The sequence below is a fragment of the Cylas formicarius genome, unplaced genomic scaffold, assembly GCF_029955315.1.
Source record: "Cylas formicarius isolate icCylForm1 unplaced genomic scaffold, icCylForm1.1 PGA_scaffold_6__28_contigs__length_40554024, whole genome shotgun sequence".
Lineage (NCBI taxonomy): Eukaryota > Metazoa > Arthropoda > Insecta > Coleoptera > Brentidae > Cylas > Cylas formicarius.
Window position 1 is genome coordinate 20887498 of NW_026844347.1, and position 540131 is coordinate 21427628.

Here is a 540131-nt window from a genome sequence, read left to right on the forward strand (position 1 = left end):
TCCTATTTTCACCACCCTGTATAACATAATTTAACAGCTATAGAGATTAAAAATCCGACAATAGTATATTATGCAACAAGTGCTTTACGGTATTTGAGTCATTAATTTATTTGCCACGAGCGGAGAGCAGCGAAGCGAATGTTTAATAAACGAATCACTTAAAAAGTTCACCAAACGTATTGCGTACTATACTTTTTCTACGACCGTTAGTTTTGGGTACAATTTTGCAAAACAACACGAATACATTCACTGACATGACCGTCAGAATTGACAAACGTTTAAATTCAACCCATGCGGTAAAATCTTCGAAAACATCCGATTGCTCTCAAACCCGTGCGGTAAAATCCAGGAAATGTCCGAAGGGGCTCGGATCTGTAGGACAAGAAACTCACGTTGTAAAGTGACTTTCCGCACGCTAATTGGGTGTATAATTAGGTATTTTGCAGAATGGGGTAGAAAAGAGTATATTATGCAACAAGTGAAGTAAACGGCATTTGACTCACGAGTTTATTTGACACGAGCGGAGCGAGTGTTTAATAAACGAGTGACTTAAAAAGTTTACCAACGTGGTGCATCCTATAATTTTTCTACGACCGTTAGTTTTTGGGTACATTTTCGCAAAACGACGCGAATACATTCACTGACATGATCGTCAGAATTGACAAAACTCCAAATTCAAGGCGTGTAATTAGGTATTTTATAGACGGGAGTAGAACAAAAATATTCCATATTCCCATACGATTTGATTTTAACGGAGAAATTGTATTTTTCGGAAAATCTTTCTCTATAAAGGTCCATAACAAATTTTATAGTTTGTGGTCTATTTTGATAACACAACAATGAGCTCAGCAAATCCAAATTAAAGCTATCATCTCCTCAATAAACAAATTAACATTCCAGCGTTTTCAATAAAAGCTCTCGGTTTCGCCTGTGTCCCTATCGATACGCAGCGCAATCTAAAAAGTCACTTAATCCCACAGTTTAAATTAATAGTGCGCCACATGCAGAAAAACCTCTCATTTCAGCGGCTGTAAAATTATATTATGTCCACTTAACGCATTAACTTAAATACGTACGGCTATAAACAAAAACAAACTGTTCTTTGGCAACGGCCAGCATAACTCCGTAGGACGCAAATCAGGCGAATCCAACCGGCGGCATTAAAGAACCTGAACAATTAACCGGGTCGCGTTCTGTTAAGATTGATATAAATTAGTTTTTATTGCCCCGGCAGAGGGGAAATTATTTAAACTGGTTTCGAAATTATGTTATTATGCGGAATTTCTATATGGGTATGGCGGATCGGAGGCAGCGCCACGGTTTGTTAGGAATTCCATGAGTCGATTAAACTGAGGCAGATTACTCACTTTTACTATTGTAGAGCAAAAATCGCCGCATGTGTTTTTATTTATTTATATTTAATGAATGAGGAAAAGAGACCCGGCAAGTCGTAATGCCGTGAATACCAAGGCGCAGTTACTATAAAGTTATTAAAAATCAGAATGACAAGACTCAGTTGATGCACCACATTTTCGGCTTTATTTTTTTTTAATCGGATACATCGAATAATTGGTTTGAGTTCAAAAATTATATTTCCTACACGCTACTCCAAAATACCAACTAAGGGTGAGGAAAATAGCACTTTAAGATATTTCCTGTTCACGGATTTGGGAGGGACTAAGTGTTTTCGGATTCTAATCATTCGTCACTCAGTAGATATAATTTTAATGTTTTGCAAAAATTTACCCAAAACTAATGGTTGTAGAAAAAGTGTAGTATGTTTCATATCATATGATTTACTAAAATGTCACTTGTCACATTGTATGCTATTTGCCAAGCAATGCGCAACGTTCTCTTGAAAACAGTTAGGTTTAAAATTTCTTTGGCGTCAAAAACACCAATTTATAACTTGGATTGTATTGAACAATCAATAGGTGCCATGTTAATGTAAAAGCAGAAATAGATTTAATTTTGTTTAAATTATAAAAAAAAGAAGTTTGATACATACGTTGTTAAAGGAAATATAAAAAATAAGAAAAGGCGTGTCCATATGGGAATTTCGCTTTACAAGAATTTTGCCAAGTGCTACTTTGTGGTTACTCGTAGAAAAAAGATTTTTTCACAATCGTTAGTCCCATTGATTAAAATTCAACTCAAAGTAGGAGGAAAATAATCAAGCTTAATCAACAAAAGTTTTGAGACAAAAATTAAAGTGGTGTTAAAATTTTAAACTTCAATGATACTCTGCAATTGATTAATTGTTAATCATTTCTAAAAAATAATAATATATTATTAATAATAATTATTAGCAAGCGGCCCATGGTTTTCTATTTTGTGCTTAGTGTGTAAAGGACGGTGGCCCCACCAATTTCTTAAATATTTTGGTAAATTCTCTCTCTAAACTATTCGTTAATATTTACTTCTTCTGGATAATAGGACCTAAACTTCTTCGATGGATTGTGCTTGTGGAAAATTAAGTGGATTATCACTTCTGGGTAGAAATGCAAATATTCTCTGGTTTGGTCGGCATAGTACTCAGCAGCTAGATCAGGCCAAAACATGATTCGTCGTCAAATTTAGATTCCCTTGTATGTCATAACCCTGGTACAGGATACATTTATCTCAGAATTAGTTAACTACAAAAAGATAACTCGGTTTGAAAATTGTTGAACCGTTAGTGCTTGACACAATCCTGGAATTTGGGCAGCTTAGGCATTTTCTAAATATTATTCCATATCTCTTTATTTCACGATGTTCATTAAAACATTGCATATGCTCTCAATCTACCTGGTCTGATATTAGTCTACACCTGACGCATTGGATAAGTTTTTTTCATCACATCCGCTTATCATAAGTTGGTGCAAATATTTAATATATATAAAGTCGTCTTGTGACTATTTTTGTATTAGCAGCATACCTCAACGCTAGAACTAGATTTATTAACCCAGTTTTAAAGAATTTATAAATACTAATTTGTTGTACATATAATTTTTTAATTATTTACAAGTAATTCCAGTCAAATGCATGCTCGCAATCTGGCAGTGTAAAAAAGCCTTTTGCTGAAATGTCGACATGGACGACAGCAGAAATCGCTCAGCCTCCATATCAATAAGCCGGATTCTTCTAGCAGACTTGATGGTGCTGGATGGCATAGAAAGCGGCTACTAAAGGCTCTAAGGCAACTAAGTCGAAGATGACCGGCAGTTAGCTCCGTGGAGATGGCTGTTTTTACCGATGAGACAAGGATTTCTTATGAACAAAATAGCAAACACCAAGAAATTAATAATATTCATTTGTTTTTGTGAATGATAACCGCTCATAGAGTTGGAATAGTTCAAATGAATTTAGATGCCATTTTGTCGCAGAACACTATAAATAATCTGACAGTAGGAAAGCATTGACGTATTCATTTAACCAAAAGTAGGAGAAGTAATAATTCGTATTAATTGGTTAATATTGAAACCCTTTACTTTTATTATTCTTTATTTCCGAATGAATTAACAAAATGAATGATAAGAACCAGTTCAACAAATTTCCTTAATAATCTTTTTACATTTCTTCTTCTTAAAAATATATATTTTTTCACTTCACGCCTCAGGATTCAAGACTTTTCCGATTAGTTTGCTTTCTTTCCGAGTGAAGAAAATTATGAAATTTGTTTTTGTTTTCTTTTGTTGCGTTAGAATTGGTCACATATATTCCTCACCAGTTATTTTCTCTATTCGCCCGTGCTCTACCGATAAATAATTGAGACGCCCAAATTCCCTATATCGTTTGCCAACGTCAACAGACAATCGAAGTCAATAATAATATATAAAACAGAGCCAGAGGATCGGAACGACCGTACAGATTAGCATACAAACCCGCGGCAATATCTACGAATTTCTGATACGGCCAGGGCCATAAAAGTAAATTTATAATTATAAGGGTGACGTAAGTGTAGGCAATAGCGGTAATTTATGATTAATTTGTTTGTGACGGGGAGCGGGAGCGGTTCCTGCTACGTGCACCCACACCCCCCGTGCCGCTCCTTTCATATTCGCCCTTGTACAACGACGACCGATAAATCCGTGGTTATTGTCACGGGAGGATTTCAAAATTGAGGTTATTTATTCCCGCGATATTATCAAATCGATGACTTCGGAAGTATCGTCGTTATCGTCATCTTCGTTGTTCTTCGGATTTTCTCCACTCGAGTTACTATTTGAAAATGTCATAGGTAGATAGAAACACGCAAATGCAACAAAAACACTTTTCTGTTAACGTATTATCTTCATTTTGTGAACGAACGAAGCTAAAAACCTTCGAAATTGAGCTTATTTTCATTTCTGCCGGAGATGCCGTGCTAAACCTGAAACTTAATACGTATGTTTTCTTTTGAGTACTATTATATTCTCATAAATGAACGGCCGTTAGCATTCATGGCTCAGAAAAAAACTTCATATGAACGTAATCGCTAAACGTTTCAGCTTTTGGAATAGAGAAGGCGATAACGCTTTGAGGATGAAATTTATATTTTTTCATATTATCAAAAAAACGATTCTGGAAATTGGAAAATGCATTTTGAGTATTAGGAGAAATTGGGAAAGAAAAAGAGACATGACCTCAGAAAAATATCGCACTGTACCTCCTGTACACATACAATTTGACACTGATTAAATAGAAACAGTTCTTATTTATTTTGATAAATGGATTTTCATCAAGTAAAAGCCACCTCAGTTCAAGAAACAGTTCTATTCATAAATACTCATTTTGTAAATCTGTTTGTTGGATTCACTTAAGTAGTAAGTAAAACTTAAGTAGAAAAAATATTATATGCACAACTTGGGAAGACTATTTTCCCAAACCTTGCTTGCTCGGGAGTTAACTATGCCCTTGACTCATAAGTATCACCTACCTCTCTTGTGTGAATAACTATGTAGTACAACAAGTTTTTGGACAAGTTATGGGACTGATCCACGTTCTCTATCCCATATTTTTTTGTAGACTTGCAGAATTTTTTTTCTTATTTTTGGTGTAATAATCACTTATTTAGGTAGTTTCCTTCAATGTACATTTTATTTTTTAGTTTACCAAAAGATGAAATTGTAAGGAAACAATGGATAAGATTCTTTGTCAAAAATGCCAGGGAGGCTGATCACTTTAGAAGAGCATCCATATATGTGGAGTCACATCACTCCTTTAAGCTATAGAAGAGGAGGTAAACTCTTGATAAAGTAGGCAGTACAGTGTCTTCTAGGTGGATATTGTGATCAGTTGTAAATCGGTTTACTTGTTTTCTGCCCAATTTATTTGCTGATGGTACTTAATATCCCATATTTATAGTGCCAAATTGCACCTTTTTTTTCCACCCTGATTGACAAAATTTTTCAATTTATCAATCACATTCCTCAAAAATATTATTTTGTTGGCATTATATTGCCAACTTTTTTTCGGTCTAAATAATGATATTTTTCCTGCATAATTTGGCCTGAAAATTTTGCATCTCAAACATAAGAAGTTGATAGGGGGGCGTTTTGGGTCTTTATTTAAAACAAATCAAAATAATAATTTCTTTCCTAGATAAAACCAGAGCAGGCACTATCAGATCTTTAATCTTCAGCGGTAGCCAGAACAACAAGTTATAGAGAAACATGACACAGAAAAACCGGCAGTCATCAGTTTTTAAAAAGAACTTAAGGCACAGTAACATGTTGTCAGCTTCTGATTTAAATTTTGTTTTGGATTTATAGTTAATGAAATTTTTGCATTAGTTATTCTGCTAGTAATAAATAATAGTTTAATGTATTACAAATAACCTTTTTATATTGCTTCCATTTTCTTCTTTGCAATTTTTAAAGATGGTGATCCTCTCAAATCAAATAATATAAAAGTTTCTTGAAATAACTAACACTGAAGCATCTTATGTCAGACGTCATTGTGCAAATAAAAAATAAATATTATTATGCTATTAAAAAATGCAGCATATATTTTTATTTAATTTCTTATTGTGGTTAGTGAGTTAATAAAACACTATAAAATGCTATTATAATTAAAGATAAGTCGTAGTTGTGACATAAACCATAATCTTGTCTACAAAACCAGTCTGGAGTGTGCATCGGGAAAAAATATTTCTTATTAGGACATCTTACTTTTAGAATTATTAATGTCGGCTTACACTTTTAAATAATCGCGAGCATTTCTTTAAAAGTAATTTTTGGTTATTTACATTTGAATCCAGATTGCATTAAAAAAATATAGCTAAATTATTGTGTGAATGGATACTAGTATCTAAAGCCTACATGTATTTTTAGCATTTAACAATTGCTGTTAAATATTTTTAACGGGGATTTTTTTGCAGTTGTCACCATGCAATTTTTGCTAGCAAAATGTCTTTTAAATTTTGAGACAATAAACGACACATTTTAGCGTTTAGTAATGTTAATTCTGTTACACGTAGGGCTAATTGTTTATTGACTTGTTTTATACCAGTTTTTAAACTTCTTAGTTACATTTTCCAATACCTTCAGTTTTTTAACGAAATTGGCCATTGGCACTTTTCAAAATTATATATTTGGGGGGCGAAACTTTCTGCAATTACTAGATTTGCGATGAAAGAATGAGCGTTCTGTCTACACGAGGTGCTTGTTGAACATTTTTTCTACTAAGATATTTCCAGTGCGACATCTAGTACCTCAAAGTTATATTTACATGTTTAGTGTCACATTTCGTAAATTCGACTTTATTTACATTTTCAATAGAGGTTAAAACAAGAAGTTTATAAAAACAAAACTGTATGCGCCGATTTACTTTAACCGATTTATTTAAATGTATCATCCAAGCATTGACGACCTGCCATCGGCCATGTTGGTTGCTGGAAGCCGCAAAGCCTTATGGATCGAACGTCAGAAAATTCAATTAGAGCTGCAATTGGTTAAAAACGAAATTTCAGATCTCGCGCATGCGCATATTGAACAGACCTTCTCAAAATTTTGCTACATAGTTGCTTCACGAGTTCCTGTACTATTAGCATAGGCAGTGCCTCTATATGTCTAGTAGCTATATGGATTAGTGGGAACTCTTGGAGAACAGTGCTGTGGAGAGAAAACATTAATCATCGTCATCCAGTTGGCCTTTAATTTGACAATTACCGTTGTTTTTCTTGGCAGAAATAATCTTCTAAATAGTCTCTACTGCATCATTTTAACCAAGATGCTATTGACATAGTGTGGCTCCAGTTAGTTGAAGTTGAGCATTGGTCCAGTCCTGAAAAAAATGTTTTCATAAGAAATTGACTATATATATATTTCAATATTGTATTTCACACCCTACAAGAAAAAAATGTTTTTTTTAACATTTCTTTATTGAGTAGTACTTAGAACAATTTTCTTTGACTTTATTAATATTATAGCGAAACGGGCACAAAACAGATTTTTCAGCATCGAATCGGCTACAATAGTCAATCAATCTATAGACCTAATTAGGAAATAAAGAACGTCGATTGGGCAATTTAGAAAGGGCGGCGGCGCTCGGTTTGGATCGCGAGACACGTCCACCTTTCGGACTTTTATAAGTCGTGGCGTCCCCGGCCAAAGACAGATAGATACTTTTATGTGTCCTCGTCGGATTTCTTGATTTATCTTTTCAATATAATGCGAGATGGGACACGGTCACGTGAAATATTATTCTTTATCGCCAGTTTTGTCAATTGGTTTATTGTTTAGAACTATTTATGTGAAAGTTTACCGCCGCTTTGTTTTCCCGCCCCCGACCGACAGGTACATTTTCGGTGCGGATTGTGGGAAAATTTATTTCGTAATAATGTGTGTGAAGTCGCGACCCTTATTTTTAACTAGATATTTTTTATACTTTTCATTGTATCGGATCGGCTAAGAAAGTATATGTAAATTAATGGTGCATGGGATCCAAAATATAGTGGTAAAAATCGCACATCGATTTGTGTTACCATTTCTGAGTGATCTAAAAATGTTACTTCATAACCATAACACTATCCATCAAATATGAATAAGCAATTTTGATTAATGGATAGAAATAATGATCAAAAATAAGACAAATCCTGAGAAAAAATGGTGTTGGACAAACTTCGAAAATCACATCTACAAACCATGCCTGTGGTTTTAGAAAAATACATCCTTGGAATATTTTGAAAGCCAGATAGATTTTTGCCTGCTAAAAAATAAACAACTAAGCGATTTTCCCTCGAATTGTATCCCTTTGGACAGACTTAGCTCCATTCAAGCATGATTCATTTTTAGAATTTATTTAACCACCTAATGCTAATATTAAAAAATACAGAAATGTCAAACATCCAAGAATTATGTGAAAAATGAATAAAAGACAAAATTTGGATATTCAAAATCAAAAATAGTTACAAAGTTGGCGGTTTAAACCATTAGTAGTCTATAGGCCTTCGTGAGAACCTATAAAAACGTATAAAATAAATAAAAAATACATAAAAATATGCTTCTATTTATATTAATTTATATTCATGTGTAAATTGAATCCAATTTAATAACTTTTTTTTTTAAGAAAAAAATTGCTTGGGATGCCGTGCTTTGTATTTTGGGTATAATGTTTAATTCTATACCACATTACTTTGCTTTAGTCTGATGGTGCAATGTTAATGTTTTAGACCTACCCTGTATCCGTTTCACTTGGAAACATTCTAAGTGCACATAAATATGGTTGTTGAATTTGAAGCATAATATATATTTATTTTAATTATATGAATTTATTAATTAATTATAATTAAATATTTTTAATTAACATCTCAAGAGAGTATCAAGATACGGCACCTTTAATAACGCAGTTATTATAAAAATAAACTAGCTAAAAACCCTCAATTTAGGAATATGTTTCTTAAATGGTTCTCAAGGTACTCTATAGACACTCTGAAATTCGAATGCATTATACAATATATTTTTTCCATTGAAGCAAAGTTCAGCCTGAATTTCAGATAAACTCATATCGTACAAGCCTTAATATCGATTAAAAGAGAAACCGTAAACAACAATCATTTCAAAACATTCCTCAAACAAATGTCACGCGTCAACGTTCAAACTTCGAACGCAATAACTCGTTTTAAATAAAATACGCGCCGCTTTAAATTCCCGTGGAAAAGTAATTTTTCACACGTCAAACCGAAAATATGGTTTTGATCTGCGTGGCGTTCCCTCCGGGACCCCACCAGTTCAATAAAAACATCTACTTTATTACCGAAACAACTGCTCAGGAGTCGGGATCCTCATGAAATCCAATAACGGCTGTACTTCCTCACGACCGACGAGGAGTGATTTCTGGCCCTGCTTTGCATTGCCAATCGTCGGGAAAATATTGACTGATCCGTCACAACTATAACTCTGAATTTTGCAGGGTTACTTCCGTGAGAAATACGAGCGGATCTTATTTTTTGCTTTCGTTTCCGGGAGACGCGCGCGTGATATAAAGTTTCGAATTTACTTTTATAGTGTTGTTTGGAAGAGAACCGGAGTTTGTTCTGTCACTTCTTTCCTTAACCATCGTTTTAGATGCAGTGTGTGGTTGTAAGCCCTTTTGTCATAGGTACACGGCGCGGAGCCTTAAAAATATACAGATTCTTATTAAATTTACGCCATTTAATTGAACGAACGAATATCAGCTTCGAGAGAAACAGAGCGAAGGTACTAGTACGGTTACAACTTAGTATGGGAGAAAAATTCCCTCAAAGATGGTCACTTACAAATCACCGATTAGATGCAAACTTGTGGTTGAGGACAAAATAATACAACAGGAAATGAAATTCAAATCTTTAGGAATTGAAATATCTGGATACGGAGACGTTGAGACAGAAGTCAGGAACCAAGCTACAAGGGTGTCTAGTAACATACCTGAACGATATCATCTGGCGAAATAAATATATCCGAACTGAAGCAAAAGCCCGGTTGTATAAAATTGCTATTAGACCTATACTCACCTATGCAGTAGAAACCCAACCTGAGACTCCAAAAAAAAAAGAATATTAGAGACCACGGAAATGAAAATAAAATAGCGGGAAAAACACGCATGGTTAGGGAAAGAAGTGAAGATATTAGGCGAATGTGCGGGGTAGATAATATCAATGACTGGGTGTTGGATCGAAAGATAAAATGGAATGAACACATTGATCATATCGCAGAATCACGAATAGTGAAAATATCGACAAATCACCAGCAGAACGAAGAAGCCTTGGAAAACCTAGGACAAGGTGGAGCGACAACCTCCTAAATATCTGAATGATCGCAAAGATGTGAAGAAAAACAAGCAATCATGCCTATATGCAGTAGGACGAAGAAGAAGAAAATAAATCTGTGGACAAAAATAGAAGACAGGTAGGAGAGAAACAAATAATTTTCGCCCGGGGAAGGATGACTTCACTCTTCACTTTTCTGATAATTATACCTACACCAAATGGTTTTGGTTGTAAACATTCAAAACTTTATTGGATTGTTGATTATACCACAATACTCGTAGGTGCTACTGGCATGACTAGCAGAGTGGTGAAGGGGTACAGGGGACAAGTCCACTATGCAAGTCGCGAGTCTAGTTTCCAAGTCAGATTTTTCAGGCTTGGGGTCGCAAACACGAAAACAAGACAGCTACAAAAAACAGGACTCCTAGGACAAGCTGTTAGCCAAGTCAAGCCAAGTAAATTCCTGCTGATTAATAGCTTGTATGTCCAAGCGTGACATTATTATTATATTAGACCAATTATAAATATTACTGACGAGCAGACAAATAATGCAACATATTTATTATCATCTATTTACAATTATTCTTAATATAAAATAATTATTTTATAGCCGACTCCGAGGCTGACGCAGTATACTACTATTTCTCTTGAATTATATTTCATATCTCAATTATAAAGCACAAAAATTTATTATATCCTTATAACATATTCAAATAACTTGATTCCTTTGAATAAATAACTGGTTCTCCTTTTCCCAGAATATGTAAAATTATGGTTTTTGGCTCTTTTTGGTATTTTCCAAATAAATACTTTTATTGCATCTAAGTGTTTATGATGTTTATTAATGTTAAATAATTAATTAAGCTGTCAATTTCGACTCTTTATTGAATGACCTGCAAATTTCGACATTTTATAGCTGCAGGATCACTTTAGCTCATTCTTTATATTGTACTAATTTTATCAACTAAATGCTGGAGTCCAGGCGTATCGAAAGAAGTTTTAAATAGAAAAAGATTGGAATATACTGAAATATTGCAATATATTTATTATAATATATTTACAATTATTATTAATTTATATAATTAATATTTAGTAATGTAATTTAGATAATTAATATAATTATTTTATTCTACTATTTCTCATGAATTAGATTTTGGAATAGTAAAAACATCACAAACGTTTCTATCTGGTAGTGTTTATTTAATAGATATTTAATTTTCACATTTGACGAGATCTATTGTGCTTTCACAACATTGATTAGTTCACCTGGTTTTCATAAAATTTTTAGTTTCGTTATATTTTTGGTGAATAAATTATATAATTTTTTAAATAAAACTGCAAAGTTGTATTTTTACTAATTGAACCCGCTATATAATATAGCATGTTTGAATTTTAAGCTCAAAATAAGTGTACGTACCAATAAGGCGACACTTATGTTTGTTTAAATAATTTGAAGGTTTTCAAAATAGCATCCAATTTAAATTGCTCGAATCCTTCAGAACGAAATTTGCACCCATCACAATAATTCATATTTCATATCTCAAGTATAAAGAACAAAAATTTATTATAACCTAATAATATATTAATATAACTTGATTCCCGAAAATATCCAAAATTATAGTTTTTTGCTCTATTTGGTGTTTTCCAATTAAAAGTTTTTATTGCATCAAGTGTTTATGATATTTAGCAATGTCAAATAATTAATTGAATCTGTCAATTTAGTGGATTGTCTAGGAATTTAGATATTTTATAGGTGCATGAATCACTTTATCTCAGACTTTATATTGTTTTTCTTTTTACATTGGTTTAAATTCTATTATTTGGAGTGTAAAAACTAACGGGCTGCAACCACCTAGAATCTCCAAATAATAACCCGGAAATAAAATAATAATAATGGGTAAGATCAGCTCACTGCCTAAAAATAATATAATTGTAAAGAAAAATATGTTGTTTGATGACATGCACCAAACAAACAGCACTACAGCAAAATGAGACAAAACTGATACACTTAAATATTATCTAACATACTATAGGTTGGTACAAAAAACCTTAGTTTCGCGTATTTTATGAAACCGAGAAGAATTAGCCATATGAGTAATTAAAAAAATATTTTTTTCAAAGAAACTTCAACAGGCTACTGTAATACTTCTGGATTCCTCCTGCGTCGGTTTTTGCTGAGTCGAAATTGCTGACGTTTCGCCAATCATTCTGTTGGCTTCATCAGAGCTTGACTGAAACTGGCTCGTATTTTACTCTGTAGCAGCTTATATATTATTTGAGGGGGGCGCTAATGAGGGGTATAAATACCGTCTCGGATGACTGATTCCCAAATTGGTGACAGGTAGAGACCTGAGTCGCGGTTAACATTATTAGGTTGTTTATAGATTTCTTTTTTCGTTGGCCGAAGAACTGATTAGCGCCCCCCTCAAACAATATATAAGCAGGTACAGAGTAAAATACGAGCCAGTTTCAGTCAAGCTCTGAAGAAGCCAGCAGGATGTTTCCCGAAACGTCCGCAATTTCGACTCAGCAAAAACCGACGCAGGAGGAATCCAGAAGTTTTGCAAAAAGCAATACTGTATATTGCTGAAATTATTTAAAAAATTGTAACAAATCAAATGGCTTTGTATCTATCGGCGACACATCACCTTCACGAGCCAATCGGATCTAACGTTGTTTTTGACGTCGAACCGACCTTCATACACAAATTACGGACGTCACAATCGCACGGGGTCGCCATTAAACAGTAACGATACGAAAATTCCGGCCGAAGCGAGCCGATTTTCGTATCGGATTCCAGGAGTCGGGTCTGTTCCGCGAAACGCGCAAATTTCTTTCGATCTGTTGCAAATTAAAACTTAATCTCCGTGCCTGCCATCGATCACCGCTTTATCTTCGTTCGACGATCGATCCATACCAGTTTGTTTTATGGTAATTTAGTGGCCGATCTCGGATCGAGCCGAGAGTTACGCCTGTTTAAGGACGGTGTGACAGTCCGGCCGAGAGGCCGTATATCGCACACCAGCGCTTGGTGTCAACATGTATCCGAATGGGAAGGGACAGTCCGCTACGCGGTATGAATGGTATGACAAAAAAAACATTGGATGAATAGTATATAGGGTAATTCAAATTCTACTCTCCACAATGAGTTTTCGGAAACGGCGTGGTTCATATGGTGGCAAATTGTTACTTCCTCTTTTATGCTGGATTATTTTTTATTTTCTGTTTCAGAATTTGGTTATAAATTATAAATAGATATTAGATTATATAATAATAATAATAAGAAGAAGAACTTGTTGCGTCTAGTCAGAAACAGCGTGATTTTAAATATTAATAGTGATGACAAAAGAAATGATCAGATTGACAGAAAAGCAACTCTCGGTTGCTTAACGACAGGCAACATCCTTATAGAGGCAAAATATTTCCATCAATTGTCGCATATGTGGTGAAAGACATGCAAATCTATAAGCGCATGCACACACAGAGCAACGCCGCTAATATAATGCATGTAGAGATCACTCACATACTGGAACTAATCGAACAAAAGAAACCGCACTACAGATACAAACCAGGGTTTTTCAGAATCGAGAATACACCATAGTCTCGGACAGAGGATTAAATACTTATAGTCAGGTGGTTCACGGTCGACCGTAAAAACTAGAGAAATGCACAACGTTACATACTGGTTGTTTGTTTAAACAATTGGGTTTCAGTATCCGCACATTAACTTACTCTCTGGTTTCTAAAAGCTTTTATCGGTTTAAATATGCCTTCTGCAAATTTAATACATTTTTCTACTCCCTTCTGTAAAATACTTAATTATACACCGCCCTAGCGTCACGTCAGTTTCGCTCCGTTTACGACCAATTATGTTTGGATACGTTTTTGCAAAACAACATGAATACATTCACTGAGTGACAAGCTGGTTATTATTTTCGACAGCATCAGATTGTTCTCAAATCCGTGTGTATCCCGGACGTATACGAAGCAAAATGGTAAAATAACACTTCAAGCACGATCGGTGCATAATTGTGTATTTTAGAGAATTGAATAAAAAAACATATTTGTTATTCATTTAATTAATTAATGTTTTTTATTTAGAGAAACATTCCGAAGAGTTCAAGAAATTACTAAATTATATCTCTACTTTAATCCCGACACCGCGACACTGTTTTGTTTAAAAGTCCCATTATACATGCACAATTTCCATGTGAAATAATTACGGTACGACAATAAAGGCAGAAAGTGGTCAATGTTAAAGCTAGGGTTAATAAGAAAACACCTGGAAATATGTACAATCTTATTAGAGCTGATCACTGAACGTACCATATAGCACACCTTGTTTCGGAACTTATAAAATATATAAAAAAAAATACATGCAAAAATTGATTGGATACAGTTGTAGGTACTTGAGAAAGATTATACTCTCCCATATATTATATATTATTTCTATTTTCGAGGACAATAATGACCTCTTCATTTTAATTTTAAATTTTATCACTTGTGGTAAACTTTTTAAGTCACTCGTTCCTCAAGCATTCGCTCCTCTTATGCTAAATATACCTTTTTTTTTAATAGACACCCACAAATTTTTAATTTAATTGCGTACTTTAAGAAGCTGTAGACTTCCGAATACAATAGAGCCAAAAGAAAATATACAAAAAAAGTTTTCATAAACGAATCACGAGGAACATAGTAGAGGTGGACAAAAATCCAATATTTCAGCTATATGCTTAAAGTAATTGGAAATAAAATTACAGAGGTTTTTTTTAGAACGTTAGTGTCATTATTGTCTGTATATTATTGTCTACACACTGTAAATATAACGATGGCCTTAATTATTTTTATAAACGACAGAAGTATTTTTGTGCTTTATTTCACTCCTAAACGTCCAAATGAAGATGGAGCGAAATGTCGCCAAGATACAGGAAATTAATAAGTTAATTTATATACTTTAGCCGATTTAGTAATAAAGCTTTTGCTTTGAGAAAATCTTAGATTTCTCTCTTAATAAATAAAAGCTTACATTGCTACGTTGGTCTTCTTTTTAACTTTATTTTGTATAGAACTTTCCGTAACTAATTTGCTAATAATCTAAACAGCTTCAATTAGAACAATGTAATTTGCAAAACCGCTGAACCATATGAGACCGGCATTTTAAGGAAAAACTTATTATTATTATTATTATTATGCCTCCTTGTACTATCCTGATATCCTTGAAACGCCGAATCGGTCTACCTATTTAAAAAATGTATTATATTAATGGATTAGAGAAGTGTTATGACGTGACATAACGTACAATTAATTCTTCCTATCAATTTTCATAATTTGTAGAATGACCGTCACACAAATTCTAAAGCATAAAATACATTTAAAACTGAAAAATGTTATCCATAAAACTAACCAATACCACATCACTGAGATCATACCCATCATCTTGTCATATCTGTGTACGATATTATTTAATTAATTTATTAGACACTTTTTGTAATTATCCTGATCTGAGATTGAAAGAAGCAGCCATCTCAAGTTAATTTCATAATTGCTCAGCGTTTGTCGCCATTTGTCAATCAGATTGTAATCGTATACCTCCTACAAATTATTATACCTAGAGCTTGATCGTGCAGACGGTATGCTCACTTTGGTGTCACCATCCATCCAGTGGAAGACGTGGACAGCGCGTCGCGGACTCCAGCAGCAACGGCAGCAGGAGCCGCACAAGCGGCAACGGCGAGTCCATTGTTCGTCCGCTGATTTACGACGAATGAAGGACGGTGGTATCAAGAAAAAAGACGAAGCCAGGATAATGCAGTGCAGAACACATAACACGGGGCGGGGCGGCCGAACAGACTAATGGGGGACTACATCAGAAAAAGATAAATAAACTTTTCGTATCGATTTTCTAACAAATTTGTTGCTTTGATAAAATCGTTTCTGCTGCATCACGTTAAGCCAAGATATTGTTAGTAATCAGTTTTTTTTTAAATTTGATTTGAAAAGAAAAAAATATTCATAAATGGATTTCTTATTTCAAAAATTCTAGTAAAAAAAGGGGGTGTCACAGACTGAGAAAATAAGCTATTGTGTTTTATATTAATGGAATAAAATTCCATTAATATAAAACATCGTAATAAAATTAAAACAAGGAATGCTTTATTGGCCAGCTGTTTGTAAATTATTTAAAACCTTTTTTGATCTAAATACACACACGTTTTAAATAAAGTTCGGTTAATAGTTTATAATAGAACAGTTGTTTATACGTATATGTTTTTAACATAAAAAAATTTCATTCACAGCTTATACAAATGTTCCAAATACTGATATTATTTGCTGGACTTTTTTGCAGCTAAGCTTGTATTCCGCCTTGGCCCTGCACTTTCGATGGTAAGTTAGTCCTTATATTAAAAGCTCCGTTAAATTCTATACAGCTTGTATACGGTTTTTAATGATACCGGTTTCATCTGGGTTATAGATGTGGTTATAGGTTAGGTGCTTAGGTGTTTTTAATGAAAGATTTCATTAAAAAGGCACTGCGACCTCAACATTGCGACATTTCAAAAAATCCAGAGCTAAATCTGCATTTAAATTTTTTAAAGCAACAATTCAATACTTTCAGAAGAAACTGTCGAGGATACTTCGGAATGGCATTTAAAGAAGTTTCTAGAAGATTCTTTAACGACTCATTTCGTATAGTTTTTTTCTTCGACCTGACATTTCCTCCCGATTTAAAGTTTGCTTTTTTCATATCTACCTAGAACACGATAATGCGAAGGGGAGTTGGCTCAACGCAAATATGATGCTTTCTAATAAGTCCAAAAAATTAAAATCCATAGTCATCGAGAGATGTTGAGAATATGTGAGAAATACTTAAACTGTCAAGGCTGGTATTATGAAAGTTGACTAATATTGTTAAACAAGGGCCTAGAGAACAAAATGCGTGTAATTGGCCAACTATCAAACGTGCGGAAAGTGTCTCTTTAAGATGTCATGTTCTTTACTCACAGTTGTGAGCCACTGCGAATATTTTTAGGTTGATTAGGTTTGGGAGCGATCAGATAGTTTCGGTAGAGTCGGCACGAGTAAAAAGCACGAGTACTTAACAAACCAGTGACTGAAGAAATACAAGAAGAAGAAGAAATATATTATTTAACATAATATTACGCGGGGTTCTAATATTAAAAAAATATTAAGCATACGGGTTTTCATTTCTGTTTAAAACAAAAGTTGTCAACTCTTACATACGACAATTTTTTTCTCCGTTTTCTAAACTTATAATGTAGAGCGTTTCCGACACTTTTAGTGTCATGTATTCCTTCTCCAAACAAAAATGTCTTAAATGACTTAATAAACTACTAGTTATCACCGCAATGACAATATATTGCACCGCCCACCTATGACAGGGAAATGCCGAAATCAAACGTCCTGTTGATCGATCACTCTAGAAACCTGCCATTTAAAATGTTTCCCATTCATACAAACGAGAGTCCACGATATCGTGTTTAGGTTAACGATCACTATTTAACCCGTCAACATCTACTAGTGTCACAAATTAACAAAAGGAAGGCATACGATTAGTGAAACGTCATCAAAGCTAGGAACAGAAGCGCGGCTCCGCATTTATCTACCTTAACACACACACATCAAAACCGCTTTAGCTTCGGGTAAAAAGTCGGCACATTCTCCGGTGGCCGCGGCCCCAATTTTATTAAAAACATAAATCTCGCCTTCACAAAGCGTCGGTGGCGGGCCCGCGATAAGTTAGACGGAGGCAGCGATGGAGGCGTCGGTAGCGTCTCTCGGTCGCCGCTGCGTGCGAGGGTGTGTGTGTGTCTGTAAACGGCCGTGGATTTACTGCTGACATGGTCCGTCCTGGACATACGAATGACAGAATCTGATTTCGTGTTAGTCTGAATACCAATAGTAATTAACTAACGGAAGTAGAGCTTTTATAGCTTTAGGGAAATGGATTTTTCAAAATTATCGTGTTCCGTCAGACATCTAGGTTATGATTCGTCTTTTGTATATCTTTTCAGGGTTTTATCAAATAGAAATTGATCCAGAAGACATTCCAAAAACTCAAATTAATTGTGAGCTAGGAAGCTAGCTATTCTTTCAAAAGAATGCCCTTCGGTCTTAAAAATGCTCCAGCTACTTTCCAAAGAGTAATGAACAATGTAATAACAGGATTACAAAATGTAAAATTTTTAGTATATATGGATGACATAATTGTATTTTCACCAACAATCAACGAACACATTTCTAGTCTTAAAGAAGTTTTGAAACTATTACGAAAATCAAATTTAAAAATACAACCTGACAAATATGAATTTTTAAGGAAAGAAGTTCCATATCTTGGTCACTTAATTACAAAAGATGGTGTCAAACCCAACCCAGACAAAGTTCAAGTGGTCATTGACTGTCTAGTTCCAAAAAATACAAAAGAAATAAAATCATTCTTAGGATTAGCAGGATATTATCGAAGATTGATCCCTAATTTTGCAAAAATATTAAAACCTTTAACCCGTTTATTACAAAAAGAAATACCATTTAATTTTGACGAAGAAGGTCATCAAGCTTTTAATAATTTTAAAGAAGCTTTAACTAACCCTCCAATTTTACAATATCCTAATTTTGAAGAATCATTTATTCTCACGACAGATGCAAGTTCATTTGCTCTAGGATTCTGTATTATCAGAAGGTCAAATAGGTGGAGATGTACCAATAGCTTATGCTTCAAGAACATTAGTCTCAGCCGAAATCAATTATTCAACAATTGAAAAAGAATTACCAGCTATAGTATGGTCTGTTAAACATTTTAGACCTTATCTTTATGGAAGAAAATTTAAACTTAGAACTCGAAGAATATGACTATGAATATATATATAATCTGCAAAGCTTTCTCTCATTTACTGCCTTCAACACATCTGCATACGTATTTCTACAACTGCTAAATTTTTATTGGAGTTGAATACTAATAAATCGTTATAACTTTGGTGTTAATATTGATTGTTAATAAACGCTTTTATTATTTATTATACAATTTCTTTTTTCAATTGGATATAGTTTTACCGCAGAGGTAAAATATTGTTTATGTTCTTTAAATTTCTACAAAATAACTATACTTTTCTGACTAAAATTGCTAACAAACTTGCGTAATGTACTAACCAGTGTTAAAAAATATCTAACAAGAAGAATTTATATGCATTTCAAATGTACACATGCCTTTTCCGGTCGCATGCAAACGAGCCTAACTGAACTTTCTTAACAAAGAGCTAAGTTATTGGGTTAGAAAGACAAACTATCGAACTCATACAACTCGTATGTAATTTGATTGGGATAAAACTAGAAATTGATTTTCTATAGGGAACTAAGGGTGTTCCTTTTAATTTTATTGGAAACTTAAATTTTGATTTATACATTTCAGCCATTATTGTATTTATATGTATTTGTTTTGTTTTGTTTGTATTTATATGTATTTATATGTATATTTATATTTTATGGTTTTCAAACGAACCATTTTATGGGCGCCTACCTAATTGGTTGCCATACTAACCCATAATTTCCGGTGACATGTACAACAAATATATTCATGGGTTTACCCCTGGGTTTTAACTAGAAACATGAAACTAAAATAATAGTAGCTTATTGCTTAAAACACACAAAAAGTTGAAAAATGACTTTCAAATACATCATAACATTTTTTGGTTGGTTCCAACTAAATTACCAAAATCAACAGAATATTATCATTTTTACTTATTGCTTTGACTTCTACATCCTTGCTTAGCCTTATCTCGCCAGTGTTCGATATCCATCTCTCTTAGATTTTCAATGGCATTTTCCAGCCAGCTTCTTCTCTGCAATATCTTTTTTGCCCATCTAACTTCATTCACCCGCGCGACATTCCCTAACCTGCTTCTTCACTTCTCGTGTTAAAGAGTCTGAATATTGCTTTCACTTCCACGTTAGTCCTTCTTCTCCATACCGTTTCATTTACTTTAACACTTCCATAGATTTCCCTTAAGATTTTTCTTTCCCAGATCGCCAATGTATTCTTTGCTGTTCATCGCCCAAGTTTCAGCTCCGTACATTAGTGTCCGTCTAATCGTTTCGTTATAAATCCTTATCTTGGCTGCTCTTGATACCTGTTTGGATTTTAGCATTTGTTTTAAAGCACCAGCCGGTTTATTCCCCTTGGTAATTATTTTTTCTATTTCGTCCCCCTCCTCCCCTTTTGCGTCAGAGTGACTAAATACTCAAATTGATAAACTTTCGCGAAACTGTATTCCCTAGTTTCCCCTTTAAATACGCTTCATTGGTACTTTTGTGGCAGTTCATTTGGAGGTATTTCATTTTTTTTCATTAATCATCTATTTAAATAACTTTTTATTATATGATACAGTACGTAGATTACGATTTTTTCTTATGGATTAAGCACTCAAAACAAAACGCAGGTACTTCCTGGATGTCTAGCAAATGTATGTACATTAGTGTCCTAGATAAATTTATCTATTCACTTATCACTTTTTAAATGATTTTTTATGTTATGTAGGGACCAATTTTTGAAACCGAAATAGAATCAGTTTCTCAACTAACATATCAAATGAATTCGTATGTGTCAAATGGCGTTATATTGGTAATAAAAATGGTTTTCGAAATAGTTACTGTGTCAATACTATAGGTTATTTTGCTTTCTTTGGTTAGGTACCTAAAGATCTAATGACCGATGATTTACTTTCCAAAAAAGGACTCATATCGGTGGATGTCCAATTATTAAATTATCGAGTTGAGATCTTACATAAAAAGACTTATTTATCGCTCGAGTCCGTCCCTGATCGGACCCCCTTATCCCGAGCCGGTGGGGCTACGGAGGCCGTCACCCCGATGATGGACGTCCGCGCATAAAACTGACGAGTGAGTCATGGCGCCTTCACAAATGGCTCTGCGGAGCCCCGTATATCACTTTTATTACAGCCATCTTCATTTTCATATTTCATATTTGCATTTTCTGGCCCGTTATAAATCAGCCGGTTTATGGCTAATTAGGCCTTTGTGTCGGGCGGCTCGGGGGCGAAAGGGGGCTCCGTAACGGCTTATCGGACGGAGGGCCGGGTCCAGGGGGCAGAAAAGGGGCGACACCGAAGTCGCCCAGGGATTTTTGCCGTTAAATTCGGTAGCTCCGTTGTTGTTTTTTACGACTGCAAGAAAGTGGTTCGCTAGTTTTTTTATTGTAAAGATCATTACAATCTATGACGCGGTTCACTGTGCGCTTGGCATTTTTGACTTAGGCTCGATTCTATCACTTCTGGAGAGCTCTTGAATAATTTAGCGTTAAGAAGACACCTTCACGATTTTGATGTTGGATCAGTAATTGTTTGGAATGTGATTTAGAGTCGGGGCGCAGAGACTTGAAATTCTGGAAGGAAGGCTACCGAAAGTTGTCTAAAGTCGAGACAGAAACAACCCAAGTGACTTCTACATCTTCACCTATGACATTATGATATATCCTCTAGTTTTGGTCAAAATATTTCTATTTTTCTTTCTTATTTCTTTGTCTTCCTTTTATTACATTAAACTTCGTTCACCTTAAATGTATTCTATGGACCAAACACCCTTAAAATTACTTATATAATTTAATAATGTCTTCTAAGGAAAATGCTCCTGTCGACAGACGAAAACAAGAAGGCGATAGCATTTGTGGTAATGATGACTCTGATGATACCTCAGAGTCATCATTAACATTCAGAAACGAAATTTCCTTTTAAATTGAATTAGGTTTTAAATTTCAATGCCGACTTGCAAATGTCCATGAAATGTTTTTTTCGTATTATTTTGATTAACTGGCGGTACATATTAATTAACATTAAAATAAGAAGTAGTTATCTAGATTCTATATTTTTATGACTATCTCCAATTAGTTAACTAATTTTGTTATGTTACGGTTATCGTTATGTTTTACCAAGTGAATTTAAATTGACTACAAAAAGTAATATTAAAATCTTCATTTTTGCAAAATAAACGGAGGCACAAATTTCTCTAATGCTTTTCTTTTTAATTGCTATTGTTTTTGTTTAATAATATTACGGTATCTTTCATATTATATTAAGCGCTCTAATTTGTGTCATATAAATATTATAAGAAATTTTGTTGTGTCAAGCAAGATACCCAAAAAAGTTTAAAAAAATTAACCTACGAACAGATTTTTTAAAGTCGGTTTTAGTTAAAAAATGCTGCTTATCCAACTCGTTGTAGTTTTATAGAGAAGCATTCTTAAAAATTCAATAGTTAGTTGTATCTCAACTCAAGTATTGATTTTATGCAACTCTTCGTGATATGCTCATCAACATCAACAGGAGCATTATTTTACTAAAAAGTTGCAGTCTTGTGATTTCTGAAGTAAGTACTCAATCTCAGGTTTCATACAAAATTGGTGTATTGTTGCCTTTCTCCACGTCTTCGGTGGATATTGTTTCTAAGACCATACTTTCTGTTAAATTAAAGAAAATCCGGTCATTTGTAAACAGACTGAGATAAAAATTTTATCATTTACTAGTTAGTTCATTATCGGAATGAAACAATTATCGAAAATTTAATTATTATTTTTAATAAACAGGATCGGATACGATTTCCACAAAAACAAAATTCGCCAGGATTTTTATGTTAATTCTTTTATTTTTACTTTTATATTTAATATATTAAATCTTAAAGGAGCAAGAATTTGAGTTACAAATTTGTACCAACTCAGTTGTTTCATTCTATATTGTTTTTAGTATTGCTTTTTGCTTATTATTTTTTTCTGTTTTATATTATTTATTGTTTAATATAATTTTTTATCGCACAATCCATACCGCAAAATTAATACTAAATGTGCAGGTCCTAGCGCAAACCTATGTTTACTATAGGTAATCAGACAGATTTTGAAAATTTTGAAGTTAGCCCCTCCTCATTTCATTTTAATTTCCGTCTTGGTAAACAGTTTGTAACTTCCCAGCGATGGTACCAATCGATGATGATTTGCTTCGGCATCGCGTTGACTCGCGCATTAACGCCGGTCGCATTAGAGTCACTTTTTATTAAATATATCACCGTTAATTATAATTAAATCTGCAGCGCAACACGGGCGCCCGGTTAATAAACCTATCGCGAGATGGCGCGCAACGCATGTTATCGTCGATATTTATGACGGACAGGGTCTCGTGTTTCTTTGGCAAGATAAAAACACATTTCTCAATCATATTTTAGTGATTTTATTGTTTGGTAGGGATGTAAAGTGGCGTAGTTGATTGTGCAGCGAATATAAAGTTACTTATTTATCGGTGCGTAATTTATAAGATGGCGTTTGCGTGGTTAGCGTTCCATGCACTCGCAGACTTGCCTACACTGCTCGACAGTTGAATGATCATGACTAAATTGTTTTCACCGGACGCCCCTTGCTTTTAGAACCGTAAAGTATTGCGCCATCGCTTAAAATGAAGATTTTGGAGGAGGCAGTTTTTTCAATGTCCAGTACTTATTGAAATAATAAGGACTCCAGAGACCTAACGAGCGACGCTTTCCGGTAAGAATAAATATACATTGGATATTATAACTCATACTCATATATAAAATAATTGATAAAAAAAACAGTGACTCTTGGTCAAAATTGTAAATGAGGAACCAGAATAAAAGTGTCAATCAACTGCTTACCTGTGACTACTAAGGTTATGTAGAACGTTAGTAGTTATTAGTTTATTATTCAGAATTTAATTAATAATTTAATCAAAAACATTTACGAAGTCGTGGAACTAAATAATTAAAAATTACTTTGTACCACATTCTCACTGTAATTAACATTTAGCAAAAGTAGTTAAAATGTATATAAGTATGTAGCTTCGAGAAGTCGGATATCTCCAACCGCTTTAGAGAGAGAAATGACGGAATAGCAGTAAACGTGAACATTTGTAAAATGGCTGGTGCTCCGTATATTTTACTGAACGAGACGTGGAAATAATTATAGATGAAACTTATTATTAAGTCCGAAGAATTGTCTCCAGTATCAAAGTTAGTTAATCTGATTGAATTCCACAGCTTTGATACCGACTCCCTGTTACAGCTTCTTTGCCCCTTAGTAGGTTATGCTGAACCGAGAAAGATGCACTATCACCCTGAATAAGTTATTCACAATGTTTTTTGACAACTTGGGTACATTATTGCACTTAAAATTTGCGTTGCGTGTGGTACCTCGTAAAAACAAAGGATCTTTCCTTTTATGAAATCATATTCTACATTAATACAAATTTTCGTTTGTTCAGTTTTTTTATTGCTATGGACCGATTTAAAATCTTTTCTTATTTGGCAAAGTTAGCAACAAAAATTGAAATTGGTGCGCATTGAAACATCGATTTACTCAAATTTATATTTCACATACTATTACTTAAACTTTAGGATATATTTGCTTTCTGCACTGTGTTAATAAATATTTATAATAAATAATAATAATAATAATGGAGCTATATTTTAAAACTGACAAATCTAAAAGCTCTCTCACCTAAACTATTGCAAAATTATAATTACGTAAAACTACAAGCAGCTAAAAACTATATTTTCCATCTTATTCGGTGTTATAGAGACGAAATTTTAAGACTATTTGTGTGAGTTAATAATAATCTAGATTTTGAGTTTGCTAGCTTTTAGATTATTGAATAGTGCATTTTTGCTACTAATTTCTTTCTGAATCCATGTTTTCGAGCAGTCTATACGTTGGTTCGTCTCACCTTAATCGACCTGATCAACTTCGGTCGTATTACAAATAAACCGTATATTTTAAGATTGATGCATAATTTATCAGCAATAAAATCGGATATTTATGCGGATTTTGTCATTTTAATGGTGATATGCTATTTGGTCGACGTCGTCGTAGCGAAAACGGATCTTCAAGACACCGAGCCTGTAAATAAATAACCCGATAAGGCAAGTGAATCCCACGTTTTAAGTTGTTGAGTAATTGCGTCGTGGTACCTGGATCTTATATTCCATTTTTCGTTTGTCGATTATAATCATATGTTGGAGTTAATTTAGGTTTATTCTATTGCACAACAAGCGGCGAAATCATAATCCAATTGTTGGTTCAGTGATAATTAACCAAAGTAATCCATATACGGCATACTGGACCCTGCTTTCAAAAACAGTTCTGCTTCACCAGCGGTGTTTATTTAGCTAATCGTTAAATATCTCACACAAACTATAAATTATAGTTTTCATTTCCGCTGTTTACTTGGATACACAAAGTTTTTTTTAATTATAACTTTACTTTTTTTTAATTGTATTTATTTATTAAAACTTCAAAAAATCTAAATATCAAAATTTGTGATAGAACTTCAAAGTTAGGATACTAAAGTTACGTACCTCGTGCAAGTGGGCAATTTTTGATCTTTTGGAAGCTAAATTTAAGGTTAAATTTAAAAGTCATCAATAGCTTTTCCTATGACGCGAACTGTTTGAAGATTGTGGGATCAGATATTATTTATCTAATATCTTTGATTCATGTTTGTCCTGTTTCCTTTAAAACGATTTATTCGTTTTGAAGTTTTTTTTGCCTCTGTTTTAGTTTGCTTCTTCAAATTTAATATATTTCTGTAGGAAGACTGAGGTCTTTTTCTTTTCAATTCACATTTAATTATATCCTACAGTTCAGCTTTGTATTTAATTGAAAGGATTATTAATGTCAAAAAACGAAAAATACTACAAATATTTTTTTCAATCGCGGCCATATTTATCTCCAAAACCAACCAAAACAGTGGTAGTTTCGGTTTAGAACAACTAACCTACGAGGTATTTGAGCATTTTATATAATACAAGCGTTTACGTCCCGGAATAATAAACCCGAAGACTATAAATTTCGGGTTTTCTATTTATTGGACCTTTTGTAATAGAAACAATATACTGAACAGCGAGTTATGACCGCGTGGCGTGCATAAATATCAATAATTCGTTCGCTCTAATATAGGAATTTATATGATGTGACCATGAGACGAGCCATTGCTTTTATTAATAGAATGGAAACGGAAGCTTTTAGTTGTGTAGTTTTGTTTGGCAATGAAAGATTTTAGAGAACTATTTTTTTGTTATTTTTTGGAAGAAAAATTAGGCATTGATTCACCGTCTCTTACCATTTACTCTGAAAAATTATTTAGACAGTAAGCAAAACTAATCGTGCGACATAAAATTTCTATTATTGAATTGTAATGTATGCCGTACACCTTGAGTAAGAAGGTGCAACACGCAGTATATGCTTAACATTATTTATAATGTCTTGCGGCATGTATGAAGTTAACAATAGCGATTTTTGCCTTAGTCTTAGTCTTTTTACAACTCTTCCTTAGTTTCACAAAAAAAGGTTATTAATTTTTTATGGTATTGAAAACATATTTCAGCGATGACTGATCTAAAACGACGTTCTCTGCATAGTCGATTAAGTGAAATTGAGATTGCAAGTAGGCCTAGGTCTTGGGACTTTCAGAAGAACCAGTGACGGCGAAGAACGGCTCCTAAAACTTAGTTGCCCGTACTCGTAGAATTGGAACTTATGGGCTGCAGTCCTACCGTCCTCCATTGGTATTTCAATTAAAGAAAATTATGTGGTGTCAAGAAATGGAATGAGTGAGTGGAACCCAGTACCCTTCAGTGAAGACGCGGAGCAAGGCGCCATAAAACGGCGTTTACTAGGAGTGTTACTAGTTTTAGATTTTTTTGACAGAAACTGTACACGCTGAGTCCTGCATTAATAACGGCAAGACAATTCCAGATCACATACCGCTGAAGTTATCAAACCTATCTTCTTTTGAACATGCCCGCCCCATTATCCTGGGAGATTCTATTACTAGCAGATATCGACCATTTTATTCACAAAATGAAATGAAAAGTTAAAGGATGTCACTCACTTGAATTTTTAAGAATTCCGTTCAATAAATTTGTGTCAAAACTTCACCGATGGTTTTTCCACTTTTAATCGAAAATAATAACAAAATATATTTACATTTACTGAGTTGTGTAATGTTTGTCCATTATTTATAGTTAATGCAATTTACATATAGCATTTTTTGCTGTTTGCAAAATTATACAGACTACTTCGAAAAAAAAATTACAGACACCACCTATGAATATAAAAACTTTTTTTCCTACACCAGTTCCACTCAATTTAACCGTTTTAATCTAGCCCTTAATATTTCGCACGGTCTATACTTATCGGCTCAAATTGAAAAGCTCTGGGAATCCGTATTCAAATTGAAAAGCTCGAATCGTCAAAATGTGTTGCCGCGCGACACAAAGCAATATACAAAAACTCGTGGTACGTAAATATTAGATAGTTTACCACCTTAATGGATACGAATTTCTCTTGGGAAACCCATGGGCGTAGCATAACACAAGCCACCCAACCATGATATACAAATAGTGCTACAAAATTCACAATCATTATTGATTGTTCGATTGCCCATTTGTAGTATATAGTTCGCTATTTTGAGTGTATAAGCGAGTGTATAAGCTTTCTTCATGGCATTCGTATGTCTATAGGGAAGAATTCGGGTTTGTTTAAAAGTTGCTCCCGCGCTACTGTTGTACGACATCAACACATTTTAACGCGTTTCCATTCGCTGGCATGCACCTTTCCGGGTTCCGGAATATATTTCCCTTGCGGTCGTCGGTCGTTTCTTTGAGTTACACACGTCGAATGTCGCAAAATGACACGGGAGATGAGAAGAAAAGCCAGAATTGAATTATAATAAATATTAAAGAAGTGTGAAACCATTAAGAAGGAAACAATTTCATTCTATTAACCCCATACGGTATACAGTGCCTTTAAAAGTTTTCAATTCACGAAATAGGATCTTCGCTTCTCTTCTACCGTAATTGATTCTACCCCACCCACGAATTTTGGGCAGTAGTTACGTTAGGTAAGCCTAAAATAATCCTGCCATCAATTGAATCCAACATATAACAGATTACAGATGACTGTTGGAAAGAGTGAGTTTTTAGGCTACACGTCTCTGCCACGCAAGGGATTTATTATGACTCCGGCTCCTTGTTCTTGCTTCTGGTTTTGTTAAGCAAATAAAAATGCACTCTCGGTAAGACCTCATAATGGCAACAGTTGCAGCCGTTTCCTCCTCTTTTTAGCAGAATCTGCAATCACTCTTTTCCTCCACTCCCATTAGGCTTAAGTACCTCTTCATCTGGCCATTACGACACGCCATTCTTTCCATGCCTTAACAGAGCTGCAGTGAATATGGTTGATGGACTTGAGGAAATCCTAAACCTGTCATTATATCGGCGTTCTTTTACCGTAATTTTTTTATTCTTGATTTTGCAATGACTTTAGAGTTCTTGCCGCCGTGACTAGCCTTCACCAGCTATTTCGTTAGTGGCTTTGTTACTTCGTTGACTTTTATGCCCTGGTACCAATGATATATCTCGCGTAAGATCTTCCTGCATATCATATTAAATCATTTCTTTTACCACAGTTTTTAGAGGAGCAAGTAGGTTTTGTACCAGGGAAAGGAAATAGGGAATAAGTATTAAATACCAGGCAACTTATTGCAAAGGCTAGAGAATTTAACATTCCAATGTAACTCTGCTTTGTAGACTGTCAAAAAGCGTTTGATAAAGTAAACTGGACCCACTTTTGGAGCAAATGGAGCAAAACCTTTACCAGAAAATCAGTGCGAGAGTCAGAATCGGCGAGATTTATTCGGGGACCTTTAGAACGACCGCAGGAGTTCGACAGGACTGCATTCTATAGGTCATGAGAGAGGTTCTAGACTAGTGGCAAGACCGAATATCTTTCTGCGGAAAGCGGATTAACAATCTGCGCCTCGCCGATGACACACTGATCATGGCGTCAACTATAACAATTACAACAGAAATTATGAGCAGACTGTCTGTTATTAGCAAAAACTATGGCTTAAAAATAAATAAATCGATAACAAAAACAATGATTGTTGATAGACAAGACGACAGTTCCCCACAGACATCAGAAATTTCAAGCTATGAAATGACAAACAGTTTTAATTAACTTGGCTCCTTAATTACCAACAATGGGAAATGTGAGACCGGAATATGTAGTGGTCTGACAATGGCAGGATCGGCGACTACCAAGCTCAACAAAATATGGGAGTACGCAGCGGAAGCAAGGATTTGAAACAAAACACATAAAAACCGAATAGAGGCTTTCGAAATATGAAATGTGTTACAAGAAATTGGTCCGCGTACAAACCAGGATAAAACGCATGTATCTGCGGTACCGGGGGATAGACTGGAAAGTAGAACGCAAACGCCCAAGAGGCAACCTGCAACTAGATAGGTAGTCCAAACAAAACCCTTAATAAATATAAGACTGCATGATTGTCGAAATTCCAGGATTTCAATCAAAGGAAATGATAATGAAAAGATTAGGAGGAGGAGGACCAATGATAGCGTGATTTTATTCTGATCTGATATTTCATTAAATGCATTCTAGAACTCTAAAAACTAACTCGAATATTATTTTACTGGATTGAGTAGTATTTATTGGCTCTCGTTTGGAATGTTATTGCTAGTTTGTCAACTAGAATAGCAATATTTCTGACTCCCACTCCTTCACTGACTTTTGAACCGTCGTCGGTATACATATATTTCTGCCCTTATTAATTTTTTATCAAACAGCATATGTGACTGGTCTTGGCCTGGACATCCTGCATTTGGTTAAATCCTGGCGTTTTAGTAATTATACAGAGTTATTAGAAAGTTACCCAAATTTTAAAGTACCCTGTAGAATGATTTCCTCATCAATTTCTCTACAAATATATTTTTTTATAGACTTTAGCACTAGTTAAGCCAAACTTAGAAAAGGCAACATCAAGTATCGCCACCCCAACAAAAATAACACTTTTCTTAATTAAACTTAAGGAGAAACCAATACACTTGAATACATAAATCAAGAAATAAAACAATAAAGAAACGAAACAAAATTGTGAACAAAAAAACTCTGTATAAACAATGCTAAACAATTGCACCAAATGGTTTCTGTGCAAGCTTATATGAGTCATATCATCATCAGTCTGCTAGTGAAATTATAAAACTTGATCTTAAAATAAAAAAAAATGTTACAAAAAATCGTGTAGACCCATTGCACGTTTCTTAGAAAACTTAACTATTGAGGTATTCGATGTAGGATGTTTACCTGATCCATATGTGAAAACGTCGATAACATTTCAGGATTTATCATATTTCATGAACACAACTATCTATCACAATAATATCAGAAGTTCACTAAAGCAAAAGAGTTCGCAAGCTCTGCGTTACTTATTTTAAGGGTTAAATTTTTCCAAAACCAAGTTTGTGGTTGTATTACCTTTCTAACTAAATAATTTTAATACTAATCAGTAAATTTCAATGTTTAGAATGAGTATAAAAAAGCAGTTGTTGCGAAGCTAATAGTATTACAGTAAATTACAATACATATGCACCTTTCTTCACCCGTACCCCTCTTTTTTTTTCCTCTTGATACTATGAAACTAATAAGTAATTAATAATTATTATTGGTCGTTTTCAAATTAAACTAATTAAATTTTTTATATAGGTATAGACCGAATCTTCTAGATTGAACTTTGAACCATGAACTTTTGTTGAATATAATTCTATTTATTTGAATTTACTTATATAATTATATGTAGTTTTGATGGTTGTAACAATGAATGTATTGTTTTAATTATTTTCAAATAATTTTATTGATGTGAAAAGAGTTGCGTGTGTTTTTGAGAGTCCAACTGATAAAGAGGGAGAACTCAATAGGTGTCCAAACCAATTGAATATGTTGAGTAATTTTTCTGTTTTTCAATGGCGAGGATCAAATAATTATTGCTACTTCTGCCAAGCTTTTCGAAATACAAAGTTTTGGTTTTTTATTTTGCCGTTTCGTGCCTATATAATTAATAATCCCACTAACGTATTTTCTGACACTCTTACATGAACGAATTGAATCAACTTGGAATTGCCAATCGATGGGAAATACGAGCATCGGGCCCATAATGCCGTATAAAAAATGTCGGTTTACATCTGCCGCGCTTCCTTTTGCGTTTGGAAAACGAAAATAATCAAACGCTTCACGTAGGATGATTGAAATAGTGGTTGGAGCTTGACGTTACGTCGGTCATAGATCCGTCAGCAGATCGATCTATTCGTCACTAGGGCAATCGAGTATGTCTACGAACGGAGGCTGCAGCGCGTCACGTCACATCGATGCGAAGCAACGTCAACAACCTTAATTTCTTTCGAAAATCAAATTTACGCCGACAGATATACTATCGCGATGTTAGTTTTACCGAAGTTTCCATCAAAACATCAAAAAATTATGCGGATCGGCCAAGATAACTGAAAAGGGGGATCTCGTTTTTCTTCATCTGCTTTCGCGGTCTTTGGACGTATATGCTTATACAGAGTGGTTCCTAAGCCTTTGGGCAGCTTTTAGAACTCACATTTTCGAATACCATTATTTCCTGTTACTCAAAAATAACGGAGACCTCGACCTTAAGCTTCCCAGTTGAGTACGAATCTGCAAAGGGCTTCAGAGAAGACGCAATTCGCCATTTAATCCAGGCATGTGGAAATGGGTTTTTTTTACATAATAGTTTCAAAAAATAAAATTAAAAAATTAACCATAAGCAAAGTAAAAATATTTCTACGGAGAATCTTTTCTTCGGTAATTCATTATTGATTATAAAAGTGAAAATAAATAATAAATATATCATACAGCGTTATTTATAACAGCAAACTGTTGTTTCAATTTATATTGATAATTTATTTAATAATAATAATAATAATGACTTTATTTGACTTTATTTATATTGAGAAAGTTACTACAAAGAAGTTATTTCATTTATCTGTCCAAGTTTGGCGCAAATCTAGCCTTTCGCTACTCTACTGAACCAAAGCCAAAATTAAATCTCAAATCAAAATCAAAATTTTATCTATAGAATTTTCTGTAATTATACCTGTTGAAATAAGTTACAGAACAAAACAAATTATATACTTTTTTTTTCAAAGAAACCCAGAACCCAGATCAGTTTCAATCAAGCTCTAAAGAAGCCAAAAGGATGATTGGCGAAAAGTCAGCAAGTTCGACTAAGCAAAAACCGACGCAGCAGGAATCCAGAAGTTTTAAAAAAATTATATACGTTATAATAACTTTTAGGTTATAACATTGGAGGAGAATTAATTAGTTTTATACCATTTTGGAACTCGGTGATATGTAGGTGCTCTGAATATTTATCATTTGAAAGAATTGACTGAAATATAAAAGTTAAGTATGATTGGAGAAGATTAGAAGATTCTAAATTGACACCGTATTATCGTAGTTTAGTTACCAACAGCTCGTGATTAATTGTATCGATTGCCCTCGAAAGTCTAAAAGCACTAAAACAGGACCCAATTTTTTACTCCAAGCTTGAAGAATGTCATCTAATACATTAGTTAAAGCTATCGACGCACCAAACCCCTTACGAAAACCACACCGAGAATTGGTAAAGTTGTTCATAAAAAATTTTTTCGAATATCTTCGACAAAACAGCAAGAATGCTTATGATGCATAAAAGGGCTACAGTATTTCAACATAAGAATATTTCATCGACTGCGATGGCGTTAGTTGTGAAAGTTATTGGAGCTGATCAAGTTTTTTTTAAATTTCTGCAATACCGCCTCCCTTTGTTTCATCAAGAATTTAATGTATTCTGTAAACCAAGAAGCTTTTGTCTTAGTTATTAAGGATCCTTTAGTTGGCAAATGCCGATCAAACAAGAATAAAATGAGTTTGTTTAATATAATTATTTTACTATGAATGTTAATTTCATACAATATGTCATCCCAAGATAAAGAGCTGATAATACTTACGAAATTATTAAAGTTAAAGTGTTTCAGTGATCGATGGTTGATTTTTTTTTCTGGCGTCTTTGCTACCCTAGCTAAATTGATGTCGCAATAAATAAAACTGCGATCAGAGATATTTCCCCCTGACTTCAATACTAAAGATGTGTTAGACTCGTCAATGATCTGCACAAAGTTATAATTTTCAAATAAGGGCACTAAAGGATTCTGGATATTCATTAAATGAATACAAAAATCCCCTAGACAAAAGATCTCATCGACAGTGGCGTAAAGGTAGGAAAAAAGTTATGAAAATCAGAGACCAAGGTATTAAAATTTAGTTTTGGTGGCCTATAAAAACCACAAAAATCATAGCTTCTACTGCATATTTTAAGCTTTAATATCAAATTATAATTAAAATATCAAAATTATTTTCTAAAATAGACAGCTTAAACTCGTCAAAATTTGTAAACAATGAACGTACATTTAAATGTCCAATTTTAAAGGCCGTATTGTTTAATACAACCATAAAAATAATGCGTGTTTTATGTACAAAAACTAAAACTAACAATAATTAAAACATATTAAATGACATAATTAAGTGTTAGCAAAATAATAGCAAGCGAATAGCTCTAAGACACCTTCCCGTTGCCCACATTAAATTTAATAAATTTTTCACAAAATCGAACCACCAATAAGAATGGTAAATCATATATGTAGGTGAGTACTTACAGTTTGCGTAAGTAATTTTTGAGTTTTTCAAAATCGGTTTCATTTGAAATCCGATGAACTTTCCCGTGATATTTAACATAGACGTTACCATTTAGCACCCACGAATTCTTAAGGGAAAACTCACTTCTAGCACTATTAAATAACGATAGATGCATTTCAGTTAGATCTTCTTTGATGAATATACCAGATCTTCTTAAATTTCCACCTTGTTAACAATGTCTTGAAAGAATTTGTCATTAAACATGCTGATAATCGTTGTCTTAATTTCCTGCAAATCGGCAGATGACAGAAATATTTTGCAAATAGCGACAGAGGAATTGAAGGAAAATACAGACCTCGTCCTAGTCAACTAACCGAATCTTTTCAACACAAATTCCACTTTATTAAGTATTTAATTATTAGACTTTGCAAGAAAAATGTTGCTGGGCACACAGACACGACTTATATACTCGTGGGCCATCTATAGAAAATCTATTTTTTTAATTTTCTAACGTTGTTTCGGCTCACACACAAAAATCAGATTGTTAATATTTCCTGAGTGTTTCTTTGTTTATTTTCAATGTATTATGTATTATCTATTCATGTTGTGCTATGCGCATATTACCTGTAAGTAAATAATAATTATTATTGTTGTTTTCGCCGGTATACTTGGAGCGAAAATATGATATGTCTTGTGTCTTGATAAAAACATACATGTTTTTTTAATTGTTGTTAGCGATTAGTTGTAAAAATATATCAAGTTTATTCAAAATTTATATGTCAACATGTACCAGTAGCAATGATAGTAATTTGCAATTACTATATCAAATTCGTTGAATGTGTGTTAAATATAAAATAAGTAATTATATTTACACTGAATCTATAAATAAATAAATTGGTCACCGACCTGTCTTATCCAACAGCTTTTAGGATGTGCCAGTTGTACTGCCAATGAGGGAATGAAACCAAACATCTACGTTTATCAGTTGACGAGAGGTGCTGTAACTGGAAGTGTTACAAATTATTGGAATCCATATATTCAGAAATAAAATTTATCATCAAGCAACAAATTTTGAGTAATTATAAACTAGATAGTTTTCTTTATGCATTCTTCCTTTGGAATTTTTTTTTGCAGCATTTGCATTCTCGCAACAGGTAGGTATTAACTTTGAATGGCGGTTCCTACGTGGTACTTCCGAATTCCTCCGAATCCCAGCCGCAACTTCTCCTTTCATTGCCAGTATAAATCATCCCGGTATCCGGGATAAACTTGACAATTGTTCTTGTACAACGTGCGTCGCATTCCTGCAAACTCGAAAGACTCTCCTCCTGGGATTCGGCTCTAATCTATGGCACACGTCCGCTTATTGAAACGCCGCTATTTATAGCAGCCATTAAGTACGCGTTAAATCATTACCATGGCCATAACTAGCGACGTACTTCTCTGTATCTCTTCTCTCGCGAATCCCAAACCTAGAGAAAGCCTGGCACATAAATATTCTTCGGTCCTCTGTGGATGGAAACCGACAAATTATCGGTCAAATGAGAGCAACACTGTGATACCGCTCCAGCGTACATGTGTTTTAAATTATACTCGTTTTATTCATTTCATCATCAGCAAGACTATTATAACTTTAACGATGTTGTTACCTATTATTATTGGGTAAAGCCATTAACAAAAAAAATATTCTCAAAAATATTTCTTTCTTTCTGATATATTCCTTGGGTGTTGACCATTTGTGGCAGTGTTGAATAATCGTTTTTACGCTGAGTGTGGAAAAAGTTGTTTTACGAGAATATAACATTGTCGCGTCGAAAGCGTTCGTCGCTTGATGCAAAACATGTTGTGAAAAAGGTTTATGAAACTCTAATCAGTAGAGGACTGATACAACAAGAAACCTTAACTTACATAAATGCCAATATCGTAGATAGGAGATATTATTAGTAGTGGAGAATTTAAAAAAAGGAATAGACGTAGAGATTTTCAAACTCCTCGTATAGGCAATAGTGACCAGTACCTAATAAGAAGAAAAATAGATTGTCTTTATCAAAGCGAAGTTGTTCCTACCTTAGATAAACTGAAAAAGAATCTAGAAGAAGATAAAACCCATATAAATATAAGCCGTGCCACCCCCCATTAAGTAGCGCAAAATACACAAAATGCAAGAATTAATGGAATCACACCTTTACCTTTACCTTTAATTAAAAGATATAGAGTAGACAACAGATCCATAATTTACATTGAAACGATGGGTTGATGCCACTCAAAACTGTCAGACGACAGCACCTTCAAATAAAGGAAAACGCATCACCAAGATACACGCTGAGTCGGAAGACGGGTTTGTCCCAAACTGCTTACTGTTGTCTCCAAAGAATATAAAAGCTTGGATTATCAAGAGGATACAAGTGCTAAACTTTTTGAAAATTGATTTCGAAACAATCTTTTAGAAAACATGCCCAAACGGTTTTATTGTCATGGATAACGCAAGTTACCACACCTGTATGCTACGCAAAACTCCAGCTTCATCAAGTTCAAAAATTGAAATCCAGGAATATTTGGTTGAAAATGATATTTATTTTGAATTCAGTTACAAAACAGTGCAACTTTTGGTTAGTTAGTCCTAAATTCATATGCAATTAAAAAACAGTATGTATGCGATAATTTGACTGAACAGGCTGAGCATACTGTTTTACGTCTTCCACCATTAATAACATACCAATTGACAGCTGTAAAAATTAAGTACATCACATAAAAATTGAGAACTCTTACATTTTTATACAATACAACATAAATTCTATTATAATTAATCTCAATGACGACTTCGATAGAATTAGATTTAGACATTTAGAATAAAAATGTAATTATATATAGATATTCCTATATATGAATTTATTGTATATATTTAATGTCATTGTTTTTTCTTAGTGTAATTTAATAAGATTATACCCATCTAAATAAAAAAAATATATATTATTACCAAAACAATTTTGCACAATGGCTTTGTTATTAGTTTAATGTTTTACCGGTAAAATATAATAAAAGACCATTTCTTCAGTTGGTGATGTGACAGGCTTGTGACTTTATTTCTGATATTTGCCGTAATTAAGTTGATAGCAAATCTCCGCAGGCTCCAATGAAAAAACGCCAAATAAGAAATAAAAAGTTTTGTGATAGAGATCATAAAAGAGTGCTCCCAATAATTTCAAATAATAATAGAACAGCTGGCGATCACCAGTTTTTTAAATCAAATTATATTATAGAACAACTTGGATTCTATCTATACGGTAAGCCGCATTTACTGACAGAAGCACAACGGTTATTTTTGTGGATTATTGTTTCGTGTTGTTTTTTTTTGCATTAAACTGCCTTGAGAGATCAACATCGTCTGATATACATGTTCAATCACTTCTGCTATTTACAAAATTTCTGGATTCCTTCTGTTTTCAGTTTCTGTTAAGCTCTGAAGAAGCCAAAAGGATGATTGGCGAAACGTTAGCAAGTTTGACTCAACAACAACCGATGCACGACGAATGCAGAAGTTTTGTGACTAGCATTTAAGTAGCCTGTTGAAGTTTCTTTGAAAAAAAAATCAACCACTTCTGTTAGTCATTGTATAAATAGAAAGATAATTAAAATTTTTGCGCAACTCAAAGTTATTCAAAAATTTAAGCAGCATGTTTCATGCTTGTTTGTGTTTAAGAAAAGTGTTTCACAAATGGAAAACAATATCATGTTTAACATTAACCGATTTTGTTTGAAGTGACTTACCGATATATTATAACTCTGTTTACTAACCTAGTTTTACTTTTTTTATTATTTAAATTTAAATCGGCGATTTTTTATATAAATCGCTATTGGGATTTTGACTTACAAGGTAAATATTATTATTAATTATGAATAGTGAAACTATAACTGAACTAATAAATAACTGTTGTAGTAAGTTTATAGATTCAATCTCGTTATGCAGGATTTTATGTAATATAAGAATATTGAATCTGAATCTTCGTTATCCTTCCATGTTAAGATGCAAAAAATGTAAAATCCTAGGATGTACTTATTTCAGTCTAGACCATTTAGTTGCTCAAAGCCGAATTTATAGTGCTATAAATATGTTTGATAGATGAGAGCCCGCTGTCAACGTCAAGATCACAGGGAGTGCTACATCTAGAGAAGGTTACGAGTAAAACTCAAAACTCAAAAAGTATATCGAGAGAAGTGAAGCACCAACATTAGAACTTTGACCTGTTGAAACTTTTATTAAACAGCTTAAAAAAATGGTACTACGATCAACCCTGTCAAAGACCTTCCATATATTTGTATAAATTATGTTCAATGGAGCCGTTACATCAAATGATGCAGAAACATATTGAATAATTGGATTGAATTGAATAATAATAAGTCACTTTACTTACTATATTTCGTGAAAATCAGTGTTTTGAAATATCCTAGCAAAACATGGCCGATCATTCAGTACATCACCACGTAAAAATAGTACAATCGAGGAGTAAATTCGGTCCTATTTTAAGGTCCAATATTTTCGATTAATTACTTTCATCAGCAACCGTAGGTTGAACAAACCATATCTTCACTTGATACGGAAGTGAATAAAATCCGGTTAACCCCCGACATTCGCGCAGAAAAACAAATGACTCTTTCCTCGAGTTGACAAAACCGTACAAGGCCAATGTCAGCCGGCATCACTCTCTCATTTGTCGTTTTGTAACCCTTTCGTTGGCGAGAAAATACGAGCGGTTCTCGCCTGATAAATGCAAGAATGACACGAGCCGAGTGATCCGACAATACAAACACAAATACGCTGTAAATTCATATCCGCAGTTTGGAGAGATAGAGAGAGCGCGCGCTAGCCGGACAGGGACAAACGGCACCAGGCAAGCTGTCAAAATGTATTGTATGTATTGGCCTATTTATCACAGCTGTGCATCCCGCTTAACTTTGTTATTTTTGAAGACGGAGCAGCGAGTCTTAGACTGTCTTTGTTTACAGTTGTCACTAAGTCAATATTGGAAAATATGCAGTGTGTACCACAAACGCCAGGCAGGGTGGTTTTACTCTTTGAATCTCAGCATTGGTTTTTGGAAAACAGTAAGATATACAGGGTAAAGTCTGTTCATAAATATAAGAAAGTGACTAACTGATACGAAGTAAGGAAAGACCCGAGCAAGTTGTAAGAAAAAAATATGGCTGTACTTTGCTTAGAATTTAATTATTTGGAGTTTTGTTAGGAAAGATATTAAACAATATTTATTTATTTATGTATGCATTTATGTTTAAATCTAAAATAAAATTACAAATTATTTTTATTACCTATTTAAATTACTTAAAATTATTCACATAATATATTATTTGTTCTATATTATTAATGGATATACGATTGTTCTGCTTTTTCTATATGTTTAACAGAATTTGCCCGACTTTGTGAAGGGATGTTAAAAACTTCGGTCTCTATAAGTTTGAGGACATTGGAGTTAACACGGGGAAAACATTGTTACGAGGAATGGTAGATTTCAATTGGTGCCAAACATGTTCAATGTGATTAAATATACATTGGTAAGGTGGAAGCCTTAAAACTGTATGCCCTAGATTTTTTGCATAATTATCACAGACGTATTCCTTTTGTAGAACCTCAATAAATTGCTTTTTAATATAATCCTCGTGAAAATAAATGTCGTTATTATACATGTAGTTACAATGACGCTATTAGGAGGAATGTGTCGAACCAGGTTTCATCCAAGTAAATAATTGGCCTTTGTTGTTCTCTGTAAATCCTAATTTTTTCTAGATATTCCAGTCGCCATTTCCGAGTTCTAAAAGATTCCATTAAAACTTGCCTTATGTCAATTTTTTTACATCTAAAACCCATGTGTTGAATACACTTCCATAAGGTAGTTCTACCATATTTAACACCGGTTTCATCTTTTTCAAGCCTCCTAATTAAGATATCTGATGTAGGCATGCTTTGTTCCTCGTATAATTGGTAAATTTTATGCCGTATTATATCTTGATCACTTACATCTAAAACCCATGTGTTGAACACACTTCCATAAGGTAGTTCTACCACATTTAACACCGGTTTCATCTTTTTCAAGCCTCCTAATTAAGATATCTGATGTAGGCACGCTTTGTTCCTCGTATAACTGGTAAATTTTATACCGTATTATATCTTGATCACTTTCATCTACACTCGCGAAAATGTCAACATCGCTTCTTTTTTTCCTCGCTGAAATGGGATTATTAACAATTTTCCACACACTTGATGTTGGAATTTTCATCAATGTGGCCGTTTCTTCTAAACATGCTTGCTTCCTTGCACCACGTTCAATGAGAGTCAAATAAACATTGTTTATACCTTCCTGGCCATCCTTGGATAATCCCATTCAAAAGCAATTGGTCACTTTCTTATATCTATATCTAGCTCTAAATTATACAATACAGTATAACTTTGAAATAATTCATTGTAAACCAAAAATTAAGCAACATATACATATATACATAGCTAGTGAATTGACGATCAAAATGTTTCAAATAACATTTTGCAATTGTTTACTGTTATCTATCATTATTTAGTAATAATATGTATTTTATAATAAATTAGTATGCACTTGTGATATCCAATTTACCTATAACTCTTTTAGAGGAATATGCTATGTTGAATATGTAGTATGCTGTCCAAATAACTAAATTTGTTTTGCAAGTACGTACTTTTAAAAACAGTTCTCAATTTTTGTTTATCAGTTTCGAATATTTAGAATTTTGCAGGCCTTATTTTAATTTGATGATTGGAGGAGTATTTTCTGAATCTGCTTCAATCGAAAGTATTTATTAATTTTTTTTATTATATCATCCTGTAGTTATCGTTTTTTAAATGCAAAATAAATTCTTGGTCTTTGTAGGCACTGAACTGGGGTCACTTACTGGTAAAGTAGTTAAATCAATGCTATTACTATTAGCGTAGTATAGAAATATAATGATAAAATATTCTCATTTTCAATTCTTACCTGAAATAACCCCTGAAAAGTGATCAAAAAGAGACCAGAAATATTATATAGGTAGGATGTTATCTATAAAACTTTTACCTAATAATCTCCGTTTTATGATTAAATATTTGTGGATTTGTCTTTTCACTTTTTACAAATTAATACTCGTTTGTCCTTTTGACAGAAGGTCCGATTTATACAAAAAATTGAAAAAAGTTTTTTATTGTACAGCCTGTAATTTTTAAGAACGCAGATACAAACTTTAAAAGACACACTTTTTTTAAATTCTGCTGGGTTTCCTTTCTAGCCAGCCACCATTTGTCCTACATACTCAGTGAATCACGGTATGGAAAAGTGATGAAATATTGTCGCGGAATATTATCCATTTGTTAGTTGTATTCCCATTGACGTCTAGCAGGTCACATTTGCAAAAATGAGTGGTACCAGAATATCACACATATTTAAACACCAACAGAAACTTAAATCGATAGGGTAGTTTGTCGCATAATTGTACTGCAATCAGATCATCATCATCAGATATCAGATTTTTAACTCAAAGCTGCAGTTAAAACTACATAAAAACGTAGCGGATGCTTTAATCGTAAATCAGGGTAGCGAACATTAAGTAAAAATTTGTTTTCCCGCCATAAATTACCGCAAATATCCCCATAAAAAGTCCGTAATTACGGAAAAAAGGGAAAAGTTATTTCTGCAAGCGGTAGAACTCATTCGATCCGCCGCTGGTCTTAAATCAAACTGTTTTGTTTTCGTCGGCCCTATGTCTCCGCAGTGTGCATCCGCCTATTACTCGATTTCTTTCTTGGAAAATCATACGACGATTTTGAAGAAATTACTTTAGCGAAGTTGTGACTGTAAAAACGTATGTTGTATTTATTTTATACATCTTTTCTTGAAACTGGCTTAAGGGTACGACTGATATCTCATCGAGCTTTACCGAGAATGTCTTAATCGGATTTTCCACTGCCGCCTGACATCGAAATAACATTAACTACTTTTTGCACGGATAACTCATTTAAAGCAGACATAGCTTGAAATTTTAGCGCTGACTTTTCCAGATTCAATTTCAGTTTGGTCAATAAGGACGAACACGTTTTCAGAGTAAAGTTGAAAATTTGAAAACCAGATTTAGTATTTCATGGTTGTTAAATTTTCAATTTATCTGCAAATAATAATTTCAGATACGACTTGATCCGTACAAGATAAACTTATTAATTCATCATATTTTGGCGGAAAATACCTTTAAATTGAAAAATTGATCCATTCTCTGAGAAACTGAATTTAAATATAGGTAAAACAAAAAATCTATAGTTTCTTGTTTTACCGATGTGGTACATACCTTTACCATTGTATAGTTCCTGCTTTGATAATTTAAAAAAGAGCATATCTGAAATAGAATTAAATATCAAAAGTAAACCCTCAAACAAAGACGCAAGTACAAGTTTCAAAAACCTCCAGTTTTCATACTTGGAAAAATACACAAGACGTGTTTAATGCGAAATTTATTCCGGAACAAAAAAAAATCATTACTTTAGGCAGCAACAAGAAGTTTGCAAATACAAACTGAGTAACGATGTTTCAATTCTAATGAGACCCGTTATAGTTTTACATATTTTTACTTGTCAACCGGAAACGAAAATAATCTTGCCTCGGTTAAATAGTCGGATACGGACAAAAAACATGAAAATTTCGTTAAAAGTAAAAAATATAAATGAAAGCCATTCCTACCCGCAAGGGTAACAAAAAATATTACCTATTTTCCAATTCTGAACCGGCAGAAGCCTTACCAAATATTGCAACATTTTTAAAAATAGATTAGCAATCAGCATTCGACTTGTCAGGGATATCCAGTCTATTTTCGTAGTAAAGCAGTTCACATAGAATGAAAACGGAAAATAGTCAGTGTTTCAACATGATTAGGTGGATAGTGTAGAAATATAGATAGACATTGATATATATAGTATAATAGTGATAGCTGCAAACTAGTGGAATATATATCTATAAAAAAAATTTGTTTTCTGTATTTCCCACTTTAAGAATTTAGTACATTTTAAATCAATGGATCTACGGGCAGAAAGACAGTAGACAGCAAATCCTTGGACGTAATTTAGTCTTTGAAAGTTCAGAATTAATATATAAATACAATAATTTTTGAATGAAATAATAATTTATATCTAGTAAAAGCGCAGACGCCATGACCAATAGCGCGATTGTCTAATTTGGACTGATAAGCACACTTTTTTCGTTTATATATTAATAATACTGCGACGAGCAAGTCGAATTTGCTGAGCCTGGGACTGGCCTGGACCCGTCTGCGTGCGTGAAGAATCGAAGCAAGATCACAAACGCCGCTTCTCGGGAAGACAGCTCGAAAATTCCACCCCTATCGAGAGTAGTTCTATAAAAGCGGAGCGCTGCGCGTGATGGTCATTCAGTCAAAAAAAGGAACCGGAGCGCGTGAATACAATTAATCAACGGATAAAAATAAAGACTTTATATAAATTATATATCGTGAATAAGAGGATATACATAGTTAGTGACTTGAGAGTTGTTTTGCAGTATATTAGCTGTGGCTAATTAATTTTAATAAAATATCATTTTTGCGATTGGGACAAGCATATTCTTAGATATTGTTAAATTATTAATTTTTAGCAAAACGGCTATCAGAAATGTTATACGATTATATATTTTCGTCATTTGTTTTGTTTTGACTTAGCCAAAAGATAATGAGACCAAACTCTGTATTTTTCTATCTCTGACAATAATCTCATTAGATAAGGTTGTAATATTTTACCACAAGCTAGAGGATAATGTCAAATATGTAAAACAAATACAAGAAAATTGTACTGGAATTTACATAAAATATCTCAGTTTATACTCATTTACTCCTTTTAAGAAAAGGGCTTGTAATCCGAGGCCAATAACAAACCGATAACAGCATGAGAATGTCGTCACCCGTCTCTGGTAACACTCAATTCAAGATTCCAATCTGCACTTGAACGGGCAGAGGACCGGAAAAAAGGAAAACGTGTCCTATCCAGGAACTTCCGCCGTTCATCGAAATTTCTTTGCGGTTTTCCCGTCCACCGCTTTCAAAAATTGAATTTCAGAAAAGTGACGCAATAGACTCTTTGACATTGAGAAAAATACTTTTACAATTTTATTAGTATCCTCATCGCTTTTACATTATATCAACCGGAAAAATTCTAGCAATCGCTTCACTTCACAAGAACACGACTGAGGTCATAATTTCATCATTTATTTTAGTTTCACGAACACCTTTCCAGCATATATCTATGCATGAATATCAAACGTTTTAATAAAAAGGGGTTAAGAGTTTAGTACCGTTATAATATTGAGTATTTATCCTTTCTTGTACAATATTTTCTTACTTGGTAAGCGACATCATCGGTGTTTTCAAAATAATCATAACAATATTATTTTATTTTTTATAACACTAACAGTAATTGTAACAAATTAATACATTTACGGGAATCTAGGAGCCAAGTTTAGTGTAGCTCATACATATATTAAATTATCAAATGAAATTTGGTAATGTTATTTGGTATATTAAAAAGCTAATTTAGCCCTAATAGATAACAATTTATTAAATGCAGTGGGGTCCATAATACAAACTACAACCTATATTGGAAATGTCCACCATCCATTTTCGAACACCTTCTCACTCGAGGAACTCGGGCTAAAGTTCGTGATCTATTTCTTATCCACTCACAAACATTTAAAAGCAATAATTTAACAACAACTTTAATTGAAATTTAATTTAATTTAATGGATTTAATTAATTCGAAATTTAATTAATTTAATTTAATTCAAATTTAATTTAATTTAAAGTTAAGCATGATTTTGTATTTATAAGGACATCTTAAGACGTAAAACATTACATAATAATTTTAATCTAATAGGGCTAGGCTAGCCTCTTACCAAATGGCATTGCAAAGAATCGCTTGAATATTTGCTTAGAGGTTAATCAGAAATTGGTTCATTATAATTTTTCAATTGAGCAACACAAATGTCCTAAAAATAATTGTTGTTAATGTACTAGATACAAGTGTTCATATATTTTAAGAAGGTCGAAAAACGGCTAGACGTCTTACAATTTCACAGTACCTAGCAAATTAAAAATCGATATCCTTTTTTTGTTTTAGAATTGCTGCTTTGCTGTTTTTAACCAAACGACGTCTATACCTTTTGCTTTTGCATTTTTAGCGCTGCGGAAAGAGGGCGTTTATCGTTGATCTGTGACTTTTAACAGTAAAATTTGAAAATTGATAGTTACATATTTATTAGTCCTCTTTCTAAAAAAATGTATAAAACTTATAGCTGCAGGCGGTTTTAAAAGAGTAGTTTAATTCAAGTACAGGTATTTTCAAAATATACCCAAAATGTGTATCACAGGTATCCTTCGCGATGGCACAGATGCTTAATATATATTATTTTTTAGCCGTAATCGAAAACACCTGTGTTTGGCTAACCCAAAAATTTAAATTTTTAAAGAATAACAAACAACATTACAAATCTCAACGGTTCTATACTTTTGGTTAATAAATCCATAATTTACTGTTTACAACTCAACAGAATTTCTGCTGCAGCTTGCTGACATCTTACCAATCGTCCTGTTGGCTTCTTTAGAGTTTAATTTAAAGTGGTTTGTATTCTACTCTGTAGTTACTTATACATAGGACATGTACATTTTGGCGGATGACCGATTCCTACATTGGTGCCATGTAAACACCTGAGTCGCGTTTGAGACTGCTTGATTTTAGATAAGCAAGAATTTTAGTTTGGTTGAATAACATTTGATGTCCGCAGATGAGTTTATTTGCCGTAGTCTTAAGGCTCTTTTGCGTTCTTTTAGCCTAGTTAATATTTTTCGATCTGTCTCTTTAATGTATTCTTTCGCCCATGTACGTGAAATGCTGTAAACTCCCTGCGTCTCAAAAGAAATTTTGTCCTTTTTTAAAAATTTTGATATGTGTTCTGTGATGTTTTGATATAATTTTTTAGCTCTGTAAACAAGAGAAACCATTGACTTTTCGGTCTGATGGTGTGTGGTGGTGTTGGTAAGTTTTCTGTAAACTGACTGACCCAGTGTTAGGTCTCATTTTCCATTAATAAGAATATCTAAGAATGGCAAATTGTATTAATTTCTAATTCAAGGGTAAAACGCGCGTTAAGATGTTTAAATGGAGGTTTAAATCTTTGAGAAATTCTTGACTATGAGGCTAAATAATAGAAGTATCATTAACGCAGGGTTTCCATAGTTTTGGTTTTTTCCGATGGCTTGCTTCTCAAAAGGCGATGATAGGGACAATAGAGAATCCACAGCTGCTCTTGCTATCTGTGATATTTGGGCATCAATTTGACTATAACTGACCAACCTGACATATACCAAATTGTTGCATAATATACTATTGCAGAATTCGTCATATCATAATTTCTAGTTTAAGCTAGAGCATTTTTCACAATAATTAAAAGCGACTGACGTTGGTTCAGAACCACGCTAGTAGTTTGGTTATAGTTATCGCAATATGCATGACATGATATTCATGTATATATCCCAGAAATTTAAAAATTAATAGAAATAATAAAATTGACAAAAATCTCTTGGCGCCAAATTCGCTAGAGCAGGTTTTGGTTAGTCATATCAACAAATTTCAATTTAACTCTAAAGTAAATGTTCTCTTTAATATTAAAAAATATATATCTAGGGTTCACATAAATTTTCAGTATGTATAAAAAAATGGACGGCGCGGCAACAACGCTCGTACTGAGAGTCGCCTAGTGCCTTAAACTAGAACAAGATGAATTTCAAGTGGCTTTTAAAACGTATCTGCTGTAAGTTCGCCGATCCGGTCACGATTCCCGTGCGAGTGGATTTTTACGATGGGTCCAATAAGGCGCTACTCGGCTTTGTTGTCGCGAGACGCTGACAGCGAGTACGACATGCAGACGTACATTGCGCGGTATTTACTTATTAGGGCCCGCCCCCTTTTGAAAATTTAACTTATACCGTGGCAACAGCTTAACCTAACGCGTTAAGAATATCTTTCTACTCCCGTCTGTAAAATGCCTAATTACACACCGATCTAGCATGCGGGAAGCGTCACTTTACCAAGTCAGTTTCTTTTTCCACGAATCCGAGCCATTTCAGAAGGATATTTTCGGAGTCAGTGAATGTATTCGTATTGTTTTGAGAAAAAGAACCCAAACTAACGATGAACGATGCAACACGTTTGGTAAACTTTTCAAGTCACTCGTTTATTAAACACTCGTCAATCAAATGACTTTTACTGCACTTGTTCCATAATATACTATTGTATAAATAATTGCCGTAACTGTAACTGGAAATGTGATAAAACCAGTGTTTTTATTTATTTCATCCTAAGAAAATATTTGATGAAGGCGCTGGGAAACCCACCACTAAACCAATAACAAGAGAAAAAATGTGATTTTTCTTTCCGCTCCTCTCTCTTCGCCTCATCTTTACTCTAAAATATTTAATTGTGTGGTGGTTGGGCTGCAAATCAAATTTTTCTCCAATAAAAATTTACCAAAGTTCATTCCATCTCTGTTTCTTAAGGATCAAGAAAGAGATGGATAGTAATTCTTATTTTGGTAACATGGAATGATTCTATATATATATATATATATATATATATATATATATATATATATATATATATATATATATATATATATATATATATATATATATATAATTGTCGCTCAAAATAACAGAGAGGTAAAAAAAACGAGAATAGCAAAATTGTAATCCTGGCTAGAACTTATTTATCTCATTTTTTTAATTTTGTTAGAAGTTTGTTTGAATGCTTCAAAATGCAAGAAGAAGGTATGATTTGGATAACTAATCCATACAGCAGTTAGGCAGATTTCACTATTTTACGAGACACCTCAATATTTTCCCTACACCACGTTCAACAGAGCCTCAAATATTGATGGCACTATCAATATTGTGCGGTAGTTATGCGGGACCATGGCGGTCGTGATAATTTCAAGATAATAATTATATTAACGGCTTCACAAATATCACTATATCGAGTAGAAATTGATAGAATGAATAAAAAACAAATTTGTTACAGAAAGCGCCTATCAAACTAATTTTATTTAGATGTGAGAATGTTAAAAGACCATGATTTCACTGTAAGAGTTATAGCTGCTCTACAGTATGCTACAAAAAGAAATAAAAATATAAATTCTTCTTTACACTCAAAAAGTAACAATATAATACTGTAAGTAAAAAAATTTAAAAAGGTCTAACGATACCAAACCAAAAGTACTAATGTTTATAAAAAATCGTCTGACAACGTTCTGCAACGAGAAACATGCAAACAATATCGTTTCTACATAACATCTGCTTTTAAGGCCATTTAAACTTCTTTGTTGGATATGCAAAATTTGGTATAACATTTTCAATTAAATTTTCTTTTTTACTTCAAAATTTTTTTTCGTTGACTTTAATCATTCTTTTTTCATTTTGAAAGTGTTGGCCACTAATGTGAAATATAATCTGGCGTGGATACATAATTTATACTTAGAATAATACATAATTTACGTCCATAGAGAATTCTGGAAGAACTTCTTAAGACACGCTAATGTGAAATTGAGTAAACTGATAGTTTTTTGAAAAGTTGGTCGGAATTGAAAAGCCAATTTTTTTTTTACATGAAATCGAAAGTTTCGTAATTCTGAAGGGTAACGGCTTTTTAATTGCTGAAATGACAATTATATTGATTAGGTACACCTAGTATAGTAGTATATATAGAGAACTTCAGCCATAAATCGCTCGATAAACAGTTAATGTTACTTAACCTCGTTGATCCCGGAGCAGCGTTATCTTCGAGAAACGTAAGATAACACCTTAAGGTAAATTTGAAGTAAAATGTAAGCAATCTATTATGTATGAACCGCGCAACTAGTAAACTGGACTCGTCGTATCGACAAATTTCGCGTTTCCATATCGATCGATAATCTGAATCGCATTCTTAAAGAACACTCAACGTTAGATCTATCGAAATTCTGTCTCAGATTATACATATTTCCTTAGCCGCATCCTTTTAAATTTCTCAGAACATCTAACGGCAATTTTACGATTACATGCGATATCGAAAGTGCTCGCTGGTTTCGATACAGCCCTAACGGCCGATCCACCGTCGGCGTCGAAGAAAGGGTGAGGTTTGAAACTGCACTAAATTATAAAGTTATTAGGAGAGCTACAGATCTCCGCGTTGAGATAGTGCGATGCCACTTTAATTAATGACGTGAACGCTAGGCAACTCGGATCCGAATTTAAGCCAAATTTGATTTTTTATTTTGTAGTATTCAGGAAAAAAAATTGATATTAAAAAAATGTATAAATAATTGCAACTTTTATGAGGTAATTCTGATACGAACAATTATGATGAATATTATCGTTTTTTAACATCTAACAAATTTACTTTTCACTTAAATACATCCCGTACTGGCCGTCCTCTGGATGTTTCTTATATCGCAATCAAGGGTTCTTCTTCTCAGGGTTCTTCACATCAGTCCCCAGTACCATACACTGTGGTCTTATCCAGAAAAATATTCCCCTAATATTGAGGCATGCATGATTATTTTGTTTTCGGTTCATTGTCATCCACTACACTATAATATGCAATCAAGGCAAATATAATTGGCAGTGAAAAAATGCATCAACAAATATGTAGATCAAGTGAGAATTACTGGCGATCCAGAGGAGTCCATCCTCAGTCGAAGCTACCAACTCCGTTCGTTTTTTTTCCAAATATCCATCGATTTCTTTAATATATTTTTTTATTATGCAGTATCAGTGATTTCTAGAAAAAAATTCTTTTTTTTTAAATAAACAATGGACTGACATACAAACAATTACTACTTTAATATATTAGGTGCTCCGTTTAAGCGAAGCCTATACTTATCTCGAAATCTACGGAGTTACGGAATCAGCTCTTTATCAACTTTTTCACAACCGTTTTAGAGCATTGTTAAGAAGTCATATTAAAAACAGAATATTAAGCTTTGCACAATGTTGCCAAATTTCGAAAATTACTTATTTCTACGTTTAAATGTCTACATGAAAAGATTACAAAAAATTAACACTAACTACAAGTAAGAATACAAGTAGTATATGCTATCTTAATGGTATATGGCATTTGAGACATAATTCGTTTCATTCAGATAGTGTATTGCCACGAAACTCGATGCTGCACTTGCAAAACTGTTGACGGTTTATCTTTGTATACGATATCTTTCAATGTGCCTCACAAAAAAAGTTCATCGGGGTCAAATCTGGACTCCGCGCTGACCAGGAAATGATACCGGTTTGTCCAATCCACTCTCGGAAATTTTTGTTTAAAAAACGAATGATTGCACTTCGAAGGCTAATTAAATTTGGATTCTCTCTTTGGGGAATATTATGTGTAAGTCGGCCGAATTTCATTCCTTAATAAGTTTAAATATCGTAAAATAATAAATAAAATAAACAAAATAATAAATAAAATAAATAGAAAATAAATAATAATAAAATAATAAATAATAATAAAATAAATAATAAAATAAATAGAAAATAGTGGAGGTCCGAAAAAATACGCTTAAAACATTATTATACACTGATACCGATCAAAAATCAGTAATATTCCCACAACCATTGTTTTCAAAGCTACTGCGGTGGTTATGTCAAAAAGGGCAAAATTATTATCATCCATTTCGTGTTTGTGTTTTTAACAGGCAGGTTTCTATATATTTTTTAAAGACACGTGATCTACGCTATTAAGAATGTGAATATTTTTTTAAAGTTTTTTTTTATTTAACGACCTTATTTACAAAATTCTTAAACTATGAATGCAAAAGAATTTATGTATTATTGGAAAATAATTCGAAAATTAAGCCAAAACGGTACTTCACAGACCCGTACTATGTTCTAAAATTCAAATTGCTATTAAAGTGGCTATTCGAAAATCCAATAATATACAGAGTGTCTCCGTTAAAAAAAATGAGAAAAGCATTATTTTGCAAAAAGTGGAAACACCGAGTATTTTAAGAAAATATTTTAAATTGCCGAAAAAAGCAATATTTTCGTAAAAATAATAGATGGAAAAAGAATTACAAGTTAATACGCAACCCAACAATGATGGTTTAAACATAACCCGAATCCTGAAGATGATCGCTAGTAAGTTCTAAACTGTGCATGACAGACCCATACTCATATATATGGTTAAATTTGTCTTTGAAAGGACTATCCAAAGAAGCAATAAAATGTAGGGCGTTCTATTTAAAAAAAATTAACTTTTACCACCCTGTATATAAGAAAGTGACGATTGGGAAAATAAAAAAATAAAGGTCATTTTAATACAACTTTTGAATTTAATTTTTTTTTGTAACCCCGTAGGTTTCGAGATAAACGGGCCACCCTGTACATTACGTTTCCTAAAAAATATATTAGTCAATCGGAAAATAATATACAATGAAAAATTATATAAAAATATAGTATTTTAAAATTTTTATTAAACAATATATGGATATGAAAAAATTCCTTCGTTTAATTTGAAATAAAATATTATTTGAATGATTTGATGATACATTTGAAATATGTGTTCCTAAAACAATATTTATAAGGGAGTCAAGTAATATAATAAATTATTACCTCTCGAGCTTTAAAGCAATGTAGTTTTTATTTTAGTAATGGGAACATTTTGTTTTATCGTTGTTATATTGGAAACTGTGAAAAAATAAAACAAAAAAATGTATGTCGGCCTAGCCAACAAGAGTGATTATTATTATAATCATTCGCCTATATGAATTTGATATACTATTTTGACCTCACGCATGATAATCAGAGGGCGCCAATTTTGGGGATCTCGCTAGCAATGACCGCTAAATAATGCCAGTTGTCATCCAGTCAAAACTTCCTTTCAATGTACCACCACAACATACACAACACATATTAGGTTAGAAAAATCACCGGTGACGAAACAACAAACGCTTTTTAGTGAAGTCTGTACTTATAATACAAGTTTATGCTCAGTACAAAACAGAACTATTATGACGTCTCTTTCTACTAGGAAATACACAATTATGCACTGACCAGGCGTGCGTAAGGGTCACTTTAAAACGTCAACACTGTCGCGAGTCGAATGGACCAACGCTGATTGCATTTTGACATTTATCAATTATGATGCTTTTGAATGTGTTCTGCATGTTATCGAATTTATTCGTGAAAAAGTTCATTGAAATATGTTAAATCGTGTTTTTTTTAGTGAAGGAAGCAGTTAAGGATGGTATGCAATTTCTTGAGACAAAAGTTACAAAACTTACTTTCTTATTGCCTCCGTTATCATCATTTTCCAATCTACAATCTTCACTTTCAACTTTTAACCCCGTTTTCGCTGTTAAAATGAAAAACACTTTTGTAACCTATTTTATTAGTCCTTCTGTTTTCTTCGTTAAAAGGTATTTAGGAACGTCACCCCTATATCAATCAACAATTCAAAATGACGAAAACAAAGACAACAGCGGCAATCATGCTCTGAAATTCCATCCGAGCCGTATAAATAATTTTATTATGAAACATAAAAAATATCGTCGCGAAATGAGGGAGGAGGTCCGCCTCGCAGCAATGAAGTAACGGAAAATTCCGAATGGACACTCTGGATGGGGAGCAGATGCGGCGAATAACTGCGTCGCCTGGACTTAACTGCCGGAGAGAAACTGGATAATTGCCGGGAGGCCGCCTTATAAACAACATTTTAACTGACAGATTTAACGGCATGGGTTTGCATGTACATTTTTATACCGGAAACGAATATTATGCTTTTGCTAATATTAATTTTTCTGCAAACCATTTTTGCATTACTCCGTATTATATTATTTTTGCGTATACAAGTCAAAGCAATAAGTGGTATGTTAGCCCCATAACCAACAAATTAACCTTCTTTCAAATCTAAAAGGTCACTTCTCTGCAATTGTAATTACATTGTGGATAACAGAAATCACTTCGAGCTACGCGGAACTGAGAAGCTTAAAATATCTTGTCATTTGGTAACAATTATTGTACCTGACAAAGTATTAAGGTTCCTACAATAGTATGTACTACGATTTTTTTTTATATTTCCTATTATTCTTTCGTACAGGGATTGTTCCTAAGAGTTTTCTAAATATGGGCAACGTATTAGTTTCCATAATACTTATGATATTTGGGATGTTTCTAGAAATTACTGGCAATTATTTATGAGTTTCAGAAATGGCCAATGGGTGGGGTTGCAATCTTGCTTTTTTAAAACAGTTTTCTACAAAATTTTCTTAAATTAACCGTAGTTAAAGCAGAGTATTGTTAAGAAGCTGAGACAAATCAAAATCTTGTGGTTTAATGCTTTTACTGTACTTCGGAAAGGAAAGTGGTGGGGTGTTCGAACTTATTCGGAAAAAATGTCGAGCCAAAAAGGGTTTAACATATTTTGATTAACTTGGAGACCTTATTACTTATTTTTCCACCACACAGACGTTATTTTCTGACCTAATCTAGAACAAACAATTTTATAAAAAGAAAACAACAGTCAAACAGAAAACACAAACCAATGAAAACCATATCCCAATATCTTTATCCTAATTAGAAATAAAAATAAATAAATAGTCGAAGTTACCCCTCTGTTGCTACTTTTTGATATCCTGACAAGTGTTTAATTACCACTTATTTTTTCATTTAAAGTTTGGTTAGTCAACTAAACGTGAATAAACAAATTTTATTAATTATTACATATTTTCTTAGTAACATTTGTGCCAAAATATTTTCTCCTTTTTTATTTTGCTGTAGTGATTTGGTGATTTACGAATATTTGGACATTATTCATATTTGAGGTCTCTCGTAGGGCGGTTGATAGCCTAGAAACAGCTTTTTTTAACGACTTTGTTAAGATATGACTTTTTGTAATTATGGACATTTATTTCTGAAAATATTCGAACACCCACCACCACAAATTATTTGCATTTGTCCATACGTTAAAAAAGTTCTAGAGTTCTAGAGCATTCTAGAAACCGGCTTTTAATAATCATGATGACAGTTACATCTCCTCGTGAGCAGTTGACAAAACTAGATAACAATTTCCAGCATTTCCTTTTCACCGACTTACTTAATATGTTTTCATTTCGAATATGCGTAATACCGTATCTCGTTGCCGTTATTGGGACACCCTATACGTCATAATTTTGATTGCTTTAATTTTGTGCCAGCGGTATTAAAATTTAATTCTTAAAGTGATTCCTTTTGCAGGCCGTAACTAATGAGAATGCCCTTTTCAGTTTTGCCAATATGACATTCTGAAAACATTCTAAATTGTGCCGTATAGTAGGACCAACTATCTATCTCGATGTTATATGCCAGTATACGCCAAAAGAACCCAGCAAATGGCTGAACAAAAGCAGGGAAGGACGCGTTGCTGTTAGAATGAAGTGTTGGGAAGAAGTTTTTTAGAGGTACCGTGGTTTAACAAACCCAGTTGTAATGAATTTTAAATGAATTCGATAGATCAATGCTATAACTAAAGAATATTTCAGAAAGGTGTAGATGGTAAAGCAATAACAATTCAAACTGTATTCAAAGGGCCTACAGAGTTATTCAGCGAATATTTAAGCTACTTCCATTGATGGCATTGATATCATTACAAACCGGATGAAAGTTTCCATTTTATTACTCTACATTTTTTTGAAATAGCCATAGCAACCACGGTAGTTTAGCCGGTCCAAAAAGCACGGACAGTAATACCAAAATATTGGAAGTGCTCTTGGCGCTTCGGCTTCATCCGCAATAGCATGACTGCAATAAGTTATGCAGATCTTACCCGTGAAACTGATCTAATCGTCTTCGTCTTGGTTCCGGGGCGGTTAGTGTGAGCCGCAGCACGGCCGGAACATTGACTGATGACTGGGCAGAGCCAATCACGATAATAAAATGCACTTTTGTAATTTATAATTTCGCATTGAATTGTACAAGTAACTCCCCAACGCCATAAATAACTCCGGTTTCCTCGGCCGCCCGATCGAGATAAGGAATAAGCATGGCCGAACTAAATCTCGCATTCTAATTAATGATTATGACGCACATTTATTCCGCTCGTCGTTATAAATTTCGTATTGTCCGTTCCGACTCGGTGATCGTTTCAATAAATAATAACTTCTTCCCCGCGATTCGCCATATTTTTTTTTGCAATGTGTCGCCGTAGGACAATCGATAGGAGCGGGCTATTCGTCTCTGTATATCGAATGGTTAAACCGCGTTTAATAAAAATTGACACCAAAGTTGTTTAAGAATATGGCATTAAGCCTTGACGCTGACATTATTGGGTTCCGGTAAATTCATTTAAAAATATTCTATTTATTTTATTTTTCTTTATTTTAAATTGCTTTAAGTTGTTTGTTTTAAATTGTTTGGTAGATTTCATAAGGTCTTTCTCTAGTTATATCCAATACTTTCTTATATATGCTAATTATTTTGAGTGTTTTGAATTATTTTCAACAGATAAATGTAGGATTGTTTATCTTCAGTCTAAGGTTCTGAGGAAATAAACACATTCCGACGTTCTGGAAAATTAAATAAGACTATATTTTCACGTATTTGCACAGCGCACAACTTCTTTTATACTTGGCATGGACAACAACAATTCGTCTACTCGTCTTTATTAAAGAGAAAGAGTAAGTGACACGGCTGTTCGCGTTACCCATGTCTTTCAGGTCTTTTTAGTTTAATTGTCTAATACATAATGTCCGTGGTCAAGTGTCGTGACCTACTTAAGTAGACCCGAACTCTCAGGAAACACCGCAAAGCGGCTTCCTTCTGTGATCGGCTCACGTCCGTTAAAAGACATAATGTAAACATAACCCTCTATAATTGCATGCATAAATAATAAACAAAGAAATACCGCGCTCACGAAAACTAAACTAAAGCATATATTTTATCTACATAAATGTAAATATATTAAGCTAGATATAGAAGTTGGGATAAGATCTGCTAGGAACATAGAACATAAAACTTGTCTCATAGAACTAGAGAAGGCAAAAATTAACCAAAGCATTATAAAAAACAAAAGAAAGCTTAAGAAAGTAGAAGAATATAAGAAAGAAAAATAATGAATAAAACAAAAAACTAGTAAATAACGTAACGGTCGGGGGAAAAAGGAATGATGAATGCTGCTGCGATAGAGGCAAGTAAACGGTACAAGGAGAGCAGAAAAATAAATGTAGGCTCCTGGAATCTCAGAGGTATTAACGAAGAGGGAGCTTTGAAAAATCTAGTAAAAGAATTAAAGAAGTATAATTTGGATATATAGTGGGAGTACAAGAAACACATTAAAGAAACAGGAATACAAGAAGCAGAAGACTAGGTATTCTTTTGGAGTGGTAGTAATAAAGGACATCTGGGAGCGGTTTTCTTAATAAATAAAAAATTAAAACACTATATAAATAGTTTCGAGGCAACATCAGGTATTTTGCAGCTAAGTAAATCCAAGATTTTGCTTCTAATAAATATACGTACCCCAACGAAGGAAAGGGCAGGAAAGACATATTCTATGAATTACTGATAATACTCGGAGATATTAATGCGAAAGTAGGAAACAAAGGCATCTCCCAAAGGATAACGGGAGGATAACAATAACGGCGATTTCCATGATGATCTGTCAAAAACAGGGCCATAAAAAACAAATATAAAAATAATCACCCTTTTATAAATCAAAGTTTGTTTATTTGTTAATTGTTATTTAAAAATGTTCTCTCGGGTGTTGTTCACATCACTGAAGGTTACGAAAATATAAAAAAATAACTTGTTCCTAAATATATTGTTGAAGAAATTGTTTTTATTGTTTCAAGTTTTCGGTTTGTGCGTTTTGTCCCGTGCCCTTCCAAAAATCTCGCAACTCGGTTCGGGCCTACCCCGTCCCGCTTGATGGATGAATCTGCAAATAGTGCATCCGTTCGCAAATCGACTCCGTGGAGACCTGTTGATGCCCGGAACGGAGCCCGGAGTGGTGGCGGTGTGCCGAATGCATCACGCTGACGAGCGAAAAAATGCGATTAAAAAAGCAGTCCCCAAAAAAACGCCTTTCGACGGGAATTAGCGGTCGCCGGAACGATCCAGTCGTTTTCGTCTCTTTTTCGTTGTTTATTGGAGTTCTGCGTGCGTTTCGTGGCAATTTACCGATTCGATTTTTTTGCTCCATGCGTAAATAGATGGTTTGGCACGTGTCCCTCTAGGGACGCGCAAATGTTTGAATTTTGACAGAGATATCTTTCTCATAAGTTCCGCTAACCCACTTATGAGTTATAAAGGTACTTTCGCATATAAATGGCTTTGACTTAATGACTGTAATAAAATGGAGTGTTATTATTTGAAAGGATAATAGAAGTACAAATCACTATATTTTAAGATTTTTTGTTTTTTTAAATTTATCTTTAACTTCACACGCACCAGTATTAGTTCGTTGTAGTTTTATCAAAATTTGATTTTAGAAATATAGTATGTCCATGGGAAGACATTCTAAGAAAAAACATTTATTTCTCGGTCGTAAAAACTGTTTAGAATTCTTTACTTAATATAGGACGTAACGCTAGCATTGCTGGAAATCAATTACTTGACTTAACCTTTTACTTCTGTGTAAAGAGTAGTGTCTAAATGTATTGAGTTTAATTCTTTAAAAACTGAAACGAATTACAAAGGAATTTCAAGCAATTCCGAGAAATTCCTCACATATTTCCAAGGAATTAGAAGTAATTAAAGGAATTCCGGTGGTTAACCGCTCGACACTACGAATTCTGAAGGAATTGCTTATAAACAACGAATCCTAAATAAACTGTGGAATTACTAGCCTTTGGAAAGTTTTATCCAAAGTGGACTTCAAATGGCAGATAATATATAAGAGCCAACCACTTATAGAACGGTAGTGATTCCAAATAAGCTACATGATGTGCCGTTTTTACAACCTCTTATACTTATGACTTCGGAATGAGTTTAAGACCCTCCTGTTGTAAAGCGGAATCAGCAGCCCATTAGATTGGTGGATCGCCTACATCAAAAACACATTAGAAAGCTTGAACTGATTTCCAATTTAAGGGTATAACATAATGACTCTAAAGTATTGTCCTAGGAAAGGCTTGTTGTTTTCTGCAAAAGATGTCAAAGAAGCAAAGGTTGACTACCACGAAACCATGACAGCAAACATCTTTGAAAAATGGTTTTCTGAAAAATTGCTTCCCAATATTCCATCAAGCTGCGAGCTACCATTCTGCACATGAGGACAAAATAACCAATCATCGAATAAACAAGTCTATTAAATTTTTTTGCTTCAAAATGATACGTTACTGAACTGAACCTCGCCATTTTCTAAATTGATTTGTTTTTGTTTATTATTGACTTGTTGATTATTGGAACTAAAGCCCTTTATTTCTTTACCTTTTTCTATTTTGAAAATTCCTACACAAAGAGCAGCAGTTAAGGAGGGAACGTTTGATAAGAAGTATTATACAATATATGGACAAATTGGCCATGAAATTGTCCGTCTTGCACCAACAACTCGTCGAAATTTAGTTCTGGGACAATAAAATTAATTAAAAGTGAAATAGAAAAAATATCTGCTTCTAGTTGGAAAAAATATGTGGAACATGTTATCGAAGAAGAAAATGTTAACAGAAGTCGACTAGTGCCGGAAGTAATTATTAATATGTTAAAGAAGTCCAGTGAGGATAGTGATTATTTTGTTGTAGAATAACTTTTTTTTATAAATATTCTAACTTTGTTTTATAGCTAAATTTACTGGGACATTTATATTTATAATAAACATTTTAAAATAGGAATGGATTTTTCACTGCGTGGACTAATAATAATTGAGCTTTCAGCATTGGCATGCACGAAGTACCGAAGTACGGTTCTGGAACGTCATTCTGGAATTGCGAATCTATTTATGGAGGGTTACAAAGAGAGCTACACCTGCAGTTTGACCTTCAAAAAAATTACCAAAATTAAATACTAATAAAATATGGTTCTGAGAATCGTTAAATCATTTACCTTGATGACACTCCATCCAAAGGACGGTCCGATTCTTCCGGAAGATGTAGCACAACAGATCCGTTCATGAAAGCGAAAAGCGTAACAATTTTGGTTAGTCCCAAATTGATTTAAGCTTAACTGTGAAAACATTAAAGACTTATGCGTCCCATTGAAATACAACGGCAGAAATTTTTGAACGATGGTTCAAGGTTCGTCTTGTACCTATCATTAATAGTAATGATCAGTGCAAGCTATCTCACAGTCTTCCACTACGTTAGGTTCCAGGATCGGATAATACAAATTGAAAATTCAATTGTAATGGCAGCAAACTATATCTCCTGAAACAAAATTATCAAAAAAATGAGTTTTGAGAAGTCTTAAAAGCATTAAAAGCGTTAACAGAGCACACAAACATTAAATGTCGCAGAAATTTGTTACTGACGTTTATCCATTCCCCCAATTGCTAACAAAAATCGGTTTTCTGATTTGTTTCAATTTTGTAGCGAATGCTTCCGGCCGAAACACAGACATCTTGTCGCTTGCGTGCTGAGGTTTACCAGTGGATTTATCGACCATTGTTGTTGGAAAACTTTAAGCAGGAAGTATCCGAATAGTACGAAACACATAATCTCGTGGCGGGCGTTTTAATAAAAACGTATAATGAATGTCTTCCATCTCCCAAGTATTAATGTACATTTCATAAACCTTATTGTGTTCGTCTAATTTATAACGAACGGCCTTTTCGCGCAATACCGAATTCCTGTTCTTGGGCAATAAATTACCTATCGGTAGGTGTTGCCGTCGATAAATTTCGAAACCTTGTCGTTCCGTACGGCGAGAGAGATCCTTTTTTGTGATGAAGATCGACTCGGGAATAAATGCGGCCGCATTAAGAGAATTTCCATTTGGGGTGGGGCGCCGCTGCGTTGCCGTAATTTACTGCTAAATACTTAATTCGTTATTTTGGGATGCGACGCGCCGCAGTGATGAATAGCCTTCCGATATTTTCTTCGGTTTCGCGACGCCATTATTTGCAATTCGGATACTAGTGTATATAATCAATACCCGCCAGTGTGTAAAATATTTTGTATATTCTGACAATGAACATTAATAAAGACGAGAAAAGCCACTTACTGTAGTGTTCGAACGATGCCCATCACCGAATACTTTTTAGCACTCGCCTTATACAGGCTTGTAATGCGCAACACGCATCGATGTATTCATGGTACCGAGGTGCTCTACGCTGTGTTGTGCGCATTTAACAGTGCACATTAAACTAAAAATAGGCAGGGCATTTTTTTGATACTCGAATGAAAAGATAGTTTGTAGGTTAGGATTATTATGTGCTGTTGACCACCCTTCCGGTGTTTCGGATATCTTTCTTCTCAAGATTCTCAAGTTCCGGCACCTAGTTTCTGATATCTAACCTTTCCCACCCCCAGACATCGACATAATATATGCTCCGCTGTTTCCTCGTCCTCTATGCACATTCCGCATCCATCGTCTGAAAGGCCGATCTTGTGCGTTTGAAGTTGCAGTGTTACATGTACACCGTGTGGTAAAATAAAACGACCCACTATACGATCTGGAAACCCATAGGAGATAAGAAAAAAGTTTCCTACAAAAGTTTCTTGAACTCTCCTGAAGATTTAAAATACTATAATTTTGTGGATACAGGGTGTACCAAAAGGGTCAACATGAACTTACTTTGTTATTTTAAATGGAGCACCCTACATATATCAACATTTTTGGAATCCTTCGTTAAAATAAAGGTCACTTTCTTAAAAAATTCCTATTCGAATTTTGCAGTTTTTTTCATCTTTTGATTGTTCCATATAAAATTGTATTGTGAGGCTACGGATCTAGGTATTGCAACGAAAATTTAACCACAGACTAAGGAGATGATGCACTACTCAACAGATGCGCCTCAGCTTATACAGGGTGCCGCAAATAGGTGGTGCCGTTTTAGTGAATTCAATTAATCAAATCTCAAGATTTTCAAATGGAACACACCATATTTTTATTCAGATACCAATTCTAGGACTAAAAAACAAGGTAAGTTTGTAGTTTATCTTATATTTAAATTTTGATTACTTTTTGATATATTCAATGGCAATATTAGGTACTTTTTAAATAGCAAAGACATGATACTTCTTTTAAAGATATAATACTCCAGAGATACGAATAAAACATATTGTTAACAATACAGATACAATAAAACTTCAGAATTCATATCTAAAGAAACATTTAATGGTTAATTATCTAGCTTAATTGAAAATACCAAATAACAAAAATAAGTAATTAAGGTTTATAAGCTATCTAACCAAGGTAACAAATTTGAATAAATAGATCTTAGAAATTAATCAAAAAGTGGTCGTTAATTCGGTCTATAAAGTTTGGTTAAAAATGTTCCTCTTAAAATGCTCGTTGGATCTGGCATCAAAACAATAAAGAAAAATCAAAATATTTACAAATGTAGTTGGCTATGACATAACAATCTTTTTTTTTTGACGTATTAAGGTATAAACAAGCTTTGACATTTCTGTTTATTTTAATGATTTATTTCTGTTATTAGGTATTTTCAATCAAGCTAGATAATTAACTATTTAATGTTTCTTTAAATATGTGTTAAAGTGTGTGGTAGAGTCGATTTTTCTCAAAATTTCCACGTATTAATGGACACCCTGTCTTGTTAGCAATAGGTTTTATTCGTATATCTGGAGTATTATATCTTTGCTATTAAAAAATACCTAATATTGCCTAATGTGAGCTAATGTGGGCAACTTTAACAAGAATTTATCTGGGTGTTATCTTAAACCTCGATTATCTCAAAAAGTAAGTAAAATTTAAATATAAGATAAATTACAAACTTACCTTGTTTTTTGTCCTAGAATTAATATCTGAATAAAAATATAGGTTGTTCCATTTGAAAATCTTGAGATTGAGCAATCAAAATATGATATGTATAGGATACCCTGAATAATTCACTAAAAGCACAATTTTTCGATAAAATGGACTCAACTTTTTTGGTATTTGGCAGTCTTATAAAGTTATCAACAATTACGCAGTAAAACGACCATAAGACCTGGGAATCTAACACGGTAATTTCTGCCGAACCAATCTCCTAGAAAATGTAGGTGTGAATATTCTTTCAGGCTAGTCGCAAGAACAAAACGACTTCAGACGTTATCGATCCGTATGTCAAAAAGAAATTTATGAAGTCCGCGTCCTTAATAATAAGGAGGGGCAGGTGGGCATATCGGGCTGTCATTCTGACAATGACTTATTCGCCTCAGCTTGAATATTGGTTTCGGCTGTTTTGATTCATAACCGAAAAAAGCGCGCGAATTTATCGGTCGCTAATTACAGTACTCTTAGGTATAAACTTATTCTCCGACACGCCCTTTTGTCATTCCATTGCGAGACTGCTTGAAGGGCCGGTGCAATTCAATATCGGTTGTTGCCGAAGGTGTAGTAATCTGGAATTGATACTTTGTTTTTCAGACAATAAATCCATACAACCAACTCAATGTTGTTATTGGCCAATACTTAATGTATTTGATCTTGAAATTGGTTAATTTATGAAAAACGCGAAATGATATTCTGCGACGACTTAGTCGAACTCTCGACAATTTGGTTTTACAAATTAATTTGCTTGGTATAATAAATCATTGTAATGGATATGTGATATTACAATGATTTATTATCCGAAGCAAATTAATTTGTAAAACCAAATTGTCGAGAGTTCGACTAAGTCGTCGCAGAATATCAATTCGCGTTTTTCATAAATTAACCCCAATTTCAGGTTGGCATGTAATGGGTGTTTTTTTTTCGATGTATAGAACTTTAAGTTGGCATTACTGTTCCAGATGGCGACCGATTTAACAGCTGTCAAGTGATTTATTCTCAGTTTGGTTTGGCAATTCATCATGAATAGACTCACGCCTGAACAACGCTTGCAAATAGTGCAATTTTATTTTGAAAATAATGGTTCTGTGCGGAATACGTATCGCGCACTACGTCCATTTTATCGTCGACAAAATCGTCCATCGGAGCAGTTAATCCTATTAACCACGGAACGTTTTCGCACCACGTTTACTCTTATTGATAACTCGCAATCCCCAGAGACGCCGTACGGTGCGTAAAGAAGAAGAAGCTATTGATGCGGCAGAGCGTAGCATTGAGGAAGACCCGAATGAATCCAAGATTTTGCCGAAGGATCTTGGTTTACCTGATTACAAAATCCAACTCGTGCAAGAATTGAAGTAAAACGATAATCAAGTAATGGGCCCAAAACGAGATTGCCGTTGATCGCGATTTTCATAACCGACAATAAACAAAACTGACTGTTTGGTGCGCTTTATGGGCTGGTGGAATCATTGGTCCGAACTTCTTCAAAAACGATGATGGCCAGAACGTTACAGTCAATGGTGATCGGTATAGAGCTATGATTACTAACTCTTTCATTCTTGAATTGAATAACCATGATGTCCAGGAGATGTGGTTTCAACAAGACGGCGCAACGTGTCACACAGCTCGTGCCACGATCGATTTATTGAAAGACACGTTTGGTGACCGCCTAATTTCACGTTTTGGACCTGTGAATTGGCCTCCAAGATCTTGTAATTTAACACCGGTAGACTATTTTCTGTGGGGCTATGTAAAATCATTGGTCTATGCGGATAAGCCACAAACGCTTGACTATTTTAAAGAAACCATTCGCCGTTTTATTGCCGATATACGGCCACAAATGTTGGAGAAAGTCATCAAAAATTGGACGTCCAGATTGGACTACATCCGCGCCAGCCGTGGCGGTCATATGCCAGAAATCATATTTAAAATGTAATTCCACAAGATAATCTTTCGGATAAATAAAATTCATGTCAATCGAATAATCCATCATTATTTTATTGCAACTTAAAGTTCTATACATCGAAAAAAAACACCCCTTACTATATCACTTCCTTATTTATTTTTTCAAAGAAACTTCCACAGGCTACTGTAATACTTTTTATAAAACTTCTGGATTACTCCTCCTGCGTCGGATTTTGTCGAGTCGAACTACCTAACCTTTCGCCATTCTGTTGACTTCTTCAGTGTCAGTGAAGCTCTGAAGAGTCAACAGGATGATTAGCGAGACGTTAGCTAGTTCTTTCTTATAAAAAAAATTTGCTAGACCGTTTTACTTTTCACCGGGTTTTCTCACATATAAGAAAATTATGTAGAATTTAGAAGAAAGGCAAAACAAATTTGTCAGGCAAGAATCTCCTTACCAGTTGAACCCTATTCGCCTATGATTGTTTCCATCCATCTTCCACTTTGTGATCCTAATTGCGGGCACGAAGAAACTTTAATTGTGACGTCTGCTCTGTTAGCTTAAAATCGACAATATTTCCCGAATCTCCCGGATGGCAGGCACGTATTAAGGAGATATCTTGCGTAATTTATGTAGAAATGGGGCCCCGATTCCAGCCACTCCGCGACCGGTAATATATTCAGACATTAGTCTCACTAATGTCTGCCAGAAACGTCGCGCTGTGGATCCGAAAGCTTAGCTTATGGCGGGGGACATAAATACAACCGGGGAAGGGTTCAAGGTGAGTCGTAGGACGCAAGTTAAGACCTTTAATTGCCTGGTGATAAACCCGATTGCTTTAATCGGGTTTCGTGTACTGAGGAAGAGCAACTGAATATGACATTTTGGTTAACTGAGCGAGGGTGAACTTTACTGATTAGCCACAATCATGTTGATCGCGCCTGTAACATCGGGCAGGGATATTTGAACAGTTTTCCAAAATTTAAGAAAACGGTTTTATAAAATATAGTAGGTCCTAACTTTCTATTTCACTCGATATTTACCATTCATTTGATGTCAAAAACTGATTTAGATTGACTGCTCGATTAGAGCGACAGTGCAACTCTCAAACCATTCAGATCGGTATCAGCACATCCAGAAGAAAGTCCTATTACATTTGTCAACATTGCTCTCCTTCATCGATAGCAATATAATAGTGCATGAATTGTTGGGAGGATCCTATATTACATTGCCTTCAGAATTTTAAATCGGTACGAATGGTCAACAAAGTAGGTTTTTATTCCTAAATGTTGTGAATACACTCTTGGTTTATGTTTCTAGCAACTCCACTATATTTTTTATAATCATATTTGGTATAATTCAAAGCAGTGGATCCTAATCAACTAGATCATGCTTTTCCGAACAAGCGCTCAGTCAGCGCAAATACTATTTAAAGATGCCGAATCCAAATGCGTATGGTCTTTTCATAGAAATAAGAAAGTCACTAATTGCTTTTGAATAGGATTATCCAAGGGGGTTCATTAACATACAATGCAACAAGATTATTACCTAAAGTTTCGGAATTTAAATTCGGGTAAAATTGTGGTCCGTAATAGAAAATAATTTTATAGCTACCTGTGTTTCATATTCTTTGGTTTGGTATACTACTTAGTTTAAGTTTATTAGTAATCATTCTTATTTCGTGTGTAATACAGCGTGTGTTAAATCGTGTGCGAATTATGTAAAATATGTGCGAGTCTAATGTATCTCAGGAGATGCTCCCACCCAAACATAAAAAAACACTATTCTATTGAGACTGGGGAAGTTATAAACAATGTTTATTCGACTCTCATTGAACGTGGTGCCAGCAAGTAAGCATCTTTAGAAGAAACGGCCACATTGACGAAAATTCCAACATCAATTGTATGGAAAATTGTGAATAATCCCATTTCAGCGAGGAAAAAAAGAAGCGATGCTGACATTTTCTCGAGTGTAGATGAAAGTGATCAAGATATAATGCGGCGTAAAATTTACCAGTTATATGAGAAACAGAGCGTGCCTACATTAGATATCTTAATTAGGATGCTTGAAAAAGATGAAATCGTTGTTAAATGTGGCAGAACTACCTTATGGAAGTGTATTCCAACACATGGCTTTAAGATTTAAAAAAATTGACAAAAGGCAAGTTTTAATGGAATCTTTAAGAATTCGGAAATGGCGACTGGAATATTTAGAAAAAATTAGGATTTACAGAGAACAACAAAGGCCAATAATTTACTTGGATAAAACCTGGTTCGACACTTATGATACCCGGGAAAAGGGTTGGGTTGACTCAACTCATAAGTGTAAAATAAGTGTATTTTTCATGCTGACTCTAAAGATGGTTGGATTCCAAATGGACTTTCTGTGTCTGCGAAAAATATATATGATACATACTGATATATTATGTGAATAATTTTAAGTAATTTAAATAGGTAATAAAAATAATTTGTCATTTTATTTTAGATTTAAAGATAAATATATACATAAATAAATAAATATTGTTTAGTATCTTTCCTAACAAAACCCCAAATAATTAAATTCTAAGCAAAGTACTGACCTGTTTGGCCATATTTCATTCTTACAGCTTGTCCGGGTCTTTCCTTAATTCGTATGAGTTAGTTACTTTCTTATATCTATGAACAGACTTCACCTTCCAGTTCATCTGCCTGACGGCAGTCATTTCCAAGACTAACTCTGCAAAACACTTAAAAATACCCTAGACAAGAATATTATTTTTAACTTTTTCGACTAGAGGAAGCAACCATGACAGTAATAGTTGGAATATTAGAGATTTGTTATCTATTGTGTTTTTCAGAAGTTTAATTGTGTAAAATTTTTTTACCGTATGCCATGTTATAATAAAAAACGAAGTGAAAATATCAATATATTGGGGCCTCAATATCCCAGCGCTTTTTTTAATTTTCACACGTCCAAGATATCCGAACCGTCAATCACGTGCATTTTTTCTAACCAACGAATATTTTGAAGGCATTTTTTTATTGCTAGTTATTCCTACTTTTATTGCCACTATTGATTATTTATGAATCGTTTATACTTTCTTATTTTCACTTGATTTCTCTCCGATTTTGTTGCGGACAAGTTGGAAGTAAGAAATTTGTCACGAAGAAGAAAAAGAAACTAACCACAATTCACAGGGCCTTCTGGATAGTAAAACTCGAACGGGTGAGCAAAAAAAACCGTTCCCTTTAAACATTTCCAAATTTCTAAACAAAATAATAAATATTTAACAGAGGCTTTAATTTTGATGGCACTCCGTAACTCCTTGTCACAATTTCCGGAAGCGGCATGAAGTACTACCGTTCGAAAAAAAATGGGCAAAAAACGGTTTCGACAATAAAAGTTTCATTACACAAAAGGAACGCGTGTTCCCAGTTTTTTGCGTCCCCGCTAGTGTCACGACCCCGATTGTTTAACCCTCGCAGAACGTCGCCTCCGTCGAGATTGTTACATAATTCGCGATAAATCCCGATCGTCCATTGTCGAAGCACAACGGCGAAAACGCTTCGAGAATGTTCCAGGAGCAATTATTTATCGGAAAACAATGGAAGGTGAATATTTCATTAGCTGCTGCCCTTTTGCTTGCGTAAATAAGCGGTGGCTGCCGGACAGTAGGTGCATGTGGTGTCGGGGGACGCAATGAATGCCCGTGCCGAGGTGTAAATGATAGTTGTAACGAAGGCGCGAAGACATTTTTCAGTCGGATAAGTAGGGGTAAAAGGCCTCTGCTGTTACGTCTTCATGTCCGGCCTTTCCATCTGCTCCAGGTACATTTTTACTATGGAAGTTGACCATCGATGATGAAAAAAATTGTGCTGCATCGGGCTAAATTAGCACAGACATCACAATCTGTTACCATTATCTCTTAAGATGCATTAATTATATTATGAGTTCTTTTTCACTTCGAACAGTCCTCCTTACTATGTTGCAGGTCGCCAAAATCACGGACTTCTAAATCTCAAGTAAACCGTACGGTTTACGGTTGAGGTTAATTTCTCCTGCCTCTCCGATCACTGTGGGAATCATCGTTACCTCATTCACCGCCAAGTTTGTCTTTAATCTTATTATAATTATTATTATGTCAACTCTATTTATAGGTTAGTATACATAAGGTAAATGTATATAATAGTTAATACAATTAATGAAATATAGTTAAAACTCCACGATTGCTATCACCAATTTTCCTGTAATGATGCATCAGTCCAACGAGAAACAAAAAGACGCTAGTTTGTTCAAGTATCTCTCTGAATAACTCCAGATACGTCGGCATATTCTGTATTACTTTTTATATCGAAGCCGCATAGTGCATAATGTATTTTAAAAGAAAATTCATATTTTCTTGATTTGAGATTATTATAATAATCACTAAAAGCCCCACACAAGTCGGAGCAAAAAATTTAGATGTTAAACGGTGATATGTATCTTATTATAATAAATTTTAATTAATTAATTAAATTAATAATTATAATAAAATAATTAAATAATAACAAATAATAGAAACAAAGACTAGCTTAGTACGGCCAAGATTGAAGAAAAGAAAAAAAAACAAAAAATTGTTTACTTCTTCTGTTGTGACGCCTGGCGAGTTTCGCAGGCGAATTTATTGGCGGTATCTTTCGAACTTCCTGGACTGGTAAGAGCAGGCGATGGTTTCTTTGAAGGCAAATCTTGTACTTGGGACTGAGTCTTGTGCTTGAGCACGTCCTTCTTGCTCCCGTCTTTCTTCAATGTCTCCGCCACCCTCTCCCTGAATGAGTTAAAGTGCTTCCGGTAGTCTCTGATTCTAAATCTGTTTCTGTCCCTTTAGTCCCTTTCATTTCATTCATTTCATTTCATTCTCTTCTGATAGTCCTCGAGCATTTCGTCTTTTAGAATTTGGAAGCGAGTTTTTATCTGATATAGCAACTTTTTTGATAGATCCTCCCTCACTGATGTAAATCTTGCTTCCCTTAAGTGTTGTCCTCTTACTAAAAATTTCCTTCTTTTTAAAGAGCGATAGCAGTTCTAATAAAATCAGGCGTTTTTTGCACCTTTTTGTCCCAGTTTATAGCAGTCAATGCAGACTATCAATCTATCTTGCAATATTTCGTGATCATTTTTAAGGTAATTTGCTCTCCTGTTCGTGCGTTAAAATCTTCCGACCTAAACGGGTTTAGGAGAACTAATGGCTTCTTCCATTAGCTTGTTCAGAATAATTTACAACCATTTATTACATGATATGTTGAGAGCAACGCAATTGTTGAATTGAATTCCTTCTGTCTTCCCTGCCCATCGCCTTTGTTATAAACAGTATTTTTTGTTTAAGTATAAGTGCTTCTGTATGATTGGTCACCGACTTAAGTTTCGAGAACAGGAAGCTTCACAGGTTTTATAGTTTCAATCTCCCTCCTATCGCACCACTGCAAATAATTGTGCTGCACTCGTATTAAAATCCTGCTAGTTTTATTACAGAAACTCGGCCATATAAATTATTTATGTTTATTTTCTTATAACTACAGCATTGGGCAGAAAGTTGAAGACAAAGTGCGCTCTGTAGGGCAACATATTGAAAAATTGTCAATAAATTGTTTAAAATTCAACTAATTATTATTTTATGCAGCAGATTCATACCTTTTTTGCTTTAAATTGTATATTTAGATTTAGTTTTATTCGGAAAAGAATATATATTGCTTTAAAAATGTTTAACAGATCACAGAGTGACATGACGAAATGAGTGTTACTTTCTTGCTCATAGATCACATATATTATTTAAAAAAAAAGTGCATTTTTTAAAATTATTTTTTGTTATGGTTTTAATTTCGAAAAAAAAAAGAAAAAATTGTTGCACAATAGACCTGAAAGCACTATAGTTTCCTGAAACAAAATACCCAAGGCCCTCGGTATCCGCCGAAAAAATATGTAATTACACATTTATTAGAGTTACAAATAGTGTTTTATACTCGTCTAGTCTTAGTAAGATAAAAAAAATAATTCTGAGCAAACATGAACTGAAATTTAAATTCAAACTAAATAGGAATTTTTTTTTTTTTTTGATCGGTTTAGGTAGGCCTCCTCAATCTCAAGAAGCGGGAATGCTAAATATTGACGAAGAGCCCAATCTCCCGACGGAGCACTTTTCAATCACTGTCAGCCAATCAATCTGCCCTTTGATGTACCTTATTTCGCGAAAGACAGACTACGATGGGATCCAGTTGATTATCCGTTAAACCCTCCGACAAAATTGTGATGGATTCGAATCGATCGAGTACGGAGGAAATGGTGCTTTAAACTTCAATTTGTATATTCTACGCTTAAAGACATGTTTACGTCAAACATAAATCTAAAAAGACAATGGTTTTACATTTAATTTTATTTTGAGGACAACTGAAAAATTATGCAAAACCTAAGCAATATTTGGAGCAATAAAATAATTATAATTGTTATATACAGGAACAAGTACAGGAGTGTCTTTAATTCGAGAGTACATTTGAGGAGATATCTAAAATGAAACTAGTTAAAATGGAATAAGAACGAACTTTTCAGTTTATTTAGTTAAAACATCATTATAGTTTTCATTTGATATCTAAGAGGATTTCACAGTACAAAACATACCAAACAGATTCCGTTCTTAGGTCTATCTGGTTGTACCAAGACAATTTTTCCTAATGCAATTAAATAACAAGTTGTATTAGTATTAGTTTATAAAGTACCACCAGGAAAAAATAACATAATTTGTATTATAGCCGAAGTAACATTCTTCATTATATTTTATTATTAGTTATGCATACTACTTCCTACTTCATATAAGCTTCTACGCTTGATAGTGTTGGTTTCACTTTACAAATAAATTCTAAATAATGCAAGGTTTTGGTATTTTCTAAAACGTCAGATAAGTAATGGAAACATTTCTCACAGTGTAGGTTAGCGAGACGAATTGCTATGTGAAAAGAGGTACCTAATGGAGTTATTTTAGAAATTCAATTTTTTTTCCTTCGTCCCGTGTCATTTTCGAAAACCTCTAGAATTATCAGCGTGATTTGCTACCCACCCTCATCAAAATTCAGTTTTTTTTTTTTATTAGAAACTCGTTGGGGTTAGGTCCAATATTTAGATTTTATAGGAAATATGGCAACTTAATATTTACGCTGACTTTATTCTATTGAAACCATGTTTAGATGAAAATTAAATTGAAGCAAAACAACAGGAACACGAGTAGAAAAAATATATTAAAAAATAAAGAAATATCAGCATTTTGATGAAAGAATAGGGTTAAGAATATGTAAGCCGTGAAATTACCTAAACCTAACCACAACTGAATATTAATTGCTCCCACATTTGATCTGCTTGTAACACTGTTTATAGAGAAGGGTGAAATATAAATGTGATAAGAGACAGCTCACAGTAGGATTTAAAAACTTTTTAAAAAATGTGATTTCTCTTAACAGTACTTACCAATTGAGAATATAAATACTAATAAATAACCAATACTCTAAATTACAAAAACCACCGACACAAGAAACAATTTCCAAACAGAAAATTGCAGAACATACACTGGAATAAACATATAAACAGAACTAAACTATCGAATAAGCTTCTGCCATACAAAAAAAAACTTTTCTGGTCCTGTAAGATATGAATCTAGATTATTTTCAAAAATATCACTTCACTTTTGCTACGACCCCAATCTCAGGATTGCCACTAATAGAAAAAAATATTCACGGGGAATTTCCTTTGCTCGGCCAGAGACCCGTGCTCCATTATGGGAATTCGTAAAAAAAGGGATGAAATAGGAAATAAAGAAAGTATGTTAAGGGGAATTTATAATTTAATTTCCAAAGTAAAAGAAACACCTGGAACGGGGAATTAGAATTCGAAGGTACTATTCTAGGCGTACGAGTTCGCACTCGATTATGCAAAAAAGATGATAATAGTTAAACAAGGACGAGACAATTTTCTCTGTGTTGCTCTTTAACTATTTTAAATAGTCTTCTCTCCGTGCGCACGAGAGCTTCCAAACTCTCCAAAAATACAAACTATAAGCGTTATAAGTTTAGGCGAACACATTTACTTATTTATTCTTCTGCGAACTTTAACCGGAAGGCGTCGTCAGGACACACACACACACACACACACACACACACACACACACACACACACACACACACACACACACACACACACACACACACACACACACACACACACACACACACACACACACACACACACACACACACACACACACACACACACACACACACACACACACAGCTCATCTGGATAACGGCTGACAATCAGAAGGCGTCCTCCAATGGCTTCGGCAATCTGAAGGACAAGCCTAACTCATTGACCTCAAATGTCACGGACCAGAGCGGGGCACGGAGACTCGTCCAAAGTCTAGGCCTCGGGACACCAGAACTAATGCAAAATTTCCGTCCAAAAGTACCCTAGGTAAAGATAAAACGGCGGATAAGTGTTCAAAATAGGTCAAATAATTATCGAAAACGTGATTACCTTGTAACTTCGAGATTACTATACTATGCGTCGAATAGCCGAGGACAAAATGGCGGTGCTCATGTCTGTATTATTCCCACGAACGTGGATTAGATCAAAAGAAGTGGCCAAACTACACGGTAGACAGGCACAGTACTCAACCTCCGCGATATTTGGTTCTACTGGGAAAACTAGATCCTTAGGCAGTTTCTCTCCAAAATCATCAATCACGAGAACAACCGCTAAAAAGACCTACGACCTTTCAAGTCCCAATCACACAGGCGAAAAAAAATACATTTAAATATTTCAAGACAATGCACAAAAAAGAGCAGATATTCATTAAGAACATACGCTACGTTCAACGTTAATTAATATATTTAAAGGTGACACGCTGATTGACTCTCGCAGCCTTGGCCAGGGACTTGTCAGCCTAGGGACTTCAACTGGAATCATAAAGGGTCCATTCTGATACTCAAACTCCATGATGTCACTAACAATAAATGAACGCTCAATGCCTTTTGCCCTCAATGGAGCTTTACCTGAAGATCTAACCAGCCTTCCATAAATTAAATATTCCATTATCCGGTTAATCTCGTGGAGGCCAATCGAGAACCAAACAACTAGCATCACCAACAAAAAGGGAAGGAACCTCAATTGATTGTTTACAATTTTAGTGGTAGCAAACGCCCGATAGAAGATGAGGCACAGTGTTTTATCGTACCGTGCACGATAAAACATTCCTCGAGTTACCCTCAAAATGGAAAAACGACCATCAATTACACTACGATAAAACAAAAACAGAGGATGAATTACAAAAAGGAACTGACGAAATGCTTCTGCGCTCACCGCAGGGATGAGGTATCCTTTTTATCGAGGTGGGTGGTCATTTCGATAAGTTTTGATTTTCTCTGCGAATTCAACATTTACTTAGACAATGGCATTTCGAAAATAACAAAGACAATTTTAAAGAGTTTAGTGGTCCCGCACTCACGGGAACAATAAAAAAAAATCGCGCTGCCATTCACACACTTTCTGTTTAACGCTTTCATTAAGACCTTGTTTTAAGTTGAAAGTAGAAAGAACCATTAATTTAGTTTTATCCTATTTAATATATAACAATATAAGTTTACATATTTTATTGTTTTTTGTTTTTTTTTATATTAATTACGAAATTGCTTATTTGTTTAGTTATTTATTTGCAGGTATCAATTACAAGATTGCACATGTAAACTTACATTAGCCGTAAATACAAAATGAAACTTAACTAGATATTCCTAAAGTTAATAGAACGTATTAAAAGAAAATTACAAAATGTTAGCCTATTGCGCAGAATTAGCATTGAAAGATAAGTAATTTCTATAGGAAGCTGACCCAGTAATATTGTTGACAATTTTATAAATACTAATTACATCTGAGCAATTCTGCATGATTCAAGTCCGCTCAATTAAGAAAGCATTACAGATATGCTTTCTAATTGCTTGAGATATATTAAATAGTAATAGTAAATAGCGCAGAACTGACAAGGGCTTCACCAACATGCAGTTTTACCCCTAAACTTTCTTTAATACTTTAATTACCTCGTTATATACACCAACAGCACATATGTGTATTTTTATTGCAGTTTAAAATAATATTAGAGAAAGTAAAAGGGAGTTTCTTTTGTCCTCTATCTAGAGACGTCTAGTTAGTATCGTTTAAGCTCAGCTAATGAATTACGGTAATAATTTAACGCTCAAGCACCGACCCCTAAAACAACAAACTGGATAAAGTCGATCTAGTGTATGAAGTTAAGCCGAAACGCAACGGTCGTGTCATCTTCAGGAGTAATTAGCGCAATAAGTGCAACCTGACATAATAGCTCATCTCATCATGGCAAAACTGTGTCTCCGAAACTAAACAAGCACGCGACACGGCACCATGAAGCGTCGAGATAGATTAAAACAACTCAGATTTCTCACTGGCGGCGCAAGCATCAGCGAATTATTCGTAAATAGGGGTTGGTCTCTTGAGGCAGACTGACGTAGTCGTTTTTATGGCAAAAGGAAAAAGCACAGCCAACAATTGAGTACGATAAAAATGCATAAGTAAAAAATTGTGCGTAACGAAATATTAAATGTAGGCAAAAAAAAAAAAAAGTAACAATTACATAGTCCCACTCGTTTATTACAACATATTGGAAGGGGCATGAATATACAGAGAAATACTTGAAATGTTTTGAATAGAAATATCTAATATCTTCCCAGTCTTCTATATACGCATAGTCAACTGACTTTGAAAGAGTCAATCTTATAAATTTGGAATATTCTTAATTATACATGGACTATAACATATAGTATGAGAGGCGGATAAACAGAAGAAGAGGTTAGGTTAGATTAAGATCTGTATGCTGCCATGAGAGTAAAATCACTCATACAATCTAACGAGTTGTTAACAGCGGTGATATTTTTGAAACCAGAAATTGTTTATCTTACAAAACAAGTGTCTTGTTTGCGCACAAGTGTTCTTATAATGCACCCACGTTTCCCGACAACGCGTTCTTAACTATCCAAAACTAATATAACTTAACTAAGTTTTTCTTAAAATTTAATTTCTCTTTACATTTGGTTAATATTTATCACATGTCATGAAACCAATCAACAACACTCCAATCAAAAGGAAAATAAATAGGAAAATGTTGTTTTGGTCGCTATATAATATTTCATTTATGTAAGGTTGATCGATATTTCTGATGTAGACAAAAAAGGGCCACTACCAAATTGCAAGTGTTTGCTCTACTGCGCCAATGGCTGGCAATATTGTCTTTCCAGCAGTTCATTTTCATAATACCTGTACGTCGCAGGGGAAGGAGTTATATACTAATATGACGTGACGGAAGCGACATTTACTTTACTCTAAACAGACGGGCTGTCGAGTTAAGTCACCGAGCATTATTTCTACGCTGATAGGCATTTAAATATTTTGATTACTTGTTTTAATTTATTATTTTGTTTCCATACATTACATGCGGGTGGTTGAATGAAGTTTAGATTTATTTATTATTGCCACTGCGTAAAGTTTATACAACAAGTATAATAGTATTTACTGCAAACCCAGTGCCATCGCCAGTTCAAAAGGAAACAGCACTTTAAATGCATAGGGCTAAATTCCAAACGCACAGGAGTAACACTAGCAAACTCTAGATATTGATCTAATATTGATGTTAAGAAGTTCAATCGGTAAAAGGCAATAACATGATATCAAATTAAATAACATGTCTTAAGTATTAGGTATTAAAAACGTAACTATGCTGTATTGAAGGAGCAGTATCCCTAAAGTCACTAAGTCGTTCTTCGTCGTCATTGGTTTTTCGGAAATTATTCCGAAAAAAATAATACCTGATTTTTTTGTGAAATTACATAAATTCGCCGTCGCGTCATTTTGGCAACCAAATGGAGTTGATATTATTACTGGCATTTCCCTAACAGAGAGTTATAGGTAAATTGGACATCACAGACACAAAATAATTTAATATAAACTACATATTATTATTAAATAATGATAGATAACTCTCTACAATTGCAATATGTTGTTTAAAACATTTTTTGACTAGTCACTTAAAAAGTGGTCAATTGACCGGTCAATTAAGAAGTGGACCATTGACTGTCCCAACATTAATCTTTCTAATGCCTTGTGCAGAGAACAATGATTACTGTAATTATGCTCAACTGGCGTTTCAACGCAAATCTATACAATTGAATTCAGCATCCCCATATGTCAAACAATTTCTATCGATAACAATACGATTAGTGGTAGTGGTAAATCATAAACCTTATGCGTTTTTAAATACTGAGAACTAAATTTCTCCAAGATTGAAAAATGCAGTTTCTTTAAGGACAAAACGATTTTCACAAAACAATATCCGAGAGTCGGTAGCAGGTTCATGCTACCGCTTATCCATTAACCGCAGAGAATACCTACAAATACGGTACAAATCTTCCATGCAGCAGCATTCAACGTGCGCGGCACATCTCAAAAGCAGATCGTGTACATCTCTTTGCGTTGTATGTAAGCTACACAGTACTTGTAAAACGAAAGGAATATCGCATATAAATAACGGCTTCGTCGTCGATTTATATATAGTTCGCTTTAATGCTGACCGGTCAAAGGATCAGTAAGTACTCTTTTGTCCGGGCTTGTTGAAACTGGCTATCTGAGTGTTACAACAAACATTAATATGCACAATATTTCCAAAGAAATCGATTTCTTGTCAACGTATCCTTAATGCAGCCACCATTAAGTCAAGAATGGTCACTTATTTCTAGCTTCAGGGTGAGTGAGGATTAGTTCGGTACATACCAATTTGAAGACCAGTACGGAGCGAAAGGCAAATAAACGAGAATATTTTAAGAAGATTAATATAATAATGATATATATATTAATATAATAATGATATATACAATATGCCTTCATGTATAATTTTTGGAGTGCAGGGCAAATAGGAGGTTGTTGAGAAAGCGATCCTCAGTATGATCTGTTTTGCCCAGGTTTCACGTCTATACATTTATTTTTAATGATTCTGCGGATGTAGGCGACGCAGTACAGTCGTCGCAATCCAGGTTTCGCTATTCTATGCAATTTAAATGGAGCGCGGACTTGGAAGCCAATGTAGGGTAACACAGAACTGCGTTAAGACAAACCTGCGCAATAATCCTGACACAGTTTCCTGCCAATCGTGAACAAGTGTTGTTATTTTTGGTGGAGAAGGATAAATTCTTTACGTTTCATAAAATTCTTTTTATTTCAATTCAATTTCAATTTCTTCAAATTTTTTCTATGTAATTGGATACAATTGTTACTCACACTGCAAAAGTTTGTAACACAGAATGCTATAACACTGCTTAATATTTAATATAATTTTGTAACCTGCTCTCCAATTCATCACCCTGATCAAATGGATCTCAATGTGGTGCTTGCTATTCCTTGTTTGGATTTCGCAGAAGCTTTTCAGGTCACTTTCATCTCTTGCTCTTCACATCCTCTCGTCTTTTGTAAATGCAAAAAAAAATCGTCATTTGTAAAATGTTTTAGAATTCGAATGCTGCATGTATACCGGTGTTTCAAGAAAACAAAATATTTAGAAAAATGTCTTTATACCGTAATAGGTTTTGATATTGTTGTTAAAGTTTATTTTGTAGCTTTCAAAGCATCATATATCATCTTGCCTTGGATCGCTAACTATCGTTTTAGAGATTGCAGTAAATATATTAAGAAATTTTTTATTTCCTGTTTCCCGTTCCATATTACCTGTGCTTGCGCAATTTTCACATTACCTAATTTCAATCTCCAAAGATTTGACAAAAATTATCCCCCTCCTCCTACCAGTGGCACACATAACATCCTACTTTTCGTATCCATAGTAGTCCGCAATTACCTCCGTATATATACAAAAGAGGCTATAAAAAAGCAACAATACGTTAAGACGTGGAGAGTTCATCAGGCGAATTTCCTGGCAACAATGGCCTGCAATCGCGTTCGCTCGCAGGCGCATACCTTAATTCCACGGGCGATGCAATATAGAGATAAAATCGAGCGGATTCAGATACGGTTTTCCTTCGTGCGACCCATAGATCTGTCAACGGGCAGTCATTTATGTCGGGGCGACGGCGATAAACAAATCCGTATCTGCGCATGCGGCACGGCCCTCGAGTCACGACTCTCGGATTTGAATACAATAGAGGCCGCCGCGATAGGACTCTATGGATGCCCGAGCTGACGTACGCGTACCTTTGGTTTTTTAAACTGAGGACTATATTACGACGCGAGCCATGATGCCGATACGTACCCGTTACGGAAGGCACCTGTTAAGAAGTCCATGGTGCTGCCGTGCACTTAATGGGAATGCTTTTGCTGAACTAGATAGACTCGAAATGGCGGAACAATTTTGGGGTAAATGGGGATCGATGGGCTATTATTATTATTCTTATTATAACAACTTTTTGGGATCAGATTTTCTGAGTAGTCATTTATAAAACTAAACACATCTTAAATTGTAATAATATACATGGCAAAACCAAACCTAGCCAAAACTAAAGACACACCTATGTCAAATTGTTCTTTGATGCATTCGCCAGAGTGTGTGAACTCTTAGCAAGTTAACCGTTTTTTGTTTTTTTCCACTGTTCCAATATACCTTTCCATTAACAAATTCGTTGCAATCTAAAAAAAAGAAGAAAAACGAATTTGATGTTACTGTTTCAATTTTATTTTAATTAGCAAATATGCCTTCCTACACACGATCTGATTTAACAAATGTAAAAATATTCTCTACCTTGTTTTTCGCCTTACGAAAAGTATTAAATCAAGAAGATTCTGCTGTAGAATTAACGTAGACGTATTTTTCCCTAACTATAGTGTAAATTTCTCAACAAAAATGCATTTTTATACTAGTATTTTTGTTTCAAAGAAAAGTCCACTATCTACAAACTTTTGCTGAACTAGATAGACTCGAAATGGCGGAACAATTTTGGGGTAAATGGGGATCGATGGGCTATTATTATTATTCTTATTATAACAACTTTTTGGGATCAGATTATCTGAGTAGTCATTTATAAAACTAAGCACATCTTAAATTGTGATAATATACATGGCAAAACCAAACCTAACCAAAACTAAAGACACACCTATGACAAATTGTTTTTTGATGCATTGGCTAGAGTGTGTGTACTTGTAGCAAGTTAACCGTTTTTTGTATTTTTGCACCGTCCCAATGTACCTTTCCATTTAAAAATTCGTTGCAATGTAAAAAAAGAAGAAAAATGAATTTGATGTTACTGTTTCAATTTTATTTTAATTAGCAATTATGCCTTCCTACACACGATCTGATTTACCAAGTGTAAAAATATTCACTACCTTGTTTTTCGCCTTACGAAAAGTGTTAAATCAAGAAGATTCTGCTGTAGAATTAACGGAGACGTATTTTTCCCTAACTCTAGTGTACATTTCTCAAAAAAATGAATTTTTATAGGTGCAAATTGCCCTTTCTAGCTGTAAAGGTTTTCCTCGACCTATTTTTTTTCCACACTTACTAGTATTTTTTTTTTTCAAAGAAACGTCCACTATCTACAAATCTTCTTAATTCCTCCTGCGTTGGTTAATGATGGTGAAACTTGCTAACGTTTCGCCAATTGTTCTGTTGGCTTCTCCAGAGCTTAACTGAAACTTTAGTTTCAGTTGTTTTTGTCCATTGTTGTTGTCAGTTAATCTAGTTATTTAATATTATTTAGATTTTGTAATTCGCCTGATGAACTCTCCATGTCTTACGTATTGTTGCTTTTTTATATCCTCTTGTGTATATACACGGAGGTAATTGCGGACTAGTATGGATACGAAAGTAGGAGGTTATGTGTGTCACTGGTAGGAGGAGGGGGATAATTTTTGTCATATCCTTAGAGTTTGAAATGAGGTAGTCTGAAAATTTACTAATATTCAATAAATAAAAAATTGGGACTAAAACAATAAATTTCCTAAAAGTATAAGAAGTAGAAGTTTTATCACGATTCAAGATTGGTGGCATGGGCAACATGTTTTTTTGATGTCTATAGGCGTGAGGCACTCTGTATACTGGTATAATCAAAATAAGCTTTGTAAATCCTACTGCCCACTGTCAACGAACTATAATAAATTATAAAAAATTTGTAATCTCTAATTACATTAACGTTAAGCATGTGCGTTTGACCGTGGAACGTCGCCATTTAACTTCTTCCCCTCGATAACTTACAACACTTGAGGAATCGCAGCCGCTCATACACTCGTTAAATTAAATTAGTCCCATTCCAAATAAATAAAAATGACAACTCGTAAAAACATATATTAATATTATCGCAGCTGCGACGGGTCTTGAATTTTGATGTGAAACGGATTTCGAGACACAAAAAATTGTCCAAGAGAAGCAATATTTCAGTCAACTCTCTTACATGAATCAGAATCATACGGGGATAATTTATAAACGTAAGATAAGAAACTGATTTAATGCTGATAGCAGGGAGCGGACATACCGCACGGTGCGATTGGTCAGCTTGCACGTAAGTAAATGAATTTTCAGGTCTGGGATTTATATTTTAAAGTGCGCTTGGCGTGATGAGACAACGGCGCTCTAAAATTTTCAAGGGAGTAACGGTAAGTTAACATAGTTTCCCAGAAATACAGGGATATTTAGAATTTAAATCGATATATATATATATATATATATATATATATATATATATATATATATATATATATATATATATATATATATATGTTTAGCTTTGTATATATATATATATATATATATATATATATATATATATATATATATATATATATATATATATATATATATATATATATATATATGTTTGGCTTTGTATATATATATATATATATATATATATATATATATATATATATATATATATATATATATATATATATATATATATATATATATGTTTAGCTTTGTATATATATACATTAACTTTGTTCATCAAAATCAATAGAATGAAGCCTTCAACTTAAAATAATAAAAGAACAATCAATTTAAACTCCATTAACGTAGATTAATTGCATACAGAAAACATTAGAGCATAAATTTTACAACACAGACATCTCCATTCTGATAAAAAAAAACAAGTTTCTTAAACCCCGAAAGTTTTCCTTACCAGGGGTTTTCATTCAATATAACGTTGTGTCTCAGTCTCAGTCGCTCTACTATTAAGGAAACCATATTGGTATATATTTTAAGTGAAATACAGATATTAATATTTTCTATATTTTCGTGTTAAATTTCAGCACTTTTTGCTGTTAAAACTAACAATAGCAACTGACGAATTATCATTAAAATTTAAAATCACTGTTATAACTGCACTGCTCAGTGGCTAATAGCAGTCTAATTAAAAGTGAGGAGACATCGACGGTATCGCAGACGACGAACCGCAACATGAACACGGAACGTTCGTGCGTTTTGTGCTCGTTCCGAGATCAAAATGGTCCGTCACCGATCCGAGGATTCAATCCGACGGCCGAATATCTGAGAAAGTGGCAATTAAAACGGCCTGCTCGATTAAGAAACATATCCGAAGGAACGCCTCGTCACAAATCACAGCGCCGATGGAATAAATCAATGAGTCTAGCGCGGGCAGGGAAGGCCATTATTACCCGGTAAACCTTGCGTGGTGTAATAATATACAGGACTAAAGAAATGTTTCGAATATTGCGAGTATGCCAAAGGCAAAGAAGTGACCAGTATATAATTAGTCAAATTTCTTATTTTTCTATCATAAGTAAAGGGAGAGTTCATTAAATAGATTCATTGCTCAACCGTTTTAATGACAAATACTGGACAAAATGTAACTGAAATGTAATTAATAAACCAGCAGCAAAACATACAGTAATTTAAACAGTATTGAAAATACATAAGTTTCACAATAAATTTGACTTTATCAACAACTTCATTGTAATTTCTATTAGTGATTTTCAAATAAAAGGTAAAATTGGAATTTTGGGAATGGTGAAACTCAAATTAATAACTGCTGAAGCAGATTGATAGAGTCGATCTTGTTATGGAGGATTCTATATAATATCGAAGTGGATGTGAATCTTTGCTGTTCCATTAGTGTGAATTTTTTAAGTTTTAGGTTTAAGTTTAGGGTAATGTGTGTGGCGTCCTGGCTGCGATGAATCAATCTGTTGCGAGACAATCAATATTTTATGTTTCTCCTATCAAGTTTAGGCATCGCATGGAGAAGAAGAAGTTATTTTATGGGGCTGTATGTCCTTCAGATTTTCAAGTTCCAGGATGTAATCTCCTAATTTTGTGCATGTACTACTTGAATTAGGTCTGATACTCTAGTACTTTTGTTTCCCTCCAGGCTATTCTGTCCAAATATCCATGTCAGGGTGGCCATATTTCGGCTTCCTAATATAAAGCCATTAGGCAGCTTCTTACGGATTGACTTTTCTAAAAACATATCTGCATATATCTCGATGGCTATGGTTCTGAATGCTATGGTTCAGCTCCATTTTCGCAACCGGGTGCGCTCCGTGACACACGTCTGCGACCTGTCCAGAGCGCTCGATGTAGTTTGTACCCCACACGTACTGACACATATTCTCATGAAAAACTGAACTAATTTGCGTGTTTACTTAATGCGTTAAATAGATTTTCCTCAGGTTAAAACCATCTCAGAGTACACATTACATGAAACATAGTTATAATTTATAGAATGTAAAAAGCAAATACAATCATTATTATTCTTCCCTACACAATTGTTCGAATCAAGGACCACACCTTTATGATCGCCAGACATAAAGCTAATCGCTAGGTCGTAACGATAGCTAAATATAATCCCTTGCTTTTGCTCGGTTACCTGCTGCTGTTAATGTTTTTTAGATGTTGCCATTTGGATAGCAGCTACTGGAGAAAAATCGCAAATCACAAAAAAAACAATATAAGAATTGGGTCGATGCCTAGATTGAGACAGTATGGACTACATAAAAAAAGTGTAGTATTTAATTCATATTAAATTAAATCAAAACTAACATCTAATTTTGTGCCTAGTCGATCAGAGATAGTTACTAGGTAATTAGGAAACGAATGGAGTAAACAGCCAGAAATAGAACCTGGCTTGGAGGTTTACTGATGAAACTATAAATGTTTCTTGATTACTGTGCTCGAATTTGAGATATCTATCGCGTATAATCAAACTTATCTTTACTATCACCGCAAATTTCCGCTTTTATGCTAGGATTCCAGAAACACGTCGTTAAAATTTGAATCGGAGACTAGAAATTTTATAATTATGTTCGCGTTAATGCGAATGTTACAAGAATCAAATGTGAAGCTTTCAAGTGCCCCGTATACCTACAGTAAATTTAGAAAGAGACTGAATCAATGACGTTGCTTATCGGCTTATCTTTGAGCGCTAATTGCTTATTAAAGCCAGGATATTATGCGCTGACATTTATTAAACGAGTATCACAAAAAGGATGGATCAATAAATATAAACTTTTCATTCCCATAACATAATAATACGAAAAAGTTTCCCTTAAAGTAAAATTAACTAGTCAACTCATAAATTATCCGTTCTGAAGTGCGAATGACCGACCGTCTAAGGCCTGAGCGAAATTTATCTGTGTCAAGACGAATTTAATGATGGTATGCAGTGTCCGCAATAATGTTCGCTTAATATGGGAAATTTTTTTAATTGTTAGGGATAGGAACATTTTGGCTGACATCAGTTCAGCAAATTCGAAAAATTCAACCTGAACCTTAGATCAAAATTAAAAAAAAGTTTTAAAATGACATTTTGTGTCCAAAATTTAGTATGGAATAAAAAAAATCCCAATTTTCGCTGTATTAAAAAAGATTAAATGTTTGGCTTTAAGATATTTTAAAAGTCTGCGTTTGTATACCCAAATATAAATTATAACGCGAAAGCCATTTCTAAGAAATTTACAATAACAACCCTTCTTCTCAAAGTGTCATTTTATTGTCACATATATTATAAACGAGGCGTTCTAGATTGTCTAAAAAAAATACTATGGTCTAGTGACATTTTTACTGAGGGCGTGTTTTAAAATTATACCAAAAATTATTTTATTTGGAACAATCTATGTGATACGCTGAAGCCACGAATTTAGAACATATGGGTCAAGAACTCAACAGTTAGAGGAATAGCTCTATACTGATACAAAATGGCAGAATTTTTAGAAAGCATAAGGAGACAGAACTTAAATAATCTTTGAATTAGTTTGGTTATAACATCACATAGTAAATTATGTTTAAGCGACTGCTTTTTAAAAACTGTATTTTCTAAATTAGCTCGAAAAGTACATGTTTCTGCAGCAACAAGTACAACAAGAATCTCTAATATAACTTAAGGTTTTATAAACTGATACAACATGCTTAGGTCTCACGATAGCGTCGTGGAAAAATCCTGACATCGTAACTATTAACTGCGAATTTTGTCTTGTTTTGTAACATAAAAAGAGTTTTAATAAATATTTCTGAATCTGTTTGTGTAAGACAGTGGTTTGACTATCATGAGCTTGCCAGTTTCAGTCAAGCTCTGAAAAAGCGAACAGGATGATTGGCGAAACGTCAGCAAATTCGACTCAGCAAAAACCGCCGCAGGAGGAATCCAGAAGTTTTGTAAAAAGTATTACAGTAGCCTGTGGAAATTTCTTTGAAAAATTTATATTTTATAATTTATTAAATGCGGAACTAATAATCATAAACCTAGAATATTGCGAGAAGGATAATCCCACTATTATGTTATCGTTAACGGGAAAACGTACTTTTTTAAGTGAACATACAGTTGGAATCACATAAGCAATACCAAAATATGTACTAAACCAGACACGTTTCAACAAGCAATTCATTCGAATTATTGTGGAGCGATTAAAATTTCGAACATCCATGACACAATATGACGCGTTCCATTAATCGACCTCAAGTATATTTCAAAATGCTTAGACGGGTTTCGTAATCAGTTTGACCCAAATTTCATCCGCACGGCGAACGACCCATCGACCCATCATCGCAGCACGATACATAAAAATGCAAATGGCGGCGATTTTCGATTCGGTTCCTTAATTCCTCTTCGGGACGGGGTGGCCTCGCAAAAACATAAAACTCCGGTTATTGATATTGTTTTTGCTCGAACAGCCGCGGCGTTCTGAAATTTCAGGATGATTTGTGTGATGGGCATCGAGCGAGGCCGCTCCACCCCATACGAAAGTGCAATTTACAGATAAACCAAACTCGGGCCGTGATTTACGTTTCGAAAGCTTGATAAACTCATATTCCTTTGCTTGACTGAGTAATATCTGCACGGAACCTTGGGCCGGATTACTAATGTTCGTAAATTCAGTCAAAAGGGTGTTTGGTAGGCGTTTTTTCTACGGATTACTCGGTGCGACCTTTTTCTGTATATTGGGGTTTGGGAATGTTTCGCACATCCCACAAAAAAATTGCTACAAATGATGCTCTTGTGGCTCAGAGCACACTAACACTGGTTTCATTTTATCATCCGCTTGACAATTCGAGAATGTATAATGTTAAGTTTTGAAATTGACAAAAAATGTTCGAGTTCCACAAAGGTGACGGTAAAATTAAACACGTCAGTTTATTTCGTCAAAAATAATTTAATAATAACAAAGTCAACAACTTTTTACGCAGTATTATTCACTGTACACACTACTAATAATTTATTTAACTACTCGATTATTTATGTTTGCGGACTTCGGTTTCGATTTTCAACTAACTACCCTGCGAACGGGGCGCCCTGCTTTTAGAGCAGCATTTGCTCGCGATAGGGGTGGAAAATTCGAGCAATCTTCTTGAAATTCAAACGGGTTCAGGTCAGTGCCGAACTCAAATAATTATTAATTTTCAATGATTTTATATAAAATAAATAAAATAATGCAAAAATTAACTAAATATAAAGAAAATTGGAAGTAAGGATGTTATTGAAATGAAACAATGAATACCAACAAAGTTAAATAAACAAACAAAAAACGTTCTTTATATATTTAGATAGGATATACTTAGAATAGGAGAGAAGTTGATAGGAATGATATTGTATTATTAAATTTGGAAATAACTATAAAATAATGATATTATAGCTTGTTGGATCATGCACCACAAGTGTATTTTAATGCCTTGATGAATTATAGAGTAAATTAAAGGGTTTGGTAAAAGCAAATAATAATAATAGATAACAAATAGCATTTTAAAAAATGGAAAATAAAATTGTACCACTTAATAAGACATTGATTAATGGTGTCTAATTTTGGTGACTATAAAATGGAAAGTCTTCCTTCAATTGTTGACATTCGTATTTCCGGGTAAATTAGTAAAAGCAAACATAAGTCAACATTTTACGAATCAACATTTAATTTGGTGACCCTTTTCAGTAAAAAAATAAATTATAAAAATAATTACGTTCTCATATACTACTTATTTATATGAACATTCTTTTCCTGTAGTCAGTAGAACTAATTTACTGCATTCTTCTCCATCTTAGAAACCGGGAATATATTTTGAAAGCCGTTCGGCTGAACACAGGTTGCATATCTGCAATTTTCCACTTCAACCCAAATCTTCTGGCGTCTATAACAGTAATGGAAAATGTGTACATGAAGTAACTCCGTCATCATGGTATTCTTGTCTAGACCAGTTTCAGTTCAAGTGTAGATGTTTAATCTATGCAGTGATGGAACATTATTTACATTACAGTACAGTACAGTGCAGGAACCTTTCTGGAACAACCAGTTTTTTTTTTAAATATAGTATTAAAATACATAATCATGTCTTTAAAAATAGATATTTGGACAATAGTGTCGGTGTGCCCACTTCCGCTACGTTTTCGCAGAACCTTTGGATAGCAATGCAATGGTGATACCTATCCCAAGATATACTCAGATATTATCAGCGAATTTTCGGTCGAATGTCGGAAGTTTATTTCAACAGCAAGAAATAATATGCTTTGCGAAGATGTATAGACGTACCCATCTATTTGGTACGTACTGGTTGATGATGCTGACTTATACCGATGGATATTTGACCAAACTGAGACCACCAGCGCCGTAAATAACATCTTTTTCCGGTCAACGCGAGAGATTTTAATTTGATCATCTCGGACGTTTAGATTCATAGAGCCATTAGGCGAATGATTTAGAGCGCTTTTAGGGGTCGAGACGACGCTCAATCCGGGGAGAAGACGACGACATTCAATGCGGCCACGGCAGATGAAAAGCCGCAGAGGCGCAGATAGAGGGGGTCATCATTCACCCGGGCGGCCATAAAACTGTTGTTCAATGAATAAGGAGTGAATGTGTACAGGGCGATTTATGGGGCCGGAGAAGAAATATCGTCGCCGATATATATTTGTGTAAAACGCCGCTGGCAACATTATCTCAATTCGGTACGTTATCGTCTTTTGGCTCGGGCAAGAACTGAAGGGGGTTGGGGTTCGCCACAAGAAGTTTTATAGCGACGTTCGCACATTCGCTGAAAAGAATGTATAAATAAGCGAGAGACGGCATGCTATGGGTTGAAGTCTCAGACTTACCATCCAGGAAAGAAAGAATGATTATTGCCTTTCGAAAGTTTCGAAAGTACTTTTGCAATGCGTGCGATCAGTTCTGAAGAGTTCTAAACAGCTAAGTTCTTGTCTCAGCCGTGCTTCCATTAGATCGATCGATGTGCTGCGATGACCTTCAATCCAAATCAGACCTATAGGAAGATGTCGCAATTACATCGAACTTTTGTTTTTGAACAATTTTTTGCCACTATCATAGTATATTTTAAATTGACATAAATTGATATAACTTTCGTTCCGTCCATAATCCGAATGTTAACGGAGGCGGAGTTAAGTCTTTTGGAAGCCGGTTTTTAGGAATTTCATGAATTTCTTTTGTAGACTCATTTATATATAATGCCATTAATGCAGTCGTAATCGCATATAATGCCCGTTAATGCCAAGAACTACCAGGCTCTTGTGCCATTCGTTGGCATGCATATAACTTATGTTACTATAAATATATAAAATCATATATACTAAATATATTCAAATAATCCGAGAAAACCCTTTTGGGACGAAGTGCATTGATTAAAGCATTAGAAGAGAGACAAAACAACTATATTAGTAAACCACAAATTAAAAGAACGATTAGAACCTGTGTAGAATCAAGGTGACGATGTCATCAGTTAGCAACCACATCCATCACTGCCCATCTTGGTATCGAGTATGGGTGCAACTTTAAGAATTAGGTGATCAAGGAGAGAGTCTTTTAGATTAACTTGCTCCACAGACCTGCGATCTCATATCAATGTCCAGGTTTTTGGTAACCAACTAACAGTTTCAGAGTGTTTTTATTTCGAAGAAACGGAGAGATAGAGAAGTTTTGAAAAGAATTATATTATATTATATATAATATAATAATATATTATATTATTGTGTGCATTAAATTTGTGAGGTATGTAACGAAACTCCAATATTATTAGATTTCATCAATATAGTCGAATGCACGAAAATAGTTTACAGAGAAACCAATAGCGTGCATTTTTTTTTTAATTTATTCAGTCAAAGCATTATCAACAATGCTTTACACCAAACAATTCAATTGATGAGTGTTTAATAAACGAGTAACCAAACAAGTTTATGAACATGTTGTAAACTATATTTCTCCAACGACCATTCGTTTTTGAGTGACGTATGACGTGACCATCAAAACTCACAAATGTCAAAATATTACATATCAGTGGTAAAATATGCCGATACACTCCCAAATCCTTGGCCAAAATATCGAAAACTTCCGAAGAAACTCGCGTTTAAAGAAATTGACGTCTTGAGGGGATACTTCGCACACTTCAGCAGTGCAATTATGAAATTATGTCCTTTTTTAAAAAAAACGAAAGGGTTTTCGTGTACTATTAGTTTTAACCAAAAGTGTAGTCCACCCTGTATATTGTTTTAGCTCTTCAAGCATAAATAAAGCAACAATTAGTGGTTACTAAGTAATTATAAATTAAAAATTTGTTCTTACTATTTGGGTTTTAGGTACTGCCACCGCCAGTTTTGTTCGACTTACGCCACTGCGGGTTGCTGCTAACCCCGCGAGGACCGCCTTGTAAAAACCCAACACTTACATAATTCTTCGGCAGCGAGCGTCGGATATTATCTTATATTTAGAGTTCGCTTCCGCCACAATAGAGATTTATAGGGCGTCCTTAATGAAAGTCGGGGGTATTAAAAAGACTGAGGCCCGCGTGTCAGCGGCGCGCGGGGGGCGGCGGTTAAACGTTAAACTGCGAGGTAATGGGAACGGTAAAAGACTGATAAGTGCCGGGGGCGCGGCGGCGGTGGCGGTTTTGCACCGCAGTAAACGTTTCCTGCTCCTTCGCCTATAAAATATGGACGGTTGGAAAACGCTTTTTTAGGGTCTATATATTTTTCCCAAATTTCCATTCTCAAATTAATTTTTTTAATCAAACGAGACGAAGTTTCAAGGTAATGTCGACGAAAAAACTTAAATTCCAAATCATCCAATATATTACATGAGCTCTTTCAGGTTTTTATGATGCAAGCCATTTTATAACCACAAAAACTTCAAGAACGTTCAACTCCTATGTATATTCTTCTGTCAAATCTCAATACTATTTATATTCTTCTAATACTCTTCAGCATTTTAGTTTGAAACTTACTAGCTTCTGTGGTTTGCAAACATTTATGGCCTCCTCTACAGTTAAATTCGATTCTCGTAATAATGTGCCTTGAATTTGATAATCCAAAATGCATATAACCCTTCTGTCCATACCCATGTCATTTTGAACTCTATAGTCTGTTGTCTTAATAGCCTTACTGAATTCGGTTAAGAAACTATCCAAGTTCTGACTACCCTTCTAAATTTGAATCTGTCAAATGAAACATTAACCTTTGGGGTACAACAATCATTAAACTTCTCCATAATAGAATCTAGCTTATTCTTTTATCCTGGGTAAACACATCTATTAAACAGGCGGCTACTTCTTATTCTCTTCCTTATCCGGCAAGTCAGTGCAGGTCATAAATACTTTTGCCAAAACCGAGAGGAGTTCCGGGCTTCTAAATAAAACTTCAATTTTCTTTCTAGCGGCTTTTATCCATGACATAAAACGATTTAAAAATTCTAACCAACCGAGATCCAGGCAAAAAGGCTTTAGACCTGATACTATATCTGTACACATACATACATATGGGCACATTGTCAACATTTAAAAATAAAGATGCAAACTATATTATGGAGCAAGAGTGTTAACCAATGAGATCTAACCACAGAAGAGACTTTTCACGATTAAAACAAGCAGAAGTGGTAATCGTCCGTTTATATTTGATAAAGAATTCCTCTTCGCCTGGAAAATAATATATTTATTTTTATAAATTCCATTTTCTTTTTTAGAATTGAAAAGAAAAAAATGCAGATTCAAGAGATCCATAGAAATATTTTTAATAGGCAGCATAGTTTAAGAATAAGCTAAGTAGATGCAACAGCTTTGACAATTCAAATGTCATGTAGCAATATTTTAAATGTTATTACCTTGACAACCAATTTTGCAAGTAATAAATATTGTATTTCACGAACTCAAAACACTCGCTATAATTGATAGTTTCACTTTAGTTACCGACCTACAAAAAATCTACATGAAAACAAAGGCGAATTTCTGAAAGTGTCGCCAATTTGTATTCCTGAATTTGATAGGTAATTTATTTCACAATATATATGTACATATACTCCAAACTAAAAGTGTTTCAACGGATTGTGATAATAACAATCTATTTTACACTAGTCTAACCTAACCTAATCTTGTGTCAACCTAATTACATTATAAGGTAGGTGAGCTAATAGACTTCTTAAAACCTGCCTTCTAGTTGTTTAAAGAATAGAGGATAAGAGAAAAAAGCGTATTCTACAAAAGCGACGATAAGTGCATTTAAACTGGTACTTTATTGTAACAGCCGTTAACCAACACCACAAAGTGTTCTGTGCAAGGTTGGCAATATGTGTTTTGTAGTTTCTGGTATCCTTAATTTTGTTTGTGTGGACGTTTGATATAAATTACTAGTATCAAGATATTAGAGTTATCTTTATCTCAGAAAAAGCCACCCATTTTTTTTCATTTTATTATGCTTTCCTCTTATCAAAGCAATTAGCGGGATACATTGCTTTGGAATGTGCTGTGTACTAAATACCAAAAAAAAAAACGTGCCTGTGAGAGATCCAGGCACAAGCACTGAATTGTCGTCTCTTAAATCCCGGGCCACAGTAGACGGTGGCAGGAGTCGGTCCTGGAAACCATCAAATCCGATATCCCTTCTCCTGATAAATCCCAAACTCCCATTTTTGGACGTTTCAGTCTTTCGCCTTTATCACTCATCCAGAGCCGTAGCACTTTTCTGTGCATAAACCGGTGGATGGACGGATATACGATAGAATGCTTGAGTGAGAGGGAGACGGGAAGAGAGCCCATTAAGGCGCTTTGATTTACAAAACCATAAAATTGATTTATGGCCAGTAATGCATAGTGCGTTAGAAGGTAAAACACAAAAGGAACCAGTGACATAAATCGTTGCGGACCGATCTTTGTGCGCCTCGCTGTCACTCCGAAGCCAAGGGTGAAACGCTCGCCCCGAAGCCGCTCTGCTGACGATGTCTACACGTCCTCCGTGGACGTACCCATGTTGCCACGTTACTCCATGCTGAAAGTAGGGAAATCGCCTACCGGTGACTGTTGTTTTCATTTTTGTGCAGAGAGCGCGCGTTTCATTCGAAACTTCGACTTATTTTGGTTTGGTTTATTTTATTAATCCATAGATTAAATCAATAAAAATTAAAACATGATACACAAATACACTGTCTAGAAAACATTAATACTTAAAAATAACAATTAAATAACACATAAAAATGTGAGTAAAACTATAATGCGATGAATAAAACCTTCAATGCACATTTCCGTCAGATGTGTGAAATTTTTTTTTTTTATTTCTAAATTTTGTCCTCCTCTTAACTTTATGAGTCCGAAAGCTCATAATGATGGGTTTCTTTTATGATAAGGGCTGTAAAGAAGATTGTGGTTTTTTTGAGTTTATGCTGATTGTCAAGTAACAATTTATTAATCTCTAGAGATAATAAAGCGCAAACTATTTTTTACCGGTATCCCTAAAGTATGTTCAAATTAATTCCATCAATATAAATAAATTTCTTAAATCACCAGATAAATAATTTTCATTACATTAGTATAAATATTTTATACAACTTTATTAAATTATACTATCTTTCATTTCTATGGCAGCAAAAAAAAGTAATATTGAATTGATTGAAGAAATATAAAAGAGATAAGTAATATTGAATAGACAATAATCATTACTTTGAATATTGCCTGTTTCTAATTTATTTTTTTAGTCTACAAATATTTTCCCATTAAACTCTGACATTTTGCATAATATATGTTTGACATAAGATAACGTAAATATTAATACTTTTAATTAATAATATTGTCATTTTTAAATTTTAACACAGTTTCGGGGAAAATTTATTTTCCATTTTTGAAACCATTCACCTTAAAAAAATTGTCAAGTCTAATAGAGCTCGATTCACGTTTTCGAGTAAACTTTTAAACATTGTACATGGTCGGTTGCGTATTTAGATGCGCAATGCTCTAAGGTTCCTTAAATTGGTGGAATACGAAATACTTTAGTAAAGCCAAATTATTTCGTACTGGTTGTTCAACAACTTTTTTTTCACTTTATTGGGAATAGATATATGAGGAAGGAAATGCTAAAACTAAAGAAATCGATTTTTCTTAAATAATTGTAAGTCCAATCTAAATTCAAATCACATAACCCATATACACTTCTTGTCAAAACTTCTTACCCGTCAAAACCCACTCTGAAAAACCAATAAATACTTCAGATAAAATATGACCTTACACTCATAGAATTGGTTCGATTAATTTAGTTTATTTTCCCTGAATTTAAAATGAACATTTTTTTTTAGTGTTGGGACCGTAGACAATTGGCCGGCCAACACTTCTTAATTGACCACTTCTTAATTGACTAGTCAAGAAATGTTTTAAATAACATCTTGCAATTGTAGAGTGTTATCTGTCATTATTGAATAATAATATGGATTTTGTAATATATTATTATGTGTTTGTGATGCCCAATTTACCTATTTACCTCTTCAAGGAGTATCCAAATATGACACTTAGCGATTTTGGGAATTCCAATAATTATATCAACTTTATCTGATTCCCAGAACGACACGACGGCGACGTAATGCGCAATATAAATATGAATAAATAAATAAATATAAATGTCATGGTACTATTAAAATTATTTCGGTTAATTGACGCAAAAAAATTTGACCGTTCAATTGAACAACTTTTTATCTAACTGAAAACTAAAACATTGAGCGACCAGTAAAACTTGTCTGTGTTTTTAGGAAAAATCGTGCCGACGCGGCAACGCGGCACTGTTCGGAATCGGTTCCATTCTGACCCGCATGAGAAAACGGGATTAAGGGGGAGAGCTCTCGCAGCCATAAATAATAATATGTAGAAATTAAAAGCAGTAAATTACGATTTTAATAATAACTTTTATTTTGTGGTGCATATATTTCAGGGTTTTCTGTGGAATGGCGAGCACACCCATAACGGCCGAATGTGCGCCTCTTTTTTTTTCTCATGAAAACGAATCGATGGCCGTTTTTATCTCGCTCCCCCAAAATGACTATCTAAATCTTAATTGTCACAATTTACGTTCTATTTATTGAACATATTTATAGTACGCGTTGTGTCTGTCAGTTACACAATTTTGGCAGTATACAATATAGCAATTAAAAGAACACGCAGCAATTTAACCACGCTGTATTATAGTCCTTCAACCAAAGTACTAACACGAAAGTATTTAAACATTTATGCAATGTTCAATAGGGCATAGTACTGCATGGCACTGTCACAAAAGCAACAAAGCTAACATCGTAAATATAATAATAATTATTATTATTAACAATATACAATAATATTTTTTGTCATTATTACTTAATAATAACAATTATATAAAGATAAATTCCTTTTATTGTGTCATTAGCAGGGCAACTCCGGCGCAATCTAGCTTGAAAACTACTCTACTGAACCGGACGTTGACATGTTTAACCAAGCAATTCATAACGATAAAAATTTAAGCTTTTTAGGGCCAGTACCTATATAAAAAAACCTATAAAAACCATAAACAGTTCTTCAATATGAAAGTGTTTTTGTTAGCTTAAACCGAATTTAACATATTTTTTTTATATGCATATTTGAAAGTTTTAACACTGAGACTTAAACAGTGTTTGGGTATTGAATTGTAACAATTGTGGGGCCTTGTAAGTTTGACAGTACTTCTAATATTCAAATTATGTACGTTATAACGAAATATTAATCGTTCACGGATAGAGGTGATAGCAAGGGGTTCGTTAATACGTTAAATTAAAAAACATCTAAAATGTAGATCTCTTCGAGTATCCATTCTCAGCCAATTTATATCGCTATAAAGATGAGAAGTATGATCAAAACGGAGACATAAGTTTTGAAGTCTTTGTATTCGGGTTCGACGCTCATGATCCAAGCAAAAACCGTATACAAAATCGCGATTTATATTAGTTTGATGGATATGATCTAATTAAACTATACGATGCTGATGAGAAACTATAAAACTTTAACTTGCTTATAAGCAAACTGTCAAATGCCTTTGAAAAATGTAAAAATACCAATATGCTGACCATATTTTTGTCACATGGCCTGATTATGTCGTCCACAACATTAGTTAAGGCAACTGAAGTACCAAAATGTTTTCTGAAACCCCACTGCTCAGTGGGAATGATACCATTTACCATCTTACATTTGGGCATACAAAACTTTCTCAATTAATTTTGAAATTGCTGGTAGGATACTGATTGTTCGTAGATCATTGACATTGTTAGAATTACTTATCTATGCCAGTGGTTTTGCTATTGATAATTTTCAAGTAACTCTTTTCCAAGCAGCAGTCTATAATATGTGTTTATATATTTATCTATGAAAGGAATACAAGATTTTAACATTTGTGGTGATACTGGGGTCGACCCCGGCTGCATTGCATTTCATTCAATATAAAATTTGATTTATCTCACACACTTCGGTCATCTTAAAGGAGAAGTTTATGTGATTGTTGTATTTGTAATTATCATAGTTAACCTGCTAGTCACAATTTGAAATATTCCGAAAGAATGTAGTGTTCATTAATTAAATTCGGATGAGAGAGTATTGCCAGGATTGTGATATTTCTTTGGGAACAAACGTCAAAATTTCTGACAGCTGACCATAGTTTGCAAGGATTATGACAGCTGACCATAGTTTTCAAGGATTAGTTTCTGCACATAAGCCTAAAAAAAATTTTTTTTTCTGCGAACCTTACTCAAAGTAAAATTTCTAAGAAATTTATATTTATCCCAGTCCATTCGTAGTCTACTTATTTTTAACTTTTTTAGAGCAGTGTCACGTTGTTTCATAAAGACTTTTAAGTTTGATGCTAACCATGGTGGCTTGAGCTTACTTAGATTGGCATGTTCATCAAAAAGCCACGTGATGAAATTACTTAAAATCTGGACATTACAATCGATGCCATTTTCATATATTATTTCATTTTATGTGCAATACAAATTAAAAAAAAAACATAATATAGAAATATTAGTTACAAATCATAATAAGAAAAAAGGAGTTAAAGGTAATTTTGTAAAAGCTGTAAATTAACTCCTATCACGAAATTTATTAACATTAGAACGGGCATAGTAACCACGTAAACAAAGAAAAATATAGCCTGTTATATAATACCATTCATTATTATGTTTCAAAAAGATCATTTGGTTTGATCATTAACCTTGCGCTAGTGACATACTCTAACGAGCAATCGGCGCGCTACCGTCCTATATAATTTAGATTACCCTTAAAAAATTTTGACCACCGCACGATGTCCACAATATCAATTATTTACAGTTTACATAACTCGGTATCACCACTGTGACTGAAGTTAGATTTGGATTTGGATTCGGATTTGCAAATATTACAGTGGACCAGCTCGTTACTTATCTAAATTAAAAAACATATTCCTGTTCCTGGGTAAGTAAGAACGGAAATATTGTAAGGGAACTTCCAAAAACCATATCCAATGTTGGTACACTCGCTCGGAACACCCCAAAAAATAATTTAATTACTATTTCGCAATCTCGAAAAAACCTGACGTTGTCCCAGATATTTAACCAGACCAATAAAGAGCCACTTAGGAGAACTTCAAAATTTTGTATTACTCAACCATCTTGAAACTGTCGGGACGATACAAAACTACCCCAAATAATGAAATTTATTTCGCAATCTCAAAAAAATCTGACGTGGTCCCAGATAGTCAATTAGACCATTAAAGAGCCATTTAGGAGAACTTCAAAATGATGGATTACTCAACCACCTCGAAACCGTCGGGAATATATAAAACTACCCCCTTTATGAAGTAGCAAGAACTTCGCTATATTTATTTCGCAATCTCAAAAAAATCTGAGGTTTTCCCAGATATTCAATTAGACCCTTAAAGAGCCACTTAGGAGGGCTTCAAAATGGTGTATCACTCAATCACCTTGAAACCGTAGCAAATATATAAAAATACCCCCAATTATGAAATACCCAAATATTCGTTATATTTATTTCCCAACCTCAAAAAAATCTGACGTCCCAGATATTCAATTATACCATTAAAAAGCCACTTAGAAGAGCTTCAAAATTATGTATTACTGAACCACCTTGAAACCGTCGGGAATATATAAAACTTCCTCTAATTATCGACTACCCAAAATTTCGTTATTTTTATTTCGCAATCTCAAAAAAATCTGACTTTGTCTAAGAGATTCAATTAGACTTTTAAAGAGCCACCTACTAGCGCTTCAGAATGATGTATTGCTTAACCACCTCGAAGAGGTCGGAGGATATAAAACTGCCCCCAATAATGAAGTAACCATATATTCGCTTTATTTATTTCGTTATCTCAAAAAAATCTGACCTTGTCTCAGATATTCAATTTGACCATTAAAGAGCCACATAGGAAAGCTTCAAAATTATGAATTACTGAAATCTTCGGGAATATATAAAACTACCCCTTAATATGAAATACCCAAAAGTTCGTTATATTTAGTTGGCCATCTCAAAAAAATCTGACGTTCCAGAGATTCAATTAGACCAATAAAGAGCCACATAGGAGCACTTCAAAATGATGTATTGTTCAACCACCTCGAAACGGCCGGAAGATATAAAACTACCCCTAATAATGAAATAACCAATATTCTTTTTAATTTATTTCGCAATCTCAAAAAAATCTAACGTTGTCCCAAAGATTCAACCAGACTATTACAGAGCCACCTAGGAGAGCTTTCATTTTGAAGCTCTATCAAGTGGATTTTCAATGGTCTAGTTCAATATCTGGGAGAACGTCTGATTTTTTTGAGACTGTTAAAAAAATATATCGAACTTGTCGGTATTTCATAATTGGAGGTACTTTTATACATTCCCGATGGTGTCAAGGTGGTGTCAAGGTGGTTAAGGTCAAGCTCTCCTAAGTGGCTCTTCAATGGCCTAATTGAATATCTGGGACAACGTCAGATTTTTTTGAGATTGCGAAATAAATATAAAGAATTTTTGGATATTTCATTATTGTGGAAGTTTTATGTCTTTCTGACTTTTTCTAGGTGGTTGAGCAATACATCATTTTGAAGCTCTCTTAAGTGGCTTTTCAATATTCTGGTTGAATCTCTGGGACGTTAGATTTTTTCGAGATTGCGAAATAGTTATTAAATTAATATATTTTTTGGGGTAATGCGAAAGAAAAAACGGTTATTTTCTGTATAGCAACATTGCATATGATTTTTTGGAGTTCCTTTACAATATTTCCGTACTCACTTTCCCGGCATTTTCACAGGAACGCTCTTTTTTAATTAAGGTAAATAACGAACTGGTCCACTGTAATATTCGCAAATCCGAATCCAAATCCCAATATAACTTCAGCCACATGTTTAACTAAATGAGGATTATTAAGATATTGTTATTAGCATATGCTAACTGCTCGGCTATTGCAGTAATGGGTCATTTTAAAGCGTTTATTCTATTGTCACAGTATTTTCAATTTTTATTTTTCAGTCAGTTAACTCATTTTAAAATAAAATTACTATCTTATTTACTTATCCTAATTTTAAACTCTCTCCCCGACTCTAAGAGGAAATTGGAAGTAATTAAATTACTTTATACAATATATCCTATTCTGAACTACATCCTACGGGATGAATATGATTCCCAGCCCCATTCCTTTATAGCTGAAAGACCAAACTGTCCGGGATGCCCAGCAGCACTAGATATTCCAAAAACTGCTAGCGAAGACTTTGTAACTTTTTACTCTTGCCTCTCATCTAATATATTAAATTGTCTCATAACAATATGTGGCACATAGCATTAGCAGAAAAAAATGTTGTGTTATATGGACAATCTAATCTTTACAGTAATCAAATTTGCAGAAAAGAAAACACATGTTACTTACTTACAAAAAACAAAAAACCGAAAAACCATAATGGCGTTAATAATTTATTTAAATTTCACTCTGGCATTGGATATTGAAACTATTTTGTACAAAATGTCATTGCAATTGACTTGCTAATAGGAAGCGAAAGAAGAATTACGACTTAAATAAAAATTATATGAGTTTATAGTCTTGGTGACGCGTATTAGCCACAGCGGTCATAGTCAATAGTAGGCCAGAGGTTAAAGTCAACAAATGATAGTATTTTAAGTATAGAGATAGGAGGACGTTCACTAGTTACAGATTGAAACTTTATATAACATTAAAACCATAGATAGTAATCAGTAAACTCTTAAATAAAAAAGTAAGTATAGACAGATTAATAGCATATAAACAGAAAATAGATTTAATAAAGATGAGATATCGAATTTTATTATCGAATTAGGTTGATAAATGCCAGTTTAGTCACGAGTCTGGTTTAGCGGGAACGGAGAGCAGCGGAGTGTGTGCTTATTGCTTGCTGTACATTTCTTGCACTACTGCACAATAATGAACATGATTTTTTGAAGAGAATATTATTGCAATGTTTTGAAAAAGCACTTGGGATATTATTAGAGCTAGTCAAGGCCTATGACTGCCTAAACAGAGATTTACTTCTACGGAAACTGGGAAGTTACGAACAAGTACGGGATTGCACAGGATGATATTTTGGGGCCATTATTTGTAATTTTCATAAGTGACCCATATCTTGACTCACAACAAACAGGCCAAAAAATACTTAACCTATGCAGATGATACAAATTTGATAACTGGCACCAAGAACATGGCACAATTGTTAAACGATAGCAGTAATTTTTTCATACCAATAAAAAACTGGTTTAATCAAAATAAACTAATCCTTAACACAAATAAAACCAACGCAATACTTTTTAAAATAAAAAGCTCCAAATTGAAAAATATTACGGAGTTTGAAATCGAGGAGTATATATTTGTTAATTCAGATAATGCTAAGTTTTTGGGTGTGATCATTGATAAAAATTTGAACAGGACATGTCATATAAATCAAATGCAAAATAGATTAAATTTGATAAAAATATTTTATTTTGCAAACTTCGAATCGGTACTTAAGTATGTAATAATATTGTGGGGCCGGCATAGCAGAACACAAGATATTTTTGAATCACGAAAAAGAACAATTCGAAATGTAAATAAAGAGGGCCGGATTCAATCTTGACCGTTGATGTTTGATGTTGATGTTCATTTTGATCTTGATGTTGAATGTTTTTACGTAGATTTTTAAAACTTTTTCAACATCTATGGAATACTAATAGAGCAACAAGAGCTGACAATTTCGATTACCCCATCCAATTATTCAAATTACTGAAACAGGACAAGAATATGGGTGTCAGTGTTACCAGTGAATATTATACGGATTGATAATCAACATTTTTCAGACATAAGGAAATCTATAAATACACCTGGAGTGCTACAGGCCAAAAATCGATAATCGACTATATCATTGTAAATGATAAAATTACCTCACTGATAGAAGATGTTAGGGTATACCGAGGCAGCGATGTCCATTCAGACCACTACTTGCTAATATCCACAATTAATATGCCTGCAAAATGGAAAAACACAAGTAAGAAACCCACAAACGAACTGGTATTCAAAGTATATCTGTTGAACGAGAACAGTGTTAGAGACCTTTATATAAGACGCCTGAACCAATATTTATCACAAACACTTAAAAGCGATAACTCCGACAAAGAATGGGAAAACATAAAGAGATGCATAGAAAGAGCAGCTTTTGAAAGTCTAGGAAAGAAGAAGAAGTTCAGAAATAAACATGGGCTAAGAATATGGAACAAAGAAATCGAAGAAGCCATTAAGAAAAAGAAAGTTTCATATTTGAAATATCTACAAACAAAAACAGATGAGAGTAAAGGGCAATATAACCTAGCTCGTAACACTGTCAACAGATTAAGGAAACAAATACAACAACAGTCTTGGGATAAATTCATCAGCAACGTGGAAAACGATATGCATGGACAACAAGCATTTGCTTATAAGGTAATTAGACAACTCAATAAAACTACAAAAGATCAGGCAAGCTTAAATATAATTGACGAACAAGAATGGACTAAACATTACGAATCTCTATGGTATAACCCAGATGCAGTAACACCAGAAGAAACAGAAAACGACGATATTTATGTGGGCGATAGAATAGACATCGAAGAACTTCATGAGGTAATGAAAAAGATGAAAAATAGAAAGGCGGCGGGTCCAGACAACATCAACATGGAACTCTTGAAATATGGAGGACCGATATTAAATCTAAGATTATTGCACCTGTTTAATGAATGCTGGCGAGAGTGCCAAATACCTAAAGAATGGCAAGACACCCAAGTCATATCAATATTCAAAAAAGGGAAGAGAAACGATTGCAACAACTACCGAGGTATAAGTCTCATGAACTCTATATATAAAATATACTCTAAAATTATCAACAACAGAATAAAAGCAATCTCAGACGCCATTCTATTAGAAGATCAAAATGGGTTTAGGAAAGGAAGATCTTGCACTGACAATGTCTTTACTGTGAGACAAATCATAGAAAAACACCGCGAATACAATATTCAAACACACATCGCCTTCATAGATTTTGAGAAGGCATTTGACAGGGTGGACAGGAATCTTTTGTGGAAAATTATGCGCCTCCGAGGATACCCCATACATCTGGTGCGAACAATAAAAACCTTGTACGAAAACACCCAAATAACTCCAAAATTAAACAGTGGCGAATCCAAACCCATAAAGACAAACCAAGGCTTAAAACAAGGATGCAGTCTGTCACCTTCTCTTTTTAATATCTACATTGACCATATCTTGAGAGAATGGAAAAGACAAACAAAGAAGGGAATTAAGATCGACCAGAACGACTATATGAATTCCCTTCTATTCGCAGACGACCTCATACTGATACAAAACAATGAAAATGATCTCCAAAGCTCTATACATAAACTGAATCTACTGTGTAAGGAATACAATATGACAATTTCGAAGGAAAAGACGAAAGTTATGGCCTTTGAAGGTATGTACTCTGTAAGAACAAAGATTGTTCTAGACAATCAACCATTGGAACAGGTGTCTCAGTTCCAGTACCTTGGTTGCGAAGTAGGATATGACAGAGATAATGATATCTCTCAAAAACTACGTAAATTTGAATATATATGTGGAACAATCCAAAGAACATTAAAGAATAAAACAAGGAAAGACACCAGAATAAAATTCCACAAAACTATGGCAACTCCAGTACTCCTATACGGTTGCGAAAGCTGGGTACCAACAAAAGCAGAATATAACAGAATACAAGCGGCCGAAATGAAATTTTTAAGAGGGGTGAAAGGTTGCACACGACTAGATAGATTTAGAAATGAAGATATCAGAAACGAATTACAAATATTTGCAATGACAGATAAAATAAAAGAATATAGACGCAACTGGAAACAACATGTAGATAGAATGCCTGATGACAGAACATAAGTCTAAACCGTGAAGAGTAGAAGAAGAAGAAGTGTTACCAGTGAATATTATACGGATTGATAATCAACGTTTGTATAAGGTAGAAATTAAAAAAAACTATTAATTCAGTTGGAAGCTTATTGCCTTAATGACTATCTTAATATGTGATAGGTTAGTTAAGTTTCCGCATGTCTAGCCTATGTCTGTATGACACTTTTGTTACCCAATTTGGCGTCGTTCCATTTTGTTAAATTATGTAACAAATTTGAAATAAAAAATATTATTTATATTACTACCACCAGCTTATGACTACGTTTTTGCAAAACATTACGAATACGTTCACTTAGTGATGTATGATGTGACTGTCAGAACTGACAAAGATTATAATAATATGAAACCCTGGACTAAAGTTACCGCAAATGTTCAAAGTGGGTAATCTGGGTAACAAAGGTGATGCGTTAAAGTGATAGTTGATCTGTTATGGATTAAAAAAATGGATTAGAAATAATCAAATTTGCTGAGCTGCTTCTAGTTCAAATAGGTCACGGTATTTAATTTAAGATTCGCCAACGAAACAATTTCTTTCATAAAATTCATCATCATAAATTATTGGGAATTTACAGTATATAAGATGCGATAACCGCCTGAGTATTTGCGCGATATTCTCCATTCTCGTTTGAAAACCGTCTCATCTTGTGTTTCTTTTACGCTCCCAAAAAACTCAGCAAACATAAATAGTGTCTCTTCGGAGCATTCAGCTGACAAATTTATCGAAGGATGTCGCACCGAACAGCGCCTGTTGATACATTATCGTCCGGCCTTTCTTCTATCCGAATAAAATACGAGCCATAAGCACGAAAATTATTAAACACCGCTCGGTAGTAGCATGCCTCTGCATTATCATAAACATCGTATAAATTAAGTCAGATAAATTGGTTGTCTCATAAGCAAGTCAAGATTGTGACTTAAGTCTCTCACACACACATGTCGGGTTAAAAATGGCGCCCATTGTGATGCAAAGATGGCATCATCGAGAACCTGGCACCTTCTCACCTGATAATCTTTATCGCGACGGGTCGTCCCATTCGTATCGGTCATCCTGATTGTACAGGGTGTTCCCTCAAGTGTATTTTCCAGGTAATTAATTCGCTTATTTTTTATGTCCCTGCCACTTTTTAAAGAGTCGAATGGGTGGTAAAATTATGCGTCCGTAATCCAAGCGTATCAACCTATGCCAGGTATCTCAATCATCTTTAAAAATAAAATGTTGTGGATTACGCAATAGTGTTCTGTACTCTTTTTGTGAAATGAAAATTCAGAAACCATAAACATTAGTATTTAATCACTATGTGGCAGTCCCCTAGCCACGTAGTCACCATTTACATGAAAGTGAAGAAATTTCAGAAACTTTCTTCTGTACGTTTTTAATTTGAGTGATGTACTCGCCAAATATTAGTTGCCATACCGTTGAATCATACTTTAGTTGCGAGCGCACATAACTATATTATAACAGTTCCCTTGCAAAATGTCTAGAGTTTCTCACTACGAGTCCCAGCACTATGAGTGCACCTCCACAGGCTTCATCGACTTGATTTCTGAAGGAGACTTTTGTGTCAAACGTTACACAAGTCTTTTTAAAATTGTCACATTTTCATAATTATACGTTATCCAGATGGTAATTAAAAATTATAGTATCAGTTTTGTTTGAAAATATCATTGCAAAGCATTTATCTGTATTCAGGGGTACCTTGTTAGACCCACACCAAAAAAAGATATTCTCCAAATCATTATTCAGAGACACTCAATCGACCACTTTATCAATTATTCTAAACAATTTCACATCATCAGCAAAGACCAAAATTTGACTAAGCTACTATATCATTAATGAAAAGCAAGAACATAAATCTCCCTAAATTGCTACCCTAGGTAACGCAGCTACTAGCCATGAACCTAAGCCTATACTGTATTCTGTTATACAGATATGCCACAAGATCATCACAATATCCGAGAATCCTCAGTTTAGGGAGCAGTACAGTGTGGTCCATCAGGTCAAAGGCTTTTTGCATTTGCATTATCATTTGCATTAGCATTTGCATTAGCTTTTGCATTAGCATTAGCATTGAATTCTGAAGAGCAAGACAAATTACTTATGGTGCTTCGACCTTTAAAGAAATTCTGGCCTCCTTCCAGACATCTGAGAAGGTGTTTGTTGCTAGGGCTAAGTTAAAAAATGAGGGACATGGGTTTAACCAAAGCGTGTGCGCAATCTCGCACAACCAAACAAGGAACTTTGTGAGGCCCACAAGATGCTAAGAACTACAAGAACCTAATAATCAGAGAATCCAAAAATGTTATATAATACCTGTTTTAATTTAGAAAAATACAACTTTCATACATTTAATACTAAAATGATAATTAAATAAAAAGTAAATTTAAAATATATATGTAATTACACATACGCACATATACCTAACATAAAAATAATTCTTAATATTAACTCAAACTTTACGGAATTACAGAGCCGAAAAAAAACCTTTTTGAAGTTTTTCATAAAATTTTCTTCTCGTTTGGCGATTAAATTTAAATTAAAGACATTTGTTACTCATGTACTTTCGAATTTTTGTATTAACTTAGACGATGAACCCTTAATGCCAAATTGCCTTAGCTGTCCATCGCCTTAAAAAAATATCTCCAAACATTTTTAAAATTTTTTGCAAATTTTATAAACTTGCTGTTGAAGATCACTAAAAAGCTTTAAAGCATACCATTTTTTATTTCCACTGCACTGCTGATGTCCATTAATTCTAGTCTTAGAGCTTGTGGTCGAAATTATGTTTTAATTATTAAAGCACGTTTTTAGTTTTAGTTAGTAGCTGATAGTTAATAATAGTTAAATAGTTTCAAGTTATTTTCCGTAACCAAAATTAAGCAAAACACTGTCAAACTTGTTCAAAGCAAACTCATGTGTTTCCAGAGCCTGCTTTGATAATCATTAAATATAAACAAAAATTAATGGGCATTAATTGTTTGCGCGAAAATGTAAAGAGATTATTCTTTTCGAAATGGTTTGTTTTATTATGATATAACAAGACGATACGTTTTTAAGCTTTTTTAGTGGTCATCAGACTTTCAAATACTTTCAAAAAACTTTACACACAAAATTTGAGGACATTTCCTGGGATGGCTAAGACATTTTTGCATTGGGAGTTTTAGGACTTTTAGATCAAATTTGGTCTAAGAATGCAAAAGAACGTTAAAAGTGCTAAATTTAAAGTTAATCGCCAAAATAGGAAAAGATATTATGGAATAGCCAAAAAAACTTTTTTTGCACCCTCTAATTCCGCTATATGAAAGTTTTTCAAAAAATACTACATGAACTTTACTCCTTGTATAAGATTAGTGAAATTTTTTTCCCTTTCAGTTGCATTTCAAAGATCAGCGAAAATGTATAGAAAATTGGAAAACACCACAGAAAAAGTTGTTGCTTCTTTCCGATATCGGCGATGTCTCCAGCTTATCAGAGTGATTTGTGACTTTTTGTAGAAACCTGAAAAGTGTTATTCCCAGATAATAGATGTTGGATGAAAAAAATTAAGTATACTAAGGTAGCCCCGACAGATTTTAGCAGCTAAAATCCCAATTTCCTTCTGCATAAATTTTATCAATTTTTATTCATATTATAAATAGGTTCCTCAACAATATTTGTAAAACATCGTAAATATTCATTTAAATTTTTAGTCACTTTAGGCGACTTTTTAAAAATGTATCCAAATTTCATAAAATTTTATGAAGAGTCTTGGCCATTAACTATAGTAAATGTATTGAAATGGTTTTTAATCGATGACTACAATGTAGAGCAGCTGAGAGCGCGACGGTGCAATATTTTAGTGCTTCATATTAAGCACGGCCCTTACAAGCTTTCTGGGTTTTGTTTACGGTTACCACCCGTATCCTCTATAAAGATACGAGAGTTGTTATAATTTAATCACAGCACCTGCCAACACCTGCGACACAAAAGGGACCACCGTCAAAAGAGAGAGTGCTTGGCGTTACGATGCAATAATAAATTTTAAATAACCTCAGCCAAAAAGTTGCTTTAAGTAGTAGGTACCGCCTGATTGTTTACCTGTATAAAGTATGAACATTTTCCAAATTTTAGAAAAAAAAAATAATACTAGTAAAAAAAGTAATGATCCGAAGAAGCAACAGAAAACGAAAACCCAATTAAAACAAGCGACATCAATATTGCTCCCATGGAAACTGTAAGTGATACAGAATAATTCATTCATTTCATTATTAGGGCAACATTCCACATCGGTAAGTCAGATACTATCTCGGTACTTACTGATAAACCAAAAAAATAAATTTCTGTTTTAACTGTTTCATTGGAACTCTTTAAACTGCTTCCTTTACCGAAGTCTTTTAATTACATTTAAACAATGAATAACGTTAATTTTTCTTATGAATCCATAGGTTTTTGACAGCTGATGATCAATTACAACTACTTATCTTCTTATTTCCAAAATCGGAAACATCAAAGAAAATATCTTTGTACTTACTTGCATAAAATGTGCTATTAATTTCTCATCAATTATCTTAAACAAGATGCAATTGTTATAGATGCTCGATTACACAAATTTTAATCAGAAGTTTAAACATATTCAAAGAATTTATTAATTAAATAACTATGTAACTATAAAATTTTACATTTTTAAGATACGTACACAGGAATATATAAAGTGTGTTTCCAAAAACATCCTCTTAAGTTTTAGGGTAAATAAAATTCGAATTAGAAACTGATGTCCGTTTGCAAAATATCTTTTTTTTATTATTATTTTTGAAACGACAACGACAACAAATAACATTTAGACCGCAAATACCTTTGATTCGGTAATAAAAGTTAGTGCTGACAAAATTTTAGTTCAAAATGTATATATTTTTACTTGATAGTTGTTTTAGAAACAACTGTTATTCCCAGAGATATTTCGTTCTCGCGCATGTAAATTGCTTGAAATAAATTTTGAATTTGGTCAAATAACTCCAAAACGAGCAACTTTTGTGACTTAAAATTAGAAAAATATAATTTTAAAAAATGATATTTTGGTCTCCGTTTACAGAACCGGATTATCTGAAGGGCACATTCTTGTTAACCAAAGTGAACATCGTTTTTTAATATTCTAATTTGTCTAGAAATTAGCGTAACTTTTGTTAAACTAATAGAAAGTTCAGAAAAATGAAAATTTACGTCACCCTCGTTTCCGCTCTATTCGTATGAAAATCAACAACTGCAATTCTTAAATTTTTCGAAATAATGTTGTACTCCTTTTAATCCATTGAGTAGTATCCTTCAAATGGAACTTGAATAGTTCGCTCAAATATGCTGCGGACCATGAACGTTCCTTCATTTAGAATATCGTATATTATTGACATACATTATGTTGTAAAGAACCCCGTATAACTTCCTTCAACTTATTTGAGCAGTGTGGGTACTGAGCGATAAGTGTTATTTATTTTTCACGGGGCACAATTAGTCTTTTGTGTTATTGGGTTCGTAATTTATAGACGTCGCTGACGCCTGTGTTGAAACGCGTGTGTGTGAAAATTAAACGCAAGGTGGTAATGGTTAGTTATAACACTTCCGCCCGTCCGTACCTACGATTTGTAACTAAATAGTAGTGCGGTTCAAGTACGACAATTTACAGGCTACTATTTTTAGAAAAATGATAAAACAAAACATAAACAATTCCAACAGTTAGTACTTTCCGTTTAATGTTCTCGCAAAACGCGGATTCTGGGATGGATAAAATATATAGCTTTAAAACTGATTTCAAAAGTTACCCGAAATATAATTACTTTAGCAATGCCGTTGACTAAGCTACAAAGAAAAATGGGTAATCATGTTCAAATTTCCATTGAGAAATGGCTGCTCTCACTTCAAACTTGGGTACGACTTGAAATACGTCTGCATAAAAGTAGTTAATAGCTTCCCTAGACTCAGCAATATCAGGTTTCCACTTTTTAAGTTTGAAATATCTATTACATATTAAATAACTGAATCTCTACATACCTTGAAACACCGGAATAAGCTGTTCCCCTCCCTATTCAGGTAACAATTTATCTGTTATCCACATTCACAAACACTCTATAAAACGGCGGCAAGACAAATGGCGATGTGCGCCCGGCAGCGAGTCAGCTCCTGTTCTGATCGGAATGTCCAAAAAAATCGGTTACTAGCGTCAAAAATTTTAATTTGAGGAAATATGGTAACATGCCAATAATTTAACATTCGCTTTCTTCCAAGCAACAATTTTTATATTTCAGTTAATACTAAACGTATGTCGGTCTCTAGAAAATTTCAGAAAAAAATTATTGGCGCACTAATAATAATAATATAATTTACAAAATTGCAGATTGTTGAATTAAATAATTTAGTTAAGAAAAATTACTCTCAGTGTGCAAATGAAATGGAGAAACCACAATTCTTTTAGCCAGATTCGAGTATCAAGTAGTTTAATTAAGTAGTTTCGATGGATATTAAAGGTGTACACTTGGTGCGAGGCTGAAGACCATAGACTCTCACTGAACCCCACTTTTAAACCTCTCACTTACAAATACAGAAGAATGGAACATAGTTATATGTATCTACTAGTTCAAATGGGGACTGGGGAGCATCAAGCTTGAAAATCTTGAATATATAGCAACCCTAAACATAACACGCCTTGTAAGAAAAGGAATGAGGAAACGGCCGAGCAATTACTATGCAGATCAGCAGACACGAACTAACTTGAGGACTTCAGGGTAAAGATACATATAAGCTTAAAGTTACTTGTACCGGGAGGCCAATATAACGTAATCCTATACTTTATCTCAGAATATACATGGTGTACGAAAAAATGTTAAATACAAAAATCACCTGCACTCAGTGTTGCTTGGCTAAAGACAACTTTTTTTTTAATAGAACTTCCTGTATATTATCACATTTTTGGATTCTACTCAAGTTTCTTGGAAGATTTCATATATAATGTTCTATACCTATGTCTAATGGTTTTTGACATATTTACGTTTTTATCTCAAATATGTCATTTGCAGGCCCTAAGAAAAATACCAATTTTTCCTAAAAGGAAATTTTCATTTTAATGCCTTGTCAACAAGAACCTACTTTAATAGAATTTCAAAGTGTAAGATTAAAGACTAAATTAAGAAAACTTCCAAAAATTTTTTTTAAATGTAAACCCCCAAATTTTATAATTTGATCTTATTTACCATTATAAATAAGGGTCAGTTTGTATAACATGTTTCAAAATTTTTAGTTTTAGAAAGCTTGACCAATTAATATTCTTATATGACGTTTTTTTTTGTCATGTGAGGCTTGCCTTTGGGAACTTTCTTCGCTCTCCCCAAAATACAGCAGAATATCTAATTGTTTTCCTTCAGTAACGACAATTATCGGTTTCGTCCTGGTATTTTTTATGACTGGACCGTTTCGTAGGTCACGCACTATTCTACTAAAAATCTGTTTAGTGGGTAATCTGCTTGCTGGATAAAACTGCCGGTACTCCCGAATAGGGAAAGCTGCGAATAAAGTACTCATATAACTGCAAGCGCTCTTCAACAGTTTATGGAGCCATATTTTTGACAGTAATAAAATAAAAACGATGAAATTACATTTATATTTATTTTTCTTAAGACCAGCAAATGACATATTTGAGATAAAAACTTAAATATGTCAAAAACCATCAGACATAGTTATAAAATAGTATATATCAAATTTTTATAGAAACTTGAGTACAATCCAAAAATGTAATAATATACAGAACGTTCCATTTGAAAAAAAAAGAAGTTGTGTTTACCCAGGCAACACTGAGTGCCCTGTATATACAAAAAAATAATAAAATAAAACTTCGTTTCAAACCAGATGACTTCTCTATTTAAGATTTTTTACTGCACCTTGTATATTCTGAAGTAGAAGGTTACGTTACCTTCTACGCCACCCTGTACATATGAGCGAATTAGTGCGAATTAGTGAACAGAAAAAAGTAACACATGAAAGAAAAAAACAAATCATATCGAATTAACAGATCAAAGTGTCAATAGATATGCAATTACAGCTTTAAATCTTCTATAATATATATTTGAATCCTCTGCAAATGACTTAGTAACCTACGAATACTATACCGCCTGGCAACCTAACCCTCGTCCAGATATCACAAATAATCACAACGATCTAGAAAAATGAACTAAAAAGACGCAACACAAACAGCAACCAAAGCACAATGAAAGACTCCAGTTTAATTACACCCGTCTCGAACAAAAGGCCGGTCGGTCTCTCTCTTTCCGCCCGTTGCCGCCGCCATCGCCGTCGCTTCGCGTTTATTTTTTCGCCCCCGATAATCGGCATTATAAATTCCGAACGTAACTTTGCCCAATACATAAATTAAAAGCTGTACAAATTAAGAATAAAATTACCATTCCGGCGGGGCGAATTGAACCTGCGAGCGTCCCCCCGCGCCACTCCCAACCGCCCCCAACATCCCCGTTTTCATCTCGTCCTCCGCAAAAGAAAACAATCTAAATGGACGATTACCTCGTCTAATCTCAAATACCAAACTTGGCATTTGCATGAACTCGGGATAAATATTTACCCCCCAGGATGGAGCTTCTAATTCGGGATGAATTCGCTCTTTCGCGACGCTTCGTTTTAACGCGCCATCTTTATCCTCCGTTTCCCGAAAGACGTGGTTGTTATACCCCGTTTCGAAATATATCCTTCCGATTTTTGAGATAAACTCGTTCCCCTTAAGACTGCTACTAGGAAACGCAAAATTTGATGTTCTTCAATGCAGCATTTTTTGAAGGTCGAAGTGTCTTCACTTTTAAGCACCCTAGATATTTGAATTAATTTTGGTATACAGGTACGCATCGGGAGCCAATGAAACATCTAAAAATTAAAATGAAAATTAAACCGGCCAATAGTTGGATATTTATTATATGATTTTTAAAACTCGGGTTATTATATTTTCCTATATTCTATCAGCTAGCCTTTTTTTTCAAAACTGAGAGAATTTCAAAGATTGGAACATTTTTTGAAATAAATCTTGAAAACTTTAAAAAATCTTAACACGTTTTAATATATATATATATATATATATATATATATATATATATATATATATATATATATATATATATATATATATATATATATATATATATATATATATATATATATATATATATATATATATATATATATATATACAGTGTGTCCAAGATAAGGATGCACAGCATGGGGATCTCGGAAACTATAAGAGATACAGTGTCGGTTAAATTAGACAAAAGTTGCGCATTTTGATACCGAACAAGATCCCGTTTTACAAATTTGAAAATTCCAAGCCGTTCCGGAAATATCCGAGAAAAACCGAAATATTGCGATTTCGTTTTTATTACTTTTTAAAGCTATTTGAAAAGATATGAAAAAACGGAAAACACTTTTCCATTGGCACTTTTTAATCTCTCCAAATTGACGTTAACAAATTTTCATTACAGCGTTTCGATTCCATGGAACCACCATCAACTTTGATTTTTCTTATGGGACGGAAAAAAAGTACACACAGTATTAGGTTGTGCTTTTCATTGCGAATTCAACGATGTACGATACAATACGGTTACTTATGTTTTTATCCAGAAAAATGGCTTTTTAATACATTTCTAGTACTTTATTGTAGTAGGCCATGAGATCCGAACGATGAAAGGCAAAAGAAAATGGTTGACAAGTTCGAGTTAATGTGTTTATTTATTTACTAACTCTAACTGTTCATTTAACATAACAACTAAATCCAACAAGTTAATGAAAAACAAATTCTATAACAAATGTTCGAATAAATGACCTCCATTTTCTAGGCATAAGTACGCCCGTCTCACGGTAGACTCCAAAACACGACTTAACATTTCAGGAGTAATTTTATTAAACGCTGCTCGTACTGATTGACGTAATTGTTCCTCGTTGTCAAAACATTCTTTGAATACCTCATTTTTTATGTAGCCCCATAAGAAAAAGTCCAAGGGAGTTAAGTCCGGGGACCTTGGAGGCCAAGGTGTTTCACTGTAAGTCCCAATGTATTTTCCATCAAACCGTTCAGTTAAATATTGGTGAACTTCTCTGGAGTTATGGGCTGGGGCACCATCTTGTTGGAACCAGCAGCCTTGCACAGCGCCTAGCGGTAAATCATCTAAGGCATCTTCTAAATCGTGCCTCAAGATGTCAAGGTACCGCTCGGAAGTTAAGGAATTATTATAGAAAATAGGGCCTATAATCTTGCTACCAAAAATCCCACACCAAATATTAAACCCAAAGCGAACTTGATGTCTGGATAGTCTATTAACACGTGGATTTTGTTGCGACCAATAGTGTGTATTGCGCCTGTTATAAATACCGTTATTGGTCACCATACTTTCATCAGACCAAATCACTTTATATGGAAAATTAAAACTCTCATCACACATCCTGATATACCACTCACAAAAATGTCTACGTCGTTCGTCGTCACCCGGTTTTAATCCTTGACATATTCTGAATTTGTAAGGCTTAAATTCATTTTTCCTTAAAATAAACTGAGCTGTATATTTAGCTACCCCATTCTGGTCTTCAATTTCTCTGGTAGAAGTTTGTGGATTTTCGATAACAGATTGTAGAACAATGTATTGGTTTTCTTCAATGGAAGGTTTTTGTCGGGATAATGCAGGCTTCTTAAATGATCCATATTCTTTCAGATTAAATAACAAACGCCGAAAAATACTCTTGTCAGGTTGTCTCCGCTCTGGGTATTTGTTAGAATACATACGCTCGGCTTCCACACAATTTCTTTGGCATCAAATGTAGCAAGACAGCATATCACATTTTTCTTCGTTTGTAAAATTACCTCCCTCCATTGTAGAACAAAATAAATTAGAAAAAGACAACAACAATAAAAATACAAAAACAATAACTAAAGGAATAAACTTATGATCGACTCATAACAAAGACAAATAACATTAATGTGTCATTGAAATTGACTGGATGTCATTTTGTCATGGCCTACTCCATTTAAATGCTGAAATGTATTAAAAATCCATTTTTCTGGATAAAAACATAAGTAACCATATTGTATCGTACATCGTTGAATTCGCAATGAAAAGCACAACCTAATACTGTGTGTACTTTTTTTCCGTCCCATAAGAAAAATCAAAGTTGATGGTGGTTCCATGGAATCGAAACGCTGTAATGAAAATTTGTTAACGTCAATTTGGAGAGATTAAAAAGTACCAATGGAAAAGTGTTTTCCGTTTTTTCATATCTTTTCAAATAGCTTTAAAAAATAATAAAAACGAAATCGCAATATTTCGGTTTTTCTCGGATATTTCCGGAACGGCTTGGAATTTTCAAATTTGTAAAACGGGATCTTGTTCGGTATCAAAATGCGCAACTTTTGTCTAATTTAACCGACACTGTATCTCTTATAGTTTCCGAGATCCCCATGCTGTGCATCCTTATCTTGGACACACTGTATATATATATATATATATTCGCACGTATTGATTCACGGACGGAAAAATGTGACGACACTATATTCCGGGATATCATCCGTTCGCTCGTTGAATTCCGACTGGAATCCTGCAGACGTTTCGCCAAAATCTCACTTGGCATCTTCAATGCTCGCGCTCCGAGTGTTCGAATGTTCGAAGAGAGTTCAACGACCGAACGTATGATATCCCGGAATATAGTGTCGTCATATATATATATATATATATATATATATATATATATATATATATATATATATATATATATATATATATATATATATATATATATATATATATATATATATATATATATATATATATATATATATATATATATATATATATATATATATATAATTTCTGAATATGATTCTGGATAGAAGATAAGCGGAGATTTAAATCTTTGTCATGAATCATGTTTGAAAGGGTATCAAACTCGGATGGAGACAAGATGAAAGCAAATTCAAGATGTAGAGGCAGAAGAGTCTTATTGATTAGGTCTATTTCCTTACGGGTATGATGAATTCTTTCTCGAAATAAAACAAAAGTAGATATTCGAAAAATTTTATAAGCGAACGAGGTTTTAACATGATGGGATATTTTAAGAAAATTGGGGATGACGTTATGGTCTCTACAACGTAACAAAAAGGTCAGTGTACAGAGTAATCTTACCAGTTTCGGTCGGTGATCTTCTAACTTACTGCTGTCTGTCAAATACTTTCGACCTTTGAGGATCACTTTATTTGCAAAATTAAATCTTTTATAAAACGGGAACCAGAATCGCCACGAGAATTTAGATAATGATTGATAACACAGGTCCACAGTGCTTTTGATGTTTGAAAGCTGTTGGCTTATTTATAGACTTTCGGGGGCCCTTTTTCCAAAAAACACAATATTCTTGCTCCATCATGTCATTTGTTCCATGTTAGACATGATTTTTACATGATTTGAAGTTTATTAAATTAAATGTGACTTAACAACTTTGGATAGTATTAGATCTCTCTGCAAAGATTTGGCGCAGGAGCGTCAATACAGCGTTTTAAGCTGCTTATGCGCAATTTGGTATTGGTCGTCATGCTACTGTGTTCGCGGCTGTTGCTTATTTCTAGCGTTCTAGAATGTATAAATATGGAAAGACGATATTTTGTGAACAATCCAAAAAACTTTTGTTATATCTGTCGAAGTTATGTCGTAGCAAAGTAACTTCTTTTGTGAAAAATGTATACCACATTTATTTTGGTGCAAAAATTTACAACCAAAACAAGTCCTGGGCTCCTCATACAGTTTGTTCCGTTTGCGTTGAAACTGGCAAAAAGGTATGAAGAAATGTTTAAGCTTTGGTGTTCCTCTTATGGCGAGAGCCTAGGAATCACAGTGATGATTGCTATTTTTGTTCATCTAATGTTCAAAGAATCAACAGAAAAAGTAAGACACAAATTTTGTATGCCAATCTTGATTCTGATATTCGACCAGTTCCTCATGGACCACATATATATATATATATATATATATATATATATATATATATATATATATATCGATACCTACCGCGGCAAAAGAACTAGAAAATGTTATATTGTCAGAATCAGAGGAATCTAATTCAGACCCAGATGACTCAGATTTCAGAGAGCCCGAAATATGTAACCAAGGCAAATTAAATGATTTAGACCTCCAAAGGATGCATAAGAATTGTTAGTGTCCGGACTCCATGGCAAGTATTTACTGGCACCTGCAGTCACATTTCAAGATTTTCCGTGATCGCAAAACAAGAGTGGCAAAGTCGGGCAAAGAAATAGGCATTGGACTCAAATAGAACAAGTCTAATAGCAAAAATGTATTTAGAGATAGCTTAGTTGACCCCAAAAAAATGTTACTGCCTCCTCTTCATATCAAACGTGACTTGATGAAGCAGTTTGTTAAAGTCTTAAATAAAAATGGATAATAAATCAAATATTTGTGGGAGAAATTTCCAGCCATATCTGATACCAAGTTAAAAGGAGGTATTTTTGTTGGACCGCAGATATAAAAAATATGCAAAGGATTTTCAAAAAACAATGACCAATGTCCAAACAAAGACCTGAGTTCCATTTAAAGAAGTAATTGATAAGTTTCTTGGGATTACTAAGGACGAAAACTACGAAAGTATTGTTCAAAATATTGTTCATCGTCTAGGTTGTAATATGAGTTTCCTGTTTTCACACTTGAACTATTTTCCTGAAAATCTTGGAGCAGTTAGGGGCGAACAGGGAAAGAGGTTTCACCAAGACATTAAAGAAATGGAATGGCAATCCCAATGCAGATAACGATGATGGCGGACTACTTCTGGATGTTAAAACGGGATTCCCTTAAAAACACTCTGCCGAATGTCCGAACAAAAAGACCAAGATTTCACTCAAAAAATTCTGAGTAAAGTTTTTTTTCACTTTTTTTAACTATAAAATACATAAAAATTAATTATTTTAGAAATATTTGTTTTTCCTTTAACATTTGCAAAAAGCCTTACGTGATCAAATGTATTGAATTTTTCAAATCAGCTTACCAAAATTATATTAAACCTGTTTTCAAAAAGTCAAAAAGTTCAGTTTTTAGGACTATATAATCCGCTAGCAATAAATATTTTTAAATCTTAAAATGCGCATACAATAATCTGGAGGCCTAATAATTGCTTAATCAATAAACACATCATTGAATGCAGGCATAATTGCAATTTTTAAATTACCCAATTCTCAGCAACGTTTGACTCAACTTCACTTCACGATAGAGCACAGGTCAGATTCGTGGGTGAAACAACCACATTTTTACTAAAATATAAGTAAAACTTCACCGGATGTACCCACACCATAACTTTCAAATTCTTATGACGCTGTTCATCACCATAAATCATTTTTTTTTAATTACCAGCAACTGCCCCGGGTCGGTATTCATAGATTCGCATAAAATAATGAAGATATCCTTATTGTTGCACACCGTATGTATGCCGTTAATTAGCAGAGGATGCGGTCCCGGCCGGCAGCTCAGCTACAATTGCGAATGCTGACTTTGTGTGCCGCACCTACTATCGAAGGCCTCGACCGGACAACACATATTTGGGTTGGTTAGTTAGGGTTAGTTTAAAGTGTAAGATCCTAAATTGTTTTATGAACGTATGGGTCTATTAATATAAAATCAAAATGGAAGGAGTCAATTTGTGGCAATTTGCGTAGTTGTAGTACCGTTTGGCTGTTAGTGCTAAAAGAAGTGAGTGTAACTTGCTAGTTGAGCAATTTTTATATTGGTATATTGATATATTTTGAAGCAATTTATTATGAGATGTCAAAGCAATACGACAGTAGTCAGAATTGATAAAATTGTTCAGGCTGCAATAAAAGCTTGATAAATTTGTTCAAATGACATGTGCTAAGTGTATTTGCTTTTTAAGAAGTTCTTTTCAACATATTATACTCAGTAAAGTATGCAAAGAAAAGGATTTTTAAAATACAATGACCATTGTCAAGAAAAACGCCTGATTTATAGAAATAATTGACAAGTTTCTTGGGGACGAAAACTACATATTGTTCAAAGTATATTACAACACTTTCATCGTCTATCTTGTAATATGAGTTTGAAAGTGCATTTCCCGTTTTTTAAACTTGAACTATTTTCTTGGAAATCTTGGAGCAATTAGCAAAGAACAGGCAGAAAGGTTTCACCAAGGCAAATAGAGCATAACGATGATGGCGGACTACTGCCGGATGTTAAAACGGGGTATGCCCTTAAAAACACAGAGCCGAATATCAGGACAATTCAGCTTTCTGGCCAAAATACGAAGATTTCACTGAAAAACGTCTGAGTAAATTTGTTTTTTTACTTTTTTTTAAATAGGATTAGACTTTTCGATATTTGTAAAAAAAAACAATAAACGAATATAATTTGTGAAATCAGACTACCAAAATTATATCAAATCAGTTTCGAAAATAAAAGCATCTGTTAAAAAGTTTGATTTTGTAGACTTCTGTAATCTAACACCACTCGCTCCGCTAGAAAATGCCTTCAAACGTCAGATTCAACACGTAATTTGTCTTTCTACCAAGTCGAAGTAAATTCTTACTAGGATCTTAGATAGTAGGCGCGATGCACCTCAAAGTCCCAATTATCTCCGATTATTTTGCGCAGTTTGGACGAGAGAGGCCAGAATGAAATATGACGGTGCTTTTGCCGGCCTGGTAATTAAGCAATCTATCAGGTAAAGTCCGACAGTCAATACTGCGCGTTGCGGACGGCAACGAAGCTCCGAGAGATACCACTACCAGGCAACTTTTATTATTGTGCGTCCGATATTAAAATCATAATTCAAAATTATCCAGACGTGAGAAGCGCCCGCCAGCGATTCTGGGACGTTTAAGCTGATGCGTGGTGAAGCACGAAGATGCGAACTGCAAAAATACTCGATTCATTAAAATAGCATATTATGCAACTATTTTGCATGAATTTGGTTGGGCATTTATCAACGTGTTGTATACTATACTTTTTCTACGAGCATTAATCTTAACAGCAGAAATACATTTCTGAGTGGAGCGTAAAGTTACCGTCAGAATTGACAAACGTCGATCAAACATCCTATGGCATAGTACCGGAAACGTGATATCGAGGGTAATAATCATAGTAATAATAATAATAATAATGATAATAATGGTAATGATAATAACAAGTCTCTTGTTATATATCTATAAACAATAACAAATTAAACAGTATAAGATGGGAGGGTGGCGAGATCTAGCAAAGCTGCTCACTTAACCACCTTGAATGAAGACATTTTATGAATTAATCGACATTAACTTGATTGTATCACTGTAAAAGAGAGGTTGCAAAAATACATTTATACACATTTTAACAAAAAAAAAACTCAAATGAATTTTTATAGTTAGTCACTTCAATTGAACGACAGAAATAAGCAAAATAGAAAGGAAAAAACACGTTATAGCTGAAAGAACGCTGATAGTGCGGTACCGCCGAACTGTGTACAGAAAATTATGAAGAATTATCAGATTCCTTTACAAGTTCAAAAAGATACTTCATCTATTCGGACTGCGCAATTTTAAAGATTAATGTACATAAGTGGAGAAAGAATCTTTGGTCTAATTTAAACCATCCGGATTCGCCATATCATCGATAAAATGTGATCAAATTTCCTGTCATTCTAACAAAACCTTAGACAACTGTTTTGCAGCCTCTGTATCTGATATTTGTTAAAGAGGGCAGTATACTACATTAGTAAGATCTATATACTACATAGTAGTATATAGAGACTTCTTAGTTTTGGTAAAGCATGGGCACCACAAATTTTTGAAACAACTCTAAAATCAGAAATAATTTGGCTGTTGGCCAGCAGTGAGTTTTCAAACCTAAACGACAAATATAGCTGTATATCATCAACATATTGATGCGGTGGCTGCGGAACCCCCCGTGTAATGTTAGAAAATGGTAAAAATGAGTCGCATAAGGGTACCCTCTGACTTAGTTCATTTGAATAGCTTTGGACGAGACAAATGGGCAACTTGCTAAGACCGAAGTAATGGGGCTTAAGGCAAAGAACCTGGTGATTCAAGATGTCAAAAGCCTTCTTGCTGTAGTCTATTCGGGTTTCCTATCATCGCTTACCTTTTAGCAAGCCGTTAGCTGTACTCTGCATTGGACAAAATGCAGACGATGTTGAAGTGATAACTTCGAAATGCAAGAAATCTTCATTAAAACTTGACAGTTCACTTGGATTATTTTGTTTTGGAATGGGAATCAAATTGGCGCGCTTCCAGAGTTAGGGAAACTTATTAGAAGGTATTGACCAAAAAAGTTATGTGCCCTAGCAAACTGGGAGTTATATAATTTATCATTTTAATATCAATTCCATCACTACCCCTCGCATTTATCTTTATTTGTCTTCTGGTTCTATCGACCCTCATCTCGCCCACCCAATAAAAGACAAACTCCCTCACGTAACCATGAAATCTTGAAGTAGCATACTTGTCCAAGTATATATTATTGCGTTTATCAATGTCAACATCCGGAATACTTTCAATAAAGCAATTATTAAAATCGTTAACATTGCGTACTTTTTTAGGTTGACTATTAGGAGAACCGTTGATATTAAGAAATTTGAGAGTGCGCCCAAATCGACCTAGATCGTTAAACTGATGCTGGAAATACGCTTTCTTTTCATTTCTCAAGGTCATAGTTACTAAGTTTCGAAGTTGCTTGTATGCATTCCATGCGACATCAGTTTTATTTTTTTTTAGCGCGAGTGTTTTGTCCCTTAATCGCATCATAAATTTAATGTTGTCAGTGATCCACGGCGTCGCAGGTTTTGACATACGTGCCGTCCTGACAGGTGCATGTTTATCGAATAGACGAGAAAATTTTTTAGCAAACAAATCAACCATTTCGTCAATGTCATCTCGTGCGTAAATTTCATCAAAACCGTAAATAAATTTAAAAATAAATCATAATTGAAACGTTCATAAAAGCGAAAAGTTTTGTATTTAATTACTTTCTATTTACTGCAGTGAGCTGAACATTTACTAGTCTGTGGTCAGAGATTTCGTCCATTCTAATAAGTTCTGCGTTACCCACGATCAAGAGAAGACGTCATAAGAATGTCAAGAAGAGAGTAGCGCATAGTGGGATACTTAAGAATCCAAAAAAAAAACAAATTATAGTATAGTACCATTTTATTTACTGCATTTTGTTTATTTCAGGTTCAAAAAATGGAACATGTTGTTGTACAAAATAACATTATAGAGTATTTAAAACTTATACAGTGCGAAAAAATATGAATGTGATTGATCCTTCCAATATACAAAAACGTATAAAATTTTGGTTAGTTGACTAAACCTAATTTTCATTGGAAAAGAAAGTGATCCTAAATCCTAAATATTTGAAAACAGACAAAAATATCCAAACGTATTTGTAATGTCAGCTGCAGAGAGAGTAGTTTTGTACCTTTCGGAAGTTTTAGATATCATTTGAGATTCTAAATAATAAATTATAATTTTATTTATCAACTTGTTTTTTTTTAACTTTTTAGTTTTATTCATATTTCAAGTTGACATAGGATTTTCGTTGCGTTATTTATCTATCTAATGACGCAAAAAACGTCATACGTTTGCACTTACCTTTTTATGGATTATTTTTGTGATTTTATTATAAAACGCAATCTGTTGGCAAGGTACCGCAACCACCTTGCTCACAGTGCGATTAATAAACCATTTTTTGCGATAACCCCCGCCACTTTCCTTTGACAGTGAATAATTGAACAAGAAAACTTGAACGTGCGTCAGTTTTAAAACAATATTTACTTTAAGTATGGTTAATATAAAAAAGTTTTGCAGAAACCCATGTCCAATTCAGAACCTCACATTTGTAGAACATATTTTTGATACTTCATATTGTGTCCTCCGGAAAATCATCATTGGATAGAGAAATTCAAGCATAATATGTGAATTTGTAACTGGAAACAAAACATTCATGAACTAACAATTAAAAATCCAAAAGGAGATTGAAATGTTTCAAAAGTCCAATATATATATATATATATATATATATATATATATATATATATATATATATATATATATATATATATATATATATATATATATATATATATATATATATATATATATATATATATATATATATATATATATATATATATATATATATATATATATATATATATATATATATATATGTCTGGTAGCATATTACTAAATCTTAATATAACCTTATTCATATTCATTTTTTTATTTCATTCATTAATTTTCGTAAACCAGAAGTTTTCTTCAATATATTCAAATGAGGAATGTTTACGAGTTATACATTATAATAAGTACATTTGAATTATTTAGGTATCTCTGAGTACTACTACCAGGATTATTATTCACCCAGACATTTGTCTGGTTCACTGATTCACGATATTATATTGTCTTATAAAATGTTGTAGTATATTCTGTCGCGTGATTGCTTTTTTTTACAACAGTTCAAATATTTTAAGCCGCGCTCTTTTAAGTACTTAAACAACTTTTCTTCTAATAATGTTTTTATCGGCTTTAAAGTAAAGTTCGGTTCCTTTGACTAATATATTAGAATATTAACCAACCAACCAAAAATGTAAATATTTTTATTCACACTAGGCGGCATAATAGAAATAACTTTTGTTTAAGTAATCTCGTTAATATTTGGAAGCGGGCTGAACAAAAATTAAAAACTCCTAGCTAGCCATTTTCGATAATGATTAACTCCCAACGAGCGACTAGATGAACCCATATCAAAAATAGATGTCAGTGACTCCATTTTTCTTTACTATGATTTAGAATGACCCCGCGAAATTCTAAACGGAATCAATCGTTCATGAATTCTCCACGTGAAAATTAATCGAGTTATTTTACCTACAATTTAATGTCAACTTAATTCGTAAATTTTTCCAGTTCACAAAATCATTATTTTTATTTAATTTATCACCTTTTGTACTAAGGTATGACAAGGCAAATCGATATATTTACATAATGACTTTTACTTCATCGATTTATAATCTGGTACGCAAAAACATAATATTTTTATAATAATAATATTTAATGCATACATTTTATGTATTTTCGGTGTATTTTGGTTTCAGAGTTTTCAGAAATGCTCATCTTAAACAGGGATAGCGAGCCGTACCACATTCGGAATAGGTATTACGCTCCTTCATGTGCAAACAACCACCATTCAAATACGGCCTGTTCAAACAGCGCCTGTAGTGATGCCTCTGTGACCGAAAATAATTTTCTCAGCACTATAATGTTACATTCGTACGTATAAATTATGATTGTCGGTCTGTGTTTGCCGGCCGTTTGCTGGAAACGCCATCGTGGCCGCAAATAAGTCCAGGTGCCGCGACAGACCTACCCTAAATGACGGACAGGGTTGCCAAGTTGGGAGCAATTTATTAGTCATCTTAATTTTTTCTGAACTGGTTTCCCCAATCTTTTAAACGTCAAGGTGGATAAACAATAACTTCTTAAATAAAGTGAAATCGGATAATCTGTAGCCTGTTTTATAAGGCCTTTCATCATATTAGGAAATTATTCCAAATTGTAATGAGCTGAGAATAATAAACAGCTCGTGTAATAATACCAAAATGTGATATAACGTATTATGAACTTCTTTAGTTTGTGTTGCATAGTATTTCATTTACTTGATTCGGAAAAAGTAGCCTTAATCTTCTTGATTCCCTGGCATTCAAAAATATTTTCCTCTCCTGCGCTTAATTCCCTCTTCTCCAAGAACCAGCAATGGACACCAGTTAGATATGTTGTGCAATTCTACTTTACTTCTAATTTTTACTTTTAATTTACCGTGGGGGTCTACTAATAATCCTATTCATAAGATGTAAGATGGCGGTTTTTAGTAGTCAGCTGCACTATTGATGATGATTTTATTTTCAATTATCTTGGCTATACGCCGTCCGTATCAGCAAATTGCGTATATTGTAAATCTAATTGTTAATTGTTTGTTTGAAATGAAGGTCAGAGTTTGTCAGTTGCTAGTAAAATTTGATGTATGCCGTTAATGTTTTTAGTCATAGGCTGGTAAAACAATTAATGCAGTTATATAGAACGCGAGACAGGTACACTCGCCTTATGCCGGTGAAACAACTGGGCAACGTTGGATAGACCAAACTGCAAACAATCCATCAAATTGAAGAACCGGACTATAAATCAGTCATTAATAATCAGGTAGATATAGGAAAACATCCTTTGTAATTAAGTGTCTTTATTTACGTGGTCTATTATTAACAATTGGTCGTCGACACTCAGCTGCTTGGCACGTTCATTTCTCCTTGCTTGCTCAGTATAGGCAGAGTGTTGTATTGATGTACAAATTGTACGGTATGACTATTTGCAACTAAAATAATTTTAACATGAGTTAAGAAATTGTTTACTTTGCGTACATAACACAAATAGGGAAATCTAATGCAGGAAATATGAATTATGAATGACAATTTTTAATTAGAGTGAGTTGATAGTCATAGGGATTGTTTTCTTTGTCATACACATTAATAATAAGGGCAGATAACTTTAATAAGATTTTTTTTATATTATGTCTCAATTTGTTAACGGGTGTGAAATCATTCCAATCGTTTCTCATTTTGTGAACCAACTGGTTGTGATAACATCGAAGATAACATTTTTTAAGTAATCGCTCTCAAAGTTTCGTTTGCCAAAATTACACTTAAGTTAAGCCTACCACCAATTAGCATCTACAGAATGAATTTCACAGTGCTTAAGTTCGACTTGTTTAAAACTACCTAAAGAACTTTTTAGTTGGTATATTGGGATTAGTTTTGGTTAGTATAGACATTATTTGTTGTAAATTAGTGTCCCTATTTTTTGTTATATTTTATTACTTTGTATGTGAAATGGCCAATGTTGGATAGCACGATTATCAATTAAAATCATAGTAATGGATATTATTTTTTACAATTACTAAGTGAAACGGACATGGAAAAAACAATCCCGAAACCTGAAAGTCAAATTAAAAAAATACACTTATACGATATAAAAGACAAAATCCTCAACAGAACAATGAAACGGAGTGGGCCGCGGGTGGCTTTACAGGGCGACCGAGGGGCAATCCGGGGAATTCGGCGTTTTCGGCGCTGCAGTGTGCCCCGAGGGGTGTTTTCTAAATGTTTGTCGTTAATTCATCATAATGATTCATATGCGTTTGAGACGGGGACCCGTTTTTACACCCCAAATGTTAAGGGTGTAAATTACAAGTTTAAGACAGATAGTCAATAATATCCGAGCGCTGCGTTTATAGTTCCTAACGACGGCAAAGACGCCATTTCAATTGTTCCACATTTTGATAGGACTGACGCTTTTTTGTGGTACTATTTCGAAAACGAAAACGTTCCTTAATAATGACAGATATCAAAAAAGCTTTGACCTGTTTTCCTATATTCAAGTTTTAAAATTATGAAGATGAACGTCATCAAATAAAAGTCTATTTCTGATAATTTTCAAACAGGCAGTGTTGATTTTTTTTAATCATGATTTTCTTTATTTTAATTGATTTTTTTAAATTGCATCAGAATGTGTATTTCCCTTTTTTTGTAGCAATTACAAGATATTTTAAAGCCACTATAAACAATATAGATACTAAGTATTCATCAGAACACGCTTTTTGAAAGAAAATTTCTGTCGCGACCTGTTTAAATACATTTAGCGTATTTAATTGGTGGTCTGTCAAAGAAGTGGAACTAGTGGAAAATACAGGATTAGGTGAAAACATTTAAATGACTTGAAGAAAAGACATTTAAATGACTTGAAGAAAAGAAAATAGCATATGGCACTTTTACATCAAAACAACACATCCAAATAAATCTGAAACAAATTCATGGGATAGTTCAAAAACTTAAAGCACAACATGATGTTTATGATTATAAGCAGCAAGAAATGAGTGCAGGTAGTTAGTATTATTTTAGATACTTACTTCTTTTTATTTTACGATACTTGAAAAAGTATTTCGTATTCATATCGTGTAATTTTTTTATTTTAGAAAAGAGTGTACACAAAAATGTACAAAAAAAAAGTTTACCACATAAATTTAATAAAATGCAATAAGCCCAAGGTAATTTTTTAAAGTAAAATGGGGCGCGTATTTGGCTTATAATTTATTAACAATTGTATAAATTTATAAATTATGTTTTTAATGTTTTTATTTTCTCTTTAGGCAGTCGAATGTCGCTTAACAGTTCTTGCCCCTATATCGTCTGCCTCGAGTTCCACGACACTCTCGACAGATTTGTCAAGCAAGGTTCAAACAAAGAAGAGGTCCAAACAAATAAAAAAAAAAAATTAAAATCAGCCTAATTTGAGTAGTTTCGTCATGCGAACATCAACAGATGAAGAAGAAAAGTTTGATAGCAAAGGCAATTCGACTAATCTGAGCTTTTGGTGCATTGAAAATCCTGAAGTAAAAACAGCTATTCAATTGATGACACCGAGTTATACTCCGCCATCAAGAAAAACGTTATCAACAAGCCCTTTAGATGATATCTTTGAGAAGCAAAACACAAAATGTCTCTATGTCAGGACAATGTGTGAATATGTCGGTTGCTCGGTTGGTCGGTTGACGGGTGGTCAAACGTCCGCAATGAGCCCCTTATATGTGACACAATAACAACTAGGATGGACGAGCGCTTTTTTATGATACTATTGATACTTCGGGAAAACCTCATACTTCAAAATATTTGACTGAAGTAGTTTGTGAAATAATTACTTCATGTAATCCACAATATGACTGCGAAATAAAATCTAACCATCTAGCTAGAGCGAACTTCAGCCAAGAAGGAGGCATGTATGATGTATGATGGAATAGCGTTGCTGATTGTTTAAAGATGTACGTCACTCAGTGATATATTATTTAAAATCTTAAAAAAAAAAAATTATTTAAAATCTGTGAAGAAAACAAAAACCAAAATGATTCGACCATTTACCAAAAGGTGTCAAATATTGGGCTTAAACATGTACCATAAGAATATAAACGAAAACCAATATCAGTAGCTCGTGATATTTTGCAGAGAAAAAATGCTAGTATCTCAGATGCTGCGGAAATATTTACAATATATCTTCGAGAATTTTGTAGAATTACCTTTATTAAAAATAGAAAAAATCAGGAACGATATAAGCACCATATCCTTTTATAGCGTATATGTTGAATCCTCAAAAGAATTTGAAACGAATTTGACTTTCTATACAATTAATCATTTATATGGAAACACTAGACTTTTGCCATTAGTATTAAAGTTAAATGCCCGCATGTGCCAATTAAAAAAATTTCAAAGTTTGGTTTAAATCACGATTTTAATCGTGATTTAAGTCAGCCCAACCATACTCAGAGGAATATCTTGTACAATGGACCAAATATTTTTTATCCATTGTTTATTTTTTAATGTTAATTTTATTTTAGTAATTTTTAGAATTTTAGCAATTGCCAAATTTCCAAATGCTAGTACGATAGTGCACTTTCTCTCAATAGCCTGTTCCTCATATTAAATATGCTGAGAGTCCCAAAGGTTATCGCCGTATATTAAGTTATGTTTTTTATATCATTACGTAGACCAGTTTTCACAACTTTTTAACATTTCGTTGTTTTCTTTTCTTATTTGCTTCTTCTTTAATTCTTGTTCATCATTTCGGCACTTACCGTTCTTGCTATGAATATGTGGTTGCGAGGACTAATGCTCAACCTTACTTGAACTGAGGTGGCTTTTACTTGATGAAAATCCATTTATCAAAATAAATAAGAACTAAAAGTTCAGATTTTCACGAAATTATATATTATGACATGACAATTGTTTCGACAACACCGTGTCTTTATCAAATCAATCTTTACATTATATTATTATTATATGAATCATTATTATTTTAAGGCAATAATTAGTTTTACATAATGTTCGGTGAATATTTTTAATTCTAGATGCATGCCTAAATGCCACAGCCATCTTATTATTTTCTATGGATATCAATTTGGCTTGAAGTTCGAATATGCAGGGGGTTTCAGAAACAAATTTACCTACAGAATTATAAAAGTAGCGAAATAATAACAGGTTGTTTGTTTGCTTTGTTGCGGCTGTCGATAAAGTTCCAGTTCGCGCACTCAACTAGATAAAACCATTTTGCATCTCAAACTTAATCCAAGGGCGTCTTAATTATCAGGTTAAGGGCGAATCTCGTTTGCATCCAATCGTTGCGGAATTAAAGTCGACGCCGAACGACGTGCAAGTGATCCTTCTCGATGACAAGTGAAAAACGCGGCCGCGAAGTGTAAACAGACACTAACGCGTCGCGACAACGTCAGAGGTTATCAGCGTCACCGCGAATTAACGGCGTCGCGCCCCGAAACACTTGTCGCGTCGTTTTTGCCGTCAACCCGTGATGCACACCTGAATTGTTTGGGAAACTGCCTAAAGTTCGGGATCGTGAGAAAAGGGGCGGTTCTCAAGGAACCGCATATACATTACAGTCAAATCGGCCGTTACTCAATGACAAACTATAACATACAGAGTGTCGATCGACGTTTTAGGAAGACGGGAAATAGGAATTTGCTGAATATTCTAAGGAAAAATTGCGGGAACCTTTATTTTTCACGCGTATCATTTGTGGTAACGAATTTTTTCTCCGATGTTGGCGCTTCTGACAGTAAACAAACATGAAGGTTTGGAAGTATGTCATAATGTAACCTTTGAACGTATGACACGTTTATTATACCTGAATAAGCGACGATAGAGTATTATTATTCGTGACTCTGTTCTCAATTTTTGAATATTGGCCTTGTGACGTGTGTAAAATTTTAATATTTATACATGAATAAAATATTATAAATTTGAATTTGAAAATTTCGATTTGAATATGTGTTGTGTGGCTTGTGAAAAATGATGCAAGAACAATATCCCAAGATGAAATCCATTTTATCGTATTTAAATTAAAAAGCAAAGCTAGTTTGTGGGAAGGTTGCACATATATTACTGCAGTTCTCCTAAAGTGTGTTAGGTAGGTTTAAACAATAAAAATTTTGCATCAAAAACAATTGTTAGGATAATTTAGATTAAATATTTATCGCGAACAATACCAAATTAACTATTTTTTAAAGCAATAGTAGAATTGTTTGCTGTCGTTTTTAAGGCACGAATTCCCTTATTCGTCGGCTGAAACATGCCGCAATTTAAATTGTTATTGCTCGCGAATTTGGATATTCTGAAAGATAAAATTTTGGTTGTCGTTGAAGTGGCTTTCTCTTTCCAAATCATTTTCTATAAAAATTTGGCTATAACGATAGGGAAGACTCCACAAAGGTTGCCTCATTTTTGATGATCTTCTTGATTCAGTGCTTGTCCTGTCTTGAATATATGAATGCATGCCATAGCTGTAAAGAAAGGTTTGAAAAATGCGACGAGTTAAACCAAATTTTGGCGAAATTCCTTCTTTCTATTTTATAATAACATTATTCTTTAAAAGGAAATAATTTTACAAAGAGTTTCCATTATAGTTAGGGGAATAAAAAATAATTCTACTGTGTGTAAATATTTACATACATTTACATACAAAAACCTCACAGAAATCAATCCGATTTCACTGCTGATTTCAGCCGTGCCACGCGCAACTGTCTACGTCTATTGCTCTAACCTTTAATTCTCCGAAAAGTCGATCTCATAGCTTTCTGTCGGTCTCTAACTAGCTAGCTAAGTTTTGGGAAAACTTCTACTAGTTTTTCTTAAAGCCACAGTACCCCTATGACCCGTATGGCGACAATGTACATACTTTTCCCAACATCGCATCATTGTTTTAGCATTCCGGATAATCCGGTTTCCAATTTTCCGAATGAACGTAATAAAATAAAACTCAATAGTCTTTTTTGTAAAATTAGAAACAAAATCTGGTTACTTGTTAACAAACTGGGACTTTGTGCAAGCAATCCACTGACAATTTCTAAAATTTCGAGTAAAGTAATATTTCATTTTCAGCATCGACAGTATTTTTAGTTTATGAGTCTCCTTGAACCTCTGTTGCTCAGAGTAGGTGAAGGCATAAGGATTACTATTGATAGAATATTAATTGGTAAATCTATTATTGCAGAACACTTTTTTGGATCCTCTATACATCTTGGAGTAGTTTAGTTTTAATAAAGTACAGGCGACTTTGGTACTGTCCTCGAACTGGTCCAAGTCACGTTCGTAGGTGCCGCGCTGCTCACACATGGAAAATATTCTTGTATTTATTAGGTGGGGAACTGCATATGCGCAATGTATCTACAAGCTTCTAAAAATATAATTATTTTGTAATTTTTTTTTAAATTGTAATTGTACAAATGGTCTTCGTCTTCGTCTCTTAGTTGCTACCGAAAATATTGATATATCCGAAGTTATCGCGGCACTGATGTGATTGCTCGTAATAACGAAACTTGGGATTCGTTTTTGGTGTATTAAGAAGAAAAAAAGTTATTTATTTCGTTCACGCGGCAAATGTCGCATCGCAGATGCCGCGTCCCGACTTTTGATGTCTCAATCGTAAAAGTTGATTGTCTCATATTGAAGTTTTCTTATTAGCCCTATATCTGACGTCAGACTCGCATATATCTCACTTAGGGATTCGGGACGTTGCTTATGAGTTGCTGTTGCTGAAGCTTACGCCTGACTGTACAGGGTGGGCCAATGTCACTTTTAAAGGGAAATTATTTTTTCCAAAAGAAACAGACGAAAACTGATGGGGTTCAATTTTCATTAAAAAAAAGCATCACACATATGTGCAGTACCATTTCAAAGTTATAGGGTAATTTTCGAACTTTTGTGATTTAGAAAATTTTGTGTTTCTAGAGGACTTAACGGTATAACTATAATTAAACTAATAATTTGAAAGAACTTTAAATTGAAAAAATAAAAGTTTTTACATTTGAACAAATAGGCCTCGGACGGTGCGGCCGGGTCTTCTATTAGAAGTACGTCGAAAGTTAGTGCTTTTAAGTCCGGTCCCCGCCTATAACTTTCGTGTTACCGTTGTAAGAGTATTTTGAACGGCTTCTAAGAACCACCAGGTCTTGTAAATTCCAATGCTTATTTGATGTATGGTTTTTGACACTTAATTCTCAAACTGACCACTGTTAATTAGGTTATGACGCCAGCTTCTGAAAATGACGTTAAAAGGTTATTTGGTCAAAGCGTACTGCTTACCACCCCTACTCTTCCAGGCTTTTACAGCAAACTACCTAACCTCATTTATTTAAAATACTAAACTAGAACTAAACGCATTGGCCAAAAGGCCAATGCAACAAGCACCAATTTAGAACAAGAGAAAAGGAAAATATCAAGTTCGGTTTAGTTTTTTTCAATTATTCAAATTCAACGTAATACAAAATTTTATATTATATTGTTATAGTGATTTTTAACAATTAGACATTTTAGAAAAAAAAACTAAAACGGTAACAGATATCCAGATGCGGTTTTTTAGTTTTGTATTTTTTTTTCAATTATTAATTATTATGCCAAATGTTCTATTCTATTAGCTAATATACCACTAAATTCAACGTAATACGATGCTTTGGAAATGTTTTATTTATTAATTTATTAAATAATTAAATTAAAGGACACATCATTGGTTTATAACCGCTCTTTCTGCAATACCGTGTCTTTATCAATTGTTTTGAATAATAATAATAATATATATATATATATATATATATATATATATATATATATATATATATATATATATATATATATATATATATATATATATATATATATATATATATATATATATATATATATATATATATATATATATATATATACATATATATATATATATATATATATATATATATATATATATATATATTTATATATATTTATGCTTAGATTATAGTTAGACAAGATATAGGAGACTTGTGCTGCACTATAGAAATTCCAAAAATTCCAAAAAAATAAAAAGTAAGGCGTTTCCAACACCTGGGAATAATAACATTGCCAATCCTTGAGCTGCAAATGCCGCCACCTCGGTAACATTTAAAATCTAAAATCCCTCGCCTCTGCGGCGCTGATAATGGCGTTGTTCGCGTCTCCGCCCACACGATACGTTAATTGCCGATAGAACGATATTAATTATCCGAATCGTTAATTCCGAAAGGTTAATTGTAAACAAATTTCTGCAATAATTCACTTTTATTAATAATAAATTCTTACTTGGAAAGGCTATGCTGTCACTCCATAATTGTTTATTGCGAAACGCTGATGGATATTAATTATTAATTTTTTGTGACGTTATGTCTATGTATGTTTACCTAGAAAAGTTGATTAATGAGCGAATTTTGCATAGCATTTTTGCTAGTTCCATGCCGGGAGATTTTAATTTTTTACATCCGACTCATATTTCAACGTCCCTGTATTAGCAGGTGGTCAATAGAGCAAGAATTATTGTGGTTTCAAAATAAATTCATTTCATTTAAAGAATAATAAAAATTAATATTAAAACAAATATTAAACAAAACCCTGTTGAGTTTTACGTTCCAACTTTTGATTTAAAGTCTTTGGATAAAATTGTTGTTTTATTTGTTACAACTTTAAATTATGGCGTTGCCCCTACAAAACAAATTTTCAACAAATAACGTTTATTCGGATCCTTTTAACCCTTTAATTTAGCTTTGACTTTAAAATAACAAAAAAATAATACCTACTTGTGTTGGAAAATCGAATACTGAAGAAAACAACAGTTCCAAATATTACAAAATGCTCGTGAAGGTAATTAAATCTCCATGTGAGGAAATGTGTGTGATTCCATTACCACTTTTTTTTCATAGAAACTTCCACAGGCTACTATAATACTTTTTACAAAACTTCTTGATTCCTCCGGCGTCGGTTTTTGCTGAGTCGTACTTGCTGACGTTTCGCCAATCATCCTGTTGGCTTCTTCAGAGCTTGACAGTTTCAGTCCATTTCAGTCCAAAAATCCATTACCGCTTATTTGTTGGCAGGCTTTTTTTAAAACTTCTGGTTTAATGAATCTTCTATACTTATTAAAACATCACACAAAATTTTAACAAGTTGTTTTGCATCTAATGACAAGTGATTTCGACTCGACATAATAGAAAATCAGTGATATGTTCGTAGGAGAGTTTTCGAAACTCACGGTAAAATCGGCTATTCAATACTGCCACTGTCTTGTTCCTTACCTATAAATGATTGTTGGCTTTATCCAATAACAATGGGTATGAAGGTCGTAATCACTTTTCGAGAAATGATCTGCCAAAACCAAAATTACATACTCCGAAACACAGCCATATGAAGGTCTCCAAAGCCCAACCAAATTGTTCCCCAGGACAGCGGCGTGGTGACCTCGTAGAAACCTACAAGATTTTCCAAGCGGACGATCAGTACATTAAATTGGCCACTATTTGAACATGAAGGGGAATTCTAGGATGCTTGAAACCAAGACGTGAGGAAGCAATCCGAGAATAACTTTGACTTACACAGCTAAATGATAATGAATATGCATATAAGCATGTAATCGGTCAGCCTCGATGTAGTGCTGAGAAAATGATTTTCTATAGTCTAAACTAATGGGATGTTAATGACACTTGCTTCTGTAAGGACCACGTTTTCTTTATGCTAACCCAATGCACAAAAAATTTAGATGTTTGGTGTGATCAAGATGAAATTTAACTTAGCTCAAATCAACTCCACTCAAATCACCAATTGGTGTTTTGAAGCTAACTCAATCAGAGTAAAAAAACTACTTCAAATACCAATTTCATTATTAGGGCAGAAATATAAGTAGCAGCCCTCGTATACATATTTTCCGGTTTCAACGTTTCACAGGTAAATTAAGGGCGAGTGTACTTTACCACAAACACTTGTCAACATCTAACAAACGGAGAACACCAACGATGGGATCGTGTTTGTTTTAGTAATTCCATCCTTTTTTTTTACAAGTCTAATATGTCGGCGCCGGCGATTTTTCTTATCGCCGGAGCGCAGTGACCGAAACCACGCCGCTAAGGCCATTCGGGATGCTGATAACGACAGCGACAAGGAGAGTTAATCAGAGCGTTGTCAGCGACCGACGTCGTTTTTAACGGCCGTTAAGCGTCGCGACGCCTCACGGCCTGGCATCCGAAAGGAACATTAACGGTGATTTGCAACCGAGGCTATCGCGGCCCAAATTCATACGGGTCGCTCGGGGGGTCAATATGCGCGTACCCACCCCTACGATCGAACGGTATCATTGTGACCGCCAAGAAAATATAACTTTTGAAACCCAGACATCCTTACAAAACCTTAAATTGATTTTCTTCCAAAAAGGGTTTAAATTTCTCATAATTAAACGAAAGGCGTTTAAATAAAAAAGTTTAGAAATTTGTATGTTATTTTATGTAATGATGATAATATGAAATTATTTTAAGAGCGTATTTTTGGCGATAAGCATAAAGGTTTGCTCAGAGCTTTGTTTCGAGCGTCGCCATTGATTGATATTTCTGGGTGAAAGCATTGCGCGTCGCGCCTATGAAGCGCCGGATATTTTGACATTTAACAAGCTGAAGTCTAATTTCAATTAGCAACGGGACCAGTACGCTTAATTTTTTTATTGGGCACACCAGGTCATACGTTGAAGCTTCTTCTTCTCCTTCTTCTTCTGGTTCTTTCAATATGGTTTCCCACATCACCTGTGTTATCCTTGTAAAGCCTCTCCTGATGAGATGTCCATTATTCTTTCCACCTCCTCGACGGTCTTCTTCTGGATCATTTTCAGACTGTCAAGTCTTCGTTTCTCATATTACTGTTTTCAGTTCCACTACGAGCGTTATTTGCATGGTCTTTTTCGTATCTAATCTTGTCTCTGCCGCATAGATTAATAAAAGTCTAAATGAGAATTTACATATCCTTTGCCTTGCCTTGCCTTTGCTCTCTACAGGTATATTTTTAATTCCTATTTAAGTATTTTGCGTTGAATTAAATTTCCTAGCACTAAGATGGAGCAATTTAGTAAACTTATCTAATTATTTTTATGAAGTCAAGGTCAGGATATATGAAATTTGAATATTTATATCGATAACCTATGCCGCATCAGCTTATTGTACTCATTTAAAGGGTATGGATTCCTATTGTAAACAAAAATTTTTGTAATATTTTTTTATATTAGATTTATTTTTGTAAATAGCAACAATAATCCTTCCGGAATAAGAAGCTTTGAGGCATCTGGTATGGAGATGGATGGCATTATTTCCATTTGAATGTGATGCAAATAACCTGACGGGTTCTTTACCGTGTTTTTACCGATGCACTATACACAGAATACTATTTTTAAGTATTCAAAAGCGTAGGCAAAATTAGAAATTTAACTCAACATACGTTATCAAAATGCCTTGCTAATATTTCATTAAACATTGCAAAATAGTTATTTTTTTTACAATAGCAAAGTGTTTTTGTTTAATGTGACAAGTTTGCAACGAATAAACGCTTACAACCCCGATTTCACGAGCGTCTTTTACTAAGTATGGTTTAGGTTTTGTTACACGAGGTCAGTTTGAACAAAATCATTATATTAACTTGAGTTCATCATTTACGCGACTAAAATTTGAAAGCAAAACTTATCTCAATTAGTGCGTCCAGAGATTACTCTTGGAGTTGAAGATGGTCTGTTCAAAAAGGAGATAAAGTCGAATTTAAATCATGTATTGCAGCAGTCTTGTGAGTACATGTAAAATATAAAATTTGTATAGTTTACTCTTAGTTTGCCAATCTGCATTTGGCGATCGTATCCATTTTGAAATCACTTCGTCTCAACCATAAATAGACATATTTTCACGACCGCGAATATAAGTCAACAAAATGGTATGAAATACCATGCTTTCTCGCATCCGCCAAGTAAAGTGAGGGTAGCTGTTTGACAACTGCAAGAGTTAGCGATTGGGATTGGAATTGCGGAAGAGAAGAAAGTATTTAAATCGGAAAAACCTATGTCATGGAGTTTTTGCGATAGTATTTTTGCTGAATAACTCTAAAAATTAAGAAACTATTTTCTTTTGACGTTTCTTAAAACGAATGGAATATGGGTCCGTTTTTTAAAACCATTTTCAATTTTAAATGCTTCTTGGCTGAAATTTAAAGTTATTTGCAAATGCGTAACAAATAATGCACAACGCAAGAATTGTGTTTCTGGACCAATCTCTGTTTCATTCTTATATTAAATACTTTTTGGCACAAATTTACAACCGCTCTCTCCTGTGAAGGCATGTGACTGATATGCACCACTTGCAGGAATCCCATACACTTTATAAAACGCTATTCTTTTATTGTTGCCTGACGGATCCCAATATCAGTCAAAACCCAAACCAAAACATAACTCTTTTTTTCTTCCTTGTAAAACCAGCAAAAACTCCTCAAACAAAACAATAACATACGAGCGACGATTACTCTGACCCACGGTTTTGCAGACGATGTGACAAACCATTTATGAGTGTCATAAGTAAACAGACATGCGGATGACCCCACTACAGTCGTCTCTCTTGCGCTCTCGGGGAGCCATCCCCCACAGGTCTTCGGTAATCGTCTCCGACAAAGAAGAGTGACAAGGGACGTGCCGAAGACAAATTACTGCTAAAATATGCCGCAACTTGCAGATGGCCGCTATAATTTACCGCAAGCACCTTTTTCGGCATCTTGTGTGTAAACCGAGCACTACTCATCAGGATACGGAGTAGACAAACAGCTACTCATTTTTTATATGTTCCTATTACTGTATGCTTTATAAATATTAAAAAATCCCTTTTGCTAGGGTCGAAGACTAAGCTGAAAGTGTTGGTGAAATTCGCACATTTATCTAATGCTGAGATTGAATTGATATAGTTATAACAAAAATCTTCTGGATTTCGCCTCCATCAAGACTCTGTCTGGATGAAGTTTCGCTAAAGGCTTCTTCAGAGCGCTGCCTGAAACAGGAGAACACACAAGACCCGACGCATGAGAAATCCAGAAGATGTGTACAAGTTTCACAGACTGCGGAAGTTTCTTTGAAAAATTAGAAATCTAGTAGTTTGGGCAAACTAAACTATTAACGCATTTTTTTCTTGTGTGAAATTTTGCAGCCAACATGAAAATTAAAAGCTACTTAATAGAAACATGTATTTTAAGTTGTTGTCTTTACCTACTAGCGCAATTATATTTGCCTCTTGCCTAACTGATTTTAGAGACCATTTTTTGATTTTTTTTTCAAAGAAACTTCTACAGGCTACTATAATGCTTTTTACAAAACTTCTGGATTCCTCCTGCGTCGGTTTTTGCTTAGTGTAACTTCCTGACGTTTCGCCAATCATCCTGTTGGCTTCTTCAGAGCTTGACTGAAACTGGTTCGCATTTTACTCTGTACCTGCTTATATATTGTTGGTGGGGGGGGAGGCTAATGAGTGGATTAGACACCGTCTCGGAAGATTTTCTGTTTTTATATTGCAACAAATGATTTCGTATTCTTATATTCATTATCGGATTTAGAAGTATTCAAAATGCAGTATGGGTTATGAAATTAATATATAATTCATTTCATTTATCCATTTTTTTATTAACTGTAATTAAATATATCTTAATTCATTTTGTCTTTCTTAATAGAATCTCCGATTTTGTACAGTTGATACTATTAACGAGTATTACTTCTCTATATTCTCTTCATATGCTGTTCTTAATTTTGTTTCCTAGTGTGCAATAAGTATAAACATGTTTGCTTGAAGGTGGTAGACACCGATTCAGTACAAACCGATAGACACCTAGACTCTTTTCTCAATCATCTTAATTCTTTGCGAACATTAATTACCGTTTCTAGATGTCCTAGTAAGTAGAAATAATGGTTCTGTTAACACGACTGTATATAGGAAACCTACCCACACAGGACACTCTCTAAATTTTGAGTCTAACCATTCTGAAGCAACCAAACTAGGAATAATTTAAACACTGTGCAAAAGAGCAATCACAATATGTAGCGACCAAGCATCTCTCGATGCCGAATTGAATAATATTAAAAAAGATTTGTTTCGGAACGGTTACTCCGAAAAATCTATAAACAAAATAACAACAAACTGTAAGCGGGAAACAACTCCGGAACCATAGGACGATACCATACGTGAAGGGAATATCAAAAAAGATTAGGCGAATAGCTAAACCATATCAAGTTAAAACTGTATTTGAATCTGGATCAACATTAAGAAGTGTACTCACAAAAAACAAAGCCTGAAACGTCGACTCAAGTGAAAGAGTATCTACCAGATACCCTGTGAATGCGGAGAGTCATATATTGGCGAAACCAAACGACCTCCAAAAATAAGAGTTGGAGAACATAAGAAACATACAATGAAGGGTGAAACGCAAAAATCAGGTATCGCAGAACATGTGTGGACCAAACAACTCAACATCCAATGGTCCAGCGCGGGTTGTTCACAGAGAGCAGCATTCGAGAAAACGCAAATTTAAAGAAGCAGTTTTCATTAGAAAGAATGAAAACGTCTTCAGCAATCCAAGCGTGGATATACCAACAATCTGGCAACTTCTAATAAGGCGCAAAAATGCTGGCGTTCTAGTTGAACAACTCCACGCTTGACGACACCCGACTCCGTCATGGATGAGCGCCGTCGCCTAGTATATAAACCTTGTAGCCTTAGAATTAAGTTTAGTTTACACTTGATAACGGTACAACTGTCCGGAACGTTGTGTAAGTTAAAAATAAAAACAATAGAAGTTCGACATCCTTTTAGTATTTCTAAGTATAAAAATAATATACTTACCTTTTAATGCAACGATTATTTACAATAGTAACTTTTTTAAGAATTAATTTTTTTTATTCGCTGGTCGCTTATATATTCTCTTCCATTTAGGCTAGATTTCAAACGGAATATTTAACGTCTTTTTATAAAAAAGCGAAATACTTACTTTCATTGACAAATACCGCCAAATAAATTCGATAGTACTTTTTTTTCCAATGGAACGGGTCGCATAAAGAAAAAGCTTTTCAAATTTTATAACATATATTTATTTGAGCTTTCATTCGCAGATCAAATACAACAAAATATTAAATAAGTTTTTAAATTTTCAATAAACATAAAAAGAGCTTCGCCACGTTTTTTTTGTTTAATAGCTAATAATGCGTATACATCTTTTTGTATTATTCAAGTAGTATATTTGATAATATTTATTTAAAACTTTTCTCATGGAAGAATGTTTACAACATACGTATACTTAGTTTTGTGTGTGTGTGTGTGTCTTCAAGTTTTGAGAGTTGGGAAAACAAGATGAATCCTCGAAAATGAAAATACATTACTCGCTACGTTTTTTTTTAATACTTGAAATGTACCTTTTTTCAATCGACAACTAATTGCAATTTTTACTGTTTACGTCTAAAAACTGAGATAATCTTTCTCCGTCAGTTTTCAGAACGAACACACTTCGCGACGAAAAATGTGCTGGATGTCTTTTTTGGTCTGATTACTGACCACACTGAGAAAAATAACTTTATCCTTACGAATACTGACTTACGTTACATATATACACAATTGTTTCACGTTTGACTCAAAAAATTCGTATAACAATTATAATCACTTGAGATTCTTACAATCCGAAAGGGAATATACAACTTCATATCGCTATGCTACAATTCTCTTGTATTACTACCAGATTATTATTTTTTCTGTTAGGATATGATAACATCACAAAATACCCGCTTCACAAGCGGACGTACGCCTTCAAGACTACGTAATTAATTCAATATTTTTTTACAAAATAGGAATGTTATCTCAACACTATTTACACGTATTTACTAGACAGCTGTTTGGCCAGTTCGGTATACTTTAAAAATTTCGAGTGGGGACTTTCCTCGAACGCACCACCAGGTGCTGGGGGACTCTTTGGGGTCGTTGAACTCGAGGCACTCGAATTACCACTAGGTAAAACGGCGGTACTTTTTAGCGGCACTCCGACGTTCGCGGTACTTGCCTGTGAAGCGGCTTTCAGCGAGACCGGGTCCGGAATTACGCCATCTTTTACGAAGTGCATTTTGGATAAATGATGCCTGTAGGCACCTTTGGAAATGAATGGGGTGTCGCAAAAGGCGCACTTCATAATTGAATCCGGTGTCATGACCGCGTCGTTGCACGCCCAACTAAAAGCCAAAATGGCACCAGGAGTGGTTCCCGCAGAATTAGTAGGCGTAGAGCTCAGTACCACCGGATTTGAAGATGTCACGGTTGCCGAAGGGTGGTTTCTATTATTTGTATGCGTTTCAGTCTTGTCGCAGAGTTTTTGCAGGGCCGCAAGCGGATGGCTCGAACCCTTCTTCCCGCTCGGCGTCGAGGCAGCATCGTTACCGGAATTGGCACCAGATAAATTATCAAACATAGAACTCAAAGCTCCCAAACTACCTCCTGCAGATTTTCGGTCGCTCGTGGTACTGCGCGGAGTTCCCGATCGATCGCTGCTAGCTGGACTATCGGCTGAGGTTCGGGAGGGACTATTCTGATCTTGATTACCATGAGGACTAGCAGTGTGGCTTCTGCGCTTTCCTTCCTCTTCATCCTTGTTTATATCGCCATTGCTATGAAAACTGTGTCGTTCATCGTCATCGTTCTCCTCACTCTCTTTTTTTATTTTGGCCTGCTCCGGAGAACGGGTTCTGGATTTGGGTCTTTCTTCATCGTCTATTTCTTTCTTTACTACTACCTGATCATTTTCGCTGTCCCCGTGACCAGATTTTTCGACAAATGGCGACTTCTCTCTTTTAATATCCGGTGTAGATCGAGGAGTCGCATTCAAGGGTATACCAGGCGGTTCCATTTTTCTTTCTGGCGTCAACGAATCCACTCTACTGCTGCCTCGTTCAGATATTGAGCTCGATTCACTGCCGCTCCTCTCTCTCCGACTGTAATGGTGACTTTGTTGCTGATGGTAACTCCTCAGTAAGCTCATGGTCTGAGCATCAACCAAGGGTTTCGTATAGTCTACACTTTCATCGATACCCAACCTCTTCAAAATACTCGAACCCATGGGAGCCTGTGGTGGACCATGTCCCGGAAATCCTGGATTCTGCCGCGAACGCGAATCGAAACTCTTCTCGATCAATTTTTCGATGGCATTCAGGACCGACGGCGATGAACCATTATTTTGCTCAGTTTGTAGATTTGATTCTTTATTACTCAGATCCGAAACTGAAGGTGATCTCTGCTGCGGCGATGGTGACTTATCCGAAGGTGTTTTCATTTTGTCCCGATTAGGACTTTCTGGAGGTAAAATGTTGTTCGACATCAGCGCACTTTTAAGGAAATTTCTCTGATTGCTAGTCATCCCGCCGACACACTGGCGGATGTGATCCACAAACATGGACGTTTCTATTTTATTTCCACATTTTTCGCACGTTATTCTTCCCGCGCCGGTGTGATCACGTATTTTGTCGATAATATTCCCACTGTCTCCGTTTTTAAAATCATGCTGAGCACGTTCCAGCTCCAACAGCTTCCTCACCGGCAGAGATTTCTTGCGTTTCTCCCTCGTCTGCCTTCTGCGACCACCGCTTTCTGTAATCGATCGCATCAAATGCTCTTTGTAATGGGAATTTTTCATCATGTGATTCGTCAGTTCTTTCATAGAATTAAACGCTTGATCGCACACTTTGCAGGTAAGAACGGCACTCACGTGGCTACTGGCTCCACCTGGCGGTGTTGTAGCGCTTGAGCCACCGCCATCTCCCCGACTTCCACCTTTGCCGTCATCTGACGACCTCCACGAAATTATCTGTTCTTGCGAGATTATGTTCGTATAATGTTGGGTCTGCTGCATGTGACTGGTCATTTCCGCTAAAGATCTGAAACTCTGTCCGCACCACATGCACTTTAAAATTTGTCGGGTTTGTTCTGCACCTTTACCCAGCCACACGTCTTGACCTCGTACTAACTTCCTCGGCAATGGCATCGTCTCTTTGATTAACATATTGAGGTCTGAGGACTGCGGTTTTCCTGGATTTGAAGAGGTGCTAGAATTACTATGCGAAGGCGAAGTCATCTGCGACTGAGGAGGTAAATTATTCGGTTGCATGGAAGGAACGGGCACATTCACCCCACAGTGTTTCGCCTCTTTCATGTGGGTAGTCAGTGCAGCCAAACTTGGAAAACTCTGTTTGCACCACACGCATTTCAAAACATCTTTGGCTTGCTCTGCCCCTTTGTTTAACCAATGGCTCTGCCACGCGCTGTGTCTGTTACCCGAAGAGTTACCCGGCACCGTGTTGGCCATCGTCCTGAAGAGGTCTTCGCCACCTAATTTGCTAAGCTCGCTCATCTTCTCCAAAGCCTTGGTCGCATCACTAGGCATCGGAGCAGCGTGCTTTAGCTTACCGTTCCAGAGCTCAGCTGGAGTGTTTTTGGGCGAAAGACCTGCGGCTGCCACCGCTGCCGCAAAGTACGGCAAGTGTGATGGACCCAATCCCGCGGGCCACTGGGGTATACTAGGTTTATATTCCGGCTTAAACTCGGTTCTCTGTTTGCGCTGCGGCGGTTGGATGAGAGGTTCTTCAGATATCCGCTTTCTGCTGCTGACTGACAAATCTAGTGGAGCATTACCCGTTTCGCCACCGGGTGGGGTTTCGGGCTTACTCAAATTCACCGCGTCGGAATCACTGTCGTCGCTTTTGTTTCGTCTGCTAAAGTCCAAAACGTCCGCGGTAGGCGACAGTTCCATTGAAGGTGGGTTTAACACGCCGGGGGGCGATGATGAAGAAGAGATCAGAGGAGATACCGGCGCCCTGGGGAAACCGGGAGGAAGCGGTGACGTCATCATCAACCTGTGAGATTGAACCGCCGCGGCAGCTGCGGCGCTAAGATACGCGGCCATTGCCGCAGATTGGGGCGGGAGCAGAGAAGCGGCCGCGGGTAACGTCGGAGGTAACGTCACGCCGACCGGACTAAGAGCAGTACCCAAAGGTACGCCTTGAAGAAGGGCCGCACGTTCGGCTAACAATCGGTCGCTTTCGCTTGACGGGCAGCGAAGCATCGGCTGAGACTCGCCCGAATCTCGCGAGTCACATCTGGAAGTAGACTCCCTGAAACAAAAAAAATGATATGTCAAAACACAACCAACACAACACAATAATTATATTTTGGAAAATTCGATAAAATATTTTAAAAAAGTGATGTGTGTTACGATACATAATGCACACATAATGACGACAACATACGACTGCAATATACCATTTTAAAGCATGTATTTCCAACAGCATGCTTCTACATTTTGACGCGCTTCACAAGTTTAATTGGATGAATAAACGTTCAATCCTATTACTCCAGTTTAAGTAAAAAAAATCTAATTATCTTAAGGCAGTAAATACCTTTTGAATGTATTAACTTTAAGTTTTTGTCTATATAAAGTAAATTTAGAAAAACAAATACGGAATTTTGTGAACATTTGATAGTTTCCAGATTTGCAAATTCACGTTTTTTATTTCTAGGATGCGAATTGCCCATATTAAGCTGAGTGGTGAAGGTGTCGTGTGAGTTAAACTAACAAACTATAATACCAAAATCTAATAAGACCACATATCATCTGAACACTATTGAGATGAAAAGTGACTTTAATTTGCTTAAAACAGCTGAGTCACACCACTTCTAGTAAAAGTGTAAAGAGTAATGTGAGATTGTGGTACTTCTATTTAATTGGTGTTGCAGATTTTATGAGTATAAGTAAATTAGAAGTAAGATTTGTATTCACAACCGAAATAATAAAGTAAAATTGGCTAGCTAACCAAAAAAAGATTTGCCAATTTTCAAGATTATTTGATAGAAACAAATTTGGTAAATCTAGTTTGTTCATCCCACTTTTGTTTTGAATTAAACTAACATAAACTGCATTAAACCATCGGAGAAACTTTTTTCTCTTAGTTGTACTATAAAACTTATGTGTATAAAATTATGTATATAGGAATATTGGAAACTGTAAGAAGAGTCGTTAAAATGGAATAAATAATTATATTTCCAAAAAAAAGTTGTTTAAATTGTTTTAAATCTCTACCATTAAGCAAAAATGCGAATATTCTCTCTTCCAAATGCGAATGTGTTCAAGTTTAATTGTTATATAATTATAAAATCTTTTTTAGAAATATTCTATAACTATGTATACCATCTTTAAAAAAATGATTAAAAACTTTGTAAACATTGGTAAAACATAAATTAAAATCGCAAGCACGACCTAATGCCTACCTGATGTGGGTGGAATCTTCGTTGACCGATCTAGGACTAGTTGGGGATGGCACGTCACCCGGGGGCGGCGAAAGAGCCTCGTCCTCGGGAGGAACCGGCGACGAAGAAGTAGGCGTCATCGATCCTCCGTCTTCTTCGCCTTCGAGCTTCTCACCTTCTTCCGGCGATCCCTCTTCACCTCCTTCCCCTGCAACAATCAAAAAATTATTGTCTACCGTGCGATAACTACCGACAAAAATATTAATGTTCGCCATAAACAAGGAACCTTGGACGTAAGAACATAACATAACATAAAAACATAAACTGCACATCAGATAAAGTGGGACAACGAAAAGTCCAATTTGCTTATGATGCTGGGTGTAATATATAAAGCTTGATCAAACACTTGACTGGAACCTTCGGCACTGTACTAACACACAATAACGCGTTTTACCACAAACCGAAACTCAAACGTACTCGACGCGCGTTTCGCCACCCAAGTTGGCATCTTCAGGAGAAGATTAAAAGTTATAAAGCTGGAGTTTGGTTATGACATTATCAGAGGTCTTCAATAAAAAGAGAACAGCTTCTCTCATTTTTTTACATTTGGATAGACTCTATGTTAAATAATCGGTCCATTTCCTTTACATGAACTAGTTTTGGTTAGCCAGTTTTAAAGAAAAAGACTCCCCAGCTTTCCCAAATTTTTCGAGAAAATATATAAGAAAAGTTAGAAAATTACTAAAATTTTTGTATCTCCCGTTCACTGTATATACTCTTATATAATTTTTCGTTATCAAAGTTAACCGATGCCTAAAATATTAAAGGTAACTCCCAAGATAACAATTATTATATATTATTCCATAACAGTTATTTAATTATTAATGGACTATTAGTGTTGCAGTTGCCTGTTGATTTCGAATTAGCCGTTTGACAAATTGTCAAACTGGCGATACACTGAGCATAGCTCTCATTTACTAAAAATATAGCAGACCTTATTTCAATGTAGATCATGATCTACTACATAGACCGCAATCTAAACTCCGGTAGTACGGTAACGGCGTGTAATAACTTAAGCAAGATGTAAACGCGAGTATATAGTTCACTTCCTCAATGGAATACGCGCACATCTATACTTACTAGGAAAACTTTGATTAACGCCGACAGTCGCCTTATCTCCCCGATGCCTACAAATCACCGCGGCGAGACGAACAATGCATATTTTTAAGCCATCGTAATAATAACAGCTTTAACCCCGGCCCCGGCAGTAAATTACGTACTGCCACTGCCTTTATTAAAACTAGCATTAATAAAGATTAATTTATTGCGGCAGAAACATTAAATCACTCACTGCAGTGACATCTGCATGTTCGCCTTGAACTATCACGTTTTTCATACGTCCACCGCGTACCAGGTGTTGCCTTTTTGCCGGTCATATTGTAATTGATGGGTCCAGTTTGCTTGCTTTGCAACAAGCCCCGTTGCTTTGTTCCTTGTGCCGTTTTCCGTGCAGATAATAATGCGCGTAACACTTTCCGAATATTTTCAAAACGAAATCGATGATGTGAAATTTGTCGCGGTCGCGAATGACAAATACTCGTCGTATAACAGTTGGAATACGGGTAGAAAATTGGGCCTGCACGGATAAGACTAACACCAAACCCGCGTGCCCATTGAAGTATCCATTTAGTTGTAATTATAGAAAAAAAAAGAGTCCATAACTTATAGGCAATTGAGGACCCGTTATTTTGCCGTCACGGCGTCCTGCATCGGTACCTATTTCATGAAACTAATTAGCTGATAAATGACGTTATTAAACGTTCCATATCAATTTCCTGCTATCGCCGTAAAAAGCCCGTTACCGTATTTCCCTATGTTAGACATAGGTAATGATATAGACTGTTATTACGAGTATTTATTTATCATATCAAAACCTGTTGACCACGTCGGATGTAATTTGGGTTTCATTTCGCCGATCAACCTTAACATTCGATCTACCATCGACAAGATAGGAAGATCATTTAAAAACGCGGAAACAAGGAAACCGCTCAATTGAGGCATTTTTCGGGAAAAAAGTCAATTTTCTTATTTACATGAGCTTCAGAATTTTTCGAAAAGATTTTAATCCCGTGTAAACGCTTTATTATCTATATTATCTTACGTCACCGACCGGGAGTTATTTTGAGTTTGAGTTCGTGAATAGGAAAATCCGTCTGCTACAGGATGCAAATGCAACATTCGAAACTTCATTTTTATTTAAAATAACAAGTAATGTTTACAACTTTATAATTATTTGTACGCTTTTTAGGTTAACTACTTTTTAAAATAACTTTTTATTTACAAAAATGACTTACCTAATTAATAACAGTTCGAATATTATTCGGCCTTGTTTCAAACAAAAAAAAAAGCAAACTTAAATTTGAAATTTAAGAATAGGTTCCAAATAAATGCTTCCTTTACATTATAAAAGACAAATAACAAGTCCAATAAAATAAGTAATACATAAGTGGCCTCAAATAGTAGATTATTCAATAAGTTTGATAAACGCTCTCGTCTTTAAGTGACACTTCCACACAGATCGTGCATAATTGAGTATTTTAAAGTGGTGAGTAGAAAAAGTTATTTAAACTGATAAAGTACTGGAAGATAACAAAACCGAATAGAAGAAGAAAACTACCACTATACGCACATATTAATTACCAATAGACGATCCCTGTTTTTGAAAACAGAATAATCCCTACCCTGCAAAGTAAAAAACACACTCTCTGACTCTCTGTAACCGCTTAGTAAGATTACCATAACTTTTCCAGGCTCAGCTTTTCCAGATTTTTTTGAGAACCTCGCATGATTAACTTTAAAGCTGGCCCAAAGTTTAGCAGCAGCATCGTGCCCCCAAACAAATACGCTACAATCACTACGTGACAACTTGTTGGCCCCTCGGCTCCCTTAATATCGAATCAACTAAATTGAATACAAGAAGATACCACAAAAAACTTGTAAATCATTAGCGTCCCGAAAGAGTCCTTATCTTCCCGCCCTTCGTCTTTTCTCGATTCCGTCAGCCGCCTGCGCCTACCGTACCCGCGCCACCCGCGAATATAATTAACTTCGAAGCGTGATTGACAACCTCGTGAAAATTTGATTCATTGTCTCATTCCAGCGCCTTTTGTCGCCAGGCCCGGGGTTCATTATAAACTTTATTAAGCCGAGAAGAAGTTTTACTATTCAAAATTTCATCTCGCTTCGCGCGTATAAAGTGTATACCGCCGTCGTCGACTTTGGAAACGTCATCGGAAAATGTCATCGTGGCGATAAGAGCAACCGATACCGAAAATGAAGTTCGTTTGTTTTCCGGCGCTGTTTTTTTTTTAAGGAAAATTTCTAACCGTGCTGAATTTAATTACCGTTAGGGTGCAGTGTACCTGTTGAATTGAGTGAGATTGTTTTATATAAAATTTGAAATTGAGTTGAACTACATAAAATGAAAGTGCTCTTAAGTCTCTATAAGACTTATGGAGGTAATTAATAATAATTAATAAATTAAAAGTGAAGCTTAGCGCCCACTTCATCATATTTACTAATATTAAAAAAACTTATGATGAAGTATCTTTTATTAAACAAATATATACCAGAAGTCAATATTGTAACCTAAACAAAACTAACAGACACTAACCAATTAACAGAATTATACAGCATAGCACCATTAGCTTATTTTTTAATACTTGAGATTAGGTGTTAAAAGTACCTGTAATATTGACAATGGATCTAAAAATGTGCCAAATTTTAAAAAATCCTTTATCACTAAAAAATACCATTTTTATTTTATAATTTATTCAGACAACTTGTAATTTGAAGTAAAGGATATAAAACATAATTGCATTCATTTTTGACATTGGACACAATAAAAATGGTTGCAACCGGCCATGGCTGAAGTGGAAAATATTTTCCTTTGTCGAATGAGCAATTAGGAGAGTTCTTAACGTAGACACACTATCTATATCTACATAACATTATATAATCCAAGAAGTAAATCTGGAATCCGCCCTGATGCCCAATCTACATTGTGTATAGTCTAATTTTATCGAAAAGAATATTTCGCAACCATATCCGATAGAGCAGGACGACTGTCGTCACTCTCGGATATCTCACTGTGAAACTATTAAATGCACAGTGTTGTCATGTGATCGAAACACATTTGCGTAAACCGTTTTACTATAATTTGAATACATAAATATAAATAAGTCAAACATAAAGTATTTAGTTCATTTGAGTCGTTCTAGCCCACATCGGCTTGAGTTGCGCGTAGAGTAAAAGCGGCATTTTGAGCCCTTTCTGCAAGTAGTTTAATCGACATTTTTATTAGTACGTACTTAGCGCGTTCATTTTAGTAATTTTTTATTTGTACCAACTACATTGAAATGTAATAATCTAAAGACCAACCAAATTAAATATTAAAATAAGGGATCCGCAGAAGTGTTAATTTATATATGTATGTATGTATGACAAAATTCAATTCTATGATAAATGTTTATAGTTAAAGATACACAAGTTGTAAATGTTTAAATTATATTTCGGAACGAGTTTTAAATTTTTGATTATTACTATTATTGATTCTGTTGTTGTTATTTGTGAAATGTAAGTTCTCCGTCCATTCAAGAAATCTTATTATAATTTATAGCATTACCTGTGGTACAGAAGTTATAGGACACCCAGTATAGTTTACGAATAAGCAGTCCCGCTAAGGATATTGGATAGGAGCCCAGTGATTTAACATTCTGCATGACCACTTTGGCACCACAAATACATCAATTACCAAAATACAATTATCATTTAACTTTTTATTTATTTATTAATTATGATTAAATATTTTTTTCATTCAATTTTATTCATTTAAATAGCAGCGAAATACTTGATATTTATTAAAGCATGTTATAAGCCCATTTCTATATGCTGTTTAGTGCAGGGTTCCGTTGTAAGTGATTAAAATAAATAAATAACCAACAAAAACCAAAATAGATCGCGATCAAAATATGCAAAGATATAAAATAAAGTAACTCAACAAAAAGAATAACTTACTCTAGACAATCACTAACTATTATCCCGCGAACACCTCTGAAAAAATTGTCGCTTGCCCAAGGCGCGTCGATCTCGACGACTAATTAAAAATCGCCGCCAAAAAATACGAAGCGAGCTGCGGCGACCCACTTCTCCGTTATCTGCTGAAAAGTTTGTTTATCTTCTGTGCCCCCTCCACTCCACGACCCGCCGAAAGAGGGCGTACTCGAGCTTTGCGATGCACGTACACAATGCTGACATAAATCAGCTCAATTAGCCTTCGCTAAGCCGTTGTATCTACATGTTGCTGAGTCGCATCGCGGGACGATTGGCCGGCACACGCTCCGCCTCCTACGATTGTCTTGTTTTTTGCTCGTCATCTCGCGCGTTTTGCTGTCTATACCGAGGACGCGCGCATCACTGGTCTCACCCACGTTTTACCGATTTTTCTCTTTTGGTTTTACGATATCATTAATGTCTTAAAGGCGACTTTGTCATAGTGTTTTTACGTTAAGTGGCGTTATGTGAACAAAAACTACCACGTGAAAATAAATACAAAGTATTTAAACTTTAACTGCATGTTCTACGTCCAGAAAACCCTAATTTCTTATAATAATAAGAAAAAAAGGGTTTTATCATTTCACTGTTGATATATATAAATCTTTATTGCATAAAACGCTATTTGAACATAATATTACTGAATAAAAAATGGCAGACCACCGTTTGATTCGATTCCATGACTTTCTTTGTGCACGACGCTACAAGCCATTTGCGAATGAGAAATTTATATTATATTATTCAACAACTTTGGTAATAGTATATTATGCAACAAGTACGGTAAACGGCTTTTGCCTCAGGACTTTATTTGACATGAGCGGAGCGCAGCGGAGCGAGTGTTTAATAAACGAGTGAGTTAAAAAGTTTACCGAACGTGTTGCATACTATACTTTGTCTACGACTACGTTTTTGGGTACATTTTCGCAAAACAACACGAATATATTAGCTGGCATGACCGCCAGAACTGACAAACGTCAAAATTCAAGGCGTGGGAAATATCTCCGAAAACATCCGAAATGTAACTGTCATGATAGCAATAAAATTTTATCAAAACTGCAATACTACCCTATAATATCGCACAAAACTAATAAATTTTCGTTTTCAGATCTTAAAACGTCAGGCTTCAGTTATACTGATATAAATAATCTACAATACTGTTACAAGGTTAATTTTATATATGGAAACAACTAATGCAATTTTAGTAACCACGCGGATTCAGCTGGAGTTCTGTGGACACAAAAATAGAGTTCAGAAAAATGTCTGCTTAAACGTTTATTCTAATAAATCAACTAAACCATATGAATATTAATCTGCACCGTCGAACCAATGTATATGCGGTGAAAGCAAAAAGCGGCAACGCCGAGACGGCCGCCGCGTCGTTACATTTCGCTCCGGTTCCAGAAAACTCCTCACTCTCAGACACTTTATAACGTCAACCTTAAAGTGATTTACGTCCGAAACCTTATTTTATGTGATGTCACTGTGCAGAGTGAAATCTAAACGTGTCAGGGGACTCTAATTTATTGATACTCGGTATATGTGAGCTAGTGTACGCGTCACATCTGCAAAAAGCAGCGTAGATATATATAACGTCCGGGTGACGCAATATAATGACAGCCTTAAATCAAACCATGACAGCTGGCTTAAAAATACCCCATTGCTCTGCAAGAGAACCATTCGAGCTTGCGACATCGGACGAGTAAGGAAATATTCTGTAGCGAAGCGGGATAACGGAAAAGAATTTAAAAATTATAATTACAATAAACAAATTTATATAACTCGTTTTCTAAACAAAGTTTTTGATTTAAATCAATTGCTTAAAAAAATTAACCAAAAATAAAACAATATCAGTGGCAAATTTTACTAGAATTTACCTACCGGTAAAATTACAGAATTATTCACGCGCTCCGAAAATTTTAGCAGTAAGTTGAACAAGTTTATAATTAATAGAAAAAGTGTAAGCATAGGATTTCTCCTGCGTCGAGTATTGAGTATTGAGAAATTAGCAGCTTGTCTGGCGCATCATCAACAAGACATAATGAAAACCATACTATAATTATATGGCCATTTTTGACTACATATGTTATGAATCATCGCTTATTAGTCATGTATCGTTGTTATTATCACATAAGATATTAAATTACACTGACTTTTAGAAATAAGAATATAAAAAGGCTTTAGGCATTAGAATACTCTGCAGTTATTTTAACAGCCATTGAGCTCTGTACAACATAGGTGTAAACGGTTCATGTATTATTATTTTCCCAAATAAAGATTTTTTTTATAAAAGTCTTTGGGAAAATAAATAAAAGTGGCGCAGTCGGTAGGATTCTTCCGGTGTGTTGTTTCCAGAGTTCGGGTCAGTGAGTAAGAACCTGGACCAACACCGTTGTAGAGTTCTTCCCGACACAGGAGCGAGAATGGACTAATCAATTGCTCACAGTGAGTTCTAAGTTGTCCGTTAGTTATAATCTTGTTTAATTAAGTTAAATTTGGAAAGAAAGAATTCTGTGAAGAAATTTAACAATAGATTAGAAAAAATTACTTATCCTACAATTAAGGTTAAAAACGATAATAATTATTCATCCGTTGTAAATATTCAAAACATCTATTCACATTTACCTAGCTTGTTAGAAATAGAAGAAAATAATTTAAACGAAAATCAAGTTATTACGAGAGCAAATTTACACCAACAACACATTTTCTTAATAAAAAATATGAATGAAACAGTTCTAGATTATATTCAAAAACTTAAAGCATTAACGACACAAATAAATACAAAAATTAGTAGGGAAATTCTTAATGATGAGGCTCGACAAATTTTGATAAATCAAAATGAGTTGACCGCAACTCAAAATTTGTTAGCAAACATTCCAAATGAACTAAGAACATTGTTAATAGTACAAAATCTGCAAAATTTGGACGCTGCTATTGATATAATTAAGTCAGAGTAATTTCAAAAATAATTATCTACAACAAAATAATCCTTCTAACCATTTCCAAAAACCCCCAAATCTTAATTTCAATCCGCAAATTTTGAAACCTCAACAACCTTTTGGAAAACAATCTATACCTTTTCCAAGTCAACCAATTCGTATTAATCCACAACCAGTACAACATTTCTTCCCACCATCGAAAAATACTTTCGGTCCTTCCTATAAAGCTCCAAATCAATCACATCAAAGTTTTGGTAAACCAGAATACCCAAAACCAATGTCTGGTGTAAGTATTATACCAAAACAACAAACTAATCAATCAAACCATTTCCGACCTCGAGAACCGCAACAACATTTCCATCAATTCCGCCAACCGCAACATTCTAATCATTTTGGACATCAATCCCAACAATTTAATCAATATAGAAAACCATCCCAATTTACATTCGAAGAAGTAACCTATTTAGAAAACAATCCAGATGATGATAACTCGTATGATCTTGAACCTTATTATCAAGAGTATGAACAAGAAGAAACTAATGACATACAGGAGGAAACTTTTGAAGAAACCCATGTCGAACAATTGGAAAATTTTCAGTTACAAGCCTAGGAAAACCATGCATCCAGTTAAATAGTTTTCAAGTTCAACTTCCTTTTATAAAATTCCAAATTATAATATACGACTTCTTATTGATACCGGATCTCATGGTTCTCTACTTCAACCCTCTATAGCTGAAGAATTTTTTCCTGAATTAATTAAACCCCATACACTTCAAACTTGCGCTGGATCTAGTAAAGCCAATAATAAGGCAAATATTCCATTATTTTTATGTTTCGGTATTACTAAATCAATGGAATTTATCCTTTATTCTTTTCATGATTACATTGAAAACATTTTAGGTATTAGAGACCTTCGAAAATTAGATCTTAATATAGACTTAACAAATAATTTATTAAGAAATGAGTATCTATCTAAAATTTTAATAAATATAAAATGGAAATTCCCCACGAACAATTCAAAAAGTAATAATTCAAACTAACCTTCCAGAACACAGTTACTGGCTAACGCATTATTTTAAAAATGAAAATATATAAATTTAACCAACTCTATTAAAAATAAAAGAAGAGATGTATTTTATCGATATCTTAAATTGAATTAATTAAATTAATTAAATTGAACTGTTTAATTTCGAAATTGAAAATGATAAAAAAATAACATGTAATCAAGAAAATATCGACTTAAAATCACTAATTAGCCACGAACATCTAAATTCGGAAGAACGAACAGAATTATTTAAACTAATTGAAAAATTTAATAATATCTTATATAAACCTGGAGATAAACTTACCTTTTCAAATACTGTTAAACATGTTATCAAAACCGCCGACGAAATTCCAATATATACTAAAAGTTATAGATATCCATTTGTCGATAAAGAAGAAATTAATAAACAGATCTCACAAATGTTAAATGACAAAATTATACAACCATCGAATTCTCCGTGGAGTTCTCCTGTTTGGATAGTTCCTAAAAACATGGACGCCCCTGGAGAGAAAAAAATGGCGACTTGTCATTGACTATAGGAAGCTTAACGAAGAAACAATTTGTGTCCTCTTCCTAATATTAAAACTCGGACGATCTCAATATTTTACAACACTTGATCTAGCTAGTGGATTTCATCAGATAAAGATACACCCTGACTCGATTTCTAAAACAGCATTTAATATAGAACATGGCCATTATGAGCATGTACGCACGCCCTTTGGACTTAAAAATGCCCCCTCGACATTTCAAAATCTGTCTAGTCTACATGGACGATATAATTATCTTTTCAACATCATTACAGGAACATTTAGACGCCCTTAAACAAGTTTTCGAACGACTTAACTCCTTTAACATGAAAATTCAGCTTGATAAATCTGAATTTCTTCAAAAAACTGTTGAATTCTTAGGACATGTTATAACTCCAGATGGTATAAAACCTAATCCAAAAAAAATATCTGCTATAAAAATTTTTAAAATTCCTCGAACTACGAAAGAAATTAAATCCTTTCTTTGATTAGTAGGCTATTACCGGAAATTCATTAGAGATTTCGCAAAGATAACCAAGCCAATGAGTCAATGTTTAAAGAAAAACGTAAAAATTATTCACGATAAACCACTTGTTGAGTCATTACCCACTTGCAAAAATATTCTTATGAATGACCCATTGCTTCAATATCCTGTCTTTACAAGGCCTTTTGTACTCACTACTGATGCATCGAATTACGCAATAGGCGCCGTCTTATCTCAAGGCACTGTAGATAATGACCTCCTAGTTGCATACACAAGCAGAACGCTTAACCAAACGGAATGTAATTATTCTACGATCGAAAACAAATTGTTAGCCATCGTTTGGGCTGTCAAATATTTCCGCCCGTATCTTCATCATTTTAACAGTCATTTAGCTCTGTACAACATAGGTGTAAACTGTTCATGTATTATTATTTTCTAAAAGAAAGATTTTTTTATAAAAGTCTTTGGGATAATAAATAAAAGTCTATCGACGAAATAAAGCTATATCATAATATTTGTGACTAACCAAAACTTGTAATTTATGATTCAATTTGCATTAAAAAAACACTATGCAGACTTTTTCTAAGACTATTACTTTTTGTGTGTACATTTTTACAAAACAACATCTGATCGCTTCGAAACCTCTGTGTTGAAGTACCTGTGGAAATTCCCGTCAACACTCTATCTTTATTTATTTTACTTATTTTATTCTTTATCTCACTTACTAAATAACATACGAAATTTAATGCCAAACATAACAATTATACTACTGCAAATGTACAAATGATATCGACAACCCACCGTTGAACCAAGCATTGAATTTGTGCTTTGTCGATAGTAGCGCACATTTCCCTGAAAATATATTCTACATCGACAAGTGGGGTTGATGATCTATCTCCAAGCTGCCTACCAATTTGACCCCATAAATGTTCCATTGGGTTAAGGTTTGGACTGCGTGGCTGCCAGTCGAAACTCTCTTTAGATGATTTCGTACTATTCTTGCCAGTGTACTAGCGAGATAAATAAGTGAATAAAAAAATGCCGAGAAAAGATCCAGCTATGTGACAAAGGCTGAGTATAAAATGGGGTTTTCTTTAAACGCTCTGTACATTCCTAAAACTTAAATTTAACTGAAAATGTTTTTCACACTTCGTTTATGAAGATTTAAATTACAATTAACAAAAAAATATATCTAAATCGAGGTAGCAGTGCGCGAGCAAATTTCCTTTGAAGTTGACCCAAATTTTAGTAATGCGTTATTTTTGATGCGAAGTTTATTTCTTATTCACAGTATTTTAAATTTTGGCATAGCATGTGAAAAGTGAAAAATTGAAAATAATTAAAATCACACTTTAATTTCATTTTCTGCACTTGTAAAAAAGTCGTACAACAAATGCGATAGACTGGTGCTACAAGTCATACGAGTGTCTTCGTAAAAACTTCTTGCACAATTTACTCTTTCATTTGATACCGCTTGTAGTGGAAATACGTTAAATCGCACTGCTAACGATTTTAGACGTTTGCAGCTGTACGATCTAGCTATAATAAAGATAAAATAATTTCGAATATTAAATGTACGAGTGGGGTCGGCCACGCAAAATGATTTTTTTCCCAATTACGCGCCTACTTTAGCGATAAAACAATCTTTTTACTATGCGACCAACCGATGCGATGTTTAATTTTTATTTGATTGCGATTTAACAGGCTCAGGAATGTAATATCGTAAAAAGAGCAGTGTCGCGTTTAACCAATTTATTGGACCCTTATTAATATTTTATTAAGCCGTATCTTATAAAAACAATAAACATCGCTAAAATAATAATAAACTCTTGTGTTCTCCGAGTGGCAGAGCCTTGTTTGCGTTCCGAGTCGTTGCGCTCTTTCGGTATAATTTATTTTATTTTACCTAAACGCGGTAACGCTCGCTTATATTAGACTAATAAAGTCTTAATTGTACACAATACGCTTCTTTATTGTAATCTATATTGTAAATCTCGGGCGTAAAAATTTTATTCCGCCAATAAATTCGTGATAATTCTCGCGGCCGAACGCTAATTGTATTAATGGTGCCTTCGGAATTTTACGAATTAATTTTAACGCAGCTATTTTATTTCACTCACATCTCAGATTAAAAAGAAAATATTAAGTTTCACCCAGTCTATAACACTTCCGACATAAAAATTTTTAGAAATTTCTTAAACAGAACCTCAAGGTTATATTATATATAATATATATAATATATATATATATATATATATATATATATATATATATATATATATATATATATATATATATATATATATATATATATATGATGACACTATATGAAAACACTTCGAACACTGTTTTCGGAGCGCGAGCATTGAAGATGCCAAGTGAGATTTTGGCGAAACGTCTGCAGGATTCCAGTCGGAGTTCAACAAGCGAACGGATGATATCCCGGAATATAGTGTCATCACATTTTTCCATCCGTGAATCAATACGTGAAAAAAAAAATATATGTGTATTGCGACTCTCAGAATTCTATTTTGTATGGGGATATATGATAGGTATAAGATTAGGGCTCTGGAATTGACCGGTCCAATTTTTTTGTGTCAATTGACCGAAATAATTTTAAAAATACAATGAAATTTATATTTATTTATTTATATTGTGCGTTACATCGCCGCCGCGTCGTTCGTATTCGGATATTTATTGAAGAGGGTTAGAGGTAAATTGGACTTCACATTATACATTATTACTAAATAATGATAGATAACACTCTACAATCGCAAGATGTCATTTAAAACATTTTTTGACTAGTCAATTAAAAAGCCGTCAATTGACCGATCAATTGACCCAAAACTATAGAGGATTGACTGTGGGATTATAGGAGTTACCAAGGATGCAGTTGGCATTTATAGAACTCACCGGTGATATAGCTCAGAATTATGCCATTTACCAGGGATGTCTCAAGGAATTACGGAAAACCACCTACGTGTATTGAAATTATTTGCTTGCAATTATTAACTCGTTTTTCTAACTTTACAACGAATAACGGCCTGAAAATTTCACTTTTGTATTCTAGCTTTTACTTTTGGTTAGTTTTCGTAAACAGCATAAGATGACCTAGAGGTCAGCCAGATGTTCTGGCTTTGAAAATATATCATTCATTATCGGTAAAAATTTTAGAAAGAATCAACTTCCTAGTTTTAAATTTATTGGTGGTCGCGAATGTGGCAGGACTATTAGAATCTCTCGATGATTCTGGCACCGATACTTTTCAATTTGTGTCATGTCAAATATCGGACATAGAATTTTGCCACTCCGACGATCTGATACTAGCCGTCGAGACTAAAATACCCCACTTTGGAAAAAAGAAACATAATTTCTGTCAACAAATACGAAAAATATAATATGGGCGTGATTCCTTGTTTAAGATAAAGGGTAGTTTTTTTTATATAAACTTTGGCTCAAATGTCTACTATTAGGGAGATATCGCGCCATAAATATGAGGGAGAAATAATGTTTTGATTTTCTATCTTAATAACGAAAGTAGAACAATAAATTATTACTGAAGTATTACTTTTGTTTCGCTTTCTGCACATTTATTTCTTTAATAGGCGTAGGGGGTCGAATTAGACTACCCTTATCATTATATTACGCCAAACGAGTTTATGAACCTTTTTGTATTCTGCATTTCTTCAGAAAAAGTACAGTTTCCAAATTTCTGAAACTATATACACGACTAGCTGCTAAGGAATTTTCGTTTGTACATAAACTAGTAGTAGTAGGTCACTATTATTGAATCAAAACTCTTATTATTGAACAATTAAATGATTAGCTAATAAATTTTTGATTAAATTAGTCGTATTTTGTATTCAGACTAACTGAGCAATGTCAAATAAAGCAATAATAAGGAACATTAAGTAGTATTGTGAAAAAATTGAAGGATACAAAAGTGTTATTGCATAAGTTTTTACTTAAATTTAGTTAAGAAGAATAGGGGTAGTCTCATCTTTAGTTTCTACTAATTAAACTAAACTGCGTTTTTATAATATTAGACCCCTGTTCTACTTTGGGTCTACCATTTAGATGTTGATTTTCACATAGCTACCAGTCAATCGCCTCAATGCGACTACTATATACCATACCGAAAATAAATAAAGAAGCGTCAAATGCAAACTTATTTCTCAAAGGCGAGATAACATTTTGCGGCCATCCTGTGGGGAAACCATAATATTGAATCTTAAAAACTGCAAGAAAATATTATAAAATAAAGGGATCAACAACCGTAAAAAATATGTATTCCTATAACTTCTGGAACTCTGTGCACGCTTTTTTTAACCCCGTACGCATATCACTGCATACCCGTACCGCATCTCATCGTTGGTACTCCTAAAGTCAGCAACAATACAGACAGGCGGCAGACCTTGCAATTTATTCTCCATTGTTTCTTAGTTGAGCGCACATTTCTCCTTTCAACGTATCTGTTCGCTCTGCCACTCCCGCGTATATGGTATTCATACAACCTTTGTCTCTCTGTAGCGCTATCAAACGATTTACATCACGTCAACAGGTAGCAGAAGCAATAACGTAAGAGTTCCGTAAAGCTCTTACCCAAGACTACCGCAGTTTTCAGTCTCTGCCTTCCTAATTTTCACATTCCGCTGCTGCACTGATTATATCACTCATCACCGTTCCACAAGTAGGTGTTGTAAATAAAAAATGTACTTAGAAACATTGAAAAAAAGTTGTTGTATCGAAAAAAAAAATTAACTTAACTTGAATGTGTTTAGCCTAATATTCTTTCCGGTTTGGTTAATGAAAATTTTTAAGATATTTTAAGAATACTGAAATATTGCCTTTTTTCTGGAATTTATGGACATTTTTTTTAATGGATAATTTGTTTGATTTGGAAGTCAGAATTTACAGATATTTACAGATATTACTTGCATAATTTATATCAGTTTTAGATGCTTCCTATGATGGATGAATTTAAATTTTATTTTCACGCAATATAACATCTTTTAGATTTTGTGACAACATATTAATAATAAGCAACAATTTTATAAATAATTATAAAAAATATAACATATTTTCAACTACCTACTATTTTTGTTAGTTCAAAAATCGTGAAAATAAAATTTAAATTACAATATGAAAGAACATAAAACCGATACAAACTATTCACTCTGATGAAGGTCCTGGATCTTTGGATCCAAATGTTAAATACGTCATTTCATTTCTGTCAAAAAGTTGCAAAAAAAGGTGTTCACAAAATCAAAATATCTTTTATACATAAAATATTTAAAATCGTCCATCATTCAATTTTCCCTTGTACCTCAGGCATTACAGGTGCTTTCAATGTCAAATAAGTAGAATACAGCCTGTTTCACTTTCGATGTGTAAAGGCTGTACCTAATCGTTCAAATACATTTTTTATTCGCTTTAATTAGGTCACTTGTAGACTTGATTAAAGAAGTAAATGCTTGCTAGTTTATGGGAAGAGCTACTTAAATATGAAATATCAAAAATATACAGCTCCGTAATAGTACTAACAAAAAATTTGTTTGATTAGGGCATTAAAACAACGTAACTAAACCACTACATCCTTAAATTTAGAACACACAGGGAAAATTTCATATCTACTACATCGTGACCGCAAAATAAAATGAAACGTAGGAAAAAATAATAGATAAATAAAATTAAAAAATATTTTTACTTCAAACTTCAAAGAAAGATTCTCAAGCAATTTCTTACGTCCTCAATTGCCCAACTTCACCCAAATAAGCTAATAAATCACTATCAAAAGTGGAAGAAGCAGAAAACAACAGTCTTAGAAGTATGAATATTCCTAGTTGGCTAGTCCAAGAAATTCATATGAAGCTGATCAGTTAGTGCTAAAATGTGTGTGTGGACCAACGATTTTCATCATTTGAAAGTCTAAATTGGTTTAAGGAAAGAACTAAATTTAAATACAGCCCCCGACGAGTGAGTGAAATTTTTTAAATCCTCTCCACTCGTGTTGACATAAATCACGAGACGCCGTCACTGCCGAGGCCGCTTCAGAACAGATGCAAAAGATTACCGGAGCAGTAAATTAACAATTATTTACAATCCATAAAGTACAATGGGGCCGATCTTAAAATCGTCCGCGTTATCGTCCTAGAGACGAGAGAGTTCAGGAGACATTATTTACACACGCGTTTCGTCCTAAAACCCGGTTTCTCGTTTCAATTTTAAGCGTCGCGAATGAATCAAGGTATAAATAATAGACTACAAGCAAACAATAATATTTATTAGTCGTAAACCGTTCTGGCAGTAAAAGCGTATCAGGTGACATGGGCTCTCTGAACAGGAAGACTAGCTATGCGTTAGTGCCATACAAACGCCCATCAAAAAAAGGAACTTCCGCGTACACATCGTACACTTCTTCATACACGATAAATGCATAGAACAAATTTATTTGGAAACATTGCGAAGTAATCTACTTATATACTCTATCCTTCTAGGAACGACACGTAAATACAACGTTTGAAGATAAGCTTGTATGGGTAGTGGACTATTACAGTTTAACTTAAAACTAAGAAATGAAAAGCAGATTACTAAAAAACAATCTAGCATTGATAATAGAAGAGTTGCCTACCCCTGTGAAAAGTGTGTTTTTAAGTATATCATCTTGACTTTTGACGGACCTTCCCCAGAAGATGTAATTACGAGATTTTTTACCTATGGTTACTGGTAAAACAACAATCAATAATTATTCACAGACACTGGCTGATATCAATGGCAGTATTGGAAACCAGTTTTACCGTGATTTTCTAAAAAGCTTCTTACGAGTATATAACAATAACTATCCTCGATAACAGTGAATTGTTGAATGAATTAATGATTTTCAATCTCGCCGTATGGACAACAGTGAACAAGATATGATAAGAAGGAAAATGTACTTTCGATAAACTGAAGCTAGAAGAACAAGCAACCAATATGCGGGTTAAATAATGTAAAATTGCCAGAAAACAAATGGTAATAGTATGAACAGACTGCGCACTTTTAGATTTCACCTTCAAAAAATAAAAAAGTATTGATTCGTATGATTTACTTGGATAAAACTTGGTTCGATACATACGATACAGTATCCACACGACGGGTAGATTACAGTAAAAACTCTCAGACAAAAACACCTCAAAATAAACGAAAACACATCACCTTAATTCAGGCTCGATCAGTAGAGCGTTTTGTTCGAAACTGCTTGCTGTTTTCTGCGAAGAATATTAACGATTCTTGGGCTATTATGAAGTTAAAAGTGCAAAACTTTTTAAAAAGTGGTTTCAAAATTACCTTTTAAAAAATATTTCTGGTAATAGTGTCATTGTAACGGATAACGCGAGGTGTTTCAACCGCCTGCTTCAAAAAGCCAAAGTCATGGAAATGTTTTTATTTTATAAACTTATGTTCAGCCCCATAGAACATATGCGGCACCAAGTAAAATAAAATGTGAGAACAGAATAGTTCGTTATGCAAAAAGTGCAGTAAACGGCATTTGACCCACGAGTTCATTTGACACGAGCGGAGCGAGTATTTAAGCTGTGAAAAGCCGGTATTGTATGTCTCAATACTATATAAGAATATGCAGTTTTTATTGGAAGAAAGGTATTGATGATTTCACAAATTTAAGAAGCCAAATATCAACAACAACAACAACAACAACAACAACGTTTGAGTAACTTTCATGTTTAATACACTTAATAGTTCAACACTGCGGTATATACATTCGATCAATTAAACTATTCAAAATCGCTCGGAATGTAAAGGAATTCCAGCAAAGGAAGTTTGAAATGTTGTATGTCTATATATATTATATAGGTTATTTATGGTACTTTAATCTGAGATCAGCGTTTAAAAAAGATGCAACAACGCTCAAGTGGAATTTATCCAAAAAAAAAAGAATATAAAAAAGTAATATAAACGTAGATCTGGAAATGCTGTCATTTTTCAAAATACGCTGCGGTAAATGATTTTAAAAAGCGAGTTTTCTCCAATTTGTTGAATATTGTTGGTATTTTTGTACGTTTTGTTACAATTGGGCAAATTCTGGTTTAACTGGATTAAATTGCGAAGTCTGGTGCCACCCCATGGAGGTTTATCTTAACGAATAGTATTTTGAAAGAGATGTACGCGAGATATTTTTCAAATTTTTGTTTTTTACTTTGAATAAGGTAGTAAAAGTACTTTTTATTCTCTTCAGTTGTTTTCGTATCTGACCTTGAAGAATTGATTTTTACGAATATTTATTTTTGGACCCTTTGATAGAAAATAAACTTAAATACAAAGAATTAACACTAAAGAAAATGATGAAAATTACTATCAGCAGCTACGTAGCCCACGCCAGAGTTACAATTTTCGCACTTTGCTACAAAAGCTGCTTTTTCAAATGTTTTACACGTGTCCTGGAAACTAGATTAAAGATGAGGGATCTCCATCCGATTTTTCGAGCCTGCTTATTGAAACACCCTATATACCGAACATGTCATACAAAATATTTTTCACTATTCGTCCATTTCGTATTTCGTGTCTTCCGTGTAGCCTCGCCGATAACATATATGCAGATCAAGACCATTAGAATCAAAGAGAGCGATGAGAAATCATATGCTGTTTTTACATAGTTTTACATAGTAGTATAGTAAACACCAATTTTTTGTGAGGTCGAACGCAAAAAAGGCCATGACAAACAGTTCACGCCCCACATTATAGCTTTTTAGTACCGTACAGAAGTTGACTGAGTTATTAGCTCAGTAAATCTTCGGTTACGGCAATTTAATGACGGAGTTAACGCTTTGTGTTGTGTGTGTATATATATACGCGGCTTTTAGCGTCGTCATCGGTACTTTTGTCGGTCGCGACTTTTGATAAGTTTTTAAGGGGCCATAAAATCGTTACACCAAACAAACACGGCGCTAGAGATATAAAGGATCATTTCGGCTTTTATTGTGTTGAACGCATATGTGATGAAGTTAGCCGATAAAAGGGACTTGTGCCTCTTTTTAGCAGTACCGCGAAAAGCAGTAATCCTCCATGATTTCGTCATTATTACTAATCGTATTGTTTTAAAAAACACTTCAGATTTCTCGGTATCCAAACCATTTGAATTTAAGTAAAGGAAATTTAAAGCTTCGTACTCTTTTTATAAGAACGTTAGCTGTTAAAATGTTCCTAATTAGAGATGAGTTAAGTTTTAAGTCAGATTTCCCGAAATGAGAAATTTAGCAGTTATTCCAACCATATAACTGTTTGATGTATATGGTATATGTCCAGATAAGGCTGCAGAATCGTGATTATGTGTACTTTCAATAGAAATCCACGCTTAAACTTCAAACAAATCAAGCGACTACCTATATCATTCTAACAAATATTTACTCATTAAAATACAAAGAGAGCATCGAAAAAAATTACCCAAAGGCCCCATGAGCACTTCTGAAGCCTCCATTAATTTTGATTTCGATTTTCTCGTCAGAGTTAAACTCGCAAATGTAAGATTCTGACTAGCAATAAAGATACAAAACAGGTTGTTATCAACAGGCTCTTTAATAAACAACTAAAGTCTTTGGAAAACTGGTACATATATATAGATCACGTACTCTGTAGACTTAAAAGAAATGTTATTAACGAATATGTCCAAGATTCTTTGAACCATTTAAGAATGGAGATGGAGAAACAAAAAAAAACAAGGCTCAATGTATACGATAGACGAAGTCATCAGAATCAACCGTTTTGGTACAATGCCAACACGATAACTTAGTGGTTAGTGGTGCGGATGGGACATTAACCAGCCACCTTTGGTTGCTGCATTTTTCAAAAAATATTTTAGGAATCTAGTCAACTTTACATGTTGAAGGAATAATTATATGCCAATGAAATTTTTCATTTCTTAAATACAACACATGTAGAGATCTATCCGGTGACTGTTGCTGTATAAATTCAAAGGCGACATAATAATAAACAGTAAGAAACTAACCAGAATGTTTTTAAAGCCATCGAGTCCGCTTTCCATAGTAACAAAATATGTAAATTGATTGGAATATTTGACATTTGACATTTGGAACACGATAATAAAGTTTCCCCGTCTCCCATTTTAGTGGATGAGTGGAAATATTTTATTGGTAGTACTAAATATAGGCTAAGACTTTTGGTATACCAGAAATCTACACCTATATTACCATTCAAAATAACATTAAATTATTCTGACGTTATTTATGACCAGCATATCAGACTCAAATTCTTGAGTTATTAGTTTTGGTAAGCAAAAAATAGACCTCATTTTCCACGAAGGAAACGACGAAATAGCCTATGCCATATAACATGAAGAACAAAGGCCTGAAGGACAGACAGACAAGCGACGTCGCGAACCTAAATAAAGGTATAAGCAGCCGGCATCATGACAAACGAAAACTTGGATGTTGATGAACGAAAATGAACGCGGGGTTGACAAGTAATAAGGAGACTATCAGACGTTGACGGGGGCGGCAGGGACGGGAGGAGCGGAAAAGGAGACGGCTGAGTGACGAGGCTCATTGTGGCCCGCTTGAGTGACGTTTTGCGCGCAACGCTGCCAGCTCCCTTTTTTTTTGGTTGAAAGTGGGAAGAATTCTTAAAAAATCAATTCAAAATCAAGTTTGAATAGAACATTTCAAACTTAAACAAAGGTGATAAGCAAAGTTTAATAACCTGTGGAAAGTGGAAAGTTCATTCATGGATTGGATTTTTATTCTACTTATTATTTAGACTCCATCAAAATGGATTTTTTTCTTACAATGTTTTTATTAAAATGCTTAATATTAAATGTTAATACTAAGGTATAGTCGTACCGTAATTTTTGAAATAAGCTTACAAATTATTCAGTCAGTGATTTCTGCATCATGATGTAAGATAAAAATCGTTTGGTTAACACAGTATTTTTTGGATCAAAATAACTCAGCTATGCTACCAAGACTCAGTTGGTTCTTATTTGTTGCCTAAAAGCTGCATACAATAATTTGGCTCATAGTATGGCTCATCTTTTCTAGATACCGAGTACATACTTCTTACCACATAAATATTTGACGTTTATTCCGTTAAATTTATCAAGATTTTTTAGTCAATATGCATACTAAAAATTATTAAAATTAAATTGAAAAACTAGTTTTTATTTGGTGGTTCAAACTACGAACGAAATTAGATTTTACCTCGAGGTCTAACCTTTCGACACCACTATAAGTCTTCTCTACCTCCTTACATTAGCGCCAAATACACCAGAATATATTGTCTTCTCTTTATCATCGGAAACGATCGATTTGGTTTTCGGAATATTTATGATAATTTGAGAATTTCCTGCAATCGTTTTTTAATTGTTTGGCTATTACTCGGTAATATTGAGACTTTATGAAGTGTCCAAAAAGTTTGAATATTTAAGAATTTGAGTATCGCCGTAGCCTGCTTCTTGACAAATCTGCCCCTAATAGAAAAAATCACTAATAAATAAGACGACAGGAATACATAATAATAACATATATAAAAATAATATAAAATAAATAGCTCCGAAAAAACAAAAAAAAGCGATGTTACTGTTTTAATGGTCAATTATGCAACAAGTTTGGTAAACGGTACTTTAGCCACTGAAGAAGGTGGTAATGCCACAACACACAGACTTAACAACTCGTCTGAATATTAACGATAGTGAAATTATCTACCTCGATTTGAGTTTCGAATTAAACGATTGTGGCGTTAATATCGACAACGTCGCACAGCATCGTCCCGCAGAAAGGTTGCGCCGTTGCCGTCGTCTGTCCGTCACGGAGCGGACAGGTGAAGAGATGAGTGCCTTTCATTCGAAAAGCGAAAAATTAGTGTCTACCCTTTTGTTTTCTTTTCCGAGTTATTATCGCGGCTGTCTGCGAAATAATAATAACGACGAGAACGAGAGAGGCCGTTCAGAAGTGGGATATTTATTTCGCGAAGTGGCGAGGGAACAATGGACGCGCATTTCGCGGTGACGTAATGTGAGTTTTTACATCTGCAGACACTTTTTGTGTTGCCTTATGTTTGTCCTACTTTAATACGTATTGCTAGATCACCCCGATCCCTAGCAAAAGTAGCCAAGATATATTTGAGTGACTCTGCAAATAACGTTGTTCTGATTTACAACGAAGCAATACCTGCAAATACAAAACCATCAGTTTACGAGTATATCGTAAATGTGCGCCCCACTTTTGAGGGCTTTAAAAATTCTGTTACTGAATCATTATAATTGATATATACTTCCTTATTTAGTATATTTATTTATGTATGCATACAGTATAGACTTCCTTATGACGATCCTAGGTCGATGACGCGACAAGAACAATTATTAGATCATTTACAGAGAAATAATAGAGGGGAATCTCCCCGTGTATATATTTACAAATTTCCACCAGGTGCACATCTACATGATCGACATGGATAATTTCTCACAAAGTAACCCGACCGAGGTAGAATAAACTTAATACAAACATTAAATAAACATTACTCAACCACCGCTTTTTTTACATAATATACAGAATGTCCAGATATTGACTATGGGATCGAACGTTCATCATTTTTAAACACTCGTGAAACTTCGTAAACACTATAAACATATTTTTATAATAACACAATTGATACAGAAAACGTTGCAAATGACGGCACTTACTGTTGTAAGACATTGAAAGCAGATTGATAAAAAACGTTTTCAACATATAGATTGTGTTTATTAATTGGGTTACAAGTAATATCGGATTTTTCAAAAAAATCTAATAATTTATATGTATCAACTACTAAGAAAACCAATACACTGTATTATTGAAGATTTCAAAGAAGTTCCAGTGATTTACAGTAATTGATTAAAAATTTCGAAGTGTTTGCGGCGGCTTACAGTGACTAAGCGATGATTTTGAATGATTAATGTTGATTTATCAGTGATTTATCGAAGACCTCAAAGGGACTAAAAATCAACTTTCCATGTAATGCACTTTCGGCTTTAAAAGCGATCGGACTGGTTAGGGTACCAAACTTTAACAAACCTATTGTATATTGTTCCTTCATAAATAGCCGATCAGGCAAAAATTTTAAAGTTGTTTTTACAGTAGTAATCGAGTATATGATTCAAAATCACCCCACTACTTACTTTTTTGTATTTGCTAAGAGTAAGCAACCAAAAAGAAATTTGTGATCCCGTCAATATTGTTTATGTTTATATAAAAAAATATCATTCTTCTACATCTACGGAATTGCAAATTTTTGACAAAAAAGAGTACTAATGAATTAAAAAAAAGCTTATATATTGTTGAAACAAGCGGTATAACCAGTTTAGATTAAAAATTTTAAAAGTTTTGGTAAATATTTGTTATCTTCTTGGTTACGTCAATTTTTTTTTTCTGGCAGTTTTAAAAAAGTTTCGCTGCTCGGGTTTCCATTTTTTCATTTAAAAGAAATTTCCTAACAAAAAACACGTTTTTTAAAAAACTATGTGTGACAACAAAGATTTTCGCAGCTATGCTTATACGGATTTCTAGTTTTAAAAAAACCCAAAGAATGACTTCCCGAAGTTTGGTTCCGTATAATTCAGACACAGCCTGCTATTACTATTGAATGTCGCACGTCGTGTCAAATCGCGTAGTTCTTCTGAAAACGGCGAAACAGCTGATCGAACGGCACCTGTTCGGCGTTCCATCAAAAGCCGGCCGCGCATTTTTCACATTCGGATTATGAAAGCCAATTAAAACGAATTTCCTACCAAACTAGCGTTTTCCATTAGGATTGATTTGAAATAATTGCCTGGCGATTTATTTCTGGCGGCCGTTATTGTTGTCAACGGCCCCTATTTATTGTTCGACTATTCCAACTCGCTTTACGAGCGGCACTCTAATAAAAACATGAAGACGAGCCAAAAACTTTAACCGTCTAATTGTTAACACGGAGAATAAAAACATTGCTGCGTTATCATGGAAAGCCAAGAAAGAAATATATTTCCAAATTTTTATCCGAGTTTGAATCCAATTAGAAACTTGTCCGGCTTGTCCGACTCGTTTCCATCTATGAATTCAGATATTAGCTAACAATGAGAAATATACTGCAGGATAGGAGATTGGAATAATTAAAATTTTTAAGGTAAATTTCTTCTAAAATAATTAAAGTAGTTCCATGCAGTTAGCAGGGCGTTTTTAGAATAGTATCTGGCTTTGAAATTTTTTTCTCAATGTGATTCAGAGTAATATATATATATATATATATATATATATATATATATATATATATATATATATATATATATATATATATATATAGGGTGTAAATTAACTACAAAAAATCTAAATTTAAATTAAAATTAAAAAAAACAAATTTGTCGGATTTTTTATATTTCTATTATTATCGAAGATATTGAGTGCCTACGAAAATAACAATCATTTTTTTAAAACGAACTTTCATCTATTTTAGAGTTTTTTACTTAATATAAAAAGTATAAATAAATAATTACTATGTCCCATTATCCAAAATTCAATTTTTGCATGCCAAAAATAATTTCATAATTTTGAAACATTACAGAGAACCCCAACGAAAATATCTCGAAATGGTTGTTGATTTATAAAAAATTCCATTTGTAACACTCTAACGGATTATATGCCACCATTGCCCGTGACACTTTCCGCACGCTGAATTCGTGCATAATTTTAGAGTAGTGAGTAGAAAATAGCATATTATTACAAGTGCGGTAAACGACATTTGACACGAGCAGAGCGCAGCGGAGCGAGTGTTTAATAAACGAGTGACTTAAGAAGTTTACCGAACGTGTTTATCTCCGAAAGTATCCGATTGCTCCCAAACCCATGCGGTAAAATCCCGGAAATGTCCGAAGTGGCTCGGATCCGTGGGAAACGAAACTGACGTGGTCAAGTGACGCTTCCCGCACGCTAGATCGATGTGTAATTAGGCATTTGACAGACGGGAGTAGAAAAATATTTTTGAGTCTATATTTTTTCACAGGTCTGTACGAAGTGTTTAACGAAAACTTTGACTGTTACACAAACTCCGACCTGCTGTTGCCTAAGCAACATTCTCGCTTAGGACATTCTATGGCACACTCGATATATGGGCACGTGGGAAACGAAACTGACGTGGTAAAGTGATGCTTCCCGTACCCTAGAGATCGGTGTGTAATTAGGCATTTTACAGACGGGAGTAGAAAAAATCATTTTCCAAACTCTTCTTTCAAACTTAATAGTATATCTCTCTATTCCTTTCGCTATAAGTATTATGAGGGAAATATAACCGTAATATAACAAGGTAATATACAGTTGAAGTGGCTCAAACCAAATCAACTGGCACAGAACAAAACAACACAAAATACTCGCCGTACGGTCGGGACTAAGGTTATGTGTAAAATAAGAAAAACAATTGGGCTGGGGTGTTTTGCTGTTCCTGTTTGCTGTTTTCATTGTCAGCGTATCGAGTTAAGTGAATAATTACTGACAGTACGTTCTAGTTGGTAACAGAAAATACAGTTTTTTGGTAACCGAAAAAATAGTTTTAATTTCTTGTGTTCTTTTTGCTTTGGTTAGCGAATTAATTTATCTATCTCTGGTAATTTCTGGAAAGGTTAGTATTATTTCTGCGAAAAGTGCGAAATAACACCACTAGCATTGCTGCTGGTTTTATTGTTGATTTGATGGTATTTGATTCAAGTTTATATTATCAAATAAGTTACACTTAACTACGAGGGGAGAACTTCGGTTGAGAACACACACAGCACCATCATAAGACACAAACATAAAAATGCCGTAAGTGTTTTAAAAAACTACCGAAAATAATCCGTACCAGTAGCAGAAGCGCCCGAATTCGCTCGCGAACAAGGTTTATTAATTTATTAATATTATTATTATACATTTTAAAGTAAAAATCAGTGCAATATATCGGATAATTTTGGTCTGACTGTATCTTTTTTTATTTTATATATATATATATATATATATATATATATATATATATATATATATATATATATATATATATATATATATATATATATATATATATATATATATATATATATATATATATATAATATATATATATATATATATATATATATATATATATATATATGGTATATATATATATATATATATATATATATATATATATATATATATATATATATATATATATATATATATATATATATATATATATATATATATATATATATATATATATATATATATATATATATATATATATATATATATATATATATATATATATATATATATATATATATATATATATATATATATATATATATATATATATATATATATATATATATATATATATATATATATATATATATATATATATATATATATATATATATATATATATATATATATATATATATTATATATATATATATATATATATATATATATATATATATATATATATATATATATATATATATATATATATATATATATATATATATATATATATATATATATATATATATATATATATATATATATATATATAATATATATATATATATATATATATGTTCATGTTCATGTTTTCGCTATATTTTGAAAAATGTTTTGTTGCTAAACTTTGTGTAGATGTTTTCTTTAACACGTCGCCCCGATTTTGGAAAGTAATTCTTGAATTTTTTGATTCTTGAATATGTTTGCCAGAAATATTGCACATGTATTTACGTTAGCCAGGCGCTGCTTGGACATAAACCTAACCAATAATAATAATAATTGAAAGCAAATACTATTATTAATTTTTCAAAGAAACTTCCACAGGCTACTGTAATACTTTCTACAAAACTTCTGGTTTCCTCCTGCGCCGGTTTTTGCTGAGTCGAACTTGCTGACGTTTCGCCAATCTTCCTGTTGGCTTCTTCAGGGATTGAGTGAAACTGGCTCGCCTTTTACTCTGTACCTGTATATATATTGTTTGAGGGGGGCGGAGCTAAATGAGGGGCATGAACACCGTCTCGGATCACTGATTCCCATGTTGGTGACAGGTAAAGACCAGAGTCGCGGTTAAGATTCTTTGGTTGTTTAGAGATTTGTTTGATTGCATACAAGAATTCGCCAACAGCTGATGAATTTATTTGTCTTAGTCGTAAGGCTCTTTCGTGTTCTTTGAGCCTAGTTGATATTTTTCGTCCGGTTTCTCCAATGTATTCTTTGCCGCATATGCAACCCAGAAGTTTTGTAAAAAGTAAATACTAATATTTGAATATTATTTTTTTAAATTGTTTACTAAGTTCTTGACAGTTGACTTATTTGCAGATCAATAAATTATGGTACCAAACTAAGAAAAACTGTTAATTTAGAAATTATGTAATATAATTTCAACTGGCCAACTGAGGCAATATTACTGTGTTGTTTGTGCTTAATGTTGGTCTAAAATGGGCCGATGTTAGTTATTTGGAATAATTAGAAGTTACTATTTTAGTTTAATGAAAAAAAATTATAAAGAACACAGACAACTGCGATGAAAACGGCATTCGTTACTCGTTAAAATTAACATTTTCTTCAGAAGGTTATTTACAAATCTTCTAGATCGCTTCTGCATCTTTTGTTTATAAATAAAGCTAGCTGACGTTTCACCAATCATCCTGATGGCTTCCTCAGAGCTTAAGTGAAGCTTGCTCACATTCTATTCTGAACTCACTGATATACTGTTTGAGAGAGGTGGAGCTACAAGAGTGACATGAACATTGTCTCGGATTTCCATATTGTTGAAAATCAGAGTCGCGGTTAAGATTGTTTGGTTGTTTAGAGATTTCTATTAATTTTCGGATATTTCGCTGGTAGAAGAATCGATTACATTGATTAATTTTTAATTTGATCGAATGAGATTTCGGTGTCATTATTGTTTTCGGCAACTGCTTATGACTCTATTTGTCATAGTCGTATATTTTTTGTTCTGTTTCTCTGGTTAGTTTTGACATAGCTCTTTCAGATATATTGCAATTCGGGAATCTGAAATCAAACATATTCAACCAAATTGAAAAATGCTTGTCTGGAACATATTTTTCTTGTAACGGTCAAATTTATGAACAGGACCAGCTGTGAGATCTCCAGAATGGTTGGCGAAACGTCAGAAAGTTCGATTTATCAACCACCGACGCAGGTAGAATGCAGAATATTTGTAATTAGTCTTACATTATTCTGTGAAAGTTTCCTTTAAAAAAAAATCTTCAGAAATCTTTGCTAAACAAGTTTGATAAACGCCATATTAGTTTATTTGGCACGAATGGAGCGAGTGCTTAATAAATGAGTGAAAGAAGAAGTTTACAAGGTGTTGCATACTATATGCGTGTACCTTGACCATCAGAATCGACAAACCAAAGCACTGGCTAATATATCACCGGAAATATCCGCAGTGGCTCGCAGCCCTACGTAACGTCTTTAAGCCACACTGTATAATGCGTATTTTAGAGCAGGAATGTAAAAGGGGGATTTTTTTAAATCAATTTGGGAAAAAAATTTAGATGATATCCAAGGAACTAAAGAGACACTTTTTATCCCGAGGCAAAACTTTATAGAGAATATGTCGAAAATCACCTAAAAAGATACTTTATTTCAGAGGTTCATTGTTAGGATTTAAGTTTAGGTACATTAAAAAGAGTAATATATGAAAATATTGTTCAGTGGCAGTGGTGATACATTATTGTACTTTACTTTTCATCCCTCACATTCATTGTTTAACTTCATTTTTATTTATATCTTAGGGCACAATGAAGAAAAATAACTATTAAAAAGAACACTTTTATCGAATAACTTTTATCAAAGTTCATTTCAAAATAATAATTTTTACTAAAATATAGAAATGTTACTTTTCACATTTATTTTGGTTTGATTAAAAGCAAAAGTCAACAACTTAAATCGTTCAATAAAATAGTTCTTATATGTTGCGCACTTTAATAGGCGACCTATTAATATTAATGAAATATTATTAGACCATAAAATCAAAATATTTTATTACCTAATTATTTAGATAAGTATTTAGCAAATGATATTTTAATTTGCAAATTCCAACAACTTCTTTTCCTATTGCATTAAACAACCATTTATGTTCAATATTTCTATAATATAAATATTTATATTCGATATTTTTAATATTTCGAACACCGTTCTAAATAGCATTTAGCAGAAATTATCGGAAGAAAGTAATAAATCTAAAAATGTGCCCAAAAATTAAAAAAGATTCAGAAGTTATTGCATAGTATTCGCATATAAAAAACCAAAACTTGTTGGTGCCATTTTGTTTAATTAAAACATTTTAATAATGTTGCTTCATGGATCTGAAGATTATATAATGCAATAATAATAAAATAATCGAAAAATAGCAATTTGTGCAACTAAATAAAAAATATAATTTTTTTTAAGTGATCGAGGATGGCTCGGTTGGTAAGTCGTTAGACCTGCCAACTCGACTTGCAGTAGAAGTTGTTGGTTCGATTCCCACCTGGAGTCTTGGGTGTTGTTATTGCGTTTGTTGTCCGACTTTAACGACTGACTTCAATCTAGTCAGGCTTCTAAGTAAAGACAGACGCGAGTTCATTGAATTAAGGTAAAAAAAAATGCAACCGGCGGACAAGTAGTTGAAAAAAGAATAACTTTATGCAATGAGCGGATTTTCTCACGAAGAGAGCAAGCGAAACAAAAGAGTTTGGCGACGTGTCACAGAATGTTGTTTTAAATTCTAATATCATATAAAGCGTACGGCATTGGCAACAGGATATAAATATGATTTTTGTAAATTTTGAATTCTTTACCACACATTTCGAAAATAAACTTTTATTAATTATTTAATTTTTTAATGAAAAAAAAAGTCTTGTGTATTGGTGTTACGTTTACGTTAATTCCAACTTAGCCTACTTCCGAATTCGTGGTAAAAAAATAAAATTCTTTATTTCCACCGTCTCTACATGCTCGAACTACGGAGCGCCAATCGAGTTCATTCAATATGAAAAACAAAACAACTAGGCGAAGCAGAGCCGTTACCCCACAATTTCGCGCCAGTCTGCAAAAGTTAATAGTGACAGTGTTGCCACGTAACAAAGGCGCAGAGGACGCCTGGAAATCGACGAGCTGAAAGTAGAATATATCTTGTAAAATATACAGAGACTGGGTCTCGCGCCTCTACCGGGTATACAGCTGAACTAACAATATACAAGAAAAATCAGTTTACTATGATCGTAGCGTCTTTGTGAAAATTTTAATTTAGACTACTTAGATCTTGTTTCTACCGTTTCTATAGCGCTGCATCCGGGCGTCCATATCTATATATCTATATATATATATATATATATATATATATATATATATATATATATATATATATATATATATATATATATATATATATATATATATATATATATATATATATATATATATATATATATATATATATATATATTTATATATATATATTTATATATATATATTTATATATATATATATATATATATATATATATATATATATATATATATATATATATATATATATATATATATATATATATATATTTATATATATATTTATATATATATTTATATATATATATATATATATATATATATATATATATATATATATATATAGTTGACTAGTTGAACAACAAATTTTAGTTAATTGGGGTATCGGTCCTGATGAGGGCTCAAATAAAAGGCTTTTGTGCTACACCAAGCTTTCGAAAATGTTTATTTTCTTCTTCAGGGGCTACAATATGAAAGCGGCTCTTAGTTATTTAATACTAAAGTCTTATAGTTAAAGTACTTACTGCTACAGTGCCATTATAGGCCAACACCAAACTCATCCGGATAACAGAAAGAATCAAATTTCTGGACACTAAAGTGATCCGGAACAACGATAACAAAATTATATTAGATTGGTACATAAAACCGACCAGTTCGGGGAGATATATGAATTTCCACTCTTACCATACAACGAAAACAAAAATAAATTTGGTCATAGCATTAAAGACACGAATCGAGAGGATTTCTCACCCATCACTAAGACAAAAAAATCTTAATAAGCTTTACGACATGCTGATTAACAACTCATACCCAAGTAGGTTAACTAAAAAATTGTTATATAGCACGACCCCACTAAGAGCTCCAAACCCGCGGAACACGGTCGTCCACTCAGATAGCCCAGGAATGGACGATCAGAGATGTTTTTATTTTTCATTGCCATACATTAAAGAATTAACGACCACACTCACAAAAATTCTGAGAGCACAAACAAATATTAAGATAGCATATAAACAAACAAAAACATTGGGGAGTGTCTTTAGCAAACTAAAAGATAAGGATGAGGTACAAAAGAATTCAGAAGTAATTTATAGCATCCCCTGTAATCAGTGTGATCAGGTATACATAGGACAGACATCGCGAGTACTTAAAGATAGAATTACGTCACACAAGAGTGATTGCAGACTCAATAAGAACACCTGTTCATTAGCAACACACTCTAACCAAATGGATCACGATGTTAACTTTGTTGAAACAAAAATTCTCCATAAAGAAAGCAACTACAACAAAAGAGCAACTTTGGAAATGGTGGAGATTTTCTTGGAACCGAAATCGGTCAATAAAAGATCTGACATTGATGGCCTCAGTGTGATCTACTCTAATGTCTTAACTTTACAACCAACCGTCAATCGAAGTGCGTTTGCTGATAATAGTGTCGTCACAATGTAATTATAATTTAGAAAAATAGTCCCAAACCTCTATACATTAGGGCCTTGTAAGCAAAAAGGAGGTAACAAAAAGGGGGGAAAAAAAAGAAAGGAAAAAAACTGGACGGCTGGCGGTGGTCATACTAATAAAACCTTTCCATCATTTGCGTTTTGCGGATGAAGTAAAATTCGTTTAAATAAAATGTAATAACAATTTCGTCTAGATGGCTGCCCTCGGTTATAATAATTAACGGTCGTATTTGATTCTTTCTGTTATCCGGATGAGTTTGGTGTTGGCCTATAATGGCACTGTAGCAGTAAGTACTTTAACTATAAGACTTTAGTATTAAATAACTAAGAGCCGCTTTCATATTGTAGCCCCTGAAGAAGAAAATAAACATTTTCGAAAGCTTGGTGTAGCACAAAAGCCTTTTATTTGAGCCCTTATCAGGACCGATACCCCAATTAACTAAAATTTGTTATATATATATATATATATATATATATATATATATATATATATATATATATATATATATATATATATATATATATATATATATATATATATATATATATATATATATATATATATATATATATATATATATATATATATATATATATATATATATATATACAGGGTTTTTAACTTAAAACTCCGCACGCCAATAAGTCCAAAACAAAAAGAAATATTTAATTTATGTAAAAAGTAGTCAAAGTGTGGGGTCAAGTAGATATTTCCTAAAGTTTAAAAAATTCGACGCCTGCAAAGAGCTGGGCGTCGCGACGCGTCGAAAAATTATTCGATTGCAGGGACTTTGGAAATACGTGCATACAAAAGTACATATTATTTAAAAACTTCTTTGTTATTTACTCAAACTTATTTACTTTATCCGTTTCTAAGTTATACCGATTTAAAGTAAACATTCCTTGATTAATAAAAAATGTGATTAACGCTTATTTTTACAAGTATGCCATGCATGTTAGTTACTATGGCAACCATTTTTATCGCAGTTGTTTTAAATGCAATTACAAACAATAGATTTCAACTATTTTAGTATGATTTTATTTATTATTTTTTATCGATTTAGTTCTGATAACATGATAAATAAATGAAAAAAACAGTAAAATACCTACAAGTTAATAACCAAAATTATTATTGCAATTAACTACATAATAAGACATTTCAAAAATTTTGTTCAAAATTATGTCCATCTGCTCGAACGCAACTATCAAAAACTTTTAACAGATGAGCTTGGGTCACTTGTAGGAGAGTCCTTCTTGTGATAGCGGCACACGCTGCACTAATTTTGTTAATGAGATCAGCCATATCTTCGATAGGTTCTTCATAGATAACGTTTTTTAGGTAGCCCCAAAGAAAATAATCTGGTGGTGTAATGTCCGGGGACCTCGCCGGCCACCTTACCGGTCCATTAGTACCAAACCATCTATTGGGATATTCTCGGTTCAAATACCTCGTTAGTATTTGGGCATTATGTAAAAATAAGCGTTAATCACATTTTTTATTAATCAAGAAATGTTTAGTTTAAATCGGTATAACTTAGAAACGGGTAAAGTAAATAAGTTTGAGTAAATAACAAAAAAGTTTTTAAATAATATGTACTTTTGTATGCGCGTATTTCCAAAGTCTCTGCAATCGAATAATATTTCGACGCGTCGCGACGCCCAGCTCTTTGCAGGCGTAGAATTTTTTAAACTTTAGGAAATATCTACTTGATCCCACACTTTGAGTACTTTTTACATAAATTAAATATTTCTTTTCGTTTTGGAGTTATTGGCGTGCGGAGTTTTAAGTGAAAAACCCTGTATATATATATATATATATATATATATATATATATATATATATATATATATATATATATATATATATATATATATATATATATATATATATATATATATATATATATATATATATATTTTGGTCTGATTGTATCTTTTTTAATTTTATATTCATTTTTATGGTCATCAGTGCCAAACAGATTTGTATATATCTTAGTCCTGGATTATTATTACTGCTTTCTTTATTATTTGTTATATAACATAAAAGCATTTTCGGTCCAGCGTAGGTAAGCAAGCTCTCGCCAGTAGCGTAATTCTGACCGATAAATACACTTTGTGCGTCTACAAATGACTGGACTTAATGTGAAACGGCTATAACATTTCAACAAATTAGCATCGCAAACGAAAACAAAAACGCAACGAGCGCAAAGCAGCCCGACCAGTTAGTCCGCAACCCGCCTAGATTGAGCGCAATCGAAAACGTGATACGTGTCGATTGACGTACCTTTTATATCTTGCAGCTTGACAGCGCTTGTCTCCACTCTCACCCGCTTGATATGTTGTTCGAGGCAAAAGGACGTTGCGATGGGCCCGATATAAAGATGATGGATACGGAGCGACTCTTACCCCTTCCCCCACGAGGCCGTAGTATTGTCTGATGTCGCTATGATTGATTAAAGTGAATTTTAATTTGATTATTCTACAGGGTGTGCACTGAAGTATAGCCTCGGTTAACTTTTATTGGAATATATGGAAGTCACTGTTTGACGATTAATCAAAAATCGCGCGTAGTTGACTGGCGTTGAAAGGTTGGCTAGGGAAAATGATATCGAATTGTTTAGTTGACAGTTTGCCTTAATTTTTTTATATTTCTGAAAAAATCCGTGTTTACATAAACACGTAAAGATAAACATTGGCTTTATAGCTAATTACTTGTGTGTATGTGTATAACCTGTGGATTTTTTGATCCAACTTATGGAAAAGTAGTAAGCTAAAAGTAGGTATCATCGATATCTACCCGAGATCCAATCCATTACCATTCGATCACAGAGGCAGTAGCTAATAGCTGTAAAGGAATATTTCTTATAATACATATATCTAAAATCAGCACTAAAAAGTATCAAAAGGCATGAAAAATGCTTACAACCTGCAAGCTTACCGCTGAATGTGTACTTAGCACAGGAAATTTTTCAAAAATTGTGCTTCTATTCCACAGTGGATAAAATCCCAATTTAAAAATGACTTCGATTTAAATTAAGTATTTCTGCTTACGCTATGCACAACTGGCCGTGGAATATCCTGTATAACCCACAGTTTTAGTTCCACCATACCTTCAAAAAACTAAAAGAACATTTGATCCGATTTGACTCTAATGTAGTCTCGGAGACTTCATAATCATTAACAAAAAAAACCGTTATAAAAGAATATACAATATACATATATCTAGCTTAATAATACTTTATTATGGTACCTTAAAACGAAGCGTTTGGTGATACACAAGCTATTCAATGAGGACATCACTATTAACTCTGGGAATTTATGCAGCAACGACGTTTTTAAAATTGAAGGACTTGAAGGTTAACTGGTACGTTTGTTTATCCAGTTACGAGGTGCAAAAACATGTAGAACACAAAATAAATTTGAACTCCCATTGAAAACGAAGATATCCCAGCTTCGTTGTATTTCTAGAGATACCATACATTTAAATTGATAATACAGAATAAAAGCGAAGGACAGCGAAATCCATAAAGAAAGCAACACTCATGGCTTAAGAATATAAGAGAATAATGCTTTTTTGAGAAAGCATAGGGTATATTGGTGCATGTCTGCCTGAGTTTTGATGGTTGAATGCCAAGATTCTTCCGATTATAACACTTATAGGAAAAAACCTGTCTCTATAATGCAAAACACACAATCTTAAGCTGAATTCTAAAAAAAAATCAAATAATGCAATTGTCCCCCTAGAAGCTACAATTTTTTGTACAGGTATATTAAAATTCGATTAGAAAATGACGATCTTAAATTTACAAATAAAGCAAGGTGTGCTAATATGGACTGTCAATTTAAATATAGTGGCAGTGATTTCTAATTGCAAATATGCAATTGGAAATATATTGTACATATATCCTTATATACAGTCTTTCAATGTACTATCTATTTTTCACCGTTGGTGATAAAACCAGATTACAAAGAAATTTATGGTTGATGGATTGAGGAAATTTGATTGAATATCAGAAAATATATTTAAGTTGAAGTGGCTAAAAACTAAATACCTGTTTCAATTTAAAATTGAATACAACGTTATGAAATATTGGTGTTTAGTTTTTCGGTATGAAATTCACAGTGCTCCTCTAAGGACGAAAAACATTCCAGCATAATTCTTGTAAATTGGAATGCAGTTTTAACTATACTGCGATTAAACTTTATGAAATATAAATGAATTGAATTGAATAATATTATGTTCAACCGGTAATAATGTCCTAGACACTTATAGCTTGCGGCTATATTATTACTGAAAAATTCGAAAAATGGTTAATGAGATAAAGGTATGTAGTTTGTATTGGTTTTAATTTTGTCAAAAATTTTGTGCAAGAATTTAAAATATCTCAGTAAAAGCTATTATTATTATTGTCAGCGTTTTTACTTTTTCTGCCGTTCCGGTTGACTTTGTACAGACCATACTTAACACAAAAGTCGGTAACAATAATTGGAAACAGCTTAATGGATCCCGTTGCTTAATCGTGCGCATATAATAATCAAATTACTATTTTAAAAAAATGTTTATGTCATTATTTCCGCGACGCTAACGACTCAATCCATATGGAAGAGTTATCCGAGAAACATTCTTCTCAACGGCGGACATCCACATCTCGTAAATTAACTGTTATAATAATTTTAGATAAGTTAACGCGCAAATTTATGGTTTCCCCTTTCCGATCGCGTATTAGCGGCCACGATCGCGCCGTTAAATATCACTCATTTTTCTACATCTACTTACAATATAAATTATCAAGGTGCTAAAATAAATCAAAACGTCTTTGGGTAATGCAAATTTTATTGTTTATTATTTATGGCGCGGACGGCCGCCGCCATGTTGGTCCGCTATCGTGATGTATGCCGCAAAAGGTGATCTATCAAAAAGTAATTGCGCTGTACCTGCAACGCGCTACTTTTAATAGTAATTTCAACTTATTTTCTACCATCTACTAAATGACATTAAAACCGAGCAAGTTCTAAACCGTTAATTACCGTGTTGCTGTTTGGCGACAAAAAGGTAACGTGCGATGTACAATGCTTCAAAGTTTTACGAAAAATCCAAAACATTTTTTTTTTTTAGTTTTTACGGCAATTTCACATGACAAGCTAATGAACAAGCTTAGTGCCGAAGGGGGTACGAGGGGAGCACGAAAGCAAGCTTTGTCGGCATTTTTTGATGCTACAACGCCTGTACATAGCTAACAGCTATAAATATATATTATAGAGATATTACACAAATTTATTCTTATTACCATTCCTATGAATTTATGTTTATAATTTCTAAATCTGTGTGGAATGGAATGGAACTTCGTAATTGAAATTCATTTGAACATTCCTACATTAAAACAGCAACTGTTTAGCACTTTCCAAAATGAGTTTCTCTTGATTACGCGAGTAAGTATCGAGTAGCATTTGGACAATATATGACAACATCATTTGATAACTTCTTTGAATTAATTAATATAAAAAATTAAGATTAAATGTCCCATTCAATTTCACTTATCTGCATGAAAAATCAACCACGGTTTGAAAACAAAGCAAAACAAAATCCAAACATGTTTAATTATTAGTGTTTGTAGTAGTGCTATTTAAATTTCACAACGCTACTCAAGTCTTCGGCAAGTGCGAGATTCGAATTTTCAACGAGACAATGCCAGACCACACCCGAATGCAGATAGAAAGTAGAACCCTCCTCCGACGAGCTATTGCAACCTTCAGCAACAACCTAACGCAAGGTCCCCAGAATTCTTGCCTTCTGGGTAGGCATCTTATACTGGAGGTACATCTACGTCGCGAGGTAACATTATCCTGGGAAGGTTACAGAATGTCACTCACAACTTATTAGAGGCGCAAAACGCAATAATTTTGTTTGTTGTTTGTTATTCACATTTATCCCAACTATTTTTAAGGAAATTTATTTACAATTTTGTCTCACAATAATAAACTGAATATAGATAAGAAATAATCTTAGTAATCATGGTATCAAAAGGCCCATAAAGCAACGCAGAAGTACTTAAACGGCCACACTCGACCGGCTTGGAAATTTGACAGCGACTTGAGCCAAACAGGGCAGCAGTTAGCCGACCACGAACAAAACTTATCGAGGACACGTAAATCCTCCCATATATTCCCAATAATGAACCATTGTTCCCTACTAAACTGGAAGTGTATCGGATTCGGCCGTATAAAACTTCTCCTGTCGCATCTAATTCCCTCCCTTATCACCCCGCGTCGCTCCTCAGCCATCCAGTGTGGCAATTAATTCTCGGTAATGGACAAGAAATCAGCGAGCAGCAACGCTGCTGCGAGTTACTCAATATCGCGGTTCGAATATCTGATTTCCACGCGGTTTAATGAATGTGAGAGAAGGAGCGACGATTCCGATCTTTCGCCAATTTATAGAATCGTCCCAGGCCATTGGCTACGGCCCGTGTAACTGCCTCTTAACATGAACAATTTGACGATAGGATCTGTTGACGAGGAACTGGCCTGTTATCTTTGTTGTAGCCGTTTTTCTACGGATTTTCGCTCCCGCGCTTGTAATACCTCACACACGAGTGTACTCGCCGTGTAAGATTCGAAGATAGGATGCTGTACCAAAAGATGGGTGAGCGTAACAACTCCTCGTCGATTGGTAAACGTCTTAATCGGTAATCAGCGGTTCAAATTTGGTAACCCATCTCGAAACCTTCAAGAATCGAAGGATTTGGGTTTCTATTTTTATAACAACGGTGGGACAGAGAGTTTTTCCGAAGAGACCTGCGCACTGTGAAAACATCGTATGTCGTAGGCAGGGAAGGATGGCGTCAAGCGAAGAGATGCATAATATAGCGGCTGTAAGATCGGTAGCAATTGTTGCACCTAAGAAGGCAATGATATTCTCCTAGAGAAAGGCGCATGCTCCTAAATTTCACACACTAACACGCGCTTTCTGTCATTTCCTTTCGAAGCAGCGATCTTCACACATTTCCGTGTGCATGGCAGAATAAATAAGTCAAATATGTGTTATTGGAGTCAATTCTAAAGAGACTCTTAGGCACTAATATCGTTCACGCCGATTGCTTCGACGAAAATAATTGTGCGTCAATTCAATGACTGTTTTGATGGGGGTTTCTCGGGAATTTCACATCCAGGTTTGGAAACATTGCCAGATTCGCTCGTTCGCAGGATTTCACCTGCGGCTTTCTCCTCTAGAAATATCCGAGGGCAGACATCGGCCAACAACTTACAAGCCTTCAAATGCATCGTACAACTGGAAATAGACCGCATACTGCGAGATATGCTTCAGCGGGCGTTACAAAGAGCTGTATTAACAAAGGAGCGCATCATCTCATATTTAAAATCGTACAAAAACAACCTCCAAACTTTGTTTCTAAAGAGCAATAAATAAATGTATAATATAAGTCATCCTGTTTGTCCTAGAGAATTGCACTTGATGCTTTTATAAATGAATATCTGGACACTCATGCAAATATTACTACTAGCTGTCAAAATATTGTTAGCCAACGCTGATTTGTTTTTTATCTGAAAGTTTCGTGTGCGACTGTTCCACATTAACTGTATTACAATCATGCAGTCCAACGAATGTACCTATGATTTGGCAAATTTCTTTGATTTCTTAATTTCTTAATAAATATGAGAATTATTTCAGTGCCGCTAAACAACATAGAAGCATGCAAAAATCGTTCAACTTCGACATTTTCTTGCTAAGCCACAGCAGTCAATAATGGCAAATTCACTTACACTAATTTTCGAACTTGCTAGACGAGAACTCAGGAAATAACGCGAAATTTCACTATTCAGAATTGCATTGGTTCGAAGTCTGTCTGATCGGCTACGCGACGTCGACTAGAAAATCCGTCACGTCGACATATTTTATTCGATACACCGCGGCACTTCTATCATAATAGATCAACTATGCAAATAGCACGTAACCGGAATATCAACGGATGCTGCTGCGAGCGAGCATCAGCCCGTTTCCATGCACGGCGCCTCAAACTGCGATCGTGTCTACCCGCTCATAAATCTGTCAGGCAGAGGCTGACAATCGCGCGTGTCGCGAGTCACATTATGGACGCGAAGTGCGTATAAGTGACATTTGAAAGACGGTTGCGATGTCAGTCAGCCTCCCCCATCGGCAAATGCATACTTCGTTAGACGTGTCGTCTTAATTAGTGTACAATTGATGTTCTGCTAAAATCTATGCCTAATGGTTTGACTTTGTAAACAAAGCGAGAAAGCAAACCAACAAAGTCGTCAACAATCACATTGTAAAGGATTATTTACATTGCGCCAATTCCCGCCGACTTAAGTTTTCATTTCTTTTATTTGCAGTAAGAAATAATTTAGATATAACTCGAAAACGACAGATATCAAAACGAGTAAATATTCTCCAAAAGTAATGTGAAAACCACTAGAAAAAACAGAACCATCCATTTAAATTGAAGGTCCCTTCTACACAGACCAAATACATTTGAAAAACAATTATTTTATAGTTTTCTTTAATTAAACTATGACCAATACTTTCTGGGAGAAGGTATAACTTAACTCTTTTAAAAATGTTTTCATGGTAAAGATCTTGGATAAATTAATTATATTATAATAGATTGTGTTACATATAATACTAAATCTAGAATATTTAATATTACCGAGTGGTTCGGACCTATTCAATCAAACTAGAGCAATCGATAGATTTCAACAAATTAAAAAAACAAAGTTTTAGGCTATTTATAAGCTATATTGATTTAGGCTGTCTTTTAAAGCCATCATTTATAGAATGCTTGTCTAATTACTTTTTCTTATTTTTTGAGAATGTGCGGTTCCAAATAAATTGTTAGACTTGCTAGACTAGGTCACAAAACCTACTTTACCCCTAGCAGAATAGTGACAAATCTAATTCAGTTAATTCATTTCAAATTTAATGCAATCGTTATCATATTGTATAAGAGAGCAAAACAAAGAGAGCAATTACAAATGAGGTTTAAATTCAATTGTGAAAAAAACTACAGGGAAATATTGATGTCGGTCACAAGTTAGGCCATAATGCGCGGCATTTAAAAAACGGTTTTTTAATTAAATTATGCGTCTGAATCATGAAATTTGCTTTAATAATTCTGAAACAACCCGTTTACTTAATGTATGTTTCTAAAAAGGGCAGTAACATTTTTTTCTGTTTCATATTCTCAAAGAAGCGCAGACGAAGAGTGACCGACCAGTCTTGTCCTGTTTATCTGTTAGCTGTAGTAATATCAACTAAACTGGCGGCGCGGCAACTTAAAAAAAGTCCAGGATATAAACCGCAATGTGTAAAAAGCTCGTAAATCTCTTGGCAAGCGTCGACCTTTATCCGACAATAAACAACCCAGACAGAATGACCTTACTTTGATGATCGTTTTTTTCGCAGACATTGCCAAGCGGCACATACGCCATGAGAGTCGAAAATTTCCGCGTCTCGTTTTCAAAATCGATGGAGATGGCCATTCGTTGGCGGCAGCGTTCACTTTTTCCACCATACACAGACGATTTCATGATAGCTCAAATCAGTGTTAACTTAAAATAAACCGATTTTTTAAAGAAAACACAGCCATTCGTTGAATGCTAGGATAAGCGTTTTGATAAACCAAACCCTTCCCGAAAAAAAATAGGACTTATCAAAATTGCCTGTATAATTAAGATTGACCCTTACATCGCTGGTAGTACTTAACATACCTTTTTGTTTCGTGGTCGGACATACTCGCCGATTTCAAAATGGTCGCTGGAACAAGGCCACAACAACGTTATATGCAATATTTTGTAATAAACCCCGTTCACAAGTTCTAAATAAAAAAAATGATCGACTAATCAGCATTACTGAAAGACGCTGAGAGAGAAAAATAGCGATAGTTTTGGAACAACAGGAAATAACAGTAAATTTTAAAAGAATCATACTAAATCGTCACCACTTGCAACAAAGCATTTCTTTTATTAAAATTACAGTTAAATAAAACTATAACATAGAGACTTAATTTCTTAAACTTAATTCTGGATTCCTCCTGCGGCCAGTCGAACTTGCAAGTTCCGAAGCAGGAGGAATCCAGAAGTTATGTAAAAAGTAATGTAGACTTATTTTTAAATCGATACAGTGCCCTTTCGAGCTTATTTTTCACAAATAATGCATGTATTAAGAAACCCCATTTCTAATCGATAATGTTCGGTCGTAATCGGATGGTAGTGCATGAAGCCGGCGCACTCCGACTTTTCATTGAAGCTACTTTCGTTACTACATTTTGATGTTCATCGTTATTTGTTAGTGTTAATAGTTGTTTGAAACGAATTTAAGTAATTTTGCTTGCGCAGTTCTATTACTAATATTTTTTTGAATTCAGAAGCTATACATCCAAAATTGACTTTTTAGAAGCAAGATCGTATTGTTAAGTAAACAGAACCCCGAGGTTTGAAGATACGAAAAAGACGCTTTCACTCTGACGCCCAACAATAGGGTAGATAGAAAGACAGTCCAACAGAAGAATGACCATGTTCCTTGGAGCTAGATAGGTTTCAGATATTGCTAACTTTCATAAAAAAATCTGACGAAAGGTATCTCGATTTTTTCTTTAAGAATTTAGTTTTTTTTTACAGTAAAACGCCACAATAACGACTTTTTTGTACACATTTAAGCCTTTTTAAACAAACAACCTCTATATGAATGTACATATTTCAAAATGCATGACCCAGCGTGAACCTATTCCTGCCACCACCCCAACCGCGATTTCTCCTTTTTAATTAGAACACTTTATTGCCAACACGCGATCTAGTTGTGGTGTTGGGGGGCGAGTGGGCGGCCCGCACCAATGTATCTAGTGTTGGGAACCCTCACACACACACTTTATTACCGAATTATGCATTGCTAATTTTTTTCCTTTCGCCTTTGTCGTTTTCCCCCTTTCGGGCGTATTCTTGCGATTTCCTGCGGGAAGCGGCAGAGAAATGGAAACGAAATCAACTCTTCGGGAAGTATTAAGCAACGTCAGAAAAGCTCTCCTAAATTGTTTAATCTCCTCTTTTTGCGATGAATATGATGCGTCTTCAATATGTGGTGCAAAAACTCATATTTTATTAAGGTACATTAGACAGGTTGAACCACAACTGATCGAAGCTGGGCAAGTTTAACCAAATTGTACGCTATTGTAGAATTGTAATGGATATACATGGTGCTTCGAAAATCATGCACTACCGCTCAATTGGAGAATATAAAAAATAAATGCGGTTCAAATTCAAAACAAATAACCAAAACTACACCACGTAACTAATCTAACATTTTGGTTAGTTAGTTAGACTTGAGCCGATCTTTGTTAGCGAAACCCAAGTCCAGAAACTCGTATTAGTTGTGGTTGTAAACTCAGAAAGCGTTGTTGGATTTTCACTATAGGTTCGAATAACAACACATTTTTCTCTACAAACAACTGAAGAAGTACATCTAAAAATTCAAAATTGAACAATCTATCACATCTCAAAATATTGCTTTATAAAAACAGGTTATTGGAAATGAAATTACAAATCCCTTGTGAAAGGGGGTAGGTAGTAGTTTACTAATAATTTCTTCCACTATCTAACTACAACAATGCCGACATCAAAAACTTTATTTTTCTGGAAATTCAATTTTCTTCATTACATTTTAACTTCTTTTCCTGAATGCTAAATTTGACCAAAGTATATTGTACACGACCTAAAATATAAAACAGCCTTAATTAATTCCATAACATTGAATGAAACAGGCAAAAACGAATATCTAAATCTATTCTATTAACTTTGGCGTACGCTCTTGTTCTTTCAGAACTTCTAACCCTCTATGTAAGCACATTTCCCACTTCTAGAAGAGCCTGCATAGGAAATAATTGAAGAACTGAAGTAATTGAGCTATAAGCTTCCTACCACTTTTAGAAGAGCTTGCCTAAGAAGTAAATAAAGAACTGAAGTAATTGAACTATTTAGGACCCCTTAATATTCATTTGTTTGTGCGACTGACACAGAGTTCACTTTAAGTATATACTTCATTAGTGTCGTATCTTGGGTCAGTCATATTTTTATTCTATTTAGTTAAAATTAAGTTTATAAATTTCGCCAAAACAGTTAGAGAATTATCAAATTTTCGGTAAGTATATGTAAGTTGGTTTTAGTAAGTTTTGCACATCACTTATATGAATTAGGCCATTCTTTAGGACATATTCTTAGATAATAGTATATAAAAATAAATAGTTTTCAATTAGTAGTGATTAAATATACAGAAACCCGAATTTTATTTCGACAGTCCACCTGCGAAATCAGAGACTTTTTATCAAGAGCTCCGACAACAAAAACGTAACAAAGGGTAATTGAAATTGACATATTTATTATTTAAACTTGTTCATTTCGGCCGTATGTCCGTCTGCTTTTGACGTCCGCGCAATATTATCAAACAAAAAACGACGAGCTTTATAACAAAAATACATATGTGCACACGTCACATTTTTTCTCCCGCTATACACTTGTCAATACACCTATTAAAATCGTTTTCAAAACTCCCCCCGCGGGATGTTCGATAAACGTCGGCGTATTTTATCTCTGAATGTCCGTCAAAATGCATCGTCAGTACTTTATAATGATTATATAGTCAGATATTGATCTTGCCAAATGCAAATTTATGTCGATTTAATCATAACATTCGACATAAAAATCTGGCGAAAAAATGCCGTTTCAAAAAATACCGCCCAATAATGATGATATCCAACATGAGGTCAATTGGAACAGTGTTAAAGCGGAAAGTTGGGTTACGGTTATGAAGTATTGTTCATTCTGTTATTATTTTTCTATTGTGATCCTTTTTTTTATTTAATTGTTGTTCAATTCGCTTTTGTTTTTCTCCAAGATTTTAAATACACTGATACCTAATCACTATTTTGCTATTTTGTTTTTTTAACAGCCATAATATGAAGTTTATCAACGTGTTGTATACTATACTTTCTCTAGGGCCATTACTTTTTGGATACACATGAGCGTCATGCGACGTGATTCTCACAACTCGTGACTAAAATAGCGGAAATGCTCGAAGTGACCTACGACAATTAAGCTCGTGTTTTAGAGTGATGTGTGCATAATTTGGTACTTTAAAATAAGGAATAGAAAAATACCTTTTTTAATAACAAATAAACCAGTCAAACTAACCATAATATTTTAATTTAGATTGAACGTCACGTCACAAACAAGTATTGATTTAGTGAACCTTATGGTTTTATTTCACCGTTTCCCAAATAAAAATGAAATTAAATGGATGCATAGGGATGGAGCAAAATAAGTTCAAATAACTTGTTTTGGTGTGACTGTGAGACTACTCATTTGAGAGTGTACTCAAAATGATAAACTCAGAAAGAGAACTGTTAAGCATTGTAGAACAGAATACTTTGACCACAGTCCTATCTGCTCCGCGTAACAATTCAAAGCAGAGTAGAGGAAAAATAGGGAATCAGCCGTAAAAACTGTCATGGCTGCGTAAGCATCAGAGAATGAACTGATATGAAGATAGAGGGTCTCTGTAGAATAGCTGCCAAAAAAAAAAATTCCATAAAATGCTCGCAATGATGATCGCCACACTTTAAGATTTCCTTAAAAAATTATTATATGTATTGGTGCCTAGTGTTCGGGCTGGTCAACTGACTACTTCTTAATTGACTAGTCAAATTCGATCAAAATGTTTTAAATAATATCTTCCAATTGTAGAGTGTTATCTATCATTATTTAATAATTATATGTATTTTATAATAAATTACTATGCAACTGCAAACGCAATTGTGATGTCCACTTTACCTCTCCAAACATGGCCGAATATGATACTTGGCGATTCGGGGAATCTCAATAAAAATATCGACTTAAATAAAAAAATTAATAAATATAAATAAACAAATATGAACAGCATTGTATTTTTAAAATTATTTCGGTCAATTGACCGATCATTTGACTGATCCACACAAAACAATACTTGGCCGGTCAATTCCACAACCCTATTGGTATCACAAAATTCAATTTACTTTATAAAAAGTTTAATTTTTAATGAAGTATAGCTGTAAATGAATTAAGATTTCAGTAAATGGTTCTATAATAGATTTTATGCAGGTACATTTTAGCATATTATGCAACAAGTGCGGTAAACGGCATTTGACTCATGAGTTTCACACGAGCGGAGCGAGTGTTTAATAAACAAATGACTTAAAAAATTTACCAAATGTGTTGCATACTATACTTTTTCTATGATCGTTACTTTTTTTGTACTTTTTTGAAAAAGAAAACGAATACATTCAATGACATGACCGTCAGAATTGACAAACGTCAAAATTCGAGGCAAGCGATAAAATCTCGGAACACATCCGATTGCGGTACAAACCCGTGCGGTAAATGTACAGAAGGGAGAAGAAAAGCATTATTTATATGCTAAGTTCTCCTATGCAAGCATGTTTATATAAATATTGTTTGTTGCTTTATAGTGTATAAAAGGTTAACATGTAATTTGTTTAAAATAAAGCTTCAGAAGGATAGCGCTTGATTTTAATAAAGATAATTTCCGCTAGATTAACATATAACAATTCCGCTCTTTTCATATTCATGCTGGCTAAGTATATGTGATTTCCACATCAAGTATTTAATGACAATTATAGCAATTTATTTTACTTCACCTGGGTCGGTCATGGGCTATCTTGTCACATACGCGGAAAAAAAAAATTATAATTTCTGAAACATGCAAAATGCAGTTTTTAAAATATTTGGAGAAATGTATGTATATTATGCAGTATACACCGCTGCGCCATACAATAAAATCAACAATCCAATCACAATAATCGATTTATAAATAACTCTCGTAGTCGCGGTAACAGAACATAAAAAAGGCAGCGTCGATGTAGGTACGTAATTTAGCGGAGCATGTGCGTCGCGTATATACCGTATTAATTACTAATTTATGCGTGTATGGGTGCCCCCGCGACATAACACGTACGGACGTCTATATATTATTATTGTCCAAACGGGAGATTACTATGCGGGCACTTAACAATTTAACGTCGCCTGGATGTCGCGGAAATGACTCGATGGGGAAGCGCCACTGGTGCCTGTCTGTCAGTCGTCACGAGTTAACGTAAACGTCACGTATTAAATCCTAACAGCGGAGCATGGCCGTAATTAATTATTGCAAAGAAATGTGCGCTGAATATTGCCGATACCATGAAGTCCCCATGCAAATATAGGTGCGGTTTATAAGTAACACTATCGAAAGATTATATTATGCAACAAGTTTAATAAACGCTACTACAGTCACGAGTGGAGTGCAGCGGAGCAAGTGTTTAGTAAACGCGTGACTAAAGAAGTTCATCAACATATTGACATACTATATTTTTTCTGCAAACATTAGTTGTGGCTAAAATCGACCGAGCACTTTCGGTACCGGAAATGTCCAGAAGTTGAATATGCTCGCTGACGATTTATTATACATTAGAGTAGGGATATAAAAGGAATATTTTTTATGAAATTTCGGCGTGACCTAATAAATTTTTTATGTATATGTATAATGTTGTGGCCAAAATAAGAGGGTTTCAAAAAGTTTTTTAAATAGAATCCCCTGCATATTACAGCATTCTAGGATCAAAAAAAGTGTATGTTTCAATAACGTATATTATAACTAAATAATTTTTGAATTTTATTAATATGTAGTTTCAATTTTCCAAATACGTAAGAAGCATTTAAGATACCTGTATTTATATCTCAATTATAATAAGAAAATCTTATACAGGAAGTGGTATATTATGCAGCAAGTGCGGTAAACGGCATTTGAGTCACGAGTGTTTAATAAACGAGTGACCAAACGTTTGGCATACTAGACTTTTTCTAGGACGGTTAGTTTTTGGGTACAATTTTTGCAAAACAACACGAATACATTCAATAACATAACTGTCAGAATTGACAAACGTCAAAATTAAAGCCGCGCTGTAAAATTTCCGAAAACATCCTATTCAGATTCGTGGACAAGAAACTCACACTCCGCACGCTAGTGTAATTAGGTATTTTAGAGAAGGGAGCCGAGAAACAACTTTAAGTAGATATAACTTGATTAATTTAAATGAGACGGCATGTTTTTTTAACTTACAGAGATTGTAATTTTTATTTACTTATTGAATGATGTAACGTGAGCTATAGCAAACTCGTTTTGGTGTTATCTAAATAGATGTTTTTGAATCTAGTGAATCGGTTAGTGAATTTGGTTTGGTTTTGTTGCAAAGTCTTTTTATGGGATGGTCTGTAAATTTAGAAATTTTATGGCTACATTGATCACTTTCTCTGAAACCGGTAACAGTTACAACTAGGTATAAAATATTTTATAAAACTTGAAAACTAATTTATTATCGCTATAACGGTAACTAATGAAAACCAAAAGTAAAATAAAAATGAAGAAAAAACTGTTTTTACAATCAATTTTCGAATTATCAGCTATACATTTCCGGACACCAGATATTCGAGATTTTCATTTCTTGAAACTATAACAAATATAACATTTGGCGGGTTACACTGTTAAACGTGTCTCTCATTTTCATATTGTCTGGTGTTGTTGGAAGCGTGTTGTAAAAAATTCCTTTAATGTATTCTCATAAAAAAAAATCTAGTGTTGCAAAGTCTGGAGATTTGATTGGTCAATTTTTGAAACATATATCTTGCAATGCACTTGCTCTCAAAATTGGGATATGCCGAACTTCGCGATGATAAGGCAGAACTCCATCTAGCTGGGTCACATTATCGCTTGTTTAAAGGGACTTTATCCCACAATAACACATTATAACGAAATAAGGCAAAACTAACAGCTTTAATAAATTATCTGACATTTTCAAGTTCTATGAGCAACGAGATACAATAAAACTTTTAATTAGCAAACACCAAATGGTACCAAACCACGCAATCTGCCAACACGAGCAGAGTTAATTATCGTACACACTAACACCACTCGATAGGTAATCGAAAATTGAAGTTGTTATTAGATTAAGATAAATGTTTGGAAATACCGTCTAAGATGGCAAGTACTGAAACTTTGGTCAGACTTATTTTGATGGTACAATGCAAAAATGTTTTAATACAAAGGCGTTTCAGTTAAAATAATATAAATTTGATAATTTTGAGCCAACTTGTTTAGTATGAAATTAATTTTAAAAGAGACTTTCATATATCCCAGAAGTAAAACTTCTTGAAAACCTTGTATTGTATGACGTGAATAATGTTAGTGAAGATATTACAATTTGTAATACTTATTACAAATGATATAGGATAGCAAAATGAAAATAACTCTAAATGGTATAGGCGGACCTGTACTTTGTTAGTTGTATTTACAATATAACAATACAAAATTTGTGTGATCAATATGACAAAAACGTACAGAAGTTGCGATGATCTTCAAATTTTCCGGTTCATCTTTTTACACCGTACATGAACACACTGCGAACCGAAAATCTCCAGAGAGTACGGCGAGCTGGGGCAATAATCTAAGTACGAGCGGTGCATACCAAAACCACCCCCAGCAGATTTATTTTTCGACAGCAATGGGCCTTAATTCTTCGCTCGGCTTCCGTTTTATGACCTTCTAATGGCCGCCTGTGCCGGCTTTGGTTTATGTACTTTGATTTTCAACCGCGGCGCGAGAAGATTAAACCAAGTTTACGTAACGAATGTTGATCGGACGCGTTTCCTGCTGCGAACAGCGAATCGGTAACTCTAGGTGTAAAATGGTACCCTCGACTAATATCAAACGCGGGAAAAAAACCTGCAATATGTGTTATCATTCAACCCGCAATGGCAGACAAATTAACGATCACATGCCTTTCTCACTCGGTACGATTATGCACTTATGCCTATATTTACGTCGTCAAAGAACAAGATAACGTTCAACAGTCGAGCCATTTGTCACGTCCAGGGGCACCATGTTCATAACGTGACTCATGACACTTGCACAGTCACACACACATATACCTACGCCGCTCGTATATGATTGCCAGCTTCCCCGGGCGACAGATTTATGGGAAAATAGACGTGAAATTGCCAGTTTGGCGTCCTGATTTCGATAAATTTTGAACCACTTAAAATAAACTGGCCGACAGGACAAAAAATAACAAGCTTGCTTTTTGGCACATTTTTAAAACAACATTTGAGGAATCGATTGGTCAATTTGAGAAATGTTGAAATATTTTAGATGACGATTAACTGGACGGAAGAGATTTCTCTTTAAACACACAATGTTTACAAATTTCTGCACATTACTTGCCTTTCGCATTTTTGACACGATGGACACAATTTTCCTAAACTTTTTTTCTCTGAGATACTAGGGACATGTGAAATCGTTGCACGTTTTAGACACCCCCTGTATATTTGCAATTTGATAACCCGTAAAAAGATAATCGGGGTTTCCTATATAACTCTGGGCGTAGAATTATTGTCGCTCTAACAAAAAATATGCGCGATAAGGTCAAAAACTTAATAGACACAACTTTAAATTTGTTTAAAGGAATGATTGAGAATAATACGGACATTTCAAAAGTGGCATATATATTTTCCATAAATTATATTTTTAAAATAATAGGACATAGCTTATTGAAAACATTAAAGCATACACAAGACTTGGGGACCTAATATTTGATTGGTTGAAAAGATTTTATGACCATAATGTTCCCTCAATCGAGCTATTTTAGAGGTCTAAAATGAAGTTTTTATAAAATAAGGTAAAAAAAAAACTCAGTATAAATAAACTTGCAGTGAGTAATTTTGAGATCTAACATTTAATTACAGATATTGAGGGTTTATCAAAAATTTACTACCACAGATTAGTGAAATTTGTTACACCTTGCCATGTCTTTTCGATGAGCAATACTCTGAATAAAAAATAATTCATTAAGAACGAAACGAGGGCTCATAAGCAGAAGGAGAAGTGTACACCCGTATTTAATCCAAAACTTATAATTCCTTGAAATTAATTTGGAGTTTAATTTTTAGCGTTATTTCTTGGCATACCTCTAGAATTTTTAAAATTTATTCTATATATTCTATCTTATCTAATGTCATATTACTAATGACGAAGCAAAGGCCACTTTGGTTGCAAAATGTGGACCATTGGGAACCAAACAATCCGATTTTCCATTTCAGCTTTTTAACAAGCTTCGTAATTATTATCAGTAGTCTACTTTAATATTTACAAATGAATAACTGAATAATACAGTATTGATAAATGGTTACGAATTCTCTTCAGCTTTCAATAATTAAAAACCATACAAAAACTAAAACACTCGTGTAAACTGAATGGCAAATCGACTTTTGCCGAGCGATTATAGGACGCAAGCGACGGGTGACGAAAATCGACTATGAAAATGCTTCAGTTCTAGTCGATTTCTTGCCGCATGAAAGTCAAAACTGGTGGGTGTTCTGCTAAGTATGTGAAAATTTAAAAATTAAAATGGATAAAAATAATACCATACTTTTTTTGGAATGGAATGAAAATCACCCCTTCTTATAGAACCCAGGAGAACCAGATTATAGGAAAAATGATGTTCGTTTAACGTTTAAAGTCTATTATTCGAGAAACGCGTCTTTCCATATCACTTGAAGAACTTAAATCAAAAATATGCCAGCACGTAAATCACCTGCTTTAGTTATCATTTTCGAAAAATATATACTGAGTCGAGTGAGTTTTCAACCTACTGTGTAAATGGAGAAGCTATGCGGCTTTGGCATATCGAATCAATTTGCAGCACGGCGAAAATCGACCCGTATAAACTCACCTTAAGCAAAGGGTATTTCGATTTGTTTAGATTGTAAACTTCAACAGCTGTTTAAAAAAATGGCTATCCTACGTCACACTAATATACAGTGACTCACAGCTTAAATGATGCAGTCGCTATAACAAAAAATAACTGGTCTAAATGTCTATTCAGAGCCTTCTAAAAAAGTGTGAATTACTTTTGGTCTTAAATATGCCTTCGTTAGTTAACAATAAAGAATTAATTAGATTATATGCAATATTAACGTCACATGATGCAAAAATAATAACCGGGGTCAAAATGTATCAGTTTGAAATTTGCCAAGGCTTTTATTTATTACTGCAATTGTTTTTTGTTTAGTTTGATATTTTAAAATACGTTTTCGTTGAGTAAAACGAATTTTTTAAAAAGGCGTCGTCTGACTATAATTTCTGAGAGAAATTTAATTACTACTCATCATAGAAATGGATACAGCCAAAGAGACATAGCCAAAATTGTAAATAAATGTCCGTCAACTGTTCAGCATATCACTATGGCCAGCCTCATCCAATTTCGGATCGTAAAACAGCATCGCGCGGTCCAGATCACGGCGACGGACGCGACGCGACGTTGAGTGACAGCGTTCCTTGCGCGCACCTGCCAGCATATCATTGAGCGTTACTGTAACGAAAATACGGACTAGAATAAGTCAAGGTTCGCTCCAAATAAGATCTTCAATGAACGTGAGGAAAGATGGATTGTAAGAGAGGTATTTATCAAAAAAAGGGCTCCAAAGATGTGTGTCGAGGTGGAAAGACAGTTTGGAAAAAGGTGTAACCTCGAAGCAATTCGACGAATCCTGGGAAAAAATAATTTACATGGTCGAACTGCCAGAAATCAGCCTTTCATTAGCCGAAAAAATAGACGCGTGAGATTGGCATTCGGCATTGGATTGGGGAACTGTATGTCATCTGCAGGAGTAGGTAATATGCATTTTATTGAAAAAAATATGAACCAAAACCTGGTTGCTTGTGCTCGAAAATTAAATATGGACAGCAAACGTCATATCGGGTCCGCAGTTGGTTGCTTTATAACTGTCCAAATGTTATTAAGACACACAGCCCAGTCATCAGACTTAAATGTAATTGAAAATTTGTGGTTGACATTCAAAAACAAAATAAATAGTGCCCCAATATTTAGCAAGAATGAATTAAAAGTAAAAATTACTGAAGTATGGAACGCAATTTCTCCGGAGTATACTAGAAAATTAGTTGAATCCAAACCCAGAAGACTACAAGCCGTTATCGATAATAAAGGAGTTCCGACTAAATATTAACAGGAGTATTTCAAATGATGCAGTTGCAGTTGCAGCTGTGACGTTGGTATTGTAATTGTGTAATATAATCTAATTAATTCTTTATTGTGAACAAAGTAAGACATATATAAGACAAAAAGACTCTTTTAGAAGGCTCTTTACTAACTTAATTTCAATAAATTGTTTTTTTTTCCAACTAAATAAATAGATATTCAGACCAGTTACTTTTTGTTATAGCGACTGCATCATTTAGGCTGTGAGTCACGAGTGAAGTGGCACACAACGTTCGTCTGGTTTTCTTTACGGCAGCGCGTGTTTTTGTTGAAACACCGATATTGTGTTGATCGCGATAATGAGGCCATTGAAGATGGTTTTAGAGGAAAGTGGAAAGATATGCATTTTCCAAACCTCAAGATGACTTATGCCGTAGCCCCGTATCTATGATGGTGACCGGTAATATCAAATCGCCCCTCGTATACACGCGGTAACGTAGTCAAGCGTCACTAGGGCCAACCTCATCCAATTTCGGATTGTAAAACAGCATCGCGCGGTCCAGATCACGGCGACGGACGCGACGCGACGTTGAGTGACAGCGTTCCTTGCGCGCACCTGCCAGCCGTGCATCACGCACACTTCCCGGCACCGAACAGACACCGGGATCGGGAATAACTCCGAATCGTACGGACGCCATTAGCGCGGCAGCCGTTGTATAACGGAGCACCGCCAACAGGACGAATAATTTTAACGCCTGTCATCCTCACCGACAGATTTATGTGTCTATCGCGTGATGAACGTCTCTCTAGCCGTACGTATTAGGACCCAAAAACCGTTTTATTGTTATTAATAGTACGACGGATCTTCTCTTAGGGTTACTTTCGTTCGTTTTTTCAAACAAGACAGTCTATAAAAAATAACAACGTTCCACATCTCTTATGGCTTAGTTTATAAATTTATTTATCAGTTTCAGCTTAACGTAATTTAAATTTAAGCATTTCGAAAGTTACTTACTTATACAAAACTCATTTCCCATTGGAGGTTGAAAAATGTGATTTAAGGTGCAACTGAAGCCCCGCACTAATCTGAACGTTAATTTGCTTTACACCGGATTCTCAGTTTCGTTTTGCATTTCATTCGCATTTTGTTTCTATTTTTCTTACCCGCTATCTCGTATCACTTTTTGAACTCATTTGTAATTAATAGCACGATGAAAAACCTAAGTTTCGGTCTGCCTTTCCTTTGTATTTATACGAATGTGCGGTCAACCTAAACAGTTTTTTGTTTGTATTCTGTTATTGAACTTGAAGTCTGTCGATTACAAATGAATAATTTTATTAATAAGAGTTTTAAGGTCCCCAAAATGTTGAAGTAAAATTCAATATGCGCAAACAATTTCAAATTAATCGCGCTAAAATGCAGCAATAAAAACACAGCAGGCAACTGAAGCCAATGCTATAAAAATTTCAAAAGTAAATAAAAAGTGAACTTGGCTTTTGGGTAAAATTTTTTGTTGTTGTGACATTTGCTCCTGCGCGTGATTCACAGATTAGTACAATAATTTAATCTCCATTTTTCAATGTTTCTTTTGTGTCAAGGTCATGGAGGTTACGATGACACCAAACAAGCCCTTAATCTGCGGTGCCAACATACAGAACACATTTTAACAGGGCATTTCGTCATTGCCACATTTAAAATTTTTTAGCTGTTCTTGTGAAATTACAATACTGGAATAGACTGGGTAATGCCAACAATATTCATTTTGCGAAGCAAATTTTAGTTAGAGAGACGAGTACTAATGGGTATTCTTTTCTTTGTCAAACACGTTAAAGTGAGGTCAAATAAGTGTAACAACAAAATATTTCATATTATTTTTTAGTTTTTCTACCTGCTTTGGTTTCTTCGGTTACATCATTTGATAACGGCTACTTTGTTAAAACATTTCAATCGTTTATATTTCCTTGAACTAAGTGACTGTTATATATGACGGTGACAATCTTGTCCATGTAGTAAGTTGTAAGTAAGTTGCAGTATTAATAAATAATAAGAAAGTAAGGTATTATATATTTATTTTTGAGTTTGTGTCTTTTGTGTTTTACTGAATAACAAAAGCGTTTTTCAAAAGAAGCCATTTTTTTTATAATTAAATCCCGAATAACAACGACATTACAACTAAAACAATATACTATATCAACGCAATGCAAATTTTATTTATCCATTTTAGAAATAAGAAACTGCTCAAAATCTCAGACAATTCTATATATCTTATCGGTAGAAGTAAGTAACATTTGCACAACAATTACTATTTCATCACCTGATAAATTCTTTAAAACCAAACCTTTTACTGCCCTTGCTGCAAAATTCCAGGCCTTACCTGAAACAAAAACAAAATCTCATTAACTTTAAAAGTAATATAGATTTCAGTATAGATTTTTTTCTATTAAATATAAATCATAAAAAATGTAATAGGCGAAAATATACATTCCATTTAATTGATTTCTGGGAGTTATCTGAGACGGCAAACTTGGATTCCACCAAAAAAAAAATAAAAATAAAAATCCTTTACCCACATGAAAAAACTGAAACGAAGTTTACGTGAATCCCCGATCCTCTTTAATTTCAATTATTGTGACTTTGTCTATGGTTTTTGTTTGCATGTGTGTACAGATAGTATGGAATGCATGTTTGAAGTTTGTCTATGGTTTGAGGGAATTTGATAATATCACACTTATACAAGGAAATCAAATGGCTCAAAATGAATGAGCGCAGAATCCTACACTTCTCGACATTTTTGTTAATGGTAATAAATAATCCTAATGCGCCAGATTCCATAAAAAATCGTTAAATATTTCGTAACATTGTCCAGAATATTAATATTAAAAATAATACCAAACTAATTATGCCACTTCATAAACCTGCCATCTTTCAGCGTTCATTTGCATACAACGTCGTAACGTAAGTAATTCGTACATAGTAGAGTTGTGGAATTGACAGGTCAATTTTTTTTACTCCCGTCTGTAAAATACCTAATTACTCACCGATCTAGCGTGCGGGAAGCGTCACTTTACCACGTCAGTTTCGTATCCCATGAATCCGAGCCACTTCGGACATCTCCGGGATTTTACCGCACGGATTTGGGAGTAATCCGATGTTTTAGGAGATATTTCCCACGCTTTGAATTTTGACGGTTGTAGAAAAAGTATCGCATGCAATACGTTCGGTATAGTATGCAAACGCACGTGTCAAATAAACTCGTGAATCAAATGCCGCTTACCGCACTTGTTGCATAATACACTATTGTGTCAACTGACCGGTCAATTGACTGGTCGTTGTGGGAACCAAATGGAATCGATATAATTATTGGAAGTCCCCGAATCGCTAAGTATCGTATTCGGATATTACTTCGAGAGGGTTATAGGTAAATTGGAGATTACAAACCCATAATAATTTATTATAAAATACATATAATTATTAAATAATGACAGATAACACTCTACAATTGCAAGATGTTATTTAAAACATTTTTTGAGTACGACGGACAATTGAACTGGATTCATTTTTATTTTCTGGTAGGGTTAAGGTAAAGCTATTACTATTATTATTATTATTTTCCCAAATAGCTTTTAAACATGCGGTATTTTTACGGCAGCATTTTCTCAAAATATGCCTAGATCTTGTTAAATGTTCTGAGAAAACGAGTGTGTGGAAATCGCTGATTCAAAATAAAATGCCGTAAAGTGCAGGTTAGTGGAAAAAATATAGAAGCATGGGCGCAAAATCATTCCCCTCTCTATGTAGTAGGGCCACTTTCGCTTCGCAACATACGCTAGCAGCAAGCGTCTGTGCCGATGGACCAGGGAGTATTTTAAATTATTGTAACTAAAAGTTAGTCGAAACAAATAATAAGGTTTAAGAATAGTGTAAAATATTTCGCAATATCATAAAATTTGCCGTCTTTTGCATTTCTTCAAAATATTGGAAGTATATTTGTCGCGCTTGTTTGTAAATACACACTTAATAAATCTGAAGTTTTATATCATTTATTTTGTATGGTTTAAAAAAAAGTAGATTTTGTTTTATCATTAGTGCAGTAAAAGTTTGAAATGTGGTAGTAAAAAGACTAAATGATAAAATCGTTTATTTGGCCGTTCTCTAAAACGAATACCCTACGAACCCTGACATTATGTACAGCCCCTAGTTTCGTACAAAGAAAAGTTACACCGAACATTTCCCCAATACCAAAAATCCACCCTCCGGCGATCGTTATAGCTACCGACTCGAGCCCATCATCATCATCATACGTCTTCCGGCACTCAATTCCCGATCGGGCAATACCGAAACATCAAAATAAATAACAATAATTGATCGTCCGACCATGAAGTGAGAAAGAAAAATGACGCGGACTACGGGGGCCTTACGTGACTACCGCGTTTGATTGCCAGTTATCAATCTCCCGTTTTTATTAATGTTGAGCCGAACGAAAGGTGAGTGGCGGGCGGTAGACACCCGCGCCATCTATCATTGGGACGAAACCGCCCGAAGGGAAAGGGGATGTTGTCTTCCATTCCTTGACAAGGATACGTACTAAGGATAAAGTCTCTCGAACAACACCGGATGATTTGTTGCTAGAATATACGGAACACATACCACAAAAACTAAAAAAAAAATGAAGTTTCACTTACTCCCACATAATATGTAAAGCTAAAACTATAAATAATACATACTCTAAGCAACAAGAGAGGCCTCTTTGATAATAAACTTTTACGAAACATTTCTTTATCAAACACCTTGGTACCTTTAGCACAATAATTACCAGAAGACCTTAATGGGTTACTCATGTAGCCATAGCTAAAAATAAAACGCAAAAATGGATGAAAGGCAAGATAGAATAGAAATAACTATCAACGCAATCGGGATAAAAAGTTGAGAACAAGTTGCAGGAAATAGATGAAGGTTTGTGGTACAGGAGAGGTTAATTAGATAAGTGTAGTTTCTTTGCTTTGTCAATTAAAAACAACCGATTGCTGCTATGCAAAAGTTTTCTACTTTTTCAGTTGAACTTACGAATTACATATGCTTAGACTTGTTTATACCATACCATCACATTAAGGGTGAAAAACTTGTAGAATAAATACTTAAAAAAATAAAGTTTCATATTTTTGTGAGGCTTGCAATCCAAAGATAATTCTGTGAATGAGAATAGACAGAGAAATATTGCGATTTCTGTGAGTGGAATAACCAACCAAGTCAGCGACATAACACCGTAAAAGACAACGAATGCCCTCTACGTTGCCTTTCGTTTTCCATATTTCTCCTAAGCATTTAAATTAAATTGAATTGAAAATTTAAAAACCCAAAAAGAATGATAGACGCCCTCTATTGGAAGAAACATTAATTGCAAGGTTATAAAAACGAAATGAGAACATTATTTTCGCACATAATCGACCATAATTATAACTTAAGTATATTTTAATGTATATTAATTTAGAGTTTAATTTACAATTAATGGGAGTTACGCAAAACTAATTAATGAACCAAACCAAATAAAAATTAGTATTCTCTACACGACAAGATGGGTACAATAATTTCATCTCTTTGTTTAGTTCATTTTTCTTTTGTGTTTTAAAGTTTTAGTACTACCTGGTTTGGTGTAGCCAAATCAACGTCTTGGTGAATATTTTATTTGAAATTTTTAAAATCGAGAACTTATTTTTAGCTTTCGTAGTCCTATCCGCATAGAATAGATTGGTCTGTTTAGAAGATAGGTCGGAATAATCCAAAAAAGAAATATCAACAAATCAACAAGCCAATCAATCAATATGTTGGCGGCCATACATATTGAATGAACGGCTCCCATTCACAGGAAACATTCATAATGAGACCATTCCGCCAAATTAAACGCCAAACATAACGCAAAAAGAGGAGCGCCGTGCCGAAGGAAAACAGACAAAAACACCGACCGCCGCCGCCGGTTCGGATCAAATTAACCCTCCGAGGGCAAATTATCCCCTTCTATTCCGCGAGAGATCGAGTTAACCCCGTATCGCCCTCCTCCAAGGCCCATCGACACATCAAACGGCGGGAACAAGTTAACAATCGCGTGCGGAAGGGCGGAGGGGGCAGCCAGTAAGGGGGCGAACGAGGACAATAGTGCATAAAGGAGAATGAATCGTAAGAAAAGGAGACGTGGAGGCGATGTTGCCGGATGTCTGGGCAAGTAGGGAGGGCAAAAAAAGTAAGTTTGATATCCGACGCAAAAAATATTGCACTTGTTCGCAACAGCAGTATACCGGGAGCCATACTAAATAATAATAAATAGAAGTCTACAAAGAGAAGGAATTTCTTTCGAACTAATGGAATTCCTCCAAACTGCCTACCACAGTCCCTACGTGGTTCGCGAAAAGTATTGCACTTTCACTAAAAAAGCCAATAAACAACTGCATTAGTAGAGCCTCTATACAATAATACAATATACTAGTATACAGCAATATTTTTTCACCATTCCAGTGCCAATTTTCTGAAGTTTATATTTTCATTTTTATTTTACCATTGTTACAAGCCATACACTAGACGAGCTAAACATCTGCTGCGTATTAATTTTTGCGCAATAATAATTCATGTACTACTAACCATATAAAAAAATCTTCATTCCTTTCCTTTTGACAGCAATAAAAATATATTGGCCAAAAAAAATTGCAACGCCGAAATGAGTTTTTTCATTACAGTTTTCCACTTGTTACGCCCTACAACTTTACTTTTGGAAATACAAAAAAAAAGTAAACATCACAGTTGTTACAACGGTACTGCTTCCAAACTATCGCAAACGTGAGAAAACATTGAATGACATGAACGTCATGTCAAAATGATACATTTACCTAAGCACATTTTAGTACATTATGTAAAAAGTTTGATAAATGACGCTTTAGTCATGAGTTTGTTATGGCACGAGTGGAGCAAAACAGAGCGAGTGTTTATTAGATACATGACTGAAGTTTAACTCTTGCACACAGGCAGGCTGAATGTTGGCAGCTTTACAAGAACTCCTTTTTGATTAAAGATTTAATGAGATTTGGACATATGATGAGAAAATACAGTTTGTTGAATAGACAATCTCAAAAATGCTTTTATGGTTGCTTCAAAAGTTCCTGCATTATTGGCACAGGTAGGGCTCTATATCTCTAGGAGCTATATGGTTTCACCCTTTTCGCGAGTAGTCTCTCCGTTTTATAAAAGCAGAGTATCGCGCTCGATAGGTAGTTGGTTCAAAAGAGAAGCCGGATCGCTCCCAAACTGAAGTGACTCAATGAAGTGTCCAATGAAGCTGAATTTTTAAAATGACACTTTGTGTATGTTTGATTAATGCATAATGGGGACTTTTGAAATTGACACATATATCTTCAATATAAGCGTTTGTTTTGAATGCCACGCAATGCTGAGTGATAGAGATCAATATACAAACTCGAAAAATTTCTGTATATGTACTACTTTTCTCGGCACGTTTCTATTTGCATTTCGACGATAATTTCATCCACATCAAAATAGGTAAAAAAAACCAATGGCCCTGTTTATTACGGTCGACGTAGTTATTTATATTTGACGAAGTGTCGTAGCTCGTTCGTGATTGATTGATAGACATTTTCGTATTATTAGTTTTGAAGCGGCCTCCCGCTTTCCCGCTAGCCCACCTTTCGTCAATAACGCGTTTGATTGATACCTGGCAATCAATCAACTTTATCCTGACTGACGGGGCTTTCGTACTCCGTTTTTTTTTTCGTTCGCTTTGTTGTTATTTTTATCACGGACGAACGAAGGCCCGAAAAAAAATCGATAACGCTTGTGATTCGTGTCGCTGACTTTGCCGATATTAAATAGAAATCTCGTCTCTAAAGTAAATTGACGTAATAGGCTTCCATTAAAACAGTTTTAAAATAACACGTGACGTTATCCTGTGGTAATCAATTCGGGTGAAAATGGGTTTATAGTTCACTTTCTATGCAACTGAGGATATCTAAAAGTTAAACGCTGTTGAGAGGAAATAAACGAAACGTACAAAAATATTCAGCAAAAATTTATTTTTTTAAATTTTTCTCAACTTGAGCATTTTATTACTTGTGCCATCTATTATCATAACGTTCACAAGATAAAAAGTGTGACTCTGCTCCAAAGCACAGAACATTACCTCTCTTGTTTTCCATTCTTCAATAGCAGTTCTTGGCATTCGATGACGACAAGCTATAATCACAACATGTTATAGATCAGATATACTGGACTGTTTTAACAATTGTGGTTTATGGGACTTTAAGAGCATACAACCTGTAAGGAAATTGCAAGTAATTATTTATTCCTCATGCGGAAGCCACTGCCACAAATTTAAAAACCTTTTAATATAGTATGCGTTTCAATACACGAATTTTGTTAATTGTAAATTTACATAGAAAGTTTTATAAGAGTCAAATTACTCTCTTCCATATTAAAGCAGATAATTAAAAAAAAACTAATATATTTTTTGAAACTTGTTTGACGGAAGATATTTAACACTTTCATCTCCTAAGGATGACTCAATAAAGACCCGAAACGTAGATAACAAGTATTCAGTGATATTGTTGACCCCTTCCAACAAACCTAAATCGATTTAAAGAAAAAATTAATACATTGCACGGAATAGTGGTCTCGCATAAGGAACAACAAAATTTTTGTTGCCAAAAAAAAATGTTCAAAACAGGTTTCAGTCAAATTTTCATAATGTTGCGTCAACCTCAGAAAGGCACCCCAAAGCAACTAAAGTAACCGATGTCGGTTTTAAGCGCACGGGACTAAAAAAATGATAAACGCCGGCACCCCGCAAACCCCCAAGTAGATGGGACAAAGTCCTTTCCTTTTTACTAAAGAGAAGAAACACCCAATTTCGCTTCCGACGACGTGAAACGCGTGCCGGCCCTTTTGACACCCGACCATTTGTCCGACCCCGTGTACTCCACGTTCTCTCTCTTTCTCTCTCCCTCCCTCGAACGATTCCGTTTTCCCGGTTAGATCATTATTGTCGACTCAATCTCGAGAATGAAAAAAATCGTAGGAATAAAGGTCCGGATTTGTTCGGGTTAACTTGTGTCGGCGATGAACCCCTACAGTTGACATTTGTAATTGTCAATATTGCACGTGTTTCGGTTTACGCCGCTACCTTCTGCTAGCTTGAAGAGTGGATGGTCAAAAATACGTAAATAACGTGTGCAGAAATTTCTGTCATAATTCCCATTAAGTTGATATTTGTATGCTCATTCATTTTAAAACTTGTTGCAGAATATACCACTGTGTTTAAGGTAAACATTCATGTACCAAATGGAAAAAGAACGAACCCTCTTTACATATGCAAATATCATAAAAATAGGAAGTGTCTTTTTGATTGATGGTATTTATTTAATTATTTAGCTTGTAATACTCGGCAACACTCTATTTAAAAATAAGTTAGATCAATTTCGCCGTCGAATTCGTATACCCGACAAGAACCATTAAAAACGCCATAAAGTATCATTTCTACTAAAAATAGGACATTTATCAATTAGTTTCCTTTTAATTCAGGTGTATAGAAATTGAAATTAGAAATTTGATTAAATAAGAATTTGAATTATATTAGAATTATGTTAGATTTTGTCTATACTTATGTCTGGCGTATAGCAACATTGGACAATTTTAAAATTTTTGCTTATTCTACCATATCGCAGAAACTATAGAAAGTAACACTAACATGTGCTAACAAATTTGGCATATTTTTTCTTTTCTCAATTATTCTTTGTGTGTTATAGTATCTCAATGTATAACAACATGAGCCACGCTTTAAATTTACACTTTTGGTTAAAATGGTCATATTTATGTTTTATAGAGCACTTTATAACACCGAACATTTATCCTTTAACTTCGTATAAGTACGTTATAAATTGCATTCCTTCACAACCATACCTTACGTAAGTAACGATGTGTTTTCTAAGGGTACTACAATATCATTCTCACAACCTTCTTGGATGTAGCTCGTTTCTCCACGAATGAACAATTTTGTAAATTTTATTTTCTTTTCCGTTTATAATAATTTGCCACTCTTTAATGTAAACTCTAGGTTCCATATCTCTGGCAATTAACTGTACCGCAATCATCTCGAACGTTTTAAATGTTTCCAACCATTTGCGTCACTCTTAGATCTTTGCTTAAAATATAACAAATATGAGTGAGTCAATTAATTTTGTATCGCTTCTGTGATATTTTAAGTATTAAACAAATGCTGCAAAAATTCAAATTTATTCTCAATGGCAACTTTGTGGATCATCTTACTTATATTTAAATGTATTTTATGTAATTTTGGTTTTTGAGATTCGGGCTTTTTTTGAAAATGTTGTAGTTTATTGTGATAGCTTAATGAAAACCTAGTAAATGTTTCTTTTTTGATTCTTTTAGCAAAATTCAGTCCCGCTCTCAGCAAAGATTCTGTTATTCCCATAGATTCAACAAAATACATATTCACTCTGTTTGCTATTTTATTGTATCTGTAATATCTAGAAGTCACCTTTCACACTGTGAATATGAAACTTTAAAATAAAATTCCTATTCCTAAATCTCTTCTGTTCCCTACTTTAAAATTGCCGATTATGCACTTGCGTGAAATGCCACTTTGTCAAAAAATAGCCATTTGGGTCCTTAAGTTACGGTGTGGCAGCGATCGGATGTTTTCGCTAGATGGAATTTTGACGTTTGTCAGTTCTGACTGTTGTAGAATGTTGTATTATGCAACAAGTTTGATAAACGCCACTCGAGCCACGACACTGTATTGGTTAGTGCTTAATTGTTGAGATTTATGAAGACTCATAAACTGTATTATTTGTGAATGGTCGTTTAACATCTGTATCTTTTAGACATTTTGCTATTTAAGTGTTGCTGTTACTTTTATGCCTGTTTTGATTTATTGGGACTTCTCAATAATATAGGACACATGGGTCTAAGATGTACCTTTTAGGACCGTTTCTAGTTAGTTAAGAACTTTCAACGAAGCAAGGGCGTAGTTCCGTTGATCTGCATGATTCTACCGTATTATATTGTTCACTAATTTTATTTTAAACAATAAAATCTTCAACATTGTGACCATAATACCGAAAATGTTAAAAGTATCTCGCGATCGCTTTTAGATTAGGGAGTAGAAAAAATAATGTTTGACTTTAATTTATGAGAGAAAAACAAATCTGGGCGAATGTGTATCCTGTTAATACCGAAAGTAAAGTCTTCGCTAGAATAAAATTTATTCTATGCTAAAAAATTAAACCTTAAATGTTATTACAAATTTATCGTTTCTGGAGATTTCAAGTATTTTAAAATTAGGAAAAAATGCCTAATGTGACTCTTTTCGTGTTTTCCCATTGATTTGTTTCTGAATACTTAAAAAAAAATTATTGCTGCACCAATCATAGTTTTCTGGCACGCTCAATAATTAACGTTATTTCATATCGCAGACCATATCGATTTTATTTTTATTAAAACAATGGACTCCGCCCCTCCAATCCCTAACCGATCGATGCGCGCCTCTGGCGCCACAAAATTATCTCCTTCTGCGTTCCCGGTGACATTCGACGTCGATCACGATCAATTAATCGGTTCTCGGATGCTGACAGTAAAAAAGTGTCGATACGTGTACTTAAAAAAATAATAGTGAAAAAAACAGTATTAATCTGTCCTGTCAATCTTTCTTCACGCATTATCCCATGGCGTTCGGGTTTCAGGTAGAAGAAGACCGTCGTCGTCGGGAGGATTTTAATTGGAACTCGGACGGATCGGAACGATTTTAATGATGTCCGTCGCTGAGGTGACGGATGGTTTACGTTTAGAAGTGACGGGGATTATCGTGAAGCGTCCGGTCGCCGACTCGTTTATTGGGATTCGTTAATTGTTTAATTATGTATGGGCTTATGGAATTAATTATTGTACTGAAGTGGTCCATTCCCTCTGTCAAGCTCATTTTAAGCCAATGTCGATATCTGGGATTACCATATCGATATTCGCCAAGAATATCTGGCCCGTCTTGGAATTACGGTGCAAAAACAAGTGGACTGCGTTGAGTTCTTATATTATTAAACTGTTTATTATTTCGTTGATGAATAAAAATGTCTAACGTTTGTTTAGGTTGCGGTAAGCGACGAATATAGCTTTCGATCTCTCCAACTTTAGACATACTAAAATTGTTCCTATTCGCCAACCGTGACTGTGAAATTAAACAAGTCACTTCGCACAAAACTTAATGGATAATAAAATTTATTTCGTCCAAAATAACAAAGTCATTAACTATTTACACACCATTCGCCATACATACATAAGACTAATAATTTATATGTGCGCTTCGGTTTCTTATTTCAACCGGCTGCCAAGTGACCGCGTCACTTCGTTTTTAAAACGCAGTGCCTGCTCGCGAAAAGGTTGGAACCTTCAAGCCATCTTGCCGAGAATCCGCGTCTTTGATCTCGCTCCGTTCAAGCCGGGCAAGCTTAGACCATTCGGCGCGCTCGTCACAATATTACTAATATTCTTGTCGCGCAGCCAATCGTGAACCTATTCGGAATAGAAACCAAATGAGTGGTGCATTTTGCGCTTGAACTAGTTGGAGTATATTTGGATTCCGCAAACGGACGGACGGCAGGATTTAACCCATATCAATATTTAGGAACAAATTTGCTAAATAAAAGCCATTCAAAAAATATTTAATATGTCTGTGCTAATTAACCATCAATTAATTTCATTAGCGTAGCTTAAAAGTAACTAATAACATAAGTTTTTCTGATTCAATGTAACGTATTGGATGCAAATGAATTATTTTTCCAGACATGTCCAACTTTTTAAAACAGTCGTCAAGCTTCCAGTAACAAGATTAAACGGAAAAAATGTTTTAGTACAAATTTCACATTCTTCAATTTATATAAAAAATAACTGAATCATTATAGCTCTAACTATAATTTTTGTGCAGAATGCGCTTCCTCCGCAAACATTTAATCCAGATTGGTATTTGTGAATGTAGTAATGTACTATATTATGTAAAAAGTGTGGTAAACAGTGGCTCGGACGGATCCGTGTGAAGCGAAACTGACGGGATAAAATGATGTTTTCCACTCGCCAGAGTGTATAATTAGATATTTTACAAAAGAGAGTAGGAAAAATTGTTGGCAAATACAATGCAAATCTCTGAAATACGGAACAATTTTTTCTACTCCCTTTTGTATATGTAAATGTAAACCTAATTTTTGTATAATTGAAAGTCGAATCTATAACAATAATGTAGTCATGTTAGGTTTTATAATTTTTCCGTACTTTGACAACACATATTATAATATATTATAAAATTCAGGATGGCTATTTATATAATTATGCTACTATTAAAACCACAGAAGGCGTTAAAGATAATAACAGAGTTAAAAGTTAGTTATTCCAATGAAATGAAAAAATATAAAAATCTTCATTGAATGGTGTACTTATAGTTATTCGAAATGCCACTAACCTAATTAAACTAAATTAAAAATATTGAAATATAGAAGCTTCTGTGTTAATATAGAAGAATAGACAATTTTTTAGCATTTAAATTTCAGTAACAATCTTTGTACTGCAAAACTGAAGCCGAAATATTAACCAACTAACCATCACACAATAACGCGTTTTACCACAAACCGAAACTCAATTTTACGTACTCGACGCGCGTTTCGCCAACCAAGTTTTGTGTGTTAGTACAGTGCCGAAGGTTCCAGTCAAGAGTTTGACAACTAACCATCCTTTACAAAGAGTATTCGATGCGATTTCGATAAATGCTCACCAAAACTAAGCCGAAAACTGATTTTGGTTAGGCTTTGCACCCACCGAAGCACCGAACGAAAATTTTGCAAAGCTCTATTTCACAAAGGTGTAGAGTAGTAAACCCCATACGATATGCCAAGGAACTACAGAGTAACCCAACGAATACTTAAGTCACTTTGACTCTTTATCATTGATTTCATTTAAATAATCTTTTTGTATAGAACCTCTATACACCTTCGTGTGTGGACTGTATCTTGCTCTCGTACCGTCAAACGCACGTTCCTTTGTGGTGGTCAGTTCGGTACTGGCGCGCTGGGCGGCATCCCTTTGGCTGCACAAACGGTCTGGCACGCACTTGGACCGTGATTGATGCATGATAGTCACGTGACTCTGGCGTGTTCACACATAGCGGGGTTTCACATATAGCAACGAAAACTAATAGGTTCTTAACATGCCCCCCGCCTTGAAAGAATGTAAGTTGTTTCAAAATGAGAAAGTTCAAACTAAACACTTATTACAATGGTCAAATGAAACTTAAACATGATGACAAAGTGTCAGGTAGAAAAATGAAAAATGTAATTTAAAGGTTAGTAATTGGAAGCGGACACAACTTTAGGACAGCGCGTTTTATCACTCCCGATGTGGTCTTGACTGAAACGACGCGCACAATATTGTCACTACCTGGATGAAGTTCAATTATACGCCCTAGCCGCCATTTGAACGGGGGTAAATTGTCATCGCGAACTAAAACCATTGTACCAACTACAAGATTATGCTGATTCTTTTTCCATTTAACTCTTTCTTGTAATTGACCAATATATTCCTTCGTCCATCTTTTCCAAAAGTGTTGTTTAAGGACTTCCAATTGTTCAAAGTGAGAAAGACGATTCAAAGGAATATCCTGTACATTTGGATAGGAAATTGATTGAAGTGAACGACCAATTAATAGATGAGCTGGAGTTAACACCCCTAGGTCGTTTGGGTCAGAAGAGAGTGGCGTTAGAGGTCGAGAATTCATTACGGCCTCTATCTGCGTGAGAACTGTGTAAAAACTTTCAAATGTTAAAAGGACATTAGATAGTATTCTTTTGATGTGATGCTTCGCTGATTTCACTCCTGCCTCCCAGAGACCTCCGTGGTGAGGCGAGTAGGCTGCTATAAAATGCCACTGTATATTTAAGTCCAATCCGCACTGATTTTTTACAGAATCTGAGTTGTTTCTTAAAAAATCGCCCAATTCTTTCAACTGATTACTAGCCCCCTTAAAGTTGTTACCATTGTCAGTATATATGTTGGTTGGTCTACCCCTGCGAGCTATGAACCGTTGAAATGTCTCTAGAAAGGCTTGTGTTGACAATTCAGTGACAAGTTCGAGATGAACTGCCTTGCTAGTCAAACAAATAAAAAGTGCGAGATAGCATTTTTGTATTTTACATCCGCGTCCCTTGCGATCTTTTATTTGGAAAGGACCGGCGTAATCAATGCCTGTGTCTGAAAAAGGTGGCCTTGGTGAAATTCGCGCCTCTGGAAGATTACCCATTATTGGAATAGTGGGATTAAATCGAAAGCACACAATGCATTCTCTTACAATGCGCTTGGCAAGATTTCTACCTGCGACTGGCCAGAAAGTTTCCCTGATATGGCAGAGAAGTAATTGAGGGCCGCAATGCAGAAGGACTTTGTGTTCGTACCTAAATAACAAGTAGGTAAAATGATGTTTTGAACATAAAAGTGCTGGGTGCCTTTTATGAAATGGGTATAATGAATGTTTAAGTCTACCTCCTACACGAATTAGACCATCGTCAAGAAAAGGGGTCAAGCTAAGAAGTCTGCTTTTTGAGGAAACCTGATTTGACTTTGAAAGTTCATGTATTTCCCTTGAAAAGCTTTCGCGTTGAGACAACTTGGTTAAAACTTCCTTTGCATGACGGAGTTCGAAGATTGTTAAAGGCTTGTGATGTCCCTTGGAAGACTTTGTTTTGCATGATTTAATAAAGCGTAGACAATAAGCTGCAACTCTAATTAGACGCATGAAGGATGAAAATCGGTTAAATGGGAAAAGATCGTTGTGATGTATCTGAACAAAGGATTGAGCTATCTTTCGAATTTCTGGAAGTTCCGCGAATGGAACTGAGCTTCCGCAGGTAATATCCTTTGGCCATTTATTTCCCGACTCTTGAAGCCAACTAGGACCATGAAACCAGAAGGATGCTGATAAGATGTCTTGTGGTGACATTCCACGTGACAAAATATCTGCTGGATTGTGCTCAGTTGGAACGTATCTCCAATCCTCACTTGATGTTAAACTCTGAATGATAGATACACGGTTTCCAACAAAAATTTGAAGACTGTGCGGTGAGCATCTTAACCATGCAAGCGCAACTGTGGAATCACACCATAAAAAAACGTTGTCAATTTTTAATGTAATTGACCTTTTAACTTTTTCATATAGTTGTGACAAAAGTAAAGCACCGCATAGTTCTAGTCGAGGGATGCTGAGAACTTTGAGAGGGGCAACTCGCGATTTGGAGGTTAAAAGTCCAACTTAAACATTGCCCATTGCATCACTCGTACGTATGTAAATGCAAGCACCGTAAGCGATGTTCGAAGCATCCGAGAAACCATGAAGTTGAATTGAAATAGGATTTTGGCAGGAAATGTTTCTGGAAATTTGCAACGAATTTAATTCCTGCAATTGTGATCGAAAGTTAAGCCATTTTCGACACAAGTCTGAAGGTACCGGCTCATCCCACGCAACTTTTAAAGTCCAAAGAAGTTGAATAATTACTTTGGCCTTAATAACCACGGGACTTACAAGACCGAGAGGATCATAGATTTTCGAAACCTCAGATAGAATAGTACGCTTTGTCACCTGTTTTGCCGATGCTGGCAAATTGATGCGAAAATGCAAAGTATCTGATTCGCATGACCATAGCATACCCAGGGTTTTGCTTGTTTCGAATGAACCAAAAAAATACGAATCCTGGACTGGCTGTGAAGCCTTGATCCTTTGTAGTAATTGCTTACTGTTGGATTTCCATTTCCTTAGCTCGAAACATGCTGATTTTAAGATTGATGAAACGTCCTGACACAAATGTACTGCCTCTTCGAAACTGTCAGCTCCAGATAGCAGATCATCGACGTAGAAATCCTTACTGATGACTCGAGATGCATGAGGATTCAATGATTCGTATTCGATAGCTAACTGTTTTAAGCAGCGTGTGGCTAGAAAAGGAGCACTTGCCGTGCCATAAGTCACAGTATTAAGAGAGAAAGTTTGAAGTTCATCCATGGGATCTGCTCTCCATAGAATAAGCTGCAAAGGATGATACTCCTCTTGGACTAATATTTGTCGGTACATTTTACAGATGTCTGCAGAAATTACATACTGGTGTTGCCGAAATCTTAGCATGATGGAAACCAGATCATCTTGTACCACAGGCCCAACCATCTGGATAGAATTGTAGGATACACCTGATGAAGAGGGAGCTGAGCTGTTAAAGACTACTCTAAGTTTCGTAGTAGAGCTATCCTCCTTTAGAACGCCATGGTGTGGTGAATAGTATCTAGGTTTGGAATTGGATGAAGCAAAAATTGACATGTGGCCTAGATTGTGGTATTCGGTCATAAAATCTGTGTACATGGCCCTTAATTTGGGATTTTTCGAAAGTTTGCGTTCCAGCTGCAAGAATTGGTTTGTTGCCTGTAACTTGGAATCCCCTAAAACTTCTGATGATTTCTTAAGTGGAATGGCTACAGTGAATCTACCATTTGAACCGCGCTTAAAATTATCAGAGAAGTGTTTTTCGGCTTGAAATTCCTCATCCGACAGGATCGGCTCACTTGACAACTCTTCGATTTCCCAAAACTTGGCTAACTGCTTTTGAACATCTAAAGTGGAGAGATGACAGAAAGAATGATTTGGGGTGGAAATGCCTAACGGACCAGAAATGAACCATCCTAATCTACTGTTATGTAGAATAGGCTTGTGTGACCCGAGAGATATCTTTTCATTATCAAGTAAATCCCAAAATGTATCTGCGCCAATTAGAAGATCCACTTGACCTGGTTCATGGAATTTAGGATCGGCTAACTGACAGTGGGATGGTATTTCTAACTGGATGGGATCGAAATAGCAATTCGGTAATTCTCCCGTAATTTGTGGGATAACTAAACAAGTTAGTTGTCTTGAAAACTTGGAATAACAGGATTTGAATTTGACAATGCATGAGTGTTTTATGCTGGAATTGCTTTGACCAATGCCTAAAATTGAGAAATTGAATTTGTGTTTTTCGACACCTAATTTGTTAACAAATTCTGAAGTAATAAAGTTGGACATTGAAGCACTGTCAAGAAGTGCTCTGCATAAATGTTTTTCACCATCAGAATCAAATACTTCAACTACCGCGGTGGCAAGCAAAACTTGGCTTTCGGGGTAGGAATTGTGTAATGTTACTTTACCTTGAATAGGAGTTTTCGATGATTCGGGTTTTGAATCAGAAGAAGTAATCGATTCCTTTTCCGATTCAGCTTGATGCAATAGCGAGTTGTGTTTTTGATTACACTGCCTGCAGTGACCTGAACGACACTTTTCAACAGGATGCCCACTGTGTAAGCAATTGGGGCACAATTTTAAAGATTGAACTGTTTTATACCGTTGGTCAATGGACAGTGCTAGAAACTTCGGACATTGAAAAATGGAATGTTGTTCTTTGCAATGATAACATGCAAATGTCTTCTTTTCATTAGAGGAATAAAATGCTTTCTTTGGTTTTCCTTTGTGCATTGAAACCTTGTCAAGAAAATCAGCGCGATTTGAAAGAAATGATTTTAATTCTGATAAGGTGGGCAGTTCCTCATTGAACTCTAGCTGTTCCCATTCTCTTATCGTATCGACATCTAATTTGCTTGTTATCAAAAATATGATCAAAGGATCCCAAAATTGAGTTTTTATTCCTAAATTTTCAAGTGAACGCATGTTTTTTGAAATGATATCGACTAAATTTCTAAAAGAATTTGACGAATCAGATTTAATATCATGAATGTTGAAAAGAGCCTTAATGTGATTGTGAACCAACAAAGGCTTGTTCTCGAAACGCTGACATAAAATGTCCCACGCTACATCATAATTTTCGGAGGAAATATCAATGGATTGGATACACTGAACTGCTGGCCCTTCTAGTGAAGCTTTCAGGTAATGGAATTTTTCGATAGAATCAAGATATTCACTTTTGTGTACAAGTGAGACGAAAGTATCTCGAAATTCTTGCCATCGCTCATATTGACCCGAAAACTTTGGCAGTTCAATGGTAGGAAATTTCGCATGTGGTTTCCGGTGAAAATTTGAATTTTGAGGAACATTGGCAATGATGGATGTGCTCGAATGAGTTTCATCTTCCGTTGAATTTCTGTTGAAATCATTGTGCGATGAAATGAACTGTTTTGCTTCCGAAATTAAAGCAAAATACGAAAACTCAAACTTTTCTAACTCAGATTCCGTGAAATCATTCGAATTTAAGCCCTCAAGTTCAAACTGAATTTCAGAAAATTCCGAAAGTAAATTCGATTCAATTTCTTTCAAGCGTAATTCAATTTCGAGTAGTGTCGCTCGATTAGGATTTTCAGTTTTCGCGGCATGAAAATAATTTGAAAAACGCGTTAACCTGTTTTTTATGCTAGCCCGTTTTCTTACCAAAATTTGAATTCGAGCATTTACTTCACCATCTTCGGTATCTGGGAAGTCGCTTTGCATATTTGGGTTTTTTGATTTTCTTTTTGCTGGCATTTTTTGAAATTTTTAAAATCAAATCAACAATGAATTATTTTCAGAATTTTGCGAACTCGATATCACTGAGATGCACTGAAATCTCGATCCTAATGCAACGTAAATGACTCTTTGAATTAAATTTACACCAAAATTGCAATTGCAGTTTTTCCAAATGTAAATTAGCAAATTTCTTTACGATTGGAACTCCTTTTTACAAAAAAATTCAACGATCTTTGGATGAAATGTACAATTTTGTTTGGAAAACGTTGATGAACAATGAATGAATGGACGCAAATAACTATACGCAGTCGATCGTCAGTTTGTCTTAGAAAACGGAAAACTTTGGCACTTTTTCCGAATGTCCGTAACGCGAACGCACAACGCGATGAAACAGTTCCGACGGCGACAGTTTTCTGCATGCAACGAGGTTACCTTGATTTTGCTGTCCGACGGCGAGTTTGTTTTTATCGTTGCGACAACAATCTCTCACCCGACTGAATACAACTTCAAATGCTTGTCCAGGATACGCTGCTGGATGTGAAGACTCTTGAAAAAACCAATTGACTAACCGAATCCGTTCAATGAACCGTGAATCCGAATGAATAGCCAAGAAATTCTTGTTTCTGTCCAAAAATCCGGCTCGAAGGACCAAAAAATGTATAGAACCTCTATACACCTTCGTGTGTGGACTGTATCTTGCTCTCGTACCGTCAAACGCACGTTCCTTTGTGGTGGTCAGTTCGGTACTGGCGCGCTGGGCGGCATCCCTTTGGCTGCACAAACGGTCTGGCACGCACTTGGATCGTGATTGATGCATGATAGTCACGTGACTCTGGCGTGTTCACACATAGCGGGGTTTCACATATAGCAACGAAAACTAATAGGTTCTTAACACTTTTTTATCGGCTTATCGGTTAGTAGTACCAACAGGGATGGATCAATTTGTGGGTTTTGCATAGTGTCCCAGTAGGATACAGGTAAAAACGAAAAAATGTTAGTTCAATAGATTAGAAGTTAGACATAGCATTAGGCGTTACCATTACATTAATACTAGTAAGTAATAATTAATACTAGTAATAATAATGCTTACAAACAGTGCACAAGTTAACATTTCATAAAACTTGCTTACTTAGTTTTTTCTTTTCTTTTGCTCTTACTTATTAATTGTTTTTGTGTTATTTTCAACTTGCTCGTCGTTACTATGTAATGGCTGGGGAGGTGTGAAACGCTGTTGGATCGCACCATTGATATCCATATCTATAAAAACTTATGCGATAGAAAAACTTTCGACAAACGCGCACCGCGCACAAAAGTTCTGAAGTGGTCGGGGGGCGTTTATGTTTTAAAACTGTTGCCGCCCGGATCACCCGCGCAGGGCCCAGGCGGATATTATGACCGCATTTGTCAAGAGTTTGATATTAAATCTCCAGATGGGGTCATATGTCTTTCACAAAAGCCGTTCTAAATCTTCGACGCGGTAATTTACTACCTGAAATAAATCATGCCCCAACTCGGACTGATTAATGGGACTGTAGCAATTTTTTGAAGCCGCGCTTATATATCTACGCGCGTTTATTCTTTGCCCAGGAGACTTTTTCCAGAACGTTCTGGTTTAAATATATACGGTGGTATCACAACCGATTCCGTGGCCTACTTAAATGAAAAAATTAATGATAATCACTGTTTAGAAAAGGCGATATAAAAAAGTCGCAAATAAATAAATCAGACTCTTGATTAAATGTATTTTAACCGAGCCGAATCAGGTCAGCAAAATATATATTAATAGATATAATAGTTTATAATTATTAATCATTAATCATTAATTAAAAATCCATCGTGTTTCCCTTAAGAGAAATTCATTCTCCCATTTTATTCATAACTTTAGGAAAACCTAGATTCCTCCAAATTTTCCAGTTTCCAGTCCGATAAAAACCCTGTTCCGTTTTGAGACAGAAAAATAGTCAATAGCTCATATAAAAAGTATAACTATATCATACTAACAATAAATCTATAATTTAACGACGAGTTGCAAACATTGAACATTATATAAGTTGTCCATCTGCGGTATAATTGGATATCATTCAAAAGGTTTAACCTGATGATGGCCGCATTGACATTAATAGACTACCGAATTTGCCAGTGATAATGGTAGCCTTCCTGAAACACTAAAATCAATATATAATTTATAACATTTTTGATACCTCAATGAAACAAAGACCACTGAAGTAACAACTACTTCCTTTCCTGGAATACTGTTATATATTAAATCTGCATGAAGAGGACACGAATATTACAATTACAACTTACATTCTAATTCACCAAAACCAAAAAAAAAAGAAAGAAAGTAATATATTCCTGCCATCAAACAAAGGTAAAGTTTTAAAACCAGTTATCACAAAACTAGTCAATGGAATTTCTTAGTAACTAGAATTTGGTAATAACCGATGTAACAGTAGAAAATCTTCCATAATTTATGAGATAATGCTCAATAATAATTACGAATTATCTCCTTCTATCTAAAGTAAATTAAGACTTGATCGATATCGGTATTGTATAATAATAGCTTCCGAGGCAGATCACCAGTTTCCCAACCAGCAGAAGTTTCAATGTAAAAACAAGATTGCTTTCGAAAAATCGTCGCTGGGCGGATAAAGTTCGTCGCGCGTAGCAGCTTTGTATTTCGAGAAAAAATCGCTTAGCGGTTTCTTGGGACGCTTTGGAACTTTCGAAAAATCCCCTGTATAAAGTGCCTTTCTCATCCCGTCTATTTTCAAAGTCTGGTAAATATTAAAATATGTACTGGTTATTGTCATTTAAAATGAAATTTAAATTAGTTAATTTAAATTATACTATCTTTAACAGTTTACCATTTATCGAAAAATGTCTGAAGAAAAGTTATAGTCCCAGATCTCCCTCCCGCATTTCTCGGTTCACAAATTTTGCCGATCGGATTAATAGTTTTGGAGAAAATAACTTTTTTCTGGAAGCCAAAATATTCCAAAAAAAAATTTCAAAATAAAAAAAAACTTGAACACCCTGCACAATAGGTGAAAACCTTAAATACAAAAGTTTTAGATTTTTATGCGGGCTATACCGTCATGTAAAAGAAACTGACATCTTAAAGACAGTATTTTTATTATAGCCAATTTTCTTTAATAAGTGGGCCCATTTTTCACTTTTTTTGAATATGCGGCGCACGCTGTACTTTTGTAAAAAATTCTCAAGAATAAGACTTTATTTAGCCGAATCTTCCGCGTCTTTTCGTATAAGAATTTTTTCTATCGTGTAAACCGTTTTCGAGAAATGATTTTTTCTTGGTCCCTGCAAACGCAATTTTTAATTTTTTAAAAATACTTCCCGACCACCCAGCTCTCCCAATTTCAATAGATTCCGTTAGGAAGGTATGCAAAATATCAATTCGATAGATTCAAATTTAGGACATTTATCGCGTTTCATAGCGTCCAAAAAACAGTCGAAAATCGAAAAAAAAAAAAAGATGACCGTCAGGGTTTGATAGCTATTTTTAGATATCTTGTGTATCTCGTAGACTGTTAAAAAGTAGCAAAATTTGAACAGTCTAGTCCAGAAGTTATTGTCGAAAAAGTTCAGGAACGGAGAACGGAAAACAGACAAAAAAAAATTTTTTTCGACGCGGTTTCGTTCTGTACCGACCGCCATTGGACCTACCGTTACCGAGCTCTCCAGTTTAGTGAGGAGCGCGTCTACTATTGAAAAGAATCGATTTCAGTAACAAGAAGTGTTTTTCTGTTATATTTTTGAACAAAATCAAAATGACATTATCAGGTACGTACATCTATTATTTTCAAAAACAAAATCCTAACGGATAGGAGCGATAAAATTATCCATCTGATAATTTGCTGAAAAACTAACTTATACAAAAAAAAAACTAACAGAACGATTAATCGATATAATTGTTTGTCGCTATCGTCCTCGTAGCCTCGCCGATAAACCGAATTAATCTGGGAATCGATATAACACCGCAACCCCTTGAGCGATGTACGACACACGCCCGCCAGCCCCCACTTCCTCCATTTAGGAAACTAAGACAATACATCCTTTCTCGGAATCGACGTAAAGAGAAGTGCAGGTGACAATCCTGAGTCCGTGTCCCTTTGTCTATCTGCTCCGTCCGTTGCGGCATTGATCTGACGTGGAGCGACGCGGGGCGGCGCGGGGACGTTAGGGGTTGCAGTGTCACTCGGACAACGTCTCTGTCACTCTGCGAGACGTCTGAAACGACAGCTTGGCTCACCCCGTTCGCCCCGCGCGACGCGACGCTTCCTACTTTCAGGTTTCGAATCGATAAAACGAACTCTGTCGGAGAGATGCATCGGTTTCATCCGCGTTCCATTTACTACGGGGTGTTTTCTGTGCTTGGGGTCATGTAACACAAGAAGTTCAAAGTTCAGCTTCAATTTACAAGAAACAGTTTGGTCTGGTTAGATGTAATGGGCATCTTGGTAAATGTATTTCGTTCAAATGCAGCAACGAAATAAATGAACATTGAGCGAATCCTGGACACTCAATACTAACAGTCCATAGAATTCTTACACTTCTTTGCACAGAGTTATTCTATAGGAGTGACATGCATAGTTGTTACGGGCAGGACCTAAATTAAATTAGAATATTTATAAAAGGAAATTACGTGATGTATAAACCCATAAACTTGTATTCAGAAGTAGCCTCGCTGAAACACTAACACTTAAATCCTTGAGACTACTGAGGCAACAACTGCTTACTTTCCAGATATATTCTTAGAAAGGATAATTCTGCATGAAGAGCATACGAAAATAACAACGCAAACGCAATACTGGTTAATAGCATTTCATGGTAATTGGAATTTGCTACTAGAAGAACACTTCCCATGGTATACGCGATGATATTCAATGATGAATGAATCTTCTTGCTACTACTTCCGTGACTTCCTTTTCCAATATTCCTACGGAAGTTTTCATGCAAAAACAGGTTAGAAGTGTGTTTCATAACCCTTTTGGTATATTTAACACAGTGCCCATCAGACAATTGTCAATAGAGAAATCTCGTCTTTTAACTCCACTAATTAATAATTATTTTCTTATCGATTCTGTTGTACGGTAAAAAAAATGGACTTTAATTATAACCATTATTTTTAATATGAAAGGAACGGGGAACGTTATTCTATGGATTCATTTTGGCGTCGTTAAAGTTTTAGCAATATTGTTAATTAACTATGGCCGTGAGAATATAGAAACAGAATCAGAGTGATTGCCTCTTTCGTGCGGCTAATTCTTGAGGATGATTCCTTGCTACACGCACTCCGCGCGAAATTTTACAAAATTCGATGGTATACCTAACACGCCAGAATATCCTTTCAGGCGTGCAGCGCCCGCATTAACTCACCCACGTGGCAGGTCCGACAATTAGCTCATGACTTATGGGCCCCATTATCTCTTAGCACACCTATCCACTTACGGCGTTGTCACGTTGTCCATCGCGATCGCCGTTTATGACTATTAAAAATTACCCGCGCGATCGAGATTGATGCGTTCCGGCCTCCTCGCCTGCCCGATTTATCATCGCGAGAGAAACGAGAAGGTGAGGTCGCGAGCTACGCCTAGCTGCGTTTCGGATAACCTTTCGCGTGTGTGGAATTTCGATGGTGGTTTCGATATGAAGTTTTTAATGGCAGGTTCTTGGCTTAAGAAAGCCAGATGAAAAAGAACCTCAAGGGAAAACTTTGAAACAAATACATTAGAAAACGTATCTAGTTTTGCTTGGTCATAGACTACTCGGTCAAGACAACACACGATCAACGATCAAACGATCTATACAGAAGACGGACTACTATTAAATTGTCATCATACAATTTAATGAACGAACCTCAGGATCAACGAATACGTGACCAAAAAGAAATAGGTAATAAAAGTTTCAGTCTTGTACTCAATAAAAAATAACACCAAATATTTGTTTCGAAAGGTTACAGAACCATTTTTGGTTTGATAACTAGTCTTGTTACTGCACCAATTAATATTAACAACGATCTATATAATACAAATAATTCATCCAAAGGAAGAAAATGACTAACTCGCCTGTACACTAATTCACTATTTCCAAAAATTGAAACGGTAAAATATTACGATTTCTCTTCTCGGTATCAAAAAGAAATAAAAGAACGTTTTTAATCCTTATTTTTCCTAAATCATAGAGATTAATACTTGTTTAATACACATATTTCATGAACATCGCTCGTAGGTGTGCTTAAGAACTTTATGGATATTACGGACAGTGCGCAGAATCTAGCCTTACCTTAAAATTTTATTTTTGTTTCCAGTTTTTTGTATAGATAGCACATAAATAGCACATTCTGTTGAGACTGAGGTGGTGATAATTCGTCCATTAGAATGTGGATGGGCCAGAATTATTAAACTGGGTTTATGTTCGGTGGTTCTACAGTGTTGTAATTGGTAAACGCTGCAATGGCGAGAGGTTCTACTGTCACATATTGGCAACGCCATTGTTCACCATTTTTTAGATATACCTTATCGGTCTTGGCCTATTAGGTATTATTCTCAGTGCAAATTGCTACGGTTTTTTGCCATTAAGCAGAATTATTTTGACATTTACGACAATAACGTAATTTATTGTGCACAATAGCAAAAAATACAGCTGGGGTTTTAAAAAAACGTTGTGAATAATTTAATACGAGGTACAAAGCTTATAGCAGCATTAAATTTTGTCAAGATAATTATGGTATTTTTTTATACTCGATTGTGCACCATTTTCAACGGACATAAGTAAATTCAGGAAAAGCATATTATGCTCAGTAAGATTACAGCATTTTGATTAAATCTTTAAAATAAATTTTAATCTGCAAACTCAAATCCTCATTTAAATTTTCCAGTGAATTTAATCCTGAAGTTAAATGGATAAATTTCGAAACTGGAAAACACTATATTATATGAAAAAACCTGGGATGTGTATAGAAAATTAAGAATAAAAAATTTATCTTTTTTATTATTTTTTTATTTTTTATATTTTAAATTTCCTAAGGCCGCAGTGAGCAGGACCATCATTTTAAGCATCTCGCATTAGTTGCGCCTAGTTGCTTTTAAATTTGAAAAGACGCTTCGTATGTAGCAGAGGAAGCTGAATTATAGACTTCGTTCAACAGAACAGATCCGCAAAATAAGAGTATTTTTTTAAAGTAATCCACGCAAAATATTTTTAACAATTTCCAAGTACACCTTTGATCAGTAAATGTCGGAAGATCGCTGATGTGCGTTTATAACTAACCAAAAAATACGTACAATTTTTCTCTCGTATATTTGATAAATTATAACCTGCAGCTTGTGACGTGCCAAAATCTCAGGGGCGTATGGTAAATGGCACCACAATACCCGGCTAGGTTACCCGTAGATATTCAGGGTAGTTTAGCTGCTATCACCAAGCCCTAACAAAATGTTGAATTCTGGGCGCCACGTGAATTGTGATTCTACGGTCTGGCTTGGTTACCGCAGCTGAACCAGACTGAACAGCACAAGGTGAGCCCCCAAATCACGAAAAAGCTCTGCCTGTTCTGCACCTCGGCACCTTCGCAGTGGGCTCAACTTCTTAAATGGGGCAAGAAAATGAAACTCTAAATTTAAGTGAATGAATTTAATTAAAGCTGCAAATAATATAATTAAATTACTAAGTACCCAATTCGGTGAAACTTGCTAAACAAATGTACAATATTAAAGCTCGATCAACTAAATTACGGGTGTATCAGGTGATTTTCCTCCGGTTGGAATTAAAAGGTGGGAGAAACTTAGTAAAGTGTGCACCAGTGGTATACAGAGCGCACGCGGAGAACAGATGCTGCAACATGTGATAGCAGAGGTTATGTTCGAATAAATCGGACTAGTGCCACTCATACGGGTGCGTCACAACAGGGGAGGGTCACTTATAGCTTTAACAAAATCCAATCCAAATCCAACAAACGGTACCTCACAAGCTTCATAGTTTCATGTCCCGTTGCATTACCGTCCTTGGCTTCCACCGCTCGCCACGTCCTAGCCCAAGTGTTCGTAGGCGGAATACGTATACAGTGCACGGGGTTCGGTCAATAAGTGGGTCACAGCTCACAATTCAACAAAAGCAAGTCCGGAGACAGTGCACGGGCAGACAACAAAACCAAACCCGGACAAGCGGGACAAGCGGAAAAACCGGGAAGATAAAAAAAAACCTAAAAACAAGCGTCTCTAGAAACACTACCCCCCTAACAGCGTAAAATTAGAAAACAGTGCCAGATTAGAGCAAGGCTAACCTACCCCAGAAACGAGGGTTTTCGTAACGGGGGGACCAACGATGTCGGGTGCCCCTAGGAGTCTCTATCGGGAATTGGAAGGCAGATAAATCCCCTCTCGGGAAATTTGTGCACCCAAGCAACAAGTCGCAGTAGCCGCGGCGGAAGGCTCGATCTCCAAACTCGGGAAATTTCCAACCAATATTCCAATGACCTTCACCAGGCTTCTGCCGCCATCAAATCTATCGAGGAAAAAGGAGTCCCAAAACCCCGTTCACCACCTTAAATAGAAGTCCTCAGCCACAAAAAATTGGAGAGAATCGAGGCCTGAGAATAGGAACCGATCGAAAACTAGCAAAACAAAATAACCCTAGGCACAATACCAACCTAACACTTCCAAACCGATACTTCGGAAATCCGGAACAGAACTACTACGGACTTCGATAGAAAAATCCACTGCTTCGCTGTAAAGCAGCTTTGTATAACGTTGAAAAATAAAACCCATTAGAAATCAAATCCGAATTTGTAATTTTCGGGAACTATGCAACCAGTATTTTACGAACCCACAGATGCCGCGCTAAGCCGCTAATCGGCGTTAGCCACGTTCACTAAGGACTCTCGCCCAAATAATATGGCTATCCTAATCTTTAATAAATTAATATCTTAAATACGCCAATAAAGGGTAATAATAAAACGGAACCGTGACAAGCTAACTGTAACTTTACTAAACAAGATCAAATATGATTTTTTGAAATCCAGAGCTGTGTGTCCTTTCTTCCTTATCAGTTAAAAATATATGAAGTGACGCAATGTTTCCAAGGATGCCAAACTTACCAACTTAAATATGCATGTACACCATCACTATAGGTAAAGTGATGAATGAATGAATGGGGTCTCTCGAGTAAACTCGAGGGTAAACCGCAGGATTCTCCTGGAATGCTTTGCAGAATTCCTTGAAATTTCTCTATAATTAGTTGGAATCTCTTCATACTGTAGACCATACTGCTGTTTACCCATCGATTGCAATTTTATGTATGGTTTTACTTTACTATTTATACCTTGCAATCGAGCTTAAAAGGATTCCAATTTTATTTTCTCTCCGAATGATATATAAGGCACTGAAGGGATTACTTTTTTTGCGCATACTTATAGACTTTTCCTTATCCGGGTGCAACAAGTATATAAAGTATAAAAGAGTAGAAATACGGATAGTAAAGTAGAAATGCGACCAGAAATTTTCAGAGGTTTTTCGAACTTTTTTATCGACTTGAAGAGTTTTATCCACTTTAACAAATAAATGATCGCTCAACACGTCAACGGTGCCCATTTTGCAAATATTTGCGAGATTTCATATAATTTGCAAACTCTAACGTGGTGTGAAAAAATACTCTTAATGAGACTTTTATTATTTTATCGAGTGGCAATCATTCTTCTTGGCGAAACCTTTGCATTAAAGTTACAATTGCGAAATTTGTACCAAAAAATTTTATATTTGTTTTGTGTTTCAGCAGGAATCTCCAGGTTTAATGCTAGATTATCTCCTCAGGTTTAAAACCTTCAATATTATCAGAAACAAAAAAAGACATTTTTGCTGGCCGTTTAGATACGAAAATCCCTGAAAATTCTCTATATATGCGAAGGAAAATCCCGCCGTTCCGGCGGACATGTCTTGTCCCGCTCAAACGGACAGCTTAAAGCACAAATGCATATGCAATGAACTACACAAGTCAACACTGAGTCCAATAGTTGTCGTGCTGGTGTCAGTTACTGGGAAATTTAACTAGCTTATCCCTCGTCTGGGGGTTGTCTTATTTCCGTCAAGACGTGCTTTTTTCTTTATCTGTTTTTATTTGTCTTTCGAAGCGAGGATTTGGATTGTCCTTGACGGATTGACAAGTCCCGAAGCAGGTTTTTCATTCATGCATTAGAGTTTAATTCGAGGTTAAATCCATTAAAATTTGCCAATACGGTCGTTCGAACGCAGCATTAGCCAAAACAGGAAATTTATTTCTGGAATAGCACAATGACATCATTTTTCTCAATAAATGTTTGGTAAGTATGTTAACAAAGTAATACACCAAAACTTAAAAGGATCAGTAGAAGACGCAGTTAAAATTCTTAATTAACATCAAATCTGCTTGACAAATAAATCGAAACCATTTCTAATTATGAGAAAGAGCTAAAATTATTGAAATTAGAAAAAATATCAAATTAATCAACTTAAAAACTTAGAATAATAAAGTATCATTCTTTTTTAAGACAAATAACAGTTTTTGTTTATCTCTTTTGGGTGACCAGCAGTTTAGTTGGCAATTAGCAGGGTTCAAAAACTGACCATTAAAAAACATTTTTTTCTTAAACTTTGCCACCCTGTGCCCAATTAAAAAAAAAACACTCCGAACTGCATTTTGTGTATCTGACACTCCCAAATATTAAATGTGTAATTTAAAGTTGTTCATTTACAATTAACTAAGTTGTGAAGTCGAAACTATATAAAGAACGACAACGGATCGGACTTTTTCTGTCTCTGTCAGTTTTAAATACTTATTTGCCTTGTTCGACGCGAATGGAAAACACAGTCGGACCAGACGGGCCGGCAACAGACGCTGTCATTTTCCGCGAGCTAATTAAAAATAAGCGTCTGTCAGTTAAAGAAATTGCGACCGATTACGGCTCGGAAATCTCGACGAATTCAATTTTGTAAAAGTTTTGCCGATTGGAACGACGAAGCTGACAATTGTTCTGTGATTATTTGATTAGAGTTAAAAAGGTAGACGGCATTATTTATAGACCGACATAGCTTCAGACATTTCTAGGTAATTTAAAAAAAAACAGGTTGGGCTGTAACGGGAACTTGGTTATTCAAAACTTACATCTACGTTTGTACTAATCTATCTTGAAAAACCTGTATTACACAATGCCCCAAAAAAAGGCAACGAGCAGGGTATTTGAGAAATCGATGGTCCTGGAAACTAATAAAAAATCCCAGGAGCAAATACTGGAAATTATTTTCAGGTTCCTAAAATAGCTATCAGGTGGCATAATTCTTGATTTCTTACAACCCGTTCTCTGCAAAATTAATGTAATTAGAGTGAGTTTTGATTTATAGCGAACACAAATTCAAAATTTGTGTTCGCTAATGCCAATAACTGCTAACTATTTACACCTTTCTGGCTTCCTCGTGCCTCGTTTGGTGATGAATCGAACTTGCTGACGTTTCGCCAATGATCCTAACTAGTTTTAGTTCAACTTTGAAGAAGCCAACAGGATGATTGGCGAAACGTCAGCAATTCGATTCATCAACAACCGATGCAGTAGGTGTTCAGACGATATGTAAATGACCTATGGAAGTTTCTTTGAAAAACTTTGAAAAGATTTTCTGTGGCCTATCAATAGTGCTATGAGTGAAGCGATTGCGATTGTTTTCCTTGCTACCAGATAGCGTTATCTTCTGATATCGCAAAATATTTAAAAAAAAATAACGATTTGCCTCTAAGTCACTATATATAGTCAAATAAAAACCGCAATATACAACATACTCATCATTTCTACTTTACGGATTACTTTTAAAGCCAGTAATCTATTTTAGAAAGGTCTAAAGTGATAAAACCTCATTAAGTATGCAAGGCGAGACAGAGTGACCCAACGAATACTGAAGCCCCTCTCATTATTTCTTTTACCGAGTGCAGCTAGTCCCATCCGGGATTTTGTCCATAGTTCTCCAACACAGAAATGGCGTCCCAAAGGCATTTTGGTAGGATACCTTCATTTGTTATTGAATATTATCCAAGAAAATACATTATACAGATATTAAACTATAAAAAATCTTGACTTTATTAACGGGTCGACGGTCCGATCGATCAAGTAGTCAACATCCCATATTTTCCCATCTTCTTTAATGATATGCTTTTCGCTAGTTCTCTGGTATCACTTCCTGAGTGCCTTGATCAAACAGTAGCTTAGTGCAGGATTTATTTGGTTCTACTCTATCTTCTACGGCGCACAGTGGGCCAGTGTGACCCAAAGAGTTTGAAAAATTAATTAAAAATTATTTAATGTGATAACAAATAAAGGCTATTGATAAAATACTAAAATACCTTAATGCTTCATTGTGTTTATGAGGCATTTATTTAGAGAATAGAAGATGCGGTATCTAAAACTCATTCTGTGATAAATATTTGCACCAGAAATAGAGTATCTGCCTTTGGATGAGTAAATAATGTAGAAAAGTATCACCTTGTATTCTTTATTCTGAGATAATGGCAAATCTGTAGTTTTTGGTAGGAACCGAATTGAAATAAAAAACAACAGAAAATATTTCCAAATAAAACTAAACAGTATCAACTTTAATTTAATAATAATAATAATAATAATATAACAAGTTTAATTTTAAATCAACGCCTAATCAGAGTCGCTACTTCCGTCATGTACATAGGTGCGTCGAAAATAATGTTTATTTTTGCATTATCTAATTTCTTTATAACTATTGTATTTTCAAACTTCGCTTGAGGAACAAGGCCTAAATATATTTTTGTATAACATATCATTTTTATAAATTTTGGAAATATGGAGAAATCTTTAATTAAAAAACTCGCCATGAAACGGAGAGGAGACGAAAAAAAAACTATAATGTTACTATTGCATAGACACCTTAATATATTTTTATAAAATAGGGATGCAGAGATGGGCAGAATTTTATTTTCTAGGGAGTTTTATGAGACTATGAGCATTCATATAAAAAAACTGTGATACCGTTTTGCTCGATTCTTGAGATATCTCTAAGCAAAATTAAAGAATTTACTTTAGGTAATGGAAGAAGAACACAGATTCAATTAAATAACAGTTACGTGGAATCCAAAAACAAAATTAATATGTCCTTATTGACATAAGTAGCCTAAACTTACTTCTATTAAGTTCATCCGTTGAAAAAACGTATTTATTAGGAAACAGAACTGGGATTGTTTTTTAAATATTTCTGCAAGAAAGCGGAGGCGTAACACGATTGCACATTGCAGGACCATTGCAGGACCATTGCAGGACGCTGTTTACGGTTACCATGGAGATGTTTAGCCTGCGATTCAATTGTTTTTAGATAGTTTAAAGCCTGCTTGGTTAATGTTGTGAAAAATATATTGGAAAAAACGAAAAGTAAGATTTGGAATTTTTGAGACTTTTTGGGTTATCCTGGCCCACCGTGCGGCGTATTTCACAAAAAGATGTGTGTGTCTAAATTTGCTATATATAATAATTCCTTCTTTATCAAATTATTTTCAAATTCAATATATTTGGACGTTACTCTCTCTACGTCCGTGAATTGCCGCTTGCCTTATCTATAACTACTGAATAGCAGGGAGATATTTCATGATTTTACCAAAATGGTAATCAAAAACATCGATGCCTCGTGGCAAGCTCCCGTATGTCACGACTGAAAGGTTGGCATACCGTATTTTCAAAAGCCCTCTTAGCTTCCTACTACTACATAGTGTATTTTCTTTTCCTGCAGGCACCCCTGCATGCACCTTAATGTAAATACTCAAGTATTTTAGTCGCCAGCAGACAATTTCATAGCTTTCCAGTAAAAGTACTTTACAATAATACTTTTCCACACTAAATCCACATTTTGCGCGGAACAATAATTACCCTTTTTTATTGAGGGTACCAAATGTTGTTTAAAATTGAAACAAAATTTCGTTATTTGACTTTATTTACCAAGATTGATATTACGCCCGCTTGAACTTTTATTAGAATGGTAACAAATATTTTCAAAAATATTTCATATAAATTTCTTAGGGGAGTGGGTAACTTGCCCCGATATAAAATAGCAAGAAAACATTTTCTTATGGGAACACGTTGGTTCTTTTGGTATCTAGAATTTTCTAATAGATTACAGTAGTATTATGATAATATTGCATGGTTCTATTTATTGGTTTGCTACTTTTTAAAACATGGATGGGGCAAATGTATTAATAAAAAATATCGTCAAAAATAATATGTAATACGATCGTATATATTTTTCTCCGCTTATTTCCTTGGGATTTGTATTCGCTTTAATATTCAAACTCTAATGAGTCAGAGACATGTATGTAGGTACACCAAAAGGATTGTATCATTCTACACGTTCCCATCTCCCATGAGGTATACGGACTATTTTCCAGCAGCGTATTTTTAAATCTTTCGAACTGTACGCCCAGTAAATTTGTTTCTTGATCCTACAAACATTACTGTAGGCATCGACTTGAAGCGGATATATTCTGTAAACTTTGATATTACAAACAGAAATGATCAAGGACAGTACTACCTCCATAGCATTATGAGTAAAGTCGGCACATGAATAAATCTTGCGATTGTAAAGATCAAGCTGTATTTACCTTCTAAATCAGCGGTGTAAACCAAACGGTTCACAAACATTTGCCAGTCAAATCGTCATTTATAAATAAATCTTCTCATTGATTCGTTAGGAAAGAGAGCGACGTCAGAGTAATAATCCCCGAAATTTATTGTCGGTACGTGTTTAATTTTCATATTATTTATAAATGTGCCTGACGTATGTGTGCCGTGCGGGTCGTTGGTTAATTCAACAGCAAACATCGGAATGATAGGTTTTATGGTTCCTAGGATTACCGTTTTTATTGTCGTTCTTAATTTCTTTTTTCGGCCTAGGGTCTACTTTATGACCAGGTTACCGACCACGGGATTCACACACGACAGTGTCTCTGGTAGTAAAAGCCAAATATCTCCAAAAGTAGGGCTGCCAAAATATTTCTTTCTAAATTTTTAGATCGCCTAATATTAATTGTACGTCGTAGCAAACTGAAAATAAGTTATTTTCAGTGGAACTGTGAAATTGAAGTAAGTATAATTAACTCTCCAAACTCCAAAATGCGATGTCAGTTTAGTTTCCTACGGCTGCGAGCCACTTCCAGGATATTATAATATGGCTCTGGGAGGAATCAATGGTTTTCGAAGATATTTCGCACGGTTTGAATTTTGACGTTCGTCAATTCTGGCGGTCATGTCAGTGAATGTATTCGTGTTGCTTTGCAAACATTTTTGGTACACTTTTTAAGTCACTCGTTTAGAAAGCACTCGCGCCGCTCGTGCCAAATAGACTCGTGGCTCAAATGCCGTTAACTACCGCCCAGTAAATTTGTTACTTGATCCTACCAACATTACAATAGGCATTGACTTGAAGAGGATATATTCGGTAAACTTTGATATTACAAACAGATATTATCGAGGATAATACTAAATCCATGAGTAAAGTAGGCATAATGGGGATAAATTCCCTACTTAAAAATACAAAATTACACACAGATTAAGTGTGCGGAAAGAATAACATTAATTGGTACAGTTTTGCAAAATTGTACCCAAAAACTAATGATCAACTTGATAAACTACTTTAGTCACTCGTTTCTTAACTAACCAAACCAACCCTAATTATACACGGGATGAGGTGCGGAAAGTGTCAAATTTAAGTCACTTTAAATCAGTTTCGTTACTCACTATGGACGTTTCTTCTATTTTAATCATGGATTTATGAGCCATCGGATATTTTCGGTAGATATTAGGCATGAATTTAGGATTCTAACAGCAAACTGAATGTATTCATTCGTTTATTGAGCACTCGCTCCGTTGCGATTACCGTAACAAAAGTACCATTTGTCAAACTAGTTGCATAATATATACTATTTCCAACTGCACACAATTTCATCTAACATGTTCATCTAACATGTTCATTTATAAGTTAATAACAACACGAATGATTTTGAAAACGAGTTAAATTAAACAAATTAAAAAAATTGCCAACACAAAGATATCCACATAAGTTGTAGCGTATTTAATTATATTAAATTAAAATAGTCGAGTTTTATTTGTGCGGACAAGTATGTGAATTACACTATCTATATTTAAAAATAATTTATTTTTAATAACTTATTAGTAGAAATAGTATATTCGAGGTCTAATCAGATTTAGAAAAAAAAAAACGGCTACTAAGAAATAGCTCGATTTTTAGATTCACACAATTTTCACCTACACAACCTTTTAGCTCTTTTCCGAGGATTCTTCACTAAAGAAAAAAACACGGATTGTCAGAAAATTAAATTACCAGATTAGTTTTTGATTCTTCATACATATACATCTAGTAACTGTAAATTTGAAGTGAAAATAAAGCCGTTATTATAATGATTATTAACATTTTGAAAACATGCTTTAAAATTTTTGTCATTAACGAGCTAATCTGAAGAACGTGCTGATAGCCGACTGCCGTGCACATTTTCAGGTAGATATACAGAATGTCTCAAAAAACACGAGTCAACGCTGGGCTGGAGATTCAGGGGGTATACTCCAGTCATAGCAATTGTGCAGTTACGTCACGTATAGCGATGTATGTCTTAGTTATATTGTTGCAATTTTTAAAAAACTGACTAACAAAATTACTGTATCAATTTACAACATCCAGTAATAAATTAGATAAAGATGTCACACTGTGACGTAACTGCACATTTGCTCTGATTGGACTTTAGTATAGTCAATACTTCTCAAAGGAAACATGATGGTGCAGAGAAACAAGGCTTTTTTATTTTGCAATATGGGTACTTTTATAGATAAGAATAAAATTTGAACCTACATGGAATGTCCAACACAAGGTCGAACACTAATTGCTTCGGTCTCTCTCGTATCTTTTCCGAGATGGTTATGTACATATTTCCCGAGATTTTTGATATAGGTATGTGTTTGCAACAACAGGAAAATTACTTTCACTTACTTGTTTGTAGTATCTTATTAAAACTACATTATTGAGTTATTAGTGTACTAGATTATTTAAACATAATACGGAGGATATAAATACCCACGTGGTATGTAGCGACACCGACGACTATTCAATATATTCAGAATGCATTCAAGTGCATCTATTAATAGTGTATAAATATAACAAAATAATATTATGTGCTGTACTGTACTCAATCTTGAGTAATATGAGAAAACTGAAAACATGAAAACAAGGCTTTCATAAACTAACACCGCGTAGAAAGGTATACCCTAACTTTAACCGACCGAATCTGCCAAAATCAAGTAAAATTGTAAAGCAAGAAAGAAATCTGATAAATCCAAAAATTGCGCCTAAAATTTGAGTATCCTTTTTTTCATAACAAGTTAGGCAAAAGTCCTTAGAGGGCGTGCAAAAAAATTGAAAATATTTAAGGGAGAGATGCCATTAGCCCATGTCACGTTTCCTAGCTCGCTTTTTAATTAAAATGTATTGAGTTGTTTTCACCAACGCAGTATAATTTTCAAATTTTCAAAGAAAGCCGTGTCACATTTCCGTTTACCTAAGGCGGTGTGTATCTTCCTAATCAACAAATTGACAGGCACACTCTTGCTTCTCATCTTCTCTTGCGAAACGTTCGTCCCTAGTTCCAACTAACTCGTGGGAACACCGTCATTTTGTTTCGTCCCGTTTTCTTTTTCGATCCAAATTCCAAAACCAAACACTTAAATTATTCAACTGTTAAAAGTAAAACACGCGGATTGTCACTCAATATCCAGCCTTTCCAAATGTAGAACATTCCGCCATCGCTCAAACAACCAAAATTCCAAGACCAACTGAGCGAATATAAGTTTTCTGGCGCGCGTTAATCCCCCAAATCAACCGAAAATAGCCGACTGAAACACACGGCAACAGAGCAGCAACGCACTGCTCGACGGTTCGCTTCGCACTGTTTACAATCGTCGCGTCGAAGGGCTTCCGCGATTAGAACTGGAAAGTGGCGGGGATACGGCCCTTTGAAAAGTCACGACGTGAGTGGTTGTGACAGGCGGACGACCGCCCCTTGCCCCGCGCCCGTCAAGATTAGGATGGACAGCGGAGAGACGACAGGCCAGCGCGAGTGACAGGTTTAGTAGAATTTTAAGCGGACTGCGATCAGTCCGTCTTGGTGCATGTGACAGCTCAACGGACGAGGGAGCCGGTTCGATGCGAATTTCGGGTTAGATTGGGAAAGTGGGGGCGATTGGGTTGATAATAATTCGGACTTCGGAAGCATGTTTTGTTTCAGACTTGAAGGATGATGGGAGTGAGGCAATAACTAATTTATCTCTTGTAAGCTTTAAGTTTTGGTTTCTAATAGGCGGGAGCTTTTATTTATTTTTGGAAAAACTCGAATCTAGGTATCACAGAGTACCACCCACTCACTCACCTGCTGGTTTGTCATAACAGAAATAGGAATGAGGACGAAGTGTGGGAAATAGACTTTCAATTGACTTGTTTTGAGTAATTCAATAAATAGGTTTAGGCTTTGGGAATTTAGAAGACAAAGACGAAACTTTATTTAAAACTGTTCGCAATCAACGGCTGCCCAACTAGTATTATGTACTTAGGTACCCCAATTAAGTCGTTTCCTCGCAGCCAAATATGACGTGTTTCGAATGTGTACTTGTGTGTTTTGGTAATTTTTAAAAGTGTTTCACTTTTGTTAAGTTTAAATTTCAAAAAAATATACTTACAAAAAATTGCACTAATCAGCCTTCATTTAAAAATTTAAAGTACAATAAGCTCAAATTCAACTTTTCAAATAATTTGTCACGTATGTTATTTGACGAAAGAAGAAAAATGAGTAACGAAAAAACAAAATTTAATTTGCTTTAGCTCCATGTTTTACTGTATAAGTATAGCTGGTGTCCTTCAAACCCGCCTGTGTCCATTGTCCAACACTCCGTGGGGTGTAAACGTTCGCGTTACCAGGGAGAACCCACTACCTGTGTGTTTTCGCGGTTCAACAAATTGCTACTCTTTTTAAAATTTAGCTAGCTAAGTAATTAATCATAATTTGAAAAGGTAAGCACATTACATTAGAAAGTACATTACAGTTTGTGTAGCAGAACTCCAGTCTTAAAAAAAGACTCATTCGTAGGTTTCATAACGTTTAAAAGAAAAATAAAGCTTTGCAGTTGCTGAAACCAAAAAGAAAATTTTGTGCTTGCAAACTTTTTCGATTTTTATACATTTTGTTGAAGTTACAAAAAAAATTAATATACCTTTAAAAAACTTTTAAATTTTTTGCTTATTACTGACATTTTGTTCAAAGATTGAACATATTTTGAATTCTACTGGGTATCATCAATGCGGTATTGTGACTAAATTGGCATGACAAGGTCATGTAAAAGTACAATACGTGCGGCATAATGAAAAGTGAGGGACGCAACAATTATGCAATGCAATTTTATACAGCAGCCTATTTGCGACTAGCACTATTCAGTCCATTACTGCACTAATTTTGAATTGTTTAAATCTATGAGTCCATTGTCCATTGATGTTCGTTTCTCAATGTTAGTATAATTTTCTATATAATTGAAATATGTAGTTCATTTTAATAAACTAAGCAACATTACTACACATTATAAAAGATATTAGATATTTCAAACATGTCCGTAGGCGGGGACAAAAAGAAATTCAAAGTGTAAGACAACAATGATATGGAAACGTGAAGAAATGCCTTTTTTTGTGCGATTTTTAGATTCTGTCTGGTCCATTGAAGTGCTAATATACGCTCTACTGTTTCGATATATTCGGGGTCTGTGCATTATGGTTACTTCTTAAATCTATTTTCATTTTATAGAGGTTGCCACATTATTTGTTTTAGCATATTTTGATTCTACTGTTATGATCTTCAAATTTTAAAAATAATTTAGACATCTCGAACATGGAATAAGCTATATTTCATTTCAAATCATGGCCAAAAATTTATTCGTATTTGATATGAAGTTTAAGTAAGTGGATTCATTTAAATAGAACATCATATTTTTCACTTTATCGGGCAAGAAACTTTTTAATTACTAGCCGAATGATATCGCCTATGTAAGGTAACTTATTGAAGCTGTCAATTTGATCTGATTTTGCTGTAAAGTGTGGATTTGGTAATTGTATAGCTGCATTGATCACTTTCTCTCATGTGTTACATATATTTTCATACTTTTTGACATTAGTAAAAAGTTATAACATGAACTGTAAAAACTGGGTACTTCAAAAAACTATACTAATTATATATCAGGTTTTAAAAAATGTTAAGGCACTTTAAAGCTTTGACACTGACAACTTACTAATCAAAACCGATTACACATAACAAAACTTAAGAAAAAAAAAGTATTTTGAAGACATTCTTCATGGCTAAAAATATCACCAATACTCTAAACTTTTCAGTAAATTTTCATTTGATTTAAATACCACCGCAACAATAACGGTTCAAATTCCAACAATGACAAAAAAATACATGCCATTTCACCCAATGACAAAATGTGGTAACAATGTTGGCCCAAAGAAATTAGCTGACATTGCTAAATACTTTCGGAAGAAACTTTTTGAAAATATTGTATTTTGGCCACATTACGCGTAGTGCAAATAATTATTTATCAGGTACTTTGCGAGAACTCTAACAGATTAAATAATGGAAAATTTGCCAACTAGTCTAGAAACTAGAATGGAACACTAGAATTTTCGCTTTCAAAATTTTCAATACAAACGTTTTATATCTCGGCTCCATAGTAGATCTTAGTTCTCCGCCTCGAATATGAATTGAAGTAGACTTGCATGAGTGGGTGGAAACATGGGACAAAAAACAAAAAACTATTCAAATAAAAGCGTCAACCGAATCGATAAATTTTCGATCGATTTCAATCCGCTTAAAGGCCTGGCCATAAAGGACGACCGAAAAAACGCATAAATCACCGCATCAGCGAAAACCTGCGGGAAAAACCTGACGAATATATCCATTGCGTGATGCATGGACGCGCAAAACACGCGGACGAATATAGGGGATACCTATACACACGGACACACGTCCGCGAAATTCGTAAACGGACAGACAGACGGACCCGGCCATAATTTACATCGGTTCGCCATCAAATGGCCGCGTGTTTTATGCCGGATTGATTTACCGCAGCTTGTCCGCAACAGCTAGTTCGAAATGTTGTTAACAATTTCGCTCGGGACGCGTGAGCGGCGGGGCGGTTCGCGCGGGGGTTGGCGGCGGCGTCGGCGACGCTCGAAAGTGGTTTTGTTTAGTTTTGATGTGTCGCGGACCGCGGCGTGCTTTTTAAGGGCGGATTTATTTTGATGCGGTCGTGGCACGTTGGAACGCGACAGGGTCTAATTTGGGAAACGTGATTTCGCGTCGAAACAAATGCTTTTCTCCAAACGTCCTAAATCGCGAATTTATTCTCCAACGGTCATGTCAGCTCATTCTACCCCCATCGGCGACAATATAATCTTTGTGGTTGGGTGGTTTATGGAAAATATATTTTTAAAGTGTAAAGGCGCGTACAGACATGCCGCGACGTGTACAACAACGAGATGCACAAGACGCGCTTCCAGATTGCACGCGCGGCTTACCATACCGATGCGATTGTGAGTTTTTTTAAATCGAAAAAGCCAAAAGCTGACCTTGTTTAGTCCTCGTGGGATAGACCTGTAGTAAGTGAACGTCGAGGTCTTGCGGTTTTTCGCCGTCCACACTGCGCCTCGAGCATTCTTTTATGTTTGGCCGAAAAATCCACTGGAGATGGATCTGAACGAGTGACATGGAAAAATGGTATATTATGCAATAATATACCACCACCAGTTTGATTTGAGCCAGTGTTAATAAATAAGGAGTTTAGCAATGTGTTGGTATACTATACTTTTGCTACGGTTATTAGTTTTTGGCTATATTTTTAGCAAAACATTCACTGAGTGAGGTGTAAACGTGATCCTCATCAGCAAATACAAAAGTATGTGCCATCAGCACACGCTTGTTCAGTGCATAATATAGTATCTTAAAGTAAAAAAAGATATAAAAAATTAAATATTGTGGTTATGAATGCATACATTAAACTTAAAGCAGTGACAGTTTCCTGAACTGCACCAGGTTTAAAAATTATTAAAAATTCGCCCACATAGGGAACATTCTTTTTTAGTTTTTTAATAACTTTTTTTATGTATAGAAATAACACATGCAAAATATCAATATTGCAATAAATAATTCAAGTTGTGACACCCGGCTATTTCTTTTAAACGACACTAAACGCGCGGGAATGATCGTGACGTCATACCGCTGTTGTTCGATCGATTGATTGACCTTTGGAAAAATTGGCTTCGGTCATCTTCAAAACTTTCTTTTTGATACTAAACACAAGATAACAAAAGCAACCACCAAGACGCACGCGCTTCTCTATGCTGCCGTCCGGCTGGCGCGTAGTCTAAAGAAGATTTAAATTTTAAAATTTGTAATAGCTTATATTTGTTACATAGAAATACGAAATTATTTTTTTTTGCGAACTGTGGTTCTTTTAATAGTATAAACTTACGTTTATAAGCAATATTTTTCAAATGAAAATTGTGTTCAAATTCCATGATTATTGTAGGATAAAGAAGGATAGTAATAAATCAGTCCTAACAGTGTTCAAAACTCGAGAGAAGAACGGTGGATCTGTTAATTATTAGTATTTCGGAAACTAGCAGAAATCCGCAAAAACTGCAACTACAATATTTTTAAATTTGATATGATGTGATTAAGCTCGGGAACAGATGGAGAACGATAATTACAGGTTCAAAACAACGATGCCATCAACGACGTCGTAAAATTGGACTGAACAGGACCGCATAAATGACTGCTTTAAATTATTTTGGGTCAACATAATTTTGGCAGCCTGTTTGGGAAGAGTTCAAAAAGTACGGAATATATATCGTAATTTGTAAAAAAAATCGTTTCCGTAACAGTCTGGAAGTTGTGTAATTTTATAAATATTCAAAAAATGATACAAACCTGTAGTTACTCAAAATAAGTAACGATAAATATTAAATAATATAATTATAAACGTAGTAAATAAACCACACAACAAAATTTACAATGAAATGATATGAATATGATGGTGGAATATTTTAGATATTTATTACACTATAAAAAATGAATTAGTTATTTTCAGAAATTACGTTTAAAAATTATTGCGGCTTATTTGCATCATTTTGGTCACTTTTGTTAAGTATTTTGATGATGTTTCATCAAGAAAATGATAGACTGTTTCGAATCCAAAATTACGAAAATTAGTTTGATATTTGTACTAAAAAAACCAAACTTATTTATAAATTGCGAAATTGCAATTTATAAACACAAAGAAACCTAAACGTTTTGAAGCACCACGGTTTTGAAGAAGGTTGGAGCTCACTTTTTTTATGTTTGTAAATTAGCCTAATCTTTAAAATGTGTAAACATTTGGATTCCATATTTTTATGGAACTACTCAATGGATTTATCATCATTAATCATTTCTAATAGCGATTTTGGTTATCACATGCATTACGAGTGATTGATGTATTTGAAAGTGATTTTTACACTCATTTCACATAGACAAATATATATCGAACACAAATTAATCAAAAATTATAAAAACGTCTTGGTTCCATCAAATCAAGGGTTTCGTTGTCAAAATATCCAGAATCCGGTCGCTACACAATCCTATCACTTCCACGCTATCTAATTTTAAGAGATAGAAGACAGATAGGTGACTAGAATTAAGTGGGATTTGAAACTTCCTTTATATAGATATGGATCTACGAAGAGAAAATCACCTACTAATCCAAATTGCGATTAAATAAAAACGTGGAATGATTTAGATTTGATGAATGAATGTTATAATCATAACAAATATCCATTTCTTAAACTTATTACGAAGTAGTTTTAATTTATTTTATGGCGCATGCTAACCAAAAGATTACAATTTTTAGACATATTTTGCTGAAATGAATGTGTCCTAATCCAAAACTATAATATACTAGCTATAATATAACTTATTCTTTTGTAAAGGATGTTGCTATTTGTTTGAAAGCGTTCTAGTTTCTAGTTCAAGCGTGAAAGCAATTCTGATTATCCTGTAATACATAGCTGATTCCCTATTCCTTTTTCTTTTAATCGGAATGTAACGATTGGATCTTAACAATAAATTCTACGTGCATTAGGATTATATTTCATTACAATGGGTAATTATATGAACTTTATTTTCTTAAAATTTAGTTAACATAACCAGAGCTGAATTAGCCCTTCTTCTGAAATCATTGAAAATCTTCAATATCATTAGCTCATAAACTAAGAATAAAACTGAACCGCCTCTAAAACACGCTTTATTAGCGTTAGATATGAAACCAGATGCAACACTACTCAGCATATAGGGGAAACGGGAGTACTTAGAGTAGCGTCAGGCAAATAATAATAAATATAGAGTAATAGCAATCAACAATGCATCACAGTTTACAACGGCTAAAGCGACAAATAACAATTAGGTTTTACTAATTCATTAATGTACAAGAGTTCGTCCTAGTATTCGTCCTAGTTTGACAGAGTAGAAAGGTACACCGTCGCAGTGCTTTATTATGAACCACATAAACCTTTCCACAGCGTGGAGCCTTTGGCGGTACCTTTCTGATTTGTGTACTAACCTTCATAAAAATTTTCATATATCAAATTTAAAGTTTCATTTGTAATAGTTTGCCGTCATGAATGTTAAATACCTTGCCATTTTTAATATTTTGTGAGCGTTTATGATCGTGTGTTGTTGATTTTGTTGTTATTTCTGATTTAAAAGATTTATATTTAATTTTGAAAAAATGCGATGCATTTAATAATTATTAATTTTTCAAATAAAATTTATGTTTTACCGTTAATTTTAACAGTGTAATGATCATTACATTAATTAGGCGATTTAAATATTATCAATGAAAATGATTGATCTAATGAATTCATTCATCATTAATAGCTTTCCATTACACTAACAAACTCGTTCCCTGGCTTTAACTTAATTCATTAAGTTCATTACCTTTTTGTCGTACAAATCAATGTTTGGAGCATTTGTTCTATATTTTACACCCAAAAAACATTTTTAATAATGTCATTCAGACCTCAATGGCTGAGAAGTTCCATCATAAATACGCTTGTTCTATATATTAGGTGTTAAAATAACCCTGTCGAATTAATACATAGCATTTCCATAAAACGGTTCAATTTTCTCTCTTCATTTAGTGATTTGTGAATGAACGATGGATCATTGACAAAATGAAATAAAACTTTAACAAGAAGTTAAAATATTTAAAACTTCTGTCATGTGTGATCCGAAGACAAAAAGATCAAAAATTTGATCAATAATGGACATGAACAATAATGTCTTTGGACCTATGTTATAAAAAATGCTATAGAAGTGCAGAATTTATCGTATGTTGGAAACTTGAAAATCATTAAATGGGATGTTAAAAAAACCACTTTTAAAATTCTCCCAATCATGTCCTAATGAGGACACATCGCTATCTAAAGTATCATTAACATTATAGAGTTCTCATTGTATTTATGTTCACTATCGGTTCGGTGTTCCTGTTGATAATGTAGTCTCTTTTTCATAACAAAACCCTTCCCGCAACTATAAACCAACGGGTAACAAGTTCAGTTTTCAAAAGTTTCGATATTTTCTCCACACGTACATTAAGTCCTACGGGGCGTGTGGCAAATCGGGGACGATCTGGGTCGAAGTCTCGCAACCCCATCTTCCATCCGCCCTCCAGCGCCACTACCGTTTTCCGTCTATGTAAATTTCGCGTAATAAAGAAGCGGAAAAATTGTCTAATAATAAAAATACACGGAGCGCTCCTTCTTTCCTTATAGCCGCCCGTTTCGTTTGGGTATGCGCCAATCAACGATCAAACGAACTATGCAACTACAATTCGAGTTTTATTTATTTTTTTAAAAATGCCGGAAGGAAAACGTTGCCTTCGCGAACACAATGCGCCAAACAAATTCTCTAATAAGATCGGTTTTATTTAACTTATCAATACACACCCATTGATTCTCCCCATTTAACTGCTTTTCGCTTCCTATGGTGTAATTTTCTTTTTTCGCTTTATGTGGTTCTTTTTGGCATACTGTATTTATTCTATATATTAATATTTATTTTAATAAATGTATTTATAGGCATTGAATAATAGCAGTTGCTTCTGAAATGGTACATTCAGTACATTCATAAGTGTAGTTTGAATATTGTCTTTTTTGAGGTTCGGTTTCGGTGAAAATATTCTGCCGTTTTTCTTTAACGGATCCGAACACCTTCCGGTTAGACAATCCTTATATAACCATTGCGAAGGGGTGAATTGCCTTCAAATGCAAGAAAACTTTCACGAAAAAATACTCAAATCATCCCACCAAAGCATCAAATTTCGCATTCGCTTAGAATCGGACTATAAATAAGGTGATCAAAATATGGAGGCAACATATACCCGAAAACAGTAAATTTGGTTCCCCCAATCAAAAAACTAGAATTTTCTAACACAACTTAAGAAAGAAATCAGGGGTAAAATAAATGGCGCAATGGAGATTAAAAAAGATCAAAAAATTGAAAAGTTCCGTTCGGTAAAAATTCCAGAGAGTTTTTTTTAAAGAAATATTCGTATCTTTGGTATCAAGTCAAAACGACATGGTCTTTCTAACCGAAATAAGTTTAAAACGTAGCGTACATAAAAACTGCAATAATATGTGATAATATTAACAAATAATGAATGTCAGTGTCTCCTCAACAACATGGACATTGTTGCGCTTAGACTATGGACTGACACATACGTGTCAGACATATTGAACCCTGCAACATCCAAATTTAAAAAATTAACTAATTTTTTTTATGTAATTAGACACAATTTGAAGCGATTTTGACCTAATTGTATTTTTCTGATACACCAAACCGAACCAAGATGTTTTAAATGACAATTCATACCAACATAAATTGAAGATTAAAAAATATTTTGAATTAAAAACCAACAAACAAGAAGCTGTTTGAGCACGAGCAAACGAAATTTTGCTTGGATAGTTGGCCTACGTCTTAACTTTACCAACATTATCATGCGGAATAACTTGTAGCCCGGAAAGAAACAACTTACCATAGATGTTGCACGGCGTTTCAGAAACAGTGAATCACCGAAACGGACGGACAGACGCGTCGCGACGCGCCGTTATAAGCCGTTAAAATAAGTCCGCGAGGCGGTTTGTTACAGCAGACACCGCGACGCTCCTCACGCTTTACTTGGCGCTCAAGCAGGGAGAAGGGAAGACGTCGTGCGAGACGCATCTGGATCTGACGCGACGTCATCCGAGTAAACCACTTGAAAGTTGACGCTATTGTGTTTCCGTTTGTGGCTGTGGTTATCCGAAGTGAAAAAAGACAGAGTGTGTCACGCTAAAAGTAGAAAGTCACAAGAGAGACGATCAAAATTCAAAAAGAACTCTTAAAGCCGATCAAGGAGAAAACTTCCATACTTCGGGCACATTATGAGAAATAAAAAATATCGAATACTCCAACTTATAACACAGGGAAAACTAGAAGGCAAAAGAGCTCCTGGTAGGTGCAGAATCTCATGGTTACAGAACCTTAGTTAATGGACAGGGAAAACATCCGTCGAACTGTTCACGGCGACAGTAGACAAAGTTAGATTAGCCAATATAATAGCCAACGTCAACAGAAGATAAGGCAAGGCACTAGAAGAGGAAGAAGAAGGGATGACACAAAAGGTTTTTTTTAATCAAAATGTTATTACAAACGATTCACAAATAGTGACCGAAATCCTCGTAATCTTTGGTGAAGAGATCTTTTCTTTAAAGTTCTTATCTTGGACAAACACAGGGTGTTAAAAGTGACCAATTGTTTTAAATTTTTTTCTGAAGTTGCTCTTACCTCATGACTTACTTGATGTTGTAAATCCAGTATAAGACATGACATGTTTTTACTTATCATATCCCATAACTGTTGCGCAACAGGTAATATTAACTTAAGATTGGGCGTTTATATTTTTGTCCGGAAAAACTAGAGGTGACCTGCTTCCAACTGTTGTGGTACCCCAAACAATTTGGGTGAATATTAGGTAAGGAAATATTAGAAAGGAAAAGGAAGGTAAGAAGCCAACAGGATGGTTGGCGAAACGTCAGCAAGTTCGGCTCAGCAAAAATCGACGCAGGAGGAATCCAGAAGTTTTGTAAAAAGTATTACAGTAGCTTGTGTAAGTTTCTTTGAAAAATTAACCTTATTTAATTTTATTTAATTAATAATTATTTTTTTCTACTCGCTTCTGTAAAATATCCAATTATACAGCGATCTAGCGTGCGGACAGTGTCATTTTATCACTTTTTTTTATCACTTGACTTTCGTTTCCTACGGTGGCGAGCCACTTCGGATATTTCCGTGATATTACCGCATGCGTTTGGGAGCAATCAGCTGTTTTCGGAGATATTTCCAACGGCTTGAGTTTTGACGTTTGATAATTGTGAAGGTCATGTCAGTGAATGTATTCGTGTTGTTTTGCAAAAATATACCCAAATACCCATTCGCCGTTTACCACACTTGTTGCATAATATACTACTACGGTTAAGTAGAGCAAGAATTGTTAGGCGTCATTTGAATATTAATAAACAACCCTCACTTTTATTACGAGCAAAATACAATAATGGTACGCGGTACGCTGATTCAAAAGTGCGAGCGTAACGCATTTAATTAGAAGATGTAATTCGGGAAGAAGAAACACACCACGAGAACTAACTAACCGTTAGACGAAAAAGAGGAATTGAAAGTATATTTGATAGGTACTTCTTTACAATACAATTGTTCTATTTACGAATTGGCCAAACTGTTGTTGACTGAAACTGAAAAAGGGAATCGTTACATTTGGGCCGCTTCAAAACTTTCTTTTACCAAACAACAGCTATGAAATTATCTATAGCAGAACGGATGCATGTGAGGAGATTACCGAAAGCGTGTGGTTTGGGAAAAAACAAAAACATTCGATAAGAATTGTCTCAAAAGTATAGTTTCCACTTGTCATCATGGTATATGTATGCCGGCCAACGAGTGGAAACGTAGCACTTTATTAAACGCACAACAAATGCAGCCAAATATCAAGATATCCTCGAACATTCGCTTTTATCAAATGGAGCAAAATTATGCCCATTTGGAAATTTCTTGTTTCAACGGGACATACACCTGTCAGCACTTTTCGATTATCAAACAATTAATTAAACAATAATCAACATAAAATATATGACTAAAACCAAAATTTTTTTCTTTTTCAATAAAAAATGTATGGTATTCACACTTAAAAAAATTAAATAAAAGAATTTCGGTAAATTGGGCTTTCATTCACAAAGTAACTACTTGTTCCAACATATAGTTGTTAGGGTTCATAGTGTAGTACTGTAACTGAAGACGAATAGTAAAGGAAATTGATATATTTTGATAAAAACTATGTTTTCTAAGTATTATTTAAGATGATTTCCTTAAGATGCTCTCCAATGTAATGATTTAGATGAATTTTGCAGAACTAATCATAGCATTAGTTCAGGAGTGCGGTTGTTCGCCTATTAGAATTTTTGCACCGGCGGATTTAGTTTCGTGCACCACCGTTAATACCGAGAAGTTACAGAAATCTGGTAACCGTGACCGACATTTTACTTTTTATTTTGTCGGCGAATCAATCCGGCTCCACTAACAAACCGCATATTTCCATGGGCCGTCAGTTCGATAACGAACAATCTCCCGAAGCGCGCGCAAAACATCGGACCGAATATCTCAATTAAGCATCGCGATAAATATTTAATCGTGCCAGATTTATTTCACCGGCGACTTCGTCATCAGACATCCTCATCCGCCAATCAAAGCCATCTCTTTTAAGCCGACTCAATACTGATATTTTAATATTAAATTGGAACCAGCACACTAAAAACCAAAAGAGCCACAACACAACGAAGACTGATGCGAAGCTGTTGAAGTCATACATATATTTGGTTTCCAAAGGGCAGCAAATAATCCAAGCTGACTTGGGGTACAAAGACCACTGCAAAACAGCTCGTGTTGATAGTGAAATATTGCAATTTTACTTTTCTATATATTCGCGAATTTGATATGTGAAAATAAAAAAAATTACATTTATATAAGACTGATAGGGAGATTCACTACATTGAATATAATACATAGACCGTCCGGATTTTCGGCTTCTGTTCTTTAGGTTGTTATGCCTGAAGTTGCATATATGTAAGTATATTGCTTACCTGCGTAAAAGACGTAAATGCGTCCGCAGAAATAAAACTCTCTAGTCTGTGTGATAATAACTAAAAGTTCGCCTACATAGGGCGATCCGATAGGTCAGGTTGTGAACCGGCAAGTATTTAGGTAAGTTCGTCTTATTACGGTTTGATAACCACCTCAATTTTATTGTATGTGTCTTGTGAAGATTTGATCAATCTCACTCAGAAATATGAAAAGTAGCAATCGGGCAGGTAGCACTAGAATGAGATTAGTCACACACTAAGTTTGGCTGCACCACTCAATGATTGATGATGATATGAATTTAAATCTACCAGATGACTCTATAAGCGGATAAGTTTCACTGTTCAATATTATGTTTAGTCCTACTAAGCCTGGGACCTTTGAGAAATGAACTGATTGAAGATCGCTATTTAATAATACAGTGAAATTATAGCAACATCGTATGTGCAATTAATAGCAGACGCGAAAATGCAAAAAATTTGGTATTCTGTGGCATTAAGTAAACCAGCATCGATTCGGAAACTAGCCACAGAGAAACGGGAAAAAATATTCAATTAGCTTTGCTTCGTTCGTGATCCATAATTTGTTATCGTTTTCACCTCGCCGTTGAAAAACTAGCTTCAAATGGAGCGAGATATTACATTAGGCTCCGTTTCACGACGGTTAGTATACGACGTGAAACGATCAGATTGACTCAGAGCAATTTAACCCGAGTTGGCAGCTGTCAGGCATCCATCACGGGCGGGCGCCCCATTAGAATATGTCAATAACCTCCGCCGCTTCTAATTTTCGTTCCGAAGTCGTGGTTCTGGTGACTCGTTAAATATGCAAATGCGGCGACCGACGTGAAAGCGTGTAACTGTTACGATAAATCAACATATTGCTTTAAATAGAGTGATTTATACCAATTATCGTAAATTCCGCTTACGATGATAGACATTAGCATTGACCGTAGTTATATATGTACATACCGGGTGATTCAAATCTTTTTCAGACACAACGGTCACATAGGCTGTGGTCAGTCGATAGGCGGGCTAATCGATAAAGTACAGTTTCAATTTAACAAAGCAAAATGTTGACAGAGACTTCCAACGCTAAGGCTTACAATAACTTTATTGGTTGGGTTATGTTTTAGATTACTGTGTGCAGCAGTCTTTTCGGGTCTCTCTCTTCAGCCCTTCTGTCTTTTGTCAGCTAGTCGTGATCTATCCATCGAGTCGGAGAGCGGCCACGTGGTCTACGTCCCCCCACCTTGCCTTGAATTATGAGTCTTTCCATGTTGTCCATGTCCAAATTCTATAACAATTCATCTCGGTAGCATCGATATTATTACGTTCCGCCTGTGTGATGTTGCACTTCTTTTTACAATGTGTCTGTATTTGTCAAGAGTGGTCCCAGGTATACGTATGACTTAACGACATCGCAGCGATCAATATTGATGCTATGTTGCCCATCAGATTAATTTCGTTTTCTATCCTATTTACTAAATTGATTAACTCTTCTTGACTGTTAGCGTGCAAAGCGTAGATTATTTATTTTTTGGCCATTTATTGAAATGACCTTCTCAGGATCGTATATGTTAAATAGTTGAGGACACTATATACACCCCTGTCTGACTGCTTGTTCAAGAAACAATTCCTTTGAAGTTGAATCCAGTATTCTAACTGATCCCGTAGTGTGCTGACACAACTGGATGATGAGTGTAACAAAGTGTTTTCCACTGGTGATGCTTGTTCTGCTGGAATTTGTATTTCTAGAAAAGCTTTCAGTCTTTCATTTATAATTTTCAACATTACTTTACTGACATGTGACATGAGGGAAACTTACGATATTTGCTGCGGTTATGGATGCTTCTTTTCTTGTGGAGAATGACAATGGTGGAGTGTGTCAAGTCGTCGGGTCATTCTCTGGGTATCCGCAGCCAATTTTATCCACTGCACCAAATACAGCCGCGAATGACGTCCGTCAATTTGTGTCACCCTATATCCATCAAGTTTTTAGCACCTAGTTTTGAGTATATGATTTTTCCCATCGTCGAGCATCGGCACAGTAGATGCTTGGTCGTTTTTCCGTAAGATCGATTTCGTGCATGTGGTGTTTTAGGATGAGGTGTACATTACTAGATGTGCCCTGCTTTAACCCTAACGAGGCGACAGTTGAACCTTTCTTGGTCAGATATTCTGTATATGTCTTCGAATGAGGTTAGTTATCGTAGCCATTAGTTAGTTTTAAATGCAGTTTTTGAAGTAAATTTAAAAGATATTTCATATTTTCCATGCAATTTTTCAAACGATTTATATTGTTTCGATTCAACTAATTTAAGTTTTTAAAACGTAATGCAAAAAATAACTAAACATTTCTTAGAGACGAAGTCCCATGTTAATAAAAACTGTGTGTAAGTGTAAATTTATAGACGTTTATAAACCCATTATTCAAATATATTAATTATTAATTTTTGAAGGAAACTTTCACAGGCTAATTTAATAGTATTCACAATATTAACAGAAACTAAAGCTCTGAAGAAGAAAAGAGGATGATGAAACGTCAACAAGTTCGTCCCATCGCCAACCGACGCAGGAAAGATCCAGAAGATTTGTAAATAGTACATTAATTATTATTACAATTGGTTGCGGTCTAAAGTTTTGCGAATTTTGCATATAACACAAAAATTAGTCTTATCTATCATGAAACTGCCAACTAATGACCGATCCACCTTCCATATTTTTTTGTGACCAATATGAAATCAGGTCCTTACAAGTTGCTTTGATTAACTCTGTTTAACAGACCTTATACCGTCAATAATGCGAAGAATCATCATAGAATTTTCTGTTACCTAGACCCACTTCTAGTCATCCTTACAAGTGGAGACCCATGATTCACATGATAATAGCATCCCTTTAATTTCGATTTAATGACGGATAAACCTACGTACAGTATTAATACCAGTCTAATATAGGGCAATGATTATTTCGTCAATTTAACTATCTAACCAAAATTATTACGCATTTTTTTAAGCTCACAAATGTTGTTCGGTAAGCAACCGAGGACATTATCTGCGATGAAAATTTATGTTAATACCCCTATTCGTTCCCATCAAACATTCATTCCGCTTGATAAACCGTCATGCATAACCGTAAAAACTTACGGCCACAATAATTATTCTTTAAAAGGCCATCCAAAATAAATTATTAGAGATGGCTCGGGCCTCTTGCCTGATATAAATTTGAAAAACAACTGTTCCTCTCTTAACGTTGTCCCCTGCGCGGCGTTGCCACAGTTTCTCCTGATTAATTAAAACATCTTAATAAATTTCATGTTATTACACCCCGGGAGAGTTCAGGTGCAACCGGAATTTCAACGAATCTTTCAGGACCGTAGTAAAACTTTTTAATAAAATAAATGGTGAACCAAAATGGACCTGATAATCCGTCTTCTTGTTTGAACAATTGTTTGTCATTAATCTCATAATGAGTTAAGAAATAATTAACAAATTAACGTACATCCTTATTTTACATGATTATCATTACCAATTAGAAAAGTTATGTGAAATATGAAACAGAACAACAACCCAGTAAACGATGAAAAAGACCACATCAAATCACCAAATAATTAAGGTTATAACCTCGAACCAACACAAAGGATACGAGTACAAAACATAGGTACAGCCTTTTATAAGAGAAGAACAAACAAGATTTAATACAAAAAAAACATATATCTTGCTATGGCCTGCCAATGCCATTATGTAATGAGGGAAATCAATAAATTCTAGTGTTTTTTGTAGACTGAGTGTTATTTGTCGAGAAATCTACAGCTGAAAAGCTACGCACCCAGTTCTTGCCAGTAGTCCGTGACACTTATAAATATTTAATAAATGGGATGTAAATAACACTGTAATTAAAGTTGAGTTACATTTGTAGTTTGCATTTCTGTACTAAATGAAACTGAATCTTCTGAATAGGTAATATCATATCTGGACTTATCTCGATACGTGATCACTTCTACGTTAACGGCAGGTGCAGTTTTGCAAAAATTACATTTTTCTAGAATCTCAAGTTCTCAAATACGATGTTGCAGTAGTTGCAAGATTTTAAATCTTGATTCGTATGGATTAGCTTGATATAATAGCAGAAACATCATTTTTATAAAAGAAGTACGTAATAGTATTAAAAAACGTTTGCTGATATATAACATTAACAGTCTCGTTACATCTTCTATTTTTACTTCTAGCAAAAAGTAACATGATAATCCTATCTGGCAATATGAAAATGCTGGTGCTAGAGAAGCAAACTATTCCTTTGGAAAAATCGCGGACAAAAATTGTCAACATATTTTCAATGCGATAGTTACAGAAAAGACAAAAGACGACTTTATACAACCGTGGCCACTCTTTTATTTGTTACGGCTCGATGGCACGAAAAGTAGTGCACCGTGGCATTCTTCATTCGCTTGTCGGGATTATGTAGATGTCGAAAACGTCGAATTTGGAAAGAAGGCTAATGTCGCATAGTTATGTTCGCCATTGGTTAAGGAAGGACAAACGAGTTACGTTTTATTTAGTCATGCTTCGTTGACAAACGTTTTTATCGGTTTTGATGGGTTTGGAAAGTTAGTTTGTCGACGGAAATGCAGGTGATTTATTGCTGATAATTAGCATACTTGTGTGCGTGTAATCTGGTCACGGAAATGGAATATTTATTTCAGTGACCCCAAACTTAATGATCGCGCAGAGCGTTGAAGAAGTTTTTACGGTAGATGGTCTATCACAAAGGAGTTCATCAAAAAAAATTGTAATCGATATGTTTCAAGATGGAATGGACGAGCCAAAATCTAAACGAGTTGCTAAGTTAATTATAGAATCAAATATTTAAAAAGAATCAAGTTACATATTCACCCTCCTTAGTCTATTTTTTTAAGCGTTGAAAAATATGACAAATTGTATTTAAAGAATCAGTAAAATTTGCGCATCTATACATACGTGATTTATCTGTCATAACAGATTTTTTTAAAAATTAAATATTAAAATATCAATCCATTCCAACAGGGCTTTTGCGAAACACTATTATGTGGAAATCCAACACTTTAATTTGCGGTTAATGGTTTCTCAGGTTAAAGGTTGATTTTACAATAATGTGTTCAATTATTTCAACCAGCATTCGGCATGTCTATATGTAACAGCTTCACGAAATTCTGAATTGCCACAGTATCTTGCAATTTATTTTATTAAGGATATTTATATTATATTTAGTATAGACACGACAAATTTGTTGAACATTGATTTCATTAAATATTTTATGTTTTGCGTTGGTTTAGAATTAATTGCAATTTCTTTTCGCTACTTTTTAAAATATGCAACTGTAGCACGTGATAACTAGTCGGCCAACTATAGCCTAAACCAGATAAAAATAACAAACCCTACCTGTATGATAATAGTATATTATGCAACAAGTGCGGTAAACGGCATTTGACTAACGAGTTTGTTTGACACGAGCGGAGCGCAGCGGAGCGAGTTTTTAATAAACGAGTGAGTTAAAACCTTTACCGAACGTGTTGCATACTATACTCTTTCTACGATCGTTAGTTTTTGGGTACATTTTCGCAAAACAACACGAATACATTCACTGACATGACCGTCAGAATTGACTAACGTCAACATTCAAGGCGTGGGAAATATCTCCGAAAATATTGCTCCCAAATCTGTGCGGTAAAATCCCGGAAATGTCCGAAGTGACTCGGATTCATGGAAAAAGGAAACTGACGTGGTAAAGTGACGCTTCCCGCACGCTAGATCGGTGGGTAATTACGTATTTTACAGAGGGGAGTAGAAAAATACGTAATCTCTAGTTAGTCTTCAACCTAGTGCAGAGAATTTCTGACAAAAAACGGCATTACTGTTGTTTGCTGCTAAGATACACTATTTTAATGTCTATCATTGCAACCCAGCTAAATGCCATGGACTAGTATTACCGATAAAGAATACTGAGAAAAGTATGGGAACTTCTACTTATTTCAAGGAACGAAAAACATGAGACAGAACACAATAAAATCTCATTTCATAGATTAACTGTGTAGAAAGAATACCGAAACATGCCAGAAACTAATGCTAAGAATATCTGATTAAGGCAAACAATACAATTTGATCCAGGTTTCGGAAAAATTCTGCAAGATGAGGAGTATTAGCCGGCACACATTAACTTAACTTAATATAGTATTAGTTTAAAATTACCGGAACCTGTCAAATACCGATTTAAAGAACCAACATTATTCCGTGCATGCCTCTAACTAACGTTTTTACCGTATGACGGTGTACAAAATGACCCGGCAACTTTCAAAGGCCCGCATTTTCAATTTTTCGAAAAAAGGAGAAAAAAAACTAAACTGGAGCGACAACTTTTCAATCATGCTGCAAAGTGACGGAGAACAAAGCGGGTGGCACTTTCGAGCTCATTTTTTTCCGAAACTTCGTTAGAGAGAACGTCCGGGTGAGCACGTGAGTGTGTGTGCGGCGGGAAGCGAACTACTCTATATCGACGAAACGTCACATGCGATGGACACGTCATTAAAACATCGGATTTTGCCGAGACATAAAGTTTCTTTGGCTCACGTTTCCTGACTTTGATTGACAGGTTATTTAAGTTGCTTTAATGCCATCCTTTCAGCGAACGAGCGAGCGAGCTGCGGCGCGGGGGCAACCAGGGTTAAAGGGGAAGGGGGCAGGGTATCGGTCGGCCGGGTCTACTAACGTAACAAAATTATAAGTGCACTTTAACTAGCGAAATGTGTACTGATGTCAGCGGTAGCGTCTTTATAGAGAGGCTTTTGTTTTCCAAGCGAGAGTTTAACATGCAAAGAATCTTTTGTATACAGGGAGTTGTAAAGTTGAAGTCACATTTTTCAAAGAAACTACTAATACTATTTACAAAACTTCTAGATTCCTCCTGCCTCAGTTGTTGTTGACTTGAACTCGCTAACGTTTCATCAATCGTCCTGTTGGCTTTTTCAGAGCTTCATTGAAACAGACTAGCATTATACTCTGTACCTGCTTACATACCATTTGAAGGGGGCGGAGCTAATTGAGAGATATGGACATCGTCTCGGCTGACTGATTCTCATATTGGTGACAGTTAAAGACCGGAGTCGAGGTTAAGATTGTTTGGTTGCGTAGAGATTTCTATAGATTCTGGGATTTTTCCTTGGTAGAACTAATTAAATGCAAAAATTTCAGTTTTATAGAATACAATTTTATGTCCGGTTTGGTGATTGTGTTCGTTAACTGCTGAAACTGTTGCGGTAAATTGACGACACTTCCCGCACACTAGATCGTTGTATATTTAGATATTTTACAGAAGGGAGTAGAAAAAAAAGTTTACCTAACGCTTGCACTCTAAACTTTTCCAACGACCTTTAGTTTTTGGGTACATGGGTTGCAAAACAACACGAATACATTCACTGAAATGACCGTCAGAATTGACAAACGTCAAAATTCAAGCCGTGCTGTAAAATGTTCGAAAACATCCGATTGCTTCCAAACCCGTGCGGTAATATCCCGGAAACTCGCGTGGTAAAGTAAAGCTTTCTACATGCTAGGGGATGTATAATTAGGTATTTTACAGAGGGGGATACAAAAAAACAATTACATTCAAGCCAATAAAATATGGCTTAAAATTGTTCCAGAAATGTTTTCATAGGAATACATAATTTTATATTATTTACAGTGATTGGTTTTAACCATTATATATTTTATGCAAAACGAGCTTCAGACAGCGACGGTAATTGATATCTATCTTCTTAACAAAGTTGAGTTTCCCTTTATAATTATACAATTTGACCCACTCCGTAAAGTAATTTTCGAAAATACCATCAATGTTGCAAGGATTCAGACTGAGCAACGCAATTCGGAGTATTTTCTTCCGGTACATATTTGAATCTTTGTCAAACTCGGTTCTCTCTCGCTTTCGGTCTCAGTCCGGCAGATCGCGCGTGGGTTTTGATATACGACCGACCCGGACGCAGAAAGAACATCACCATAAGTCTTGTCATTTTGAGAAATCAGCACCGCGTTGAATGACAGATTAATGACATTACGTACGATAAAGAATATATGAAAGTTGTGGCGGGTAAAAACAAAGCTATAAATAATAAATTCCGCGGAAAGTTCTTTTCTCGTCAAGCGGTAGAAGTGGGGGGCAGGAATCGCATATCCATCGATCCTTGAATCCGCTAAAGGTGTCCGTCTATCCCGACGCAACTAGTCACACGCGAGAAGCCATTTATCGCATTTATCAATGTACAATATAATTTCCGCGAGTATTACCGGGAACTCGCCTTATACCGGGTGTCCCGAATTCGACCTTCAGGATTCGGATCTAGAAAGGCGTTACGCTGCGTATCGCTTGGAGAAACATTGCGCAGTTTTTGTTTGTGTCCATGTATTTCAACCTGTTGCTTTTAGTACAAAAGTTTTATCCGCTGGAGATACCCAATTACCCACCGATCTAGAGGAAGCGTCACTTTACCACGTCAGTTCCGTTTTCCGTGAATCCAAGCCCCTTCGGACAATTCCGGGATTTTACAGCACGGATTTGGGAGCAATCGGATGTTTTCGGAGATATTTCCCACGCTTTGAATTTTGACGTTTGTCAATTGTAGCGGTGATGTCAGTGCATATATTCGTGTTGTTTTGCGAAAATGTACTCAAAAACCAACTGTCGTAGAAAAAGTATAGTATGCAACAAGTTAAGGTTTTCTAACGAAGGATCTCGTTTTTAAAAAACACTTTTTTATTTTGCAAACAGAACTACGAGGTTTTCTTTAACCCGCTACAAGGAGAACTGGACGCAAAGCACAGAGTTGTTATATATATAAAGTTTTTATGCAAGCGTCGCGTCGCAGATACCGGATATACTGAAGCTAGCATTTCATCAGCATTTTCTATCACATAATTCCTCCCTCCGAAGTGGAAAACAACAGGGACGAAGGGTTGTTTTCGGAAGACTGGTCGTTCTTGGTTTTCTTGGAATCTTGCAGCAAATGGCTCTTGTAGATTTTCCATGCTATAACTATTAACAAGATTAAAATAAACATCATTCCTGTTGAAGTGGCGAGACTCCAAGTGACTGGATGAATTTCATAACCAATGTCGGGGATCGATGATTTCGCAGCTTCTCGTAGTTTTTTGATCGTATTGAGATCAATCGATTGTAGTTGGAGTGGCTGGTACTTCACATCGTGATGTTCCATATTTTCAATTTTAATGGGTGGCAGTGAGAATGGGTTTGCTTTAAAAATTTCTTCTTTATTCCAAAGCTCGGTATTTTGGGTACTTATACCACAATTATATGGAACATTGATTAGGCAGGCTTCTTCAATAAAAGCTATTTCTTTGTTTTGACAATTCATTTGTAATTTAAGTTTCTGTTCCGATGGTATTATCAAAACAAATCTACTAGTGATTGGTCGTATTATATGCGTTGAAACATTTACATTGACTACGTGGCAATTTTTGTTTTCGGCATATTTAATGAGGGTTGTCACACAATCACCGATGGGCTGGGTAAGTTGATTTTCGCAAACGTAGGTGTCTTCAATGATTGGGCAGATTGATTCTTGATATTGTTGCATGTCAGTGCCCAATATTAGGTAGGGTGAATTAGGTATAATTAAGGAGTGATTCACAGGTACTGGGAACAGGTGGAATATTTCAAAAATATCTTTAAGAAAAATCGGAATATGGACGGCAAAAATTATTTTATCTTTTGTAAATTTAACTTGTAAGTTTGCTAACTGATAATAATTATTTTGATTTTCAAAAATTAGAATTTGATTATCACCATAGAGAACAGTCAATTTAAAAATTATTTGTTCTAATTCGGCCGCCGATATTACTACAGGATGTAATGTATTTAATTTCGCAAATGTAATGGCATTTTCTAAATTATCCAAAAAAGTTATAAAACTTTGGCAATTTAGAATTATTTGCATTAGTGATTTTGAGCTTTAATGAAAGTAGTTATGTCAGTAATAGTTTTATTTGAATTATATTCAAAAATGTCTATATGTTTTTTAATAGCTTCTTGATTTTTCTGTAGAAGTGTTATAGTATCATTATAGTTGTCAATCAGCTGTTGAATCAACGAGGTTTGCTTTTTTAGTTGGATGTCAGATGAATGTTTACTACGCACAAGTTCTGTGATAATTTTATCGTATTTTTGTCCATCCTCTGAATCGAGAGTGCCAAAAAGCCATTTCGATAATTTACCTACAACATTTATTAAACCTCTTTTTGTACGGTTATTAGGTTTTATGTTACCAAGTTTAAATTTTACTTGAGTAATTAAATATCGAACATTATTAAGTAAATTATTTCCATTAATATAGTGTACATTCTGATAATTATGTTTATTTGTATAGTTTAATGATTTTGAGATTACAGCGTAAGCGTATTCTAAATTACGTAATTGATTAAAAAGTTGAGATGTTTCTACAAAATGCAAAAATGTATGTTGATGTTGAATTATTCGAGCATTTCCTAAGCGGAAGGGGAGAAGTGGTGTTTTAATTGGGATAACTTCAATATCATTATTCGCTATCACTAATAACAGCGTAGCTGCAAGAAGGAACAGCGTTGTCCGGTTCATTAACCTGCGAAGAAGAAAAAGCTTTAGGTTTTTGGATCTGAGATTTATGAATTATTTTTTTATTTTTTGTAATAATTTTATTCCCAATATCTTGATCTATAATAACAGGTTTTCTTCGGGGTTTGTCCTTACTACGTTTTGCTGTTTTGTCAGTAACGTAAACCTTTGTATTTTGTTTCATTTCAGGTGGATTTTCTCGTTTTTCGTTTTGTTTTTCATTTAAACGTATTTTTGTTTCTAACGATGTTTCGTAAATTTGTTGATAGATAGTTTTTAGTCTTTCACGTCTATCTGTGATATAATTATTTACAATGATTTCATCCGTTAAATCAAAGGGATCTAAACCGTTTACTTTTCCATTAATAACGTCAAAAGGTTTTTGTTTTGTTACGCTATGCATTGATGAATTGTAACCTATAATTGCGTATTTTATTAAATTTTTAGGGGCTTCTTTAGGTTCTTTAAATTTTAGTACCCTATATAATTCAACAAGAGTAGAGTGAAATCTCTCTATTGGACTATTACTATTAGAATTGCCGGGAGTTGTAAAATGAATTGCAATTTTATGCAATTTACAGAAATCTAAAAGCAAAGACGTTTTAAATTCCGTACCATTATCACACGTTATTTGTTGAGGTAGGCCGTGATGACTTATAAAGGTCGCTAAACCGTCTAAGATAGCAATTGCTGTGCAAGCGGGTTCTAACGGATAAGCTTGGGCGTACCGTGAAAATACGTCTATAATTGTAAGAAATTTTACGTTACATATTTGAAAAGTATCCATATGGATGGATTCTAATGGTTCAGAAGGGGTCGGTGTCAACATAAACTTTAATTTTGGTGGATGTCGATCATATTTTGTTTGTTGGCACGTGTCACAATTATTAATATATACAGTTAAATCAGTTTTCATATTTGGCCAATAATAGAGCCTTTTTAATGCTATTAGGCTTTCATTAATTCCTCGATGACAGGTTTTTTCATGATGATATGCAATTAGGTCTTTTTGTTTTGTCCTGTCAGTGACGTCAGTTAAAAGAGTTTTCGATATTACCAATTTGTAAGCACGGTTTTTAAATGTATTTGGTAACAAAACAGATAGTTCTCGATTTAAATCTATTTCGGTGTTTTGTACATAAAGGCAGTACATTTTTGTTGGATCCAAATAATCTAAAAAGAATTTAATTATTTCATTTTGATAGTTTTGACTTAAATAAACAGAAAATCTAGATTTATTTTGGAATGGGTAACTCCTAATCACGTGATAACGACCGTTTGTTTTTTGGTTAAATATTATTTGATTAGAGTAAGTATTTAAAATATTTTCGGTAATTGGTATATTTAATATTGGATCTTCAGCTGCTGAGTGTACTGTCTTACCAGTATTAGGAATATTTGGCGGTTTAATTTGAATGTCCGAGATGATATTAATTTTTGGAGTGTTTACATTTTCTAGAGGGTTAAACACGTCTTCAATTTGTTCCAATTGTTCAAGGCTTATATTTTGATCTTCTTCATGTATGTATTTATCGATATCTTCATTAATATCTCCAGGATTTCCGAAAAGTGACTCTTTATCTATCATATTTAGTTCGATGCGTGATAGGGCATCAGCGTTAGTGTTCAGTTTGCCCTTCCTATAATGAACTATGTAATTAAACTCTTCCAGTTTTAGTCGCCATCTTAGCAATCTGGAATTTGGTTCTTTCATATTAAACAGGTATTGTAGAGGTTTGTGATCGGTAACTATCACAAATTTTCGGCCAAATAAATATGGTCGGAAATATTTTGTTGACCACACGATTGCTAATAATTCTTTCTCTATGGTTGAGTAATTGCTTTCAGCCGGGTTCAATGTCCTAGAGGCAAAGGCTATGGGAAGATCACTACCAATTTTTCCTTGGCTGAGAACCGCTCCTATAGAAACATTAGAGGCGTCCGTTGTCAATATAAAAGGTTTTTCGAAATCTGGATATTGTAGTATTGGATCATTGCACAAGATATTTTTACAAAGATCGAATGCTTCTAGAAATTCTGGCGTGTGTTTGATGGTCGCTCCTTTCTTTAGGCAATTTGTGAATGGCTTGGTGAGTTTTGCAAATCCGTTAATAAATCTTCTATAGTATCCTAGAAGGCCTAGAAAAGATTTTATGTCTTTTGCTGTTTTCGGTACAGGAAATTTCTGGATTGCAATAATTTTCTTGGGATTCGGTTTAATTCCGTTTTTTGTTATTATGTGACCCAAAAATTCTACTTCGGTTCGTAGGAATTCCGTTTTATCTAGTTGAATTTTTAGTCTAGCTTGTCGCAGTTTTTGGAAAACAAGTTTAAGATGTTTGATGTGTTCTTCTAGGGATGACGAAAATACTATGATATCGTCCATGTATACTAGACAAACCTTTCCCTGTACATCACGCAAAACATTATCCATGACGCGCTGAAATGTCGCGGGGGCATTTTTCAATCCGAAAGGCATTCTAACAAACTCAAAATGACCATTCTCGACACTAAAAGCTGTTTTTTCAATTGATTCCGGATCCATTTCGATCTGATGAAAACCAGATGAAAGATCGATAGTTGAAAAATAATTACACCGTCCCAATTTATCGAGTATATCATTTATATTAGGCAATGGATAGCGGTCGTCTATCGTTTTCTCATTTACCTTACGAAAGTCACAGACAATCCTCCATTTCTGCTTGCCGCTGGCGTCAGGTTTCTTCGAGACTACCCAAATGGGGCTGCTCCAAGGGCTTTGGCTATGTCTAATGATGCCGTCGTCTAACATTTTATTAATTTGCCGTTGAACTTCCTCTTTATGGATAAAGGGGTATCTATATGATTTAGTGTATACAGGCAATTCATCCGTTGTTCTTATACAATGTTTGATTTTATTGGTGAACGTTAACTTTTTGTTTTCATGATGGAAAATATCGTTATATTCTTTACAAAGCCTTATCATAGCAGATTTTTCTTCTAAATTTAAATGTTCGCAACGAATTATTTTGTAAATGTCGCATTTACTAAATTGTTCTTTATGTTTTGGTAAGATGTGTTCTAAATTAAAAAGTTCAAAATTTTCTTTATGAAAGTCCGGAAAAGATAAAACTTTTAGAGGTTGTGGGAAATTTAACGTTATATTTTTCTCAGTGTAATTAAAAACTTCTGTTTGCGCAAAACCGTTTTTTGCAGTAGTAAGTGTTTCTGGAAAATAGAGACCTTCAATGACTTGCTCGGGAATAATAACATCATTGTTTTGTGTTACTGGAATTCTTACGTTAACAATTTCGTGTGCGTTCACAGTAATACAATATATTTCGTTTTGTGGTTGTCTAAATAAAATTGGTATATTAGTTGTATTATTCCTTAATTGTTTATTGACAAGATCGATAGAAAAATTAAAACGTTTTAGGTCGTTTAATCCTATTATACCGTCAAAAAATTTATGAAAGTCAAAAAGAATAAAAGATAGGTTGGTATTAGCCTTTAATTCTGGGAAAGCCGGAATATCTGCTTTAAATAGAGTTTCCTTTTCACCAGTTCCTGTTTTAATAATAGTTGGGGAATGATATATTTTTTCACAATAAAATTTTTCTGCAATGGAAGGTCGAAGAATCGAGTGAAAACAACCAGTATCAATTAAAAGTTTAATTGCGGGTTCTTTAATCTGGATGTACGGTAAACTATTATTAATTTCGGTATACATTTCTAATGTCATTTCGTTGAGTCGCATTGGCTCGTTATTGTAAAATTTTGAGAGATTTGATTTTCAATTTCAGGGTGTTCGTCAAAATTTTGAGTGTCATTAAAGTATTCAGTTTGATTTGAAAATTCAATTTCAGAGTATTCGTCTTGGTGAATATTTTCATTTTGAAATACCGCAGATGTTTCATCTGTTTGTACCGCGTTACTTTCGTCGATTTGGTATAATTCTTGCGAAATAAAATTTCTAGGGCCAGTAGGTTTGAAATGGTTAATTTGATTATTTTGGCGTGGTATGGTATAGTTTGTTCTTATTGACATAGGTTCGGGTTTATTGTTAGGTACCTGACCTGTCGGTTTAAATACGTTTTTAGGTGGGCCAAAAACTTGCCTATTTGTAGGAAAATTTCTTGGAACTTCGCGTGGTTGAGGCATATTAATTGGACCTCTGGGAAAACTATTAGTCTGGGGAGTAAACTGATTTTGATCATGCCTAATTCTAAAATTTTGATTATGGTGATTATTGTTTTGAAAATAATTTGTAGGGCGAATCGGTTGTACATAATTAAAATTTTGGTTACTAAAATAATTTGGATTTTGTGAAAATTGTTTAACGGGTTCGATAGAAGTATTAGGTAAAACTTTTGATTGAATTGGAGTTCTGAAGATATTTTGTGTATATTGAAAATTTTCCTCTTCAATAATTTGGGTCATAGCTAATTCTATACAGCTCGGATTTTTAAGTCTTATAATACTTTGTAATTGTCCTGGTAATCCTCTAATAAACGTCCTTAAACAAATTTGATCGTATTGACGTAAATGAATTACTTTGCTTGCATTATCCATAGTATCGGCAGGAAATGCATTAATTTTTTGAGCAAGGATACTTCTTAAAACTTGTAATCTTTTCCCAAAATCTAAAGGATGTTCATTTTTAAAGGGGGTGGCCATAAACAAATCCTGTTCTAAACATTCTAAGTTTCGTCTATCGCCAAAACAATTTAACAAAGCTCCTTTAATATTGTCCCACGTTACTAACTCCATTCTACAGCCTACTAGAATTTGTGCGCGATCAACAAGTTTCATTCTTATAGTTCTTAACAAATATTGTTTTAAAATTTCGTCGTTTCCTTGACCATATGTATCAAAAAGGAAATCTCCAGCTGATAGAAAACTATTTAAAGTGTTGGAATCACCATTATATGGCAGAATACTATCTATAAACATTTTTAACAAAGTGTAATTTACACCTGAATTCGACGATTGATTAGAATTCATTTTCAAATTGATTTGACTATTCTCTACTTTCTTTTCCACTAAATTTAATGAAGTAAAAAACGCACTTAAATTGTCGACGTCTTTATCTTCGTTCATAAATTTAATTGATTTTGAAATTTCTTAAAATTGAACTTAAAACTAAGAATCCTTAAAATTATTTCCACCGTCCTAACCAGGGAAGATGAAAGGAGAACAATAGGAATTTTGGGCACTAACCTTGATTTCTCTTAGTCGTCAGCCTATTCTTCCTATTGGAATTTTCCTTGCGTAGCACTGCTTGCGGGGGTGATTTCTTGCCTTCCTTGCCCTCAGTCGAACTCAATCACGTTGGGTTTGTCAGACAGTCTATCACAGGTTCGTTTTGGAGTCTAAGGGTTGAAACCCACGTTTCGCGATCAAATCGTCCCGATGACGTGGCTTTGACCGAAAACTACCCCAAATCCTACCGACTGCGCCAGTTAAGGTTTTCTAACGAAGGATCTCGTTTTTAAAAAACACTTTTTTATTTTGCAAACAGAACTACGAGGTTTTCTTTAACCCGCTACAAGGAGAACTGGACGCAAAGCACAGAGTTGTTATATATATAAAGTTTTTATGCAAGCGTCGCGTCGCAGATACCGGATATACTGAAGCTAGCATTTCATCAGCATTTTCTATCACATAATTAACACGTTCGGTAAACTTTTTAACTCACTCGTTTAGTAAACACTCGCTCCGCTCGTGTCAAACAAACTCGTAAGACAAATGCCGTTTAGCGCACTTGTTGTATAATATACTATTCAGGATGCTTAGAACCTAAACTACATTTTTTAAGAATTTTCTTGTGTACGTATTAGGCTAGACGTTTACGGAGAACCGAAAACAGATTTTAGTTGAATGTGTAAAACGCTGTAAACTCCCCAGATTCTGTCCGAGAAAGTAATAAGTGAATTTGAGGCATTGCAATGAAATGCATCCCTATCGAAATGTAAACTGCAAAGGGAAGAGAGTACACCTTAATTCCTGTAATTACTTATAACTGTTGGGAATTTCTCTGGAATTTTTTGAAAATTTTCTTTAATTCCACGTTAATTTCTCCCGGAATTCTTCGAAATTCCTTCATAGTGTACGCCTGAATTCGTTTGCAATTTATTTTTAGACCCCGTTTTTTCAGTGTCCAGGAGTCCAACTTTTCTACTGTGCTGTTAGCTCAAATTTACAAATTTACAAAAATATTATTTTTCTTGAAAGTTTCTCCTAAATTGTAAATCCTTTTCTACTCCTTACTCTAAAATGTCCATTTGTACTGGAATCAAAAGTGCGGAAAGTGTCACTTGGACTCGTTCCTTACCTATGGTCGCGAGTCACTTCGGACATTTCTGGTATCTTAGTCACAGCGATCGAATGTCGGTAGAATTTGACTGTCACGTCACACTTCACTCAGTGAATGCTTGCAATGATATACCTAAAATTAATGGTCGAGAAAACGTATGGTATCCAACATGTTGATTGTTGATTCATTCGTACATTAAGCTTTCGCTCCGCTCATGCCAAAACAAAATAGTGACTAAAATAGCGTTTTATCGAACTTATTCGTCTTTTAGAACTCATCAATTTCTGTATTATATACTGAAATAATGACAGAATCATGGTGGACTCTCGTTTGGGTCATAACGTAGTGCAAAAAAGGGGGCGAACCGGGCGCAAAAGGATTTTGGATAATTTCTACGCTTCCACGATAAAATATGAGCAAATCTGAAGGAATGCCTCGCGGTGCACGGACGGCATGGATGACCGTCTTTCCTCGGTCTCCTTCCGAAAGGGTCGCCATTTAGTCGGTTATTTATCGGTATCGGGGAGAAAAAATAAGGAGCGGGTTAGCGATAAATTCGCGAAGAAATGAGCGACGCCGAATTTATTCGATACGGAGAGATCGGGTGAAACGACGGTTTGTTTTGCAAACTGTCACCGTTTGTATTTTTTTATCTGATCTTGGCGATCTCTCTCTCTCTCCCTTTCTCTCTTTTCCTCTCCACTCTCTTGATTGAGTATTGTCAGTAGATTTAAAGGTATTGTAATTACCGTTTTCCTTCTCTTTGATGAGTGATATCACTGTGAATTAAATACATAAAAAAGATATGTATGGAGTATAAACTTGGACTCTCAAGGCTCAGACCATCAACAAACTATTGAAATGTGGCTGTACGGCAGAACCATAAAGATACCCTGGCCTGCTAGAATTACTAATGAGGAAGTGTTAAAAAGAATAGGACAGGAAAGGAAATTAACGATTACGATCAGACGAAAAAAAACAGCTTATCTTGGCCTTCTAAGAAATAATAAGTAAGTACTATTATAGACTATCATGCCGGGACGATTGGATGGAAGAAAAGGCATAAGAAGAAAGAAACATTAAAGACTGAGTGTAGCAGAACTGTTTCACGTTGCAAGTGACAAAGACGCATTTAGAAATTTGATCGCCAACCTCCGTTAAGGGATGGCGCTGGAAGAAGAACATTTAATTTTTCTTTAGCAGCTCATAGAGTGATGATAATTAACAATTTTTCTTGAATAAATTTGAAAATCTCGACATGAAATAAACTTGTGTATAGGTGGCAAACAAGTGGTACCTTATTATCTTTTTTTTTTTGCTTTGAAGCTTCGGCTTTCAGCACTGAACCAAAATTAGCGTAACATTTTTGTTTGCGTAAAATTTTTCAGGTTTATTGGTAGTAAATCATGATATGTCTTGTTGTATGTTTTGTACATTCTGTTTTTAATTCGTTCAGACTCTTTATGAATAACTAACAGGTTTTTCAGAATTTCATTTGAAAGGGACTTGAATTATCTGCCACAATATCTGATAGTATATAGGATATTCTGGTTGAAAAATTAACTTTTCGCAAATTTTATATTAGGCGATAAACTTATTACTCGTATATCCGTCAGTCAAAATATCAGCTTTCCCAATATTTAAATGCGTCAGCACTAATGATGCAAATCGGTATCTGTTTCAGAAGAAAATTAAGAAAAAAATTTATTAGTATCTCTAAATTCTCTAGAGATATGTATATTTAACAAAAATTAGTATAGTTAACTAGATATGGCAGAACCAATAAGCTGCTTTAAGTTTTCGCAAAACATGTTGATACATTAATTTTTCAAAGAAACTTCCACAGGCTACTGTAATACTTTTTAAAAAACTTCTGGATTCCTTCTGCGTCGGTTTTTGCTTTGTCGAACTTGCTGACGTTTCGCCAATCATTCTGTTGACTTCTTCAGAGCTTGACTGAAACTGGCTCGTATTGTCCTCTGTACCTGCTGATATATTGTTTGAGGGGCGCGGAGTTAAATGAGGGTCATAAACACCGTCTCGGATGATTGATTTCCATATTGGTGACAGGTAGGACCTGTGTTGCGGTTAATTTATATTTATATGTTTTAGTCGTAAGGCTCTTTCGTGTTCTTTGAGCCTAGTTGATATTTTTCCTGCGGTCTCCCCAATGCATCCTTTGCCGCATATGCATGGAATGCTGTGAACTCCGGGCATCTCAAATGCAATTTCTTTTTTACTTCTTTTATTTACTACATTTATTTCTTTAGAACTTTTGATATGTTGTCGTGAAGGTCATTTCGAATATATTTATGGACGAACCCTTTGACACACTTTGACCCTCGACACCTTTCATCTAAAATCAAAGTTATGGAAGTAGATTTTCTTAGATCTTCTATATACCGTTTTACCATTGAGTTGAAAATTAATAATAACCTTCCATTCTTAGATAGTCTTATCATCGGTTATCCACTCTCTTGTTTACAGAGCCTTAAAACTATCTCAATCCGAGTCACTGAACCCAGAATTAAAACACCTTACCTCTACTCTTCTCTTTAATAATTTCCACATTAAAGATATTAAGCGTTCCATCAAAATATACACTTCACCAAAATCTTCCAATAGCAATGAGGCCGAAAGAAATCCTACATTCACCACTGTGGTCCTTCCTTACATTCAAAACTTCACTGACCACATATCAAAAGTTCTAAAGAAGTATAACGTCAAAACCAGATTTACCACTTGTCCAAAAATCTCTCAACATCTTCCGTCCGTCAAAGACAAAATTCCATTTGAGATGCCAGAAGTTTACAGCATTCCACGCATATGCGGCAAAGAATGCATTGGGGAGACCGGAAGGAAAATATCAACTAGGCTCAAAGAACACGAAAGAGCTCTACGACTAAGACAAATAAACTCATCAGCTGTTGCCGAACACTCATGAAACCGGGCTTAAAATTTCATTCGATAAAACTAAAATTCTTGCATGTAATCAGTTCTTCTATCAACGAAAAATCCGAGGGTCCATAGAAATATATAAACAACCTAACAATCTTAACAGCGACTCAGGTCATCCGAGACGGTGTTTATGCCCCTAATTTAGTTCCGCCCCCTCAAACAATATATAAGTAGGTACAGAGTAAAATAAGAGCCAGTTTTAGTCAAGCTCTGAAGAAGCCAACAGGATGATTGGCGAAACGTCAGCAAGTTCGACTCAGCAAAAACCGACGTAGGAGGAATCCAGAAGTTTTGTAAAAAGTATTTTGATACATTATAAAGGTTCATGGTTTCGATTTGAAATTAGGATCGTTTAACATGTGCATCTTGATAATATATAGTAAATATTTGTTTTTTTTTTGTTGCCATGTGTTGTTCCCCGTTAGACAAGTGATGGAGGAATTAATTTTGACCGTTCGTATCTCCAAACGGTTATGAATAGAGGTCATAACCGTCTAGATGCAATTTTTAAAAGAAAAGAGAAAAAAAAAAGAAATGTAAAAACAATACTAGATGATCCATTTAAAATTTAAGTACTCACGTCGTTTCCGTTAAAAAAAAGTTAAATTCGATTCAAACTTAGTTTACATTAAGATTTCCAAAAATCGCTATCTTGCAACCACATTCACTTTTTACACGGTATACTACAAATAATAGTGTGCATTCATATTTATTCAGGGTTGTGAATTTCTTACAATTGTGAGTAATATATTTTTTCTACTCCCGTCTGTAAAATATCTAATTACCCACCGATCTAGCGCTCGGGAAGCGTCATTTTACCACGTCAGTTTCGTTTCCCACGGATCCGAGCCACTTCGTACATTTCCGGAATTTTACCGCACGGATTTGGGAGCAATCGGATGTTTTCGGATTTATATCCTGCGCTTTGAATTTTGACGTTTGTCAATTCTGATGGTCATATCGGTGAATGTATTCTTGTTGTTTTGCGAAAATGTACCCAAAAACTAACGGTCGTAGAAAAAGTATAGCATAAGTCACTCGTTTATTAAACAATCGCTCTGTTCGTGCCAAATAAACTCGTGGAGAAAGGGTTGTGCCCCGGTTGACGTAGCAAGAGCAACTGGTCCCACGCGGCGTGGCGTGATTTTGCGAAAAAGGATGTATTTATTTCACTCGATTAAAAAATACGTCTGCGCTTACCGGCTGGTATTATTTAAATAAGAAAAAAAGATCCTACAACAACGATTTTCGTATGTACGCGTATAGAATATCTACTCGCATTTCATCTGACTTAAACTACCCATAACTATGCCCATTCGAATGCTTTACGGACGTCTTAACTATACCCCAAACGCTTACTTTACAATCTTAAAATTCACATGGGCGTACATAAAAATATGTACGAGATGTCTTGTTTATTGTGACAGATACTGACTGTCTTGTATTGTACGTACCGTATGGACATGCGAGGCAATAGTTTATCACATTTTATGGCATAAACGAACACCGGCTGGATATATTCAATTAAATGCAACGAAAAGTGAAGAGGATGCCAGATATTGTATCGCCCGGGCGAGGGAGAAAGAGCGAACGTGTGCGTGTGGATGTATTCGAAGAGGCGTACTATGGGTAAATAACGATAACGTATCGAATTTGAATAAAATAATAAGCGATGGTATTCCGACGCGGAAAAACTGGACCCGCGATTTTTATTATGGGGTGAATAGTGTCGATTCGTAGATGCATATCGCCCACCACGCCAATAATATGTTTACCGTAATAAAAACATCGACGTATACGATTGCGTTAACGTACGACGACAACCTGTAGTGTTAGGAACACTTTCGAATGGCTTTATTTTGATACGTCGGCGTCGGTTGTGTCTCCTGAAACAACAACTATACTGCCTTTTTTAAAGTTTCTCTGTATGGGAGTTTGCACTAATAATTGAGGAGCGTCCACTCGAATCAAGACATAACTGATTTATACACAAAATCAAAATCGGAAAGATTTTGAGTATGTTTTTAAGACTCTTTTTATATATCTTTCAAAACCAGTTCATTTTTTTTTACAAATATCGCCAATCGGACATACTCAAACTTTAAATTAATTTTTGCATTTCTTATGACGTCAGCTTTATCCGCAGTCAAGGATGTTTCCGGTATTTTAGTGAAGTTTTTGAGAATGATCAGATATTTTCGGTAGACTTTATCCATAGCATTTTAACGTTTGTCAATTTTAATGGTTATCATCCTTACGTTTAGCAAAAATCTACACAAACACACACGTAGATAAATTCGCTGTGCTGCGCTCTTTCGTGGTTAAAATGGCGTTTATCATTCTTTTTGCACAATATATTATTAGCGAGCAGGTCAAAATTATACTTTAGTACTCTATCTACAAGAACTAGAACAGGATAAGACTAAACCAAACTGAACTTTTGTTTTTGTTTAACCGCAATCGAGCTGGTTATTTTATTTCACTTATTGAACTGTGCTAAGACGGTAATACTTTAAAAAGGCAAAAATAAGAGGAATAAATACTATTTGTTCACAAATGCGTGCTTTTATTCATTAAAAAGTAAATAAAAATAATCATACCGTGATCACAGTTCGTTCAAAATCAGTCGAACCCATATATTTTTTCATGTCTAAATCTTGAAAATATATGTTTTAAATATGAATATGTGCAATATTACTAACTTCCGATGCTCTACAATATTTCACAATTTGGAAAATTTTACTTTTAAAACCATATAAGCTAAAAGATATTGCGTGTTTTTCTCAAAATTAGCTTATACGGAGATTTCTGGATTTCAATATACGCTCCTCATTTGGTTAGGTTAGTTTGTGTTTGTTTTAGATCTATTGAAACCTAAACCTGACCGCAATGTAGGAAGACAAACTTTTTTAGTTCTGTTGATAGCTTATACTGGGTGTCTCAGGATCGACTCGGAAATCTCGGGAACGATAAGGGATACAGACTGATTTGACGGCATCTTGGAAATAGGAAAACCACAAATTTGCTGTTCTTGCTATCTACAATTTTTATAATACATTCTCTTTATGAACTTCATCTCTTGTCGAAATTTCATTTTTTTTAACAATCAACTCACCCAGTAACTTATAGACGTCTCATTGACCTACTAATGTTTTGAACATTATTAGAGAAACGCTGAGTTTCGTTCGTTCGAAAAGATAAATTGACGCAAAAACCCACAAACATAAACTGAAAAAATTATTACTAAATAATTATTACTAAATCACAATAGATTCTGAAAAGGTTCATGATTCTCAAAAATGTGAAGCGAACGCTAAGGAGAAAAATGTTTTTTTTAACATTAAAACACATATTTAAAATAAAATATACTAGATTTTTTCCCTGTTTTCATTCAGGAAATTTAAAATAAACTTTCCATTAGTGAGCTGGGATTATTTCGTAGTCTTCTAGATTTAGAAAATATTCTCAATATTTTTGAAAATTGCCATACGTAATTTTGTACGTAGAGTTGTAATACGTTTTATTACAACTAATTTTCCTTAAAGGTTTCTGCCGAGTCTGCTCAGTTATGTTATTATTATATTTTGCGAACTATTTTTTTGTTCAATGACTGAGTGTCATCTGTCAGGTTGTCTCGCAATTAATTGACCGCGGTCGTTCGCGGGTATCAGCCGTGGATCTGGTTAATGAATCAACTTGTAAGAGCGTGGGAGCGAGAAGGTGTCCCCATTTGCAGATAAACTACCCGTACTTTATAAATATTTTTGATTATGTTAAATTGCGGTCTTACAATGAATGATTGGCTCGTGCTGGAAGACAACTTCGTAGTGATTAATTTCGATTTCCCTAGCGCGTTTTCATTTGAAAGACAAATTACACACATCCTTGGACGACAACGTGACTTCAACCAACTTTCGACTCTAAAACAAATATTTTATAAATACTTTCATAATACAAAAACTATATAAATAGAGAATATTCAAAATGATACACCTCAATATCAGAACAATAAAACTAAGTATAGAAATATTGGAACCCAAAGTTCACCAGCTATTATTTTTTCAATAATTTGGTTAGTTTGTTGTCAGATTCGCTGTGTTTATCTGTAACGGTTTCCTTATCAATAACGAAACCTAATCATTTATAAAAAATTGTTGACCGCAGTGATGACATTTATTATGGCAAAAGTTTTACTTTTTGAACTAGGCACAAAGGGATAAAATCTGAAGAAGTGTTTTGACCACAAAAAAATGGGTTGCGGTTTTTTGTTCCAAAACATACCAAGATTTCAAAATAAATAAATAAATGCAAAAAATGTTTGGGGAATATAAATTAATAATAACATTTATGAAACTTGTTAAAAGGCAGAAATTTTTTTTTCTTATTTCACTAACATATGGAAGTCGCATAAAAGGAATAATGGTATAAAATAAAAAGAAATTAATAATTAATACAATCGTTATATTAACATTAAAATGAATTATTCTATTTCTGTGGTGAAGAGTTCTGTATCATTCAACTTTAATTGTGATTGCCTTTACGAGGATGTTAATCATGTTTAAGAAGCTTACGAGTTGCGGTGCCAGTGTCCCAGTGCTATCCCGTCACGATAAAATAACATTCTACAAATTTTATTCCCGATATAAAGAAACCTTCAATTTGTCATTACAAATAGACACGAGGTTAATAAAGGTTGGAATCTCGGGAAAAAACACTTATTCGAGTGAAATACACAAGAACATTATCCTGTTTGGAATCCTAGGGGCAATCTTGGTAAGTCCATCCGGTATCGACGCCCGGCAATAAAAATTAAAATATCTCAATATCAAAGATTAGTTTAGGCGGCGAAGATTCACATAAATTAAGAACATCTGGCATGTGTTTTTAAAGTCAAGTCCGTCACAGAAGCGGAAAGTTTCTAAAAATTCCCATTACTTACAGATTTATTGCGTTTTGCGTCACAAAAATTTCACAGGGAACAACATAAATTTGTATAAAGTTTGACATTCCATCAGATCTCAGATCTCGTCTGTATATGCAAGGTGCGGTCGGCGGAGGATGGAATGTATTCTTTTTTCTAAATAGGCAAAGTAATAGCTAAAATATTCCTACCGTCTCCACTATATTTAAATTATATTATTGGCTTAAGTTATTAATGAGAATCGGCCGTCACTCCACTAAAACAGATGACGTTCCTTTTCGACACGTTTTAACAAACATTTAAATAAAATCTGGTCGCATTTGAATATTTCCACCGAAATTTTATGTACTCGTCAAAACAATATGGTATTTCTATGGCGCGTCTTTCTTTAATTAAGGAAGTCCATTAATCTCGAATATAATCTGCAGATTAATTAAAAAACAAATCCGTTAAAAGCTATCGAGATTCCTCGATAATTTATAGCCCTCTTCAAGGTTTCATGGTACACAAACACTTTGCTTGTTCTTGATTATTATACCCATTTGATATAGAAATAGTTTTAAATAAATACTTTTTTTGTGGATTCTATTCTGAACTTATAGAAAAGAATAAAATATATTGTAAACCGTCTTACTTAATCAGTTAACTAAGAAACATCGTGTCTTATTTTATAAAAGTTCAAAACTTGGTAGCTATTTTTGATTATACTATTCGTTGAAATAACATATCAATGTAGGTGTATTCCCTTTTAACTTACATAAGAAATTAGTTATTGTGAACACAGATATCAACTATTTCTGTTTTATAAAAAACGCCTTAGAGGATTTCGCCTCTTTTGTAAAATTATAGCACGAAGATTCGTTCAAATTAGTTGATATTAATATAGAAAAACTAGTATTAGTGCTTCAATATATATGAGTGCTGTTTTGTAAAAATTTAATAGTCGTAGACAAAGTATAGTATAGTCGATAAACTTCTTAGATCGCTCGTGACTAAAATAGTGTTTACGAAACTTGTTGCATAACAATATAATAATAACAATTATTAGTGTAATGCAAGGTGTTCTATATAAAAAATACAATGTTTATGTTTGGTCAGCTCTGTAAAAATCAATGACATGCATGCACATTAGTTGGCCCACCCCGTATATCAAATTAGGTAAATATAACATGCTTTAAACTTTATAAGTTAAATTTAATAAACCAAATATTTAAAAAAAAAATGCATTTCCGTAAACTTGAAGCAATATCAAGCAATTAACAAATACATACAAAATATTACATTGGAATAAAGTAAAACTATGTTTGGCAGTACGGAGTGAAAAGCAGATTTAAAGCGTCAATCAACTACAACAACAAGAAATTAAGAAAATTAAGTGCCAGTGTGTGTATGTTTTTTTTGTTATCGCTGATCGCCAAATTTTACGCTACTGGGCCACAAGTCATTGAAAAAAAAATCTTCACTCCTTAAGATTTCTGAACTCCCTCATATCTAGCCAGTCATTTATTATCGTTTAAAAATTTTAAATGTATTCAAATCCCTATCAAGCCTTGATGACGATTTTATTAATTGAAAAGGTAGACGACGTCCAGTGGCCGCCGACTTTCGAACATTTAGATAAATTAATTAATAACTTTTGACGCGTTTGACTTTCGACCGAGGAGCGTATTAAATTTCGTTAAAATTTCACCGGTGCATCAATCAATTATGACTTGGAAAATTTAGCTCATAGCGCTGCACTATAGACGGATCCCCCATTAAAATCCGACGAAGTGTCTGTCGAATTAAAATTCCATACCGGTTTCGGCCCAAAAACGTCACTCAACGTGTCACTTACAGAGACAAAGATGACACCAGACGAGCGGGCGACGTGAAAGACATCGCGTAAAAGAAAAAAGAAGTTGAGATTCGTCAACCGTCACCATGGAAATGAGGTTATGGCGCGGGAATGTTGCGTTATTTAATTCGCTAGTTTTGTTCGACCTCTTGCTTGTGAGCCACTTCAGGACCCCTCGAATCGCGCAGAACTGCAGGCGCTGTAAATTAAAATTGCTTTCTGGCGAATTAGCGAGTACAGTTCCTGTATATCTCCGCTCCGTCCCTTAGAAGAGCCCCCTACTCTTTAGCGAGTACGGTACCTCTTGCTGAGTTTCTCGGGCTCAATGCTCAATGTAGATAGTACTTACAATCGCTTCCACCCAAGTGGCGCGCGGCTGGTTACGTGATAAATTAGAGTTCCCTTCTTTTCTACAGACATATCTGTACTATCATCGCCCACCCTCATGACATGTAGGTGTCTTCTTTCTTAGATATCAGTGTCCTGTATATGAATATGAATAGTTGAATAAAAGCATGCTAAATTTAATAGAGACCTACAAATTATTCAAAAATTTGTGGGATACCAAAGACAATGATTGCTTTAAAAAAGGAAAAAAAAAAGATTGATTGATGATATGGACTTGCCTCAGTCGTCGAGAATCTATAGAGGCCTGCAAAAATAAAAGCTCGAGTTTATTGGCCACTTACAGAAAGGAAAAAAAATCTCTTTGGGAACAAATCTTCAAAATGACACCCTGATAAAATTTTTGTGTTGTTCACTAATATGCTGGAACTTTAAATCTGCTAGAAGTTTCGATCTTCGTCGTTTTTTCATACAGTGTGTCCCACTTAAGAACTGTACACCTTTGTGAAATCTTTGTTTATGGTTATAATTTTTTTCTTGGAAAATGCACTAACACCTTGTTTTGCTTATTGCTTCAATTTAAAATTATGGCCAGCTGGCACTATTTAACAAACGAGAGAGAAGAGAGAAGTACTATCAAGGATTTAAAAAAATAAATAAATTGGTAACGAATTCTTATTCAGGAGTATTTAGAACTCAACTATACCAATTTCTATAATACTTCAAGAGAGGGTATTTGAAATATTGTTTATGCCCCGCTTAAGGATGTACATCGTTGTAAAATCTTTGATCATAGTTTGATTCTGATAACTTTTTTTTCTTGGATAGATCTCTCAAAAGCCATGGCCAACTAGGACTAATTTTTTATGTCAAATATCGAGAATGGTTATTAGGGATTTCTTAAGGAATAAAGTGTCAACGATTTCTTATTCAGGACTACATAAAACCAAACTATACTAATTGCCATCCAGTTTGCTTAAGCATTAATCCTGTAGAACGTTTGTTTATGGCTAAATTTTGATAATTCTCTTTTGCTGGATAGATCTTATGGCTACTTGACACAGTTTTTTGAAACGGAAAATCGAGAAGTACTTGTAAATGTTTAAATGTTTAGAGATATAGTGGAGGATTGTCACCACAGCTGATGCCCGTCTATACAAAAGTTAAATTCGATTGATAATATAATCGTCAAATACGATCCAATTTCATTCATTGCACTATTCAATAACGTAATAGAAGGACTTGGCACTAAATAGAATCATAAAAAGTCATGGTTGCCTAAGTTTCTTGATCAGGAATATATGTCAACCTGTCAAACACCCGGATTATACTGAAACGTTCTTTATGGACGTTTCCTCGTGATCCATGATTACCTGAATCGATTTAATTTGAAAAATCATATTTCGGTATTAAGATTTGAATATGATTTTGGCCATTTGGTCCCAGCGACCTGCGCGTACAGCGCGTAATCTCGAAGTTCAACTTTCCAAAACGTTGCAAAAATGTGTGTTTAAGAAAATAGTTTAAATGCCTCAAATTGAATGAATGAGGTGGTCAATTAAAATTCCACAAATTTAAACGAGCCGAAAACGTTAGCCCTTGCCTTACTGACTCCCGCAGCAGTTGGGTTACAGCCCAATATATAATTTTTTTTATAAAAATTTAAAAAACCTCCGCTAAAATGCAGCCATAGCGGATAAAATGAAACTTGATACATTTACCGATATAATCGTCGAAATAGCTTTTTGAGTTGATCCGGCCTTTAGTGCTAGACTACTTGACTCCAGGTCAGCCTATATAGTCGGTTTGTCCTTTAGACTCCTTGCTCCCCCTTTGCCTACTCTGAGTGGTAGTCATGAAGCTGCGCGTAAGTGTGTAAGTCGAGAAGTCGATTGTGAGACGAGTGTTGTTTCCCGCTTTAAACATCAACTAACAGAGAACAAGCGAGTGAAAATTAATTCTAACGTTGAACAATAGGGTATCTAAATTTTAGAAGTCATTCATTTCCGAAAAGAAGACGCCCGGTGACTCACGGGCACGCAGACACGCTCTCGCACCATACCGAAACAAACGTAAAACGAAGTTATGCAAATGGATTTCACAGCTGACTACATGGCTAAGTGGCCGGGACGATAACTATAAAAATGGCCTGGCCATATACCGGCTTATAAGCTATGCGGTAATTGGCTTAAGTAGCCTCGCCGTCCTCGGGAAGAACGCACGCTGCTTATTAACGGCCTTAAAGTCCATCTCGCGGAGGTATTTTAGAGATATTTAATAAACATTTATTGTTTATCGGGTGGGGTATGCATGTGCGACCAAGAAATTAACTTATTAAAACAAGAACTGGCGATTACTTCTTTATGAGAACATAACCTCAAATGCTTTGTATAGACTGGTGGTAATTGTGGAGCGCAGATAAATCCGCCACCTAATGATAGGCAATAAATTGCCACTCGCAAAATTCTACAATGTGTATTTGATCTTTGGGCATTCTATTGTCAAAGGTCTATGATTTATTCTGAAAGATCTTTGCAACCACAGCATATTCCCAGTAGCAAAAAACTCTATATTTACCTTTAGGTGCGTGCCACCCCAAAACTTTTCTATTGATTTCTTTGCTGCAATAACAAAACAACACCACCTTAATAAGAATACTATACTGTTATAGCAAAATAATTTTATTTTTAATAGAGAAGAGTTCTCGCTGCAGCTAAATAGCTTTTGCCTATTGTGAAATTAGTTTTAATTTGTTCTATTAAATCATATTGCCGCGGCAGATAACTCGGTTTATTTATTTAGTGAAATATTTTCTTATGCCACAGCTTTGTTATAATGAAAATTGGCTAGATTGTAAATATGATTATGTATGGAAACGTATCTCGCATTATTTATTTGACAATAAAAATTAGGTTGGTGAAGAAAAATCTATTTAAAAACTACTCCAAATCTATCTTAGTGTTTTTAAATAGTATACGTCTCATCTATATTGTTGTCTCATTTCGACACTCTCCGAAATCAAAAATGTCGATATGTATATTGTGTAAAAAGTTAAAATAACTGCTTTATTTATCTATCATATTATATATGTTGTTTATATAAATTGACTAGAAACAGTACTTTAAAGTTTCAAGTCCGCGTAATCTTGGATTTTTAGGAGTAATGCGAATAAAAACAAATAATTACTAAAGTAAAATATATTTTAATTGCGTCTACGACCTCTAATTTGGGGCAAAAATTGCGTTATTTAATTAAAAATCTGGCTAATATACCAAAGTTCTTCACAATTTTTTTTTAAATTTCCAGTATATCCACATAACAAGACTTCCTTAGCATTTTAGTCGGAATTAGGTGATATGTTTACTTCATTTGAGAATTATCACTCGGTAACTTTAGATTTAAACAAAAATTACAAATTTGGTTTAGGAAACTCAAAATATTAAAATTAATTCTTATAAAACAAAGTTTGGGTTCGAAGTGACGTTGATAGTGACGTTTAAATTATAACACCATACTTATCTTTCTCATTATGGTTGTATTTATACTAAAAGAGATTTTAATAGAACTTCATTTGGATTTGTTTGTAAAACTGAACCGAACTAACCAAAACTAACTACTAGTTCATGTAGGAATTATGTACACGATAAAAAGTTATGACAGAAATTATCAGATCACCAGAATAACCTAGCAAAGTTAAAATATACTAAAAGCATACTCCGTGAAGTAGGTACTTAGTTCGGTTCAAGATTCGAAATTTAAACACTCTGTATTCCTTAAACAATGAGAACACCCTGTATTTTTTCATTTTTGCATTTTTTACAAAAAACCAAAATAATTTTTTAATTTAAACTTCATGTCTATTTACATGTTTATGCATTTTATTAGATCCTGATATTGAATTGTTTTTTTTTTCGAAAAAAAGTTAAAAATTTAAACCCCGAACTTCTGTACAACTATTGTTAGTAGTTTGGTAATACCAAAGACAAAGAATTTAGCTTTATCTAAAATTTTTGTTTAGTCCACCTTTGATAATTCAACTTTGGTAGTTTCAAGGCATCATGTCTCTAATTACACAATTTCATTCTCTTCAACCCACCCTGTATCTTTATTCTTTTTGCGAATATTTTATATCATACAACTTTTTAAACCATTTTCGTATACTAAACCGAAATAAAATAACGATACGAGAACAGAGTAATAAATGTAAACGGAGACGGGAAGGTGGAATAAAATCGTAACTTTGTAAACGAATGATGGATTCGTGAAGGACTATCCGTCTTGTCAGGGACAGTACCTCCGCATATCCGTCACTGTCCTCCGCGTTTCCTCAACCACTGAATTATGTCCGTCACCGATGACATCCACCGAAGAAAACTTATTTTTTACCCTTTTTATTAACATACTCTAAACAAAGGGGGCAAAGTAAGGGATCTGTTTGTAACTTTTTGTTTTATTTTCATTAAGAGAAAACTTTGACCTTACAAATTTTTCTCAAGGTTAGCACAAAATTGAATCGAAGACTTAGGTTACAAGTAATGGAAACCTATTTTTATGTTACATTTTATTTGAAATTAAAAATGTAACTTTGTATTCTGAACAGCTTGCGAAATATAGATATTAAAATCTTTTACCTTATTAACAGACGTTATGACTTTTACCTAAGAAAACCCAAAAAAAGCACTAATAAAAAAATTATCAATATAAATAAAATGTTTAACTAAGTTATAACAAAGGAAATATTTTTCTCTTTTCTCTTTATCAAAGAGAAAATTTCCGATGTCATTATTGTCGTGCCCAAGTTCCAATTTTTGACTTTTCATATTTATTTACTTATGTAGGTATGACGCCCCAGGAAAGTTTGGTGTTGTGACCTTTTGAAAATAAATAAGTACAATTAAAAAATCGCATATATTATACCATTAACACGATAATCAAAGATGCTGTATATTCAATGTGCACTTATTTTATTTATAAGTAGGGATTCCAAACAGCCCCCATCCTCAGCTCCGTATGGCCCTAAGAAACTTAAAATTGAGAAAAATGAAAATAGTGCTCTCATTTGCATTTGGTTCACCCTGAAAACCTGTTAAACATCCAAAGCAAAAGAGTAGTTACAACACAAAATCAAGTAATTTTAAAATTAACCAAACTAGTAATAGCATGTGGTGGGGTGGCAAAACCCCTAGCGAACGGCTACCTGGGTAACAGTCGTATGTTACAGTCGAGGGGCACTTTAGACCGACCGGTGTCACCCTCTAGATGGATGGATCTGCGTAGTCACCGTGACGTACAATTCATCAATCAAGAGTCCGGCCAGTCATCCTTCTTGACAGCCGCCTGACCTAGAAAAACTTTGTGTTCTAACGGAAAACAGCGACCTAAAATACTATGGTCACAGTATAATGGCATATTTTATTTCAATCCAACCTGCCGTCAAGCTTTACAAAACTGATGACTTTTGGATCAAATTTTATTGCGATGAAGCATTTTTCTGTAAAGCCAACCATGGATGAAAGTCGCACATCACACGTACAGGGTGTGGACCAATTTGTAAAATGTTTTTTGATATTTGATGGTCTCCAAAAATTGCTTTTTTTATTCTTTGGCTTTGGGAGCAATCGGATGTTTTCGAAGATTTTACGGCACGACTTGAATTTTGACTGTCAATTTCTTAGTGTTGTTTTGCAAAAATGTACCCAAAAACTAATGATCGTGGAAAAATATAGTATGCAAAACTCAAATGCCATTTTCCGCAATTGATGCATTTAAAAACGGAAATATGCAGAATGTTAGTTTTGCACACCACCCCAAATTTGGTCAAATGCAAATTATATATATTATATATATATATATATATATATATATATATATATATATATATATATATATATATATATATATATATATATATATATATATATATATATATATATATATATATATATATATATATATATATATTGTTCGTTTTGGCAGTAATAATAACAAATAAAAGTAATTTTCTATTACAACATTAGAATCGACTTAGAACTTAGGCAGTGAAGCCTTTTGGGAACTTGGGGCAATATCTGCTATATAATCAAATTTTGAAAATGAAAATTTTGTTACATCGCTACAAAGAAAGAGCATGTTATTTACCTATAAAGCCTTGGAGAAAGAAAGTATTGTACTTAAATGGCAAATGGGAGAAAAGAAATTTAAAAATAAAGATAATATGAAATACGACCTGATACAGAACAAAATTAGAAGTAAATTTACAATGGCTACTGAAAGTAGCAAAGAAATTACGATAATTTCAATTTACATAAAAAAATGGTCAAGAGAAATACTAAAAACAAGAGACAGCGATACTGAAGGACGAACAAGGCAATGCAATTATTGATTCTAATGCTAAGCTAAAATTATCTAACCAATTCATAACTTATATACTTATATACTGCGAAGTAAGTCCTAAACCTGCAAGACGAACATTCAATTTCCCTCATTTTTGAATTTGCTCATTAACATATGTGGAATAGGGCACATCCGAGGAGTGGTGTCGTTCCATCTTCGTGCTTATCCCGAAAAAATCCAGAGCTTCAAAGTGAAAAGCCATCTTTGCTCTCAATGTCTTATTCTAGAGATGCCTGGATATAAATGCAGACATATACGTATGTTTTATATACAAAGCCAGGCATTTAGTAACGTCTAACATAAGAAAAGTCAGAAAAAAAGTCAACATAGATCATCACGATATACGAATAATATCTACTGGGAGCAATCTGCTAGAGTGAAATGCGACAATGCCTTTACAAAAAAAATCAATATCCAGAAGGTAGCCAAAAAGGGTTGTGTTCTTTCTCCGAAAATATTTATTCAGGTTTTATATTTCCAGAAGCACTGGATGACTTGGAACGCTGAGGACACCGTTCTGATAGGAAGCTACCTGAAGCATCGGCAAGTACTAGTGGATAAAGAAGCAATATCAAGTAAAAACTTAATAGCATCCAAAAGAAATAATCTTAATAGAGGTTATAGGTAAGACGATTGAGCAAGATGAGCAGTTGGAATAGTTTGGCACTACGAGAAATCAGGATATCGCACACAAAGAAGAGATCTTATCAAGAATTAAACAAGTCAGGGCGACTTTTATGAATCTGAAGAAGTTGCTCAGAGCCCAAAATCTCTCACTTCTCACTAGCCTTTATAGTGAGTGCTGTATGTATGGTGTTAAGGAGTTGGATACTAAACAAGAAGACTGCTCAACGTTTCCTGAAGATATCACTTGAATTCCTAGGTTTCATCATGCATCATTCAAAATATGATATTCTACAGCTACAGAATTTCCTGGTTGCGCAATCTGCGCGTGAATGGTTTGACCTGCCATGAGTGGAACTATTTCGCAGAGCCATCCCCAAAGTTAAAGTAGCTATTACACGACGCTAAATTTACGAAAAAAGTCAGTATACCGAACGTCATATGTTTCTGGTAGTATCCAGAAACATTTATTTAACTTACATTAAGCACATAATTTTGGTACTTTTTCATGTTGCGAAAAAATAATTTTAATTTTTTTAAATAAAACACCATTTTATCTAAGTGATTTGGGTTAAATCGTAATGTTTGAAGCTTAAACTTCCACTGTTTGTATATTTACAATTATTAGAAAATCACCAGGTATAGTTAATTAATAAAAATAATCACAGCAAGGCAAGTATTTAATTAGTTTATATTTGAACAAAATTTGATACTAAATTCAAAACTACAAGTTTTATACATTTTTTCTGGTAATAACTACAACTTAATATATTCTAAAATTTATATACGCAATTGACTTTGGAATTTTTGATTAAGTTAAGCTCGATACGGCAATTTCTCAGGATTTCAAAATGTTTTGCGCCTTACGAACTTAAATCGGCCGCCGTAAACGTCCATAATGCGACATTCGACGCGTCTTCGTCACTCTCGTGCACAAAAAAGGCGACAACGTCGTCTCGACGCCCGCCATTTTCGTCGACGGTGCAATAACGGCGCATTACTTTGATTTATAAGCGCGGGCGGTTATCAGACCAATATCGGTGCCCTGCAAAACGGCCCTAAATTGCCCATAAATATTAGCCCTGAGTCAATAACACTCGCTTCTTGGCTTGATTGAAGCCTACGCTCACTCACTCGAGCGGCATTTATTTTTGCCGGGGATATTATCACTATAAATATCGGCGTCGACGGAGAATAATAAAAGTGACGTTTTCTAATAGGGCGTTCCATGTGATTCATTCGAAAACGGCACACAAATCACGCTGCCGGGCTTCAGTTTCTTTACGTTTTTATATGGAAGCGTGTATGAGCGGCAGATTTATGGGGTTCCCGGGGCCCGGACGCCGCTGCAGCATTGGAGAATATTGTTTTTAATAAAGCAACCCTTTTTATCGAACGTGATTTTTTTACTATGGTCGCGTCTCTTTGTTCCCGATTGTGCCATATTGGTGCAACGGAATTAAAATTTGGAAATTCCTATTAAGGAGACATCCCGCATTAGAAGTATGCATCTTTTCTACTAAGGCAAATATTATATCTACTACTCAAAAAATGCTATAAAACAAAAATAGTACTTTTAAATGAATTTAAAAGTAATATAATTTTTAGAATAAACCAATTACAATTTGCAAAGTCTGCCTGTTTGGAACTACGGAAGCCTGAAAAGAAATCAATCACAATATTAAGTGTATTCGGGTTTATAAAGTTCGACTATACTGTTTTCGAACTGTTAATGAATGGGTAAAAAAACGAACCCCCTTTTATGCTGATTTTGTGAACTGTGTGACAAACTATTTGATTTTAAATTTCAATTAGTTTAATCCAATTTTACCGGCTTAATGTTAATGCATTTATTATCAAGATTTTTGCCAAGTGATGGCAATGATGAACTGTGACGGCGATTAAATAAATTTAATAATATTAAATAATAAATTAATTAATTAATAAAATAATAAATTTTGTTAAAATAAATATATTGACAAAAAACTTGAGGATGTTACTTGGATTCAAATTATTTATCACAAAAGGCCTGCAGAAAGCAATAAACAAAAAGCAAAACACAAAAACTTCTTGCTCTGAAACAGTTTAGAAATGAACCCGAATACCATAAAAAAGTTGCAATGCTCCATATAGTCCTGGGGCAGTAACTGCAAGAACCCGAAGACATAGTTTTAGACAAATTATGCCTTGTAATTGAAACAAACCCATTTATTCTACAGGAGTGTTAAAATGTATCTCTTTGGGTAAATATAAATAACTTTTAACACTAATTCGGTTTGAAGGAAATGATTCAATATGATGCTGGTACGTGTTGACTTCATTAGAGCTTGACTGATACTGGCTCGCATTTTACTCTGTACCTGCTTATATATTGTTTGAGGGGGGCGGAGCCAAATGAGGGGCATAAACACCGTCTCGGATGACCGATTCACATATTGGTGGAGACCTAAGTGGCGGTTAAGATTGTTAAGTTGTTTATAGATTTCTATAGACTCTCGGATTTTTCCTTGATAGAAGAATTGATTACATGCAAGAATTTTAGTTTTATCGAATAACATTTTATGTCCGGTTTCGTGGTTATGTTCGGCAACGGCTGATGAAACTATTTGTCTTAGTCCTAATTCTCTTTCATGTTCTTTGAGCCGAGTTGATATTCTAGCAGGTACAGAGTAAAATGCGAGCCAGCTTCAGTCAAGCTCTGAAGAAGCCAACAGGATGATTAGCGAAACGCCAGCAAGTTCGACCGACGCAGCAGGAATCCAAAAGTTTTGTAAAAAGGATTTTAACACATTTTAAAAAGTTTCAAAAAATTCCGAAACGACCTGAAAAATTTATATTGTTTTAAAATACTTTAGGGTCTTTATTTACTTTTTACATGAAATGAAATAGTTTTAGCCTCCATCAATAAACAATTTTCAAAGATTTAATTTTGGGGGTATTTCATTTAGAAACGCTATCTTTTTTTAAATGTAGAATATATTTAATGGCATAGTAATTAATTGCTTGGGGTCTTCTCGTTAATTATGAACGCCCATGGAAATATTATTTGGAAGAATGTAAAGTCCTTTTTTTTTAATCAGTATATCCGTCCCATGGAAGAAATTGTAGTAAATAAGATTATGCTTATTTGTTACTAAGGATGCCGGATTAATTAAAAAGGAGTTAACCATTGCGATTAAATACAAAGTATTGTAGAATCAAAAAATTAGCGTAGAATTGGGGGAATTATTTGGCATAGTCTAGTAGTGCATGAATTACCTACTCTTCCCGTGAAGTATGACAGACAACGATACGTCACATTCTTAAATACTAAAGAAAAATAATTTTCAAAACATTTTAGAAAGCTTAAAAAATCTCTAAAGTATTTAGAGGACTTGTTTACATTGAGAGAACCCAACAAATAAGACGAGATTTAGTATTTAGTTTATCGCATTCCCAAAATCTTCACATGTAGGCTGAATCAAACAAGAAAAGGATAAAAGTATAAAAGAACACAAAAAAAACTCGTTTAATCCCATTTCCACCAAACACTCGGGTTCACTCGACCTCCATAATGACATTAAACCAAGTACTAGATTTACAGCTAACATAATTTAAAAACAGTCTAGGATCAACCTGCTATGAGCAATGTTTTGCACGGGATTTTCATAGCACTACTTTGACAGTACTACAGCACCTCAGAGATTGTTTGTGGAAAGTCAATTAAAATTGCATTCGATATATACTAAAAACTCCAACTATTTCATACGTACCTATACACATAGTTTGATATTCTTTTAATCGTGACCACTACGAGGATGATGACACTTCTACATACAGTAATATGTGTGAATTAAGGTCGAAATTCAGTCCACGTAGTCAGGGAGTACGACGAAAATTGTTATCAATAAAAAAGAAAAACAATATTCCACATTCAATTGCAATTATGTTCTCATCAAAACTGCGTTACTCCATCAAGGACCTGTCGTTTGCCAGATTCTTCCCGTGGCCTGTTATCGTTAAGAAGTCTATTATGTCGTAGTTGAGCTTGGTTGACCCAGAATATTATCGACAGTCCATCTTAGACCTAAATAAATTGCTCCAGATAAAAACTAACCAACGGTTTTCTCGCCAGGAGTCAAGAAAATTCATTTTCTACATGGACAGTATTTCATGTCGAAGACAACGTTAACAACATAAATGCCAGTGCGTGAAGTAGTGTCTTTCAAACTTATCAAAACTTCCCATAATATTTATTTAAGTAATTCGGAGTTATTGGAAATAACTCAATATATTTTAGACGCACCACAAGGTACAAATCCAAAACTGTCGAAAAAGTCGAATGAGATTTTTTGATATGGGACATCTCGAAGTTACCTATCGGCTAGATTATCCAGAAGTGTCAATTTCGACCCTTGGTTTCGAAAAGCTTCGTTCAAACTATTAGAATGAGCGAATGCAATGGTTCGCGAACTCTTACAAGACGAACGACTTCTGTCCATGACATAACGCCATTGAAATCATGTCCAGCTTATCTCCGGGGGATGTCGGACGGGTTGCGACAGGGTCTATTTAAGAAAAGCTCGGTTTGCGGGGGTCGATTTAATGACCGAACGTTGCGTCGAAATGCTCGGCCCAAAGCATCTAAACAATGTTAATGTTTAGTGTTGAACGTACCGAGTGCATGACAATTCTTAACAACCCACAATCCTTAACCTACTCACATCAAATCGATCGATCAGACCGATTATGCATGATGTTTAGAATATGCCAGTCCATGCATATTCTGAACATACATTACATTATGATTTGTAAAAATTTTGACCTAATAGCGGAGACGTCAAATGCCTTGAGAATTTTGACGCTGTTACTGTTGGTGATTTTGCAACTTATAAATGAAATTAAATTGAATTAAAATGATTTTACGCTGTCAACACAATATTTGACATTACTATTGCTTCCTCAAATACAGATATAAGGTGGTGGGGTTTTCAATATCGCTAGAGTAACCTAATTTCACAAAAATAAAGATTTTTTTGCTAAACAGACACAAAATGTTTTATGATTCTGATGGTGCCCACTGTTGAAGAAACACATACGTTTTTAGGAACGATAGCAAAAAATATTGAATTACGAAGATCTTTTAGTTAACTAACCTCTGTGTAGGAACTGTTTTAATAACGCATATTCGGTATTGATTTCAGAGCTGCTTAATCGAAGCGGTAAGGAAATTGCCCGATTTAACAGTCGGTAGTCAGAGACTGGTGGAAGGAACATGGAATATAGAATATTGAAAGCTTATTTAAATCAATCAAATCTCTAAGGATACAATATGAAAAAGGTCCCCAACCAGTTAATTTGCCAAGCAAATAAAAGAAATTCTTTCTCATAATTAAAATAAGAAAGCGGAGAATTTTTAATTAAAAGTCGTATTATACTGTGAAGGGCTTTGTGAACTATACACACCTAACAAAAATCGGGGCAATATATGCGGCTGAAGCTGAATGGATTAATAAGAGTTTGCTATTTCATGATTAACTTTGTTTCACTTCAACAAGAAAAAATATTTTCAAAATGGAGCTGCTGATGGAACATTTTTCTTTGTCAAGAAATATTTGTTTAAAATAAGAATTTAGATATTTTTAAAAGAAAGTTCCACAGGCTACTTAATGCTTTTTACAAAACTTCTGGATTCCTCCTGCGTGGGTTTTTGTTTAGTCGAAATTGCTGACGTCTCGTCAATCGTCCTATTGGCTTCTTCAGAGCTTCACTGAAACAATTTCACAGGAGGAATCCAGAAGTTTTATAAAAAGAATATAGACAATATATATGATATTGATATGATATTTATAACACATTTAAAAATAGAAGTGACTTGAATTTAACTTTGCCACAAATATAGTATTGTGAAAAAGTCTAGCATCCACTTAAGTTCTTAAATATGTCATATATTTTCTAACTCGAAATATTCACCTGGTTTGGAGCCTGGACATGAATAGACAACAACCGTCGAAATGTTCCCACACCGTTTTTTTTTCTCATTACAGGCATGTACAATTAAAAACCTTGTCAGAACGAGATTTACGACTATTCAATCCCATTATCTTTCACAAAAGATACATTGAACCATCTAATTTGGTTAGTGACACCTCACCATTGTTGATCGTCTTTCGTAACGGCCGATCTATAAAAAGAAAACAGACAGAATAATCGGTATAAATCCGATATCATCGATCTGATAATTGACCTTCCATGGTACGGTAAACACGACCCCGATATTCAGCGTAATCGCGATACGAGAAATGATGGCCGATTGATTGACGCGCAGATAGACTGATCGATGATTGTCGACGGATGGACAGAGTTCGAGCCAGGATCGGATTACGACTTAATATTTAATCATTCATAAATATATAGTATGTACTAAGCATGTCACACTAAGTGCTAGAAAAGTGGTTAAAAGTTGTCGGTGAACGATATGGGAGGAGAATTGTCTTTAAGTTCAATTTTGAACCTATGCGCGAAGCAAAACGTACAACTTCGCAGTACCCCCAGGAAAAAACAAAACAATGTTTAAAATGCCACATTGATAATATAGTCTCTGGTATTTAAAATAAAATAAAGTATGAAAAATAAGAAATCACTACTCTTGTAGCAGCTACAAAATGATCAGTCATCAGATCTGTATAGTGTATTTTTGAACGTAATTTGAAGTAATTCTTTATTCTTTAATTAGTGGCGAAATGGTAGGTAAGATGGCATAATTGAGCAAGATAATGGTACAATGCGTATTTCAAATCGCCGATGAAGTGTTGTTGTGTTTTTGTTTAAATTTCGTGATAAGTTTTTACAACTGCCGTCATAATATCAGTATGCCATTTTACTCGAAATAGATTTGAAAGATAGATTTATCACTGCCTTTTTTTGTACTTTTGTTATCCTTCAGCTTTAATAATTATTAAACCTGAAGTAAGAAATTTCTCGCACAAATATTGAAAACACTGCCCATTTTTGTTTAGGGCTTGAGCAAACTAGTTCGTCAAGCCAAGTTTGACATGAAGAGGAGGCAGTAGAACTTTTTTGAGGTCAACTAAGGTACAATACATTTTTGATACTAGGCCAAATAATTAAAATTTTGCAATAAAACGTCTTTTAAACTACGCTTACTTAAGTCAATAAACATGCGCCATTCTTTTTTTATATTAAGCACATTTCCTAATTTTGAAACAAAGTCAGGAATATTGTTGCAATACACTAGCAGTCCTTCCTGAGTAAAATTCTCTTTTTCGCGATCACGGTAAAATCTTGATGTGACGCCTGGTGCCAGTAAACGCTTGTCACGAAGTCTGGAAAGCGCAATTCTCTAATTAAATCAGTTAATTCGCTCTGGTTAAACAATCCGGGCTCTCTGAAATCCGATGTGAAATCTGAGTCATCTGGGTCGGAATTAGATCCTTCTGATTCTAATAATATGACGTTTTGTAGTTCTTTTGGCGCGGTAACTACCGATATAGGTAGTCCATAAGGAACTGGTCGAATAGCAGTAGTCATAGTTGGGATACACAATTTGTTTCTTATTTTTTCTGTTGAAACCTTGAACATTACATGAACAAAAATAACAATCATCACAGTGATTCCTAGGCCACCAAAGTATAAACATTTCTTCCTACCATTATCAGAAGCCCAGGACTCGTCTTGGTCGCCAATTTTTACATCAAAATAAGCGTGGTGTACATTTTTCACAAAAGAAGTTATAGTTTGCCTTTGCTTTATTACGACATAAGTACCACATATATAACAAAAGTTATTTGGATTTTTCACACAATGCCTTCTTTCCATATTTATACGTTCTAGAATAGTAGAAATGCCCAACAATGAAGACAAGAGCGACAGCGACTCAGTAGGACGACAACCAATGCAACCAAACTGGGCACAAGCAGGTTGCAACGCTGTATTGACGCTTCTGCGACAACTCGGTTGCTATGCAGAGAAATGTAATCCAGTAGTGCCAAATCTCATTTAATTACTTAAAAATAACTTCTTTTTAAAAATCATGCCTAACACGGAATAAACATGTTCATGTCTTAGGTATGTATATTAATAAAATAACATTTTTAAGATATATATCGTTAATAAAAAAATAACGTGATTGAGGAAAAATATAGCGTTTTTTGGAAAAAGGGCACCCAAAAACATTCAAATAAGTAAATAGCTTTGAAAAATTAACATCACTGTAGACCTGAGTAATTTGTTATTTATCATTTTATGAATTAAGCACCCAGGTACAAAATTAACCTTAAAAATAACAAATTTCCAATATTGCCTACAAAAGTGTTTTAAACTTAATTACTGTGTAGCCTCAAAAGAGCAACAATCACTATAGAAGAAAATAATTAATTCTGCGAAAACTACCATGGATGCCAAATGTGTCATAATAAGAATCGTAGTACAGTAATACATCAGCATTTATATTGTTTACAAGTCCCACTCAGTCAATTGTGAAATTTAATCATTTAAAGCGAAAAGGCTGTTTTATTTTATTTATTGCATATAAAACGTAAACCAATGAAGCAGTCTTAATGCTGTGTCAGAGACAATATCAAATCATCATTCTAAGGAAATAAATATTTTTCTGACGAAATACTAGTTGTATTTTTTAATAAACTATAGATAACAGAAACAATATTTCCAAAATTTAAAGCATCACCCTTGCCATCAAACTTACCTCGTTTTGTTGAGTGCGCTTTTTTATGCTAGTTGATTTAAGTGGTATGACATAGTGCAAAGCAATCTTTGTTTTTCGCATAATGATTTTTTAGGACAATTAATTCAAAATTCCTCTAGCAGAGAGCCCATGTTTTTTCTTTAAACACTTGCTAATCGATTTTAACAACTTCTGACAGCAAATTCCGGTTTGTAATAGTACAACGAAGTGACTACCGTTATAATGGTTGAGTAAAACCGATACTTCCATAATCCTATTAAATCAGTTAAGAGTATTCTTGCAAAATGCACTTAGAATGATAGGTACCGCTCTGTTAATGTCGACGTTCCAATCGGAACAATCAAGCGCAGAATGGCCTGCAAGTCACCGTACGCTAGGATGAATTTGTGACGGACAACTCTACAAGACAGGCGACGCGTGCAAATCGGCTGTGAGTGACAAAGGACGCGGAAATGAAAAGTCATTGGGTTATAATATCGATGCATCAAATAGCTGAACATACTATAAGTAACTGATCATCAAAAGTTAATAAGATTTGGTACTTGGTACTTTGAGTTTTTGATGTTTAAAGTTATGCCATCTCAATATTATTTTATTTCAGTAAGTGGGTAACTAAGTAAGTAATGTAAGCTAAGTTAGCCGACAAATTAAATACAGCTTTTGGGCGTAAAAACGTTGAAACCATAAAAGATCATAATACTAAACACACAATTTAATACTTTGATACTTCCGACTGAAATATAAAAAAACACAAATTTAAGAAGCGTTCATACAGCATACCGCTATTAGAGGGCTGGAAATATCGTAAACTTAATGTACACCGTGTGCCAAATAAAACGATCCACTATACGATCTCGTAACCCATAGGAGATAGCATCAAAAGTCGCGTACAAAAGTTTCTTGGACTCTTCTACTGATCCAGGTATTGCAACGAAAATTTAAATACAGACTAAGGAGATGATGCACTACTCAATCAGTTTGACAGATGCCCCTCAGGGTATCCCATAGGCGGTGCCGTTTTGGCGAATTTAATTAACAAAATCTCGGGATTTTCAAATGGAAAACCCTATATTTTTATGCAAATATCAATTCTAGAACAAAAAACAAGGTAAGTTTATAGTTTATCTTATATTTAAATTTTACTTACTTTTTGAGATATTCCAGGTTTAAGATAACACCCATATAAATTGTTGTTGAATTTAAAGCTGCCCACATTAGGTCACTTGTTGGTAATATTAGGTATTTTTTAAATAGCAAAGACACACAGACGCACGAAGATATAATTCTTCAGATATACGAATAAAACCTATTGCTACCAATACAGGGTGCCCATTAATACGTGGAGATTTTGAGAAAAATCGACTCTCTACACTTTAACAGATTTAATAAAAGTTTGTATCTCCTATGGGTTTCCAGAATGTATAGTGGATCGTTTTATTTGAAACAAGGCGGCTATCACATTTTCGTACAGAAACGAATACCCCTAAATTTCGCAAACTAATCAGTGCTATGTGCAGTATTCTGTCCAAACAGCGACCACCGAATTTACTCGTTACCACATAATTGTACACAGGATTGTTGTAAACCTAAACTAGAAAGATCATTTCGATGGATGGAGGTTCACTTAATAAAGTCGCTTAGTTTATAACCAAAATACCACTACTAGGAAAGTCGTAAAATCAGAGTGCACAGTCTTGTCAATATTTATCCATAGGCAAGTAGCAATTAAGAGCCAGTACCCTCTACACACCAATCTCGCATAACTCTCCACTCTCAAAGTAGTTATTGCGAGGAACGTGGGAGGTCAGAAGGAATATCCTCGCAACCTCAGGCATATCGCGAAGTTCACCAATAACGGTCCATAAAGCCTAATTACATACCAAATTTTAATAACTATTCTGGACTACCTCTTACGCCACACGCGAAAAAAATTGTTTCCCGACATAAATATTTCCACAAATGCGAACTCAATTCAAAAGTTTTTATAAAACGGAAAACCGCATCGCAGAACGCGGACCGAATTAAAATCAAAACAATCATCGGGGCTAATTGCGAAAACAACAAACAACAATCGGACCGAACAAAACGGAAAACAATTGCCGATCAATCGCGGGAGATATCAATCGTAAAAATAACGCAGGCAGCAACGATAATCAACCTGTCGGACTGATTGGTACATCAAAGGGCCGCCAGGGGTCGCTTGCCATTTAAAGTCGGGCGTCGTGATTGAAAACCCGCGTACCGTCCCGGTTTGATTGATTCGTCGTGAACTTTATTCAGGTTTATTAACCAGCCGTTGGCTGCAGGGTTGATAGATTAGTCGAGTGTGACGATTGTTTAAAATGGTAAATCGTATTCGTACGACTGCGACCTTCAATCCCTAGCATTACGTTTGCGTTTGAGTGAGTGGAAGTCGGTCTAAAATTTCAAAGTGTCTGGACGTATCATCTGATCTCTCTGGTGTAAGGTAATCATGAGCTGTCCGGCTCTCTTGGATATAATTTCTTTGCTGTCATAGCAGCTGCAAGGTCACCTCTACTACAGTAAACTGTTACAACCTGTTTCGTTACCCTACTTTCAGCGAAAATATCCCCTAGAACTTTCCTATCTACTTAATTTTTTAAGACTTCTTCAATGTTAGAAATGGATATAGCATAGATATTGGGTTGTTGTGGCATAGTTAAAGATGAAGGGCTATGGAATCTGTAACCAAATAGCAGCAAAGTACCTGTAGATTCTAGTTATTTATTAGCTTTTTTGACAAAATAAGGAAAAATCGTTTGTTTTAATTTCTACACCTTTCCAAATCTTTAGTTTTCTAGTAGTTTGATGTTTCATGACATGTGTTTTTGGGTAACCATTTTTTTTATCATATAGCTAATAAAAATTTATGCTATTGTAATAAAATATCAAGCAAGAAAATAAGTGCAGGGTGATTCTAAAATGAGTAATTTTATAGTTGTAGTTTCGGCTTTTACTGCCAGCCGGAAATAATAAAGTACAAATTAAAAAAGATCAATGTATAATGCTCCAGTGAGTGAATGCCAAGTGCATCAAAATCTTTCGGTACTTATTTTTCATAATCCCACTCAAATTAAAAAAAAAAATTGTTACCAATCTATTGACTCCACAAACAGAGCGAACAGGAACTGTGCCTCATAAAATCGCAGCCACTTTTCCGCAGAGTGTCTGTATTTATCCCAGCGCGTGCAAGTGACCGGATTTAAAATATATCGACGAATTTATAGCCTATATTTCTAACCGGCCGCGGTGATTTATAGCTTAACTGTATGATCGCAAGGGAAAAAAATCAAACAACCTATGAAATAGCGACCAGTTATGGATTGCACACGTGTACGAACCGCGAGATATACGATCACATTTGGCGGTGATGACGTGATTGAAAAGGGTAAAACGTGTGAGATGCGTGTAACGTATTATACATAAATTTCACAGGTATGCTTCATGCATGAACAGTAAATGAAAATTCAAAACCAGTTCACAAATTGTGCGCAAAGCTTATCTGTCATATTTAAACTCTAAACTCATATATAAACTAAAATGTTCAAATTATAACAATATCTTCAAATATGTGCAGTATAAACCAGACAATATTTATATCTAATTATTGATAATGACAGCCACCAACAACGTATGGATTTCATATATCCCCAATACTTTTATGTTACTAACATTATGACTATAATGTTTGAGTTGTTCTTGGATTGAGGTTATTCTATAAAAGCAAAATTCTTTAATTTTTATATTTTATTCAACGATTCAAAACAATGTGGACCATTATTAAGTCAAAGTTCATGCCAGCTTTTTCAAATCTGTACTTATTTATATGTTTCCTAATTCATTGAAAATATCGCTAGGATTTATGATAAATATCCCTCTGGCGTGATCGAAATGTTACATAAAACAAAAATTTAAAGAATCCTCCTGCTTCGATTGTTTTGCTATTACTGAACAACCACAACTCAAGAACAAAGGTTGAAGAATAAAAAGAAACCGCATTTACAACGTTAGGATTTCGACAAAACAGTGCGATATAAAAATTAAGTTTAAGATTAAAATAATGTGGGTATAGAAAATGGTACACAATTTGTCGGCTTTGTATGAAATGCGGTATATGGGTTTTATGGTCATCATTATGACTATTAAATAATTAAAAATGTATCATAATAAACTTTTCATTTCAGATTCCACCACAATATGAATATATATTTTCTTAATCGTTGCATTAATAATTGATAAAGATTGTAAAAGTTATAAAAAATAACCGCGGAAACTGGTAAAAAGATTTCCTCGCTTTTCTTTTACCCGCCGTCCTCAAATGTTATCCTCTTAAAAATCTTAAACGTAGTAAATTCTTAAGCACTTTCGATATAAGACAGTTGAAAAGAGACTATTTTAAAATTTTTATGAGTCATAAAATCTAAATGGTTAAAATTAGAGCAAAACGGTTTGCAAATCTATAAGAACTCATAATTTTACAACATTTTATACTGAACTGAGGTGGCTTTTACCTGATGAAATTCCATTTATCAAAAAAAATTAGAACTAAAAGTTCAGATTTTCACGAAATTATATATAACACCGTGTCTTTATGTGTGACATTTGATAAAGACACGGTTTTGTCGAAACAATTGTGATGTCAAAATATATAATTTTATGAAAATCTTAACTTTTAGTTCTAATAAGAAGCTTAACCAATCAGAACTAATAACAGCTTTGCTCTAGCCCCTTCTGTAAAATACCTAATTATACACCGGTCTAGCTTGGGGAATGTGTCATTTTATCATGTCACTAGTGGACGGGAATAAAGAACTTTCAGTAGCTTCAGGAGGGTGCAATAAATAGAACAATATGATAAGATTAAAAAAAGAAGAAGAGTGACGTTACACATCACTCAGTGGATGTATTCGTGTTGTTTTGCATAAATGTAAACACTGGTGGTCGCATAAAAAGTATAGTATGCAACACGTTGATAAACTTCTTCGGTTACTCATTTATTAAACACACGCTCCGCTCGTGCCAAATCGAACTACATAGTGGCGTCTAACAAACGTGTAGCATAGTATACCATTATGGTACCATACTTCAGGTTCCAAAAGAGTATAATATTTATATAATGCACTTAAAGCAATAGGAACATTATTACGGAATTTTCTTTGTCTTTCAAACTTTTATTCGTGGACAAAAAAAAAACACGCGCAGAACAATTTAAAATGGTCATTGTACCCCGCTCCTCAAACTTTTCTTTTCGAAAGATACACATTACGTTGTTCGCACATGTTATGGCCATCGCTTCCACGTTACCCCCCGAAGTCCAGTAAAAACTTAAACGAAAACCATTCACGGGGGTCGTTTTTTCCGCCAGGACGCGTTACGCGAAAATAAAAAACATCGTCTGCACTCTGTCTTATTGGACTCTGCGAAATGTGTAAATGTACTTTTCCAGTCTTCATTATAAAATGGAGGTGTGTATTTCACGCGGAATGGGCATACATAACACTAAATAAGCGCCGGGTAGTGACCATATCAGCGGCTCCGTATTCTTGGATAGTGGATATTGGAGAGTGGACCGAACGAAATAATCAACATAATAGTAAAAAGGCGGCGGTAAGGGATAGTGTCGTTTTTTTTATTTATTCGGGTGGTTTTCTTTGACGGTAAAGAGACCATTTGTATATTTGCATTTTTAAAAGAAATTTTGCATTCTTGTTTTTTATTTGCTCTCAATAACAATCAAAAGAAGGAAGAAAAATTTAAAAGCAATTACATTTCTTGAAGACAGTAACAAAATAAAGCAAGCAAATGGATTGTTGATAGAAAACCATTTTTTTAAATAAAAATTGTTTCATTAATATTAATAGGTAGAGAAACCAGAAATCGGTTTAAATAATTAGGAATGACGCTCTCCAAAGACAGAAAAAGGAATGAAGCTAATTCAAGTAAAACAACGCAAGTAAAAATGCTGCTTCGCAGTGATAAAATTACCGAAAGGACCAAATAAATGATATACAAGCCAATCTTTGAATCGAACGCCTGGGACTTAACAAAACGGACCGGGGAATGATTGTCGGATCTTTAAATGGGATTATTGGAACAGAAGTAATAAGCCTAAATGGAACACGCAAGAAACGAGTAAATGAGTTTAACTGGATTTTGGATACCATCGAAACTAACATACACATTTGGATCAAATATTGGTAGATTAGGAGGGTTGGCCGCTTAAAATTGCATTATATCTCCTAAATTTTACCCACATCCATCCATGCTCGAAAAGAGCTCGGCATAGGCATTTTTTTAAGACCTAACTAAGTACGGTTACGATATAAAATAAGAAAGTTGTGTTCATTTGAGAGAAAACAGAAAATTATAGCAAAAATCTGAGTACGCCAATGCATGTGGCTCAAAAATTGCTTTAAAATTTAAAATAACATCGGTAACAGACTACTTGCAAGTAATTTTTGTATTTGTTGCAAATGTTTACTAGTAGATTTAGAACACACGTGCCAAATATTTTTGAAATACACTAACCACACAAATTCATCGTCATTCGTCTTGTTTACAATTTATGTAACGTCTAGTAGGGACTAACGAAAACTAGCCAGCACAAAACTTTGACACCTTAATTTTTTTTAATGTTTTACTGTTTTTAATGTTTCAATGTTAACAATTTTTAATGTTTGCATAAACTTTGAAGTGATGTAAAAAAAGGCTTCGCTTTCCATCCATCCATCCATCCCGGTGTGACTCGAAAAAACAGCAATGCTGGCCGCACTTGTACTTTCAAAATTGACTAAACTTTTAAACCGAATACAACGAATTCTGCCGAAAGCGTGCGAATGTGACCTCATATTGAAGAGGCCGTGGGGTGATGTTTAAGCCGCTAATTCTAATGCACACAAGCATTTGAATCCCGAGTGGTTAATATATGTACGTAATGTGTTTTCCACAATCAATGATTTTTGGGTACATTCAGAAGTGGCTCGGATCCGTGGGAAACGAAACTGATGTGCTAAAATGACACTTTTCGCAAGCTAGAACGATGTATAATTGCGCCTTTTAAGAAAGGAGAAGAAAAAAGCATTTATGATGTTTTGTTTCAAATTCAAAATTCACATAAAATTATCGAAAATTATCCCATACGTTTTGTTAATTGTACTATAAAACTCGCACAATTGTATTTTAACAACGAACAATACCGACACATACTTATCTTACTTCAGTTGCGCTAGAATTAGTGCCAGTATTGAATTTCTCGTGTTTTTTAACTATCTTGAGCGCAAAACCGGCACATAACCCAGTGTGTCTGTAATCGTCGCAAGAGTAAGTAATGTTGGTAAAAAGCGCGAAGAAGACGGTAACTCCTTATAAAGTCGTCGATGATTTTTTTCATTTTAAAAACCAAGTAACAAACTTCTCTTAACTTTCATTGGGACAGTTCAGGCGATATTGTCAAAATAAATGACACGTGTGCTTTCAAAGTAGAAAAAGAAACTGATTACGGAAGCATAAGCATTAGGCAAAGAAAATTACGAGCAGGCGCGAATTTTTCATCTTCTGAAAATGTGAATCTAGATTGTGTTTATCGAGATGTTATACCAATTGCAAAGAAGAAGTTTTAATGACTTAATGGATTTGCTAAAAAGTAATGCTAATAAAAAATGTCACAGTCACTTTTATAATAGCATGAAATGTACTTTTAAAATAGAACTTTTTGTTTATTTTCTAAAAACCAGGTCAGTTGGCCGTAACATTAGACTAGTTTAGCTTTTGTTCACTTGCGATGTTATTTCTTGATTCTTATAATTTTAAGAACAGTAGCTCTCTCCTCAAAACTATAGGTCCGTTGTTTTTTATTGTTTACGTGGTAATTGTGTCTTTTATTTTAGAAATAATACCTACTTCGACATGTATCAAAAATTATAGTTCGGTCGTTTTTTAGTTATAGCTTTTCGATGTTTTTTGCAGTCATTGTTTACATGCCAAAGTTAATAAAGGCATTTTTTAGTTTTTTTTTTAATTTCCAGTTTGCATTTATATATAAATATTGCATTTTATTTGTCAAATTGATGTGTGCAAATAAAATCAAAAACGACACAAAATTTAAAAACATTTAAAAGAGAAGCCCAAAGAATATTTTTTGTTTTGTTATAAAAAGCATAATACAAATCAATATATAATTATAAATTAATTAATAAAATTATATAATTATAAACACCATAAATTTTGTAATAAGTAGAAAAGTTGATATGAGTTATCTCAATATTTCAGCTTTTATTTTCCTAAACCACTGATTTTCTAGGAACTATTATTTTGCGGACGTGCCACTATTGCACCTAGTGAGGTTTATATCTCGGTCTGTACTGAAGATATCGCCAGCCTATTATATCGATTTTGCCCTATCTACACCGATCTAACATGCGGAAAGTGCCATTTTATCAGGTCCGTTTTGTTTCCTCTGAATCCGATCCAGTTCGTGCATTTCCAGGATAACACCGCACGGGTTTGGAAGCAATCGGATGTTTTCGGAGATTTTACCGCACGGCTTCAATTTTGACGTTTGTCAATTGTGGCGGTCATGTCAGTGAATGTATTCGTGTTGCTTTGCAAAATTGTACCCAAAAACTAACGATCGTATAAAAAGTATTCCTTCCATCTATATCTACAACCAGTTATTTTGATTGCCATGCCTATCCAACTCGTTCGGGGGATCTCCTTAGATCGGCCTAGGTTTAGACTAAAGAAGTCTGAGAGCAACTCGTTGAACCTGAAATTGTATAATGTTTTGCCAGGTACCGTGAAAAAGATGAGCAATAGAAAATTTAAACATACTATTAAAGAATTCGTACAATGGCATTGTTTTTACTCCCTGTGAGCATACATTGACACTGTCACTGGTATCGATGCGCTATAAAACTGTATAGTACTGTATAATTTTGTTTGTATTAGATGTGTGTTTTTATGTTATTTTTTAATGTGATTTTATTACACTTGAATATAACTTCTGACTTGCTACAATTGTACGTTCCTTTTGTACGAAACGTAGTCAATAAATGAATCTATCTATCTATAGTTTGCAACACGTTTGGTAAACTTGTAAACTCGTGTATTAAACATTTGCTGTGTAATATACTATTTTCTACTCCCTTCTCCAAAAAAGAAAAACCAGTAATACACCGATCCAGCGTACGGAAAGTGTTATTTTACGCCGGCAGTTTAGTAATCTATGACTGCGATACTCTTCGGACATTTCCGGAATATTACTTACAGATTTGGGAGCGATCTGATATTCCACGGCTTGAATTTTGACGTTTGCCGGTCATGTCACACGTCACTCAGTGATTGTATTCATGTTGTTTTGCAAAAATGTAGCCAAAACTAATGGCTGCAGTAAAAGTATAGAAATAGAACAGGTTAAGTCGCTCGTTCGTGTCGAAACAAAACTCAGATGCTGTTTACATGTTGAGACACTTCAATTACCACCACCCATACAAATCCTTTTGAAAATAACGATAGGGAAATATCAAATAAATTCCCAAAATGGTTTTTTCTATTATCTAAACTAATAATAATTACACCAACTGACTTTGACTCTGACAGTTTGCTTGCCTAATTCGCGCACACTGTAGAGTATAATATGCGATTAATTTCTGGTTTTATTTTCATCAACATTTTACGCGTTCGTTTTGCGCAATACGGACGCCGTTCTATATAGGAAACCATGTGAAAAGCTCGTAAAATATCGACGTAGGGGGATTTTGAATGGACCAAATGTTGTACACAATGCGATTCGTGATGAATCGGCTTCCACGTTTGAGTGATTTATTTGACTTGCGTTAAATTGCGGGTAAAACCGAGAAACCCAAAGATGATGTGGCTTTGCCAACAACCAACTAAAACTTTCGCCGTTAAAATAAAAGAAATCTGGAAAAAACATTACTTGGGCATTTTAGGTTCCTGCAGGTTTAAAACATATTAAGTCGATGGACGCAGTTTGTGTATCAAAATTGAGTTGTTAACAGAGTTTCTAGTCTATATAACTACAGACTCTAGTAGAAGAACCGGTGGGTTGTTTTCGCAATTAGGAAGAAAACTTATTATTGAACGTTGAAAAAATTTACTATAAGCGGAAAAAAATTGTAAATAATTAGTAGTTTATATCTAATAATTAACTATTGATTTCTTGTACAGTGATTTTATATCTTTTATTTTGCCAAAAAAGATAGAAATGTATTCACCTGTTTTATGTATTAACAGTATTTTTGTATATTACATATTCTTCGACATTTCGATCTTACTTTTTTTGTGGCCGGGAGTAAATAACTATTTGAATTCAGTTTTTTCGGACCCATTTAACTCGCTTGGGATAATAAAAACGTTCCAATGCGGATGCTCGGGCTATCGCAATATTCGACGTGTACTATAACATCTAGGTCTCCCTTTTCGATATCTAGACAGCGATGACTCGCATTTGTTTGCTTCCTTTTGTTTATGTCCGCATAGTTTTCTTTGGATCGCAGACAGGCGTAATTTTGTGGGCGGTCGAACAGGTGCGGCGCACAGTTGTTTGGAGGGTTGATATTGAGAAACTGGGGAGAAATTTTTGTTGAGGCGTATTCGTAGCACTCACTGACAAACGTTCAGGTATATCCTAAAATCTACCTTATTTTCTAAATAGCCTCACTTTGATTCAACAATATTAAAAGATCTTTAAAATGTTTATTAATCGGCGAGGCGGCCACGGATTCGTCAGAATATACAAGGTGTTACATAATGACAAAATGTACCGTAATGCTGTAAACTGCATGATACAATAAATTGACAATGGCGATAACTTTGCTAAAGTTTTTTCCAATAGCAGAACAAATAATTCGTTTACAATAATTTAGGTGTTCTTGTGAAAAAAGTACACCAACAAAAAGAGAGAAGTGTTCGTTAATCGGAAGATGAATCCAAAAATTTCGGTCAAAGGTGTCTTAGATTTTCATCTAGTACCGTAAACGTACACAATCGCAAAACAAACCAGAATTGGCTGCAAAATCACGAATCTAACCGAAAGCTCTGCCGGATATTTTGGTGTTCTTGGCATGTTTTTCTCTAATTCCTTTCGACTAGAAAGAAGGTCACCCTTTACAGCATATATCTTTTTCAGTAACACAGTACCCTATCAGAACCTCAATTGCCAGGTCACTGCTCGATTCACTAGAGCATTACTAAAGCCGGCTACACACGATCTGGCAGGGCTGTCAGTTCGAAATGAACAGTCCGCCTGAAGATCGGTCGCCTGATGGACTGACCACCCTCGCCAGGTTCAGGCGAATATATCAAACATCAATCAATTTCAATCATCATTATGGCCTCTACCGTCGACGATGCGTTAGCACTTCTCGGCTTTAATTGCTTTGGGTAAAAAGTAAAGATTGGTTAAAAAGTTTAACTTACTTTAACTTACTTAACTGAAAGTTCGACCGGAACATATACAGTCAGTTCGAACTGACAGACCTGCCGAAAGTTGGTATACGGAATTTTGATTGTGACATAGAAAAAAATTAAATACAAAAGACATTCACAGTGCCAGAACATTTTTGGAAATTATAGGTCAAAAAAATATTCGGCAGGAGCTTTTACTGAGAAAGCAAAATTTACTTTGGCAAATTGTCTTTGCTAACGTAGCAAAGCGACATTTTAACGAGAACGATTTGCTAATTAAGCAGTCCTAATTTCTAATAAAGAGGCTTCACTGTTGTAGCGAAGTGATTGTATTTGGAATAAATAAAATTACTAGCTACAACTAAATTATATAATTTAGTTCGGTTACATAAATATAAGTACTTATCTATTAAAATATGTTTGTTATTCGATTCGCTTTGTTTTTATTTTAATTTTTATCTCGATCTCAGAAAAAATTGAGAAAGTTATATAGTTTTAAGATCAGAATGAAAAATGGTTACATAAACTTGTTTCGCAAAATTCTACTATCCTGGAAAATAATTTTAGGTTGATATTTATGCTCAGTGCATAAGCACAGCTATATTAATTTAACTGAAAATCCGCAAACATCCAACCGGGTATGATCGTCGTTATAATTTAAGAATGACACCATGCGTGAGTCGTTTTCTTGGCGGAAAATTACGCGCCATTAATTGCGAAAATTAATGAAATTGTAAAAAGTAATAGTGATAATAATAATAAACCGTGGGACATGCGGAATGCATAAAATTTATCGCCATCAGATTCAAAGTTAATAAGCAATAAAATTATAATCGACGACGAGAACGCATTCTAAATAATGAACGGAGTGAAAAGCGACCCAATAATAAAAGTACTAAGAGTACTTACTAAAACGCCGTTCGCACGCGGCGGTGGCAAATTATCTATTCGACCTCTGGTTTACCAGAACAAGAAGTACCGCTGTGGTCCAGAAGTATTACAGCCAGTATTACATCCAAACAGACAGAACAATTCTTGAACATTTACAGCCTGATAAACAACGATTGTCCACAATGTCTAAAAATGCCTTCTGGACCAGCTGTTCTTGTATGATAAGTTGGAATTTTTGACATTTCAAAACTTCATGCCGCTGTTTATAGGCTGCTTTGTGTGTGAAACAAGCTCTTACCATAATTAACACCGGCAAAAAATCCAAACATCCAAACTGAAAGCAGCGGCTTATCCAAAATAAACATTTGTTTATGTTGGCCGCAGGAGTCTATTAGTCTCTAGCCGGCTGCGCACCATTAGGGGACAGACAATTAGCAGTTCCGCTGCTGGGCAGAATTGAAATAATTCAAATTTGAAAACAAAATATTCCTTAAAAGAGTGGCAATAATTTACAATCCGATTTGTACGACATTTTTGAAAAATTATTATTGTAGAATATCTTGCCTTGATATGATTTTTTATTCTGATTAATAAAAACTAAATTCCTGCTGAAAATTTAGAAAAGTCAAAATCAATTGACTTTTTTCGTATTACACCGATTGCAAGGAAAAAAATGGAAAATAAGAAAACAGGTAATTGCACTACGACGTCGACGTCGTTCTGCACATTAAAAAAGAATTATTAACTTACAATTTGGTAACTATCGAGGCGGATGATCCTATTACCCAATTATCTGACTCTCATATAATGACATTTTTTTTCAAAGAAACTTCCACAGGCTACTGCAATATTTTTTACAAAACAAAACTTCTGGATTCCTCCTGCGTCGGTTGTCGCTGAGTCGAACTTGCTAACGTTTCGCCAATCATCCTGTTGGCTTCTTCAGAGCTTGACTGAAACTGCCTCGCATTTTACACCGCACAAACACGGCGAGGTTCTACGTCGAAACCAACTAGAATATCTTATGTATCTAATGTAATGCTTTTTAATTGTTCAATGAAGTGAAAGGAATTAAGTACGACACTATCAGTTTTCCCTGTAAGGGATTTTAATAAGCAAGCTAGAAATTTTGCTAAAGAATATGTTGGAGAACCAATAGTGCTGACAGTAGGTCGAAGGGGTAATCCTGGTTTGTGGATTTATGGGAGCCCTTGGAGAGGAGGAATTTTAAAGTCATGGGGGTGACAGATTTTTTCACGGAGTCTGATAGAGAAGAAGCCCTAATAACAGATTGAGGGTTACGATCCATAGATTCTATAGAAATCTATAAACAAACTAACAATCTTAACCGCGACTCAGGTCTCTACCTGTCACCAATATGGGAATCAGCCCCTCTTCCCCTCCAGAATACAGAGTAAAATGCGAGTCAGTCCCAGTCAAGCTCTGAAGAAGCCAACAGGATGATTGGCGAAACGTCAGCAAGTTCGATTCAGCAAAAACCGACGCAGGAGGAATCCAGAAGTTTAAAATGGCAACAAGTTTGATAAACGCCATTTCAGTCACGAAGGATGGCAGCAAAGCGAATACTTAATAATCTACTTCCGGTATTTTAGTTACGAGTTTGGGAGTGATCTGATAATTTTTGAGATATGAGATACTCTTTGTATTTTGACGTCTCGTAGTTCTGATGGTCACGTCACACGTCACTAAGAGAATTTATTCGTGCTGTTTGGAAAAATGTACCCTAAAAGTAATGGTCATAGAAAAAGTATAGTATGCGACACGTTTATAAACTTCTTCGGTCATTCGTCTATTAAGCACTCGTTTATCAAACATCTTTTATAATATACAATTATAAATGTTATGCAAAAATTATAGATAGTTATTTACTTAGCAAGCGGTTATTGTGGCTATTCAAATATATGTTTTGGCTAAATTACATTTGACTACATCCAAGAATATAAACTCTTATCAAACCAGGGTAGTTGTATGCAAGTAAAGGACATAAAGCTGCCAAAAGGACAGCTACTTATGCTTTCATTGGGACTGCAAAAATCGTTCTACGTTTTATCTCGATGGGATATGGTGTGACACGATTACCTAAAATTTACCGTCCTTGCTTTGAAGAATCTAAAAATGTTTTTTTAAGTATAGAGAATCGACCGAAAAATACACATTATCAATTTATCCCATATTCTCTCTACAAGACACATATTCTATAAATTGGACAAAGGATTCGTCAAATAAATGGAAAAGGAATTTAATATGCGGGAAAACAGTGGGGTTATAAACGCCTTGTATTCCTTTCTGCAAATAATAGTAAATAGTTAAATGGGAGTATGTTTTGAAGAATGTTCCAAGGGTAAAAATAATATGATATATGTTAAACATTGTCATAATTAGAAATGCCTTATACTAATATAGACCATAGAATAAAGCGACAGCGAAACCAAACCAGCCATAGAATAACATAAACATATACGACAATAATTTATCTAAGACATCGATTATTTTTAAATTTCATGCAGTAATTACAACTCAACTCACCTTTTGGAAGGCCTTTACTATTTACTTGTTTATTGCATTTGTTGGTTACAATGGGTGGTTTTCATGCAACAGACATTTGTCAAAATCTTAAAATGTACTTAGTACACCGTCATTGTTTTGCGTTTGCGAGCGTGATATGGAGCGACTGACAAAAAGAAACCAAATCCATATTCGGCCTGTAATAATCGACCGCAAACCGCCAAATCAATCCAAATCGATTCAATGTGTCATATTTATTCGGCTGCGGCGGGTGCACGATGGATGCACCGCAACGATGCCCCCGGTCCGCGTGCAATCGGGTGCAAAGATCACCCGCTGTAAATATTCATTTTTATCGTTTCCTTTTTATTGAAATTACGCGGTTATTTACTACCACTAAACCGGATCCGGACGATTCGATGTTTTTGATTTGTTGGCATCGGCTCGCGTGGTTTAGAGATTGGGCGACCGCCGCCGACGCGCTTTTTGAAACCGCCAACCTTCGACATTACATTGGCTCGTTTAACGTCGCCTCGTTTAGATATTAGGTAAATTTTCAAGCTTTTCTCCACCTAATTTGAAAAACATATCAGAATACCAAAAATCCAAAATGATTGCAAATATATCTCTTAGCGCCAGCGAACAAGCTTTAGGGCATACATTATTAATACTTCCAGAAAAGCGGAAACGTGTGTGATGGCACCAGCCCACTTGACGCCCAAAAAGAAGACAATGCTTTATGCACCAACAATGTGCGAGTTAGTTCTAAGCTTCCTGCTAAGTGTAGACTAAAAATTGCAAACGGATCTACCTTTATGAGCAATATTAGATACTAATGGGTCATGAACTGTTCAGCCAGTCCCTGCTCCTTTTTCAATGATTCTACTATTTAGTAGAAAGGTTAGAGAAGAGAAGGCCATATCAGGAGCTCCAAGTATGATAGGTATTAATATAATTGCGTAGGCTTTCACGGCAGGCGTCATAATCTGTGAGACTTTCCGGGATGTTAGGCCGTGGTCCATTGGTTTTGCTACCAAGGCTTTCAGCTGCTACTGAGGCAGCCATCTTCAGTGCAACGAAGATTGTACCGCGATGACTGTATCGGTACTGTTGCCGTTTGTCGAAGTCGTCCGTGTTTCGAACCGCTTGGACGGACGGCGGACTGAACGGTCGTTTGAGCGTCCGGGGCCCCCCTCCGTGTTGTTAGTATAAGGTTTTGTTTGCGTTTTTTTGCAGGACGTTATGCCATATTTCGTTTACTTGTAACCCCTCTTCACATTTGTTGAAATTGTTTTTGTGTTTGTGTATTTCAATTGCTTCTTCTTCTTCACTTATGATAGGTATTAAAAATTAAATATTGTGTACCAATATCTTCATAGTTAGTTGAATATAATCATTTATTCGGTAAATTAATAAAGTAGGTGAATTTTAGGTGATGAATTGTAAATTCATTTATAAATGTAATATATTTCTTTATTATAATATAGAAATATAATATAATTAAGCATTTCGCTAGAGCGGAGTTGAAACTAAATAAAAGCCTGACACCAGACAACATCGTAGACCTATTGCTGTTGCCGAAAAAGAGGTGAACGAATATAAGCGGTATGGCAACTGGATCATAACCAAAATGAGTAGAGGAAAGTATAAGAATTGGAAGAAACGCACTGCGAAGTATACAAGACTTTGCTGCGAAATGACGAAATACCGCCTAGTGGTTCCGTCGTTTTAAGTCAGAAGTAAAAAAAGATTAAGAAAAAAACAACTCTTTAATGGCAAAGATATTCAATTTTCGAAAGACAGTTAAATAGACATCGTGTCCCCCTATCATAGATAAATTTCAAAGATATTAAATTCGAAATTAGGGTCATTTTCGATACGATGACAAACTATTATTGTTATTCACGCGTTAAGTGAAATTTTTTAACACATGCATTAAAATCTTATGATTATTTTTATTTCATTCGTATTATCTTCTGTTGCTTTATGGCTAATTAAGAGACATTTAACCGGTCAAGTGGAAAAACATAGAAACAGAAAGCGGAATTTTCTTTATGACGCATCGGCGTGAGAATTAATTATTTGTATTGTGTCCAAGACGGGACATTACTGAAAGAATATAATAACTATCAGGCGCATTGCTTGCGCTGATTTTTTGCTCCAGAGAAGTTATTAATTTTTGCGCCGAGGAAATCTCATATGACGGACTGAAATCTGTTAGGAAAGAACTATTTAAATTGACCAGACGCGGTACACCCAGCATTAACTATTTCATTTGCTTTGTTCTGCTGTGCACATTATCACCGATTGTACTAACTTTTTACAAGACGACTTAATAACTTACCCAATTTTTGTTCAATTAATCAAAGTACTTCGAAAATCGAATATACAAGTATCGATCGGTGCTATATTTATAGAATTATAGAATTAAAACTAAGCGTATTTCGCAGCGAAACCGGGTTTAACTCTTTTACATGTTCATTCAACTTACTTATATGCTTGTGTGGGAACCGCCAACCTCAACTCCGCATGTGACACTTACCTGAAACAAATTTCGACAATTTATAACAGCACGCATTTTGTCAGAAACCGCTCAATTAGACGAAAAATATGTAAAAAAATATAGCAGATTCTAAAAAGAGTCACTTCTCGGCAAAATTCTATCAAAAATATGCAACTCCAAAAAATTTCAGAAAAGCAGCAATTAATTAACTGACCAATACAGAGGACTGGACATGTCAGATGGCTGGAACGGACAGTTTATTTGGCGCCCATGATAGACAGCCTTGCACATGTTAATGTCTATTTGCTAGCACCGTAGAGTCAGGGGCGGAGAATAAAGTCCCTAAAAAGTAAATAATAATTTTCATCATTGTCATAAAAAATCTGGTTCTTTCGTTTTGTTCCTATTAGAACCAAACTTTTTTAAATAACATGCATACTAATTTTTCATTGTAAAATTTTTTGATTGAATGGAGAAAAATATGCTCTTTTCATGATGACGAAAAAATGTCAGAACAACATAGGAAGATATCAACAAATCAATAAACTTAGAGCCAACCAAATAAAAGAAGTTCAAATAACAAAAGTGCTTAAAATGCAAGAATTTTATGCAATTGCTATGGAAATTAGAAATTTTCGTTAGTTTTTGCCTTTTTGATACAATAATAGAAGAAAAGCAATGTAAATTTAGAAATGTAAAACATACTTTGTATATTTGCCAACTTAGCATATTCACAATATCATTTTGAATATTATTCTACCTGATTGTGGAAAACAAGTCTGAAGTTATAAATATTAACTATACAAATTGACCATCATTACATTTTTCAGGAGAGTTAAAAACGTTAATTATTTTATTTTTTTGAATAATAAAATTGTAATTAGTATAACTTAAAATATTAAATATGACATTACTACACATTTCTTATTTCTGGAATAGTTAAACGAGGTTTGATAATACAAAAAAATCTAGTTGTGTCTTCACACAATAGGCTTCAGTTTGTGGACAATATTCATGCACATTTCTATGCTCACGTGTTTAGGTATCGTTTTTTAAAACATATTAAAAATTTAAAAAGTGTTTAACGTTCGATACGTTGTATCTTCTTAACAAAGCGTCCTAAATAAAAAAAGGTAATGGGAAAGACCCACCTTAAATTAACCTGAGAATATGAGTCAATCACTATGCATATTATTATTATAAAGAAAATTTTTTGCCTGTTGCTCACCCTTTTACGTTATTGAATTGAAGTTAATATATTTTTTGTTCTTTCATCGTGTGGACCGATTGTATTTTGCTTTTGGATGATAAATAATAAACTCTATTGTTATTGTTTATATATTATAATTTGACATTTCTTTTCTTCAGTGATTGACAAATTCAACCATGGGGACGTACACAGTTGAGTAACGCGATAAGCTTGTTGAAGCCTTTTACAAAAATGGGCATTCAAATCAAAATGTATTTTGGCACTTCGTGATAATCTGTCCACAGTGGAGAAAATTGTGTCCAAATTTTAGTAAACCAGGTCTGTAGGAAATGGACTTTGCAGAAAACGTTGCTGTTCGTGGTGATAGTGTGGCAGCAGAGCCGTCAACCTCGACTCGTCGTCATGCCCAACAATTGAATATCTCACGAACATCACTGATGAGAATTTTGAATAAAGATTTGAATTTACATGCTTACAAGGTTCAGTTGACTCAAGAGCTGAAGCTTACTGACGATTTCAAGCAAATGAGGTCTTCCAAGAGGTAACCGTGAATGGTGTTCGCTATGGTGAGATGATGACTGACTGCTTGTGGCCAGAAATTGAGGATATAACCGTGTTATCTGACGTAGTTGCGATGTTAATTGGCCGCAGCGATTATGTGATTTAACGCCAACTCAAGAGCTAAAGGATGAGATGAACCGCAATTATATCTCATAGTCATTGAAAATATGGAGCATCGGATAAAGATATGCCGCCGAAGTCGTGGGGAGCCGATATTTTGTTTCACACATAATTGTTATAGATTCTTCTATCATAATAAAAAAATGTTAAGGTAATTCTCTGAAAACTTTTTGTTTTATTTACAATTCACATGGTGAGTTTTGGTTGGACCACCCGTTATTATTGGCTATAAAAAACAACTGCAAAAAACAACTTCCTACAATCGGATATGTTTGTGATCATATAATTATTAATTTTTTCATATATCAGAAAACAAATTTGCACACGAGTGAAGAGCATTCGACACCCGGCACTGCAGCAAACTGTTAAATCCAAAACGGTTTATCCTCACTATTATTTCCCCTTCTCTCGGCTGGGGTGTTTTGATTTAGTCAGAGGTTTTAACTTCGGTCGAGTTTTACAGCCTCCTCATTTACACATCGCATGTTGAACAGCGTTGGGTGCGTTTTATTTTTTTTAGGCGGCAGATTAACCGAGAATGGATCGACTGCGTTCGGGTTTTGTTTGGTTTGTGTACGCGGGAAAAGGGCGGTTGGGGTAGGTCATCAATTGGAACGGAAAATTGGATGATTTTAGTGAACTGGGAGCTAATAGATTGGCAGTTTCGAATGAGTAAAAAATTTATGGAAATTGTTTTTCGGATGAGGATTGATGGCTTGAAATGCGTAATTGTTACACGGGACAATACTATAAGTTAACATTCAGATGATAGATGTAAAAGATAATCATGGTAAGAAAAAGGGAAACGTGGGTTTTGTTGGTAGAGACTCAGATGAGTTTCTGGTTTATCGACCTTCGTTGGTAGCGCAAAGAGTTGAGAGCTTGGACTGATGAAACGGACACGAATCCAGAGCCACCTGTGCTGCAATTAACAGTTTTCTTCCTGGTTGATTTCCTTGGTTTGTAGTTTCATGCTGTTGACGGGATGTGAAACATTAACACCGCCAATCAACACCTTTCTTTCCTCGCCTTTGTGTTTTTGCTCTGCTCATTAATACTTTGATGGCACAAGGTATAAATATATATAAAGTTAATCAAAAATAACTAGCACACGCGCAAAAGCGGACTCTGCCCTTTATGTATACAAATCTTGGATCTGCTGTACCTTCACCGCGGATGAGGCTGTCGTTTACAACTATGCTGGGGGGTCATATGGTCACCAAAGTAAATTTAAATGAAAACTATTTCATTAAAATTTGGTTGGGTGACTATGTGACTCATGTGCTTGTATCGAGAATTAAACTGCAGTAGGAGATAGGAATTAATTTTTAGCAATTTTTCAACCACGACCAAAAAGGACCGGATAACTTGGAACAAGGACAAAATCGAACAGAGTGATTAGTTAGTTCAGGTATTACAGAGTACTTTCTCCTATAACACGATTGATTTATTTTCTGTGAGAAAATTTGCACTGCCTTGAAGAATATAGCTTTTATTATTATTAGCAATTTTTATTAATATTTTACTTTAGTCCGAAAGTTTTTAGAGTAACGCTGTATATAACACCCCTAAAGAACGGACGCTAGAATTTTAAGAACAAAGAGTTGGTAATACAAAAGATCCACGATATGGGGACGTTTCTTTAATTACACATAATTATAAAGACGGGACGCGTCCTGCTAGAATAACAGGAGCACGAGGTTACGCAAACCTCGCGAAGAAGAAAGAAAACGTCGACTTCCCGCACATTTGCGCCGTAGATTTCAAGTCAGCGACAGGCAAACAACAGTGGTAAATGACCCCCTATTAATCAGTGCTAATCATCTGGCAATCTTGCCCTGGATAGGTTGTCTTTCTTGGATTATTTATAGTTTGGAATCGACAGGGCCGGACTGCCACGTGTGCCTGCATTGCAAATTGAAAATTTTAATTTTAAAGTATAAACAATAATTCATGGAAAACCGAATGTTAATTGCGAAGTTCACAACACACGTAACGAACCTCGGGGAGTTTTATCAACAGTTCACAACGGAATAGTATATGTGTAAGAAGTTTTGAATGTAAAGTAAAAGGTCAAACGAGTTTGCACACGTAAAAAAAAAAATGTTTTTACTCCTTACTCCAAAATACCCAATTATGCGTGCAACAAGCATATGGGAAAGGCATGTGAATTCTGAAAGTCACGTCACACGTCACTCACTAAATCTAATTGTGCAAAAATGTAGAAAAAGTGCTAACACGTTGATAAACTTCTGTGACTCGTTTGCACTTGCTGTGCTGTGCTGCGGTCTGCTCTTTCCAAATCTAACCAGGGGCTAAAATTTCATTTATCAAACTTGTTGCATAGTATACTATTTTCTACGACCATGAGACCTCACAAACCCGTGAGTAAATTAATTTTTAAATTTGCCATCAAAATATTATATTTTTCACAAGGAGAGAAAAAGTTTGGCACAATTCAGCCAACGCTGTATGCAACACGTTTTAAGCTGACTCTTTGCATACTTGGGTCTGAAAAAAAATAGTTTATCAACTTACAGGATCAATATTTTCTTAAGTGTGAAAAAAAATATATATTTTTTTTTATAGAAAACAACTTATCTCATTATTTACATTAACGATAAATGTGGAGCTGTTGACATTTTCTAAATTTATTCAGGCTGATTCTTTAGACAGTTGACGTCATTTCCTGGTTGCAAAAGGAAGAAATTTGTTTAACTTGCTAAGGGAACAAACCGCACTAGACGCAAAAATATTATAATAATCAAAATTGACATTGCCAAATCTGTTTAGCTTTTCCCTAATTTTGTTAAAATGGAAAAATGATTTTAATTTAAAGCTTCCAATTTTGTTTTAAAATTCATAATTACTACCTACCTGAAATTTCGTTAAAATGATGAAATATAATTATTTCTTCCGAATGTGGCCTCTAGATGGCACTAAACCTAAGTTGAACGTGCCTACTTGAGTACAGTAACTTAATCCTAAACTCGCTTTGAGCCACTAGAGCTGTGGCATTACTCTGTGGTTTTGGCCATGTTTTTGTCGCAATATTGATTCAGGTAGAGAATGAAAGAACTAAAGAAATAAATTTGAAAAAAAAAGAATAAATATTGCAACAAAAAAACAACTAAAACTAAAAAACTAACTAACTAAACTAACATACTGACTAAAACCAACCAAAAGTAATTAAAACCAGCCAAGACCAATCGAAATTTCAACTGCTACGGATAGGATGTTCAACCTTAGCATTCAAGCAAATTGCAAAGTGAAATAATGCATGCCGAAATTTAATAATCTTGCCGCTGACTCCACTCCACTCGTCAGTTTTCAGTTTGGATCTGGCATTTTTTCGGCAGTATTTTGTCGAAATATGATCAGAAACGAGTTTTGTGAAGATCATTGGGAAAAATGGGACAAAAACAGGTAGTCTTTTGTCATCCTGTACATAACCCAATAGTTATTACACATTAAAAAACAAAACTATGATGTGATAGTATTTTCTTCGCAATAACCGTGCGGAAAGAAATTCTTTCGACACCCTATTTACAACACATGCGCAAAGTGTGGTAAACGACATTTGAAAGTTTATTTGGCACGTGCGGACCCAGTGTTTAATAAACGAGTGGCTTAAAAAGTTTACCGAACGTGTTGCATACTATACTTTTTCTACGACCGTTAGTTTTTGGCATGACAATCACAACCGACAAACATTTTTATAAGATACTTAAGAAAAGTTATGCCTTATTTAGGTTTTTATATTATTTGTTTTGTGCTACTATACATTTATATTTAGATTGTAACATTTATCGTTTATTTTCTGTTGACGTACTCACGAATGTACATCTCAGGGTATTTGTACCATTTGAGGTAACGAAACTAAATTATATTCTATTCTATTGAACAAACGAAAGCAAACAAATTTTTTCGGTGGTGCAGAGTTTGCTGCCATTGTCGCCAACCTTCAGTAATGAAGAAGGCACCTAAAGAAGAAGAAAAAGCTCATTTATTCTCGTGAGAACAAAAATGGCATCAGACGACAATATAATTATTGCAAGTGCATATTTTATGTTGATCAATGAGGCTGAACGAGCTAACAAATTAATGAATCTCAGAAATAAAGAAAACGGCGCTGGAGGATGACTGTCCTGTCCAAAAATAATAAGATAAATAATTGGCTAAAAGATATCAAAACAAAATACTTCCTTTAAAGAATCAATGCCAGCAAAAGAAATACTAATGTTTAATTTACGCTTACCTAGCGCCTTACTGTAACTGTCCATTCGCTTTTGACGTTATATTAAGATTCCATTTTTTTCAGCCGATTTCATTTGAGGAATCTTTTTTAATTTTATTTTTATAATAAATATGAATGGAATTCCATAAATTCGATCCAAATGCATAAAAATCAATGATACAGAATCACCCCACTCATTGCGGCCAAAAATACGCCATATAAAAATATATATATACACCTATTGTTGATGTCTACTGAAACACCAGCCATCGCCTTCCGTTCGCTAGTGTTTTAAGCGCATTTAAAGTGACACTTTGCGCATACTTGATCTATGTATAATTGTGTATTTTAGAGTAGGGAGTTGAAAAAATCGATTTTTTGAATTAAAAACATTTGCAATGTTGCGGAGCCCGTCCCTGTCTATCACCGACCAAAAATCCGGTAAAAAATGACCAGTGGTGTATTTTTTAAGCCGTACGTCCGCGCGTCTGCTCCATTATTTTTCGCCCGCTTAATTGGCCGCATCAAACTTATTTGAATAAATTAGTGATCCGATTCGAAATAGATACTCAGGCCTGCGGAAAGGGGGAAGGGTGTGCGACATGTTTCGGTTGCCAGATTCATTAGTTTTGATTAGTGCCCATAAATTAACGCAGACTTCTCCCCGCGTACTTGTCTTTGATGACTTGAGGTGCTTTTCGATGTATACGACTCCTGGCAAACACAATTCTGCCAACCAACCGTAAACTCATGGTTTTTCTTTTGGCTAGAAAATGGCATTTGGTGTGTGATAGCTAAGATAATTTTGAGATACTTTCAGATTTAAGAAAAAGTTATCTAACTTAATTAAATGTTCGATCTAATCGTCAGAAATATACATTATTACAAACTAACTAGTTTTTAATATCACAATCACCATACTTAAGATTTATATTGAAAACATTCAGTAGTTCAAAAGAAACCAAAATTAAAATGTTAAAAAAATATAGAAGTTCCGAAAATTTAATATACATTCACATTATAAGTACGTAACACTACTTAATACTACAGGGCATCTCATCGGGAACTTTGTCGATCTATCATGGCAAAAAGTGCCAAAATCAAAATACTGTTAGTGGAGCCAATCCAATTAAAAAATTTTCAAAATGGCGGCATCCGGATATACCATAAGTGAGTGTCAACTTTCCTATTTTAAATTAAACTCTATTATTCCTTTTGTAGATTGGATTGGATTGGAAAAATTCTATGAACTTAACCTGTAGAAAATGGTTTATTAAACAAGACGAGTTGCTAATTTTGATTATTAATAATTTATTTAATTAAATAATATTTTTCATAACCTATCAGAATTAAAAATCAGGACTACTTTGTATTAGGTTGTACATTCCGAATATTTATAGTTTTCGGGATTCTAGTGTTTAGTTTTCTTACTTGGTTTATTCTAAACGTTGAATTACTGTGAGTTAATGACGACCGACGGGACTTGCGCGTTGTAGAAAAAGAAATATGTGTCGAGAAAGGATTATTAAAATAGATTTCCCTTTCAAATAAATGGTTTGAAATATTTTTTTAATGCTTATTTTCATAATTATTTTTTCAACATCCTGCATTATTAATAATCAAAATGAACTAATTTTGCTCAACACTCAGTTCTAAAAATTAAGTTAATGGAGAAAAATTTTAAATGGTCTGTCAATGTGATTTTTGATATAAAATATTAAATATATCAGAAACGTTGAAATTTAGGAATAGGATATGCATGAAATAATGTCTGGACTTTTTTGGCTAATTCAAAAATGCAAAGAGAAAGACAAGACAAAGACAAACTTCAGACATGCCGCAACCTTGAAAACATTTTCACCGAATTTTTGAAATTTCTGCTACTTGCCACAGAAAGTTAAAAGTTTTATGGAAAAAATGTGTTTTTTTTCACAACTTTAACAAGTTCCTATGTATCCGTGTAATTGGACATACTCCCTGTAAGCATCATCATCAGCCATTATTAATTAATTAATGTACCAGTGGCGCCCGCATAGTATGCGGATGCGGATGTTTTAACACGCCACTGCCATTTCTTAACATAAATATTATTTTGAAAATTATTCATTTGAAAATAAATTTCACTTCTTAACTTTTTCGGGCACGAGGAAAAGTCTAATTTGGCATGTAATATATTCTTCTTCGAAGATTAATACTATTTATTTTTCCGAATGAAAAACCACATTTTGAGTAATCTAGTGATCAAGATCAATTAGATTTGCCTTAAATGAAAAAGAAGTGGTGTGCATAACATTTTACCAAAAATATATAGTTTTGGTTAGTTGTAGAGAAAATTTCTTCAACAAAATCGTCTAGACGAAAAAATTACCACTGATGCTTACAGGGCATGTACCAAATTTCATGAATCTATCTAGGTGGTTCTTAAAGACTTCAGTTTCAGGAGCTTTAGTGAACTTTCCTTCATCTAATTACTCACACCCTTAAGCATTAAACAATATATATTACTAGAAGTCTAACGGTGTGTGTAAGTTACCCAAAAAATTGACTACCCAATCTGATGTATTGCTTGCGAAAGGCAAAGATCTGTTTCTTAGCGTTAAATTGTTTTTTAAATTTAATTCTCCTATCTTTTGACAAAAATTAAATTTTCTTATGCCAAGAAGCCCTCTGACCTTTTATTACGATTCAGTGTAAAATCTGCAATTGGAATTTTTGCTTTTAAGTTGTCGTAAACGATAGTATATTTTCAATATGTTTGATGAACGGCGCTTTAGTCATGACTGTTTAGTTTTTATTGCCTGTGAAAGTTTTTAAGTTCTTCGTAACTACCGTTAAAATAATATATCGCACCACTACATTTCTAAAGAAAAAAAGAAAAATCGGGACTATTTACATACATTGCAGACTAAAGATTAAATAAATTATTCTTGTAGCAAGAATAAAATTCTCTTTTAACTGTATTCAGAAAGGTGTTGGACACTCAGTATCATCTCTCTTATCACCAGGGTAGCTAAAAAAAATCAAGAATTAATGAATAATTAATAATGATAATAATTTGATTTGATTAATTACACTTTTTCTCTATTTTCTTAAATATTAATAATTTAATTTATTATTTGATAAAGCATCTAAGCAGACATTTTTTTTTGTAGGTTAGTAGCTGACTTTGCAATTGGAACTTGTTCTGTAATGTAGGAAATCGTAATATAAAATAACATTTTCCATTGAAACTTCACGGTCTTGCTTAAACAAAAGAACTAACTCACATCGAACAATATTTGAACATCCGTATCATAAATATATGATCCGGAGACCATAAATCCGTCTCGTCCCCTAAAAATACTCGCCAATTAATAAACACGACGCATATCCCGAGCGACTGGCTTCGGCTTCAAAAAGTTCTATTTTCTGGCACAGGCGGTGAATGCGGACGAAATCCCCGTCACCGATAAATAATAATTTTCTCTATCTATCAGGTCCCGTCCCGTCTTTGACAAGAAATACGACCTCGGAAATATTAATTGTGAATTATTTTCGTGTAGTCTCTAATCCTGGTCGGCTCATAAATCTGGACTCGGGAGACGCTTTCGAAGAGATGAAACCCGTCGTCTGTCTGGGTATCCGCGCGTCGCTCGTCAATCAAATGCGCGGCTCCTTTGATTCCGCTTCTATACGATCCATTCGGTGTCATCACGCGGAATGGACTATTTAGCTGGGAATGTGGTCAGCAGGACTTCAAACACATCTTAAACGCGATAGATCAACTATTTGCAGGAACAAATCGTCTGGATTTTCCCTGCGCGGGTTCCATCTCATCTCATTTCTGTTTAGTTAAAGGTTTAGACAGGTTTTCGGAGTCATTTATCACAAATTTAGCCAACAGAATCCAACTTGGACCACAAAGTTTATATGTTGGTGTTGGATTTTTAAAAATTCGTTCAATATAGGGTTCTTTGTTGGAATTGTGTGTTTCGTGGATACTTCAGCCTTACTTTAGTAAGTTCAATCCTAGGAGGAATTAATAACCACTGATGTGTTAATGGTACCAAAATTTTATAGTTGTACTTGACTCAAATCTAAAATGGATCTTAAGATCTTTTATTGGTAAGTATAAGCAGTTGAAAAAATTCTTTGATCTTAGTTATCTGAAACGACTACACAGGGTTTGTTAATAGTGTATTGGCGGTTGATATACGGTAAACAACTGGCGGGAGAGAAAAAAAAGATTAGAAAGTTCAACAGCAGGATATAGAAATCCCTATATACTTTTTCATAATTGCATTCTACCATTAATTCTAAACTTATTACTATGCAATAGTTAATATTTTTTTGATGCTCGTCATTTTAGAAAAACAGTGTTTTATGCTTCAAGTGTGGTAAAAGCATTTGAGTCACGAGTTTATTAAACACTCCGCTCCGCTTGTGCCAAATAAACTAAACGGCATAAAATGATACTTTGCGCACGCTCGATCGGTGTATTATTTGTTTTTTTTAGAAGGGAGTAGCAAATATTATATTATGCAACAAGTGTGGTAAACCGCATTTGAGTCACGACATTATTTGGCATAAGCGAAGCGAGTGTTTAATAAACAAGTGACTTAATAAGTTTAGCAAACGTGTTGCATACTATACTTTCTCTACAACTGTCAGAATTGACAAACGTCAAAATTCAAGCCTTGCGGTAATATTTCCGAGAACATCTCATTGCTTCCAAACCCGTGCGGTAATATCCCGGAGATGTCCGCACTAGCTCGGATCCATGGCAAACGAAACTGACTTGCTAAAATGGTACATTCCGCACGCCAGAACAGCAAAATATATAAATTGTTATGCACGAGTAACTTTTTGATGAAAGATTGTTTTGATAGAAATATCACTGACATTATGACTTATCTTTTGACGTTAGTAAAACTGGCCAGCTTTATGCAGTGTCCAAATATGTGGAGAGATGAACAATTTCATCATATCCTTTTTTTAAAATGTAAGCATTGTCATATATTTCGAGATATTTATCATTTGTTAAAGTAGTAATTCTGCTTTGAACCTAAAAAAATACAACTTAAACTCCTTTAATTAGCATTAACCAGTTATTATTTATTTTACAGTTCTTTTACGTTGACAGTCCTGCGTAAAAAGTGATTTCTGGATTTGAAATATTGAAGAATTTATATCAGTGCCACAGGCCTATAACACAAGCAGAAGAGATGGCTCCACAAATTCTAGCACAAACATTCCTAGATGCTATGACGACGACTTTCACGCTTCAGGAAGACGTAAAAGGTTTCAATTAAAATGTTTTGTTATCATATTTAACTCACGAATGGAGTAATATGTTAATTATGGCGTATAAGTTACGCAGGAGTTACGCTTTCGAATACTTTCAAAAAATTATATATTTTGACGTATTCTAAATTCTAAATTCCATCAACATGTTGACACAAGGCACCACAACTGCAAGAATTTTCAAATACTAAGACGAACGACTAGAAAAATGCAAGGCCATGAATAAGATTCTTTAACCTCGAAGACATTTAAGCTCGCCCTCCCCGGGGATAAATAACGACTCTCCAGTTTTTCTCCTTTGTTCGCAGGACGGCGTCGAGCATGTCCAGGTCCAGGTGATGGATAAAGGGGGGCATTAAGGACGTCCGCGTAAATGGAAGAAATATCTCTCCATTTGCGTATGACGGTGCTGGGTTCTCCTCGAGGGACGTCGGTTAGTCGTCACTGTCACTCAGGGGGCGACGGGGCGCCCGACGACGCTAAGAGGTGCATCGGTCAAGGGGTCGAGATTTATTCGCTCGGGGAGTTGCAACGGAACTTTCTTCTATCGTACGATGTACAGCAAAAACTCGAATAAATTGTGACGGAGCAATATATTAGCAGGTCTCCTTGGAATGCGAATACCAAATTTATAGGGCGCGAGGGAGAGAACTCCACAACGCAATGTAGAAAATATTAAAAAACGAACTAAATTTTCATTAACTTGTGAAATGAAACAATGTTACACGACGTTACAGTAAACTGGTAAAAAATAAAGAACTTGGAAATTAATTGTTGCTTTTTAAAAATAACACACTTTTGTTAATGTAGATCACTAAAATTTGGAAGCGGTTGAGCAATCGCCTATTCAAATAGAACAAATCATGCGAAGATAAGAGAATAAAGATAACAAATGAAATGTAATCATAATCAAAATTTTGGACTTCCTAGCTGACCCGCTTTTTTGGTGGTTATCCAGCAAACTCAATTCAACTTTATCTTTGAAGGTTTAATCAGTTTTACTGGAGTAACGCTCCAGCTAAAAATTGGCAAAACTCCGACTGAAAGACCGACAAAAGCTACTTCAATGTTCAAAACAAATAAGTACAACTACGAAGTCAACAACAACGATTTCAAATACAAACGTTGTTTGTGTGAAATAAACCTCTCACGACACTTAATGTTGATATTTTAAATGAAACGTCAGATATAGTAACTGTTTTTGCAGTTTTCTCAATACTTAAGGGCAAGTTTCTTAAACAATATGATTACTTTCAAATTTTAGAAATAATAATCATAATAATCGACTTTATTCATAATAATAAAAGTATAAATCAAGGAAAGATATAAATAGATATATAGGGCGAAGTCTAGCATAAGGCTAGTCAAACTTAACCCAGCTAAACCAGATTCGAACTTAGTTTATGTCGATAGCGCGTAAACATATAAATACACCAATTAAGATAAATTGCGTGGGAAAAAGAAATTAAACATACATTTATTTACTGTTCTCAATGCAATGACTATAATAACAAATTTATGACAGAAACCAATAAATAAATAAACTAAAAAAAGGAAAATATCAAACGACAGCAACTATTCTGCAGCTTTTGAATGCGACATTGGTCCGACTGCCGACGACAGGGACCGTAGATAAAGCTTGCATAATTAAAATGAGAGAGCACCAACACCTCGCACAATGTAATTTTCATTTTGGTAATTAGAAAATGACAACTCAAGTTATGTTGCTTAAGATAGATGCCCTTTGGGCAAGAATTTTTTTTATCATCACTAAAAAGAGTAAATCGAAGTTAAGCAGGACACCAAGAGTGCGTGCCGTTTCACTGAATATTTAATTGAATGTATAATTCAATTTTAACGATTTACTAAAGGAGGGTCTACACTTGCTCAGAAAGTTATATAACATGTTACATATTTTTCAGTCATATTTAGCAAATTCTGCTGCTATATAACTTGCTAAATATTGTTCACTTGATATTAGACGACACTGTTATTGTAACATGAAACAACGTGTCCAGTAATTTAGTGTGATGATATTTGTTCAGGTATTTAATGTATGCTCAATTATGTTATTATTATTATTATTAATGGAGCAGAAGAAAAAGCAGAAGCGCCAACTAATTCAGCTTTATAGCGATGATATAGTGTTATGAGACCCGTAGCCCATCATTTAAAGTGAAATAAAAAAAGTATGGTGCATCCAAATTACCATTGTATTAGTGCGTAACATATATCTGTATCAAACGTTTAGATAGTTAAAATAAGTACATTAGACTTTGGTTGATTCTCCAATAAAAAAAAACGTCATTTTATTGCTAGCCGTTCCACAACAGATACTGGATTCCTAAACCGGGTGTCAGATTATCGAATCTTTAGACCAATTAAGTTTATCAAATGCTCAGTCCAGTCATCAACTACTCACACTACAAAAGTTTTTGAAAACCTCCTTGTATTCCAATTAACAAATCGGAAAGGCGCGCTCATCCTCTCCTTGATCTTCAGATGCGTTCCACTATATCTAGATCATGCTTGTTTGGAGACTCATTTATTTTCTTCAAAAATAATTACGCCGCGACGAGTGCTAAAAATGTATAAGGTGTTTGAACCAAAATGTTATTGCCTGGTGTTTTTCATATCATGTTCTAACTTTAATTTTAATATTTTGACTTTATGTTCTTATTAAAATTTGGAAAAACAAAACCGCGTTTCAGGGTCTGCCAAAAATCACAAAATAGGAAACATGTAATTATCAGGAAACGGTTGTAATAAGGCGAAGTTGAAGACATAGTCAAAGAATGCAGAATTGTTATGCATACGTCTTAAACATAATATATAGGATGACATCTTTAGAAAAAACAAAAATTTTCAACAGAAAAGAATCAACCTTGTATCATCCACACCAACATCCCACTACACCGCATTGGTGGGTAGCAAACCCAGGCTGTCTTTTCTCATGATTCGAGAATTTGGTTCGTTGTTGAATATTTTCTTTAGAAGTATTGTTTAAAACGTTATTCGAGAAATAGCAGTCCCTTAAGGAAGCTGTTCGCTGCGCACGACTTCCTTTGAAAGTTAACTTCTTCAAACACCTCACAGATATGGGACACCGACGCCACTGCAAAGTCAACCTTTCCTTGTTTCGCTTGGGCGTGGGTTCGTCGTCGCGTCTCCCTTCAATCTGAGAGCGTACACGCGATATATGGAAGGGCATTACGTCAGGGGGAACAGATGTATAAAATAAATATCCGCCACCCGAGTTGCTGCCGTATGCGCGCTTAGCCGTCGAGAGCCATGATTCCGGAATCGCATAAATCAGGCGGCCGTGGGGGTCGTACGACATATCGAACCCGCGTCGATCGCCAACTTTGTTTCGGAAAAGATTTCTCAACGTGCTTCTTACGAAAATCGCCACTTTTCTGCGATTTTTATGTCATCAGTTCCGTCATCGCACCAGTAATACACAGGGTTGTTGACGTTGAGTGCTAAAAGTTTTAGATAACCAATAGAGGAAACTTTTTTAAAGTTACCATGCGGCTATAATCGGTGACGATCTAAATTCTAGAAATATTTTCGTAAATGCAGTTTCGCCAGACCTACCCGAAGTCAATGGCAAATATGGTAATTTCTACTGGAACACCCTATATACAGCGTTATTCACGGTATACGACACTGCAATCATAGTTGAATAATGTCCTAAAAATGTTTGTGTTGCGACTTTTCAATCAATCAATGTCAATCAATGTCAATTAAAGACACCACAGACATATTTCAAGAATAAATTACTATGAAAGTTTAATACAGATATTAACCTAAGTTACTTACTGTAGCGCAGGAAATATTGTCTCTAAAAGACAAGGTTTGACTTCTGGGATATGTGAAGTCCTATTGAGCTTACTTTTTACAATTATTTTCATGGTATAGAGTAAGTGTGTTTCAATAAAGTTATGACACCTAGATCAAAAGGTTTTTTAAATAAGTGGAGTTGTGACAAAATGTAATTTAATTATAATATTAATTAAATATTAATTATATCAGGGAAATTTACAGTGGAGTAAACAACAGACAATATTTTATATCCCAGTTATGAAAAACTTCCCGTCTTATACAAGGCGGCAATAAATTTATGCTTAACCTAATAATAAAATTTAAGTAGATATAATTTTTCAAAGAAACTTCCGCAGGCTACTGAAAGATTATTTACAAATTTTCTGGATTACTCCTGCATCGGTTGTAAATAAATCATTCTGTGGGCTTCTTCAGGGCCTAATTGAAACTGTTTCGGTTAACATCTAAAGTCACCAGGATAGCGCAAAAGGAATCCAGAAGATTGCTAAATAGTATTAAATAGATATAAACTGATTAATTTAAATGAAACAGCATATTTTTTATCTTATTAGAGTGTCATATAGCTAACTCATCATGTTTTCGCAGAATACGCAAAACTCTAGTTTTTGGTGTTCTCTAAATAAATTGTTTTAATTGCCTATGTATTTAGAATTGACAGATAATGTATTCGAGTAGTTAATTTGGTCTGGGATGCAACAACTAGGTAGGTACTATAAACAATAACTAATACTAATACTATTACTAACAATTATAATGAATAAGATTTTTAAAAATGGCTATAAGAACAACTAACTAACTACAATTAACCAAAATAATAAAAACTAACTAAAGATAAAACAAAAATGAAGTAAATCATGTATTTACAGGAACTTTGGACAACATTTGTGGAGTTACTGTATTAAAACTGTATTGGAACCGTCTTGTATCATAATGTCGTATTCTGCTAAAACGTGAGGAGTTAAACATCCTGTATACGATGGGAGTTTATTATAATTGTGATGTAAAATATGGTCTATTGTTATCATTTAGTATAAATTTCACAATTGAGGAAATAAAATTAAATTAAATTTTGACAAAACTCAAATTATATAAAAAAACATTTAGTTTAGGTATCCAAAATCTTATTGAAACATTTTCCGAAGAGTCCAAAATGATTACATAAAAAAGGTTCTGTTCTGTAGGTTTGATACTTGTAATACTTTTTCTATTCCTTACTCTAAAATACCCGATTATGTGTCACTCTCGACATCCGCTCTGGGCATTTCCGGTATATGAATCTAGAGTTTGACCAAACTAACCAAAATAATGTGAAGTAGATTTTAAGTCACTGGCCGACTGTCATCTGTCACTGAAGGACGAATATTATAATACTTCGCCCTACGTGTCCTCGCATTATTGATGTTGTTAGGCAAATCCCACTGCACCAAACAAAAACCTTGAAGAAGCGAAGCTAATTCGAAGAACAATGTATGATATGTTTGATTGTGCAACTATCCATAACTTTAAAAGCCAATTTATAGTTAAGGACACTAATATGGCACGTGGACGTGATTTCTTGAAGTAGTGGTTTACTACGATTTGAGTATATTGTGTTTGTTAAGAGAGATTAAAGTCTAGATAACGTGCCTTTAAAAGAACAAAGATCAATCCGATGGCGATTTCTTGGAGCCACCACAAAAAGAAAACACATCGGTAACAAAACGGGAAAGCAAAAAGAAGCTAATTTAAAAACGTTCTGGTTATTCGAAAATTGCTAATTTAGTAATCTCCCTTATATAGAGGGAAACATTTTCTTTTTCTCCGGCTCTGTCCCGCGGCGTCGACAGACCTCAAAGAAACCACGAACATTTGATATTCAAAGAATATAATTGAATGTGAAATGTAATTTTCAAACTTCATCAGCGTTTGCGATTTTTTTCTATCCGAACGACGTCCCCAATAATGATTTTTTTCTTGGTTTGCTTGAATGATATTACATGTTTTCAAATTGCTATTGTTGATAATATGAGATTTATAAGATTAGTTTTCCTATTCATTTCCATTAGTTTCAGTAATAATAAAATGGAAATACCCTCTCCTCCATTCCTATTCATTGGGAGAGATTTGTAGGTTTTAATTTCCTTATAGGTCAAACAGCTACGAAACCAAACAGTACTAAATGTGTGAATATGAAACCGAGTGCGGTGACGCACAAAATGAATTTCCATCTTAATTTTTCTCTTCATTTTAAGGCTGAAAAATATCCTGAAAATTGTCCTGATACCATTATTGCGTCACAACAGTGAATTTTGTAGGATATTGAATTATCTATAAAAAATTCAAATTGAACATGTTCATCGCACGAGCCGTTTCGAAGAAATTAAGCTTTCAATATTTATAAGTTCGTTTGAATTAACTTTTTGAATTTGAAATTTTGTAGCTCACAAATAAGTCACTATATAAAAAAACAATATTGATTTTTAGGGAGAATTTCATCCTCTCCAAAAAGAACTCTTAACATTGCTTTAAAAAGTTTTTTTTTTTAATTATTCGAGATTTGACTTGAAGAAAAAATGAAGTTTCAGTTTTCCACCAAACTTTTTCCACTCATTAGGTCAAATTCGTATTTTACATCATCGACAATTATTATACCATCAATAGAGTCACTAAAAATAATTTTAGGAATCCCAATTTGTTGTTTTACTATTAACAATTATTTATTTACAATATTTTACATATTAGTATTATATTGTACTTGTTAATTATTATGGTAAGAATATATTTGGTTCGTTTTTCTTCAATTTCTAACACAATAACCACAGCGTAGACCGAGCGAACAAAAATAACCTTGAAGTTTTTCGTTTATATCAGAGTATCGCATTGCAATTTCACGAAGTTTTCACTAATCGGGTACCTAGGCTAAAAACAAAGTCCTTACGTTCATCCCCTCTAGTTATTTTTCACTTTCCATTGTTCTAAAAATATAAAGTGCAATACTTATCAATGGTAAAACAACATTCGTTCCATTGAGTGGAAAAAATGGGCTCAAGTTCAAACGTGAATAACCTTAAAAAAAAAACGGTTCGTCTGATGAAAAATTTTATTCAGAGCTTTTTTTATTTACTTTTCTGCAAAAATATGTTCAAATAATTATTTTTAGCTAGCTGTTTTAAATAATTAGATCACGACAAAAAAATACAATTCACGATTTTTTTTTGACATCCTGAATGATTTTCATATAGAGATAGATTTTCATAACAGAATCGCATAATTTAGGTTTAATATCAATCGATAAATAATCTTTATACATGTAAAGCAACTTTTCTGGGAGACTATTGATTAGATAAGATAAATGAGTATCCATAAGAAGCTTACCATCAATAAACAGTCCCAATTTGTTATATTTGTCAACAAAACTAAGACGGGTTTCATTTAAGGAGAGTTTAAAACCATTGTTTAATAACCTCCTCTCCTCTACTGCCCAAAAACAGTAACCTGCGCCTTGGATTGGTTTAAAACGAAACTATGTGCTTTCGATATTTTGAAAATTACTTCGAAGCCCTTATTCATTTTATAGCCACAATTTCAAATGGAATGGACAGGTAAGTTTGCATATTATTAGCGTATTGGTGAGAATAAATGTTATTTAAATAATTTGGGAAATCGGAAGAATATAGAGACAACCATGAAGGGCCCAAAATACTGCTCTTGTAACTGGTTAAAAATGGACATGTCTCGGCCCAACTTAAAGTATCAGAGGCTCTGCTATAGTCTAATAAAATTCACAGTGCCTATCTGTGAACCCAGATGGTGTACTAAGCAAAATATTAGTAACGGCCACATGGTTACTATCTCTATACCGATGACTAATTGATTTTCTTTGTCCTCCAAAACGAACTAGATACCTACCCACCTACAGGTCAAGCACATTTTGTCCCGCCAAATATGATAGGTATTATTTCATTTTGAATCCCTAATTTTTCAAAAATCTGGAATCGTGGTATGGAGGCAATCAAAAGCATTGGCCAAAAATATAAAACTTCAAAGTAAATCGAAACGCGCAATTAATGAAATAAACTTTTTAAGTCAATTGTTTATTAAGTACTGACTCCGCTGGGTCGCGCTCGTGCTAAACAAAATTCGTTTCTCAAAATGCTGTTATCCCAATTTATTGCATAATATACAAACTCATAAAGTTAGGTTTGGAATAAAATCCATTAATCGTGTTTCAAACAGTTTTATTTTAACTTGTTGAAACTTAAGTATTTTAGTATGATTAGCTACAGCTGACTGAAACACAATCATTGGCTTAACGATAACGCCTATGGAGTAAAAGTAAACAAGCGAAAAAACTTCATCGCCCGCCCGGCACTTACTGAAGAAAGCCCGGTGACTCACGCGCGCGATGGTGATTGAACGCCGTGATGGATATCTGCCATTAGCAGTGACAGTTTTAAGGCCCCCGCGTCTCGTCCCGCCGCACCCCCGCGCCGTCGGTAAGGCAGTTGAGTGACGGACTGTTCGTCTTGTTAATGTCCGCTGAGTGGGCCCCACGGGAGGAACGCACGAAGGTGTATGTGACATGCTCAGTGGCGTGCATGGCGACATCAATTCGGGTCGGTCAACATTTTGGATGAGCGATCAATCAATTCTTATTTATAAGTGGTAAGCACTCGCTATTGGTCTGAAGTTGGTCAGCTAAATTCGAACGGTAATAAATATCGAGTAAAATTTTTTTTGAAATATACGACGGCAGCATTCAAAATTTCCCGGCCTGAATATGAAAGAAAGAAAGTAGAGTAACATTTTTGTCAGTTTTCCTCGACGTTTAAAACATATGCAGTAATAATCTTGCGTAATATTTACCATTGACAGTGGTATTAGTTTCTTTAAAATCTATCAAAAGAATTCCTTCACAATCCCAAAAGATCGTGACCATCACCTTTTTTGTTGACAGGCAGACCGAATTTTCTTGGAGGTGCTTCACCCTTGCGAGGCCACTCCATTGATTCTTTTTTCGATAGAGGACATAATAGAGAACCATAGTTTCATCTCCCGTCACAATAGTTTCTATCATAGGCTTCGGTTCCGACCCACAGAGTTCCAAAAAAGACCGCGCACACTCGACACGGCGTTGTTTTCGAATAGCCGAAAGGTTTTTAGGAACCTATTTTGCACTAACCTTATGAATACCTAAATGATCATGCAGGATTCGACGAACACTTGTATCAGAAAGCTTAAACTTCGATCACTCAATACCACGTCTTCCACAATCGCAACAATATCTTCTGTTATGACCTCCACTGATCGATCGAATCATCTTCAAGGGACTCCTGCCCCATTCGAAAACGTTTTGCCCATTCTTTCACTACAGAATACGAAGGAGAACTGTGGCCGTACACACCATCCAGCCTTTTTTTAATAATTTTAGGTGCTAACCCTTCTTTTGTCAAAAACCTTATGACTGCTCTATACTCAATTTGCGTTATTTGCAACATTTTTTCGGACACGTCTTGTTTAAAATGCTGTTAATAAAAAACTATTTGACGCAAGATTTCAATTTTTTTTCGCAGCCTAGTAAGATACATATTTAAAAGAAGATAAAGTTTTATCGCGATACTGGAGCTGCATCTACGTCAGGCCGGGAAATTTTGGTGCTAACCTCATATAATGAACATTAATTTACAATATTGCATAAATGTTTGTAAACTTTATTCCAAATTCCTTTTCGTTATCCATATTGGGGTTAGAAGTCATTTTTTTATATATCAGCCAATATCCGCAACTTTTTACAAAACTTCTGGATTCCTCCTGCGTCGGTTTTTGTTGAATCGACTTTGCTAACGTTTCATTAATCATGCCGTTGGCTTCTTCAGAGTTTAACTGAAACTAGCAGTCTGAAGCTCTGAAGAAGCCAACAGAATGATTGGCGAAACGTTAGCAAGTTCGACTCAAAAAAAAACGACGCAGGAGGAATCCAGAAGTTTTGTAAAAAATATTACAGTATCCTGTGGAAGTTTCTTTGAAAAATTAATATCCATAACGTTATAAATGAAAACTGAAATTTCCATTTTTTCATTTCAGGGCCTACTAAACAAAGCAAAACCTCGAAGGCAATGTTCTCAAACATGATTTATTTTCTTTTAAATTTCCAAAGAAAGTTCTTTTAACAGTAGCGATCACTACCCTCTAAAATTTCATCGTGCTATCCATTCTCTAACCCATATTCTCTTTTTTTTTTACTAGTCGTTCTCTCTATTTAAACAGGTTGGACACTGATTTGAAAACTAGTTATAGTTTTTCACGTTTTCAGTCGCATGTTCTGACTGCTTGATCACATCGTATTCCGATGGACCTTATTACTTGTTAACACCACTATATAAATAGAGTGGTGATGGTTCATCGTTTTACTCAGCTGGCTTTTTTAACGGCCAATAACGAAACAATTACAAGTGCCGGGTTAATAATCCCATCATCGAAAAAACATCCATCCGACTAAAATTATTGACCCAGCACGTCCCGACCGACGTCGAGACCTGAGGTAATAACATCGATTAACGACAGATGTTCTCATCGACGCAGCATTGTTTCCGAATTTATTATCCACTTTCCTAATTAGAACTTTTAAATGCGCCAATAAATTTGACGGACGTGTTCAGGTGCGCGCTGAAACTGTAACGATTTTCGATAACAACCTAAAATATATCTTGCCCTTACCTTGCGCCTTGCCCTTCGACATCAACAAACAAACTGCAGATTTTGAAGAATAATATTGTGATTAGTTTTTACTTCAAATTCGCAACCTTGTCTTTTTTGGAAGGTCAAATGTCAAGCTATTGTTGATACTCTATGAAAGTGTTTCCTTAACGGTAAATGGCAAACTTTGTTAGTGTGCGAAAATTAGTATTTATTTCGGTTGGTTCTAAGGTCTAGGGCCACAGATGTAGAAGACCAAAAGCAACCAGTGAGTACCAATAATTTTAAACCTACGAAACTACCAACGTATTTTCTGGTATCAATTTTGTGCACAGGAACAAACTGAATTTAAGAAAGCTTATAGAATCTCCTTGCGAACCACAAATTATGCTCACTTTTGCTTTATGGAGGTCCGCCAAGGTATCACATCAATAAAGTCATTTTTAATTATGAATTCCAAAACTTCTCAATACATGCTACGCTTGCTTTCATCAGAGTCTCACAGGAACGTTTTTGAAGGTCTTATATTTTGTATACTAATTTCATCATAGGATAAGCTCCAGAAAACGAAATGAGACTTAGATAAAGGTGGAATTATAGTCGTTGGAGTGGCATTGAGAATACTTTAAAAACTTTAAAATGGACATGATACGTTTGTCAAATTATGAATGTCATATTACTTCTTTCATAATTACTATTATTTTTTGTGTAACATATAAGAATTTAAAATTTATATATTTGACTACTAATCAATACAGCTACAAATTTAATACCTCGTCCCAGTTTCTCAAAACTTTATTAGAAATTTATTTAACTTTGCGTTAAAGAAAATTCACCATTACAAAAAATTAATAAACTAAAAACAAATTAAAAAGAACGAAGCACTAGAACCACAACCTTATCCTGGGGCATTTATTGATAACAGCATAAAACACAGCAATTTTTTTTTAACGCTTTTTCTTAGCATTTTCTCATATGATGTCTTTATAAGTCTTTTTACTTTATTTTTTTCTTTTGTATGCGGAGAAAATTGCGCCATTGAAGCTGGCATTGGAGCCTCGACTAGTTTCGCACCAGCCAATCCGCAATTTTTTTTCTTTCATTTTTTAATATGTTCGAAGAGTTTTCGGTCTTCCAATCCAGCACATCCTCATTCCTGAGCCGTTCCGTCCACGGTATATTTAGCATCCGTCTCAGAGTCCACATTTCGAACGCTTCAATGCGGTTGATAGAAACAGCTTTAAGCATCCACGCTTCCGCTCCGTACAGGAGAACCAACCGGAAATGTAAATTGCGGTTGGTGAGGATTTTTTTTTATTTTAGAAAAGTTGTTCTTGTTTGCAATTAAAGAGTAGCAGTAGTCAAATAGTGCAGTATAGTAGGTTATAATTGGCCATTCTCGCCAGCCACCCCCTAAAGTAGGAATAAATAACAACTTAGCATTGGTTTAATGCAGCGTCTGTATTTTCTGCTTCTCTTGCTACGGCAAATTTTAGTCTATTCTCAGATGTGCCGCCGCATTCTTGTATATTTTCGATGAAATCCTCGAAAACTCCCGGATTCATTTCCCCCCATTTTTTAGTTTTATTTTGGTAGTTACTTTCGACGTCTGTTATTTTCCATTCCCGTCCACCCTATTCGAAATAAACTCAGTGTTTAAATACGATGAAAAACATCAAGTTAGATAGACGGTTAAATCTACTAGGTTCATTTAGTTAAATGAAATTTTTTAGCCTCCCTGGTTCTATACAGCCAAACGTCGTTTGACTGCATAACACATGTGAAAAAAGTAACAAGAAGGCAGTAAAATCGTACGTTCCACAAAAGCAAATGCTATCAAACAGAGTTTCAAACGTAATTCAATCAATTCGGCATGGCAACTGGTATGGATAACGTACGGATTTGGCGTAAAGCGCGGGGGTAAATATTCCGATAAAGACGTGGTTCGCAAGGCAACCCACCACTCAGCGCACCCCCTACCCCCGGTACAACAAACTCATACTCGTAAATCCTGTGGATCGGGGGACGTTTGACGCCTGTCGTTAAATTTTAGAGGTTCCCGGGGTAAAGTGGAGCTTTAAGCAATTCTGTTGTGACAATATTTTCCGGCATATTTTGTCATACAACTTCTGCTGTCGATCGTCGTGAAGAACGTGTGCAGAATTTTCGTGGCGTACACATTTTCGGGTCCTCTATTAACCCCACACATCACGAAAATTTTTTCCCTGCCGGTTGCGATACCGCGTTTTGTTCAAAACGAATTAGTTATAAAAGAAACTACATGGTTAAACAGCCGGATTTATTTGAAAATTAATATTAAAAATAAATGGAACGTCTGTTATTGATGAAAACGAAACATACATTGCTTAATTGTAATGTTGTAAAAATTGGTATTATTTGCTTTGTCCAACCGACATACATCCGACATCTATATTGCTGCCTTCTGTCGTTCCTCGATGCTCAAAATATATGGCACCATAGACGTAATATTGGACTCCATAACTTGTCTTTTGTTGGGAAAGTTATAAAGTTCTACTGTTAGAGGCTTCTAAAAGCTATGGATTTCTAGTACGTTGCACCCAATATTTTTTTCTAATATTGAACTAATATTATGTAATTGATAGGTTTACGTAAAAGTGCATACGTCAACCAGACGGAAAAAATCCGTTGCTGCTTATGACAGTATTTCAAATGATTCCCAAATCATTGCGAAATAAAGACGGAATTTCGGTCAGTCGGTGGACATCAACACAGTAGATTAAATGAAGAAATTTACACGTTGAATTTACTGACGCGGAATACAAAAACACGAAGAGTAACAGGTAGAATCCGACAAGTCCGCTAACGGAGTCCTTCCTATTACCCCAGAACGCTCCTCTTTCTACAGCTCTTTAACCACCAACTCGATCCATTTCCATAGCCCAACTTATTGACATTCAACGAAGACCACGCGATAACTCGCAGCATGGACCTCATCATTGATCCGGGCTGAGCCGGGAACATTCCATTTCATATTTTTCATGAACGCATACATTATTCGCGGCAAATGCAAGATTTTTTGAAAAAATGAATGTGACAGTTAATGATTTCTCCCTATTATATTGCAACTACAGAAATTATTTTATCATTACGAAGATATTCGCTTATCTCAGTGTCCCAGTTAGGCTTTCCTCAGTCGGTATAGTATTTCTCCAATGAATGTGTTTCATTAATTCAATCAAGTTCATTAAACAATCGTACGGAAGTAAGTAAAAAATTTGACTTCGGACTTTTGAATATTGTTAAAGAATTGCTTAAACTTGGATTCTCTTTCGCTCTTCGCGGAAAGCAAGGACCCATAACCTTTCTTTGTCACAACTAGTCTGAGCTCTTCCGTTGGGCGAATGGGATACATAACGGAAGCGAATATATTCAGTTGGCTATGTGAGATAGTAAAACGGAAGCGTATTTTTCCACTGGGACATTCCACCGACAGAAATTTCGTCGTTCCGCCATATGTCAGATGAGAGTTATCACTAACCTAGTCAGGTTGACCGAAATAAGTGGCAACGAATATGCTAAGTGTTGTTATTCATCGCAAACATTTTAGAATCTTCTGGTCCACTGTAAAAAATCCGGCACTGCTTTTGAGAGTGAATTATCATCAAACCTTTCCACAATTTAGCTACTGTCTCACAGGAAGGGCAATAGTTACCACTAACCGATTCACATTATTTGAAATATGGAATAACCCTGTGTTCTATGTTATTTACGTAAGCTGCGTGAAGCCGGTGCACAGCAAAACGAATTTTTCTTATATATCTTTTGAGACTACACAAAATTTGATGGCAAACAATGCACCAAACCACTAACCAAAACTAACATAAAATAAAATAGCGTTAAAAAAGAGGCTTGTGTTACAGAAGTAGTAATCTATTTTTTAAACGGATTATAAGAAAAAAAAATTAAGGATTATCGGCAGTCTAAACTTTTTCGAAATATTAAAAAGTTAATTTTTGTCAGGTAACATGAAGTATATAACTTAGACATTAATTAACTAATTCAAAAAGTTAAATATTACTTAATTAAGATATATATTAAACATTAATCAGACAGCAAGCAATAAATATTTAACATTTTACAAAAAAAAACAACAAATATATTAACTCAACTCTCGGATGATTGTCTAACAAATCTGAAATTTCTAATCACTTTTGAAGATATTATGGACCTTCTGCAAATAGCATGCAATCGTATAGTTAGAAAAAATTTTTTTTTCAAAAAACGGTAAATTAGATATATATGTAATAAAGATATAATGGTCTTTTATATGAGCCTTTTTGTTTTACAGTAACTTACTTTATTCTTCTAAATGATTAGATCGATATATAAAGAAACCTTTCGAAATATATAATGGGTGATTAATGAGATGGACATACAAAATTTGGCAAAAATTAATTTACAAAGAACGAGTTAGATTAAAAAAACATTAACTTTTAAAAAAGTTTTGATAACTTGGACCATTAAAAAAAATCAAATTTTTGGTTATATTTTTTACTTGATATTATCTTTTTGAAAACTGTTAATGTTGAACCTCTGTTAGAATAGCAAAATACATTTTTGTTTTCTAAAAATCGGTCTTTAAGAGAGGCCTGACATTTGTTTTTGGACGACCCTACGCAGTTTTCTATCTTCCCAAAAAATATTTGACCTCATGCTCAACACTCGTTCACTGAAGTCACAAGGCGTTTTGACAGTTTTCGATATTTTCTAGTTTTGTAAGTTTTGAGTAGAAGCAATATGAAAACAGCGTTCTTTTTTTATCTGTATCTTTCATTTCAAGAATCTCAGCGTATATATATTTGTTACCCTCGAGGATTCCTCAATGGAATAATATTTTTCGTTATGTTATGTATATTTTAGTTCTGGAGCGAAAGTTGTATTGGTTTTACTAAATTCTACTTAGTTAAAGGCGAATAATATCTTTAGTGATCAAAAATTGGATAATTTTCTTGTTGAACTGAATTTAAAATCACGAATACTCAGGATCAAATTTAGTTAAGTGCAAAAAAGCGGGATAAAACGAAAAAGTACAAACACGAATAATGACGAATAACAGTAAAAAAAAAAAGAACTCGGAATTTTAGGTCGAGTATTGTCAAATACACGGTAAAGGCACTACTGGAAGGTCTCTCTCGACACTTGGCGGGACGTTAACGACAGCCATCAGTCACTCATTCACTGGTGCCGCTTTTTATTAGGCCGCGCTACGAGTGATGGATCCGATCCATCACGGACCCGCCCGACGACAGCCCGGATTGATTCTAGAAGCTACCGGAATCTAGGGATATATATTGCCGGATCATTAATAACTGAGGTGAAAAATCATGCTATTATGAGCCACGGGCCTCGTCTTTTTTCTTCGTGCCGGAGACGTTTTGCTGTATATATATTGTTGCGCTTTCGGATGAGACCCATTCATCAAAAATGCGAGGGTGGTAGCTGCTTGAGTTCTAACTAATACTTCGATTTTTGGAATTGCAAGATCGTTGCTCCGTTGTTTTGCAACTTGCGTGTTGGTCCAATGAAAACGAGTTTGAAAAGAGTAAAAGAACACCTCTAGAGACGCTTAGTTCTCCCGGAAAATTAGCTGCCACTATTTGACCACTTTGTGGTACAAGCGAATTTTGAATAGCCAATATTCACAGCATTTACCGTTTAGAAACGCTCCCCTATTATCCTACGCTTTAAAACTTTGAATAGATACCAAAAATATGATAGCGTAAGTCCCAAAGCTTTAGTCACAACTGCGATGGTCATTAAAAGAAAGAACCTTTATTTATTAATAATTTAAATTATCCAAACCAGATTTGTTAAATTTAATGGCCGACATTTAAAAAAAACGGAAAACGTTATACAATTTCTAGCAAATTTTTTAGAGCACTACCTAAAATTAATAACACTTTAATACAAAAAGAAAATTTTTCTGCTTACACATCTACCTACTACCCTAGTCTATTGTAATTTACTTAGTCAATGTTAATGAATCCAGCCTGAATATTATTAGATACAGGTCCCAAGTTTCTTCAGCAGCGCAGTACGTTCTCATATCAATCTCTCTCTCAAAGCGTTTGAAATAAATCAGATTGCTAGACGATATGACGCATTATAAAAATTCTCTAAGATTTCTGCAAACTAAAGCATCTAAACATCAGCGTTAAAAACTATATTGAAACTTCAAATCCGCTTTTCTTATTAGATAAGCATTACAACCAGTTATATAATTATAATTATGTTTGACAGAAGAACTGCATTACGTTATTTCTTTGGAAGTTGATGACATTAGTTTCATAAAGACTAGCAGAATAACTGGTAATTATTTTTAGCATCAACCGACAAAATGTTAGAAAATACAATAAAAATGGCAGAGAAAGAGGGACCAATGCTGTATATAGGTCTGATAAAATATTGTTTATAGACAACTATGCTGAGTAATTGGGCAAACCAGGACAACATTGTACCAGAACCATGGTTTTCAGAAATCAAAAGGTTGTCTAAACGAGCTCGCTTGAGGTGTTGGCTGGTATCCAGTGACTTTTCAATTCAATAAATCATAGCTTATTGCTGGATAAACTATTTTCGATATACATATCTGACTCAAATTTATTTTAGATCAAAGGCGCTCGAAAAATGTCAATGTTTATGTGCAACCTTCTAATCATCACAATTATAGCACCAAATGACAATGAACATCATTGAGAAAAAGAAGTCAAGCGATTGTAGAACGTCTATAAAAATAACTTGGTGATTTACTTAGTTATATGTAGGTCTATCAGTATGTCGATTAAAATATGAACATGAACAAACTACATTTATAGAGACCATTATTACTATCAAGAGATTCTAGTTAAAGAGATCGTTGAACTAGAGCTCACAATATTTATTGAAATGGAAGAAGAGTGTTTTATTCTACGCTTTCATATATTTTAGAAATTTGGAACACCTCTTCGAGAAAAGAAGTCTCCCTTTGAATATAATCCAAAAATCACACGAGTGCTAGCGCAGCTTCGCTTGTTCAGTGATTACGTAACTAAATTTAATCTTAAAACACAATTAACCCGAGAAAATTTTGTATAATCTGCAATCACGATGTATATGAAGGAAATAAATTTGTTCTTCAAATGTCCTGAATTGCGACCTGGAGAAGTAAATAATTTTTGAGTCATAAATTAACCGATCGTCCTACTTGAACTTAAGAAGATTGTTCCAACATAATAGAGGATCACTCCAGAACAGGTAATTTTCAGTTGAGCAAATTTTTACATACTTGTTGTGTTTTGTGAATAGTGAAGAGTAGGTTCAGTTAGGAAAAATATTTAAAGATATTTCTACTTTAAAATCAACTAAAATTATATTAAGCCATTTTTTGGAAATAATGAATATTTACACCCCATTCAAAGGTAATCCTGAAAAATGTGCCAAACTCCGTGCCACGCCAATTTACTCGTTGTTTGTGCCCTTCGATCGGTCGTTGGTTAATTAACCAAGTTCGAAAGCCTTTGACGACCCGTGCAGAACACATCATACGCGGACGCATCCAAAGAAACGCTGTTTCCATCAATATACAAAGGCAGTAGGCAACTCAGTGCGCTTTGTCGAAGATAGGAATTGCAGCCCAGGGGCCCGGAGCACGTCAAGAGGCAACTAAACATTAATCCGACGCCAACGCCGTCCCAATTTATTAATGACAGCTCAAAAATAACCGAATCCGCCCCCAAGGCGTGGTCTTTGTTGTATAATTTCATCCTTTGATACGCATTTGAACCAGGAAAGTAGTGAGCACCTTTGTGAAGGTTGATATTCCAGTGTCAGACGCAGTTACAAACCTGTTGCTTATATTTGCTGACGGCGCTTCGATAGAGGGAGAAAAGTCTTAAGATGAAGATTTGGCTATCTAAAAATATGAAATCAAATGATAAGGCAAAGTTATTGAAAAAGAAAATTTTTTTTGCGTGCGTTCTAGAAATCCTAGAAAAGTAATTTCTTCAGTCTTCAATGGACGATAAATGAACTCGACAAAGCTTTTTTTATTATTAGCATCAGAGTACATTTTGGTATATAAGTAGGGTTGAATATTGTGAACATTTGTAGCATCAAAACGATTGAAATACGTTTCCGGAAACTGGAAACCGGAAATAACCTCAACTTTTCTATTTTAAACGGGCTCCACAGAAAGTAAGACTTACTGTTTGAAATTATATCAGGATAAAGCTGATCGTACCCTATTTTAGCTTATAAAACAGTAATCTTGGACAGTGGAGGTTTCATTCTTGTAAGTCAAATTGTTTTAGTGCAGTAACTGATTAAAATTTGAAAAAACGATTCGCGATAACTGCGTTTTTGAAAACTGGCGACACATTTTGTTAATAATAATAAAAATATTTTAGTATCGTAATAAATTTTTGAACGGCTGTACATCAAAAACTATTTATTGTAGACATGGAATATGTTATATAGAATTCGGTGCAATTTAAAATAATATATTTGAGGTTATATCCGATGAAACCGGAACGACATTCGATCGATTCGATGCTACAAATATTCACAATATTTAACTCCATCAACTTACCAAATTGCATATCTTTATCTCAAGCCATTTTGTCGATAGTAGTTTCGTTGCCACCCGGTATATGGAATGTTTTATAGTCTTGGTGAGTTTCTTGCTAAGAATAAAGCTAGAGATAGTTTTTTGTGCTATTTTAATATATAATTTTATATTTCAAACATGTATATCATCCTCATTTCTTGGGAAACGACTTGTCCAAGTATGGGATACATACTTATCGTGCAAGAGTTAAACCCAACTTAAATATTTTGATCGGATCTTAATCATGCAATATATGAGAAACATTTGTTTTCATCAAGCCCTTAAGTTAAAAAAAATATACCGGAGACGACGCTTACCAAGATTTTGTTAAAGTGAAAATTCGGCTTTATAGCTTATCATAATCACCATCATTAATTTAATAATTATTATTATTAGAACGTGGTTAAAATTATTTATAAAGGATGTACTATTTAAGTACTAACTAATAATAATACTATATAATATTAACCAAAACAAGTTTGCAAATTGCAAAACTATCTGCTTCTTGGATCTTGCTCGTTAGTTTGCGTTAAGCTTGGCAACTCAGCGCAATAAATTCTGGATTCGACATCCCCCGACGACACGCATTCATTTGTTTGATTGACGATTGACGTGCAGTCGTAGGCCATAAATTTAAAATAAATAATAGACATCGAACAATGGCTGCTCGGATTCGCCCTTCTCATTGGGGCTGGGCAACACTTTTTCTATTGATGTAATGGTGAAAAATTATTATCGATATTTCTAATTTTTCCATTTGATATAACGGTTATTCTTTAAAAGGGAAGTACGATTTTATTGATTATTGTGGGAAATACCGAATGCACTTTAATTCAATCAGCCAGTTACCATTTTTAGGTGTTCTGGAGAAGACAATTTTATGATTAATCATATGTCCCTCGCAATTAACACTATGGTACAATATTTTTATACGAATATAATGCAAAACTATTAAAGGCCGTTTCAAAAAATAAACCATTATTTATTGCAATTACGTTATTTTTTGGAATATTTGGAGGACATAAATGATTTTACATTTTCTACCTTCATAATAGTACCAAGTAGTACCAACAGTTTGGAACTATGATTGAAAGATATCGTCCTCACTTGTCTATTTTTTGTTCCGATATGTAAAACCTGAGAAATAATACTTTCGTCTACTTTTGTAGTGAATCTATAGTTATGATTATTTATTAAATTAATAGAAGTAACCAATTTCCTGCATATTTGTCTATTGGCAAAATAGATTTTTCTCTATTTCAATAATTTATATGTTCTCGAAATTTAGATGAGCCATTTTTGAATCATTTGAATTTAGAAAGTGTATTATTAAGTGTGAAACTTACTAATGAAAAATGTTTAGATTATTATCTGTAATTTTTCAAAGGTAGTTTCCACAGGCTAGTGTGATACTATTTACTTCTTGTGACGTTTCACCAATCATCGTATTCACCTTTTCAGACCCTAAAACTTTATCTGCTTTCATTTGTTATTATTTATTAAAAATATTTTTCCCTTCCAGATAACCTATAGATAAAATTTATTATTACCAAATTGAAATTAAAGTAATCGAGTTGGTTAGACTTTAATTAAGAAAGCTTTCCTACCTCCTATTTTTTCAATTTTTAAGATGTCTGGCCAACTCGATCCGTATCTTGGACCACAGGACCATGACGTCTAAAAGTCTATTCCAAAGCTTTGGCTTCTTTCAAGAACAGTCACATGAGTACCCTACAGTTTCTTTAGTGTTCATAGATATTTTTGTTGTTCTCGTGAATAGAGTACAACATACAACGGCGGTAGACAGTGAGTCTTTCGTATCTTTGGCTGTAAAAACAGAGATATATTTATTTATTTCGTTTTAATTTGATCAACATTAATATTGGATTAAGTCTTATGCGGGAAGAAAAATTTTACTTCAAGGTGAAAAGTACACCCTTACAATCTGTGGTCGCTAATGAGGGGTATGTCCGTTGTTATTGAGATAGAGACTTGCGTTTTCGCAAACGTTTGATACTTTTTTGTGAAACTAAAGATGACGTTAACAAAATTCTCAAGACTTGCTTAGTTTTTAAAGCACAGGGTGATTTTCTAAATTTGAAATTTTGGGGCACCGTATGTCGGGTATAATATGAAAGGTATTAAAGATGACAAGCGCATCTGAAATTTAAAGTATTTAATAAATATCTAAAGTAGTTGCCTTATTTATTCCTGACAATACTTATACAATAACTTTTATAATTTGCATGAAGCCAAGTTAGTTTAGTATTAACATTTTATTTGCAACATTTCACATAGCTTTATGACCTATATATTATTAACAATGATAAACCAAAACAAGAACCTAGATATTAAAAGGTTTCGGTCAGTGTGCGTAAGTGATGCTATAGAAAATGGGTTAAAAAATGTTTAATTATTAGATTAATTAAATTAATTATTTAATTTAATTTATACAAATAATTCCATACTATTACACATTTGTGAGAAGCTATAGAGGATAAGATATAAGATTTTTTTCAAAATGACGAAACCCTTTAGAAAAAAAATTCACTACGCCACTGAATTCTACGTAAAAATCTATATCGGATGCGCTTTTTACCTTTCCGACATTTCATAGGATACCCGAGATACGAGGAGTGCGCCAAAACTTTAAATTTTTTTACCATCATCTTTCATGTCACAAAAAAATAGCAAGACTCTAGCTTCACAAACAACGGACATACCCCTCAGTCGCGACCAAAATGGGACACAGTGTACTTTATTAAATTATTTATTTTTAAAACCCACACCCACAGATAGTTTATTTATTAAAAAAAAACGAATTTATTATTATAATGGATACTTCTTCTCATGTAAAACTGGCTTCTTTATTCAACAACCAACCCCTGAGGCGTCCCTTGCCGAATGCCTTGCAGACCATCAGCTTCTCTGGACGCAAAATTATTCAGCAAAGTCGTTCAACAATTTGCATCCTCGCGCGTCAGCAAGACTGAAAGACGCCCAAAACTGAAATTTATCGCAGTTATATCGAGTCCCTCTCTCTAGTTGGGAGCCGGGCCAGGCCGGGCCAGCGGTTCCAATTATCTCAAGTGTTGTTGTATTTCTTGCCAGACTGACAGTTGGAACAGGCAGGCCCGAGATGCCGGTCTCCATGCATCACCCTGGTGACACCCGGTGCCCCATATATCACGGGGGCCTCGGGACACGACCGGCGCGCCTCCCCTCCCTCTTCTCCCGCTCGGCTCTTATTTGCATACAGCGACATTGTCGACTGTTTTTTTACCGCACAGCGGGGGAGATTTACTGCCAGACTAACGACTTGCCACCACTCGATTAGATGACGATTGCTTCCGCCGCTCAGTTGTTTTTCCATTTCCATTTGGCTTATTCGGAAGTTTCGGGGGATTCTTGCGTCGAAAGAAAAAAATCTGCAGTATAAATCTTTGTTTAAAATGTCGCTGTCGCTCGGTTGTGAAAAAGGGTCCACGATACCAAGAAAGCAGACGAGAACTTTAACGGATTGTGACATGTCGCCATACTACATATAATTTTAACATACTGCTCCTATAGATAATTAACACCTATCCAAAATTACTGCCGTTGTCACTGCGTGATATGTACACACGGAGACATAATTCGAACGAAAGTCAAAACAAAACCCTGGGACGCAAATAATATTGCTTGCCTACCTGCATCTATGGAAACAACAGCAATTTGTTTATTTTCAAAACATATATCTCCGTTTTTCCTATTTTCTCAATCAATCAACTGTTCACCATTATTTTATGATATTAGGGAAATTTTACTTACACTTTATGTAACTTACAAAAAACTCACAGATACAAATCGTCGAAAAACTACGAAAAACATATGGGGGATCAAACAAATTAAATTATTTAGTTGGTTTAAGTTACTCGCTTCGCTGCCCTCCGCTAGTGCCAAACAAACTCGTGACTCAAATGCCGTTTATCGCATAATATACTATTATCACTTTTCATTGAAACATTTGGAGTTTTAAAAATACTACGGTATGCTGTTTGGTAACTTGTTGTATATAATTTTTGTGTAACATTCAAATCACGTTTCAAAATAACTATATCTTACCCCCTATCACCCTCTTTTCGACCCCAATAACCTCCTTAAATATGGGAACATACTCAGGGACCACTATGTATACTTGTGTATAATTAGTTTAAAGTTTACTAAACTAACCAAAATTTGCTAAAGCTAAATTTGAAATGCAGAATATGGATTATTACCTCAAGTTACACTTCAGTTACAGGCTCGAGTATTCTGTTTTGAATATCGTATTTTGTCCATAACCTCATAAAAAAAAAACAGGAAGATCTAGACCGGATTTTTTTTTTCTGGTTTTCATTGAAGTGCCCTACTCTACTATCTATTAAAACAATAAGTGAGTACATTTTTGAAAATTTTGTTGTTTTTTAACATTGCTATACAAAAACTCTTAATTTAATTTTGTCATATTTTGCACCGATGATATTCTGCCATCTAGGAATTTTTGTGACTGTCACAAATGATTGCTAAAAAGAAACAGGAAAATTATTAATGAAATGGGTCAGAAATTCGTCAGAATGCATACCCCAAAAACCTGTCCAACCCTTTTGCAATTTATATAAAATAACTCGGAGCATCAAAATCTGCGTTTTAACAGATTATAAGTTATTCCTGTGAGTTTCTGAACCCTTTGTTCTTTGATATTCTTGTTGTTTGTTATACAATCAGGAACACAACATGAACAATCAATACACTTTTTTAGAATCATTTTTAACAGGTACGACAAATAGCCATTGACAATTTTTATAAAACTCCTGGATTCCTCCTGCGTCGGTTTTTGTTGACTCGTTTCACCAATCATCCTGTTGGCTTCTTCAAAGCTTGACTGAAACATTAGTTTAGTGACAGTTGAAAAACCGCTTCTCAATCGACCAAATTTTGTAACACGATGCTATCATTATATATCTCTTCATAGTCCATAAAATAACCCTAAGAGTAACCTCACATTTATTTAAGCCATACTAAAACTTAGCGTATTTACAGCCAACACCACAATTCAACGATCAGTACGTTCTATGTTTTGTATTACGCTTGTACTGCCCAAATAGCACTTGTACAAAAATTTCTATTTTTGCCAAGAAGACTCGATCAAAATATCAAATGTGCTATATTCTTGGAAAGAAGTTCTCTTCAATGATCCCAAAATATTCCCCATATAAAAATCGACTTTTAAGTCTATAAAATCTTAATTTTAAAAACATTATACCTTAAGTCTGAGTATTGCTTTTGAAAACTTTTCATAGAAAAAGAAAATTTTCCATAACAATAAAGTTACATTGATTGATTTATAACTGTGAAACGGAAAGTGCGGTTCTTACTATCTAGACATTAGTTCTCCTTAGGAGGGGCACTTTTCTTTTAAATGTGTCGCCAATTTGGCACAGCCTATAGTCCTATACAATCATATCCGTCATTCATAAACCAAAAGCAGAGAAAACTGATTTATACTTGCAAGATTTGTATATATAGCCTATCTCTAGCGACAACCGTTCATTCTTTCAAAATATTTGTATACACGAAAACGGTCGATACACACACACACACACACACACTTTAATCCCAGATTTACATTATTTAAATCAAGATTAATTGAACGTTTTTTTGTAAACGTTGTAGAACACGCCGTAACTATTAGCACCAAATTAGATTAGGAAATTTATGTTAATCCGTTTATTAATGGTACATGGTGAAGGCACCTACCACCTACATAACGGAAAAGCGTCGATAAATATTTAAAACAATTTTCGCTAGCTAGATGATTTTTAAATCATCCTTCAACAATTCTCTCAAGAAGACCCTTTTGCCTCTTATCTAGATCGGTAATCTCTCTCGACGCACTTTAAGCTATTATTACAGTTTGCATCTCTTGCAAGTACGCAGATCTGTAACAAAGATTACATTATGAAAATCTGTTTAGATGAAATGCTCATCTTTTGTACTACCCTCCGTGTCTTTCTACAACTTTGCATCTGCCCAAGCTGTCACTCACAATTCTTTAGAGGATAATTTTTTCAACCCGCATTTCTTATCAATCGAAGTACAGTTGCGTCTAGGATTTCACAAAGCATTCGGCGAGAGTTAAGAATAATTCTTCACAGCTGTTAGATTTTAAATAAAAAATAAGAACGTAAATAAATACTTAACGATTAGAATTGTCCACTAACTAACTAACAATATAAAATACTAACTGTATTATTGCTGAAAGTGTTTGAGGTTCAGGTAATTCCAACGTTAAGTTGTATTACCTCCAAAATTTAAATTGACAGTGTTCTTGGCCAAATTTTTAACTTCATGGAACCCTTTTCTACTCTACACCTTTTTTGAAACGGTCTGTAATGACTATAATATCAAAAGCATAAATAAGGTGGACACTTAATACCTACACAAATTATAAATAATTACAAAGGCTAATTACAAGAACTAACAAACTTTCAATAAAGAAAACAGTAAAACCGCGCGACTCATACAATTAACGGAAATTACTATTGACTGACACAACAACATCTTGAACGAAAACAGGACTTTAAGCACCAAAAACAAAGGAATGAAACAAAGGAAGAAATGAAGAAATGAAATGGCAATTAGCTAAGTGCTTTTCACTTTTTCACTCTAAGACGTCAGCGTTATTTGCGTCATTTCAAGTGTTTTGAATTGAGCTATGTATTCGTGCTTTTACAATATCAGATACTATTTGTTGTACCGCTGGTTCCAAAGCAAACTCGTTACTAAAGTCTCTAAACTGTAAGCTAGATTATTAACATTTAAAATATAAATATAAAATCATACGATATGGAGCAGCAATAATTAAAAAAAAACATTCCAAAACAATCCTAATAATTCGTGGTGCACTTTACACAAATTAATAATATCTAATCGGGAGTCAAAACCTGATAACAAAACAGGCCCCAATTATGGAAACGCATTTTTTATTTATCAGATGTATAATTAACCCGTTTATCGGATTATCTCTAATCTTTTGACCGTTCATGTATAAAATTGCATTGTTTATGTCGTTAATGTATCAGGTACGGGAAGGCGGGCGGCAAAGGGGCGGGAGGGCTCATATACATACACACACGTCGATGAACGTGTTCAGCGAGATGTCAAATTCAATCGGCGGGCAGTCAAAGAAAATTAAATAACTGCGGCATCAGCGCATCCGCTTTACACCGGATCGTAAACAATTGTGCATATTATTGTGCAGTCGTTTAGCCGGGACGCACTTTTGTTTCATGATCCGGATAATTAGCCGGGGGGAGGTATTTAGTTTTGGGTGCGGGAACGGCCATTTAACAGCAATTTGTATTGCCTGGGCGCATTTTAGAAAAATCGTGTAAAAAAACCGCCATTTCTCTGCACATGTACACATAAATTTGAAAAATTATATTCTTTATTCTATATTCTTTCTAACCCATTTATGCCCAGAGGGAAAAATAAAAGAATTAAATGGTCTGTCAATTGATTCACCTTATACCAATATTTTAAAACCAATATTTAAAGATTTTTTTATATTGACAAGACATTTGTCGTAGAACATTATTAAAACATAAATATATGAAACATTCACAAATAAAAAATAAATTTGTTCTTAATTTCAAAGTTCCTGACTTTTTGTACTTCTCCGTTATATATTTTTCGTAAAAACATTAATTTCTTTTTGGTTACTGTTTACATGAAAAAGGCAATTTATTTTGGGTTGTTGTGGTAATTTTGTTATAAAGGTACAAAACAGATTTTAAAAAATTAAATATTGGACACAGACTAGAATGTTACAAAGTTTAAAAAGCAAAATTTTCATGTAGATTGGACAACTCATACATCATATTTTTAAACATGTTCTTCAGTCACTCCATTATTCAGCACTTGCTCGACTCGTGACCAATCAAACTCCTGACTAAGATGACGTTTTTCATAATATATGGTTCAAATAATAATTAATAATATATTAATTATTATTTAATATATTAATATATAATTAATAATATACTCATTATATATTAATATATAATTAATAATATATTAATTATTATTTAAACCACACATCTCGTGTAGAGAAAACACGCTTCTGTAGTACACCTCTATAAAAAAATAGCAAAGCAACGCCGAAGTGGCGTTTACACTAGCCATCCGGTCAATAGCAGCCCAATATAACGTTAAAACGATGAATTGACAAAATATCAAGTCAAGGCCCCCTTTTCAGGAAAAGCGGAAAAAATTAAATAGTTATGCTTAATGGTGTGGAAATATTAGATGGTGCGCAAAGTTTTGATAGTTACTACGATTATCGGGTCGTGGGAAACTAGTAATTATTAATTTGCCCGTCGATAACAGTACATATCACTACATAAACGTTCTTTTATGAGTACCTTAAATATGAAGATAGATTAGCATTGGAGTTCGGCATAAATATCTCAACCAAATTTGCATAGTATGAAAAAAAAACACTCAGGACAAAGAATCGATATTTTTGCCTGTCCAATTAAATGAACTTCTACTTCCATAACGTTTTATATCACCCCTATTAGCTTTCTCAGAAGTAACATCGTTCATAAATAACTTATCTTTTAAAGCTGATTTTGTTAATTCTATGGGAACTGACCGGCAGTTTGAGTGACGTGCCAGAGATGGCGCTGAGCGATTTACTTTTACATTTGCCAATAATAACAATAATAATAATTTATTTGTGTATATCAGGTGACGAAATGAGCACACAGATTTTCCAAAATTAACTGTAACTAGTTTTAGAACTTGGCAAACATATATAGAAAAATCTTGAACGCGTTATCTCCTTATGTAAAAATGCGGGATGACAATATGCAAAAAATGCGCATACTTACAACTGCGAAATAACTTCGAATCACTACACATTATTCGAGTTTTGGAGGCTTACCTGGAAAAAAAAAGAAAATAAAAATTAATTTAATTGAGATTAGTACCAGCATGGCTGACCCAGGCTCAATAGAGACTGAGAAATACTACTACTACTTCTCTTTGTCGGTTTTTATCCAAAATAAGAAAATGTCCCACATATATATTGTATTTTGCTTGTTTTCTTGCGAAACTACTTAAAAACTGGACACCCTTCATATTTATTTTAGAAAATCTGTTCTTGAAGTAGTGTACATTTCTGTGAAACTCGTTACAAATTTTAGTTTGAAATTTCAAAAATTAAGAAAACCATTACTAGATGCCCTTCCTAGTCTATATCGGTTAGACTGCTTAATCAATATACTCAGAGTGACGAAATACAATCTCTCGTCGGGATTTTAAATTTTATTTTAAAGAACATCTTTTAGACCATTTAGACGTTTTGCTCTATATAATATTATCATTACCAGTAGCACATATTTTTGTGGAATTCGCTTTAAATCTCAGTATGAAATCTCCAAAATTAAGAAAACCATGACTAAAAGCCCTTTCTCATCTAAATCGGTTAGACTGATTAATTAATATACTCAGATTGTCGAAGTACAAAATATCTGTCCTTATATCATCCTTAATATCATTCCGTTTTTGTTTAAAGTATATATATTTATATAATTCGTATTCCGAAATATTTCTTGTAGGATGCTCGGCCAAAATAACCTTTTTACTTATTAATTATTTATTTATATGGGGTATCTTAAAAGCCGTGGATTAAATTAACAGGTGACAACACGCGACATGGAGAATCAATTACAAAAAAGCTTCTGGTACACCTGTTCGAATCCTTATCATTCTTGAATTATGGCCACTTTAATAATTTTAAGTCTTTTAATACATTGTCTCCTCTATTAACTTACTTCGCGAACATGATGCGGGTGAGGTCGGCCCAATTATAGTCCCCATACTAACTAAACACCAAAAGGATTATCTGCCAATACAGTTCGTGCGTTGTGAAGGAGAAAGTGTAAATATTTTTTATTCTAGTGTCAATTCGAAAAGCCCAATTGAACATATCATTTAATGAACTGGTAGGTATAAGATAGATAGTATAGATAGATATAAGAAAGGGACCAATTGCTTTTCAATGGGATTATCCAAGGGTGGTCATTAACATACAATGCAACAAGATTATTACCTAAAATTTCGGAATTTAAATTCAGGTAAAATTGTGGCCCGTAATAGAAAATAATTTTATACCTACCTGTGTTTAATATTCTTTGGTTTGGTATACTAGTTAGTTTAAGTTTATTAGTAATCATTCTCATTTCGTGTGTAATACAGCGTGTGTTGAATCGAGTGCGAATTATGCAGAATATGTGCGAGTCTAGTGTATCTCAGGATATGCTCCCGCCCAAATGTAAAAAACACTATTCTATTGAGACTAAGGAAGTTATAAACAATGTTTATTTGACTCTCATTGAACGTGGTGCCAGCAAGCAAGCATCTTTTGAAGCAACGGCCACAATGACGAGAATTCCAACATCAACTGTATCGAAAATTGTGAATAATCCCATTTCAGCGAGAAAAATAAAAGCGATGCTGGTATTTTCTCGAGTGTAGATGAAAGTGATCAAGATATAAACGGAGTAAAATTTACCAGTTATACGAGGAACAAAGCGTGCCTACATTAGATATCTTAATTAGGGGGCTTGAAAAAAATTAAACCGGTGTTAAATGTGTATTCAACACATGCGTTTTAGTTTTAAATAAAATGACAAGGTAAGTTTTAAAAATCTTTTAGAATTCGGAAATGGCGACTGGAGTATCTAGAAAAAAATAGGATTCACAGAAAACAACAAAGGCCAATTATTTACTTGGATAAAACAAACGCGCCATCAAAAAGAGGTAAAAGAATAACTATTTTGCATGCTAGTTCTAAAGATGGTTGGATTCCAAATGGACTTTCTCTGTCTGCGAAAAATATTAAAGATTCTTCTCTGGATTACCATGAAGACACCACCGCTGATTTATTTGAAAGTTGGTTTAAAAACAAACTAGTTCAAAACATTCCTCCTAATAGCGTCATTGTAATGGACAATGCAAGTTATCACAGTAGACAGTTAACTAAAACCTCTTCCTCATGTGACACAAAAGCAACAATCCAAAACTACATGTATAATAACGACATCTATTTTCACAAAGATTATACCAAAAAGCAATTAATTGAGGTTCTACAAAGCTTGAACCTACAAAACGAATACGTCTGTGATAATTATGCAAAAAATCTAGGGCATACGGTTTTAAGGCTTCCACCTTACCACTGCATATTTAATCCCATTGAAAATGTTTGGCACCAACTGAAATCTACCATTCGTCGTAACAATATTTTTCTCCGTGTTAACTCCAATGTCCCTAAACTCATAGAAACTGAAGTTACTGACATATTATGTGAATAATTTTTAGTAATTTAAGTAGGTAATAAAAATAATTTGTAATTTTATTTTAGATTTAAACATAAATAAATAAATATTGTTTAGTATCTTTCCTAACAAAACTCCAAATAATTAAATTCTAAGCAAAGTACGCACCTGTTGGGCCATATTTCATTCTTACAGCTTGCCCGGGTCTCTCCTTAATTCGTATCAGTTAGTCACTTTCTTATATCTATGAACAGACTTTACTACTCTCACAAGCCGTGAATTTTCCATATCGCAAAAAATGCCAGTTCTGAATATTTAACTATTGCCTGAAACACCAAAAGACATAATCAGTGTGTATCTGTGTAAAATCGGAATATCCCATATGCAAACATCAAAATGATTTTTGTTAATGTTTTAATTTGAAATGTTGTCGAAATTTCCTTTCACTAAAACAAAGCACATGACACTAGCTATTGTGATCGTGCTTCAATTGTTGAAAAACTTTTGCTGCTAACTTTACTGACAAATCTAATTTTTTATATATGTAAGTTTCGCTGGCAATTACAAAAGAATGTTAATGAAAAGCAAAAGGCGGATTCAATGGAGAAACTAGGTTATGGTTTTAAAAGCGCTTTTAATTTTCGGAGAAAGAAACGCGATTTCATCAAAGCGCTTCGCTCATATATTCGTTGTCGTATGAGCATGCTTTTAATAAACGCTAAAAGTGTATTAAATCGTCCAAGATAACAAGACATACAGCAATAAATACCGGTAGCGCGGCAGTAGAAATGAATAAAAAATTGGGCCAATAAATATCGTCACACGGATTCGTCCTCGTAAAATTTTAAAGGACGTCATAAAACGGCAATAAATGCTTTAAAGCCGAGTACTCGACTCGTATATCTTACTGACCCGTAAAAAGCTGTCGTTTTGCCAGATTAACACATATAGGATATAGGCTTGTGCGTCTTAAAGACGGTTTGCGTATATATCAAACGATTATTTTTTGCATCCGAAAAATATCATTCAAAATTTAGTAACTAATCACAATTGACACTGATGCCTAGATATACAGAACGGGTTAAGGTGAATGCCACTAGAGGTGGAGGAGTGAAAAAAATAATAAGAATGATGAAAAGGGAGGACGCATAAACAATACTAAAATATGAAAACAAAAATAAATTCGAAAATTAACGAATAAACATAACATAAAATGTTAAACCTGTATTAAAGGAAAGGAAACAACTGAACATCCAGCAATTGATATGCACCAGTTTACTCGTTTTACTTTTTGGGATATTGAACTTTTCGTAAGTGGTTATATTAATTGGCCATTTCTAATCACTTTTAAAATTGAATTTCTTTAGTAATATAAACAATCTATGCAAAACTCAATAGAAAGCACAAAAGTGGCCGCTTCTGATTATGTGTATATATACCTGATTGTATTGTTTTGTATTGGTATTCAAGGAATTTGCTAATGTTTATCTCTGAAAATTCATATGCGAAGCGTATTTTTGATTATGTATAGTATGATTTCTATTTTAAAGAGTATATTGTAATCGAGAAATCAAAGCAAAGTGTTGAAGTTGAAAAAAACAATATGGTATGGGGTTCTATGCCTGTAGCCACCAAGTGTGATATTAGCTGCAGTACAGCCGCTAATAATTTACCCACATAGAAAATGTTTGAAATTTTTGCCCATAACCGACAGTCCCTGCAAAGCCGCTAATAATTTTCTCATATAGAAAAAGGCAAGTTGACAGAGAGAATTTTTACTCCCCTGTCATGTCAATAGCTGCAAATTATAGACACTTAATGCAGAGTAGAATAATATTTCACGCACCCTGTATGATATGTAAAAATCTTGAATAAAAAGAGTTGCAAGTTCGTTGCAACCGATCCAATATCCGTACCTGAAGTCTTCTGTTCATGCGCAAATAAATAAAAACATTCCAACAGTGATGGTAATTATTCTTAAACGATTCCATTTATGTTAAAACCAATTTTGAAATCGTTTTTACATGAATGGATAGGGAAATAAAGTTTCAATAGTTTTCGGACACTTCGTTTTAGGGCGAAGTTTGAAAACCGCCGATTCAATTATGCTCTGGTGTGTTAAAAAGGAGCCCTTTTGTTAAATTATTATTTTATATTTTAAGAGTTAAGTTAGCAATGTCTATTTTGTATTCTGTGCCTTTTGGTTGTGGTCTGTGTTTTTTTGTTTTGATCAGAAACTAAGAGGAACGACAGAACAACGGAACTGTGGCGGTGGTGCACATGTTTTCAAGGAATAAAGATAAAGTTAGAAGAATTCCGTTTTATCATTTTTTTAACACCTTTGAATCCTTCATTTGAATTTTGAAATTCCGACACTGAATAAACAAAAATGCGATCCATTAATTAATTCAACCAGCAACACAACAAAATATATGTGCTAAAAGTTTTACGTTCTAGATCCAGGTTAGGAAATAACGTTTTTAGAGCACTTTCATTCCAGAATCAACTTTTTCGTTCCCTAATGAAGCTTTAATTCCGGCCTTGGCAGTAAATTACGTCTGAGCATCTTTTTTCATTTTTGTTTACTGCTAGAGGCAACATATCAATAGCGAGCTATCTATCTATCAGCATAAATTTTGTCTAACAAAGTCGCCACTAAATCTTCCTATGTTAATTTTATTCTGAACTGTGTATTCTATTCAAACCTGACCGTAATATATACCCCGCCAACTAGTGGAACTTTTATTCTCCGGTATGGCTGAATTTGCCTAATTTATTTATTGGCCATGATCGTGACGTTTATCAAAAGGCGGTTGATTCTGCAACGAGTGAAAAATGTGCCCTGATCGACTTTGACTTTTTGAACGAAACAAAATGAGTCAAAAAACTAGCTTCCAAGTACCCAATTTGGTATTTCGATTCTCTATCCGATGCTCTTTAAATTATTCAATGTTATATTTTTCTATCGTAAATAAAGAGTGCTTCGAGTAAAAAATGTAGCCCAATTTTTAAGCTTAAAATTAAGATTTTAGGTAGCAATGCGCTGTGCAAAAAAAAGTACTTAATGGATTCTGAGCGGGTTCAATTCGAAAATTTTGTTATAAAATATTATAAAAGGAACAAAATTTTGCGTCATCATATGGCATCTATCTGCCTAGTCGATAAAATGACAAAATACCGACAAGTCCAATTTCTATTAATTAGTGTTCCATGGATCCTTCTTTGACGTGAAGTCTGGCAATAATCAACAATAAATAACAGAAACACCTATAAACGTGTTAGGAACTTTGATTATTAAACATTACAGATACAAATTTCAGCCTGTTCGAAAAAGAAGAATAGGATCTCATTACTGCCCGGTTGGAAAATATATCATTTTATTTTATTTTTTTAACTTTCCATTGAATAACAAGAATTAAATGTACCACAATCACAAAACGTCACAAGCAAAATAACAAAGGAACGTGCCGACGCTTAATAGACTTGCGGGAAGTCAGTCAAAAAGTCAATTTCAGGTAGTGGACGTGCAAAATTTCGGGCTGCGGACAAAAAGGAAATTAGGCAAACTGTCAATAATGGGGCCATTGTGATCGGTAAAAGAGCCGACTAATAAATATTCGCTTTGTCACGGTTTCCATTATCAGAGTTTACTTTAAAAACATTGCCCCCCATTTCTGCCCATTCACCCCCAAAGTGACGAACTTTGCCTACGTCATCGAGATGTCACCTGTCGGTCCCTATTTATTTATGCACTTATCGATTTGCCTTATTTTTTGTGACATTTCACATTATGAGTATACTCGATGAGCCTCTTTTGGGATACGAAAATTCGATAAACAGTTTGAGGGTTTTGTCAATATAGCGTTACGAAATAAATAAACAATTATTATATGCCTCTTTCAACTGCTATTAGATCGTCAAAAATGGATGCGCATAATAAATATTTTTAGTTCTAATTTCAGAATTTGGAAATTGGTTCATGATTTTATGATTGAAAATGTGTGTTCAGTTTTTATCAGTTGGCTAGTTCTACAACAACTTAGGTATATTGGTTGTCACAGTCTGTGAAAAAAGCGGAAGGAATACTTTTTTGTTTTAAATTCATAATTTTTTTTTTATTTGAAAAGTTAATACTGGTTGTATTTGCACTTGTACTAATTACAAAGTTATTGTCAATTAAGAGGCAGAATAAATTTTATTTCCCAATATCTACGCAAGTCTGGATGATTCGATCGACAAATTGCAGAAATAAAGTATAACGTTTGAAATTCTTGATTAATGAACCAAGTGCACACTAATGCGCTCATTGATAAATAAGAGTAGCTTTGGCCTTGGCATATTTATTTGCTTAATTATTTATTTATGGGTTCTAATAATGGTCACTGCCTATTTTAGTAACAAAACTCAACGTGGTAAAATGATAAAGTTCTAAATTTTCAATCCTCGAAAAAATACGAGGCGCCAAGATCACAGACAAACAATCACAGTAAAACAGTATATGTTTACGGTTTGTTGGAAAAACCGGATTTGAATTTATTTTTCGGTTGATTGAAAATTGAAAGAGAAAGAAATTATTTATTATTTATGTTATGCTAAGTCTTTCATGCATCGAATTGTTTGGCAGAAACATATACTACCGCACTACAAAGCTCTATATTGCTTGTTTTGAAGGAAAAGGCTTATCCTACTTGGTATTGGAGTATGTGTCAAATTGGTGCAATATCTTCTTTTGTGTTGGAATATTTTGGTATATAGGCACTATTTAATCTTGTCTAAAATATATGAATTTTTTCATTCTATTAATAACCTTATAATACCACCTTTACAGTAGAACATGTACATTACTCTACTTATCTGTAAATCTGTAAAAACTTTTCTGCCATAATATACAAGCGGCAATATCGACATTTGCACAAAATATGACGTTTCAAATTCGTGAATAATTGCAACTGAGATATATCAAAATTAACCTTATTTTTCACAAGACGTTTGATAATTGTTATTTATATGGTTCGCAAAAGTAGCAATTTCGGAATGATATTTAGAAATCTAATGATACTGACTAATAGACTCAGTCACTGACTGTATTTGTTAATGCCAGTGCAACATGCTGGCGGAATTTGCATTTCTTCTCGTATATATTTGGAATTACTTTTTCACCTTTTTTTGTGGCAAGTGAAAATGTCTATTTCGTCATTCCAAAGATTTGACAGTTTTTTACACATTTTTCTTCTGTCTTCTGTAGGCGCCCAATCTAAAATGATGTCTGTCATGACTGTCTTTTCCGTCAAATCCAACGAGTTTCCGCCACCTTTCCCTGGGTCATAAGGAGAATCAGGGAGTAGTATAATGTGCCCAAATTATTGTTTTTTTTTTGTTTTCATAGTAATCATCTTTGCAACATTTTCGTTGGATGAAATTTTGAGCATTCCAAGGTCACACACAAGGTGCTTTCAAGAACCACGTTTCACAACTATACTGCCCAGACGCAACACTTAAGGACTCTCTTCCGAAAGTGAATCGAGAGATTCCTCTTGCATAACAAAGACTTTTAGGAAGTGAATGCTTTGCGAGATGCTGCAATGTATGCAAACTTCCCCTTTCTTTGATCCAGCTTTCTAGACATTTGAAATGACCTACTCTTTCGATTGGTTTGCCACCTAATAAAAGTTGGGCCTGTCTGTTCCATCAACTATAGATTTAGTCTTGTCCACATTTATTTTGAGACATCCAATTTTAGAGATATCATAGCCTGTAGATCTTCCAAGTTTGTAATTATAGGTCATAAATTGATAAAGTGCAATGATTTAGACTTAGTTTTTTAGACCCTGTTTATGAATTATTTCCCACGCCAAATCAAATAAAACGATTTTGGGGCAGTAATGTAGTCACACAAGTGCATTGTACAAAGAAACTATTTCTGATCGAAAACAACATTTCTTTCAGTGCCGCGTCGCCCAAACCCAAACTTCCAGATTTCCAGTAAATCTACTTGTTATTCCCGCCGAACATCCAGCCAAACAACAAATCAGCAGCGCCGGGACGTCCGGACACAAAGATAAACGTTTTTTCTTGCTGATCTGTGACATTTGCTTAGTAGCAAATCTTCCGCAGTCACCGCTCCTGACGGCGTCCTGAGTGATTTACGTCTCTGGAAGGGACGCCGGCTGGGACGACCGACGTCGACGTCGCCCGGCGACGTTGTCGACGGACGTAGCGCAACGGTACGTGCCGCTCCCTTTTTTGCTGATGATGGCGAGATCTTTTATGTCGAGAGTTGAGTTTAAATATAATTTTAACGTAATCAAAAAGTTAAGGAAGACATGAGGTAGTATTTTTTTTTTGTTAGGTTTGTTACGTCTGCAAACCGAGGCGCCCAAAACGAAAATTTTATACTAATTTTATAATAACAATAACAATAATAGGACGTTTAAAATTCCACATCTCCCAAGAAGAAGTTAGGCTCTTATACGGGATACCCCGTTCACCACTAATTTTCAGTTAGGTATTATATGCTGTGATTTTGGTTAGTTAGTTGTAACTTAAGCTACCGAATTTTGTGTTCTGATCTATTTTATAATCAACACAACAAGTACCCTCGAAATGAAAATTATCACCTTAATCAAAAAGTTCCCGGAAATTATTCAGAAAATTAAAAATACCTACATATAAATCTATGTTGTCCAATCCTCCATTTTTATATTCGGTTTTCGGTATGTCCATCAGTGCTTCCTGTGATTTTTTACATTACTTCCTCTTGGTTGCTGAAACGCGTTCCCCGTTCTGGTTTTTTGACTCGATTGAACAGAAAGAAGTCACGGGGACCCAAATCAAGTGAATTCGGTGGCTGTTAGATGGTATTGATGATTGAGTGATGATGGCATTCATGACTTTTCTGCCCGGTCTGGTCTCATAATGCTCTTTGTTTACTACCTGACCTTCCGGCAAAAATTCACGATGCACTACACCATGAGCATTGCTTCCTTTTTTGGACCAAAAATATGTGGTTTTCTGGTCTCGGCTCATTTGGTGAACACCATTCACTTGCGCGATGTCTCGATTTAGTGTCGTACTCATAAAACCACGTTCCATAACCAATAATGATCCTCTTAGTGAATGTGGGATCGGATTGACCTTCGCAAATTATCGCTTTGAAGTATTTTGGCACCAACTTTTCTACTACACGACGGAAACCCAAATCATTAACCAAAATGTCTCCATACGATCCATAGGCAATGCTCAAGTCCTCTGCTATCTCTCTGATTTGGGATTATTGACCAACATTTCTGTTATTTTATCAATGTTTTCGTCGGTTTTCCATAGCGACGATCTGCCAACGGATAATTGAATTCTTGGCTGCGCAACTTTCGAAAGTATAAAGCTATGTCGTTAAGTCTTATAAGGAATGTCAACAACAGATGTAAAAAGGAACTCAAATTAGAACAATGGGTGCGCTACACGGTGGTTGTTCCAGGAGCTTTATGATCAAGGGATTACAACAATTTGTTTAATGTAAAAAACAATAAACTACTTTGAGATCGGCCATGCTGAATACCAAAGATTACATCATTTAACAGTTAAAAAGTTGAACGACATTGAGTTCAACACTGCTTGTGGTCAGCAGAACCCAGAGAATTCAGAATCATCTAGATAACTTGGAATTGCTTTCATAATCTTTACTATAGTCTATTTCAGAAAGGTTTAATTTTTTAGTTTCATTGTTTAGAATTGCAAAATTCTTTCCTTTTTTTGAGCCAGATAGTACCACCCAGGTTATACACAGTATTAGAAATTAAATTATAAAAAAACATAATATTCTTCGTCACCTGAGGAATGTTATAATTAACAGATCTGATCCATCAAGTTATCCAAGTGCAAGTAGACTAGGCTGGACTGGTTTTCGCCAGCTCTAGAGTCACTCCTCAATGGGTGGTATGAATAAAAATAAAGTAAAATTTTTTAGTTGACTTTCTTAAAAAAAAGTTATACAATTTAAGAATCTCCAAGAAAGATAGACATATAGTGAAAGCATTTATTTTCCTTTATTCACGTAGACCATTGACTTGATCAAGCAAAGCTTAAGGCTTTTCAGTGTGTTGCTACAATTCCTTGCGCCCATGTAACTTCCATCGGATTTTGTTCCCAATAATAGGGTGATGTGCGCGTGAAATTACTATAAATTCCTGTTTTTTCCGAGATGAATTTGGAGTTTTCAGTCACCGATATTATTATGAATTATTGCACCATCTTTTCGTTTGTTTCCAATAATATATGAGCGCTGTGTAAAATTCGTTTGATTAACAAACCACGAAATGCAGCGATGTTATAAAAAATTACTTTACTTGACACTCTTTTCTTGCTGAAATTATTAGATGTTGAAATGAATGAATTTATAGTAATTTGGAAATCAATGAGTAAATATTGTTATTTTTTTAAACACCTGTTCTGTGCCAGTCGCGCATATTATAGCTGTGGCTTTACGTTTTTAACATTTGCTGTTATATGTTCGCCAATAGAAAATACATTTATATATTAATAATATAATATAATGTATTTAAAAGACCAATTTTATCGGTATATTATAACATGGCGCCAAATTCGTAAAATTCGACTTTAAATACACAAAAGGTAGAGTTAGATGGAACTGATCGAAAAAACTTACTTAAAAAAAGTGTTTAGAATGACATGTGAGAGCGAAATTTGAAACGAAAGTAATAAGAGCGACAGTATCCATGGGGTACACCGTATATACTGTATTTTTATAAGACTGTATATCTTTTTCCATTTAAATTACATTTTTACATACAGTTTCAAAACCTTGGTCGTGAGAATTTTGAAAAATTTTCAAAAGTACTTTGTATGCAAAATAAATGGAATTCCAACTAATTACGTAGAATTGCACGGAACTCCAGAGGAATATAGATTTCAACGAAATTGCGGTCTGTTCTTTCTGTGGTGAGTATAAAAATATCGTTCACGTGTTTTTGGTGGTTTTCCAACATAATAGGTTTATTTTAATTTGTCCGATTAATGGTATTATTGGTGTTTGCTTTTTGTACTAAATAAACTTTTGATTTCGTTTACTTATTTCATCAACTCCCATAGATAAATAATAACAAATATGTCAGCGAAGTACGTTATCCGTATTACGTCACCAACGGAACACAATTCCCCGTATCGGGAGCATTATCGGCATCGATGCCGCCGCCGTCGCCGCCGCCAGCCTCCCGTGTAACATTTTAAAATTGCATTTATCCGGCAGCCGCCGGCCTGTTAAGTGGGCGTGAAAAGCCATCATCAGGTGTGTGTGTGTGAGTGTTTGCAGGAGTGTGTTTTATCTCGCGCCTCACGTCAAAAGTATTATGTTTTCGAAACGAAACTGAATAAAACGACGAACAATCCCTACTTTATCGGCGACGCGGTCGAACAATGTAAACTACCGCGACGACGACGGCTTTCATTTCAGCACGGGACATCTATCGGCCGTTTATCGACGCTGTGCAACAGTTGTTTTATTGTCGGGGATGCCAGGTCGATATTTTTAGAAAATGCCGCGTTTTTATTACGCGACACGTCTCGCCCCTCAGCAACGCCGTCGTTTCGCGCGGGGGTTGTTTTCAAAGTCGTGCGGTTTTGTTTTCGGGGGACGTGAACGCGCGACGCCGACCGGCGCGACGCGTCGTCCTGATTTCCAACTTGTCCGCCTGGCTCCGGTCGCTTTTGTCGGTCAAGGCGTCGGTGTTGAAAGTGGCCTCGAGTCGTAACCGCACAGAAAGCGTTGATAGACGTTACGTTATAATTTTGAATTAAAATTTTTTGAAAATGTCAAAGGTGATTTTAGCTGAACAAAAATAATGTTTGCGTTAAACTGCCCGACATATATAAGGTTAAAAAGTAGGTCCATCTGTTTCTAGCCCAAAAATGCCAAAATTTTTATAAAACCTCTGGATTCCTCCTGCGTCGGTTTCTGTTGAGTCGAACTAGCTAACGTTTCGCCAATCATCCTGTTGGCTTCTTCAGAGCTTGACCGAAACTGAAGAAGCCAACAGAATGGCGAAACGTTAGGTAGTTCGACTCAACCAAAAACCGACGCAGGAGAAACCCAGAATTTTTATAAAAAGTATTGTAGTAGCCTTTGGAAAAATTAAAAATTCCAATATCCAAGAAATGTTGTAAAAATAGAGTCTGGACCATTTTGATGTCGAAAACTTAAACGAACTTATCTGTCTTTTGAGTTACGATAAAAAAAGTGAAAAGTTGCATTTTCTATAAAAGTGTTTTTCCCCGTATTTTTTTTAAATTTTAAAACCATTTGAGTTGGTTTTCACTTGTACAGGTTGACCTATATTTTATTTTAGAGGTTATATTTACATTTTTGTCATTTTTAAACTAAACTTTACCATTCTTTTTCGTTCATGCATAATAAGTTTATGCTTTCTAAATATGAACTTCTATATTTTCTACCCTTTTGAAGTTTATTTTTACTTTTTTCTCTCTCTACCACTTATGGCACTGACGAAGCGTGAGCAAAATGTCAACAGACATGAGAATTATTGATCACGGATTTTTTGACATTTGTCAGTTCCAATGGTCACATCACACCTCACTCAGTATTCGTGCTGTTTTACAAAAATTTACTCGAAAACTGATTGTCGAAGGTTAATTTTTTGTGAACAATTAAGCATTCTATTAAGCACTCGCTGCGCTACGCTCAAGCCAAAACAAACTCTTGCATAATATACTATTAGTAATTTTTTGGGAAGTCGTGAGCACAACATTTTTAAACAAATTTATTGTTTGTTATTGAGAATCAGATGATCGATATCTGCTTGATAATCTTACATCATGTATATGTGGCAACCAACTTCGTGACCTTGCGGGTCGTGGAATAAGGGTAATATTTGCTTGTCGAAGGAAATTTTTAGTAACCGCATCTCACTGAAAAAGTCGACTTTGCAGTTGCTGAATGTACGACAATAATCGACCATTTTTCTGTTCAAAAAAACTAGTATTAACCTACTTCCAACTATTAGAGAATCGCAAACTTTGGCGAGGTTATGGTGATACACCTTAGGTATAAGTAGAAGTTGTTCTTTTCCATTTTCTGTCCATCCGGTAATGTCATTAGTGCCGCCGTGTCCAAGATATTTTCAATATTCTCCTGTACAGCCATAATTCGAGTACTTCCAGTCTCTTGGTGGTTTCTTTAGTGAGTCTTCAAGTTTCTACACCATACAGAAGGACTGAGAAGACGTAGCAACGCAATAGTATGAGTTTCATGTGTAAGGACAGATTGTGACTCATAAAAAGCGAGCTCATTTTAATAAATACTGAGCGGGCCTTCTCGATGCGACATCGTATTTCTTGAGAGTTGTCTCAGTTCTCGTTTATGGTTGTCCCCAAGTATGTTTATTGCTTCACTCTTTCTATTCTACTCTGGTTGATGTATAAATTGTCTTCTGCGATGCCTCTTTTACTTACTACAAGTAGTTTGGTTTTGTTTATATTCATTCCTAACCCGTACTGTGAGCTAGTCTCAGTCACCCTATCCATTAGTTTTTGTAGTCCTTGAAGATTATCTGTAAACATTATAGTGTCATCTGATATTTAGTTTAGCATCCCTGCCTTACCCTTCGCAATGTTTTTAGTTGTTCTTTGTGCCCGCCGTCAACTTTTAAAACTGCCGTCTGGTTCCAATACAAATTTATAGTTATGTTTAAATCTTTAGGATCCATTCCTATCTTCTTTAATATGTGGACCATTTTATCATGTTGGACGCGGTCAAATGCTTTCTGATAGTCTATCAAGCAAGCAAACACATCACAGCTGAGGTCCCCGCATCTCTGAAAAAGCACTTGAACACGAAATAAGGCCTCACTTGTGCCGACGGCATTCACAAATCCAAACTGATTTGGTGCCATTTTTTCTTCACAAAGTCTATATATTCTTTTGTGTATTATCTTAAGAGATGACTCATTAAGCTTATTGTTCTAAAGTCACCACAACTTTTCCCGCTTGCTTTTTTAGGGAGTATGATGAATTCTGACTTCAACCAGTGTGCTGGAATTTCCCCTGTTGAATAGATGTTGTTAAATATTATACACAACCATTTTGTTTTATCCTCATTCGGTAGTTTTATGAACTCAGTATGTATTTGGTCCAAACCAGCTGCCTTTCGTGACTTCATTTCCGAGATGGCGGCTCTCACCCCCTCAACCAGAATTTCTGGTCCTTCACCCTTCAGCTGTCTGTTGTTCCTTGCGTGCATCATCCAATAAATTATACAGGTATGTTTTTCCAGATCTCCTTTTTCCTCTCAGCGTCAATCATGATTTCTCCTGCTTCGATTACCAGGGCTTTACACTTGTTTTTCTGGCATTTCCCTGTTATTTCCCGGCCTTTCTTGTGCACATATAGCTATTAGATAATATAGTGGCTCTTGATTCAGACGCTGGAGGCGGTATTGATAGTTTCATAGAGAAGATTTTTCGCACATGCCTCTTGATTTCGCCCACTAACCTGAATTTCGCGCCATTTTCTGTTTAAATAGCGATTTTCACGCACTTAACTCGATTTGTAAGGTTGTTGAATACCGCGAGGTTATTGGTCCAAAATTTTTTCGTAGTTGCTACATAAATTCCTGTATTATCGGCATAGGCTTCTATATCTTTAGCAGTCATATGCGATATGCTCAAAACGGTATCTAATCATTATGATGAATAGCTAGGTGAAATATCGACAAATAGCCAATTTTAATTTTATCATATTAACATCACCTTTAAATTAAATTATACATAGCTGAATCGAATTTAGTTTATCCTGTATATTATCAAATAGCACAAAAGGCATTTTTTCTTACGCCGCATAACATGGCACGTTTCAAAACAAGTACACCTGAGTAATTGATCGACGCTACTTGGAAAACCAGTTTTCGAAAAACCACTCCTCCTATTCAATTGACCAAGCCAATAGTAAAGTCAAAGTTGTATAAAAAGAGCCGAGCCAATGACTTGAGGTTGCGAGCGTATAGGCAAAAAAAGAACACGCGGAGATTCTTTCTCGTAAGTCGACAGGATTGCCCGACACTGCTTTTGGTCCTGATGCTTTATCGTTCTCTTGAGGAATTCGTACGCTAGTGCGCGTTCCGGACGAACCGTCTCGTGACGATATTTGAAATACATTAATACATTAATATTTACGTTTACGTATAAATATTGTAAATATGTTGTGCTCGATTTATTTGATGCATGACCTAAGAAAGGAAAGGAGACATCCCGATATTCCGTAATATAAATGAAACTGTTGTCCGAAATATTAGGATAAAATATTAAATAATTTAACCAGTCAAATCCTATTGAGCTTACTGAACTGCGTGCGTGTTCACAGTAATGTCTCACATTTTCAGCAAATGTCCGAAAGATTCTGTTAAGAAACTAGTAGTGACAAAAGAAATCCTATATGGAAGGAATTAAATAAAACTGAAACAACGGCACCTTTTCGGGTGGACAAATCTAACACCACAAACTCTAACTGAGGGACACTTTTCACCGGTAAAGTGACGAAAATAGCAAGTTAAAACAGTAAAAACCGGACGTGGTGGTGCGTGAAAGGAAAAACGAAACCGCTTTGTTAATTCGCAGTGTTGCCGCTTTGCTCAAAATATATTTTTTTAAGGAAAAAGGATGGAAAAATGTGATGACACTATACTCTGGGATATCATCCGTTCGCTTGTTGAACTCCGACTGGAATCCTGCAGACGTTTCGCCAAAATCTCACTATATATATATATATATATATATATATATATATATATATATATATATATATATATATATATATATATATATATATATATATATATATATATATATATATATATATATATATATATATATACCTATATATATATATATATATATATATATATATATATATATATATATATATATATATATATATATATATTTTTTTTTTTATTTATTTAAAGGGTGTATATCCGACAACTTAAAAGCATATTTTCACTTCTTAGCAAGAAATTCGAAATTCGAAAAATTCGACCTGACAACGCGAAGGATAGCCGCAATAAAGAACATACTGTTGAAGTTTTTATTATTGAGAATAAAAGAACTCAACACAGTTAAAGAAAATTGCAGTGCAGTTTATTAAAATAAAATTAGTGAAAAATATAATAAGGAAAAAATAAATGCAGATCTACGGAACAACGCAGTGAATTACAACCAAAAAACAGTCTCCTAAGAAGTGCATCATAGACCCATGTGGCCGATATTATTCAGAAGTACCTACCAACTAAAAAGTGGCATAAAAGTAACACTAACACTTAAATAGCAAAATATCTATAAGATACAGATATTAAACGATCATTCTCAAATTATGCTTAATAAATCTTAAGACATACCCAGAACCTAAAAATAGTCGGTATGAATAAGCCATATATAATCAGTTCGAAAATTACTACCACTTACTTTACCAAAGTAATCCACTTCCTATTTCCGATAATTAAATAGCGAGCAAAATCTGAGAGGGACATGCCGCAACGCCGTATCGGATGAAGCAAGAATCAAAAAATATACGCTATCACCGCCCGGTAGTTAACAGGTCAACAATTTAATCCGATTTCGAACAATTACTTGCCTTTATACGGTTTCATGTAAAAATAAAAAGGTGCAGTGTGAAAATTTTGCGGCCAATTAAACCGGAATGGCGACGACCACGTTGCCGTCCTTGCCGCTTAACGTCGACACTTGTTTCAACCAAGCGCGATCGCAACTGGTTAGATCGAATTTCAACTGTTTTCCACAGTTGGTTAAGTCGATATTGTCTTGATTTGAGGAGACTTTCAATGTGATATTCATATCTACTACTAGAATTGTCTCTAACTGAATTCAATTGAAATTTTTAAGCAACTGGGATCGGATTTATTAAAAAGGAGGATATATTGACATGGTTTCCCCGATAAAAGCACTGTTTATGATTTTTCTTAGATCCCATTAATTCGTTCCATTGTAGTTTCGGTTTCGGCTTTAAAGTAATGGGTGTTTTTTTTCGATGTATAGAACTTTAAGTTGGCATTACTGTTCAAGATTACAACCGATTTAACAGCTGTCAAGTGATTTATTCTCAGTTTGGTTTGGCAATTCATCATGAATAGACTCACGCTTGCAAATAGTGCAATTTTATTTCGAAAATAATGGTTTTGTGCGGAATATGTATCGTGCACTACGTCCATTTTATCGTCGACAAAATCGTCCATCAGAGCAGTTAATTCGATTAACCATGGAACGTTTTCGCACCACGTTTACTCTTATTGATAACTCGCATCCCCAGCATTGAGGAAGACCCGAATGAGTCCATCCGCCATCGAGCACAGGAATTGGATCTGTGTCCATCCACTTTATGGAAGATTTTGCGGAAGGATCTTGGTTTACGTGCTTACAAAATCCAACTCGTGCAAGAATTGAAGCCAAACGATCTTCAAGTAAGGCGTAGATTCGTCTAGTGGGCCCAAAACTAGATTGCCGTTGTTCCCGATTTTCATAAGCGAATTTTGTTTAGCGATGAAGCGCACTTCTGGTTGTATGGCTACGTCAACAAACAAAACTGCCGCATTTGGAGCGAACCTAATCCTCAAGTGTATGTCGAAACACCGTTACATCCAGAAAAACTGACTGTTTGGTGCGCTTTATGGGCTGGTGGAATCATTGGTCCGTACTTCTTCAAAAACGATGATGGCCAGAACGTTACAGTCAATGGTGATCGGTATAGAGCTATGATTACTAACTTTTTCATTCCTGAACTGAATAACCACGATATCCAGGAGATGTGGTTTCAACAAGACGGCGCAACATGTCACACAGCTCGTGCCACAATCGATTTATTGAGAGACACGTTTGGTGACCTCCTAATTTCACGTTTTGGACCTGTGAATTGGCCTCCAAGATCTTGTGATTTAACACCGCTAGACTACTTTCTGTGGGGCTATGTAAAGGCATTGGTCTATGCGGACAAGCCACAAACGCTTGACCATTTGCCGTGTTATTGCCTATATACGGCCACAAATGTTGGAAAAAGTCATCGAAAATTGGACGTCCAGATTGGACTACATCCGCGCCAGCCGTGGCGGTCATATGCCAGAAATCATATTTAAAATGTAATGCCACAAGATTATCTTTCGGATAAATAAAATTCATGTCAATCGAATAATCCATCGTTGTTTTATTGCAACTTAAAGTTCTATACGTCGAAAAAAAAAACACCCCTTATATAAACTAGCAATACATTCCTCACATACTGTAGTTTCTTAATTCAATTAAAAGTCCTGTTGCTTCACATTCCTGCAATAAAAACGTATTCCAGGTGATCGAACTTTAAATGAAAACGCATTTCTTTCGGAGCTATTCTTTTGATTTATAATCTCGAAAAAAGAGAATTTCTAAAACCAGCTTTGTTGTGCCTAAATTGGAGTGATAACCGAGCTTTAGAAGCCGTAGAGGTCTGAGCAAGAGAAACATATCATCCAAAGAAAAAAAAAAAGCTAATACATTTCCCAAATTAATGAATTAATTAATTTTTTTAAGAAAGCAAATAATGAAAACGATCAAAAATGTTATTACTACAATGAAACCCTAATACCATTCGATGGTCTGCCAAAAGAAATAATAATGCTCAATGAAACATCATTTAATACCTATATTTAGATAATTGAGTTATTCATTTCAAAAGAAATTAACCAAAACTGTCCTTCGTTTCGCTTTAAGATATTAATAAAGGTCCTCTTCATGTGATCAAATGCATATAAAGCTCTTAGGTTTCGGACTTCACTAAACATTGCACATTGCACACTACCTGTGATTTTTGCTTGAAGCAATCACAACCAACCAGACTTTATTGGTACTTTTAATAAATGACCTTAGCTATTAAAGTTCTAATAGTCCCAGTCGAGAACGAAAAGGCTCGACATGAGTTCTCAGCATACTGCTGTCTATAATTCCAAATTGTTTATCTAACCTCATTTCTAAACGGTTGACAACGACTTGAGTGCTATATCATTGTTCAATTCTGGAAATATTTTTAATTTTTAATTTTCAGATTGCTAACTGAAATTACTGAACTGAAGTTAGTCAAAATGTGTCCGCGTAAGCTAAGCTAATTTTTATTGAGAAGCAACATGCTCCCTAATAATACAATTCAGGAAATCATAATACTAGACAGTTGGATTGAACATTTTATTCGCTACGCTGAGCCCATTTTAGCGTCAATCAAAAAATGCGAAAAACCTGCATCGACGACCTGATTGCGCAGCAGTTAAAATTTGTATTTATCGTGGTCGTCAATCAATCGTCATAATATAGTCGAGCTCGATTTTTGCATCAGTTTATAAGCCCGCATCGAATCTATAGTGGTGGCACACGTACAGTGGCGCAGTTATATCATCTACCTTTAAAAACCTGAAACTATTTTTCAAGTTTATAATTAAACCTAAATCTTTAGAACATTTTAGCAGTTACAGGCTAAGTTAGAATTTTTGTTTTCAGTTAAAAATAACTATTTATTATTTATTTATTCAATAGAATATTTTACAGGTAAAACGCAATTAAATAGTAAGGTACAAACTGAATTACAACTTAAAAAGATAATAACTTAACATAACATCAACTAATATCACCTGATATTTGAATTTGGACTTGGAAGTAGACAGGATGTCCATAACGGAGACTTACACATAATGACTGAGCTTAAACCATGGTCTGTGCTATTATAGATGTGTTGTTGGTTCCAAAACTGCGAATACATTCCTGTGGGCCAGCATGTGAGTTGACATACCACTCGTTTCACTATACAACCATAATTCACTACAGCCAGGATTCAAATTCGTCAGAAACGCACTGCTGTGATTAAATCCGACTCGAGATTCGCATAGAAAATAATATTGATAATTTTACCTCCATTCGTCCAAAAATGAAAAATTACACTTTTCTATTTTGGCGCTAGTACAGCACAGCAACGAAGACACACAACAGATTTCTAAAACCCAAAAAAAGTTCCGATAAGCAGTTTAATTAATTTTTTCGAATACATTGAGACTCTATTTTTTTTTCAAAATCGCCCGAAGTTCTAATGAATACTTTTTGTCACTCACGATAAAATAAATAATTGTTTTTATACCCAACTCATTAGTGTTGTGGTAGGTCACTCGCATCGAAATAAATAATTGTTTTTATATCCAACGGATTACTGTCGTGTAATTATTGCAATACTATTAATACTATTATATACCCGGAGTACTTCCAAGTATTTGTAAGCGCCCTTGCTTGTTTAAAGGGGGGTGATTATGTGTATAAATGTACTAAAAGATTTATTGTTTGTCTGTTTAAGACCTTAAAGAGAATCTCATGATTAATCGCGAAAAGAGCTGAAATACTAACAATAGAAGGGATTAGATTACTTGTACTTGTAAAGATGGCATTGTACAGCAGTTCAAAAATGTAAAAACTATGTAAAATTGACAATTTTTTTTTGTATTTATTAGAGATCTGTAGAGTAAATTCCGTTAACAAAATTAGTCATCATCTGTATGTACAGTGAATCATTGTATATATTGTCCAGAGCAAGTATTAATACGACCGAGGACGCCGCTGCCTCTGCTCTATTGAAAATGAGCAGGCGATATCGATTCCCCATTATCGGGCGGCCCGCTACCCGCCGTTTCGCACTATAAACACAAAGAATCGAAATACGAATAATAATTATAATCCGATTGTGTGTGTGCCTGTGTGTATTTGCGCGACACAAAAATAATAAATTACCCCCACATTATGTGCTATTACAAAACGTAATGACGATTTTATTCCGTAAAATTGTATTAAAGGGGGGGGGGGGGCGTTCCATTTGTATCAGGACAAGCTGCAGCTATCGAAGACGTAGAAACACGGCACAAAGTTTATACATTGTCAGATTGACGCTGGTCACCTAACGTTTAAAATCCATTAATGTTGGTCTAAAATGGAAAGAACTGAAACAAAGTAAATAGTATTTTCATGTGGACCGAATAATAACAGAGAGAATTCAAATGCGAATAAGAATAATGAGAATAATTCTCTCATATGTTCCAATAAGATAAGTGCAATAAAATTTCCTAAAAATAATGATTTTTGAAAGCTAGTCTGTCATAAATTGATAAGGTAAATAAACACAATTACAACGAGCATCACACGGATAGTTAAGGCAACATATGTTGTAATATTGTTATTCTATAAACAAAGTGGAGTTACTAGTGCCAGTGTGCTTAATTTTAAAACTATTATCAATAACTTTTATTTAAAATTTAGTTAATACAATAAATAACACTTAATAGGTAATGGGCAACTTGAAAATTTGGCAGATTTTCTGCACAATAACATTTTTATAGTACATAAGGCATCAGTTTCGATAATATGCACACCATAATTCACTTATTATGTTAAATTTTTTACAAAAGTGCTTCCAAAAATAAGAAAAGTAAAATGTTTATATGAGTACATCTTGTTCGTACTTCGCATTTGAATGCCACCTTCCTGAGATCAAGTTAAACGAAGAGAGATTGCAAATGAGATTCATTTTTATGCTGAAATCTATTCACCCCTATGTGATTAATGACAAGATCAAATTTAAAATTAATTTAGGTTTTAATTTAAAAAGTTATTTTTTAGTATGAATATCAATTTTTGACACGGATATATTAAATAGTGGATTTTTAAACTCATTTTATTGAATTGCAAAAAACTTCAGATTTTAAAATTATTTTCAAAAAACATTAAGTCAAGTGTTTCCAACTGCTAAAACAAGATGTATCAATACTCAAAAAATCAAAAACATCAAACGATTCTTAAGACCGAACAGGAAGAAATGAATGAGCGGCATAATTTGAGGGATCATATTTCTGGTGAGCAAACATCTATGGTATTTTTCATATTCATATTGTGGAATCGATTATGAGATACTGCATTCCAATTTTCACTTAAGGCTGTAAAAACATTTGCTTAGTTTTAAAAATTTCAATGCATACGCAACACTTTTCTGTGGGACACATTCTTTCTATAGGATTTAGATCAAGCGAATAAGCTGACCATAGCGATTTCCTATTCTGTTCTTTTTCTTATTCTTCTACAAATCCCATTATAATCGACAGGATTTACGGATGATAATGCAAAACATTGAATGTTCTTGCGCACATCACGTAGGATTTTAACGACAGCTTCTACACCAGTTTCACAAGCAAGAAAAAAAAACTCTGGAAAAGCCAAAAGAATCCTCTGATAAATGCACTTTTTACATATTACCCACATATAAAAATATTCTTAGATCATTGCGGTGTGTCTATTAATTAATCTCAACTGAATTGTTAAAAACGGGAAATAAAGATATACGTTTTGATGGCCCATACAATCACATCAAAAGGTAGCGTTAACTGTCACATACCTTATACCTTATTGTAAAATATGCGATTAGAGCGAATTTTTGTCAAGTTAGTAGGTCCTTGTAATTAAATCCTGCCGTTAGTCACGGATTTAAAGAAACTTGGAAAAATAATCGCGTTCTCAGATATAAGGTGTGCGGCATTGGCAAAGCACCTAATAAATTAAGCTTAATCACCGACAATCGTCTAACTAATAATAAATCACAGGATGAATCGAAAACGTTTTCTCTGTACCACCGGGACCTGTAAAATTTGAAATACTGACGGACACATTATCCGTCTGTTCACGAGCGTCTATATTTATACGCAATGGCTGCAATAACGTTTCCGCGTCGACTCTGTCATAAATCTATCGTACGGCATCATAATTAAAAACGGGTATTATTAGAGAGTGTCGTTCTCAAACGTCCAATGCCTTGTCGTGCGGCAATATACTTTAATACCTTATTGCCCATCTCCGCAAAGAGAGTAATATTTTGTTTCACGAGCGAAAACAATGACGATAAATTGAACGATGTGCTAAAACAGAACTCCGTGGAAAGAGCTCTGACAATTTCGTATAAAATTTTTATTGTCATAAATAGTAATAACTACTGGAACCTCTAGAAGTGCCTTCCGGCTTTTAAGCCGTCGCAGTCTTTTAACTTGAAGATTAACCCTCGAGGTTAGATCCAATTACGTAGCCGGTACCCACCTAGTATAGAAGTAGAATATTGATCACCCTAAAGATAATTTTTTCCAATTAGTTTGAAGAATCAAATGAAATGAAGATAATGAACAAGCGAGTCGTGGAAGAGGCACACTTCTTGTAAGCCACTAAATACACAGTTTGGTATAAAAACTAGTTTTTCTAAATCTAAATTTAATTTAAAATTGCTCCTAGGACGCTCTTGCCACATTAGTATTTCTGGATAACCCATACATTACAAAGCTGGCCAGCGGTCAAAATGTTGAATGGATTTTCAAAGTAAAAATACTTTTAATCTGGTTGAGAATGAATAGTATCATTACCATTCACCGCCCGGTTCATAATGTGCAAATCGTAAGACAGTTATTAAGAAACCATTTAAATATAGAGATAAAGAAAAATGAAATGTAAAGTAACACTGGTACACGATCACTTTCGTGAATTACCCATCACACAGATGCATTTGAGACTATGTTGGAGCCCGAACAAAATTGCAGCTTGATAAAATACATTTCTCGTAGAGAGATAAAATATGAAATTATGTCAGTATTGTAGTAACATTAATTAACAAATCAAATCACAAACTATAATCTAGAAAAATATTCATTCATTTCTGCCTTTAATTGTACCCTTTTCAACAAGGGTGACAGTTGGCGTATTTTTAATGCTGACGACTCTGGACGTGAAGATGCGGAATCTTATACAAAAATGCAATAATAAATGAGGTATTCAATTTTAAATACCAAATTGCTTAACTTTCGGTATGACCGCAAGTTCCTTCTGCAGATTACATGAAATTAAATTTAGCACATTTACCCCAAACTGGAACTCTGCCAACCTCTTAAGATTATCCCCGTCACCATAAAGAATTATTCAAAAAATCATGTTCCTATAATATAGTAGTTTAGCCAAATAAAATATTTATCGGTCTAAGTAAACGTTAAAAATTAATGTGAGAAAGGTGTTGCGATTTCAGTCGTATTAAATTCTTACCCTTATTCTTCTCCCTCTTTTGTTTCCTTTAAACCTTACATGACCATTAAATAATTAATGACTGAGTGTGCCTATATTTGAAGCTTATTATTTAAGTTAATTAAATTTTTGTATATGCAAAAATTAATCGTATAAATTAAGGCCTAAAAATTATTTGGACCTTCTCGATAACTAATTTTGATGAACAACAAACATACTCTTATGATCATTATTATTAACATATCGCTATCGAAAGGTGACAATTTTTTTTGTACAAAATATACATAGCCCAGTAGCAAAAATTTAAAATAATATTCAAAACATAAATCTAACCAAGTGCGTCACCACCTGACACAGTAAGCTGAGAAAATAAATGCGACCTTAAATAATTCACAGCCTACCTGGTTAAAATTGGGGAACAAAATTGTTAAATCGGGGGGGAAAATGGGGACTTTTCAGGTAAATTTGGCCCACGTATAAAAGAATCAGAGTGCATCCAGGGAGAACTTCGATTACCGGTGCTGTTGCACAGTAGCAAAATTAAATAATAAGGGTTTTAATAAAAATAACCCCGTGTATTTCAGTGGTATAAGTCGTCGTCCTCCCTCATTTAGCGAACACGACAACGGTGTCTCCATCGTTCACGTCCTGACGGACCGTCGGACGGGGCGACATCAGTCGGGGCATTAAATCAGTCCCACCTGAGACAAGCTACAAGGTCCGGCTGCCACGATAATAGAGACATACGCGGCATAATTGCGGCGCAGTTACCATTAGAGAAATGTTAAGAACTTTGCAGACCGTCGGATTAGAAGTGATAGATAACGTACGATAAGCAATTTGCATACCCTCGGAATATTTCCTTTTGTTCGAGTCGAACAGACGGTCTCGCCATCTATCGGAATTGCGTGAAAACACTAGCTTTTTTCTTTTATTAATTATTAAATAAGTTTTAACATCGAAAATGTTATAGACGTATTGAATGAGAAATTTGAAGTTTATCCTAGAGAGGCATGGGTCTTATAGACAATTACTACGAATCTACGTTAACTTAAAATTAATTATCTTAACTTGCCAGTTCATTACTATATACAAATCTTCTGGATTCATCCTGCGTCGGTTGTTGTTGAATCGAACCTGAACTGCTTTCAGTTAGGCTCTGATGAAGCCAACAAGATAGCTGGCGAAACGTGAGCAAGTTCAATTCAAAACAAATTGATGCAGGAGAAATCCATAACATTTGTAAATAGTATTACAGTACCCTGTGGAAATTTCTTTGATCAATTGCCAGTTCATTAGTTACTGTTGCTAGATTTCATTTTCATATGTTTCCAGACTACATGGTGGCTGGCAATGTCAAATATACTTGGAATATTTCACTTTCATTTGCTTAACTTGTGACTAAGTACACTATCCAACGGGAATAAAACACTTGACTATTCAGCATTGTACGACAGAGCATTTTTCGCAATTTGTTTTGACGGTAATTTTAACGCGACGGGAAAATTAGTGATATACTCGTGAGAAGCTATTTCGAAACGCAGGGTTATGCAATATTGCCACTGATATCAGCCGAAACGTGGTCGATACCTACTTGACTCGCCTCCTGTCTTGTTTCTTACCTAGGAATAAATTACTGGTTATTGGATTTATCCAGCAACGATATTAATGAAAATCGTAATTACTTTTTGGAGGAAGGTACGAATGTACAACACGATATAGTTTGAGACCCACCTACCTACCTACTTTCTGAAATCACAAAAATCTTGGTTGTGACATATTTTGACTTTTTTTAGCGGTAACAAGTTTGACTATACAGAATATCTACTATTAATGTCCTGTTGCTGTTAGTTGATAATAGTATATTATGCAACAAGTGCGTTAAATGGTATTTGAGATGAGAGTTTATTTGGCACGAGCGGAGCGCAGCGGAACAACGAGTGTTTAATAAGCGAGTTGCATACTATACTTTTTCTACGACCGTTAGTTTTTGGGTACATTTTCGCAAAACAACACAACCGTCAGAATTGACAAACGTCAAAATTCAAAGCGTGGGAAAAGTCTCCGAAAACATCCGATTACTCCCAAATCCGTGCGGTAAAATTCCGGAAATGTCCGAAGTGGTTCGGATTCTTGGGAAACGAAACTGACGTGGTAAAGTGACGCTTCTCGCACGCTAGATCGGTGGGTAATTAGGTATTTTACAGACGGGAGTAGAAAATAGTATATTATGCATCTAGTGCGATAAACGACATTGAGTTAAAAAGTTTACCTAACGTGTTGCATATTATACTTTTTGTACGACCGTTAGTTTTTGGGTCCACTTTTGCGAAACAACACGAATGCATTCACTGATATGACCCTCAGAATTGACAAACGTCAAAATTCAAAGCGTGGGAAATATCTCCGAAAACATCGGATTGGCTCGGATTCATGGGAAACGAAACTGACGTGATAAAGTGACGCTTCCCTCACGCTAGATCGGTGGGTAATTAGGAATTTTACAGACGGGAGTAAAAAAATATTCTTAATGCATTAGGTTAAGCTGTAGCCATGGTATAAGCTAAACGTGCGAAAGGGGGCGGGCCGTAATCAGTAAATACCGCCAAAACAACACAACCGTCCGAAATGACAAAAGTCAAAATTCAAGCCGAACATACTTCTTCACACTCGAGTGTTCGAAGTATTTTCAGATGCAGGATTCCAGTCAGAGTTCAACAAACGAACGGATGATATCTCGAAAAATATTATCAACATAAATTTACTGCTTACCAATCCAAATATAATTAGGGCGATGAATTGATTACATATTTAACTAAAAAGTACCACTACTACCTGCTGCAATGCACCTGCCCTCCTTTTTATGCTCTTGCGAGCTTGATGTTTGTACAATGCTGGTTCACTTATTAGAACTTAAATGTCACAACATGCATCGCTTAACTTGTAGAAATTTCTTGGCATCGTAATAGTAATTATAGCCCCGTTTAAGTGTTATCTCGCTTTCAAAACAAAATTTTTTTTATTTTATGCGTTCTGTTTAGCTTATCTTTCCTTAAAAACCCAGCTAAAACGTTTCTGTCTTTGTATTAAAACAAAAATTCTTTAATTTGGACCCATGTTTGACAGTCTTGTGGCTATTAAATAAACTATGCAGTTGATAAGTGATTTCGGCATTTGATCGATTAGAAAAACAACTCTGGACGAACGGCATTAACTCATTAATGGTAGAATATCTGACACTAAACGAATGTTGAGGCATATCAACTTTAAATTTGAGCCTCAAACTTCTAAGAAAAACAAAGTACAATCTCAAATTTATTCGATAGTTCAATTCAGGCTTTTGCTGAACAAACACCATTACCTTAATTCAGATTGAACATTTGAAATTTAGTTTAATTTTCCGGGCATATTATATGCCCGAGTTCATTGCCCATATCTCTTTCTGGATATTGCATAAGGCAAAATGTAAAAGAATGTCTTGGTACTTACCACCAGAACGGCAGTGATGCGATTGGAATAGCAAGTAGTGTAAAACTAAATTTATAATTTAGAGTGGAAATCGTACAAAAGGCATCCTGTAAGAACCCAAGTAGTACGAGCCAGTGTTGGACTTAATATTTATAAAAACCCATAGTTAAAAATTGGAAGTTATCATTCGAGAATTTTTATTTGATTAATGCAATTAGTAACTCAAATATAAGTTTATTAAATCAAATAGAAATAGATGACGACGTTAAAAAATGTCCTTTCTAAATTTAAATTGTTAAAGCTGCCAAAATATCATAAAATCAATAGCAAAATAAAAACCAACACGCCACACTTGGTTTGACAAATTCCCTGAATTCATGTTCTAATCTACTGCAAGATAGATTCCGAACTAACAAATACGTGTGGCGATTGGATCCCATATAATAATTAAATTGAACTTTTGGAATGCCGTGAGTGAAACGGTGGTAATAAAGAATTCATCACGAGTCACGGCTCGGTCATGCGGAATATCTTAGATGTGCAACTGATTACGGTTGTATTCACGAATTGTTTGACTTGCTCAGATTACTTTCAACGGTTTCTAGTAGATCGAACTTAAGGAAGTGTCATTGACGTCAGAACGGAGGAGTACCTCGCAAAATAATTTTTAATAAGAAAAACACATTATTCGTCTTTCGAATTGTAAAACATAATCACTGTATTTTTGAAAACGTATATTTAATATTTCCTCAATTTTCATCGTTGTTATTTCGGATATGCCTCAATAGTAGTATACTTTTTACTTTGCTATTTGGAATAAAGATATAATACAGCGAGATCTGCAAATGCTGTTTTATTTTGTAAATGCTCGCAGCTCCTATGATAGTTGTTATTTACAAATTATATACGCATTGTTCTACAGTTTATTTCATTGAAAACTTGACCTTGGATAGGTTCTGGATGATTAATTCTGCTTGGGGTATTCAGAATCCGATATTGAGGCTGCGGATTAGATCTGCATTCACTTTTTCAAGTCTTAGCACTGTACAGGGTTTTGCTTAGCTATCCTCTCATGTATTCTTTCTCTTACAGGTTTTTATTATTATTGTTTGTTTTTTTTAGGTTCTCAGGCAGGTGAAACATTGCTCAATATTTCGTGGTTCTCAAAAATGAGTCCGCCAAAATAATTTAAACTAATTAACGAACACTTAAAATATTTACATTTTGAGTAAGCCAGTACTATTTAGAATAGGGATCACGTAAAAGCGAAAACACGTTTAATGTGCTCGCGCATTTAATGCCATCGAATTGTATAGAAACAATTAAAATATTTGAGAAAACGACCTCCGAAGTTACGGTGGGCCACTGTTCAAACGGGCAAACGAAAAAAACAACCAGATAAATAAAGGCCAAACACGAAAACGCGATATGTAGAGCCCGATAAGTCGGTTGGCGTTCGCTTCGTTAGTGTCTTTTGGGGCTTTTTTAACATAAAGATCGGAATTCCTCATTAGCGGCTTGTTCGGACCCCAAAAATTAACTGCCTGGCGGCCATGCGATGCGTGTCTCGATAACGGGGCAAAAGAAAGAGAAATCGAACGATAAAAGCCTGGTAGCCCTGCTAGGGGCGACATTTTATGTCGCGATTACCAAAAAATAAAAATAAACGCAAGTGAGGATAATGTAGTGATTAGTTCGAGGGCTGCAATTCCAATTAAAGTAAATAAATACTGTATAAGTTTTGTGCATTTTTTCAGAATTGTCATTAATGCTAGTGACAACATTTGCACAGAGAATATAAATATTAAGATTATAGATGTGTAAATGCCGAGGGGTAAACTGCGGAGAGAACAGAGACAAATCTTTTTTTTTTCATTTTCATTTCCCTTGTGTTTAATACAATATAAGAAAATCAGATGCAAAATATGCCGATGAACGTTAATAGAATACAAAACCATACCACCTGAAAAACAAATCATCCCAACTACATTTTAACCATTATTAAATGGCCCCAGGTCATCATATAATTAGACTGTCCGCACTTTCATGGTTTCAATGGTCAATCCGTTCAACATTTCAATGTTCGAAAGAAAATACTCAAAAATATTAATATTTCATAATGCGGTAAAAATTGGACATCCGGTTAACCTCATTCTTAGGCTGCCCTTTACAGATTTCGTAATATTAAACTATTTGTAATTCTAAAGCAAATAAATTCCAACTTTCAAAATCTGCTTTACAGTGGATCTACGTTGTCCTGTTTATATTAACAATAATAATATGACACCATTTTTCCTGCTACGATCTAATTGAAAATTGATGAACTATTTGCGCTTAACAAAAGAAGCATTTTCATAGATACGGGAAATATTTATGTTTTTTTGTTTTTTGTTACACACTTGCCATGTATCTTAATATCTGCTAAGCGGCTGTGAGAAAAATGGACACAAATTACTGGTTATCTGCTTGTATCTGTAATAAGGCATTGAATGTTTTTGGCATTTAATGCAATAGAACTGGGAGAATTTAGGTCTTGTGCACAAAATTGAATTCATACAATTCAATTGTTAAAATACTAGATTTTTTGTGAAAAATTAATCCCATATCGCTATTAAATAATATACCCTACGCCTAAGGCGGCTATGATATTTTCGTAAAGTTTGGACAATTTTCTTTCTAAACGGAAATTGCCAGACATCTAACTCGTTTTTATGGTTATATCGCAAATGCCAGACACTTAACTCGCCTTTATGGTTATATCAGCAAAAAAAATCTCACATCCACAACTGCCAGCGGCATTGTTAATTTTTGAACGTCGCAAACTCTTATTGGTCCATTTCAAATGACAGGTGTTATTAATTGAATGATACTTTTAAAATGACCAGAACATGCGTATATCGAAAGTCCATTCTCCACATGTTCGGTAATATCTTCAAAAACATCCGATTGCTTCTAAACCCATGTGGTAATATCCCACAAATGTCCGATGTTTTCGGTACAGGTACAATTTTTACGTTTGTCAATTCTCTCGGTTATATTAGTGAATCTATTCTTGTCGTTTTGCAAAAAAAAAACTAACGTTCGTAGAAAGAGTATAGTATGCAACAGGTTCGGTATACCTTTTAAGTCACGTGTTTATTAAACACTTGCTTCGCCGCTCTCGGCTCGCGCCAAATGAACTCGTTACTCGAAAGTCGTTTACCACACTTGTTGCATAATATACTTTTTTATGTTAGTTGATGTAAAAGTGCTAAGGGCATCTTTAAATTTGCACTAAATTTACACTTTGCTTTGTAAAACTGCAGTGCAAATGCTTTGTGAAAATGCAAATTAAATATGATTTAAAAATGAATGTAGTACATTTTACCAATCACATTAACGAATCGGATCACGTGATCACTGTCCGCATGATGCCGCAAGCAACCGATCATTTTTCTATTGTCGTTAAAGGTTGTTGTTGAATAAGTATGGCGGATAAGTAATATAAATGTGTTTCCGTAACGTTTCTTCTTTTATACAAATTATATAGTTTTAGGTGCATAGTTTTGATTTTCTCGATTGTATGATTGTGTATTTTTCAAAGAGTAATAACAGTTAACACGACACACAGACACGAATCATATGTTTTTTTTACAAGAAAACCTTTTTATTAACGGTTATGTGTTATAGCAAAACAATTTGCAAAGAAATTTGCCACTAATGCTCATTTCATTAACAGTTATTATGTTTATAAATATGTTTACATTCAACCCAGCTATGCCATTTTTTATATATAAAATAGGAAACGCTATAGCGTATTGTTATTATTATACTATATTATTATATTATTCTGTATTATATTATTATTTTATTATAATATCATATTATATTATATTATATATTAAAATAGGAAACGCTATAGCGTATTGTTATTATTATACTGTATTATATTATTCTATATTATATTATTATTTTATTATAATATCATATTATATTATATTATATATTATTACTATAACAATACATGGTAGTATAATGTCAAAGTACTCCTGAAAACTTTGTAAATATAAATAACTTAAATTGGACTTAAAACTATGTTTACCCTTTATAATGACGAATTTACTGTAATTTCGTATGAAACATGTGTAAATACATACTCAATGTTGAATTTCCGGCAACGTATAATTTTGCACACATAGATCTGAATGATTTTTTTTAACGGCGTGCAGGGCATTTCACACTAGATGAATCAAAACTTGAAGCTATGAATATATCAAAACAAATAAATAACGTTTAGTTTACGGACTACGGGCTAGTTTGATTTGTTCTCGCGATGTAGTGTTGAATTCGGCCATATTATAATGAATAACCTTGGGACTTACCATACAGCTCTTAGAAATTTTATCAATTCTGACGGTCATATCAGTAAATATATCTGTGATGTTTTGTAAAAATGTGCCCAAAAACTAACGGTCGTAAAAAAGTATAGTATGCAAAGGTTTTTAAAACCTTTTAAGTCACTCGTTTCTTAATTACTCGCTTCGCTGCGCTACACTCGTACCAAATCAACTCAAATGCCGTTCACAAAATATATTATTAAATATCATATTTATTATGCATTTAAAATGCTTTTCTTTATTCCGTTTTATAAATACTCTAAGCTGTGAATAAAAAAAATTGTCAAATTGTTCTTATTGTTAACAGTGCATAATATACTAAATGAAATGAGAAGTCCACGATTCACATAAATCAATTAAGACTATATCGACGTCACACTGCTCAACGCACGGAAAAAAGATTATAATAATATAGACCGGTCGTTTTGTATACGCATATTGCGATCAAACAACGCGGATTTCTGCATAATAAAATAATAATTCGCGCGATGCCCACTCGCGGCATCATCGTCATCGCCGTTTCTCCTTTTTTATCGCCACCGTCCCGTTGGTTGTTCCCTATAAATTACGCGAAATTGTGAAATAAATTGTATTTCATCGGCAGATTAATCACCGAAAACTATGATGAAATGTCTGGAACAGACCAAATTAATGTTTTTCGAAGTCCTGCGAGCGGGGCGGAAAATGGATGGATTTATTTATGTTTTTGTTGTTTCGAATTTATTTTAATTAAATGAAATTCATTAAAAGTTTGATGGGAAATTTAAATTATCGCGGAAACGCTAATATTTTCTGATGTTTTTTGCAGTATAGTTATCGATTGATCGGTGAAAAACCGCGTGTTTGTGTTCTATTTTGTCGCAAAACGATTTTATTGTCGTTGCCGATTTTCAAATATAATTCGTCGACGGATGGATTGCTCGTTCGACAGAATGGAAATTTAATTGATAATGCTCTTTTACCTATAAATACATAAATGAAGTGGTGCCATATTTCCCCAAACTGACCAAATCATATTTTCTGTGCAATTATGTTCAACACCAAACTTGTGGGCTTTAAGGGTTTTAAAATTTCATTTTTCCACTCTCTGTTGTATAATATCCAATTATGTACTGATCAATCGGGTGCAAAGTGTCACCTATAAACTTCAGCCTGGTTGGTTGTAGAAAAAATATAATATGCAACCCGTTGATCAACGTTGATCAACTCGTGCCAAATAAAGCTCGTGACTAAAGTGCCACTTACCAAACTTAATTACTCTATTTTGAACCAATTTTAATTGTAATCGCCCTCTTTTCTTTCAAAACTTAATAAGTGAGTAAATAATACCAATAATTATTGTTATCTATTTTTGTTGTAGGTACAATGTTTAAGTATTTAGAAAGGTATATCCCATAATCTCTATATTATATTAGAAACATATTTTTTATGGAATTCTAATATAATTAGTTGTTAACGGCGTTAATGCGGTTAACTTCATCTTAAGATTTAATCTTTAAGATGGATGGATAACTAGTAATGGTTTATTATATTAAAAGCGTAAAAGCTAATCATTATATATTGAAGTGAAAATGAAAAAACGAAAACCTGGGAAATCGTCGTTTTTATCAGCTCAGCAAACCTTGAGAAACCTTCCAGGAATAGTTTTTACTATTATTCCACTAGTTTCTCTAAACTACAACTACTCTTAAAACTAGTTCAAATTATAACAGTTTCTTTTCATTACGTCCCAGCATATATAACAACTCTGAATATCGTCGTATTCCCGTAACTAATTACTTAATTTTTCCTTTTTTTTTACCTGTGAGTATTTTTATGTTACGTTACAGAAATCTGACCATTGTTTGATAACCCAAATTATTATTAGTTATAACTGTAATATGTACCGACAGTTGGCTACATTACGTTAAACGTTTGCTTTCATTTTTTTCAACTAAACTTTAGAAACTATTTCAGCATAAATAACTGAGCTTAGAAACATTATATTTTATAAGAATCATAATCTTATTGTGATACAACTGTTTTCGTTAAAAAAAGTTTTCGAGTCTGGCTTTACTCGAGTGGAAAAAGCGATTTTATTTCCATTGAGCTTACGCTTACGTCAAAAACCGGAAGGTTACGCCACTGGCGTTACGGTACAAACGTCGTACTTTTTTCAATGTGCCATTCATCATAATATTAGTATAATTGATTTTATGATAATTGGCGACCGTAGCAATTGTTTGCTAGCGTTTTTTTCGTCGACAATCTTTATCGTTTCACTTTCATTAATTAATGTAAACAAAGGGGAAGGATAGATTGTTCGGTCTTGATTATTTCTTTTCTAAAAGTGAAGCGTCAGAGAACAATCGTTTACGATTTCTGGGTAATTCTGTTCATAACTTAACACATATTAAACAAAAACAGAACCTTAAACATTTAACTCACATTTACCCTAACATCTTTAAACACTTGGTAGCAGGAAGATTATTAGAAATGGAACCTAGGTAAAGAATTTAAAAATAATTAGAAAGGGTATTTGCGTTTTGTTGATTGTGGTTTTTTGACATAATATTTCTTCTAATGTATATTTAAAGAACTTTTTCTAGTTTTCTTTCCAATGGGTGTCACTACATTGTTTTTCAATCAATAACACCGTAACAACAATGACCAGACCCAAATACAGCTTACAAATAGTTGAACAATATCTTTTTTTTCCAGGACTATAGAACCTTCAACAATTATTTTCGGTTGTATAGGTATATCGGTAAAACAGAAAGTATGTTTGAAACTAGAATAAATAAACACTCGTGTTCAAGGTTGAAAATTATTTCAATATCATTTAATATATAATAGGTATTAGCAAATACAATAATCACAAGACTTGATATATCGATATTTGTAATAGTCAATACACAAAAAATGTGTATACAAATATTTTGGGAACCTTTAATTACCAAATGTCAATATGTATTCATTTTATTTTTTTTTTAATGAAAAATGCCTTTTGTTGCGTCTCAAAATTATCTATTCGGTGAAAACTTAACCCTTATTTTTTCGATATCGATGATTGTAATAGTCATTACCAAAAATGTTTTTACAAATGGTTTACATACATACAATTAGCTGATTATATTGCGAACCTTTTGTCACGAAATGATATCAATATTTATTAATTTTAATGTGTTTTTAATGAAAAATAATTTCTCTTAGGTCTGAAAATGATCTTTTCCTACTCCCGTCTGTAAAATACCTAATTACACACCGATCTAGCGTGTGGGAAGCGTCCCTTTACCACGTCAGTTTCGTTTCCAACGGATCCGAGCTATTTCGGACATTTCCGGAATTTTACCGCACGGGTTTGGGAGCAATAGGATATTTTCGGAGAGATTTCAAACGCCTTAGATTTTGATGTTTCGCAATTTTGACGGTCATGTCAGTGAATGTATTCGTATCGTTTTGCGAAAATGTTCCAAAAAACTAACAGTCTCAGAAAAAGTATAGTATGCAACACGTTTGCTAAACTTTTTAAGTCGCTCGTTTATCAAACACTCGCTCCGCTCGAGTCAAATAAACTCGTGAATCAAATGCAGTTTACCGCACTGGTTGCATAAGATACTATTTTCCTTAAAATTTAACCCCTTTTTCTCACCTCCAATTTTCCATTATTTTCCAGGAACTACGTTTTTTACCTCCCACTACCTTTGTAGAGTCAGAACAAAAAAACTGTCTTTTTGGATACATTTTATAAACAAACTTGAAGCAGCAAATAAATGAAACAAAAAAGCAGTCAATATATACATTTTTTAATTACCAGGTACCTATTTTCCAAGCCGCAATTATATCGTCACGCTTGTATATACTACACCCCTTTTCATCCATTCTGATCTTTAAATACACCCCTACGATCATCATCCCTTCAATTCCGGGACGCACACCGCAAGCGGTAACGCCGATTTGTCTCACTTTTCTCTACATTCTTACGCCACGTCGGCGGCTTCAAAAGGGATCGGGGGTGGGCGGGTGTCTGAAGGGGTTGTTGCGGTTAAGGCGACGACCCCATTGATATTAAGATGCACGTCGATTGAGTGGCACACGACTGCAGTTAACGGCAGGGGCGCACCGCTTTACCCGCCGATGAATATCTGAGGTAGATCAACATTAAGCTTAATCGAACCTCTGCAGCTTTTATTGCTACACAAATTCGCGCTTTAAGTATAAATTAAAATTTATGTTGGCATATTGTCTGTTGTTTGTTGATATTGTTAGTTTAACCGACAAAAAATGTTCTTTTAAACGACCAAAAATTTTTAAGTATTTTACAGTAACAACAGATGCTTATTCTGCATTAAGTAGGTCTTGCCTGAGATGGACCGTAACGAATATTTGTAGAAACTTGAAATTATTATTTGAAACGTAAATGGACCGTTTTAAGCATTGAGCTGCGAGATATTTGCGAATAAGTAGAAGCGTTTAGTCTAATATCAGGTGATATGTACTCTATTTATCTTAGTTTGAAAATAATCATTTTTTTCTTGTGTGCCTGTGGATTAACAATATTCTTCTTGTATTTTTGTGCCTTCTACATAGTTTTGGTTAGTAGAATTGTAAACAACAGTCCTTTTTAAGACTATGGATTATATTTTCGGTAGATAAAGGTACGTCATAAGAATACAAATACTTATTTACTAGAATCTTACAATTAAACATTTTCTGACTGACATTTTAACACTTTAAAATGTCGAGACAGTGGAATGAAGCAGATGATCCCCTGTTAGAAAAAGACATGGAAAACAATGGAGAATTTAAAGCCGAATCAGAATTTAGAAGACGAACTACCTCAGCAAATAAAAAACCGGATTCATTTATCTTTGGATGCTAAACAAGTTGTTTATAATGTTTAGGAGCAGCAATCATGTCACTTGTCATGACCAAAGTTCCGAAGTTAAGTGAGTGAGAGAGGATGCTGGTAGTTCGCACGTTTTTAAAGAGCAACCGTAGATCTAATTAGGCGTATAATTTACGACGCTTATAAAAGAACGCTATAAAAGAACTGCATAAAAAAGTACTGATAGACTTAAACATTAGTTGTATCAAAGAGTCGTTGCGTACTTTTTTGAAGAAAATAGTGTACTAGATGTGTCGCCTTCACATGGAAAACGCATAATAATTCTTCATGCTGGACCCAAAAATGGTTAGGTGAAAGATGCTTTATTTTTGTCTGCCAAAAAAAACAAAGATTCAAATTTGGATTACCAGGAAAACATGACCGCGGAAATATTTCAGGACTGGTTTGAAAATAAACTGTTGCCAAAACTATCGCCAAATACTGTTATTGTATTGGATAATGCCTCGTATCATTCCGTCTAAATTAGAAAAATTCCAAATACTTCTTCAAATAAAGAGGAAATTAAAAAATTTCTGTACGAATAAGAATACAAAAATACGAAAAAACAACTTCTGGAATTATTAGAAAAACATTTTAATAAAGACTACAAAATCGATTCGATGGCACAACAAAACGGACATGAAATCTTAAGATAACCCCCGTATCATTGTATATCTAATCCGATTGAGATGATTTGGTCTGAGTTGAAAGCGTATATAAGAAGAAATAACACTGCACCAAAATTAAGTGATAGTACCATAAACGTAATTCAGGAAGATGTAACTAAAATATCGGTACAAAACCGGTGTAACTGTGAAAAACGAAACTAGAAGAAGAAAACATTTTTCGAGATCGATTAGTGACGGAGTTGATAATTGAATTAGTGGACGACAGTAGCGATAGTGACGATTTTTTAAGTGACTGATACTTTATTATTATTATATTTAATATTTTGTTTATAAATAATGATACTATGTAGAAATATGACGAAATACATATTTCAAGAATTGCTCGGCGAAAAAGATTGAAAACATACTTATATCCCGCTTGTTAGTGTAAGTAGATAAATTCCTAGGACGGTCCTGGAATGATTGCGGGTAACGGTCTGCTCGACAGGGTGTTCTATAAAGGGTTTTGGAGTAATAAATAGTAGGCAAAGTCGGCGTTGGTGGTAAAAGCACTATATTTCTGGTCGAAGTACAAAACCAAATCGACTGCGCGAGGAGACGTTAAATTCACACATTCATATGATATAAAACTATAATCGCATTTTCAAAAACTCAAAACCCAGCCAACAATGTAAATTTTAAAGTGATTAAACAGATTGTGCGTAAAAAGAATAAATTTGCCCATATAGTATATAGTTATAGAGATCTTGCCTATGCTGAAAATTTGAGGGGCATCAAAAATATTGGGAAAGGAAACTCGCTTTAAACGAATAAGACATATATCACTTGAGATTAGATCTTGCGGCAGTCACAATGACAACTGACAGTTTGGATTCGGCATTTTTCTTCAATATTGTCAACATATTCCCAAATCGCATTAAGATTTCAAGAAAAAACAAGCTAAGTGTGTGAAGATCACCTAACACTAACTTTAAGGAAATGTGGCAAATGATTCCCTAATCTAAGCTAATCATCTAAAAATATATAAATCGAAATTCCATAGAATATAAACATTTAGACCTGGTATTAATGTTGGCGCTTATATACTTCCCCTTTTCAAGTATTTCAACACAAGTTTTGGCAGTTAGTTTCTCAATCACAAACTCACAATTTTGAACTTAGTACTCAAAACAATAATTCTGTTGTGTTAGCAACCAAAACTAAGTCAGAAATCTCAAAACGACTGAAAACTCCTACATTAACTTACCTAACATATCCTAGGACTAACAATTTCAGTTTTAATATTGAATAAGCATATTTAACATTTATGTAATTATACATCCATATAGGACAATTCCGTGATAGATGACCATAGTTTTGAAAATAATTAAAAACAAAGTTTTTGTGAAATCTGTTTATATTTATATTGTGATTAGATGAAAGCATGGTGTTCCAAACACTGGTGTTCCAAAGTATAGTTGATTTTAGAAGAAATATCGGATTTTAAACTGAAAAAAATGGTTCTATGGCCATCTCTACCGTGTTATCCATGAGTGATGGCCATAGATTGACGAGACAAAAAACTCATAAAATAATTAAAATGTTTTTTTTTTTCTGTCTTTTTTACCACATTTTTTTTCTTTTAGTAGATGGTTGTGCTGGTAAACTATCACTTTGCTGTTCTTCTGCCTTCTTCTGAGCTGAGGACTGTAATGTAATTGTCGTGGAGGATTCGTCAATGGAAAATGCCTAATCTGATATGACCTCTCGATTGAATGGCAGGATTCCCGTTGCCTGAAAACCTGACGAGCCGTTCTGAATTGTGGCAGCCTTACCCCAACTCAAACTGAGTAACTCCCCAAACTGGTGTGTTGTCATGCGACATCCAGTGTGATTCTTTAACCACAAACGATATGCTTGATAAAAGTGTGCTTTGAGTGACTTGAAGTAACTTCTATCCAAAGATTGCAGATAGTGAGTAGTTTGGCTGGGTAAACATAATCTAGTGATATCATTCGAATTCGCAAAGTCTAACATTTCGACAGAATTTAAGTGGGATGCGTATCCATCGAGAATAAAGAGCACTTTTCCTAGTGGTCCCGCATCCAGTGAAGAAAAATTGTTACTTTAAAAATCATTTTTGCTCCATAAATAGGACTGATCCTGGTGGTAAAGCGTGCTCCCACTCTTTCTTTTTATTTTTCCCTTTCATGATTACATCAGACGGTAAAAAGTTACCTTCGGTATTACATTACCAACGTAATAGTTTCTCTTTTTCCAGTGTATGTTACTGTCGAAACAGCTTTCGAGTACTTCACCCGGTCTGCTATTTCGCTGTATGCCCAATTCATCCATATTGAATATATTCGAAGGCTTGTCAAATAAAAATTTCTCCTCCATTACCTTTTCAAACATATTAAAATAATCTTCCCCCTCTTTTCGATTCATTGCAGTTGCTCTAGCTAGTGAAACTCCTTCCAACTTACGAACACTGATTTCCGGATGTCGACACAAAAACAAACAAAGCCAGTAGTATCCGGCTTTTTCAGTCTCATGGTTAAACCTATGTTTTATTTTTAATTGTGATAAGCAATCCGTCTTAGGTTATCCCTTGTTAATGGAAAACCTGTACTTTGCATGGTTAGGATATATCGAGATAGACGCGCCTCATTCTCTCTTCTAAATATATAGCTAGAAACCAGGTTTCTTTTTGCGGAATTTCCGGGCTTAGCGCGACGCTCCAAAGTTTTCCTTGGTATATTAAATTGACTGGAAGTTCGTCAAACAGCCACAGTACCGGCCACCACATTTCTGATTGTGTTGGTCAAATTTTCATTTGTCCAGTAACCACATATCTGTATGGACCTCCTTGTATATTTATTTCCAATCTGCAAATAAGAATATCTGAATTAGGTAATACAGCATCGAAAAATAGAGATTACTGAATAATCAGGAAATATGGCCATGTTTAATTCTAGATATGGCCAACTCTCTCGATTGTGCGGTAGAGTTGGCCATAGGCATAAAATATTTTCCACCTAATGTTTACATTCCAGTAACTATGTTATGTCAAAGCCACAACATCGCAATAACCAAAGTCAACGAACACAATAATAAAAATACACTGCTGATTTTCAAGCTATACACTAGATATACTTACTGTCAAATATTTGTTGAAGTGAAATTAGAAAAATCTAATTTCGTCATTTTGTTCTTGATTTTTCACGAAATAACAACCACAGAAGTTAACACATCGAACGTACCCAGCGGACTGATCCCACTGCAGTCTCGAAAAGGCACAGATAAATATTTCGCTGGCTATGTCCATCTCTACCATATGGCCAATTCTCCCGGAATTACCCTAACATAATAATAAATTGCCGGTGCTTCACAGCATCAATGACGCAGAAAAAACGACTAGATGAGCGCTGCGTTGTTATTTGAATAGATTTTTTGTAGGTTTGTCTTTCATTTAAATAGCATTACGATAACCGAAATTCATATAAATGGGGATCTATTCAAATCGGTAAAAAAATATTTTTAACTATAAGTGTATTGTCCAACCTGAGTATAGGTCCTATTAATGCATTGTGTATATCTTGTTCTAATAATTAAAAAAAAATACAAACACTATATTATTGTATTAAAAATGGTCGACTTAGGCATTCAAGTTTTATGTGAATAACGAATGGATTTTGTGTATATCCAGTAAATAATATTAAGAGTTAACTGGTGTAATTATAACACTGAACACGTTGAAAACAATGAAAGCTTGAAATGAATTTCCTACATCCTAAAAAATAGACGATTACGTACTGTAACGATATTGGAAGTTGGATTTGATGTACTAGTTGGTAGTCTTTACTCATCTTTACTATTACTATTTACTCAATTAAAGAAAAAACCTTTTCTGAGAAGCTTTCTTCATAGATAGAAGAAGAACCAAATTAGAGAAAGAATAATAAGAATAATTTTGGTCAGTTTAGAAAGCAAATCTTTTCGCACAGTATCTATACTTTCTTTGTACTGCAACTGACCCCTTTCTGGAGAATATTTTTCAGCAAGCCCGAAATGCAAATAACATTTCGTTGCTGAGAAAGACTAAAATAAAAATTGTTTCTTTTTTCCAATAAATATTATGTGGATAAAAATGTCACTAGGCGAGTTGCCGCTAATTTAATTTAATTTTTAAAAAACGCGATATTAACACACTTCCAAAAGACAATATCAACACAAACAGCCAACCGACCAATAACCCAATTAAACAGCGCCTGTCCGCACAGAGACAAAGCCAAATCAATCCGTCGAGTCGGCAACTCGGATAGACAAACAACCGTCTCGCAGTGCACCCGCGCCCTCCGTAGCTGCACCCCTCGCGCCCCTTCCCTTCTCCTTTACCGTCAAAGTGCATTTTCTCCCAGGTCAGTCAGTAGCGTCGCGGCGCCCCTACGCCCCGCGCCGCTCTGCCACATCCCACTTCTGAGCTGTCCGTCTCCCGTCAGCGTCATTCCGTCGATCGATCAGTCGTCGTCGTAGTCTGCGGCCCAAAGCAATGCACGCTCAGGTCAAAAGACGTCTGCCCGGGCAACGGCGACAAGTACCCCCCTCGTACCCCCTCTGCGCCCACGACCGGTGCGGGCGCGCGGGTCCCCCGCGGCATCGCGACGCTGATGGACGGACGGGATGCCTGTCACGACGTTTCAATCTAGGAATAGAGCGGCAGACGAGAGACGACGGTCTGCGGGGCAGAGCAGGACGGTGGAATTTTGAGAGTGAATGTTTGGTAGCGAATTGAGACTTAATTTAACTTCCATTGTCGGTGTATTGGTTGTGGCACCTATTGTTCTTGTATATAGTTCTTCGGTGGACAAATTAGATATTCTGCCTTGCCAGAAACAATATCACCCTGATTCCTGCGTTAAAACTCAAAAGCTGAACTGAATATTTTTTAAGTTAGTGCTTCTGCATCTTTCAGCATTTGTGACACAATTTTAAATTTGTTTTAGTTTCACTTATGTCTTGACCATAAATCTGCCTCAGATATCCTTGTGCCAACGTTTTTTCCAAACCTCGAAGCACTTTCTGGTATAGTCTTGAGTTCTTCCAGAGATTTTTTCTTTATGACCTCGATCAACCTTCCTCCTTCCTTTCATGAGTTTCTTGAGTTTTGCAATCAGGAAAAAGTCGCAGCAGGCCATATCCGGTGGCTGAGGCATGATTGTGTTTTGTTTTCGGCCAAAAACTTAGATACAACCAAGGATGAGTGAGCAGGTGCATTATTGTGATGCAAAATCCATGAATTGTGATTCCACAATTCCGGATGTTTTGATTGTATTGCTTCTAGCAAACGGCGCATAACTTCAAGGCAGTACCCCTTATTCGCCGTACGATGTACGATGTACTACTCCACGATGATCACAAAAAACAGTAAGCAAAACCTCGAAATTTGATCGAACTGGACGTGTTTTTTTCGGTCTTCGCGATTTTGGGTTCTTCGATTGGGAAGACTGGGTTTTGGTTTCGACGTCATAACTATGTATCCATGATTCGTCACTAGTTATAACCTTTTTGAGCATATCAGCATCATCACTGACGTCGTTTAACAACTCTTGAGTAGCAGTTTCGGAACAATTTTTGCTGTTACACGTTTCATGCCCAAAACTTCGGAAAAAATGCATGGCACGAGCCAATAGGGATACCGACGTCTTCAGTCACTTCTCTAATAGTGATTCGACGATTTTTCTACATTTGTATTACTTCTTCAACGTTTTCGTCAGTTATTGAAGTGCTAGGGCGTCCAGAGCAAGATTCGTCATCGGCGTCTTCGCAGCCATCTTGGAATAGCTTGTACCACTTATAAACATTTGTTTTTGCTGAAAGTAGATTCACCGTATGCCGTTGTTAACATTTCAAGTATTTTGCAGCACAGTATTCCATTTTTGACACAAAATTTTATGCAAATCCTTGATCCATTTTTTTTAACGCTTCTGTCTCAAAAAGAAAATTAAACGTGCAAACCGGCTGAAACTGTGAACATATGTTACGGACACCTGCACCAACATAACAAAAATATATATCGAAGATCGAGTGTACATAGCCGCCCAATTACAAAAATCACTTTACTTTTTGAACACACCTCCTAACATATTTTTTAGAGATTTTCTGAGTATGTTATTGCCACCCATTGCGAATCATGACATTCTGCGGTGGCCGTTTAGAAGACGATGTACGAAATAGGTCAGTAGGCTTTGGTCAAAAGTACAATAATAATTTTCACTATATTTTCGAGACTTACAGAAGTATCAACATTGCAATTTTCTAGCTGATATCTTTTCTTTAATGGAAACTTAAGTGCACTCAAGTGCACAAAACGGAAAACGAATAAAAAGGGCATATACCGCCAGATTTTGTAGCTTGCGTCGTTCATTTGATGTTTCTATTTACAAACCTATCTGATCAGATATACGCTACGTGCAGCAAATGATTGAAAAGTACATTTCCTTATTATGTATTGATTTTTTTTTTCGAAATTTCTGTTTAAGGACTCTTAAGAGAAGTGTTTTTGTGTCTTCCTATATGGCCCAACAAGTTTTTATTAAAATAAAGTATATTGATCTATAGATAACGATCCATGGTTACAAGGTAAATGGGTTGCCATTTAAGTAATTCATTTGCAATGAGATCTACCCATATTTGTGAAATTTTATCTAAGAACAAACGGTTAAAACGGATAAAAATATTATCAAAAATATTCTTTTCTTTTAAGAGTGAAATTAATAGATTTTGAGTTACAGTTGACCATGATATGATGATAAATAAGTTGGCATCTAAATAATGTGCAATATTATCATCTGTAAAATTTAATAACGAAAGGTAAAACATAAAAATGTTTTTACAGTAAAATTATGAAGTGAAGTTCTTGCAATTTTTAAAAAATCAATGACTATTGAAGTACCCACATTATTAATTATTATACACATGGAAGAATCTCAATACCAATTTTATTTTTTTAACTCGTTATAAATACAAGCACCTATTCTTAAATCCTGTGACGTGATTTTGCATTTCCTTTATCAAAAATGTAACTATAATAAATTCTTCATAATATATCAATAATTTAAGCAGATGGTAATGATTGAGAATTTGGGAATTATCTTGACGAAAGGTGGACATTTAAAGCTCATTTGGAGCGAACGATGAGTGAATCATAGTAAGCTTTCTTTTGCTCCCAATATCTGGAATCCAAATTACAACATCCCAATATCATTCTTGTAGCAAGTGCGAAATACAAAGGAAAATATAGAACATTAACACTCATAATTATATTAGTCCTATTCGTTCGAAAATCAGAACAGGAAATCACTGACAGATCGGTTAATGTTTTTCTAGACGACTCCTCTTATCTTCTATCAAAATTTAATCTACAAATACCAATGCAAAATGGAAACGATAGACACCATTTTGCTACTAACTACCACTGAACTGACCTAGGGCAGAACTGTCCATTACTACTAATGCGACTACAAAGTGTGTTTAATTTCCATAGTCTATAGCAGCGGTTAGCACCGTTTTTAAATTTTTGCCTCTGGCGAATGGTGGTTTGGGGGGGCCTCTGTACAGTATGCAACCCAAAGTGTGAAAAGGGATTAAATTTGAAGCATTTCATGGTCAAAGGAATTGGGTTTTTATGGTATAATTTGAACAAAACTTGTTCGTTTCGGATTTATGCCTAGCAATATAATCAGCACCCTCCAAACGACCCCATGCCCTTATTTTAATGGCAGGACGTTCTTGATAGCCCGAATCTGATCAACACGAGGCGGGTAATAAGATCGGGGTATTTATGGCGGCGCGAGACCGACGTAGCCCCGCGAGACCGCGTCTCCCAGGCTCATCGATAACCCCCTCCGACCGTCGGACGGGGCGTAGGAAGTTTTATAAATTTACAATGTGGACCCGAGGAGAAGTGACGGCCGTTGTCCGACACGACGTGTCACATTATCGGGACTGGTTTATGGCAAATGCAAGCGACGCCACTCTATACGCCGATAAAGGCCGGAATAAACGTATTTTATGGGCTGTGTACAACTTTGTTTTGCGATGTCTGGACAAAAAGTAAATTTATGTGATCTCGTATGAAGATCCTCTAATGTCAAGTGTCAGTTGAAATGTCGGCAATCATTGAATCAGTTTTAAATAAGGTTTTACTTCTCCAAATTACTCAATTATGTATAGCCTCGGGCAATGTGTAGCTTTAAAGGGTCAGCTTCATTAAACACTGTCGCGAGAAAATTTGAGCGTTTCCATTATTTTAGTCACGGGTGGGGAGCGATCGGATGTTTTCGGTAGATGTTTAAAACGCTGATAGTAATTTGAAATTTGTCAGTTGTCATGGTCCTGCATATATTCCGCATACATCGCGTCATGTGTTTGTGCTATTATTTTTCGCGACTGACGTAGAAAAACTAAAGTATGCACCAAGTTTACAAACTTCTTCAGACAGCCCTTTATAAAACACTATATATACTATTAATACTATATACATACTATATATACTATTAAGAAAAATAGAGTATGAACTTTTTCTGTGATTCTTTGTTGCTTGAAATTTTAAAAAATTATCTTGGAAACCAAGTTAATTATAATTGTCTATTCACATTTAGTTTAGTCCATTACACATTTAAAAAATACAGGGCTGAAAACCGAAAAAAATATTGAATTTTGTATGTAGCTAGCAGAGCGCTTTGCTGTGCACAGACGTCCACCTAAAAGACACCGCATAAATCATTTATGAATTGAGGTTCTTGTGATGGAACTATAGGTATTTAGGCAAAGAGCGGGGTGACGAATGTTGCCTAAATTTGAATGGTTGCTATGGGAATCACGTAAGGAAAGAGATAATTTCCGAAAATTGAACTGAGGAGGCTTTTACTTGATGAAAATCCATTTGTCAAAATAAATAAAAACTAAGTTCAGATTTTCACGAAATTATATATTTTGACATGACAATGGTTTCAACAACACCGTGTCTTTATCAAACATTTGAATTTCACACAATTTGACATCAGTTCAAAAAAAGGCTCGTGTTGATTGATCGAAGGGAATGCTAAAAAAATACGATCGCGGTGCTTCCAAACACGTCTATGATATCAGGTGACAGGTGATGAATCATGAATCTATGCATATGAACCTGAAAGTAAGCAGGTTCATATGCATGCTGTGTGGGTCTTTTAGAATGAGACAAAGCCCGCAAAAGTTGTTCGTGCGTGTAGCACCTCGACACAAATGGTAACTTGTTTTTTCGGGAAAACTGACCACGTTGCAACTGTTTCTTTGGTGAAAGGTAAAACAGTCAATTCTGAATAGTACACAAACATTTGATAGCCGAAAGTCTTCGAGAAGATTAGAAAAATCAACCGCCGAAGTCGATTCACTCTCCACGACGACAATGCTAGCTCTCACCGATCAGTGCAAACAAAGAACTTTTTGAGCATTAGAAACGTTGATCTGATGAGCCATCCACCATATAGTCCTGATTTAGCACCGAATGACTTCTTTTTATTTCCATACATTAAGAATAAATTACGTGGGCAACGATTTTTGACACCAGAAGAAGCGATTGATGCATTGAAAAGGCATGTTTTGGAGGTGCCCGAATCGATGTGGGAAAAGTGCTTTGATGATTGATCTATTGAATTAAAAAGCGTATTGTTTATCAAGGTAAATATTTTGAGAAACAAAGTTATATTTGTTGGTATCTTATAATCTTTTTATACATACATGTTATTAAAAATAAAGAGTAAGAATAAAAAATGTGTGAAGAAAAATAAAGATATTTGTAATATCCCGAAAAAAGAGGCAAACCAAATACAATTAAAGCTAGTTTAATTAATTTCAATGGTTATTACAGTGCTCTCAAATTTTTTGAAAATGCAAAATATAAAACGTTCCAGAACAATTGAATAACATACATATTCTTGTGCTAAGACTAAATTCTCAAAAATAATGTGAAAATATAAATATTATTGCTAATTGCTTAGCTTATAATTGATTATGCATTATTTTGTACTGAAAACTAACCAAAATTAATCACCGAGTTAACTAGCTACAAACCGTTTATGAACATCGGATAGGCATGCAGGCCGATTGTTAATACCGTAGGCCCTCGATATCAAAAAACATTCTCTGCCTCCCGAGTTCTCCATAACTCCTCGAGTAGCGCATTATAGTATTTAAATTATTGGCCACCGAATATATACATCAGTAACAATATATAAACTTGGCGGTATATACAGGGAGGGCACATCTACGAACTAACGCGCCATTCAGAAACACTAGGGGTTTAGATATTTAAATCAAAGAGTTCAACATGACGCTCCTCGCTACATACATGACAAATCTGAAAATTTGGTCGAAAATTTGGACGACAGTTAACGAGACCAGTCAAGGGCGTGCGAAAACATGCAATCCTTTCAACGAGAACTGGTTCTTCGCATCGCCTTGTATATTCGCATACACTGAGTCGTTCGCCGACCCTGGCGCAGATCGGCTCTATAAAATGCATAAGATGCGACCCGTAGTGACAGGCTGTCTCAATAAATTAGAGGTTTTTATGATATTAATTATCTGCCTTTATTAAAGGCAGATACCCGAAATGAATTTTTGCTCTCTTCGATTTGTTTTATCTCGGCGAAAATTACTCGAGATACGATTTCGGTTCGCTACGAATAAAAGAGAGAAAATGATTCGCTAAGGACAGAAATTGCGGATCCATGACGAGGCCTCTATCTCTGGGACATTAGGGCCTGTAGTCAATTCGTAATGAAAACTTGTTGCTGCAACCGATTTCCCAAAACTTATGAACTATTTTCATTCATTTTAAAATTCTAAATTGTAGTCAAGCAACTTTTAATGTTGTTTTGTTCTTTTGAGTTGTAATTAAATTCTGTTTTCCCATTAGCGTAAATCTAAATAACTCTAATTTTTTTGCACACTATTAATTAATTGTCTATTCTGCCTTGGCATTTTTTATTAAAATTAGTTTCTCGAAAGGCACATATTTGCCTTAATTTATTTAAAATAATATAGAATTTCCAGATTTGTATTAACTTTTACTTATGTTTGATGTTTTTGAAATACTGGTGCCGACTTCACATATCGGTCTCTTAGAGAAACTAATGGTGGCAGCAATCTATTACTATTAAGTGACATGAATGCTGATATGAGGGCAGTTTTTGCGAGAATCTCAAGAGCGGATTTTGAAATGTCATTAATTTCATCTACGGAATGCGGTTTAGTATCCTTTACGTCCAGGTAAAACTGAATAATTGAAAACTAAAAGTTAAATATGCACAAACGCCTACTATATTTCAGTAAGTAGTTATTGCTCGGTGCTTTTAAGGATTTACTTGCGAAATGTTCCCTTCTTCCTATATTTATTTCAGTTTAGTTTCGCATGCTAATCAATTAAATTCTCTTTTGAGAAAAAATTCCCAAGATCCCCAGATATCTTTGAAATACCACAAAATGCCTCTAAACTCCCTTGAAATTCCTTACTTGCTAAAAAAGCTAAAATATCTCAGTGATTTACCTCTCAGTATAGAACTAGTTTATTCCAACCAATAACCGTTAAATAAATAAAAGCGTTCTAATTCTAAAAATATGTTTAGGTTATAACCAATTCTGGAATCGTTCATATAACGATTTTAGATCGATAATGCTAATATTCGTCATCCAATGGGACCGACATGCTTCAGTATCTAATTAAGCATATCTATCTACCTACAGTAACGTCAATCAGCTATATAGCTATATGAACGAAACAGTGAAACATAACCTTAAAAAATTCGCGCTTGCGCATAAAACCAGTTTTCCCGATTTTATAACTACACTGAAACAGTTCTGAAACATTGGGTTGGCACAAATCTAATGTATTTAAAGATTATCATCGTACCGTCTCATCATTTTGGTACGCAGGTCACGTCGGATAGAGATATAAACGTGGAAAATTCTAGGACGAAGGAAAAGTAGAATTGCATAGAAATTAGCAAGGGCGCTGTACAACGCCACAGGAACAAGAGTTTGCAGAAGCATTGAATGTAATAAGAACTGGGGCGGGCCATCCAAACAGCAGTCTAGAACTTTCAAATTCTTTATTTACAGTTAATATTAAATAATTAAATAATAGCCACAATTTAAATCCAGAAAGTATATATCTTTCAATGAGTACTATTATTATATTTTAAATTATTAAACAATAATTCGATGTACCTCTGCGCAAAATTTCAGCTTCCGACGTCACTGATCATGGCCATTTACTCGTAAAGTAGATATATTGCATATTGAGGTATTAACATTTATCGAGTGTGAGGCTATCGAATTTGGTCCCGAATGGTCTCCTGGACACGTAGAAAGGTCTAATCTTTTTTGACGACTCTCTGGATAAATTCCAATTTAGGGTGACTACAACCGTTTGGAACGAAAACTTTTGAGCATCACGTCATATAAAGAAAATATATCGTACAAAAAATTTTTCTGTTTGGAAATAGTTTCCAATTACCGAAATATAACAACCCAAATTGCTCGTCCAATAAACAACACCGGTAATACGAACACAAGCGCGATTAAAGACTATTAAATATACAATTCCGACAAATTGCTCGTTCTTTTTGCAATATATTGTTTTTATTTTTAAATTTCAAGGACGTTTTTACGTATATATTGTGTTTATGTGGAAATAACGGAACGGAAAAACAAACATTCCATTCACGCGTTTTAATGTATTGAAATCAATCGAAATGAATAATTATCACTATAGGTGAAAATTCGTAAAAATGTTAAGCGATACAGGAAGTCTAAGGGAAAATTATTTTCAATTTTTCCACCTAAATTTTTGCAAGTAATTTCGATGCTGGGCATTTTTGTAGGTTAGTGCATTAAAATTTAGGTCTTTATTGTAAATATCACAAACATCTACTTTTTACAAAACTTCTGGATTCCTGCTATGTCGAACTTGCTCACGTTTCGCCAACCATCCTGTTGGCTTCTTCAGAGCTTGACTGACTCGTGTTTTACTCTGTACCTGCTTATATATTGTTTGAGGGGGGCGGAGCTAAATGGGGGAACTAAACACCGTCTCGGATGACTGATTCCCATATTGGTGACAGGTAGAAACCTGAGTCGCGGTTAAGATTGTTAGGTTGTTTATATATTTCTGTAGACTCTCGGAGTGCGTTCGGCAACAGCTGATAAGTTTATTTGTCTTAGTCGTAAGGCTCTTTCGTGTTCTTTGAGTTCAGTTGATATTTTTCGTCCGGTCTCTCCAATGTATTCTTTGCCGCATATGAATGGAATGTAAACTCCTGGCATCTCAAATGGAATTTTGTCATTGACGGACCGAAGATGTTGAGAGATTTTTGTGCAAGTGGTAAATCTGGTTATGACGTTATACCTCTTTGGAACTTTTGATATGTGATCCGTGATGTTTTGAATGTAATTGCTATTGGAAGGTTGTGGTGAAGTGTATTTTCTGATGAAACGCTTAATATCTTTAATGTGAAAATTATTAGAAAGAAGAGCAGAGGTAAGGTGTTTTAATTCTGGGTTCAGTGACTCGCGCTGAGATAGTTTTACGGCTCTGTAAACATGAGAGTTGATAACCGATGATTTTTGTTCCGGATGGCGATGTAAGCATGCATTAGGGATCGGTCTGTGTGCATAGGGTTTCTGTAAACACAATGACCCAATGATAGGTCTGATTTTCTATTGATACGAATATCTAAGAATGTAAGGTTCTTATTAGTTCCCAACTCAATGGTAAAACGTATGTTAGGGTGTATAGAGTTTAAATATCTAAGAAAATCTACTAGGGTTTCTTGACTATGAGGCCAAATAACAAAAGTATCATCGACGTAGCGTTTCCATAATTTTGGTTTTAGATGAAAGGTGTCGAGAGCTTTCTTCTCAAAGGCTTCCATAAATATATTCGCGATGATTGGTGGCCCCCCTCAAACAATATATAAGCAGTTACAGAGTAAAATATGAGCCAGTTTCATAGCAGCGAGCCAGCAAAAACCGACGCAAGAGGAATTCAAAAGTTTTGTAAAAAGTGTTACAGTAGCCTGTGGAAGTTTCTTTGAATATCACAAACATCATTTTTACGCAAAGAGTCGAGTGGGCTCAGACGATTTAAACAAATGCAATAAATGTTGTGAAAAAAACAAGTTTTCTTAATTTTGTTTTATTGAATCTGAAGTACCGTAGCAATCTACAATACAATCATCCACAAACGCAGATTCCTCGGCCGAAAACCACCCGAATCCCAGATCCCAAATTTCATGCAAGTTGAAATCAAAGTCACTTTATAGTGACACAATTGTGCGTACAAAAATAAAAGTGATAGAATATAATAATAGTAATATAATAATACTGTTCATCGACTCAAACAATCATAGGATGCGGCAAACAGGATTGACAATTTGTTTTTTTTTGTTTTGTTTGCTGTTTTGTTCAGTTTTCTGTTAAATAAAAATAATTCTGTTATAGCCAGATGTTATAGAAACTAATAAAAATTAACATACGTGTTTCTATTTATTTCATTTATTTTTCGAACTTGCCAAATGATTCCAATCTCATTTCTTCATTAGGTGACAGATATCGGAAAAACGCTTCCAAGTAGCTTCTTTCAACATAATGGATACGTTTGTAGCAGCAATTTCTTCAATAATATTAAACTAGGTACTTAAATTTTTAGAGGTGGTAAAGTGTCGTCTTTACTATATTCAAACTTCGGCATTCAATCGAACAACAGGCGAAAAGATTCTGCACTTATATCGGACATACCTACTAAATGAGTCATTCGCATTTGTATGACAGCTGCTAAAAGCTTTTTGTTAGGACCAGAATTTAAATTTATAGACACACAAGTTAAATTGTTAATTCGATAACATCTAAAATGCAAAGTGCCATTTAACGAGGATCTATGCGCTACAATAATCTGACGAATGTTTGAAATGTTTATTTAGGGTAACGACACCGACATTTTGTATTTTAATTTTATTCTTAGGCCTTTCTATTTTCATGTGTATTAAAAAACATCTATACGAACATATTTTTTTACTCAATCTAAGTCTCCAGTTTGCGCGATAATTACTTACTTCAACAGTCAGCTATATCTAGGATAGATACTGTAAAAACAATCTACCACAGAATATTTTCATGGTTTCATGGTTTTTATTATACGTCGTTTACAATTCAGAAATTTTAAAAAAATGTGGAAACCGTTTAATCATGAAGTTACGTTTGTAATGAAAAAGTTGCATTTTTTTCAGTGGAACTAGAATGGTATATTCAGAATTTACATTATCCGATAATTACTGTAAATCTAATTCACAATTTCATTAAATGACATCAGGTTCCAAAACAATTAACTTGGGTCTCTTATCAATAATGAACTATAAAACAATCACGCTATCGAGTGAATGACGCTTGAGCAGCAAAAGCTAATCTCGTGCAATACTTTCCAAAAAGGTATAAATCACTTATGGTCTTCCCATTATTACAATATTTAATCGAAAACCGAAATGTGTTATGACGAAAGAGGAATGTTAATCGCGACAATAAAAATCCATTCTATTTATCACTTAGTGAGTCACCTGTTTCCGGAATTGGGCAATTCGCATGTGGTTATTCATAAGCTGTTAATAAAGAATACATGGGATGTTGCTTAACGGTTGTTCCCACCACCCTTTTTAGGTGTCACCTAAATTTTGGTTTTTTGAAACTTTCGTTTGCACGACTACTAAAGTCATCCTTAAAGATTCACGATACTGCCGTCCAACAGAATTGTGTAATAAAATTGTACAATTTCGCAGAAAATGGACAGCGTTCATTCGCGTTCCAATACACCAGTTGGCCAGTTTCTTTCAAGCAAAATTGTCGGAAATGTCATACCACGAAGCAGATATCTTGTTGACAACAGCATTTTCTGTTGCAATGGGCTCAATTTCTTTGATGAGCAAATATGCCCAGGCTTTCATGACAAACGATCATGATAAACTTTACAGTTATTTTTTGCTATACTTACATACCTTTTAAAAAATAGCATTAATATAACAACTATTTCGAATACTAATGTTGAAAATTAAAAACTTAAAATTTTTGCGTCTGACTTTTTATTATTGTCATAATAGGGTGGTGAATACAATGAGTGTCTACTTTGCTTAATCTTTTCTTGTAGATATCTATTTTTTTCACCGGTCTCCAACCTGCAATCAGTGCCGAGTCTCGCACGACGGACTGCTCGCACGCCTTTAATGTGGCGAATTTCAATTCGGCCCAAATTGCATATCTTAAGACCCAAATCTGCAATTTTGCATTTTTTTGTTAAATTTAATGACACATTCTGATTTCCAATCTCATTAAAGCTATTATTATCAAGATAAAAGGATACTCTCCAGCCTTTACGCTAATGACGTCGGCTATAACGTGCATCATCTCAATTTGACTATATAGCCAGGTATGGGCAACCTTTGACACGCTGGGGGCCAAACTTTAATGTGCAAATACGTTATTACAAACTACGAAATTAAATTGCGACACCAAAATCAATGAAACACTTGCGCTTAAATTTGAGTAACTAATCCATCGGTGTTTCTTGCGAATTTCTCTAGTGGTCTTTTTGGAGGTATTTTTTGTAGAAATCATGCAACTCCATGTCTTCTGTATTGTACGGATTTTATACATTACTTTCATGGTTTTTACTACCACATTCCTATTATTCCGGAGTCGAATGAAACACAAGTTCTATTGGTGCATAATGCGACGAAGGTTTAATTCAGTTCCGATGAAACCTTGAAGTAAGCCGACTATCGCATGCTCCAACTAAAAATGAAATGATTCAAAATCAGTCATACGGTCAGCCAATGTTGTTTTTAGATCATTAACCATCATTTTTATACGTCGGACAACATTTCGTCTTGACAAACGAATTTTTCCAAATTCATTTTACTTTTCAGAACACAAAACACTGCAAGTTTCTAATATGCACACTCCTTGAAAAATTCTCCTACGGCAAACGGTTTTAATGACGAAATTTTAACTAACTATAAAACTAACTTCTTTATTTATTAAACAAAGGCTGATGTTCAAGATTAGGATCAAATATTACAACGGGCCAGGGGTTGTCCACATGCGATCTAGCCCAATGGGTATATGGGTATGGAAATTATCATCCTCGTTGGTAAAATGTTTTGCTGCACAGGGTACATTTTGGGTATCTAATATTTTTAAAGATAGAAAGACGCAATATTATGCCACGGAATTTCTCTAGCTCCCTTCGTATTTGTAAATATGTTTCAGTTTAAGGAGCTCCCTGATCTTTTATATTTAATATCTGATCAGGAATTGGCAGTAGGACTATTAAAAAGGGCAAAACAAATACCGAAAACTTCAATTTTGTAGCTTCTACGTTCTTCAAAATTACCTTGAATGTCTTTGTCTAGTTTTATGCGAAATAAGATACGTAAAACAAGATACGACTGCGTAGCGTAACTTCGAAGAACAATTTATTTAATCATCTTAAATCTCCAACGTGACCGACGCACATTCTTTTGAGTTATGGTTAGATTTAGAATTAAGATTTTATAAAAGACACAGTATAGCGACATTTTCAAACACGTGGTCAAAGTATTTTTTTAAATCATAAACTATAGACTATAATAATACTTAATTGCAGTTTTTCCGTAAATTTCGTTATTATAAAATTCTTAAACTTAAAAAAATCATTATAAATAAAATTAATGATTAAAATGGGAATTTGAAAAGAATTGGGATTTTAACAATTTCGATAGAGATTATTATCGCGTATTGTAGATGCTATTTTACAAAAAACTTCCTAAAAGTACTTAAAACCGAAAAAGTAGTCCAATAACAAACTTACCAAGTGTAGAAAGCGGAAGGTCCGAATGGGTTTCTATAATTTTCATTCATCTAATCTAATATATACATATTAAAATGCAAATCCCCTATATTTCTCCTTAAAATTAAAATATTTTAACAGCTTTTTGAGTTTCACAACGTTGGTTTAGCGTATTCGGTTTCAGATACTTATTTCGCCAAACACTACGCAATAATGGGATCTGATATAAAAATATTTAAACGGGCAAAACAAAAATGCCAATTAGGATTTCCGGAAATGAACCCGCCATTTGATGTACGTTTGGAAATATGGAAAAAATTCCGAATACATGAGAAATGACAACATGTGCATATTCGATATTGCCGGCAACGCTGCATTTTGAAATCGAATCAGATGTAACATGTGCCCAGTGATAGATGTTCCTTAATTATCGGTTAAGTTGACATTAAGTTCGATACATGAAGCAATGGTTTGTTGGCAGGATAAGAACTTGTTCCCCGTAAGCATACGATTTGATTTAGATTAGCGATAATACCGTAATTAACAACTAAATATACATTACGTTCATAGCGTGCGGAAAATTAATTTATTTCGTCATTTAGTTAGCGGCGCTTTAGGTACAAATAATTCACAGTTTTATTACTTTTTCCCCATAAATAAAGTGTCATAAGATAAATTGGTCATCAAATTTATTCTCACGAGGTAAGAACAAAGAAAGCTGCCAATTAATATAATTACAAGTTAAAATTAACTGTTTCATCTGTCTCCGTAATTCTCGCTATGAAGTCAGTGAATTCCTCTTCTAGATGACTTTGATCAAACTTAACCATAAGTTACTTAATCAGTATCTACAAATCCTAAACTGACAGCTGGAACCAATGAAACACTACGTTTTATATTCGATTGAAATCTACAGTTAAAATTGCGTTTGCGCAGTTAAACTCTGAAGAAGCCAACAGGATGATTGGCGAAACGACAACAAGTTCGATTCATCAACAACAAACGCAGGAGGACTCAGAATTCAGAACAATATTTCTTTTTTTTCCTTTGACACATTTTTCTGGATATGGAAAACGTCATATAAAAACACCATACCATATAAAAACAACACTATAAAACAAATAAATTTAGCAAAAAGATGAAGAAATTTTATTATTCTATTCTATTCATTCTAAGGCCTAGCAGAAACTGTCCAAGGCGTTTTTTTTTTCAAGATTTTCAGGATCTGGAAAATCTGTTTCGGAAGTTTGTTAAATACAAGATTTTCTCAACAATCTTTCCGGATGTAAATTCTATTATCTAATATGACAAAAAACATTTTAATATTCAAAACTCTGTTTTTCCCAGCATCACAGCAAAGCACCCGAAAATGGAATGCCCATGTTGGTGGGTTACACCGACTAAATTTATAAATTAGGAGGCCGAAAAAAAGAAACACACCGCCGATTATTTAACACTTAACTATTATTATTAAGTCGTTTCATTATTTAAATAAATGCTCGGCGAGAGCGAAAACCAAAACACACTCCGGTTAATTCGTTAGAGAGATCTCGTAGATGCCGAGGGGCACAAAAAGATACGACGATAAAACCAGTTAAGTGAGCGGCAAGCGGATAGACGGCGCTCAAATGAAAGAACGGACCGGGTCCCTAAGTAAACATAGTCGTTATGTCGGCGAGCAAGCGAATAAGTGGCATTGTCATAACGTACGGGTCCTCTGCCCCCCAGGCGGCGGCATCCGCGCGGTTGTCGTCGCAACCCGCTTTAATAACCACAACTCGACCTAATGGCAGCTACCTTATCCGTAAGCGTTTACAAGAAAGCGAGACACTGCCATAACTCGAAACTGCTTTCTTCTTCAGCAGATACACCAATCGGCATCAAAAACGCTTTTCCTGAAGAAGATGGAAAAAATTGTTCACACAAAATAATACTAAAATAAAAAAAGAACTGAAATTAAATCCACAAATCGAACGCAAATATAGAGATAGTTGTTCTCAAGAGAATTATAAAATTTCGAAATAAATCAGCTATTTGATTCTAGTTTCAGAAACAACCGCTCCACAACTGAAGCGTTTGATGAGAGAAATGCGGAACATAGTCCACCATCTAGAGAGATCTTACAGTAACGGCAAGCGGATAGCGCATCACAACAAATCCTCTTGCACTAGCTTTAATTTTATGGACTTGCTAGTCAACAGATCAATCCTTTCAGGTCAAATTTAACTGGTGGACAACCAATTTCTAAGGATAATATATAATAATATATGCTGAAGAGTCTTCAAAATCCTTAAACTTCTAACTCAGAACTTGCAAAGCGAGTTCGTTTACGCCAAGATTCTTCGCCTGCACAAAATTGAATATTTTTAATTTTAATTTTCTCATGTAGGAGCCCTAAACTAAGAAGTATTATTTTTCTTGCATATTTCAATATCTGTAGAGATAGTTAGAGTAAACATTTAAGAGGAGTACAGAAAACAACTAAGTGGTTAGAAAGGCGTCGACGTCTTACCAAGTATAGGAATGACTAGAAAGTCCAAAAATTTTCAAATATGTAGTCTAAAAAAATGGAAAAATAAAAAATAAATACTAATAGCCTAAATATTCAGAAAGTGTAAAATTTTTATTGACTCATCCGATTCCATTGTTTTCATATGGTTAGATAAAATAACAATGTAACACATAATAAACAATGGTTCCTTCCTCTTATTTGTAACTTCAAAGGTTCATTACGTTCAAACTAACTAACGAAATGACTAAAACTTGGGAGTAGCACAACTTTTCCGAAGTAGAGCAGAACCAACAACCTGTGATATAATAAAAGATATCATAAATGAGTCTCCGTTGGTTCTCCGAGATCCTCCGCATGTGTGTGCCAACATGGCGGATACCGCTCGCGAAGATCTCAGATAACTCACATCCCGAGCACATTTTTTGCATCGGGAACCTGTCTGTGCCGTTTTCTCCATTCCGTGTGCCTTTCTTCTACAATACAAAACGCGTATTATAGATCGGAAAGGACGGCCATAGAGCCGGGCTTTATCGGTAACGTTCAGGTATTCATTTGAATCGGAATCCGTTCAATCTCGCTTGGGGTAAATGCATCGCACAACTCGAAAGGTCGTGTTATTCCACACCTTATAGACTATGAATAGTGCATTTTGACTAAACGTTAAACTCTGTGACATAAAAAAATCTTATTTGCATGGAAAATTTTATCAAATGCTCACAGTGTGTCTTTTCTACGTGCACTTTTAATGGTTGTAAGATTTATTTTTATTTGAATTTTTCGAATGGAAAGTAATTCCACAAAATTACTGAATTAGTAAAAAATTTCAAAAGACAACGAAACACTGTGGTATTAATGTATACATGTATGCATCCATGCCTAATCAGCATTATAATTATCGTTATATTTGCAAGGTATACCAATAAAATGTAAGCTAAATCGATGGTGAAATTTGATACTTCATTGATAGTTTAAAAGCTATTTACAGAGTGTCTAACAGAGAATTGGCGATACAGCCTAAACTTTCCGCTACACCCATAGTTCAAAATTTGATATTCAACACAATGACTTCAACAATGGTTCACAGGGAGTTTTTGACAAGCCAAAAAAGAATCTGACTGCGTTTAGTACGTTTGCAGTCTTTCTAACGAATAAAAATGCTGCAAATCAGAAAATTTTAAGCGCAGTGCATTAATTTTAATGGCAGTTTTTGTCAGTATTTTATAAATGCTGCTGGACATAGTTAACTTTACAATCATTAACTAAGTATGACTTTTTGACGCGCATTGCGTCCTCCACATGATACATGCAAAAAAGCAGTCAAAGCATTTTTCCTTGTCTCAGAGACCAATTTTAAAAGAATTATGTTGAAAGGTTTCTAAAATATCGACGAGTAACTTATGGAATTTACATTTTTACTTTGACAGCTGTGGAAAACATGATCTTCAGTTTGATCGTTTGTATCAGAACAGAAGTTACAAATTAATATTCGAAACTTCACTCGCAACAATACTTCGCTTCAGTTTATTACTTTATGAAAAATTGTTGGTTGTTGAAAAAGGACCTTTACATATTACATCGCGTTGTAATATTTTAATTGGACTGATACATATGTATTTTAGAGGGAAATTACTTCAGTGAATACCGTGAACACAAATCAGAACAAATTGATTTCTCTTTTCGTTACTCTTAGTTTCCGTTCCTAATTTAAAAAAAAAGAGGATGGGACGATATTATCAACAAAAATACCCACATAAGCCAAGAAATTTTTTGCTACAGTTCGTAAGTACATTTTGGCAAGCTATGGTATATTGGATTTGAATGATAGCACTTACGGCCTTTGAGCCCACGCTCCCTACGAAACAAATTTCGATTACCTCCTCCTACACCAACCAATGAAGAATGGATTCGTCAATCCACCGCATGCGAGCGACAGAGCCGACGACGACCTTTTCCGTCGCAGTCTTCGGATGCCCGGCAATCCTTCACCCGCCTAAATGCCAATTAACCGTGTCACCAACTTCGGGGAGATTGTGTCAAACGCTGCCACTCCGGCACTAAGAGGACGAGTGGGATTCTGCATCGAAATGCGAAAAATGTGCAAAGATAGACTCGACTTTGGGAGTCGACATTTTGTTTTCCTTTTTTTTTAATCTGTTCTTTTGCTTTTTTCAGTCTTTGCCCCGCTAGTGGATTTGTTTTACTCGCGGCTCGCAGATCCTGACTGAGATATCGGCCATTGTTTGCTGGTCCGCTGTCTTTAATTCGCGCCAATAACACGTATATTTATTTACGACGAAGCTGGTACACTGGAAAAATGGCGCCCAACGGCCATCATGAGCGTCTTGCTCTGATTTGGAAAGCTGCGACGAAATTTATATGGTAGCTCTTAAAAGTGTCTTGTGAATTATGCGAGTTGAGGGTGTTTTCTTTTTTTATGGTAAATATCACTTTTATTTTGCAGCCGTTTCTCCATTACTTTTCAAGAAACAATCAACTATCATGTCTTGATTCACTTGAAATCGTATGTCAATTAGACAATATAGGGGTCATAGGTATGCTATGTTAGGTTACCCTAAAATTGATGAATCTCATCAAATATATATCATACCCAGAAATGCCCAAAATGTCGCACACTAACTCGCACTTTGCGCCACTTTCTTCATAAACGATAATCTCCAAAGTTCTCGCACATGCTTAACTCCTTTACTATTTCCTGAAACCATAAAGGGATCTGAGCACATTTTGAACAAATACTATCCAAAAAAAGGCGCATATCCATCTTAATATTGACATATTTTTGCAATTTTAATTTACACATTGGTTAATTTAAAGAATTGCCAATAATCGTCAAACAAAATTAGTAGAGTTGACAGAATTAGGAGCAGTAAAATGTTTTCATTCTTTTTTTTTTCAATACTTTCCAGTGTACCTAAGTTTTTTGCAACTAATCATTTGATCCGGGGCTATATGTTGTATATATTTCTGTGTTTTTAAAGTTAGGCAAAAATAGGCTATGGCAATTAAATTTATATCTACTAAGAACAAAGTTTACGAGAACCATTATATTATGCAACATGTTTTATAAACAACACTTTAGTCACGAGTTTGTCTTGGCACGAGCGAAGCTACTGTTTAACAGAAGGGTGAAGTTTGTCGAAGTATTGCAAAACAACACAAATACATTCGCAATACAGTGACTGGGTGACCCTCAGACCTGACAAACGTCAAAATATCATTTAACGAAGCTAACATTTTAAACTGACACTGCACAACCCTGATTAGTACATTTTTGAAAATAGGAATTAGAAAAGCATATTTTAGCATATTTGTTGAATTTTGATTCATGACACCTCAATATTGCACCAAAAAATCAATAGCGGGAACTCTTCACCAAATCTTGCGCGTTTAATTAAACAAGAGAAATCAGACGGCCCCTCCATTTTTATCGCAATTTCCTCTTGCCACGTAGGGCACTTCAACAGCCTTACACGACACCAACAAGAAAAGACTGTATCGATACGGATGTCACGTCACGCGACTGTCCCCAAACCTGATATTCAATAATAGACGTAAAAAACCATTCGGACGTCGGGATGTCATCTGGAAACAAGCGACGAACGAATCAAGAAACTAATTAAAACATCAAAGACGTCGCCGGTCTGGATGGGCACCCTTTTCTCGCTTTGCGAAATAGAAAGGTCTGGACGACGTCGATCTCGGACACGATCGGATAGAATTCGATTATTTTCACTGGGCTAGAAGGATGGCAAGACGTCTGATTAAATCAATCAACAAGACCCGGATAATGATATTAGTAAATTTCAAAAAGTCGTGAAAAAGGCACCTGCTGTGGCGGTTTCATTTTAAACCATTTCTTTGAGCGGTATACCTGTCCGAAGCGCGTACCTGTCTGGCAGGTATTACGCAAATATCTACAAAATATTGTTTAAATAGGTGTTTAGGATCTCTCGTAAAGTCTAAATGGCATTGCCCTGGGTGTCCGGCGGTCTCTTTGCGGCTAGCGGATCGAAGATTTAACGTAAATCTTGTTTAGACTCACCACGGGTCCCATGCGCATTATATTTGGAAGCAAGTTTTAAATATATTTGACTTTAAGGTTTCTCTGCTAATTTTTAGGAGGAGATGATTAGTTTATTTACGCAATTCGACGGAAAAGTCTGTTAAGCACCAAACTCACGAAGAATAATGAATTGCTGAAAGCATATCTCAAAAATATTTGAAAAACATATACTAAAACGTATTCTGATATCTACCTACATGTACGTTATGTTCTTTCAAAAATGTGTTAAAAATGTTGTAAGTGACTAGTATCCTGACATATAAGGAAAACTTGACAATTAACAATCCTTTTAAAAAAATTTCATGTAGTACACTTGGCAACTATAGACACAAGATGTGTATGGGAATTACTGTGAAGCGCGGAGAGAAATCAATTTGAAAACTGTCTCATCAAAACTCTCTCTAAGTCGCATCTTGATTTCCATAAATTTACTTGTATAAAAATTGTCTGTCAAATTGTATTATTTACTTACGTGTGCTTTTCTGTGTTGGCCGCCTGTTAGGAAGAAAAAACTTAATTTCTTAATCTACGCCTTTATCGCACTACCCTGCTAGACAATTACCTATTTGAGAGTAAAAATATTATCAAATGTAATCAAGAAAACTTTGGCAACTACTGAAGCAAAACGAGTAGGCTGGCTTGATATATATCGATGTGTTTATGACTGCTATGTTCTTTTTTTTAATTAATTTGTGTTTTGTTTGGACAAAGTAATTTGCGTGAGTAAGGAGTTTTAGCAAAAATTAGAATAATATTCAATCTGGGAAATATAGCATTACCTCACCAACTACGAGTATTGAGAGTTGGGTGAAAAATCTTGCCCTGATGTTACAATAGCGTCGATAAAACTTCTTAAACTCCCTACGTACCTTAAGAAGAATGTAAAACTGACACTTTAAGTCAATATTTAAACCTAGTATTTGTTAATTATATTTAAAGATCCGGACGATTATAGAATTACTGGCGGAATAGCCCAAATGATAAATCTGAAATTGACATGATTTTATTTTCGACCAAGTGAACTGGCGAATTGTTCCGCTCTGAATAATCAAAAGTAAATCAAATACAGTACAAGCCTAAGCGGCAGCGACGAAATAAATTTGGCTCTCGTGGCCTGGCCCAGTCGTATTTTGTTAATTGATTTATCTATTAAGCTATTACATCGTGATGTGTTTTACTCGGACCAACATGTTGGACACGGTGCAGGAACTTATCCATGACGAAATCTATTTATCGCGGTCTGGACATTATGGCCGCCATTGCGTTGACGTCGAGGAACAACTGGTACTCGGTATGTGTCTTGAGACTGTTTTTAGAATTGTCTGGACCCGACACGTATTGTGTTTTGCATAAAATGTGGACTGTAATTACATTACATTTATTGTTAGACTTTTTTTGATATGGTAATTTTTTATCCAGGTGACACAAAATATCAAGACTTGCAAATTCCAAGAAAATTTAATTTCTGTAATTTTGCGAAAATTTATTTCACGAGTATTTAGGATAGGAGCGTTTTTTCTCCTGACCATTGCTTTTAAGTCAAGTCCGATGTAATAAAAAATAAAATAAATATTGTTTTTTAATATCATATGCCTCGATATCTGCTTTTAAAACATTTAAAAGATTATAATGTATAGATATTGTACGCCCAAAAATTTTCTATTCTTTCGGAAGTTCTCATTATATACATCTGTTTAATGCATTATTGTTAAGCTACAGGATGAGGCATGTCTCAAATTCGTCATTTATAATTTTTTGCTGTTGCTGACGCAATAAATGAATATTAATATTATTTTTACTAAGGGAAAGTGAGAAAACCTCCCTCTCAATCACTTAGTTAAAAAATCGCAAAATAAGTCACGTAAGATTGTCGAATTTAGGTTTGTTGATTTTTAAATGAATTTTTAATAATAATAATTTATTAATGGACCTGGCACGTTTTAGTTACAATAACAAGTAATAGATGCAGACAAGAGTAATTTCAGTATAAGCCCAATTAAGGCTATCACATGAACATTTATTACTTAAATTGATTTTAAAATTTTTTCAAGGTTACACTAAACAAATCAATGACTCCCAGAAATTCAATAGCCTCCCTACAAATAAAAGACAAAAACCAAAAATAACCATAGTTTGTACGATGATATTCAATACTAAATAGTTTTTTTTAGTAGTTTAGTTTTTAGTTTTTAGAGTTTCTTGTAAGTGCATTAAAGTTAATAGCAGAAGTTCAGGACAATAAAAATGACTATTCCACTAGTTTAAATAGAAAGCAAAGATCAAAACATCGTTTGGTGCACTTTTCAAGTCACTCGTTTATGAAGCACTCGCTACGCTTGTGACTCAAATGCCATTTGCAACACCTGTTGCATAAATATACCATTACCATATGGTAGCTGCTGATATGCTGATGATTACCTCTTGCTTTGTAGATGCAGACAATATCAAAGCTGCTCAAGTTGACTGTTATCATAAACTTTTCTTAATACATTACTGCTTTGTCTGACTCTTGAATTATCTTCGGATTGGATCATGGTTATTAGTTTATTTCCCTTATTTTATTAGTTTTTTTATCCAGTTCGCTGTGGATACATTTGGTTAGTTGTTTAAATTGATTACTACTATTATCAGTATTCTGAAGTTGTGCGGGACTCTCTATACCGCAGGACCGAAAGTAGACTCTCAGCTTCAATCGAACGCGAGTTTAAACTAAATTGCAATATATGTTCGTATGTATTACGGAGGTATTTGATTGTGATCCTTCCACTATTTTTTTTTCAAAGAAACTTCCACAGGCTACTGTAATGCTTTTTACAAAACTGCTGACGTTTCGCCAATGGCTTCTTCAGAGCTTGACTGGACGATTGGCGAAACGTCAGCAATTTCGACTAAGCAAAAACCGACCCAGGAGGAATCCAGAAGTTTTGTAAAAAGCAAGTACGTATTTATGTACCTGATTCTCGAGCTTTGACCCTGCAAGGCTGTTTTCACTGGATAGTTCAAAGGGTGAGGGTAAATACCTGTACTCGATTTATCTCACAGGTAAGTTCGAAAATAATCATTTTTGACTTGTGTGCCTGTAGATTAACAATATTCTTCTTCTTACTTTTTACTGTAATGCTTTTTACAAAACTTCTGGATTCCACCTGCGTCGGTATTTGTTGAGTCAAACTTGCTGACGTTTCGCCAATCATACTGTTGGCTTCTTCAGAGCTCGACTGAAACTGACTTTGAAGAAGCCAACAGGATGATGGGCGAAGTGTCAGCAAGTTCGACTCAGCAAAAACCGAAGCAGGAGGAATCCAGAAGTTTTGTAAAAAGTATTACAGTAGCATGTGGAAGTTTCTTTGAAAAATTCTAAAATTCTTCTTCTTGTATTTTTGTGTCTTCTACATAGTTAGGTACTTCATAGGTACGTCATAAGAATACTTTTTTGAAGAATATTTTTTGAACGTTCCTATTTTTAAACAACGCAGAATTTGAAGACGAAGTGGAGATGGTAGTCGAACCTAAATACAATTTAGAATACGAACTACCTCAGCAAGACGGATATATTTGTCTTCAGATGCTAACTAAATTCAGAAGGAGGAGGAGGAAGTAGGAGCAGCAATAAAAACAAGTGACATGACCAAAGTTCCGAAGTCGAGTTAGTGAGAGAGGATGCTGGTACTTCGAGAGGTTTAAAAGAGCCCGTAGATCTAATTAGGAGTATAATCTATGGCGCTTATAAAATGAATAATGTTTTAACCCTAGATGAACTGCATAAAAAAGTACTGACAGATTTAAACATTAATTGTGCCGAAAAGTCGTTGCGTACTTTTTTGAAAAACAATTAACAAAACGTCATGTGCAATTGGAATCTCAAAGAATTTCGCAATGGAGGGTGGATTATTTAAATGCAATTGACAAATTTGGAGAGCAAAATAGGTCAATAGTGTATTGGTTCAACACTCACGACACAGTAAAAAAAGGATGGTGTGATAACAGTAACAAGCGTGTACTAGAAGTGCGGGCTTCACATGGAAAACTCATAATTCTTCATGCTGGGTCCAAAAATGGTTAGGTGAAGGATGCCTTATTTTTGTCTGCCAAGCACGTCAAAGATTCGAGTGTGGATTACCATGAAAACATGACAGCGGAAATATTTGAGGACTGATTTGAAAGCAAACTGTTGCCAAATACTGTTATTGTGTTGGATAATGTCTGGTATCATTCAGCTCAAATTAGAAAAATTCGAAATACTTCTTCAAAACTAAAGAATTTATGTACGAAAATGATTTATATTTCGGAGAGAGCTACAAGAAAAAACGACTTCTGGAATTATCATTTTAATAAAGACTACAAAATCGATTCGTTAGCGCAATAAAAAGGACATGAAATCTTGAGATTACACGCGTATCATTGTATATTTAACCCGATTGAGATAATTTGGTCTGAATTGAAAGTGCATATAAGAAGAAATAACACTGCACCAAAATTTAGTGATAGTACCATAAACGTAATTCGGCAAGAGGTAGCTAAAATATCAGTACAAAACTGGTCTAACTGTGAAAAACGAGTAATAAAAAAAGAAACAAGTAGTAACGGAGTTTATCATTGAACTAGGTGACGAGGTGAGCGATATCGACTGATGTTTTATTATTATTATATTTAATATTTTGTATATCAATAATGATATTATGTAGAAATAGAACGTAACAAATTGCTACTTTGTACTATTTTTTTTTACATGTTTCAAGAATTGCTCGGCGTAAAAGACTGAAAACATATCATACTTTTTGGTGTAGGTAGGTAAATTCCTAGGACGGTCCTGGAATGGTTATGGGTAAGGGTCTGCTCGGCAGGATGTTCTATAAGGGGCTGCGGTTTTGGAGTAATAAACAGTAAGCAAAGTTAATCACGGGATGGGTTGTAAAAGCACTATATTTCTGGTCCAGGTATACCAGCTAACATCAGCTTCCATTGATCTTCAGACTAGCTTTGCACCTGACAGACAATTATGTTTAATAATAGTGTGAATACATATTTGTATTTGACTATAATCTTTTTGACTTGATTTTTTAAGGAACATTATTAGAGTATATTTATAGGACATTCTGGAATTTTATAGAATTGTAATGCAATATGTTGGGGGCGAAGACAGACTTGAAGCTGGAACTGGTCATTAATTGTTGGTCTAGGACACTCTGTATGGCGCTTCAGACATTCCGCGCTGTGAAAATAAAAACAACATCATCGAAGACAAGCTGACGACACCTCGTCGTTGTAATTTTAACATTTAACGGCTCTGCGTCGGCGAGCCATTTGTTTTTATCGATAATGTCGACCTCAAATAACTGTCACGCGCGGAGAAATTTCGAATAAATAAAGTAAAAAACGAAATAAACAAAACTCACCTTTCGCCTCCAACACACGCATGCATCTGAAACCAAACATTTTCGCCTGAAATTGCGTCATGCGAGTGGAAGGCGGCCATTGGCGTGTTTAGAGTTTTTCAATTAGAGATATATTTTTATAAGAAATACTACTATAAATACTAAAATAGGTTAAAGTTTGTAAACCATTAAGTCCTCAAAAACTCATTTATGCTTGGATATGTCGGAGGCGATTATGCGTTTCAGATAAAATTGTAGTTTTCCAAAAACCTTTATGCATATTTATGCGTGCACGTGTTTTTGTAATTTTGACATTTAAAGTGACTTTCCAAAACTCGTGGACGTTATGAAATGCTAATTCGCAACTGACGATTAAAAGTAAATTTTACTAATGTAGCTCGTTTGCTGTGTCAAACTTCATTAGTTATTAATTTTCATTTTTTCGAAAATCATTGTCACGAAATTTGACATTAAACAAGGCTTGCTTCCATATCAACTAAGAAATAAGGAGAATGTTTAACTTAAATAATTAAAAATGATTAAATGATATCTATATCACAATGCAATTCTGTCATAGTCAAAAGAGCAATTTGGTTCTGTCAACGAACATAATGGGAAATCGAAGGGTCAGTCCCCGTCGCGTCGTTGTGGGAAGATCCGTTTTTGACAGTCTTTCTAGGAAGTTTTTCTAATTTTAATGGGACCAGTCAAAAGCGAACTTCTTCATTGGTTGTCCTAGAGGTCCAGCCGATTCGAAGCATTCTTCTGTACATCCAAAGTTCAAATGCGTTTTCTTTTTTTCTTGTTTTAATGTCCATGTTTCGCATGTGTATAGATAGAAGCAAGGGCCATAGGACATAGCATTTCAGGGTTCTCAGTCGAACTGGTGTGGACAGCTTGAGGTGGCATAACAAGTTACGCATGTTCAGGAATTCGGCCCTTGCAAACAACAAAGGAGATAAAAGATAGCCTTGGCGAACTCCTCTCTCTATATTGATGTAGTTGGCGTTACCCTTTTCCAGTCGAACACAACCTTGGTGGTTCCAGTAAATATTTTGGATGATTATAGTAGCCCGATCTCATGTAAAGTGTTCATTAATTTTTGGTGTTTGATGCGGTCAAAAGCTTTCTTATACTCTACAAAACATACATGGACCTCCAGGTACCTCTCGGCGATTATCGAGAGAGCTAGGATATAGCTTCCCCAGTACCAGTCCCTCTTCTGAAGCCGTACTGCGACCTGCTTAAGTATTCTTCACATTTATTTTGGTTTTACCAAGGGTTAATTCCTGGCGCAGTTGGATCCTTTTTAAAAGGAAAGGTACTGAAACCCATTTCTGTTAAATGAATATAAAATACGATTCTTAAATAAGCAGTGTGTTGTGACATCTCTCACTATATAAATTATAAAGTATAGATTTAACTGAATTATTTTTTAGAGAAATTTTGTTAAATCAATCCGCATCAACTTTAATAAAGAAGAACGCAATTTTGGATTCAGGTATTAATATTTCATATTCTACTCAATAATCTAACAATATTATATTTGCTGAATTATAAAGCAAACTAAATTCTAACAACTTCAAAACAAATACCACAAAAACGTAATCGGTCATTCTGCTTCGATCCCGTAGGAAAAAAAATATTTCAGCTGTCCAGCCAGAAGGTAGTTTTCCATGAATGGCGTCCGAGAATGAATGGCTTGATCAAATCAACGCTCTGGAACGCGAAAATACGCACAGCACATCGATCGAGAATCGGAGTGAGTAATAGGGGATGAATGGGGCTATACGGTTGGAAGGATGAATCTTGCACTTGAAACGCTCAGAAAACTTTTCTCTGGCCGGCAAATATTTTTTGATCTTGGAGTTTACATTGGAAGAACACTTAAATCGAGTCAAATATTTTAATATTGGATGCACGAAAAAGAGTGAGTATCAAGGATTAGTAGTTTGTTATTTTGTTAGCTTGTGAGCAATCAGTAGGACGCACATTTTTTAATTATGTACGAGTATTTTTCACATTAATAATAATAGTAATTGATTAAAATCATCTTATACATACATAGTATACACATACAATGAGTCCCAGATTCACTTCTCTAAATATGAATCTCCGTTCCTATTATACCTACAGCAAAGGTTAAATGGGGAAAGTTTTAGAGGAAACTTACTGAATTTAATAACCGGCTTCAGATTTACGATAAGAACAACCGAAAATGGCGTACTTCGTGTTTCGCCAGTAAATCCAAAACGATTAAATTGACACCTGTGAAAATGTGACATTATTCAGGTACTTTTTTAAGAACAGGAATCGTCTTTCGTGATCTCGAAGCCCGCCCCATTTTCATTTTTCTTATTGGATTTTTCGAAAGAGTGTAAAAATTCCAGTTCACTGATGTCTCGCAATTGCAAAAAAAGATTTTATCACACTTCGAAACGTAGAGGTTTTAATTATTTCATAAGTAGGTCATTTATTTAACAATAACATTAACAATTAGAACAACAATTACCTACTGCGTGTTTTTTAAAACCTACAAGTTCAATACAATGTTAGTAACATTTTTAACAATTGGTGACTCTTTGTCTTAGGGTTTCTATAATGCATGGAGGGTCAAATTTATAGATCTGTGAATCAAACATCCACCCTGTTGAAACCAAGTTCAATTAAAAAAGGTATGTTAAATTAACACACATTACCAATCATACCACACCAATTATTAATTCCAAATCTCTCTTGTGGAAACCCAGACAATGAGTCAGAAATTGCTAATGGATATCATTTTGCAAAACTGCAAATAATTAACCAGTTATTATGATTAAACTTTACAGTACTTGTAAAATGTTTCTGTCGCGATTTTCTTTTTCAATTTGTATCGAACTTGCAGGCTTTTCAATTGTTAATTAAATTAACGACGACTTTTCTGACTTCTTCTTTTTAGTAGGCAATAAATTGACCTGTTGAGAAGTTAGTCTTTACGTTCATGTTCCATTGAAAATTCAATGCGTTTATACGATTTTTATGTGTCATATGTTAATGTTAATGTTAAATAAATCACGGACTACTCAATAAAATAATTGAGACTTAACTTTACGACGTTTGATAAAATCTTTTGTGCACTGAAATGGAAATTTTACGCTTTTCCAAAAAAATCGTGAAATCCAATATGGCGGCCATAAGAAAAATGACAATTAAGATGGGTTGCGAAAAAACAAGAGACGATTGAGACACGCTATCTTGCTCGGCTTAAACAAGTGTCTGAATAATGACACATTTTGACAATTTTGACAATTTTGTCAATTTAGCCGTTTTGGTTTTACTGTCCCAAACAGGGTGATTATCAAATGCACTAAGTTTCCTCTAAAACTTTCCCCGTTTTAGAGAAGCGAATCTGTACATATATTACATGTATATATAGTAACATATATTTGAAGTCTAAACTTGTAAAGCATATAAATTTAGTATTGGTTGGCAGTATTTAGTTATTAATATGTATTACAGGCAACTATAATAAGCAAAAACATCGGTAGTAAAAATATACATATATACATTTATTACTGATTAAAATATATTACTTATAGTTTCAGTACTGAACATGACGAACGAAAGCGACATTATAATTAAAGGCATTGTATTGTACACAAGCCACTTTGCTCTACCCCTTTTAGTACACATAGTGTCTGTTACAACTGTAACTTAAATTTTGTCACAAGTTTTCCACTTCCACTTCTTCAAACATCTCTATCAATGACAATATTGGTTTACATATAATTGTTCGTTTAATTTATTTGATTCGGATATTTTTCAGCTAGTTACCAAACTACTGACGAGGAGTTTCTTTGAAAATAAAAACCGATAACAATTACGCTTTGTTGTTATGCGGATATTGCCCTTTAGGTATCCTAGTTCAGATAATGAAATAAAACGAGACGTGAATCAAAAGCTGATTATTACCAATGGGCCGAACATATGAACACACGCCCCTAGGCGATTTACAAAATCGCACTACAAAAAAGCGCCATTAAAGTTCGTCTTCTGAAGGCCAAATTGCCAAACACAACCTGTCATTTACGGGATCAAACCGGCCATAAATTGTGCAATAAAATTTTTTATGGCTTCACCGATAACCCGACCCCTGAAATTTCGGTGCATGTTTCGCCTGCGTCTGGCTTCATTATAAACGCATTGGTCGACAAATTGTGTTCTTCAAATTGAGAAGCCGCTTTAACAATTCAAAAAAATCCGACGAACTTAATTGAGGTCATAAGCCCTGATCCAGCAGAACAGATTCGAAGCCAATATGGAAATAAGAAAATAAGTAAAGAACTTCAATGCAAGTTGATGTGTGAAATATATGTGCATGCGCGGAAGATCATGCCCTTCTGTACGAAAATGTCATACGCCGCCTGCAGTGTAAGTTTTGCCAGTATTTATCTTCTTCTTCCTGTGCCTTATCCTCAGTGGACGTTGGCGATTACTATGGCCCATCTGATTTTATTTGCTGCAGCCCGAAATAGATCCATAGATGTCATTCCCGTCCATTGTCTTAGATTTCGCAGCCACGATATTCTTCGTCTTCCAGGACCTCTTTTGCCGTTAAGCTTGCCCTGCATAATAAGCTGGAGTAGGCTATATTTCTGGTTTCGCATAACATGGCCGAAGTATGATAGTTTGCGTTCCTTGATTACGTTTAAGACCTCTTTTTGTTTTCTCATACGCTGTAGGACGGCTTCGTTGGTTACGCGGTAGGTCCATGATATTCTAAGCATGCGTCTGTAGCACCACATCTCAAATGCTTCCAGACGTTTACATGCAGCGTCGGTTAGAGTCCAAGCTTCCACCCCATGTGTTAGTATTGAGAAAACGTAGCATTTAAGAACTCTGACTCTGAGGTGTAAGCCTATATTTAGATTGCACAGCACGCTTCTCATTCGGTTGAAAGCTGTTCTACCCTTCTCAATTCGGATCTTAATTTCATTTATTTGTTCCCATTTATTGTTAAGAAATGTGCCCAAGTAGTTTATCGATGTAACCGTTTCTAATTGGGAGCCATTTGCATAAAACTGGCCATCAATATCTTGTTTGCTTATTATCATGACCTTTGTTTTATTTATGTTTAGGTGCATGTTGTAGGTTTCGCATACTTCCGTTACTCTGTCTATTAGCCTTTGAAGACCCTCAGCTGTGTCTGCAATTAGGACTGTATCGTCAGCGTACCTTAGATTATTAATGAGTACGCCGTTTATTAAAATGCCGTCCTCTGCATTCTCCAGAGCCTCTCTAAACAGTCTCTCTGAGTAAACGTTAAAGAGCAGAGGAGAGAGCACGCATCCCTGTCGAACTCCTTGGCGTACTTCAAACTCTTCAGAGAGTGCATTCTCCACCCGAACACGAGCCTTTTGATTCCAGTAAAGGTTAGATATAATGCGGATATCCCTGTCATCCATGCCTGACTGTCTGAGCGTTTCCAATAGTTTCCTGTGATTTACTCTATCAAAGGCTTTCTCGAAGTCGATGAAACAGGCAAAGACATTGCAGTTAACATCGCGTGCCCTTTGTATTAGAACATTAAGGCTAAACAATGCTTCCCGTGTACCGAGTCCGTTCCTAAATCCGAATTGTGTCTCTCCGATATGTTCTTCGAGTTTGGGATAAATACGTTCATGTATGATTTTTAGGAATGTTTTTAGAACGTGACTCATTAGACTAATGGATCTGTAGTCTTCGCATTTTTTAGCTGTGATTTTTTTCGGTATGGGGATAAATGTTGAAAACAACCATTCTTCTGGGATTGTGCCGCTCTCATAAATGTAATTGAATAGCCCAGTATTTATATCTTTATTTATTTATACTTCGGACCAACGAAACTTTTAATGCCTTGACCTAAAGTTTCTTCCGTTAAATTTAATAAGACTTTGCATCCACTATGCTAAATTGAAAAACAAGTTTTTGTTTGCTGGGAGCAGAATTAAATTTACTTACCTCTTGTCCTAACCTCTCGACCTAACCTCGCAGACTCGTTCTTTCTTAGAGTCAAACATCCGTATTACATTCGTTTCTTTGAGACTTTGATATATTCAAAAAAATTTGGTTATTTGAAATTTTGAGTTTCGTAGAAATTATCAAAATTTAATTTTTCCAAATTCTATAAGTATTTATAGAATCGCACGCACGACTTTGGAGAAATGGATCGGACACAATCTGAATTGATGTCATGTAGAGCATGCAAAAGTGAAATTAAATTAAGGTTAATTGTTGAAAATTTAAAAAAATTAAATTGTCAGTAGTCATTTCTTTTAAACATCTCATAATCGGCGTTCAAGAAAAAAAACGTTGACATATTGGACTAAGTGTAGTTTGCATTAATACATTCAAAAGAGAACATCTGTGACAAAAATGACAACAGCATGTTACTCATCCGTTCCTCTCGTTAATAATCTCCGCAAATCTTTATTACCCCCATAATACTGAACACACGTGGTTAAACAACTTTGATTATGATACACAGGATCTTAACGTTTCACATTATTTGCCTTTGACTCTGACAATTATGATATTCCTGTCTTATACTTAGTTGAACATAAAATAATTATCCAGAAATCTCATAACATCTAAATAAATATAAGACTAAATAACAACAATTGCGCTAAAAATATTAAAAAAGAGTTAAACATTTTCTATCGACAGAGGAAGTTTCAAATCTAGCACAAAATTCAGAAAATCGTTGAATGTTAGTCTGTGCTCACAGCAACAGAAGGCAGGTTCTTGTGATTATATTGCTAAATTTTCATTCTATAACGTCAAATGCAAAAAATATAGTCATTATGATGCATAACAGAATAACGTCGAATACTTTTTATTTCTAAATTTTCAACTCCAGTCAGCTCTTCTGCTGGCATACCAAATTAATTATTTTGACAATCAAACTTAGGATAAGGGTCAATTAGTTAATAAAAACAATATTAATAAGATGATTTGTAAATTGATAAATACTGTTATCTTTTTTTTAACAGATGCATTTAGATTTCATTTAAATCGATCAGATGTTCGTGCAATAAAATTACCAGCCGCCGTCTTATTTTCTTTCACAGTAGTGTTAAAAGTCATTTCCTCATAAAATTTGTTTTAACTGATTCATTTCACCATATTATTTTCTATAGTCTGGCTTATGAAAACACGTTGTGATCAAGAATAAACAATTATAAAATTTATTTTGATTGAACACACCGCTGCCAATGTATATCTTAATAAAATAATTATATTATACGCCTCCGACAAAGCTGGTGCACGCAGATGTATTTTAATTCTGGCACTGGGGAGAATTTTTTTTGTTTGAAAATTGGAATTCGTTTGAATGGCTCCTAGTCCATTTTTCTAAATAAAAAGTCATCCAGACTTGCCACGTATTCGAAAAAGAGTAGATAAAGAACTCGTTAATCACTATATCCCAAACGTAGGGCAATTCCCTTTTCAATGCAATTGAGTATTTAAACAGTTGTTCAACTTCACAGTGGGAGCAATCTTTGTCAACGTTTAAATACTCGCCAAAAGGAACCAAACAAAAACCCAAGCGGATAAAAATTAAAATGTTTACAAAAATGCTCTCAAGAGAGACGGGGACGTTCTTTATGTTAGTGTTTAAGCAATCGCACAGTAACCATCACCACCGCAAACAATAATAGGGATCGTTTATTGACGAAAGCTGAAACCAATCGTTCGACATCCTAAATTCAACACATTTTATACTGCTTACGGTACGCAACAAGAGGTATTTTTATTTAACATCAGCTCAGGTTCAGTGGGACGACTCTATATATAAGTTGTCACCACCTGTACTAAATGATTGAGCTTGACGAAGAGTTTGCCGTTTTCCCTGAGGAAGGTAGAATGACGAGTTGATAACTGCTGTTTTTGTGTAAACCACAATGCTTCAGTTTAAGATATGGATACCTACATTATCTTAGAGAGCACTTATTCAGAAACTGTCAATACAATAACAATTGCAGTAAGGATCATCATCTTAGAAAACTCAACGAGCAATGGCATATCAAACACGAAACTAGTCCGATCTTAATCTTTAATAAGACAAAAATATACATAAGCAATATGTTTTCTGTTATTCTACTTATTCTTATGTAGCCATAGACAAAAAATACCAAATAACGTCCCTCCCAAGTCTGCACATTCCACGTGACAACTAGGCAAACTCGATCCTTACGAAACCTAAGTAACATGCCCGCCCTTGAATCTTTCCGCGCGCAAAGCGTCTCTAACGCACTCCCTCCCATCCATCATTCCCTACCCCAGAAGCACATGGCAACCACGCGGTCAAAATAACCCGCTCGGCGCCTCCGAATATTCGCGACTTATACCCGTCTGAAATACTAGCGGAAAACTCACATTTCATCCTTTTGGGACAATCCTGCTTCCGCCTGGGCATCTTCCTGGTGGTGGATGGGGCGCCAGCCTCCGTTCTTCTTAGATGTCGCAAAATTTTGACTGTTTTTGGTGACCTTAACCCGTCTATTCCATTCCTTTTGTCTTAAAACTAAACCGAGATACTATCAACGTGTTGGTTGGTGCACTTTTTCGGTTGGTTCCAAATTATTAGGGACGTTGTCAGATGACACAGCACAGCACATGGAATTCGTATACGCGTGACGTCGTAGAGTAATCCTCTAGGACGGGTTTGTCGCAGCTTTTTACGATAGGAAACCCCTTTGGGTAAATAAACCAGAGAGCAAACCAGAGGTGAATCGCGCGAAACAAATTAAACGACTTGCTCGCGAGCGTGGCCACCGCGGACTGGATTGACTGACAGCGAGAGACGCTGTTTTTCCCCCACTACGGCCGCGCGCGATCCGTCACGGGTCTCGTCGTCGCAGCGGCGTCGCCGGCTGAGAGTGTGTTGGTGTGCGGGCGCCGGCGTCCGAAGCTCCTACACTCGCCGACGCTCTTCTCGATGGTAAGCTAGAGGACGATGATAAAGTGCCACGTTGCCGGATCGTCGAAGTGAAAAGCGAAAAGCTTATTTCTTTTGAAACTTCACCAAACAAGCAAGCATAACCTCGAGGCACCTTGTCGTTTCTTATCCGCAGTGAAGGTCTGCAATAATGTATTATTTGCCAAAATAATACCAGCGTTCTTTCATTTAATTTAATTTAAATGTAGAGCTTCTAGAACATAAATCACCAAGATTGCAGCCCATGCTTCGTCTTAGTCAACCAAGTCATTCATGAAATGCTTACAAATGACTTACAAGTGGTTTGTTTTTCACAACAGAAAAACATTGTTCATTTTAAAAAACGCTTTACTCAATAAGTTTAAACACAAACCGCTTCTCCATGATCGTAAACAATCATTAGATTATACAAACCACGAACATGAAAAAGCCACGGCAAAATGTGAAAACATCTGGTTCAAGTCTTAAATAATCACGGAATTATGACATACGAAACTCGCCAATTACTAGAATTATGACTACCAAGAATTCTTCAGCCCCCTGGCAGCCCCAAATTCCTAGGAATTTAATCTGTTTAAATCTTCCAGATATTGAAATGATTATGGGTCATAATGGTGTTTCCGAGAAAAGCTGCCAGTTGTCCAATAATAATTTTGATTCTACAAAGGGCAATTTACCGAGCATTGATTATAGTTTATCACAGAAACTTCTGTAGGATGTGGAACTTGTAGATACACTTTTTTGTCCAGCGTCGGATATAAACTTCGTTTCGCTGACACATTTCACCAGCAGCATGAGTTCTATATGATTTGGTTCTCAGTGATATGGTGCACTCTTATTATTCTGTTTTTCTGCTGCCTTAGATAGTGTATTTCATAAAACAAATTAAATTATCTTCAAATTCAAAATTTTGGTGGTTATCCAGTACATAAGTTCTTGTTTAGTTAAAGATGAAATTGAAGTTTTCTCTATGGGTCGTGAATGATGACTTAGAGAACGCACGAAAACTAACCAAACCTAAGGAGTACTGAATCAGCTAGAAGATATTTTATCACTTACCAAAATCATCTTCAAAAGCATCCGAATGTCCTCTCTGCACTTTTTTTGAAGTAGCCTTTAAATAAATAATAGTTAAACAAAATTAGTATTCTTTGCAATCCGACCAGCACTAATTTGTAGTAATATTAATATAAAAAATCGTTTGAATAAATCATGTAAAATTAGATACTATTTCAGATTTAACATTTACCAACATTTAACATTTACCAGCTCTTAACAAGTCTTAGTCTAGCTGGGGGCTCGACAGGATTCAATGTTACACCCTCATGTACAATTCTGAGAATGTCGACATAGTCTGTGTGTCTACACTTTGGTTCTCAAGGACTCAAAATATGCAGATAACAATAGACCTAAGATGACATCAACCATTTTCTTACAGATAAAACAGTTTTTAGTTTCTTTTGCCCAGAATCTAAATTTTCAATTTCAATTGAAAATTACTGATTTTAATTTATATCTTTAACCTAGACTGCTCACTTTTGCTTAATTTCGATTAATTTCTGGTAGTTTTTTCTAATTTATCATACGGAGGTTGAATAAAAATTTTGCTGTGGTTTTTACTACTATTAGTATATTGAATGATGCGGTATGGTATAATATTTTGATTTTATATTAATATTTAATAATATATCAAAACAACTTCCCATCATTTAGTTGTGTCCACTCGATCAATAGAAGATTCAAAAATTTGTTTTTCTACTCCAGTCTGTAAAATTCCTAATTACCCACCGATCTAGCGTGCGGGAAACGTCACTTTACCACGTCAGTTTCGTTTCCCATGAATCCGAGCCACTTTGGACATTTCCGGGATTTTACCGCACGGATTTGGGAGCAATCGAATGTTTTCGGACATATTTCCCACGCTTTGAATTTTGACGTTTGTCAATTCTGACGGTCATGTCAGTGAATGTATTCGTGTTGTTTTGCGAAAATGTACCCAAAAACTAACGGTCGTAGAAAAAGTATAGTATCCAACACGTTCGGTAAACTTTCTAACTCACTCGTTTATTAAAAACTCGCTCCGCTCGTGTCAAATAAACTCGTGATTCAAATGACGTTTACCGCACTGTTGCAAAATAAACTAATTTTAGCTAGGAATTTCATTGTTTTTAAATACACCAATTGATGTCGGTCCACGTCTTCAGCAAATAAAATTATCTACATTTAACAATCTTTTAAAAGGCCTGAATTAAATTTATAACTAATAACTAGCGAACAATAACTTTCAAATATCCGCTAACTGATCCGAAAAGGTCAAAAAAATTTCAATAGACCTTTTCCCTAATTTCGAATATACAGTGCGCCCCGTAATTATTTTCGCTCTATATGGGAAAAGTTTGGTTTTTATAGGAAATAGGAAAAATTCTTAAACGTCGTTCTAATGGTATATTATGCATTAAGTGCGGTAAACATCATTTGACTTACGAGTTTATTTGACACGAGCGGAGCGAGTTTTTAATAAACGAGTGAGTTAAAAAATTTACCGAACGTATTGCACACTATACTTTTTTACGACCGTTAGTTTTTGGTTACATTTTCGCAAAACAACACGAATACATTCACTGATATGACCCTCAGAATTGACAAACGTCAAAATTCAAAGGGTGGGAAATATCTCCGAAAATTCATGGGATTCATGGGAAACGAAACTGACGCGGTGAAATGACGCTTCTCTCACGCTAGATCGATGGGTAATTAGGTATATTACAGACGGGAATAAAAAAACACTTTTTTCAAATTATTTTTTTCCTCACCCCATATTAAATGGCTTAACAGTATATTTATGCAAGAACTGCGGTAAACGGCATTTAAGTAAGGAGTGTTTAATAAACAAGTATCTTAAAAAGTTTACTAAACATGTTGCATACTACACTTTTTCCCCGACCGTTACTTTTTGGGTCCATTTTCGCAAAACAACACGAATACATTCACTGACATGACCCTCAGAATTGAAAAACGTCAAAAATCAAGACGTTCGAAAACATCCGATTGCTCTCAAACCCGTGCGATAATATCCCGGAAATGTCTGAAGGGGCTCGGATCCGTGGGACAAGAAACTCAGGTGGTAATGTGACGCTTTCCGCAGACTAGATGGTTTTATAATTAGGTATTTTACAGAAGAGAGTAGAAAAAAATTGAAAATTTCCTGTGAAGAATTAGCAAAAAATATTTCTTCCGGATTTCATTTAACCATTGTTCAAATAGACTATAATTCCTATTTTGCCCGGAAAAAACACCACTCGTGGATTTTAAAAATCTTAAAATCTTATTTTTGCGTAAACACTTAAAGGATCGTTCTGAAATAAAAAAGCACTTTATTAAGCGCAGGTAAGTGGAGTTGCGAAATGTTATTTATAACCCCAAATATGACACCAAGAGAATCGACCTCTCGTTCTACACAAATTCAGATCAAGCAAAGCAAAATGAAATAACGAGACGAGTGAGTAAGAGTAAGAGGTAATGTGTACAATTAGTGGGTCTTATTCTCTTTTATTTGCTTATTAAGGTCTGAACAGTATCTAGACTTTCCAAACGGCTGCCCTTCTAAAGTCCATTATTTCAAACATTTCTATTTGGTTATTTAATAATATATGATGTCGATGGTTGTAGTAGTACTTAGAATATATAAATGAAAATAAAAATAAAAGTACATGAGCTTATTCTGACCTCAAAGAGTGTAAGTTTGCAACGTTGTTTGCAGATTTCGACAACCTAGATAAATATGTGTTTTTGCAGTTTGCCTACAGCATGGATTGATGTGTTGTTAGTCCTTTAACAACTTGGATTTATGTGATATGGATCGGTAAAAAAGTAAAGAGAACAAGAGAGTTAAAGTACATCACAGTCGCTTCTCACTCTTTAATTTAATAAGAATTGTATATCCGCGAGTTATATTGAAGATATGCCCCACTAGTGGATAGCAAATCATATGGAATGACTTTATCTACGCAAAGATATCTAAGTGTTCTTTGATAAAACCCAAATCGGTGATCATCTCATTTTATTGCATATAGTAATTAAAAATGAAATGTAATTAATATCTAATTTATATGCAATTGTGTATCCTAATCTAAACCAATCTAACTCTAGCATGAACGATTAAATACAACATACAACATACAAATTTTAAACATAATAATAAATAGTTAGTGTGTGTGGATATTGTTTGAGAAAAAGTTAAACAATAAGGAAAAAGCTGAGAACCCGCTTGATATTCACTTAGTATTGCAAGTGTTAATCAAAATTGGACAGAAAACCAAAGTTGATATGCGAAAACGCTGCGTGTACAACTGCCCGATGCTAAAAACATAAATTACAACATTAAATCCCTAGTTTTTAGTATCGTTTCAACAATGTGGCAATGCTCCGAGCTGTCGAGACTCGTCACCGACGCCGCGATCGCAGCATCTCCCGTGCCGGTGCCGGCGCGCACAAGCCGGGGTCAGTTTGACAGGTGGGCGGTACCCGCGACTGGCACCGCCTACCGGCGTCGTTGTTGCGGAGAGGCAGCGGCTCCGAGAATGTGTCAATCTGTGGAATGCGGCGTGGTTTATTGCTCCCGCGCTGCCACGGCCTGCTCCTATATGCGTGTCCGCGGAGAGCGCGTTTTCACCTGTTGGCGCGCTTTTTTTGTTGTTGCTGTTTCCCCGTGTGCACCGTCGTCATTGCGTTGTTTGGCTACCGTCAGGTTAATTTCGGTTGCGTTTTAATGTTCTGGGTGGTTTGTTACCTCGCTCGGCTCTCAGCCGAGCCGGTTTCCGAGAGCTTACGAAGATCTATCTATACTATTATACAAGGAACTAGTTCGCCGTGTACCATATCCACGTTCTCACGCTTTCTGATTAGTATGATTCTTTGATATATGATCATTTGCAATAAGCAATGGAAAACAATAAATTGCGTTTTGGCACCACTCCTTTTCAATATGTGCTCTTAAAAAAAACACTAAACTAAATATAGAGCAATATTAGATATCCGGACGACACATTAATAATAGCCAATAATAATGAGGGACAACAGAGAATTGTGCAAAACATACAAGCTAGTGAAGAATGAATAAATCAAAGACCAAATAGATTATTATTAGCAAAAGTCAACATCCCCAAGGAGTCTAAGTAGAAACATATACATATCTTAGAAGCACGGTTAACTCGAAAAGGCTCGGTCTAAGTTAAACAACATGAGCAAGCTATTTACCAGCACGAATATTTCTGTGTTAACTAAAACTGAGGCTAGGTACATTTTATCTTCTGTTCTACGGGGTAGAGATTTGGACCACAACAGAGGCCACTTTAGGGAAAAGCCTTTGAAATGTAGATATCTGAAAATATCATGGACGGACCATATCAACAACATGGAAGTCATAATGGGGAAAGAAAAGGGGGTTACTTTTACGGCGAAGGGGCGAAAACTCGAGTACTTCGGTAACATCATAAGAGACGATAAGTATCGTCTGCTGCACCTAATTGTTTAGAGCAAGGTGTATGGCAGGAGGGGACCAGGAAGGAGACGACATTCGTGGATGCACAACCTGCGCCAACGTTTTGGATTATCGTCTGCTCACTTGTTTAGAAATGCCGTAAACAAGATAAGAATAGCCATGTTAATAGCAGATGTCCCAACTCATAGGGCAATCGTAAAAGAAGAATCAATGAATTCCGCAACATTACGACTACTACCTAGCAACGTAAATTTGGTTCCCGATAGTGCATCCATCCCAAGAAACATTGAATCGTTATCTTAGTTCTGCTTGAAGTCCTGTAAAATACTTAATGATGATTTTTTTTAATGTTTGTTCTTAAATAATCGTATTTTGTTATCAAATGGGCTCTTTGGAGAGAGAAATGTATCAAAACAGTTCAAACGGAGAGTTTTAACCCCTTACCTTGAATTATCCGTTTGTGCTTTTTGGTGCAGTAGGATGGATACGACCTTGGTCGACAAAAATATTGCAACGAGCAATCACAAACTTCACCTTTAGTAGTCACACTACGAGAGGAACGTCCCGAATCCGAAAACGTGTTTCGCTTCCGAGCGTTATTAAGGAAGAAAGGAGGTAAAAGCTCTCATCGATGTAAGCGGTCAGCCAATTGAAAATAAATAAAACATAGTCAATATAGAAAAACAATATAATAGAACAAATAAAACAACTTATACATTATTGCTTTTTTGTATTTCCTGGAGAATTCTAGACGTATTTCGTGTATAATGTCCTACACCTATATTTCACCGTTTCTGAGGAATTCATATAAGACGTTTGTAGACTCAACAATGCGTAAATGATATGTTAAAATTTAGTTATAAAAATGACAATTAAAATGAAATTGAAAAATGTGACGAAAATTATTTTTTTCAAATCCTATCTTAATTAGAAATAAAAATTTGGACTGCATTGTTTTTTTTTACTTGTGTTGCTCTTAACTTAATCCCAATAAATCAATATTCTCTGCATTTAATGGAGCGACGGCTAAGTATCGCACAAAATAAGTAAATATAAATTTCATTTCCGTTCATTGACTAGCCAAATGACCGGCCAATTGAATGACACAAAATAATTGATCAGTCAATTTCACAACACTAGATATTTTGCTTATATATATATATATATATATATATATATATATATATATATATATATATATATATATATATATATATATATATATATATATAGCTAGCTTCATTTAAGATGGTTAAAAATGTGGAATATATAAAATTATAAAAATAGTCAGTTTCCATTTGAAGAAAATAATTTTTAACAGCTTTTTCAATTTTGTTTTAATTGTTATTGTTTCACCATCCTGCATGATTACTAATATAAATTGCTAACTAAATTTGCTAAATAAATTTGTTTTGACAGGGTAATTTAATAGAGCTAAAATTTTAATGGATTCCGTATGGGAAAAATTGATAAATGTTGCCCGGTCTGCAAACATCATTTCTGACATAAAATTTGAAATATCTTAAAAACGGTGAAATTTAGATATAGGATATTATACACGAAATATATCTAAAATTTTCTAGGGATTCCAAAAAAATCAATAATACATAGGGTGTTATATTTAAAATACGTTGATACCTACTTGCGGTATATCCGGATGAGACACCATCTTTCTTGAAGTGCCCTCACCATCATTAGTTCCAAATTTTGAAATTTTTGTTACTTATAGCTTTTTCATATAAGATCCACGAAGTTCCCTGGGGCCACCCTGTATTTAGTGTGAACGCAACATATTTTATTAGTAAGACTTTTAGAGTCCTCTAGCCGTAATTCGATGATTTTGTACCGTGCGTTCAATTTATCTTGATAACAATTTAATTAGCTGTAACTTTTTTGTTTTTCAAGATATCAAGGTAAACAAAAGAATAACATATAAAGTTAGTAGTCAAGCTTTTTTACAAGTGGCACAAATCACTATCAATTTATGATAAATAAGCCTACATTTTTTTTAAATGGAACCACCTGTATATTATATATGTGTTTATAGAATATTTTATACCGATTGCAATGATGTAACACACTTCATATTTTAATCCACTCCTTTTTGAGAAATTGGCAAAAATAGGAATTCTTTATATAATTTCAGAATGCCGTGACTGACTGCAATAACAATAATTATTTACAAATTAAAGTAGAACAAAAACATTAAAAATGACAATGCACACTAAAGTAAAAAATTCTAAACACTGCTGCTGTATGGGACCACCATTTACGTGACCACATTTCCCATACACAATAATTGTATGATGTCTTGCATTTAGTAACGTTTCCGCATTGTCTCTTAACTGATTAATTGCTTCTGAAATCAATGGCCGAAGTTCCATGACATTATTACAAGGAGTTCTGTGGAAGTGATTTTTTATGTGTCTCTCAAAGAAAAAATCCATTAAAGTTAAGTCGGAGCTATTGGCCGACCAATCCATAGTTCCGGCGTTCCCTATCCAACCACTGGGATATTCCATGTTCAGAAAATTTTTAACTTGCGCAACATTGTGACAAGGGGCACCGTCTAGCTGCCATATAATCAGCGCTGATATATTTGGGAGTAAATCTTCTATTCATTGTTCTATTTGTTGCTGTAAGAGTTCGAAGTAATGATCTCCTATTAACTTTTGATCTATAAATATCAATATTAATTGATTGGTACCTCTTCAATTTTATTTTGTGTGTCTAGGATTATTTAAAACCAATATCGTGTATTTTGTCTACAACCCTTTCTTGTAGTGAACGAACTTTCATCGGTCCATAAAATGTTTTTCAAAAAATTATTATTCTCTCAGTCTATTTAAAAAAATCCAACCAAAACTGTATGCTCCTTTGACATTGTTCTGCACTTAGTTTTTTAGTTTTACGAAATTTAAATATATTTATATTATTTCAAAACTGAGTGGATTGATCCCCGAGAAATACCTGTCTCTTCATATACTCTAGTAATAGAGAAAACTGGAAGTGAAGAATCCTAATATGATTGCCCTATTTTCTTCATTTAAAACATTATGATTCCGGTATACCTTTTTAGCATTTAGCACGTTACCGTTTTCTGCAAATTTCTTTGCTAAAGTCTAATATACTGACGATGAGCTGCGGTTGCACTTTTATTATTCAGAAAAACCATTTTAACGATAATGACTTGGACAATAATTCAACCATCTAAAGTGTGTTACATCATTGTAATCGGAATAAAATATTCTATTAAACACAGGGAGTTGAAATTTAAAAAAAATATGATGAAGGCTTATATATCAGAAAATTGATAGTGTTTTGTTTTATCCGTTACTTGAAAAAAAACTTGGCTACTAAACCTACATTTTGTTTTTTGTTTAGCTTGATATCTCTAAAAACAAAAATGTTACATCCAATTAAAATGTTATCAAGATAAATTGAACTCACGGTATATCGCCCGTCCATTTTCTTTTCTTAATTTATTTTTTAATCCAGTTATTTTTTTGGTTAAAATTTTCACAATAAAACGGTAGTTCCTTTTGTCATAGCAACGCAATGCATCAAAGAAATGGCAAACACTCCTCGATGAATCTTCCGCACGCTCCGAGTTTACCAAACTCTTCGCCAAAAAAAATTTCACCTGTTGAAAATATCGAACATATCCACCACTTTGTTTTCAGATAGAGCAAATAGCATTGAACAAAAAGATTTGAAATTCTCTCTGCTTTAAAACTAGTACTCATTCTAACTATAATATCGTATAAGTATAAGAAAAATTTGCAGAAAATCAGTGTTAAAACTCAAGGGGCCGTTTCAGAAATTTGCGAATAATTTCAAGCACAACAATACATAATAACAAAACAATAATAATAATAATAATAATAATAATAATAATAATAATAATAATAATAATAATAATGATAATGATAGTAATAATAATAATAGTAATAATATTAATAATAATAATAATCATAATAATCAAATAAACAGATCAAGAATTAAAGACACAAAAAAATATATATAAGGGTTATGAGATTTCGCCTCATGTTTTCTTTCTCGCTATAAATGAAAAATTATTTTATTATATTTTTTATTTACAGTGCTATAGAATTGAACAACGTGTTTGAATATAACTTGATATCTCTTACCCCGCTTGATTTTTATGTTATTTCAACAGTTTATTCATATACTATTTGAAAATCGAGCAATTATTTGTAAAGAAATATTGCAATACTGCATGCCGTAAAAAAAATAGGAGGTCTTGAAATGGCAAATTAATCTTGTGACCAGTGTAACCATATTCAAACAAAAGTAAAAAATAATAAACACTCATTAAGTTTGCTGGGCTGCGCAAAAATGTATAGATTTATAAATGATGGGTTTAACTTTGCTATGTTAGGCTACATCATCAATCCTTTAATTGCATGATTATAAAAAATAATTTTCATCTCCAGAGTCTCTAGAGAGTTAAATTTTGAGACAAAAGTTGTTTGAATTCAGGATACAGGATGTTCGTATTTTCATGGGAACAGCAAAACCTTCTTTTTTTTAATAGAACGCCCTGCATATTAGTGCATTTTTAATTCCGCCCAACTTTCTAGACATACATTGGTACACATATCTCTAACACATGTTCACAGTTTTAGCCAGTTTGCACGTTTACTTTTTTTTGTGAGACAAAAGCGTTAGAAGCGTGTGGTCGATGATTTTCTGCTGTCAAATAAAATGGAAAAAAAAATTGCATAAAATTTTGTGTAAAAAATGTTTGTTGCAAAACACTTGAAATGTTGACAAAGGCATATGGTGAATCGACTTTGCACAAAAAAAAATTATAAGCGGTACAAGCTGTTCCAAGATGGCCGAGAAGACGCCGATGACGAACTTCGCTCTGGACGCCCCAGCACGTCAATAACTGAGAAAAGCTTGAAGAAGTGAAACAAATGGTGTTGAAAAAACGAGTAGTCACTATTAGAGAAGTGGCTGAACACATCGGCATCTCAAGTTCGATGAAATGTCAAGGCTTTGCTTAGTGTTTTCTTTGATTATGGCGTAGTACATCAAAAATTCTTACAACAAGGTCTTACGGTCAATAAAGAGTATTACCTTGAGGTTATGCTCCGTTTGCGAGAAGCAGTACGATGAAAACGTCCGGAATTGTGGGAAAACAATTCATGCATTTTGCATTACGATAATGCACCCGCTCACTCATCGTTGCTTGTGTCTAACTTTTTGACCAAAAACAAAACCACAATCATGCCTCAGTCATCATATTCACCGGATATGGCCCCCTGTGACTTTTTCCTGTTACCAAAAGTCAAGAAACCCATGAAAGGATTGAGGGTTGGAACGAATGAGGAGATAAAGAAAAAATCGCTGGAAAAACTCAAAGCTACACCAGAAAGTGGTTACCAAAACTGCTGCGAGGATTGGAAAAAAAGTTGGCACAAGTGGATTACATCTGAGGGAGATTACTTTCAAGAGGACAACATTAATGTTGATTAATAAATAAATAATTTTTGATAAAAGTTATAAGTCACTTTACTTTTCTCGCCGATTTTGGCATATTTTGAATTTTTGTATCACTAACATTTGCAGATCCAAAAATATCTATCGATTTCTCTGAACTGAAAGCTTTTCTTATATGTTTAGAGCTGATTTCCTTATAAAAGAGTATCTACTTTAGTGCCCTGGGATGAAATTTTATAACTAAATAAATACACGGTGGTCAAAGATTTAAATACAAAAGCCGATTTAAGTAATTTTTTTCAAATGGAAACATCCTATTTTTATACTTTTATCGTATTTAGCATTAAAAAGGAAAAGGTTCCCTTTATAAAAAGTTGTATTTTTGAAAATTTGCAATAAAGTGTTTTCCCATTGTAAAAAATGTACCGGGTGGCTCACATAAAAAAACCTGTATCAGTTATCAGTTATCAGGAAACTTTATATACAAAAATTCTTTGTATAGTTAGGAGTTTTTAGATTATTTATTTTTTAATTATATCCAATTTTTCGGTATAGACAGCAATTTTGGAATTTTAAATGGAACGCGAACTATATTTCATTGCGTTTTTTAATTTAGTGGTAAAAACAAAGGTAACCTTTAGCAAAGCGACCTCTTTGGTTTACGGTAAATTTTACATTGAAATATTTCGGGATCTACAACTTTTTCTAATAGGGCACCTAATACGCAGTCCGTTCCTTTTTTAATCCTAAATACGATAAAAGCATAAAAATGGACTGCGAGATTCTTGTGATACCTTTTGATATGTATTCGTTGTTTATTATTGTTTTAGATATTCGTTGTTTATCTAACATTATTACTTATTATTATTATTATTATTATTATTATTATTATTACTATTATTGTTATTATTATTATTATTATTATTATTAATTAACTAATTATACTAAGAAAATTTTATACTTTTACATTCGTATTATACTGACAATATCCAACACTTGTAAATCAAGTCTTATGGAAATAAAGCTATCTTTATCTTTATCTTTACTTAATGACCTGTTTTTTGTAATTCGTAGGACCATACGTTTGTCTAATATCGATTCCGGGTTGCCTTATTGGTCGATAAACCATTTTTTTTTCTATTTCGTGTTTTTATACTTTTTATAAATCATAACGTGAGATGAAGGCCTGTCGTCCCAAAAATTTTCACACAAAACGCAATCAAAACAGCTGTCCAAATATCAAGATAGATAATGCAGAAAAGTTGAAGAATTTGCGAGGTTCGATAGCTGACCAGGAGCTTCACCGACTCATATTTTTATCTTTTACGGGCCTCAACGTCGGAAATATGTCTTATAATAAATACTTTTGAGTTTCGAGAAACGTTAAATCGGAATACGGAAATGGAACGGAATGGAATATGAAAAAAAAAGAAAAAAAACTAAATCGATTTATATTTTCAAAACCCTGTATTTACTAAACCACCAATATTCAAATAAGACATACGTGAGTAAATGTTCATTATTTTGTAAATTAACCAAAAATTCTAGCATATGGATGATCAAACTGTTTCTAATAATCCGCTGAATCCGCCGCGCCGACGGGCCGGTAAAACAGCTCTCCTTTTTTATCGACCGTAAGCGGCCATGAATGTCGAACATAGTGGCACGCGATGTAGAGTCGGCCGTGACGCCGTGAGACAAACAAATTGCCTTTTGCATAGTTGTTCGCAGTTTCCGACGTGAAAATATCGCCACAGTGCTTTACATTAAAGTGCAAATGACTTAGATTGTTGTAATAGTGTTTACCGGACCTGTAGATTCGTGGATTCGTTTTGGTAAGATGAATTTCTCTAGGCCTAATTCGATTAACCTTAAACTGCGCGTCCGTCTGCCATACTTTTAGTGTTTTCATCCCAGAAAATTATATATTTAAGTTGTTCGACCGCTCGTTATTTACTAGTAAGCCTCAGTTAAGTATTTGGTTATTTCAACATTTCAACAAATAAGTAAAATAACGGAACACAACACTTTTAAATCTACCAACACTTTACTGTAAAAAAGGAAAAAACATATGAATTGCCAGTTCCTTTAAAAAATATCTTTCGCAATTTGCTTTTCGATGCAGAATTTTAATTTTTATTAGAAGCATAATTTGGTGTAAAGAGAATATATGGGCATTAAATTTTTTTTATTAGTTATTAATAAATTTGTTCGGATAGAACAAAGTTAGAAGTTGGAAAAAATATAGCACTTTAACCATTAATTATTTCATTTTGTGGTCATTGAAGGAAAATAGCATTTAGTTACAAGCACGAAAATGATCGATGGACGGATACAAAAGAGGTTATTGTCACTTGCCACATTGCATGTATACATGCTGTAATGGAAAATGTTTGAAAAACCTTTTTGTTTTAACAAACAATAGCATATGTTATATAAAATATATTTAGAATCAATGGTAGAATTCAAATATAAAGAAACACATAGGGGTTTCCATATGAAAAAACATAATTTTATATTTCTACACATCCTGCGGACTTAAAAATAATTTTAGGTTATGCGTCTGATGTATCTGGGCAACTTCGTAATATAATTTCCTTCAATCAGCGACGCACTATTGGGATACCCTTTATACAGGTGTTTTGAAATTTAAAAAATAGAGAAGTGAAATTAGAACCAACTGCAAATAATATCAATCAATAATCCTGAGGAACAACTATACTGGAATGCAGCCTTTTAAACTTTACTCCTTTTTATTAAATGAACCTGTTTTCAATTACCATTTTAGTATAGCAATTACGATTTTTTCGAAATTTCGTTGTTCCCAGCCAATTTTCAAGAAAATAATATTATTTTCTTATCGATTTACAAATACGATATCTAAAATAAGTTTGTAGATTTTCTGAATTTCAAATATGAAATACAGAATTTTACCAGACAAGTACGTAGTAATTGTAGTAATTTACTGTGTCCAAAATAAGGAAGTCACACTACATACGGGGTTATGAAAAACGAGACTTAATCGTTTTGGAAATTCGGTACATTACATTCGCGATAATGATCTATCCATCTATATTTTTGCTAATGTGACATACCCGCTTCTTTCAAAAAGTAGTTGCATTTTTGAGTTTTTGCATCAAACACCCGGTACATTTTGCTTTCTCGCATCGCTATCTGCTCTAATTTATCCCTAGGGGTTTTAGAGAAATCAATTATCCTTTGAATATATTTATATAGAACCTAGTCTCGATATATTTTTGGTACACTGGATTTTTAACGATGCGATAATTGTTTTTGTTGTCAGTATACCTAACCAGTACTAGCGAAAGATCATAATAAGCATATTTCTGCAGATAAGCATATAATGACAATATAACAACAATTACAGAACGAAAACAGTAAAATATTGACATTTTAACACTCATGATGATACTTACACAGTTTGCGGATAGAGGGCTAAGACACACCCGTGTCGTATGATTTCAATATCGCCTAACAAACGGGGCCATTATCAGAACATTAACGATTGTTAAGGGTATTATTGACCTAAATCAGGATGAACTACGATTAGGTTGAGCTTCCTAATCGGTTGTTATGCTATTATTAGACTGGGATCGGTATAAACAAACCTTAAAATATAATATAATAAATCAGGTATCAACGATTATAAAACTGGGACGGCAACAGTGCATTCTCCGTACCCTGGTCGGCGTGGCAACACCACACCGTGATGGCTGGCTGCCATCGTTCTCCTTCCCCTGGTCCCGCGTTTGACAGATTTATTACCAGTTTTGTGTAGTCTTAATATGACTTATGGACAGGAACCAAACATAATCCAACGCGTAATTTAGTCTCTCAGCGCGGCGCGGCGGAGAGGCCCCGGGTTTGCTTTTCTTCTCTCTCCCGTCTCGGTGCTTTTGACAGATATATGACGACGGACGACGTTGCCAGATGCCTGCCTCCCGGAGATATTATTTTGATGTATGGCTGACGGTCGGTCGGAGATATATTGACGCGGTGGTGCCCAGCCCAATCGAATGCTGAAAGTTGTCGTTTTCTATCTTCTTGGAAAGGTTTCATTTTAGTTTTCATTCCTTTGAAATAGAAATAATTATATAAAAATATAAATAATTTGTCGGGGTTGACGCTGTTGCTCCCCAATTTGTCATGACAAAATTTCAGATCAAATTGAGGCAACGTTGACAATTGGGCGGCATTTTTAAGGATACGTGTGGTAGATAAGTAGATGTTTACTTTAAAACAAACTTATACATGTTCAAAACAATATGTAACACAGTTTTTTTAATTTTATATTTTTTTAAATTTAATAGTCTAAAAAGTCTAAAAGCACGACTTCCATTAATCCCTGGTAGCATGAGGTTAATGGTGAGTTTAAACAACATTTTAGCAGTTGAATCAATGAACATGAAGGACATATTTAAATCAATGGCTCGGTTCAGAATCTATCAATCTATCAACTTTGTAATCTTGACCCTGTAGTACAATGGGTCCTGCTGCAAGTTGAATGGTATGTGATATATAGTAAATACAGGACTTACTAACATTAATTTTGGAAATAATTCTTAACATCCTCTTCTGTCATTTGTGTACCTTTTTGCACGCTTCCTCCGCTTCAATATGTTAGTTGCAGTTTAAATTAGTAATGTAACTGAAAATTTCTATGACTTTTGTATTTTTTTCTATGCCACAATTATTGTTATTTATGGTAAAAAATCATGCTGTTGTATGATTAGCTGTAAACACCTGAATATTTATTTTGTCATTATTTGATATTATTTATTATATATGTGGATAAAATATATCCTTTAGTTTAGTTTTCGCCAGCGCGGTATTTCTTTGTTTATTATTTCTGCGTGCAATTATAGAGGGTTATGTTTACATTATTTCTTTTACGGACGTGAGCCGATCACAAAAGTAAGCCGCTTTGCAGTGTTTCCTGAGAGTTCGGGTCTATTTTTGAAGCGTACCAACGAAAAGCAGGTCACGACACTTGACCACGGGCATTATGTTTTAGACGATTAAACTAAAAAAACGTGGGTAACGCGGAAAGCCTTGCCCTTTACTCTTTTTCTTTAATAAGACGCAAGACGAGTAGACGAATTGTAAGACGAAAGACGGGTAGACGAATTGTTGTCCATGCCAAGTGTAAAAGAAGTTGTTGTGCGCTGTGTAAATAAGTGAAAATATAGTCTTATTTAATTAGACAGAACGTCGGACTGTGTTTATTTCCTCAGAACCTTAAACTAACGATAAACAGTCCTACATATACAATACATTTTAACGAATCGATTTTTTGGAAGGAAGGAAAGGAAGTGAAACAAAAATCATTTAAGATGCCCTACAATAACATAGTGTTTTTGGTGTTTGGGAGGAAGATTTCTCTGCATGTCATTAAACGTGGTCCTATTTCGGGATTTTTCCAATTTCGAAATTTCCACTAAAACCAAGAATTCTTCACTCAGCATATAGAGAACGTAAGCGTATTCCCAAAGCAAACAAACACGTGATAACTCGTGCCCTGCAAAACGCAACAACATAAATAACCCCCATTAACGGCGTTTCATCCCTCGCCGCGAAATCCCGCGCCTTTAACCTGACTGATGGACGCCGCCACCGCGCAAAATTACAAAATCAAGATCTACGGTCCGAACCGCCGTCGGATTACGGAAAATTTAACACCGGAGCACGGCCGCGTAACTTCACATTTTCAATTTACATTTCCCGGAGTTTCCGTTCTTCAACTGCGTACATAAACCTGATGGAATGCAGCGCGTTGTACCGGGCGCTGGATTAGCGGCTTTTCTTGTTTACCACGTCAATTTTTCAATTTCTCCCTCCTATAGCTCCAGGTTAGTGCACCGATTGTCTTTAAAAGAAGTTCTGGAAGGAGAGCGCTCGAAGCTTTCCAGGGTCTATATACACACCAGTAAACTTCTGTGCCAAAGCTTAACGCAAGCGCGATGATGCTTGAACTAGCGTTTGACGTATAGAATGATGAAAACAATTAATCGTTCCACTCAGAAACAATATGTGATAGGCAGGATTTTGCTCAGTAATCTTAAAGGCGCTTCCTTAAATCAGGCATATCTAATAATTTTACGAGACTGTCAAAATGGGTTGCGAATTTTCATCCCTGTGGCCGAGGGAGGATAAACACGAGGGGGCTTGATTTTTCTGCCAAATTAACTTAAAATTATTTTAGAGGTCATCAACCCTGAAGACTTTTTCTGAAGTTGCAAGCATTGACATTGGCAACTATATTATACCAAACGACAGATGGAAGGAGTAACATGTGTAAATGCCTTTAAATAATTTTAGATATAATTTGCTTTTGTGGAGCTCTTAACATAGAGGATTATCTGACCCTAATTGGTAACGTAAACATGCAACAGTGTAATGTCAATTATTTTGCTTTTCGGGGTGAAATCGGCTATTCTTTTCCTTGAGGGCTCTTGCATTTTTTTTCCTATGAGTGGTAAACAGCATGGCTAGACTAGCAAATGTTCTTGATGATAGTACAAAATACGTGATTTGTATTTCTCTTCTAACAAGAAAATACTCACCCCAGACAGAATTTTGATTTAGAATGGATAAGATTGCACTGATAAGTAAATGCTACTATGGATAACCTTGAAGGATATCAATTTTGCCTTGGAAAATCGTAAACACAAAGTTTTTGCAGATCATATTGTAAAACTATAAAGCATGGAGGTTTCGTGGAAGGCTTTTCGACGGATTTAGAATAATAAAATAAAAAATAGAAATAATAAATACAAAATAAAAACACCCTCTTGGAGAAAACAAGATATTTTCCACTAGCTTGAACATGATGAAGAAAGAAATGACATGGAAGATCTAGCAAAAAAAGAAAATATTATTATTCTAATATATAATATATATCCGGTGATATAGCGGTTACCGCTGATAGCATGAGGTACTGGGAATTAAAGTCAGTAGAACTCATAGGAGCCCAAGTTAAAGGATTTGTCCCTAGAAGGGAGATAGGGTAGGGTAGAATTAAAACAAAAGAAGTTGTGCAAGTGTCCAGATAGAACTCTTTAATAATAATACTTAGAGAAAAATACAGTTCATCAGGTGACAAAAAAGATAGAAAAGAAAAAGCCTTTATTAATTTGTAATAGATTATATGATTATGTATTATAAATTGTCAACATAGTGGACACCCTCCTATAGGCTTTATTATAAGCATAAATGATATATGCCTAGTACGGTTATTTCTGTTTCTTGATTTGTATTTTACCAGAATTTTGAGGACTTTCCATTAATTAAATTGTCTTTAAATAATAAACGAATGTAAATTTAAACAAAGCAAATATGTCATTAAATAACTTTAACGTTAAAATAGTAGATAATAATACACACATAACTTAATGTTACTTGTAAATTGCGTCTAAGGTGTAACGTTTGGTTGCCACTTAACCCATTTTGACAGGAGTTGGTAGCTACAAGTGTGCCACCTAATCAGTATTATAACATTAAAGGAACCTTACTGGTGATTTGGATTTTTTTTTTTTGGAATATTCACCCAACTAATAAATAACGGATGGAAAATTATTCAGGAATATCCTGCTTTTGTTTGTTTAATTCCGAATGGAATTCCGCAAACTCACTTGTCGTTTTTAAAGTTATATCATACGAGGTCATAAATAATGGGTGGTTTTAATTTTTTTAAAAAGCACTATTTGGCTTTAATTACTAACAAAATTTGTTAAACATTGCTTGATTAAAGCTGAAGAGGAAGAAAAAAATTAAGAAACAAAATTTTAAAGAATGTATTTCTAAAATCTTATTTTTATACCCGTTTTGAAAATGTATTTCCATTATTAATATTTTTTTATACTTTATTTTATAATAAATCATTTTTATTAATTAACAGTGTAATTTTTAATAAACTAAAAATTATTTTTCAAAATTGTTGAAATTCAGAAAATTATTTAAAAATTCGTAAAATCTGGAATAAGCTGGAAATGGAAGCTGTGTCGAAATATTGCCAGGAACTCTATACATATATGTCTCTATAACTTGCATTATTCACAAATATTAAATTTTAGTTTAATATATTTCACTTTTACAAAGGAATTTCGCTTAGTTTCTTCAATTCATTATATGCATTATATGTAAATTGACTTAATTCGCTCAAGTTATTACTTCGTCACCCTGCTGTCCTTTCGCATGTTTTATTACTCCCTGCCATTTAGAAACGGAATATAATAAGAGACTTGGAATAAAATCTTGTTGAGTTACCATCAGGTTCCGTTAAGATAATGGATCGCTCGTTTTGTTATGATGATAAATCAATTGATTTCGTAACTGCTGACAAAACGACGGGCGCCGTGGTAATCCGCTGCTAATTCGGAAAGATCCGGACGAGATGTTTTGGGACTGGACGCTGGTGTCCGTTGGGATGATGGATCCATTACTTAAACTCGCCAAATAAGAAGATGAGCGACGAACAGAAACGTTGCCGGTTGTTCGTTGTTATAGCATTTAAGTCCTTTCTTTAAGAATCCTAGAGGTATACGTACATACATAGGTAGCTAGGTAAACAAGCACATTTTTACATAATATTTACATGGTTCATTATCCTGCGCAAGCAATCCTACAGCAACACCGGTTAATACATTTAAATCTACTTATTTTTTATTCAATCTTACACTCGTTATATAAAGGTAACTTTTTTGCACTTTTTTTCCACCCATTCTTTACTTAGGAAATAAAATGACCACCTCCATTTGTATTTTATAGGCTCCAACTATGTCGGTTCTATCTTAGTCAGAGACAAATAATTCTGATAGTGGCCAAAAAAAGGGATAGTATGGAAATTGTAAAGTTTCAATATTTTCGTAAAAAATATTTTTCTTAAATATGTCACTAACTAAAAATATATGTTTTTTTTTAATTAAAAAATCTACACATTCTTCTAAATCTCTCGTAAGTTTGGCAACACCTTAGAGCGCAGTCCTCGCGTTAGCGGCTAGGTAATAATTACGCGGCTAATTGGGGATGATGGAACAGGACAATGGAAAGAGATCTCAATCTGATGTAACAGCTTTTCTTGCACCACCCGATATATCATCGTCGAAGGAAATTATAGAAAAAACATCAAAATATGTGGGAGAAGGTGCGGTGCGAGATCTTTTGTCTAAGTTGTGTGAAATATTTCCGCCAGAATAATTTTGTGTCTCAAGTTTACAATACGAAGGTTATAATTTTTGTTGTGACTCCGGAAGAGAAGCTCGAAGGAATTTATTCCAAATGCTTAAATGTATTAGCATCAGAAAGATTAATATAAAAGTTTTGATCAACATTGTACGCGATAATTTTTTCAAATCAGTGGAGATCACGAACTATTGATAAAATGTCTTTATATCTATCTATTATATGTATTTTATCGCTTTACAGTAAACCATTCTGGAGCAAGTTATCCTGTTGTACGATAATTCCAAACGTTATGGTTTTCTAAATAAAAGAAAGAATAGAATAAAAAAGTGAAATTAAAATCGGTTCTAGCCTTATAGTGTTATTTAATGTGTTCATTTTTCTTCGACTGATGTCTGCCTCCTCAGAATACGAAATTTTACTACGTTTCTTAGTATTTTAATATTTTACCACCCTAAAATATTTACTTTATTCATTTAAAACCTTTATTGCGACTTCAGATAAATACAAATTTGTGATTATTCTATTTTCTTTGCACTGAATTCTTGATTACAGGCTCATTTCTCAGGACAGTGATGAGTTTTTTTCGCACACTCAAATGCTATTATTAATGTTTTTAAGTGCGATTAATGCGATAGATGTGTGAATTACTAAGATTTTGTTTAAACTATCTACTTAAACAAGTACTTCGTTTAGCACATCAGCACGTATTCATTAATCAGTCTCCTTATTTCACAGAGAGAGAAGAGGATAATGAAATTGTTCTTTGAATGCTGACGGTTGAGGACGTGCTGCTGTAAATTATACCCAACACCATGAATTTTTTTAATTTTATATTTTTTTCCGCATCGTACTGCGCAAATACCTCTGAGCCCGATGTCAAACCCAATTTGAAAAGCAAAATTTTCAATTATTACGCTCTGGCGTACCACGTAAATCAAAATAATTAACACCAATTAGCGAGCCTCGCAACAGGTTCCACTCTCCCATAGCAGTTTTTCTTTAACAGCGATAAATCAAAAACCGCGCAACACAATATAAACAGTATTAAAATACACGCGGCGTATGAAAGGCGATTACAAATTGTTATTAACGCAGGAAACGCCGCGTACGAACACTCTGTAGATACAAAGGACCGCTATTGATAACGACGAAAGGTTTAATCCCTTACGCTCTATAACTGGTTTAGTGTTAACACGTACCAAATAATTTATTAATTAACAACAAACTAATTTCTTGGAAACATTTTCCTTTCAACAAAAATTCGGAAAAATCGATATCTATTTTCAAAAATGAGCCGGAACGGGAATTTTGAAACACCAAAGCACCTCGAGAATGTTTTATTTTAAAGAATGGTGACAAGATGATTCGGATGCTCATAACTAATTTTCCAAGTGTTTAAAAGTGAATTTGTACCTTTTTTTCGATTGGTACATGATAGACGCTTATGTTCTGGTAAGATTCTAGGACCTTTGACCATGACAAATTGAATGACAAATTAACAATGAAAATTGCTGTCAAGGCTTTTTATTATGGAGCCAAAATATATTCTGTAAAACCGCCTCTAAGGTGGTTCAAGGTTCATAATAATACAATACTATATATAATAATACTATACTATATATAATAATAATATATAATTTATGTTCAATATCTTTACGGAACTTAAGTATCGCTATCAACTCCCAACTCCCTCGCTATCGACACTCTTCCCCTTTCCAGATATTTTTATTATTCGAAAACTTAACTTTAGGCCATTCCGTCTATAAAAAAACAACTCATATTGATCGATACCTAAATGCAAAAATCTTCCGAGATTAATTTCTTAGTTTTCATATTACTGTCTGAACTCAAATCTCTTAACCAGGAATTAACCACTTACACAAAGTAACTTCACAATAGTCCTTCCTTATGTTCAAAATCCGACCGATCAAATAATAAAAATTTTGAAAAAACATATCACCAAAACTAGTTTTTCTACTTGTCCTAAAATCTCCCAATATCTGCGATTGCTTAAAGATAAAATTCCTGTCGAGACAGCAGGTGTTTACGGTATACCATGCAGCAGTGAAATCCAGAGTAGTGTATCTTGAAGGGTACGAGATTTACAAGCAAAGTAAATGGTGCCGTACCATCAATCTAACGGAAACCTAAAACATTACCGAACAAACTAAGGTGTATTCCAACTGTGTCGAAAATTGTCATAATTGACATTATTAAGTCATAATTGACCATCGTTGGCAAAATGTATTAAAGCTCAACTCAAAAAAGTGAGCAAAGTGGTATTTCTCCTTACAAGTGAGGTAAAGTTAAGTGCAATCTGCAAGCGGTTGGTTGCATGACATCTTAGAAGTATGGTTAATTTGATTTAATTTTCTGAGATCTAGACGTCGCAACTGAGTGATTGATATCATTATTTGTTTATTGTTAATATTTTTTTAAATTTTATTATGTAAATATTATTTTGAGAATGGCTTTATTATTATTAGCTGTATTGGTTTTTACCGGTCAAAAAATATTTTGATGATAGTCAATATTTCTCCATTAATCAACAACATTTTGCGGCGTTCAACAATCAACATCAAATTTTTAGCAGCATTTGGTCAAAATATGCCCAAACCCCATTAAATTTTCAGGGAAAAAAGAAGTTAAATGTTTAGTAAGAAAATGAAGTAAGTTAGCATGCTATAGCATGTTATCATGTTCAGGGGAAGTGAGCAATGCCTTTTCCTCACTTGTCCGGTTGGCGTGAGAAAACAAATTGTACTAAAAATAACTATTAACCATTCTGGACACCGATTTGTTCCAATGGACATCACCTTCCTTATTAGACGGTCCGGGTCGTAAAATCGAGTTCGTCAATTAAAAACGCGTCCTCATCAACGAAAAAAAGGCCGAATTGATAAGACGACCTACCGATAAATTAACCGACCCGAAAAATTTTACTTTTTAATTAAAATCCTTAAAGTTATCGCCTTTATTACACTTTCTGGACGGACGAAGCTCAAATCAAAATCCTTTTAATTATTGGGTTCCTTCTGTTAATAAATCCGACATTCATCTGTCGGCAATAACGATAAATAACCGCGCATATAACGTACACACGAAAGAAACCGTCCGAGAAGAGATTTTTTTTTAATTATATTCATCACCGATAATGCCACCATAAATATTCGTCTTTATGTTATAACACGGCGTACCCTTGACGGTGTTTTCGTTACGTTCGGTTCACAATGAGAAATCCGTAATAAATACTTCAAATCTCGACAATAAATCGTGTCAAAACAACAAAACGAGAGGAACGCCGAACACGGATTCCAAAATCACATATCAACTAAATTATAAATTAGCATAAAAATCACATAAAGTCCGAGAGAGATTCGAGTCCGTGAGGCTACCCGGAGACGGCTGTTCTGGCCTGCTAGAGTGACTTGACGGGCACAAAAGGACTGTCGGCAGTAAATCTGCCGTTTTGGGAACTTTCAGCTTTAAAAGTTTCAAGTCGCGCCGCGTCGTCGAAAAATAGTTGGCAATCCAGAAAGATTGCTACCATCGTTCAAAAACGTCAACTATTTTGTCCACGGCAATTTTCGGTCGTTCGTCGCGTTGCGGAATTCTTAAAAATATTTGCAGAGAGTTGTTGAATTTGTCAGATATTCGTTTAATCCGCAGCAATATTTACTAATTTCGATTAGGCTGCAATACCGAGAAATTCCACTTTCTCTAATAGCAAAATAGCCCAAGATTAACAATTCGAAATCGCCATATTTGCCAATGTCAACAAACAACAATATTAGTCCAATATGTATTGGTTGCATACTCACGTGCTGGGATTTCTATTAGCTCGTAGAATCGAATAGAAAGGAAGTAAATAAATACAGGGTGGTCAAGAAGTAACATTCAAAATTTCAATAAAAAAATCGTTAAAAGACATTTTTTCAAATGGAAACACCTCATGTTTTTTGTATAAAGTTGCCGATTTGAAACGAAGAAATAAAAAACAACCGAGCACTACAGAAACGTCACTATTTTTGCTTGCCATGGGTTTGGAAATCAATGTTTTACAGCTTTATGCCACCTAAATTAATCATTTTTATTGGTATTGTTATTGCAATATAAAAACTGATCTCATGTTTATACATCAAAGAAACTATAGAATGAAAATAAAAACTAATGTTAAATAAAACAAATTTAAAAGATAGCTTATGATTTCCAACATTCGTTTTTTATAACTATATTCTTATTAAATTATAAGTACTATTTTGTAGTGCTCGATCATCTTCTTGACCAATTACTATTCGCAGAGCATTTTTGTAATGTAAAAACATTGTATTATTTACACCGTCGGTTGGGGCAACGCCCGCTTCGCGTCATCGTAAAGCATTTACCTTGTGCGCAGTGTTCTCGAGCATGGCGAGTCCTTTCATTAAGCTGAACTCTACCACCATGCAAATAATCACACACCTGAGCACTGCTTTCTCTCACTTTTCCGGTTGAAAAAGAGTTATTTTTATGCCATGTGAGCTAAGTATGTAATTTTCTCACTCCGTTGGCGCTGTAAAGTCCATTTTCACTTCCGCGCACTATGTTGGTGCCAGTCACGGCTTCAAGGGGGAGCCGAGAAAGGAAATGGCTCACGTGTGCTAAACATTATTTTTTCTACAATGGTGGAGTTTCGCAACAGAATGAAAGGACAGTCACCTGGTCGTCGCTGCGCAGAGGTTATGTATGCTTTCCAATGAAGCGAAGCGGACATTGTAAACAATGCAATGCAGACGAACTGGAGGATGACTCCCATGTTGTGCCTTTCGTTAAATTTTTGGCTCCTAAAATATATTTACTATGTTCTTACGCTTTGAATTCTATAAATCATTTTTTTTGCGTACCTTATGACGTCACTTTCCACTCATTTAATACCAAACGATAGCTGAACATGTTTCAGTTGAAGTACCATTTTCAGCAAAAATTTGAATCTGGATCTAGATAAAATTACACGAGAAATACTTGGTGTTAAGCCGAACAGTTATAAATTAGCTCCAAAACTTTTAAGCACTTGCATGATTGCTTATGCCCTTGAGTTTTTTTCTTTAAATTCTGTGCCGACGAGTCGCCACTGTTCTCTTCTGTGGCCGATTGTGACCATTAAGGTGCGTAATGGCCGGTCGCGTAAGACAGAGCGCGCAGAAATGCATCGATTAGACATAACAAAGTCGGGAGACAACGTCGGGGGACGTCAGAGGGGAAGGGACGCTCAGCGGCCCGACGTTACAACCGATGGACCTTTTGCATCCGTACAGATAACGGCGGTAAAGAGTGGACGAGTGGCAACTTGACGACCTCACGAGGTAATTTCAGAGCGTTTCTTGATAATCGTCAGAAGCATCGCGTTTTACTGTCACCACGGAGCCCTTGTAAAGAAAGTTTAAAAGGCGAATATTATTACCGACTAATCTTAAGATAAATATTCTTTTTAGCATTGATCGTTATTCGGGGGTTGGGCAAGTAACATAGAAAAGCTGATGAAATTCAGACTTTTTCTTGCGATATGTGTTAAGAAATTCTAGTAGTTTTTATTTCATTTTCATTCATTTATTTCATTTTTTCATAATCTCTAATCTCAAGAATAGTAAACAAAATAAAAATAATATTGGAGGGAAAACAAATTTTTTGAAATAGGATAATTGCTTTTGAAAAGGGAGAATCATATATATATATATATATATATATATATATATATATATATATATATATATATATATATATATATATATATATATATATATATATATATATATATATATATATATATATATATATATATGGTCATTTGAGTAAAATGAACGGAAATGGATTTTCTCGTTGGCCAAGACGCTACTTGTTTGTGGACTTACAGAAATTGAAACGCACTCAATAAATTCATCGAAAGTTCCTTGAATAATTTGGTATTAGGTAGATCTGTTCTTTTTATCATGACTAAAAACGTGGTTGTTCATGAAATCAAGTAACTTTATGATCAGCCTACCACAAAATGGTCAACCTACAAATACCACCCAAAACGGGTAACCCAAATTATGTTTGAAGTCAAAAATATGCTTCAAGTATAATTCTGGTTAATAAGGGTGCAACCGCAGTTCATCGTCAGTATATTAGACTTTTTCCAGAGCGCCGAGCTTGCAGAAAACGGTAACGTATTAAATGCTAAAAAGGTATGCCGGAATCATAATGAAGAAAATAAGGCATATTAGAATTCTATGAAGCACATCCAGTTTCCTCTATTACTAGAGTATATGAAGAGACAAGTATTTCTCGGGGATCAATCCACGCAATTTTGAAAGAATATAAATACAATGCATTTAAATTTCGATAAACTAAAAATACTAGTTGCAGAACAATGTCAAAGGAGGATGCGGTTTTGTTTGGATTTTTTAAATAGACGTAATGAGCATAATAATTTTTTGAAACACATTTTATGGACTGATGAAAGTTCGTTCACTACCAGAAAGTGGTGTAATAGACAAAATACGCGATATTCGTCTTTAAATACTCCAAGTTAAAGACATGAAATAAAAACCCAGGGGTACCAATCTATATATTATGGGTCCGATATTTTTAGATCAAAAGTTAACTGGATATCATTATCTGCAACTTTTAGAGCACCAAATAGAATAATATATAGAAGATTTACTCCTAAATATATCAGCGCTGATTATATGGGTGCAAGACGGTGCCCCTCCTCACAATATTGTGCAAGTAAAAAATTTTCTTAACATGGAATATCCCAAGAGTTTGATATGAACTGCGGAACTATGGATTGGCCAGCCAACCGCCCCGACTTAACTTTAATGGATTTTTTCTTTTGGGGACGCATAAAAAATCACGTCTACAGAACTCCTTGTAATAATGTCGTGGAACTTCGGCATAGGCAATCAATCAGTTAAAAGACAATCCGGAAACGTTACTAAAGACATCATACAATTAGAGTGTATGAGAAAGGTGTTCAGGAAAATAGTGGTCACTTACAAGAGCATTTAGAATAGTTAAAGAATTTTTTACTTTAGTGTATCTTGCATTTTTGGTGTTTTTGTTTTACTTTAATTTGCAAATAATTATTGTTGTTACAGTCATTCACGGCACTCTTTGAAATCATATAAAAAATTGCTATTTTTGCCGATTTGTCAAAAACGAGTGAACTAAAATATAAAGTGTGTTACATCATTGTAATCGGAATAAGATATTCTATTAAACACACATATAATATACAGGGTGTTTCATTTAAAAAATATGATGTAGGCTTATATGTCAGAAAATTAATGGTGTTTTATACGTCACTTGGAGAAAACTTTGTTACCAACCCTACATTTTGTTTGTTTGTTTACCTTGAAATCTCTAAAAGTAAAAAAGTTAAAGTCAATTAAAATGTTATGAAGATAAATTGAAAGCATGGTACCTACATTTAGTTATGCTTAGTTTAAAAATAAATTCAAATATTCTTCCTGTGCTCGGATGAATCGCAATGTGATAGAATTTTCCTTAAAAGAATCTAATACAATTTCTGCGACAGTCGGTAAGAAGGAACAGTAATAGACGCAGGGAAAATATTTATGCCTGTCTGTTCCGCGTCACTCCTCTGGCTGCCGCGGGGCTGACGGCCTCATAACGGCCGCTTTCATCGATCGGATCCATTGTTGTGCATTTGTTTTTGCACCCCCGACAGTCTTTAAAAGGATTGGGAGTAATTGCAAACTTTGCTGAATTCTATTGAGACCGTCTCCAATGTTCTAGTCGCTTTGGTAGATTTAATTATATTTGTACCGTTTCATTTTTGCGATTAATTCATATTGCTCTCACGATGTAATTATAAAGCATTTAGTAAATTGTTGGTTACGCAAAAATTTGAATTCGTGAAATTAATAATACTTCTACGTTATTTATAACCTTCTTTTTCAGCAAAAAAATATGTTGCTGTTGTTCGCATATGACCGTAAAGAGGAAAAGATGTATAATCATTTTCAAATTATACCAGTATTTTGGTTCCGATTGATGTCATTTATTCAATAAATAAGTTCGGTAATAAGTGATATAAGTCAGATATTAATAAGAGTCTATTATTACATGCATTATTATTCCCAACCACACTCATAAGTTTAGGCGAATTTTCTATTTTAAGAGATAGAAAGATACGCTTTTTACAATAATGTTGTTGAATCTTTTTGAAAAAATGTGCCATTTCTTGCAGTGCAGTGCAGTTCTTAATTTATATATAGTTATTCTAAGTGTGGCATTGAATTTTATGCAAAAAAATCAAATAAGGAACATTATTAGATTCAAAAGTTATCAAATATAAAAAGTACAATGGTATCTCAAAATGAATTTCAAAATAATCTTACATCTGATAAATCTATATTTAGATCACGTAACACCTGCTTAACACAATTCCCAAAAAAGTAACCTTTGACGAGAATCGCATATATCATATAAAAATAAGTGACTACCCCGAACTGAGCGGTTTCTCTAACCTTAATCAAGATGTTATGACCCATGTACTCCCAACATTGTAAAAGCAGTATACTTTTTAAGAATGCTTATGATAGTTTTTTTAAAGTACCTATTACTGAGAATTTTTACTTTAGCCAGTAGCTTATTGTATAAGTTTTGTTTGTTTTGTTTTTAGGGACACAGAATTCTGCCTGAACTTGTCTGTGTTTCTGTGTATGACAAGGGATTGACAAAATTCTCTATATCTTAAAGATTGGTTGCCGATGTTCTGGATAGAACCTAAATAGCAATCGGACCAACGATCTTTGTTGGAGTGAAACCGAAAAAGGGAAAAATATATAATCCATAGGATTGTTTTGGTATTTTGATAACCACCCACTTTATTCTACGGATTATAAAGATAATCCAGTTTACACTGTCATCAAAGTTCTGCCATTTTCTCAATGTTATCAACATTATGGATAAGTTTACCAAGATTTTTGTTATATTTCGTAAGTGGCATCGTCTGCATAAAGTATGCATTTATAAGGATATAAAAATCATACAATGATCAAATGATACACGACTGACGTTGAGGAATACTATTATTATTAAAGAAGACTGCTTTCTATTAGTTAAATATAGCGTGAAACTCTTGGGGTACGGTCACGATATCAACTTTGCAAACTGTTTGGACAGCATCGGGACCTAAAGTCAAACCGACCACCACGTATGCATATGCATAACGTATTTTGAAAAAAAAACTAAATAATTACTAAAATATTCCCGTAAAATTTCGTAACTCCGGTCACCATTCTCTATACAAAACGGAAATTGCCATTCTGGAGATATTTGACACCCGTATGCGAATTATCATAAACCTTTAACGCAACTGCTAAATAAGTCCCGTTTAAAAACAGAAATCAATTTAATCTTAACTACGCTTTCATGTCAAAAGTTTGCGGAGCGTTTCTCGCGTGACCCGAAGCTGTATTTCTTTGAAATTAACGTCGCTGTAGGGACAACGCAGTCATCCTGCGCTTTTTGTCGCTGATCTACACGGCATGTATACGCGTATTTCTCTCCGGCTCTGACGAGAATTGAATAACCGCAACGACAATTTGCGGTCGTGCATACGATTGCTCTTGATTTATCCTCTAATAAGTTTAATTGGACGACATTACAATATTTTTGTTTTATCATGTTCCTATCAACGATTTCGCTAGCCACGCTCTACTTTCTCACCATGTCAGTAAGTAAAGTTTTTGGCGTGACAAACATACTAACTGTATGTGGATTGGGCAATCAGAAGAAAGATCCGTAATTATATTTTATCAATTCCACTCGCAATAATTAACTTGAACAATTTTTTTATTTCTTTAATACATTTGTTTATGTATGTATGTATCCAAATATCAAAACTCAATGCCCAATATTGAAGTTGCAATAAGTAATTCTTCAAGTTGTGGTACTAGGCTTTTCCTTTTAAACGACACTAAACGCGCGGGAATGATCGTGACGTCATACCGCTGCTTTTCGATCGATACGGCGACATGTTATAGTGTTATTCTCAGGTTATAGGCCGAAAATTATATTATTTACGTTTATTTTTGGTTCGTATAAGGTGTGTTTGTATTTAATGGACGACAGTTTGTATTTGCGCTTGGTTTGCTTTACAACCCGTAAAACGCCAGGTAAACTTTTTATTCGTCTACCAGAAAATAAAAGCTGTTATTTTTTGTTAACATAATGTGCGGGTGTCACTTTAGCCTTAACCGCGCAAATATTTTTGCACGGTGAAGTTGCACCCATTTTATTGCAGTCTCCATAGGAATGGCTTCCTGATCTAGATAAAATGGTTTAGTTATTGATGCCAATATACTTTAAAATCAGTATTTGGGTTTCCTTTTTGTTTTTTTTTTGTTGAATAATTTACTTTTTTTTAACACTAATCGCTAATTTTTTAATGAACATACCTTTTAGCTTTAACACCGCAAACTCCAGCAAAAGAAAAACTTTCGGTGTTTTGTATGTAAGATGTCACCATAAACATATCCACTAAAGGTAAATTATGAGATTGGCTTCGGTCATTTTCAAAATTTTCAAGATAACAAAAGCAAGCGACTGGATCAAGACTAAAATTAAAAATGCTACCGTCCGACTGGCGCGCATTGACGTCACAACTAGTCACAGCCAATGACCGCACGTTTCAAAGGGGATTTCAATTTTACAATTTTTGATTGCTTATATTTATTACGAACTACGAATTTTTTTTGTGAACTGTGGTTCTTTTAATAGTATAAACTTATTTATATAAGCAATATTTTTAAAATTAAAATTTGTTTTTGTTTTTCTTTTTTGAAAAAGTATTTCTAATTTGTAATTTTAATTATTTAAGTAAGCCAGAGACAAGGACTGGTAAATATATCAACCACAGATCCATACTATTGATATTGTTCATCCCGTAACCAGAAATTGTAACAAGTAGTTTTACGTATAGAAACGTATAACCCAAACTTTATGACAATATTAATCGCATGAGATGCGTAGAAACTAAAACGCTATCACATTTTTTTTAAATATGTTTAAACATTTTTAGAATTATTCAAATAAGGTGTGATTTAAACATCTTAACGAATCTACTCTACGATAAATCAAAATTGATTTAACTCAGAAAATCGGAAAAATTATCAGTTCTAACATTGACTTTATAAATATTGGACTGCGCTCTAGTATTATAGTATGAATGAATGTGAATATGAATCTCTCACAAAGATAAGATTTTAGTTAGATTTTTGTGTTAACCGTGGGACACCCTGCCGTGTAGAGAACTTTTAATATTTTGTTTGGTAGTATTTGCATAGACTTATAACTAGTTGCACCACACTTTCCCCATACAGGAATCAGATCCTTAGGCCGAGTAAGAAAAATGGTTTGTAGACATTTATGTATTCTAAAACGCACAATTAGATTAATCGCGGCACGTGAATAATGGCACTGACAGCATGAGCTCATTTTTTGTGTAAATGTGTGTAAATATGCTCAGTCCAATTTAAATCCTATTATTATTCTTACATATCTAATTTTCTGTTCTATGTTATTGATTTTTATTGATATTGGTTCAATAAATTATTATTTTTATTTTTGTTTAAAAAGTATGCATTTAGTAACTTTTATATTAATCATTAAACTCAATAAACAGGGACTGTAAATCCCCAAATCTCTATTTACCTGGAGTGCCAGCTCCCTCCCGCTCACTGCAATTAAAGTAGTACCAAATTGTCTGCAAATGCAAAATATTGGAAAACCTAATTTACTTACTAATAAAGGATATCAATAAAAATATCTCTCATTAAAAATATCTCTCTCCTCTACTATTTTGATCAATTGGATGTCAATCCTTGGATTTCAGAATGTACGGTCTCCTCTATTTTTCGACCCACCTTCAAAAAATGTTTATTCAGAATGTTAAAAATATTAGCACCAGGGAGATTGAATTTTGTTGTATTTCTTGCTTGCACCCAGCTTGTTCCCATTTATTTTTAAAATATTGTTTTTTAAAGCCGTCATGGTGTTTCTATTTTATTTTTAACATGACTAAATTCCCGAGTTTCTCGGAATCCTCTGGACTATCGATTTTTTTCTTCTACAATATATCTCGTTGCTTCATGACATCTATATTTTCAATTTTTTATGTTTTAACAATACCTATTCTACTTACATAAAAATATCAACTTAAGACTTCAGCAGACTAGTTAAATAATATTCCTGTTAGTCCTTCCCACGCAATAAGTTTAAATTTAATCCTTTGAATAAGTCTAAATGCCACTTTAGTCACAAGTTGGCACGAGCAGAGCGGGTGCTTATTAAATAAATGACTGAAGAAGTTTATCAACGTTTATATGCTCCTATCAATCAAGCGCAAAGTGTCACTTTAAAACATTAGCTTCGTTTGCCACGGTTCCGAGTTATTTCGGACATTTGCTATATACTTTAGTCATGGGTTTGCAGTTGTCCTGTTTTGCAAAAATGCACCCAAAACAAAATGGTGGTAGAAAAGTATAGTATACAACACGTTGATAAACTCCTTCATTCCTTTATTAAACACTGTTGTACGCAGGTCGTGGCCAATCAAACCCGTAATTAAAGTGGTTTTTATAGGTAGGATCCTAACATTCGAATCTCATATGTTTTCTCTAAATTAATAAAACAACTTTCCATTTGGCTGTTATTATTATGGAAAAGGATAAAAATGGTTACAGCGAGCTGCGAATTTCTTGTTTAAGATTTTGTCACTATTTGGATAAATAAATAAATCTCTCAAACGTCAGGAGTGCTAAATTTTTTGTCCATTATGAAGAAGTATGTCGTTAACTCCACTTGTGATTAACTGTGACTTATTTAAAAATCTTCTACGTCAGTTGTTGATGAACCGAACTTGCTGACGTTTCGTCAATCATCCTGTTGGCTTCTTCAGAGCTAAACTAAAATTGACTCGTATTCTACTGTGTATCTGCTTATATATCGCTAAGGATGGCATGAACATAGTCTCGGATGACTGATTCCCATATTGGTGAAACGTAAAGACCTGAGTCGTTAAGATGCTTATAGATTTCTATAGAATCTTGGATTTTTCGTTGGTTTTGAAGAATTAGTTTTATGGAATAAAATTTCATATCAGTTTTCGTGATTGTGTTAAGTAACTGCTCATGAGTTTATTTGTCGTAGTCCTAAGACTCTTTCATGTTCTTTGAGTCTAGTTGATATTTTTCGTCCGGTCTCTCCAATGTATTCTTTGCCGTATATTCATAGAAAGCTGTAAACTCCTGATATCTCAAACATTACATGATGTTGAGAAATTTTTGGACAAGTGGTAAATCTGGTTTTGACATTATATTTTTTAAAAACTTTTGATATGTGGTCAGTGATGTTTTGAATATAAGGAAAGACAACAGTGGAAAATATGGGGTTGTGTTCGGACTCCTTGTCTTTGAAAGGTTTTGATAAAGTGTATTCTGTGATGGAAAGCTTAATATCTCAGTGACTCGGGCTGCGTTTTACGGCTCTATAAACAAGACAGTTGATAACCGATGACTTTTGTATGTGCGTAGATTTTCTGTAAACAGAACGACACAATGTTAGATAAGAAGATCTAGGAATGGGAGGTTATTATTAGTTTAAAATTCAATGGTAAAACATGGGTTAGAGGGTACAAAGCTAACCAGAATATCAACAGGATATTATTTACTAAATTCCCTATTCCTGAAACTCTCAATATTATTTCAGAAATATTAGAATTCAAGAATCCAACCTTATAGGTTTCTATAGATTCACGGAATTTTCGTTGGTAGAAGAACTGATTACATGCATCTTGGACATCTGGAACATATTTTTCTTATAACTGTCAAATTTATGAATAAACGCCGGGAACATCTATGCGTTCCCCATTATTCCATTTAGATACCAGGATACAAACAAAACTGGACACGAAATTTAATTCGATAAAACTAAAATTCTTGCATGTAATCAGTTCTTCTACCAACGAAAAATCCGTGAATCTATAGAAACCTATAAAGAACCAAAAAATCTTAATTGCGATATCATTCATAAGTATGGGAGTCAGTCATTCGAGACAACGCTCATGCCCCTCGTTTAGCTCCGCCCCCTCAAGCAACACACAACAAGTTATATGGAGTAATTCAATCTGTTTGTTTACAACAATCTAACCTTATTATTGAACCTCAAAGTCATTAGTACTGTATTACATTGTCTGCTGAGTAATGCTGACTAAGAAGCGCGTGATTCCTCAACGTTCTAGAACTCTTCGAGGCCCACAGTCCAGCTACCGTATACATGCCCGGCACGCTGCAGGAACAACGGATTTTTTTATTTGAAATCTGTTTGTTAAAATCCAGTTGACTATTATAAAATAATTTTGTAATTGTTTAGTTTAAATACAGTAGTGTTTTAAATTTGTGTTATGTTCTAAGGGAGAAGTTTTTTAAAACCAAAATACCCCGGCCACGAATATCACATACCTAGAAGCAGGTACAGAGTAGAATTGGTGTAAGTTTCAGTTAAGCTCTGAAGAGGGCAACAGACGAAACGTCACCAAGTTCGATCCATCAACAACCCTCTAAGGAGGAATCTAGAAGATTTGTAAATAGTATTACAGTAGCCTGTGGAAGTTTTTATTGAAAAATGAACTGTGACTTTCCTGTCGCCTAGGATAAATCTGTCTTTTGACTTTTTGGTTTGACCTCCCACGAATACTGCAACTGATGGACCGCCTTCTGGTGCATGTAAATAGTAACTTCGTAGTTTGACTGCAATCATGCTCGTAATCTCTGAAATAGCGCAATTTTTGTGACAATCTCAGGAATTCAGATTTTTTATTTATATTATTAGCATATAATTCAATGAACAGCAATAGCACAAGAAAATACTCACCAAAGTACACGTTTTCAGAAAATGATCGCAGATTTTGATGACACTCATTTCTGCTTAAAATGTGAATCGACTATTCTTGGACTCGACAATTACATCAGTCACCGCAAATCCGGATGCAGCAAAACTTCCAATTACCCACCTAAATCACCGTTGCCTAGCCAGCTTTTACCTCCAGATGAAATAGGTCTAAAAGCTGACGACTTTTTTTCTTCTCTCGAGCTCAGAAGCAGCTTGAAGAAACCAGAACAGCAATCCACTTCCGGTAAAACGGTGTCTTTAAGTGTACTCTATGTTTTATCGAAGTATCTTTAGGCAAACACATTGGTGGAATTTTGACTCGTAGCAAAACAACTGCCGTAATCCAAGCAACGACATCCAAAGACCAGCAAGAAACTCCTCAGTCGAAATCGGGTAAAAATGTATGGATCGGAGGTCACCAACTAAAAGAACTAGGTTCAGGAGATAATCAATCCAAACTTATCAAAGCGGTTGCGGATTTGGAGCGAAGAAAAGATGACCCACCACGTATAGGAGTCTACGCAGACTCTGATGAAGACTCCGACGAGTATGATTATGAAGACCAAGAGACTTCCGAAGATGAAGACATACCTCCTAGGAATCATACTGGCGGAAAGTGGAAACCAACATCTCCCATTCAGTGGTCTAGAGAGACAAGGGATTGGAATATGCCTCCTCCTACATTTACAGGTATGTTTAGTTACGTTTTACCATTGCAATACCATTCCAATATTTTTTCAATAATATACTCAGGAGGAAAGTGGAAACCAAATCCATCCAAATCACACACATCTCCGCCTCCATCTTACACCAAAGGCAAATGGAAACCTACAGAATTCGATAGCGTTCCACCGGCTTCGTTTACTGGAAGTAAGTGGGTAGCCTTTAAAAAACAAGATGACGTACCACCCCCCCGGCATACTAAAGGAAAATGGAAACCTAAGGGTGATCTAGAAGAAGATTCTTCACTACTTGGCCACACCAAAGGTTTGCAAGTCGTTAAAAATGTTACCGCGATGAACTAGACGATATTTTAGGTAAATGGAAGCCGCAATGTGAATCAGATGAAGGGATACCGCCACCAACGCATACAAAGGGTATGAACATTAACACCCAACTAAAAAAATGTAAAAAGTAATGATTTCTCTAGGAAAGTGGAAACCAAGAACAACCGACGACGATATCACAGGATCCAGTCAATCAAAAGGTTGTTTGTCTATATGAATTCAATAGTTCAACTAAACATCCCTGTTTTAGGTAACTGGAAAGAAAAGACTGAGATGCATCCACCATCATCTTACACAAAAGGTAATACATTTTTATGTTTAATAGGTAGGCATAATTCGAGGCCCTTTTAGGTAAATGGAAGCCTAGATCCGAATCGGAAAGTTCTTCAAATATAGTTCATTCGCCCAAAAATCCGGAGAAATTGAAATTCAAATCGGACCCACGGACTAGGATTAAAAAAAAATCGGAACCAGAAGACACAAGACGTAAAAAAGGAAGATGTCAACAAAATGACTCGCCGACTAAGAATAGCAAGATAGACTTAGGTAAACCTTCTACTTCTAAGAAGTCACCTGAAGACGATTTTGCTGATTGGATCTCCCCTCACCAATTTAAAGCGTTTAAAATAACGGACGAGTCACCATTTAGAATATCGTCAGGTACAGTCCAGTATTGGTGCAGTCCTTGTAATAGGCGATTGGCATCTAAAATTGTGTACGAACGTCATTTAAAGTCCGCGTTACATTACAAAAGAACTAGGCCCGATGGTGAGTTTGACGAAGGCGCTTTTATCAAAACAAAGAAGATCAAAGAGCCTTCTGTGGTATCAAATCAAAACGCGAAAGCCGCGCCACAGAGAAAACGCAAACGGAAGAAGATATTTGAAGTATGCACCGTATGTCATTCCAAAGTAAACAAATATCTAATGGGAAAACACTTGATCTCCCACTACCACTGTCGAAAGGGAGACATCGCTACCGACGTTGCGAAAACTATGGTACTAGAGAACATTTATGGGATAGTACTGGAAAGTCCATTTCAATGTTGCGTTTGTAAATTCTACTGCAACACACACGCTGATTTTCTGAATCACTGGCGATCTGAGTTACATCAAATCAATGACACAAAATATTTGGGCTACTTCTTTTGCACTTTTTGCAAGCATTGTTCAGATACTTCGGAAATTATGTTTGATCACTTGAATTCTGAGGAGCACTTGGAAGTAGTTTCGGTTATCAACAAATCGGTACCGATCACTATCAAGAAAATTCGAGAAATGACATGTCTTACATGCGGCCAAAAATTCACCCTTAATATCCAATTATTGAACCATTGTAGAAAATACGGACATGACGAAACCAACGTCGATGTTTTTCGAAAAACTTACGGTCGGTGCAAAGATTGTGATTTAGTATTCAAAACTCCCATCGCACTACAAAGACATCGAAAAACTGTACACAGGCAATCGTACTTTTTCTGCAGCACCTGTAACTTGAGATTCGAAAAAGCATCCGACGCTAAAGAGCACAGGAAGTCGCTAAAGCACCGATACGCAAGTATGGAGAAGAAAAAACCGGAAGGTTCCAGTTTGAGACGGATGTGTAAGTATTGCGACGAATACTTCTCAAATTTCCTTCTGTTGAAGGAGCATCTGCAGCGAGAACATCCAGAACACAAAATAAGGTGAGTCTAAAGAACGCACTCGTATTTGTTATTATTTACTTATGCCCTTTAAGGTGTCCTCATTGTGGAGCAAGTTTTACAGTAACCCAAGAACTCACAAATCATCTGCGCTCCAAGTCGTGCAATTTCGAAGAGACAAGCACGGAAGAAAACTGTTATCGTTGCGAAAAGTGTCCGTTTTCTTCAAATTCTACTTCCGAGTTGCTATTTCACATCGCTTTGCACTCGGACCCTATTATTATCTATCCACTAGATTCGGATGGAAATGAAATTCACATTCGGGCGATACCGCGATACAAGTGCCCCGTTTGCGAAAAGATTTTTCCCAAATCTTCGCTGCACGCGCACCTCCGGCAACACACACAGGAACGACCATACGTGTGCAAACTCTGCAACGCGTCCTTTGGCAGAAGAAATAATCTGCTGTTCCATGTGAAAAACCATAAGAAAAGGACCAGGAAGGTCGTCACCAGACATTCGCGGGCAGAGAAAGCGTTTTTATGTTCCACTTGCGGTGCAGGATTTTCAAAAAAGTGAGTAGACTTAGAAATAAATTTTCGCCGCACCAAAGATTCTTCTACACGATTGATAAATATTTATCACACAGGATTGGCTTTAAATGGATTGTTTTCGATGATACTTCAAAATTTGTGAAAGATATCTGGAAAAGTGCTACGAACATTTTTTTTCAATACTAATTTATTTATTTACTAAATTAAAATCAACAAGGTCGGTTAATATTTAAGCGTTTAACTTGGCACAAATTATAGATATGTACGTTTTAAGATTCCCACTAGACAAAGTCAAATGCACCGATCCTATTTTACACAATACTTTTTTAAATATTCAAAGACACCTGGTTTCACAAAACTATAAGGATTCAATTAAACTCCGAAATCGATGTCTTCAAAATTAATATTTATAAAATATTACACGGGTTGCGCCCACACGGGCATCATCAGACATAGAAGGACTTCAATTCAAATGCACACAGACAGAAATCGATGCGTGTGCGTATCTGAGTTGACGTCTTTGTATGTCTTTTATAAATAAATAAATTTTAGAAATTTTATGAATAAATAAAACTAAAGAGAACTTCTTTTGTTAAGAATCAGTTTTATAGCTAGTAACCGGGTTTATAAGTATATTGAAGTGAATAATAAAATAGTACCTTTTTACCTATTGGCAAAACCAGCTAGACATAAAACATTTAAATGTATGTAATGTAAATGTAAAAGAAATTAAAATGTATTCTGAGAACGGCAATCATTCACTTCAGGAATTAATTTAATCAATAGGAGTCATGGTTTTGGTTAGTTTTAGAGGTTAATACATTAAATTATATCTTTAGAATAATTCCAATCGTTTAGAATAACATCAAATATGAGATGTTGCGTTCTCGACGATTGTGTATAATAATTAGATAGAAAGTTTTCTAAAACACAGTAATACTGGCTCCGAATTAACAACAATTAACGTTATTGGCATAAAAATTTTACGGGAAACATAATTTTCGTAGTTAGATCCCTCTTAAAATTCCGAAATTAATTATCCAGCAGAAAAACCATGACCCCTTTTAAATGGTGGTATACTTCGGACCATTATCTTTTACAAGGTTTTGATTCCCTACTCGAACATACCTAATTATACATCGATCAAACGTTAGCCATATTCGCGACCCACTTCGGACCTATCCGATACGTGAGTCGCGTTGCGAAGCGATCGAATATTTTCGGTACATTTTAGCCGTGGATGACATGGTTCTCATGATCACTCAAAAACTAGTCGTTGTAGAAAAAATCATATGCAATAATGATCATATGCACGTGGATAACCTTCTTCAAGTGGTATTTATCAAACTTATTGCATGATTACAGCCAATATGCAAACTTAAAGTTACTAGATAGATATTAGTAGGTTCTTGTGTTTAATTCAATTTTCTGGAAGTGACTACAAATTAGGATCGTCTAACGAACATTTTTACGGTTATTAAAGAATTATTCTACTACCGCTGCGCTCCGCTCGAGCCAAACTCGCGACTCAACTGTCATTTACCAAACTTGTTGCATGATGAATTCTGTGATTATTTTTTTAGTGTGTCATTATTAGTGCGTGTCTATTGGAATATCTATTTTAGTATGGCCTGACTCCGGTCCTTGACAAACCTAATATTTTTATTAGTGTGTATTAGTTTATTTGGTCCGAACTATATACCGGATTAGTAAAAAGTGCCGGAACTGCCAGAGCTGGAACGATAAAATTCAATACCTGGGAGTTTTTGAACATGTAAAATGCAACAATGCTAACAGCGTCATAATTTTGTTATTTTAAATGGAATGACCTAAGTATTTTTTTTTGCAGTAAATTGCGCATGCCGAATTTTTTAAAAATTTCGTTTTTATTAATTACTGAGCTACATCAACAAAGCTTTTTCAGTAAAAAGTACCAACCGTAACAAACTTCAGAAGTGTATCATTGAAAAGTTACTGCTGCTAGCATTTTTGAATTCTGCATGTTCAAAAACTCACAGGTATTGAATTTTTTCTACTCCCTTCTGTAAAGTACCTAATTATACACCGATCTAGCGTGCGGGAAGCGTCACTTTACTACGGGAGTTTTTAGTATAACGGATCCTAGCCATTTAGGACATTTCCGGGATATTGCCGCACGGGTTTGGGAGCAATCGGATGTTTTCGGAGATTTTACCGCAAGGCTTGAATTATGACGTTTGACGTCTGACAGGAGTCAGTGAATGTGTTTACCACACATGTTGGACAATATACTATTATCGTCCCAGCTTTGGCAATTTTCGAAATATTTAAGCGTTTTAAAAAAAATGACAGCATCCTATGTAAATAATATTTCTTAAGGATATTTCGAGAGGAAGCCTATAGCAACAAAATATGTTTTTCATTATAGTCTTATGTTTGTGGGTCACGCAGTGTTATTAAAAAAGTGGGAATACCAGTGGAATTTCCATTCATAATTTCCACGGGTCTTCGTTTATGTTAGCTGTCGGTTTTTCCAACTCCGTCGAATAAAACATACACGGATAAAACCATCGAAATAGAAAATATGGTCTAACGGTGTCAGAATCACAGCCATTTCGAGAAAACACGCATTGTATTGAACACATTTTCACTGGGAGGTAATAATTTCTCGGTAAATACAACGAAATGACGACAATGCAGATACCTATCCCTTTACGGGATAAATAATTACGGAAAACGAGGAAAATTTAAAGTCGCTTCTCATGCCGGACGTTTTATCTCCCGTTCCGTTTATTATTTATTAGGTTACCTTTGCATGCAATAATTCACCGTTCGGAACGCGCAGCATTATTTGCTTTAAATTATTTTAATATGTTCCCGACAAAAGGTTACTACGCGTTAAAAGCGTCATAAATCGCCCGCTACAATAATAGTTGTGTTTTATGCCCGGCAGTTAGCAAGGTAATAAAAAGAATCACGACTTGGGACAGTCTGATGAAAGGTATTTTCGATAATGACCACTTTTGATAACCGACACTTTGCGAATGCTATTTCTTACTTACTCGATGTCTAGCTGAGTCCACTTCACTTTTATTTTAAAGTTACACACGGGGACAGAATATCAACAATTCCAGAAGAGCCGTTCTTCGTCCAAACTCGTAAGTGATGCACTCTTCAATGATACTAGGTGACACTTGGTGACGGCGGTATCACCTGGGTAAAAAAGAGTTGGGAGGTGTTTCACCATGTCAAAAAGGTTTGCACAAATTATTTGGTTGCGAAACTTGTCAAAGCTCCAGCAAACACTTCTAAAATGCCTTCCTGGAGACAGTTGGGGTTGTTGCTAGTTCACCAGTAATCATAATCGATTGAATTTCAATTACTTTGATTCAACTCAAGACGTACAAAGTGCGGAGTCCAACAACTCAATCTTAAAGAGAAAATCAGAACATCGCTTACTTTTACGTACTAGCAGTGTAAGACAGCAATATAATTCAAAGTCGGGAAAAACTTAACAAAATAATAACTTAAAAAAATAATAAGAAAAGCCAACAAGATTTTCTATAGTAACATTTTTCTAATTACCGACGTCATCAGGAGTTTGAATTGACACGAGTGGAGTACAGTGAAGAGAGTGATTAATGAACAACTGACGAAGTTTGTTAACATGTTGGCATACTATGCGTTTTCTATAACCATTAGTTTTGGCCTACATTTTTGCAGGCTCCCAAATTCCAAAATACTGGAAACTTTACTCACGCTTGATCTGTGTGGGAAATAGGAACTAGTTCCTTGAACAACTAGGGCGCGAAACGCAATTTCGCGCTCACGTTGTATATTTTTTCTACAGTACTCCTTGTACGTTTCTACAGTACTCCTTGTACGTGCTTTGAACACATTATTATCCATTAAAACGTCATGTTGCGAAATAGTCTCTATAGTTCCGTTTCTAAAGAAATACCATGTTGTTATTTTTTTCAGTCAACTTACAGAAATAGCGTCATTATTTGGATAATTAAAAATGAAGTATTTGTCGCACTGCAAATCATTAAAACATATCACCATTTTTTGACAGCTTTAGAGTCAACATGTCTGCAAAATACCTAATTATACACCGATCTAGCGTGCAGAAAGCATCACTTTACCATGTGCGTTTCTTGTGCCACGGATCCGAGCCACCTCGGACATTTCCGACACATAAATTGCTCCCACATGGGTTTGGGAGCAATCGAATGTTTTCGGAGAATTTACCGCACGGGTTGAATTTTGACATTTGTCAATTCCGACGTTCATGTCAGTAATAGTATATTATGCAGCAAGTGCGGTAAACGGCATTTGACTCACGAGTTTATTTGACACGAGCGAAGCGCAACGGAGCGAGTTTTTAATAAATGAGTGAGTTAAAAAGTTTACCAAACGTGTTGCATACTACTATACTTTTTCTACGACCGTTAGTTTTTGGGTCCATTTTCGCAAAACAAAATGAATACATTCACTGACATAGCCGTCAGAATTGACAAACGTCAAAATTCAAAGCGTGGGAAATATCTCCGAAAACATCCGATTGCTCCCAAATCTGTGCGGTAAAATCTCGGAAATGTCCGAAGTGGCTCGGATTCGTCGGAAACGAAACTGGCGTGGTAAAGTGACGCTTCTCTGCGCTCCGTATCAAATAGACTCCTGAGTCAAATTCCGTTTACCGCACTTGTTGCATAATATACTATTAGACGTGTTTGAAGCACTTTTGTGGTCAAAATACAAAGCTTTCAAAAAGTTTCATTTTTGGGATATGGGGGAGTCTTATTATGGTTACTCTTTAATAGAATATTAAGCAACAAGTGCCGTTAAACGGCATTAAAAAGTTTACGAAACCTGTTGCATATTGTACTTTTTCTACCACCGTTAGTTTTTGGCATAACTGTCAGAATTGACAAACGTCAAAAACCTGTGCGGTATTATCTCTAACATGTTGGAAGGGGCTCGGATTCTTGGGACAACAAACTCACGCAGTAAAGTGATGTTTTCCACAAGTTAGATCGGTGTATCATTCGGTATTTTACAGAAGGGAGTAAAAAAATTAATTTCATATTATAAGGTTGTATCAAAGAGTGTTACGAGAATCAAAGTTCTATTTTTTAGTGGCACCGAATGTGGATTATATATATATTTTTAACTTTAAGGATACTTACTTTCTTGAATACTTAAGAAATATTCAGGTTATGTGAGCGAAATTTACAGTATGTGTAACAATAAACCACTCAATAAACAGACTTTACTAACAAAAACTAACCAAAGCCGAAACTGAATTGACAGTTTCATTTAATTTTCTGATATTTCTAAATATTACAACAACGAGAGGCAATAAAACTTTCATTTAGCCTGATTTTCTATAATTGGGATACGATATATGGTTTATTGCAAGATTTCACTGCACATGTTGTTCACGTAACTTAAATACTTTTTAATTATTCCAGACCTTAAATTTTGTCAAATCTAAAATACATAGAAAATTACAGATTATGAAATAAAGAACACACAAGAAACTAAGTCGCCCCCTTCTGACTTATGGTAAAATCTGGATACTAAGGTAAAAAGCACGATCGACCTTAGGTGCTCGTTTAAAAACGTCTATAGAGGATCGTTCTTTACTAGAAATTTCGCGCCTTTTGGACTATTCATTTAATGCCAACGCTCCAATGGGATATTTTATTTTTCGTTGTAGTCTTGAAAAAATTAATCTGACTGGGATCACCCAACGATGTTTCTTACACCCTACCATATTATCAACATCTCCCCGAAACTTCCGGTACCCCCGCAACTTTAACGCTGCCATAAATCTTTCAAAGGGCCGAAATTCGCGTCCTCCGACCTTACACGCCGCCGCCGACCGCCACCCCATCTGCCTGCAAATAACTTAAGCACACATTAGGCAAGCGTGGCGGCATCTATATATCACGAACTTGGGGCAGCAGTCCGGCCAACTTAAATACATGGCGAATGAACGGCCCGGAGGAATTATGAGATAATGCGCTGGGCAAATGTCTGTTTAGGTCTTCTCGAGGGTGGTAGTGTTGTGTTTGGCGAAGAGACATAGAAATCGTCTCCGTGGAGCTAGTGACTTATGCGAGATTTCAAGTTTCCGGTAAATATACGCTTGATTGTAATGGGGTTGAAATAACGATAGAGAGTTCGGTTAATACAAAGTGTTTTTGAGGCCAACAAGAAATTGGGCTACTGATGTTCACTTGTCCGTTGACTTATATACTATTACCAGTGGGTACTTTTCCTGAGTTACGGAAGTATATCAATTTTCTATTTTGAATAATTTGTCTTTGTATTTGCCAATTATTAGGTATATATATGAAAAATACAAAGCACATATTTATTTACTTCTTATAAAACTTCTGGATTCCTGCTGGATTCGGTTTTTGTTGACTCGAACTTGCTAACGTTTCGCCAATCTTCCTGTTGGCTTCTTCAGAGCTTGACTGAAACTGGCTCGCATTTTACTCTGTACTTGCTTATATATTGTTGAGGGACATAAACACCGTGTCGGATGACTGATTCTCATATTGGTGACAGGTAAAGAGCTGAGTCGCGGTTAAGATTGTTAGGTTGCTTATAGAATTCTATAGACTCTCGGATTTTTCGGTCGCATATGCATGGAATGCAGTAACCCCTAGCATATCAAATGGAATTTTGTCTTTGACGAATCGAAGCTGTTGAGAGCGTTTTGGACAAGTAGTGAATCTGGTTTTGACGTTATATTTCTTTAGAACTTTTGATGTGTGGTCAGTGATGTTTTGAATGTAAGGAAGGACAACAGTGTCAAGTGTGGGATTGCTTTCGGCTTCATTGCTATTGGAAGGTTGTGGAGAAGTGTATTTTGTGATGGGACGCTTAATATCTTCAATATGGAAATTATTAAATAGAAGAGCAGAGGTAAGGTGCTTTAGCTCTGGGTTCAGTGATTTTTGGGCCGGATCGTGATTTGAGCATGCATTAAGGTATCGTTCTGTGTGCGTAGGTTTTCTATAAACACAATGACCCAATGTTAGGTCTGATTTTTTTTGGCCAAATAACAAAAGTATCATCGTAGCGTTTCCATACTTTTGGTTTTAGATGGAAGGTGTGCAGAGCTTTGTCCAAAAATTTTGAAAGTTATAGGAAAATTATCTTCCAGGCAAGTATTTTTCGATTAAGGTGAGAAGGTTTGGTTCCAGATTCTCAGATTTTAATATATCTGAAATAATGGTGAGAGTTTCACGAATGGGAACTTTAGTAAAGAGGGTATGTCGAAACTAACCAGGATATCTTCTGTATCTAATGTAATGCTCTTTATTTGTTCAATGAAGTGAAAGGAATTAAATACAAAACTATCAGTTTTCTCTGTAAAGGGTTTTAATAAGGAAGCTAGATATTTTACTAGAGAATATTTGGGAGAACCAATGGTGCTGATAATGGGTCGAAGGGGTAATCCTGGTTTGTGAATCTTTGGGAGTCCGTAGAAACGAGGAATTTTAGAGCCATGTCATGTGAGTCAGATTTGTTCACGGCGTCAGATCTTTTTTAAGTGGACGATATGATCCGTCTGTAAGAATATCGTGAATCTTTTCCTAATATTCATGTATGTTCATGACCACCGTAGAATTTCCTTTATCTGCTTTTAGGATTACGATGTCGGGATTAGATTTTAGAGATTTTAGGGCAATGCGTTCAGGCTTTGCAATATTAGATTTAGGAGGTTTTGATTTTTTAAGGATTTTTGCGGTTTCAAATCGAATTTAGTTAGCTGTTTGAGATGGTAGTTTGTTTAGGACAAACTCGACATTTGAAATGATTTCCCTTTTTGGAATAATAGTGGGACAAAGACGAAGAGGGAACCTTTTGAAGGAACTGATTTTTCCGACAAATAAACTCATCAGCAGTTGCCAAACACAATCACGAAACCGGACATAAAATTTTATTCGATAAAACTAAAACTCTTGCATGTAATCAATTCTTCTACCAACGAATCCGAGAGTCTATAGAAATCTATAAGCAACCTAACAATCTTAACCGCTATTCAGGTCTCTAACTATCATCAATATGGGAATCAGCCATCGGAGGAGGTGTTTATGGCCCTCATTTAGCTCCCCCCCCCCCAAAAAAACAATTTATGAGCAGGTACAGAGATGACGCAGGAGGAAACCAGAAGTTTTATAAAAAGTATTACAGTAGCCTGTGGAAGTTTCTTTCAAAAATTCACATTTTTGTGATTTACTTCGTTTAACATTTCTGAGTTCATAGTTTTCTTCTAATGTGCATATTGAGAAGGGAGTTTGGAAATAAGGGTTATTGCAATTCATAGTATAGGTTATAAGAAATAACAGAGTTTCAATAAGTTCCTTTAAGCATGCATGCAATCGCTTTACCTTTTCTTGAAAAAGGTGATATCAGATACCACTTACCCCTCCCCCTTCTTTCGCCCCAAGCCAAGTGCATAACCGAACCGAGTGAGACGCCCACATGGCAATTTATTTGTTTTGAAGCGAGATAAACAGACTGGGGCGGCGTCAGCATGGCGGTTGCTATTTCCTTACAATTTGGAAATTTTAGAGGCAGCATGTAGCAATTTTTTTACTCAAACGAAAGTCGTCAATACCACTCAACTCTTTGGGTATAGCATTGCTAATAGAAACCAATACTGGAAGCAATAGTTCGTTGGGTGAAAGTACTAAAGCATTCCATTGCCCTTTAAATACATCTTTTCCATCGACCAGTTCAGTGCAGTACAATTATGGCGCTGGTCATAAATATAAAGCGATCGAAACATTTAAATGTAATTGTCTATATAAATAGAGCGTAGTTTTTTGTTGTTTGTTGAGGATTGAATTTTGGAACGGTTTTGTTTCTCATAATATATTCAAAGTTTTCTTCTCCTAGTATTTATTATTTTAAGTCTCACCATTCACTGTCTGATTATATTAAGAAAAATAAATAATTCTAAAGTGGTTAAGAACGCAAATATCAAATAAGGACCAATTAATTATTTTTTTTACAATTCTTATTATTTAATTTAGGAATTGCTTTCGTTTCGGGATATAATTTAAATATTGCTGAAATATTAACAGCGTATAAACTTTTCTTGACAATGTAACAAAAACTCAACTGTACTTTGTCTTTTTATTTCCCATCCTTTACATTTGGGAGACCTTTCCTTTTTTTTTCATTAATTTCTAACTAACTAACCAAAACTCAACTGTACTTTGTCTTTTTATTTCCCATCCTTTACATTTGGGAGACCTTTCCTTTTTTTTCATTAATTTCACCTGCCTACACCACTTAGCGGTCGGTCGATGCTGTACCTGAAGTATACACGCGAGTTAACTTTGTAAACATTCAAGGAGCAACCAAAAAGTACAGGATTCGATAAACGAGAACGATCTAGGTAATACAGTTTGGACGGACAATTAATACATCATTTTGACGCTTATGAAACAAGTGTCCTTCGAAAGAAGGAATGTTTAAAGCAACGTTTCCCGAAATTTATCCAATTATTGCAATAGGTACACCAGCACAGAAACCAACACGACTGCTTTGCAACCATAAACAAATTAGCACTCCATTTCCCATTAGCTTACAAAACGTACCCACCATATACTGGTAAGTTTAATGGAGCTATGAACGAAACTAAAAGATGATAACCTATATAGATAGATAAATTAACGTCACAGGAGTGCACTGTCAAAACTAAATTGAACGGGTGGAAAAGGTGAACAAATAATCGTATTTTAACGATTGTCAACGTCACACGTCACCCAGTGAATATATTGGTGCAGTTTTGCGAAAATGTTCTCGAAATCTAATGATGATAGAAAAAGTATAGTATACAATACGTTCATAAAATTCCTCAGTCACTCGTTTATTAAGACCTCGCTCCGCTTATCCCAAAACCCACTTGTGATTAAAATTGCGTTTATCAAACTTGTTCCATAATATACTATTAATTAACAGATTTAGAAAATGTATTCAGCTCGCATATTTAAAACATCTATTTGTTCCAAATAAAAATTTCTTTTGGTAGCAGTAAATCAAATTTTCAACCAGATATGTAAATTTTAACCTATCCTTGAAGCAAATCAATTATTATTTCTCCTAAGTCTTGCTCGACTATACAAAACCAAGCTTATGAACTATTTAATTGCAAACATTCAGTCAAATATGTGTAACTAGATATGTGACACATAGCAATAACTAATAATAAGTAAATAAATGTTAAATATAGGGAAAACATTTTGAGAACTTTGATAAAATTATTACCAAAACATCTCATTTAGGGATTACGATGCAATAGTGTCGCCGAGTCCGAGCCTGTACGTTCTGCGTTGCCGGCTCACCTGCGGTAATAACGCCGAGGCTACGAATTTATTGTAAATGAAACAGTATCTAAAGGCTATTTATATCTGTTATTATATTTCTTTCTCATTAGGGATATATCTTAGTTAAGCATCTCGTCGTGCTCGTAACCGCTCGCATCGCGAATAGGCGGATGGGTTCAACATCGCGATTCTCTTTTGTTTTCGCGCCGGATTTACGACGGAATATGTTAGTTAATACTATCCAACGATCAACATGTGATCCGTCAAAAAAAGCAGTTATTATACCAGCTATTGTGCTTGAATAATGCAAAAATATAGAGTGAAACAAAATAGAGAGCTAGATCTAACGATATCTCTAAGCAAAAATTTTGACAGAATGAAGCAGTAAATTTTGCTAGATGTGTTCAGAAAAGAATGCAGAAAAAATAAATTGATACCTGTCGTCCTTGCAATTGTCAATTTCGCAGGATAAGAAACGGTATTAAGATCGATGATAGTCTAAATTGGGAACATTGGAAAATTGGGTTGCATCTATATCTACTACCAGTTATTAGAGATACAAAGAACGAAAGTAAACTTTAGCGCTAATTCCGATTGCCATGCCTATCCAACTCCTTCGGGGGATCTCCTTAGACGGCCTAGGTTTAGACTGAGGAAGTCTGAGAGCAACTCGTTGAACCTGAAATTGTATAATGTTTTGCCAGGTACCGTGAAAAAGATGAGCAATAGAAAATTTAAACATACTATTAAAGAATTCCTACAACGTCATTGTTTTTCCTACCTACGAGCATACATTGAAACTGTCACTGGTATCGATGCGCTATAAAACTGTATAGTACTGTATAATTTTGTTTGTATTAGATGTGTGTTTTTATGTTATTTTTTAATGTGATTTTATTACACTTGAATATAACTTCTGACTTGCTACAATTGTAGGTTCCTTTTGTACGAAACGTAGTCAATAAATGAATCTATCTATCTATCAAATAAAACATTAAAGCGATGTTTTTTCTATATAGTAAAAACACTAGTAAAACAACACCACTGCGAAAACATAAATTTAACTTGATAAACAGGTGACATGTATCACCTAAAATGGCATCATCATTTCAAAAACAGACCTCTAATTTTATCATCCATATGGAAATCCAAATTAAAAACAGATCATACACATGGACAACAACTATGCAAGAATTTACTGTTAAAGACGTCTATTTAAAAATTGATGAAACTAAATAACATATATGAAGACTTCAGGCGTTTAGATTTTGGTTAGCTCAATTGTACAGTACTTAATCTAGAGGTCAGGTGGTAGTTAGGTTAGATTATGTTCTTATCTACGGCCGTCTTATCGTCAATTTCTATTCACGTCTCCGGGTATCGTCGTTTTGTTTTCGTAGAATATTTCATTAAGTTTATTCGATAATCACAGTCACTTTCGGTGCCTTTTTTGGCTCCTTCATTCGTTTCCCTTAAGGCCTATTGTCCAGGTATTCATGCGAGGTTACTTATGTCGGCTCCCTAATATGCATTGAGTTTCATGACAGATCCTTACTGTTTTAGAATAGCATCGATAAAATTTTAGCGCCTTCAATGCTATCTTGCACAGTGCTCGACCAGAACTAACCATGTAGTGGTATTCTAAATCCATCCGCAATGCCTTCGAACGTTTTCGGAAATAAATATCGGTCGCTCCACAAAGGCTCATTTTAATAAATTTTGTGTCATTAAGAAGGTTTTTTGTAGGCTATCAATAGTGGCGCGATTGCTATGTTTAGCTTCCCAAAAAGTAGCATTATCTAACATAATCGAAAAAACTATTATTTTCTACAAAAAGAACGAATGGAATAAAACCTTTTTTAGTTGTTATTAGATAGTCAAATCAGAGCCCAATAACCCACTGAAAACTGCATTTCAGTATCTTTACTTTAAAAGTTGAATTATTAGCAACATTTCCAATTTATGCGTTGTTATTTGTGTCTAATTATCTTGAATTTGCCAAATAAAACGCTAATTTATTATTTAGGGTGTCAAATGACATTTAAATTGTGTGTGTGATGAAATCTTGAGAGCGGGTGACAAATCTATGGCGACGGCTCTGGTCCTACTGGATTTTACAAAAGCCTTTGATACTATTAATCATAGACTGTTGATTGCCAAGTGTCGGTATATGGGATTTGTTGACAAAACGTTAGGCTTTTTTGAGTGGTATCTATATAACAGGCGTCAAAAAGTTCTGTTGCAGGGCCGGCTATCAACTACTCTAGATATTTCATCAGGGGCACGACAGGGTTCAGTATTGGGTCCATTATTGTTTTTGATTTATACAGCAGATTTGGGTAGTGTAGTTGCGCAGTGCCAAGTACATTTTTTTGCCGATGATACGCAATTGTTCCATAGTTTCGAACGCGACCGTTGCGAGGAGGCAGTGAACAGCATAAATAAGGATTTGGAAAACATAGTCACCTTTACGGAGGGTCATAATTTACGTTTAAATCCATCAAAGTGTAGTGTCATTATTTTTGCCCCTAAGAGGAAAAGAAACAGTTTGAAGTCCAAAATGAAATTATACGTTGACAACAATCTTATTCAAGTTGTAGAATTTGTTAAAAATTTGGGTCTATATATTGACGAGAATATGAAATTCCTGATTCGTGTTAAGCACATCTCCAAACGATGTTATATGAGTTTAAAATTGTTATATTCAAATAGAGATATATTGTCCTACGATATGAAACTACAGTTGCGTCAAAGTCTTATCTGTTCTCGCTTGTCTTATTGTAACACTGTGTATTACCTGTTTGGACGCTGTTACATCTTATCGTCTACAAAAAATCCAAAATACTTGTTCTCGCTTTATTTTTAACCTACGCAAGTTTGACCACATATCCGTCGCTCTCAAAAGATTGAATTGGTTAAAAATCAAAGATGTTTTCAAATACAACTTTTTATACTGTTTGAAACGTGTAATAAATTCCAACATTCCAAAATATTTGAATGACAAATTAGTATTTAGGAAATCCATTTATGTCTTGAATCTAAGACACCAATCATCACTCACTATGCCATTGCACAAAACAAACAAAAATCAATGTTCTTTTACATATAATGCCGTAAGACAACTCCTTAAATAGCGTCCTCAAATCAGAGTTAAAAATTTTAGCTTACATTTAAAAAATAGTTGTTCACATTTGATAAAGACATGGTGTTGTGGAAACAATTGTCATGACAAAATATATAATTTCGTGAAAATCTGAACTTTTAGTTCTTATTTATTTTGATAAATGGATTTTCATCAAGTAAAAGCCTCCTCAGTTCAATTTTGTGTTATCCATTCTGACGATCATATCAGTGAATGTATTCGTGTTGTTTTGCAAAAATATACCCAAAAACAAACGGTCATAGAAAAAGTATAATATGCAAAACATTTGGTAAACATTCTGTCACTCGTTTAGCTTGTGACAAATAAACTCGTGATTCAAATGCGGTTTACCATACTTGTTGCGTAATATACCATTATTTTCGACATTGACTAGACATTGAGCGAAGTGCCCACTTTTCTCGAAGTTTATCGGAAGATTTGTGAATCATACTGGCGACAGGAAAGAAATAAATATTTTTTGAGGAGTATCAATTGACGAAAGATAAAACATTATTAGTATTCAAGAGTGCAAATCGCGGATAAAAACAAATACTAAATTATACTAGACTGTAACCCATTTGATCCATTGAATCCACTGAACAACAGAATAACAGAAACTAACTAAATACTTGTTTATTTCTACACACAAGTGTAGTACGGATTTTGTACATTGCTAGTAATATATACACGATTTTTTGGATGAGTTTTGGTGTTCGCGCGACCTGGCGAAACAAAATATTATCCTTTCGCGATGGCGTGTCTTAACTCTTCGGTGCGTTTCATCGTTAAACAGTTTTCCGCCATGTCCACCTTTAGGCCGCCCCCTCCGGCGCCACATAATTCACGCGCACCGCAATTCTCTAATTACACGGCGTTTACTACGAAATATGAGACATAAATAACGGGCCCGAATGCTCACACTGTCCGATTTATGTCCTTGCGGCACTTCACCGACTGGCCCACAAACGACACTTTTTAGACACTAATTGTTAACACCGCCACGCGATATATTACAGGTTAAACATGTACCCGCTGTAGTACGTCGGGAAATTGTTCGGGGGCTACGGGTGCATTTGCTTTTTGCCGATTTATATTCCGTCTGTACGTACCGAAAACGGCAAAAGCTACATCAAGGTTTTAGCAATTGATAATTATAACAAATTGAGTCATTGATTCAGAAAAACAAATAATTATAATTAAACTATTATTGGGTATCTACGAAACGTTTCACAAAGTTCTGATATAACATAAATAATATTCTATAAAATAAATTATTCTCGGAGAAAAAATAATTTAAATTTCTTCTTCAATATTTTAGGAAACCACCTGGATAAGATAGTTACTTTACTCTTACACCTTCCATTTTTAATGTAACGGCTGCAGATTGAAAGATATAAAAAATCATAGGGAAACATGATTTTGAGGTTTACTGAATTTTCCCAATAAATTGAGAGGGAGGAGATTTCTCACCTAATTTTAAGATGAAAATGTGGCATGATTTTTTTTGGAATGTCGCTGCGTTTTCGAAAGACGTACATAAATTTTACAATTAATTAGTTTCACATGATATTCCAGTGATATTTGGTACAAATATTAATGAGTAGTATTCAGCATTGAATATTAATATTAATAAATGATGAATATACGCAAAATAATCCGTCTCTAAACAAATTGGATACATCGATAACAAACGTGTCTAAAACTAGCACTTACCTACATTTAACTATATTCAGTTAACTCAGAGATTCTCAATAATTTATCAAAGTAATGATAATTATTATTGATATACCTAACATAATTAAAACGACATGAACAATTAATATGATTGCTTATTCTAAAGCCGTAAGAGGTACGAGAAAAATGCAAGAAACGTAATTTACTAAAAACTAAATTTTTACGTTATATAATATTTAACAGGCTCCTGTTATTTTTTTTGAGAAGTTACGATGCTCATTATGTATAACAAATAATTAATAATGAAAGGAATACGTATGAAATTTATTTTTTAACATCCCTTAATTCGAAAACGAAGCGTCATTCCAAAAAAGTTTGTACTATATGTTCGTTTTAAAATTAGGTGAGAATTATCCTCCTTCCCTTTGTTGTTCAGGTACATTTTTTAGGAGGTATTATGGAAAATATTTTTCTATTTACCTTCTAGAAACTATTTTCAGATGTACGAAACACGAATGGCGAATGGGCGTAAAAAGTCAACTTTTTTCAACATCTTTATTGAAACTATATCGAAAAATAGACCATCAGTACTTTACTGAGATGCCATTACATTAGGAGTACAATATATACCAAATATACCAATGGAAATTACTTAATAGTATACAATAGTATATAATAGTAAAATAAGATATCGCTCAGGCACGTGCAGTTTTATATTATTTCTAGAAGACACGAAATATGGATTTTTTTTTATACAATTGTTCTGGAGGTAGCAAAGATTTTTCTGATGTTTGATGTGTGTACAAGTTGTACAAATAATCTAGTATTACGTTTAAATTACCTGCTGTGAGGACGTATTAACTGGGAAAACAAATAAATTTCTGATTATCAGACCCATGCATGCGCTGGGTTAAGTCAAATCGGTTTCTATTTAGAGCTCAACATCACTTTCTCGAGGTATAATATCAGTATAGGTAAAACTTTTAAAATTATTAGTGGTTTCTGATACTCGGAATAAATATGGCGAAAAACGATAAGCATGATTTCAACAAAAATAAAAATATTCGGTGGTCTTGAAGACGTCCATGCATCTCATTCGGACGGCGACTACGGAAAGAATGGACGTAGGAATTTCGAATTTACGATCACGTGGCCGCGGGCTTAAAAGTTGCCATAAATCGCACATCGCGTCGACTGCGGTAAAATCCGCCCGTAGAGATTGGCATCTTTGACTCTGACGCTCCCCTTCAGTTGTGGGATGAAACGAACATCAGATCTTTGCACTGTCGACGATTGCGATTAAAATGTTTCCAGAAAGATATCGATCTTACAATGCTACACAATTGTCAAACATCAGCTTATCTTACTTATCGAGCTACGTACTAGCGTTGTTGCAGTCGGCACCGGGCAAATTAGACACTTAGGTAAAACATATGCCATGTAACATTAAAAATATTTTAAAATTATGCAAACATCTGAAACTATATTCTTTAATCTGCTCTGATAAGTGCTCAGAACTATAAATAAACTTAATTCAAACAAAATACCCTGAAGGTTAGTGCTTCTTTCAAAACTATTTTCAAATGAAATTAATTTCAAATTATGAATCTGCATTGCTAATTACTATGTATTACTAACCTAACATAATAGTGATAAAAAAATATATTTAAAGAATTACGTTACGATTTAAAGATACTCGAAAAAATTTAATTGAAACTTATTCGATATGTTAAATTAAACGATGTTTTGAGCGAACCATGCAATGCTGAATTTGGAGTCCGCCAAACAATATTCTAGGTGCAATATTGTTTTTAATGTACATAAATGAAGGAGGAAATAGAACCATAAATTTCGAAAAGATCCCTTAATAGCTTTGAAAATATATATGAAATTCGAATGAAAACATTTATGCCTAAATTACATCAAAAATAGATAATTACATACCCAGCACAAAAAGAAAAAACATTTTAATTTTTATTATTTAATGTTAAATATTTTTTGCTTTCCTTTACTTCGCAAATTTTGGAATTAAAAAATTGCAATTTGGAAGAACTGCATTTAAACAAGCCGATGTCTTAGCTTTGAGGTTTTTTCTGCACTCAACAAATTTGTCTGATTACTTTTGAGGAATATCTTAATACTGTCAGGAGCAAAAATATTGCACTATATTGCGTAAATTAACTGATAAAAATGCGACATTTAAAATAGTCTACTAATCTGAAATAAATGAAAGTCATAAATAAAAGCGAAAATAAGGCTTTTTTAGAGAAATTTTTTTGTTTGCAGATTCACCCTTCAACAGCATATGCTGGTGCATACCGGCAAGTTATGCAAATGCCCTGAAATTGGTTGTTTTTATAAGGCGAGAAAATTAAGCGAAATCAAGGAGCATTTTAGGACTCACTGCGAAGCTAGGGAGTTTTGCTGCAATTTGTGCGACTACAAGGGAAAAACAAAAAGCCAATTGAAAAGGTAATGCGCAAGCAAATTTTTTCTCCATTGATAATATTGTTTTTTTACCTAAACACTCCAGGGATTAACGAGATTTGTTGTCAAACTTCCTAATTTTATGCTACTTGACTAGCTTTTTTTTTTGTGGGTATCTGCATTTAGCCATACTGACTTTTCTTTAACAGCTTGTTTTAACACTTCCATTTCGGAACAGCTCGTTTGTCTTCTGAGTCGACTTTACATAGTTGCTTGTCAGCGTGTGTATATTTGTGAGTTGTTGATACAATTGTTGCGAATTAAAATTATTCCGGTCTAACCGACAATTTAAAAGCAAGAACCGCGGCGAACATAGTATCGGCTTCGCATTTCCAGCGACCTCATCAGCATAACGCACGGTGAAGATGGCGGTGAAGACGGGGGGACCGTCATTACCACCAATTTAAAATCAATTCTCACGGTTTAGGCTGTCCGGATAAAAAGTCATATACGCGCCAGAACAACGTCCGAACACCGCGTTATAAATTAAGTTCCGGTTCGACGTTGCCGGGCCGTCTTAATTGACGTTTCGGTGAGTTTCGAGCGTGTAATTAGGGCCGTTATCTCGATTTGAAATCGGGGCTCGCGTCTTGTCGCTCTGCCCCGACGTTGGACTTTATTGTTACGGCGTCTCGCAGGAACGCGCTATCGCCGACAATTTACGAATTCAAACGCGTAGATATGTGCCGGTCGGCAACGGATCGAAATTTAAAACTAGATTTAATCCAGTTTCTGGAGAACTATATATCTAAAATTGTTAGAAAGTACTTATTATTTGCGAATTTATTCACCTGTGGCACGGCTAATGGTAAACAAACTTGACTCTTTGCTAATGTTACCTTTGAAATTTTACCAGCTCATTCTACCTGCACAAGCAATAATAAAGCATTACACAGGTTTACAAAATTAAACTTTTTGACAGACTATTTTTAAAACTGATTTTATATAATTTCGCATAAATTCACATAAAAATCAATTCATTTAATGCCTAACCTGGAGCAAACATATTCATGTCATAGGTATGTATACCAATAAAATAACATTTTTAAGTTATAGAGTGCTAAAAAAAATGACGTGATAGATCAAAAATATAGCGTTTTTTGGAAAAAGGGTCCCAAAAAATATACAAGTAAACAAACTGCTTCCAAACATCAAATTCACTGTAGACCTGTGTTTACCAGTTTACCAGTTTTTGAGGTGTGTAGTTAGTGGAAAATGACGCAAGAATTACGTCCTTAAGGCACAGACGGAAGTTGGTGATCGCGTTGATGAATGCGCATTCAAAAACGTACATGCACGAATGTTAGTGTGTATGCAGAAGAACATCACATATTTGGTGCATACTCATTCTCACACGATCTCTCGATTTGCTACGTGGAAGACGTTAGTATTGTAATAGGCTACTTGCACGTACATTTTTAATTGCTAGAAATGTTCATATACTGAGAGTGAGAGTGAAATTTTGCATGGTTTTAAAAACTACTCCAGATAGAGGCAATTTCAGATACTCGAAATATACCAGCGTTTTCCAAGAATAGAATTCCAGAGCTATTGTTAGTGTGTTGCTTATTTTTCTGTAATTGAAAAAGCTCACCACTCTAAATATAAGAACAGGCGTAATACGCTAGAAATATTTGCAAATAGAGTCCAGTCGCATTCGAATTTTGAATCGACGTAGAGCTCGCAAAAATCGATAAAATCGGTTGTGACATCACATTGTCAAGCGGACGAAGCTAGAACACATAACTTACAACCTATATCCCACGTGATGTTACCAGGCGTTTTTGTGTGACGTCATATGTAAAGGGCTCTGGGTGAACCTTCAGTCTCCAATTTTAATTTAAATAATTGTCAGCTAGACTTCAGAATGTAATTAAAAAATGATTTATAAATATTTTTTTTCCCAAATTTAACATGCATGCAATGGGCCTATTAGTATTAGTCTAATAGCAAGCAATTAAGACAAAGTCAACGACAGAGGTCGAAAGCCAATGGCTGCTAAACATAACTGAATATCTACTGCTAGGCGCTGGCTGTTCATCTCTTTCAAAAGCGGATTGGAACTTTCGGTTAATATAATAAATTTAACAAGTGGAATTGGCAGTATCGAAAAGCAGCAAAGTACTTAGTACAGATAATCTTAAGCGCCCTTCCTATTCTATAAAATTTAAAATTCGTCGAAATCTCCTGAAGTGGCTAAAGGGAAGAAAGTGCCTGCGAACTCTATTTTTGCACCCTATACAATATATTTCAATTGATTTACTTTTTATTTATTAATCACTGCAAATTTTATGCTGCCATTTCAAGAATACACTGTCCCAAATTTTCACCAAACACCAATTAACTCTCTCGTCTGCTTTGGCAAGAATTAGCACTCTGGTGTTGCTCGGATCTCACAGCAGGACACTGATCTTTGTGCAATAAATGATATATATCACAGCATTTATCAGACAATTTCTCACTTTTCATTGGCGAGTTTTTGGGCACCCTATGGTTTATATAGTCTATTCGATGTCAACTGAAGCAGCATAAAACGTAGCATTATCTTATTTATTATTCGAAACCAATAATATTTATTTTGTTTATATCAATGTGTCAAACTAATCACTTTTGATAACATACCGATTTTCTACTTACAGTATTATAGTCACTTGGTTGACACACCAATATACATAATACTTGAGAGTTCTTCCATATTAACAGAGGAATCAAAAAACATGCAAAATATAGCGTATTTGTTTTAAATTTCCAACTTCTTGATATTTAAATTTTTGCTACGGAGAGCAAGTAAATATAATGCTCTAGAAATTTGAAAAATAGGTTCAATATAGACCAATTTTTCTATTGACCCCAACATTGTATACCTACTTTGCTTTCGGATTTCGCTAACTCCTTTGATAACCTCCTCGCACTTTTCAGGCACTTGAACATTCACGACGAAATAAAGAAGTTTCAATGCAATATATGCCCGTTTACAGCTCGCACTGCTGCTCATTTGAAGAGGCACGCCCGGCTACATACTGGTGCTAAGCCCTACAATTGCCCACACTGCGACTACAAGTGCAACACTTTGGTAAACCCGTGCTTGAAATAATATTTGATGGGAATTCTGTAAAATGTTCGTGTCATCTTTAGGAAAACTTACGAAAGCATGTTCTGTCCACTACCAAGCACCCAGGCAAAAGTGTTTACGAATGCAAGTTTTGCGTCGGAGGATCCCAATTTCAAGTTAACTTTGCTAAAGAGTTTAAGAATCACCTTATGGTGAGTCACTCGGAGGTATTCGGTAATGGAAAGGATGCTGCTAGTTACATAGCCGGAATCTATAAGGCACAAGAGGACAGCACTTATCTGACGGATATCATCGACACCATGGATGATAGGCAGAATGAAAGGTAATGTTAAGATATTGCTTATAATATATTATGATTTAAAAATTCAAAGAATGCTTAGCAGTATTAATATAGACTTCTTATATTCATATCTGGCACTCCACTAAGAAACAAACTTACAATACTCTTTTAATCTTCCATTTTGAGGAATAAATATTTAAAAGGTTGTTCATATATAGTTTTGTTTAAAACTCATTGTGTTTATATAAGTCTAAATCACGTAGTAGTGCTAATTTGATGCCTAATACGTGCATGGTGTTACAAATAAATAGGTCAATTTTTCGAAGAAAATTCCACAGGCTACTTAATACTATTTACAAATCTTCTGGATTCCTCCCGCGTCGGTTGTTGATGATGATGTCAATTAATTTGCAAAAGACAAATTTATGTTGTTTGTCAAAAGTTGTAACACAGAGTCAGATAAGTAAAAATATCGCATAAAAGAAGCTACAAATCAATTTGTACTGTAGAGAAGAAAATACAACGGCCATACATGTTTGTCAGAAAACATAGGTGGGTTTAATGGAAAGTGCAAAATGGAAGGTCCCATCATTTAAGCCAAAAGAATTATATGTAACGGATTGACCTACTTTTTTGTATAAGCATTGACATTTCGTGCGATTAGTTTAATTTAGTTTCTATTTGATAACATATTCCTTCTGTAGTTTCTTTCTGATAAAAGTTTTTATACATTATTGCTTCAAAATCAGATCCGCATTGGAACAGTCGGTCAAACAGAGCGATCAGGCCGAAAATATCCTCAAATTAAAGACGAGCGAGGACCCGATTGTGACGCAACTCCTCAGTTCATCGGAACAACCCGTGAAGGATCGTACACTGGATCACATGTTGCCGATGTTTATCATACCGAAGGACGATGGCGGTAATATCGAAATCGCACCGGATTCCTGGAGTCTAATAGAGCGCTACGACGTCGAAGAGTCAGGAACGTTGGTACCGTTTCAGAGTGACGGCGGAGATGTATTGTTCCAAGAACATTTCTAGAGTTTGAAAATAATGTGTTGTTTTAATAATAAACAAACCAACAAGTTAATGTATCCAGTACTTTCAACTCACTTATCCCTGAGACTATTGGTTCAAATGTACCCTTTGTTTAGCTTGAAACTGGTACAAATGAATAATGAATAGTGGGAATCAAAGATAAAAATGTTGAGAAGGTCCATTCAATATACGCATACGCGAGATATAAAATTTCGTTTTTAACAAATAACACTGCGGCATTCGACAAGCAACATGGCCGCTGACAGATCATCAATAAATTTTGAGGGGGTATTTTTAGGGCAGTATTTTCTCAAAATATGTCCAGACCAGAAAGTGGCAGGTTAGTGGGTGAAATGTGCATGCGCGGAAAATCATTTTCCCTTCTCTACCAAAATATTTCAAGGTAAATAACTTTGGATTATAGCCAGTTTTAATTATCTTGAAATTTCAGGTACACACTAATTAAGGAACTAGGGTATTTAGCATTAGACTTGCATTGCGTTGAGTTGACTTGCCTGCCAAACGAATATTATACAATACCAACTTAGATAATTTGTTAAAATAATTGAGACTCAAATTTAAACAGGTCGCAAAATGCCTTTGTTCGAAGTCATCCCAATTTTCGCAACAAAAAACTATAACTAAAATTCAGAGAAAATCATTGGTCCACACGAACAGATAGGGATAAATGTTGATCAAATGAGATACTTTGGACTGTTATCTTTATTATTAACTTCCTTAACGTTTCTCAACTGGTCCAGCATCTCCAGTCGTGTTCGGGTGAAGATTGAATAAATAAAACGTAATGTGCTGTGATTGATAATTTGCCGTTTGTTTTTCTTATGAAGGTACTAGAAATGCAATCCTATTGCTATACGATACAACGCTACATTAGATTCCACGCAACAGAAATCAAGTACCCGCTCCGCTCATGCCGAATCAAACTTATAAGTAAAGTAACGTTTATCAAACTTTTTGCATAATACCCCATTACCCTTTATTCCTCTTCTTTGAAACTGCCGGTATAAAGATTTCTGTGAACTAGCAGTTAAATCATCTCCTCAAATCCTTTAACCATGAGTTTTGAGTTGGTATTTGTTCAGTATATGTTCAACAGCTATTTTTGGTTTTTTGATGTGTTGGAGAACTTCGTCATTATTAACCCCCTTCATCCAGGAAATTCCCCTGTGGACATATATTTTCTATTTGTGGGTCCAACTTCCAACTTTCCTCAAACTAAGTTCTGGTCTTGTGAGGAATTTTTTCATATTCATTAGTGTTTTTCAGGCTTGTTTTACCTTGCAAGTATTTCTATCTGTTCCATTATCCGTCCCTTAATAAGCAGTTGCTTTGGTTTTGAAGATTTCGCTATGATTGACGGCCGAGTTTATTATTTTTTTTAGTTCTTGTTCGCTGCTTGCTATTTTGACAGTGTTATCAGAGTACCCAATATTGTCAATTGGTTTTTCATTAATTATGATTCCGCTCTGAATGTGTTTTGCTTTATATTAACCATTGCAGTTTGACTCCAATAAAGTTCTGATATGATACGTGAACTCCGGTTGTTTCTAGAAGTTCCATCATATTTGGGTGATCAATACAATCAAACGCTTTTCGATAGTCAACAAAGCATGCGTATACGTTTACGTTCATATTTCTGCACCTTTCACGCGTCCCCAGTCCGTTTCGCAAACCCCACTGAAGGTTGTCCAGTTGACATTTACACTTCTTGAAATAGTTTTTCCTTGGTGTTACGGATGTTTATCTTACCCAATTCGACGGTATTTTACCTGAGTTATATATTTTGTTAAATAGTGATATGATTCGGTCCATGTCGTTAAACTTATAGGAACCATTATAGGTAGTTTTTCCATTTTTTTGAGTTGCTATTGCGTGAATTTCTTCTACAGTTATTAAGTCGGTCATAACTTAAAAAATTCTTAGGTATCTTTAAGAGCTTAACACATCACACAAAATATATTGATTCGGTAAGCAATCAATTCATGTTGATAAAAGTGAGGACTATTTATTTCACATCATAAGACAGAAAATATAAAATTATCTGCACGAAACTCGTGCTTTCAACGCAAACTTACCTATTTTACTAGATTACAACATTTCGACCCAGTTTTTATCTCAAATTACATTGTAATTACATTGATGACATTTTTGAAAATTTCCCATTAACAAGAAAGACACCTAGCAGTCCACTTCGAAAAATAATTGTTTGAAAATACGATCTGGGGTGGTATATCTCCGAACGCGCCCCGGTATACTCCGTAAAGTAATCAATCAGCGTCCGGTAGATGGCGTGCGGGACGTCGGTCTATCACAGGCGAACGCGGTGCCGCCCGCCCGTCTTCGTAAATCATCGGCCGGCCCCGCAATCACCCGGCCTACTTCGTTCCGTTTCTCATCAATGCCGATTGATTTTTTTGATTAGCGCGAGACCGCCTTGGTGAGGGGCGCGGGGCGGCGCCCATAATTTCGCCGTGACGTGTAATTAAATTTACAGTCTGTGATAAATCAAAGACGATGCGGAGCACCGATAAGGCGAAGGGAATCGGGAGTTTATTTTATTCCGTGCAAGGGTGATTCGTTATTGTCGGTTGTTCACGGGGTGTATCGTTCAAGGTATCCATTCAAATTTAGTCAAACAGGGTGGCATTGGCTACATTTTTGTTAAACCAACTGCCAATCTACTGAAACGAAAAGATACACCTAACGAAATATTAAAGTACTTTTTAGCAAACTTCTGGATTCCTCCTGCGTCGGTTTTTGTTGACTCGAACTTGCTAACGTTTCGCCAATCATCCTGTTGGCTTCTTTAGAGCTTGACTGAAACTGGCTCGCATTTTACTCTGTACCTGCTTTTATATTGTTTTAGGAGAGCGACACGTTAGCTAGTTCGAGTCAACAAAAACCGACGCAGAAGGAATCCAGAAGACTCGCAAGTAAGTGGCGAGGTTGCATATCTCGGAAAGTAGTCGTAATTTTTAAAAGTAGTTGGAAATGCTGTAAATATTTTTTTCTGCTCCCGTCTGTAAAATACCTAATTATACACGGATCTAGCGTGCGAAAACCGTCACTTTACCACGTCAGTTTCATTTCCCATGGATCCGAGCCACTTCGGACATTTCCGGGATTTTACCGCACTGGTTTGGGAGCAATCGGATATTTTCGGATATATTTCCCACGCTTTGAATTTTGACGTTTGTTAATTTTGATGGTCATGTCAGTGAATGTATGCGTGTTACGAAAATGTACCCAAAAATTAACGGTCGTAGAAAAAGTATAGTATGCAACATGTTCGGTAATTTTTTTAAATCATTCGTTTATCAAACACTCGCTCCGCTTGTGTCAAATAAACTCGTGAGTTAAAGACAATAAAAATCATTTCCTATCGGATCGGAACTACATATAGGGATAATAAATATATAGGGTTAATAAAGATCTGTGTTCTCTATGGTTTACACCAGAGGACTTCCTATACAGAACGTTTAGCCATTTGTCAATCTTTATGATTCCACATAGGCGATGAGTGGTCTAATGGTCTCCCTTACTTCGGTATAGGATCTGTATAATTCCCCCAGCATGGTTTAACACCTAAACGAGACATTGCGGTCGTACGCAAGGGACTGCCTCGTCTTACTGCACACTCTGCACATTGCGACATATTGAAATCCAATCTGAGTTAGTATAAATAAGCAATGACCCGTCAAAATAAATGTGGCCATACGCAACTCGTTCCCTGCAATTCTTAGGTATCTTTGACTGTTATTTCGTTTGGCTAGCTTAATAGAATCCTCATTAGACAGTTTCCGACAGTGTTCAGTTCATTTTTTAAAATTATGAATTCGAAACTTTATCCTGAGTTTTGTTTTGAAATAACTAGGTGTTTCTTTTACCCCTGCGTGTGTAAAAGTTACGAAAACAAAAAAACGGTAGCGATTTTGCTCAAGTAATATTTATCTTCGTAGAAACTTAAAGTCTAGCAACGGCAGAGTATTTACGAGAACAGGTATTCGTTCGGCCATTTTGTCGACCATCTCGGTACCAGACGCACACATTCGCGTCAATGAGATCGCATTAGTAAAAGTCAGAAAAGGCATTCACGAATAAAAGCGGGCTGCGGTCGGGATGATTGACAGAACAAGTGAACGGCGGTATAACAATCGACGAATGAGAACGAGATAACACTCTGGCTCCGGGTTCGGTTATTTATGCGATGGCCGAGTAAGAAGAGGACCCCCCGCGGCTCTCTATTTATGAGCAGCCGCGCAGAGATAAATTTGTTATAACTAAATTTTCGACGATGGTAGGTAAGCCTACACACGTATACAGGAAAAAAACGGCGATCGGAAACGGCCGATAAATCTGCCCGTCCGGCAAGTCTTTGGTTTGAATGGCAGAAACATATGGTCGGTTTTAATAATATACCGGGTGGCCCAATAATAGCGAACTGTCGACGACTTCAAAACGAAAAAACGTTTTTTCCTGCATTAACCTGTAACAATTCAACCAACAAATTTCGAATATTGAACGAAAAATACAGGGAATGCGCGTTCTGGTTATCAGTATATAGCCGGTAAACGAAATGTAGGTTGCTGAAATTTTGCTGAATATAAGCACTGAGAAAAGAAATTTGCAACTAAATTTTAAAATTATTTTGCTTCATTCATATTTAGGCGCCAGAGAAGAGCTTTTCTGAAGTAGCTAAATTCCCTTTTTTTGTTTTCTTTGCTACAGTAACAAAGCGACATTTTAATAAGAATGACCTGCTTTCTAATAAATAAATAAATTTTGGCTTTTGGCAACTGTAGATTTTCTGTTTTAGATAGATAACTATTTTTGCTGATGGCAGTAAAATGATTTTGCTGCTACAGTCTGCATTTTGTTTTAATACAATTTGGCTATAAAGATAACTCCTACACGATAACATATTTATCCGTTTTTTTTAAAGAAAAACATGTCATAATTTTTAAAAAACGACTTTGGATTTTTAAAATGTGTTCCAGTCTCATATAAAATTGAATAGACGAAACTATTTTAAGAGTTCAGTGCCCAGCAAAAGGAAAAATGTGTCGAATTTCTCGCCTTACAGGAGACCAACATGAATCATTCTATATCTTTAAATAGCAAAAACTAAATAATTTTAATATATAACATCAGAACAGGAAAATATCACATGCAGCTAGGAAAGCTGGGGTAAATTTTTTTTTTCGATAACGTTTGCGCACAAGATTCAATTTGGGGAGAAAATGGTATCATTTAATAGAAAATATAGCAAGTTCTTAGCTATCACAAAAAAGAACCTATTTTTTTTTCTCTCTCTAGCTCGGTTTTTGAAAAAAAAACATTAATCATAATTAGTGGTACCGTTTTAAAACTGAGACAAATTCAAATCTGTTTTGTTCAATACTATCTGGCTTCGCATCTAAAAGAAAGTCGAATGGGCCGGGGTGTGGGGGGGCATTTTCCGAAATAAATATCGATAATTTGAATCTCATAGAACTTTTTTACATCATTAGATAGTCAAACAAGAGCCCAACAAGCTAGTGAAAAATCACATCTCAGTATCTTTATTCTAACCCATATAATATGAATAAAAATATTTAAAACTAAATAAGGTGAATTTTACTGGGTGGTATTAATGTCCAATTATCCAGAATTTTGCAAAATAAAGCAGCAAGGTTTTATTTAGGATGCTAAATAATGTTTAAAATAAACTTTTGATATTTATCTTTATTACTTTTATTGCAATACTGATCAAAATTACCCAATAGCTGATATCCTTGCCAGTTTACAATTAATTTATTAATTATTTAAAATAGTTCTTTAAACTTTAATAACTTCAACAGCCATTTATTAATTTTTGGAATATATTTTTTTATTTTTAGCCAATGGTGTCCTTAAGGCAAGTGAACTAGTCATTCTTGAAAATATATTATGCACGACCCTGCTTTTTCTCAGATTAAACATTGTCTTTAGGACGCCCATTTTGCGGCAAATTATATTTCTTCACCTTTTTCTGAAGAATGTGTATTTTATTTCTATTTGGAATATTCCCAGTGCAGTGGCGGCTCGTGAAAAAATTTTTAAGGTGTTCTGCAATTCTTGCAAAAAAACTTACCTTAACGAGAAACTTAAATGCTCTGCATTGATGACCCCTATTTCCGTCTAAGCATTAACGCCACCAAAAAGTAAGCAGGGAAAACAATATGGAGCATTCTTTTGTTACATCGACGACATCGACATAGGTTGATTATTCCATTGGCTGACTTTACCTACGCGTTCCACTTCAGTTTTGTTATCATTATGCCGATGCGGATGCGAAGTGTTATGAATGTTATTGTTGATAAAAAGAAATATTGTAGTTAGAATATTTAGTTTTTTTTTCTGCAAGTTTTTTAATTTTTTTCGAGCTCTGCAGCACTGCAGCGTATATACACCAACCGCCTTGTGTGTGTGCTTGTAATATGATACTAAAAAGCACCTACAAAATTACTGGTCCCTTTACTGTAATAATAATAATAATAATGATAATAATAAATAAAATAATAAGAAAAAGCGGAGGCAGAGGTCTAGTGAACATTTATAGTCTATGCCGAACGCAAGGAATGAACCTAAGACAACGACTTCTAGACTCGCAGGACCGCTTAATACATTTGATCACCGAGGAGGACAAAGGGTTCACGCCACTTAATTTGCAGCACCGAGAAATCACGTTTGATCTGAACACGAGACAGGAAAACCAAACTTTGTGGAGACAACAAACTCTATATGGAAAATTCCCTAGAAATCTGGATGCAGATGACATTGATAAGGTCGCCTCGCTGGCTTGGTTGAACGCTGGACATCTATATCCCGAGACTGAAGGCTTTATTATGGCTATTCAAGACAGAGTCATGAGAACCTGCAATTATGAAAAACACTGTCTCAAACTCAACGTGGAGGACAACTGCAGAAAATGTGGCTCAATTGGAGAATCAATCGAACCTATTATTGCCGGGTGCACTGTTCTCGCGGAGAGCGCATATTTGGACCGTCATAACCAACTTGCTAAAATTATCCACCTCCAACTAGCCTTAATGTATGGCCTTCTAGAAACATACCAACCGTATTATAAATGCTAGTCCTCGGCTGTACTCGAACATGGCAGAGCTGTACTGTACTGGGATAGACCTATTACAACGGATAGAACAGTGGACTACAATAAACCCGATATCGTTTTTATCGACAAAGAAAAGAAAAATGCCCTCATAATTGATATCGCTGTTTCACTCTCCCACAATATCAGTAAAACTGAAACACAAAAAAAGACAAAAATACAAAAATTTGGCGACAAAAATTTAAAAGACATCGGACTTCCACCGAACATCGTGGAATACGGACAGAAGGCTGTCATACTACAGACATGCCACATTGTTCGTAAGTTTCTGAATTGAGTGGGAGGAATTGAACTGTTTTCTCGCCAGTTCAGAGAGCCCGCAGCAAGCAAAGCCTCGGGTGAAAACAGACCAGTGAGAGCTGAGATGTAATCGTATAATAATAATAATAGACTTTAGACTTTAGACTTTATTGGCCATTAAATACATTACAAGAACAACAAATGGCAAGTCACAATATCAAACACATTCTAATAACATTCATAGAGAGCAACATAATTATCGGATAGACAAACACCAAACATTGAAACAAAAATTAGGTAAAAAAAAAAGTAAATAAATAAATAAATAAATTCCCAATTAGTATTATGGAGACACTCGTGACGCAACACGGATGTACTCATCTGCAGTATAGAATGCGTTCTCCAATAGAAATTGTTTTATTATATTACAAAATTTAGTGAATGGCAGATCCTTGACAACGGTTGGTAGAACATTGTAGTAATTAATGTACAATTTATTTAACTCGGATGTGCGCAGCCTAGAATGGCCCTAGACAATTAATTCAGATCCCCTGGTGTAGTGATTGTGGCGATCACAGTGCTTAGGCATATCGTTCTTTAGCTCATGTATGAGAGTGACTGTATAGTAAATAAATAGTGATGGTAAGGTCAAAATATTAAGCTTTCAGCGAGCAAGAGTTCAAGTTTTTCTACAAATATAGAAAAATTGCCTCTAGAGCCAGAGCGATAAACATTGATTAAAATAAGATTAAGCACTGGTATCTCCACACCACAAAACTCTGCGTGAAGATCCAGACAATATTTACTCAGATTAAGACTGCTACAGGCAATATTATTTTTAACATATATAGCAGTTCATCCTCTGGAGGTACTGAGACGACAATAATATCCAACTAATTTATAATTGTGAACTTTAATAATATTAAGCAACTCCTCACCATTTACAAAATGTTCACAGAAACATACAATGTCAAAACCAATAGAATTTAGATATTCAGTAACCACATCGACTTTACTTAGGAGACCCTGCACATTGTAGCTCAAGATATTAATGCTGTTCCTACCTCCATCGGTAGTCTTGGGTCGGGATTCTCCCTCACTAGACGTCTCTCTGTTGATACTGGAATTGGATCGGCTTTTCCTCTTGTCAGGCGCCTGGGGAAAAAATGATTTATCAACACACCCGTGGGCCAGATGGAAGTATCCAGAATTTTTTGCGCTTCGTGATCCATGGCCGATACCCTAAACGAGGAGTAACTCTCAGGATACATTGATGGAACCTGGAACACTTCCACTCCACTAACTATCGGTGCTAGATATTGTCGGACCTCCTCAGCTTTGGTATTCGGATGCAGTTTAGTAATGTGAAAACTGATTTTACGTTCAGCAACTCGAAGTGCACATTTAGAGTTATCGCTAAGAGATCCTTTAAGCGGTTTGACCCTATCGTTTAGGACTCTGGAACTTTTGCGTTTGCACCCACCATCCAGTTCTATTATTTCAGAGCATATCTGACGTGACACAGCCTCACTGACTGCACTAGATAGTTCTTTATTTGAAATTTTATTCAGGTGCTCCGACTTGGGGGCGTTTTGCTTAATTGGACCTGTCTGTGATGATTTAGCCCTATTTGCAGAATCCAGAGTTTGCCCTTCAAGGAGTCTGCTGCTTTTTAGTAGGCTCACCTGTTCTTTTAGAGCGGTAATGGCTATGGCTTGATTCTCGATAACAAGATCTTTTTGCTTCAAAAGTTCTTTTAAATACATTATTTCTTTTGCGGCATCAAATGGAGCGTTTGCTCCCGAATCATCAGGAATTGGACCCGACTCCAAGGATTCGCCTCCGTAGGAACAGCAATCAATCTTGTTGCCTCCTAAAATTTTCGTGTTTTTCATGATTTTCACGCACGATTTATGCGATATCGTGCCGCACTTGATACACAATAGACCAGTACCTGCCACGCTCTTACACCTTTTACAAGGTTTAGCATTGCTTTGATCAGCCATAATTTTAACTATACCAAAAGAGCCTTCAACCGCACAGTCGGCTAGATTTTTACTTTGTAAAACGATATTGATCTCAATAAAAATTGACTACTATTCACCGACCGTGCACGCCGTCGCTTCCCGGTAGCACAGTGACACTACGTGAAGCAAAAATATATTGTCTAAATTCTAACGTGAACACGTGTTGCACGTGAGATTACACTTTTTACGAAACGAAAGATGCTGATAACAGTTTATTACGTACTACACACACTAAATCGCACGATGAACCGTTTTTAATAAATTAATTTGACTTCAAATAGACAAACAGAGATTGTTTTTAGAGACGATAGAAATGCACAATAAAGGTTAGGCACGGCGCGCACAATAATAATAATAATAATAATAATAATAATAATAATAATAGTAATAATAATAATAAAATTTAGTCCATTTCCTGTGCCGGCATTACTGCTTAAGGCATTAAAAATCACAAACTGACTGTTATTACTTAGAAGGCATAAAATGGTTGTATACGTAGATTTATTTGAAGTTTGTTTTTATTCAAACCTTTTATCAATTATGTGATAGTACGAGGAAGACAACACTGAATATTTAGCTAGGCAACGTATATACAGCAGAATAGACTCAAATCAGCACTATTGCTAACTTCTAACTAATGAAATCAGTCCAATCAACTTTTTTTTGCGTGCTGATTGAAGTAGTTATAATGGAAAAACAATTGAACATCGCGTTTCTGATTTTTAAATATAACAAGATTGGGTAGAACGAGTTTCTACAAAACAAACTTTCGCCTTAAAGTTTATTCTTTTAGACCTGGTATTAGGGACTTTTCATAGCACGTATTTTGACGCTGTTTTAGTTTTCCCTAATTTGAAGCGTGCACACTTGATGAGAGATAATGTTTTCCTTTAGTAACCGATAAAAAATAAGTGTAGGCGGTGTTGTCAGTAGCAATATAATAAGTTTAACCTGTTAAATATTTTATTCGACTAGTTTATTTCTTAACATCTAATTTTGCCATACCAAAGTAGTCGTTTCTATTGTCGTTTCATATTTGAGTCACTGGTTGAAGGTAATTTTTTATAGCAGAGACACTGTTTTACACTTTTCGATTTTTCGAAAATACAAAATACATAATTATACATTACCACGACAATTTGGTTTCCCACAAATCCGAGGCACTTCAGAAATTTCCTGGGCTTGGGAGCAATCGAATGTTTACAGCACGGTTTGAATTTTGACGTTTGTCAATTCTGACAGTCATATCAGTAAATGTATTCGTGTTGTTTTGCAAGAATTTTCCCAAAAACTAATGGTAGTAGAAAAAGTATAATAGGCAAAATGTTTAAAACTTTTTAAGTGACTCGTTTATTAAACACACACTTGCTGCATAATATACTATACACTGCCTTTGGTTCGTGATTTTAGCAACATTCTGTTGGTTTGGCTGTTTTCCAATAAATGTACGCCTATAAACAGAACATGCTTTCGATTACAATTATCAAGTACCAGTTAATTTAATGGAAATGACACCAGTTCAAAAATGTACTCATTTATTAAGCACTAGGTCCGTTCCTGCCAATTAAACTCGTGACTCAAGTGCCTATTACTACGGCAGAAACATGTTAGGTCCCTAACATTATTTATGGGATGTTATTTCAGGAAGTCTAACTGGAACCTTAATGGGAGATGGATTTTTTATAAGGCTGGGATTGTGTGCAGATGCAGAAGTGTTTTTCTCCAACTTCTTATTCTTTTAAATAACGAAAACATCTCAGACTTAATCTAACTCTACAAAATGACATCACAGTGAAATTTCATTAGAGGTGCATCAAGTCGCTATGGACTTAATTGGTCTTTCCTGTCTCATGTCTTCGGTGTCTACGGTTGTTTGTTTTTGTTGATCATAGACTTAACAGACCTAGACTAATACTGCTGCTGGGGACTTTACCTCTCCTTATTTACACCGCCATCTATGAAACGAGCGCTAAAGATTTGACAAAGCTTGTAATTTGCTACCTTCACTTGTTTAGGTGAACAGGACAAATCGTTAGTTAAAGTAATTTGGCAAAGTGGGTCTAGTTCAAAAACGTTAATTATTTTCGATGTTGACATCTTTGCATTTGCGTCTAAAGTACGGACCGATTGCGCCAAAAACCGGAGCAGCAAATTTTTGGCATTAGAATGGAAAACAAGTTTTGGTTAATCTTAGTCTATATATTGGGTAACTGACTTTTGACATATCACTGACTACTGATTTTCGGGTTTACTTTTATAATGTATGATTTACATCAGAATTGGTAACAAATTCTATTTGATGAAAGAGTATAGAATACCACTTGGCACCTAACTTTGCGTTAGGTGCCCCAATATCATAAAGATATTACCGTAACCATAGCACCGAGCGAGATTAATAGCTCCTGAGATAAAATCTCGCTTCGCGTCCCGACGAGAAAAGAAAAAAGGAGCTACACATATACGGACACACAAAACGCCCGGTAGGTTGCGTATCAAAGGGCATAAATTCACGTATTTTATGTGACGCTTCCCGAAGAATGTTAATAATTTAGTATAATAATATTCCACGTCAGATTATTAATGTAGCAGTTCCAAAGACTTTACGTTATTTATGGCGTTGACATTAATCACACGTCATTCTCCGGCTAATTTATCGTACCTATGTTAAACGTACGGTACGTTGTCGTCGTACGATTCGCGGCCATCTTGTTCGCATCTTCCATTCCAGTTCGGCACATTATTAGTATCATTTATCGTTTAGCGGCCAAGGATGGTTATTGGATCTACTTTATTTTTCACACCGATTGTCATAATATACAGTTCAATAATACTTAGAATGTAGTGTATTTTAAGACTCAGTCCTTCCTGAATTTTTGTTTTCGGGTAATAATTGACTAATTTATTAAATACACTGGAATTACGACGGAGGTGATTCCTTTTTTTATATATATTTCAAATTGTATATAGTTTTTCAATAAGTTGATGTTACAATAAAATAATACAAGGTGTGTGTCAAGGTATCATCAAAACTCTTTTTTAAGGTCTATTTGTGAGAAATATCTGTGCCATCCAGGCCTATGACGTCAAGGAACTTCACAATAGAAAGTCTAGCGGGGTCAGATCGCATAACCTTTGTGGCTATTTCACACCACCATTTCGAGAGATAACCTTAGTCTCAAATCGTTCGTACCAACTGATAATTATGGCGTCCGCTGGTAGGCACGTAGCGCAGTCTTGCTGGAACCACATGTGTCTAGCTCCATATGGTTCAATTTCGGCCACAAGAAATTGGTTATCGTCGTTCTGTAGCGTTCGCTGTTGACGTTGGTCGCCTGGTACGAACTAATAAATCCGCCGAGCCAAAATCCACACCAAGCGGTTACTTTTTGAGGTCGAGATCGTTAAGGGACGTGATTTTTTTTCAATATTTAGAGTCCGTTTCCGAATGATTGGGGAAGCTCAGTCCGCCAACAAGTACTGTTGTCTATCGTTATGAACTTAGAGCTTCTGGGTCACTTAGATCTTGTCAGGGTGTACGCCAAAATCCGTTCAAAATTCGCGAAGTTGAAATCTGCGAAAGGCCGAATTTTTGAATGGACGCCCGAACCGCGTCGCCACAGTTGTTAAGAAAGCTGATGTCTTAAAGTGACATGACACTTTATAAATGCTTAGTCAGTTCATAATTTGCTATTTTAGAGTAGGGAGTCGATTTTCTAACTTCATTATTAATGGATAGATGTATGGATTAATAAGAAAAAATTGAAAATCTACAATCTTATATTATTGACCAATATCTAATTAGGATAAAATTCAAGAAACTTATAGTTCTTATACAAACAGATTTATTGCCGGCTAGTACAAGTACCAAGTTCAAATAGCACCCGATGAGAATCGCATTTTCGCATTTATTCTTGAGAACTCACTTACACTTTAAACAATCGTACGCATTTATTCTTGAGAACTCACTTACACTTTAAACAATCGTACAAATATATAGTACTTTATTTAATAACCAGAAAACTATCAAACAAACGCATGGGGCATATTAAATTGCAACACACAAACAGAATGTATTTTTGCTTTAAATTATGAGCATCCCTCCGTAGTCTTCACTTTAATCAGAACAGGATATTATTTCTTGTTAGTTTAAAATACATCCAATGTTCTAAAAATAAAATTATCATCGAACAATCTTAGGTACAGATCTGAGTCCCAAAAGTTCCCGAGCAGTGGCATAATTTGCTGAAAGCAGAACTTTAAATCTAGCCACTATCGTAAGAAAATGCGTTTGTGAAAACACACTGTGAACATAGTATTTAATATAAGAATTACGGTACAACGTAGGTTCATTAATTGGCAGCTAACGTTAGTTCGCGATTGGTATTATAATTACCTTTCTAAGAGTTAAACCAAAATATGTATTAGATATTTGGTACATCTCTAGAATTTAGAAATAGTAATGGCTAGAAATTGATTTGGAAAACGTGCTTTATGTAGTAAGAACTAGAGTTACGAATTTTTTTATCTGCGCGCCATAAACATTATTCCATCGCTTACTGCTGCTGTTATTCTTTCCCGACGCAAGATCCGACCAGTATCTTTCCATCCGTTTCTGGGACGTTGAGATTCAGTCACTCATTAAATTAATGTAATTTCAATAACACTCTGGTTTTGTTTTGTTTACATTTCGCGTATGGATTTTTGAACTTCCTTAAGGGCAACAAGTGGTTAATTACAACAAAAATATATTTGCAAACATTAAAAATATTGTAGATTTGTATATTTATAAATAATATGTCATAAACTGATATTAATAAGTCGATATGCTAATAATATGTATTTAGTAGTCAAATTGTAATTTTGTATTGTCGCATTTTAGTTTTACTAATTATACTTAAAGTTTCTACATAAGTACGTGCCTAAGTACCTTCCACGGACAGAATAATATTGATAATAACTAAACAATGTGCAGTGTTTAGATACGACTCAAGACAATTTCTTAGTGTTTTCGTGCAATCCTCATCCCTAGAGAACTCTTTTCTCTTATGTAGTTTATTCTGTAATAACGAAATTAGAAACAGCTTCATAGAAAACATTTGTGTTCGAATATTCTGATCCCTCTGTCGCTAAGCAATGATGATCAATGATGAAGTCATTGACTAAATAGATGATTCAGCCCGGTATACTACTAAGGTTGCGTAACGCCATTTGTAAATATATTGTTTAAAAAATTTAAGACATTATGCAATAATGGACAAATATTGTTTTGTAGAATTTTAAAATTGTCCCTCATTCGTTTCTTTTCTTTAAAGACCTCTATTTTTTGTTCTTTATCCTCTTTTTAAATGCAAACTATTTCCCGGATCCTTTTTCCCCTCTCGAGACCCTTCGACTTTAGTCCCCGATACGAAAACGCGAATAAGAAAAACATGACCAATTAAAGGGTTGGACGCGAGCGATAACTCTAGCCGGACTGATTAAAAATCTCCGCAAAACAGACAAATTGAAGTTTAACGTCCGGACCAAAGCCTGGGCCAACCACACATTATTATGTCGAAACATCGGCCCGCCGTCACTTTTTCGAATTTCGCGCGTTTGTATGCGGTCTCCTGACGAATTGTATCCTCAAAACAACGGCGATGTTACTTTATTTGGTTACAGAATGAGGATTTTTTTTTAAACCAAGGCCATTACGTTCTTCGTCAGGTTGATTTCCTTACTAAGATAATTATTTTTTAATCAATTCATCACTCATGAAAGTAACCATTCAAAGGCGAAATTTGTTATTTTGTCCTTTGGAATTACTTATTCATAATCATATATCATTGAATCTTTAAAACAATTTCTATTGAGATTGCCTTTTTAAAACAAGAAAAGAGAGCAATAATTACAAGGAAAACTAATTAATGTTTTGCCACCAACCAACTGTTACGATTGATAAAAGCATAGACTAAATGTGATAATTAGTCTATGGTGGATAAAAGCTGTAGCGGATTACGTCACTTAAATCAAAGAATGTTTGATTGTGATCCAATCAATGGTGCTGTTGGCTTTCTGCCTTTTAATTTTATAGCAATAAGCAAGTATTTGGCTAGTTTTGGTTAGTTTCTATTACTTTGTTGTTGTTGCTATTGAGCATAGGCGTATTTATGCTATTATTTAAAAATACGTAAATGAGGAGACAGTACAACGAGTCAAACATTTAACGCCTGCTAGATAGCTAACTGGAAATGTAAAGATCTGTAATAGTATATTATGCAACAAGTGAGGTAATATACTAAAAAGGTGTGGTTAATCGCAAAAGGTAATGTGAAACGTACTAAATTAGTCTTTCAAGCATATTTATTCCAACATTTTAATGTTTGTACATAAGAAATTTATATGTTAAACTTGTGTTTCGAATTATTGTGTAACGATAACTTTTGTAAAAATTTACTCGACGCAAAAGAATTCGGGGAATATAGGAGCCGTAAAGTGCATGCGTCACTTCCGAAACCAATAATTATTGTGAGAACTCAATCCGTATTAAAGTCAAATATAATTACGTCCTTCCCAGTTTTCTTATAAAAGGGTTGAAATCTGCCTAAACAAAATATATACAAATCAAAAATGTATATACATAATTTTACAGTTTTCTTTTTTATTTAATTTGTACAGCTCAAACTAACCAAAACACAAGCAAAAGTTATATGGAAATGTGTACCAAAATTTATGTGGTTCACAAGCTCTAGTTTGATACACAATTGATTGAAATGTATTATATAAATAGCCAACATATTAGTTAAGCTCCATATTTATGGGTTCGTTCTACCATGTATACATATTAAATTTTTTGCCTGCCTCGTTTGGTTATATATACGAAATAAAGAAAAAAGGACATTTCCTTTTCTTATTGAGATTAACTACTGTCTTAACAATGACAACATTATAATATGGTGCTGCCTTTACTAGATTTGTCCACTTTCGCAACAAGTATTCACGTCAAAAAAACTCGTGTGAAAAACAAAAAAAAATGAGGTTATAATTAATTGATCAATATTTATTGCATCAACTAATGTATTACTATTCTCCAGCATTTGGTCATATTTATAAACATTTCTTAAGGCGTCTCTGTATTTGAGGGATCTTTAATAAGATCATAGCTTATACATGAAACCAACTTGGAAGAGATTATTTTGGGTGTGCCCCTTTTTGCTGTGTGTTTTATATGTTTATATATGTTTTCAAATTTAATTGCCTAGTTTTGATTTTTGGGAAATGGACCATAAACGTACCACAGAACAATCAACAACATAGAATGACGGTGTGGACGTTTCACGGATGTCTATCAAATCAACGCATGTCAACGAACTTGCTGTCATTGGAATCAGCTGTGTGTTTATCTTGTCTTTTGAAAGCGTATTTTTCTATTTTGGATCAACCTCAGATTTTTTCACTTTATTTCTCCGAGTTAACTTTAAACATCGCTATCGTCCGTGTACGTACGTACATTTTCGTCATAGCGTAAGTTTGCAGTTATTTGATATGTTTCGGCGAAATCAACGGCTAAAAATGTTAGTTGTTAATATGAGCCCCTGAGTGCGTTTATGATTTATCCGATGAAATATGTTTGTCAAACCTGAGGAAGTTTTGATAGCCAACGCGTTTTGGTATACGGCTCATACATCAAAAAAAATTTTGTTTACAGAAAAATATTTTTTAGGGAAACTGAAGAATCTTCAATATATTTCGTGTTGCAACATAGGAAAGGTCATGGAACAGTTAAAGGATTATCTTCTCTTCTTGTTGGTACCATGGACAGTATTTTCGATACCAAACCGGCTCCTTACAGAATATTGCATCAAACCCCTAATTCTGAACTATATCACTGTTTGTATTCTACATTAGTTTATATTGAAAAAATGTAAAAAGTGTGTGTTTTAGTGGTAGCATGTGCTATGACAAGAAACGAAATCCTCAAAGATTGGGACTGGCTATTCAATAATGTCTGTGGCACACTTCATTCATTTGAAAGTGAGGAGGATGTAACTGAATTTGTGATGTGCAAAATTGAGTCTGTTATTGCTGCCAATCAACAAATGGAAGTTGATGGTTAGTAATAAAGATTATGTTTTTAATATAATTAATGGTAATGATTTAGTTTTTAACGCATGTCAGTATAACATTTTCTGATTTGTAGATGATGATTCGAAAGCCTTTAAAACAACTTCTGAAAAATTCTTGAGACTCTTTGGGCTTTCTAAAGAGGAAAAATTAGTAAATTATTATTCTTGTAGGTAAGTGGTTAAGTTGCAAATAAGCTGTTTTTACTATTGAAGTTGTAAAGGAAATTCATGTAACTCCAACTATACCTTTGAGTATGACGCCATTATCATTTATTTCATGGTTCATTATTATTTACTCAGATAAGGGGCATAGGTTGGTATTTAATATTCCTTATCTTTATCACCATCTTTGTAAATAAAATAATGGGTAATGAGTTTTGTTTCTGTATTTAATAGTGCAGTAAACAGCAAACAACTGAACCATAAAAAACTTTATTTTTATGTAACTTAATTATTTAGCTTGAGTTGAATTTAATTTTGGTAATTTTGCAATCTCATGGGATTTTGATTAGTTTTTATTTTCAGTCTGCAAATTACATCTTACAAGGCGTATATGCAATATATATCACCAATGCATTTGGGATTGGGATTTAAGCGGATTGCAAATGCAAAACTAGGAAACCTATAAAATTTGAAAATTCAGTAATACTAAATACGCTTTACACACACTGCATATTTTTTAATTTCAAGTTACTGTAATTATGATGTGCAATTTTGCTAGAATTTTATTGTTTTTTTTCTATTAGCTTAAAGAAAGAACAGCATTAAACTTTGCTTAATAATTTATCTGGTTGATGATTTTCATTAAATCTTTTTGTTTTTGATTGAAGCTACTGGAAAGGAAAATTGCCTAGGCAAGGTTGGATGTATATGTCTATCAACTATTGCTGTTTCTATGCATTTATTTTGGGAATGGACACAAAGATATGTATAAGATGGTCTGAGGTAACCAATCTTAGTAGAAAGAACAGCTTAGTATTTCCAGACTCCATTAGAATTGGCACTCGAGAAAAAGAATATTATTTCAGTATGTTCTTGAGGGAAAGTGAGGCCTTTAATCTCATGGAGCAGTTGGTAGATTTAGCTGTTAAGCGGTAACTTCATTTTTGCATTCTAAAGGATGAAAATAATGTAATTTTTTTAGGCTCATTGATGATAAAAAAAGCTATCAAGAAGATAAAGAGTTGTTAAATAAGTTGAGGTTATTACTATGATCGTACAACTAGAAACTTTGTACTAAATCTCACTCATTGCAGTAAAAATGTTCCAAAAAAAGCATCATTCCTCAAACGCGATCTCGACGCACGGGTCCAGTCTGAAGCATACCGTATGATGTTCCGTTTGCCTGGGGACGAAAAGTTAGATGGGTCAATTGACTGTACTTTGCTGACCCCATATAATAAGAAACACGTATCAGGTCGCTTGTTCTTGTCACAAAATTACATTTGCTTCGAAAGTCGTGTAAGTGATAATGATTGATGGGTGCATTAGTCCACAATTAATCTTTTTTAGGTTAAAGCCCAAGTAGGGCTTGTTGTTCCCCTCAGAGAAGTAATAGTCGTTGAGAAAGTTGAAAATAATGCTAGTAACCAATCTTTGGATAAAGCTATTATTGTGACAACTGGGAACTCATTAAATAAGACAAATTTCATTTTTGCTCAAATATTGGATCGTGATTTTGTTGTCGACAAGATATCTGAGCTGTTATCACGAACTCGGGAACTAAAGACGTGAGTTAAAAATATATGTAAGGTATGGAAATATAAATAATTTAATGAGCGATTGCTGACCCCACACTGATGTCAAATTGATACTTTGTTAAGTTGAATTTGTATTTATAAATTATAATGTTTATAATAATAAATAAATCTTTATTATAATATATAATGTAATAATGACAGTAATAATTACTATTGACATTTTCTGGATACTGCGCCAAAATTGCATGTACTTGCTGATGCTGAAAAAACTTGTGTAGTGCTGAGAGAAAATTTTTGTTGTGTGACTATGAGAGAGACTATAATATATTAGTAATAATATTTTAATTTATGTATTTAACAATAAAGGTACCAAAAATGATTCATGATTCTTTTGACATGTTGGTAGATTAAGTAATAGGACAGCTACAGCAAAACTTGACTCTCTTTTTTTGTCAAAAGTCTTTTTACAATTTGTTATTAAGTTCATCAAGTCAGACATTATTATTTGCCATTATATTGAGTAGCAAATTTTTAAACATTATTATTCAATTGGAAAACTATTTATTTCTCGGCATTCTATTTGCAGCCACAACTTTTTTTTTGTTTGTTTGTAAAGTAACTTTTCCCAACAACAAAACATTCAAGAGCTATTCACATTAAAACAGGCTTTCAGCGATTATTTAGCAAGCGACGTCATGGTATCAATCGATTGAGCGGGTTGTTAGTAGAACGAGTAAGCTTTCAAACAAATCCTAATTAAGTTGTCTATTAGTTTCGACTCGTCAAGCATGAAGAGTTTCACCAGTTTCTCGGATTCTGAATCCATTTGGAAAATGCAGCAGGCATTAATGAGAGTGTTTCCTCTGAGCCCTATTCCAGACGTAAACAAAAAACAGCAGCAAAAAACAAAAGAATGGGAAGAACATTTTAATACTTATGGACGGGGCGTGTCAATGTATAGAACCACCGAGGTGGCTGGTTTGGTCTTAACTGGCATTCCAGATCACTTGCGGATGGAGATATGGATGGCCTTTTCTGGTAAGAAACAGGCATTTATGTGTGCACTATTGGTACCGATTCACAAGAGTGGTGATAAGAGCATAAGAGAATAATAGAGGCGTTTACATACAGTCAGTGGTTCCTAAATCACTAGATAAGTTATTTTGTGAGAGACTTTCCTGGCATTGCAGGGGAATTCTGACTGATCAGAGTAGATCTACCCTAACAAATTACTCACCTACCAACAATCTTCATTGAACGCCTTTGAGGGGCGTGGTCAAGTTGATTGTGTCTACACTGATTTCTCAAAGGCGTTTGACTATAGGGATAGGCTGGTGCAATTTATTCAGTGCTTCTAGTCTGGTCGTACTCAGTTAGTTCATATAATTATGTCTCAGGTAAAATTGATATTTGTTCAGGAGTCCCCCAAGGTTCTCACACTGGACTCATCCTTTTTAACTTGTTTATAAAAGATATTGTTAGTGTAGTTTCGGAATCGCAACCTTTTGTTTGCGGATCATTTGAAGATATTCAGGAGGGTTGGATCGCGCGAGGATGCTCTGGTGCTTCAGAGGGACATGGACAGTGTGTCTAGGATTAATAGTCTTGCTTTCAACGTAACAAAATGCGGTCGTATTAGCTTTAGTTGTTCATTGACTATGGTTCACAATTGATATACCATTGATGGAGTTGAGATCGAGGCTTTTACTAACATTAAAGACTTGAGTGATTTCTTGGATTCTTAACTTAAGTGGAAAACAGATCTATGCGAATCCTTGGGTTTGTTGTACGCAATAGTAGCCAACTTACGCCATATTGCTTTAGACTCCTCTATATCTGTTTGGTCTGCGCTAGACTGGATTATACTTCTGTGGTATAGTCTCAACATTATGCCTGTAATATAGGGAACATTGAAGCCGTTTAGAAAGTATTTTTAAGATCTTTGACTTCAAAGGCGCATATCAAAATCTATAATCAGATCAACTACAGTATTTAACTAAGGCCTTCAATATTGATACTCTTCAAACCAGAGATTCTCTTTAAGATTTTGAATGGTTGATATTATTGTGCAGCTCTTTTACATAGCATACAATTTAACGCATATTACAGAAGTTGTGATAACTCAATGTTCCGCATACCTTACCCTCGCACAAGTTATGCAGTTTATTCACACCTTACTAGAATGCTGAAAGCGTGCAACTGTCTAAAGCTTGATCCTTTTGTTGACAGCCTCCGCTCATTTCGTTCTGATGTGTCCGTTTGAGTGCTTCCATTTAATTCTATTTACTGTTAAATTTTTTGAATTGGTTAAATCGTAAATATATTAAAATTAAATTGTTTTTTATTTATTGTTTAAGGTGCGGCAAACATCAAAGCATGTCATCCGGGATATTATAGGTCACTAGTAGACAGAGCACTCGAACAGCAGTCCACTGCTAATGAAGAGATAGAGAGAGACTTGCATAGATCGCTACCAGAACATCCGGCGTTTCAAAATTCGATAGGCATTGATGCATTACGCAGAGTGTTGTGTGCTTATGCTTTACACAATCCTAGCATAGGATACTGTCAGGCAATGAACATTGTAGGTCAGTATTCATGTTGCCGTTTTAGTAGATTTTATTAGTTATTTTGTTATTTTTTGCATTTCAGCGTCTGTTCTATTAATATACTGTAATGAAGAAGAAGCTTTCTGGTTGTTAGCCAGCCTCTGTGAGAATTTGTTACCTGATTATTACAACACCCGAGTGGTAGGAGCCGTTGTTGATCAGGGCATTCTGGACGAATTAACCTTGGAGCATTTGCCCACCCTACACGACAAACTCAACCAATTAGGTTGGAATGTGTGCTCATGCAGGCCTTTCAATCCCAATAACTCCCATACTTGATTGCAGGCATGATGAACATGATCTCACTGTCATGGTTCCTAACCATATTCCTATGCGTCATGCCTTATGAAAGCGCAGTCAATGTTATGGATTGTTTCTTCTATGATGGTGCCAAAGTAATTTTCCAGGTGGCGCTGATGGTGCTAGAGTGGAACCAGGAGAAACTATTACTTTGTAAGGATGAGGGTGAAGCCATGCAGCTACTTTCAGACTACTTGATGGGTGTATTCAATGACGAAGGGCGTGGAGCAATCAGAAATAAAAGTTACGATGAGCAGAAACGAGTTAGTGTTGTAGTTTTAGTCTGTCTTTTTTAAAAAATCCTTTTCATAAAAAAATGTATTTTTTAATTGTATTATTTTTGGTTTATTTCGTCATAGAGTGTATCAATTCAAACTTTAATATATGAAGCATACAGGGAGTATGGCACATTAACTACCGGGCAAATTGAACGTTTGAGATTAAAACATAGACTGAGGGTTGTGCAAGACTTGGAAGACACTTGCGAGAGGAACATATTGAGGAGTGTTATTGGCGACGGTTATTTTACACATCAAGAACTCCAGGTGCGTCTTTTTATTTTAGTATTGTTACATCTTTATGTGCTGATATTTTACAGGAATTACTGAGTCTAGTCAGAGAAGAAATATTCAGTCAGAAGAAGCAAATTAGTGAGAAACATGATCCCACCCTGCAACCTTATGAAGCGTACAAAGTAGACTTTGACTATTTCAAAATATTGTTTGCCGCCCTGTCACCATGGGGAAGGGGTGAAACGGCTGAATCTTTGGCTGCCAGGATATTCAACGTAAGTTTTTGTAAAGACTTTAACGGCAGTTAAAGTTAAAGTTTAAAATATGTTTTTTTTTTATATTTTTTTCGCAAAAGTAAAATGATTATTATTATTATTATTATTATACTATTAGCCAGTAGGCGGCAAAGCTGGTCAAACTGCACTGTATTATATGCATATACACTATATACAGAAGTCACATATTGACACTGCGTTCACTGTCTATTTACAAAATTATCAAGTCTATTCTTCAAGCTGTTCAGGGTAGGTGCAGTCACAATATTATCTGATAAACTGTTATACTTATTTAGAACACGTTTTTTTAAAAAATGTTTGGCGTTAAAGTCTGTGAGAGAGTTCAGTACACAAGTTTAGTGAATGGCCCCTTAGGTTATTGTTATTTTGATGAAAAAAGTCAATATCATATGAGTAGTGGCCATGCAGGACTGAATAGCATTCAATTAAGTCCCTCCCCCCCTTCTTCACCTTTCTTCTAAGTTGATTAGGCGAAAACATTTTAATCAATCTTCATATGGCGTTCCTTAAAGATGGAGGGATTTTTGATGCTCGCCTCTGAACCTGTTCCAGAGGATCTACTTCCTTTTGGAAGCGTGGAGGGAGACCACACCATTACAGCATGTTCCAGAACGAGTCTGATAAAACTTTTATAACCTCAAAGAAAAGATTCTTGAAATTTGCAGGGAATGGAAGTTAGATTGATTGGTCAATAGTTGTTTGCGAAATATTTATTGCCTTTCTTGTGGATCAGAATGACAATTACCTTTTTCCAACTGGGGGGTAGTTTCATTTCGTCTATATATGGCAAAAAATAATTTATCTATGCTATGCAAAGTGCACATTAAATTTCGTTGATTAACTTTTTAATTTATTTTTTTGGGGATTCTTTATTTTATATTAGTAAGGGTACAAGTATACCAGGCATCAATATAGCTCCTATAACAATTATAACTGACAATATGCACTTACTGATTATAAGGGATTTGTGTCTTGACTTCACCTAAACTAGAGACTGGACAATTCATAAATTGCGACCATAACATTGCCCTAAATGCTACTTACGATATTTGAAAATTTCTCGTTGCAATTTATATAAAAGTAACCCTGTTTGCGAGAAATTTCCTAATCTGGCGACAAAATATTACCTTGGCCAAGTTTTATTGGTAGGTGTGTTATTTTTATTTTTTAAAATACTTTAAATTGCATTGTTACCCTTTTTTACCCATTTGCAAAATAAGTAAATTCATTATATATTCTTGCATGCTACATATCTAATAAAAGGAAGTAATGGACTCATGTGACTTAAAACTAAAGAAAACATAGGAAAATATATACAATTATTTTACTTCAAATGACAAAATACTGTAAATTTTTCATTTAATATTTCAAAGTTGATGGACGCTAACCGGGATGGATACTTAAATTTTCGCGAGCTATCCGCTGCCTTGGGTCTCACGTCGACCGCTGACGCGTCGCAAAGACTTAAACTGCTTTTTGCTATACACATGCCTCCCTTATTATGCATGTCGGACATCGAATCTCCGGTGAAAACCGAGTCTGGGGCGGAGGTGGCCTCAGAAGCGACTGATTTTTTCAGCAATGTGGAAAAGAGCGTGGACAGTCTGAGTTTGACAGATGACGCGTCACCCACCGCTCACGTGAGCGCTAGATTTACTTGGGGGTAAGTGTTAAATTTAAATTTAGTCGATTTCCAGTGTTTGCATTGCCGACCGTTTTTTCATTTTCAATTTTTATAATGTTTTATAAAATTTAGTAATATATCCGAATTAATTTAGTAATTAATTAGAATTAAGGGCTAATAATTGAATGAAAATGATTTACTATTTTTTTGTAGGACTGGTAGTCAATTTCTCTCAGGAAATACTTATAGGTGTTTTATTTTTAATGAGAAGTTGTTAGCTTATTGGGAAAGTTTAGAAAATATAAAACAATATCATGTCTATTGTACGTAAGCGAGAAAGTTACATTAAAATATTATGTAGTAAAATTATATAATAACCAAACGACCCCTATAATATTCAAATTTTACACAAATATTTTATATCGAAGTTGAATTTTTCTTCGAAAAAAAGTAAAATCACACTAACACTGCCGTGTACCAGCTAAAATTATTTTTACAAATTGCAATATGTCTAAAACTCCATTTAGTTTTAGACATATAGCAATTTGTAAAAATAAATGGGACAGAAAGAGTGGAACCAAATAATTTAAAAAAGTATTACACTTCCACTTAGTTAGACTATGTTTTAAAGGCATCTTCATCATAGCTTTTAATAATTCTGCCACAGAGTGAGAAAGTTCCATTACAATGAGGCCTCTATTATTTCTTTTTTTGTGTTATATATTAATGTAATTACTTTATTGTTACAAGGTTCTGTCAGAATCCCAATCCCCTTCTGGAATTTCGTGGTCTATTTGCTTAGTCGAAACGCCAGCTCCATACCATGTTGCAGTTCTTTCACTCTGTTTGTCTGGTTTTGATGCTCTTCGAACCAGCCTAGTTAGCAAGGGTGGGGGTATTGGTTCCTGTCCCTAAAAAGTAACATGTTTATATTTTGTAGACGCTACTGGAATAATCTTCCTAATTTTAATGGTAATTTAAAGTTACTTCTTACTTCTTACTTACTTGAGAATTACTTTGGGCAATACTAAAAAAAAAAGATTTATATTTTTTTTTAATTTGTTTTAAACTTCACTTAATGTAACATATTTCTTTTCACGAAATGAGCTGAAAAATGTACGAACATAAATTGAAACTAGAATACCACATGTTGCTACTGATACTATTGGTTTCTAGAACCAAGAAAAATAGCCATATATGGATTCAACATTTTTTTAGTACATTATTTCCAGCAAGGAATTATTTTCTCAAGCTTTATGCTGAATTTATCTATTTGGCTCTCTTACCTGCTTACCTATGATTCTGTAACATTCTTTGACAATTGTTGGATTTACATCATTTAAACATTGTCTTGCTTCCCTTTCTATGTCACTCTTAGATTTTTCTTGAAATTTCATTCCGGGAATGCACTTTCTATATTTTCGGCACTTGTAGGTATCCTGTGGTTTTGGATAAACACAATAATTCAGTTCAGGCACTTTTGGCTTCCATCTGTCGAATATAGACGGGTCACACGATTTTTCCACAACATATTTTGATGGTTTAGTATCTTCATGTTCCTTGCTTTTGAATCTCACAAGTCTCGTTGTTATAGGTTTTGATGCCAAATTTCTTGTTTTTGGTAGATTCATAGAAGCGCAGTTAGAGTACGGAAATTCGAATGGATGGGATGAAATGATTGACGATGAAAAATATTTGGCATTGACATTGTTAAATAATTTCCATAGAAATACTGTTGCTTTGATTTGCATATTCAAGCGGTGGCCACTCAATTTGTTGGTTGTGAATTCAGCTTTTTAAATAAATAATTTTTTTTTGTTAATTTCTGAGTGAAGAAAAATTTCATTGCTTTTTCCCTAGAAAAGGAACATACCTACCTATATGTGGCTGTGCCACCAGCATTTAATGCCCAACCATAGCTTATAGAGAATGGACATTTCACCTGCTTCAATCGGTTTGGCTGTAAGGGTAGGGTTGTTTCGGAACCTAATAGGTACTATTGGAATCTGAAATATTATAATGATGAAGTGAAAAAATATTTTATTAGTTTTTCACCCTTTTTTCAGCATTATAAATTTCTTTTGCTGTTTTTGTTTGCATGTTTTTTGAATTATAGGTGCTTAAATAATTTCGTTCAACATTTTTCTGCACTTTTTCGTACTTCTTTTCATTATTTCTAATTAGAGAGTATTTATCGCCCGCGTCAACTTGTTCTGCATTTACGGGTTGCTTTAAATAATTATAATGCATTTTTCTCATTTCTGTTTGAAGTTTTATTAGATCATTATTATCTAACTCCACCTCTAAGGGCATGGACAGTAATACCCTTATTTTTTGCTTCTTATTTTTTATTTCGATTGCCTTTTCGTTGCGTTCAATGACTGATTCTAATTTTTCTTTAGAGCTTGCGTCCTGTTTTGATACGTTTTCCAATTCTGTCTCTTTTAAAGTTTGTTGTGCTTTGTTTTCCTTTGCTACTTTAGTTATTGTTGTTCTTAATTTATCATTGGCACGCATTTCATTAAATTTATTTTTTTGTTTCATTTTTACATTTGATAGCGCTTCGTTTTCTGTTCTACTTTTACTTGCCGTTTGTTTGTCAGTATTTTTACTTTTAGTGTTAGTTGTTTTGTTCAATTGGTGTTTAATTTCAGTGCCACTGCTTTCGTGCATTTTTTCAGTATGTTGATTGAAGTTTATCGTTGTGTTAAGAATTTTTTCTTGGTAAAATTTGTTTCTTCTTGAAGATTCCACTTTAGGTTCTATTTTGGTTGTATATTTTTTTTCCAATTTGTTTACCTTTGTACCAATGTTTGCTGCTTTGTGTAGCTCATGTTTGGTTTCGTTTGAATGTTCTTCATTGGTATGTTTGCTTTTCATTTCGTTTATCATCTTTTTAAATATTTGTGTTGTTCCGCCAATTTTGTCTTTGTTTTTGTAAGTATTCTCTGCGGGTTTATTTTGTTGGTTTGGTTTCAGTAAATCATATTCAACCATCGTCCTCTTAGGTATAACTATAAGTAAATCGCCTTCTTTGTTTGCGTGATTTTGAAGATCATATATTTTTAAGTTGGATTTCATTAATTCTTTTTCGACATCTATCTTTATCGGTTTTTGATATTCGGAAGTTATTGTTAGCTTAACATTTTGATTCTAAAATTATTTGATTATATATGTAGGTAAGTATATATGTTTTTGTAATCTCACCTTTTTATTTTTTGTTTTCAGCGTCAATTTCTCCAGGATATTCATATACGATTTTTCTCCATTCAATTCTAATTCTGCCTTTTTATCGATATCCATCTCGAAATTTTTCTCGTTGAAATTGTCGTTAGTGGAATAATATTTCCACATTTCTTGACGAGCATTTCTTGCGCTTCCACAAGAACCATAAGGAAGATGTAAATTTCTATTAAAGCTTTGGCAATTGGTTAGCCATTCAAACAATACATTTACAGAAGTCTTGCAGAACCACATGGTATTATGAAATTTATGACTTTGTGATGGAAAATGGTGCGAAATGATCACAATTAATTTGGATGTAAATTGACAACAGTTGACATTGGACTGGTGAAACTTTTCTTGGGTATCAAAGCGATAACGCAAATAGTGAAACGTCACGACTGTTTACTTAAAAAGAAATACTCTGATCGTATGGGAATAAATTTAGTTTATCTGTTTATCTTTAAAAATTATTCAATCTTGGAGGTATACAAACATTTTTTTTTTGGAAATTTGATAGACCTCGTTTCCGTATTGGAAACAAAGATTATGTGCTTAAATCTTGTTGAAAAATAATCTTTTAAAATATTTTGCACCTGATATCTAGATATAAATGAAATACTCAGCAGACGTGCATAATCATATTAAAAAATGTTACTTTATTATTATTTTGACAAAAACATTTTTCAGTTTCAATTTTTATTTGTTACAATTTCCGTGTGACCATGTTTGTGAACTTTAAAGGGGGCTCCTGCGAGGTACTTCTTGCGTACAGCGTGCATCATGGGATACTCCTTAAAATTACCTCATAGACAATGTTTTTACCCAAAAAAAACCCACCTTTTTTGGCAAACCAAATTCCATCTTCAAATTGATACATTTTTCTGCATCTTTGGTTTTCCTAGAACATTTGAGGAACCTTTTAAATTCGCAAGAGGACATAGTGAATTTATCGATTATGTCTTGGCCTGTATATGGTTCGCAGATGTGTTTGCAGCATTCAGTTTCTAGAATTCTGGGTGCCATTTTTGAAGGACATTGTTCAGCTGCTTTTTCCCAAGGCAAGCAATTTCTCGGTTGGAGTTTGGGGTTCTGAGATTTAGTACAATCCGGGGTGCAGGGAGCTATTTGGGGTTGTCTTTCGGATTCGAATTCTTCAGGTTGACATTTGTTAGTATCTGGTAATTTGCATTTAATACTATCAGATTTATTAGAACGCATCCTAAAACTTTCAAATATTTTACACACTTCGAAGCAGAATCTAAATGGATCGCTGTAGAAAATGGGAAGAATGTTTGGTTTTCTATTGTTTTACTGGGGCGGATGTTGTTTGTAATATCTTGGTCGATAAAAGTAGTTGAAAACAGACTAACAGAAAACAAACTATATACTGCCACAGAATATTAAAAAAAAAACAAAAGGGTCATTTCATGCTCAGCTCTAAAAAATTCTTTTCTCTTTCCCCAGAGCTCGTACGCATTTTATGACCCTCATAAGCATCCATAGTGACGTTTCTCTTTCGATGTTACTGCTTACTTGCTGTTACAATTAAATAGTCTAACCGACGCTATGATATTTGTCTAATCCCTCACCTTATATTACTCCTTAACTGATCCAATCGTGTTTTGATCAACATGTGTTTTAAACTTGGTTTATGATGCATGATTTCTAACTGCAGCCAATGTAAATTGTTAACTTATTTGTTGATTTTGATAATGGCCTGAAATGAAGTAATGTGACAAATTGTCAAATTGAGTTAGACTTAAAAAAGTTTATGGGTTGGTCATAGTTTTATATTCTATTTCAGACAATTTTGCATGTAGATTAACCCTGGCACAAATTTACTTAAAACTTTCATCACTAAAATATTTTATATGCCGTGTTATTTTTCGTTGGTTTTCTGACCAAATTTTCGAGAAGCTTTATATAAATTATTACTTTTATTGTAAAAATTAGGGCTCTAATATAAAAAGGGCATCTTTCTATAGCTCTTCAAATAAGTTATATCCGATCCCAGGCCACACATCCCCAAAACTAAACATAAATATGATATACATAAAATCTTTACTGAACTAATTTGTAAACCAATCTTAGTGCTTAAACTGCTTGTTTTGGGGAAACTAACCAAAACCATTAGACTAGTTAGCAGACGTCGAATGATATCCAACTATGAAACACTTAGTAGCATATGTCCTTTCAGAAAAACATACGACTCTCAGTCGTCAATGGACAATTCAATCAGTAGTCAAAGCAGCACTACCGAGGCTAACTGGGAGGCAAAAAGTCTGTCACATTTGCGTAATCTAGTTCAATCGAAAGACAACAAATCTAACGTTAAAGGCAATCTCCGGATGCCTCAACCCCATTTCATAACACTGTGGAAGTCTGTCTATGATATCTTTCAAACAGAACCTGAAGATCAGGTAAACAAGTTGATGTTTATATTGCATTAGTGATATTCGATTTTTTCTTCCTTTTAGAATGTATATCATGCTATAGCAGATGTAGGTACTTTACTTTTGCAACTAGGAGACGTGGGCAAGCAGTTTTTTATCGCCCGTGATGAATCAGAGGACAGTCTGGCTATGGCCGTTGAGGAAGTGTGTGGGCGTACTGCTTTAAACGAAGATGTCGAGGTATAGTGTTATTTGAGGAGGGTGACCATATGACTGAATTGGCTTGAAAACTTTTAGTCTCCCGATAAAAACGGCAATCCACCAACTCCAAAGACCGAAATAAAGTGGTACATAACAGTAGAGCAATTCCTAGCGTCGATCTTGCACGCCGACCCATTGGTAATATTTTTCTCCAAGCGGTTCTCGATCGGCGACGGAATGAAAGTACTAAAAGGTCGTAGTTATGCTAGGGCGAGCTCTTATTGCGAAGAACCGGCATTAAGAGTTCGAAATTAATCAACCAATTAAAAAACGTAAAAATACCAATTTTTTTAGTTCATAAAAAATGTCTCCAAGCGAAAACATTTTCTGGTCTTTACAGCATAGTCATTTTGTTATTCGCAACGGTTAAAATATGATTGTATATTGCTATATTTTTATAAGTTTTTTAGTGCTACTAAGCAGAGTACATGTATATAAGAAACAGATTCAGGTTCGATAAGGGGCATTTTTCAGAACGTCTTTGTAAAATATTAAAAACTAATTTATAAATACTATGTATATTAAAAAACTATACAAAAAGTTTTGTCATTGTAAAAAACTAATTTTATTTTTAAATGAGAAAATTTGACCAAATTTCTCTGTCTTGAATTTAGCACCTCTTCCCAGAATCACCGCGAGCAAGTTCTTGGAATATCTGAGAAAGTATTGTGCATTGAAAATATACATACTGCCATTGTGTTTTCTTGCATTAATTTAGTCATAATTAATTTAATTAATTTCTGACATTTTAATAAATATGCTAGGTAGAGCAACAAACAAAAGAGAAGAGGAATAAATCAGTTTACCTAAGTTAATTCATATCTGTAACTTTTTTTTCGGTATTTTAAAGGAAACATGTTTTGAAAAACGATCTAAGTCACACCTACATCACTGTTAAAAGTGCAATATCTCTAGTGATTATTAAAAAAAAACTATTGTATTTTTGTCTTTATAGATAATAAATTTATATATACATATGTTTACACTTCATTTCTTCCAGTTTTCACACCCAACAATATACTTTTTTGTTAATTCTGTAGGTTCAATCTTGTACAGAATCTGCATAGAGGTTACTAAGGCTCCCTCATAAAATTACATTCATATATCCAGTGGTCTTGTTAACGAGTGTAATCATCAATGTGTTTAATTAACTAAAAGCAAACATTGAATCTTACTACACCTATATTCTTATTCGTTTGCGATTCGCACGACATCTTGCAACCAGTCATGAAAGCTTGCTAGTGTAAAGTGTAATTAACTGGTTGTCAAACTGTTTTCTAATCGAAGCTTTTTTTTTTCGAAGTTAAAAAACTCAGTTCACTTTAAGTATCATTTTAATAAATCAAAATTTATACTACATTAAGGGAGAAAATTTTCTCCAATTTGGAACGCTTATTTTATCCTGTCTTAAAATAAAGGATTCCTTATCCATATTAGCTGTTTTTCTTTAATTACCAGTTTTACAAATTAAAATGCTATTTACGGTTTTACCTTACATCATTTTAGTTCAGGTTGTAAAGTTAGGTATCTGAAAAATTCTTGTTTCTACTAAACATTAAGTTTTTAATTATATTTTGTTAGTATTTGCAACTAATATTTATAAAATTATTTACTTTCGACAAATATAATTTTGCGCCTGTTGCGGTATTTTTAAAAAGCGCAATGGCTATTAATTGCCTATCACATTCATACAGTCAAGTTTAAACAGAATGATTTAATAAAACTACTTTTCTGATTTTGTTTTTATTAAAAAGATGGCTTAGTCAATAACAGAAACAACTATCTATTGCAATTTACATTATTTACAAATGACAATTGTACATCTCGGTTTTTTGATCAACAAACCAACCTCGCCTTAAAGTCTAGATTAAAAACCTTACACAATAAATAATTTAAAATTAAGTAAGTTATAAAACTAACCAAATAAATAAATAATTAATGGATAAATTCTATAAAATATATGTATCTACACTGAAACCGGGCTGTTTATAATACCTTGTATGTAACTGCAGCAATCTATTGGGAAAATAGTCTTAACATCTCACAAATTTCAACGCAATTATAAATTGCTCATTTATACAAACTGTTGTTAAAAGCTGTATTTATAAATCTCGCCAACTCATTCTTAAGTCTGCTACAAAATAACTGCTTGCGACACAATGTATATTCTTATATAAGTTTGGGTACTGGTGTTGATTCGGGTATTCATCCGTTCGTTGTTTGATCCTAGCCTACGATGAATACCCGGATCAACAGCAGTACACATACATCCATCCGTGCACACAACATTACATAAGATTGTATATATATATCGCAGGCTTTTGCTCCAACAAGTATTCCGGTATCATTTTAAAATCGTTTGTTGTGCTTCAAGGCATGAAAGGAGTTCAAATAGTTTCGTGAAGACATGAAGAGTAACACATTTTTTACGGTTTTGGAACTGCCAAAATCCCACTATTACTATTTTATTAAACATGACCTTCTACTTCATGATGTAGCACATTTTGGTGTTATATACAATATTCCTTTTTTCATTTGAATTGTTTTTCAATAAGTTCATTTTTGCTGAAGTGCAATGCCGAGACAATGGTGTTTGGATAAAGCCAACGCCAACCACTCACTCATATCATAGTCATCCATAGTCATCATAGTAACTGTATTTCATTTATATTTGTAATTTTTTTCAACACTATTTTCTTTTAATTACAAAAAAAACTAAATAAAATACAAATTCTTATAAACGGGGAATCTCAATTACTTTGTTTCCATGATAGGGACAAATTTTTAAAAGAAAATCAAGATTTCATCCATCTAAACACACTTTTGATGCTTTTATATGAGTTTTGTTTATTGTATTAAGAAATTAATTCATACCTGATTATATTTTTTGTTATTTGATTTTTGTTTCTTAAATATTTATTTCACAAAAAAATCCTAAAAAATTAAAATCGATCATCATAGCTCAATAAGAGAATCGGGCATAATAAGGAAGGAGGCATGAAAGAGTCGAAAGTAAGTAAAAACAAATATTTTTATTTAATAACTTTTAGTCGGCATATTCCATGCAAAATCTTGTTCAATTTAACACACAAAAAATTGAATGAATTAAAATTTTAATTGGTCGAAGTATGCTTTTATGATTTATGACATTTATGTAAAAAACTGGAAAAATATTTTTTTTACGCATAAATACTTTTTTTTTTCATTCTAAAATTCACACAAACTTATTTAATTGAACTTGACCTTACTTCAAAAAGTAACGTAACACAATTGTTGAATTTTATAAAAGTAACATTTCAAGTTTGAAAATTTTGTTATATTATGTTAATTATATTTATTCTCGCGCAATATGATTAATCAAATAATTAAGTTAAAATAAGCGTCTAAATAAGTGCTCTATAGTAATAGAAGTTATATGTGTTTATTATTATCAATTGTTTTAAAACCAAGAAGAAAAATGTATGTCCACAGGAAAGGACAACATGCACCGAACCTTTAAAGCAATGAAGACGATGGATGGTACTGCTAAAAATCTCTCCAATCCGAAATATGTTCCGTTCAGTATCGCATGGACCATTATTTGTTACAAGTAATGTGCTTTATAAAATGTTCATAATTTCAAAAATCTCGAACTATCTTTGTTACACTTGTGGTTTCCCTTATGATGGGATGTTTCAAGTGGTCTTGCAAAATCATAAAATAACATACTACAGAAACTTGACTAAAAGTGTGTATACAACATAGCTACTCTTTGAAGTATGTGCCGGGAGGAGAACTATGTAATTTTAGTGACGAGTAGTGTAACTCTCTTATTGGTTAGCTTGGAAAAGAAGAAAAGAAAAACCCACGTTGACGGCATACTAAATTAAACTTAAAACAAACACCAGGGAGATAATGCTCTGTTTTAACTCTTTTTTTTTGAAATGGTCCTTATGTCGTGGATTTCACAGAGAGTTACTAGCGCCTATGCATCGCAGAGCGTAGTCAATTGTTTTTCTGTCCACTCTATGACTACATGATTAAAAAAAAAAAAACAACACAAAAGGGCGGGGAAAGCAACGAACCTCTCTCACCTCCATCTCATGGGTATAACGAACATACAAAGGAAGCATAGAAGTGACCGTGCACAAGAAAACATTTTTGGAAAGAAAATTTTAACAAATCTATCCCAATTAAAATGTCCATTCCAGATCTAGTAATCAATTACAACCATTAAAATGTTTTTCCATTCTCTACCCTAAAAAACCCAATTAATTACATGTGCATGGTGTCACTTTAAAACACTAGCTTCATTAAAAACTGTCCCGGACCAATATGAGTCTGTATTTGGTACTAAGACTAATATTCATAGAAAAACAACAGTATGGACCAGTAAGAATTTCTTCAGTCCCTTATAAAACTCGTTAAATAATATACCATCTTGCAATTTCAAAATCAATATTTTTTCTTTTGTTTTGGATTTTACAGTTTTTGGCACAAACAAGAGATTGCCAGTAAAAAAATTCCAAACAGCATAAAAACTAGGCATTTTTTGCATTACAAAATTCTGAAATCGTCATATAAAAATAATTGCCTATTAGATTCAATGGGTGCTATTTTAACAGCAGATTGTTTATCATATTCCCAAAATTTTCATGTAATATCACTAATGATTCAAACAATAAAGACAGCCACGAAGGATATAGTCCCAACTAATGCTATCATGCAAGCTTAAAACACATTTTCGCCTTGCAGACTTGCTATTGTCCCACAATGCAATATAAAAAATTAGTTAATATTAAACTGATGTACAATTTAAAACCAGATATGTACAAATCCAAAAAATGGGATAATATATAAATGTGTATAAATTGAAGAAAAAAGAAATGTAAAATTATTTCAATGAACCACAAAATGTAAAAGTTTACTCCAAAGCTCTCTGAAATAAAAAGGAGAGTACTTAAAACCAGGATTATTCTTAACTTTGCCGTCTCTAAACTTGCTATTTTCCCACAATGCAATATAAGAAATTGGTTACTATTAAACAGATGTATAATTTAAAACAAGATATGTACAAACCCAAAAAATGGGACACAATATAAAGGTGTATAAAATGAAGTAAAAAAAAGAAATGTAAAATCGTTTCAATGAACCACAATATGTAAAATTTTTATGTAAAGCTCATAGAATAAAAAGGAGGGTACTCAAAACCGTGTTTACTCTCGGCTTTGCAGTTGCTTGTCTCTTTGTTATGGCGTATCAAGTAAAGAACTGAGACTTCACAGCAATCGACGCCAAATGAAATAAAAAGGTGAAACTGAACCTACCAAATGTCAGCCTTACTGATTCAACTATGTCCTACAAAATAACAGCCTTCCATGTTTCACCTTGGCGTAAAAAATAGGGAGTTACGCCGGCACATGCTAAACCACATCACCAGCGTTCACCTTGTCCTCTCGTTCTTTGAAGAAACCCTTTTCTGTCTTACACTCCCGTATAGTAACCGTTTTCAAATTGACCGTGACGTCGGTAATAAAAACCTGATCTGCTACTGGATTTCGAGCCAACCAATAATCGGAACTCGGGCTAGTAAGTTCAGCCAGATCATTACCCTGAGCGACATTATTGTGCCCGTTTACCGCTACGGGTTTCTCATTGGCACCAATCTCCAACTTGACCTCGACTTTTTCTGGTCGCTTTTCGGTTTCATTGGGAGATGCAGCTTCCCGAGATGAGCTGTGAGGTAAACTGGGATCAGGAGCATTGGTCTGCGATCTGGGTTGCCTCTTGTCGGTACTAGTGCGAGGCGCCGTGGCGGTAAGCACCGCTGGGCTAGAAGCATTGGGAATCGCTGAGGTTTCTTCTTCAGATTTTGAGGGTTGACGTCCGTTAGGGCGTATGGGAGCTGGGGTGTGTTGTTTCGACGAAATTTTCGGGGCCTAAACAAAAAATTGTCACACATATATACACATATATGTTTCAAAATTCCTTATCAAGATTTTTCATAAATAGAATTTTCTTGTATGTGTTTGACAAAGAGTAAATTCATTATTTATCAGGAGAGGGCAGTAAGAACCATGTTAAAATCACGAAAATTTCAATCATGCCAAGGAGCATTCCTTACTCTTCAGGAAGTATACCAATATAGTAAAAGACTCTACCGATATGATGCTGAACATGACATCCCTACAAGATACCATGAGCAAAATTTTCCACTGCATAGACTAACATCCACAAAAAAAGGCCCCACCTATTATTTTATCAAATTTTTCAATAAGTTTTCAAATGATATTAAAGGGACAAAAAACTTTTTTGAGGTTGACTAATTTCTATTAATATTTTTAACTTAACTAGTTTTTTTATAAATTGAGGTTTGACTACTATTTTTATTTTGTACTTTTTAGTTTTATTTCCACCAGACATTATTAAAGTTGGTTTATGTGTAATCTACCAATGGTCTCATAAAAAAACTCTCTGAGAGAAAAAACACGACCCCTAAGAAATGTCTACTCTACACTCAGTACACTCTAACATTCAGTCTGATGTTCAGCATGTAACACGTAACATGTGACCTATGCTTTAATTTTGATCTAAATACTTCCAAAACTGTTTAGGAAGCCGAGCAATGGATAACATTCTAAATGTACACTAGTTTTATAAAATTCCCACTTTAACATGATGAAACTGATTAAGAGGTTACCCGACTTATGTAGAGATAACAACAAAGTGACAAAAACACACAAACAGAGCCATGACACAATTTACCAAACTTGAAAACAATCTACCTTAACTGGAGGTGGACTAGAGCTAGTAGGGCTACTTGTTGTGATGGTAACCCCGATTTTCCCACTTTCTTTGGATAGAACTTCAGCTTTTCTTTTCGTGCCAGTCTCAATTCTAGAAAGCAATGGCCTTCTGTCCTCACTGCTTGAACTATTTGAATTTTCATTTTCAGCTGGTACAACTGCCGGTGTGGGTGTGGATTCTGATGTATCTTCTGAACCTTTTGCAATTTTTGTGAGACATTTTCATTCTTTCAGTTTAAACTTGAGTGTTTGTTACTAATTAATTCTACAGATTACAAATATGTCTATTTTAATTATATTTAGTAACAATCAATATTGTTATTACTACAAGTTGCAGACTGTTAATTCTACTTATTTATAATAAACAGAAACAATAATGATAAACTTATCCATCTAGTTTTCAAATTCTAAAATCCCAAAACAAATTGAAGAGAAAAAATTTTACTCCAAAAAAGAGTTAAAATGTGTATAAGTACCTAATTTACCTGCCCGCGTCTCTTCATCATCCACATTGACCAAAACATCCCTCTCACGACTTTCTCTTTTTAGTTTTCCAGCAGTTTGTGCTCCCTGCCCTTCATCCTGGCTCTCATCACCACTTCGACCTTCATCTTCAGTTTCCACTTCACGTGGCGCCTCCCGCTTTTCACGCTTTTTTGGTCCCCTTTTGTTGCCACCCTCATTTTTTTGGGACTGCTCATAAAGATCAATTAGGCGCACATCTAAGATGTTTTCTTCTGGTTCCCAAGTATTATGGCGCTGACTCCATCCTTTCCACTTCACATAGTATTCTACCACACCCTTTAAGCAAAATAAATTATGAAAATTTTTAAATTTGTAAACTGAAAACTAGTTATCCCTCAGAATTGTTTCATTTTTTTGCTTGTATGTAACGTAGGGTACATTGAAGTAAGATCATAATGCAATTAGGATTTTACTTAAGATCCTAATCAAATCTAAATCCTAATCCTATAAATAGTTTTCTCATCATCATCGATACCGAAAATGGGACTAAACCTGTCTGTATAGCCTTTGAATTGTGGTAAGACTTAAAATTATTATACATTGTTGGGATTTGTATCTAAATAAATATAATTTTCACAAAAGAAAGAAATCGCTTTTAAGAGAGTTGGTGTACAGAATCAATCATCCATTGATTCAGTTCAATTGAGTTCTGCTAAATTGACTTCTCCCAGCACCTATTTTGTTTGTTGTTGTGCTGTATTACCTTAATATTTTCCTCTATCCTTATTTAATGTAACATAATTGGCACCTGTGTAATATGTGTTTTAAGTGAGTTAACATCTTCACTTTTTTAAGACATTATAAAAAGATTAGAAATCCCTATAATTTTTACCTTGCGATTTCTTTTTTTCATAATCCTTTCGGCGGCGTAAACTCTGTCACCCAGTTCCATTGTTTTGATTGCGTTTTTACGCGAATAAAAACGTTTCAAAACAATAACACAAGGGTTTCTAAAATCCTACGACAGAATCCAAGCCGCAAAATACACCGCTGCCAGTACGGTTTTGCATTATCCAAAGACGACGTTCCTAAAAGCCACTAATAGTCACTATTTCCCATCGTTTTCACTAAAATTCACATCGCGAATTTGTTTCGATGGTTTACGATGGCGACAGTGTTGTTGAAATGGCAAAGCTGTCAGTTTTGGAAACAAAAGCCGACAAAACACAAAATGATATTGGATCGCAGTTTCCACTACTCACAGATTTATCTTGACAGGGGAAACATTTTAAATAATCGTGAATGTGAGTCACCATTGATGATCGATGATAATAGTGAGAAAAAGAACCTTATTTTTATAATTTTTGACCGTTTCTTGACAGAACAAAATGACGGAACAATTGTAGTGGTGTCGTTCTAAATCTGCATTGTTAGTCTGTGATCTAAATCGTACGTCTTCCTTCAGTAACTTTTGACAAACTACACCAATATTAACGGTAAAATGTAAAAAAATTGGAATTTTATTATCTACTGAATTTTGACGTATCCTGACATATGTATTAAAACATTCTGCTAACTATAAGGATAAGGATAACCGGAGGCTGATTACCGACCCGCTTCCAAAAATTTTAAGCAAAATCTTTTAATTAAGTAATGGGATCAAAATATTGTTTGTTAATTGTTTACAATATCATGATTTAGTGATTTATCGTGTGCCGCTCATATAATATTGCTACCTTACAACTTGACATTTTCGTAGAGAAGGTGATGACTTTCTACGCATGCGTCTTCATTTCACCCACCAATCTGCACTATGCGCCATTTTCTTTTTAAATGAATTTTGCACACTTAACTCGTTTTTCAGAATATTTATTTAATGAGATGTCAGCGCCCATGTTGATCGGGAGGTCAATGATTAAGAAAGAAATTCCACAGCATTTTAGAATTAAATGCTTTGTGGAAAAATCAGTTTGATATTGACTAATCACAAGTAAGGTTTTATTTCCGACGTATGGGTTCATTGGGCCAATGATCCTTGTGAGTTTCAGTAGTAATTCATCACGGTATATGGAATACTAAACCAAAATTTAACTTAGTATGCTGTGCAATATATCTAACATAACCTTCATATAAACTTACTATTTGTTTTTTACCACAACATTTTCGAACTTTTTAAATTTTGTATTTTTTTTTAAACGATGGCGGGACCGACTAAGAAGCCGAAAAAGCCATCAGCCCCAGAATCGGATAATGAATCTATGAGCGAGGAAAGCGAGTCTGGAACTTATCATGGTCAACAAGTAAGTAAATATTGTTTTCTAAATTAAGAATAAATATATTTGCAATTGCAATATATAGGAAGTTCAAGCGACTTTTGAAGGTCGCAATCCGGAGGGTCAGGACTTCCATGGAATAAAACAACTGTTACAGCAGCTATTTCTAAAGGCTCATATTGATCTATCTGAGATGAGTGACATGCTTATTTCTCAGTCTGGCTTAGGTTCCGTTCTAAAGCAAAGCGCAAATGATAGTGACGACGAAGATGATATGGAATTATCAGAAGAGTGTGATGTGTTTGGCATAACCAGTAAGAGGATTCTGCTTTTTGAACTATTCATAGGAAGACAATTTTTTTTAGGTCTTATTAATTTGACTGTCCACAAAGACAAAGAGTGTGTTAAGCAATTTTATAATCTTCTAGAAGAGTTTAGTTTAAAACATAGTGGTAAAGAAATCCAAGAGACTGTCAAAACCATATTAAATCAGTCATTGAAAGTTTGTTTCCTGATTAACGAAAGGTTCGTTAATATTCCAGCCAAAATATCTGCTGTCATGTTAAGTTCATTGTATAATGAATTGCAGAGAATAACAAAAAAAGATCCATCCTACAATTTTCAATATTTTGTGATGATTTGCAAGACCTGTAGGCCTAAAGGGGATAAAGGTTACCTTGAATTGTTCAACCCTGAAAAAATAATTTAAATTAAATTTTTAGAGGGTGAGGAAATTTATTCAAATGATGAAGAGCAAATTTTCACAAAATCAGCAGAAATCACATTTGATTTTAGTGTTGAAACTGAATCAGATATTGGTTTAGGAGGTCGTTGGCTATCTGAAGATAAACAGATGGTGCCATATCGAAGGGTAGTTATATTTAAAGGTGATAAACTAAAAAGCATTATCAACGAAATAACTGTTTTGGTGCAATAGTGTTTTTTTGGTATATTAAAATGAAAAGGAAAATGTGCATTTATTTTCAATTTTAACATTTTTAAAATCCTTTACCATCTATACCAAATTGCTATATATTATGTAAAATAAAAGAAATGTGTTGGCATAACCCCGTTTGCAGAGTATTAAATTTTGTGCAATACACTCACATACTCTTACTCAAATTTTTTAATAGGAGGAGTTTTTCATCTTTATATTACTCAACAACCAAAACATCTCTAACAAGGACTCAGACTTTTTAATGCTTTCATTAATCTTTTTGCTTGGAATTCTGTTCTGCTGAATATTGAACAAAAAAAGCATAGATGTGTATCCGATACTAACTTCCAGGTCATGTTTGGTTATCTACCCACTTGAATGTGGTAGACTATTTCTGGTATTGCAGTATGTAATCAGATAATTGGGTGCCATGGAAATAATAATTTTACTTCAATTTGAGCGCAAAAAAAGTAAAACACCATTACATTTCAATTCTTTATTTGACTCAACTTCAACTTTAATCTTTTGATGATCAATTTATTAACAATAGGTCAATAGGAATTCATTGATATAACATAGCTTATCTTTTAATAACATCACAGCAGTTTGTTTTAATACCTAGAGTAGGTATTTTGATAAATCCCCATGGAGAAAACTATTCTCTGTTAGATTTGTCGCCGGGCACGAAGAGTGAGCAATAATGCCTCATCACAAAGCTATAATTTATACTAGTAACGTGGTACATGGTATGTTACGAATTCAAATATATTAAAAATTTTAAAACTACAGTTCAATAGAAAGAGTCAATGAAAGACTAGGTAGTAGGTATGCCTTAATATTTATGTATATAAAGGAGTTAAATAGTGTGGTAGTGAAGCACAGTTTTAGAAACATGTAACTTTGACAAAGTTTTTGCACTCTAACCAGTCAACAAAAAAAAAATAGATTTTTGCTATGTACTGCTTCAAAAATAATTGATATATGAGCGCAGTTAAAAGATTAACTTCTTTGTGCTTAGTGCAAGGCTTTTAAATTCGGTGCACTATTCTACCGGTACACACATTTTTGTATGATGATGGAAAAACTAGTTTTTTCAAAAATCGCAACACCAAATAAGATGTTTTCCCAACAAAATTTTTAAAAAAAATTCACAATTGAATTTTTCAATGCTTCCCGTATAAAGTGCACTTTAAATATGATCTAAAATTTCATTAATTTTATTTCCAAACTGATGTACATTAAATACTATAACGTTTTGTTCTTGATAGGAAGACTTCCATTTGTTATTGTGCAATACGATTCAGAAATCTGATTCACTACATCACTGTTAATTGAAGTTTTCAACTCTAAATTGTAGCAATTCCTAGAACGAACAAGTTTTTGGCCGGGTAAAACAAATTGACGGCTTTAGATTCTTGTGAATAATTGTTACGATATAAAAAAATTCATAAAACTGGGTAAGACGCTTCATCGATCAAAGGCGAATTATTTTTATTCCACTACCAACAGGATAATTCAGTAAAAATTAAATTAAAAATAGATAAAATTTGGAATGTTTGGATATTTTCGAGGGTGCAAAAACATTTGACAAAATTTCAGAAAAAAACTATCCAATTCCGAAGGCAATGATCGGTGGTTAGTTTTCCAATTAAGACAACAAAAAGGGTAATTTACATTTTTAGTAAGATGCCCAATATTCATAGGTGCTGAAAAATTAAGTCAGTTTCAAAGATGACAGACATATTTTTAATAGCAGAATCTAGGGTCAACAATTATTAATAAATTCTCTTAAACCTTTGCACTTAATTATCACAAAAATGCACATGAGGATTCTAGATTCTCATATATAATTCGTTTTATTTTAATTTTATTATCCTTTTGAAAAACATTTTTGCATTATTGGCCGTTTTCAATTTGCAAATCATATTCGCATTTCTCCTATTACCTAGCTAAAAAATACGTACCCATTTTTAAAACAGGTGCGTTAGTTTTTTTTATGTATTTAACCTCATAGAAAATGTACAAGGTTTTCAACTGTTACTGAACTTTGGTTCAGTTTTCGTCGTCTTCATCGACTTCAACGGCTGAGCTGGTAACATAGACGCACTGAAAAAGAAAAGTTCGTCTACAAGTTACCAGTGTAAAGTTGCCCTTTTTTGTGTAATGTCTTACAACGTACACCAGAATCATATGAAAGACACATATCCACATATTCTGTATACCAAAGTGAACTTATTGTTAAGTAGGTATTCACACATACTTCAACATTTTACAGTTCCAAATCAGTCTTCCTTTATTACTTAATTACTAAAATACCAATCTAAATATAGGGTCGCACTGGAAATAAGGGCTACATTTGACTCGTTTGAAAATTTAACATTTCGAAAGTGCATAGAAAAGTTTTTTAGCAGAAATACAAATTTAGTTCAACTTTATACAGACCTGTGAAAAAGTAAAGACCGATACCTATTTAGCGATGTCGTTTAAAACCATTTGAATATTTCTAAAAATAGTTTAGGTACATAAATAGTACACACAAATAAAAGTGTCTATATATTAGTTATATTTTTTATTTAATAATGGTGAAAATCTCAAATAGCCTACCATCTGTACATTTGTACTGTGAAAAATTATAAACTCACTGCTTATATTTATCTCTTTCTTCACCTTTATTTTTTATAACTTTTATTAGTATTTTCGGCATGCTAATAACTTTATAGTATTACTTGAAATTTTGGCCCATGTTGATCGCAATCTTTGTTTGAGTTCGTTGACATTATTTACTTTTGGCTTTTCCTGATTATCATCAGCCTTGTTACCATGCCCCAGGCGTTCTGGATCTGATTTAGATCTGGACTATCTGCTGGCCATCCTAATAACTGGATGCCAAAATTTTGAAACCACTGTTTTGTAGTTGCAGCTACATGTACGGGTGCGTTGTCCTGTTGAAAAAATGTTTTCGTCTTCAGTAAACATTGTTTGATAACTAGCAGCAATCATACGCCCATCGATAAATGCCCATTTGGTTTTTAAGGAGGGACTTAAACCAGTCCAGATCATAACTGAACCTTTAATTCTTCAAGACATAATTTTTCTGTCAACTCTCAAATCATGCCAATAACACTTACATCCATCGGGATCGTCAAAATTGAATTTGTTTTCATCACTAAATATGAGATGTTGTCAAAAGGCACCTTTTGTTACATATTTTTCTGCAAACTTAAGTCGATTCAATTTATGTTGTGTTTTCAAGACTGGTTTAGACATTTTTGATATTTGAAATCTTCTGATTCAGCTGCCCACTTTCTCACTAAACTTGGATCACAATTTAGATAATACCTACGCAAAAGTGTTGTCGATGATGCCCGCGTAGTCGATAACTCTTTTACTCGCACTTTGAAATGTACCACTAATATTCGCTATAGCTTTTTGCGTTTTTCCGCAGTTTTTTAAGTCAGGAATTCGCTGTTTTTCCATTGCAAAATTGTCTTACCACGCGGCATATTAAAAGGCAAAACGAAACTGGACAGATAAACCGATTCTATTAAATGATACATCTTGATATTAACTTCCAAAAATAAGGATACACAAAATACTTCTTGCATTTAAAAGGGCTTGTATAACTGAACCTTGAGCTTATAATTTTATAATTCACAGTTTAACTGGTCGTTATAAAATGCAACAAGTGCGGTAAACGGCATTTGACTCACGAGTTTATTTGGCACAAGCGGAGCGAGTGCTTAATAAACGAGTGATTTAAAAAGTTTATTATACTTTTTCTGCGACCGTTAGTTTTTGGGTCCATTCTCGCAAAACAACACGAATACATTCACTAACATGACCGTCAGAATTGACAAACCTCATAATTCAAGGCGTGGAAAATATCTCCGAAAACATCCGATTGCTCCTAAACCCGCGTGGTAAAAACCCGGAAATGTCCGAAGTGACTCGGGTCCGTGGGAAACGAAACTGACGTGGTAAAGTAACGCTTCCCGCACGCTAGATCGGTGTGTAATTAGGCATTTGACAGACGGGAGTAGAAAAATATGTTTGAGTCTATATTTTTTCACAGGTCTGTGGTAAAGTAACGCTTCCCGCACGCTAGATCGGTGTGTAATTAGGCATTTGACAGACGGGAGTAGAAAAATATGTTTGAGTCTATATTTTTTCACAGGTCTGTACGAAATGTTTAACGAACAGTTTGACTGTTACACAAACTCCGACCTGATGTTGCCTAAGCAACATTCTCGCTTAGGATATTCTATGGCACACTCGATATATGGAAATTGTTGAAATAATCTTATTTTATCGTAGAACCGAAGTTTCACTGCTTAAGTGTAAAATAGTATTAGTGGTATATTTTATGCAGATACGACAATTTTGCCGTTTAGAAACTTTAATAAATGCGAGATATCATCGATTTTTTTTTCGACGATACCTAATTTCGGTTCTTCTTTTTTCATCACCTACACGATTTTGACTTTACTAACGAACTGCAAGTGATTTTTCACTTTAAAATGCGTTTTTACGGTTGTGGTATATTAGATATACTTAGATAGGTACTAACCGCAATGACAAATCAACATACGGCACCACAAGAACACGAAAATAGCTTAGATACCTAACTAAGCAAGTCAAAGCTGAACACGGTGTAATATAGGATACTTACGTCGTGTATACTGATCCTGGGCGACTCCAGGGTCAGCTCTGGGTAGATCCAGGGCTTACATCTGGGATCGCGCTGTCTAGCTTTCCAATCTTCGTAACCTTCCGCAGCCTTTCTCAATTGTTTTACCACTCTGGGCGCGAACTTCTGGGATATCTTGTTTACGAGCCACGGTGGTAATTTGCCCCTGGGATCAGTTTGCGATATGTATCCTAGAAAGCATCCATTGGGCAACCGGCGTATGCAAAAACCAGTTAAGTGGGATATCGCTCTGTAAGCGAAAATTTATATGGGCATTATACAGTTAACTATAGGTAATTTACTTGGATTTTCGTCAGTATCGCATAAACAAATAAGTATGAAATGAATAAAAATCCAAAATAAACAGGCAAAATTTTACAGAGCTACTCAAAAGTAAGAAACAGTACGAAGTAGACTATGCTGTATTGGTGGGACCATATAACTGAGATAAATAACAGACGTCATCTAAATTATTAGAAATGTGTGCATAGTGAGTAGTAATGTGTACGGAGGTTGATTGACGGTAAATGGCACGTTAAACGTTTATCGTGAACGAGAAGCAGGACCTTTCTGAAAATTTGGTCGTTTACATTTGCCAGAACGATCATTGATCAAATTTATTTTTTCGAAAAAGTATACCATCAAATTTAATATTTTAAACAGGACATGGTGGAAGTATTGAAAATTTCATTTTTTTCAAATTCTATCGGTAGACAATTAAAAGTTCTTTCAAATGATAGAACGCGATATTCCTATACCTAAATACTACGGATTCCAAAACAAATGCAAGTTTCTGTAAAATTTGGCATACTTGCATTAGGTAGTCATCAAATTGTCAATCAATTCTATGAAAAAATTAAAAGTTAATCGATTGTTATTGTGATATTGTGAACGTCTCCCAAAAGATCATAATAGGTGAAAAGCACAACTGCTTAAATAAAGTATGCGCCAGCACCAAGTAACAAAGTATATTGAACTCCGACAAATTACTATTTTTATAACAATTTGGTCACAGATGAGAGATCTCTTCCATAAAGTTTTTATATTTTTTTAAAGAAAATATCAGGCTAAGGAATGTGGTATTATTCTATAATATCGAGGGTTCAACAATTGCTAAAATTGGACCACTTCTGACACATACAAGTGCGCCAGATGATGCGTTAAAATATTCAAACTAATTGGCATAAACCAATTATTCGCCTGTTATAATGCATATATAAAGTATGTATAAATTACTACTTTTTCCAGGATGCTGCAACAGAGTGGCGGAGTTTTACCGGTTTTTTACGGTTCACATTATTCGAGTCACACTAGTAGTATTCCCATTCTTTATAAGTCGCGTCTTAACCGTAATGAGATTACTTCAGTATTTTTCATTTCCTATGCAAGAAGCGTTTGTAAATCTGAATATATCTCTGACGTGGTGCCAAAACAAACAAATGATAAATTATCGGAAAGATATTTTTAAAATAAAAAGCATTTCCTCCAAGCAGTTTTTCTGTGATGTCATTGATTGTCATTTCAATAGTATAGAATTGGTATTCAATACGAAATCACCTATTTATATTAAACTAATCCTTACCTGATAAAACCTTTCCGAGGCTCATAGTCTTTGTGACCCACTGAGTGATTTATGATGAGTTTTTCGTTTGGTAAATCGAGCCACGACCGCTGCAATACGAAGTCCCTGTTTTTCACTGGTGTTGGACATGATACTGAAAGGATGACACGGCCAAGGCTGATATATACTGATTTTAGAAAAGAGCGGCCAAAACTCACAGGCATAATATCCTACGTCGTTGTTGGGATTGAGGTAGCCTATTTCCGTTGAGATCAGCATATGCTCGTCCCATTCCTTTCTGTAATCCGGATCGTGCAGAACGTCGAATAGTGTTTCCGCTGTGATTCCGTAAAATACTGTGTGGATTTTGACCATTTTAAAGCTGCAACTCGGTGTCAGTTTGGTCCAAACCTGGAGAAAATCGAAACGTTTCATAATCGTGTTCGACCTATACAGTTATGAATAATTGATGTTAAATGAATAAGACGTGTTCTATGTCAAGTTTCTGACTCGTGTACTGATACAAAGTGAATACTATTTAGACAGTGTAGTGCAGTGTAATAGAACTAATTTATGGCCTGCCGTGTACGAGCAGACGTATGGTTGGTATGATATGTATGTATGTATGTATGTATGTACTGTAAGTACTGCAGTACTTCGTGCATAAAAATATTGAAAGCTGACAGACGGAGTTTCATCGGTGAGATTCCTCAATTATTAGTTGTCCATGCAACAGTAACTTGGTAATTACTAATTACAAACACAAAACGGAATAGAAATAACTCCAAAGCTTCGACGGTTAGGAAAATACTCCGATTTCACCGACCTCCACAAATTAACCAATAGCAAGCTGTGAAAACATCCATTATAAATCAATTATCTACATAAGATTTTGTATTGCTTTCCTAAGAAAATATTTTAGAGTCATTATGTTAAATCCTTAAATTGGAATCAATTTAAGCTTCCTAATGTGATGGAACTTGTAGTAAGATTTATAAAAAGCATACTAATATGAATTAATATAACAGGTTAATCAAAGAAAATTTCCCTACTGCTAAAACACAACAGTCCGCACGGCACAGTTGTTGTCAGCTAACATCTTAAATACGGTCCTGGTTTGTGGTACACATGCTGAAAAGAATAGTCTCTTCCACTTTACAATAGGCGGGTGTTAAATTCATTCGGAAGTCAAAACCATAAAAGGTTGTAAAAACGGTATATCGATTGGAGAACTGTACCATTCATTAGGCTCGAGAGATTATCCAAAGTTGCGACACTAATGCATTTGCTTGAGTGCACCGGCCAGGAACGGAATATGTGGAAAAATCTAAGAAGCAACGCACCGCAGTCAGGAATGAAATCTATTTGTCCATTTGTCTAAACTAACTAAAAAAGGACCGATAATAATTATGAGATCCAGTAGACCTTATAAATTAGATATAACCGAGGATACGTTAATGAAAAATTTCGATATCTCGGCGATTTTTTGGAGATATCGTGGAGATTCCGTAATATACTTGATAACAATCCATTAATGATTGAATGTATCTTTCACAAAACGAAAATTTATTTTTACTAAATTTTGTTCGGTTACATAAGGCGCCAGACATTTCCAGTCCACGGAAAAGGCTCGGGATTATTTGTTCCAATCACTCAATACGAGTAACAACATCCGCCGATTTTCCTAAATCGTAAAGAATAAAACAATTTATATTTTCACGTGATCCAGTTTAAAATACCACGAAACCACCTTCAATTGATCGTTAGCCAACAAATTTCAATTTTCAATTACGTAAAATTTCCGCTTAAAATATTCGGTGTTTTCGAATTACCTAGTTAATTACTAACTAACCAAAACTAACCGCAAGCTATTCCATTTTTTTATTGGCACCATACATGTTTCACAATTCGAAAAATTAAGACATTAATACGAAAACTGCCATTCTTACATAAGTGGAAAACTGGACACCCTGTATGTCATTAGGTAAACAAAAAATCGATCATTTAGTTACACAATACGCAAATAGTAACCAGTGGCGCCGCAGTTTTAGAAAAAGAAAAGATTACTTTTGAAAAACAATTCTGCTTGAATAAAAAAGGGAATCTTTTTGCTTCCGACACTGGCGTAGTGGCTGTAATTTCATAAATTTGCTAATTTAAATGGCTTAAAAAGTACATCAAGAGGTTCGAGACCATTAGAAAAAAATAATTAATTGAAACTGTTTTTCTTTAATAGATTCTAAGCCTTTTAATATATTTTTAGCAGATTTGCCACATGCTTTATATTTTAATCAAATTAAAGTGGTTCGAAATATGGTGAATACATAATAATTTGTTTTTACTCTAATATTAGTAGCATTTTATTGTTATTATATGCGCTTTAAATAGAATAGTGTCCTACTACAGAAATGTCACTGTCTGTCATTGAATCATCTTATTTTTCTTTTTAAAATTCATTATACTCCCTTAGTTAATAAAGTAATAGCGACACTTAGGCATAAAGTACCTAATGTGTTTTACGCGCAGTCATGACTGGGTAAAGATAAAACTTAAAATTTTGCAGATTACACTTTTGTGGTAGAAAAAAATTATTTACTATTTACAAAATTGATAATTTCTTACTTAAACTTACCCTGCAATTAATGCTAAGTATTATAAAGTTTTCATTTGAAAAAATGCTTTTTTGCAGTTTCCTAATTTGTAATCTTGTTACTCAAACATTGTATGTGATAATATAAGAAAATTTCATATACAAAACTATTTGTAGAATTCTATCAATGAGGAATCCAATTAAAAATAAATAATACGGTAAATTTGACACAATCTAGAATACTTATTTCAAAAACCGCTGAAAATGATTGATTTGAGCTGCTATGCATCCATTAAATTTGCTAATGGTTACAATACAACAGTTCACCACTCCAAAACTTACCTTAGTTCCGTCTTTGGCGTTGTCATATTCCAATTTCCAACCATCGTGATTGTCCACTAGCATCTTCAGCATGGCAAAGTCGCTGTCTTCCGCGATCTTCACCACCCCAACCTCCATACTCTCCTGCAAACGATAGTAGAAACCACAATTGTAATATCATAGATCGTTTGTTTTCGGCTACACGATATGTCATAACGTCATATTATTATTATATTCAGCAACACTGTGTGGAATCGCAGGCGACACTGTATCTGTCATTGTCAATCATCTGTCACGGGTATCGATCGGAAACCACTTCGTTTGACTCGATTTTTATGACGTTTCAATAAGGGTGTTTCTGATGAATCGCGATGACGCCAGCGAGGGGTCGACGCCAAGCACCCACTGGGAGACGCAGCGCGCTTTGCGAGCGTCGGCGTCGCGTCGCGTCCCCCACGCGAGTGACGGCAGATTAATTATACAGGAGGGCCAATTATACTGCTAGCGTTCCAATTTTGAAATTACGGCGTTAGGATTTATATCTGGCTTAGAATTTATTTAAAATTTATTTAGAATTAGGAACTTTTTAAAACAGCGGAAATAAGCTCAGAGTTGTAATATTTCTGCTTAACGAACTTTTGAATTGCAGATTACTTTTTAATTTATTACAGATTCAAATAGGAAATAAGTAATTTTTACCATTTCCTGTGATTTTGGAAAAATTATTAATATAATTAAGGCAACCACTACGTAAATGGTCGCAATATTCACGAAATATTGAAATATAATTGAAATACAATACATGATTTAACGAACAGGGATGGGTAAATATGAACAAAAGTTACTTACAATGTATTATCCGAATATTTGTAATAAATATAGGGTGTTCTATTTGAAACTTCAAAACTGCCATTGGTTTCTGGTGGATCTGGCAAAATGCCGAAATGTTTCTAAAACATGTGTTATCACTGCAGCGAAAAATTTCCTTTGCTCTGTTTTCCCAAAATTTGAATAGGGCAGGCAGTTACAGTACTAAAATGTATAACAAAATCACTTTCAAACGGTTTATCTAGACACAGTCTTTTTCACCCTTTAACATTTTTTGCAAATTTTAGTGATACATTTTCTATCTTAATTAATTTTCGTTGAGACTATTATATTTTATTTTGCAGTTTCCAAAAATAAGAAATTTTCACTTTTATGGTTTTGTTTATATATTTTGTCTAACACACGCTAGAGATTTCCTCGATTATCTCGCTTTTCTTCATTAGTGAAATCCATTTTTAATAAAAGCGTTACAAGATATCAAAATTACTACGATATAAAGACAAGATATTTTCATTTATATTTCGGATTTTTGGATCTACAAGAGTAGCTTGAAATACATCGTTGAATAGGAAATAAAATAGGGTATTCAAAAATGCAAAAATTGAGTTGATAATGGTTTAAGATTGACTAAGCGTCGTAGAAGAATTTTGACTACTGTAATTTTTTTTATAAACTTTAAAAACTTAAAAAAACTAAGAACTTTCGAAAATAAAACGTTAAAACATACATCTTATTTATTTTTTCTAATTTTTCGGAAGAACTATTTTTTAAAGGCAAGGAACAAATTTATTAAAATATTCGATATGATATTTTAGTCAGATTTAACATTACGTTTCCACTTAACTCATCCATGGCATATAAATAGCTAATTTTATGGAATTTTAAAAAACCAACTCACCAAAATTTAAACCAAGCTTAGTGCCACTTAGACTTTGTTATTGTTAAGTATCTTTTCATATGTATTGTGTAAAGCATCAACCCGTATTACCTCGAAAATGTATTATTTTTTGTTTTGAGTTGAGTTTTTTACTTTCTAGCATTTTTATCCGAATATTTACTGAATATAATGTTCTTGCAGCTGTATTCTTAAGTTGTGACTCTAGAGTTTGAATCAAAAGTAATTAATATTCTATCATAATTATGAAAAATAATCATAAAGTTTGAAACTTTAATTCATCGTATGTATTCCCTAACTTGAGATTAAGGTACTATGGTCTGGTGAACCGTTCAAGTAATTTATTATAGGGAGCAATCGATTCTACCTAAAAACACTTGTATCTATTGTTTCCCTTTGATCTTCGTATTACACTTTTTTCAAACAGCTGTAACGTACGTCGTAAGTTCGTTTCATTTCGCGCAGCGTACGAAATCGCGTTTAAACTTACTCAAGCACGAAGCGCGAATCCGTGTCACTGTGTCAACTCTTGTCCGGAGGATAACACGCACTCGCCAACAAACATTTAGCACAATAATTGAACGCTAAAACCCACACCGTTTCGATAACGAAAAATAATCGTCTTTCGTCGGGCAATCTAAAACATTATTTTTAGAATTCGGCAAGTTTCACTTTCCATTAGATTTAGACGCTGCGGTTTATTTGACGGCCCGCATTTTTTCCGCACGTCTGTCAGCCGAGCGAATACTGATTCGTCGTGGCTTCGGTTCAGGTGGAAGTCAATTATCGCGTCGCAGATAACGATGCACTCGCATTGTTTCAGTTTTATTTGCTGCCGTGTTCGGCAGATACCTTCCTACAGTGTGACTCATTTGAAATGGACACAACCCTAGAGTATAAAAAAACTCTCGAAACGAGTAATTGTTCCTCAGATAAGACGATTTTCGTGCCCGATTTACTTCCGCGAGAATGAGTAAGTGATGTCAGTGCGTTTTCGGCCGCCTAAGCTAAATCTAAAACTCATTTTTTCCAAAAATTGTCGACCACAACGGTACATGATGAATTTAATCTCGATCTGTATAAGTTACAAACATCTTCGTTCAAGATTTGGCAAAAATCATTTATTCCAAGATTAATGCAAAAAGCGGTTTTTCCGACCTTGTTCGCTTGTATCTCTAAAATTGAAAGCTCCACATTTGGTAGTTAAGGTTATTTTGTTATTATGATTATTATTTTCTAAAACACCGACAGAACTACTTTAAAAATATATAAAAAAATATTTTTTACATGCAAAGTGATTTATTTACAATAATTTTTAACTTTTTTACACCAAAAATAGCATTCATATGCTCTTTCGAGGTTATTTTGTTGTTGACATTGCATGTCTGCAAATTTCATCCAGATGACAGGTTTTAAAACTCTTTACGTTTACTTGGGAGATTTTTGTTAACAGCTTTTAAGCTTTTTTCAAAAATTTGATATTTTTTGAGTATTAAATTGACACTTTGGCTTTTTAAAATTACCGCCAAGATGCGCTGGTCTTCTACGAGACAAATCAAAGCCAAAAATTATAATTAAAATTCTTTAATATAATTTATATAAAATAACTATATATTTTTAAAACTTGTATTAGTTTTTGTTATGCTTTTTATATCGTATTTTAAATATTAATATTTGCTAATTAAAATTGAAAATTTTAGATTTTGTAAAATTCATAGGAAAACAAAACACGGAGCGGAAATCCTTCAATTGCCAGAGGCTCCACTTTAGATGGAAAACTTGTACTACGATAAAAATAGTAACAAATTTAAAAACATCATTTTATCGAACTTTTTATGCTTCTTTATTTGAACTATTCAATTCAGTAATCACCAGAATATTCTTTTGATTTTCTAAAGGTGAATTTTCGAAAAAAAATTACAATTTAAAAAGCTATGGTAATAAAAAATTAAGTCTACCATGTCGTGTACGGTTGAAGTCAACTTTTGTTTGTTTTATGGGCGCCACATTGTATTTCTACATTTTCAAAATCCTCTTTAAAAATGGTTTTCAACTATGTATAACATATTTATGTTTGATCACCTACCGAGTATTGCTAAGGCAAAAAGAAAAACCTCCAGATGCAAATAAAGAAAATTTGGTCTACCAAAACGTGGTTAAGACACCTCCTACAAATGGGATGGAGTGCATCGAGTAAGCGAAGAATAAAATTGCAGTAGAATTTCACCTGTGAAATATTAAAATTTATTCATCCAAAATGCTCGATGCGCTGTTTCAGGCTGTGTTTGTATTGGAAACCCAATGCAGTTAGATAATTCATTCATTGATACCCCGAAGCAGAGATATCATGACTTTCAGGCGAGCTCTTGTCTGAAGAATCCTAAATTCCTAAATCCTAAATTCATGAGATGTTATGAAATCTCGGTTAATGAAAAATTAAGTGACTAATTTATTTATTATGGCTAAATTTAATATCGCAATTAAAAAATCCATTTGGACAACCTATAATACTTTTATAGCGTCTATTTAAGTCTCCTTTTAAATGATCAATAATTCACTGCTCGGTATACTGTAAATGGGTCAAATTAATGTTTTGTTTATCAGCTTCTTTTAAATAACAAATTGGTTAGCCAGTGACGTAAATTTTTTCGCCGTTTTCTCCTCTATGTTCGGAGATCTGACAAACCTTAGTAGCTATGAAAAGTGTCATTTAAGCGTCAGCGTCATCTGCGAATTGCTGTCCTATCCTTAAGTATAAAAAATAAACGTTATTAAAAAATATTCAATACGGTGTTGTTAAAATTTTATTAAAAATGAAAATCCTAATTTCTAGTGGGTGGAGTTAAGCTTTTAAACGATTCTTATTCAATTTTCGTATTCTTAATAATATAGACCATGTACCTTTATACTACATATAGAAACCTGCCTGTTGAAAGACACAAACACAAAATTGATGATATTATCAATTTTGACCTTTTTGAAATAATTATCGCAGTAGCTTTGAAAACAACAGTCGTTCTCTGTTGTGGTAATATTACAGATTTTTTGACAGATATCAGTGTATATATTTTAATCATATTTTTTTGGACTTTTTTCTATTTATTGTATTAAGTTGCACTTTGTTTTACCACCCTGTATATAAAAAGTGGGAAAATAAAATAAAGATAAAGGTCATTTTAATAGAAACAACTTATGTATTAACATTTTTTTGTGACTCCCGTAGGTTTCGCCCCTCTTAAACGGGCCACCCTGTACATACATAGGTATATTATTGCCCGTTCCAATGAATACTTACAGCGTTTTCCAGCATCCATTTCGCTTTTCATAATTTAATTTCACACTGTCAACAATTATTTCTCATATCGCGGCATTAGTAGTAGAGCAATAAATGTTAACGCTGTTATCGCATAGTAAATAACCTTTGGAATTTTTCGATTTTATAGTTTCTTTGAGTACCTTACAGTAATTTGGCGACTCTAAATCAACGTTTTTGTACAGCATAATAATAATAATAAGTTAACCGAATAAAGCCATCCCCTTAGAAGTTTTCATTAGAAGAATAACTTAGGATAGAAAACTAGGATAGCAAAACTTATGTATTATTTCAATAAATACAAAACAAACAAGTCGTTCAAAAATTTTTTAAATTAAAAACAATAACAACAATGCAAATTGCAAGCATCGCAATCGCTTTTCGTAAGATTGTTATAAGTTTCTGTGCAACGTCCGTTGTAAAAGTAAAACACCTCATTAAAACATTTTTCGAAAGTGGTGTTCCACTTGAGATTTTTATTTTCTGATACTCAACTACAAGATTTTTGGTCAGATATATAAGGTGATTTACGGTCCATGGCTGGTTAGATTTTTATGATGAACAACATATAGGACAGTTCTAAAAATGTGATCACACCTTGTATGAATCTTGCTGTTATTTCGGAGTCCTTAATATCGTAAAAATTTCACATTTTGAGTGCTTATGTCTATTAAAGATTGAACTTGCCTACAGAAAACTGTTAAATAAGACCTTCGCAAACTATAGCACAAATTTCGGCTCTCTACTAATTCAAATATGGATCTAGTAAAGTTTTAATGGGAGTATGTTTTGAACAAGACATAAAGTAAACAATTAATTAAAATAAGTTTTCCGAAGAAGCGGAAACGTGGCATCGCTGAAAATATATTAGATCGCTAAATCGTCCTCACTAAGGTAAACGAACTGTCCTACGTGATATTTAACGTCTGACCTGAATCATTCTGAACATCGACGTACAGGAAGAACAATATTTCCAAGAGAGCGTTGAAGGCTTGGTCAAAGGTGATGAATATTTTGACTATGTACTTAAATAATTTTCAAGCTATTTTAAACATCTTAAATATTGAACAAAAAGGACTAACAGATTTGCTTACTTCAATTTAGATAAGTCAAAATAAAAAAATCGAATATAGAGAAATAGTATTTGTATTTCCTAAACTCAAAAAGTGTTTTGTTTATTCGGTGCAAAATTGGAGAAAAGGCACATGAAAAAAAAATGAACTAGTGAAAAATTCAAGTAATTAATAAAAAAACTGTTTGAAAATTAACATTTTCAATTTATTCCTCCGAGCGCTGTCAAAGCTTCGTGATGTACAACGTGCGTTTAAAAAATGAAATATTTCTCGAAAGTCCTATGTTCCACTTGAAAGATTGTTATCCGTTGCTCAAGAAAACTATTATTCAACCACCCGGCATTTTAATAATGAATGCCGAACGCTTGATTTCGTTTTATAGCGAATACTTTATTTCATAGACGTGACAGTGCATTTTGTTAAATTGTTCAAAGTGCTTACCTGAATTTCAAAGTTACAACTAGTAAATACGAGGGGTTCGAGTTGAAAAGTTTTTTCCACAGTATCAAAGTCGGAATTTTTACACGTGCCAGCCGAGTCAGTCATTAAATTTTCTAAAATGATATAGTGTTATTTTGTTCTCGTTTGCTGGTTAGCGTTTTCAACTAATCAAAAAATGGTTTTTAAAAATATCAGAATTTTAAATAAATGTCGCTTTTTTTTTTAATTGTTAAATTAAACGCCACAGATGACCAAGAATTTTTAGTGTTAAAATTTTTTTACCCAGCTCATTAGGGGTTTTTGCCTTCTCGGACATATTTAACTTAGATTTTACATTTGAATTATAAAATATGGTACATTTATATATTATTACAAACATTCGACTAGTGTTCAGCTCTATAATTTGTTGGTTATTGTTATAATTAATTTTAAAACATTCCATATTAGTCGTAAAGTCGGGCAGTAGCTAATTCGAAAGATCGAACCTTTTTTTGTCATTTGTTTTCAGTTCGCCGTATTTATGATTGATGCCGACCGTTTTTAAATTAAATTTGATGATGCTAGAAAATCGGCTATTTAATTTAAAATATTCAGTGCATTGCAATACCAAATGAAGTAAAGAATTATGTAGATTTGAACAATCAATTTTTTGAAAAATATTTATGATTTGGATAATGTACTACTACTACATTTATTTCTCCCAAAATAAGAAATCCTGCTTATCAGACACGAG

General features: G+C 34.5%; 7 protein-coding genes across 24 annotated transcripts; 3 read left to right on the forward strand and 4 right to left on the reverse strand.

Annotated features, from left to right (window-relative positions):
- Positions 1-138008: 138008 nt before the first annotated feature.
- Positions 138009-422240, reverse strand: LOC132703676 (protein tiptop). Of its 2 annotated transcripts, none has more exons than XM_060673082.1 (3): positions 421852-422240; positions 143205-143391; positions 138009-142051 (listed from the first exon to the last, which is right to left on the reverse strand). In XM_060673082.1, exons 1-3 carry the CDS (start codon positions 421889-421891, stop codon positions 138769-138771), a joined length of 3510 nt encoding a protein of 1169 aa, XP_060529065.1. In that variant the 5' UTR covers positions 421892-422240; the 3' UTR covers positions 138009-138768. The 2 variants fall into 2 exon arrangements, with proteins under 2 accessions (XP_060529065.1, XP_060529064.1); XM_060673081.1 differs by lacking the exon at positions 421852-422240 and adding an exon at positions 233359-233703.
- A 12836-nt stretch (positions 422241-435076) lies between these two features.
- On the forward strand, positions 435077-482800 carry LOC132703401 (zinc finger protein 729-like). Of its 2 annotated transcripts, none has more exons than XM_060672641.1 (13): positions 435077-435217; positions 457527-457770; positions 457821-458216; positions 458280-458513; positions 458564-458623; positions 458677-458733; positions 458784-458834; positions 458885-460217; positions 460271-460750; positions 478172-478357; positions 481292-481445; positions 481508-481767; positions 482475-482800. In XM_060672641.1, exons 2-13 carry the CDS (start codon positions 457530-457532, stop codon positions 482767-482769), a joined length of 3747 nt encoding a protein of 1248 aa, XP_060528624.1. In that variant the 5' UTR covers positions 435077-435217; positions 457527-457529; the 3' UTR covers positions 482770-482800. The 2 variants fall into 2 exon arrangements, with proteins under 2 accessions (XP_060528624.1, XP_060528625.1); XM_060672642.1 differs by lacking the exon at positions 435077-435217 and adding an exon at positions 447853-447928.
- A 16745-nt stretch (positions 482801-499545) lies between these two features.
- Positions 499546-514206, forward strand: LOC132703062 (TBC1 domain family member 9). 4 transcript variants are annotated; one of them, XM_060672103.1, is made up of 19 exons: positions 499546-499685; positions 499720-499853; positions 499907-500073; positions 500128-500295; positions 500384-500480; positions 501140-501403; positions 501454-501510; positions 501566-501770; positions 501822-502039; positions 502782-503047; positions 504367-504597; positions 504662-504844; positions 504904-505181; positions 505278-505463; positions 505517-505705; positions 507100-507389; positions 512773-512995; positions 513053-513208; positions 513266-514206. In XM_060672103.1, exons 2-19 carry the CDS (start codon positions 499810-499812, stop codon positions 513482-513484), a joined length of 3441 nt encoding a protein of 1146 aa, XP_060528086.1. In that variant the 5' UTR covers positions 499546-499685; positions 499720-499809; the 3' UTR covers positions 513485-514206. The 4 variants fall into 4 exon arrangements, with proteins under 4 accessions (XP_060528086.1, XP_060528085.1, XP_060528087.1 ...); XM_060672104.1 differs by having other exon boundaries at positions 499559-499681; XM_060672102.1 differs by having other exon boundaries at positions 499557-499853.
- Positions 507872-512764, reverse strand: LOC132703063 (uncharacterized). 9 transcript variants are annotated; one of them, XR_009619024.1, is made up of 7 exons: positions 512165-512764; positions 511413-511794; positions 510558-511366; positions 509406-510503; positions 509228-509356; positions 508645-509142; positions 507872-508261 (listed from the first exon to the last, which is right to left on the reverse strand). XR_009619024.1 is itself a non-coding variant. In XM_060672107.1 (2 exons), exons 1-2 carry the CDS (start codon positions 509099-509101, stop codon positions 508094-508096), a joined length of 633 nt encoding a protein of 210 aa, XP_060528090.1. In that variant the 5' UTR covers positions 509102-509208; the 3' UTR covers positions 507883-508093. The 9 variants fall into 9 exon arrangements, 1 of the variants encoding a protein (XP_060528090.1); XR_009619025.1 differs by having other exon boundaries at positions 507876-508261; positions 508637-508789; XR_009619020.1 differs by having other exon boundaries at positions 507876-508261; positions 508637-509175.
- A 750-nt stretch (positions 514207-514956) lies between the features above and the next one.
- Positions 514957-521876, reverse strand: LOC132703524 (polycomb group protein Pc). Of its 2 annotated transcripts, none has more exons than XM_060672842.1 (4): positions 521372-521876; positions 520500-520815; positions 519994-520211; positions 514957-519147 (listed from the first exon to the last, which is right to left on the reverse strand). In XM_060672842.1, the coding sequence occupies exons 1-4, from the start codon at positions 521429-521431 to the stop codon at positions 518632-518634; spliced, it is 1110 nt and encodes a 369-aa protein (XP_060528825.1). In that variant the 5' UTR covers positions 521432-521876; the 3' UTR covers positions 514957-518631. The 2 variants fall into 2 exon arrangements, with proteins under 2 accessions (XP_060528825.1, XP_060528824.1); XM_060672841.1 differs by having other exon boundaries at positions 520491-520815.
- A 713-nt stretch (positions 521877-522589) lies between these two features.
- On the forward strand, positions 522590-523742 carry LOC132703621 (protein BCCIP homolog). Its single transcript, XM_060672984.1, has 4 exons — positions 522590-522779; positions 522838-523066; positions 523118-523423; positions 523475-523742. The coding sequence occupies exons 1-4, from the start codon at positions 522678-522680 to the stop codon at positions 523687-523689; spliced, it is 852 nt and encodes a 283-aa protein (XP_060528967.1). The 5' UTR covers positions 522590-522677; the 3' UTR covers positions 523690-523742.
- Positions 523743-524189: 447 nt separating this feature from the next.
- LOC132703134 (START domain-containing protein 10-like) lies at positions 524190-535301 on the reverse strand. 4 transcript variants are annotated; one of them, XM_060672222.1, is made up of 6 exons: positions 535062-535301; positions 532870-532992; positions 530156-530348; positions 529959-530091; positions 528359-528626; positions 524190-525795 (listed from the first exon to the last, which is right to left on the reverse strand). In XM_060672222.1, the coding sequence occupies exons 2-6, from the start codon at positions 532984-532986 to the stop codon at positions 525742-525744; spliced, it is 765 nt and encodes a 254-aa protein (XP_060528205.1). In that variant the 5' UTR covers positions 532987-532992; positions 535062-535301; the 3' UTR covers positions 524190-525741. The 4 variants fall into 4 exon arrangements, with proteins under 4 accessions (XP_060528205.1, XP_060528206.1, XP_060528207.1 ...); XM_060672223.1 differs by lacking the exon at positions 535062-535301 and adding an exon at positions 534939-534957; XM_060672224.1 differs by lacking the exon at positions 535062-535301 and adding an exon at positions 533698-533716.
- Positions 535302-540131: the final 4830 nt, after the last annotated feature.

What these genes read in the sequence shown, in the direction of transcription:
- LOC132703676 (XM_060673081.1), bottom strand. Translation starts at nt 233,416, where the DNA reads ATGAGAAGCAAGAGTGTGCCTGTCAATTTGTTGATTAGGAAGATACAC. An exon ending in GAAGATACACACCGCCTTAG is followed by an intron (nt 143,392 to 233,358) that starts GTAAACGGAAAT and finishes TGATTGTTGCAG; the next exon opens with GGGAAGGAGGTGAAGAGGGA. An exon ending in GAAGATTCCACCCACATCAG is followed by an intron (nt 142,052 to 143,204) that starts GTAGGCATTAGG and finishes TTTTTGTTTCAG; the next exon opens with GGAGTCTACTTCCAGATGTG.
- LOC132703401 (XM_060672641.1), top strand. Translation starts at nt 457,530, where the DNA reads ATGATCGCAGATTTTGATGACACTCATTTCTGCTTAAAATGTGAATCG. An exon ending in AGAACAGCAATCCACTTCCG is followed by an intron (nt 457,771 to 457,820) that starts GTAAAACGGTGT and finishes AAGTATCTTTAG; the next exon opens with GCAAACACATTGGTGGAATT. An exon ending in ACTACAAGTGCAACACTTTG is followed by an intron (nt 481,446 to 481,507) that starts GTAAACCCGTGC and finishes TGTCATCTTTAG; the next exon opens with GAAAACTTACGAAAGCATGT.
- LOC132703062 (XM_060672103.1), top strand. Translation starts at nt 499,810, where the DNA reads ATGTTTGTCAAACCTGAGGAAGTTTTGATAGCCAACGCGTTTTG. An exon ending in TTACACATCAAGAACTCCAG is followed by an intron (nt 505,464 to 505,516) that starts GTGCGTCTTTTT and finishes GATATTTTACAG; the next exon opens with GAATTACTGAGTCTAGTCAG. An exon ending in TGGCTGCCAGGATATTCAAC is followed by an intron (nt 505,706 to 507,099) that starts GTAAGTTTTTGT and finishes AATATTTCAAAG; the next exon opens with TTGATGGACGCTAACCGGGA.
- LOC132703063 (XM_060672107.1), bottom strand. Translation starts at nt 509,101, where the DNA reads ATGCAAATCAAAGCAACAGTATTTCTATGGAAATTATTTAACAATGTC. An exon ending in ACAGAATCATAGGTAAGCAG is followed by an intron (nt 508,262 to 508,636) that starts GTAAGAGAGCCA and finishes GTTACTTTTTAG; the next exon opens with GGACAGGAACCAATACCCCC.
- LOC132703524 (XM_060672841.1), bottom strand. Translation starts at nt 521,431, where the DNA reads ATGGAACTGGGTGACAGAGTTTACGCCGCCGAAAGGATTATGAAAAAA. An exon ending in TGAAAAAAAGAAATCGCAAG is followed by an intron (nt 520,816 to 521,371) that starts GTAAAAATTATA and finishes TTTTGCTTAAAG; the next exon opens with GGTGTGGTAGAATACTATGT. An exon ending in CTAGTCCACCTCCAGTTAAG is followed by an intron (nt 519,148 to 519,993) that starts GTAGATTGTTTT and finishes TTTTTTGTTTAG; the next exon opens with GCCCCGAAAATTTCGTCGAA.
- LOC132703621 (XM_060672984.1), top strand. Translation starts at nt 522,678, where the DNA reads ATGGCGGGACCGACTAAGAAGCCGAAAAAGCCATCAGCCCCAGAATCG. An exon ending in GAACTTATCATGGTCAACAA is followed by an intron (nt 522,780 to 522,837) that starts GTAAGTAAATAT and finishes TGCAATATATAG; the next exon opens with GAAGTTCAAGCGACTTTTGA. An exon ending in TAGGCCTAAAGGGGATAAAG is followed by an intron (nt 523,424 to 523,474) that starts GTTACCTTGAAT and finishes TTAAATTTTTAG; the next exon opens with AGGGTGAGGAAATTTATTCA.
- LOC132703134 (XM_060672221.1), bottom strand. An exon ending in CGACGTAGGATATTATGCCT is followed by an intron (nt 530,092 to 530,155) that starts GTGAGTTTTGGC and finishes TCATCCTTTCAG; the next exon opens with TATCATGTCCAACACCAGTG. An exon ending in CCAGGATCAGTATACACGAC is followed by an intron (nt 525,796 to 528,358) that starts GTAAGTATCCTA and finishes TTTCTTTTTCAG; the next exon opens with TGCGTCTATGTTACCAGCTC.